The sequence below is a fragment of the Balaenoptera physalus genome (genome assembly GCF_965194825.1).
Source record: "Balaenoptera physalus genome assembly, chromosome: 10".
In the NCBI taxonomy this organism is placed as follows: Eukaryota; Metazoa; Chordata; class Mammalia; order Artiodactyla; family Balaenopteridae; genus Balaenoptera; species Balaenoptera physalus.
The window spans coordinates 24,584,373-25,161,088 of NC_138889.1; the positions used below are offsets into that span (position 1 = coordinate 24,584,373).

At 40.7% G+C, this 576,716-nt stretch overlaps 4 protein-coding genes, 5 long non-coding RNA genes and 4 pseudogenes across 19 annotated transcripts in view; 8 read left to right on the forward strand and 5 right to left on the reverse strand.

Moving 5' to 3' along the window:
• The first annotated feature begins 19,018 nt into the window (after positions 1 to 19,018).
• LOC309636368 (augurin-like) lies at positions 19,019 to 95,149 on the forward strand. 2 transcript variants are annotated; one of them, XM_082409547.1, is made up of 8 exons: positions 19,019 to 19,973; positions 24,248 to 24,351; positions 36,505 to 36,550; positions 65,957 to 66,002; positions 66,075 to 66,177; positions 69,811 to 72,040; positions 75,960 to 76,162; positions 94,781 to 95,149. In XM_082409547.1, the coding sequence occupies exons 1-5, from the start codon at positions 19,966 to 19,968 to the stop codon at positions 66,126 to 66,128; spliced, it is 258 nt and encodes an 85-aa protein (XP_082265673.1). In that variant the 5' UTR covers positions 19,019 to 19,965; the 3' UTR covers positions 66,129 to 66,177; positions 69,811 to 72,040; positions 75,960 to 76,162; positions 94,781 to 95,149. The 2 variants fall into 2 exon arrangements, with proteins under 2 accessions (XP_082265673.1, XP_082265674.1); XM_082409548.1 differs by lacking the exons at positions 19,019 to 19,973; positions 24,248 to 24,351; positions 36,505 to 36,550; positions 65,957 to 66,002; positions 66,075 to 66,177 and adding an exon at positions 67,634 to 67,843.
• Positions 95,150 to 95,466: 317 nt separating this feature from the next.
• On the forward strand, positions 95,467 to 101,033 carry LOC309636376. Its single transcript, XR_014249997.1, has 2 exons — positions 95,467 to 97,010; positions 100,926 to 101,033. It is a non-coding gene; the product is annotated as an uncharacterized lncRNA (long non-coding RNA).
• A 10,164-nt stretch (positions 101,034 to 111,197) lies between these two features.
• On the reverse strand, positions 111,198 to 134,864 carry LOC309636361 (RB1-inducible coiled-coil protein 1 pseudogene; annotated as a pseudogene). 6 transcript variants are annotated; one of them, XR_014268505.1, is made up of 3 exons: positions 131,668 to 134,864; positions 122,001 to 122,062; positions 118,598 to 121,471 (listed from the first exon to the last, which is right to left on the reverse strand). The product of XR_014268505.1 is annotated as an RB1-inducible coiled-coil protein 1 pseudogene (transcript). The 6 variants fall into 6 exon arrangements; XR_014268508.1 differs by having other exon boundaries at positions 122,001 to 124,990; XR_014268503.1 differs by lacking the exons at positions 118,598 to 121,471; positions 122,001 to 122,062 and adding an exon at positions 111,198 to 111,247.
• LOC309636380 lies at positions 124,984 to 148,909 on the forward strand. The gene is made up of 3 exons (XR_014250001.1): positions 124,984 to 131,012; positions 141,224 to 141,326; positions 146,292 to 148,909. It is a non-coding gene; the product is annotated as an uncharacterized lncRNA (long non-coding RNA).
• A 20,762-nt stretch (positions 148,910 to 169,671) lies between these two features.
• LOC309668146 lies at positions 169,672 to 176,711 on the forward strand. The gene is made up of 2 exons (XR_014268094.1): positions 169,672 to 169,758; positions 175,120 to 176,711. It is a non-coding gene; the product is annotated as an uncharacterized lncRNA (long non-coding RNA).
• A 37,279-nt stretch (positions 176,712 to 213,990) lies between these two features.
• LOC309636371 (ankyrin repeat domain-containing protein 17-like) lies at positions 213,991 to 455,032 on the forward strand (annotated as a pseudogene). Its single transcript, XR_014268510.1, has 37 exons — positions 213,991 to 216,156; positions 325,539 to 325,674; positions 340,714 to 340,867; positions 346,250 to 346,406; positions 350,308 to 350,455; positions 350,717 to 350,864; positions 352,028 to 352,261; positions 355,054 to 355,148; positions 357,093 to 357,330; positions 358,679 to 358,870; positions 359,250 to 359,359; positions 361,558 to 361,645; positions 363,175 to 363,302; positions 363,556 to 363,699; positions 364,237 to 364,339; positions 365,831 to 366,585; positions 371,352 to 371,518; positions 379,671 to 379,776; positions 379,909 to 380,054; positions 383,522 to 383,664; positions 384,196 to 384,409; positions 384,919 to 385,092; positions 386,184 to 386,346; positions 388,669 to 388,764; positions 390,062 to 390,177; positions 400,923 to 401,094; positions 402,233 to 402,680; positions 403,125 to 403,280; positions 405,167 to 405,316; positions 406,674 to 408,310; positions 414,089 to 414,285; positions 415,170 to 415,244; positions 427,119 to 427,278; positions 446,980 to 447,058; positions 448,572 to 448,624; positions 452,736 to 452,849; positions 454,663 to 455,032. The product of XR_014268510.1 is annotated as an ankyrin repeat domain-containing protein 17-like (transcript).
• Positions 229,167 to 306,896, reverse strand: LOC309636474 (thimet oligopeptidase-like; annotated as a pseudogene). The gene is made up of 8 exons (XR_014268511.1): positions 306,828 to 306,896; positions 306,640 to 306,775; positions 232,131 to 232,500; positions 231,785 to 232,051; positions 230,799 to 230,932; positions 230,569 to 230,694; positions 229,804 to 229,940; positions 229,167 to 229,549 (listed from the first exon to the last, which is right to left on the reverse strand). The product of XR_014268511.1 is annotated as a thimet oligopeptidase-like (transcript).
• Positions 233,062 to 305,715, forward strand: LOC309636403 (uncharacterized protein; the record flags this gene model as incomplete). Its single annotated transcript, XM_082409579.1, has 7 exons — positions 233,062 to 233,247; positions 233,299 to 233,522; positions 242,805 to 243,076; positions 254,692 to 254,864; positions 304,307 to 304,506; positions 304,949 to 305,081; positions 305,546 to 305,715. The coding sequence occupies 6 exons, from the start codon at positions 233,062 to 233,064 to the stop codon at positions 304,962 to 304,964; spliced, it is 1,071 nt and encodes a 356-aa protein (XP_082265705.1). The 3' UTR covers positions 304,965 to 305,081; positions 305,546 to 305,715.
• On the forward strand, positions 326,597 to 331,090 carry LOC309636404 (uncharacterized protein; the record flags this gene model as incomplete). The annotated part of the gene is made up of 3 exons (XM_082409580.1): positions 326,597 to 326,618; positions 326,705 to 327,882; positions 328,835 to 331,090. 2 exons carry the CDS (start codon positions 326,597 to 326,599, stop codon positions 327,685 to 327,687), a joined length of 1,005 nt encoding a protein of 334 aa, XP_082265706.1. The 3' UTR covers positions 327,688 to 327,882; positions 328,835 to 331,090.
• Positions 455,033 to 461,068: 6,036 nt separating the features above from the next.
• On the forward strand, positions 461,069 to 465,185 carry LOC309636378. The gene is made up of 2 exons (XR_014249999.1): positions 461,069 to 461,510; positions 464,446 to 465,185. It is a non-coding gene; the product is annotated as an uncharacterized lncRNA (long non-coding RNA).
• Positions 465,186 to 502,853: 37,668 nt separating this feature from the next.
• On the reverse strand, positions 502,854 to 507,078 carry LOC309636374 (dipeptidase 2-like). The gene is given in 11 exon segments (XM_082409552.1): positions 502,854 to 503,402; positions 503,503 to 503,638; positions 504,288 to 504,363; positions 505,032 to 505,116; positions 505,483 to 505,549; positions 505,551 to 505,602; positions 505,605 to 505,656; positions 505,777 to 505,845; positions 506,150 to 506,289; positions 506,513 to 506,642; positions 506,947 to 507,078. Coding segments are annotated over 11 exon segments (1,182 nt in total). The 5' UTR covers positions 507,064 to 507,078; the 3' UTR covers positions 502,854 to 503,144.
• A 742-nt stretch (positions 507,079 to 507,820) lies between these two features.
• LOC309636377 lies at positions 507,821 to 514,849 on the reverse strand. The gene is made up of 4 exons (XR_014249998.1): positions 514,519 to 514,849; positions 512,371 to 512,492; positions 509,164 to 510,040; positions 507,821 to 508,184 (listed from the first exon to the last, which is right to left on the reverse strand). It is a non-coding gene; the product is annotated as an uncharacterized lncRNA (long non-coding RNA).
• A 3,682-nt stretch (positions 514,850 to 518,531) lies between these two features.
• Positions 518,532 to 576,716, reverse strand: part of LOC309636475 (ankyrin repeat domain-containing protein 17-like) — a 98,730-nt pseudogene continuing 40,545 nt past the window's right edge. Inside the window, exons 18-32 of the transcript XR_014268512.1 lie at positions 572,210 to 572,358; positions 563,292 to 563,403; positions 563,014 to 563,159; positions 554,212 to 554,354; positions 553,469 to 553,682; positions 552,786 to 552,959; positions 551,532 to 551,694; positions 549,113 to 549,208; positions 547,702 to 547,817; positions 537,091 to 537,262; positions 535,502 to 535,948; positions 534,902 to 535,057; positions 532,871 to 533,020; positions 529,873 to 531,511; positions 518,532 to 518,736 (exon numbers count right to left, since the gene is read on the reverse strand). The product of XR_014268512.1 is annotated as an ankyrin repeat domain-containing protein 17-like (transcript). The remainder of the gene's footprint in view (positions 518,737 to 529,872; positions 531,512 to 532,870; positions 533,021 to 534,901; positions 535,058 to 535,501; positions 535,949 to 537,090; positions 537,263 to 547,701; positions 547,818 to 549,112; positions 549,209 to 551,531; positions 551,695 to 552,785; positions 552,960 to 553,468; positions 553,683 to 554,211; positions 554,355 to 563,013; positions 563,160 to 563,291; positions 563,404 to 572,209; positions 572,359 to 576,716) is intronic.

Here is a 576,716-nt window from a genome sequence, read left to right on the forward strand (position 1 = left end):
CTGGGTCTTAACGTTGAGATGGAGATCTCTGGGAGAGCTTTTGCCGTTTGATATTATGTGGAGCTGGGAGGTCTCTGGTGGACCAGTGTCCTGAACTTGGCTCTCCCACCTCAGAGGCACAGGCCTGACACCCGGCTGGTGCACCAGGACCCTGTCAGCCACATGGCTCAGAAGAAAAGGGAGAAAAAAAGAAAGAAAGAAAAAAAATAAATAAAGTTATTAAAATAAAAAATAAAAAAAAATGTTAAAAATAAAAATGGTTAAAAATTTATTAAAAAAAAGAAAAAACAAAAAAAGAAGAGAGCAACTAAACCAAAAAACAAATCCACCTAATGATAAGAAGCGCTAAAAACTCACCTATAGCTTGTGTCTTTATTCCTTAACTGACCAGCACCCTGGATGATTTTAGTCTTCCAAGGCATTTGATCATATTAAGAAAACTCCCTAGTAAGCATCTTAGTGGATCTCAAAGTGATTTAAAAACAGGGCATGCTGGTCAGGATCAGTAAAAACTGAAGGCTTAGAATAGAAATTTAAAATGACACTGACTGGAATTCTACACTACTAAAGTGCTAAGGGATTTTGTATTTTTTTGCTTATCTGAAGGACTGAGCTAGAGGTTTCTAAGGGGCCTTTGAACCAAATACTTAAAGAGGAAGTGTTGAGTATTTATATGTTCCTTGATGAAAAACATTAGGACAAAATAGCAATCATTTTAAAAGATGGAAGTAGTCAATCAGTGAAAGTTGTTGTCTATGTGATCACCAACATTTTTGAATTGTTAATCCCTTTGAGGTGAATGAAGCAGCTGATTCCTGTCATACTGTGGGACAATAGACAAATACCACTCAATAAGTCATTCAGCCAATCATTGATCCTTTCATTTATTTTTAACTCTGGGATTACCCTGTAATAGCTGAGAACGTCATTCAGTGTGCACAGAAAGGATTTGGTCTTACTCATAGTATCTTGGAGTCTGAAGATGAGAGAAAGCAGCTATTTTCCATCCACCTAATGTTATCTGTCCACTGGTGTTTCTAATCCTTCATGTTTATCCCAAATCCCCTCCTCCTTCATTCTTTCACCTGCATTTATTTTCTCATCACTTCACACCAGGGTATTTTGCATTATCTCATAGTTGTTCCTTTAATTATTCCTGACATTGCTAAGAGTTGAGCATCCACAAAGTTTAAATCTCTCTTCTTAATATTGATTTCCTCTCATACATGACATAATTCTGAGATATGCAAATGCTACAAGACCTCTTTCCTGTGAGATAAAACAAAATGGGAAAAAGAAATACAGACCCCCCCCCCCCTTCAGGGAAAGAGCCTTCTAAAATACACTTTTACCATCTTCGTTAGTAACTGAACTCAACTGAATGATTTATATCAGTGTTAGTCATTCCCTTTCAGCTTCTGTAGCAAAGCAGCTAAGTTCTGGTGAATGAAATAGGAATCAAATAGCTGAGAGGTACTTAGGGTTCATTTTTTGGAGGGGAGAGAAAATACTTCTGTGGCTCTTTTTATTATTAAGTGTGGTGCTGATGTTGTGGCTAGAGCTGCAGTGTTCATCTTGGACAGGTAGGGAAACTTGAGGATGAAAACAGCCAGAGGTTGAGGTTCCTGTTGATTTTAGGAAGCATTAGATTAAACCCAGGATTGCCTGCCTTTTGACTTGTTTTACACAAGAGAAAAAACTCTTGAATATTTAAAGGAGGTCTTTTTTACTAAAAACCAAGCACAATGTTTATCTGATGCAAAGATTCTACTACATGTTTACCTAGAGCTCACTCTGCCCTCAGAACTGTACTAAGCTATGTCTTTCAATGATTTTGATGGTGACCCACAGTAAGAATTTACTTTATATCACAATCCAGTATTCACATACACATTTTTTCTTATATATAATGGAAAAATATTTTAAGAAACAGTATTTTATCCTTGCTATGTGCAATATATATTCAATATATCTACCCAATATATGTGATATTTGAAAATAGAGTTGGGTTAATCATGCCAAGAAGAACAAAAAGGGAATATAGAGGGAAGAATAATGTTAATCCTCCTTTAAGCAAAGCAATGTCTGCTGCAGATAGAATGAATGAGAAAGAAGCTAACAATTTAGTAATTACTGTATGCCTGGCAGAGTGTTAGGTGGTTTGCATAGGTTGAGATCATTTGATTTTTATAAAAATGCTGTGAGTTAAAATTATCTACATTTAGTAGACAGTTGTAATTATTTGAGGTGAAAGAATTGTACCCTAACTCATGTAGTTAATGGGTCCTAGAGCCAGGATTCAAACTCAGGCTTGTCTGCCAACTACGTTGCTTTCAACTATTCACTTCTTTTTTTTTTTTTTTTTTTAATTAATTTTTATTGGAGTACAGTTGCTTTACAATACTGTGTTAGTTTCTACTGTACAGGAAAGTGAATCAGCTATACATATACATATATCCCCTCCTTTTTGGATTTCCTTCCCATTTAGGTCACCACAGAGCACTGAGTAGGGTTCCCTGAACTCTGCAGTAGGTTCTCATTAGTTATCTATTTTATACATAGTATCAATAGTGTATATATGTCAATCCCAATCTCCCGGTTCATCCCACCTCCCCCTTTTCCCCCCTTGGTGTCCATACGTTTGTTCTCTACATCTGTGTCTTTGTTTCTGTTTTGCAAGTAAGATCATCTATACCACCTTTCTGGATTCCACATATATGCATTAATATACGATATTTGTTTTCCTCTTTCTGACTTACTTCACTGTGTATGACACTCTCTAGGTCCATCCATGTCTCTACAAATGATATAATTTTGTTCCTTTTTATGACTGAGTAATATTCCATTGTGTATATGTACCACATCTTCTTTATCCATTCCTCTGTTCATGGACATTTACATTGTTCCCATGTCCTGGCTATTGTAAATAGTGCTGCAATAAACATTGGGGTGCATGTGTCTTTTTGAATTATGGTTTTCTCTGGGTATATGCCCAGTAGTGGGATTGCTGGGTCATATGGTAGGTCTATTTTTAGTTTTTTGAGGAACCTCCATACTGTTCTCCATAGTGGCTGTATCAATTTACATTCCCACCAACAGTGCAAGAGGGTTCCCTTTTCTCCACACCCTCTCCAGCATTTATTGTTTGTAGATTTTTTGTTGATGGCCATTCTGAACAGTGTGAGGTGATACCTCATTGTAGTTTTGATTTGCATTTCTCTAATAATTAGTGATGTTGAGCATCTTTTCATGTGCCTCTTGGCCATCTGTATGTCTTCTTTGGAGAAGTGTCTATTTAGGTCTTCCACCCATTTTTTGATTGGGTTGTTTGTCTTTTTGATATTGAGCTGCATGAGCTGTTTGTATATTTTGGAGATTAATCCTTTGTCAGTTGCTTCATTTGCAAGTATTTTCTCCCATTCTGAGGGTTGTCTTTTCGTGTTGTTTATGATTTCCTTTGCTGTGCAAAAGCTTTTAAGTTTAAGTTTAATTTTTGTTCGTTTGTTTTGTTTTTTCTGTGAACAGTGCTATTAGCTTGTTTCATTTTCACTCAAATGATGCCTTTGGAAATTTGAGAACTAAAGAAAAAAGTAAATAAAATAAAGGAAAATTATTTTGTTCCCTTTTGCTCAAATGTACCTCCCAAATATTGGTCATTGATGGGCCAATTCAAAAGCAGTCCAATTTCAGTGGATTCACTTTACATCTTAGAAAGAGCCATGTTCTGCCTTGCATGTTCCTGAGCATTGCTATGGGATTTCATTGATCTGAACTTGATTTTATTTCTCTCTCTTGTTTTTTACAAGATTCTTTTAGAAGTTGTGAGTATTAAGTACCAAATCAAATTGTTGCTGAATTGGGCATTGGAGTCATAAAGACATTAATACAAATCCTACAAATACAAATACAAATCTCTAAATAAAAATGTTACCTTGTGCAAATCATGCAACTTCAGTTTCCTCACCTGTAAGGTGGTGATATAAACATCAACCTCACAATGTTGGTTTTAGAATTATATATCTAAAGCAGTAAATATAGAATGAACATTAGTAGTGTTAAGTGTTCAAGCTTCAGGTCACACAGACCTAGTCCAATATCCTGGCACCTTCATTACTACCTGAGTAAACTGTCAATGTTACTTAACCTAGCTGTAAGCCTTTCTTTTCTTTCTGTAAACATTCAAAATACTCCTTTTGTGATAGCTGTGATAGTATAAAAGATAATTTATTTGAAGTGCTTATCACAAAACATGTTATATTTAGGCACTCAAATGTTAGCACTTGGAATCATTCCTTAATGGATTAATAATGAGTTCATATATGAAATAGATGCTTCCAGATTTTAGCAGACAGGCTTTTATAACCCTGTTAGGAAAACCAATTAGTGCAATAAATCTTGCATCTTGGAGAATTATCAAACTCCACCTAACAGTATAAATATCTACTTACATAATCCTGAAGTGCTAGTTCTGTGGGATTTCTGACTGACTTCATAGAAGAAAAGATAGATGTAAAATGATTAAAACATGTACAAACTTTTGAAGTATATTTCTTTGTTTTGATATTTGAATAATTAATTAGAAAATATGCTCAATGTAAAAGTGAAAACAGATGTTTTCCCCACCATTTGGCTTAATGTGTTTTAGGTCATATACTAATTCTTAATTACATTGGGAGCAAAGATGAAAAATTCCATCTGGGACATAAAGTATTCTTTTCTTTATTTAGAGATTTCTCCTTGTGAACTCTTTAGTGTATTATAAGTCACTTTAGTGAAATCTTCATGAACATTAGGTGATTTTTTTAACTGTCACTACTTCAGAATAATCCACTTGTTGCTCAAGATTAATCTGTATTTCTGTATGACACACACAGACACATGAGCAATAAATCAACATTAGGATTTTGCAGTTGTTTGATACACAGCAAACCTAGTTAATATAGTCTGTTGCTTTCCCTTTCTTCAATTTAGTAGATACCCTGTCTGATTAATTGTTAACCTTAAAGCCCCTGAATAATTCCATTTCTGAGGCACATTTTATCTAAGTTTCCTACTGGATTAGTGCTTTCTGCTGGTACCTTATATTCAATCTATAACCAGTGATGTTACAATAGGCAAGATTGGAATTAATTTTAGAATGTGGAAAAACTTTATGAAAAAGGGCTCACGCAGGAATAAAGACGCAGACGTAGAGAATGGACTTGAGGACACAGGGAGGGGGAAGGGTAAGCTGAGATGAAGTGAGAGAGTGGCATGGACTTATACATACTACCAAATATAAAATAGATAACTATTGGGAAACAGTCGCATAGCACAGCGAGATCAGCTCCGTGCTTTGTGACCACCTAGAGGGGTGGGACAGGGAAGGTGGGAGGGAGACGCAAGAGGGAGGGGATAAGGGGATGTATGTATAGCTGATTCACTTTGTTATAAAGCAGAAACTAACACAACATTTTAAAGCAACTAATTATACTCCAATAAAGATGTTAAAAAAAAAAAAGGGCTCACAAGGCTAATTTAAAATTAGTAGGAGTCCTCTTGTCATTTAATTTGCTGCTAGCCTGGGAAGTACAATAGTCTCAGCAACTTTGCAAGGCAGCTACTGGCTTGATTGAAATTTAAGACACAGGTGATTGATCAGTTTATATCCTGCAGGGCAAATTTACTGTTGGCGAGGTGGTCTCCATAAATCCAAAGATAATCAGCCAGCATTTCCATACAACTGTATATCTATACCTTAGCTCAAATTTCCCATTATTATTGGTTTGAAATCCACTCATCCTTGTTTTTCACTATTTGATCTAATTAATCTAAAAGCATCAGCTAATTAAGTGGCTCAGAGCTATCATTTTGAAATAACTAATAGAGCTATAATTTGGATACATTCATATACAATCATATTTATGCAACTTGATTTTATACAATATTGGAAATAATTGCTAGTAATTACAAAATTACTTTCCTGTTTTCAGATTAAAACAATACCCCAAATACCACTACTTTGATATCTGCCAGATTAATCGATAAATATAAATTGATCATCAACACATTTTCTATCAATATATCTTATTTTAGAGTCCAAAAGTTGAAAGATCTGGCTGGAGTCACATGAAACTTAAAACACAAAAATACTCTTTGCATCAGGATTTTAAGGCTTCATTTCAGAGATATCAACTAGAAAGTTATTTGCAAAAAGGCATCGTTTACTAATTATTTTTTCTCATCTTGAGGGCAAATTTAAATTTTAAGACTTGTACATGCATCTTCATTTGATATTTTTATATTACAAAATTTTCTATAAGAATAATTCTTAGTCAAGCAGAACCTTTTCCTAGTGCTAAAAACTTAAATTCTTAAACAAATACCAGGGAAGTTACTAAATTCTTTAAATCGGTACCCACCTATGAGTACATTTTGACCTTTTTTCATTCCACATTGTATATATTATTTCTACTGTTACATCTAAAACAGTTTATCAAATTTGAGTAAATAATGCCAAGTTGGAGTTTCTTTCTGTCTTGTTCCATTCCCATTATCACCTTTCCTCAACTTTTCATCTAAAATGAAAATTTATTGAAACCAGGCAAAGGACCAGTAGTATGCTTCATTCAGGAGCTGCAAACATGAAGATGAAACAGCCTGTTCTTCTCAGATCCTTCAAAGATCAGGAGCAAAGGGTACACAAATATCTGTAACACCAAAGTAGTGTGACAAGTTTTATGATGGAAGTATAATCATGGGTGAATATGACAGAGAGAGAATCATCTCTGGCTAATGAATAAAGGAAGGCATCCCAGATGCTGTAATATTTTCAAAAGGGCCGATTCAAGCCAGATTTTTATATCAAAGGAAGAAGGTAGGACTATTCAGATATAAGTATTTTCTGGAATAGAAACTGCAACAAGTGTTTAGACTTAGTATTTAAGGCTGGGGGATCATGGTGTGCTACTTTATAAAACTGTGGATCCTGAATGGATATGAGAATAACTTTATTTTGGCTAAGGGGTTTGAATAATTTCCTCCTCTGAATTTTACCCTAGAAAGTGCTGGGGTGAACGGGGTGAAGGAATGACATTGGGCTAGTGAAGGTCAAAGAAGAGTATCAGATTTATCTGTAATGAGCTATTATTTCCAGTGGAAATTATTTTAATAAGTAATAACTATTACTATAATTTTTCAAAATTATAAATCTGGAAAAAAAATCTCTGAAAGCAGTTGTGTCAAAATATTCAAGGTGGTTAATTCTGGAAGGTAAGAATCTAGGCATCTAAAAATTTTCTTCCTTGAACTATTTTTGAGATTTAAAAACTTATCTAAAGTTAAAAATTTGACCACTCCCAAAGAGAATCTATTTAACTGGAAGTTTGAATGACAGATTAATTAAATTAAGAATAAAGGCAGTGGGGAGTAGAGTAGGCAAAATGGATAAAAGGGGTCAAAAAGTACAAATTTGCAGTTATAAGAAAAAAATAAGTCATAGGGATATAATGTGCAACACAATGACCATAGTTAACGATACTGTACTGTATATTAAAAAGTTGCTGAGAGAGTAGATCTTAAAAGTTCTCATCACAAGAAAAAAAATTGTAACTAGGGTGACGATGTTAACTAGATTCATTGTGGTGGTCATTTCGCTATGTTTCCAAATATTGATTCATTACCTTAATATTGTATGTCATACTTCAAGTAAAAATGAGGGCAGAAATATCAGATAAGAGATGAAAGCAGTAGTCCAAGTAAAAGGTAATATGTTTCTAAATGAAAGGAATGGCAGTAGGAGACTGAGTTTACAGACTCACTACTGTATGAAATAAAAGAAGCATCCTTCACAATACAGTTCTATTGCAGTGAGTTGGAGGTATTACTTCATGTTAACTAGAGAGATATTTTTGTAATTAAAAAAATTTAAGATTTGTAATTAAAATTTTTATAGTGTCTAAATGAAGGCAATAGTATAAAACAACTATGTGCAACAGATGACAATTCTAAATTAATTCCTAGATTTTTTTAAGAGCCAATCTATATGTTTAAAAGGTAGGTAGTGTGTAGAAGGCTTAAAGCCAAGAGCTGAGAGGAATCAAGTCACATTTATAGAGCATAAGATGAGGCATTAATTGTCTGTGAGGGTAAAGAAAGCAGAAAGATTTAGAAACTCATACTCTAGACATAACAGTATATTCAAGAAATGCAGGTGCATGTGAAGGCTTGAGAAACATAATTTGTATCTCCCTTGACTTTGATGAGTTCTCTAAATCTTTATGGAATGTACATCATGCCATGTTGCATTCTGTTAAGTTATGGAACCTAGCTATGACTCTAACTCTCACCTTCATCCTTCTCTCTTCATTTTTCCCCCTTTTGAGAGCTCAAGCAAACCTGAGAGAAAGACCATTCATTAGTCCATAAGTGGGTACCAGAATGCAAGGACAGATTTTAAAATTTCCTACCTAGGTCAGTCAGAAACACATAGAATATATATTGCATAAGTTCAAATCTTGGTTTAAAGAATAAGAGAAGCAGTATTAAGCATTGGGTCCAAGAGTACAGAGATAAAGATGGGAGATGATGGATCAGGAATCAAGACGGTTATCAGGTGAGGGTACAAAGCAACAAATCAGGATGGAGTCACTAGATTCAAGATACAGGTTATAAACAACACAGAGGTACTGTGAAAGCATTTTTACGGGTGATAGCTGCATCTGTAAGACTTACTATCGTTCTTATTTTATGTAAAAGGTAAATGAGACTCAGAAGGTTAAGTATCTCACCTAATTTTACATGCATATGCCCATAAGTAGAAGGGCTGTTATTCAAATCAAATCTTGCTGACTTTGAAGTCCACAATTTTTGCCTATACCATATTGACCTCAAGACCTTAAGACATTTTTAAGGTCTTTTAAAATATATTCAGGTGTGCATTTTGGAAGGATGCTTTTGGCATAGTTTATTGTTAGAGGCTATGTTATAAACCTTTTCTCCTACCTAAATATTCTCAATTTTTTGTGTGTTATGCATTCCACCTCCTCCAGCACCTAGTTGTTCTTCCTGTTTACATTTCAGTTTGACAATAACATGGTGTGTTAATCTGTTTTCTTCAAGAACCAGTCAACAAACAGGGTAAAATGTGGAAGAATTTTATTAGGGAAGCACCTGTTGGAAAGGAAATAGGGGAGATGTCAGAAAAGACAGGGAGGGTAAGTAAACTGTGATGTAAATTCAACGTTTTGTGAAGCAGAAAGGGAGGGAAGGTTGGGTAGAATTTTCCTGGACTGCAGTACAGTTTAATAAAGTTTGGACAAGGTCAGAATCCTTTAAGGAGTTCCGAGTCTTCCAGGAATGGGTCTGCCTTAGCAGCCCTGCCACACTGTCATTGGTTGGGAGCAGCTCTTGGGAAGTGGGATCTTGGCAAAAACATTGCAATGAATTTCAGATTGTAATGGGTAGGGCTCTTAATTAGTCTCTCTATAGGTGTGGATCTGCAAGCTACATTCTCATGGCTGCCACAGATGACTTCAAAAGTTTTATAAAAATTTAGAAAATTACCAGACACTATCCACCCTATACATTAAGGTGTATAGTTTTGATAATTATATGGCGTTATATGTAAAGACTTTCTCATGCCTCTCCCATATCTCTCATATTCTTGGATGAGAGTCATGGAAGAATCCTTTCAAAGACTATTTAAATGAAAGGAAGAATTGAAAATCTAAATTTGAATTATAAGTGAAATGGAGCACAGTCTGCTACTAAGGGTGAAAAGCATATTTTTCTTCTCAAAACTAAATAACTTGAAAGATAAACCAAGAGCATTACTGAGTCTTTGGGATACTAAATTAAAGATGAGCTTATTTTTGTTGCAAAATATAACATGTAATCTTCGTTCAGTTTATTCCAACAGATGTGAGGGGTGGGGGGACTAGGAACACCAATACCTTTGAAATGGCCATAATGTGTCCGAGATCATGGTAGATGATTTACATTTGAAGGGTAGCAGAATAGGCCACCCCAAAATATGACTGTAGGAGTTCGGGATGTGCCAATGCCAAACGTGTCCCTTTGATATATTATTTTGAGCTATTGGCACTGGAAAAACAGCAGATGTGGGGAGAGGCTTACTCTGAACTCTTCTTATCTGCCTAAAAACAAATCCCCCCAAAAGAACTCAGTTGTCATAAGGCCCCTCCCAGGAGTCTCATCAGCCAGGGAAGATTGACCCTTATTACAGGAGAGTAGAGTAGAAGTTGACCCAACACCTAGACAAGCTTTGTACTCTCCCCTAAAAGATCTACATCCTCCCTCCCCTTTCCTTATTAATGTGGTATTTAAGCTAGAATTCTAAGCCACTTGGAGAAGTTATTCATTTTCCCTGGGTATCTCCCATGTATATGCGGTATACATCTTAATAAACTTCTGTTTGTTTTTTCTCTTATTATTCTGTGTTTTACTAAGTGGTTTCAGCTAAAAACTCAGAAGGGTAGAGGGAAAGTTATTTTTGCTCCTCTACACATTGAATCCATATAATGACTATGGTAGAAGAAAATTATTAGTCTTATTTAAAGATGAAGATAAGGCTCAGGATCATAGATCTAGGAAATGGCAAAGAACAGATTTCAGTCTAAATCTTTGTAGCTCTAAGTCCTGTAATCTTTCCAAGTGCAGATATTTTAATTTGCTTTTCAAAGATTTTCCGAATAACCCCTTTATATTCATACCCATTTTATAGACTCTGAAAGATTAAATATACATATATGTATATAATATTCAGTCCTTCTCTCAGGGAGTTTATAATCATTTGGAAGAGATAATATTATATACAAAGTTATAAAACACAAACCCAATTGTATGTTACATGACTAGTAAAATCAGTGAGCTGAAGCCTTAGTGTGAGCTTTATGGTAGACTGGGTGCTTGCAAAACTAACAGAAAGCGGTAGATGTTTTTGGATAGGTGTCTTGCTATAGCATAATATCACAGACCGGGTAGCTAATAAACATAAGAAATTTATTTTTCACAGTACTGAAGACTGGAAGTCCAAGATCAGGGAGCCAACATGGTCAGGTGAGGGCCCTTTTCCTGGGTCCAGACTTCTTGTATCCTGACATGGTGGAAGCAACTAGAGATCTCTCTGGAGCCTCTTTAATAAGGCACTAAATTCATTCAGGAGGGCTCTACCCTCATCACTTAAGCAGACCCCAAATGACCCACCTTCTAATACCATCACTTTGGGGGGAGCTAGGATTTAAACACATGAATTTTGGGGAGACACAAATATTCAGACCATAACAATAGGGAATATGTGTTGGACTTAAAACATCTAAGATTGAATTCTACCTCTAACATTTAACCTCACAGTTATTTTAAGTTAACTCTGTATGACTCTTAGGTTTTACCTCTTTAAAGTAGGGGAAATGATGCCCACTTCACTGTACTGTTGTCAGGATTGGGTTGGAAAATGCATGAGAAAGCAAGCAGCAAACTCATAGTCTAAATACAAAAGGCATTATTATAGGCTATGAGATCTGCATTTTATTTGAATGCCAGATTCCAGTCATGCTTAAAGTAGATAAAATCTTCAACCCTACTGTAAAAAGTTTTCAAAAAGAAGACATCAAAACTATTTATTCTTGAATTTTAAAATTCTTCTTTGAATTTTATGATTCATCAGTTTTCAAAATGTTTGTTTGTATAGCTCACTGATGTTCAAGACATAGCAGAGCTCTTAAGATTTCTAAAGTTTGGAAATAAAGAAAATACTTACTCTATCTAAAAGCAACCTAAAAATAAAACAAGAGAAGAGCAGGAAAGACATATTTTCAAAATAGAAAACACCCATAAGATTCACACAAATAAAATGTATTTCAAAATGTTAATCCAAGAATTCTCATTGGACTATATTTTTGGTAAATGGAAGTTGATTTTCCAATAGGGGAAGCATGATACTCTATTCTATGTTTGGTATTAATTTAAAAAATAAGAGTCTTTGGTGTTTGCTATGTGCTAGCACTTTATTATTTATTAACACATTTAGTTCTTACAACCACCTTAGGAGGTTTACTTTACAAATGAGTAAACCTCAACTCAGAAGGTTGAGTGACTTGCCACAGGATATAGACAGACAGCCTGATCCCTGTGTCCTAGTTCTTAGCTATAGAATTTACTGCATGTATGCTCTTTGTGGTGTTGTCTCCTAGTTTACATTCTAGGGACCTATTAGAACCTCTACAAATTCAGTGTCCTCCAACAGATGCAGTACATATGCTATTTATGGACTCTTCCCTTTGCCTGGAAGCCTCTTGCTCCAGATATCTACAAAGCACACCCCCTTTTTTCCATCTAGTTTCCTTACAGACAGCATCTCCCAAGAGCCCTTCCTTGACCACCCTTTCACATGCTATCTTCTTACTTGTTTTGTTTTTAATAATTTTTTATTGTTCTTTAGGTCACATTGTACCTTTGTTGGCTTTATTCTATCTTTTCTATTCTTTTGATAAACAATGCCTAAAGCAATGAGTGGAATATTGCAGACTCTTTTTTTTAAACATGTATTGAATGAATAGGTGGTCATGAGCCAGATGTTATGCTAGCAGCTTTGAATATATTTAAAACAATCCTTCTAGGCATGGGTATCACTATTTCACTTTCCACACATGGGAAAATAGATTGAAATATGTCAAATAAATTTAACAGATGCACGTAAGTACTAAATATCCAAGACAGGATTGAATCCAGGTTCATATGACTTTAGAGTTCCCACTTTTTCAGTTACTCTGTGCTACCTTTCTAATTATTTTGAAAGAAAAATAAGGAAAATGAATATTTTATCTCTGCTGTAAATCATTATTTTGTATCACAATAACATGTTTTAGTGTAAGATATCCATTAAACTAAGTCTGTAGTTTTATAGGGATGTTTCTTCATACCATTATAATCAAAGTTCTGATTGTTTTTTCTGATATACTTTCATCTATCTTTGTACCTCTACAGAGATATGTAATTTAAGTTCTTCATTAAATAGTAATGTGCAATTTCATGAATCTAGGAACTTTAAGAGGCACATCTATCCTTAACCCTGTGTGCCCTAGGATCAAGTCAGAATTGTAAGGCTTTTTATAACACAGAACACTCCACAAGTGGCCACAATTATCTCTGCCCTGTTCCAAGAAAAACAAATGTTTCCTTTTCCTTTTTTCCCTGCAAATTTCTTTTATGAAGCCTCTATATTTGTGGAAAATATATTCATGATATTATCCTAGGACTTGCTTATAAATGCCTGATTGCTTGGCTCTAAACTAATTTTTAAGAACACCCATAATGCATCTTTGGTTTAAGATAATAATCATGTGATGTGGTAAGTGCAGTGGTGGTCTGACAAAAAGGATTTTTGTGGCTATAGTTTGAAGTAGATGGAATGTGCAGCTAATGCATTCAAATAAATAACTTTTCCGTTATTTCTAATAAAACTTGTGCTAAGTAGAATACTTCCAACTCTAAGTAGAGTTTTTAAACATACACTGGTGTGTGAGATTGAATCCCAGAAGTTAATTCTCAGAAGCTCACTTGAGAAATTTAGTAAGCAAATACCCAGGGCTTTGGGAATACGCGTTACTTACGTGAACTGTAAGTGTAATGAGATAAGGACGCTTTTTCCACTATCAGTAGTTGTTGGTGTTGGGGAAAATATATTTGGATGTGTAATCAATTTGATTGATCATAGTGTTTAGAGCAACTTCAACATGGTTTGTGAACCTGATATGTGTGAGGTATTGTATAAAATGGTATCTGGAGACTCTTAGGTAGGTTAAAATGATCAATCAGGAGATTTAGGATCAAAAGCCATGATAAGATACAATAACATTCAGTAAAGTTAAAGTTGGATACCAAGTAAAACCAGTCTGTTTTAATCTTGTTACTGATTTTTTCTGGCTCTAAAGACACTAAACGCCTCATGATTCAAGCTGAACTTTGTCTTGGTTTTTATATTCATAACTCATTTTGGAAGTTTAGGCAAATCAGCCAATTTCTATTGGACTTCCTTTATAGAATAAAATGAAAAGTCTGCATTATATGATCTCTAAGTTGCTTTTAAACATTAAGTGAATTGTTTTGGAGCTAGCTAATATAAAGTCTTTAGAATCTTATATCATAGCATCTTGAATAACTGAAGGGTTCTTGGGTGATATCTAATCCACTTATTCCTAAATACGACTCATTACTGAGATTGCATAGGTGGCTGTTGAAACATTCAGCTCCTCTAACTCCAGTTCAAGGATTTCTGCTTCTGTAAATCTGAAGTGTGGCCAAAGAAAATGTGTTAAGACTTCCTGGATAAGTCCAATATACAATGGCTATGAGACAACAGAGGTTAAATGAATAATTTTCTCAATAATTAGAAATTAGTTTTGGTGAAATTTCAGGGAAAAAAGATTATATCTGTAAAAGAATAAGAAGATGTTTCCTTGCTTTCTTGTGTCATTTGTACCTTGACATTTATAGATGAATATACAGACTTGTGAGTTGTCTTTTGAGGGGATATGTTTCTTATTTAAAATTGAGTGAGACATAGGACCTAAAAGACTGAATTTATCACAGGATTATAGCATGCTCCCTCCCCCCCACATCTTAGCACCACCACAATAGGGCTTTAGTAATGTAATACTGGATTCCAACTAAAAGAGCTGGGGTGTGTAGACTCTGCTTAATCAGGCATTCTTAGGGAAATCCAAAGACAATTGGGGAGACAAAAACAGGAAACAGAGTAAAGCGAAACCTCTAAACCTACAGGTAGAACAAGCCAACTAAAGAGGGACCAACTTCTATTACCTCATTATGTCTAACTAAGCCTGGAAGTGTTTGAGAAACCTTCACACTACATTTCCATCTGTTGCCATAGTCTCATCCAATAGTGTGAGAGATCACATGTACTGAGCAGTCTCTTCACTTTCACACATGGGTTAAACCCTAGTCTGATTCTCTTTGCCATGGAAGAGTGCTTGCTGATAAAACACATTTCCCTCAGATCAAGTAACTAGAGCAACACACTCAATCCCATAACAATCACAAATGACAGTTAGAAAAATATTTTCTGCTGCTGCCTCTGCCAGCCACTTTTGTGAACAAGTGTCATGGCTTACAAAACCCATAATAAAGAAAACAACAAAGGCAGTTAGATAGAAGAATCTGAGAGAAGTTTTAGAAAAATATGAAATTGCAAAAAAGAAGTGAAGAACAAAGGACAGGGTAAATATTTGAGTAAATAGAAGTGAAACCATGATAATATTTTCTTGTAGGGATTAAACGTATATACAGAATTAGAGTTACAGCCCCAAAAGGCAGGAGACAAATAAAGGGAGTTAAAAAGTGCTAAGGTCTATGCATTTTTTTTTTTTTTAATAAATTTATTTATTTATTTATTTATGGCTGTGTTGGGTCTTCGTTTCCGTGCGAGGGCTTTCTCTAGTTGTGGCAAGCGGGGGCCAGTCTTCATCGCGGTGCGCGGGCCTCTCACTATCACGGCCTCTCTTGTTGCGGAGCACAGGCTCCAGACGCGCAGGCTCAGCAATTGTGGCTCACGGGCTTAAGTTGCTCCGCGGCATGTGGGATTCTCCCAGACCAGGGCTCGAACCCGTGTCCTCTGCATTAGCAGGCGGATTCTTAACCACTGCACCACCAGGGAAGCCCAGGTCTATGCATTTTTAAAGAAGTGGCAAAAGCGCCAATTTATTAAACTAAAATAAGTATGCTGTGTTATGATGATCACTAAGCAAAGATTGAAGTATGTATAATAACATTATAGGAAAATAAGAATAGCACAAAAATAAAGCAGAACAAAACCATTGGTCTGTCCAAAAGGTTAAGCAAATTGAAAAAAAACGGTAGATTTAAACTTAAATATATCAGTAACTACATTTAAAGTAAATGCATTAAGTACCATTAAAGCACAAAGGCTGTCATTGAGATTTTTAAAAATCTTATTATTATTCTCCTTAGAAGAGTCAGAACTGTAATATATAATGCAAAAAGCGTGAAAGTAAAGAGGTGGGAAAATGTTATCCTATACAAATATTGACAAAAACCAGCCTGGTGTTGCTAAACTAATATCAGATAAAGCAGACTATAAGTCAATAAATATTAGTAGACATAAGGAGGAGTATATCATTAAAAAAAAAAGGTTAAATCCACTATGAAGCGTTATAACTTTGCATTTGCACTAATAACATAGCCTCAAATTACATAAGGCAAACATGACAAAAACTGAAGGAAACAGATAAATACACATTCATAGTAAAAAATTGTAAGAGAATTTTCTCAGTTACTCATGAACCATGTAGATAAAAATCACCAAGTGTTTGGAAGCTTAAACAATTTGATTAACAAATGGCCTTGCTGACCTGTAAGAATACTGCCCCCAAGATCTTATTCTGGCTCTTAAATAAGTTTCAATAAAAGTCCAAAGATGGAAATCATGGTCCCTGGCCATGATACAACCCAACTTATCAGTAAAACCAACAAATGAAAAAAAGAAGGAAGGAAAGAAGGAAGGATCCCCAAATTTGTAAATTAAACAAGTGCTAAGTAGCCTGTAATTCAAGGAAGAAATCACAGTGCAAATTAGTAAATAATTTGAATTGAATAAAAATGATAATAATATTAATTATTAATAACAAAGTATATTAAAACTCATGAAATATTGTTAAAGCCATGTTCAGAGGAAAATAAGTAACTTTAAATTTATACTTTAGAAAAGGAGAAAGATTGAAAATCTGTGTATGCCTCTTAGGAATCTAGAAAACAGCAGCAAGTTAATTCCAAAGAAAATAGCAAGAGGAAATTTTAAAAGTAAAAGTAGAAACTGAGATGTAAAACAAATAAATAAGAGAAAATCAACAAAGCTTACTACTGTCAATTTAAAAACATTAATAGAAGTGAAAATACCCTAAACAGGGCTGATCAAATCAAAGGAACGAAGGCATAAACTATCAATAACAGGAATGAAAAATGGAAATAACTTCAGATCCTATGTACATCAAAAAGATATGGAGAGGATGTTTTTAATAGCATTGTGCAAAAGAATTTTAAAAAGTAGATAGAAAGGGAAAATACCTTGAGAAAGACAACATTCCACAACTGACTCAGGGATTCAAGGAAAAAAAAAAATTCTGTCTCTATTAAAGAGATTAGATTAATAAGAATTTTCAAATTAAGAAAACTTCAAAACTCAGTTTCCCCAGTTAGTTTTATCAAACATTTAAGAAAGAATAATACCAATGTTAAAAAGAAATTCTTCCAGAGAATAGGAAAAATAATAGTTTTTAACTATTTTATATAAGGACAGCATCATCTTCAATACCACATCTTACAAGGACTAAAGAAAGAAAATTATATTCTGATCTATCTCATAAACATAGATGCAATATTAGCATTTAAATCCAGTGACACATAAAAATAATCATTACATCAAGGCCAGTGTTGAACTTAATATAGGAATAAAAATTAGTTTTAAATTTAACAGTTAATCACTATACCACATTAAAAGGGAAAAAACGTATTAATCATCTCAATAGATATTGAAAAAGCATTCAGCACAAGTCAACTCCCATATATTGTTTATAAAAGCAATACATTCTTATCAAAGTACGAATAAAGTGGATGGACTTAATCTAATAAAGGAATGTCTACAAAAAACGTATGACAAACTACATACTTAGTGAATTACTGAAAAATTTCCACTGAGATTAGGAATGAAAGAAGAATATTCATTATTATCATTTCAATTAATATGTACTAGATTTACCAGGCAGTGCAGAAAGGAGGATAAAAAGAGCATAATTATTGAAAAGTTTTTAGGTAGATAATTGCTATAATTGTATTGTCCTTTGACCAAAACTGATCTAGGAGTCACACTATTTTTAACATCCTTTTATATATGTCCTTAACTATTATAACATTTTCAGCGATTTATACCTTTTTTCAATATGAAGCAATCTATTATAAATAACATTTCTATCTGGAATTTGGAATGTGATTTGAAGTGTGTCAGGGTTGAAGGGAAGAGGGGAAAAAAGTAGTAGGTAATTCTGAGTCCCGGTTTAGTACGGTCATTAGACCACTTTCATTGTTATTTTATGTATTTGTTCCCCTTTTTATCTGTTCATCATTATATTAATGTTTCCTTTCAATTAATTAATTTGTCTTATATTTATTGATTGATAACGTTTTCTTTCTTCATCTTAAATCCTGTTAAAAAGTAATCTGAATTAATAAATTATGAAATTCTCTTCTAATTATTTGTATTGTTCCAGAACAGACTTTTCAGCAGTTGCTTAGGCATAAATACTTGTCTTACCAGATTATTTTTACTCACCATTTGCTATTTATTGTTTTTCTTTTTTGAATCCCTCATCCTGACTCTTTTGTTTTTCTTCCCATTTGGCTGGAGTATTTCCTCAAATAATGTTTTCAGAAATAACACTTGAGTTACATAATTTTGAATCTTGCTAGTTTTATAATATTTTATTATTATCATGTTTTTAAATTATGGAGACATGATATCTTTTTTTAAATTGAAATATAGTTGATTTACAGTGTTGTGTTAATTACTGCTATACAGCAAAGTGACTCAGTTATACATATATATATACATTCTTTTTCATATTCTTTTCCATTATGGCTTATCACAGGATATTGAATATAGTTCCCTGTACTATACAGTAGGACCTTGTTGTTTATCCATCCTATATATACCAGTTTGCATCTGCTAATCCCAAACTCCTACCCCACCTCCCCCTTGGCAACCACCAGTCTATTCTCTATGTCTGTGATTCATTTTCTGTTTCATGGATAGGTTCGTTTGTGGCATATTTTAGATTCCACATATAAGTGATATTATACGGTATTTGTCTTTCTCTGTCTGACTTACTTCACTTAGTATGATAATCTCTAGGTCCATCCATGTTGCTACAGATGGCATTATTTCATTCTTTTTTATGGCTGAGTAATATTCCATTGTGTATATATATATGTACCACATCTTCTTTATCCATTCATCTGTCGATGAACATTTAGGTTGCTTCCATATCTTGGCTATTGTGAATAGTGCTGCTTTGAACATTGGGGTGCATGAATCTTTTTGAATTATGGTTTTCTCCAGATATATGCCCAGGAGTGGGCTTGCTGGATCATATGGTAATTCTATTTTTAGTTTTCTGAGGAAACTCCATACTGTTTTCCACAGTGGCTGTACCAACTTACATTCCTACCAACAGTGTAGGAGGGTTACCTTTTCTCCATACCCTCTCCAGCATTCGTTATTTGTAGACTTTTTAATCATGGCCATTCTGACTGGTGCGAGGTGCTAACTCATTGCAGTTTTGATTTGCATTTCTCTAATAATTAGCAGTGTTGAGCATCTTTTCATGTGCTTATTGGCCATCTGTATTTCTTCTTTGGAGAAATATCTCCTTAGAAGACATGATATCTTTTAAACAGAAACCTGTGAACTTCACTTTATATTATTTCCTCGTTTGACATTGAAGCCAAGAAGTCCTCCACTCTGTCAGGTTTGCACAACACTGCTTCCATCACTCTCAACTTCATATTGAAACTTGTTAGATATCATCTTTCACTGTGGAATTCAGATCACATCAAAATATGTTTTTTTTTTAAATTTTCTTTATGTATTTATTTATTTATGGCTGTGTTGGGTCTTCGTTTCTGTGCGAGGGCTTTCTCTAGTTGCAGCAAGTGGGGGCCACTCTTCATCGCGGTGCGCAGGCCTCTCACCATCGCGGCCTCTCTTGTTGCGGGGCACAGGCTCCAGACGCGCAGGCTCAACAATTGTGGCTCACGGGCCTAGTCTCTCCGTGGCGTGTGTGATCTTCCCAGACCAGGGCTCGAACCGGTGTCCCCTGCATTGGCAGGCGGATTCTCAACCACTGTGCCACCAGGGAAGCCCCCAAAATATGTTTGATGTCAAGGTATGTACCTTCTTTCAATTTGGCGCCTTTGGTTGATGTTAATGAGGTTTTTGAATTTAAAGAATCAGTATTTTCTTACACACAATAAACCTAAGTGTTTTCATTTTCTTATATTTTCATCGTAAGTCCTATTCTTTATTAGTTTTTGTTTTATACATGTTGTATTTTCTATGTTATCTATCATAATTTCCAACTTTTCTTTTGCTCTATATTCAAAATAATTCTTCATATTGATTTTCTAATCAATTAATGTGATTTTTAGCAGTGATGCCCCTGTTATCCAGTGCTTCCACTGAGTTGACTTTTAAGTGTTCTTTTTACTTACTTTAAACAACTTTTTCTTTACTCTGTTTCCTTTTCCTAGCAGCTTATTTTTATCATATGCATATAATATCCTCTAAAATCTCATTGAAATTAGGGAGTAAAATTATTATGTTGGTTTTTTTTGCATTTACTATGATATGGTGAAGCTCATTTTATTTGATTGCTCAATTTGATTCTTTAAATTGTTGTTTCTCTTCAACTTTCTTTTTCTCCGTGAGGCAGAAATGGCTCTTGGGTTGACAGACAACGACCTGCATTTTACTCAACACATGAGCTGTACCAGTTGCTACTCCTGGGTAGTCTGTGAGGAGGATTTTGTTAAAATAGCCAAATTCCTGTGACTTACTCACTGGCTTGGCTTTTGCTTCCACCCTTGTTGGATGGAACTTGGTGCAACTGTTAATGGGAATTAGGGCAGGAGATTTGGGGGAGGCTGAGTGTGTTCTAAAATTTCGCTACTGAGAAGAGTGACTTTCTTCAGTTTTGGGGGGGCACTCTGCAGTTACCTGGGGAATGCTTCCTTCTCTGTCTTGCCCTGACATTCAGTTAAGGAAATGATTGAGCACTCATCTCTTGTCTTCTTATTGGGAGGTTAGAATCAAATGATGCTTAGGGACAAAGCAGCATATCCTGTCTTAGTTTCAGTCTCTCTGGCTCTGAACTGGGAGGGGATTTGTCCATGGTCATCCTGAGTAAAACTCTTCACTTACTTCTAGGTAACTTCCTTTTTGCCATCATGGAGTTGCTCATTATTCAGTTTGTTTAGCACTCGCCTCCACCATATATTCCAGAATTTTCTAAAATTTTCTGATGTTTACTGTTCTGCTACTCCTAGATTCTTTTAATTTCTTCAACTAGTTCAAGGGTATTCTATAGACTTTAGTTAGTTAGTTCAATGGTTAGTTCAATGGAAAGGATAGAGTATAAACCTGTGGGCTCAGAGTTATTCTGAAACCAGAAAAATGATAAATGATATGTCTAGTGAATTGTTTCACACAGTGCATCCAAGAGCAAAGCATCTGAGACAGTGAAAATATATTGTCTGACTTAACATTTCTAACAATTGTTCATTTGGGGATTTGTAAGTACACTAAAGCCTGTGTAAAAAGCAAGCTTATTATACTTGTTTAAAAATGTATTATATGATCTAGTTAAAATTGCAATTATTCTAGATAAGTTTAACTATTTTCAAAATAAAATAAAGTTACTTTGGCCTGTTAAGAGAACCGAAGACAGATTATAGCAAACTTAAGCATTACTGAGAAGGACAAAGATTTGCAAATGCAGTTTATATTTTAGAATGAATGAAGGACCAGAGACTTGAATTTACTGTAACCACTAGCAAGTGAGTGGTTACTATAATAACAGAGACAAACTGATCCAGATTGAGAGAAAAATATTTGGAGCTAGACCAATCAAAAGGAAGGATGTTTCTGTGCACTGTTTCCTGCCATCTTATGTTCCCACTCTAAGAAGAAAAATCTTGGAGGACATGTTCCAGGTATCAGGAAGATGACATGAGTAAAAAGTTTGCACTGGTATTTCCAAAGGTTTTCAGAAAACTATTCTAAATATAAGTATTAGCTAAGATGTCATGGAAAACGCTTCACGAAAGACTTGAAGTCTACCATAAAGTTAGGTAACACCTCCATCTTACTCAATGTTATATATCAACTATACCTCAGTAAAGCTGTTGGGGGGAGAGGTGGGGAATACAGTGCTTCTTGACTTAAAAAAAGACTTGACGTCTACAGAGGTCTGGGTAGAAGGTAAAAGATTCTGACCAAAGGCCCAGGAATAGAAACATGCTGAGGGTTCCAGTTCTTGAGTAGCCACATTAAGGAGAGGTTCTTTATTACCGACATCACTCAGGCCTCAGATATTTGTACCTACGTCACTAGTGGAAAAGGACAGTGAAGTGAGTTTGTTGACAGAGTTTGCTCATGTATATTATTCATACCAATAAAATCTTATTTCTAATATACTAGAGAATAGTAATTCCCAGTTTATGGATATATGGACCGTATCAAGTAATTGTGTGTAGTTTATAAATCCACCTGTGTATTAACAATAGTCTTAGAGCAAATCAATAACATTTCTCACATATATATGAAGAAATTTTGAAGATATATAGATGTGATTAATAAAATATATTTAAATGTTAGTGAACTTCAAGTAGTTTTATAGGAATATGTCATATATTGATACTCAAAATATAACAGTATTATGAGTACAGAGGGACGGATGACGTTTATAGTTTATAAAAGCATGTGAAGCAGAGAGCCAGTTTTCTTTACTTGTTTGTTCAGTTACAGTAACTAATGATGAGTAAGACATGTCACTTTTTGTCCAGAATCCTTTTTATATTGTAACAGCAATGGATTTGCAAACCTATTATATATATTTTACTTTCTCAAAGAGTGCTGAACATAGGAAGTAAAATTGCCATTCCTCACGTGTAGCACATCTACTGCCATACCTAATACCATCGTCATAATTCAAATCTCTAGTCAATCACACCTCTCTTTCCCACTGAGACCATATCCAGCCCACATCCTTTCCAGTGAGCCTGCCTTGACATTTTTGTATCTACGTTAATACCTAATACAGGGTCAATAAATACTCACTTGAATGAAGAAATAAATGGTTAAATAATAGTCCATTGTGTATACACTACATTGCCTTTATCCATTTATCCATCAGTGGACACTTACGTAGCTTTCATGTCTTGTCTATTGTGAAAAATGCTGCAGTGAACATGGAGGTGCAGATTTCTCTTCAAGATAGTGATTTCATTTCATTTGGATGTACATCCAGAAGTGGAATTACTGAATCATATGGTAGTTCTATTTTTTTAAATTTTTTGAGGAACCTCCATAGTGTTTCCCATAGTGGCTTTACTAATTCACATTCCCCCAACAGTGCAGAGTTCCTTTTTTTCCATATCCTTGTCAGCATGTGTTATTTCTTGTTTATTTGTTTTGTTTTGTTTTTTTGGTAATAGCCATTCTAATGAGTGTGAAGTGATATCTCACTGTGCTTTTTATTTGCATTTCCCTGATGATTAGTGATGTTGAGCACCTTTTCATGTACTTGTTGGCCAAGACATACAGGTTGCTTGCCCATTCTTTCATTGGATTCTTTCGCTGTCAAGTTGTGTGAATTCTTTGTACATTTTGGATATTAAACACTTTCAGTTACATGGTTTACAAATATTTTCTCCCATTCCATAGGTTGCCTTTTCATTTTGTTGATTGTTTCTTTTGTTGTGCAGAGCCTTTTAGTTTAACTCATCTTGTACTCTCCATAATCACAGGCATATTTCAATAGGCATCAGGACTGCAGTCTCACAATCCTGACCCAGGAAATATAATTTAGAATTAACTTCCTTCCAAATTAAGACATTCCTCTGATGAGCTGCCCAGTGGAATAAAGTTACATTCTCTGACAGTCCTTAGCCCCACCCAGCTGATCTTTTGTACAGAGATATGTGAATGAGACCTTCTAATACCAAGTTACTAAAAGCATCTCTCTGCTGCCTTGGCTATGTCTTCACTTAGCTCATTTTACTTTCTCTCGCAGCCTCTCTGAGATGGGTTTAGGGCTGCTATCATTTAAAGGCAGCAAGATATCTTCAAGAAAAACAACTGTAAAATCCATCCATCCTATTGACGTCAGTTGCTTAGGAAAGGAGTGAATACAGAAAACTTCTTAGAGAGTCAGCTCTGCATGTTTTATCTCTTTTAGATTTCCAAGTGAAAATAATTATTGGAAAGCCTGGGATTGTTACTGATTATAAAACTGATTTTCCCCCTCCTATGATTTTTAAAACTTCAGTAGTTTGAACTATTTGAATCAAAGTTTAAACTTTGATTTAGATAGCTCTTTAAGAATTTTGCAATGTCAGCTGTGAAGTTTGAACTGGATTATGTTTCTCCTGAATGCTTCAGACATGAGCATGCTTCCAGCCCAGATTTTACTTTAACCTGCTTGACTGAACTTTCTGGTGATTCTAGTCGATTGGAACTTCAGCACTCGAATTCTGTCCCTGTTGGTAAGCTAAACTTTAGATTGATATTTTTGAGTATCTTAACTTACATCTGTACTTTTTAAACGTCAGATGTATAAAAAATAAATCTTGATGTCATTTACTTTGCAGTGGTATAGCTGATGCCAATTTGTTTCTTGAGTTATTTCTTCCTGAACTATATAAATAAATTTTTATAAAAAAGAACAGAGGGTTTGCCAGTGGAATGAAGTATCAGAAAACACATTCAATGAAGTAAAAAAAAAAAAAATGTTAATAGTGAAGTAGATTTTGTTTGTCTGAACACTCAAGCCTATCAGGGCTTAGTTTTGCTTGGGATGACTGATGAAATCAGGGATTTTATCCATAAACTGGAAAAAAAAAAAAAAAAGTCCTGCCATCTTTCATTCCTCTCTTTTATTTCTGTTTCCTTTTACATAATTATATAAAGGATAATACATGTTTTACTTTCTCATTAAGAGCAAGATAATATTCCTTTTGGTTATGTTATTTTATAACTTGGACTCTGTGTTAGCTGACAGTGTTGATAGAATTCAAGGCGAAGAATTTCTTTTTTGATACCTTTGGGTTTTACTTATTCAGAATCTCAGTTTTCCTTCTTGCTCTGCAATTTTGAGGAAATAATGCTATACACTAATAGTTTGCATTCATCAAAAATTTCTGAGGGTTTGGGTTTTAATGAGATGTCAATAATTGTGCTTTGTAGAAAAATTTTGTATAATAAATAAATAATACTTAAATGTTTTCTAAAGGAAATTTCCATTATGATTTAGATGATCATCTTTACTCATAAAAAAGGCAGTGTAATATGAATGTAAAAGTTAAGCAAAGCCTTCATAGCTTTGGATGTTACTGGACATTAATCTTTGTCCAGTGAAAAATATTTGTAGAAATAATAAATTCCATTTGGCAACCAGAGGATTCTTCCAAGAGAATTTGGCACATTTATTTATTTTGAGGTGTTTAAAAAGAATTTTTATGTGACTCCCAACCAATCACTGATTTTTTTGTTCGTAGATTCTTTTGTCTTGTATGACTTGTTTTACAGTATAGGCAGTTCTACAATCAGGAGATATAACAATCTTTTGTAAATTTTCTTTCAACTGTAAGAAAAGAGATCTCCATGCTATTGTTTTTTTTTATCTTAAATTGAGAGTCTTCCTGGGTGTTGAACCTACAACTTCATAAAGTGAAAAAGTCAGTTCTTTACAAATAAACCTAGGAAACCTGGACAGGAAGATAAAATTTATAAAGTATTTGCCAGTTCAGTTATTTTATCTTCTAGTCATCTCTGTCACAGCACATCTATTCCAATAGATTGAATTGTTGTCTTTATGTAGTTGACCTGCACATCTATAGCTTAGGTATAAACCCAGAGCCTGGAAGACACTTCCTCATTGATATCCTGGCAGTGCCTCAAATTCAACACAACTAAGCAAAACTTCCTAAAAACACCTCCTCCTTCTTACATCCTTTTTTCTGTCAATAACCCCTTAGCATATATTGCAGTATAAAGCTTGTGTTTATTTGTATGCATATTAGTTTAATATTTGTCTTCTCCGCCTCTTTGACCACCACTGTAGCCCCAGTACTCAATAGGGTGCCTGGCAATAAAAGGTTATTTTTGCCTTGACTCCCTGACTGCCTGCCTAAGGGACTGAAAGATTGGCCCTCTTCATTCCCCCTAGTGCATGCACCTGTGTGGACTTCTAACTGATCTCACCTCCAGGTTCTCCATAGCAAGCCTCTTGCCCATTGACAGCCAGCCACATAGTCCTGTGTAAGTACAAGTCTGACCTATTTCCACTTTTGTTTACAATTTCTATAATTCTCTGTGACCTAGGTTATAAACCTGGTGCTCTAGGATCTAAATCTGTTTTTTCCAAAACTTTTCCAGCCTCATATAACCTACACGTATCCTACAAGAATGACTTACACTTTCAATCAGTGTGCATATTATTCTTTCAAAATAATTTCCAATAATTCTTTCTCCCTGCCTCTATTAAGATCTCACTGAGATAAAATACTGTTTTATTCCCAAATACCTTGGTTAACTCTCTGTATAAAGGAGTTTTTCCTGTTGCTAAACTTCTACAAAATGTTTGTTCTATGTGTTAAATGCTCACATTCTTTTTTTTTTTTTTTTTTGTAAATACATATGCTCATGGCTCCTCTCCTGTTAAATTATGTTTCTTAAGGGTAATTGCCATTTCACAATTGTTTGTGTCTGTGCATGATACACATGCAATAAATATGATTCCGTGAATTACCAATTAGTACAGTATAGTTTATCTTTTAATGAATTTTCTGTCATAGGTAGTATTTACTTAAATCAAATTATACATATATTTTAACAGCCAAAATATTATGTGGAAATTATTACACAATTTGTTACCCGATGATAACAGGTACCTGGAATTTGTTTTTCATTTGGAACTTTTATGGAGCATTGAGCATCTGGAATCTGTTTTGTATGCTAGATCTTTTTGCCCTATTTCTAATATAATCAAATTGTATCCTTTCATTCAAAATATATTAATTGAATATTCATGATTTAGAGTTAGTGCTTGGATGTCTATATGAAAATGAAAATAAGGTGATAGTAGAAGTAGGGAAAGAGCTGTGTCCTTTTAATCTCAGTGGTGTGACAGTATGTTTTTAACATGCATACGCACATACTCCTAGCATGGGAAAATAAAGTATAAGAGATGAATGTTAGTCCATAGAAAGTTGAACAGGTCTGCCTAAAAAGAAATATGTTCCATTGTCAGCAAAAGCGGTATTTATACCTTTCACTTATTTAATACCTTGATGATAACTCATACCTACAGAATTTCAGTAGTTCTCACAAGACATCTATGAGGTAGATTTCATTCATCTTAAACTCTATTCCCTAGAAGAAAAATTCAAATTTCGGAGAAGTAATTTAATTGGACCAAAGTCACATACATATAGTGAGAATGTGCGTGTGTGTGAGTGCGTGTGTGTGTGTGTGAGAGTGTGTGTGAGTGAGTGCGTGAGTGTGAGTGCATGTGTGTGTGAGTGCATGTGTGTGAGTGCGTGTGTGTGTGAGTGTGTGTGTGTTGGGGAGGTGGCACAGACAGAGGGAAGCTGAAGAGCTCTTAATCTGTTTTCTGTCTGTAAGTTTAGTGTTCTTTTTTCCTCCTTAACACAACTTGGAAATTAAGTTTAAAAAACGTCACGTGGGGGAAAAATGCTTTGTTGTGTTCCAGAAATGGATTTAATCAGTAATCAGTAATGAGGATATAAATTTCCTGTCGAGACTCTGGAATGTGCTTTAAATGACTTGTAAGCCTGTGAGCATTTCATCATGGCCATCGTGGTCATCATCCCCTTTGTGGTATTAATGACAAGCACATATATATCATTTCCTGTGTATCAGGCAGTGCTCTAATTGTTTTCTATCTATAATGTTTATATTTATATATAAACATATGTTTATATCTGACATACTTTGGTAAATATATATATACACATATTTACATATTTAATTTCTCACGTTCAGCCCTGTGGAGAGTTAGGTAACATTATTATTTCCATGTCACACTACTAGTCAAATCAACAAATAGTTCCTCGATCTGTAGTGGAGCAATGGATCATTCCCTGCTGTGAGATCAGTGGTACACGTTTGACACATGGGCCATCATGAACAATAAGAAACTAATTATGTGTACATAAATACAGTGGTTACCACTGATTCATAGATATTTATAAAATCTACACATCTTTAATTTTCTGTGACAATCCATTATGCATCTATAGTTCATAAAAACTTATTTAAACCTAATTATGTCTTTGATTTTCATGACTTTTTGTTGACTGGCTCTACTTGAAGTCTAGAGGCCCGCAATTTAGGAAGCAGATCAATTGTTCATGTTATAGTTACTATAATAGAGCTGAAAGAAGACATGACTATTCCTGACTGAAGCAAACCTGAATGCAATTTTAAAAGATTTCTTCTCCCCTTGTCTAGCATCTGCTTCTATGGATGTCTAATTCTCAATTAGACTGACTTACTGCTCTGTCTTTCCATCTGTTTTTCTGTATCCTTGATGCTTCTGAATGCCTGGTTTTTGTTTGTTTGTTTGTTTTTGCCAGCTCCTCAGGGTCTCCTACCTATTTCTATTTTTCATGAATTGTTTTTCTAGTTCCAAATTAACCTATTGCTACATGATGCGGATGTGACATTCCTTTAGAATTTAAGTACCTCAATACAATTAGATAGTAACCTCTTTACATAAAATCTTACATTATTAAAAAAAAAAAGTTGTGTCAGTTATCCCAATTATATGAAAACAAGCCAGTACCAGTAAACATCCAATTGAAACAATGGGCTGCATACTGAAACAGTATAGATATAATTCACATAAGTACTGATATAAATACTTCACAGTGGTGGTAAGTATGCAGTGCTAATTCCGAAGAATTCAAGATCATTTGGTCCTTCATCTGTTATTCCTTCCAAAACAGGTATGTCCCACTGGTAGTCTTATAACTTCCAGTGTGATAAAGTAACATTTCAATCAATGTGATCCATAATTCACTTAGCCAATAGCATAATCTTTAAAAAAATTTTCAGTGGTTGAAAAGCTTTTGGCCATAATAGATAGTATAACATTTTTCTAGAGTTTCAGACAATACAGTCTATCATATTCAAGAATGTATGTGATTAAGTTTCTTAATTTCATTTAATCTAGAATTGCACGTTTATTAGACCCTAGAATGCTTTTACATAGAACATTTCCTAACATCCTGCAAGGTTTGCTTTGGAGATTTGGTGTTAAAGAATAAATTATATAACTAATGAAGTAATGGGAGAACTCTAATAAAAAAACCGGATAGGGTCCCACTCAGTCACCAACAAACTATGTCACCTTAGGCAAGGTTTTAACATCTCTCCTGGATGATTTTCCTAATCTACACAATGTCTAGAATAGATTAGTTGATCTTGAAGGCCACTGACAATTATAAAAAAGCTTAATGAAAACAATTAGAACATTTCCAATGGGCATTATTAAGCTTGGTAAAGCCAATAATATAAAGATGGGCAAAGACAAAATATCTGTTTACATGTAAGTTATAACAATAATAATGAGTGTCAACGTATGCAAAGAACTTCATAATTTACAGAGCTCGTTTACATTTGATTTTTCGACCACTCTGTATATCAAATCATTTTATTACTCCCATTTTTACACATAAAGAAACTGCATATCTAACAGTGATATTTTACAGTGAAATTTTAGTAAGTGACAAACCAAGAACTTAGATCCAGACTTTCTCCAATTCCAAATGTTATTGCCACTATACTACTACAAGTATGAGTACCACTATTGCTGCTACGATTATAACGAAAAATAACAAAAACGACAGTATTTACTATGTTAATTGCATACCAAACACTTCTAATCTCATTTTACTCTCCCAATACTGTTGTGAAGCATGGAGAAATTAAACAGTATTATAATCACTCATCATATTTCAAATATAGATTTATAGATCACTAACTTACAGACTAATTTGCTATTTTCAATTCAGAATGGTTGAGCTGATATCTTTGTAAGGAAAAAAAAAAACATTTACAAGTCACTTGATAAGCTAGGAAAGACTACTTGGCCTATTGAAAAGTAACTGTTATGCTGATTTTAAATAATGACTGTATTCATTTCAAATGTGTTCTATATATTTGGTGAGGCCCTTGCAGAATCTTTTAATCATTTTTTTTTCTGTTTAAATTAGGAAGCTTATTCAATTCAAATGATTTCTAGTAAACGAATCCTAACTTTTGACCATCTATCATTAAATACTAGACGTTGACATGATTGCTATATTTTTTAAAATTGCCTTTGAGTTATTTCCATAAGAGACTTGCTTCCTTCTCTAAATTCTTATTTTTAAGAAATCCAAACATCTTAGCAAGGTGCTGGTGTACTATGGATTTACAATAACATTTTGAGGCAAATAAGCATCCTCTCTGTTTTCTTTTGTTTATAGCTGAAAATTAACTTGAAATGATTTATTCAGAGTCATACAGCTACTTATTACCAAAAATGAAGATGAGAAGCTGGGTCTCATGGTTCCTTGTCTATTGCATTTCACACTATTAAAGTAACTATCTTCCCTCAACGGTTTCTTAGTATCATGTCTCCCTGATACCAGATGAAAATAAATCTACTCCACTGAAGTATAACTGAGTCATAAGACAGTAAACTATTGTACTTTCCTTAGAATAACAGATTTTTAAGGTCTCATACGATCCCAAACAAATGCTATATTTTCCAAAAAGTGTTACAACATTCAGTAGTAGTCAGAGGAGTAAACTTAAACCCATTATAAATATTACATAATATCCCCGTCAAACTACATGATCACACACACACACACACACACACACACACACACACATTCAGTCACTGCACTTTTTAGAGAATTTGACTCTTGTTATCTTTCCAGATATGTTCTAGAACCCAGAAATGACTGACCACTCTGCTGAAATTCTAGTTGTGCGAAGGTCAGCATAAAAACAAGCTTTTCATCGTCATGGGTGGTTTGGGGTTTTATGAGGTGGGCTTTGCAATGGTTATTTCTTTGTCTCAAAAAATGAAGAGCATGACTACTAAGGATATGCAAGGAAATCCAAAGAATAGGCTCTGTGTTCCCTGACCTTGGGGTAGAGGATGAACATCCAACTAATTGCAGCCCAGAAGACTATCTCTGATCAAAAATTAGAAGACAGGCTACTACGTAAAAAGATTTTTGTTCAGTTAGAAGTATATAATTAGAGATCCTAACTTCTTGAGATGCTTAGAACTATGACCAGTTGCCACATGACTAGTTATAGTTATGGTGTTACCGTCATCAGCTGTTCGTGTTTATTAGATGTCTACTCTGTGCCCAACTCTCTGCCAGTCTCTGCGAGAAATGTAAAGTATTTGGAAGGTCCAGTGCCTGCTCTAAATTGTACTCTCTAAATCTAGTTATGAAAAAAATCCATGTGTGATTGAAATAGGTGACTATCTCATCCTGCCAGTGTCATTCAGGGCAGAAACATATCAACTGGGAGGACAGTGCTTTTAGAGAGGTAGTTCTTAAAGCCAGTGTAGCCCACAGAGCACTTGAATTAGAATCACCAGAATACTTGGAATCCATGAAGATTCTAGGATCCCATCCCAGACCCTTTACATGTGAACTCTGGATATAATCCAGAAATCTAGATTTTAGACATTTCTCACATTATGACCGTATACACAAAGGTTGAGAACTGATGTTTGTGTCGGGGGTCACGACAGGTTCATTGGCAAGGGCTCCTTACAGCGATCACTGTGTTACGGCCTTTTTTCCCGATTATTTCCGATCATAGCAATTTGCAATCAACTGTAACTCTTTTGTCAGCAACTTGTTTAATGGCTGTTGATCCATTTATATACTTGCCAGAGTGTCTTCCTATTTTTCTTACATCTACATATCACCCTCAGATAAATTCAGATTCAATCCCTTCTAAAAAGCCCTTCTTCTCATCCCTTATATAAAACATTTTCTCTGTATTGGATGCCCATAGTACGTATTTATGTGGCACTGATATCAGTGTAGAATGTTTATTTTTTGCATTTAATCTTGCATTTAAATGTTTTAGCTATTAGATATTGGGTGTAGCTTTCAATGTAATTTTATCAAATAGAGAATAAGCTCCCACAAGATAAGAGATATGTTGTACTTCTTTTCCCTCAAGAGGGACCAACAGAGAGCTCTATGAACAGAAGGAGCTGCATTACTTGTTCCTAATATGACTTTACAAAGATGGACCAGTTGATAGAAATCTTCACTTCCTTTGTGGATTTTTTAATATAACTCTGATCTCTTAATGGCTCTGTCAAGGGGCCTTCAACTCGTTCTGTCTCAAGAAGAGCAATCTAGGTTCATATAATATGCATACTTTGGCTGCCCTGGTAAAAGGGAAAGTTAATGCTAATACGATGTTGTAAAACGAAATAACCCCAACAACCATCATTTCACTAAATGCCTGCTGAAAGTATTCTACTAAGAATTGAGTACATCTATTATAATTCAAAATAATGAATTAAAAAGTGGTCTTTCTGATAACATACAAGGAGTGCTTATGTGGCCATTGCATTACTGCCTAATAATTGGTGGAATTCCTAAAATATATAGAGATAAAGATAGATGCAGGTATATAGATACCTCTCCTCAAATGTTTTCCGGTGTCATGTCTTCCTGATACCAGATGAAAAAAATTTACTTTTTTTTTTTTTTTGGAATAAATCTCAGTACCTTGGCTTACCCAACACTTTATTAAAAAAAAAAATTAAGGCTTGTGGTAAAATGTTTATGATAATATTCTCAGGTTGACATGATGATATATAGCCATAATCTTTATTCATAAAGCTCTTTCTGGGAAACAATTGACAGAAACCTCTCTCTAACGTAAGGGTTGTGTTCTCGTCTGAAGTATGGATTCAGGCATGCTACCAATAATTTATGACCAATCACAGAAAATGTACTTCACTGAAGCTTGCAAGTATTATCTCTTTACAATAGATTCAAGAATCTCTTGTAGTTAATCAATCTCACTTTAGTTTCAATGTTTTTTTTTTTTCAAGTGGGAGATAAAGTAGTGGGATACAGGTATACACTGTGAATTAATCAAATCCTGCATATATGAGTGCATTTCCATGTGTAAGGTAGAAACAATTGAAAATCACTGTCTTTAGTGATATAAGCAGGAAGATAGAGGTCAATGAGTAAACTATTCTGGAAAGAAATTTGACATTATTTTTCAAATGGATTTCAAATCATGTATAGCTTTGATTCAGAAATTCAACTTCTAGGGATTTGTTTCAAATAAAATCAGGGATATACACAGAAATAATGGAACAAAAATGCTCAATGCAGTGTTGCTTTTAATAGAGATAAGAAGAAATAAGAGTCCAACAGTGTGGAATTCATTAAATAATTAAACTATAACATATCTCCCAAGAAGGAATGTTTTAGAGACTTGTAACATGGGTAGTAAAGAAAACGCTATTGGCAATGGAAAATACTCAGGGTATAACGCTAAATAAGGCGATAAAATTATATGTAGATATCTTATACAACTTTTGTGTAGATGTTTATAATTATATGAGATCTGTGCCAAAAAATACAAGAAAAACATATACCAAACTAGTAAAATCTGTTAGTCCTGAGGTATACGATCCCAGTGAAATTTACCTTTTGTTTTTTGCTACATTTTCCAAATTTCCTTGATTAATCATGTATTATTTTTAATCATGTAATATATATATATTAAAGGAGTTTTACCTTTTTTATAACTTAAGAAAAAATTAGAAGCAACTTACATGAAAATAGACATAGAAGAAGGTAAATTGTGCCAGAATCCTTGACAAATATAGGTTTCTTGACATTTGAGAATTTTCAGGTCTCCACTTGACTCTCACAGCATTTCCACGACCCTCTTTATTCCAGTCTCATCTTCAGACTGGGGCCATAGCATAGAAGCCCACATGAAAGTATTAGATACTCAGAAAACAACTGTTCAGGATGGTGAGAATAGCACTATTCTTTAGCACTATTTTTGCAGCCATTGTTCTCCTCAGCCCTGCAAATCCCTAACCCTATTTCCAACAAAACTCTTCCATATATAGAAATAGCTAGTACACGCACATAAATGGTCATTTATTATATCCAAGTAAAATTACAACTGTCACTTTTATGAGCTTCATTATGTTTAATTTCTCAGAAGAAGAAATCATTTTACAACCATTTAAGAAATAAGAGAATGCAGGGAAGACAAAGGCACCCAACAAACAGGTGCTCCATCTACTTTTTAAAGGCTGGAGTTAGCCGAAAGGAAAGAAAAGATACATAATGATAACTGTAAGCATCAAAAAGTCAGTGGGCATCAAAAAGCTAACTATAGGAGAGAAGAGAAAGGGACATGTATTAAAAACTATAACAACAGCAAAAGTATGGAAAGCAAGAGGAAGATAATTGTATAATGGAGAGAGAATTTTTTATGAATCAAGGTCTGTCTGTTTAAACACAAAGAGATTTGTTAGGAAGATATATTATAGCTCATAGAATCATTGCATCAGCTTTATAAATAGGCCTTAGGCTAAGTTTTCAGGAAAAAAATCATAGGACATGCTGATGTCCACACAGGAAAAGAGAGACATAGCTGCTGCCAACTCCAAAGGCATGCTGCTTTTGCTGAGGTGACAAACTTTTACCTCTGCTCCAACCCCAGAACTACACAGAAAATCACCGAGTAAACAGGAAAAGGAAAGAGTGCTACCCCTCCAACCCAACCCAATGCCCTGATTGGTTTCTGACTAAATCACTGCTGAACCCCTAGCACTAGGGTGGGATGAACCCCACAAAGGACCCATTGCCTGAGAGTAGTCAGCGGGCAGATTCATCAAGAGACGGCCACTCTGGACTTGTTTCCTCATTTGAAAAACAAGGGACTTGGACCTCTTTCAAAGATACTTCAATTTTTTTCATAGGCATTTGATCAAAAAATAATAAGGATCTTTGTTGGGAGGGTCTACAAAGTCCTGCAAGTCACCATAAATTCAGAATGCTTCTTGCTTAATATAAATTTGCACACTGGAGAAACTCCTCATTGGCTTCTGATCTCCCAGCTTCCATGGTTATGTTCTCACCCATCGCTCTGCCTTTTCAAAACTCATTGTGCCGCATGACTCAGGGGTACTTTTCATCTATATCAAGAGCATTGGAGAAACCATTGCTTATCCCTTGAGTCAGCTGTGGTGGATCCTGTTACTAATAGTGGCATTCTGCATATTTTTAGATGACCAATGAACTACCCGCATATTTCCCATGTTTGTATCTTACACATTCTCGCATTTCAGCTTTTGTTTTGTTTGTCCTTTGCTTTTTCTTGGTTTATAATTTGAGTTCTCAAACACTAAATATACTGGTTTATGGTCTCTGAAAATTCTATGCGGAAGGTTCTTGCTCCAGTTTATGAGTAGAAACTATAAACTACAATGATAATCTTAGATTTAATATTCTCATTTTCTACTTCTCGTAAGTAAATCCAAAAGTTGATGGCATTTATTTTTGTAATTTTCTGAGCTATACATGTAAACTGAACAGTGACTGGCTGGTATAGAAGTAGGAGCTGTCTACCTAGAAATGGAATTTATCACATAATCCCGTACCCGATGGAAATTTGAATTCTGATTCTTCATATAAAGCAATAGAGAGGTAGTTGCTTAGACCCTAGCATCAAGCTAAAGTTCAGAGGTTGCTCTGATACTTCTTAGTTATGTGACTTCAGAAAATTCAATGAATCTCTATGTGTTTCTATTCCCTCATATGTAATAAGGGTGTAACCTCACAGAGTAGTTAAGAATATTAAGTGAAATAATACCAAAAAAGCATTTAGCACAATGCCTATAACTAGTAAGTATCCAGAATATGATGACTGACCATGTTGTGGGGATTATAATCCACATGAGGCAAATAGCAGAATCTGTGTAGTGAAAACTGAGCTTCTCAGTTCAGGTACAGTTGTCCACAGGGATATATGAACGTGCAGAGAATTAACATCACAAATTTCGGGAGCATTTATTTTACTTGATAAGTAATCTTATTGAATTTTAATATTAAAAAAGGAGCATTTATTAGGAAGTGAATAAATACCTAGATTAATTTTTATAATAAAATGTTAGATTTCAAAGAAAATTCCTATTAGCCTAAAGATGTTTGTGGGCATTCACTTTTCTCTAACAAGAGAAATATTTCTAGAGGAAAGTTTGTGAGGCACTGGAAAGAAAACAAACCAAACAAAAAAGTATTGGCTGCATTAGAACCCTGGTTTCTGCTGGTTACTTGGGTGTTGATGCCCCATGACGACAGTGGATGCTCAGTGCTTTTGATGGGGTTGTAATTTGTCTTGGGTTCAGTGAGGCCATGTAAGTTTTAGCATTGACATCATTGCATTGACATGAGACAGTGTTCTCTTCTCAGAATATCATGGGCTTTCAGAAGCAGTTGGGAATTTTACTTTATTTAAAATGAGAGTGGGAAAGGGAAACTTGAACTTTTTTTCTGTGCTAGATATTAAACTTGCCTATTTTGTTCCCACTCTAGATAAAAGTAGCCAAAAGAAAGTCTTCCCTGTGTTCATCTTTAAGAGGTAATCTAGCTTTTGCAACAACGTGGATGGACCTGCAGAGTATTATGCTTAGTGAAATAAGTGATACAGAGAAAGACAAATACTGTATGTCATCATCACTTATGGTGGAATCTAAAACATAAAACAAACTAGTGAATATAACAAAAAAGGAACAGACTCACAGATATAAAGAACAAACTGGTGTTTACCAGTGGGGAGAGGGAAGGGAGAGGGACAAGATAGGGGTAGGGGATTAAGAGGTACAAACTACTACGTGTAAAATAAATAAGCTATAAGCATATTTGTACAGCACAGCAAATATTAGCCAGTGTTTTATAATAACTATAAATGGAGTATAATCTTTAAAAATTGTGAATCACTATGTTGTACACCTGAAACATACTACATTGTTCATCAACTATACCTCAATAAATTAAAAAATCTAGCTAGGTGATCTGACTTTTAGAAATGAGATGTCTTCTCTCAACATTGAATAATGCACTAAACAAGAGGCAGAGATATTCGGGACGTTTATGCGTTATCTGGATTAACTTGACTAAATTGTACTTGGAGTTGGGAAGAGCTAGATTTATAAGCTTCTCTTATGTGAGAATATGCGTGTGGGGCCAAGAGAGCACGTGTAGCTTGTCTAAGATCACACAAATAGTTAGATACAGAGGCCAGCCTATAATTTTCTATATCCTACATTGTCAGACCTTCAAGTGTCTTCTAACTCCCAGGGGTCATAATGAGTAAGAGACAGGATGTGGGCTTTGTCCTAGGAATCTCTGACTGTGACTCAGACACGTAGTACCGATAGATTCCAGAACTTGTGCAAGTTACTTAACAATTTTCTTCCTGTTCTCAGTGGGACACCCACTTTGCAGAGTTGCCTATGGGATTGAGAAAATGTGTGAAAAAATACCTTGTGCAGGGAAGGGACTTACAATATATGTTTACTAGATATGAGGTGTCTCCCCATTTCCCATCTCTAGTGTTTTGCCTACTTATTTACTCCCTGTGGCTTCTCAAACCAAAAATTGCTGGGCCATTCATGAGTTGCTATGGTAACCAGGGACAATGAATCTGAAAACCAAAAAGAGTTCTACAAATGCATATATCACTGTGAGTTTCCTAATTAATTCTTGCAACTACATACCTTTTAAACGAAACTCCCTTGAGAGTGATTAACAGCTAATTCCAAAAAGACAAAGATCTGGGAGTACTGGTCTAAACATCTTTGGTAATATAAGAATCTTGATCTCATCATTGTTGGTTTATTTTCCATTAACATGGAAGAAATTATCTTTCCCCTGTATCTATCCTGCAGGTGTTTTCTTTAGAATTCTTATCGGCTTCCTCGATAGATAAACACAATTCAGTGTTTTATTTTTCTTCCTTTCCACTGAATATTTGCCTCCAGCCAGTCAAATTGCAGAATGCAGTCTCCATTTCCAAGGCCACAGTGGAGACAAGTCTCAAAGGAAAAGTATGTAAAGAAGTGGTCAATTCTGTAGCAGAGCCTAGAGTGTGGATTTTGGAAGTTGCCTAACTTCTACATCCAAAATGCTACTACGTATTTCATAATTTCAGATGAAATACCATAGAATAATCACAGAGAGCTTGGTCATTTTTTCTCTGGTTTTGCCTTGGAAGACAAATGAAACTGTTCTCAACAATTTACCTCATGTCCTTATTATAAGGATTCTTTAAAAATAAGTTTTTAGAAAGTAGCATTCTATTAGCTCTGTAAAATGCATATGCAAACACTTTTAAATTTTAGTTGAAAGTGACCACTTATTTCATCACAGAGAAATGATGAGGAGAATAGGTGGAACTAGTGGAAGTTCCAGTATTAATTGTTTATTTATGAGTCAACAATATAATGTGTGACCTACTAAAAAGTAAGACGTTGTATAATACAAGGATAGGGATTAATTAAAAGATTAAATTATAGTGTCTTCTTTTAGGTGACTATTAGAGAAGACATTCATTACATTAATACTTGCTGAGTAGCCATATATACAATGTACCATATATACATATATACAATATACAATGTACCGTGTATACAATGTACTTTGATACACATGCATTAATGTGTGTGTGTGTGCGTGTGTGTGTGTGTGTGTGTGTGTGTGTACTGCCTGGGCTCATACCAACCGTATTCTTCTTGACAGTCCAGACATCACTGACATCCCTTGCTTCATACTTATCCATGAGTGTCCAGAATTAGTTAGAGCCACCCTTTCAGTCTTAGGATCTTGTTCTTGTCTCACCCTGAACACGGTCAGTATTAGGATCTTGATAGATGGTTATAAAGAAGGAGAAGGCAACCAAGAACAAAAGGAGAGCCTGCACGGGAGTTTTGCAATATAGTCACTGTGTGGATGTGTCCATGTCAGTTTAATTTTAGTCTTTAGTTTCCTGAAAGTGAAGCTAGAGCAGAGTCTCTTCCAGGGCTTACAGTCTATGCTTCTATGTCATAATATCTCTTTATTTGTGTTAGTCTTCCCCTAGTGTTTCTTTCTAATATATACCCTCTTAGCTCTGGACTTGGCCACTGTTTTAGTCCTCATCCACACTAGATACTCATCCTTCACAAACATCACATTCTGTTCTGTATTCTCTACCCCGTTCCCATGCCATCTCACTCGATCACACCTGTTGGAACATCTGTGCCTTGTGCATGATGACTCCAGCCTCCGTATTGTTGAAGACCTTTGCAGAATATGGGGGCATCAAAATGATTGGGAATGGGCACCCTCTTTCACCTCCCTGGTCCATGAGGAAAGAGGTGGGAGCAGTGTCCTTCCCTCTCCCAATATAAGTGGTCAGGTGTTAGAGAACAGGAAGGGATTTAGGATTGTTTGGGAAAGTCAAATTAGAACTTTAATATTGTACCTCAGTCACATGATGAATTAATTAAATTTTGCTAAGGTATCCTGGGAAACTAACACACTGTATTATACCATTTTTCTAGGGGGAGAGTTTTCTGTCTTCTGTGCAGTGTAATTTAGGATTTAACTCTCACCAGCATACACAGATGCTTGTATGTTGGGATTGATCACTCTGGGGAAAAATGAGGTAACTGTTGATTATAGTGTATGCCAAAGGAAAAATCAATGATCAAGAATATGTGTTCTGGACTTTCAGAAGAATATATCAGTATGACCCAAAGAGAGTAGAAAAGGAAAGACATTTTAAAGTAGGACAGACTTTTAAAAAGAAAGGAGGAGGGTATTCCTGGGGGGTGGAATGACGCAGACTGACCGTAGAACGTGGTGTCATAAAGCATTCATTTGTGTGTCTGTGTTTGCTAGTTTATTTTTTGCCATCCCTGCACACATACCTCTTTCTTCCAGTATGAATGCTCTGAAAATTTCTCTTGGGGAATTAATCCCTTTTCTACTCTTTGGTGGTATGGTTTATGCCCCTAATTTAAGCTATGCCCAAAGTCAGCCTTTCTTCCAAGTATTTCAATTATTGGGCCAATGAATTCCTTATTGGTTATCACTCATTTGATTTGACTCTTCTATCACTTGCAACAGGAAGAGTTCTCAAAGGTAGATATGGTGATAAATTTCCAGTTTTTGGTAGGATAATGACAAGAAATGACCTGTTTAGCTAGAGTAGAAGATCCCTGTTGTAGGGTAGTGGAAGGTAAATTAAGTACGGATAGAATAGTCAGCCTCAAATGCTAAATTAATAGTATTAGCCAGTACAGATGATAGACACCTTGCTATTTATGGGCGACCCAATTTAGCTTTCCTCTTTTTTTTCTAGTCAAGACCTCGTAACATTAGGCTGGGCCCGTAGCCAAACGTCCGTTCTTAACTCATGGAAGTCTAACAAACTCTGGCCTTAACCTCTGCTCTCTAGGTTCCTGACTGTGTATTCTTTTGTAGCTAAAACAGATGAAAACTGAGCCTCATATAGAAGCTTAATATGTCCCCAAGGCAACATTGACATTTTCTCTTCCTCCCACTAAAGGGAAAATTTTATTTAATTTGTAGGGGGAGGAGGAAGTGGCTAATCTTAGGCTGTTTACAGAAACTCCTCCAGGGGTCTCAGGTTCGCCTAGCCTGATTCAGTTCTATTTCAAGGTGGAATCCATGTGGGTACTTCATGTTCCTGTTTTTTGTTTCATTCAGGCTTGGGACCTAGGCATAAATTTGTACTTGCATAACCACCGAGAGATGTCATATTTAACCATCTGGTTAGGAACTGGGACAAAGATTCTTTTACACTCTGAGAAGCTGTGGCTATAGAAGTTGTTGATATTAACGACTTCCTATGTTTCTATATTTTCGGGGTGCCTTGGGGGCAAATGTTAATGGATTTTATCTTCCTTATATGAGGAAACCGATTTTTTTTCCAGTGGATGGTTTTAGGACTAAAAACATAAGGCCTGTCTTGGTGGTTGTGTATAACAACTGCAACAGTGCACATTTTCCCCTCTTAATGGAAACCCTTAGCCACGTTTCTTCTAAGAAACCTTCCTTGCCACATTCTAATCATGATGTTTGTAGATAAAAAATCATATTCTCTGGGAGTGTGTCTGACTGACTCACGACCATAGAGTACCTTATTGATTTAGAAGGGAGACTGTGCTTGTTCAATTAGAGTGGACTTTAGACTTTAGTTAGGAATTCTGGGCTTACTTTTTGGGTTTGGGGAAAGATATGAGGCTAGAACTGAGACCTGAAACAATCATGAGGTGAGAGCCCGGAGTTGTCAGAGACTATCTGAGGAGCAAACTGAGAGAAAGCGGAGCCAAGAGGTGGATATTACTGTAATCTTTGAGTATTAATCAGGCTCTAATTGAAGCTGGTCTGAATCCAGAGTTCAGTTAAATTAAGTCTTTTATTTCTTAAAACTAGCTTATATCAGAATTTATGTAGCTATTTATAGTTTGGTACTATAGGAAATATTTTCCCTCTTTTGCCTTTTCCCTCAGAAAACCCTTTCCTTTTCTTCAGAATTTCTCTCACGTATCTTTCTTTGTGAAGCTTTTTTTGACACAACTTGATCGTTGGTTAATCTATCATAATCTTTATCATATAACATAATGATATGTTTACTTATCTGTATCTTTCATATTGCAAATTATTATAATTAATTTTATAATATCTGTTTAGCACCTATTCTGTGCCACATTGTGTTCAATTTGGGAGACTGATCAAGACAAACATGGTGTGTGCTCTGAGTGAACTATTGAGCTGACAGGTTATTGATTATTAAAGGTATGATGTGTTTCTTTTTTTTTTTTTTTTTTTTTTTGGCCACACCATGCAGCATGTGGGACCTTAGTTACCCAATCAGGGATTGAACCTGTGCCCCCTGCAGTGGAAGCTCGAAGTCTTAACCACTGGACCGCCAGGGAAGTCCCAGTATGATGTGTTTTAGCCAAAGGACGAACTAGGGAAGCAATGGAAGATGGCTAATAAACAAGTTATTACATACGTGATATATTTGGGGAGTCATAAAAAGGGGGAATTGCACGGTGCTAAGTAAGTATGATGATTCCTAGAGGGCAGGATTGGCCTCTTGATCGTGGTGTTTTGTTTTAAATTAGTGGGAACTATTTCAATTCTTGTCCACAACAGAAACAAAAGAATTGCTGAATTAGTGCAAGGTTCACACATGCTCATCTCTGAATCGTTCTTGACTAACACCGCTCCACAAAGATCTTAAATCTTCATTGAATATACATCTTTGCATTAATTTGTTTCTTAACTTTTTGGGAATTCAGGCTTGGCATTCATAAGCCATATATCTCAGATCTTCAAAGATTTCCCAAATCAAAACTGCAGAAATATTTACCAAAGCAGGTAAAATTCTCCCTGAATCACAGTATCGCCAAAAACCACATATAAACACCATGTGCCCGCAGCCTATGCTTGCATCTTTTCAGTTTTCACAACATTTTTTCATCTATGTTGTAAAAATGTTACATTGACTAGAGAATTCATTAGAACAGTTAAAAAATACTTTTCTTATTTTTATACACACCATATTGTAGATTTTGTTCAAGTGATAGGTCAACACTGAATTTGACAATTTACTCTTGAGAGTAACTAAAACTATTATGCCCAGGCTAAGAACCAAGTGTTTATTATATCTATCGGCTTTATTTTTTCTTCTAATCCAGTGTCTTCAGTCAGACTTTCATTCTGCCTTGTGCCAGGGCCAACTTTTCATAATAGATATTTGCATCAGTGACTTTCAAGAGTTATTATTTACTTAAATAATGAATGGAGAGAAGATGAGAAAAGAAAAGTAACATATTATGAGCTGATGCTTGGCTTTGATCATAAGCTAAGTGAATCATATACTATTCAATTTTGTTAAGTCAGTAAATCACAAGTGAATCATATTGTGGATTTTCAGTGTGGTCAAAGCATATAGAAGCCATGAATATCAAGTTCATGAATGTTATGTTTGTGGAGTAGTAACACGTTTAATTCAATGAGACTGTAAGTTACATGAAGGGATAATGATTTGTATATTCAAACTATGTAAATAAAACATTGAATGTATCTGGGTCTGTTTCTCATCTGTCGTATCAGTACATGAGCTAATATTTTTATAAGTGTCACTCAGAGCCTTTGAGTTCTTAACATACAGGTGATCAAATGAAAGATTGACCATTAGTAAAACCCTATTAGAGATGTACTAATGATTTTAGGCAGAACACTCTCATTTATGCTTATAGTCTGTTGCTACCTTTGCACTCATCTATAAAAAGGTCGTTTAGAGGTTGGGATGCAGCTGATGTTGGAACAGAATTAAGCAAACTGGTTCCCTGGAGATTAGGTTCAAGCTATTAGCTTCCTTGGTATTAATATTTAACCTACTCATATAACTGGTTGGGTCTAGAAGAGTCAGCAACAAAAATTTCTTAGAAGTTTCTTATCCAGAATTTCTAACTGACCTCAAATAATCTTCTAAATTATATTTCCATAATTCCATTCATTAATTTGTTATTTAAAAAAAAACCACTTTTTAGAATCTTACATGGTGGATCTTCATCAATGAAACAGTTTAGTGGGAAGACAGACACTTAAACCTTCTATTAAAGTGCAACATGATTAGTTCTATAGTAAATTCATGAATAGTGTGTTGTGGAAACACAGCGCTGGGAGTGTTAAGTCCCGACAGAGAGAGTTAGGAAGGAATCTGCAGAGAAAGCACACGACGAAGGAGACATTTGAACAGACTCCTTATGAATAGAATTTTTTCATAAAGTATGAGGATGGTAAAGTAGTCCATGTAAAGGAAACATCGTGGTCAACCACGGAAAAACATGAGAAAGAAACCTGCAGTTCAGAAATCAAAATCAGTCTTTAAAGCCACCCCGAAACCACCAGAGATATTCAGTCATTCCTCTGAACTCCTAGAACATTTTTCATATATTTGGTAGAATAGTTTTTTATGAGTCTCTTAGGCTACTTCCTTCAACATACTTTGTTCTTCAAGGCAGGGACCATTTCTGATTTACTTGGCAAAACATATGTTTCCTTGGCAGCAGTTTAACAGATAGTTGTTAAATGGATTGTAATGTAGCTGGACTGTGGGTTGTGTGAGACAGAGATTGAAAGACAAGAAGGTTAAGTTGGGCCAGTTTGTGATGGGATTTGAATGTCAAAACAAGCAGTTTAGCTTGTATTCTTTTAGTGAAGACAAGCCACCAAGGGCGTTAAAGGAGGTTAGTGACGCAGTCCAAGTTATGCTACTGATAGTTCCAAAAGAAAAGCTATTTTCTTTGGTCTCCAAATGAAGGCCAGTTATCTCAGTGAAAAATGTTTTAGTGTAACCACACACAACTCTTAGGTTTCTTAATAATTAAAGTAGCTTCTGAATAGTTCGAGGTGGGTAGGGATAATGTCTCTTCCTTGTTACCAGTGTATAATGAAATCAACATATACTGCTACATACAAACACTCATTAACAGACTAGTGTAAAAGAGTCATTCCAGTTCTGTAAGTTCATGAAGTCCTACGGCCAGTCCTTTTAGGTGCTCCAGTAGTGCCTTGAGTGAAAGATTTATCTGACGCAACACAACAATGTTCTAAGAGTAGGGTTCACCTAACTGGAGTCAGGCACTTAAGTACCTTTTGAATTAACAGCTGTGAAACAAGACTGTTTAGAATTTAAATCTAGGGAACCATTCTTAAGAAATCTGGGGTATGGTTTCCCAGATTTGTATACCCTATTATGTAAAGGCAAAAATGCCTCTGTACTGTTTCTACATAAACTATGTTTTAAGCATCACTCTTTTCACCAATAAAAAAATCGTAGATAACATTCACTGTTTTAATTGATAAACCATTGATGTTGACTGCAGATGATAATAGTGAAGAACTGGTAGTAACTGATTCTGGAGTGTGGATCAAGTCCACAACACCCAGCCTCCTAGCATGTAGAGTAGTAGAACAAAAAGACACCTGCACACACATCTCACACACACGTGCACACACACACCCACTCAGATGCATGCACAAACTTATCACATCACATCCTCTTTGCAAAGGCATATTAAAGTAAATTTTAGAGTATAGAATATCCTTTCAGAATGTATATGCATTTTTTCTGCTTACTATGCTAATATTTCTATACATTAGTCAAGTCTGCCCTCTCTGTTCTTGAACACTAACACAGGACAATTCTGCTGCTTTTGCCAATCACATTCAGGTTTACAAGAATCAAGTTTTCAGAAATTAAAAAGTCCAGAAAATAATATGATTTACAAACTTCAACCTTCCATACAGTTCAAAGTTATACTCACCTTACCTTCTGCTATAGATTCAGTGTTTGTTTCCCCTAAAATTCCTATTGAAGTCCTAACCCCCAATGTGATGATATTAGAAGCTGGAGCTTTTAGGAGGGATTAGGTCCTGAGGATGGAGCCCCCATGAATGAAATAAGTGCCCTTATAAAAGAGACCCCAGAGAGCTCCCTGTTTCTTTCCTCCATGTGGGAACATAGTGAAAAGATGGCCATTTAAGAAGTTGGTCCTCACCAGACACAAATCTGCTGGCGCCATGATCTTAGACTTCTCAGCCTCCAGAACTGTGAGAAATGTGTTGTTTATAAACCGTTCAGTTTATGGTATTTTTGTTAAAGTAGCCCAAATGTACTAAGACACCTGCTCTGGACTGAGAACAGCAGAACAACAGCAGTGGGGAAGAGGGGGTAGGGGCGGTGGCCTTATATTCACTGCTTATTCACCTCGCTTTTCCACTCTTCCAGTTTTTATGACACAGGGGCTCTTCCAGAGCTGGTAGATGGTGGGAGGAGGTGTTAGTACTGACTAGTACTGTTGTAATCTGACCTTTGATTGCCCAAATGCAATCTCCTCTCTCTTTCTCTCTCTCTCTCTCTCTTTCCATGTGAAACACTTTCTGTGGATTTTCTGGAGATTCTCTCTGATCCCAACATCCATACCTCCTCTGCTGTTTCTACTCCACCCTCTCTGGGAAACTGGTTGCAGCCCCCTGCTCACACTTTATAATGTTTCTTCAGTTCCCATACACAGAACGTGCACCTCACACAGGCCTTTTGTTAGAAAAGTTTCCTCATCTTGGCAGGCATTCTTATTAGGCAGGTCCCTTTCAATGTGTCTGGGGCTCTGTTTCTTCCAAGCATTTGCCTAGACCACAGGATAACACAGTGATATTACACCCAACACATTCCAGAAGAGCAAGTAGCTAAGTACTCAATTTCTGTGCCATGGGAACCCCAGAGAGCACAGGTCAGTTTTTCCTGAAAAGACATTTATCACTTATCACTCTAGTCTCTTGAAGCTCTAAGAACCTTTCATTATCGGAGCTTGTGTGTGGGTGAAAAGCAGGTCTTTCCCTGCAGTCACACTCACTCTCTGGACTAGTTTTCTTGAATCTGCCACACTTGGTTTGAGATAGAGGTGAAGCACACTGGCAAGGTACACAGAGTATACAGCAGGCTAACACTTTTCCTCTGTACACAAGTCTTCACTCTTTCTTCCCTGTTAATCTTCTGCATTATCTTATATTTAGACTAGAGCTGAACGATGTGCTAAGGGAAGCAGACATGTGCTTTATAATCTATAAATGTGCCTAGCATCTTTCTTTCGAACGTGGGGGTAAATTTTACCTATTGTCTTCAGCTTTGTTGCTTCTTTCTAAACTGGAAAAAAACAAAAACGAAAACCAGGAAAAATCTCGTTTTGCATCCTATTAGACATTCTACAGCTCATTTAATACTCATATTGGATCTAAGAGGCAGTTATTATCTTCATTTTACAGATGTGGAAATGGATGTGGAGCTCATTATCTCTCGAAGTGGCAAAACTCAGCTGTACATCTGGTGCGTCTAGCTCTAAAGCCGAAACATGACGCTACCCAGTTCTGAAATGTTTGAGCAAGGAGGCTGCTGACAGAATAGACACTGTTGTGAGACTAAAAGGTCATTATCTGAACAATAGATATTTTCTCAAGGAAAGGCTCTATGTTCTAGAAGATTCCTCAGAAAATCTGAGTTTAGGTGACTTGACTACCAAGTTGTTTTGAATATATCAGTCTTTAAGCATAGGACCCAGTCATTCCTGTAGACATTAAATTGTATATTCATATTTCCAAGTAAAATGGCAGTTGAATCAAAGCTACCAATTCATGCCTAAAAGCCATTGTCTAACACCCAAGCTAAAGCTTAAGTTTCATATATGTCCTCTTCTAGTTATTTTTATTCCTTCACATGTTAAAGGAAAATCCAAAAACCTTTTAAGAAAAATGGAGGTATACGCATATATGAGAAGGGCAAAGATAGCAAGAAATACTGATAGCCAATAACAATATACTGTTGTAGTTTCCCAATTACAATTCAACTTTTATGGTTTAGTTTTCTATTGAATATATGATAGAAAGAAACGATTTCTGATTGAAAAGATATTATCAAACATAATTTGATTATACATTTGAAAATTTGGTTTAATTAATAATTTGGAACTTTAGGTTTATATGGATGTAATACTCTTTTAATTGTGCTTCCAATTTATATTACTTTAATCTTGCGTATGTGTGAAAAATCCAGCTTGAGGTCAAAATGTCACCTCTCCCTGATTTCTTCACATGATACATGATTCAACCCATCCATCTCCAAATGCATATATTACATTGTTAGAAGTACTACATAGTTAGAATTCTTCTTAAAAAAGTCAGAAATCTGGTATTTGTTAATAAACTTGATCTGCATTTCTAAGTAAACTTATTACCTTTATCTCCATTTTCACTACTTCTCTAAAAATATCATCAACACGGTTTCCTTCCTGGGTAGTATCTCCCCAAGGAAAAGACAAGGTGGTATGTAGAGGACACCAGCATAATTATTATTTGACAAATGAAAATAATTTTATGTTCTTGATACAAAGCTGTTTCAGAGACTGAAGAGAAAAATGTGTACAAGGACAAATTAATCAGAATATTCTCAATCAAAACTATCTAGCTCAAGGTTAGTGAGTTATTTATCCTCATTTAGGGATTAGTTGTACAGAGATTTTGACACACTGGGACATAATGTGCATTAAAACATTAAGTTAGGGTTGAGCAGATGAATGAACATCCAGGAAAGAAGCATTTTAGTGTGACTCTGTACTTTTGCTTTGCTAATTTAATAACTAATTTAACTGTTTCAGTTAATTATAGTTGATTTGTAAAATAAAGTCAAATTAATAGGGAATGTAGTACCTAGAGAAATCATTGTATAAGGATTAAGGGTTTAAAAAAAATAAAGCTTATGTTTGAAAGTATAAATGCCTTGTAATAAATCCGATTCTTAAATGCAGAGTTAATATTCCAAGGGTTTTTTTTCTATAACCTTTAGAAGTTTGTAAGAAAAACCTCAGCAATACCTCTCTTTTGTACCTACTGCCTAATTGCTTCATTAGGCGTTGACGTGGGTTTAAATTCACATGCCTCTCTCTGCCAACCACCTTTTATGAACAAGTACCTTCAACTTCTCCACTCTTACCAAGTGTCTTCATCTTTAATGATAATAATAAGAATGACATTAATAAAAATAAATTCATTAAGTACTTGGTGCCAGGCATTGTTTTACATACTTTGTATAATTTAATTTATTTAATCCTCATAATGGGTCATTGAAGAAGTTACTATAATTATGGAGAAGAAACAGCTGAGGCACAGAGATGTTAAAGAGGTTGCCCATGATCACCTACTTTGTGGTAGAGCCAGGGGGATACAAAAGCGGTTAATTTGCTCTTAATACCAATACTAGGTTACAACAAGGTCACTAAAAGGTAGAACTAGTAAAGGTGGCCTCTGAGCATTTTACTTTTATTAATATAATCCATTATAAGCCAACACTGAAATCTCTATGAGCTAATGATGTCAAAATCCATGCAAATGGTATGCGTGATTAAAAGATATAATGCCAAGCTTTTTATGCTTTATTTGCTAAACATTGAGCATGGAGGCTCCCCACAGAGAGCCACAGCTCTGCAGATCATTTGACTGCAGGGAATTGAATGATTTATAAAATATGAAAATAAATGTCAAAACTAAAAATATTCCCGTATATTATGAAAATGTAGTTAGCTTTCACTGAAGGAAAAAAAAAGTCCTAAGGTATCCAAAGCATCTTTTTTAAATGCTGTTTTGATTAATATTTTTAGTTTTCCACAAATATTTATTGTTTTGAATACATAAGTATATTTTAAAAAATCAAAGCAGTTAGCATGTCCTTGTCTTGGATCTGAATGAAGCAGCAGCCTTCGGTAGAGCCATCATGAGACGCAACAGCCAGGATAAAAAGGCATTGAGGTGATTTTACTTTTGTCATATATATTCCGTTTTCTGATCCATTAAATTTGTTTCATTTTATAGCATCTAAAGGATATGTGGGACCTTTAATTTGTATACTAACCCTTTGCTTCAAAGGATCTCCTTCTCTAATTTCCTTGTTTCTTCCAACTATTGAGGAACAGCTTGGGCTGTTGTTGCCCTTGTGGAGGAGAGGAAGTGGGTGGAGGTGGTGGGGGTGGATGTACTTGGTGTGACTCTAGCTTGGTATTCATCCTCATCCTTGGAATTCTCCTCAGAGATCAGAGTCTTATAAGAGAGTAGGTTAGGAGGAAATCCATGTTATAGCAGAAAAGATGCTGAAATTGGAATTGGAAGAACTAGGTTCCAGGACTGGATCTATTACTTGGTAACTTTGTAACTGCAAACAAGTAACTGTTGGAGCCAGGATAGCCTTAATTGTATAACGGGAATAGCTTTGATCCCACAAGGCTGATATTATCACTAAGTGAGCTAACTGATATGAAAGTGCTGGGTAAACTGTAAAAAACAGTTTATATAGAAATGCACAATAAGTAGTAAACTAATGTGGTGTAATAGTAGTTCTGATAATAATATTAATAGTAATGATAGTAATTTAGTGACATTCAACACCAGAGGTACCTTAGTTTGTATAAAGACCTTTGGTATTGCTTTATCACAACTGGAGAGAAAATTCAATTTCAATGGCACTAATGGATTCTTTCCACTTTTTACAGAGCAATTGTTATATTCTTGACAAGGTCAAGAGTTGACGTTAAAGTTCAAGTAAAACTGTCCATGATATAAAGAAATCAAGTTTGCAGTGAGTCTTGGGATGAGTGAAATGGGCTAAAAATATCTTTTATGTGTCTGTGGTAAAAAGCATTTATGAACTGGACTAGCCAGGGGCACCTAAAACCCAACTGATCTTTCTCATTAGTGATTTGAAGACATTTCCACATTTATCAAGAAAGAGCATCAATCCCCTGGGATTAAAATATTATTTAAATGAAACTGTTGCTCTCATACCTCCCAACCATTGAACCCTCTATGATAGTAACACACTATTCTAACAGGATCTTAATTCACTGACAACATTACCATGAATAACTTTCTCTGTTAGGGCAGAGAAAGCAGAAATATGGCCCCACTCGCCTTGAAATCAGAAATTATCTGGAAACAAAGACTAAAAGGAACAGGTGTGTCGACTATTGAAATGAAGAAAAATCAATTCTGCCTTCCCTAAAGAGACTGCACTGAATTTTGGAAAGTTAGATTATTACCTCTTAATTACAACTTGGGCCCTCTTTTCTAAGGCCTAATGTATGAAAAATCATACAAAATTTAAGATTATAATATAATCTCTTTAAGATTGTATATCATCATAGTTAATGAATTGCCCTGAGTAATAGCAGTGATTTTTTAGGGGAAGTAGATTTATTTTCTACTCATTACTTTGCAATGGAGAATTGATGACCCTATTTGTCCAGCAACTCCCCACTTACTCCCTAAATTGATATGGGTTGATGCAGTCCTAGTATTATTTTAGTGAGAATAATACTAACTTATCCTATGTGAATGTGATGACAGCTAATAAATAGATACATTTAACAAATGAGTTAATAATCTGTTGCCTCAACCAATAAATAATACCTTCCTCCTAACTACAAAGAGTGAATTGATTGATGTTGGTTTTGTACATTCCTCATTTCTGTTAAATATAAATCTTTTTCTCCCTGTGGTCAAACATGCTGGTAACATGCACTCCTAGTCTCCCATCACTCCTCCTTGACAATGTCTCTCTTGAAAAAAAAAAAAAGAATCTCTGCTAAATAATAGGTACTTAGAAGTTTGTAAGTCTTGGATGAGACTTTTTTTTTTTTTAACTGAACTAAAGGCTGCTTCCTTGAGCATAAAACTCAGGAATGAGGAATACAAATTTACACATCTAGTGTATTTTGGGAGTAGCAGTAGCTAAGAACTTGAGTATTAGGTTATATTCTGGCTCAAAATTACTGGTGGGAATTGAAACAGCACTTACATGAATGTTACCACTTCTTCATTTATTTTCTATGTCTTTTTATGCATCTTTCATATGTGTGTGCTTGTCCAAACACATGTGTATGCATACACACACATACATACTACTCCTGTGATATCATATACACTAGAAAAAAAGTTCCATCTTAATTCAAATTGAAGCCTTCAAATATATGTAGCTACATAAATTTCCCCAAGCCAATGTTTGATGTGATTCTTTCCAGATTCACATCCACATCCATCCAACCATTTTCCATAACTTCTGAGAATATCAGAAATACATAGCAAGCACCTTTATATTAATCAGCATTAATTTAATGGTTGGTATATGAAATATACAATGCTACCTTCTTCTCTTATGTTATCAAGTTTTTAAGCTTATGAATATTTACCCAAATTTTCAATGACTGCAATTAGATATTTCTCAGGAGCATTCTTTTCACAAATACGGTCACATGAGCAACTTTTGCACTTTTATTCAACATCTGATGAAAGCAACAGTTTCTTCTTTCCTCAGTAATGTGTCCCTTTATTCAAAGTATCTTCTGAGCGTCTATATTTAAAGTACCATAAAAAACATGCATTCATAATCCAGAGGAAAAGTTCACTTTTGTTTCTGTAGTTTGAAGAAATTTGGGGAAGAAACTGAAAACAGTTGGATTTTAGAGAAAAGTTAAAGTTTATAAAAGTGGAAAAAGTGGAGGAAGGGCAAATAAGGCAGTGGGAAAAAGTAGGACAAATGTCTGTCCTGTCTAGACCTAATCAAGACTCTTTCCGTGCAATAAGAAGTTTTCCTATAGAACAAGAAATAAATTCTTGCAGTAACTCAAATGATAGATTACTGATTTTGACAAGGTAACTTTCTAGTACCATCCTGATGAATCTCTTTTAGGTTCTGTTCAGTTAGAACACATCATTCACTTGATGGTAATTGTCCTTTCTCACATGAGGGTGTGGCCAAAATGAGAGAACATTGTTTAGGATTTTGCAGGAACTATAAGGAAAGAAACTCTAATTCTGAGTTTACAAACACTAAGGATAATATCAGTCTGGAAATATCAGTTTGCCACTGTGTGGAAAATAGTCTTAAGAATACTCTTCTGGGAAAAACAAATGTCATATATTAACGCATATATGTGGAAGCTAGAAAAATGGTACAGATGAACTGGTTTGCAGGGCAGAAATAGACACAGATGTAGAGAACAAATGTATGGACACCAAGGGGGGAAAGTGGCGGGACGGGGGGGGGTTGGTGGTGGGATGAATTGAGAGATTGGGATTGACATGTATACACTAATATGTATAAAATGGACAACTAATAAGAACCTGCTGTATAAAAAAATAAATAAAATAAAATTCAAAGAAAAAAGAAAAAATTGCATGTAAAATTTAATAAAAATTGTTCTGTACATCTTAAAAGAAAAAAGAATACTCTTCCGGGACTTCCCTGGCAGTCCAGTGGTTAAGACTCCACACTCCCAATGCAGGGGGCACGGGTTCCATCCCTGGTCTGGGAACTAAGATCCCTCATGCTGCACAGCACGGCCAAAAAAAAAAAAATAGAATACTCTTCCCTTATAATGATAAAGCTAACCTCAAGGTAAACTTGGGAAAAGTTCAAATTTTCTGCTTTTTTTATAAAATAACGATAAATATTTTAAATGATATACTTTGATGTGCAAATTAATAAAGGTGATTTTAAAATGTTTGTATATCTGACATGTTTTAAAAGGTCTATTTCAAAGAAGTAGTCTTTATTCATTTAAATCTGCATCTATCTCTCTCTTCAAAGTACATTACATTGAAATATGTCTTGATTTGATTTCTATTTGGACGACTGCAAGTTTAATTAGATTTCTGAATCCAGAATATAATTTGGTTTCTCTATACATGGCTTTTAAAAGCAAAATAATTTTAGGTATTTGTTCTGAACATTAGAATAAAAATGAAAATTAGTTTTAATTTTACAAATCGTTTGGTAATAGGGGAGAGTTTTGAAAGGTACTTTTCATGTACATGACCTTTCATGTAATACCAGCATACTGATTTCCAAACAAATGTTTGTCCCTTGAAATAAAAATTTCAATACAATATATTATGCCACTCTCCTAAATTGGAAAAAATTTTTAAAAGTTACAAATATCATCTTTGTCTAAACCATAAAAATATGTTTGTGTATTTATGTAAATAAGTAACAACATTGATTTTTTTTTTCTGTTGTGGAGATTAAGGGTGGGCAGTGGTGGTGCTTGTAAGATAGGCTGGCACCTTCTAGTTTTCCATGAGTTTACAACTGTCGTGCTTCATTATCTTCTTTCCAATGGAGAACTATAGATTTAAGTGTTAGGCATGGATTCTGACAAAAATATTCCACATCATAACAGTAGCCACAAAATAGATTCCATCACTGTTAACTAGGAGTATCTGGACATGTGCAGCTACATCCAGAGCCACAATCTCAGGAATAGTTTGATTCCTCTTCATATTCCATCCTTTACTCAATTTCTTTTCCTTCTCCTCTTCAACATAATATTTTAAAATAAACTTTTCAGAAAAGATTTCGATTTGTAGAAAAGTCCAGGGAATAGTACAAGGAATTCCCATATACACCACACCTGGTTTTCCCTGTTACTAACATCTTGCATCAATTTGGTGCATTTGTACAATTAATAAACCAATATTGATATATTATTAACTAAATTCCGTACTTCATTGAGATTCTCTTAGTTTTTACCTATAGTCCTTTTGTTGTTTCAGAGTCTCATCCAGTATACCACAATACTTGTATTTGTCAAGTTTCCTTAAGGCTCCTCTTCACTGTGACAATTTTACAAACTTTCCTTGTTTTTGATGATCTTAACAGTTTTGAGAACTGGTCATCTATTTTGTAGAAAGTCCCTCAATATGTATTTGTCTTACACTTATGTTTAGACTGGGATTATGGGTTTGGGGGAGGAAGACCACAGAGGTAAATTCGGTTTTCATCACATCATGTCAAGGTTATACTATCAACATTACTTATCACTGTTGAAATTAACCTTCATCACATGGATGAAGTAGTGTTTGTCTGGTTCTCCATTAGAATGTTTTCTTTTTTTTTTTTTCTCTTCACCCTACTGTAGTCTTTAGAAGGAACTCACTAAGTACAGCCTGCACTTATGGAGTAGGGAGTTATGTTCAGCCTCCTTGAAGGAATAGTATTTAGATAAATTATTTGGAGTTCTTCTGCATGGGAGATTTATTCATTTTCCCTCATTTGTTTAGATATTCATTTATTTTTATCAGTATGGACACATGCATTATTTTGTATTTTGGGTTTTAATACAATACTGCTTTAGTTATTTTTTTGCTAAAATTGTTCCAACTTTGGCCATTTGGAGCTGTTTCAGTTGTCTCCTGTGTCACTTTGATGTACCACTACCATTGTGAGATTTTTTTTCCCTTATGAAACATTCCATACTTTTGGACAAGATAGTCCAGACTCTTCTTGTATATTTCCTTCCCCAGTCCTTCAGTGAGACATTTTTCTGAAGACTCTTGTTCCTTTTATTGAAGAATAGTATTAGAAACCAACATCTGAGCATTAAGTATGCTCATTAGTATTCTCATATCATTGCTGTTAGGCTCTCTCAGCTGAAAGAACAATGAAATATACGTGTACATAATAACCTGTATGTATGCATCTTTCTATAAATATTTCACTGTGTAACTTTCTATCTATGTTAAGCTAAACATGACTTCATACTTATATATCTGACTCTGATCCATTACCACATGAGTCATCATAACTTCCTCCCTTGTTTATCGGTAACACTTAGCTCTCAACAATGAGAAACTTGGCTCCCACCATCTACCCTCCATTTATTGATTTATTTTTCAATACCGGTATACATGTATAGTGTTACCAGAATTGTTAACCTATACCTCCATCAGAAAGAACTTTATCAACTAGAGTACTGTACCTACGTTTAGTCTCTTGCTTTTAGTCTTATAGATTTCATTCATTTTCAAACTTTAGGACAGCAATGTTTTCCTCCACTCCCTTCAGTTAGGATGTTTCATATGTTGCAATACACGTAGATACCTCGGTCACATTCTGCCTTCTTTCCTGAAATACCCTGACTGCTTAGAAGAATTTTTTTTTAATTTGCATGTATTAGGGTTTGCTCTTTGCGTCACAAAGTTCTGAGGGTTTAAACAAATGTGTAGTGTCATGTATCCCACATCACAGTATCATAGGTAAAACTTTAACCGTCTTAAGTATCACTGTGTTCCACCCATTAACTTTCCCTTACCCCAACACTTGGCAACCACCAATCTTTGTTTTTACTATCTTGATAGATTTTTTCCATTTAAAGAATATTAAGTAATTTGAAATCACACCATATGCAGCCTTTTCAGATTGGCTTCTTTCATTTCAACAGTGTGTATTTAAGGTTCATCTGTCGTTTTGTGGCCTGATTAGCTTATATCATTTTATGGCTGAATAACGTTCTATTGTATGTATGTGCCACAGTCTTTTTAGCCATTCACTTATTGAAGGATATCTTGAATGCTTCCAGTTTGGGTGATTATGAATAAACTTACTATAACTTTCATGTGCACGTTTTATGTGGACATATTTTCAGTCAGTTTAGTAAGTACCTAAGAGCATGATTGCTGGAGTGTATGGTAAAATTATGTTTAGCTTTGAAATAAATAGCCAAACGGTCTTCCAAATTGGCTGTACCATTCTGCATTCCCATCAGCAATGAATGAGAGTTCCTGTTTTTCTGCATCCTGGTCAGCAATTTGTGTTGCCCACCCCCCCGGCTTTTTAAACTTTTAAAAGGTGTGTAGTGATATTTAATTTTTGTTTTAATTTACAACTCTCTGATAACAAGATCTTGAGCATCTTTCATGTTTATTTGCCACCCAGACATCTTCTTTGATGAGGTGTCTAGTCATATCTTTTGCCCAGTTTTTAATTGTGTTAGTTTTTTCACTGTAGAGTTTAAGAGTTATTTCTATATTTTGTATACAAGTCCTTTATCAGATATTTATTTTACAAATATTTTCTCCAGATCTCTGGATTATCTTTCCTTTCAATTAAATGTCTTTCTCAAAGCAAGAGTTTTAATTTTAACAAAGTGCAAGTTATTTTTTTCTTCCACAGATGGCACTTTTGGTGTAGCATTCTCCTATATTACCTACTAGAAAGTTTATAGTTTTATATTTTACATTTAGTTTTATAATCTAGCTTGAGTTAATTTTTGTGAAAGATACAATGTCTGTGTCTAGGTTACAGACAGGTAATGAAAACTTTGATTCAGTGCCTGGATGTAGGAGAGGGGATTTAAAATACCTTTCTCTGTCTCTGTCTCTGTCTCTGTCTCTGACAGTTTCTCTCTTGGCCTGAATTTCAAGGAGTCTGAATGTCTATATGCCTTGCCAACAGACTGAGCTAATGATGGCCTCTGCCGTGTCATGTACTTTCAGATGGGAGTTAGGTGGATCACAAAGTAAAGACTGGGGAGTCATAGTGAGAGATCATAGACTCTGGATTCAGACATCCTGATCAGAATCCTAAGTCTGTCTTTTACCAGCTAGTTGACCTTGGATGTGTTTTGCATAACCTCTTGTGTCTTGGTTTCTCCATCTGTATGAGGATGATATTAGTCCATATTCATGGAGATGATGTGAGGTCAAATTAATACTTGCCCTGGAACAAAACCTGGGACGTAGTACATGCTGTAAAAATATTTGATTTTTAAAAAATTTTTATTTTATATTGGAGTATGGTTGATTAACAATGTTGTGTTAGTTTCAGGTTGTACGGCAAAGTGATTCAGTTATACATATACATGTATCTATTCTTTCTCAAATTCTTTTTGCATTTAGGTTATTACAGAATATTGAGCAGGGTTCCCTGTGCTATACAGTAGGTCCTTGTTTGTTATCTGTTTTAAATATAGTAGTGTGTACATGTGAAAAGTATTTGAGATATAAATGTAAATTTAAACTCAAATTATCTCTAGATATTTGTGGGCTTTTTTTTTAACATTTTAACTTAAAAAAAAAATCCTTAGTCATTAAGGCTATTTGGTATGTGCGTGTGTATCTATGTACGTGTGTGTTCCTCTCTGAATGACTGGAGTTGGGGGGTGGGGGCTGGTGTCTGTGTTCATGCATGGACCAAAATGTTAAGTGGAGGATGTCATTTGCATTGTGACCAGTGTAGTAACCAAGGACATTGAACTGCAGGCAGGAGAATTCAGGAACACCCGCGGCTATATGCTTCAGCTATCCTATGCTATAAGGAACTCCTTCTTTAACAACTTTACTGTTTCTGAAATTTAATTATTTATTTATTTTCTGTAGGTGAGGTAACATTGTTTATAGTGCACATTAGCGGAAATTAAGCATTTTTTTCTTGAGAGACAGTGGTCCTGGTTTCACTTTATGCCAGACACATCGGACCATGGCTGCCTGTTGCAGTCAGTTCAACCCTGGAAAGAATGATGACCAGAGGAGAGACTTGTAGCTGTATCTAGTGGTATTAGCAATAGGATGGCCTTTTCCTGGAGCCATCTAGAATCCTGGACGGACTGTATTTTCTCTGCTCTCTGTTGTAAGTGTAGTCTCTTGAATTTTTCTCTTCCGTATTTTCTCATGCTAGTTTCCACTTTTGCTTGAGCAACAACGTTTTAATTTAATTTGTTACACTCATCCTCCCAGCTCTCCTCTCTGTCTCCTCACTTCTTCTCTAGGTACTGTCTCTGTTCAGTCACACTCCCTGACCCTTTATGCCCTGATCAGCTGCTTCATATCAGTGTTCAGCTCGTTGCAGATTTGCATGTGCCAAACAGCTGTACTGATATGAACTCCCCCAAAGGACAATATTAACAATCAGAATATTTATACAAGGTAAATAAATGTGCAAAGGCTTATATTTTTCTTGAGAGAAATAGCAGAGCTCTGGACTATTAAAGAAGATTGTTTTGGGGTTTTTTTTCCAAAACGAAAAAAAGATATGTAAATCCACAGCCCCAGAACGTGACACACACATATTTTTTATGTGAAAATAAAACTGAAATGAAGCCGGGGAGAGCTGGTGTCTTGAAAATTGATGGTTTCAGTCATCCTTTGAAAGCTGGATTCTAAGTTGTCATGTTAAATCTCAACTCTTGTGTGCTTGCCATCTCATATCAGCGTTTCTCAATCTTGGTACTACTGACATTTTTTGCCATAAAATTCTTTGTTCCCAGTGGCTGTCTTGCTCCTTGCAAGATATTTAGCAGCATCCCTTGTCTCAACAACACTGGATGCTAGCAGAACCCACCCCGCCAACCAGTCGTGACAAACAGAAATGTCTCTAGTCATAGTCAGAAGTCCCATGGGGGGAAGAACTGCCTCCAGTTGAGAACTGCAACACAAAACATTTAAAACATTCTTTTCCGGGAGATGTTTAAACCCATGGGAAAGAGATATGGTGAGATGGAGAACTTGAAAGTAAATATGAGTTAGAAACTTAAGCAGAACTTCAAAGAGTTATATTAAAGTTTCTGTGTTATCTGAGCCTGCTTAATCATTTTGTACTTGGTGTTTGTTTTATTTGAGTAGAAATCTTTAATAACCAGCAGTGTAAAAAGAAATCATATCTTGTTTTTATTATGGTAAAATAAACAAAGCTCTTTTCCTTGGGATCTTAGTTTTTTCTTGAACCCTGTCTTCGAGACATGATAATGTTAAATATTATACCAATTTGTGTGGCTGAGGAAAGTAAAAGACACAAAAGATAGCACCTCACCTAAGACACCCAACCAGTTACCCAGAGTCTGTGAGGAAACCAGGAGTACGAAAATCCATATTCTCTTGCTTATAGCCACGTACTGCTGCTGTTTGGGGGGTTGTGTTTTTACTGTCAATTTTAAAAAGGCATGTTCTCTTTATAGTGAAATTTTTAAATATCAATTTCATAAACTCTCACTACTGAGGTCATATTAAGCAAAGATTCTCAACTTAGAAAGCCTTCTTAATTCTGTATAACATTTTGCATGTCATAGGCACTGAACTAGAATAATTCAGCTTTATTCAAGAACAAGTAAGTGGCAGAAGAAGATAGAGACCATGAAAGTCTCACAGAAAATTCAAATGAGAAATTACTTCTGGCTGGAGAATAAGGAATGATCCAGGATTTGTGAAGCCTGAAGCTTATATAATTAGTAGGGACTCTTTCAAGAAATAATAATGCAAAATTTTGTATACAATAGTTGGTAGGAAGGAGAGCATTTATTTAGAGTTGAGAAAAGTAAATTACTACAATTACACTTTTTTTCAATGATGACAAGTTGCACAAAAGCACAAACTGCAAAAAAAAAAAAAGACATGTTATTTTTAGTAATTAACTGCCCTGACACCCTCTACCATGTTTTTTCTCTGTAATTTTCAGATTCATACTCTTTGATAGCCTCTTCATATGACATTGATTTTATAACTTTTTTTATAGCAAGAATTGTTTTAAATGATTTATTTTCTCTCTCATGCTTGGTTGAAGTAGCTTATTTTCGTTAAAAAAAGTTATTTTCAGCTACATGATAATTTTTGATAATGCTGTGTACATTTTTAGGATTAATGCCAAATTTGGAAATACCTGTCTCCAGTTTCTCATTTGATCTATAACAGTTAGTATAATTTCTCAGACGTTTCGGGTTTGGTACATCCCAAATGTTGTTTCCCCCCTAATCACAACTTTCTGGAGTGAAGCAACATAGCACACATCCCATTTCGCAAGCACAATTACTGACCTTGTACCTTTGTGCCATATCAGTGGGTGAGTTCACACAGCAGATGGTAGGAATACTCCTAAAAGCCATCTGTACACCGGGACTGCCAGAAATAACTTAATTCTACATAGGTATAGGTGCTAAGCCCGCAATCATATCTCACTAAACCCAAAATAAGTACATTCTCACTCAGCTTCCCCTATCAAGTCACAAAAGTGGGGCCAATCCAGATAAGAGGTGACGTGTGACAGAGGGAGCTCAGAGTAGACAGAGACAACAATCCTAATGCATTATGACTTTTGTAAATTTACAGAAATATATGCTTGATCATGGGGATATATATAAATGTGAAGCACCTTGAACTGTGGGCTTCATTAATTCCATTATCTGTTTCTGCATGGGAATTATCTTCAATAGAAAAAAAGCACTGTTTTATTCTGTTATGACATGCAATCTATGTCATTGCTTGCACTACTTCTTTGCATTTTGATTTTTTTTTCAATGATTTATACTATGTGGCACAAGCATGAACATGTCATGATTGTGTAAGAGATAGGCTAGGCCTTGTGTCTATTCTCAGATTTTTTTTCTGGTAAAGCAGTAGATTATAAGGATTAGAAATACTGGCTGTGGGTTTGGCAGGCTTTAAATCCTGGCTGCCCATTTACTGCCTTGTGACCTTGGAAATGTTATGTCACTTGCTTATGCTCCAGTCCCTCATCCTCCACTTGGAGAAGATAATGCCTCCTGGGTTACTTGCTCTTTCCCACTAGCCTAAGTTTTTTAAGGATACAGTCTGCAGCTTGAGCACACATGGGCCTCTGGTACCTCACAGATTGCATGCAGTGGTCACTTTGAAATGTTTGTTGAATGAGAGTGAATGAATGCATAACTACTACTTGCTAAGGCCTGTAGTCTAATGAAGTGATCAGAGAAGTAAATAATCAATGAGAATTGGATTTGATTAAGAACTCAAGAGGGACATATCTAAAACAGCCAGAAGCACAGTAGAGGGACAGTTGAACAATCAGGAAAAACTTTCAAAAGGGGTGAAATATTAGTGGGGACTTTTGAAGCATGAGTAGGGATGAATCTACAGAGAAGAGAGGCGTTCCCGATGGAAGGCACACTATATGATAAATAAGGAGAGACACAGAAGAAAGAACACAGTGTTCTACGTCTGGAGCATGGGATGCATTTGGGGCAATAGCAAGCAATGAAGTGGAGAGGTGGGCAGAAACCAGATCTCCAAGGACCTTGAATTTATAATACCAAGTTACTTATAAATTAATAGACGCCATCGGCTGGTTTTAAGCAGAGGAGCAACAAATCCAACTTCTTATCTTCTGTAACTACTTCTCACCTCTTGGCTCAAGTACCCGAGGAGCAGTTTTTGTTTGGATCATCCTAGTATATACAACCTCCACAGCCTCTTGTTAACCCCTTTTTATGCATATTCAGTCTGTCAATAAAATGATGCAAAATTGTTACCCTGCTACACTTTCCTTTTTAGATATGAAACATTTTTTGACCAGATTAAGATTTTGTTATATCACATAGGCAAAGCTGGCAGATTACATTTAAAGCAAGATAAATAGCATGACATTTCTTATTTTAGTTAAATGAATTTTGCAATACCTAACTTAAAATACATTATCCTCAAATCTTGAGTTATAAAAATTCACACTAAACTCAAAAAAAAAATCATGGTAATTTATGTTTCTGAAAATTTCACTATTGCCTCATGAGTTCGCTATATTTCATTTTATGACTTCAATGAATTTCATTGACACCTGCCTCCATTTAGAAACATTCCTTTGAGCAACTGCTTTATAATGGGCAAGTCATGACTGGATCATCTGTGTCCTCCGGCCACCTGCTGGTTGTAGTTGAGAACACATATTTACATCTTTACTGGTCTTCAGGAAATGATTGTGTTGATAAATATTGTGAAATTAAATCCATTTGTAGAAAACAGAGATGACGTTATCAGTGATTCATGTCTAGTCAATACTGAGAAGTTTCTTCCCCTTGTTTCTTATTAGAAGCTCTCAACTTTCATTTATTCATCCTGAGTTCTATGATGAAGAAAGATTCTTTATTTGCATGATTTCACTTGTGTTTCCCATGTGCTTTGGGCAAACATCTCTCTTCAGTCATGCCTTTCTCTTCCTCTGATACCTTATACTCCTCCTCAGAATAGCAATCCAAACAGCCAATTGTGTATGACCAGTGAGTTGAGGATATTTTGCTATTGTTGTATACAACAATGAACTTCTAAAACTGAATTTTTATTTCTTAACCCACTGCTTACACAAGTGAAGTTATGGTCACTTTGTGGTAAGTCAGCCCTAAGAAAAAGGAAAACTGACAAAGGAGTTTAAAAATGTAAGCTTGCCTATAAAATCTCACTATTTACCTCACTTCAATGCAGAGAGCTTCCCTGAGGCACAAATAAGTTGTCATTTCAATAACTCAGGCATAATGTATCCTAACCTTTTGAATTCTCAGGGGTTTGTTTAGACCTGATCATGAGCTTGAGACATTGTGGTTTGTATCTTAGCTTAGCAGAGAAAGCATGATTATTTTTAAGCTAATGCCTTTGTACAGTTCTAAACTAATTTAGTTCATTATGGTGAGAGGAGGTCAAATATAATAATCAGTCCTTATGGTTTCTGTGACCCATGTACTTTTCAAATGCCCGTTCCATTCACACCAGCTAGTGCGTTCCCTTCTACCAGTATGCATCCCACTTTTCCTCTCGGACAGTTTTCAAATTTGACTGCCACATGGTACCAGGGTGCTGTCTGTGCTCCTTCTAATATAAGGATAAAGTACTCCCTGCCTTTGCACAACAAGTAGTCTAGTACTAAAACCTGACGTTATTTTCTCTTTTCTCATTTCATTTATGGCATCGATTGGCACAAGTCAGGTCTTGTGGTTGGCAATCCCTGAGACTGGCATAGGGGTAGGATATTTATTAATATTTATTAAAGAATGTCCTTGGGATCAATACCCATGGAAGGAAGGGGAAGGAAACTGGATTGAGCAGAGGGAAAAGTTGAACTGCTATGATGAAGTCTTGATGACAAAGTTAGCACCACAGAGAGCTCTGAAACATAATGGTCTGTCGCTGTCAGAGTTCTCCCGTGTTGAGCCAAAATAGCTGGGCCTTTATACTATACCTCCATCAGTTATTGGGTGTGGCCCGCCCAGGGAAGGGCATGCTCTTAGATAAAGTAGTAGTTCTCTGTAACTCAGATAATCCTAGAAAGGCTAAAATTAGAAGGCAGATATGATGGTGGGATGTTTGCCAAAGCAGTATGTATATTTTCAAACTTCATTGACTCTACCTGTTGAGAAATTGAATGAATAACTGTAAGATTTTGACCAAGTAAGACAAAATAATCAAGAATGTCATCTTGTGGCCCAAACTGCCACTTCTAGGCCAAAGTCACCTGGGCCCCCAAAATATTTGTACTGTGCTACAACCCACAGCTATTTTTTTCAGGTGCTTACATCTTAGATAAAGAGGACTCTTTTTCTGCATAGATACAAGCTCTACCATTTTGGCTTCATATAGGAATTTCTCTGAGGTTCTTAACCTGTCAATCCAGCTGGCATTAACTTCCTTCAGCTTAGAATTCTCTGCATTGGTCAGATTCAAGAAAAGATAGTATCCTTAGATGTTTGTAAAACATAAGGTACAACACAGTTATCCAGTATAATGATAATTATTATCATGAGCATATAAAGCTCTGAGTCATAAGCATGATGTGATGCCTAGATCTGCCAGTTACTTATTCTGTGACCTTGAACCAAGCCATTTGACTTCAAACCATTTCAGGACACCCTATTTTGTTAACTCAGCATATTATTGTCTACTCACTCCTTTGTGAATATAAAATAGGAAAATGATGTAAGGGAACTTTGCCAGTGGTAAAATGTGACATAAATGCTGTATCTTCTTAGTTCTGAGCATGTGGCCCCCTCTCATATTTCGGTGTGCACATCCTAGCTTGCTTTTATTTTTTTAGAATGCACTGGGTGGTTGTTTTGTTTTGTTTTGTTTAACGCTAACCTATCCTCTCCTTCTTCTTTTTTTTTTTTTTTGGCTTTTACTTCTGTCCTAAAAATCTCTATCACCTACCTCTTAATGATGGATGACCCTGCTCTCTTTTCAGAACTGACATAGAGCCTTCGTTCTTCACCAGTCTACACTAGGTGCTAATCTAGGACCCATTGCTTCTTCATGGACAACATTTCCTGGGTCCACAGCATATGTATTTATTATTATTTAAGTTCAAGATCCTCAACATCTACAAGAGGTTAGAAAATGGGTTAATTTAAAAAAATTACCTATACACAAAACTACTCAGTATTCAAGTTGTTATGTCACTAATGCATCTGCAATATTAATATACAAATAAAGCCAGAAATGGAACATGAGTAAAAGAATGATTATTAGAGATTTCCTGTTCTTTTTTGCCAATTTACTTTGCTATTGTAAAATTATTTCTACTTTCTGATTCTTTAATCTTAGCCTCGTTCTGTTTTGGGATCAGAGCCTTTTTGCTTTCTTCTGGGATTGGTGGCATGCAAAGAAAGGTAGGCTGCCCAGAGATGAAAATAGACTGACACAGACATGCTAGTTGGCTAAAGACTTCAGCCTCTTGAAAGTGTGATTCTTTCTAGACACATACATTTTAAATTAGCAAAATTATGGAAGTGGAGAGTTGAATAAAACAGGTTGATTTGTTTGTACCCCATCGTCTTTGACCAGAGAGCAGAGGTGAGGAAATGGACACAGATAGGAAAGTTTTAATAGTGAGAAATGACGGTGTTATAAGCAGGGACAGTATGGAGAACTGGGGGGAGGAGGGTCTTCAATGGAGAGCACTTGCCCATGAGGACAAGTCAGTACACCTACAAAAGAGTCCATAAAATATTTTGACTAAAAAAAGGAATGAGAAAGAAGTAGAGGGATCTAAAGACAATTTCTATGCCATATCTAGACTGAGATTCTTTTGATGTCCTAATTCATCAGTTTAATTTTGAAATAAGATGATTCTTTAGTGTCATTTTTGTTGATCATTTTCAATTGAAATACAGTTGAAGTACAACATTATGTTAGTTTCAGATGGACGATGTAGTGATTCGACAATTAAATACATTATGCAGTGGTCATCACTATAAGTCTAATAACCCTCTGTCCCCATACAAAATTATTACAATAACATTGACCATATTTCTTGTGCTGTATTTTATATCCCCTGACTTATTTGTTTTAAACTGGAAGTTTGTACCTCTGAATCTCCTTCACCTATTTCACCCAATCCCCCACCCACCTCCCCTCTGGCAACCACCTATTTGCTCTCTGAATCCGTGAGTCTGTTTTTGTTTTGTTTGTTCATTTGTTTTGTTTTGTTTTAGATTCCACATATAAGTGAGATAATCATGGTATTGGTCTTTCTCTGTCTGACTTATTTCACTTAGCATGATAGCCTCTAGATCCATCTATCTTGCCCCAAATGGCATGATTTCATTTTTTCGTGGCTGAGTAATATTCCAGTGTGTGTGTGTGTGTGTGTGTGTGTGTGTGTGTGTGTGTGTACATCTTTATTAATTCATCTGTTGATGGAAACGTAGGTTGCTTCCATATCTTGGCTATTGTAAATAATGCTGCAATGGATATAGGGGTGTACCTATCTTTTCAAATTGGTGTTTTTCTTTTCTTCGGGTAAATACCCAAAAGTGAATTTTCTGGGTCATATGTTGGTACTATTGCCTTATTGTTCCAGGAAGTCGCTGGCGAAGTCGGGGCGGGTCCGCGGGCTGCGCACAGCCCCTCCCGCTCCTCCCGCTCCTCCCGCTCCTCCCGCTCCTCCGGCTCCTCCCGCTCCTCCCGCTCCTCCCGCTCCTCCCGCTCCTCCCGCTCCTCCCGCTCCTCTCGCTACTCCCGCTCCAGCCTGAGGACAACCGGCAGCTGCCAGCGAACCAACAGGCAGCGGACTAGCGTCGGGTGCGTGTCTCTTTAAGGGGCCGGGCCTGTGCTGCAGAGGGGAGGGCGGGGTAAGCGTCGCTCCCCATGTGAGTGTGTGGGGGAGAGAGCGAGCTAGCAAGCGACGCGGGCCGCCCCTGCCGCCGCCGCCGCCGCCATCGGACCAGCGGCCTCCTGCCCTCCCCTCCCTCCCGTCGCCCTACCGCGGGGAGGAGGCTCGCGTCGCCGTCTCCAGCCGCTCCCGATGAAGCAGCTGCCGCCGCAGCCGCCTCCGAACATGGTGGATTTCTACGACCCCGAGCACCCGACCCCTGATAAGTATCAGCTCAGCGGCTTCCCGCTGCCCTCGGCCGCCTCCTCCGTGCCCCCTCTTACCTCCACTATGACACAGTCCACCTCCTCGCTGCCCCCCTCTGACCCCCCATAACACGGTCCACCTCCTCCGTGCTCCCTCTTACCTCCACAGTAACAGGGTCCACCTCCTCCCTGCCCCCTCTTACGTCCACAGTGACAGGATCCACCTCCTCCGTGCCCCCTCTTACCTCCACTATGACAGAGTCCACCTCCTCGCTGCCCCCCTCTGACCCCCCATAACACGGTCCACCTCCTCCGTGCTCCCTCTTACCTCCACAGTGACAGGATCCACCTCCTCCGTGCCCCCTCTTACCTCCACAGTGACAGGGTCAAACTCCTCGGTGCCCCCTCTTACTTCCACAGTGACAGGGTCCGCCTCCTCCCTGCCCCCTCTTACGTCCACAGTGACAGGGTCCACCTCCTCCATGCCCCCTCTTACCTCCACAGTGACAGGATCCACCTCCTCCGTGCTCCCTCTTACCTCCACAGTGACAGGGTCCACCTCCTCCGTGCCCCCTCTTACCTCCACACTGACAGGATCCACCTCCTCCGTGCCCCCTCTTACCTCCACAGTGACAGGGTCAAACTCCTCGGTGCCCCCTCTTACTTCCACAGTGACAGGGTCCGCCTCCTCCCTGCCCCCTCTTACTTCCACAGTGACAGGGTCCGCCTCCTCCCTGGCCCCTCTTACGTCCACAGTGACAGGGTCCACCTCCTCCATGCCCCCTCTTACCTCCACTATGACAGGGTCCACCTCCTCCCTGCCCCCTCTTACCTCTATTGTGACTCGGTCAACCGCCTCCCTGCCCCCTGTTACCTCCATGATGACCCGGTCCTCCTCCTCCCTGCCCCCTCTTACCGCCAATATGACAAGGTAAGAGTATTAGCTAGAATTTTCCATCCCAGTGTGCCCAGATGGGAATCTCTCCCATCAGGTTTTGGAAGCAGAGTTCCAGAGACTTCCCCGCCCAAAATGGCTGGGACTTAAATTCATCGATAGCCTGGTGTTCTTAGGGACTCTTTTAATGTATCTGGTCAGTTTTGCCTGGGTGTCTTTAAAAATAACTCACCACCTCCCAAAACATTTTCAACTTTGCCTCCCCAAAAATGTCAGAAACAGCAAGATCGATGCAAAGACCCATGAGGATAATGGAAAGAGATGCAAAGCGTCTTTTAAAGAGAGACGGGTCTTTGCAGATGCTCCTGGGAAAATTTGTCAATGCATTTGCAGGAAGTACGGTTCGGTTCATGTGTCCAGGTAGCGTGAATGGACATATTCACCAAATTAAAGAAAAAGACTGCTTATCATCACCGACTCCCAGCCGGGGACCAGGTACAGGTCAGCCAGCGGCGGAGTTAAGGTGTGAGATTCCAGTGGCCCGGAGCGAGTCTGCAGGGTGATGGGCAGGGCTGTGCTGAGTGAGGCCTGATGTGGAGAGCACAGCTCACTGCCCCAGCCAGGGAGTGGACGGAGGGTGGCATCTTCCAGGGGGGAACTGGAAGGGTTTTTCCAAACGGGCTCATGGCTCATATTGTGAATGGAGGGTGTATACAAAATACTGCAAGAGGCGAACAAAAGTAAAGTCTTCAGAAACATCATTTTTAATGGCTGCATAGCATGCAATCCTGTAGCTGTATAATTTCCTCCCCAGTCCTAACCGTTGGATATACCAGTTGTTCCCTAATTATCTTTTTGCTACTCAAATATAATTTTCTTGCTGTGCAAATCACTAAGCACCTATAGCCAAACTGTGCCAGGCACGGGTCTCATACTTATATGAATTACCTAACATTCACAACAACCCAAAAGGCAGGTACTGTTATTTGCATCTTCCTGTGTAGTTTTCTCCTTACTTAGTATTATTTTGTCCAGTGGAGTTACTGGGCCAAAAGATAGAATCACACGTCACGGTCGTTAAGTACCAGCAAATTTCATCTTCCCATAAGTCATGCGTGAGAGCCCCACTATTCTCAAATCTTCAGCAGCATCTGGTATTGCCACTGAAAAAAATTTTAAAACAAATAAATTTACTTCTTTGATAGATGAAAATGCCATATCATATTTTAGTAATTTGCATTTCCTTGATTATCTGTATTTGCAGTTCAAGAAAATGGGTGTTAAGAGTTTGACATGGGGAAATGGCTAAAATAATGACTGGTGACAAAACCAGAATAAAAATGGGGATCAAGTAAGGGTATAATAACTAAATATGACGCATAGAAGAGACTAGAAGGAAATGCATCCAAATGTCAGTAGTGGTTGCCTTCGGCGATGGAAATCTCTCCCTTTTTCTTTGTCTCCCTCTCACATACACATTTGTTAAATGTGTCTGCATTATTTCTGTATTCATAAAATATTTTACAAAATGTTTGGGAAAAAAATATGTTAAGTCAAAACCTCAAACAAGATTATAAAATGAGAAAAACCAAGGAACGAGACTACTTCACTATGGGAAAAACTGCAGTATTGTGAGACAAGCAAGCTGTTTCCTTTTCAAGGCAGGGACTGGGGGAGGGTGAGAGGAGTCTGGAGCCCCAGGCCGAGTGAGTAGACGGGGATGAGGGTTGAATCGTGCCCACGTAGTAAGCGTTTGTGGCCTGAATCACTGCATCCAGGCCTGTGTGAGCAACACGACAGGTGTGAGAGTGTCACCACCAGACGTGTCCAAATTCCCTGCCCCGAGGCTGCAATGTGGTTTCATGCACCACGTTCACGAAGCCCGGGCGGGCCGGGGAGGGGGTCAGTGTCTGCCACATCAGATGCCCAGCGCCTGGGGACAGGCCCAGCTGTTACTGTATTGGGCAGGTGTCCATTTTCTTTACTGAAAAAGAGAAAACTGTTGAAGTCTGGGGTATATTTAGAACTCACAGACAGACGTGTTCAAGGGTAGGGGTGTGTACTCCTTTGGGGGAAAAAGCTTTCAGCAGTGTTCTCCAGCTGGTTAGTATTGACCTGTGGCCCAGGGATGCTGTAGCCAGGAGTTATTCTTTTTAAAAAACGATGATTTATTGTTTTCTATTGAAGTAGAGTTGATTTACAATGTTGTGTTAGTTTCAGGTATACAGCAAAGTGATTCGGTTATACATATATTCTTTTTCAGATTCTTCGCCATTATAAGTTATTACAAGCTATGGAATATAATTCCTCCCTGTGCTGTACAGTAGGTCCTTGTGGCAGGAGTTATTCTTAGGAGGGGTTGTTCCTCGTTGAAGAAAGATCCCAGAGAAACAGCGTCAGTAAGATGTTCTCTGGGAAACGGTGTCCTTACGTTCATCGCCTCTCATCCTCTTTTCCTGCAGAAATTTGAGGATGACATCACCTATTGGCTAAACAGAGGTCGGAATGGGCACGACTGCTACGATTACCACCAGCGCCACCACGATGAGGATGCTGCCATCGGTCCCTGGAGCCCCTACGGCTTCAGGCACGGAGCCAGCGTCAACTACGACGACTACTGACCGTCACTCAGGCGGGCTCGGGGCCGCAGGCTCCGCACGATGCCCGGGCTGTGTCTGCTGCGCCTGTTCTCGGTTCATCCTTCCTACCCGCGTTCTGTGGCCACAAAGGAAGAGTTCAAGCAAAGAACGTAAATGCCTTTCGAGGTTTCATGCAAGTACCTAACGATGCATTTCATTTAAAAATAGAAATAAAAACATTTTGTTAACACATCTCAGAGTTCACTTGGATGAAACTTGAGCTGGCGAGAGTTTTCCTTCCCTGCATGTTTCTGAGGTTGAAGCAACTTCTCAGAGGCACCTCCCCTCTGCTATCTGAAGTGTTACCTCTCCAAGAATTCCCACCACCCCAGACCATGGGACCGAGCAGGGGTCTTCAATGTATTAGAATTCAGTCCACACTAAATGCCAAATTAAGAATAAAAACGCAAAAAAAATTAGCTGGAAATTAATTTAAGGTCACAGAACACGGTTTGGGGGATTAAGCATCCACATGGGTTTGCAAATTTGCTGTTCCACATCCCGAGCCAGAGGTGGACCTGTTTAATATTGTCAGGCAGGAAAAAAAGGGTAATAGAAAAAACACGGAAGTTTGGTTGATTTCACAGCCTCACTTGTCTTAAAAAATTAAACCTTGTCTAATGAGTTCAAGAAAGATTTACGACTATACATTGCATCATGTTTAAACAATCTGAGTGAATGAAAGAGAAAAGTGTCCTGGGGGTGGGTAGAGGGAGGGGAGGAAAGTGGGGAGGTGACACCTGCAGAGGGGAGGGGCCCTCAGAATGGCTCTTGAACTCGTGTGGGTCACAGACCCTCTGACAGCCTGATGGAAGCTTTCTCAGAAAAATGATACGTGATTTTGCATCTAGTCTCTGAAACACATCCTCATTCACAAGCTGCAGATGATAAACCCCTGGGTTTGGTGGGAAGTTCCTACCAGCATCAGGAGACCAGTGTTTGTGGACAATCCTTTGGAATCCTTACAACTTTTAGAACTTTGTGGTAAAATGTACACAACATAAAATCCATCATTTTAAGCAGTTTTAGATGTATAGTTCAGTGGCATTAAGTACATTCACCTTGTTGTACAACCGTCCCACCCTCTACGTCCAGCATCATTTAATCTTCCCCAAACTGAAACTCTGTCTCCATTAAACACTCACTCCCCATCCCCTCCCCCAGCCCCTGGTACACACCATCCACTTCCTGTCTCGGTGAATTTGACTCCTCTGGGGATCTCATATAAGTGGAATCAGACACACAGTATTTGTCCTTTGGTGACTGGCTTATGTCACTGAGCATAATGTCCTCAAGGTTCATCCATGTTATAGCAGGTGTCAGAAGTTCCTCCCTTTTTAAGGCTGAATAATATTCTATTTTGTGTGTAGCCCACGTTTTGTTTATCCATCATCCATCAGCGGACACTGGGTTGCCTCCACCTCCTGGCTGTTGTGAGTAATGCTGTGGACACGGGTCTGTAAACATCTCTTCATGTCCCCACGTTCAATTCTTTTGGGGATATACCCAGAAGTGGAATTATTAGATCAGATGGTAACTCTGTTTAATTTTTCGGGGAATCACCACACATGTTTTCCACATCAGTTGTACTACTCTACATTTTGATACAACATAGAGTTGTAATAGGGAAGAACATTTTGTATTCTCTTACAAGTTAATCACTAAAGGGATGTTGCCGATAAGCTTAAATTCCACACAATGGCCCATCTCGGACCCTTGCCTCCGAGAGATGAAGGTAAATGAGCATTCAGCTCAAACACCTGTGTTTAGCTCCCAAGAAACCTCCTGAGCAGGCCCACCTGTGAATGACTGCAGGAGGGAGAAATGAACACCTCCCCTCCGGAGGCTGACGGGAACCAGGAGGTGCTTGGCTTTAGTCCCGCCCCTTGTAGTATAAAAGGAGCCTGACTGCTGACGCAGGCAAGACGGCTCCTGGGGGCACGAGCCCACCGTCTTCTGGGTTTGGGGGCTCTCCGAGGGAAGTCGTTATTCTTTGCCCAGCAACTCGTCTCCTGATTATTGGCCTGTCCTGTGGCGAGCAGTGAGAGCTTGGGTAACAGGGTTCCATGAAAACTTTCGTTTCTTTTTCTTCACTCCTCTGGGGCAGCCGCAAACCCCAGTGCAGCGTTGAGGGGGAGGCGGGGTGGGCGTGATGGAAAGGACGTCTTCACTCTATTCCTCATCTTACGTGTTGCCGTGCTTCTCCATAAAGTATGTGTGCTGGGTGTTCTTGGTCGACGTCTTTTGTCAAGTTAAGGAAATTACTATTCTTTTAAAAATATGCTAAGAAAAACTTTAAATGTCATATATGGATGCTGAATTCTAGTTTCTTTATCTGTTGAGATAACATATCCTTTTAAATCTGTTAATTAACAACAGTTCTAGTAATACATTTTCATATTAATCAGTCTCATTCCTGGAATAAAAACTCACTTGATCATGATTTTTTTTTTCAGTGTTGGATCTGGTTGGATCATATTTGTTGAGAATTTTTGCATCCGTGTCCATGAGGAAGATTGGGCTGTAGTTTTCTTTCCCGTTCCGTTTTTGTCAGTTTGGTTGTCCGGCTTATGGTGGTTTCTTAAAATGAATTGTTTACTATTTCTTCATGTAAGAATGGAATTATCTGTTTCCTGAATGTTTGGGAGCATTCTGATAAAGCCATTTGCATGTGGTGTTTTCTTCATGGTAAAATTTTTGACCATTGCATGCATTTCTTTTACAGGTAAAGGATTATTCTGGCTTCGTTTCTCTCCTTGAATCTGTTTTGCTAAATTCTATCTTTCTCAGTAGTCATCGATTATATGAAAATTTGAAGGGTGTTGAGAGTTGGTCTCAGGATCTTATCTTTTTTTCTCAGTAACATCTGTGGTTATGGTGTTTTTCACTCCATTTCATTTGTGCCTTTAAAAAAAATGAATCTTGTCTTTTCAAACATGTAGTTTTTGCCTTGTTGATGTGCTTCTCTATTTCCCAAATTTCTGTTCTCTTAATTTCCTTCCTTCTGCACCTGTGGGTCTTTGATTTCTGTTAGATCTTAGCTCAATTTTGAGCCTTATTTTTTTCAAAGGCCAATTCTTACTATTCTAAGTTTCCTTTCAAGAATTGCATCCCATGAGTTTGATGTGAAAAGTTAGATGATGAATTTGTCTAATTTCAATTATAATTTCTCCTTTGACCCTTGAGCCGATTACAAGTGTTATGAAATTTCCAAGTGAATGAATTTTTCTAATGATCTTATTGGCTTTGTTTTCTAACTTAATTGCATTGCGGTTTTTAAAAACTGTAGTCGTAGTCTGATCATAATTCTTTGAAGTATACCAAGGTCGGCTTTACATCTGAGCGTGTGCCAAACCAGCACGTGTTCATGTGTGCCTGAAAGGAATGTGTCTTTTCCAGACATCAGATGCAGTCAAGTGCATTAGCTCAAGCCCGATGGTGACACTGTTCACATCTTCTATTTTCTTACTAATTTTCTTGGTTCATTTGATCTACCGATTACTGATAAGTGTGTTAAAATCTACTAGGACAATGGATTGGACAAGTTTTTCCTCTAATTCTGTCAGTCTGGCTTCGCATGAGGCTATACACAAATTCACATGGGACACACATCTAGAATCGATACATTTTCCCAGTGAATGGAATCACTTATTGTTCTGCAGCAAATTTCCTTACTTCTAATGATGCTTTTTGCCTGAATTCTCCTTTGCTATTAATATGACTATAGTTTGCCTCCTGTTGGTTACTAATTGCCTGGTCTGTCTTTTCCATAGTTGGGCCTTTTATCTTTCTGCGTGCTTTAGGTGTGTTTTTTGCAAAGAGTACATAGCTGAAATTTGTTTTGTTTTTAAAATAAGCTATAACTCTTAAGGTCTGAACAGGAGAATTTAGTCCACTTACATGTATTGAGATTAATGATTTGGTTTCTTTTTTTTTTTAAGATATTTTTTTTTAATGTGGACGATTTTTAAAGTGTTTATGGAATTTGCTACAATATTGCTTATGTTTTATGTTTTGGTATTTTGGCCATGTCAAAAGATTCCATGCGGGATCTTAGTTTCCTGGCCAGGGACTGAACCTGCACCCACTGCATTGGAAGGCAAATTCTCAACCACTGGACCTCCAGGGAAGTCCTTTGTGATTTGGTTTTATCTCTAACATCACATTTTGAATTTTGACTTGTCCCATTTTACGTGTTCCTCTCCCCCTTTTCCTCTTCTCTTGCCTTCATTTGGACTGTTTGTTTTCCTTCACTTATTCTTTTCCCTTCACTTCTTTTGAAGGTTACACTGGGTCTGTTGTATTAGTGTTTGCCCATTTAATCCATATTTAACAAGTTACCAGTAATCAATAGCCATAGTCTTCTCCTGGACAATACAAGGACCCCAAAATACTTTATTCTGCAACCTCCCCTCCCAATTTATAACCTACAGTAACTTGGCATTTTAAATCTAGTCTGCTTTATTTCCGCATAAGTTACCGTTGTTTCATTTAGAGTTGCTGGTTTGATTAGGTGTCACAAAGCCACTTGGTTCACTATTTCTCCTTCAGACTCAGGCCACACATCTGAGCTCATTTTCCTTTGGCTTTAATTCCATCCTCCAGAATCCATTTAGTGAGGGTCCTTTGATGGTAAACTCCCAAGTTTCACACTTTCCCTTGTTTTACTCGCTATAGAATTCTTGCTTGAGTTAATCAGCACTTTGAAGATACTATCATATAGCCTTGTGGTTTCCACTGTTGATGTGAAGGCTTTCATTATAACCTGTCTTTCCTGTGGGGAGGGGACACCGTCCTCTCCAGCTGTCTTTTATAACAGACCCAGCTTTGTTACTTATATCTGTGTCTATATATTTATACTGCTTGGGGTTTTGTGGGCTTCTTAATCTGAGGGTTGGTGTCTTTCAACAACTTTGGAAAATTCTATTTCTTTGAATGTTACTTCTTCCCCATCCTATTATTTCTTGAACTTTATTCAGGTGTATAAATGTCACTATTTTCCCTTTTTCAAATGTGCTTAGTTATGTCTTGTTATCTGTTCAGATTTTCAAGTTTCCCTTTCATTTCCTTAAAGGTATTAAACTTTATTTCCACCATCTGAAGTCGTTGCGGCTGTATTTCTAGCTGCCACCCGTTGCTTCTCACTCATGGTGTCTCGCCTCCTTGATGTCATGTAATTTCTAACCATGATGTACTCATTTTCCTTGGAGCTGTTTTTTGTTTTTTTTTAATTTATTTATTTATTTTTATTTTTGGCTGTGTTGGGTCTTCGTTGCTGCACGCAACGTTAAGCCTGAGTTACGTTGGATTCTTCCAGCCAGCACTTGGATTTCTTGTTGCTAGTGGCCTAAAGTTCAGGGGCCAGGGCTGGGGGGTGGGCGTCTACCAAACAGGGATCCCTCGTGGTCCCTGTTCTCCTGGTGCCCTCTCCCCACCCACCCATCCACTCCCACCCAAAGCATCCTAAGTGCCCTTGGCACCGTGATGGGTTAATTTGTCACTTCCCCTCATCAAGGTGGAGCCTTTTGGGGGCTCAGTCTGATAGGGGGCATCTGACCCGGGCTTTGTCTCCTATTCTGATGCCAGGCAGCCTTCGGAGAAGCACAGGCTCTACAGGATTCTGCAGAATCCTCCAGGCAAAGTCTGCTTTTGCTTCATTTTGGGATTCTGCAGATTCCTTGCTTTTGTATCATCTAAGGGATGCATTTTAAACAGATTTTTAAAACTCACATTCAGCAGCTCATCTACTCCCACTGGAGCATTGAGGACTCAGGTTATCTATCTAATCTGCCCCCGCTACTAGAGGCTCCCATTTGATCATTGATTGAAAATCATACGGTCTTTACCATTTTTGTGTGTCTAGGAAATCTCTTCTAAGAATAATGCTTTTTAATACATAAAATACACAAGATTACAAATGAAAGCAGCTATATTGAAAAAGATATCAACACTTTATTTTTTATTTATTTAAGGCATCCAAGGCATCTTCTTTGGGAAAATTATCAATCACACAGGTGATGGTGTGACAGACGTTTCTCCAGCTGGACGGTGAACCCAGGATGCGGATCACCACAGTCTGTGCCATGAAGTCCTCAGCGCCTCACACAGAGCCTGTCGGACCAACCGCTCTAGAAAGTGTGCGGGGTGGAGCCTGACGTCACCCGGAAAGAAACAGGTGACGGAGTCTCACGTTTCCATGTGAGGACAATGGACAGAGGGGTAGAAAGTCAGCTCCTAGACACAACGTGAGTTAGGAACAAAACGGGAACTATAGCTCAGATTAGGCGGTCCTTCCCACACCCCTTAATCGGCCACCCTCCCCAGGACGATCACCACCTTCTTAGCTTATCCATGGCCCCAGACCCCCACAAGACAGGGTCCATCTCCTCCCTGCCCCCCTCTGACCCCCCATAACAGGGTCCACCTCCTCCCTGCCCCCTCTTACCTCCACTATGAGAGGGATCACCTCCTCCGTGCCCCCTCTTACCTCCACAGTGACAGGGTCCACCTCCTCCGTGCCCCTCTTACCTCCACAGTGAGAGGGTCCACCTCCTCCGTGCCCCCTCTTACCTCCACAATGACAGAGTCCACCTCCTCCGTTCCCCTTCATACCTCTACAATGACAGGGTCCACCTCCTCTTTGCCCCCCTCTGGCCCCCCATAACCGGGTGCACCTCCTCCCTTCCCTCTCTTACTTCCACAATGACACGGTCCACCTCCTCGCTGCCCCCCTCTGACTCCCCATAACAGGGTCTACCTCCTCCCTGCCCCCCACTTACCCCTCATAACAGGATCCACCTCTTCCCTGCCCCCTCTTAGCTCCACAGTGACAGGGTCCACCTCCTCCGTGCCCCCTCTTACCTCCACAGTGACAGGGTCCACCTCCTCCGTGCCCCTTCTTACCTCCACTATGACATAGTCCACCTCCTCACTGCCCCCCTCTAACCCCCATTAACAGGGTCCACCTCCTCGCTGCCCCCCTCTGACCCCCCATAACAGGGTCCATATCCTCCCTTCCCCCACTTACGTCCACAATGACAGGGTCCGCCTCCTTGCTGCCCCCCTCTGACCACCCATAACAGGGTCCACCTCCTCCCTGCCCCCCTCTGGCCACTATAACAGGGTTTACCTCCTCCCTGCCCCCCTCTGACCTCCCATAACAGGGTCCACCTCCTCCCTTCCCCCTCTTACCTCCATTATGACAGGATCCACCTCCTCCGTGCCCCCTCTTACCTCCACTAAGACAGAGTCCACCTCCTCGCTGCCCCCCTCTGACCCCCCCATAACAGGGTACACCTCCTCGCTGCCCCGCTCTGAACCCCCATAACAGGGTCCACCTCCTCGCTGCCCCCCTCTGACCCCCCATAACAGGGTCTACCTCCTCCCTGCCCCCCTCTTACCTCCCATAAATGAGTCCACCTCCTCCCTTCCCCCTCTTACCTCCATTATGACAGGGTCCACCTCCTCCGTGCCACTTCTTACCTAAAGTATGACAGTATCCACTTGCTCGCTGCCCCCCTCTGACCACCCGTAACAGGGTACACCCCCTCGCTGCCCCCCTCTGACCCCCCATAACATGGTCCACCTCCTCGCTGCCCCTCTCTGACCCCCCATAACAGGGTCCACCTCCTCCCTTCCCCCTCTTACCTCCACAATCACAGGGTCCACCTCCTCGCCGCCCCCTCTTACCTCTATAATGACAGGGTCCACCTCCTCCGTACCCCCTCTTACCTCCACAATGACAGAGTCCAAATCCTCCGTGCCCCCTCTTAACTCCACAATGACAGGGTCCACCTCCTCTTTGCCCCACTCTCACCCCCCATAACAGGGTCCACCTCCTCGCTGCCCCCCTCTGACCCCCCATAACAGGATCCACCTCCTCCCTGCCCCCCTCTGACCCCTATAACAGGTTGTACCTCCTCCCTGCTCCCCTCTGATCTCCCATAACAGGGTACACCACCTCCCTTCCCCCTCTTACCTCCATTATGACAGGTTCCACCTCCTCCGTGCCCCCTCTTACCTCCACAGTGACAGGGTCCACCTCCTCCGTGCCCCCTCTTACCTCCACAGTGACAGGGCCCAACTCCTCCATGCCCCTTCATACCTCGGCAATGACAGGGTCCATCTCCTCGCTGCCCCCCTCTGCCCCCCATAACATGGTCCACCCCCTCCCTGCCCCCCGCTGACCTCCTATAACAGGGTCTACCTCCTCCCTGCACCCCTCTGACCTCCCATAACAGGGTCCACCTCCTCCCTTTCCTCTCTTACCTCCATTATGACAGGGTCCACCTCCTCACTGCCCCCCTCAGACCCCCCATAACAGGGTCCACCCCCTCCCTGCCCCCCCTCTGACCCCCCATAACAGAGTCTATCTCCTCCCTACCCTTCTCTGACCTCCCATAACAGACTGCACCTCCTCCCTTCCCCCTCTTACCTCCATTAAGACAGGGTCCACCTCCTACGTGCCCCTTCTTACCTCTACTATGACAGTGTCCACCATCTCGCTGCCCCCCTCTGACCCCCCGTAACAGGGTCCACCTCCTCGCTGCCCCCCTCTGAACCCCCATAACAGGGTCCACCTCCTCACTGCCCCCCTCTGACACCCCATAACAGGGTCCACCTCCTCCCTTCCCCCTGTTAGCTCCACAATCACCGGGTCCACCTCCTCGTTGCCCCCTCATACCTCTACAATGACAGGGTCCACCTCCTCCGTGTCCCCTCTTACCTCCACAATCACAGGATCCACCTCCTCTTTGCCCCTCTCTGACCCCCCATAACAGGGTCCACCTCCTGGCTGCCCCCCTCTGACCCCCCATAACAGAGTCCACCCCCTCCCTTCCCCCTCTTACCTCCACAATGCCAGGGTCCACCTCCTCGCTGCGCCCCTCTATCCCCCCATAACAGGGTCCACCTCCTCCCTGCCCCCCTCTGACCCCTATAACAGGGTCTACCTCCTCCCTTCCCCCTCTTCCCTCCATTATGACAGGGTCCACCTCCTCCCTGCCCCCTCTTACCTCCACTGTGACAGGGTCCACCTCCTCCATGCCCCCTTTTACCTCCACAATGACAGGGTCCCCCTCCTCGCTGCCTCCCTCTACCCTCCCACAACAGGGTCCCCCTCCTCCTTGCCCCCTCTTACCTCCACTATGACAGAGTCCACCTCCTCGCTGCCCCCCTCTGTCCCCCCATAACAGGGTACACCTCCTCGCTGCCCCCCTCTCACACCCCATAACAGGGTCCACCTCCTCCGTGCCCCCTCTTACCTCCACAATGATAGGGTCTACCTCTTCGCTGCCCCCCTCTGACCCCCATAACAGGGTCCACCTCTTCGCTGCCCCCCTCTGACCCCGCATAACAGGGTCTACCTCCTCCCTGCCCCCTCTGACCTCCCATAATAGGGTCCACCTCCTTCGTGCCCCATCTTACCTCCACTATGACAGGGTCCACCTCCTCCCTACCCGACTCTGATCCCACATAACTGGGTCCACTTCATTCGTGTCCTCTCTTTCCTCCACTATGACAGGGTCCACCTCCTCCCTGCCCCGCTCTGACCCCCCATAACAGGGTCCACCTCCTCCGTGCCCCCTCTTACCTCCACAATGACAGGGTCCACCTCCTCCGTGCCCCCGCTTACCTCCATTATGACAGGATCCACCTCCTCCGTGCCCCCTCTTACCTCCACTAAGACAGAGTCCACCTCCTCGCTGCCCCCCTCTGACCCCCCCATAACAGGGTACACCTCCTCGCTGCCCCGCTCTGAACCCCCATAACAGGGTCCACCTCCTCGCTGCCCCCCTCTGACCCCCCATAACAGGGTCTACCTCCTCCCTGCCCCCCTCTTACCTCCCATAAATGAGTCCACCTCCTCCCTTCCCCCTCTTACCTCCATTATGACAGGGTCCACCTCCTCCGTGCCACTTCTTACCTAAAGTATGACAGTATCCACTTGCTCGCTGCCCCCCTCTGACCACCCGTAACAGGGTACACCCCCTCGCTGCCCCCCTCTGACCCCCCATAACATGGTCCACCTCCTCGCTGCCCCTCTCTGACCCCCCATAACAGGGTCCACCTCCTCCCTTCCCCCTCTTACCTCCACAATCACAGGGTCCACCTCCTCGCCGCCCCCTCTTACCTCTATAATGACAGGGTCCACCTCCTCCGTACCCCCTCTTACCTCCACAATGACAGAGTCCAAATCCTCCGTGCCCCCTCTTAACTCCACAATGACAGGGTCCACCTCCTCTTTGCCCCACTCTCACCCCCCATAACAGGGTCCACCTCCTCGCTGCCCCCCTCTGACCCCCCATAACAGGATCCACCTCCTCCCTGCCCCCCTCTGACCCCTATAACAGGTTGTACCTCCTCCCTGCTCCCCTCTGATCTCCCATAACAGGGTACACCACCTCCCTTCCCCCTCTTACCTCCATTATGACAGGTTCCACCTCCTCCGTGCCCCCTCTTACCTCCACAGTGACAGGGTCCACCTCCTCCGTGCCCCCTCTTACCTCCACAGTGACAGGGCCCAACTCCTCCATGCCCCTTCATACCTCGGCAATGACAGGGTCCATCTCCTCGCTGCCCCCCTCTGCCCCCCATAACATGGTCCACCCCCTCCCTGCCCCCCGCTGACCTCCTATAACAGGGTCTACCTCCTCCCTGCACCCCTCTGACCTCCCATAACAGGGTCCACCTCCTCCCTTTCCTCTCTTACCTCCATTATGACAGGGTCCACCTCCTCACTGCCCCCCTCAGACCCCCCATAACAGGGTCCACCCCCTCCCTGCCCCCCCTCTGACCCCCCATAACAGAGTCTATCTCCTCCCTACCCTTCTCTGACCTCCCATAACAGACTGCACCTCCTCCCTTCCCCCTCTTACCTCCATTATGACAGGGTCCACCTCCTACGTGCCCCTTCTTACCTCTACTATGACAGTGTCCACCATCTCGCTGCCCCCCTCTGACCCCCCGTAACAGGGTCCACCTCCTCGCTGCCCCCCTCTGAACCCCCATAACAGGGTCCACCTCCTCACTGCCCCCCTCTGACACCCCATAACAGGGTCCACCTCCTCCCTTCCCCCTGTTAGCTCCACAATCACCGGGTCCACCTCCTCGTTGCCCCCTCATACCTCTACAATGACAGGGTCCACCTCCTCCGTGTCCCCTCTTACCTCCACAATCACAGGATCCACCTCCTCTTTGCCCCTCTCTGACCCCCCATAACAGGGTCCACCTCCTGGCTGCCCCCCTCTGACCCCCCATAACAGAGTCCACCCCCTCCCTTCCCCCTCTTACCTCCACAATGCCAGGGTCCACCTCCTCGCTGCGCCCCTCTATCCCCCCATAACAGGGTCCACCTCCTCCCTGCCCCCCTCTGACCCCTATAACAGGGTCTACCTCCTCCCTTCCCCCTCTTCCCTCCATTATGACAGGGTCCACCTCCTCCCTGCCCCCTCTTACCTCCACTGTGACAGGGTCCACCTCCTCCATGCCCCCTTTTACCTCCACAATGACAGGGTCCCCCTCCTCGCTGCCTCCCTCTACCCTCCCACAACAGGGTCCCCCTCCTCCTTGCCCCCTCTTACCTCCACTATGACAGAGTCCACCTCCTCGCTGCCCCCCTCTGTCCCCCCATAACAGGGTACGCCTCCTCGCTGCCCCCCTCTCACACCCCATAACAGGGTCCACCTCCTCCGTGCCCCCTCTTACCTCCACAATGATAGGGTCTACCTCTTCGCTGCCCCCCTCTGACCCCCATAACAGGGTCCACCTCTTCGCTGCCCCCCTCTGACCCCGCATAACAGGGTCTACCTCCTCCCTGCCCCCTCTGACCTCCCATAATAGGGTCCACCTCCTTCGTGCCCCATCTTACCTCCACTATGACAGGGTCCACCTCCTCCCTACCCGACTCTGATCCCACATAACTGGGTCCACTTCATTCGTGTCCTCTCTTTCCTCCACTATGACAGGGTCCACCTCCTCCCTGCCCCGCTCTGACCCCCCATAACAGGGTCCACCTCCTCCGTGCCCCCTCTTACCTCCACAATGACAGGGTCCACCTCCTCCGTGCCCCCGCTTACCTCCATTATGACAGGATCCACCTCCTCCGTGCCCCCTCTTACCTCCACTAAGACAGAGTCCACCTCCTCGCTGCCCCCCTCTGACCCCCCCATAACAGGGTACACCTCCTCGCTGCCCCGCTCTGAACCCCCATAACAGGGTCCACCTCCTCGCTGCCCCCCTCTGACCCCCCATAACAGGGTCTACCTCCTCCCTGCCCCCCTCTTACCTCCCATAAATGAGTCCACCTCCTCCCTTCCCCCTCTTACCTCCATTATGACAGGGTCCACCTCCTCCGTGCCACTTCTTACCTAAAGTATGACAGTATCCACTTGCTCGCTGCCCCCCTCTGACCACCCGTAACAGGGTACACCCCCTCGCTGCCCCCCTCTGACCCCCCATAACATGGTCCACCTCCTCGCTGCCCCTCTCTGACCCCCCATAACAGGGTCCACCTCCTCCCTTCCCCCTCTTACCTCCACAATCACAGGGTCCACCTCCTCGCCGCCCCCTCTTACCTCTATAATGACAGGGTCCACCTCCTCCGTACCCCCTCTTACCTCCACAATGACAGAGTCCAAATCCTCCGTGCCCCCTCTTAACTCCACAATGACAGGGTCCACCTCCTCTTTGCCCCACTCTCACCCCCCATAACAGGGTCCACCTCCTCGCTGCCCCCCTCTGACCCCCCATAACAGGATCCACCTCCTCCCTGCCCCCCTCTGACCCCTATAACAGGTTGTACCTCCTCCCTGCTCCCCTCTGATCTCCCATAACAGGGTACACCACCTCCCTTCCCCCTCTTACCTCCATTATGACAGGTTCCACCTCCTCCGTGCCCCCTCTTACCTCCACAGTGACAGGGTCCACCTCCTCCGTGCCCCCTCTTACCTCCACAGTGACAGGGCCCAACTCCTCCATGCCCCTTCATACCTCGGCAATGACAGGGTCCATCTCCTCGCTGCCCCCCTCTGCCCCCCATAACATGGTCCACCCCCTCCCTGCCCCCCGCTGACCTCCTATAACAGGGTCTACCTCCTCCCTGCACCCCTCTGACCTCCCATAACAGGGTCCACCTCCTCCCTTTCCTCTCTTACCTCCATTATGACAGGGTCCACCTCCTCACTGCCCCCCTCAGACCCCCCATAACAGGGTCCACCCCCTCCCTGCCCCCCCTCTGACCCCCCATAACAGAGTCTATCTCCTCCCTACCCTTCTCTGACCTCCCATAACAGACTGCACCTCCTCCCTTCCCCCTCTTACCTCCATTAAGACAGGGTCCACCTCCTACGTGCCCCTTCTTACCTCTACTATGACAGTGTCCACCATCTCGCTGCCCCCCTCTGACCCCCCGTAACAGGGTCCACCTCCTCGCTGCCCCCCTCTGAACCCCCATAACAGGGTCCACCTCCTCACTGCCCCCCTCTGACACCCCATAACAGGGTCCACCTCCTCCCTTCCCCCTGTTAGCTCCACAATCACCGGGTCCACCTCCTCGTTGCCCCCTCATACCTCTACAATGACAGGGTCCACCTCCTCCGTGTCCCCTCTTACCTCCACAATCACAGGATCCACCTCCTCTTTGCCCCTCTCTGACCCCCCATAACAGGGTCCACCTCCTGGCTGCCCCCCTCTGACCCCCCATAACAGAGTCCACCCCCTCCCTTCCCCCTCTTACCTCCACAATGCCAGGGTCCACCTCCTCGCTGCGCCCCTCTATCCCCCCATAACAGGGTCCACCTCCTCCCTGCCCCCCTCTGACCCCTATAACAGGGTCTACCTCCTCCCTTCCCCCTCTTCCCTCCATTATGACAGGGTCCACCTCCTCCCTGCCCCCTCTTACCTCCACTGTGACAGGGTCCACCTCCTCCATGCCCCCTTTTACCTCCACAATGACAGGGTCCCCCTCCTCGCTGCCTCCCTCTACCCTCCCACAACAGGGTCCCCCTCCTCCTTGCCCACTCTTACCTCCACTATGACAGAGTCCACCTCCTCGCTGCCCCCCTCTGTCCCCCCATAACAGGGTACGCCTCCTCGCTGCCCCCCTCTCACACCCCATAACAGGGTCCACCTCCTCCGTGCCCCCTCTTACCTCCACAATGATAGGGTCTACCTCTTCGCTGCCCCCCTCTGACCCCCATAACAGGGTCCACCTCTTCGCTGCCCCCCTCTGACCCCGCATAACAGGGTCTACCTCCTCCCTGCCCCCTCTGACCTCCCATAATAGGGTCCACCTCCTTCGTGCCCCATCTTACCTCCACTATGACAGGGTCCACCTCCTCCCTACCCGACTCTGATCCCACATAACTGGGTCCACTTCATTCGTGTCCTCTCTTTCCTCCACTATGACAGGGTCCACCTCCTCCCTGCCCCGCTCTGACCCCCCATAACAGGGTCCACCTCCTCCGTGCCCCCTCTTACCTCCACAATGACAGGGTCCACCTCCTCCGTGCCCCCGCTTACCTCCATTATGACAGGATCCACCTCCTCCGTGCCCCCTCTTACCTCCACTAAGACAGAGTCCACCTCCTCGCTGCCCCCCTCTGACCCCCCCATAACAGGGTACACCTCCTCGCTGCCCCGCTCTGAACCCCCATAACAGGGTCCACCTCCTCGCTGCCCCCCTCTGACCCCCCATAACAGGGTCTACCTCCTCCCTGCCCCCCTCTTACCTCCCATAAATGAGTCCACCTCCTCCCTTCCCCCTCTTACCTCCATTATGACAGGGTCCACCTCCTCCGTGCCACTTCTTACCTAAAGTATGACAGTATCCACTTGCTCGCTGCCCCCCTCTGACCACCCGTAACAGGGTACACCCCCTCGCTGCCCCCCTCTGACCCCCCATAACATGGTCCACCTCCTCGCTGCCCCTCTCTGACCCCCCATAACAGGGTCCACCTCCTCCCTTCCCCCTCTTACCTCCACAATCACAGGGTCCACCTCCTCGCCGCCCCCTCTTACCTCTATAATGACAGGGTCCACCTCCTCCGTACCCCCTCTTACCTCCACAATGACAGAGTCCAAATCCTCCGTGCCCCCTCTTAACTCCACAATGACAGGGTCCACCTCCTCTTTGCCCCACTCTCACCCCCCATAACAGGGTCCACCTCCTCGCTGCCCCCCTCTGACCCCCCATAACAGGATCCACCTCCTCCCTGCCCCCCTCTGACCCCTATAACAGGTTGTACCTCCTCCCTGCTCCCCTCTGATCTCCCATAACAGGGTACACCACCTCCCTTCCCCCTCTTACCTCCATTATGACAGGTTCCACCTCCTCCGTGCCCCCTCTTACCTCCACAGTGACAGGGTCCACCTCCTCCGTGCCCCCTCTTACCTCCACAGTGACAGGGCCCAACTCCTCCATGCCCCTTCATACCTCGGCAATGACAGGGTCCATCTCCTCGCTGCCCCCCTCTGCCCCCCATAACATGGTCCACCCCCTCCCTGCCCCCCGCTGACCTCCTATAACAGGGTCTACCTCCTCCCTGCACCCCTCTGACCTCCCATAACAGGGTCCACCTCCTCCCTTTCCTCTCTTACCTCCATTATGACAGGGTCCACCTCCTCACTGCCCCCCTCAGACCCCCCATAACAGGGTCCACCCCCTCCCTGCCCCCCCTCTGACCCCCCATAACAGAGTCTATCTCCTCCCTACCCTTCTCTGACCTCCCATAACAGACTGCACCTCCTCCCTTCCCCCTCTTACCTCCATTATGACAGGGTCCACCTCCTACGTGCCCCTTCTTACCTCTACTATGACAGTGTCCACCATCTCGCTGCCCCCCTCTGACCCCCCGTAACAGGGTCCACCTCCTCGCTGCCCCCCTCTGAACCCCCATAACAGGGTCCACCTCCTCACTGCCCCCCTCTGACACCCCATAACAGGGTCCACCTCCTCCCTTCCCCCTGTTAGCTCCACAATCACCGGGTCCACCTCCTCGTTGCCCCCTCATACCTCTACAATGACAGGGTCCACCTCCTCCGTGTCCCCTCTTACCTCCACAATCACAGGATCCACCTCCTCTTTGCCCCTCTCTGACCCCCCATAACAGGGTCCACCTCCTGGCTGCCCCCCTCTGACCCCCCATAACAGAGTCCACCCCCTCCCTTCCCCCTCTTACCTCCACAATGCCAGGGTCCACCTCCTCGCTGCGCCCCTCTATCCCCCCATAACAGGGTCCACCTCCTCCCTGCCCCCCTCTGACCCCTATAACAGGGTCTACCTCCTCCCTTCCCCCTCTTCCCTCCATTATGACAGGGTCCACCTCCTCCCTGCCCCCTCTTACCTCCACTGTGACAGGGTCCACCTCCTCCATGCCCCCTTTTACCTCCACAATGACAGGGTCCCCCTCCTCGCTGCCTCCCTCTACCCTCCCACAACAGGGTCCCCCTCCTCCTTGCCCCCTCTTACCTCCACTATGACAGAGTCCACCTCCTCGCTGCCCCCCTCTGTCCCCCCATAACAGGGTACACCTCCTCGCTGCCCCCCTCTCACACCCCATAACAGGGTCCACCTCCTCCGTGCCCCCTCTTACCTCCACAATGATAGGGTCTACCTCTTCGCTGCCCCCCTCTGACCCCCATAACAGGGTCCACCTCTTCGCTGCCCCCCTCTGACCCCGCATAACAGGGTCTACCTCCTCCCTGCCCCCTCTGACCTCCCATAATAGGGTCCACCTCCTTCGTGCCCCATCTTACCTCCACTATGACAGGGTCCACCTCCTCCCTACCCGACTCTGATCCCACATAACTGGGTCCACTTCATTCGTGTCCTCTCTTTCCTCCACTATGACAGGGTCCACCTCCTCCCTGCCCCGCTCTGACCCCCCATAACAGGGTCCACCTCCTCCGTGCCCCCTCTTACCTCCACAATGACAGGGTCCACCTCCTCCGTGCCCCCGCTTACCTCCATTATGACAGGATCCACCTCCTCCGTGCCCCCTCTTACCTCCACTAAGACAGAGTCCACCTCCTCGCTGCCCCCCTCTGACCCCCCCATAACAGGGTACACCTCCTCGCTGCCCCGCTCTGAACCCCCATAACAGGGTCCACCTCCTCGCTGCCCCCCTCTGACCCCCCATAACAGGGTCTACCTCCTCCCTGCCCCCCTCTTACCTCCCATAAATGAGTCCACCTCCTCCCTTCCCCCTCTTACCTCCATTATGACAGGGTCCACCTCCTCCGTGCCACTTCTTACCTAAAGTATGACAGTATCCACTTGCTCGCTGCCCCCCTCTGACCACCCGTAACAGGGTACACCCCCTCGCTGCCCCCCTCTGACCCCCCATAACATGGTCCACCTCCTCGCTGCCCCTCTCTGACCCCCCATAACAGGGTCCACCTCCTCCCTTCCCCCTCTTACCTCCACAATCACAGGGTCCACCTCCTCGCCGCCCCCTCTTACCTCTATAATGACAGGGTCCACCTCCTCCGTACCCCCTCTTACCTCCACAATGACAGAGTCCAAATCCTCCGTGCCCCCTCTTAACTCCACAATGACAGGGTCCACCTCCTCTTTGCCCCACTCTCACCCCCCATAACAGGGTCCACCTCCTCGCTGCCCCCCTCTGACCCCCCATAACAGGATCCACCTCCTCCCTGCCCCCCTCTGACCCCTATAACAGGTTGTACCTCCTCCCTGCTCCCCTCTGATCTCCCATAACAGGGTACACCACCTCCCTTCCCCCTCTTACCTCCATTATGACAGGTTCCACCTCCTCCGTGCCCCCTCTTACCTCCACAGTGACAGGGTCCACCTCCTCCGTGCCCCCTCTTACCTCCACAGTGACAGGGCCCAACTCCTCCATGCCCCTTCATACCTCGGCAATGACAGGGTCCATCTCCTCGCTGCCCCCCTCTGCCCCCCATAACATGGTCCACCCCCTCCCTGCCCCCCGCTGACCTCCTATAACAGGGTCTACCTCCTCCCTGCACCCCTCTGACCTCCCATAACAGGGTCCACCTCCTCCCTTTCCTCTCTTACCTCCATTATGACAGGGTCCACCTCCTCACTGCCCCCCTCAGACCCCCCATAACAGGGTCCACCCCCTCCCTGCCCCCCCTCTGACCCCCCATAACAGAGTCTATCTCCTCCCTACCCTTCTCTGACCTCCCATAACAGACTGCACCTCCTCCCTTCCCCCTCTTACCTCCATTAAGACAGGGTCCACCTCCTACGTGCCCCTTCTTACCTCTACTATGACAGTGTCCACCATCTCGCTGCCCCCCTCTGACCCCCCGTAACAGGGTCCACCTCCTCGCTGCCCCCCTCTGAACCCCCATAACAGGGTCCACCTCCTCACTGCCCCCCTCTGACACCCCATAACAGGGTCCACCTCCTCCCTTCCCCCTGTTAGCTCCACAATCACCGGGTCCACCTCCTCGTTGCCCCCTCATACCTCTACAATGACAGGGTCCACCTCCTCCGTGTCCCCTCTTACCTCCACAATCACAGGTTCCACCTCCTCTTTGCCCCTCTCTGACCCCCCATAACAGGGTCCACCTCCTGGCTGCCCCCCTCTGACCCCCCATAACAGAGTCCACCCCCTCCCTTCCCCCTCTTACCTCCACAATGCCAGGGTCCACCTCCTCGCTGCGCCCCTCTATCCCCCCATGACAGGGTCCACCTCCTCCCTGCCCCCCTCTGACCCCTATAACAGGGTCTACCTCCTCCCTTCCCCCTCTTCCCTCCATTATGACAGGGTCCACCTCCTCCCTGCCCCCTCTTACCTCCACTGTGACAGGGTCCACCTCCTCCATGCCCCCTTTTACCTCCACAATGACAGGGTCCCCCTCCTCGCTGCCTCCCTCTACCCTCCCACAACAGGGTCCCCCTCCTCCTTGCCCACTCTTACCTCCACTATGACAGAGTCCACCTCCTCGCTGCCCCCCTCTGTCCCCCCATAACAGGGTACGCCTCCTCGCTGCCCCCCTCTCACACCCCATAACAGGGTCCACCTCCTCCGTGCCCCCTCTTACCTCCACAATGATAGGGTCTACCTCTTCGCTGCCCCCCTCTGACCCCCATAACAGGGTCCACCTCTTCGCTGCCCCCCTCTGACCCCGCATAACAGGGTCTACCTCCTCCCTGCCCCCTCTGACCTCCCATAATAGGGTCCACCTCCTTCGTGCCCCATCTTACCTCCACTATGACAGGGTCCACCTCCTCCCTACCCGACTCTGATCCCACATAACTGGGTCCACTTCATTCGTGTCCTCTCTTTCCTCCACTATGACAGGGTCCACCTCCTCCCTGCCCCGCTCTGACCCCCCATAACAGGGTCCACCTCCTCCGTGCCCCCTCTTACCTCCACAATGACAGGGTCCACCTCCTCCGTGCCCCCGCTTACCTCCATTATGACAGGATCCACCTCCTCCGTGCCCCCTCTTACCTCCACTAAGACAGAGTCCACCTCCTCGCTGCCCCCCTCTGACCCCCCCCATAACAGGGTACACCTCCTCGCTGCCCCGCTCTGAACCCCCATAACAGGGTCCACCTCCTCGCTGCCCCCCTCTGACCCCCCATAACAGGGTCTACCTCCTCCCTGCCCCCCTCTTACCTCCCATAAATGAGTCCACCTCCTCCCTTCCCCCTCTTACCTCCATTATGACAGGGTCCACCTCCTCCGTGCCACTTCTTACCTAAAGTATGACAGTATCCACTTGCTCGCTGCCCCCCTCTGACCACCCGTAACAGGGTACACCCCCTCGCTGCCCCCCTCTGACCCCCCATAACATGGTCCACCTCCTCGCTGCCCCTCTCTGACCCCCCATAACAGGGTCCACCTCCTCCCTTCCCCCTCTTACCTCCACAATCACAGGGTCCACCTCCTCGCCGCCCCCTCTTACCTCTATAATGACAGGGTCCACCTCCTCCGTACCCCCTCTTACCTCCACAATGACAGAGTCCAAATCCTCCGTGCCCCCTCTTAACTCCACAATGACAGGGTCCACCTCCTCTTTGCCCCACTCTCACCCCCCATAACAGGGTCCACCTCCTCGCTGCCCCCCTCTGACCCCCCATAACAGGATCCACCTCCTCCCTGCCCCCCTCTGACCCCTATAACAGGTTGTACCTCCTCCCTGCTCCCCTCTGATCTCCCATAACAGGGTACACCACCTCCCTTCCCCCTCTTACCTCCATTATGACAGGTTCCACCTCCTCCGTGCCCCCTCTTACCTCCACAGTGACAGGGTCCACCTCCTCCGTGCCCCCTCTTACCTCCACAGTGACAGGGCCCAACTCCTCCATGCCCCTTCATACCTCGGCAATGACAGGGTCCATCTCCTCGCTGCCCCCCTCTGCCCCCCATAACATGGTCCACCCCCTCCCTGCCCCCCGCTGACCTCCTATAACAGGGTCTACCTCCTCCCTGCACCCCTCTGACCTCCCATAACAGGGTCCACCTCCTCCCTTTCCTCTCTTACCTCCATTATGACAGGGTCCACCTCCTCACTGCCCCCCTCAGACCCCCCATAACAGGGTCCACCCCCTCCCTGCCCCCCCTCTGACCCCCCATAACAGAGTCTATCTCCTCCCTACCCTTCTCTGACCTCCCATAACAGACTGCACCTCCTCCCTTCCCCCTCTTACCTCCATTATGACAGGGTCCACCTCCTACGTGCCCCTTCTTACCTCTACTATGACAGTGTCCACCATCTCGCTGCCCCCCTCTGACCCCCCGTAACAGGGTCCACCTCCTCGCTGCCCCCCTCTGAACCCCCATAACAGGGTCCACCTCCTCACTGCCCCCCTCTGACACCCCATAACAGGGTCCACCTCCTCCCTTCCCCCTGTTAGCTCCACAATCACCGGGTCCACCTCCTCGTTGCCCCCTCATACCTCTACAATGACAGGGTCCACCTCCTCCGTGTCCCCTCTTACCTCCACAATCACAGGATCCACCTCCTCTTTGCCCCTCTCTGACCCCCCATAACAGGGTCCACCTCCTGGCTGCCCCCCTCTGACCCCCCATAACAGAGTCCACCCCCTCCCTTCCCCCTCTTACCTCCACAATGCCAGGGTCCACCTCCTCGCTGCGCCCCTCTATCCCCCCATAACAGGGTCCACCTCCTCCCTGCCCCCCTCTGACCCCTATAACAGGGTCTACCTCCTCCCTTCCCCCTCTTCCCTCCATTATGACAGGGTCCACCTCCTCCCTGCCCCCTCTTACCTCCACTGTGACAGGGTCCACCTCCTCCATGCCCCCTTTTACCTCCACAATGACAGGGTCCCCCTCCTCGCTGCCTCCCTCTACCCTCCCACAACAGGGTCCCCCTCCTCCTTGCCCACTCTTACCTCCACTATGACAGAGTCCACCTCCTCGCTGCCCCCCTCTGTCCCCCCATAACAGGGTACACCTCCTCGCTGCCCCCCTCTCACACCCCATAACAGGGTCCACCTCCTCCGTGCCCCCTCTTACCTCCACAATGATAGGGTCTACCTCTTCGCTGCCCCCCTCTGACCCCCATAACAGGGTCCACCTCTTCGCTGCCCCCCTCTGACCCCGCATAACAGGGTCTACCTCCTCCCTGCCCCCTCTGACCTCCCATAATAGGGTCCACCTCCTTCGTGCCCCATCTTACCTCCACTATGACAGGGTCCACCTCCTCCCTACCCGACTCTGATCCCACATAACTGGGTCCACTTCATTCGTGTCCTCTCTTTCCTCCACTATGACAGGGTCCACCTCCTCCCTGCCCCGCTCTGACCCCCCATAACAGGGTCCACCTCCTCCGTGCCCCCTCTTACCTCCACAATGACAGGGTCCACCTCCTCCGTGCCCCCGCTTACCTCCACTGTGACAGGGTCCACCTCCTAGCTGCCCCCCTCTGACCTCCCATAACAAGGTGCACCTCCTCCGTGCCCCCTCTTACCTCCACTATGACAGGGTCCACCTCCTCCGTGCCCCCTCTTACCTCCACAATGACAGGGTCCACCTCCTCCGTGCCCCCTCTTAACTCCACAATGACAGGGTCCACCTCCTCCGTGCCCCCTCTTACCTCCACTATGACAGGGTCCACCTCCTCCGTGCCCCCTCTTACCTCCACTATGACAGCGTCCACCTCCTCCCTGCCCCAACTTACCTCCACAATGACAGGGTCCACCTCCTCCGTGCCCCCTCTTAACTCCACAATGACAGGGTCCACCTCCTCCGTGCCCCCTCTTACCTCCACTATGACAGGGTCCACCTCCTCCCTGCCCCCTCTTACCTCCATTATGACTCGGTCAACTGCCTCCCTGCCCCCTGTTACCTCCATGATGACACGGTCCACCTCCTCCCTGCCCCCTCTTACCGCCAATATGACAAGGTAAGAGTATTAGCTAGAATTATCCTTCCCAATGTGCCCAGATGGGAATCTCTCCCATCAGGTTTTGGAAGCAGAGTTCCAGAGTCTTCCCCGCCCAAAATGGCTGGGACTTAAATTCATCGATAGCCTGGTGTTCTTAGGGACTCTTTTAATGTATCTGGTCAGTTTTGCCTGGGTGTCTTTAAAAATAACTCACCACCTCCCAAAACATTTTCAACTTTGCCTCCCCAAAAATGTCAGAAACAGCAAGATCGATGCAAAGACCCATGAGGATAATGGAAAGAGATGCAAAGCGTCTTTTAAAGAGAGACGGGTCTTTGCAGATGCTCCTGGGAAAATCTGTCAATGCATTTGCAGGAAGTACGGTTCGGTTCATGTGTCCAGGTAGCGTGAATGGACATATTCACCAAATTAAGGAAAAAGACTGCTTATCATCACCGACTCCCAGCCGGGGACCAGGTACAGGTCAGCCAGCGGCGGAGTTAAGGTGTGAGATTCCAGTGGCCCGGAGCGAGTCTGCAGGGTGATGGGCAGGGCTGTGCTGAGTGAGGCCTGATGTGGAGAGCACAGCTCACTGCCCCAGCCAGGGAGTGGACGGAGGGTGGCATCTTCCAGGGGGGAACTGGAAGGGTTTTTCCAAACGGGCTCATGGCTCATATTGTGAATGGAGGGTGTATACAAAATACTGCAAGAGGCGAACAAAAGTAAAGTCTTCAGAAACATCATTTTTAATGGCTGCATAGCATGCAATCCTGTAGCTGTATAATTTCCTCCCCAGTCCTAACCGTTGGATATACCAGTTGTTCCCTAATTATCTTTTTGCTACTCAAATATAATTTTCTTGCTGTGCAAATCACTAAGCACCTATAGCCGAACTGTGCCAGGCACGGGTCTCATACTTATATGAATTACCTAACATTCACAACAACCCAAAAGGCAGGTACTGTTATTTGCATCTTCCTGTGTAGTTTTCTCCTTACTTAGTATTATTTTGTCCAGTGGAGTTACTGGGCCAAAAGATAGAATCACACGTCACGGTCGTTAAGTACCAGCAAATTTCATCTTCCCATAAGTCATGCGTGAGAGCCCCACGATTCTCAAATCTTCAGCAGCATCTGGTATTGCCATTGAAAAACTTTTAAAACAAATAAATTTACTTCTTTGATAGATGAAAATGCCATATCATATTTTAGTAATTTGCATTTCCTTGATTATCTGTATTTGCAGTTCAAGAAAATGGGTGTTAAGAGTTTGACATGGGGAAATGGCTCAAATAATGACTGGTGACAAAACCAGAATAAAAATGGGGATCAAGTAAGGGTATAATAACTAAATATGATGCATAGAAGAGACTAGAAGGAAATGCATCCAAATGTCAGTAGTGGTTGCCTTCGGCGATGGAAATCTCTCCCTTTTTCTTTGTCTCCCTCTCACATACCCATTTGTTAAATGTGTCTGCATTATTTCTGTATTCATAAAATATTTTACAAATTGTTTGGAAAAAAAGTATGTTAAGCCAAAACCTCAAACAAGATTATAAAATGAGAAAAACCAAGGAACGAGACTACTTCACTATGGGAAAAACTGCAGTATTGTGAGACAAGCAAGCTGTTTCCTTTTCAAGGCAGGGACTGGGGGAGGGTGAGAGGAGTCTGGAGCCCCAGGCCGAGTGAGTAGACGGGGATGAGGGTTGAATCGTGCCCACGTAGTAAGCGTTTGTGGCCTGAATCACTGCATCCAGGCCTGTGTGAGCAACACGACAGGTGTGAGAGTGTCACCACCAGACGTGTCCAAATTCCCTGCCCCGAGGCTGCAATGTGGTTTCATGCACCACGTTCACGAAGCCCGGGCGGGCCGGGGAGGGGGTCAGTGTCTGCCACATCAGATGCCCAGCGCCTGGGGACAGGCCCAGCTGTTACTGTATTGGGCAGGTGTCCATTTTCTTTACTGAAAAAGAGAAAACTGTTGAAGTCTGGGGTATATTTAGAACTCACAGACAGACGTGTTCAAGGGTAGGGGTGTGTACTCCTTTGGGGGAAAAAGCTTTCAGCAGTGTTCTCCAGCTGGTTAGTATTGACCTGTGGCCCAGGGATGCTGTAGCCAGGAGTTATTCTTTTTAAAAAACGATGATTTATTGTTTTCTATTGAAGTAGAGTTGATTTACAATGTTGTGTTAGTTTCAGGTATACAGCAAAGTGATTCGGTTATACATATATTCTTTTTCAGATTCTTCGCCATTATAAGTTATTACAAGCTATGGAATATAATTCCTCCCTGTGCTGTACAGTAGGTCCTTGTGGCAGGAGTTATTCTTAGGAGGGGTTGTTCCTCGTTGAAGAAAGATCCCAGAGAAACAGCGTCAGTAAGATGTTCTCTGGGAAACGGTGTCCTTACGTTCATCGCCTCTCATCCTCTTTTCCTGCAGAAATTTGAGGATGACATCACCTATTGGCTAAACAGAGGTCGGAATGGGCACGACTGCTACGATTACCACCAGCGCCACCACGATGAGGATGCTGCCATCGGTCCCTGGAGCCCCTACGGCTTCAGGCACGGAGCCAGCGTCAACTACGACGACTACTGACCGTCACTCAGGCGGGCTCGGGGCCGCAGGCTCCGCACGATGCCCGGGCTGTGTCTGCTGCGCCTGTTCTCGGTTCATCCTTCCTACCCGCGTTCTGTGGCCACAAAGGAAGAGTTCAAGCAAAGAACGTAAATGCCTTTCGAGGTTTCATGCAAGTACCTAACGATGCATTTCATTTAAAAATAGAAATAAAAACATTTTGTTAACACATCTCAGAGTTCACTTGGATGAAACTTGAGCTGGCGAGAGTTTTCCTTCCCTGCATGTTTCTGAGGTTGAAGCAACTTCTCAGAGGCACCTCCCCTCTGCTATCTGAAGTGTTACCTCTCCAAGAATTCCCACCACCCCAGACCATGGGACCGAGCAGGGGTCTTCAATGTATTAGAATTCAGTCCACACTAAATGCCAAATTAAGAATAAAAACGCAAAAAAAATTAGCTGGAAATTAATTTAAGGTCACAGAACACGGTTTGGGGGATTAAGCATCCACATGGGTTTGCAAATTTGCTGTTCCACATCCTGAGCCAGAGGTGGACCTGTTTAATATTGTCAGGCAGGAAAAAAAGGGTAATAGAAAAAACACGGAAGTTTGGTTGATTTCACAGCCTCACTTGTCTTAAAAAATTAAACCTTGTCTAATGAGTTCAAGAAAGATTTACGACTATACATTGCATCATGTTTAAACAATCTGAGTGAATGAAAGAGAAAAGTGTCCTGGGGGTGGGTAGAGGGAGGGGAGGAAAGTGGGGAGGTGACACCTGCAGAGGGGAGGGGCCCTCAGAATGGCTCTTGAACTCGTGTGGGTCACAGACCCTCTGACAGCCTGATGGAAGCTTTCTCAGAAAAATGGTACGTGATTTTGCATCTAGTCTCTGAAACACATCCTCATTCACAAGCTGCAGATGATAAACCCCTGGGTTTGGTGGGAAGTTCCTACCAGCATCAGGAGACCAGTGTTTGTGGACAATCCTTTGGAATCCTTACAACTTTTAAAAGTTTGTGGTAAAATGTACACAACATAAAATCCATCATTTTAAGCAGTTTTAGATGTATAGTTCAGTGCCATTAAGTACATTCACCTTGTTGTACAACCATCCCACCCTCTACGTCCAGAATCATTTAATCTTCCCCAAACTGAAACTCTGTCTCCATTAAACACTCACTCCCCATCCCCTCCCCCAGCCCCTGGTTCGCACCATCCACTTCCTGTCTCGGTGAATTTGACTCCTCTGGGGATCTCATATAAGTGGAATCAGACACACAGTATTTGTCCTTTGGTGACTGGCTTATGTCACTGAGCATAATGTCCTCAAGGTTCATCCATGTTATAGCAGGTGTCAGAAGTTCCTCCCTCTTTAAGGCTGAATAATATTCTATTTTGTGTGTAGCCCACGTTTTGTTTATCCATCATCCATCAGCGGACACTGGGTTGCCTCCACCTCCTGGCTGTTGTGAGTAATGCTGTGGACACGGGTCTGTAAACATCTCTTCATGTCCCCACGTTCAATTCTTTTGGGGATATACCCAGAAGTGGAATTATTAGATCAGATGGTAACTCTGTTTAATTTTTCGGAGAATCACCACACATGTTTTCCACATCAGTTGTACTACTCTACATTTTGATATAACATAGAGTTGTAATAGGGAAGAACATTTTGTATTCTCTTACAAGTTAATCACTAAAGGGATGTTGCCGATAAGCTTAAATTCCACACAATGGCCCATCTCGGACCCTTGCCTCCGAGAGATGAAGGTAAATGAGCATTCAGCTCAAACACCTGTGTTTAGCTCCCAAGAAACCTCCTGAGCAGGCCCACCTGTGAATGACTGCAGGAGGGAGAAATGAACACCTCCCCTCCGGAGGCTGACGGGAACCAGGAGGTGCTTGGCTTTAGTCCCGCCCCTTGTAGTATAAAAGGAGCCTGACTGCTGCCGCAGGCAAGACGGCTCCTGGGGGCACGAGCCCACCGTCTTCTGGGTTTGGGGGCTCTCCGAAGGAGGTCGTTATTCTTTGCCCAGCAACTCGTCTCCTGATTATTGGCCTGTCCTGTGGCGAGCAGTGAGAGCTTGGGTAACAGGGTTCCATGAAAACTTTGGTTTCTTTTTCTTCACTCCTCTGGGGCAGCCGCAAACCCCAGCGCAGCGTTGAGGGGGAGGCGGGGTGGGCGTGATGGAAAGGACGTCTTCACTCTATTCCTCATCTTACATGTTGCCGTGCTTCTCCATAAAGTATGTGTGCTGGGTGTTGTTGGTCGACGTCTTTTGTCAAGTTAAGGAAATTACTATTCTTTTAAAAATATGCTAAGAAAAACTTTAAATGTCATATATGGATGCTGAATTCTAGTTTCTTTATCTGTTGAGATAACATATCCTTTTAAATCTGTTAATTAACAACAGTTCTAGTAATACATTTTCATATTAATCAGTCTCATTCCTGGAATAAAAACTCACTTGATCATGATTTTTTTTTTTCAGTGTTGGATCTGGTTGGATCATATTTGTTGAGAATTTTTGCATCCGTGTCCATGAGGAAGATTGGGCTGTAGTTTTCTTTCCCGTTCCGTTTTTGTCAGTTTGGTTGTCCGGCTTATGGTGGTTTCTTAAAATGAATTGTTTACTATTTCTTCATGTAAGAATGGAATTATCTGTTTCCTGAATGTTTGGGAGCATTCTGATAAAGCCATTTGCATGTGGTGTTTTCTTCATGGTAAAATTTTTGACCATTGCATGCATTTCTTTTACAGGTAAAGGATTATTCTGGCTTCGTTTCTCTCCTTGAATCTGTTTTGCTAAATTCTATCTTTCTCAGTAGTCATCGATTATATGAAAATTTGAAGGGTGTTGAGAGTTGGTCTCAGGATCTTATCTTTTTTTCTCAGTAACATCTGTGGTTATGGTGTTTTTCACTCCATTTCATTTGTGCCTTTAAAAAAAATGAATCTTGTCTTTTCAAACATGTAGTTTTTGCCTTGTTGATGTGCTTCTCTATTTCCCAAATTTCTGTTCTCTTAATTTCCTTCCTTCTGCACCTGTGGGTCTTTGATTTCTGTTAGATCTTAGCTCAATTTTGAGCCTTATTTTTTTCAAAGGCCAATTCTTACTATTCTAAGTTTCCTTTCAAGAATTGCATCCCATGAGTTTGATGTGAAACGTTAGATGATGAATTTGTCTAATTTCAATTATAATTTCTCCTTTGACCCTTGAGCCGATTACAAGTGTTATGAAATTTCCAAGTGAATGAATTTTTCTAATGATCTTATTGGCTTTGTTTTCTAACTTAATTGCATTGCGGTTTTTAAAAACTGTAGTCTGATCATAATTCTTTGAAGTATACCAAGGTCAGCTTTACATCTGAGCGTGTGCCAAACCAGCACGTGTTCATGTGTGCCTGAAAGGAATGTGTCTTTTCCAGACATCAGATGCAGTCAAGTGCATTAGCTCAAGCCCGATGGTGACACTGTTCACATCTTCTATTTTCTTACTAATTTTCTTGGTTCATTTGATCTACCGATTACTGATAAGTGTGTTAAAATCTACTAGGACAATGGATTGGACAAGTTTTTCCTCTAATTCTGTCAGTCTGGCTTCGCATGAGGCTATACACAAATTCACATGGGACACACATCTAGAATCGATACATTTTCCCAGTGAATGGAATCACTTATTGTTCTGCAGCAAATTTCCTTACTTCTAATGATGCTTTTTGCCTGAATTCTCCTTTGCTATTAATACGACTATAGTTTGCCTCCTGTTGGTTACGAATTGCCTGGTCTGTCTTTTCCATAGTTGGGCCTTTTATCTTTCTGCGTGCTTTAGGTGTGTTTTTGGCAAAGAGTACATAGCTGAAATTTGTTTTGTTTTTAAAATAGGGTATAACTCTTAAGGTCTGAACAGGAGAATTTAGTCCACTTACATGTATTGAGATTTATGATTTGGTTTCTTTTTTTTTAAGATTTTTTTTTTTTTTGATGTGGACGATTTTTAAAGTGTTTATGGAATTTGCTACAATATTGCTTATGTTTTATGTTTTGGTTTTTTGGCCATGCCAAAAGCTCCCATGCGGGATCTTAGTTTCCTGGCCAGGGGTTGAACCTGCACCCACTGCATTGGAAGGCAGAGTCTCAACCACTGGACCTCCAGGGAAGTCCTTTGTGATTTGGTTTTATCTCTAACATCACATTTTGAATTTTGACTTGTCCCATTTTACGTGTTCCTCTCCCCCTTTTCCTCTTCTCTTGCCTTCATTTGGACTGTTTGTTTTCCTTCGCTTATTCTTTTCCCTTCACTTCTTTTGAAGGTTGCACTGGGTCTGTTCTATTAGTGTTTGCCCATTTAATCCATATTTAACAAGTTACCAGTAATCAATAGCCATAGTCTTCTCCTGGACAATACAAGGACCCCAAAATACTTTATTCTGCAACCTCCCCTCCCAATTTATAACTTACAGTAACTTGGCATTTTAAATCTAGTCTGCTTTATTTCCCCATAAGTTACCGTTGTTTCATTTAGAGTTGCTGGTTTGATTAGGTGTCACAAAGCCGCTTGGTTCACTATTTCTCCTTCAGACTCAGGCCACACATCTGAGCTCATTTTCCTTTGGCTTTAATTCCATCCTCCAGAATCCATTTAGTGAGGGTCCTTTGATGGTTAACTCCCAAGTTTCACACTTTCCCTTGTTTTACTCGCTATAGAATTCTTGCTTGAGTTAATCAGCACTTTGAAGATACTATCATATAGCCTTGTGGTTTCCACTGTTGATGTGAAGGCTTTCATTATAACCTGTCTTTCCTGTGGGGAGGGGACACCATCCTCTCCAGCTGTCTTTTATAACAGACCCAGCTTTGTTACTTATATCTGTGTCTATATATTTATACTGCTTGGGGTTTTGTGGGCTTCTTAATCTGAGGGTTGGTGTCTTTCAACAACTTTGGAAAATTCTATTTCTTTGAATGTTACTTCTTCCCCATCCTATTATTTCTTGAACTTTATTCAGGTGTATAAATGTCACTATTTTCCCTTTTTCAAATGTGCTTAGTTATGTCTTGTTATCTGTTCAGATTTTCAAGTTTCCCTTTCATTTCCTTAAAGGTATTAAACTTTATTTCCACCATCTGAAGTCGTTGCGGCTGTATTTCTAGCTGCCACCCGTTGCTTCTCACTCATGGTGTCTCGCCTCCTTGATGTCATGTAATTTCTAACCATGATGTACTCATTTTCCTTGGAGCTGTTTTTTGTTTTTTTTTAATTTATTTATTTATTTTTATTTTTGGCTGTGTTGGGTCTTCGTTGCTGCACGCAACGTTAAGCCTGAGTTACGTTGGATTCTTCCAGCCAGCACTTGGATTTCTTGTTGCTAGTGGCCTAAAGTTCAGGGGCCAGGGCTGGGGGGTGGGCGTCTACCAAACAGGGATCCCTCGTGGTCCCTGTTCTCCTGGTGCCCTCTCCCCACCCACCCATCCACTCCCACCCAAAGCATCCTAAGTGCCCTTGGCACCGTGATGGGTTAATTTGTCACTTCCCCTCATCAAGGTGGAGCCTTTTGGGGGCTCAGTCTGATAGGGGGCATCTGACCCGGGCTTTGTCTCCTATTCTGATGCCAGGCAGCCTTCGGAGAAGCACAGGCTCTACAGGATTCTGCAGAATCCTCCAGGCAAAGTCTGCTTTTGCTTCATTTTGGGATTCTGCAGATTCCTTGCTTTTGTATCATCTAAGGGATGCATTTTAAACAGATTTTTAAAACTCACATTCAGCAGCTCATCTACTCCCACTGGAGCATTGAGGACTCAGGTTATCTATCTAATCTGCCCCCGCTACTAGCGGCTCCCATTTGATCATTGATTGAAAATCATACGGTCTTTACCATTTTTGTGTGTCTAGGAAATCTCTTCTAAGAATAATGCTTTTTAATACATAAAATACACAAGATTACAAATGAAAGCAGCTATATTGAAAAAGATATCAACACTTTATTTTTTATTTATTTAAGGCATCCAAGGCATCTTCTTTGGGAAAATTATCAATCACACAGGTGATGGTGTGACAGACGTTTCTCCAGCTGGACGGTGAACCCAGGATGCGGATCACCACAGTCTGTGCCATGAAGTCCTCAGCGCCTCACACAGAGCCTGTCGGACCAACCGCTCTAGAAAGTGTGCGGGGTGGAGCCTGACGTCACCCGGAAAGAAACAGGTGACGGAGTCTCACGTTTCCATGTGAGGACAATGGACAGAGGGGTAGAAAGTCAGCTCCTAGACACAACGTGAGTTAGGAACAAAAGGGGAACTATAGCTCAGATTAGGCGATCCTTCCCACACCCCTTAATCGGCCACCCTCCCCAGGACGATCACCACCTTCTTAGCTTATCCATGGCCCCTGACCCCCACAAGACAGGGTCCACCTCCTCCCTGCCCCCCTCTGACCCCCCATAACAGGGTCCACCTCCTCCCTGCCCCCTCTAACCTCCACTATGACAGAGTTCACCTCCTCCGTGCCCCCTCTTACCTCCACAGTGACACGGTCCACCTCCTCCGTGCCCCCTCTTACCTCCACAGTGAGAGAGTCCACCTCCTCCGTGCCCCCTCTTACCTCCACGATGACAGGGTCCACCTCCTCCGTGCCCCTTCATACCTCTACAATGACAGGGTCCACCTCCTCTTTGCCCCCCTCTGGCCCCCCATAACCGGGTGCACCTCCTCCCTTCCCCCTCTTACTTCCACAATGACATGGTCCACCTCCTCGCTGCCCCCCTCTGACTCCCCATACAGGGTCTACCTCCTCCCTGCCCCCCACTTACCCCTCATAACAGGATCCACCTCTTCCCTGCTCCCTCTTACCTAAACAGTGACAGGGTCCACCTCCTCCCTCCCCCCTCTTACATCCATTATGACAGTGACCACCTTCTCCGTCCCCCTTCTTACCTCCACTATGAGAGAGTGCACCTACTCGCTGCCCCCCTCTGACCCCCCGTAACAGGGTACACCTCCTCGCTGCCCCACTCTGAACCCCCATAACAGGGTCCACCTCCTCCCTTTCCCCTCTTACCTCCACAATCACAGGGTTCACCTCCTCGCTGCCCCCTCTTACTTCTACAATGACAGGGTTCAACTCCTCCATGCCCCCTCTTACCTCCACAATGACAGAGTCCACCTCCTCTCTGCCCCCTCTTACCTCCACAGAGACAGGGTCCACCTCCTCCCCGCCCCCCTCTTACCTCCACAATGACAGGGTCCTCTTCCTCTTTGCCCCCTCTGACCCCCCATAACAGGGTCTACCTCCTCCCTGACCCCCTCTGACCTCCCATAACTGGGTCCACCTCCTCCCTTCCCTCTCTTACCTCCATTATGAAAGGGTCCACCTCCTCCGTGCGCCTTCTTGCATCCACTATGACATAGTCCACCTCCTCGCTGCCCCACTCAAACCCCCGTTAATTGGGTACACATCCTCGCTGCCCCACTCAGACCCCCCATAACAGGGTCCACCCACTCCGTGCCCCCTCTTACCTCCACACTGACAGGGTCCACCTCCTCCGTGCCGCCTCTTACCTCCACTATAACAGGGTCCACATCCACCGTGCCCCTTCTTACCTCCACTATGACAGAGTCCACCTCCTCGCTGCCCCGCTCTGACCCCCCATAAAAGGGTACACCTCCTCGCTGCCCCCCTCTGACCCCCCATCACAGGGTCCACCTCCTCGCTGCCCCCCTCTGACCCCCCATAACAGGGTCCACCTCCTCCCTTCCCCCTCTTACCTCCACAATGACAGGGTCCACCTCCTCGCTGTCCCCCTCTGACCCTTCATAACAGGCTCCACCCCCTACCTGCCCCCCTCTGACCCCCCATAACAGAGTCTACCTCCTCCCTGTCCTCCTCTTACCTCCTATAACAGGGTCCACCTCCTCCCTTCCCCCCTTACCTCCATTATGACAGGGTCCACCTACTCCGTGCCCCTTTTTACCTCCACTATGACAGAGTCCACCTCCTCGCTGCCCCCCTCTCACCCCCCATAACACGGTACACCTCCTCGCTGCCCCCCCTCTAACCCCCCATAACAGGGTCCATCTCCTCCCTTCCCCCTCTTACCTCCACAATGAAATGTTCCATTTCCTAGCTGCCCCCCTCTGCCCCCCATAACACGGTCCATCTCCTCCCTTCCCCCGCTTACATCCACAATGACATGGTCCACTTCCTAGCTGCCCCCCTCTGACCCCCCATAACAGGGTACACCTCCTCGCTGCCCCCCTCTGACCCCCCATAACAGGGTCCACGTACTCTGTGCCCCCTCTTACCTCCACAGTGATAGGGGCCACCTCCTCCATGCCCCCTCTTACCTCCACAGTGACAGGGTCCCCCTCCTCCGTGCCCCCTCTTACCTCCACAGTGGCAGGGTCCACCTCCTCCGTGCCCCATCTTACCTCCACAGTAACAGGGTCCACTTCCTCTTTGCCCGCCTCTGACCCCCCATAACTGGGTCCACCTCCTCCCTTCCCCCTCTTACTTCCACAATGACAGGGTCCACCTCCTCGCTGCCCACATCTGACCCCCCATAACTGGGTCCACCTCCTCCCTTCCCCCTCTTACTTCCACAATGACAGGGTCCACCTCCTCGCTGCCCACCTCTGACCCCCCATAACACGGTCCACCTCCTCGCTGCCCCCTTCTTACGCCCCATAACAGGGTCCACCTCCTCCCTTCCCCCTCTTACCTCCACAATGACAGGGTCCACCTCCTCGCTGCCCCTCTCTGACCCCATATAACAGGGTCTACCTCCTCCCTGCCCTCCTCTGACCTCCCATAACAGGGTCCACCTCCTCCCTCCCCGCTCTTACATCCATTATGACAGGGTCCACCTCCTCCGTGCCCCTTCTTACCTCCACTATGAGAGAGTCCACCTACTCGCTGCCCCCCTCTGACCCCCCGTAACAGGGTACACCTCCTCGCTGCCCCACTCTGAACCCCCATAACAGGGTCCACCTCCTCGCTGCCCCCCTCTGACCCCCCATACCAGGGTCCACCTCCTCCGTGCCCCTTCCTACCTCCACTATAACAGGGTCCACCTCCTCCGTGCCCCTTCTTACCTCCACTATGACAGAGTCCACCTCCTCGCTGCCCCCCTCTGACCCCCCTTAACAGGGTACCCCTCCTCGCTGCCCCCCTCTGACCCCCCATAACAGGTTCCACCTCCTCCGTGCCCCCTCTTACCTCCACATTGACAGGGTCCACCTCCTCCGTGCCCCCTCTTACCTCCACAATGACAGGGTCCACCTCCTCCGTGCCCCCTCTTACCTCCACTATGACATGGTCCGCCTCCTCCGTGCCCCCTCTTACCTCCACAGTGACAGGGTCCACCTCCTCCCTGCCCCCTCTTACCTCCACAGTGACAGGGTCCGCCTCCTCGCTGCCCCCCTCTGACCCCCCATACCAGGGTCCACCTCCTCCGTGCCCCCTCCTACCTCCACTATGACAGGGTCTACCTCCTCCATGCCCCCTCTTGGCGAGGGTACGCCGTGAATCCCCGGGCTCGGGTGAAAGACTGGCCCGTCGCCTGACCTACCGTCCACGCCGGCTCTGACAGGAAGGGCCTAGGGTGCTTCTCTTGGTTTTGATTTTTTTTCTCCTGGAACTCGATCCTGGCCTGGTAGTGCTTCCGGCTTCATTCTGCACCTTTGGCATTTCGGTTTTGTAATGGTGGCGAGGTTTGAGTGGCCCCAGTGTTGAGGTGACACCGGGTTTGTTTTACCGCCCGGAGGTGAAAGCGTCCGCAGCGGCATACGTTCTCTACTAGATTATGAGATTTGCACACTTTCAGACGATCTACTTCCTTGGTAGCAGCAACCTCTTACCCTGAACGGATGACTTTCTACTCCTTTTGAAGACTTTGTTAAAAAGCAAGAATCGTTTGACGATTCTCTAAACAGGCAGTGTTCTAGAAAAGCGAAATATCGTTTTGCCCAATAGTATGTTTTCAGCCTAGGACATTTTTACATTTCTGTTGTGGTTTGTGTCTGCTACTGTATCTGATATCTCAAGAGAGCTTCCACTCCAGAGCCTGGATTCACTTCTTTCTCTGCATCCTCACAAGAGTATTGTTTTAAAAAGCTATCCTTAAACTCCATTTGCTGGCGTTGGTTAAGTCTAGACCTTCGAATATGACTCATTTCAAACTTAACAGTTGATAGGGATTTCAAATGAAATTCACTTTTATGACCAGAATGATTCCAAGAGATATGCTCTTTTGACACATTTTACCTTAGTTTTGGTGTGGCTCTTTATAGGCTTTTGGTTTGAGACTTGGAAAACCTCAAAAAAAAAAAATTCTGTATCATGATCCAATAAACGCTTATTGAGCAAAAAAAAAAAAATTGATGTTGTATATTCAGCTTTTCCTATTAGCCTGTGAGAACTGTGGCACCACAGGGGTTGATATTTTATTATATTTCCTTTCCTTGAGTGACACAATATTTGAAGTATAATTGGCACTCACTGAATGTTTACTGGGTAAATAAGTGACTGAATGAGGTTTGTGAGCTCTTTGTCTTTATTTCCATCTGCAGTGTGGTTTTCTTCTCTTGTTGCCCATCTTCTTTATTCCAACACCAAGCTTTCTGTCAGCCTGCCTAACCCTCTGCTTCCTCTATTGTTACCTCTTTGTCTTCTGCCCCCACATTTACTTTACTTCCAGTACACAAAATGTAAATCTGTATCATGTAAAAATTATTTGATATCTAACTTTTAAAAATGCTGTTCAAATTTGTAGTTATGTCCAAATCCATCCTCCATCCTGCCCTGAGTCACATGAAACAATCTGTCTCCTTCAGCCTTCTGAGGGCACTGTCTTGAACACTAGAGAGCAGAAGGAAGAAACCAGGGCATTTACCCCCTCTTTCTCTGCATAAGCTGCACTCTTTCCTCAGTCCCACTTTGCTACTGACAAATGTGTTATACTTTGAGATTTGACTCGGATATCCCATGCCTTGATTTCCAGTAACAACACTGCCTCTTCCTGTTGTCACTCCATTCCATGAGAACATGTTCTTTCCTAATGTTATTCATTTCCGGGTTGCTTCATAATTCCTTGTTTAGCTCCTCTGCTTTTCCACAGCCTGAATATTTAATTCACTGACTTAAATTTTCTTTATTTTTTAATACTTAGGATAGTTTTTTGTTTTCCTGCTTGGATCTTCACTGATAAAATAAATTTAGAGATAGGGGCAGAGAGTAGCCACATTTTTCTTGGTATATTTTTGAATTACAATGAAAAGTCCATGTTTTTTGAATAACTACAGGGACTCTGTATAATTAGTCCACATTATATTGCTTTCAGTGATTACTGGAAGCTCTGTGGAAATTGAAATAATAGCAAATGCAAATGAAAGTAAGAAATGAACACATGTTTATCATTTGATACTATAACGATTAATATAGCTTCTTGGTCAAAGACCTAAATGCAGCCAGAACAAGTATTATTTCATGATTCTAGAATCTCAGGGTTATTTTGCTAAAAGTAAACCATCACATTTAGTTCCATATAAAATTATTCACCTTCATTAAAAAGATCAAAATTAAATACTCTTGGTTCTGTTCTGTGAAATGTCGGTAAATATATTTTCTTCAACTACACAGGGCAGGGGGTTGGGTCATGTTGGCTGAAGTGATAAAAATAGATTTCCTGGAAGATAATGCAAGTTACTCAAAGAGAAAAATATAGTCCAGTAGATTTTGTAATATTTCCAAGTAATAAAGCTAGAACATTTAGCTCTCACTTCATCAGGAACCCAGTTTATTCAGTAATTTAAATTAAAGGAATCAAAGGATTATGAAGCTTTATCAGGTATTCTTGCATGAAAAAGCTAGCAATAATCTCTCCAACCATGTGCCTAGGTAAACATTTGGCACCATATAGTCTTTGAAAGAAGTCCAGGGAAACAAACAAATGTTACAACAAAGACAACAATACCAGGACCCAGAGGAAATTAAGGCGCCATCTGCTCTAGTGTGTTTTTATAATACAAAATGAGGGAAGGACCTTTATTTTGATACTTTTTGTGTGATAATCCTTACAACTTTTTACCAGTAGAGGAAGGACACTTGTGATATTGTTCATTGTATTAGTCTGCTAGGGCTACCATAACAAAGTACCACAGACTGAGTAGCTAAAACAACAGAAATTTATTTACTCACAGTTCTGGAGCCTGCAAGTCTGAAATTAATGTGTTGGCAGGGTTGGTTTCTTTTGAGCATTTCTCTCCTTGGGTTGTAGATGGTTGTCTTCTCCCTCTGTTTTCGAATGGTCTTCCCTCTTTATGTGTCTGTGTCCTAATTTTCTCTTCTCGTAAGGAAAATAGTCATATTGGATTGTAGCTCACCCTAAGTATCTCATTTTAACATAATTATCTCTTTAAAGGTCCTATCTCCAAATACACTCACATTCTGAGGTACTGGAGGATAAAGACTTCAACATATGAATTTTGGAGGACATAGTTCAGTCTATAACACATATAGTAATTGAATTTCTCTTTTGAAGGTAATATATATTGGATTTGGTGGTGTTGGTACTAAGGAAGAAATAAAGGGGGAAAATAGTAGACAATCAAGTAAAAGAAGATAAAAAGAAAAGGAGAATTTCTTCTCACTATGCTACACCCACACTTGTACCAATGTGACATTCTTTTCTACGTTTGTACACATTTTCTGTCAATAATAATTATTTCCCCATTTTTAAAAAAAATTATTAGCACCTTTAATTATTTATTTATTTTTTTATTTTTTTATTTTTTTTGGGGGGCTGTGTTGGGTCTTCGTTTCTGTGCGAGGGCTTTCTCTAGTTGCGGCAAGCGGGGGCCACTCTTCATCGCGGTGCGCGGGCCTCTCACTACCGCGGCCTCTCTTGTTGCGGAGCACAGGCTCCAGACGCGCAGGCTCAGTAGTTGTGGTTCACTGGCCTAGTTGCTCCGCGGCATGTGGGATCTTCCCAGACCAGGGCTTCAACCTATGTCCCCTGCATTAGCGGGCAGATTCTCAACCACTGCGCCACCAGGGAAGCCCAATTTCCCCATTTTTTACATAGCTAATTCCTAGACATTCTTGAAGAATTAACACCATCCCCTGTAGGAAACATTTGCTCTCTCCCACTTTTATTGATTTGAATTCAGTGGTTTTCCTTGTCTTGCTTTAGCACCTGGATGTTTATCAACACTGGTAGGATTATCGTCTTGTACAATAATCATATACATTCCCTCCATTAAAATGAGAGCTCCTTGAGGACTAGGACTAGCTGTTTCATCCCAGTATCATCAATGCCTGGCTTGTTTGTACATAAACATAATTTCTTGATCCAATAGCTGTTGTTCAGCATCCTCTCTGTGGCAGACAGAGAGGAGGCAATGATGAGAAAAATCAGACAGTCTCTGTTTTACTAAAACAGTTTAGTCAAAGCATCTCAGAAGCAGTGCATCCTGGACACACCCCCACCATTAACACCACTACTATCCATAATCACGAAAAGGTATTCTTTATACCTTCTTCTCTAGCTAAGTAGATTTTTATGAGGAACATTATATTCTTTGGGCAGAGATTTCCTTCCATTCTTAGTAATCCTGTCTAGGACAAATATTAGTGGCCCAAGACTTGAATTTTGTAGTGAGTCAAATAGTGTGAAATGTAGGGCTGTTTCTCAAAGCTCAGGTGGGAAGCAGAAATTCACATACGACAACCTTTATACTGAATAAGATGCACAAAAAATTACAAATATAAAAACTTAGGGGTGAAATGGTTACAATTCAAAGGATGGTAATGATGAATGTAATACATGTCAAGTAAACCTGAAATTCCAACTGAGTAGCCTACTTCACAAGCTATACAGTGTAGGGGGAAATCCTGTCAGTATCAGCCCATTTTTACTAGAATCCTTCTGGGGAATAAGGAAGGTATTTTAAAGACATTCTCTATCTCTCATCTCTGGGATGAAGTTCATGATCAAATACAATTTTATAACTAGATGTTTACACTGTGATTCATCAAATCCCTCTATGAATAACCTAGGAGGAATTTTTTAGTCTACCTCTGCAAAGTTGCTCAACTTTCGAAATGAAGTACTTGCAACCTCCTGATACCTGTCCCCCAATTACTCTGAAATCTCTCTCCTCTCTCATTCATCACTCCCCCTTTCCCTGTGGTTCAGATTTTAAAGGTTTATTAATTAGAATTTATTCATTAATTGATTTTAACACTACTACGGGGCACTTACTGTATGCCAGACAGTTCATATAATTCCTGCCTTTATGGAACTTAAATCCAAGCAGTTAATAATTAATTCAAACAACAAATGTAAATATTTCTAAGTACGGGATATTCAGTGGTTAGTATTTTTTAAAAACTTTCATGTATAAAGTGCAAGTTGAGTGTGTGTAAGAACCACCTTCACGGACATCCCTGGTGGTACAGTGGTTAAGAATCTGCCTGCCAGTACAGGGGACACAGTCCAGTCCCTGGTCCGGGAAGATCCCACATGCCGCGGAGCAACTAAGCCCGTGTGCCACAAATACTGAGCCTGTGCTCTACAGCCCACGAGCCACAACTACTGAAGCCCGTGCGCCTAGAGCCCGCACTCCGCAACAAGAGAAGCCACCACAATGAGAAACCTGCATGCTGCAACGAAGACCCAATGCAGTCCCCCCAAAATAAATAAATAAAAAGTTTTTTAAATATATAAAAAAGAACCACCTTCCCACATATACACCAAAATCTGCAATGGTTCAAACTAAATTTACCTAGGATTTTCCAACACTCTTCAATGTCACCAAAAGTTTTCCTTTGAAGAGCACGTATCTGAATAGATGAGGTTCTAAAATTCTAACTGCTTGATGTTACCTAAAATATTGTGCCAGAAATTCATCACTAATAATTTATATTACATGGCAAGTGTTTCATTCCATAGAAAATTTATATTCAGAGATCCTTATATTTTTGCATGAACATTAAGGAAACATCTTAAAATATTATTTTTCTGCTTTATCAGTTTCCTTTATTTTATCCTTGGTTCAGCAGATAGCTTAAATGCCTTTAAAAAATCACCATCAGCTAAGAGAGTATAAAATCACAATCATTTCCATAACGTTTCCTTCTTCTTTTGAAAGTGAAGGTCAGGAATTTCTTTTCAAATTCAGTAGCAGATTAGTCAGATTTATTGTGCGAGTAGTTACCGGCTAAATTTGCCAGTTTCCTTGCCCTTCTTTATGGTTCTCCAGTTAATCTTATTGCACCTCTTTACTCATGTTTCCTTCTGCTGGGTCTACTGGGCAAAAAGTCTGAGATAAAAAACTTCTGCTTACTCTCTCTCTACAGAATTATGTAACTCTTTTTGTCTCACTTTGTTCTTTCCCTTTGATTTCTTGGCATATAAACCTTGGATAATATGCTAAAAAAATTTAGTAAAGAAACTATTTTAGAACTCTAAAAGAAATATGTGAATAACTAAGAGTAAAATTAAGCAGAGTACTAATAGCACAAAGACAAATCATTGTGGAGAAGAGAACAGACCTAGATTCTATGGTAAATTTATGGTCTGGACAGGAATATGAGAAAATGAACATTTACAGAATATTTACCATGTGCCAGATACTGTCATAAGCACCACCAAAAATATAAATAGAGAGTTGGTTGTTTCAAATATTTGGTCCAAGATCAGAGAGCAATGGTGCAGTCACAGAGCTGAGACTGAATGAAGGCAGGTAGATCTGATCCCAAAGAAAGTCCACATTCTTTTCAAATTCCATTCTAATGGGATTCATAGTATCAATGTCCAGTCCGTGGCAGTCTCAAAATCTGCAATGTGGAGGTAACATTACCTACCCACGTGATTGTTGTGAACATTGTATGAAATAATGTACCCAATCCCGCAAGGATGGTGCCAAGCATATAACTCAAATAATCACCACATATTTGTTCCCTCCAGAGACCTCTGTGTAACAGGTTCTTCTCAAGCAGAGAGAATGCATATGAGGATACCAAAGCCCCCTTTCACCTATGAAATTGTATCTACTGGAGTGTTGAGCCAAAGATACCAGTTTTTACATATTTATGTAATACTGGCTTATTGGCTTTTAAAAATTCTAAATTAAGAGGAGATTGCTAGAACTAATGATCTGAGGGTAATGTTTGCTGTCACTGTTGGCTGCCAAGGAAGTTGCAAATCTCCTAGTTCCAGATCAGGACAACCACTAACCTTGAGCCACATTCAGCTGAGGATGTTCCTTTCACCCACAACCTGATTCTCTCCATAGTCCCACTCACCATGGTAGAGGCTTAATGGACCTGGAAGGGAGGAAAAAATAAGTCACTGTGAGAATGTCATGCAGACACAACTGCAACAACGAGGACCTGGTCAGAGCACGTCAAAGGAAAAGCTATTCCACATGCATACATACGGTATTTCCCACAACTCACAGGCTCAGAATCTTGCGCGGAGGTTCCCTTAACTCTTACACACTCAATTATTAAGTAGTTTAGACAATGGCCAAAAACCTATTTGTGGTCTTTCAAGCCCAACCACAGGCAACTACGAAGACTTTACCTGGCAAACCTCACAAAGGGAAACTGCCCTCTTTGCCCGGGGATTTGGTGCACAGCCAGTGCACTGCAGTCTTTGAAGAGAGTGCCAGTCGAGGACCTTGCTCCCCCTCGCCCACCAAGCTGGCCATCCTCTTACCTATAATCTGTATTCCTAGAACTGGCACCGCCCTTGGAGGCCTGTTTATCAGGAGTCTTTGGCAGAAGACTTTCTCAGGCACCTCTGCTGAGGTCTCCTTATCGGAGGTGAGAGAAGGGGACCGTTAACACATTTTCTCCACTCTGCCTCAGGACTCAGTGGTTGTCCACTCCTCGCCCTTTCCCCACTCCCCTCTCCCCTCCCTCCTGGGCTCTCTCAGCAGTGAGGCAGTGCCCACACCTATGCTTATCCAGCTGGCCCTAGATCAGCGCTCTCTCATGAGCAAGAATGGAACAGGGGAGAGCCAGGGCTTTCTCCACTTCAGCTTAAACTAGTTTTGCTTATACTACTGCAGGGAGTGATTGAAGGCTTGAAAGTTACTTTTCCTTCTGGTTTGTAATATTAATTGGCTACTTCAGCACCTGGTAGCTGAGATCTCTCCAGCTCATCTGCAGCTCCTGATCTTCATTTTCTTTTTTTTCTTTTTTTTAAAAAATTTATTTATTTATTTTTGGCTGCATTGGGTCTTCCTTGCTGCACGCGGGCTTTCTCTAGTTGTGGCGAGCAGGGGCTACTCTTCGATGCGGTTCGCGGGCTTCTCATTGCGGTGGCTTCTCTTGTTGCAGAGCACGGGCTCTAGGCACGGGCCTCAGTAGTTGTGGCACACAGGCTCAGTAGTTGTGGTGCACGGGCTTAGTTGCTCTGCGGCATGTGGGATCATCCAGCACCAGAGCTCGAACTCATGTCCCCTGCATTGGCAGGTGCATTCTTAACCACTGGGCCACCAGAGAAGTCCACCTGATCTTCATTTTCAGTTCCATACTTCGTGGAAGAGTGAAGTGTTGTCCAGAGCAGTCACAGAATCTGGAGTCAGATGACTGGATTCAAATTCACACTATACTACTTTTTAGTGTTTGACAGTTGTTATGGGCTGAATTGTGTCTCCCCAAATTCATATGTTGAAGTTCTAACCCCCAGTACTTCAGAATATGACCATACTTGGATAGTCTTTAAATAGGTATTTAAAATAAGGTCATTAGGGTGGGCCCTAATCCAGTATGACTATTGTCCTTATAAGAAGCAATTAGGACACACACCCAGAGAAGACCAAGTGAAGACACAGGGAGAAGACAGCTATGTATAAGCCAAACAGAGAGGCCTCAGAAGAAACCAACCCTATCGACATCTGATTTTTGGACTTGTAGCATCCAAAACTGTGAGAAAATAAATTTTTGTTGTTTAAGCCATCTAGTCTATGGCACTTTGTTATGGCAGTCAAAGAAAAGTGATACAAGAGTGATCATGTTACTTTTCTTGGCCATAATTTTCTCCTATGTAGACTGGGAATAAACTGATTATTGTTACAGCAGCATTTTAAAAAATGATAAGACCATTTAAGTAGAGAATATTGTGAATACCCAAGAAATATCAGCTCTTATTTTCCTTTGTTTTTAGCTTTGAAATGATTAGCCTTCTTGTTCTAGGACCTCTGACCTAATAATGGTCTACATATACTGGAAGCTTAATCTTTGATCAGATCACTTACCTATGCCAAATGACTGAACAACTCCTAACTTTCCTGAGGCCGTAATTTAAACTTCTTGATCTGGATCTAAAATCAATCTGCTAAAGTGGCCCCATTTTATTTTTTCTCACTATGTCGTCTACTATTAGCCAGACAAAATTTTCCAATTCAGTTACAATATACACACTCTTCTCTCAGAAGCCATGGATTTTAGGTATTTTGCCTTTGTACATACTTTCATTCTATGCTTGAAATCTTCCTCTTTTTTTCTGTTCTTAAGCCTTCTCATTCTTTAGTGATTAAGTTGAGGAAGCATTTTCTTAACATTCTCACTCCTAGCAATCTCAAAGCAGGTGAGGAATAGTGGTTAGGAAATGAGGGTATTTATAGATAGATAACGAACTCATTTATTCATAAAACAATTACTGGGAATTCTCTATTTGCTAAGAATTGGGATATATTTGGATATAAAAAGTAAGAAAAATATAGACCTGTCCTCCAAGGTTTCATAATCTAGTGGGAGAAGGAACTACATTACATGCTGCTAAATACCCTGCTTGATGTATGAAAAGGATGCTTTACACACATAGGAGGACATATGCAAATAAAAGAAGGGCAGAGCCAACTTTCAGGAGTAGAGAGCATTTGAGCTGAATCATGAAAAATCTGGAAGCATAAGCTAGGAGAAAAAAGAAAACCTTCTTTCTGAAAAAGAAAGAGACATGTTCAATACACCTGGAGTGTGTAAAGAAGAGAGCAGTAGGAGGTGGGAGGGAGGAAAATCTCAAGACAGGTGAGAGACACATTTGGATAAGCAGAATTCGCATAAGCCAACCTGAAACCAACGTGTGTTTTGTTTTCCCTACTTCCTGTCTAGTCTGAAGCAGATATATTTTATGGGTGGTATATCTGTACCTGCTGGCAAATGGTTGGCATTTACAGATGGAGTCTTGATACAGGGCATATTACTTATTTTTATGTCTAAAAATCTTCTACTGCAGGAAAATCAAAACCAAAAGAATATTTATAAACATTTAAGAACTTCAATTATATAAGAGAAGAAAAAATGATTTAGTGAATATTATCCAGGACAAATAGCTTTAGTATTCTCTTTCCTTTTTTCCCCCTAAGCTCTTTCTGCTGATTTTTTTGGTCACTCTTTATTACATTGTCATCCTTTCTTTGATCTTTGTACAATTAATAATTTAGAAGTATAATGGCACCACTTGAAGAAAGAAATGTAGCAGAACTTTATAAGCATTATAAACTTAAAAGATTACTTTCAAATACCATTTAGAGACTTTGCTGTACAATTTTATGTTTTCCTTCTAAAAGTATTTAAGGTAAATATTCTTTTATCCCTGGACAGTCATTTATAATTCTGACAATTTCTGAGCAATACTTAAATGTGAGTGTGCTTTCAAAGCTCTGGAAATATAAGAAAGGGCAAATGGGAATATTAAATACTAAGCATTTACTCTCTTCTGAGCATTTATAACTTTATCTCATTTAAGCCTCATAATACCGAAAAATAGGGATTATTAAGTACGTTTTATGGATGAAGACAGTAACCATTAGAGATATTAAGTAATTGACTTTTGCTTCATACTTTTATATTACAAAATTTCAGTGTTATCCCAGGCATTTCTGTTGACAAATTCCATGCTATTTCCATTAAACTAAGGCTAATTAAAAAGTGGTGTGGGAGAAGCACAGGATGATAAACTCTATAATGTCATATGTTTTTCTGTGTGTTTTTTTGTTTTGCTTTTTTGTTGTTTTTGAATTGTTGCTGGACTAAGTCCAGAAGGATTTAAAGTTATTCATTATGGAAAGAAAAGTCATACACCACATAGGATCTACTAATTCATGATGATGAGCTTCATAATAACAAGTGATAGTGCTATTTTCAAGATTCTCCATGTCACAAATGGTAAAACAGAGGCACAAGAGGTTAAGTAGTAAATGTGGGTGACTGATAACTATTAAATTTATTGGTGGGAATCAAATCCAGTTGATATAATATCAAACTTTCTTGTTTGGAAACTTGGTTTTCCAGCTACAATATTACAAAAAGAATCTAATCTAAATGATTTTAACAAAAAATCTGTGGCTCATGTTCCATCAGTAGAAGCTTTAATGTATTTTTCTGGTTGGGCTCTGATTTTTCTGAACAAATTCTAACAATAGAGAACCCATAATATAAAAGGCTTCACAGTGAGCCCCACAGACTAGCATATCTGAAAGTAGGCACATGAATTGCTAAGAGAAGATCTGTTGTGCACAAAGAATTCATATTTGATAAGAAAATGTTCTCAAAAATATACATAACTTGAAACTGACACTGTCCTAGAGAAACATCACAGTCAGGCCCTCCCCACAATATCCTTTAGTAAAATATGTATCTTGAGAATGTTTATCTCTTTCTTTGATTCTTGATGAAATATTATCTGGGTATAAATATTTTAGTGACAAAATTTCTCTGTATTTCTCTACTCATATTTTATGAAGAAGCCACCTAAGGTCAGTTTGTTTCAAAGTTTGTTAGTGTCATTATCTATCTATCTATCTATCTGGCTGAACCACACTGACTCCGTTTTGTCAGCTCCATCTCAGGCCGGCTGTCCTACCCACTCCCCTTTCTGAGTGACTGAGCTTTAGCCTCCTCACAAGGACTGTGCCCAAGCCAGATAAGTTCTCTATCAACTTTTACCTTTGCCTTCATCTGATACGAAAACTGGAAGAGTGCCTTTTGCTGATGCAGATGGTTAATGGTCATGAGACCCCTAGGGGGAGGAAAAACCCCCAGTTCCCAGAAACGTGGACTTGCTTCTTCCTAGTGGTCAGATTCTATTTCTAGCTTTGGTGCCTTAAATCCCCCTGTGCCCCTGTCAGCTGTGTGGAGCGCAGCCGTGAAGGCCTCTGGATCATTGTTAGCCCAATCCCACCAGTATGTAAGTTACCCACAATAAATTTCCTAAGTGCACTTTGTGGAGTTGCCTGCTTCATTTTTCAGTCTTAAAGTTCCTTCTAGTTCAGAGGATGTTATTCAATGTCTCTGCCTCCAAACACTGTCTGTCAGGTTTTTTTGGCCACTCATAAGAGTCTTTCTTTATCCTTAAAATGCAGCCATTTAATTGGTATATATCTCATGATTGATCATTTCATATGTTTCCTTGGGACACCATTGCCCTTTCAAACTACATATTTTAGGTTTTTGTTCTCTCCATCACCCCACCTCAAAATTTTTTCTTTTCTCAGAAGTCTTTGAATATTTTTGTTCTATATTTTTTCTAGTTTCTTTCAAGAATACCACTCTAGGAAGTTGAAATGCTTTTATCTTTTAGTTGAATAAGTTTCTCTGTAATCATTTTTCTTTTGTTTCCATTTTATTTGCTTATTGCCTGTGTCTTTCTTAGAGTTTTCTCCTTTTAATGTCTCTTTGCTGTTTAATTATATTTTCCTGGATTTTTTGGTCACCGCTGGAATTATAGCACACAGTACAATGCCTGCCACATAGTGTAGTTTCACCAAGTATTTGTTGAATATATTAAGAATAAAGGAAAAAGAACTTTCTTGCTTCTTTGTCCTCTTTTATTATTGTTAGTGGTGAGTGAAAGGAAGCTCACTTTCATTGATTTTATGTGTTTTGTTTGTCAACCAAGCAGAATAGGCAAGACTATTATTTACTTAGTAAAATATTTATTGATAGTCTGCACATGTTTCTGTAGGCCATAATATATGGTAGTTAAAATTGCAGGCTTTGTTGACAGATAGATCTGGTTTCAGGTCACAGTTCTGCTGGGTAATAACTGGGAGAGTGTGGTAACAAGATCATGTTGTTCCTCCATAACTCTAGCGCCTTATCATGGTGTCTTTCACAAAGTAGGTCCTCAACAGATATTTCTGGAATGTCTGTTGGGTGAATAAATTTACAAAATTATGGATGTAGTTTTTTTTTCAGTTTCTTAGAAATATTATAATTAATAAATTTATACATCCTAAAATACCATAATATATATATATCAAAATTACAAACAAGACTATGGATTTAAAAATTTTTTAAAGCCAAGTATAACTGTCCATTGATTTAAAAAAATATTACCCACTGTTTGATTGTGTTTGTTCAGTGACATAGGAAAAGAATGGCATTCTTTCTTTCAAGTGGCTGAATATCAGGTACGTGTTAGAGCTTGAAATGGGCATGGAGAAAAAGAAGCTACCCCAGAGTTGACCCAAACTCAGCTAATGATATCCAAGTAGCCAAAAAGCTTACAAAGAATTAATTCTTTATGTAACATAGGTTTACAAGGTAAAAAAAATATGATTAAAATAGTGTCAGAGGACAGCAGATTATCCTTCCTGAACAGCTTTTTCTTTTTTTTTTAATAAATGATCAAAAGTAAAGAGGACTTCAAATTCCAGCTTCCTGACACAGTAATATATATGTATATACATATATGTATATGTATATATATATATATTTTTAAACGAAAAGTTGGTGGTTTTTTAATTAATTAATTTATTTATTTATTTTTGGCTGCATTGGGTCTTTGTTGCTGTTTTCTCTAGTTGCGGTGACTGGGGGGCTACTCTTCATTGCTGCGTGCAGGCTTCTCATTGCAGTGGCTTCTCTTGTTGTGGAGCAGGGCTCTAGGAGCACGGGCTTCAGTAGTTGTGGCAGGTGGGCTCAGTAGTTGTGGCTCACGGGCTCTAGAGCGCAGGCTCAGTAGTCGTGGCACACGGGCTTAGCTGTTCCGCGGCATGTGGGATCTTCCTGAACCAGGGATCCAACCCGTGTCCCCTGCATTGACAGGTGGATTCTTAACCACTGCGCCACCAGGGAAGTCCCAGTAATAGGAATTTTAAGTCAGCTTCTGTCAGGATTTTGGTGAAAGGAGAGGCTATTTAACCAGGCAAGAATGACTCATATTATTTTATAAAAGAAAACAAAAATGTGAGGAAAATGCAGGCATAGAAGAGAATTCTATGATTTTCATATCTAAAAAAAAAAAAAATCTATGTGTATAATCTGTATTTATTAAACATAGTCCAGAAGAAATATGTGCATGTGGGTTTATGTTGAAGTATGTTCAGCCAAGCATTGTTTGTATTATTGAAAAATTAGACATAATTTTAGACATAAATGTCCACAAATAAATTATGATGCATTCATATGATGAAATAATATATAATAATGCAAGTGTTAGATTTGGCAGATCCTATTACTATTAAAAATACCTATTTTAATTTATATATTGTTAAAAATATTTCCTTACCCTCCTTATACATCCCAGACTCACTGATATCAGGCTTGACCAAAGAACTTAAATAAGGAAATGAAATGTGAGCACAAGAGATGCCTGCCACTTTTCTACAAAAACATCCATTCTCCATGGTTTTTCTTCCCTGTGCTATGATACATGCAATGTCCCTGTTAGTGTCTGTTCCATCATTCTGGTCTCACAGTGGAGAATGACGGAATCATGGAACAGAGCAGCTACCCACTCCTGTTGGCTGCACAATAAGATTAAACCTTTGTTGTTGGGAGTCACCAGGGTTTTAGAGTCATTTGTTATTGCCAACAGCATAACTTTGAGGTGGCACTGAGAGAGTAAATCCATCATCCTGACATAGCTTATATTGTTAACATTCTTCCTCCTCAAATTCTGAATGTAAATCAATTAATTCATAAATCTATAGTGGCTATATACAAATGATTGATATATAATGCCATCTGCTTGTGACTTTGTCATACATCCTTTCACTTTAAGGCAGGGAATCATTTTGCTGTTTGCAGATGTGTAAGTTCAGATACAGTGTACAGAGGCACTCCAGTGATACACTGTTCTTCATTAAAAAAAATGGACGATTTCTCTAATCTACTTACCCTCCTAATTGTCTACCCTTTTTCAACTACTGATTTACCTATATGGATAGATATAAAAGAACACACAATAAACCATGAGCCATGGTTAGAAGTGAGGGGGCAGAAGGAGGAGGAAACATAATTTTTACTTTATACAAATATGTATTAATTTATTCTTTATAAAAATTGTAGCACAGATTGTGGTGATGGTTTCACAAATGAATGCTTATCTCCAAACTCATCAAATTGTATATATATTATTATAGCTTTTTGTATGTCTAGAAAATTAATAAAACAAAATAGCTGAGGGAAGAAAATGCCAAATATGTATTATATATATGTATTATATATATAATACATAATTTAAAAATGAAAATAGGCTAACTGAAAATGCTATAATTTATCTTTACCCCTGTGAATATTATCATGGATTTCAGAAGTATTTTTTTAAGTCATTTGATTTTTTTTAAGGGTTAATTTTTTTGTGTGTTTGTTGCTTTATTCACATACTTGTAAGGGTGACCAACTGTGTGTGTGTGTGTGTGTGTGTGTGTGTGTGTGTGTATATATATATATATGTATATATGAATATCTGGATTTTATCTCTTGGCTGACATATTTAAATGCATGCTACTGAAATGAAATACAATTTACCAAAAAATGTTTTCTTTATTTAATGAGAATGGCCAAATCTACTAAAAAGAAAATAAGCCACGTTTCATTTTTATGCTATAGTATTTCATGACTACACTCTAATGAGTGAAATATGCTTCTTTAGAGAAGTCTAAAAAATCTGCAATAATTTTTCCAGGATTTTTATTCACTTTATTTTTGGTAGAGATGAGATGCCTGACCTTCTTTTAACTTTAAATGTTGAGGCCCATAGTTTATAAAATGCTACAGACACATCTCTAAACCAAAGAAATCCATTAAAATGGATTTTAAATGGATTTCCTTCAAGAAGATAGCATTAGAAGTCTTCTTTACTTCTTATTTTGAAACAGTCGGGAGTTAATGTTTTTCTCTAAAGTCATATTGGTCAAAGATTAGCTTTTTCCCCGTGTAACTCTGGAGATCTCAGGAGATAGGGTGAATGTTCTAGGACAGCAGATTTGAATTTTATATAGGGGGGCTTTCGGACATCCAGTTCAATAACTGAGGAGTAGGAAATGAAGAGGAAATTAATACGTGAAGTCTAATAAACCTTGAACTACTTCCCTCTTCCTCTCCTTCTTAGCTAAAGAATTTTAGAGGTAAATAGATCTTGCTTTTAATTCTGGTTTGGTTGCTTTCTAGTTTCAGGACCTTGGATGAATCAGTTAACTTCTCTGAAGCTGTGTTTTCTCTGATTTATAAAAGGGAACAACAATATATTCTTCACTGGCTTGGGGAAGGTTAAGATACAATAATGTACATACAGTGCTTAGCAGAGTATGTGTCTAAATACAGGTGTCCCACACAAGGGAGGCTTTGCCTGCTTTATAAAAATGTGTATTTTTATGTGAGCAAACAGATGACCCTTAGATGCACTTAGGAGCCTGACTCATCAAAAGTGCCTAACACAGGTATCATGCAGGTACCTTGAGTTATGCCACACTTGTCTGTCCCCAAAAACTGCAAATAAAAAGGGTCGCCTAAGGCTCTTGTCAACAATGCAGATGCCTAGACCCCACCTCAGAAATTCTGATAGGGACGATCTGGGATGGAACCTACTCATCAAAAGTTTAGCCACTATTCCCATGTCTGAGGAAGGTAGCCTGAGGCAGGTAGTCCCCCTTCAAGGAACTCTGGCTTCATTTTTATAGGTGAATTTGATATTATTATAACTTTTAGCTCTTTTCAAAACAACACCAAGACTTTAATCTGAGATGAGACTGTCTGCATACAAGCTATCCTAGGATCGTCGTGCTTATATTCAAGTAGGGGTCAGTTTCCCAAGGAATAAACTCCTGTGAAAAAGGATACACCCCTCAGGGGTCTTATTTAGCCATTGTTTTTAGATTGAAAAGCACTTCCCACGCTGCTCTATATCTATTAGGATTAACCCCCGGTTACAACACGTTTTCAGTAGCTTATTTAAGGTGTTTGAAAAATGCCCCCACCTCATTCATGTAAAGGTAGAATTGGTCAAAATGATACTCTTCGCTCCTCTGATTTTTATTACCTTTGGGCTTTGATGGGTATAATTGATCAGCTTGGCTTCAAAGTGACTCAGATGATATTTCGTCTCTGTCACTTGATGGACTGACCTCTCCTTTTACAGTAATGGGCTCTTGCTAACCTCTGCTGACGTCACCTTTGTTGCCAAACCATGCTCTGAATTACAGCAGCTGGTTGCTAACTGGTCACAGCACGAAGTAAGCTTGTCCTCTAGTGGCCGCTGTTCAGATCGCGCCTTCAGGGCTTTGGTTCCGCCTTCACTCGCGGGGGTCGGGGCTGGAGCAATTTAAGTCAGAAATAAATTAGTCCACACAAAAAATAGATGTCTCTCAGTTTCACCAAATAATAATGTTATTAGTGTGAGAATTTTTCTCAAAGTATTATTTTGGATGAGCCGACACGAATAGCATTTCAATAAAAATAAGCAGTTATTAAGAAATGCTTTGAAAATGTGCATGTGTTTAGTAAAAGACTATTTCCCATCATATAAATGGAGGAGGAAGTGAGTTGCAAGATAGAATTGTTCATACTATACCTAGACTTTTTATATTAAGCAGTCAGTTTGATTCCCAGGATATTTCTTGTCTCATCATCTCCCCACTCTTGTTAAAAACCCTTCATTGAATTCTTGTTGTCAATACATTAAAATATAAACTCCTTAGAAAAACGGGCTTTCACAATTTGGGTCGAAACAATTTTTTAAAAGTTTTTGCTACTCATTCATTTTTCATTCTAAGATTCTGGCCAGATCAAATTACATGTTTCTAGACAAGTTACATCCATTCATATTTCTTTGCTTTCTCACATGCTGTTCTTCTACTTGAAATGTCCTTCTTCCCTTCTTCCTTTCTTTCCTCCTTCAGAGACCTGTCGAAACACAGAATTCCTTCTTCTTGACTTAAGTATTGTCTTCTCTGTAAAACTTTCCTGACTCTTCCTTTTCCTAATTCTGCCTTAAAAATTCTACTACATCATCACTTAATATAGTAGACTGAGTTTTTGAGGATTTTCTTAAAGCCTGGTAGTGTGCCTGTGATCTAAAACATACTCAGGTCACACATTTCTATGAATAAAAGATTGATTTAATGTATAAATAAGCTTCATTGTGTTTCCAAGTATAAACTGGTAGACATACTCTGAACTTAATTCTACCTGTGATTTTCCTTCTAAGACACTGATGCTGGTATCTGTCATTATTGCAGCCCAGCATCCATCCCCCATTATTTTAATAATGACTCCCAGTCCCATTGTTGTAGTAATGACTCCCAGATTCTATTTCTGTACTTGCATGCACTCCCATGTGCTTCCAGTGATGTTGACTCCATTCAATTCTGCTTCTGTTAATGAGCGTGTGGTTTAGATCTGACTAATGAGAGTGCCACATTCTTCTGGCCTTGGTGATTGACTCAAGGATGGACAACATTAAGACACTGCTAATCCTCCTGGAAAAGAGACTCATAGTTTTCCACTAACTATGAAACATGAAAGATGAGAGGAATGGAACTTCTACCACTATCTTGCTACCACACGAAGCCAGCGTTTTGGTAACAGAGCAGAAAGGCACAGAAATTGGAATGTTGGTGATGTTGTTGAGAATATAAATTGTCATGACTCAATAGAGCATATTTTGGAATGTGATCTAGTTAATATTGGTTTTTCTACCTTTCTGGAGTCCAAAGAGTCATGACTGATTATATGTATTTCACTAGTTATCCTTTCTCAGACCTTACTATTTATCCTTACTTATCTGAGCTCAAACAGAAAGCAAGCAAGCATCCATCAACAGATAGGTCTTAATAGTTGTCATAAAATTAAAAAAAAATAATGCCATGGTTGGTTTGGACCTCAGGTGTACTAATTCTGAGATATTGAGTTTTGCACCTGTGTCTGAGAATTCCCCAGGTGCATGAAACTCCAGTTATCCATGGTAGTAACTTTCTGGTTAATATACCCTTTATGATCTGTCTTCCCTGAATCACTTCCCCACTTTTCTGTTAGTGTTCTCTGTACCTCCCAAGCAAACTATCTGCATTTGAAATTTTGTCTCAGAGTCTTCTTCTGGGGGAACCCAGACTAAGACTCAGACTCTGTGTGTGTTGTGTGCACATGAGTGTGTGTTTGTGTGCTTTTGTGAGATGTGTGTACTATATCCTGGGATTTGTATAATAGGACCCTTTTATAATGTTGGGGAGGTTTGGGGTTTTTTGTTCTTTTTTCTTTAGTAGATTATCTGATCCCTGTGTCCGTGTTTATGTCTTTTTGTTGGCTGTCAAGTAACTCAGGGACAGATTTGTTGCCAACTTCTAATAATATTAGATTACCCCATAGCCTGCCTTCTACATATTAATTTCACTTTTGGATTCATCTTTTCCCAATAATATCTTCCTTTTGTTCTGTTTCTTCTCTACTTTTAAAATCTTACCATGTGTATTTGTTCCTTTCTGAAAAAGACAAGATTTTTTTTAATTAAGTTTAATTTACTATTCCTAACACTATGTAGGTCACTTTGTGCCATTAAAATAGAAGTTGATTAAGATGACTAAATAAAATTGGAAATACAAGCATATATCTCCAATCTATCCAGTTGAATACAATACTTATCATGTATCACTTCAACCAAGCATTAAGGGAAAATTCAGGTTTCAAGAAGCCCCAGTAGTCTTTAATTTGAGGGGACGTTTGAAAAAAATAATACAAAATTACAAACATAGAACTAGAAAGTGAATGAGAAAACAAACAAACAAAAATTATAAATTTTTAAAAGGTCACATACACCGAAAACATCACAAAACTCAGAAAAATAACATAAGGTATGTCTTAAGTAACTACCTGTCACAACTCTATAATTACTTTTCTGACATTTTGACTACTTGCTCTTTGAATATTTTAATGCATTTTTATAACATTTTCTACAGAAAACAAAATTGAAAGACAACTCATTGCTTCCTCCAAAAGAGCTGATCAAACACTTTAAATCATTAATATTGTTTTTAAAAGTTTTGTTTCACAACTTACTGCCATGCAAATTTTTATCAATTATGGGAAATCCCCTTTTAATTTAATTTAATCCCCTTCATATATGAACTATGTGATGTCATTGTATTTCACATTTTCTTGTGCAGGAACTACTCTTAAACCCTCTTTGAATTGATGTCACTCATATACTAGTCTGTTAGCATAACCATATCTTAAGAAACTTTTAAAAAATGACAATGTGACATATTTTTAGGGTCCCTCGCTTCGTCTTGGAAGGTCCAGGGAAAATCTGGGCTCCTGGTGCTTAAGGTTTATTAGCTTCACTATGTATAAATATGCCCTGCAAGTAAGGGCAGAAGCACCATGTCTTCAGTTAATTACTTAAAGCATTAAACATTTACAGTTGACCCCTCTGTATCCAGGGGTTCTGCATCTGTGGATTCAACGAACCATGGATCAAATATATCCCCCACCCCCCCCCCAAAAAAACTCCACAAAGTTCCAAAAAGGGAAAATTAAATTTGCTGGCAACTATTTAAATAACATTTACATTGTATTTACAACTATTTACATAGCATTTACATTATATTAGGTATTTTCAGTAATCTAGAGATGATTTAAAGTATATAGGAGGATGTGTATAGGTTATATGCAAATACTATGCCATTTTATATAAGGAAGTTGAGCATCCTTGGATTTTGGATTCCGAGGAGGGTCCTGGAACCAATCCCCATGAAAACCAAGGGACGACTGTAGTTCAACATAAAAAGTAGCTCGTAATTGCTACTAGAAATGAGAACTAGTTGAGCCCACATATTCCTGGAAAGAGAAAAGGATTGACATTTAGTGAGGGCTTACTCAGGCCAACCTGTATCACGTAAGTGTATAAAAATGAATCCATTTACAAATCTATTCAATTAATACTTAAAAGCACCAATTCTCCAGGATACTGGAAATCTAGTTGTCAAAGAAGATAGATCTGTACCTTAAATTCTAATAGGGGAAATAGATAATAAAGATTAAACAAACAAATAACTACAAATTGTATGAGTGCTCTGAAGGAAACAAATAGATTGCTATGAGAAAGAAAACTGAGGGATGGGAAACCAAGTTTAGATCTACAAATCTCTAAAGTATTATTTAAACTGAGACTTACAAGATGAGACAGACCAGACACAAGAAAAATGAGAAAAGTGTGGCCAAGGGTGGGAACAGTTTGTGCAGAGACACTGAGACGTAAAATACCATGACCTATTTGGGGCAACTTAGAGGAGATCACTGTGCTGACTCGAGTGGGTGGCACAGGTGGCCCCCAGATCACTGCAGCCTTGGAGGCCGGGGCAAGGAAGGTTCTGAGTGCAGCAAGGAGCAATTTAAGGGTTGGATTTAAGGCTGACAACATACTTGTCATTCAGTCCATTGTGTGCAGCATGGAGCATATAAATACAATACAGGGAAGCAGGGAGGGCAGGTAGGAGACCCTCCAACGGCATGGGTAAGAGGTGATGGCTGCTTGCACTAAACAGAGATTGCAGATAGGTGGAGTATCAGAAAACAGATGCTAATTGCTGTCGAGTAGAATGTGAAGCAAAATGGGAGAAAGAGGATTCAAATTTGATTCCCTGGTGCTGCACACGTTTACTGATGTGGAGAAAGATTGGGGGAGAAACAGATTTCATTTATAAGCCTGTGGGGTAAGTGTTTTTGTGTTTATGGATAATGAGAGAGCTTTAACTTTCCCCCCATCATTCAATGCAAAAGTGGAAGAATATAAATCAATTTTTCCTGGATTTATTACCTTCAGAAATACACATTTTGAATACTGATCTTCCTTTCTCCCACTTTTTTGAATGTTTGGCCTAGCTGGTCTGTAAGTATTGGTATGGTATTCACGCCTCTGAATGTAGAATGGCTGGTCTGTTAGTGCCGCCTTACCTTCAGAATGTCCACTAGAGGGAGCTACTACAATGTTTTTTATTCATAGCTTTCGATAACTATGGTGAAGTTAGTATCTTCTGGTCACCCATAGACTTAATAAATATTATGTCGTTATTTTTTATAAAATTGTATGCATATTTTACATACAAGATCCTGGAGTGTTGATCAGAAACATTTTGGAAGGAGAAAATGTAGGAAATGAAGGGGAAAAAAAGAAACTCATCGTTTAAATAATTAGCAACAAAGCATCTAAGTTAAGCTGTGATTGAGGAAGAATCTGAAAATATTTTAGTAAGGAAGGCATACAGGGTTATATAAAATTTAATAGAAACCAGTGTTATTATCTTAAGATGTGTAAAATTATATTATTCACTGTGCTGTATTTATTTTTTATTTTAAGTGAATAATAAATACTTAAGAACAATTTAAAAAGTTACCTTTTACATGGTCCCCAAATCTGTTTTTCCCCTAAGGTCATACGTTACTGAATATAAAATTTTTCTACCATAGGAAGTTTTTAGAGCACACGAGTCACATAGTATAAATATCTCCAGTTAAATAAATAACACAAAATAAGCATAAACATAACAAGAACAAAAACAACAATAATAGCAACCATTTGGGTGCCGCTTGATCTCCTAATAATGTTATGTGTAGATTCTTATTTAATCATTTCCATTAGATCGGAAATGTTGGTTTCAGATACAGTGCAAGACAGGCCAGCCCTGGGGCGTCCCTTCCCTTTGTTGTGCGCTGAACCATGAAATGCTGCTTGAGGACAGTAGCAGCAGGGTAGCAGCAGTCCACACAAGGGTATGAGCGACAAAGACATCACTCAAAATGGAGTTTCTTAGGTGCCAGCAGATAGATGAGCGCCCTTCCAGTGAAGCATGTGTTTCTAGATAGGGATTGCCCTCCTCCCGAGGATCTAACACGTAATGTGTTGTGAGTTCTGAAAGTGCCTTGGATTTTATTTGTTACCTCCGGGTATCAGATAAAGTGGTAAATACCACCTTTTTAATTGGCACTGTTCCATCCTAACCGATGGCCATTAGCTCAGCCTGCTGGGGAATCGGCCTTTAGCTGTCTGTCTGAAAATAAGCAGGTCAGCTCTGCACAGACCCAACTCACAATGAGAGAAATAGTCCAGGAGGTTTGAAAACAGCATGTGACAATAAAATCTGAGGAAGAAAACTTTCTCAACCACGAAAGATATGCATTTGATATATCTTAACATTTTTTTATCCAGAGCACATGAAAGAAATCATAATTTAATGATACAAAACCTGGGATGTGTTCATATTTAGCTCAGTGGTTCTGAATTCTGGCTACACACTGAAATCGTTTGGGAAAATATTAATCTCAGATGCTCAGGCCACACTTCATACCAATTAAATCAGAATTGCTGGGATTAAAATCCAGGCATTAGTCATTTTTTAAGTTTTCCAGGTGACTCCAATGTGCAGCCAGTTCTGGAAATCATTGGTGTAGTGTAGTCTTTCCCAAATCTTTATATTATAGGAGTCACCTTGGGATCTTGTTAAAATACTGATTTTGCTTCAGTAAGTTTTGTGTGAAGCCTGAAATTCCCAGAAGATGGCGATGTTGCTGTTCACATACCACTGCTCAGCCTGGGTACCAGGCCATGTGGGTGGGCTTTCCTCTCCTCTGTCAACACAGAGCTCCTAAAATGCCAGGAGTCTTTCAACTTATTTGGTGATATGTATTGTTGCTTGATGGTGTGGAAGCTTTTGGATATTTGACACAAACCTCAGCCCATCGTCTGAGAGTCTTTAGCTTTCCTCCAAAACCCACTAAGATTCTCTGCTTAGATGATTTTTTTCTTTCAGGAAAACTGGGCAACAGATATTCAGATTTTCAGCAGGAAGGAGTTTATAAGCAACAAAGTGTATATAAATTAGTGGAAGCACAATGAGTTTGTGGGCAATACATTACCCACCTGATTATCATATCACTAGTATAGTATGTAAAATTAGGTCTGTGGATTTTGAGATGCTTTTCCACTGAGTCAGAAATGGAAATACAGAGAAGTTAAGAAACTTACCTAAAATCACACAGTAAATAATTGGTGAAATCAGGATTTAAACCCAGGCAGTAGGTGTTTCTAAGCCTTTGCTTCTAACCACCATTTTATACAGCTTTGCAATAAACCTGATACTTAGGAACCAATTAATAGATGAGAAAATTAGAGCCCTGAAAAGTAAGTGACTTACTCTATTATCAAAAAGTGGTCAAAGGGGCTTCCCTGGTGGCGCAGTGGTTGAGAATCCGCCTGCCAATGCAGGGGACACGGGTTCGAGCCCTGGTCTGGGAGGATCCCACATGCCGCGGAGCAACTAGGCCCGTGAGCCACAACTACTGAGCCTGCGCGTCTGGAGCCTGTGCTCCGCAACAAGAGAGGCCGCGGTAGTGAGAGGCCTGCGCACCGCGATGAAGAGTGGCCCCCGCTTGCCGCAACTAGAGAAAGCCCTCGCACAGAAACGAAGACCCAGAACAGCCATAAATAAATAAATAAATAGATAGATAGATAGATAGATAGATAGTCAATGGCCAGGGATGGGTTGAAACTCAGATTTATTTTCTTTCAGTTGTAAAGTCCAAGTTGTTCTCCATGTAGCTTCTGAAACCAAGGGAGAATCTTGTCAAATACCAGAAAATACTGACTTCTGAAGAGTCATGAAGACCTCCTTTGGATTCAATTTCCCTTCCATTTTCTTCTTCATATATGTTATGGACTGTCCACACTGCAGCGTGGACTAAGTACATCATAAAATTAATCAAATCATTATGGAAGGCAGAGAGTGCCCTCCTTCCTGCCGAGAATCTGAATATCGCTGAGGGGGAGACTAAGTACCCAAGAGGAAAGGGGGTGGACTCAGAAGATGCCTTAGCGAGACGGGCTGGCAACACTTGCCCCACAACAGGACAAAGGATTTTGAGGGGTAACCATCAACCTGCCATTTTCCTAGCTTGCTTTTAAGATCAAGAAGTGGAGGTTTACTTCAAAGGTATCTATTATTGCTCGTGTTTGAGAGAGCGGTTGTTCAGAAAACGTCAAGTGGACCCTATGTCAGTAGACAGTAAAAGTGGGATTTTCTGTTATTTTTTTAAAAATTGTTCTAAGAAAGTGCCTACAGGAGAAAACATAAATCTTGTCTCTTAAATTGTGACTATTCCATGAGTGGGTAGAAAAGGGATTCCCAGCCTTAGTAGTAGTAGTAGTAGTAGTAGTAGTAGTAGTAGTATTTCCAAATAGGCTCAGTAAAGCTTGTCATTTTAGCTTCAGTAATAATGAACCAAACAAGAGTGGATGAACGTGTAGACTTTCCCTGGCCTCTGCCCTCCTTCCAATTTCAGACCAATTTCTTTGGCCATTGTGTGCCTGGAGCAATAAAGAAAGAAAACATCTAAAGCAGACTGTTTCCCTCTTTAGGTGTGTACCATGTCCCAGAAAGCAGCAAGGTAGAAGGAGAGAGGAATATTGCTTTGCCAGCTTATACACTAAATTAGTCATCATGTGTGTGTGCAGAGTGGATGAATAACAGATATTTGAAGAAGTGATTACCAGTTAACCTACCAAAGATATGTGTTATGTCTACTTTAAACCAAGGTTAAATTTTAGTGGTTTATTTGTGTAGACCTTGGTGCTTACCAAAAAAAGGTCATATATTTTTGAGAGACAGAGTAATGAACTGCCAATGCAAGTGGTTGAAAACGAACATTTGTTAAAATCCTAGTTCCTCCACTCTACCCATGTGTGTTTTTAGACATGTTACATAACTTCCTTGAGTCTTAGCTTCTTCAGTTAGAAAGAGAGAAAACAAGTCCCTCTTTCACACATTTGCTGTAAGGATCGGAAGTAGCACGACAAATACTCAGCATGGAGCAACCACCAATGAACGGTAGTTTATTCATTTCATAAATGTCTACTGTGTGCCTTTCAAGTTCCAGATAGTTCTTGAAAATACAGGAATGAATGAAATATGGGTCTTGCTCTCCATGCATGTACAGTCTAAAGGCAAGACCCCTACAGAGAGAGAGAGAGAGAGACACTAAGATAAGGGCAAACAGGATGTTGTTTATCACTATTGCTATTATAGAGTTTGGCCCCTCTTTGGACCAGGCTTCTTTCTTCACCACGAGCTCACTTAAACAAATTAGTCCATTTAATCCTGAAACCATGTGCGGAGGACCATGAATTAATGGGCTAGATAGTGTGACTTGCTGTAATAGGAACATGATTAGAACAACACTGTAGTATCAGATGTCACACTGGCATTATTTTTATATTTGAAGGTCCCTCAACTAATAGTCCTATCACATCTCTCTTCTCCTTCCCTGCATAACGAACATTGTTTTGATTGAAGTGAAATGGATGGGATTTCTTATATTTATCAGAATTCTGTTCTACTATAGAGCTTGTTTTGAAAATAAGGATTTGTTTCAATGCAATTGATATATCAGAGGACAAATGTGAAGTCTGCATTTACTTGTGCATGAGTCCATCTACAGAAAACACTAGGTGAACACAGAAAACCGCACCCAACTGAACCCAGCCAAATAGGAATATACAAAACACACACATGCAAACCCTCAAACAATTACCAGCTCCCTCAGCCATTTTGTGTGTTACGAGCCTCACCCATCCTCATCTGCATCACAGAATTCCCTTAGATTCGGATAACACCCCTTCATGATCTACAACACTTCCATAAGCAAACTTTAGGTCTCTGTCAGTATAAAGTGGCATGTTGTGGGGTGGAGTCAAGATGGCGGACTAGGAGGACGCGGAATCCGCGTCTCCTCACAACTAGGGCCCCTACCAGGCACCGGTGGGGGACCACGGGCACCTAAGGGCACGGGAGGAACCACCAGCAACCGGGTAGGATGTGGGGCTTGGGGGGAGTGAAGGGGGAGGAGAAGTGGAGGCGGGAAGGGACTGGGGCCCCTGAGGGGCGGCTGGGGGAGGGGAAGGGATCCCACGCCCGAAGGGGGAAATTGGGGAACCATTGGGAGGGCAGAGGATCAAAAGGGAGCGTGGCCAGCTTTCCCCTGCCCGCTTGGGCCCCCAGGAACCTTCTGAGATCCTGGGCCTGATCCTCTGCCCACCTAGGCCCGCTCCAGCCGTGCGGGTCCTGAGGGAGTGGGAGGGAGGGAAGGGGGAGCAAATGTAAAGGCCGGACTTCTGGGACCAGCACCCCTGAGGGGCGGCTGGGGGAGGGGAGGAGTTCCTACACCCAGCGGAACCCACCCACGGTTAGGGGTCCAGTGGCGATGGGGGAGACCCTGGGGGAGACGGTGGGGGAGGGGCAGAGGACTGGAAGGGAACCGGGCCAGTCCTTTCCCTGTCCACTCAGGCACTGGGGAGCCTGCTGGGCTCCCGGGCCTAATCCTCTGCCTTTGGAACCTCCCTCCTGCCACACAGATCCCAAGCCCCGCCCCTACACCCCCACCCAGGGCCCCACCTCTAGCCTCGGACACCCCCTCCAACGAGCTGGGCCTAAACCCCACCCACACACCCTCACTCAGGGCCCTACCTCCAAACTCCGGAACTCCACACTCCACAGGCCCTCCTTTCCACCTGCTGCCTCTCCCCTTCCCTGCAGATCCTAAGCAGAGGCCCCGCCCCACGCTCAAACGTCACCCCCCACCCACCTAGGTCCCGCCCCACCCAAACCCCGCCTGTAAGTTCCATCCCCTGCCTAAACTCCGCCTCCATAGCCAAGGCTTTTATTTATTTATTTATTTATTTATTTATTTATTTATTTTCTTTTTTCCTGTTTTAGACTGGGGTTCTGTTTTACCTTGTTGATTCATTGTTGTTGATTCTTTTATATTTTTATTTTTCCTAATAAGTCTTTTATTTTTCTCATTTTATTTTATTCTTTACACTTTGTTAGTGATCTCTCCTTTTGGCTTGTTCTCCCCCTCCTTTTTTGGGGGGGGGTTCTAAATGATTTCAAATGTATTTTGAGTCTTTTACATAAAGAAAATACAAGAAAAAGAAACATGGCAGATCCATAAAATACATGGAGGATGAAACTGTCCATAATTTTTAAAATTTTACAGTCCATAAAAGTCATCATAAAAGTCTCAAAAACATGAACCTCAATTATAATAAATATATGGCCTACTAGAAACGAAATTACTGTTACTAAAACTACTGATAAACTGCAAATGTATTTTAAACATCTTATTATCCATTTTAATGGCAAACATACTGAGTAAGTTTTAACTTGATGTCCTCTACGGATTGCAGATAATTCGAATAAATACTTTCAAATTTGAAAAGTAGCTTTTGGTAGGAATTTGAACAATCCTCCAGATTGGCCATGATTGCAGCCCAGCCTTGGTGCTGAAGACGTTCATCATGGACCAGACCTTCACAGAAAGAGCCAAGTTTCTTGGCAACTTCGTACATTTCCACTGCAAGTTGTGTCCTTGAAGCAACAGTGTGAAAAACTGCAGGCATCATAAGGGACTCTTCAACTTTTCTTTCCATGTCATTTTCTGTTGAAAAGGTAGTTTTAGGAATAGCAGGTAGACGTTCAGATAAGACCATTTCCTTGTTAAAAAGAAAAAGTGGATTTGTGTCCGTCCCGGCGCTGTAGGTGCACACTCTCCGGTCTGCAGCCGTGCACTCTCCCCCGTTGACCACCAGCACCTGGTGCTGAATAGCGATCTTGCGCTTGCTGTGGATGGCACGCTTCAGGTCAGCCACAGTTTGCACTGTAAGTTCAGTGTCAAATGTCATGGTGGTTCCAGTGTTCACCAGAAATACATACAACTTATGATGATTTCTCTGGATTCTGTGAGCTTATACCGCACTCTGATACGATTACGCCAGGCACTTTGAAAAGGATTACCACTTCTCTTAAAAAGCAGATTAAAAGTGTCTTATGTTTGCTTTGCTTGATACTGGCAACTGAATGGTGTTACTGGTTAACTCAGTGAACGGGCAGCGCCTCCTCCTCCGCCGGCGGCAGCAGCAGTGCCCGCGGCTCCCGGCACCATCTTCCGCCGCCGCCTTGTCCTCGGCGGCTTCTACCAACCGTCCATCGGCGCCGCCAACCGACACAAGCGCTGCGGCCGGGGCCGCCGCCTTGGGAGGCGGGGACGGGCAGGCCCCTCGGCTCTGGGTCGGGGGCCGGGGGAGGGCGGGCCGCGGCCGGTCAGAGCCGAGGGGCCGGGCGACGGGGAGCCGAGGCAGCGCCGGGCTCGTCAGGGCTGCGGACACGCCCTCCTTTTCTTTTTCTTTTTTTTTTTTTCTGTTGTAGTTTTATTTTACCTTGTTGCAGTTGTTTCAATTATACTTTTATTTTTCCTAATACATTTTTTATTCTTCTTATTTTATTTTGTTTTTTATTCTTTGATATTGTACTCCCTTTTTTCTTTCTTTCTTCCTTTTTTTTTTTTTTTTTTAACCGTGCCGCAGAGCTTGCGGGATCTTGGTTCCCAGGCCAGAGGTTGGGCCCGAGCTTCTGTGGTGGGAGCTCCAAGTCCAAACCGCTGGACTGACAGAGAAACTCAGACCCCAGGGAATATCAGTTGGAGTGAGGCCTCCCGGAGGTCCTCAGCACCAAGACCCAGCCCTATCCAACCGCCTGCAAACTCCACTGCCAGACGTCTCAGGCAAAACAACCAGTAAGACAAGAATACAGCGCCACCCATCCAAAAAAAAAAAAAAAATGAAACGACAAAAGAATTTGTTACAGATGAAGGAGCAAGGTAAAAACCTACAAGACTAAATAAATGAAGATGAAATAGGCAACCTACCTGAAAAAGAATTCAGAGTAATGATAGTAAAGATGATACAAAATCTCGGGAACAGAATGGAGAAAATACAAGAAACAGTTAGCAAGGATCTAGAAGAACTAAAGAGCAAACAAACAGTGACTTACTATTACCAAATCATATGTCATTCATCTTTTGGAGAGTCAAAGTCCTCTTTCAAGCAGTTCACAATCTAATGTAGGAAATGGAAGATAATAAATTACATTAGAGTAAAAGAGTAATATGAAAGAGTAGGTACAGGGATATTGAAGAAGAGCATGTGGCTTTATCTTTGATGGGAATTTTGCATTAAAGGCTTACCAGAGAAGTTAACAATTAAGCTCCACATTGAAGCTTAAGAAGCACTAGTTGGCGAGAACTGTACTGATCAAATGAGCAGTTATGCAAAGATTTTGAGTTATAAAGAACATTGGGGAAATGTAAACAGGTAGGTAAACCTAGAGCATGGAACTTTTGTGGGGAAGTAGCAAGGGATGTAAGACAAAATTTGCATTCATATCTAAGGAACGTTGGTCTGTTCTATAGGCAATAAGATATAACTTCAAAACTGTTAAAGGGATGAATGCCATGACTGAATTTGACATTTGAATGAGAGTATATTGACAGACTATAGAAGAACAGTTGGTGGATCGCTCATGTTAATGACCCTTCTGGGATGCTGGTTAGGAAGGAAGGAAAGAGCTTTCAAAAAATAATAAGAATAGGTAAACTTCTCACTCCATTCAGCAGTCAATGACTGCATTATTTCTTTGTCTGGTTTTCTACCATCCTCTCCTATCGACTATCAAGCAACTATTTTTGTAGTTAACTAATTCATACCCAATTTTGGACAGAAGGGATAAAGTACATTTTAATAATTCAAGTTTAAGGTAGTGTAATGTGGCAGTAATCCAAGTGTGAGGTAATGGGGAGCCTGAACTAAGTTAATAATGAAAGCAAGGAAAGGGGTAACAGGTGCTGGACACATATTGGAGATACTACGGACAAGATTTGGCTGTTCGTTGGATATGGAAGACAAAGGAGAAGGAGTCGTTGATTTATGGAAGGCTGTTTTGACTGGGCTCCGAGATAACATGAGGTATAGGGAAGTCAGAAGGAGGAGGAGCTGCTTTAAGTGTCTAGTCTGTGACTTTGATTTTGTACGTAATGTAGCAATGTGTCAGCAGACTAGGAGATTACACATCAAGTTTTGAATGAGTAGCCCTGATGTTCCATGAGTCTCTGATGAGTAGTTATCAAAGACATAATTAAATGTAAGTATTATAATTCATTTGAGAAGCAATTCCAGGGAATGAGAGTAGGGAAGTAGAAAAGTAAGACAGGGAGTGGAAGAAGTTAATAGAGTAATAAAGTCATCAATGTAGGTATCTGTAGCTTAGTCCTGCTTGGAATCCCAGGTGATTTGGAAATGGCATAGCACACATGCCTCAGATTTATCCCACCCCAAAGGTGAAGGACCTGGGGTATTTATCTACTAAGACCCCTTAATCATTGTTTGAGGGATGTTCCCAAGGATGCTAATTCCCTAGAACTCCTAGCCTGCCTTTCACATGAACAGAATAGACACAGATGATGAGAAAAACCCTTTAGGCAAAGACACACAGATGCTAACAGCAAAATTCAGGAAGGCATGTACTAAAATGGCAAAGGCAGGGCACTGCTACAGCGATCTTTAGAGGTTATGTGTTCTAAGAATGCCAAATTCAAATATTATAACATTATTTGCAAACACGATTAATACTTAAGTGAAATTATTTGTCTTTGAAGACATGATAAGGGCACATTTTCATGCTAACACACTGACATCAGCTCTGTTGCTGGCATGCAGGCATGATAATAGTCACTGGAAATAGAATAAGAAAAACAACATGCTACGAGACAGAGAAACCAGAGGAACAATTATATATGGTTAGAGAAGAAGGTCAGTGTTTTCATCATGTACCTTGTAACTTAGAGTGTGCATTCTGAATGTGTTTATGTGTATGAATGGTATATGTTTATGATGTTCAAGTTACTGCTAAAGTAATTGTACCTGATGGTTTCCACCTGTATCAGAAATTTCCTTTTTTTCTTCACTGGTAAACCCTCCTAAAGACATACTTTTCTCAGACATTCAGCTGGACTATGTACTACTTATTAAAACTCTGTTATGATTCTTTTCCATATCCTTATTAAATGACTGTATTTCACCTTCTGTCCAAATGTATGTATAACCATTATTACAAATCAGCTGGTTTCTTTACTGATGATAAAGGATTCTCCCAAAATAAGTTTATCATCTAAATGATTTATCTAGGGCTTTTCACTTGTGCCATGAAGCAAAGCGTTGAAAGAAATACAAATTGAAATAAGATAAAGAAATTTGTGCTCGTCCTGCTTGAATAACAAACTCTAGTAATAATATAATACAAAATTTCAAAAGAAATAGCCTCAAAACTGGACAACTGGATAAGATAGTTAAGAAAATAAACGGTGTGATAAAATATTAGCCATCACAGTACTACTTACAGAGATATTCTCTCCGTGCATTAATAGCGGCAGGTGTATTTGAGTGATAAGTGTTTAGATATCTAGAACAAAAAATCTATTTTTCTCAAGAACAATACATTTTATTTTTTGTATTAAAGTGATCATTAAATGTATAGTTAAATTGTAATATCAACTTCAGAAATTGAAAGTTTTTTTACATACACGGCTACACAAATCAAAAATTATCAGATAGAATGTCTGAAAGTTCAAGAAGTATGATCACTGATACTCTGAAGATCAGAAACATTTTACTAACATAGAACATGAGTCAGAGTAATGGATCCTTGACCTTGACCTTGAGAATGAGAAATGAGTTCTAAAAATCACCTACATAGAGTAACATCTCAATCACCACTCAACAACTCTAATGAATTTTACCTTTCTCTGGGCAGAAAAGAAATATGTCTTACATACTGAACCATGCTAATTCCAGTTGGAGAATAAGTTGATGACATGTTAGGTCATTTTGCTTTCCAAATACTCAAAGTAGGCTTAGGTTCTGTGGTTTGACATTTTGCACCAAAAGATTGGGAAGCACCTCTTGTCTATGCAGCGTGCACCTATTCCTATGCCCAGAGATGGCCAGAAGCAGGAAGATAGAGTAAGAAATTAGTAAGAAGTCTGTTTTCCCTAAATTCCCAATTCTGTGCCTCTTCCACTCCATTTTGTATTATCGTATAATTTTTCCCAGTATAAACATAATATGTGCTGATTGTATAAAAATTTTCAAGTACAAAAATGTATCATGAAAAAGCAATCAAAATTAACCATAAGCCAGACATCCCCACAATCACTGTTAATATTTTAGGATATACCTTCACATTGTATTTTTCCTGCACAATTATGTGATGAGAAATATATCTTAGTGCACCTAACTATTGCTTTTATTGGATTACTTCCACAGGATAAAGTCTCAGAAAAATGATTATCCGTTGAAAGGGTATGAATAAGGAGTGACATTTTAGTGGTAGATTTTGGCTATTGGCAAATACGTGGCTGCCTCCTTCACCAAAGCAAATGATCCAGTCCTATTTATACGAATAATACTCTAAAGCTCCATTTCATGAACCCATCCTACTGCCCATTTTATTTTACTCTTTTTATGAGTAATTTAATAATTTTTTTATCATGAATTTTATACTCAAGTATTTAGATTTTCTTATTTGTCTGATTGTTGCATGGGAGTTACAACTCAGGAGCTTACAGTTTGGCTGAAAGAACAAATTTCAATTAGCACAGATTAGAATTTATTGACCTTGGTTTTTCATGACAGACAAATCAGTAAGTTAATGACTAAAATGTGCTTTTGACATATAGAGAAATCTTCCTAGAGTATAGACATAAATACACCAACAATGACTTACGATTATCTTCAAAGCTAAGTCCAATCCTTTTTATCTTGGCCTTCATGGTCCTACTCAATGTGGTCCTTATTTCCATTTCTAAATTTGTCCTTAGGATTTTTCATCATGTTATAATATATGACATTTTTGCGGGAATATGGGCTTTATAATTAGCTTTGATTCCAACTTCTCACCAGAATACATGTTTTCTCTGTCATCTTGTCAATTATTTATTTTTGTCAAAACTCTAATAATACCCACTTCACTGAGTTCTTGTAATGATTAAATAAAATCAGGTATTTCATGTGAAATGTACAGCAAGGTGACTAGCACTAAAGAACACACTCAAGAATGTTATGTTCCTTCTCTTTTCTTTGGTAAGACTTATACTCCAGCCAAACTGAAATTATATTGCTTCTGTGCTCTTCTACCCACGTTCCTCCCCCACAGAATTTGCTCATGTAGTTCTCTCTGCTTTGGGGGATACTGTACCTATTTTCACAGTTGAGAACTTCCTGTCTTAGAGATCCAAAGCAAAACATCTTCATGAGGTATTTGCTCACCTTGCCCCTATAAAAAAATAAATACATAAATAAATATATATATATATATATATATATATATAATTTTTCTGAAATTCCATCACAGTGCTTTATCTGTACTTCTGTTGTGGTCATTATTACTTCTTTCCTCCTATTATAATTATGCATATACATAGAAAGACAAGCTATAAATTATTTAAAAGCATGAGTTTTAGAGTATGAGGGGTATGGCCTTTATTCCATTCTATTACTAACTTCTTGTGTGTATGTGAAGTGAGTTTTCAACCTCACTGTGCCTCAGTTACCTCTTCTTTAAAATAGTACCCATTTGTGAGGTTTGTGTGAGTATAGAGCTTGACACAATGGATCTAAATAGTGATGATGATGGTTATGAGCTTTGTGAGGGCAAGTCCAATTTTATGAGACTTGGGAACCTCTGCAGAAGTGAATAACATGTATGTATTGAACACAGTAATAGGAACCAAGTGGCATGATGTTGTGTCCTGCTGCCATATGCTCCAGTGTGTTCTCTCTGATACTTGTAACATCATGGGCTATCTTACTGTTTATCTCTTAGTGCCTTTGACATGTCTTCCTTTGCCAAGATGTTGGGAGTTGTTACAAATGCCCTGTAGCTGTTTGAAAAAATAATTATCATAGTGTTATCATACCATGCATGTATGTTTACTTGAAAACTTAATACCCATTGCCTTAAAATGTAACATGCTACATCACTCTCATTTAATTTGCACAAGTAAATGCATCTATTGACATTTTTGTTCTTGATAATCCCCAGTTCTTACTTGCCTTAAAACTAGCAGATACAAACCTATAGCCAGGGATAGATAGATCTTAAAATGTTATGTAAGTGACGTCCCTGGCAAGTATTAAGAAGAGGAAAATGTGCACGTTCCACTTCCATTGTGAAGTGTAAGAAAGAGAAGAGAGACAAATACAGAACAAGGTGGTGTGGCACCAGGATTCAGACTTTCTTTTTCTCTGACAGGAACCTAAATTGGAGGGTAGTATAAATATCTGTAATGGTATGGAGAGTCTGAGAATATTTGTGCTATTGGTGTACATACACAAGCATCAACTGAGGATTCTAGGGGCCTCTAGGAAAATCCATGCTTTAATTTTGTGCCTACATATATGATACAAAGATGAAAAGGGGGTAGGCATATAGATGGACCAGGAAGTGGTCCAAGAATTCTGTGATCTGTGAATGGTATGCAATGGATTTAGAACTTTCTGCATGCCCTGCTGAAGTGACATGGAGATTTTGGAAGGTGCGTTGAACTGCAAATGCCTAAGAGGTCATAGTATGCCTAATTTTAAAATTCCCTTCTATTCAGTAATTACTAGGGAAATAATACTTACCTTAAGTAAAATATTTAGTAACCAAAGCATCTGTATATATTGTTCTTGCTTTAGTTCTGTTCAGTGTTTCTCAAACTTAAGTGTGCTTAAGAATTATTATATAGGTTTATAAAATGAGAACTACAAACAGAAATATAAAGGTGCTTTCAAGGTGAGGTTGGCTGGTATATGGTTTGTTTATTTTATAGTGATTACCGGAAGTATGTCCATTTAGCATTCTGCTGATGAACAATTTAAAGCAGTAGCTTGAAACCACAATTCCCTTGTGGTTTGATGATTTTCTTTAGTGTTACATTTGGGTTCCTTTCTCTTTGCTTTTTTGTGTATTGTAGATTTTTGGTTTATGATTACCATTTTATATGTATATGCGTGTGGGTATATATGTATATGTATATATATATATATATATATAAAAGATATATATATATCTATATAGAGAGAGAGATATATATATCTTTTAAACTGATAGTCATTTAAGTTCGAACACATTCTAAATGCTGTACATTTTTACTCCTCCCCCATGTTTTTTGTTTTTGACATATGTAACATATTTTTGTGTATCCCTTAACTACTGTCTAGAGCCAGAGCCCAACATGGGCCAGGGTTTCTCCTGGGATGTGCTGAGGGCCTTTATCTTGGTGAGAGTGCTGGAGCCAGAGGGGCTAGAGCTGGAGCCTAGCTCTAGCTAGGTGTATTGTAGCTTCTCCTGGGGCATGCTGAGGGTTGCTGCCTTGGCAGAGGGCTTAGAGCTGGAGCTGGGTTTGGGCTGGTGAGTATGCTGGGGCAGCCTTGGCAAGCCAGCTTGAGTTTCAGGCGCTTTTCTGTCTGCTGCTTCTGTGCCGGCATTCAGAGCAAGTAAGTTCATACTCACCTTTAAGAGGAGAGTCTTGGTTTCTTATAGCCCTCTGACTCTCCTGGTCATAGGCTCCACTGGTTTTCAAAACCAGTTAAGTGGCTTATTTTACAGGTGCCAGTCCCCAGGGCTGGGGTGCTCAAACTGGGGCTCAAATCCCTCACTCTTCAGGGAGGATCTCCTGGTTTTTGATATGCCCTTCCTCTTTTGGGTTGCCCACTGGGCGTGTGGGTTCTGATTGCTTTCTCCCCCACCTACTCATCTCAGTGTGGCTTTCTCTTTCTATCCTTAATTGTAGAAGAACTGTTCTGCTAGTCTTCAGGACATTCTCAGGAAGAATTGTTCTATATGTAGCTGTAGTTTTGGTGTGTCTGTGGGAGGAGGTGAGTTCAGGGTCTTCCTACTCTGCCATCTTGATCCCACCTCCTTGAAAATGCCTTTTAATATATCTCTGGGTTTTGTTCTTACAGATGCTATTGTTTGGAAATAATCCAGTCTGAGAAAACAGAGCATAACGGACCCTTTGAACCAAATTCCTCTCTCTTTCTACCCTCACCCATGCTCTCATCTTCTGTGTTCCTCATGGGATTGTTTCTCCTCCTGCTCTCAAACTACAGAGCTGACACTGTCTATATGCCTCTGTTTCTTTCAGCTTGGAAATTCTCTTGTGATAAGCGCAGTCCAATGCTAAGTGGACAGAGGGATGGTAGAAAAAACACTTAAACACAGTGCTGCCACTGCTCTTCATTGCCTAAGTATGTTTGTTTGGTTTTTCTTTAATAAGGAAAAGAAAATGAATGTGTTTAATATTCTCTGTAATAGAGTGGTGGTGGGTAGCAAGATTCTTTTTTTCTCTTGTAGTGGTAACTGATCCTATGTGCACTGATTTATACATAAGAATGTTCTTGATACCTAAGGAAAACCAACTGTCATTACATGAATGGGTTTATTAAAACCTTACTGCCTTGGGCAAGTTAGCACTTTCTTTTTAAGTCCCTGAATGTAAACATCTCTAAAATAAGAAATGAGAAAATGTCTGCATGAGATGCCAAGGCTGCTCCTGACCCTAGATTAATTGACCCTCCCTTTAATGCTTTGAGGGGGTGACTAATAAGCAACATGTTTAAGTCATTGAAATTCAAAACATTACTCTTTTACCATCTAAAAAGGAGAAAAAAATTAATATGCTGTTAGGGTAGAGTCCTTCCAGTCACTGACACAAGTTGGATTCCTCCTTAAACCTGAGATTAGTTTTACTGTGAGATTTGAAGGTTTTACTGGGTTGGGGATTAGGAGACGAGAAGGGGTCAGTCATTCTTACAGTTTTTGTGTTAAGTGACAGAAAATCATCCCATAGGTAAGAAGCTGTAGATGCTTCTATTATATTTCACTGCAGTGGGTAATTATCATTGATGAATGATAACAAGGGCACTGATTTGGCAAGCACTCCTATTTCCAAAACCAATAGAGCCTTAATAATTTAAAAAGAAGTGTATAATTTACATATGAACAAAGGAACCAAGATTTTACTGTGAAAAATGTTTTAAGCTTCCAAGTCACATAAATGTGGGTTTGCTCTGAGTCCTTGAGACCAGGAACTGGAAGCTGGAACGCTTGTAAAGATCATCTAGAATCCCTAATTATTATTCATGTATCTTCTCTAGGACTACTCCAATTAATGATCATTTAAAGTATATTTGGGCATCTCTAGAGGTGTAGGGAGCCACAAGAAAGGTAGCTCATTCCATACTGGGTAACTCAAAATTATGTTGGTCCAAATATTTACAAGGAGTTGGGTATCCCCTTTTCTACCTTGCTGATATCTATGAGCATTATTTAAGTTTGCTTTATAAGGGATGTGTATTAGTAGTGAGTATGGCTGTCAATATCAGAAGTAACCAGTGAGTGTCACTGTTCTAACACAGACAGATATTTATGGGTTTGTTGTCATGTAATGATCAACATCCTTGCAGAAGCCATTAAAAAGTTGTAATTATGCAGAACACAAGTAGTTGGCTGGATGAATCAAGGGTTCTCTTATTCCACCCACATCAGCTACTGTAGAAATTTTGAACATTTACTGGTACCTTTTTCTTCTTCACTAGTCTACTTCAGTTTTGCAAGAAGATAATTTATTTGCTTTCCCTTCAAAATAAAAAACTAGTCCTTCTCCCTGAAATGCTGTTTGTACAACTCAGTTGTTTTATGGTCTGTAAACAACTTTCTCATGACTACTGGTAAATCTTATTTCTGACATTTATCCAATGGGTTATTGATATAAAGGGAACAATAAAATTCTGAGCATACATTTATACCAGGTTGCCCGCTAGTCATTCCCTGTATTTTATTTCTTTTAACTCCACAGTGATGCAATGAGGGAGTCATTGTTCATGCCATTGTATAGATTAGAGAAAAGAGCCCGAGAGGTGTTAAATAACTTGACTCAGGGCGACATAGTCAATAAGTAACACATCTGACATTAGAAGCCAAGACTGACTCCATAGCCCCATTCTTTCCGCTATACCCTTTTGCCCTCAGACTCTACATACAAAAATGGGAAGCTTAGAAACTAGTATCGCAATCCTTGAATATGTTGGGATTTTGATGGACTCCATAGATTACACCTCTTTCTTCCCTGCCTGAGTTTTAAACCAGTTGATAAATAGAGCACTAGAGACTGACAGATGGCTATCAAAAGGTCAGCTGTATAACTGATGAAAGCTAGGAGAATGGGACTTTGATGTGAGCAAATGAGCTTGTCCAATTTCCTCTTCTTCTGAACTTGAGACCTTCCCACCAAGTAACTGACACAACTGGGAAACCTCAGGCAACCTCCATAGTGTCAGACCCCATATTATGTGGCAGAAGAGAGGGGAACAGACCAAAATAGAGGATAAAAAATTGCTGAACCAAGCATTCCTAGCTCCTTTTTCCCCAAACTTGCAAATCATATAAGCCAGATAAACTAGATTTTTTCCCCTGGGGAAGAGAGGCCAGGGGTGTATTCTATTGAAGTCCTCCACTTAGGACTTTTGTATATGCAAGTTTATAATTCATATATTATTAACAAATACAGAAAACAATGAAAAGGAGTACTTAGCCCCCCTTTCCATGAATCCAGGATTTTTTTCTTTAAACAGTTCACATTTATTATTGACAACAATAAAAATAAATATTGTATTATATACTGTATATATATTGCATTGTATTACCAAGAGTGAGGTAATAGGTTTATAAAACATTTATAGAATTTGATATGCAAAATATGAAATTAGGAAAGGAAGTGAATTAAGACACTAGTAATGGAAGGGGAAACCAAAATTATTAGGGCTGAAAAAAGATGAAATGACAGCAGCATTTTTAAAAGAGTATAAGGTACTGAAAGTAGAGAGACATTACAAATGGCATGGTCAAATTATATATGCCCTGTAGTTCCACTGTAAGGATAATCTGGTGATGTATTAGTCATGAGTAAACTCTGTAAGCATTTGTGCCATGATGTGCTTTGAATTCTTAAAGATACATTCACAAAGGAATGTGGAAAAACTGTCCCCTGAAACAGCTGTGTTTTTTTTTCTTTTTTTAATAAATTTATTTAATTTATTTATTTATTTGGCTGTGTTGGGTCTTCGTTTCTGTGCGAGGGCTTTCTCTAGTTGTGGCGAGCGGGGGCCACTCTTCATCGCGGTGCGCGGGCCTCTCACTGTTGCGGCCTCTCTTGCTGCGGAGCACAGGCTCCAGACGCGCAGGCTCAGTAGCTGTGGCTCACGGGCCTAGTTGCTCCGCGGCATGTGGGATCTTCCCAGACCAGGGCTCGAACCCGTGTCCTCTGCATGGGCAGGCAGATTCTCAACCACTGCGCCACCAAGGAAGCCCAACAGATGTGTTTTTATATCTGTAATGCCAAGCAAGATTATTTCAGGCCTTGTTGTCATATATTAATTATAAAAAATTTGAGGTTTTACTGAGTGAAGTGGAAGTTCATTGAATGAAGGATTTTAAGCAACGGGATCATATTAGCTGGATTTCATTTTAAACTCATCTGCCTCATGTCGACTCACTCTCAATCCCAAACCTACCCCCATGCTCAGCAACTGTGATAGTAGAGAGACCAATTAGGAGACTTGCAGCAGTGGAGATGGTGAGAAGTCATAGTTAGACTCTGGATATATTTTGAAAGTGGATCGAATGTGGGTTATGAGACAAAGGAGTCAAGATTTTGGTCTCCAAGATTTTCCCCATCAACTGATACGGGAAAAGTATGAGTGAATTTGGTCTGGGAGCAAATGTCAGGAGGCTCATTTGGGAATGTTGTGTTTGGACATGATTCGTTCAGATCAAGTGGAAATGTAAAGAACACAGATATGTGGTATAAATGCCTGGAGTTAGAGATATCTGGACTGGAGATGTGCTTTTAGGAGATATCAGTATTTAGATAATGTTTAAAACCATGAGACATTATGAGATCATCAAGGGTAGGGAATAAAGATAAAAAAGAGAAGGATCCAAAGACTGAGCTGTGGGCCTTTCCAAAGTTGATAGGTCAGGAGATGAGAGTAGTGCACAAAGGAGACTGAGAAGGAGCATCTAGTGAGGTTGGGGAAGAGCCATGGAAGAGTTGTGTCCTGGAGGCCAAGTGGGGAAAGTATATCAAGGAGGAAGGCACAAGCAATGTGTCAAATGTCCCTAATATACCAAATAAGATGAAGACGAAGAATTGACCATTGACTTTGGCAATGAAGAGCCATTGGTGACTTTGGCAGTCTTCCTGGAGCTATGGTACAACAACAATGACAAAAACCTACTGTGGAAGGTTTAAGAAGAGGAGTTATAAATAATAGCTACTGACCCTACTTTTGTGGAATTTTGGAGCAAAAGGGAACAAAATAAATTGGGAAGAAACCACCAGGAAACCTGGAGTCAAAGAGGTTGCTTTTTTTTTTTTTTCTTTTTAATTTTTAGGGATTAAAACAGCCTACTTGTATGGTGATGGGGAGTTATCAACTAAGGATAGGGTGGGGTGAGGAGAGAGCATGGGAAAATTATTGGTCTGAAGTAGGCGAGAGTGATGGAAACTACTGCATAAGTAGAGGAGATGGATGGGCTTAGTTGGGAGTGCAGTTAGTTTATCTTGAGTATCAGGCAGGAAGTCAGAATACATGGGTACAGATGCCAGTGGGTGGGTGGGAGCTGTGGAAGTTTTCTTCAGATTGCTTCAATCTTCTCAGTGAAACAGGAAGCAAAATCATCAGCTGAGAGTGAGGATTGGGGAGGAGGTGTTGGAAGACAGAATTTGCAGTGAGGGAATAAAATATGAAATATCCTTCTAGGAGAGTGGCAAAATAAGATGACCAGGGAAATATATTTTGACTACTCGTCAGCATTAAGGACCCATTCGAGGTTATTGTTATAAATTTTAGGGAGATCAGCCTACATGTTGACACATTTTTTCCTCCAATTGTGGTTTAACTGCCCAGGTATATTCATTGAGTTGGTGTGATGGGCACATGCACACAGACAAACACACACACGACTCATATTTTTAAAAAATTGTTTTGTGTCTCCCCTGTTCTATTCAAAAGAATATTTTTAATAATATCCATGGTCATGTTACAGCTCTATCTGAGATGGTATTTTTAAAAATAATAATACAAAGCCTTGATACCATGTCTCTAAAACAGTTGCTAATATTTTTCTTCCTTTTGTCTTTTTCCCTCTAGACATTGAACCTGATTTTAAAACCAAACAAAAATACAAACAAAAAGGACTACACCCCAACTAACATAACCAAGTGTGTAAGAATTGAAAATTATTTTAGAGATCAATTCCATTCCCCTCATTACAGATGGGGAAACTGAAGCCCATGGGAGAGGGATTGGCCCATAATACACAAGCTTCCATATAATTCTACCCATAGAATTTCCCAATCAAACTACCTTATTTGTTTTCTTTAGAGCCATATCACAGATCAGATTCTGCCTTATGGTATGGCCAAGGGGTATTACTGGTTCGGATTTTGGCAGTCATGTTGGAACAAACTTCTAGGCGCTTTCATTATAGATCTTCTTCTGCAGAACAGGTGTGTAGAAAAAGGTCTGTGTTAATTCCCGGCAGATGCTCAACCTTTCTTCTCCTACATATGCAACAGCTCAGCTGAAGCAAAAGTAACCTATCCCTGCACAATATCCCTCACATTATTTTTAGGAAAATGGCATTACTGTTGCCTGGTTACCTCTTTATTTTCTTAATTGCCTCTTTATAATGTGAGTTTCATAAGCTATAGCAACCTCATGGAAAATCCAGAATTACAGATGATTACCATTGTCATTAACTTTCTCATTTCCACTTGGAATTAAAAGTCTAGATACCTGGATTCTTGTCCTGTTTCTACCATGGATTTGTAACCTTGGTTACGTAACTGAACTTTCTGGGCCACTAATTTTTTAACCTATTAAATGAATAAAATGGACTTGATCAGTGGTTACAATATTTTTAAAGTAGCAGCATCCAGGTTGTATGAGAAATGAAAATGAAGTTTTTGTTTGTTTTTGTTTTTGTTTCTTAATTTAAATCAGAGCTAGGATGGCCCAGTTGACCGCTCTTTCAGCACCTTCCAACCTTCCCAGGTTTCCTTGAGACAGCTGCACAGAACCCAGGTTCTCCAAGGATCACAATTTAAAACTGCTAGAGGGTCTAATATCACTTCTGGTTCTATCATTTTATAAATATATGATGTTATGTTATGGGTGTGTGTGTGTGTGATGAAAATGTTCAGGCAAAAGATGCACCTATAGTTTGCAAAGACCCTTAAATACCTTAGGCCATAGACCATAAACTTTTATTTTTCCCCTCATTGATGTAGTTTCAAAGGAAAAGAAGTAGGCTCAAAGTGAGATTGATGGAGACCTTTGCCTTCTCATCCCGTTTTTAAGTTCCATAATATAGATAAACTTATATCAGTTAGAAGAAGATTCATGGTTAAGAGTGGTGGAGAGTGAGTAATGCCACAGATTGCAAAGTGGGGAGAAACTGGTGATTCAGCCCTGCTAAGCTCCAGGTACTGGGCAGAAGCTGTGAAGGCATCTGCCAAGATCCAGCCAGTCTGCCAGTTATCATGTGGTATCTGTCTCACATGATTCTTTACATGTAAACTGAATTTTACCCTGATCTTTGGAGAAGTGAGGAGAAAGGTTCCTTCATACAGAAGTGGTTAAGGCTTAAGAGTTCATTTTCAAAAACCAACAAAAGTCAGAATACCTCTGATTATTCTAATGAATAATCTAAGGGCCTTAAACAAATACTACTTGCAAAATTCTTTTTATGTTTATATCACTGTAGAAGCAGTACAGATAACAAATTACAAACGCTGGAATGTATATAGTTCAGAGAAGAAAATAAAAGTCTAAAATATTACTATTTGAAGATTAGCAATTTTAATATTCTGTAATATTTTACTTTCAGCTTTTGTGTAGACATATACATGCATTAATGAAATGATAATAATACCATGCAAAAAAAGTGTTACCACCAGCAATATATAAAAGTACTTTGTGGTAAGATTCTCACAAATATTAAATATTATCAGTTTTAGCTTTTATAATATGATACCCTATTCTTGTTTTTATTTCTTTGATTTCTGGTGAGAATTAATATTTTTAGTATTTACATAATTTTTAATATTTTAAATTTGCTTTTAGAATAGAGCAAGCTTTCTCCTTAGGCTTTTATAGTGACTTAAAGTGAACAATTTTAAAATAGTATGCTTAAGTACATGCAGCAGTGGCCAATGTAGGTTAACCTCTATATAATACTTTAGTGTTGAGGATTCATATGTTATATAACTAGTCACCAATGAGGAGCAATGATGCAGCATTACCTTTTTAATCCATTAAATTCATGTTAAATTATTGTATTATTTGAAATTAATTTTCTCAAATTACAACCACATTATATATAATATGTAACATATTTATAATATATTTATTTATTTAATAACATGTAAATCCCCCCATGACCTCCCAAAGCCACTCACCACAGGTGACCACTATAACAACTTAACATATTATCCTTCCTTAGTCTTTCCAACTTATATAATACAGATACATTCATAAAATAGGGGGATTACAACTAAGGCGGTCATAACATAATAGTTTTTGAAACTTGCTTTGTTCCTTAAGAATATATAATAATATCTTTCCACATCAGTACATGTAGATCCACCTCATTCATTTTAATGGCTTCTTCATAGGATTGTAAAATTTTGAAAAGTTTTTTTAGGACTTGTTTTCAATTGTTCAGTGTTAGACATAATATGGTAATAAATATCACTGTGTGTCTATATTTTGGCTTTGTACATGTAAGAGAGATTCCCAGAAGTGTAACTGCTGTGTTAAAGTTAATGTGTGTTTTAGTTTTTAAGTTACTGCCAAACTGACCTTAAGATGGGATTTGCCACTTTAAAGCTGTATCAACAGTGTATGTCAGCACCCATTTCTTTATACACTGTCAAACCTGGCTCTTATCAGTGTCTTTAGATATGTTGGCAATCTGATGGCTTTTTTTTTTTTTTACATCTTTATTGGAGTATAATTGCTTTACAATGTTGTGTTAGTTTCTGCTGTACAACAAAGTAAATCAGCTATATGTATACGTATATTCCCAATCTGATGGCATTTTGTTTTAATTTGTGTTCTTTAATTGTTCCTAAGGTTTCACACTCTTTTTCAAGTACAATCTCCTTATATATGTTAAAGAATGACTGATCTACAATTGTGTCTTGATTTCCTCTTTCATTCAATTGTTAATGTTGGATTTTTGAAAACTTTTATAATTAACTTCTAATTTTGTTGGATTGCAGTCAGAGAATATGTTCAGAGATACACTTATTTGGTCTCTTGAAAGTGAAATCCTATAGCTGTCTCTTTCTGACAGCCTGGTGATGTGCCCTGGTTGTGCTGCTAGTTTGGGGAATTGCAGAGACCAGGAGTTGCTGTGGGAGGACTTGGTATACTATTCCAACCAAACAAACGACATCAACAAAATACCCACTTTTGCATGGTTGTTTCATGATTGCTTAAAAGGTTTACCTCTATTTTCTATATCTAGTGTTCATATTTCTATATAGTAATTGCACACAACACACACACGCACATGTGCACACACACACATACACACACTACCGCCTTTGAGCTAAACAACCAACCAGGTAGTCTCTCCCCATCTCCTAAAAGCTTTCCTGCCTTAGAAGCAGAACTTTTGCCATCCTATGTTTCATAAAGCTTTGTACTAATTTTCCACATGATACATACCTACATTAATCTTTAAACCTCCCACAAATATACTTTTTAAGAAAATCTATTCACTTCAACCTAATGCTTAAATTTAATGCTTTACTTATAGCAAGTTATGTATTCCATACCTATATCCATATCCATGTTCCAACTACGTGAAAAGTTAAGTTGCAGGGCGTTTCATAAGAGACATATTACCATCCCAGTTCAATAATTAGAAACTACTTAATTCTCGTTAAAGAGAGAAGGAACTTCAGATCATCCACCTCAATCCCATTTTACAGAGACAGAAATTAAGGAAAAGTGAACTTCCCAAGATTATCTGCTTAGTTGGGCATGACTTACTTTCATTCTGAACTGATTCATTAGTTTTTGTTTGTTTGTTTGTTTTTGTTTTTGGCCGCACCACACAGCATGTGGGATTTTAGTTCCCCGACCAGGGATTGAACCCGGGCCCTTGGCAGTGAGAGTGTGAAGTCCTAACCACTGGACTTCCAGGGGATTCCCCATTAGTTCTTTGAAAATTGAAAAAAAAATTCACACAAACCTTTGTAATCATGAAAAACAATCATAGGTTAAGTTGTGTTTCACCGTTGATGGTATACGATTTATTGTGGTTTAAAGAGCATCATTCAATGAATCAGTGAGTGGTTGCAAGCTTTTTAATTTAAACAAATTCTGACATTCGTTGTCCTTTCTTCTTCCATCTCTTTCAAGATTATATGTAGCTCCTTCAGTGATACTGGTGTCCAGATTTGTCAGCTTATTTAAGCAATAACCAGACCAGTGTAGGCTTTCCCACTGAGTCAAACAACAGACATCATTTGTGCCTCAGTCATAAATCCTGATAAATGGGGTTTCAGAGCAAAAGCACATTTGATATCTAATATTTAACAAGTAGTCTGGGGAGACTTTTACTTAGAAATCAAAATTTAATGAGATATTTCAATTCACTATTACATTTCTGAAGATGAACTAGTCTGATGTAATTCTCTTCTTTCAAATTCCTTTACTGAAATTTCTATAATTGTTTTTCATGCAAGATTTGAAACATTTGTCCAGATATACATACTGACACAGAAACTAGCATTTTGAAATTGATATGCATATACATGGTGGACAACCTCCCAAATTAACATTTAAGATATAGAATTCTCCCAAGATAGAGCTGAAAATACCATAGTGGTTTTGTTTTTTGTTTGTTTTTGTTTTCAAATACTCCACTTGTGGCCCTTCATTTCATCATTGATTCCCTTCTGCCAACCAGATGTGAGTATTGGCTAGGAATCTGTCTTGGCCTCCTGTACTTTTTTCTTCCTATTTTTCTCTTCCAAGAGCTTTCTCCTTATATAGGTTCAGTTCTCACCTTTATGTGTGTACCATCTCAATCTATGTCTCCTGCTCCTACCCCTCTCTCAGCTCATGAACACATGTACTGAATTGTCTCACGTTCAACCCAAAGATAGTGTGTCTGAAGCTGAACCTGTCATACTGAACCTGCCTGACCTTCTTCCATGCATCCTAATGTCGACATTGGAAAACTTGGGTCTCCTGAGCTTGAAATATTAGCATGAACTATGATATCCTTCTATTTCCATCTCTTCCCTTTACCTACTCTCCAGCCAATTGTGATTTTCTGATGTTTCTTTTGTAACGTTACTTATGTGTTTTACTTTCTACTGCTACAACTTGATTGGAGCTTCAGCCTACCTTTAAGGATTCACAGATGATCTATGAGGATCTATACCATGACTTTTCCATAATCTTCTACACACAATTGCCAGATTAATCTTCCTAAAACTTACTTTTAATAATTAGGGCCTCTTCCTCAGTGTCCTTCAGATGTAGTTAATGATTTAGTGAAAAAGACAAGATGTTTCAGTTTTGTGTACCATCACATGATTGAATTGGACCACATGTTTCTCAGATTCCTTATAATTATGTCATTTTCTGCATTTGTTGGGCTGGAGTTCTGTAAACATGCTTCTCCAACCCCATCTTCTTTTCCTTGTCTCTCAGGAACCCTTTGTCTATTCTGCTTCCACACTTCTCTCATTATTTCTCACACTTGAAGTAACTTTAAAATATCCTACTTTTGAAGGTCAACTTAAATCTTATTACCTGAAGGTATTCAGTTCAAAATTATTATTACCATTCTGAAAAAATATCTGGCCTTTGCTCAAAATCATTTTAGATGTTTTATCATATTGATAACACAATTGGAAAATCTAAATACTCTTTTCCAAAGACATGTAAGTGCTAGGTAAGAAAGAATAATGAAGACACCTGGGTTTAAGTCTCAGCTCTATGACTTCCAATCTGCATGTCTCCTAACAAGCCCCTTACCCAACACACACTGTGTCTCAGTCTGCTCGTTTGTGAAATAAGTAGGGTTGGATTAGATAGTCCCCAAGTCTCTTTCAGTTTATAATTCATAAACCAATATTTAAAGACATTTCATATAATATAGTATAAACTCTACTATTATACATCAAACTGTACTGTTATGAAATAGACTCTATTTTATTACATGTTTATCTGGTGATCATTAAATTTCTTAAGCCCAGGCCCTTATAAAAATATTCAAGCTTCAGAATCAAAATGATAGATAAATTACAGGATAGTTGTTTTATTTTTATTACTGTATAAAACCAGTTTTATTCAGTTGAGCTATTAAAATGTGGGGTTACTTACTCAATAGGTTCTGATACTAATTCCAGTGTGGGTTATGGGAGAAGTTTCCCATACCAGCAAGCAATTCTTGGGACACCACCTGGATATCCTACAATTCAACTCAATTCTGACATTGTCTTTCCAGAAATATCGTCAGATTCCACAGGTTACAAACTCCATCCTACAAGACTGCCCCCCCACCCCCGTACTTCGCATGCTTGTCACAAGCCCAAGTTGTTACCTGTGCTTCTGACTGGCTACAAATTGGAGGTTTCAAGGACCCCCCTCCTTGGTCTTCAGATGCCAGTCACAAGCCCAGGCTGTTACCTGTAGTTCTGACCAACTGGCTATATATTAGAGGTTCCCATGAGTCCCTCCTTCCTTGGGTTTGATCAGTTTTTTAGAGAGGCTCACAGAACTCTGAAAACATTTTACTTACTAGATTACTTGTTTATTGTAAAAGGTTATAACTCAGGAATAGCGAGATGGAAGAGATGCATAGGGCAAGGTATGTGGGAAGGGGCGCAGAGCTTCCATGCCCTCCCCAGGTGTGCCAGCCTCACCAAATCTCCATGTGTTCACCAACCCAGAAACTCTCAGAGCCCTGTCCTTTTAGGTGTTTATGGAGGCTTCATTACACAGCTGTGATTGATTAAATCATTGGCCATTGGTGATTGAATTCAATCTCCAGCCATTTTCCTTCCCCAGATGTCAGGATATCAGGGGGAGGGACTACAGTTCCAACCTTCTAATCACATTGTTGACTGTCTTAGAAATTAAGCCCCTATTCACAGGTGCTTTCCATAAGTCACCTAATTAATGTAACAAAAATACCTTTAGGCCTCCCACACTTAGGAAATCCCAAGGGTTTTAGGAACTCTAGGCCAGAAATGGGGATGAATACCAAATATGTATTTCTTATTATAAATCACAACATCACACTTATATAATATATTAATTGAATAAGCTAGGGAACTTTTATTGGAAAAAAAAGCTTGCTAAGTACAAGTCACTGTGACAAACATCGATGGATTGGGAATGGGGATGAAGATACAGAAATGAATTCAAAGGTTTGGTATCTACCTTCAAGGAACCAATTGTCTAATGGGGGAGGCATACAGATAAAGAAATTACTGTAATTATAAGCATAAGAAGCTGTTAATTGTTACCACTTATTGAATACTTACTGTGAACTAGGACCTATGCCAGAGACTAACATACAAATGCTAATTAGCATGCACAAACTATTTTTTACAACAAGATTCCAAGATTATTATTCCTATTTCACAAAAGAAAAAAAGTGAGATCAGAAATCTTAATGTCTCCAAAGTCATATAACTAGAGTGATGAGAATGTACTATCCATTACATCTTATTAGGTATCTTTTGAGGCTTGGAAATATTTCTGTAGAAAGGCTTATTCAAAAAGAATAATTATTTCTAAATGGAGGTGTCACTTAGAAAATTGCCTTTGAAAGTAGCCTTAGAGTTGAGTCTTATAAGAAGAGTAGATTTTCCATTGACTTGGTGGGTAGAGAAGTCATTTTAGGCACAGAGAACAGATTGAATAAAATCCCAGAGGCAAAGGAGTAGAAGTCATATTCAGGGAATTCTGGTGATTAGGCATATATAATAAGAAGAGCAGGGAGTGAGCAAAGAAAAAGATGCAGCTTTTGAGGTTGGGTGGGCAGGATATTAGAAGAGTGTGTTACTTACCCAGGGCAAGTTAATTGGAAAAAATAGCCATTCTAAGTTCTTTCAAAGATGACAGCTCCATCAGCTTGCATAACAGGGAATAGAATCTACCCACCTGCTTAGTTCCTAATGCAATTTACTGAGGGCTGTGTCTTCCTACACACTTCTTCATAACTAATTTGACCTATACCAGATAGTAGTTTTACAGCAGCTGCAGTCAACATGAAAAGCTCTTTTTTTCATGATAATTTTCTACTCTCTTTCTGGTCTATTGAGTTTCTAAGCAATTTTTTTCTTGTTCTTTGTTCCCTCTTGCAAAAGTTTTGCTCTTCTCATCGTGGGCTTGAAAATAGTGTGTGGGTTGCCAAAAGGCAAATACAGTGAAGGTGAGTTTTGAGGTTGGTTTCAGGTGCTCCCACCAACTTTTTTCTTCAGTATAATGGAGGAGCAACTCCAGAGTCTTTGTGGGGTGTGAAAATTTAACACATTTCCAGGATCACATTCATATTATTAATTATGATGTATTTTATTTAGTTTTATCCAGTAAAGCCAATCTAGTGACACCAGGTTTTGGTGAAGGCAAGTGCAGCATTTATTGCAGGTGCGAAGCCAGGACTCCGGGCAGCTAATGTTCAAAAGACCTGAACTCCCTGATGGGTTTCAAGGAAGGGTTTTTAAAGGCATGGTGAGCGAGAGCGTCTCAGGGTACATGATCAGCACGTGCACAATTCTCTGATTGGTTGACGGTGAGGTAACAGGGTGATGTCACAGGGGTTAGCGTCATCAATCCTCAGGCTCCAGCCAGTCTGGGGGCTATGTGCTCATGGTCATCTTGCAGTTAACTTCTTCCATCTGGTGGGGGTTTTAGTATCTGTGAAACAGCTCAGGAATGTGCATCAGATGCTATTATCTATGTCCTTCAGGGAGGAACTAAAGATTCTGTGACTCTGCTATATGGCTGATCCATTGTTTAAATTGATACCAGTTCTCCTGGCCCCATTGCTCTTTCTTTGTTACTACATGTTCACATTTTTCTAATCATTAATTCTTGAGCCAGCCTTTTGTGACTCAGGGGAGGCCTAGGAGACTAAAGTTTTTCTATAAACAAGAGGTGGGCAAAGGACATGGAGGGGTCTGTCCTGGGAAGGCCCCGTAGGATCCTGCTCAGTTACATATCCTTCTAGTGAAATAACATTTACTTATAAGTGTCTAATACAAGAGCTTACATTTAAAAACCTTTGTACCACTTGTTTTTAAGAAACGATCTTACATTATAAAATAACTTGGTAATCTAAGTATTAGAAAATTAATCAGCAAAACAACACTGTGTAAACAATGCAATATATACTTAGTTATATCTTTTAATGTGAGACATTTAATGTAGATTTCACATGGTGAGGGTTTAATTTATATACATGAATACACACACGTATCTACATATATAAGACAGCAAACTGCCCTAAAAACCTTTAACTGGGGCTTCCCTGGTGGCGCAGTGGTTGAGAATCTGCCTGCTAATGCAGGAGACACGGGTTCGCGCCCTGGTCTGGGAAGATCCCACATGCCGCGGAGCAACTAGGCCCGTGAGCCACAGTTACTGAGCCTGCGCGTCTGGAGCCTGTGCTCCGCAACAAGAGAGGCCGCGATAGTGAGAGGCCCGCGCACCGCGATGAAGAATGGCCCCCACTTGCCACAACTGGAGAAAGCCCTCTCACAGAAACGAAGACCCAGCACAGCAATCAATCAATCAATCAATCAATCAAATAAATAAATAAAAATAAATAAAATAAAAATAAATAAATAAAATAAATAAATAAATAAATAAATAAATAAAATATTTTTAAAAAAAACCTTTAACTGTTAAAAGTTAACAATATAGCAACACATAATAAATGAAATCAGATAAATGCAAAATATACTTAACGATCAACTCCTTTTTGAAGTCCAATCATAAAGAGAAAGACCAAGCTATTGGTTAACCAGTTGATTGGTTATTGGTTAATTAAGTTAACCAACTAAATTACCAGGGTTAGATGGAGAATAGATCACTCAGAAGGTAGATAGTTCAAACAAGAAAACATAAAACAGAGAGACAAACATTGGCAATACTTTTTAGAGAACTTTGCTTAGAAGAATTTACTCTGGCCTAAGAGTTCCCTTTACCCCAAAAACAAATTGAGATGTGTACATTGAGATATCATAGCTTCGTGCTATTAACCTTTCAAGTTATATAACTCACTTACCTTGCCTTGATTCTAGGCTTGACAGAAATCTTTGGACTAGAATTTATTTTCCAGTGTGTGTGGTGTGAATGTGTGTGTTTTGGGAAATGCATGTGCTAGATATGTGATATGACTGCCAGTCCTCAAAGCAGTAGTTTCCTATGACATAAGATTAATTTTATTAGTATCATATTGGTATTATTTTATTCCAGGTTTACTGATAGATCATTGACGTATGTGTATTTTTAAGATGTACGATGTGATGATTTAATACACGTGTATATTGCAAAATGATTACCAAAATGAGGTTAATTGATATCTCTATTCCCTCACAAAATTACTGTGTGTGTGTGTGTATGTGTTGGTAAATTTTAAGTTTTGTTCTCTTAACAACTTTCAAGTATATAATACAGTATTGATGATTATAGTCACCATGCTATACATTAGATCCCCAGAACTTATTCATCTTATTGTTGGAAGTTTGTAGACTTTGACCAACATCTCCCCATTTCCTCCTCCCCTATACCCTAGTAATCACCATTCTACTCTATGTTTCTAGGAATTTGGCTTTTTTATACTCCACATATAAGTGAGAACATACAGTATTTGTCTTTCTCTGTCTGACTCATTTCACTTAGAACAATGCCCTCAAGATCCATTCATGGTGTCACAAAAGGCAGGATTTCCTTCTATTTAGGGTTGAATATATATACACAATGGAACATATCACATATCCCATCTTCCGTATCCAATCATCCATTGGTGGACACTTAGGTTATTTCCATGTCTTGGCTATCATGAATAATGCTGCAGTGAACATAAGGGTGCAGATATCTCTTTGATATCTTATTTTTATTTCTGTTGAATATATACCTAGAAGTGGAATTGCTGGATCATATGGTAGTTCTATTTTTAATTTTTTGAGGAACCTCCATACTGTTTCCATACTGGCTTTGCCAATTTACATTTCCACCAACAGTACACACGGTTTCCTAGTCTCCACAGCCTCAATACGTGTTATTTCTTGTCTTTTTGATAATAGCCATTCTGACAGGTGTGAGGTGATATCTCATTGTGGTTTTTATTTGCATTACCCTGATGATTAGTGATGTCAAGCATCTTTTTATGTACTTCTTGGCCATTTGTATGACGTCTTTGGAAAAGTGTATTCAAGTCTTTTATCCATTTTTTTTTTTTTTGCTATTGAGTTATGTGAGTTCCTTATATATTTCAAACATTAACTCCTTATCATATAGGTGATTTGCAACTATTTTCTCCCATTCGTAGGCTGCCTTTTTATCTTGCTAATTGTTTTTCTGTGCAGATGCTGTTTAGTTTGATGTAGTCCCACTTGTATATTTTTGCTGTTATTGCTTTCATTTTTTGCAATTCTCGTCATATTCAAAAAACTGTTTTCAAGACCAATATTAAGAAGCTTTTTCCTTATGTTTCCTTCTAGTAGTTTTATGCTTACAGGTTTTGCATTTAAGTCTTTAATACATTATGAGTTAATCTTTTGAATAGTATAAAATAAGAGTTCAGTTCACTCTTCTGCATGTGGTTAGCCAGTTTGCCCAGCATTATATTTGTGTTATTAATATATCCTGTGAACTTTGGTACCCTGACTCCACCTTTAAAAAGTTTCTGCTTCTTTCTGTCAAAGTCACATTTCTGAGACCATAACTGAAAATCAGTCTCTCACCATTTTAAGTAAAAGCCACCTGAGGATGTCCCTTGGCAACAGTAGACTAGCTTTTCTGTGGTATAAAGTTTGCTGTTGTCTTCTTCCTTTGCTGTTTAACATCACTCATTATTTTGCCTCTTTTTTTTATATTAAGTAGTATATAGAAGAAATTATCAGAAATTTCTACATACTCACAGAAAGGAAATTAGCAAGAAGAAATAGTGAATTAACGAACACTCACATGAATAAAAACAGGCTCTTATATAACATTAATGGCAATAAGAATGTGAGCAGGAACTGGTATTTATTGAGTTAGTCTATGTACCAAGTATTATGTAAGCCCTTTGTGTGGGATCATTGATTCCTCCCAGAAACTCTATGAGACCAAGACTACTATCGATTACAGATGAGGTAAATGAAGATTAGACATGTGAAGTAACATGTTTGTAGTCTAGCTACTTCTGCCCTCATAGGGGCCTGCACCAAGACATGAAACCACGTCTGTCTTTTGAAGAGCTCTTGAACATTCACATATAGTGGTGTGATCCTAAAAATCAGTAACACACAAAATTTCCACCAACTATGGAAATCAGAAATAGATGTATTGTTGAGAAGGCGAGTTGTTAGTTTGTCTTCAGACACATCCAAGAGAAATAATTCGTACATGATAAATCATCAAAATCCTGTGTGTAGATGAATAAATTATGGAAGAGGATAAGGATAACTTACTAGGTAACTCTAAGTTGATTTTTTTTTAATTCCACAGATGTTTTTATTTTTACCAAAAGTGAATAATTGCACTTTTCACATTTAGATTCACCTGTGGTATTTATCTCGGAGAGGCAGCAGCAGTGAGTGGTGGCTTGAAGCGAGATCTTAGTTCCCTGCCCAGGAATTGAACCTAGGTAGCCTGGATGAAAACCAGGAATCCTAGCTACTAGACCAGCAAAGGCTAGAGGCTAGAAGCAAATTTTCCCTGGCTCTTGCCTCTGTTTGAAAGCAAGAATGTTTCAAGGAGGCAAAAACTGTAAAAACAGGTGCAAAGTTTATTCTTAGAGGCACAGCACAAGTGGGAGAGCACACAGAGAAACAGTTTATTTAAGACAGAAGCAAGGCAGAGATACACACCTGGAAAGAAAGGGTGTCGGCATCCTCCCTAATGAGGAGGAGCTCGGCAAAGAGGCGGTTAAATCATTTATATAGGGCAGTTCTTCCAGATCTTTGTTTACCTTTGGCCAATTATCTGGTTTCTTTTTCCACACCTGACCTGCCCTAGGACCCTGCCCAACATGCGTGCGCAACTTTTTTCCAAGCTGGATTTCAGCCCAGAGGCCTATGGGACGGCCTTAGCATCACATATTATGGGGTGGTGCCCCCTCCTTTTGACCCCCAAGGAGCCTCTCTGCGCATGTGCAGTGTTTCCCTCATCCCAAAGATGGGAAATATATGACCTCTTGATCTTTTACTCAAACAAGGTTTATCCCCTTTCTGTTCCTGCCGTGACTGTTATCTTGAGGTGTCCACAGGAAACAAAGTCCAGCTATTTACCCTGTTCCTGTTGTTATTTCCATCTTGAAATGCAAACAGGAGGCTGGCTGTAAATATCTAGTCTAGAGCCCACCTGCCTCTTTCCTCAGGAAATGTAAACAAGAGGCTAGTTGTAAATGCCTAGCCTGGAGCCCATCTATCTCCTGCCTCAGTATCAAATGGCATGTCCTTTCTATCCTACTCTACGAAAGTTTCAGGTAGGGTTTTTATATCAAAGAATTTCCATTTATAATGAAGAAATTGACATCCAGGGGCTAACCTGTCTCCTTGTTAGCAAGACTTAGGCTTCCAAGGCTTTCCTGCTCCAGGGCCACGTGGCCACAAACCAGACCTGTCAGAGAAAGAAGACCTCTTGCCTCCTCTCTGATGCCCAATGGAAACAATCCTCTGTGCATTATACCTATTTTTGTATATTTCTTAGTGTCAAGTCAGAGTATTTACTAGTTTGTTTATTCTTGGGGGTGAGGGGCGAGTTTTGTTGTATTTGGCTTTTTATGTGTTGTTTTGTTTTAAATTACTTTAATGAGGTATGATTTACATATAAAAAGCTCTACTTAATGTTAACAATGTGATGAATTTGGAGATAAGTATACACCCATGAAACCATCTCTGCAATCAACGCCATAAACATATCCATCACCTCCAAAATTACTCTCCTGCCCTATTCCGTCATTCATTCCATCCATTCATTCATTCTTTCATGGTAAGTAGAATGTTGGTTACTAGGAGTTGGGGGAAGGGGAACATGCAGAACTGTTGGTCAGAGGTTACAAAACTTCAGTTATGCAAGATGATTAAGTTCTGAAGGTCGACGGTATAACTAATGTTATAGCTGTGATATATACCTAAAATTTGCTAACAAGGTAGATAGATTTTATGTTGCATTTGTTTCAATGCCTCGTCCCTACTCCACTGCACTTATTTTTCTTCACAGCACTTATCTGATATACTACATTTTGTGTTGTTTTTATATTATTACCTTTCTTCTTCCATTCGATTGTACCCTACATGAGAGAAGGAAGTTTTGCTTTGTTTAGTTGTTTTTTTTTTTTTTTTCAGTTTTTTTTTAGTTGTTTGTTTTGATCACTATCCTCAGTGCCTGGAACAGTGCCTGATAAATGGTAGGTTCTCAAAAACATTGCTGATGAAATGAACTACACAGTAATGTGTCTTTAATATGTAGAACTGACAGAAGTTTATGCAGTACTATATTAATTTCCCTGGGGTGAACTGTAGCATCAATTTGAGCTCCTCAGATAGCAGTCTCTGCTCTGTTACATGTGTCCTTCTGAAGACAGTCATTAGCCAAGTCCATGACTAGTGTATACACATCCCTAGTGTGAGGCAGAGCACTAATTGCCTCCCACACTAAGGCTTTATTGGTCTTCCAGTCTTAATTAAAGCCAGATTAGTAACTGTGGGGAAATTCCTATGATTCTTCTGGGATGTTGGTCCAGACTTCCCCCTTAATATATTCAAAGTTTCTCTCTTCTTTTAACACAGTTCTTATTCTCCTGGACATGGTAGATGCTTAAATATCAAAGGAATATACTTTTCTTCCATTTTCTTAGGAAAATCTGTTTTAAAATAATTCCAAATCCTTGAGGGAGAATGTAATTTAATTTTCACTGTTACAAACCAGAAGTTGTTATTCCTACTTACCATTTGTTCCTAAACGACAGCCTAGAAAAGCCCAATCTTTGCACCCAGCCATTCTATCCTGTGAATAAGAAGAGAAAGCTAGAAGATCTGTACAAAAGTATGTGCAATGGAGTGCTCTTCTTTTATTAGGACATGTGCTCACTCATTTATCACAGCATTGTAGTGGTTCTTTTTGCAACAGACATTGAGCTAGGTGAGAAAGTACATGAAGAGAGACTGAAAAGATCATTAGATTCAAAATTAGAAGGACCAAGATTGAGTCAGAATGGGGCATATAATAGCAGTGTGACTTTGGCAACTGAAATTTCTTTGAGTTTCATATTTTTTATTAAGAAAATGAAGGTGTTAATACGTACTTTACAAACTTGGATTTTCTGAGCACTGGAAGAATTACTGATTAAAACAAAAAGTTTTGTTTTTATATGAAATTAAATATTATCATAAAAAGTTTCATAATATAATAAGAAGGGGGTATATAAGAAAGACAGAGAGAGAAAGGGAGAATGACTGCCAGGGTTCTTTTCTCAACATAAAAAATTCAGCATGAGAAAAATATATAAATGTTTGAAGTAAAAAGCGACTACATGGCATTGAAGTCAACTACATGGGCTTTAGAGTCAGATTATCTGTGCTCAAATCTAGGTTATGCATTTCTGTCACTGCATGATTTTGAGTATTTACTTAATCCCTTTGTTCTTCAATTTCCTCATTTATAAATTTGAGATAATAGTATTGGTCTCATATGGCTAGTGTGAGGATTGGGATAAGCGTTTAGCATACTAAGCTCCCATGATGTTATTTTACATATTAATGTTATTAATATTGTAAGTGGGACAGCACACAAAATTCCTGTTGCCAGAAGTGGATATTCAGGAGTGCCATGCAGAGATGTGAGGTGGTCCCTTAGTATGATAAAGGAGAATGGCAAGTTGGCCATCTTTTTCTTCCCTCTTTTTCTCTTTCTTTGTCTTCTGTACATTGATGTTTCCACTTTCCAAAGCTTAGGTTGTCCAGGGCCCTTGCTGCAAACCCATCTGGTGCTCAGAGATCTTGGCTCTTCCCTTTTTGGGACTACAGTGTGCAAGGAACAGGGAGTACAGAGAGTAAATTAAATAAGTGACAAACTGACCCAAGTCATATTAATTATGACTGACTGGATTTTTCTCTCCATTTTCAACAAGAGGTGGTCAGTGAATAAAATGAGTGAAGAAGCAAGAAATACAGACTCTATCTGGGTATTCTCATGACCTCCCAAACCAAAAAGCGTGCTCTGTAAATACAGACCATCATCAGCATCAGCATCAGCATCATCGAGCCATATAACATTTTATAGTTATTATAGTTTAAAATCACATTTACTGATTACTAGGTTTGATCCCAACAGTTTTATAGTTAAATAAATATTATTGTTTTTATTTTACATGTAATCTTTGTGTCCTTTTTATAAATTCTAGGCAGGTCTGTAAGTATGTTATTAAAAAAACAGCTGTAGATGATCACACTCACCTATGGTATTCAGATGAATGGTGAGCAATGTGATCTGTCAGTCCACAAATATTTAGTAATTATATATTATTTCCTGCCTCCTTATATGTTATTTCCTATCTCAGTCCGTAAAGATCCACTTCAGTTGGGTAGAGTCCACTCTTGTTTTCTAGTCTCTATCCTTTTTCCCTTTTAAAATCTCCTTAGTTTTTCTAAGTCTCTGTTCTCCTTCTTGTTTCCAGCACCGCTCTGAAAATCTTTGCTGCAAGCTGTTTGAAGGGGGTTTACACGAAGCTCAAAAAAACATCTAAAATATTTCAGGGTCTTGGCAGGACCTGTGGGTGAATTGGGCAGGCAGCTCATAATATTACAAAGGGAATGATGAATGAAACTAAACCTCAACTTCAGGAGAAGTGTGACGTCTTGGAGACAGAATGAGAGAGGAGGCACTGACAGTTCAGTTCCACTTGACCCTTGACAAGTGATAATGAAGTTTCAGTTTTAACACGTCTCCAATTTTTCAAGAGAAGTTGCAAATGAGGGTATTTATCTAAATATCTCAATTTAGAATATTGGCAATGCTTTCAAATCCTTAAAGAAAAAAAAAAAATACTGTGTAAGTCTAATAAAATGACCCCAAGACCAGATTTGTTCTTTGTCTATCAACCTGAAACCTCTGCTTTATACCCTTCAGAAGTTTGTGAGGGTACAATGTAAAGAAAATGTAGCCCTGTTAATATCGACTGCCCTTCATCAAGTAACTGATGAGTTATGCCAGTCTGTCACTTTATTCTATTTGGCTAAAGACCTCTCCTCTTTACTAGGTGCAGGGTTGAGAACAAAAAGGGTGAGTAGAGAAACTCCTGCTGCTTACGAATGAGGTATCTATGGCCCAAATATTTGCTCTAGATGGAGTCACCATAGGTTCTAGTTTGCCAGGGACAGTCTTCATTGCGGTGCACGGGCCTCTCACTATCGTGGCCTCTCTTGTTGCGGAGCACAGGCTCCAGACGCGCAGGCTCAGTAGTTGTGGCTCACGGGCCTAGTTGCTCCGCGGCATGTGGGATCTTCCCAGACCAGGGCTCGAACCCGTGTCCCCTGCATTGGCAGGCAGATTCTCAACCACTGCGCCACCAGGGAAGCCCCATTCTTTATTTTAAAGTCTATTTTATGTGATATGGGTATAGCTACTCTAGCTTTCTTTTGATTTCCATTTGCATGGAATATCTTTTTCCATCCCCTCACTCTTAGTCTGTATGTGTCCCTAGGTCTGCAGTGGGTCTCTTGTAGACAGCATATTTGTGTGTCTTGTTTTTGTATCCATTCAGCAAGCCTGTGTCTTTTGGTTGGAGCATTTAGTCCATTCACGTTTAAGGTAATTATCGATATGTATGTTCCTATGACGGTTTTCTTAATTGTTTTGGGTTTGTTTTTGTAGATCCTTTTCTTCTCTTGTGTTTCCCACTTAGAGAAGTTCCTTTAGCATTTGTTGTAGAGCTGGTTTGGTGGTGCTGAATTCTCTTGGCTTTTGCTTGTCTGTAAAGCTTTTGATTTCTCCATCGAATCTGAATGAGATCCTTGCCCGGTAGAGTAATCTTGGCTGTAGGTTCCTCCCTTTCATCACTTTAAATATATCATGCCACTCCCTTCTGGCTTGTAGAGTTTCTGCTGAGAAATCAGCTGTTAACCTTATGGGAGTTCCCTTGTATGTTTTTTGTCATTTTTCCCTCGCTGCTTTCAGTAATTTTTCTTTGTCTTTAATTTTTGCCAATTTGATTGCTATGTGTCTTGGCGTGTTTCTCCTTGGGTTTATCCTGTATGGGACTCGCTGCGCTTCCTGGACTTGGGTGGCTATTTCCTTTCCCACGTTAGGGAAGTTTTCGACCATAATCTCTCCAAATATTTTCTCTGGTCCTTTCTCTCCCTCTTCTCCTTCTGGGACCCCTATAATGCAAATGTTGTTGCATGTAATGTTGTCCCAGAGGTCTCTTAGGCTGTCTTCATTTCTTTTCATTCTTTTTTCTTCATTCTGTTCCACAGCAGTGAATTCCACCATTCTGTCTTCCAGGTCACTTATCCGTTCTTCTGCCTCAGTTATTCTGCTATTGATTCCTTCTTGTGTAGTTTTCATTTCAGTTAGTGTAGTGTTCATCTCTGTTTGTTTGTTCTTTAATTCTTCTAGGTCTTTGTTAATCATTTCTTGCATCTTCTCGATCTTTGCCTCCATTGTTTTTCCGAGGTCCTGGATCATCTTCACTATCATTGTTCTGAATTCTTTTTCTGGAAGGTTGCCTATCTCCACTTCATTGAGTTGTTTTTCTGGGGTTTTAGCTTGTTCCTTCATCTGGTACATAGCCCTCTGCCTTTTCATCTTGTCTATCTTTCTGTGACTGTGGTTTTTGTTCCACAGGCTGCAGGACTGTAGTTCTTCTTGCTTCTGCTCTCTGCCCTCTGGTGGATGAGGCTATCTAAGAGGCTTGTGCAAGTTTCATGGATCTGTTTTGCCTCTTTCCGAGGTTTCACCTTATCCTGCAAATCATACTGGCCAATTCCTTTATAGCTGATTCGAAGCCACCAAGGAAGTCCTTGTTTATCCTTTACTGCATAATAATGGACTCCATAGGTCGGCAGAGCTTCTACTATTTTCATATACTGAACCACAGCTTGACCCCGAGTCAGACCTTTGATTTTCAAATAATGCTCAATTACCCTGTCCTCACAGTAGGCAAGGGAGGGGTGCTCCTGCAGAGTTTTGGTTGGAAAGGCTGGTAATGTCTTTACATCTTTCCTGGCATTTTCATCACCAGGGGCCCCTCAGGGAGGTGGCGCTAGATCGAGAGGACCAGTGGCTGCTTGACTGGTTCTCTGGACTCCAGGTCAAAGTGGAGCAGCCAGGGAGAAGAAGGAAGCAGAGGAGGGAACTGGAAAGCCAGGAGGAGAGAGGAGGCCAGCTGTCTTTTATTAAGGCAGATATTAAAAGAGATTTGTAAAAGTATAAAACAAGGCTGCTACTCTCAACTTTTTTTGTTTTTGTGTTTTTATTACCATAAGTATTGATTCATATAGCCCATATAGGTAAAAGAGCTTTGGGGAATGTAACAATTTTTTAGGAGTGTAAAGGCTCCTGGGACCAAAAAGATTAAGCGCTGATGATCTAGAAGCAGACTTCCAAACAACAAAGTGTCTGACTAGTAAGAGTATAATCTACCAAAATAGATAAACAACAAAGACCTACTGTATAGCACAGGGAACTATATTCAATATCTTATAATAACCTATAATGGAAAAGAATCTGAAAAAGAATAGATATATATATATGTATAACTGAATCACTTTGCTACACATCTGAAATTAATACAACATTGTAAGTCAACTATACTTCAATAATAATAATAAAAAGAATGCATTGGCAACTGCTCCAAATATAACCAATACAGATACAAAAGTGTCATTTATTTGGTTTGTTTGATGTGAAACTAAAACTTGGAACATTTTCAATTTGGGTGTGGGCATCTGCTCAGCAATCGAGTTTGAATTAACTACATTTCAAATGCTGTAGGTGCCCTAGCCTTTGGAGCCCAGCATTGCTCTACAGGACCCAAAAGTGCAAATTAAAGTGCTGCATGCTTCAGGATTTTAAGCAGAATATGCAAGTGGGTCTTTTTTTTTTTTTCAAGTGGGTCTTTTTGTTTATTTTTTGTGTGTTTTCCTGATGAGGGAATCCTCTTTTGTCTTCAAGTCTTCAGTGCTTCTCTCTAGGCTACCCTTGTGATATATCTTCCAAACTGGACCAATTAAGAGTGAAAAGGGATACAATTAAAATAATTATGCCTGAACACCAGGCACAAACCATGAGTGTCCTAGACAAACAAGGACATGTGGTCATCCGACTTCTTCCCAGGCCACCACCCTCAAGTCTGACTGATATGCTTTCGCGCTCCCTGTAGCATCTACCCCAAGCCTTCCTCCTGTTCTCTCTGGAGATGACTGCTTCTCTCTTATCAAGAACACAGAGGACCACCAGACTGCCATGTTCCTCCACCTCAACACTGCCTTCTTTGCCCATGCATTCCTCTTTCTCTTCATCTTCTCTTGTTCTTGGAGGAATAAGGATGCAAGGCTCTGCCATTCTCCGATCCCTGCTTAATCCAACAAGCAGTTCTTTGCTGGCAATCTCGCTCTCTCTTCCATATTTTCTCCTTCCAACAAGCCATGAACATTGTAGTCTTTTCTCTCTAATAAGTCTTCCCTAGACCTCAAGATACTGCTTTCTCTATTCCTTCCACTGTCTGTGTTTTCTCCTGCCCACCTCGTGACAAACCTCTCTTTCTGGGGGCCTTTTTCCTCCCGCCCCTTCAACACAGGTGTCCCCGAAGTTCTCGACTCCGCCCTCCTCTCTTCCCATGTGCTGTCAGTTGGCATGATCTTCCTCTTCTACAGTGTGTCATAGACACAACTAATTGTGATTAACTCTCAACTATGTATTTCTAGTACTTGCCTCTCTCTTTTTTTTTTTTTTTGGCTTAAACAACAGAAATTTATTTTCTCACAGTTCTGGAGGCTAAAAGTCCAAGATCAAGGTGTTAGCAAGTTTGATTTCTTCTGAGGCCCCTCAGACGGTGGCTCCTTTCTTGCTATGTCCCCCATGGTCATCATCTAGTCTCTGTCCTAATCTCCTCTTAAAAGGACACCAGTGATACTGGATTAGGGCCCATCCATATCACCTCACTTTACCTTAATTGCCTCTTTAAAGGCCCTATCTCCAAATAGTCACATTTTGAGGTATTGGAAGTTAGGACTTGAACATATGAATTTGGGGGTGGGGGAGAGGGATATAATTCAGCCCATAACACTACCTCTTAGGGTTATTGTGAAGATTAAATGAGACAATATATCTAAAGCAAAGATCAGGGGACCTAGAATGCTGTAAGAGCTTAATAACCGTTCAATGTAACTGAACACTTACTTTAGGCATAAGGGTATCTGACAAGTCACAAATCATTCTCTGCTAGGATATTGGCTGGAAGTGCCCTGGGGGCTTCTCTCATCCAGGTGCTCAGTCCAGGATCATCGTTGCCTTATGGTCTATAGTCCCCAACTTGAGGTCACAACTGTTTTGTTCTGTTCTTCCTGAGGAGAGTTCTCAGACTTCCTTTCTGTAACTGCTCCAAGGTTAGTCTCGAAAACAAGGAAACATTCTGTCCCAGCCACTTATAGATCTGCGAGTGCCTTTCCAATACCACTGTAATTTCTACTCCTTGGGCAAGCCACTTATTAAAATTTAATGACAATCACTTACATTTATAAAGCCATTTTCAGTTTACAAAGCTCTTTTCCATGCATTCTCTCTCTTGATCCTCATAACATCTGTAGGAAGGAAGGATGTTTTTCTCTATTTTATAAATGAAGAAAATGAGGCTGTGAGGAGTAGCATCACCGTCCTAGGTCACACAGTGGCACAGATGCACCTCAAATTCTTGTCTTTGTGTTCCAATATGTCAGGAGTAGCTCACCCTTTCAGGCATTTTTCTACAATATAAATAATCCAGTACACCAGCCCGGGTTGGGGGAGATGTAGGTAAATTATTTGGGACTATTTTGACTGGAAGTGACAAAAACCCAACTCAAACTGGCTTCAGCAAAAACTGAATTCATTGGTTTACCTAACAGAACAATCCAGAAGCAGGTCTTCAGGCATGGATGGATCCAGGTGCTCAAATTATGTCACCAGGACTGTCTCTATTTCTTAGCTTCTCTTTGTGTTCACTTTATTCTTAGACAATCTCTCTGCTTGGGGTGTCAAAGATGCCCCCCTGTGGTTGAAGCTGAAGCCCCAGCTCAACAAACTCAGTAAAAGGGGAACAATCTCTTTCTCGTAAACTGCAACAAATGACCTGGATATCATTCTCAACTGTTTGGATTGGCTTATGGGCCCACCCAGAGCCAGTCATTGTGTCTAGAACAATGGAATATGTTCATTGTCCAGGCCTGATCATTTGCCCCACTCTAGAGAGGATTAAGGTGAGTCTCATCAAATCCAAGGCCTGAGTGAGGGGGAAAGGAGTTTCTTTAAAGACAAAGTAGTGATGTCAGAAGCGGTGTGGGTGGCAGGCAGCTCTCTCCAGGGTGTCATCGCTCTGCAGAGTTCTTTGTACAAGTCAATTCCCCTCTTTGGCCTCTGTTCTCCATCTGTCAAGTGGGAGAAGGTGTAGAATGAGACTCTCTTCACAGCCCCTTCCAGCTCATGCTTCTGGGATCTTAGGGTTCTCAGGAGACAGCCTGGATGCCTCCCGGGTCCGGCTCTCCAGGCCCAGCTCCACACACTGGCGGCCAACGAATCCCCACCGCGGGCGTGGGCCGCTAACAGTTTAGGAGGTTCCCTCTCCCAGAGGGGCTGGCAATTTCCTAGGAGACTCTGGGAACCTTCAACGCCTCCAAGACCCAAAGGACTGGAAGCGTAAGGGTGCCACTCGAGAGACACTGTGGTAGGCTGTACCCCCGGTAATTTGGGAGCAAGGCATCAGTTCAAACGCTGTGAACTAGCACCCTGTTCTGCCCCTCCCCCGTTCCCATGGGCTTTGCGTGGACCCACAATCGCACAGCTCCGGCCGGAAGGAGGGGGTCCCCCAAATTAGAAGGCCTTACTGTGGCGGGGGCTTACTGCTCCGGCTGGGGGACCCCAGGGACCGCGCCGACCCCTCTCCGGGACTGGCAGACACCCGAGCTCCCTCTGCTGTTCCGCTCCGCCCCGCACGCCGGCGGCAGGAACGCGCCTCCGTCGGGCCGCGCTGGTGCCCGAGAGCTCGCACCTCCGCGCGAGAGCGCGCCCCGGGGAGAGCCCGAGCAAGATGGAAGCCGCCGCTCGGAGCGCCGAGCCGCGGCGCCTAGGCCGTGCCAGTCCCGGACCCACTGCTCCGGACCGGGCCCAGGTTGGTCTCCCCGCACCCCCTTCCCGCGGCCGCAACCTCCGCGCGCGTCCGGCCTGGGCGCGCGGCAGCCGCCACCCCCCACCCCCTGGCCCTACCCGGGCCCGGCCGCTCCCCCGCGCCCCGGGGACAGCCCCTGCCCACTGCCCGCCCCTCGCGGCTCGGGCTGCCTGCCGGCGCCTGTCCCTCGTCCCCTTGGCCTGGAAAACCTCTCTCCCTGTAGCCCTGGCCCGCCAAACCTAGGCTCCCCCCAGCCCTGCCTTCTGAGGGACCCTCCCAAGCCCCCGCCCCGTGTTCAGACCCTGCGGCCCAGGCCCCCGATGTCCCTCTAGCCTCATCCTGGTTCCTGCACTTCGCCCTCCCTGTCCCAGCCCCCATATCACCTTCCCAGTCCCCTGGCACTAGCCCCTTACATCCCCTTCTTACCCCCTCGTAGAAGCGCCCACCCCGCTCTCCACAGCCCCTTTCTAGACACCCAATACCAGACCTCCTTTTACCCCGAACACCAGCCCCCAGATTCCCTTCCGAGCTCCGTGTAAAACCCCGCTGCTATTTCTCCGCTGCCGGTCTCCAGCCTCCATTCCATCTCCCCAGGGTCCCCTCTTCCTTCGCCGGTACCAGCCCCCAAGCCCCCTCCCCAACGCCACCGTAGCCACTTTCTAGCGCCCCGCCTCCAGCTCTCCTATGCTCCTTCCAGCTCCCTCATCCCAGCCCCCCAACTTTCACATGGCCTCTTCCTACCCTCTCTTTTTCTTTAAAGCACCTTTTCCAAGGTCCATCTGTGTTTTGTGCATCTCACCTGAATGGGCAGCTGGTACCTTAAACTCAGCAAACTCAGCGTGCTCCACACGAAACGCATCCTCTCCCATGTTCCCTTTCTGGCAACATCGTCCTCTCAGGAAGCCTCAACGTTTCATCATCTCTTATCCTTCTATTTCCATCTCCCTCACATACTTCTTTCTCCCAGTTGTCCTGTTGACTTTCATCGTAAACTCTGAAATGCCTTCCACTTGCATCTCTTCTCTTTTCCTACTGCCACTTCCCTGTTTCAGGCCCATGTGTCAGTTGCTCCAACTTCAGAGCCAGTTTCATACCTCATCTTCCTGCCTCTTCTCTTTCCCTCCACCAGTCTTCATGGACACTTGGCTAGGGAGGGACTCTGACGGTGAATGTGGGCACAGCTCAGAGGAGTCTTCAGAGAAGGTCTGTACCAGCAAGCTGAGAGCTGAGAGGAGAAGCCAGTGGAGGGACGAGAAGGGGAGAAGGGCCAGAACAGTACATTTACCAGACGTCCAGTGAGGAGACAGTACGAGGAAGGAGGTGGCCAACAGTAAAGAGTGCTAGGAGAAGTCAAGGACTTGAGACTGGAGGAGAGGACTTTAATTTGGCAATCAAAGATCACGGTGCTCTCAGAGAAAGAAGTTTCAGTTCCTGAGTGTGGGCGGAGGACCAGCCTCTAGGTTCTCAACTTCTCATGACCACCACTGGCATTCTCCTTCAGCATCTCCTTATCTCGGTCACATTCTAAGACCACTCTTCTTTCGATAATTGAAATGCCAATACACAACTCTCCAAGGACCGTTTTCTCTTCTTCCAGTTCCTCTACACCCTCAAAACCCCCTAAACTCAACTCTTTGATCTTAACGAGCCACCAACTGTCACCTACTCTGGGTTCCGCTTGGCTCCACTTGTTTTTTTCCTGTTCCGTCAGACCCTGTCGTCCAACACCTCACTTACTGCCCTGCTGGCATCCTTCATTCTCTCATCTGCGTTTTGTTACGCCACAGTGCACAAGTTGAAATGATGCAGTACTGAGGTACATGGGGCTTGCTGGAGGGAACTCCCCAGCCCTCACTGTCCCTAATATGTGATTCTCCACTCCAATCTTCAGTGGTCCCTCAGCATCATTCAGCAATCCTTCTCCAGGTCAGCTTTCTTCTTTTTTTCATTCCTGCACTAGCCAGTTTAACCCATCATGGTTTTCCTCAAGACCTACAATTCTGCCCCATCTCTCAGCAGATTCCTTGCCTCCTTCTCCACAAAGAAAGTGAGGCCTCCAGGCATGAACATCAACTTCCCTCCTTTAATCCTCACAATTACAACATTGAACACTGTGTGTGGGTAGATACACGTATGTATATAAGCAGATGTGTGGATAGATGTACAGGTGTATGTGTAAGCATATGTGTGTGTGTGTACGTGCTCACAGCCTTAATCAACACGATTTTTAAAGCACCCACCATGGGCCATCCACTGTGCCATGCATTTTGTAATGTGTTATCTCATTTAATCCTCTTACCATGCTTCTTTTGCTAGTCAGAGAAGGTGCGTTTCTTTACATCTGCCTGTCTCCTGAGAGACCTCTGTCCCTATTTCCTATAACTTATCCTCTTTGCCAGGTCCTTCCCCTCAGCAGTTCAACGTGCTCAAGTCTTCATCTTGAAAACCCCACAACTTTTCCTCAATCACCACTTCTCTATATAGCCCTCTTAGCAGCCAAACTTTTGAATAATCTTTGTTCATTACTGCCAGTTTCTCACGTCTCATTTGTTACTCAATCCACTGGAAACTAGAATCTATTCACATCACTCCATGACTCCATGAAAAGTACCACAAGTGTTACTACTCCTGCTGGTACTGTCTCAGGACCCACTCTGTGCTACTCTGTTATACCAGGTGTCATAAACTTATTCTCTTGTGCAATTCTTCTCAGCATTTACCCTAACAATAATTGTTCTGGCAATTATTTGTTTAATGTCTGCTCCCTACAAAAGACTGAAAATTATCTTGGAGCGTGGACCATGACTGTTTTCTTCACATTTGTGTCCCAAGTCCATGCACAGAGTGGGACCTCAATAAATATTCTTTGAGGGCTTCCCTGGTGGTGCAGTGGTTAAGAATCCGCCTGCCAATGCAGGGGACACGGGTTCGAGCCCTGGTCCGGGAAGATCCCACATGCCGCCGAGCAGCTAGTCCCGTGGGCCACAACTACTGAGCCTGCGCTCTAGAGCCCGTGAGCCACAACGGCTGAGCCCGTGTGCCAAAACTACTGAAGCCCGTGTGCCCTGGAGCCTGTGCTCTGCAACAGGAAAAGCCACCGCAATGAGAGGCCCGCGCACCGAAACGAAGAGTAGCCTCTGCTTGCTGCAACTAGAGAAAGCCCGTGAGCAGCAACGAAGACCCAATGCAGCCGAAAATAAATAAATAAATTTAAAATAAATAAATACATACCTACATACATACATACTCGTTGAATTAACGACTGAATAAATAACCGAATAATGCTTTAAGGCAGATCCTTGTATCTCCATTAAACATGAGAAAAACAGGGCTCAATGTGGTTAAATGACTTTCCCAAAGTCATATGGCTAGCACGGGGGTAAGAGCCAGGACTCAAACCCAGATTCAGTGATAAGCCTGTGCTTGTCCAGTGCCCGCTGTGATCTCCCCGACCATTACCCTCACTGCTGCCCATACACATGAGACACACTCTCAGATTTACACACCTAGCCCAGGCCTTTCTTCTTAGCCCCAGGTTCAGATACACAACTCTCCACTTTAAATTTCCACCTCAAAGTCCACCTCTAACCAAACTCAACTCATTCTTTCCCAAACCTACTCTTTAACTCTTACTCTTAATGTTGTCACCATCAACCTAGATGACCAAGCCAGAGTCTTGGGAAATATCTTCTCCATCACACCGACTACACACACACACACACACACGCACGCACGCACGCATGCACACACACACACACACACACACACACTCCCAGTAACTACATTCTGTCCTTTATCTCTCAACACCTCTTCCATCCAACGTTTCCTCTAAATCACTATACTGTTGTAGTTTAGACACTTACAGATTTCACCTGGATACCAGCAGTTGGGTCGAGCTGTTTTCCTTGCATCTGGCTTGACCCTCTACAATTCGTTCTTCCCTTATATCAGCATCATCTTTATAAAGCACAGATATGATGATGTCACTTCCTTCCTTAACACTTTGTAACACTTTGATGGCTTGCTATCCCAGCTAATGGGATAACCAAGCAAAATCTCCAGAAATGAGACATAAAGACCTAGATGGGTTCATTCTGCCTGTGTCCCGATCCCTCCTGACACATGCTCCCACCCTAGGCTTACTGAGGTGCTTCCAGTGCCCTCCAGCCCACCGTGCTGCTTCACTCACCACTGGCTCTGTACACGCTTCCTCTCCTGGAAGGAACACCTTTCTTCATTATAGTCGTCCTCATGAACTCCTACAGGTACTGCAAAATCCACGTTCTTCAACAAAGTCTTTCCAGACCCTTAAAACCCTCTTCCAAGCTCCTACTGAACATTACGGTTTCTATATAGGATATGCCACACTATGCATCAATTATTTGTTTACTTGCCTGCTTCCTTGCTATGTTGTAAGTTCTTTAAGGGAGGGACCAAAATTTTTAAAATTTTCTTATGCTCAATACCTAGTAGCAATGGTGTCCAATAGAGTTTTGATGGTTGAATGACTAAATACTTTACAAATGCTCCATGTTCCTATAAGTGAGCTCCAACCTCACAGAGAACAGGAGCAAAAGCAAAATGAACTTGGTTACGATGGTCCTGATCCATAAAGAGCAAAAGCATGTAAGGTTTGCCTGCCACAGCCAAGTGCTCAAAAAGAGAAAATGTTAGAAACAAATATCGTATATTAATGCATATGTGTGGAGTCTAGAAAAATGGTACAGGTGAACCAGTTTGCAGGGCAGGAATAGAGACATAGATGTAGAGAACAAACGTGTGGATGCCAGGGCAGGGGGCGGGGGGTGGGGAAGGGGATGGGGGGGTGGTGGTGGATGAACTGGGAGATTGGGATTGAAATATATACACTAATATGTATAAGGTAGATAACTAATAAGAACCTGCTGTATTAAAAAAAATAAAATAAAATTCAAAAAAAAAAGAAAAGAAATATGCATTTTTGAGTATTATACGAATATTTTTAGAACATATTACACTGACTCGTTTCACGTGTTGGGTTGGGGAAGAGAAGATGCCAAAGGGATGTGCGGCAGCTATAGTTTCCATTTGTTCAAAAAAATGTAAACCATGATGCCAGAGGCAGAAACTCACAAATGCAGCACGGTGGAAGTGCAGCCAGACCACATCAAGATTTCTGCAGCCTTTACACTTGGATTTTGTTCGAAAGGCAGGGCCTGTCACCCCACACATGGGTTGTGTCAAAGAGTGAGGCCTAAGGTCAGAGCCTGAAGCTCAGACAGCAATTATGCTGTCTCCAGACACAAGTGTGGGATGTCTTCCCATAGCTCATTTGAAAGATTCTTAAACTTTGGCTGCTTCCAACCATGTCTTATCTTTCTTTAGAACGCACTTCAAATCTGCACTCAGATGATCCAGTTCTCACGTGTACCCTCTACTGGAATGGAAGGCAGCACGTTGCAGGAGTGTTTTGCCCAGAGTTAGAGGAGATCAAATAGCCAGCGTGTCTCCTCCGCCCTCTCACCTCCCACTCCCTGCACCTGTGGCCCTGCTGAGGATCCTTATGTGCTGTGGTGGCCTCTCCACATCCGCTTTCCATCTTTCCCAAGTCAGCTGCTGAGCCCGGCAAGGCTCTGGGCTGGTGGACCCATGGGATCTAGCTGCGCACTCACTGTACCCTGGGGGATCGGAAGAGACCACAGTGGCTGAGGAGTGACAAAGCGGAGTGAAACCGAAGGCAGAGACCTGCTAATGTGGGCCTGGGTCTTCCAGCAGAACCTTGCTCCTGTGTGAAGGGCCTTCCATGAAAGCTGATGACAGAGACAGATTCCCTTTACCCATCATTTCAACTTTATTCACTACTGGGCTGAGTGTGAGGGCTCAGAAAATGTGCCCCACTCAGGTAATGCTGTGGCTTTTCCTACTCACTGTCACCCTGGCTTGTAAGTGAAAAATTCACAGAATCTGTCAGGCAGTGGAATGTCTCCTGACCGCATCCAATTGACCAGTCACTTTCAGCCTCCCCAGCAGAGAGTACATCTTCACTTATAAGGAATGATTTCAGGATCATGAAGATGGTCAATTAGATTTGGCTGTAATTTCTCTCTCTTGAGCTCCCAGGAGAACTGCCTGACTGGCCCATGGCTTTTGCAAATTGACAAGGGGGCCTCAGCTTCGATGTTTCTTTTGCAAGTTTTTCTGGCTGGAGTCTATATTTCTCTTAATTTGGTTTCAGCTGGCATTTTCAGGCTAGGGCCATTCCCCTTGTATATTTAGGATTTAGGTTCAAGAACCAACCGGAAGCTGAAAAAAAGTCATTAACCTCAAGCTTGTCATCTCAGAGCATCCATGTGGCTGACAGTGTCCCAGGGTGGAGGACCAGCACCCTACCTGGCTTTGCTCCTACTTCTAAAATTTTGTGCTCAATATCACATTGTCTCGTTGGTCATATCCCGTTTCTATTATGTATTAGATTAAGATGGGATCCTTTAACCAGGCATTCAAGGACTTCAAAACCTACTCACACCTCAACTATCTAGGCTTTCTCCTCCAGGTTGCCTGACAGGGACACTCCATCTGCCAGCTTCACTCAACCTCAGGTCTGAATCTTCCATCATCCTTTCCTCCCCACACAGTAAGCCTTTTCCTAGATTCCTAGTCTGATGACACTCTAGCCTAAATCCATTCAAACTCATCCCTCTTCCTTCATACACTCTTCCTAGTCTGCTTTAGTTCACAGAGATCTCTCTCTTTCTTGATGTCCCCACAGTAAAAAAAGCCAGACAATTTGCGAACAGAACATACTGCATCTTTTGTGTTCTCCGATTGTCTTTTGTGTGTTAGTTGTGCCTCCCCAAATGAATGACAAATTCCTTAATGGCAGGGAAACAGCTGTACAATTCTTACCCCCTCCCAATGCCTAGATTGGTGCTGGCATATGAAAGGTACTTAATAAAGATCTGCTCAGTTGAATCCAATAAAGCAACTTGGATCATAAATGATCTTCTCAACAGGAAATACCAAGTGAGCAGGCTGGTGTCATAGCCCCTGAAGTGCCAAGTGACTCATTCAGTTTCAATATAGACAGGACCACACATGCAACCATTGCTGCACCCAAGTGGGTTGATTTGAAATCAATTTAAACTACTATGTGCAATTCATTCCATTTTTTCAAAAAGTACTTTTATATTTCTCGATATCTTAATTCATATTTTCACAACTCGAGATATATTTATTTAAACTGGACATTTCTAAAATAGCAATTTATTGCATATTTTTAAAAATTATTTTTTACCATGGCAAAGTTGATTCAGGCTTTACGTATTTTATTTTAAATGAAGCAGACCTTGTATTGTTTTTCCTTCCAGTACGAAAGTGGCTGAACCAGTGGTGTGCAGTGTGCCTCACTATTTCTCACTGCCCAGTTTCAATCATTCCCAGCCTTTTAAATTCTGACTTCTGGACAAATGCTCCCAAATATATGCTTCCCAACTTCACCTTTCTTCAAAGTAGATGTCAATTCCGCATCTACTACCAGAATATCTTTTTCAAATAAAACACAATAAAGGACGTCAGCAACTCTGTATTCCAAAATTCTATTTCCAAGGCTGTTTGAAATTTATGATTCATTTTCCATAGAAACGGCATTACAAATAGTAATTCAGTGAGTTCTCTGGCTGGGAAACAAAGCTTAACTAATCCATCTGCAAGGAAAAGTAGCAGAAAGCAATATGGTAACAATATGAGTAATTAAATGAAGCACTAAAAAGTGAATGTAAAAAAAAAAAAAGTTCATCCCAGTTATTAATATTTAAAGAAAGCACTTTCACTTAGAGGACAAGGAGACTGAGATTGCGGATATCTGGAGGACTTTTAGTTACAGCCACACAGTACTAAAATCTGGCAGGTTCTAGACCTACCTCCTCAATCCAGTTGCCAGTCCTTCTGATTCTTCCCTCAACTGACCTCTTCTACTTGTCTATTCTCTTCCATTCCCTCTGCCCCTGTCCTCAACCAGACATCCTCCTCCCTGACCTGGATTATTCTCACGGTTTCCTAGTTGGTTTCTCTGAGTCCAATTTCCTCTTTAAAATTCATTTTGCATATGGCATTCAGATTAATCCTTTTTGAACTGTTCTGCTCAACAGTATACCGTCTCCCCCCAGTGAGTCAGAATAGCGTAGGCCTCGCCAAACTTTCTGGGGTGATGTGTACCCTGGTACTGGAGGAGACCCCTCATACTGGCAGGGCCCATTCAGGGACCAGTGGAGGACCCACACAGGGTCCAGTGGAGGACCCACTCCCAGGCAAAGTAGTCCAGGCACCCAAATGACATTTAGAATTCTTGGTCAGGAGAGAGCACAAGCTCTCTCCCTTTAGACTGCCTGAAGAGTTGATCTGCTCTCGAAGACCAGAAAGTGATGTCTCAATCTGGTTACTACGTTATTCTTTTAGAGGAGCTAGAATGTTGAAGCTCTCGGCCAAAAGTGGGAGGATGGGGAGGTGAGACAGTTTGGTCTTCCGTTTGGTCTCAGTTACCTGTGATCCCTCTGAGCAGAGTGAACACAGACCTGTTGGTACAACCTGACAGAGAAGCATCACAATAGTGAAAGAGCCTTGCGTTGGTACAAAGCTCCTTTTCTGAGACTCTGTTGTGTCTTCATTTGTTCCAAGGAGACAGTGATGCCCTCCAGCCACAAGGAGGATTGAGGGAGGTGCTTGAAAAGACCTCTAACGGTGTCTGATGCATACATACATACGGGTATGCGTTAATTAAATTGGGGATAAGGAGATGTACAAAAGCTTTGGGTCAGAGCCTCCAACTCTTGACCAACCCCTGGCAGATGCTTTCACTTGGACGAATGCCCACTTTATCAACTTTGGGCTGGAATTCAAGCAGAATCTTGCTTGCTGTTCTATACTCCATCCTGACTCACTAAGAACTATCTGGGGAAAGGAGAATTACTGATTTACAATTCAGATCCAAGAAATACTCAGGAATGAAGACAATAGCAAATCCAAATGAGACACGGAGTCTGCTCTGGTTAATTAAAGCAAAACAAAACAACCTCAAAAAACAAAAGCCAAACAAACCAACAAGAAACTGGATCTGGCCATCCAGGAGCAGAGCCACTGCCTGTTGTCATGGCGACTCGGGCACTGCAATCCAGGGCTTCTGAGGGCAAAGACTGTGGCTGCAGAGGGCCTCGCCCAGGGCTCTGTGGTCCCAAACTCAGGCTGCTTCTCTCGGAGGCTGGCAAGAAAAGTGAAAGAGGGTTGGGAAGATGTGTATTTGCTTCCATTCTCTGTGTGGTACTCACAGAGATATGTATTTTAGGACTAATCATTATGAGGCATTATAGCTGTAGAAGATTTATCCATTTTCACACACTAAATTCTAACAGCAGCCCAGGTGTTATTTCCATTTTGTAGATGATAGAGCTTAGAGTGGTGGCCATGGGACAGGTCACTTAAACCCTCTAAACTGTGGGTTTTTCACTAGCATAATGACTACATGGAATTGTAAACGACAGAGCTCTAAATGTTAGAGAAATGTAACTCCTGGCCAGTGTCATTCCCATACCACCCCACCCCCTGACCCCCACCCCAATCTACTCCTAAGAAAAGATAACGCCAAATAGCATTAGACACTGAGGTGTTACTCAATGCAGAATGTGTCCTATCCATCTCTGTTACATATTTGTAGAGGAGCTGTCCTGTTTCTAGCTCCCTGGGCTGTTTGGAAACTATGGGGCATATCTGGAAACAAAGACTGTAATTGCAATCTGCGTTTCCAAATCTCCCATTAGCAGAGTCATGCCACCTACTCTGCTGAGAGGTGACCTCATTAGAAGAGGAGAACTACCAGTGCAAACTCAAAGCCTCCTGAACCCTCTGGCAGTTGGGCCTGTGCTCGGGGAAGGCGTCCAGCAGCTGCCACTCACGATGGGCTTCTGTACCCCACATTTGCAAAAGCTTTCTTTGCAGGCCTTTGATCCTCCCAGGAGCTAGCTGGTTTTGTTTTGTTTTTATCCTCAAGCAAGATGGCTGCTGATTGCAATGAGCTCAGAATAGCAGACAGTAATTAAAAATTCATTTTAAAATCTATTGCACAGTTTACCATCTACATTAAGAACACTGATGGGGTAAATAGGCTGGCATCATCTTCAGTAAGGCAAGGCAAAAGAAGAATTCGGGCAGTCTGCTGCACACAGTTTAGGAGCAGTAGATAAACTGTATTTCAGCTGGCCTTTGTACAAGTTTTGTAGGCCTTTTCCTGAAAATGCAAGCGGTCATGACAGAAACCCGCATTTTCCAAGAGAATTTGGTAGCCATCTGATGGCCCAATTATCTCAATCTTGTTGATTGAGATAATTCTTCAGGAAAATGGATCTCCTGTTTTCAAAGAGCAGTTCTCTTTAGAGGTCAGTGACCAATGGTGCCAGGAAGCTGACATTTTAACAACTTTTTTTTTCTAATGACGTGGATCCACTGTTTATCGCATTATTTTGGGAACCTTTCTGCGTTGATTACCTAGAGTTTAAACCAGCCTTTGATGTGCAGACTGAGCTGCCAAAGTAGTAACAGAGGTGCACCTGGACCCCAGGCTTTCCTCCATCCCACCAAACCCTCACCGTGCCTTCTGCAGTCCCAGACCTGCCTGTGACCAGCAAACACTGCCATCAACTCCATCCCTTCCCTGGTCCACATCTCAGTACCTTTACAACCAGAAGCAAATTCCATTGGAAAACAGATATTCTCTGCAAGAAAGTCCATATGCAAGACATTTTTCTGAGAGTTTTTTTCCTTTAAACTCTAGCAGAGAAAGTGCTACTGAGAACACACTATTGAAAAGAAGTTAACTTGTGTTAAGTGATCTGTATTTTCACCCATGAGCTATGTTTTCTGGGTCCAAACATCACTTTATATCAATTTTGAAGCGTGGCAATAGGAATCTGATGATGAATATAATAAAACAGTTTCATTTAGCAATCGAATTACATTATTAATATTACTGCATTACCCATTTTATTCTAGAATTTATGTTCATTTTCAGAACTAACAACCCCTTCTGCTCAGTGCACATATTTTATGTTTAAAGTAACTTGTTGTACTCCAACCCAGGAAAATAAATACCAAATCAATTTACTCTCTCCCTCTTCCCCCAACACTGAAAGCAAATGTCAAGTGTTATAAAGCTCCCCAATGATGTCAATAATTTATTAAAACTTGAGATTTAATATCTCTTCTCATATCCTTGATAGAGGATTTTAGTAGGTAGGGCTATAAATCTAATAACCTAATTTTCACTGCAAATATTTTCATTCACCTGGGGCAGAGTAAACCAAGGCCTTTATGGTATCGTTAAGCCAGACTATGAGCAATTTTGATTGAAACCAAAGACACTGACATTTTCCAAACAGAAAAAGAGTGTCACCAGAATCAGTGTCTTGGCCATTGCTTGTGTCCAGATGAATCCAGAAGCTGGGGTGGGAGAAACTGCCTCCAGAGGGTTGTGGGCCTAAATGATCACAGGTTCTTAGCATTTCCTGCCTGATCCTCAGGGGGTGGAGGTGAGAGGCAGGGGGGTGGAGCTGGGAGGCAATCTGTGCTCTAGTCACACAAGGGTAACACCTTCTGACCTCAATTAACATACACATGAAGCGAATATAGAGACATTTCTTTCAATAAACGTTGAAATCAATAAACGTTGAAAATATCAAAAGCTAACCTTTTTCCAGTTTCCAAAGCAACAAAGAAGAGTACGGATGGAGAGGTCATTAAAAAGCAGGGGACGGAGCCAAGAAGACAGAATAATGATGTTCACGTTTCTCACGCTTACCGGTGTTAAAGTTGCCTTTATTAAGACAGTTAAGAATATTTTCAAGTTTCCAAGGGAAAAAAATTGAGTTGAAGATTCTGATTTTTTTTCTTGTAATTATTTCAGAAACAAATGCTAAATCGCTTATAATCCATTATAAAATTATAAGTGATGTACTGTAATGCTAGCATGGGCATGATTCCTGAATTTTACCAGGTTTTCTCCATTTGTAGTTTTTATATTTAGGAAAATATGCCTTGATCCAGCCCAGATTCAAATATAAAGAATAATCATCATGTTTTATAACAAAGGTCTGTTTTGTGGATTCTTTGTTCATGTTATTACATGTTTACATTTGAAGATAAGGCAGCTGCTATTGGTGTTCCGGGGGCCAGTAAAATTGAAACAGTTAATGAATGGGTGTCAATCTTTTCCAGATAGAATATTCATGTAGCTTGAATGAGAGCATTCATATTTTTGATAATAAACTAAGAGGAGGTATCGGCCTTTCTTAGATTATGAGTTAGAAAAGTGCTGTGATACATTTAAGATGATGGACATCATGTAAAAAGTCTTGTTTTTCTTAATCATGTACATTGGCTGGAGGACCCTCTATTCAAGGAAATGGCCAAGGATTCAGTGATACTACAATGTCTATGATCGTTAACATTTGTCAACACCTGCTATGCAGTAGACACTTTACATATGTGATTTCTTTTCACCCTCACACTCTTTGACAGGGGAACTATTCCTATTTTATGGAAGAGAAAACATAGCTTAAAAATTCTAAGAAACATGTTAAAGGCTGTTATACAGGACACATTCTGCCAACCTGGAAAATACAAATACTGAACCAATCTTTATAATTAAAATTCACCACAACATTGCCTTGGGTAATGAGGGGAGTCAACTCTTTTTCTCTTAGGTTGCTGAATTACTCTGAATTAAGAGCTTTTAAGCAGTAACTTATGTATTAGCGGTTCTACCATTTTTTAAATATTTAAATCTTTTTCTAATTACAATAAAATTTATCTTATTCTACATGGACCCAGAATGGACTATTCTGATTATTAAAACACTCTGGCTAATAAAGTGTTGGGGAAGACTACTAATCTTTAAGAAGTAGCAAAATCATATGCATTCAGTATCAATGAAGCACACGCTTTGACGATTCAGGAATCATGTAGGAGACGGTAATGCTGGAGGGTCATCATGACAAAGACCGGTTATAATTTCACAAGGAAAGCAGGACAACACTACTTAATAGAGATTTCTAGTTGTCCGAATCTTAGATTTGAAGAACTGGATGGCACTTGGAGGTCCTCCAACCAAGCCTTTTATTTACAGGTGAGGACTCGGAGACGCAGACAACTGGCAGCTTGAAGTGGCACACCCAAGGTCATCCAGGAGCCCAGTGGGAGCCACCCAGTGACCAGAACCCGTGGTGACCAGTTCTGCCTTGCTAAGCTGATGCGTCGAAATCATAGGTACCCTACGTAGCTCATCATCACTTAGAACAAAACAAAAAAGGAAAGATGTGCCGTCATTTGCCTTCTGAATTTGTTGATTTCCGAGCAACCACAGATTTACTTTTTTTTGTTGTTTTCTGTGACAGCTATTCCCTGGATTGTCATTTTCTTTCCATAACTTCCATAGCACAATTAACACACCTGATGTCATTCTGTAAATAGACACAGCAAGGAACATGCACTTTCTCTGAACGGTTTCTGATTTTTCTCTCTTCTCTAATACAATTTTTATTGGGATTGAAATGTGGAGAGGAGTTCTACGAAGCATTCAATTCCAGCCTTGCAATTTAATTTGCCAGGTTTAACTGGGGGATGACTAATCAATTATTTACTTAGCTGGCACCATTTTCCTGTCACTTAAATCATATTTAATTTCAATCTATTATAATCCATTCTCAGTGCTGAGCCAAAAACCCTTAATGCACTATCTGCTTATGAGATGGTTTCACACATAGAGCATCAAAGTACTAAGTGTCTCATGTACATTTACAGATGACGGACTGCCTCTGTTAAGATGTGGTTCATGTGCACACTTTGGAGATTTCTATGTTTTACAACTTTAACATATCCGGCGCCATTTACTACCAAGTGAAAAACCACCAGAATGATCTAGATCAATAGTCTATTTAATCTGAAAAGTCATCATTCATGTAAAATGGGACTTAAATATTTTTTTTGAAAATCATCCAAATCTTTTATTCCTGCCTCCTTCACAAAAGGAAGTCAAAACTCTAAAACTATTTGAGATTTAAAAGCCCAATGCAATGTACGAAACAATTAAATCCTAGTTCTGGGGAAAATATATATAGTACATTTTGGAGGGATAATTGCACTGGGTACTAGATACTAGAGTACATGATACTAGAGAATTAGTGTTAATTTTCTTATGTATGAAAATGGCACAGCAGTCATGTCAGAGCATAACCTTATTTTAGGGATAACGCCCTTATTTTTAGGAGATGCAATAATGAAGTATTTGGGAGTTAAGTGTCATGATGTCTGCAACTCTTTAAATAGTTCATATAAAAAACATAGATGAAGCTAATATGGCAAAATATCTGAATTTAAGTAGTTGGTATATAGGTATTCGTTGTACTATTTTTCCTTTTTTTAGTTTTTTTTTGAAAATTTATAATAAAATTGGAAATCACTAAAATATCACTTTAGAGAAATAATTCAGAATTGCTTAGTTTTATACACCTTACGTCCCCCCCCCCCGCCCCCATCAGGGGAACAGAGAACCACTGTTTGGGGCAGCTGATGGGACGGTAACACATGACAGAGAAAACAGCTATTTCCCAGAATGAGTCTCCAACCAGCAAAGATAAACACAGTGAAAAGAAGAGGAGGCCAAAGGTAGGTAAGGATACAATAAGATGGCACCCACCTACTTTACATGAGCACTTTTCCAGGCCTTGGCAGCTTCCACCTGGGTTGTTCAAGGAGGATGCGTGTGCAACCGTGGACACACCTGTATCTAGCTCTTAGGCTTTGCAGCAAAAAGAAGAGGAAGGCACTAGCACACTGCAGACGTGCAAATGTCCCAATTTTCAAAAGGGAGTAAAGTGTTCTGTACTTAGAGAAGACAGTGGTTTAAAACCATGCTTTATATCTACTATATCGAATCATTATGTTGTACACCTGAAACTAATATGTTATATGTTAATTACATATCAATTAACAGCAAACAAAAAACCGCATGCTGCTGCACCTTTTGAAGCCATCTTGTCGTTGGCTACAGACTTACAAAGGGGACACACCCAAGGATGTTTTCCTAATGACATACGCTAACGTGGAAAAGCCTGCTCATTGCCTGCTTAGAGCTGACTCCCACTTTACCATTCTGTCCCTCACTCTCCTAATTTGTAAGATAGGAAGAACGTGCCTATCTCATGGGTTTCCCGTGAGAATCAAATGAAACAGCATTTGTAAAGAGCCTAGCACTGAGCCTGTCACCTGTCACCAGGTAGGGACCAATAAGTGGTAGTCGTCATTACCATGTAGGTTTCCAGAATCAAAGCACTCGACTCTGTGTTTTATGATAACCTTCTAGCCCACGTGGAAAAATTAGGGGCAGGTTGTCAATAGAAATAGGCTTATTCATATCTAGTTAAAAAACTTCCTCAAGAGGGCTGATGAATGGATCAATGTCAACCTAGAGAGAGGTTTTAAGTGTTCCAATAATTCATCTTTATCTTTTTTTACTTCTACTTTTATATAAGACTGAAATGAATACCATCCAAAAATGTGGATGAAAAAATATTACGGAGACAACTGATACACCAGAGAGAAGAGCACTGAAGTACAGTGAGAACACGCCTAGAGGTGTGTGAGAGGGTTCATTAGGGTGTGAGAAGGCAATCTGAGACTATTTCTGTCTATTCTTAAACTTGAAACAAAAGTTAAGCTTTGCTAACATTCTAAATGCACTGAGTGACAGTGATATTGTCACCTGATCTATAATGGAGAGGATGGCTTGTCAGGTAAGGTATACAAAGGAGTCTGAGGGTTTCTATAACAATAGACGATTGAAGATAGTCTCCTATTTGTTTGTTCTCTTTCATTGTATTACCACACACAGCTGTTTAGTTGAGCTCTGTTAAGTGGATTTATGGATTGCATTATCTAGTTTTAACTACAGAATCTTCCCCAAATGGACAGCTGGCTTAAAAAAAAAAAAGATTCCCCAAAGAAATCATGGATTGAAGATAATACTAATGAAGAAAGCACAAGTGAACAACAAGAAAATGGCAGAGCGGACAGTTCTACTGTTCCTGGCATCTGTACTATGCCAGCCATAGGAGATAAAACAAGAAGGATCTAATGAAAGCTGATCAGAAATCAATAGAAAAATGTGAAATCACCAAAATGATTTGAGATATGGATTTGATTCACTGTTTGAACCTTGCCTTAAGTATATATTATGGCCTGAGATATTAGCTAATGACATCTGTATATACATTATAAAATAACAGACACACATCTCGAGGGTGGCTACTCAAAAGGTGTTTACAGGCGAAGTAATCCATTAAAAATATTTAGAGAAAATAATCCGGACTCAAATTTCAAAATAGGCTGCAACATGGGTCAATTTTAACCATAATGAACTATAAATGAGATGAATGCAAAAAAAGTCCTACATTTCAGGTCAAAACGTCCAATATACAAGTAAGGATGCGGGAGACTTGCCTACAAAGCAGTTCATGTTAAGAGGGCTCAGGCTTGCAGCTGGCCGTCAGCTTTGTGCCAGGTAACAGTGGGCCGTGGCTGGAAAAAGCCTGGACCAATTCTCAGGCTGCCTCTCTCAGGGGAACTCTAGGGTCTAGAGACAGGGAGCAGATAGCCTCACTGTATTCTGCTGGCCCACAGGTGGAAGGCTGTTCAGTTTTACCGGAAACATACCGGCTTCCACAGAGAGGCTGCAGGCCTTGCCTGGAGGCGGGACTAGAACCCTGGGAGGTAATTCTAACTCTGAATTCTGCCTCTGCGAAGACGCAGGACAGGATCTGCATAACAAACGAACAGAATTTAAACAGTTTAGCTTGTTTAAAGGTCCAATGGACGTGGTAGGCAGCCCACTCAAATGTAACTCCATGATGATAGGGACTGTTGCTTCATCTTTGTCTTGTTCAATATTGCATCCCAACACCGGAGCTAATGGCTGGCGTCTAATATATGTTCAGCAAATGTTTGTTATCACGGTAGGGTAGGGCACGTCTCATCACTTGAGGTATTCATGAAGAGGCTGCAGGGGTTTTATCTCTAAGGAATTTCTGACCCTAAGATGCTACAATTTTATATTTGCATACAAGCTTTTCCTCGCCAAATTAAAGTATCACTAACACAGGCCTCTGAGACTCTTTACAAGTTTTTAATTGAACACTCCAGATTTCTATGGATGAGATTCTCTATTCAGAACAACTTTGATTTTTTCTTTCCAAATAATTTGGGATTTTCTTTTAAATTTTTTTTTTTACTTCTGACAACTTTTTTTTTTAACTAAAAATGTACAGAGAGATTCTTGAAGTCAATTCTGCCAGGAATTTGTAAACAGTAATACTTTGTCTTATCTCTCTCTATCCAAGAGACTGCAAATAAATACAAAAACGAATGTGGTATAACAAGCCTCAAACTATTTTAGCTAAGGTTTAAGGAAGAAAAAATAATTAAGGACCATGAAGTTACATGTGCCTGAAGAAAAGGTAGATCTGGCCACATATCAAACTGATGACAGCATAGGGTCCATATTTGATATTTTCTGCAACTTGACAGGCCAATAGAGAATCATGCCTTAAACTGTTTCAGCTTATCAGAAATTAGATTCTTACAAAAAAAACTTCAAGTGGAAACTAATAGTGGAGGAAGTCACTGTCAAATTATGAATATAAAAAATAAACATGATACCCTGAAGTAGCACTGAACATAATCTCTTATGCTGTAGCTAAACTTAAAACAATTTTGCTCATCTCTTTTAAAATAGATATCAAACAAAGATCTGGTTTCCCATCTGCAGCAATATTAGTATATTTTAGTTAGTATTTTCTGTAGAACATTTTTAAAAGACACTTAGTAATTGTGATTTTTATTTAGAAGATAAGAACTGTCCCAGCAAGTCCCTAGGGTAGGTGGCAGTCTGACTGGTCTTTCTAGAAAGCCTTGGAGAAACACTAACCCTCACAATTATCCACGAAATACAGGCTAAGCATTAGTGGGACAATGCCCCGTGTGGGGAAGTGCTGTCAGAGAGACGCATCTGCTATTTGCCTGGATGTCAGCGGAAACCGCATCAGCCTCATGATAGAGGATGGGAGGCCATCTGTGATGAGCGGGGCAGAGGAAGGATTCCTACACTGGGAAAGTCGAGATGACCTCTAAAGGCTACAAGCAACTCTAAAACTCTACAGCGTTAGGAGATGCTAAAAATGTCGGTCTGCTGGATAACTAGCTTCCGTGGAGATTTCCGGAGTGTGTGGAAAATACACTGTTCCTTCAAGACGTAATCTAAAGGGCAAAAAGCAGGTCATTTTTTAATCACTGCATCTCATCACCAAGATTAAAACACAAAGAAAAGCATATTCAAATATAAGGGTTTCATTCATGCAATAGAATCAACTAAGGAGGTATCGTAAAAGAGCCCAGATCGCGCAGTATCCACATTCAAGGTGGAGTGGAAGGCAGTGTCTCACCAAGAGAAGTTATCAAAATGCAATACAAAAAACACCCAGCTCAGCTCTCTGTCAGTTCCTGCTAGTAGTGACGGGGCTATCATCTTGCTGTTTGCTATCCCAGGGAGGAGAGCTGTCAGGAGACACAGGCAATGCTGTGGCTCCTCAGGCCCGGGATGACAGAAGCCCCTGAGTCCTGGGCCATGACAGATGCTGGACTGAGATAACCAAAAAGAATAGGAAATATACAGAACAGCAGCTGGGCCAGACAAATTCAACTTCCACCTGCTGTTGATTTACACATTCATCTCTCACACTCGATCCCAGCCCATGTAAAAATCTGCCAGCACGTGGAGAAATTAATCAATACGGGGAAAGGGAGGGAGTCATCCATGGTCGATTTTATATTCTTTCTGTAAACACATTTGTGTAGCACAGAGGCAGCTGAGCTGAATGAACAGCAGGGGCTTTTTCTGCTTTCTGCTGTAATCACCCATCACCTGGGACTCACACAGCTCTCGCTGTTTTCTTAGATGAGAATTTTTTTTTCCTGGGGTAAAGCTGGCTTTGGAAGCTAATTAGATATGTCTGTGTTTTTTGTTTGGCTACCAGAGGACACTCTGGCCACCTAATTTGCATTTCTGTCTTGTCCCTCCCTTGTTGCCTTTGTTGTTTTTCCTTTTGTCTGAACAGAGAACAAGAATGATTTCCAAGCATGGCTGGTCAAACATGCTACTCTTTATGGTGTGTGTCTATAGATGTATGTAAAATTCAAGTGTCTTCATTTGTTGCAAAACAACCTTTATTCTGAAGAACATTTCAGCTCAAGGAAATGCTCTTTAAAATGTCTAATTCCTCACTGTGATTTCCTTTAAAGTTCTAATTAGCTGTGCACAGTAATGAATTCTGTAAATTGCAGTGTTTCATGTAAAGCTTTTAAGGTAAGGAAGGCTCTAATAATGAGTTTTGCCACCATCAACCTCTGAAGAAAGTAATTTTGAAATTTAGGTTTCATATTTTTGGAGATGCCATACATCTTAGAAACAATCACAATGCTGAGTCTCAAATTAATATTTGTTGCTTAATGCCATCAAAATGTCAGATTAATGAGTAATTAACAACATTTGTCCATAATGTTATTTCCTTCTCTCTGCAAAGGCCAATGGCGTAATGGAGAATTCAAGCCATGAAACATCTTTCAACAAATATATTTCCAGAGTTTCCATTTTAAATAACTCATTAGGTCCATAACTGTCTTTTTTAATGGTCAGCAAACAGCTGGGTTTCGAGATAACACGGTGAACATAACATATTCATGTTATTTAAGCTATTTCTACATGTCACTAATACTCTTTGATTTGCTGGTCTTGAAGGGGAAAGAAACCATCACCACTGCTCTCCCTACAACATACACACACCCTTTTTTAAAAAAAAAGAAAGGTTTATCTGCACCAACAACCTCCTTCTGTCATGCTCTGCTTGAGGACAACTAACTTCCTTTTTATTCTGTGTCTGGTTTTCAATCTTTCCTTCTCTTCTTGAACTTAATTGAAACTTGACGCTCTTGGGGGACACGCCCCCTTCTCCCCCTCCCCGACAGACAGGCAGAGAGCTGTCCTCTGGCCCTGGTCAGCTTCAGCCCAGGCCTCCCCGGGTATCCTCTCTCCATGCCCCTTCATGCTGGAGCCCATGGCCCACAGAGCCCTCCAGACATTCAACTCCCTGCGGTCTGTTAACCCCTCTCTGTCTACACTGGCCTCCCTTCTCCCGTCCCAGGCTCAGCATTAATGATTGGGAAACCGCCCTCTCCAGTAGCTCAGCCTCCTGCCTTACCATTTTCCTAAGCCTCTCAAGTCAGTTCCCAGCCCGGCTCCATCCCCACCATCCATCCCGCCCATTCCTGCACCTGGGTCACAGATGGCGGAGACAGAAGGCACATCCTTACAAACCTGGTCTTTCACAGATTCAGACACGGCCAACTTGAGAAGCACAGAAGCTGCCATCCATCACTTCACACGGGTCTCGTGGTCTTCCTAACCCAGACCCCACAGCAGCTATGCCCGTCTGTTTCCCGTCTGCTTATCCTCCCAGCTTCTCCTCAATACCCAGCCGGGAAGGGGAGACGGCCTACAGAGAAGGCCCACGCTCTGCTGTGCGCGCCCCTCATCCCCTGCCCCCTCCACTCTTCACTAAGGGAAGAAGAGCCTCTCCAGCCCGCCTTCCCCATGAATCCCACGTCACACCCCAGACCACTCTCACTGCTCTCTCTTCCTACACTTAGCCTCTCTCTACTGAGCAGCTTTTCTCACACTTATTTTCTTTTAAAACCAAAACAAAAGCAAACCCTTTCTTTGACCTATTATTCCTCTCACTCATCAACCTCTCACCTTCCATTTCCTGCCACACTCCTTGACTCTGCGCTGCCCATTTGCAGGCACCCCGCGTGTTTATTCATTCCTCTCTTAACCTTCCGCAGGCTGGCCTCCTTCTACCTTCACAGTTCTACTGACGACAACACTCAGCGTCCACCAAGCACCCGCCTCTTGACAAATTCATCAGCACTGCTCTATCCTTCCCTCTTGGTCAGTGGCTCTCAGCACTTCCCGGACAAAAGGATCACTGATCGCTGATCATAGGATCCTCACTGATCACTGAAAGTTTTAAAAAATATAGTGTCTGGACTGGGTCCTATCTGTAGACATTCAGATTTAATTGCTGCGGGGTGCGGCTCAGTCATCGGTATGTTGTTTGTTTGTTTTTTAATTAATTAATTAATTTATTTATTTTTGGCTGTGTTGGGTCTTCGTTTCTGTGCCAGGGCTTTCTCTAGTTGCGGCGAGCAGGGGCCACTCTTCATCGCGGTGCGTGGACCTCTCACTATCGCGGCCTCTCTTGTTGTGGAGCACAGGCTCCAGACGCGCAGGCTCAGTAGTTGTGGCTCACGGGCCCAGTTGCTCTGCAGCATGTGGGATCTTCCCAGACCAGGGCTTGAACCCGTGTCCCCTGCATTGGCAGGCAGATTCTCAACCACTGCGCCACCAGGGAAGCCCTCGGTACGTTTTTAAGAAGCACCCGAGGTGATGCTAATGTGTACCAGGTGCAGCCCTGTTCCCGAGATGATCACGACCCTCACCTGGTAAGTTCTCTGTCTGTGCTCCGGGCATGGGGCCCCTACTCTTCTCATCCTGACTCTTCCTTTCTGTCCTCACTTCTGATTCCTATGCTTTAGCACGCCCATGCATTTTCTCCAAGGGATAGTCCCCCACCTCATGCACGTGTGCCTAATATAAATAATTTATAATTCCCAATATGAATAATGTCCATATCTCCACTCCAGTGGAAACCTAAAACCCAGTTCCCCCGTATGATTGCTGTGTATTTCTACCTGCATATTTTGCAGTGACTTGACGACCAAAATGACCTGATGTCTAAACACCATCTCCATCTTATCAGTCCCATGCCTATCATTAGTACTACTACGTATTACTTTTATTTCAATCTAAACTGCACTAAAATTAAAATCCTGAATAAGTGAAGCGTCCACTGTAGAACTTCGCTTACCTCCAGATTAATGTAAAAGTAAATGAAACCACAAGGGAGACTCATTGTATTCTATCAACTATATTATTTTTGGACAAAAAAAGGCCCTCCCCAGACCCATATGATATACAAAGAAACCTGCTTTCAAATCTCCTCATTACCGATCGTCAAGAAATAGCCCTGGGGTTCCCATCAAATGTGTTGATAGTTAAATTGACTTGTGAGTATTAACTGGCTTTGCCTTCATGACACCACAGGTAGACCTGGCACTTTGCATAGTTCAGCTCGTCCCTGATTTCCTGTGAAGAGCACAGAGGAATATACACAAAATATTTGGTAAGAAAGATAGTTCCCACACTGCTCTCAAAAGCTCAAAGTGCCAATGACACGAAACATCTGGGATGAGGAGGCCTGAGGGGCAGGATGTGTGCCTGCCCAGGGCACACACCCAGCTTTTTTTTTTTAATTGATGTACAGTTGATTTACAATGTAGTGTTAGTTTCTGCTGTACAGCAAAGTAATTGTTATATGTATATATGTATATATATACGTTCTTTTTTATATTCTCTTCCATTATGGTTTATCACAGGATACTGAATATAGTTTCCTGTGCTATAGAGTAGGACCTTATTATTATCCATTCTACATATAATAGTTTGTATCTGCTAATCCCAAACTCACAATCCGTCCCCCCCAATCCCTCCCCCTTGGCAACCACAAGTCTGTTCTCTGTGTCTGTGAGTCACACACTCAGCTTTGATGAAGCCAAACAGTTTCTTCATCTTGCTCTGGAGCCTCACATGGGTCCAACACACTTCACTTCTCATGCTCACCCTCTGCAGACGCCGTTGCCCAAGTTTGTTTTCCATCTCAAGAACTGAGTCTGAGATGCACCCTTGCAGCTGCTACTAGTGCTGTTTAATTCTGCCCAGTCACTTGTCTTTTCAAATAACGAAACAGCCAACACAAGTCATGAAAATCACATTAGAAATATCACTTGAAATGTGCTCTTAACGTTTTCTTACAGACATGTTATCTATTTTTTAAAAATCAGAAAATGATTATTTTTTTCTCCATCTGCCTAGCCACAGGTGAGTCCCACCTCTGCCTGTAGATGCTGTCCTGGTAGAGCTTAACTTGGACTGTAGTTAAGCCACATTGGTTGACAATATCACAGAATTGCTCCACCAACCCACCTTCTTAAATCCCACCCTGTTCACTGTTCTCAAACACTTACGAGCACCAAGAGAACTTCTGGAAATCAATCCTTTTTTGCCATCAGGAATTCAGGCCCATGATGGGCAAGGTGTGGTGCCCACAGCCCTGGAGAAACCAAACTCAGTAAACATTCACCATAGCCTGATCCAGGGTGCCCCAGGAGGGAACTGGTAGGAAAAGACAGAAACCACCTGCCCTGTAAGATCTACACAGCGCTCTCTTCCCTTTGTATGGATTTTACTGCAACAGAACAAGCTTCTTCCACATAACAAGGCAACGAGATCTGACTTGATAATGAACCCTCAGCTCAACATCATTTACACGAGACGATACATATTACCCAGAAAAGACTTACAAATGTATGTTACAACAGGACAACCATCCCAGTGTGAAGATAACGGGGAATGTGGGGGGAGCATGTGATTCTACAGCCTCTGCCCAAAAAGTGTAGGAAAGGGAAGCAGGGGAGAAAAGAATGTGCTGAGTAGCAGGATGGGGGATGAGCACCTGCCAGTCGCTAAGCCGCAATGAATGCTCAGCCCCAGGAGACACTAGGCTGGAGGGCTCGCTATGTTGAAGACTTCATAACACAAGAGGCAGTGATAATTCACTTTGGGAAAGGACATGGCAGGATTCATCTAATCAAAAGATGGGTACACATATTCATGGGATATGGGTACCCAGGTTCGCAGCAACACTATTCGCAAGAGCCAAGAGGTGAAAAAATCCAGATGTCCACTGACAGATGAATCGATAAACAAAATGGGAGTGTATATATATACTTACAATGAAATATTATTCAGCCTGAAAGAGGAAGGAAAGCCTGTCACCTGTTGCAACATGGATGACCCTTGAGGACATCACATTAAGTGAAATAAGCCAGTCACAGAAGGACAAATACTGTATGATGCCACCTACATGAGGTGTCTAAAGCAGTCAAATTCATAGAAACGGAGCAGAATGGTGATTACTGGGGGCTGGCGAAAAGGAGAAAAGGGGAGTTGGTGTTTAATGGGTAAAGAGTTTCAGTTTTGCAAGATGAGAAAGCTCTGCAGATCTTTAACACAACAATGTGAATGTACTTAAACACCACTGAACTGCACACTTAAAAATAATTAAGATGGAAAATGTTGCGTGTTTTTTACCACAATAAAAAAATGCAAAAAAAAATATGGCAAGTGTGTGTGCGTGCGTGCGTGTGTGTGTGTGTGTGTGTGTGTGCGTGTTTAGCAGCTACAAGACTCTAAGTTTCCCCTTTTGGCAGAGAATCTAAATGGTCTCTCCCCTATCATGCAACAGGTATAATAAAACCCCACACTGGATCATTATTGGTTGGATTAATCGTGCTTTAGTGTCAATCAAGACAGAGCAATATTAATGCTCCTCTAACCTCATTTCACTTAATATTTCAGTCTTTATTAAACTTAACTGTGAAACGTCTGTAACTTGCTCTCCATGTTCGTGAGCCAATGACAAAAACTCATAAATACGAAGACCCCACCCACACCTGTGCCTCGTTTCACACCAGCCCCAGAAGAGAGGCAATCCATCAGCCAGACATTGATACTAGAATTGAGGGCTTCACAGTCAATCCCTTTTTCTCTTAAAGTCAAAAAATTCCTAGTGGTCAAAATGTATCTCTTTTTTGCTTGTTTTATGAGTTGGTATTGCTTCAGCAAATTAATACCATTTGTGGTTCCTTACCTTTTGGTTTGGATGCAGAAGAGATGAAGGAATTTCATGGCAACGGGCGGGACACAGCAGCCGATCACCAGGTTGGGAAGCAGAGCAATAAAGAAAAGGAAGGAGAAAACTGTTAGTTTATGTCCTTGGAAAGAAGGACAAAGTACACTCCCGAGTAACATCTATCGCTTGAAGAACACAGCAAGAGCACAACGTAGAGATATTTTGAAACACAGTGACACGCTTCATCACAGTGACCTCTCCTTCCATCATAATTAGAAACCTAGCGCTTCTGGCACCAAGAACAAAGACAAGACTCTTCGTCATCTAGTAAGGACTTCCCTCCCCAAGCTTGTCTTTTCTTAGCTGTTGATTCTGTTACTAAAAACACGTAGGACATCATTCCTCCTTCAACAGGGCAGAACAACAGGCTCTGTGGGCACAGATTTCTATCCTTGCAACCCTTTCTTCTGAACCCAAGAAAAGAATTCCACTTCCGGCACCTACATCCAACACACCAGTACCGACTGCTATGTCTCCAACATATGAGAAGTGTGCTGTGAAAGCATCAGGACACATGGCGTCTGTGTGAGAGGCCTTGGGTGTGGGAATGCCACTGTTCTGCAGTCCCAGTAGGTGCAGGGCAGCCCTCTCCTGGGGGGGCGGTGTCAGGCCACCACCTCTCCCATCCTTGTAAGAGCTGAGCTATCACAGGCACTGGACAGTGGTGCTCATATCTCAGAAGTTCCTAGACACACACACACACCCCTCAGAAGTTCCTAGACACACACACACACACCTCAGAAGTTCCTAGACACACACACACCTCAGAAGTTCCTAGACACACACACACACACCTCAGAAGTTCCTAGACACACAAACACCTCAGAAGTTCCTAGACACACACACACACACACACACACCTCAGAAATTCCTAGACACACACACACACTCAGAAGTTCCTAGACACACACACACCTCAGAATTTCCTAGACACACACACACACTCAGAAGTTCCTAGACACACACACACACCTCAGAAGTTCCTAGACACATACACACACACACACCTCAGAAGTTCCTAGACACACACACACACCTCAGAAGTTCCTAGACACACACACACACACCCCTCAGAAGTTCCTAGACACACACGCACACACCTCAGAAGTTCCTAGACACACACACACACCCCTCAGAAGTTCCTAGACACACACACACAAACACCTCAGAAGTTCCTAGACACACACACACACACCTCAGAAGTTCCTAGACACACACACACACCTCAGAAGTTCCTAGACACATACACACACACACACCTCAGAAGTTCCTAGACACACACACACACACCTCAGAAGTTCCTAGACACACACACACACACACCTCAGAAGTTCCTAGACACACACACACACACCTCAGAAGTTCCTAGACACACACACACACCTCAGAAGTTCCTAGACATACACACACACACACACACACACACACACACACACTCACTCACTCTTCCTAATATGCTGGATCCCAAATGCATGTGCGCCCTCGTTAAAGCTGTGTGGCCAAGCTTAGGAGAAGGAAGTTGTGTTGACTGTGACATCTGGAAGAAACCACACTGGAGAAACCACGAAAGGAGAGAAGGGGAAGGCCCCTCCCCTCAGGCATTAAGGAACACACATTATCCAGTGCTGAGATAGACTAAACAGATGCGATTTGGGGGAACCTATCTTTTCTTGTTATAAAAGGCAAATTCTCACAGCCTGGCTCAAAATTTAGGAGAGTCTCCTGGGAACACTGTCTTTCCTTACATAGCTTACAGACATGATTTCAATGCCTATTGTTAGCTGTATGAGGTGAGCCTTTCACAGAATATGCTTCTAATTCGGCTGACTTTTTTACTCCTGGCAGAGGGCAAGGGGGCAATGACAGGCCTTGCTGAATACCAGCCCGACGGATGGTCCAGCAAGCTGAAGCAGTGTCCACATGGCAGGAGGATGGAGAGGATATGCATTTCCTCTCTCACAAAAAAGCATCACGAGTCCCCTTCTCATCCAAACGGTATCCAGCACAGAAGGACACACAGCTCTCAGTCAGGGCAAAGGACATAGTTAACCTGGATCCGGATAGACCTGGAGCTCCTAACTGTCCTCCAAACTTCCTTTCCTTTCCTCCCGGGCACCCAGCTGGACTGCACACCCAGCCTCCCTTGAAGAAAGCTGTGGCCGTATGGCTGCATCCTGGTCAATGGACCGTGGGTGCAAGTGATACATGCCACCTCCAAGACTGGCCCACAAAACCGCCAGCCCAACCCTCCACTCTCCCTTCCCCGGTCTGCGGGCTGGATGGTGACGTCCAGGGTGAAGACGGCAGAGCTTCGTCACCCTGGGGCCCTGAACGACTCTGTGGAGCACAGCCTCCCCCCGTCCAGCTACTGATGTTTATGGGCCAGAGAAACAAACTTCTACTGTGCTGAGCCACTGGGTCTGGGAGTTTACCTGCCACAAGGGCCCACGTTCCTCTTAACTAATTCACCAGTTCTACTCCCTGGTGAGGGGCTAGCTGCCAGCTCTTAGCTTCTCTTAGATGCCTCTGCCTGCTTCCAACAAATCCCTCCCTTGCCCTTGAGCCAATATGAATGTGTGTTCTTCCTCAGTGAATCTCTGAGTAAAAGATGGGCTTGAAGCAAATGCTCTAGAAGCCCAGCGATGGGCACAGGTGACCTGCTCAGGAGGCGGAGGAGCAGGTGGCTCTGTGATCCCCTTTGCGCAGCTCAGAAGGGCTGAAAGCACGGAAAGAAGGACGACTGACGGGCATCAACAGGGCTCCCTACCAAGGACATCAGTTAGGTTGTTCGTCTTAGCCTACCTACGTCAGAAGAAACAAGTAGGCTTAAATTAATTTAGAAGGCCCATAAAAAAGAACTTCCTGCCAGCAACTGGAATGTCTTAGATCAGACCACAAGGTCTGATGTCTTCAAGCTAAATATGAACAGGGAGACAACTGCTCCCAGTTGGTCTGGGGTCAAGCCTTTACTGACCATCCCTCCTGCGACCTTGATACTAAGGAAGCAAACTTTCCAGAGGAGAAAACAAAGAAAAGCTCTCTAGTAGTTTTCCTTATAATCCATGCTGTGCTGTGAGGAGACAATTACTAGGGATTGTTCAGCAAAGGGCTGTAGCAATAACTCCGTCCACCTTAGGAAAAACATGTCTACACACCTCGTAACACACTCCGTAGAGCCTGAAACAGCCACCCCCATGGCCACATCTGTCTCCTGCTGCTGGAGATGCATACATTCACTTAATATACATGTACGGAGCATCTGTAATGTGTATGACACTGGACTCGGGGCTGTAGGGGAAGCCAGGACTCACAATCTATAGTCCCTGTCTTCAAGTTGCTTACCAACTACTAACGGAAGCAGGACATAAGCATGAGAGGTTCAATAACATAACAAGGCAACAGTACACATGATGTCACAAAGAATACAGCCTAATCACTGCGCAGAACTCAGCCTATCGTTTGTATCCAACTTGTTTTTCAAACATATTAATTTGCCAGTATCACTGTTCCCTGGAACTCCCAATTCCAGCTGGCCTGTGTGATTTATTTCCTCGTAACATATATCACTTTGTAAATCACTGTTTCATTGATTGCGTTTACTAAGCTTGACAAAGGCAGGGATTTTCTCTCTTTTGTTCACTACTGTACCGCAGTGCCTCACACAGTGCCAGGCACAAGGTGGATGCATAATAAATATTTGTCAAATGAATGAAAACTACTCCAAGTTTCTAAGTACAGAAATTAATAATAAACAATCACCTTGCTCTTAAAAATAGCCTTTAGCCTCACACAAAACGTCCCAGTGTCCTCAGACTCTCTGAGGACAATAGCCAGGGCGCCCTCAGCCTGCTCACCAATGGAAATACAGAGCACGGCTACAAACTGACAAGGATCTCAGTGTCAAACCCAAGATGCTGGTATTTAGAAGATGCAGCGGGCAAAGCTCGTGTTTCACATGGCTAGCTGATTATTTAAAATAGTAATGTTATAGCCAGGAAGGTGACCCTCAGTCACCCCCGTGTCCAGAGGGCCATTAGAGCAATCAATGCCGTTTAAAATACGGCAGTAACATTTAAAAAGCAGAATGGACGCCCTGCATAAAATGCATGGACTAAGACAACACAACCCGAAGCTACAAGAGCAATTCGCTGCATCACTGGCCTCTTTACTCAGCTAGCAAGAGGCTGAAAAGAACCTCGGGGGCAGAAGAATTGAGCTGCGCACCCCTGTCACTCACCGTATCTTCTTGATTCAGGACGCCCACCAATATTGCACAGGCTCCCAAGGAAGCTTGAAACTCAGATTCCTGTTTCTCTCCTAGCAATCTCCGTGCCAGGTATTTATTTTACATTCTGTGCTCCTATGGCACGAATAGGGAAAAACTAGCTCTCAGGAGTTCCTCCAGAATACGCTGTATTTAATCACTAGATGAAATGAACAGGACTTGGCCTTGTTCATCTGTGTTCGTCTCACAGCTGTGACTGAGCGGGCAGTTCAGAGAGCAAATGACTGATGTCATCCGTCTTGGTCACTGTAGCTGGCATAAAAAATACAGATCCTTGTCTGTAGCGTGCCCAGGAAACAAACCAGAAAAGAATCTCATTATAGTCAAGACCAGGCCAGCAGACATGTACGGAGCTGGTTTCATGTGCACGGAAAATTATGCAGAAACCAATCTGCCAGGACAACAGTTTAATTTTCAAAGGCAAAACTTGGCCCTAAGTGACCAAGCTAAGAATAGATTTTTTTTTTTTAAATAAATTTATTTATTTATTTATTTATTTATTTTTGGCTGTGTTGGGTCTTCGTTTCTGTGCGAGGGCTTTCTCCAGTTGCGGCGAGTGGGGGCCACTCTTCATCGCGGTGCGCGGGCCTCTCACTATCGCGGCCTCTCTTGTTGCAGAGCACAGGCTCCAGACGCGCAGGCTCAGTAGTTGTGGCTCACGGGCCCAGTTGCTCCGCGGCATGTGGGATCTTCCCAGACCAGGGCTTGAACCTGTGTCCCCTGCATTGGCAGGCGGATTCTCAACCACTGCACCACCAGGGAAGCCCCAAGAATAGATTTTTTACTGAAAGTATCTTCATTTGTCAGACACAAAGAGTCCTCTTCGGGAAACGAGAAGGCCTACTTCCCGCAGAACTGAGAGGGGAAAGTTGTCATTGGGCGGTAGGGGTCCCCCTCGGAGATTTAGTCTAATGAAAAGACAAAAGGCTTGAACCTCATGGCTCCCAGACAGAGGATTGGTTTAATCATTCTGTCCTCCTTTATGCTGTAATCTCCCCCGGGGTTTAATTTTTAATAAATTGTGTGCGTTGGAAAGCTTGTGTGAGCATGCACGTACACAGACACGCACACACAGAGACACACACACTTAGAGAAAGTATGGCTTTATTAACTCCCCAACTGCTGGTACCAGAATGTCAGCGATACACTCTACCCCCAATTACAAGCACTGCACTTCTAACGCATATTACACAAACGTGGCAGCTACTTTTACCTATCTTTCCATTTTTCTCTTGGAGTCCCTGCCGACCCTGCTAAAGGGAAGCTCTAATAAAACTTGGGCTACAAAGCCAATTTTTCAGCTTGTAAGGCCAGGCTGTAGAGATATGAGCAAATCATCTCGAAGAATAAAGACGTCCAAAGGAGTGGGACAGGTCCTCTGCAGAGGGCAGAGGTTTAAAGGGCAGTGTGGTGGAAGTGACAAAAGCAGAGGTCTTCGTGACTATTTCCATCCTGGAGTATATCACCTTGCATTGTGATTTCCCTTTTTACACAAGTGTCTCTCCCACTAGACTGTGAACACTCTGTGGGAAGGGGCTGTTTATTACTGACTCTTGTAGCCAAAGCTCCCGGAGAAGAATCTATGGGCAGGAGACCTTCAGAAACCTTATCTCACTGGTTGATAACTCATGGGGTGCCTTCATTCCCACTTCACAGAAAAACAAATTGAGGGGTGGAGATCTGAAGTTGCTTGCCCCAGCTCACAGAGCTAGTAAATAGCAGACCTGGGACACAAAGCTCAGTCGGTTGGGTCCCCACCTTTCTGTTATGCCTGCTCTGTCCCTGCACGCAGAATCTGGGAAATGAGCAGTTACAGAAGAAATCGACAATGCCGTGAGACTTGGACGTTTAGATACAAGGGAAGGGTGGTCACTAAAACTCGGGGGTGAATGGTGTGTGGATTAATTAATGGGGAGATACCAGCCTAGGAAACACACAGGACAGTGACGGGGGTCCACACTTCAGTGCCAGGCAGTGGGTGGACATACCACAGGGAGCACCTAGGAGAAGTGATGACCCGGCCACACGTGTGCCAAGCGCCCCCCACCCCACTGAATCACCTCTGCTCTGCCCTCTGTGTTACAGGTGCCCCCTGCAAGGGGGAAGGGACCTGGTATCTAAGGTCGAAGACGTTGTTAAGTTCTAAAGAATCAGCAAACAACTGACTTGTTGAAGCATGACCCATCTTTAAATTGGGACCTGTCCATGTCTTTCTCTTTATAATATGAAGGACGCCGCTGATCACTGGCTTGGTTTTTGCTACTGGGCACCAATCACGTACCTTTTTCTATTATAATTACTTTTCCTTTGGGTGGAGATTGAATTACAACATTTCAATGCCTTGCAGCTCTTAATGTCGATATATTTCTATCCTCCCATCACCACTTACCACAACCAATTTTGCTAAAAACAATGGAATTTTTAAAACACTATCCCTAAAAGACAATTCCTGACTAAAAAGACACTGCATTTACTCTTCCATTGTTATCTGCAGTCCCTGCTTTTCACGAGAGCCATTAGGCCAGGAGCTATATGGCTTCGTTCTAAATAGCTCCTGGAGGGAAAGAGATGGAGCGCTTCTCCCCTCAGGCACCTCACAGCTCCCTACTGGCAAACACAGGTGGGCACAGTGGTTCTGCTACAGCCCTGGCAAGTCCTTGTTTACTGCAAATTCCATTTATTGTTCTGAGGCAGTAGAATGTACTTAAGTAATAACAGAATTACCTGGAGAGCTTTTGTAAAAATGATTCCTAAACCCCATCCCTGGAGATTCTGGGATGGAGCCTCGGAATGTGTATTTAACAAGCACTCAGGTGAGTCCGTGAGGGGTTCGGGCTTGGGAAACACAGTTCTGCCTAATAAACCAGAGGTAATGCAATAGAGACAATCTGTAGCTCACACAACCTGCAAAGATCACCACCTCCTTTGAGTTCAACAGTAGTCAGAACAGACTTAGCAGGCGCCCAGTAGGCACTGGGTCTCACTGTGGAAGGCGGCAGGGAGCACAGAGGAAGAAGGCCTTCTCCTCCAGAGGAGGTTTAAGCCTGGCTGTGTCCCTTGTACCCGTATCTGTCTGGTTGGTCTGGACTAAGTCATACCTGTGAGTAATTGGTGTGAGCGTCCTGGGATCTGTGCAATGGGGGCAGGTCTGCCTAAGTGTGCCCTGCAAGGTAGATGAGCTCTTCCACTGTGGTGAACATGTTTATTCTCTCTCTGTGTTGTGAGTGAATTTGTATTGTGTTTGCAGGGGTGGGCTGGGTGGGTGAGCAGATTCTTACTGAAAAAGTAACAATGTTGCCTTTTATAAGAGAAATTTTGATCTAAAATGCATTTCAAAACTACATAAGAATGTCAGAGACAGGAGAAGCTCAATAATTCATCAATCGCATCCACTGAGAATACAATTATGAGAAAAATGAACTGTAATGATATAATAGATCTTTTTGTGTTACTTAAAGACTAAGCAATGAAGGAGGAGGGTGATAAGCGTGAGGAGAATGCGGCTATAAACGCATCTGAATTAATCTCAGGACCACGTGAGGCGACACTCACCCCACCTTCATCTCCAGCCTGGGACAGAGGCAGCGCAGAGAACTCTGTGCTTTGGAGTCTTGACATATCGGGGTTCAAATCCCAGCTTCACTACTTAGATGAGTTGTCTGACCTTGAGCAAACCGTGCATATGCTCACTGAGCCTTCTCTTTCTTATGAGAGTGGTGTAAGGATTAGAGCTAATATTGCAGAGCACAGGGCCTGCCACGTAGCAGGCACTGGATAAATGGAAGCTATTTACTGTTATTATTACTTGTTGTTGTTAAGGGCAGTTTAGGGAAGGAGAGACTCAAAGATCTAGGATTCACAGATTTCACAGATGATCTCAATGTATATTTTAAGTTTGAAGGATGGGTTGGACCATTTGAAGCTCTATCCCCATGTCCAACTTGGTGACCTGGTGTCCTGCACTCTGCCCAGGTGGTTTCCAGCAGGTCGTCTGCCTCTGCCGGACTAAGCAGCAGTTTCTAGACTGAAGTGATACAAGCTGCTGCCCCCAGGAGAGCCCCAAACAATTCTTCCTTCTCAAACCCAACAGGGAGCAAAGGACCACTGTCCTCACCCCCAAATGGAAGTCTGCTGCAATGTTGATATAATCAAGAAGTAAGGAAAAAGAAAAGATAATCCAATTGAATCCCTTCCATTAATAAAGACAATTGAGATTTCTCTTGATTTGTTTGCAATAATTTCCCACTTTTTCATGAATGGAAACATGCTGCCATTTTCCAGCATGGTATGGTGACCAGGGTTAGAATTTCTAAGACGCTACAATCATCATTACACATGAAATGTGATCTATTAGCTAATAGGTATAACAGTGAAAACAACCCTGCCTGGAGTCTTTACAGGGCCTAGAGAAAGCCTGATTTACTAGGCTCCTCATTCAAACCCTGACCTACGCATTTATCAAACAAAGGCATCCATTCTGCAAAACATTACCAGAAAGTTACTACCCAACTAAGTGCTTCAGACAGCTGAGGGTTGCATTCTATTTTGCTCTAATTATATTACTTAAGATTTTATACGTTGTCTGATTAGAAGGCTGATTTAATTACAGCGCTAATAGAAATGACAAATATCACATATGCTCATCTAAAACCTGTCTCAATTGTTTTCGAGGTACCACTAGTGTGATGACTAATGCTAGGCATCCAGGCCTTTAATGACTGAAGGCCTCAGGCAATGCACACTTACTTTTAGGACACACATCAAGTCTACATTCAAAGCACTGCTGAGGAATTTAACAAAAGTGTCGATCCATGCTCTTTTGCCAGATCCCAAGTCATCCAGCTGTCGGTAAATGTGTTTTATACCAACTTTAATGCAGTAGTGAAAGCCAGACGAACACACGCAGGAATAATGGGGATTAAAAAACATTTTCCAAGTATTATATACCTTTTCACGCTGGTGTCTTCGGGTAAGTTATTATCCAAGGAAAGTTCTTCAAAAATAAATTATCATCAGAAGATACATTGAAGAATGAAATAAACCACTGTTTCTCATATGTTATGAGCCTTAAGAGAACAATAAGACTAAAAATGAATAAAGAATTTTTGGATTATCTTGTGACTCTACAGTTTCCAATCTGAAGAACACACAACAGCTGCTTTACAGCACAGAGACTTCACCCCTGCTAGGCAGTGGACTCAGAACGCGAGATGGAGGGTGTAGATTTCACCGTGCAGCAGGATGCTGAGTAGGACTTGGGCCACTGCCTCATACTGGTCAAGTGGGCCTAAGTCCCCTTGCCAGGACCCTGTCCAAAAGGGCAGCCTGCAGATAAACAGACCTCACGAAGAAAAGGCTGTAGGTTATATCATTAGGTGACTGTATTGACGAGAGTCAACACTGGATGTCCCGTACCTGGGAACCATGCAGTGGAGAGTCCCCAAAAGGGGCCCTGAAGAACGCTCCTTTGGGTACCACAAGAAGGCCAGTATTTGGATGTCTGCCACCTGGCAGGCACCCACCCTCAGCCATTCCTACAGAGAGAGGCCTGCAGCCATGACCAGGGATGTGAGGGACACCTGTCTCTCCTCCCCACCCTAACTTAAGAGACACAGGATGAGACAAGGGGAGGGGTGAGACTGTCCCAGAGCTCCAGCACATCCTCCACCCTTCCCCAAGGTGTGGGGAGGAGACAGAGAGTAGCCCTGCCCCTCCCCCACTTCCTTAAGCCCAAAGAGGGCAAGTGCTGGAAGAAAGGGGCAAAGATGAGATTTACAAAGGATATGGGACTGGTGCTTTAAAGCAGATGGTTCTGAGTTTTCCTTTTTTTTTTTTTTTTAAAGTATTTATTATTTTATTTATTTTATGGCTGTGTTGGGTCTTCGTTTCTGTGCGAGGGCTTTCTCTACTTGTGGCAAGTGGGGGCCACTCTTCATCGCGGTGCGCGGGCCTCTCACTATCGCGGCCTCTCTTGTTGCAGAGCACAGGCTCCAGACGCGCAGGCTCAGTAATTGTGGCTCACGGGCCCAGCTGCTCCGCGGCATGTGGGATCTTCCCAGACCAGGGCTCGAATCCGTGTCCTCTGCATTGGCAGGTAGATTCTCAACCACTGTGCCACCAGGGAAGCCCCTGAGTTTACTTTTAATTAATGAAAACAATTGGGGTTCCACCAAAGATGTTCAATTTAATGAATATTTCCTGAGGTTCTACTATGTGCCAGGCACTATTTTAGGCACTTGGGTGACAATGACACAGATGAACAAAACAGGCAAGATCCCTGCCCCTCTTGCTACTAGTGAGGGAAAGGAGAGTTAACCCAGCACGGTTAACAACAGTGAACGGAGAAAAATAAAACTACTGAACCTCTACCAAGTTCAGGCCAGTCAATAAACCAGTTTGAATAGCTTTCAAAGATTTAGCAATTTTTTTTCTGAAAGTTTTGCTTTCAGGAAAAACACTGCCTTCTGCAAAAGTGCCCAGAGATCAAAGAGCTGCTTAAGAGGAGGAAAGGAGGGCTGAAGGGAGAAGTGACTAATAGAACAATGTATGTATGTAGAGAAATTAAATGTCTTAAGCATTCTCAGAAAAGAGTATGTTGAGGTTTTACAAGCTGAGATGGCAGCTGTTATCTGATGGATATTTGATCCCACTTCTTCCATGAAGACTCTCCTGGGAGATGGGACTAGAGGGCAAGCTGGGGACACCCAGGAAACCATGAATTTAGAGAGATGCTTAAGGGCACTCAAGAGCAGCTGAAATAGACTAGAATGGCCAGGTAAGAATTTAAGACCTGCTTTCAATTATACCAAGGCAAGCATGACTGTGTTTTCTAAATATTTTCTCTTAGAAAGTCATTATTTATACAGTAAATAGGTCCACGTTATGAACAACTCAAAAATCTTTGAAAGAACACCCAAAGTTTCCTTCTTCCTTTCCTCTTCCCTTCATCTCTCTCCCTTCCCAGTTGCTGATTTGACTCCATCTTCCCAGGGAAGGACTCTGAGGGTCACATCTGAGAGGTCTGGCGGGCATGAGACTCATGAAGCCTGATGGAGACAAGGAACCTCTGGCATCTTCGGGGTGATGGCTCTGAATCCCAGAGTGAATTCTACTCCCCAGTCTCCTTCCTGAAATGGATCACTGCTTTCTTCTCAAAAGCCCCTTTCTGGGCTGGAGTGTCCCTTTTTCTTCTAAGATTGGTGTGTACTTCCTTGGCGGATTCCATCCAAGGTACAGTGTGTATGGGCCAAGCTTTATCTTCTCAGGATAATAAAAGTGGCCTAAGAAGTGGGTCAGTACAAAGCATGACTGCAGTGATGTCATGGGAGGCCTTTGGTACCCTAATGAGCCCGGGTTATAGTTTTAGTTAATGTCAGATTATTACCCTGAATAATGCTAAAGGTTGTCTACTACCGCCTCAGTTTCTGGCTGTTCACAAGGTAGAGTGGTATAGATGATGGTAGTTACTTTTAAATAACTGGGTGTAATAGGGGAGAACAAACCTGACTCCACATTAGATCTGTTCTGTTGCCTGTGCTCTGAACCTTTTGTAAAACAATGTTGCCTATAGCCTGAAATATACAGGATAGCCTGCTCTCAGGACTCTGACCTTTAAGAGTCCATTCATATAGAGATACAAAGTTGCAGAACAGAAAATAACATTTGTTTTATTGGAGGTTTACAGGAACACCCTGACCTGACCTATGTAGATATCTGCAAGAACAAAGGATTCCGACACTAAGAAGTTTGCACAACTAACCACGCCCTCCCTCACCTTGCCTTTAATAAAAGTGTTTTGCTGAAACCCTTTGAGAAGTTCGGAGTTTTGGGGGCAGAAGCCATCTGTCTCCTTGCATGGCCCTGCAATAACCTTTCTCTGCTCCAAACTCTGATGTTTTGGTTTGTTTGGCCTCACTGTGTGTCAGGCACTCGAAATTTGTTCGGTAACATGGGTACTAAAAAAGATAAGGACACTTCTACTCTGAAACCTTCCAGCTTTCCAAAATGAGTTCACTTTTTTTTTTTAAACATCTTTATTGGAGTATAATTGCTTTACAACGGTGTGTTAGTTTCTGCTTTATAACAAAGTGAATCAGCTATACATATACATATATCCCCATATCCCCTCCCTCTTGCATCTCCCTCCCCCCCTCCCTATCCCACCCCTCTAGGTGGTCACAAAGCACGGAGCTGATCTTAACACTGGCCCTGGATAATGTCAGCCCACAGGGTGCTAAAGGCCCCGGAAGCTCCTCAGAGCGAACACAGGATTAACGTCACAAATTCCTCATTGGGGAAACCGAAGTGCCAGCGCAGCTCAAAATCTTTTAATGTCGTGCCTGCAAAATGCCCCTTCTTAATAAACCGGTAAATTTTCCAGCCTGGCAAGGCCAAGCCTGGCTAATTCTTTTTAGACAACCAAGAGAAAACTCTAGCTTCAATTCTTTTAGGAAACTATTGGCCTAATTAAGCCCAACAGCCAGAATGCTAAATGCAAATCTTAGTCCTCCAGTAATTTAGCTCAAGCAGCAAAGCTACTTTCCCTTTTCTTGTTCCCACTAAGTATTTTGTCATCATGAATTGAGAATAATAAAAATAAACCGACGCCGGTAAGTGTAACTCCAGACAGGGTACTGGGTTGTATGGAAATCTATGGGGCTGACATTAATAAAATTCTGTTTAATACATTAAAATAGTATTTTATAGGAAAATTTCAACATGTGCCACAGAGAGGAGGCATGCTGAACCCACTGACATTTAGCTAACAGAATTTTAATAGACTTGAGCTGGCCTAGGAAGAAAGAAAAATAGGAAAGAAATGCCAACCAGATGACTCTCTAGAGGATAATTCATTTTGGTTTTATGTGACATTAAATACCACTTCCTCCACCAAGGTTAGAACCTGCATTAGGCTTAACAAAGCAATTTTCACCCATTCCCAAACTCCATCGTCATGGTTGCCAGATCAACCCCAGGGTCTCGGGCACTGCTACCAACCATTCTAACAAAAGCAAGACAGTTCCCTGCGAGTGATGCCATTTTCCATTTCACTGTGCCTATGCACCCGGATCACAAGTACCCGTGGCTTAGGAAACACTGTTGGAACTTCTGTCCTCTTGGCCGAGTCTGACGGCTGGCTTGATTTCACCTGGTCCACGGCTATCATTGGCTATCGCTCTGGATAGAAGCTCTGCAGCTCTGAAGGCAGATTCCCTCCAGCGGGGCAGGTCGAGAGCCCTCAGCCCTGGTTACTCAACTGATTAGTACTTCACAGGGCAGGGAAAGCAAAGTGCTCTCCAACCCCCACGTGACCAGCGTCTTCAGAGTATTTCTCTCCTTCCTTTGTTTTTCTTCTTCCCATGCCCCTTTTCCTATTTCCCTTCTTACTCTTCTTCCCATTTTCCTTCTCTTAAAACTGCCCATGAAGTGATACCTTAGCATTTGTCCAATGTTTTCATGTTCTTCTCATAATTTGAAGGTGATTTGAACATTTTATATTTCTTTCTAAATATATATTTTTTAAAGGCACTAAAATACATTGATTTTTGTTTGTGCTCTGTCATCGTAAGATTTTGATAGTTTAAACTTTTGCTATTCTTGACTTGCTTTAAATATGAAAGTTTTTTTTTGCCTTTTCTTTTTTTTTTTTTTGCCTTTCTGTTTTTCAATGGCTCCTTTTCATTCTATATGCTTCAAATGAGCACTAAACTTCAGTTGTCAAGTCTCCGGGTTTTCTTATTTGCAGATTCCTTTCACTTGTACAGATTCGCAAGTTTAGTGCTTTAGTTCAGAACTCAAGCTTCCCTTTACCCAAACCTTTTTACTGAGCACCTACATAAGCCAGGAATAGGGCCAGGCACTGGGGGGGGGCGGGGGTCATCGTTCAACAAGATAAGGTAACTGGCTTATATTCCAGAAGGGGAGACAGTAAAGTCTAAATATATAAAATATTCAGAGGTGTTGCCATGTGTTACAAAGAAAATCACTCGCATGCTTTGGGAGAACAGGCAGGAGGCCTGATTGAGATGGGTGGTCAGGGAAGACCTCTCCAAGAAGCTGGTTTTTAAGGGAGCCAGCTGGGCAAGGAGGTGGGGCAGAGAATTTCAGGGGAAGGAACATCAGGCACAGAAGCCCTGAACGCAGGAAGGAGCTTGCGTTTTCTAGGAACTTGGAAAGAATGTGTGAGCGACTGGGGCCCAGCCAAAGGCGAGAAAGTGACATAGGACAAGACTCAGAGAGCGGGACCAGAGCTCACAGGAGGCTTCTGAAGAAGCTGGATTTGATTAAGGAAGTCACTGAAAGGCTTTAAGCAGGGGGATGGCATGACGTAATTTTTGTGGTATTTCTCTTTACGCATCACTCTAGGAGAATCTGAACTCCTGTCTCTGACTGCAGTCCAGAGTACTTTCTAACACATTCTCAAGACCAAATTACTAGTTACATCCACAAAACACACCAACATCCTGGATCTACCCCCAAATGAACTCCACTTAGAAGGAAATAGGACAATATGTACCTTTATGAACTCAAACATTTCTGAAGGCGTATAATCGACCCAACTGTAAAATGACAGATCCATCTAGTTTCTAAAAATTAGGATCTACAGCTTCCTGCCTGTACATATTTGGTTTTATTTTTTCTTCATCATCTCCTTAGAAATCACTAATAAGTATTGTAACATAATGAAATGTGTACAATAGTTTCCCCAAATATTTTATTGAAATGATAAAGCAGTTATTTAAAAAAAAAAATCAAGGAACACATTATAAAAAGAATGAAAAGAATACAAGATGTAAGTAGGAACTAATAGCCACATATCTAAGTCAGTGTAGCTATTGAATTTTAGGTGATAAGCAGAAAGGAAATGAAAGAAAAAGTTAATCTTCTTTAGAAACAATCAGTAACATAATCCCCCCTTCCCTGCCTTTTATCTGATCCAGTCAATCACACATTTATTGTGAACTTACTATTGGTGTGTGCTGTGATTCACTCCATCCACCCCTGACACAGCTGTCTTCCTCCACTTTTTCTGTCACTGTTTCTTTATGCTATGGCTCCACCTCTGCCTGTCTGTCAGTCTTCTCTTTCAAGCCCAGCCCTTGCCATCACCCTTGACTCAGAGCTCAGCTTCCCCTTGGAAGGCCTACTCCTCACTTTTGAAAGCCATAAGGGCTGTAAATGAGGCGCTGATAAGATACAGAATGGATCTGGCCCAGTTACAACTTCTCCCTAAGCCTGAGAAAAGCTTCCCCAGCAAAGGCAGTGGTCTTTTCTGAGACATTTAATAGGTATAATTGTTAATTACATGGGAATCCTTTGGGCTCATTTAGGTTTTTCATCTACCCCATCAGGGCTAGAAAAAGAGCTGAACAAAAGCAGGACTCCTCTCCAACACAGACACAGCTGAAGAACAAATGCTTAAGAAATAAGATTAATGTCCTCTGAGAGTACAAAGATTTAACAAGTTATTCTTAGTTTCAAGTACCTAGACACTAGGATACAAAGAAACCTCAGAAAAAGGAAGACTCAGCTGGAAAAATATGACAAAGTCGTATTGGCAGTGGAACCTCATGAAACCAAAATTGAAAATAACAGATGATAATGCACTTAAAAAAATACCTTCTTACAATCACTGCTATTAATCACTCTTAGCCTAAGTAGTCCCGATGATATTGCAGATGTGGAGCAAATGACTGCTTGAGATGCCTATTTACAGTATTTTGTGTACTAAAAAATCTGTCATTCTTTTTCCTACCCCCTCCAAATTTTAGACGTCAAGTAGTTCCTTGTGATGATAAAAGATGTACGATTACTTGACCTTCATAGGTCACTGTATGCTTTTCTGTTCTGACTATAAACTAAAAGCTAAGAAATCTCATACATTTATAACTGGCATGAAATTTACCAGGATTTAGGTGGTTTTTGCCCATTTAAAATTGGTTTTCCCTCAGTATAACCGGACAAAGTTTCTGAGGAAATCAGTACTTTTCATTATCCCTGAAGTCTATAATCCATGGAGAGCAATTTCTGGATGGTCACCAAAACGTTTGCAATCCTTTTGTGGTTGGTTTCAAAGCAAAAGAGCCAATAAGACCTTTGCCATGACAAGTAGATGGTCTGGGTTGGGGGACTGAGGGAGGCGGGGTGGGGGAGAGGTGGAAGGTACAGGCGCTTTGTGTCCCTGAGCAGAATGCCATGGGTAGAGGACGGCTCTGTTCATCTAAAACAGTGTAACTGACCCGAAGGCAGGACATCACGTTTGTAATTCAGCTTTCCTAGAACACGGTGTGAAGATCCCTTGTAGTGGCATGGACGCCAAAATGGGAATAATTTACATCTGAGCACTAAATGCATCTTGGGTTTTGTCTGTAGCATATTAGTCTACTCCCAGTTTTGCCAGCCACCAAACAGTTTATGCAGATGAAGTGAAATACACAAAACTGTGTTTCGAGAGCATTATTAGGATAAAGATATTAATGCTGCCCTAATTTTGTAACATTTTCTTGGCACATGAAATATTGAAGGCCAATTTGCAAAGAGAAACATGTAATTTATGTATTCTACACTCATTCTCAAAAGGATTTGAGGCAGAAAACAGAGAATTCATTTTACAGGGAGTGCCGACTTGAACTCACCAAAAACAGAAAATGTAATCTTCTATATTCATAAAGAGGCATATTTTCATAAACATTTTTTTCTATGAAATTTTACATTGTTAAAAAAGTTCCCGTCATAATACTAGATTTTCATCTGCTTTTTGGCCCCTTTCCCAAAACACAGTGGTACCTTTCTCCAAAGGCCAGGAAACACATGACAAGACCTCGAATGAAGAATTTCACCACACTTTTCGGAATGTATTGAGAGCAGAAGTGATGCAAAGTGCCACACTCTTTGGCAGCCTTTTCTGGGGTCAGCTTCCCCGGCACCTTCTTGAATAATATCTTGATTGATTGGACTTGCTCTTTGAAATGAGCAGACTAACCCAGAGGGAAAACAAGAAGCTTTACTCTCCCTGAGTCGATACATTTAAATAACTCGAAGCCTAAAACGAGTCTAGTTGTCTAACGGTTTGATGCAGATGGAAGGTTTGTTTTGGAATCACTTGAAAATATGTGCCAGCTGACCTGGCCCCCTCTGGTTTAAGGTCCTCCTATCTGCTGCGCTGTCACTTCTGCCAGTCAGTGGCTTTGCAGGGCTGTGACAAGTTCCCTGGAGGAAGGGCTGCAACTGTGGTGCTGTCACCACGATCATGTCCTGAATGCATGGAACACGTCACCATTTGCCAACCACCGTGTCAAGTCAGCAGCAACTACAGAAATTAAGAGCTCTCCGCAGAAATTCACACACCCATGCACCAGGTGAAGGACCACAGGCAGACGTTCACTCAGCCTTTCACGTGTCCCTCACGGAGGGCACGCTCTCTCCTGGGCGGGGCGAGCACAGACACTTATCGGGAGTTTTACTACTTTTAAAATGCGTTGAGTCTGGAGCCTGTGCTGCGCAACAAGAGAGGCCGCGACGGTGAGAGGTCCGCGCACCGCGATGAAGAGTGACCCCCCACTTGCCACAACAAGAGAAAGCCCTCACACAGAGACGAAGACCCAACACAGCCAGAAATTAATTAATTAATTAATAAAAATTAAATTATATAAAATTAATTAAATATATTAAAATATATTTATATATAAATATAAATATATAAATATAAATAAATTTATATATAAATATATAACATTAAATTAAATTTAAAAATTAATTAATTAATGATAAAAAATCAACCACTGCAATTAAATATTTAAAAAAAAATGCGTTGATACAACCATGTCTCACTTTTGCTTGGATCAGTCAGCAAACGCTTTTTGGAAACCCCAAATTCTCCACACCTCCTACCTTTCCAGCTGCCCTGCTCCTCAGACCGGGTCCCCATGGGAGGCGGGGCTGCGTGCTGACGCACAGCGGGTGCACTGACGTCCTCGAGCCCCGCCCCCACGGGGCCGCCTGCCAGTTGGAACGGCAGTCCCCCGGCGCGCAGGGCGACGAGGCCGGCGCAAAAGTGAGCGCGGCATAGAGGGGCCTGCCTAACTGGGGCCCGTGGCCCTGCGTCTTCTGGCTGCGACGCGGGTCTTGCGCACGCGGCGGGGCCGCAGCCGCCGGGCGGCGGGCGCCCGAGGGGCCGGGAGGCGAGCCGGGGCCCCCGGGCGGGTGTGGGCACCGTGTCCACAGCCAGCGTCCCCGAGGCCGCGCTCGGGCCATGATGACCGGTGAAGCTGCGCTGCGACAGCGCGGCCGACTTCTTCCCTGTGTCCAGTAGTGGTCTGGAGGGGTAAGGAAGCCTGCCTTTCAATTTGAGGGAGCAGAGGGTTTGAGGTCCTCTCTCTTCTATTGCTCTAGTATACTGCATAGCACCTAATAAAATACTGGGTTATAGTTGACATTTAAATCGCTGATTGAGCATCGAGATTGGGAAGTATCATTGGAAATGAAAATAGGAAGAGTCTTAAGATTTTTAGGTTTTTCTTTTTTTTCCTATGTCTCAAAAGGTATGTAGTATTTTACTGAGTGGTTGGGAATAAAGTTTGCAGTATTCAGTGTATTCAGTTTTAGTATCGAAATAGAATTAAACTGCTGCTGTAAACTGGAATAACACTTTGTTACTGACAAGTTTTCGAATGCATCTGTTCGTCAATTACCTGTTTGGGAAGATTGTAGTTAATGATTTGAAGAATGTGGCTCTAAACCTCCAATTGACTCAAGAAAAGCAAATAAGTCAAGATTGACAAATGTATAGGCTCTTCATCTTATTGTGTGTGTGGTTTTTTTTCTTTCTTTTAGTTATTTGTCAAGGTGTAAAGAACTCTACCACTCTTAAGACAGTAAACTTCACGGGGTGTAATCTGACATGGTAGGGAGCAGGTCACATGGCCAAGATCTTAAAGGTGATTTTTTTATGTTTGAACTTTCATGAAAACATATGTGATTGAGGCACATTAATATATTGATACAGATGGCAGTTCAGTTTTGTCTTTTGCTACGTGTGAGTGCAGCTTTCGTTTTGTTGAAAGAATATGACCAGTTTTCAGTTTGGGATTCTGCCATTTAGTAAAGATAGTCCACTTAATTTTAGAAATAAGAGATTTAATATATAATAATATTCTAATGTATTTTTAGTTACTGAAAACATTGATTGTGATACTGTGAAAAGACTATGCCATTATAGTCTTCAAGTCTTCAAATGAATCAAGTGTTTACTAGCTGCTGTAGTTTATAAACTAATAAAAATCACTACATCAGCAATTTGTAAATACAGTTTTTAAAATAATGCCTTAACAACTTTACAGTGGTTCTAATTACTGTATTTAGGCCTAAAGTTATTTACTAATTCGACATGAAGCCTTCTGAATAGTTTGATGGTGCAGATCAAGGGTAGGTAAACTATGGCTGGTGGGCCAGATCCAGCCCGTTGCCTGGTAAAGAAAGTTACTTTGGAACATAGTCGCACCCATTGTTTACATGATAGCTATGGCTACTTTCACCCTACGCCAGTGGGGTTGAGTCGTTGCAACAGAAACTGTATAGCCCACAAAGCTGGAAATGTTTAAATTTAGATTTTAAAAAGTGAAAAATTCTTTGAGCCTATACAGGGCAAGTCCATTGACCCCTGGGGTTGAGAACAGTCAAGAACTTGGGTGCCTAAGCCAAATGGCCTAGGTTCAAATTCCCTTCCTCCCATTTCATAGCAAGTGACCATGGACAAATCACTTAACCTCTGTGCCTCATTATGAGGTTTAAATGAACTAATTTGTATAAATAGTGCCTGGCACATACTAAGTACTGTGTAAGTGATTGCTGTTATTTCTGCTTGGAGCTTTTATATGTTATTGTTAATAGAAAAATGACACTAATGATTTTCGTTTTAGAGTGTCAAAGGCACTTTGAGTCTTTTATTTTTTCAAGAATGTAATAAGACTTTTTCCATTTAAAGTCAGTGTTCCCTATTACCAAACTTTATTTTATGAATATAAAGAATTGAATGTCTTTAAGACAATACTTGTGGTTAAATGTCAAACCACTATTTTCCCAAGGCGCATCCGACTGGCTGTGCATAGTCCAGGCCTCTAAAGTTGGTGTGCATACCCTAGGGAGCATGTGAGATCCATTTTGTAAATATAGTTTTAAAAATAATGCCTGGGACTTCCCTGGCGGTCCAGCAGTTAAGACTCTGCGCTCCCAATGCAGGGGGCCTGGGTTCGATCCCTGCTCAAGGAACTAGATCCCACGTGCCTGTTGTAACTAAGAGCCCACATGCCACAACTAAAATATCCGGCATGCTGCAACTAAAGACCCGGCACAGCCAAAGAAACAAACAAACAAATAAATAAATATTTTTAAAAACTAAATAAAATAATGCCTTAGGAGTTAGGAAGAGAACATATTAGAACCTATTTAGCTTTGTCTCATTTAAACACTATCTGTGTGGTTTATAATGTACATACATTATATGTATAGAACTTCGTGTATATAATTTGTTAAAAAATAAGATGCATATTAAAAAGTTTTCTTATGGGTTGCCCAGTCAGGTGTTCAGAGACCATTGGAGGACGGAATGATGACATTTAGAGCCTCAGCAATGATAGAATTTAGAACCAATTCCCTGACTTAGAAGATAAGGAAAAGAATTCATAGACTGTAATTGAGTTGTCCAACTTGACATAACTGTTCAAGAGCAGGTCGTCCAGTGGCTGGAATCTAATCACTGACCAACTAGAATCTGGGTCACTGGACTCGTAAAGCAGCAGTGACTGTTTAATTTCTCAGGTTGATTCTCCTGGCATATATGCTTGATATGTGTGTGTGTAAATCTCTGACATAGTAAGCCATACTCAGTGGGCACACCCTGTTTCCTTCTTCAAGCATCGTAATTTCATCCCTTTAAATCTTTGAAGTATCAGACTACCAGAAGGCATGAAGAAACCTGGGCTGAGAGTCTTCGTTCCAGGAGACCTGATCTTGACTGTATGGCTGGTTTGAGGCGCATCTCTCTGAACTGCAACACGCTCATTGGTGACCTGGGTGCAAGTGCTTTGGCAGAATCTCTTAGTGAGGATTTGTGGCTTAGAGGTAAATTCTAAAATTGAAAATATTGAATTTTTAATATGATATATGCTTAGCTTTTGGCATGATACTGTTGTGATAGGATTTTTTTTAAAGCCTCAATTTACTGATAACTTTTATTTTGCTTTTACTCTGTCTCTAAGAGTTGCGTATATTCTTTATAGAAACTACAGAGTAACAAGAGAACAATTACCTATAATCTTAATACCCAGACATAATCACTGTTCATTTTGGTGCATACACTTTCAGTCTTCTATTTTTCTATAAATATATTTGTACACTTAGTGATTACAAAAATAGAATGGTAGTATACTTGCTATTTCATATTCCTGCTTTTTTCACTTAATGATGTATCATGTAGTATTCCATCGTATTGATGTCCCATAGTTTAATCAATTCTTTGCAATTAGATTTACACAGTTTGCTTTTCCCTGTCAGAAACAATGTGAATACGTTGTATATACGTCTCTGTGTCCACTGGGATTACTTCTGTAGAATAAGGTCCTAGAAGTGGAATAACTAAGTGTGACATGTTTTTAAGACTTTTTTTTTTTTTATATTGCAGGTTCTTATTAGTCATCAGTTTTATACACATCAGCGTATACATGTCAATCCCAATCGCCCAATTCAGCACACCACCATCCCCACGCCACCATGGTTTTCCCCCCTTGGTGTCCATACGTTTGTTCTCTACATCTGTGTCTCAACTTCTGCCCTGCAAACCGGTTCATCTGTACCATTTTTCTAGGTTCCGCATACATGCGTGAATATACGATATTTGTTTTTCTCTTTCTGACTTACTTCACTCTGTATGACAGTCTCTAGATCCATCCACATCTCAACAAATGACTCAATTTCGTTCCTTTTTATGGCTGAGTAATATTCCATTGTGTATATGTACCGTATCTTCTTTATCCATTCATCTGTCGGTGGTCATTTAGGTTGCTTCCATGCCCTGGCTCTTGTAAATAGCGCTGCAGTGAACATTGGGATGCATGTGTCTTTTTGAATTATGGTCTTCTCTGGGTATATGCCCAGTAGTGGGATTGCTGGAACATATGGTAATTCTATTTTTAGTTTTTTAAGGAACCTCCATACTGTTCTCTGTACTGGCTGTATCAATTTCCATTCCCACCAACAGTGCAAGAGGGTTCCCTTTTCTCCACACCCTCTCCAGCGTTTGTTGTTTGTAGATTTTCTGATGATGCCCATTCCAACTGGTGTGAGGTGATAGCTCACTGTAGTTCTGATTTGCATTTCTCTACTAATTAGTGATGTTGAGCAGCTTTTCATGTGCTTTTTGGCCATCTGTATGTCTTCTTTGGAGAAATGTCTGTTTAGGTCTTCTGCCCATTTTTGGATTGGGTTGTTTGTTTCTTTAATATTGAGCTGCATGAGCTGTTTATCTATTTTGGAGATTAATCCTTTGTCCGTTGATTCGTTTGGGAATATTTTCTCCCATTCTGAGGGTTGTCTTTTCGTCTTGTTTATGGTTTCCTTTGCTGTGCAAAAGCTTTGACGTTTCATTAGGTCCCATTTGCATATTTTTGTGTTTATTTCCATTACTCTAGGAGGTGGATCAAAAAAGGTCTTGCTGTGATTTATGTCAAAGAGTGTTCTTCCTATGTTTTCCTCTAAGAGTTTTATAGTGTCCGGTCTTACATTTAGGTCTCGAATCCATTTTGAGTTTATTTTTGTGTCTGGTGTTAGGGAGTGTTCTAATTTCATTCTTTTACATGTAGCTGTCCAGTTTTCCCAGCACCACTTATTGAAGAGACTGTCTTTTCTCCATTGTCTATCTTTGCCTCCTCTGTCATTGATTAGTTGACCGTAGGTGTGTGGGTTTATCTCTGGGCTTTCTATCTTGTTCCATTGATCGATGTTTCTGTTTTTGTGCCAGTACCATATTGTCTTGATTACTGTAGCTTTGTAGTATAGTGTGAAGTCAGGGAGTCTGATGCCTCCAGCTCCATTTTTTTGCCTCAAGACTGCTTTGGCTCTTCGGGGTCTTTTGTGTTTCCATACACATTTTAATATGATTTGTTCTAGTTCCGTAAAAAATGCTATTGGTAATTTGATAGGGATTGCATTGAATCTGTAGATTGCTTTGGGTAGTATAGTCATTTTCCCAATATTGATTCTTCTGATCCAAGAACATGGTATATCTCTCCATCTGTTGGTATCATCTTTAATTTCTTTCATCAGTGTCTTATAGTTTTCTGCATACAGGTCTTTTGTCTGCCTAGGTAGGTTTATTCCTAGGTATTTTATTCTTTTTGTTACAGTGGTAAATGGGAGCGTTTCCATAATTTCCCTTTCAGATTTTTCATCATTAGTGTATAGGAATGCAAGAGATTTCTGTGCATTAATTTTGTATCCTGCAACTTTACCAAATTCATTGATTAGCTCTAGTAGTTTTCTGGTGGCATTTTTAGGATTCTCTATGTATAGTATCTTGTTATCTGCAGACAGTGACAGTTTTACTTCTTCTTTTCCAACTTGTATTCCTTTTATTTCTTTTTCTTCTCTGATTGCCGTGGCTAGGACTTCCAAAACTGTGTTGAATAATAGTGGTGAGAGTGGACATCCTTGTCTCGTTCCTGATCTTAGAGGAAATGCTTTCAGTTTTTCACCATTGAGAATGATGTTTGCTGTGGGTTTGTCGTATATGGCCTTTATTATGTTGAGGTAGGTTCCCTCTATGCCCACTTTCTGGAGAGTTCTCTCATAAATGGGTGTTGAATTTTGTCATAAGCTTTTTCTGCCTCTATTGAGATGATCATATGGTTTTTATTCTTCAATTTGTTAATATGGTGTATCTCATTGATTGATTTGCGTATATGGAAGAATCCTTGCATCCCTGGGATAAATGCCACTTGATCGTGGTGTATGGTCCTTTTAATGTGTTGTTGGATTCTGTTTGCTAGTATTTTGTTGAGGATTTTTGCATCTATATTCATCAGTGATATTGGTCTGTAATTTTCTTTTTTTGTAGTATCTTTGTCTGGTTTGGGGATCAGAGTGATGGTGGCCTCATAGAATGAGTTTGGGAGTGTTCCTTCCTCTGCCGTTTTTTGGAAGAGTTTGAGAAAGATGGGTGTTAGCTCTTCTCTAAATGTTTGGTAGAATTCACCTGTGAAGCCATCTGGTCCTGGACTTTTGTTTGTTGGAAGATTTTTAATCACAGTTTCAATTTCATTCCTTGTGATTGGTCTCTTCATATTTTCTGTTTCTTCCTGGTTCAGTCTTGGAAAGTTATACCTTTCTAAGAATTTGTCCATTTCTCCCAGGTTGTCCATTTTATTGGCATAGAGTTGCTTGTAGTAGTCTCTTAGGATGCTCTGTATTTCTGCGGTGTCTGTTGTAACTTCTCCTTTTTCATTTCTAATTTTATTGATTTGAGCCCTCTCCCTCTTTTTCTTGATGAGTCTGGCTAATGGTTTATCAATTTTGTTTATCTTCTCAAAGAACCAGCTTTTAGTTTTATTGATCTTTGCTATTGTTTTCTTTGTTTCTGTTTCACTTATGTCTGCTCTGATCTTTATGATTTCTTTCCTTCTGCTAACTTTGGGTTTTGTTTGTTCTTCTTTCTCTAGTTCCTTTAGGTGTAAGGTTAGATTGTTTCCTTGAGATGTTTCTTGTTTCTTGAGGTAGGCTTGTAGAGCTATAAACTTCCGTCTTAGAACTGCTTTTGCTGCATCCCGTAGGTTTTGGATCGTCGTGTTTTCATTGTCATTTGTCTCTAGGTATTTTTTGATTTCCTCTTTGATTTCTTCAGTGATCTCTTGGATATTTAGTAACGTATTGTTTAGCCTCCATGTGTTTGTGTTTTTTACGTTTTTTTCCCTGTAATTGACTTCTAATCTCATAGCGTTGTGGTCAGAAAAGATGCTTGATATGATTTCAATTTTCTTAACTTTACTGAGGCTTGATTTGTGACAGAAAAAGAGAACTATAATTTTGGGAAGTGGTCGAAAAGGAAAAGCTACTATTAGACTTGGTTAACTCTTTCTTGTTTTTAATGCTACTAGAACTTATACCCCTTATATTTTCCGATGTGCTAAAATTAAAAGAGCCAGTATTAACCACATGCATATTAGGAGGCCTATGTTAGGAGTCGCCAAGTGTGTTGGGTGCCGTGGACAGCTGAGGCACGTTTAGCCCAAAGGCAAGTTCCAGCGCACTGCAGAGAGCAGACGAAATACCCGGTGGTGAAAATTCACTGTTGCTAAGGGTTGAAACGAACCAAGAATTCCTCCTGTTTCTCAGGGTGTTCCGTTTGGCTGTTAATGAAATGTATTTGCAAGGAAGGCAGGCATGTGGCTGAAAAGGTCAGCGGTGCCTGGGGGTCACAGCGAGACCCTCCCATCTCACCCCCCTCGGCCATCCTGTGCTCTGGGAGCAGAGCTCTCAGCTACAAGTGAAACATAGTAGCTTCCATATCCGGATTCTAAGATTTTCCAAAGCCCTTTAAAGGCCCCCTTCTCTGAGTGGTGCTTGACCTGCTGGTGTTTGGGGCGGGAGGGTGGGCTGGGTGGAGGTTCTGAGCGCCATCCTGAGGGAAGGGCTTTGGAGGCCTGTGTGCGCCTGAGACCGGGGGCCCAGTGCCCGTGTCCGAGGGGAGGCTAGCGCTGACTCCAGCCGTGCCGAGCCAGACGTCGCCCTCCTTCCCGACAAGCCAGCAAAGCCTGTCGCTCACCTTCCTGGCTGTGCTGCTTACACGTGCCCTCTGGGAAGGCCAGCCTGGCAGAGCTCTGTTCCTGCCCTTTGGGCTGCTGGTAACTGAGTACCTAGCCTGGGTGCTGGAGGGGAGGATCCATAGATGGTGGAGGCCCAGCGCCTGCCCAGGGTGCTGCCCCTCTGCTGAGGGACGCTCGCCCAGCTGGTTAGCCCTGTTCGCACCCAACTGCCCACAGTCAGCGCCCAGGCCAGGAACAGCAGCCTCCCCATTTCCTCGGTGTCTTCTGGTTTTGTTCCTTTCTTCTTTTCGCTGCCTTCCTCACCGAAGAGGCAAGATACTAATCTTCAAGAACCAAATCAGGCGGGCTTCCCTGGTGGCACAGTGGTTGAGAGTCCGCCTGCCAATGCAGGGCATACGGGTTCGAGCCCCGGTCTGGGAAGATCCCACATGCCGCGGAGCGACTGGGCCCGTGAGCCACAACTACTGAGCCTGCGCGTCTGGAGCCTGTGCTCCGCAACGAGAGAGGCCGCGATAGTGAGAGGCCCGCGCACCGCGATGAAGAGTGGCCCCCGCTTGCCACAACTAGAGAAAGCCCTCACACAGAAGCGAAGACCCAACACAGCCAAAAATTAATAATAAATTAATTAATTTTAAAAAAATGTACTTAAAAAAAAATTTAAAAAAAAAAGAACCAAATCAGGCCATGATTTTCCAGCTAAACTCATGACAGTTCTGCACTTCTGAATGACTGGGTACAAACATTTGCAAGGGTGAGCTCTTGGGTGAGGCGCCAGCCAACTTTTCTAGCTTCATCTCTCTTGCTTGGGTGTAGGCACCCCCTGCTGCCCCAGATGCCTTGACTCCTCCATTTTCGTATATTCCTCCTCAGAATGTTGCCACCACCCCATCCTGGCCTTTGGGAATGTTAGCTGGCTGCTCCCCACAGCATCCTGTCACCCTGGTCCACTCTTTCTAACCTCTGTATGCCCTTCTATGAAATCTTGTCAGGTCCAACTGGAGGAAGACCACCTATAGGTCAATTAGCTTGGGAAGGAACCCATCTGTGTGACCTGCTTCCCCTTTCCCAGTGTCTTTAAAATAACGTTAAAAAAAAAAAAAGAAAAAATGTTGTTCTAGAGCTCCTCTACCATCTCTTACCACCATCAGAAAACCACCCCCCAAAAGGGGGACCTCATTCATATTGAAAATAACTTCTTAACGAGTAGGCATTACCTTAGGGCATTCTAGACACTGGGGGAGGGAAAAGCCATTGTATTTTTTTCTAACATTCATGTTAAACTTCTTTCCAAAGTTCTTTAAACTGTGGTATTCTTACAGGTAGACAATGTTGCCGAACAAGTGTTTGTTTCTTCCCTTTTTCTTCCCCCAGGCTCAGATTTGGAAAGAGATAGTTTAACAGAAAAGGTAAGGTAATCTCCACCTTAACAAAATGTATGATCAAATGTGACCATTTGACAGACACTATGTAGTTCCTAAAAACAAATTGAAGTGGAATTGGCTCTCTTTTCCCTGAGGTTGAGGATAACGTGGATGTTTTTGTCTAACGTGCTGGACTAATAGGCTATTATTGGTTAGCTTTTGGTAACTCATCGAGTTTCCCAGTCTGGGTTCCGTACCATCGAGTCTGGATTATAATTTGTCCTGGTCACACTGTTTTTCAGAATCAGGTTTGTTCTAGTATGGTATTAGGTGTCTGTTTCACCTTTAATCTTTCCATTTTTCACCACTCTGGAGATGGTGTGATATGATCTTAACGAAAACAGCAGGAACATGTCTTGTGAATATTTAGTTTTCTTTTTGGCCGACTCAGCATTGCCTGCCATTCAGTCATTGTTATGTGACCAGGCAGTGTAACTATTTGTGTATTAGTCCATTGGTTCATAGCTTGGGAATGTGGAGACTTCTAAACCTATATCCTTCCCTTAGGAATGCGTGAAGGAGAAATGGAATCTCTTGCCTGAATTTCTGCAGACAGAAATAAAGAATCAGTTATGTGACTTGGAAACCAAATTACATAAAGAAGAATTATCAGAAGTAAGTCGTCAGCATCCCGGCGGCTAGAAAACGTTTCCTCCCATGTAACTTGTCTGTGACCAGGGAGGCAGGATCCTCCCACCTCTCCCTGTTACCTGATAGTTATAAAGGAAGCGCATGTGTTTCCTTATTCTCTCATGGCCACTTGTTGACATTCACTGCTACTTAAATTATCCTTTCCTGCTGTAGGAGGGCTACCTGGCTAAAGTCAAATCCCTTTTACATACAGATTTGTCCTTGGAGAACGGAGCTCATGCTTTCAGTCGGGAAGTGGATGGATGTCTAGAAAACGGGAGCCAGACAAGTGGTGAGGAGCACAGAGTGGAAATAGCAGAGAAAGAGAAGTCCCCCAAACCTGTTTGCAAACTTTGCATGCCCAGGAGAAGCAAGTCCGATGGAGAAACAAAATGTAAGAGCACTTGACTCGTTTGACCTCGTTGGAGTCTGGTACCGCCTAAGGGGAGGACAGACTCGGTGCCATAGGGTCTGTCTGTTCCCCCCACACACAACCCCTCCACCGGCAGTACTCGTTTTTTGTGTATCTTTTTTTATTTTCATTTTTTGGGGGGTGGGGGTTGGGGGGTGGCTGTGTTGCTCGGCTTGTACGATCTTAGTTCTCCAACCGGGGATCGAACCCGGGCCCTCGGCAGTGAGAGTGCCGAGTCTTAACCACTGGACCGCCGTGGAATTCCCTCTTGTGTATACTTGTAGCTAGCTTAGATATATACTTTAAATTTTTGTCTTCGACCAAGTTATAGAGCATTAGCTCCCCCAATGTGGTTGAATTGATGAGGTATAAGAAAACAGGAGCTGCTGATATTTATGACTTGTAAGTGACATGCCTGTTGAAGCTAAACATTTCTTCTTAGACTCCTTCCCCGCTTGTAGTCAGAGTAACTCTTCTGGAATTTTTAAAAATAAGAGCCTGGGACTTGAGCTCAGGTCAGGTGCTTGGCCACTTCATCGTTTGACGAAATAAGCAGAGGCTCTGTTTCCTTGTCCGTCTCAGGGTTGGGCCCTTCATACAAGGGCTTGTGTTAAAATGGCCTAGCAAACTGGCAGGTGCTAATTTGATGACTTTATGAAGACGGTGGTTGCTTAGAATAAGAAGAGAAGGATACTTAATCCTCAGAACCTGGTCTGTGCACCAGCTTGCTAATGCTGAAGAACTGTACCTTGGCTGTGAACTCTTTATGCATAGTGGCTTTTTTGTTTCTTTTCTGTAAGCAGCTGAAGTCTCATGGAGCCCCGGGATTACAAGGCAAACTACCAGGCAGACCACCATCACATCTCATTTCACAAGGGGGTCAGTATATAATGAATGGACAGCCCTCATTTTAGGGGCCAACTGTTTTTGGTAAAACACATATAGAATTAGTAGGATGTAACTTAGTAATTCTGACTTCCACACTGCTTAGGTTTTCCTTTTGGTATTCTGTTTTTAGACACTCACGAACAGCATTTCTGAAGACCTCATCCATTTTTACTCTTAGCATAGGAAACTTCAAATGTACATACACAAAATACCAAGGATAGTAAAATGAACCCCTGTGTACCTATCACCCAGTATCAACAGTTAACAGCTCCTGGCTGTTGTTTCATCTATATCGCCATATGGTCCAAGTGAAAATTATTCCAAATGGATTACAACTCCATACACACCCACGTCCCCCCAGTTGGATTACTTTGAAACAAATCGGACATGTCATCTTATCCACAAATACGATATTTCTAGATGACAGGGTCTCTTTCTCTGACAAGTTTTTTATTCATATTTTGCTATAATTGCTAACATCTAGCAAACAGTCTTTTGAAGAAGACAAAACATGCCTTACAAAGTGTAACAGTTCCTTACTAACAAATATATAGCAGTGTTCATACCTCCCCTTGTATAACAGGGTTTGGTTGATTTGTTCCTTAAGCCTTTCAAGTGATAGATTCCTTATTTTCTTGCCATTTCTTTAAAGAAAATAGGTCTTTTGTCTAATAGCTTCTAGGTCTGGCTGACTGCATCGTTTCGGTGGTGAATGTGTTCCCTTGTCTCCAGTTTTCTGTCAACTGGTAGTTAGGTCTAGAGTCCTGATCAGATTCCAGCTTTATTTTGTGCGACTTCATTGACGGTATGGGGCTGTCCATCAGAGGCATGTAATGTCTCCTTGGTGATTCTAGCAGCCGTTGATCAAAGTCTAGATCCATTATTTCTTAGGGTTTGTAAAACGGTGGTATTCTAAACCTGTCATCCAAAGCAACATTAAGCTCGAAGCTTGTTTTAGTGTCCTGGCAAAAAGGGCTTCTCCTTGGAGGGAAGAGGGTGTCCATGCCCTGAATCTTTCCAAACAGAGGGTACTCTTGGTAGGGAGGAATATAAGTTGTTTTGTGCCCACTGCAAGTGTAGGGTCTGGCTGAGCTACCAGTTGACCTTACTGTGTGTGACAGCCCTGCCAAACAGAAACCTGAGGAAGACCCTGAAAAAGCAAAATCAGGTGATTCTGTCGATGAAGAAGAAAAAGAGCAGGTAGGGCTCACGTTTCAATTTCTTAGCTCTGCCTTGTTTTGGTACACTTGCTGGTAATTGTGCATTTACACTTGGTCTGTCTCTGGACCGTAAGTGACTGAGAGGGTGTTAGAACATATCCCTGGACCCAGGGCAGTACAAAGTGTATTATGGTTAGAGCCGAGGACTCAGCAGGCCCGTAACTTTGGTGTGTTCTCTCCTGTCTACCTTCCTACCTCTCCAGCTGTCAAGATTTGACAGTCAAACCAGCAGATGTGATGCGTTTAAAGCATTTCCTTCTGATGTCAGATAAGCTCCTTTCCCACATCTAATCTGTCTATAAAAGCAGAGTTGTCGTGTTATTATGTGTATTGTAATAATGCTGCTTAGACTTTTTAGGTTAGAAAACTGGTGGCTTGCCAAAGGCCTCCAATATAGAAAATGTCAGTCTCTAGCACTGTCCCGTGTGACTTGAGGGGCAAACCTAGATACTACCAGATGGTCACACGCTGTCTATTTCATTCCTGCCACAGGATTAGCTGTGGAAGTCGGGAAGTCTGTAGGTTTACAGGTGGGTAGTAAATGCCCTGTTACCTGCTAAAGATGAGTATCCGTGGTTTGCTCTAAGGCAGGGTTTCTCAAGCAAGGCATTGACTTTTGGGGCCAGATAAACCTTTGCTGTGGGTGTGAGTCCTGTGCATCGTAGAGTGTTTAGCAAGGTCCCGACCTCTACTCACTAGATGCCCGTAACATTCCCTCTCTCTCCTCCCAGTTGTGACCACCAAAATCACCTTCAGACTTTCCCAGATGTCCCCTGGGGGGCACAATTGCACTGAGCGAGAAGCACTGGACTCAAGGCTAGCAATATCATTGAGGTAGACTTGACGTCCTGTTGTAAAAGACATACTGATTCTCCTGTTTTTATTTTGGAAATTAGATGCCACTGTTCATGATCCTTATTCAGATGTCTGTAATGAAGTTGAGTCAGACTACCCACTCACAGGTGGGACACTGAGACAGAGGGAAACAGCTTGTCCAAGTCCCATGGCCACACCCCTTGCCTCCGAAGAAACCGTGTCACAAGGGAAAGCAAGCTGGCTCTTGTAATATTGACAAGTGTTTGTTTTTAAACAAATGTGCCAGTTTTAGAGTTGTTCTTTGCCCTCTAACCTTTTGGAGGGCTTCCGTAGCCTTCAAGCTTCTGAAGAAACGAACTGGGGCACTCTTTCCCAAGCAGGAAGCAGTTTCGCTGGCAGTGTGTGAGAGGCCTTGGGGACTTGGAGGATGAACACTTGTCGCAACAGGGTTTATCCCGATATGCTAGAGTAAGGCTCAGTGCACCACACCGGTGTCATCAGGTAGTGTTTGTTGGTCAAATAAGTAGTACTACAGAGAGAATCTTACTTTAGTCAATTTAAAGTTTTGAGATCTCACTATGTTTTTTAAAACAGGTATTAAATACATGCATTCGGTAAAACAGTACAAAAGGCTGTTTGGTACATAGCAGCCAAAGAAAAACAATGTGGCTATTCCATGCTGAGCTATGCTGTGAGCGTTATCAAATAGATACTGGATTCTGAGGCCTTTGTTCAGGAACAAAAAAGAATATAAAATATCTGATTGCCACAACTAAGGAGCCGGCCTGTGGCAACTAAGACCCGGCACAATTAACTAAGTAGCTAACTGACTAACTATTTTTTTAAATCTCATTAATAGGTTTTTAATAAGATTTTTAAACATTTAGTTATGTATTTTATTTATTTTTGGCTGCGTTGGCTCTTCCTTGCTGCGTGCGTGCTTTCTCCAGTTGCGGCGAGCGGGGGCTACACTTGGTTGCGGTGCGTGGGCTTCTCATTGCTTGCGGTGCATGGGCTTCTCATTGTGGTGGCTTCTCTTGTTGCGGAGCACGGGCTGTAGGCACGCGGGCATCCGTAGTTGTGGCTCGCGGGCTCTAGAGTGCAGGCTCAGTAGTTGTGGCGCATGGGCTTCGTTACTCCGCAGCGTGTGAGAACTTCCCAGACCAGGGCTTGAACCCTTGTCCCCTGCATTGGGAGGCGGATTCTTAACCACTGCGCCACCAGGGAAGCCTGAGCTCTAACCTTTTAAAAAATGTGTTCCTTCCACCTTCATGGAGCCGGCGTAGGGGATGGGGAGGAGTGAGAACCCGATTGGCAGGGGTCCGGTCACAACCCCGGAAGGGGACGGGGGAGGATCTAAGAGGTGGCACCGGGCCACAGTCGACCCCCAGTGACAGCTAACAGCTGCACTGCTGCCCCTTCCTGCCCCAGGACCTGAGCCCAGGTCCCGGGGCGGCTGGAGAAACACACTATTTTTGGTGAGATGCACTTACTTACTGTGTGGAGCTGCTCCGGCTGCCCCGGCTCCCACACCCCTGCAGGGCCCTGTGCCCGTCCTCCCTGCCCCCTGCCCAGGGCTCGGGGAACAGCAGTCTCTGTGGGGCAACCTGCTTCCAAGTCCTTCAGTGACCATGGAGGAGTGGGAACGGGCTGGGCTGCCGGAGAGCCTGGGCATGCAACACCTGAGCTCAGCCCTGGGGGCTCACGTGAGGGCAGGGGCTAGGGGGTGCGGGCGGTGAGCGGAGGGGCCTCCAGCCGGCGTCAGTCTGGGCCCTGGACCCGGGGAAAGGCCTCACCCTCTCAGTCCTGACCTGCCGCTCGGGAACCCTGTGGCCCACCAGCCCGAGGCCTGTGGCGCCCGCCACAGACTGCCCGGCGCACGGCTGGGGTGCCAGCGCCACACCTGGATTTTGCGCGGGGACCATCGGGGGGCTCGGTGCACGGGAAGACGAGCAGCCCCCAGGCCTCGACACGCCCCTTCCATGTCCATGGAGAAGTGCCGGATGGAAGGCCGGCTGTGCTCCTTTTCGAGCCCCAGGGAATTCGCAGGAACAGCCCTCCCGGCCACGGGGTGCCTGCCCACCGGCTCTGGGCCTGCGACCAGCCCCGAACACAGAGGGCACAGAAGTGGGTGCAGGGAGCTGAGCCGGGTCTGCAGAAGGGCAGACACCACAGCCTGGTCCACAGCCGACTGGCCCAGGGCGGGTGAGAACGGGCGGGCAGGCTGAGGGGAGGACAGAACGTGGCACAGCCTGCCCGCCTGGGCCCCGGGGAGAAGGTCGGGGCGCTGCCCGCGCCCTCGCTCCGCTGCCTGGCGTCCTTTGTGGGGGCGAAGGGCCGGAGGCAGGGCTCCTGAGGAGCGCAAAGGCCAGGGAAGGACACACGGTCCAGACCCACTCTAGCGCTCCAGTGGGGCAGCACCCTCTCTGAATTCCTGCTGCCGCCAAAACACATCCCTAAGGCCTTTGGGCAGAATTGCTAGGACCCAGGAAGGCGGCCCCTTGCTGTGGTCCAGACTTCAGCAGCTGCCGATGAGCGGAGGGAGCCAGCCGGCCGGCCGTGAGCAGGAGGACAGGGCACGGGGACAGGGACAGCCACAGCCGGACTTCCCGCAGCTGTGCCCACCGCCAGAACCAGCTCCAGCCAATCACAGCCCCCGACATGCCAAACAGTGCCTGGCAAGAGGCCGGCAGGAAACTGACACCCCCTCACTGGAGAGCCTGCCCGGCTGGGGTGCGGGACACCATCTGTGTCTGAACTCACCCCACAGCTCAGCCATCTCCCAGTGACCCAGATGCGTCACCACGGCCCCACGGCTGATCCCCGACCAAGGTCAGAACTCCCCCCAGTGTGACGGCCCCCATGCCACTGCTGTGGTGGAAGGGACAGCAGGCAGAGACCAGGAGTAGAGTCTTTTTATTAATGGCTGCATTTTCAAAGAACCGTTTTGTTACCAGGAAAGCTCCCCAGGAAGGGATTGCATTAGTGCAACAAGGGGGAGCCTTGATGCCAGGCTTTCCAGACACTTCCAGGTGGAGACTTTTGGCCTAGGCCGGCCGCTGGGGACTCAGGGGCTGGGAGGACACGCGGCCCTTCCCCCGCCCCAACGGGGCGCTAAGGCACCCGGCCCGCCTGGGTGGGCAAAACCCCGTGCCGTCAGCAGGCCGGCGGCTTGCAGCCCTCAACCTGCAGCCCTTTGCTCAGGAGGAAGGCATCCTGCGTGGGGTCGTAAGCCAGGAAGAGCTTCACCATGCCCTTGGCATCCTTGGAGCCCCCTGGCCTCAGAATGCAGCTTCTGTAGTCCATGGCAACCTGCCGAGAGGGGGCGGGGCTGCAGGAGGGTGGAGCTCCGCCTTCACTGAGGGTGTGGGGCTGCAGGAGGGTGGAGCTCCGCCTTCACTGAGGGTGTGGGTGTGGCCACCTCTGCTGAGACTGAACAAAGGGCAGGGGAGCAGGGGGTCCAAGGCAGGGCCCTCAGAGCCCGGCAGGCTCAGGCGGGCGGCACAAGCATCTAGGCCCAGGCCAAGGACCTCCGTGGTGGTCTGCACGGCAGGCCGGCCTCTCACCTTGCCACTCAGGACGCCCTCCTGCTTGAAGCGTGTGTGGAACGTGTCCGCGGAGTACACCTCGCTGCACAGGTAGCCTTAGGACTGGGCGCCGTAGCTTCCTGCCAGGCGGCCGAAGGTCGCAGGCAGGTGGGTCCCTGGGACACACGCGGAGAGGCTCCTGCCCGGCCCCCTGCCCGCTCCGTGCCCCTTCCCCAGAGCGGGGGCCTCAAAGCAGCCCTGTCTGAGTCCCCTGCCACTAGAGGGAGTATTGGCCCAACACTTGTAGAAAACGGAGACCTTGTGGGCAACTCAGTGGAGGGACACAAATCAATCTTTGCCGACTTTCTGCTGAAGCTCACGGGGGTTCACCCCTAAGCCTCTTACAAGGTCAGCTGCCCGAGGCTCCGAGGGATGAGTCAGGGCTCGCCCTCCAGCACAGGTATAGCGCGGGTGAAATTGCTCACGAGGGAGTGAACTGCGTCTCCGCACCGACACGCACCGGCAAACCTCGTCGACGAGTTCCGTCCGGGCTATGAAGCCCTCTCCTGCCTCTTCCAGGCTCTCCAGAAAGCATGTGCAGATACGCCCACCCCACCCTCGGACTCCGCGGGCCACAGCTGGAAGGACCAGCCCAGGAACCCAGGCAGGAAGAGGCCAGAGGTCAGCGGGCCTTGGCCAGAGCCCGTCAGCCGGTCCCCCTTCACACACCGCCAGAGGATCCTCTTGACCTGGGCAGTAGCTGCCAACCGACCCCTAAGGTGGTCCCGGCGCATGCTTGGCTACCTGGCATGGCTGGGACCCCGAGGATCTCCTGGCAGAGGCGGACATTCTCCTGGGCCGGGTCCGAGGGCGTCTGCGTGTGCAGGGCCTGCACCTTGGCCAGGACGATCTGGCACAGGTTGAAGAGGCCTGGAGGGCGGGAGGAAGGAGACCGGGGGCTGGCACTGTGTCCAGGCCGCGCTTTCAGCCGGGCGGTCCGGGAGCCCCTTTCCTTTCCCTCGGCCCGGCCGCACCGGGGTTGGCCAGCCGGGACTGGTTGAGCTTGTCCAGCAGCTCCTGGGGGACGGCGCTGCCCGTGCCCCGCCGAGACTGGCAGCAGCGCCAGGGCTTCAAAGGGCGTGGCGCTCCCGGCCCCACAGCCTTCCCTCTGGTTCTCATCACCGGCTGTCACCAGAGTCGCAGGCAACGTGCCTTTCTTTTCGTTTGTCTTCTTTCCGGCCCTTAGCCACGCAAAGGTGTGAAGCCCTGACACTCGCTGCCACGTGGATGCACCCTGAGAACACGATGCTCAGCGAGAGAAGTCAGACACAGAAGGACACACAGGGTGTGACCCCACTGAGGGGAAACGTCCAGAACAGGTAGATCCACAGAGTCAGAGTGAGTTCCTGGTTGTCAGGGGCAGGGGAGGGGAGGGAATGATCAGTAAGGGCGTGAGGGACATTTTTGGGGTGAGGGAAATGTTCCAGAACAGAGCAGTAGTGATGGCTGCAGAGCTCAGTAAAGTGTCCCCACACACTCCGGTGCAGCCTGTGAGAGCATCGCTCTCAGGACGAAGGGCTGACCGCAGGAAGACTGAACGCGCACTGGGTCCTGGGCCCAGACGCTGAGCTGGGGACCCCCCCCCCCACATGGGGAAGTCACTGGGACTTGCTGAGCCTCCACCGAGACTGGCAGCAGCCCCAGGGCCTCACAGGGCGTGGCGCTCCCGGCCCCAGAGCCTACCCTCTGGTTCTCATCACCGGCTATCACCAGAGTCGCAGGCAACGTGCCTTTCTTGTCGTTTGTCTTTTTTGAAGGCAACTCTTGAATACATGTATTTAACATGCAGGTAATCAGTCCTGACTCCTTGATCTGGGGCTTCCAGCCTCCAGAGTCTCGAGGACATCCACTTCCGTTGTTTACGCGCCCAGTGTGTGGGGTTTGATGAAGGAAACTGACACCGAGGGCGTCGCCACGTGCGGGGTGACATCAGCGGAAGAATCCGGTGGCGAGGGACTGCCTGAGGACCACGAGAGAGCCCGGGCCCTCCCCGCCCCCTGCCTGCAGCCCCTCGCCCGCATCCTCCTGGGAGCGGAGCTGGTGCATCGCTTGCCAGAACTCATGGAAGTAGGTCTCCAGCTCATCATGCTGCAACAGGGAGGGCGGGTTGGGCACAGGCTTGGTGAAGTTGGCCACCATGGCCGCGATGGCAATCTGGCGCCTCCCATCCTGCTGCAGGCAGCCCGGCTGCAGGCCAAAGCAGGCCATGTGCCCGGACCTCCCTTCCCTGGAGAGGTACGCGGGTGAGGCCCCGCTTCCACAGAGGAGCCCCGGCCCACGGCCGACAGGTTCCCCCACGCATGCACCGAGGGTAGAGGTCCAGGTAGAACTTGCCGATGGATGACCTTGCCCGAGGCCGCGTCCCGGACCATGTAGAGCCTCACATCTTCGTGACACATGTTGGTGCCCTTCTCCAGGTCGAAGGTCAGCCCCAGCAGCTCCTGGGAGATGCCCAGCCGCCCGCGCGTGACCACCTGCATGGGGAAGGACTCATTGAGCAGGTACTGGTCCACGTGGTAGCGCGTCTCCTCCCCCTGCTTCATGTAGTAGCGCAGGTCCTAGACGTTGATGGGCCCGTCAAAGTGCAGGCCCCGCCTCTGGCACTCGGCCTTCTTTAGCTCCAGGATCACGGCCGCTCCTGCTCCCCGAGGGGCTTCAGCTTCTGGGCCAGCTCATCTGCGGGCGGAGGGGAGAGGCTCGGCTATGTCCCTGTGGCAGCCCCCCCAGCCGCCCCCCACCCCACGCCCCTCGAGGCAGAATGAAGGGTTGGGGAAGGCGACCCCCAAGGGCTGACACAGTGGGGTCTCAGGCAGCACCACGTCCAGTCAAGGTCCGCCTGACCCCCGTCCCCTCTGGGACTCAGGGAGGCGGGGTTACCTAGGAAAGTGGCCACCAGCTGGCTGGTCTTGGCCATGTTCATCTCCAGCACGGGGTCGGCACGCGTGCAGAACCCCAGCAGACGGCACTTCTGAGCCTGCAGCCTCACCAGCTCCCCGAGGATCGCGCAGTTCTCCTGGAACCCAGAGATGGCCAGCGCTGGGGACCGTGGGCTACTCCCTCCCCACAGGCCCCGGGCCAGGTCTCTGCGGGCGGGCAGGGCTCTCAGGCCACTGGCGGGCACAGCCAACCCCCCTCCCTCCTCCTCCTGGCCCGGATTTCTAGACACTTTGGTGCTGTCCTAACACGTGGTCTTTATGAACACAGGTCCTTTTGGAACCAGAAACGGCATGAACCGTGATGAGCTCTAAGGCCAAGAGCAGGAAGAAATGCGACCAGGCTCTCCAGGAGCCACCCAGGGGCCTCCCCGGGCTCAACAGTACAAACTCGGCTGCCGTGCAGACAGCAGCTCATTCCCACGGCGCCCGAACTCCCAGCCCCTGGACGGCGAGAGGCCTGTTGCTGCAGGTGGCCCGTGGCTGGCTGGTGAGGCCCGGCCCCAGGAGTACGCCAACTTCTCTGGGGCCACCTCTCCAGGTCTGCGGTGGGGTTCTCCTGGGAGCCCCCAGTCACCACAGGACCAACGTGGCCTGTCTGCAGCCCAAGAAGGTGGGGACACAGGACTGTCCCCCGTGCCCCCCGCATCACCCGCGAGGCCGAGCAAGCACCAGTGGTGTCTGCAGGGAAGATGAAGGGCTCCTGCACAGCCCCCATCTACTGAAGATGCTAAACGGGAGAAGCACAGGCTGCAGCCACACGCGGTATGGACCAAACGCAAGTGTCCTTGCAGGAACCGATGTCTGAATGTCAAGGCCGTACCGGGGTCACAGTGAGAAGGCCCAGACCCCATGCAAGGCACAGAGAGGGGATGGGGGGAACATCTGCGAATCTGAGCTCATCAGGCATCACCCCAGAGGGAGAGGGAGAGAGCCAGAAGGAGATACGGAGGGAGAGGGAGAGAGAGGGAGGTACAGACGTCTCTCCCTTCCCTGGGGGTTCTCTAGTGCAGCCAAGGCTGAAAACCACTGCATTTCGGGAGATGGGTCCTCGTGGAAAAGTTAAATAGTAGCTCATGGCATTATCGACACATATTAAAAAAGCCCCAAATCTTGGGGAGTCAGGGAGGGGAGCTGGCGGCTGCCTCGTAAACGAGGAGAGATAGGGAGTCAGAGGAGGTGCCTGTGCAGCCCGCCGCCGCCGCCCAGGGTCCCGCAGACTTCATCTCCCGGCTGTGGTCCCAGGCTGGAAGGCAGCAGGGAGGTCAGGCCGTCCAAGCATCAGCGTTGACTGAGAGAGGTTTCTTCCTCCCCTTTCCCTCTCTCCTCCTTCTCTCCCTCTCTCCCTCTTCCCTCTCCCCCTCTTCCTCGTCTCTGCCTCTCCCTCCATCTCTCTCTCTCTGGAAGGGAGTGAGGGAGAGGGAGAGGGAGAGACAGAGGGAGGGAGAGGGAGGGAGGGAGAGAGAGGAAGGGAAAGGGCGAGGGAGGGAGAGGGAGAGAGGGTGAGGGAGAGAGAGAGAAGGAGGAGAGAGGGAGGGAGGAAGAGACATCTCTCTCTCTCCCTCTCTTCCCCCTCCCTCTCCCTCTCCCTCTCTCCCTCTCCCTTGTCTCTGCCTCTCCCACCATCTCATCTCTCCCTCTCTGGGAGGGAGTGAGGGAGATGGAGAGACGGAGGGAGAGAGAAAGTTGGAGAGGGAGGGGGGAGGGAGCGGGAGAGAGGAAGGGAGAGGGAGAGAGGGAGGGAGAGAGAGGGAGGAAGGGAGAGATGTCTTTCCCTCCCTCCCTCTATCCCTCTCTCCCTCTCCCCCCCTTTCTCTCCCTCTCCCCCTCCCTCTCTTGCTCTCTCTCCCTCTCCCTCTACCTCCTTCCCTCTCCAGAGAGGGAAGGAGGTGGAGGGAGAGGGAGAGGGAGAGAGGGAGAAAGGGAGAGGGAGAGAGGAAAGGAAAGAGGGAGAGGAAAGAGGGAGAGGAAACGGGGAGAGGAAACGGGGAGAGGAAAGAGGGAGAGGGAAGAGGGAGAGGGAAGAGGGAGAGGCAGAGGGAAGAGGGAGAGGGAGAGCGAGAGGGAAGAGGGAGAGAGGGAGAGGGAAGAGGGAGAGGGAGGGAGAGGGAGAGAGGGAGGGGTAGAGGGAGAGTCAGATGGAGAGAGAGAGGGAGAGGGAAAGAGGTAGAAGGAGAGCAGAACAGGGAAAGAGGGACAGGGAGAGAGGGAGGGAGAGAGGGAGGAGAGGAAGCAGGGAGAAAAGAGAGAACACACCATCTACATTTCTGTCAAATGACACCGGGGATCCTTACACAACCAGGAGAAAATAGCACAGGGAGGCTCTTTCTCAGCTGGAACTGGAACTGCAGACGGGGCCAAACACCACCAGGCTGGCCACACTTGTCCAGCCGCCGTTCCAACCCTGTCAGCCGTGAGTCCGGTCACCAGGGCTCTGAGTGTCTGCTCCAGGGAGCTGGGGTTCACCTTCTCACCCGGGAGGCCGGGCCAAGACAGCAGGGCCCCGGGCTGGACACATAGGGGGAAAAGCATCCCCACAGGACAACTTGTGTGAGCAGATTCAGCTGCCAGATTCTAGAGGCCCGGAACCACCCTGTGGCCCATGAAACCCAGGAGCCACGAGGGTCTTGCATCGTGATTCCTGTCCGTTGGACTGTCAAGTTTATGTAGGGAATCTTGGAAACAGTGGTAACACGGCTGATTTGGAACGAGCTTTAGGCTATTATGGACCACTCTGAAGTGTGTGGGTTGCTAAAAACCCTCCCGGCTTCGCTCTTGTTGAACGTGAAGATCCCCGAGATGCAGCCGATGCTGTCCGAGAACTAGATGGGAGGACGCTAGGTGGCTGCCGAGTAAGAGTGGACCTGTCGAATGGGGAAAAGAGAAGTCGAAATCGTGACCGCCTCCTTCTTGGGGTCGTCGCCCTCCAGATGATTACCGGAGGAGGAGTCCTCCACCTCCCACACATGTCCGAGACGGAGAAGCTTCTCCCTCAGCCAGAGCAGGTCCCTTTCTAGATATAGGAGAAGAGAGAGATCACCGTCCCAGGAGAGAAATCACAAGCCGTCCCGATCTTTCTCTACGTCTCCTAGCCGATCTAGGCCAAATGAAAGGAAATAGAAGACCACTTTGCAAGAGGAGTGGTGTACAGGAAATAACTTCATTTGACAGGAGTATGTACAGAAAATTCAAGTTTTGTTTGAGACTTGCGAAGCTTGGTGCACTTTTTAAATGTTTTAGCTGTTCACATTTGTTTGTCTCTTGACCCAGTGACACATAAAGGTGTCAATCTCTCTGGTTTGAAATGGGTCATATGAGGCATGTAATGTGAAGAATTGTTACCTTACAATGTTCCCTTAAGCAAAATTGAATTTGCTTTGAATTTTTGGTCTTGCCTAGACGGATAATAAAACTCTGACTCCTGCCCACCTAAAGTGTGATGTTTACTATTATGGAAACAACACTGGCAAACATTGAAAAGACTTTCTGTAGCTGGGATATGGCATGCAGCTGTAGTTAAGCAAGCAGTCTTTAAAAGGTGCTGTGAACACAAGGCAGCAGGTAAAACTTAAAGCTGCACCCTTACCCTAGATTAGGGGTTTAAAAATTCCACTAGTCTTCACACTGGACAAGAGGTTGTCCAGGGAGTTTAGAATCTAAGAAGTTTCAAGGAAGTTAGTTTACCTTTGAGTTAGGTCGTAAGTCCCCTCTGTGATTGCTGTACATGAATACATAGCTCTTTGTAATATTTTTTGGAAATTTGAGATTATCAAGATACCAATGTCCTGCCAGATTAAGAGTATATTGTAGAGCTGAACTTTGAGTTATTGTGCAATTTTTTTTTTCATGCTGCCATTTGTAATATGTTTTGTGAGAATCCTTGGGATTAAAGTTTGGGTTGCAAAAGAAAAAAAGAAAAGAAAAGAATCCGCCTGCCAATGCAGGGGACACAAGTTCAAGCCCTGGTCCGGGAAGATCCCAGGTGCCGCAGATCAACTAAACCCATGGGCCACAACTACTGAGCCTGCGCTCTAGATCCTGGGAGCCACAACTACTGAGCCCCCGTGCCACAACTACAAAAGCCCGCACGCAACGAAGACCCAATGCAGCCACACACGAAAAAGACGATACTGGCCAGGTGATCAAGGGTAAAATCGTTTGTCAGAAGTCCCGTTGATGGTGTGTATCCTTGATGTGACCTGAGGAGAATGGCATTTTTATCTCTGTCTGGACCTTCCGCCCCAAACCCCATAACTCCAGACCAACCATAAGAAAAACATCAGAAAACAAACAGACAAACAAATTGAGGGACAAAATACCTGACCAGTCCTCCTCAAAACTTTCAAGGTATCAAAACCCAGGGACGTCTAAGAAATGTCACAGCCCAGAGGAGACTGGGACAGAAAAAGGATGTTAGGGGAAAACTAGGGAAATTCTAATAAAGTGTGGACTTTAGTTAATAACAATGTATCCCTCTTGGTTCCTTAGTTGGATAAACATGTCGTACTAATGTACTAACGTGTTGGAAATAGGGGTACTGGGTCAGGGTCCACGGCACTCTGTACACTCTGTACAGATCTTTGCAACTTTTTTGTAACTCTAAGCTATTCTAAAATTAAGCGAGTACTGAACAGAGATAAGAATGTTATTTCCCTGATTTGAACATGCCTGAGTTTCTTTTCATGGTCACATTTTTGCTATCTGGATGTGTCTTGGAATCAGTAGCAAAGGAGAGTTGCCAGCCCCTGGGAAGATGTGGGTGGTTTGCAGGTGGCTTGCTCTGGAGCTGAAGACCACGGTGGGAAGTCTGCAGCCTCGGGCTGCACTTAGAACCATGGGAGGGGATGGGCCAGCTCAGTTAGGGATGGAACCTATAAATAAAACTTTTTTCTTTTCCATTATGGCTTATCACAGGATATTGAATATAGTTCCCTGTGCTAGACAGTAGGACGTTGTAGTTTATCCATCCTATATTTAATAGTCTGCATCTGCTAACCCCAAACTCCCAATCCAACCCTCCCTCACTCTTTCTCCCCCTTGGCAACCACAAGTCTGTTCTCCATGTCTGTGAGTCTGTTTTTGTTTCCTAGACGAGTTCGTTTGTGTCGTATTTTAGATTTCACATATAAGTGAGATCATATGATATTTGTCTTTCTCTTCTGACTTACTTCACTTAGTATGATAATCTCTAGGTCCATCCACGTTGCTGCAAATAGCATTATTTCATTCTTTTTACGGCTGAATAATATTCCATTGTATATATGTACCACATCTTCTTTATCCATTCATCCATCAGTGGACATTTAGGTAGCTTCCATGTCTTGGCTATTGTAAATAGTGCTGCAATGAACATTGGGGTGCATGTATCTTTTCTTTCTTTCTTTCTTCCTTTCTTTCTTTCTCTCTCTTTCTTTCTTTGTCTCTCTCTCTTTCTCTCTTTCTCTGTTTTTCTCTTTCTCTCTTCCTTTTTTCTTTCTTTCTTCTTTTATTGTCACACAGCATGTGAGATCTTAGTTCCCTGACCAGAGATGGAACTCATGCCCCCTGCACTGGAAGCACGGAGTCTTAACCACTGGACCACCAGGGAAATCCCAGGGGTGTATGTATAGTTTTGAATTAGAGTTTTCTCCGGATCTATGCCCAGGAGTGGAATTGCGGGACCCTATGGCAGCTGTATCTGTTCCTGCACGTCTCACATCAACCACCTGCACTCCAATCCTTGCTCTCAACGTCATCTTCGGGGAACCCAACCTGCGACAGGGACCTTGACAAGAAGAAATGGCTCAGGGAAAAGCTACCTGCACAGGGAGGAGATAGAGGCCATCGCTCCTGGGGTGTGGCGGGGAGAGTGGGCACAGAGATATGTCATTTCACCCCCGATACTCATCTCAGCTCTCCTGGCTGCCCCACTCTAGGTCACCTCGGGATACAGAGGTGACCCGGTTAGAGTCCCTGCCTGTGCAGGAAGCTGGGGGCACCAGCGGGTCTGAATCATATTAGTGCAGGGCCTCCCCCGCGGCACTGGGGTTATTCGGGGCGGGTCATCCTCTGCTGAGGGCCCCTCCTGGGCACTGTGTGGGGTTTAGCAGCATCCCTGGCCGCACCCATTTGATTCCAGGGGCCCCTCCCCCCCAGTTGTGACAACCACAGATTTTCCCCACACATCACGGAAGAACTGGGTGAGGCACAGGATGGCCCTGGGCGAGGACAGCTGTGTTGAAGCAACCAGCCTGGCCCAGGGCAGGGTCTGTCCCAATCCCGTCAGCGCCTGCGTTTAGAACTGCCCCTTTCCTCTCCCACCTCCCCTGCCCTGCAGTGGTCTCCGAGACATCATCCCCATGTAATAAATCACACCTTCTCAGTTTACTGTTTGCTGCCCTCGCTAGAACGTGAACTCTTTGAGGACAGGGATGCTGTTATGTCCCCAGCACCTAGAAGAGTATCTGCTGTGTAGTAGATGCTTCCTAAATACTTGCTGAACAAAGGAGTTGAATAAAGGGATGAGTGGATGAATGAATGAAGGTTACAATGGAAGGCGGGGGGAGATGCCCTTTCTGGCTCTCGGGGATTGGGAGATCAAGTGAAAGATCCGTCCTAAATAGGCTGACCAGCCTTCTGGGGTTCCCTGGGACTGAGGGTTTCCCCAGAGTTCCAGCGCTCAAACCTGAGCGGTCCTGGGCAAACTGGGGGCGGGCGTTGGTCACCCTATCTAAACACAGTAACAATTCCAGCTGCAGTAGCAATGGCCAATGACCTCTACGGTCTTATTGACCATGCACAGTTCTTTACCTGGCGGGGAAGGGTGGGCCGGGATTGGAATTCTGGTGATCCAGGGCGGGTGAGGCCACACCCCGGGCTTGTGTAGGGGAGTCCAGGAAGGTTCTGGAGGAAGTGACAGTGACACAGGAGGGAGGGAGGAGCCGAAGGAAGAATGTCCCACATGACAACGTGTGCCAATGGCCCTGGGCCCAAGGTCACACCTGACCAGGGCTTGCTTTTTCTTTTTTCTAATTTACTTTTTCCCACATGGATATACAATTGTCCTAATGCCATTTATTGAAAACTCCTTAATTTCCCCACTTTCTGTCATAGCAAGTTCTCATATATCTGTTTCCGGACCTTTATTCTATACCATAGAGCTATACGTCCCATCCTTGCACCACTAGGGCTGTTTCATCACTATAACTTTAATTTTTATTCATTTATTTTTTTTGGCCATGCCGTGCGGCATGTGGGATCTTATTTCCCTGACCAGGGATCGAACCCGCGTCCCCTGCAGTGGAAGCTCGGAGTCTTAATCACTGGACCTCCAGGGAAGTCCCCAGGGCTTGCTTTGACATCCATCGAATGGTGGCAGGTGGGCACAGGGAGCAGCTTTCTGTGAGCCATCCTGTGTAGAAATGCAGGGTGGAGGGGAGGACAGATGGAGCGGGAGGGGAAGAAGCGGAGGAGGGAGGGAGGGAGGGAGGGCAGGCAGAGACAGACAGAGAGTTTCCGGAGACAATAGCTCTGGCCGTGTCCTAGGGCATGAAAGCTGAAAATAGCTCCTAGTGCCGGAAGCCTTGGAGCCGGAGCCTAGGAGCCAGGGTGACTGGCTCTCCTCCCTGGTGTGTGTGTGTGTTGGGGGTCGGGGGTGGCTCTGGGCTTCTCAAGCTGGGAGTGGGGTGCACAGAGCAGGGACGGAGCAGGGACCCTTCTCTCTGGGACCTCGTGGGCCATCCTCAGCTCACAAAGCTGAGCCACTCCTGGCCCTATGAGTGGGGGGCTTCTCCTCCGCGTCCCCTGGATCACACCCCCTCACACACAACTTCCCCGTGTGTGTTCCCAGCAACCAAGAGAATCTGTTTTTAAAAGATTTGGGGGAGGGGAGTAAACATACAAACAAGAGCAGAATGGATACTTTTTCAGCATGTGAATGGCTCTGTGTAAACCCACCCCCAGGGTAACCACAGTCCTGACCTCTAACACCCTTGACGAGTCAGCCTTGGTCTGGGCTTGCGGACCCACGGAAGCTTCCTCATCCCCTCCTTCAGATCCCGTCGCTCCCTCGGCGTCTTTGTGAGAAGCACCCGGGGAAGTGGGACTGCTAGGCTGTACTGCTGCTAGAACTCCACCTGGGCTCCACCAGGCTCCAGCCCCCCGCCCTGTGCACCTCTCTGACCCTGAGGCACCTCAACTGGTAGGAGCCGCATCACCTTCCCTCCTGGGACTTGTGACACTTAAGGGAGACACCGAAAGGACAAGCCTTTGGCTCCCTGGCTGGCAAAGAGCAGGTACTCAATTGTCATAAGTGTCCGTATCAGTGAGGGTACTCCAGACAAACAGAATCCATAGGGTGTGTGTGTATATACACACACACGTACATATGTAAACGCATACAAAAATATACAGCTGTGTATATATGCAGTATGCATACACACATATACACATATAGTATATACAATACACACATACATATATACACACATATAAAATGCATAGTTTGTATATATACAGTATGTGTACATACGTATAACACATGCAATATACACACCTAGGTACATATATATCATACATATATACACACATACAAAGATATTTAGGTGTGTATATAGACAGTATACATACATACACATATAATATATGCAATACATACACGCACATATATATAGACACACATATACACCTACATATAAAACCATACAGCATAAAAATATATATGTACTCTATATATAAATTCATCGTATATATACATACATATATCATATATATAAGATATAGACACATACATATATACAATGTATACATACACACCTATATGTAAATATGCGCATGTACATACACATATAAATACATATGCAAGTGTGTATATAATTGTATATACATATATACATATAATACCTAGAAACATATACACATACAGGTATACAACATATATACACACCTATGTATAAATATACATTGTATACATACATACATACAGTGTATATATACACACCCATATATCAATATATGGGTGTGTGTATATATACAGCATGTTCACATTTATAATATGTATACTATATATATACACATACATACATGTATACAATATATACACACAAATATATAGGCTTGTATGTATACTGTATATAGTACTTACACATATACTACAAACGCACGCACATATAAACATATGTGTATACATATATATAACATGTATACACACATATACAAATTAATAGGCTTGTATATATTCAGTATTTTTACATATATAGTTTTGTTTTAAGGAGTTGACTCATGTGACCGTGAGGCAGGCAAGTCAGGGCAGGACTATGGGCTGGAGACACAGGCAAGAGCTGATGTCCCAAGGCCATTGGAGGAACAGTTCCCTCTTTCTACGGAACCTCATTTTTCTCTCCGGACCTTCAACTGATGGACGAGGCCCACCCACGCCGTGGCATTGACAATCTCCTTTACGCAAAGTGGACCAATTTCAGTGTTCATCTCTTCTGAAAAATACCTTCCTGGCCACATCTGGAATAATGTTTGTGGTTGCGGGGGCCCCACGCAGTGCGCACATGAGATTAACCATCCCCGTGGCGATGATGACACTTTATTTTCTCCCTTGACCACTGTCACTACTATTCCAATTAAAATGGCAGCGCCATGAGGGCAGGGCATTTCCTTTTTTGCCAGTACTGAGCGTCCAGGGTCTGGTGCCTAGCATAGGCTAAATACACGGCATTTTTGTGAACAGAAGCCGGGATTCCGGCTGTCATATTTAATGAGGAATTATAGTCTTATTATTGGGTGGGGGAGGGTGTCACGGTACGTCAAGGGCGGGAGTCGAACCCGCCACCCCAGGGCCCGAAGGGTCTCCCCGGGTCCCCACTTCGGGCCGGTGGGGGTGGCCGGGGGCAGCCGAAGACGTGCGTGCGTGCGTGCGTGCGTGAGAAGGGGCGTGTCCACGGGGCGGGCGGCGCTCGCCACGAGTGGGTTGTTCAGCCCGGCCCTGGCTCATTGTGCTGCCTCACGCCGGCCCGAGTTGGCGGCAGAGCTGGAGGCCCCGGGCCTGTGACCACAAAGAGGGAGCCGGGGGCCGGACGGGAGCGCGGCGGCGGCGGCGGCGGCGGCGGCGGCGGCGGCGGCGGCGGCGGCTGAGGCCCAGGCCAGGCCCCCTCCCCTCAGCCTCCCGCCCGCCCGCCTGCCCCGCCCCCGCCGGCGGCGCCCCGGCCCTCCCCTAACCGCCAGACTAGCCTGGTGCGGGGGCCGCGCGCGAAGACATGGGGGAGAAGCTGAGGCTGGAGTCGCTCGTGGGGGCCGAGCCCGCCATCTACCCGTGGCCGCTGCCGGTCTACGTGAGTGCCGCCCGTCCCCTCTTCCCGGACCCCCGCCCCTCTTCCCCCACGGCGCGCGCTGAGCCCACTGAGAAACGGAGCGACTCGAGTCGCCAGACCCTCTTTGGAGCCCCCCTTCCCGCCCCGCCTTGGTTCTCCGCGGCCGTTTCCAGCCCCCGCGCGCAGGGTGGGCAGAGGGGAGCCGGGGCCGGCCGGGGGCGCAGACTCGGCCGCGGCGACCCTGCGCTTCCGAGGGGCGCCCGAGCCGGGCTGCCGTTGGCTCTGTAGGGCTGGGGACCCTGGTCCCCCCGGGCCTGGACTGCTGGCGGGCTTGCCCTTCCGTACTTCATGATCTGACACGTCGGGTTTCTTTTTCCTGACCAGCTTTGCCAGACTTTACCTGACCAGCTTTACCAGCGTCCCCTGATAATGTGTTACATATTCCAGTTTTAGGGCCCGGTCCCAGCCCTATGGAATCAGCAACTCTGGTGGGGCTCAGTGATCTCTGTCATAACAGGCCCTCCAGATGATTTTTATTCACCTTAAAGTTTGAAAATATCTGCATTGTCAGCTGGCCAAAGCGTCCAGCAGCAGGTGAAGGGGAGTGGTGCCTGGAAAAGATAGGGACTAGCCAAGGCAAGTACAGTATGTTTGCCGTGGTAGTAATGGAGAATGCCTTTTCTCCACTGGTTGGCACAGACTAGTATCTGGGAGCAGTGGCAGGGTTATTTAGGATGCTTTACATTTCAATGTAGAGTGACCGCTGTCCTGGTTTGCCAGGGACTTCCCCTGTGTGAGCACTTAAAATTTCATCCTGGCAAACCCCTTAGCCCTGGGTTTGAAAAACTTAGGGAATAACATGAAATTTAGGGGAAACAAGATGTAGGTTTTGGGCAAGTCACAAGTGCTAATTAAAGCTCAGCAAGTATGGACAACATCTAGCCTTCTTTACCCCTTTGCGGGGAGGTAAATCTGATTGGGTGAAAGGACTTACTGTTAAGAGATCTTTGTAGAAACATCCCCTTCTGCTTAGTCCGCTGGTTCTCAGTTCTGGCTAGACATTGGCATCGTCTGAGGAGATTTAAAATGAGTTTATTGGTCTAGGATGACCAACCGTCGGTGTGGGGGTTTTTAAAAAGTGCTTCAGATGATTCTAATGTGCAGCCAGATTTAGGTGCCACTGCTTAAGCGTTTGAACCGCTGCTACATATTTTCACCTCATCTTCCTATGAGAATATCCAACTGTAGTTGAGGTTTGTTTTTTTTCTTTTTCTTTTTTTCACTGTCTTATTATAAGATTTACTGTCTTAAGTAAGAATTGAATGTACAGAAAATCCTGCTAGTCCATCTGGTGTAGCTGGATACCCAGAATAATATCGTTAAGATATGTACCATTTAAGTATTGTGACTGGCCTTTTTAAAATTAACATATGCATTAAATTAGTATTGATAGTATAGCTCTCTTTCGAAGTTGTCATGTTGGGGAGCTATACCTCTAATCTGCTGCCATTGCTAAATATCTGGACACCTCTTATTAGGAATTGCTTTTAAAAATCTTTAGGGATTAAAACCAAGTTTGCTGTATTATTTGTACTGGGACCACAAAAACCTCACAAAGTTCCCCCTCTGTACCTTCTACCCCCATCTCTAACCCTTGGCAACTTCTAATCTGTTCTCCATCTGCACAGTTTTGTTATTTTAAGAATAATATGTAAACATAATCATGAATTACTTCATCTTCGGAGATTGGCTTTTTAAAATTTTTCCCTCGGCATCATTCCCTTGAAGTTCATTTCAATTTTTGCATATATTAATAATTTGTTCCTTGTTGTTGCTCGGTAGTATTCTATCATAAGATTTTATCACAATTTGTTTCAACATTCACCCATTGAAAGACATTTGGGTAGTTGCCAGTTTTTGGCTATTATAAATAAAACTGCTATGAACATTTATGTGTAAGTTTCTGTGGGAACTTCATTAAGTTTTTGTTTCTTTTGGATAAATGCTCAAGAGTACAATTACTGCATTGTAGGGTGAATCTACTGTTAGCATTAAAAGAGACTGTCAAGCTGTTTCTCAGAGTGGCTAAATCATTTTATTTTCCCACCAGTGATGTGATATAATTTTTCTACGTACTCGCCAGCATTTGATGTTGTCACTATACTTTAATTTTAGTTATTCTCTGATATCTCATTATGGTCTTAATTTGCATTTCCCTAACGGCTAACGACGTTGAACATCTTTTCATGTGCTTCTTTGCCATGTGTATATTCTCTTCCATGAAATGTCTGTTCCTGTCTTCTGCCTATTTTCTAGTTGGATTTTTTTAAGTTGTTTGGAGAGTTCTTTGTATATTATAGATACAAGTCATTTGTCTCATATGGGATTTTCAAATATGTTTTCCCACTGTGTAATTTGAGTTTTCATCCACTTAAAAGGGTCTTCTATGAAGCATTTTTAACTCATTTTGATGAGATCCAATTTATCAGTTTTTGCTTTTATTGATCATACTTTCGGTGTCAAGTCTAAGAATTATTCACCTAGTTCTAGATGCCAAAGATTTTCTCCTATTTTTTTTTCTAAAAATGTCCTGCTTTTACATTTAAGATTATGATCCACTTTGATTTAATTTTTGTGTAAAGTGTGTAAGGTTTAGGTTAAGGTTCATTTTTTGTTGTTTGTTTTTGTCGAGGGATGTCCAACTGTTTCAGTACCATTTTTTGAAAAGTCTATTCTTCCTTGATAGCTTTTGCACTGCTGTCAAAAACAAGTTAAATGTATTTATGTCAGTCTCTTTCTGGGTTCTCTGTTCCATTCCATTGATCTATGTATCTACCCTCCATCATTACTGCAAAATCTTGAAATTGGGTAGATTAATTCCTCCCATTTTAATCTTCCTTTACAAATTGTTTTAGCTATTCTTCAGCCTCTTCTTACCATATAAATGTTAGAATAAGCTTGTCTATATCCACAAAAACCTTGAGGGCATTTGAAGAGTAATTGTGTTAAGCCTCTTAACTTGGGGAGAATTGACATCTTTATTATGTTGTGTTTTCTAATCCATGAACAAGGTATGTCTCCCTATTTGTTTGGGACTTTTAAAATTTTCTTCATCAGCATTTTGTCATTTTCAGTGTAGAGGTCCTATAAATGTCTTATTGGGCTTATATTTAAGTATTTATTTAGGTCAGTTGTAAATGGCATCACATATTTTTATTTAAGCTTCTACACATTTGTTATTAATACATAATTTGATAAAATTGTGTTGATCTTGTACTCTAAAACATTTACAAACTAATATTATTTCTCAAGCTTTTTGTGGATTCCTTGGTATTTTCTCCATTTAGATTATCATCTCATCTTCAGATATAGACAGTTTTACTTTTCCTTATTCAATATAATAGGATATATTACTATTCAACCTTCAGTAGGATATATTCCTTCCTATTCAACATAGTAGGAATAGTCCTTTTATCTTTTAAATAAACTTTTAAAAAATTTAACTTTTAAATTTATGTATTTATTTATTTTTGCTTTATTTTCTTACTAGAACCTCCAGTAATATATTTAATAAAAGTGGTGAGAGCAGATATCGGTGCCTTGTTTCTGATCTTACAGAGAAAGCATTCAGTCTTTCACAGTTAAATATAATGTCGGTATAGGTTGTTTGTAGATCATCTTTATGAGTTTCAGTATGTTCCTTTTCTATTCCTAGTTTGCTTGGAGTATTTTTTCTTCTTTTTTTAAAATCATGAATGGGATTGGATTTTGTCAAATGCTTTCTCTGCATTAATGGATAGGATCACATGACTTTTCCCCCTTAATCTATTGGATATGGTGGATTACATTGTTTGATTTTCAAATATTTAACCAACTTTGCATAACTGGAATAAATACCACTTGGTCATGGTATATTATTCTTTTTATATATTTCTGGATTTAATTTGCTAATATTTGGCTGAGGATTTTTACAGCCAATTTCATAAAAAATATTGGTCTGTAGTTTTTTTCTTTCTGTACTATCCCTGTCTGGTTTTGGTATCAAGGTAATACTGGCTTCATAAAACTAATTAGGAACTATTCCCTCTACTTCTATTTCTTATCAAGTCATGTAAAATTGGTGTTAATTCTTTAAGTCCTGGGTAAAAGTGAAACATCTAAGCCTGAATATTTCTTTTGGGAGTTTTTAAATGAAAAATCAGTGTTTCTAATGGTTACAGGAAAATTGAGATTATCTATTTCATCTTGGCTGAGTTTTGGTAGTTTTGGGTGTAGAAGCATGGGTCCATTTCATCTACATTTTTGAATTTATAGTGTAGACTTGTTCACAATAACTTGTCCTTTATTAACCTGCAGGATATGTCATGGTATCCCTGGTTGCATTTCTGATATCTGTGATTTGTGCCATCTCTCTTTTTATCTTGATCAGTCTTGCTACATCTTTATTGATTAGATTGTTTATTTCAAAGAACCAGCCTTTTGTTTCATGGATTTTTTTCCCCCCTGTTTTCCTGTTTTCCGTTTCATGGATTTTTGTTTCATCTTTATTATTTCCTTCTTTCTGCTTGTTTAGTGTTTTTTCCTCTTCTGTTTTTACTATTTTAATATAGAAAATTAGATTATTGCTTTGAAATATTTTCTTTCCCAGTTTAGTGCTATAAACTTCTCTTTCAGCATTGCTTTCACTTCATTCCACAAACTTTGATCTGTTATGTCTCCATTTTCTTTTATTCTATGCATTTAAAAATTTTTCCTTGACTTTTTACCCATGAGTTATTTGGAATTGTGATGTTTAGTTTTCGTGTGATTGAAGATTTTCCTGTTGTCTTTCTGTTATTGACTTCTAGTCTGATTCCATTACGGCTAGAGAACATACTCTCTATGATTTTAATTCTTTTAAATCTGCTAATGTTTTTTTATCACCCAGTATATGGTATATGAGTGAATGTTCCATGGACACTTGAATATGTATTGTGCTTTTATTGAGTGTGTTCTTTAAATGTCAGTTATATCCTGTTGATTGATGATGTTTTCAGTTCTTCCATATCCTTGCTGATTTTTCTCTCTGGTAGTTCTATAAATTGCTGTGTTGAAGTCTCAAATAATAATTGTGGATTTAAAAGTTTCTCCTTTTACCTTTTTCAGTGTTTGCTTCATGTGTTTTGAAGTTCTGTTGTTTGGTGCACACACATTTAGTATCACTAGGTCATCTAGGTGGATTATTCCTGTTATCTTTATGTAATGACCCTCTTTGCCCCTAATAATTTCCTTTGCTCGGAAATCTACTTTATCTGATATTAATAGAGCCATTCCTGCTTTTTCTGATTAATGTTCATGTGATATATCTTTTTCATCCTTTTACTTTGAACTACCTATATCATGATGTTTAAAGTAAGCTTCTTATAGACAGTATATAGTTGGATCATGCTTGTGATTTTTTCCTCTAGTCTTCCAATCTCTGTCTTTGACTTGGTTATTTAGATCATTTACAGTTAATGTAATTATTGCTATGTTAAAGGTTAGGTCTACCATTTTATTTTTTGTTTTGTCTTTTACCTTAGTTTCTCAATCCTGGGTTTCTCTTATTTTGCCTTCTTGTGGGTTACTTAAACATTTTTTGATAAGTCCATTTTAATCTAATTTACTTATCATTTGTATATACTGTTTGTATAGTTTTCTTAGTGGTTGCTTTGGCATTACACTATACATATGTAACTTATCATAGCCTACTGGAATCAGTGTTTTATTACTTCAAGTGAAGTTTCAATACTTTACTTCCATTTAGGTCTCTTAATAGTCCCCAGTTTTAAAGTACGATTTTCTGTAGTATTTCCTTTATATACATTGAGAACCACATCAGATGGTGTCATAATTTTTGCTTTGACCATCATATAGAATTTAAGAAACTCATGAGGCTAATGATAGTCTCTTATATTTACCCCATTTGTTTTCACCCATTCCATTGTTCCCCTTTACTTTCTGAAGTTCCCAGTCTTCTGTTATTGTTTTTTTATGTTTTCATAACAGTAGGTGATATCTGGGCTTTCCAGTGCCATTGGATATGAGTTTCAGGAAACACTGACCGTGGCTCACTTAATGCTACTGAGTTGGAGGGTTTGTATATGTTGGGCCTGTTGGCACAGCAGATGCTAGCAGATTAGACTAATGTTGATGGGACTAGTGCCACAGGAGGATGCATTCCCATTCAGGCTATGCTGCTGCTACAGTAGATCAAATCCCCCTCTACCCCAGGTGTGGGGCAGTGACCTGCTGCTGTCATTGCTTCTTTATTAGGCTGCTTTTGCCTCAGGTGTGTGGTGGGATCCCTTGGAAGCTGCTGCTGCTGTCAATCACAAGGTTAAATTCATTTTAGAAATACTTAAATATAAATATATAGCCTGGCTCTTGTAGGACCTCTGTATTTGTTTTTTATTGCTTTCATACGAATTACCACAAATTGAGTGACTCAAAACAACGTAAATTTATTACCTTACAAGTCTGACATTGGTCTCAATTGAGTAAAGTAAAAGTGTTGGCAGGATCGACAGATGAATGGATAAAGATGCGGCACATATATACAATGGAATATTACTCAGCCATAAAAAGAAATGAAATTGAGTTATTTGTAGTGAGGTGGATTGACCTAGAGACTGTCATACAGAGTGAAGTAAGTCAGAAAGAGAAAAACAAATACCATATGCTAACACATATATATGGAATCTAGAAAAAGAGAAAAAATGGTTATGAAGAACCTAGGGGCAGGACAGGAATAAAGACTCAGCCATAGAGAATGGACTTGAGGACACAGGGAGGGGGAAGGGTAATCTGGGATGAAGTGAGAGAGTGGCATGGACATATATACACTACCAAATGTAAAATAGATAGCTAGTGGGAAGCAGCCACAAAGCACAGGGAGATGAGCTCTGTGCTTTGTGTCCACCTAGAGGGGTGGGATAGGGAAGGGAGGGTGGTAGGGAGACGCAAGAGCGAGGAGATATGGGGATATATGAATATGTATAGCTGATTCACTTTGTCATGAAGCAGAAACTAACACACCACTGTAAAGCAATTATACTCCAATAAAGATGGTTAAAAAAAAAAAAATGTTGGCAGAGCTACATTCTTTTCTGGAGGCTCTTAGGGGTGTTTCTGTTCCCTGGACTTTATCCGCTTCCAGCGGTCACTTGTAGTCCTTGCCTCAGAGTCCCCTTTCTCCACCTACAAAACCCAAAATGTTGCATCTCTCTGATTCTGCTTCTATTAGGACATCTCTCTCTTTCTCTTTCTACAGTTGGGAATGGTTTTCTGCTTTTACGGACTCATGCAATTAGATTTGTTCCATGAGGTAATCCAGGATAATCTTTCTATCTCAAGGTCTATAGCTTCAGTCATATCTGCAAAGTCCTCTTTACCATGTAAGGTAACATATTAATAGGTTCTAGGGATTTAGGGTGAGGGCATTTTTAGGAGCCATTATGCTGCCTACCACACCCTTAACAAGTGACCTTGAGAAAGTTACTGAGATTTTTAAAGCTTTACTTTCCTCAAACATAAAATGGAAAGAAAGATATCTAGTTAATATCATGAAAGTGAAACAGTATATATGAAATCAACTAATTCAAAAAGTAAGATTTCTTCTTTTTATGATTTACATGATTCTCAGAGTTCAGGTACTTGAAGAGTTAGTTTTTTTTAAACAGAGCTAAGGAATTTCAGGGTTCAGGTGCTGTAAGATTGTCTGAATTATCTGAGTAACAATTAGCTAATAAGCACAGGTGTAAAGCATTTGATTTACTCCCTGGTGTTCTTTATCTTCTCATCCCACTAAATCCATATCCCTTGTCTAGCTCCAGCCAGTAGAGTCAGAGCTTGTTTTACTGTTTAACTAAAGTTCAATTTAAATTCTCTCTACATCTCCAGATTCTCAGCCCTGGTTGCCTATTACAATCCCCTGGGAAGATTTCAAAAACTACTGATGCCACATTTCTATCTATCATGGATATTTGAGGAGGGACCTGGAATGAAATGCTCTAGCTTATGGTTTGTGGAGCCAAATCATAGTCTACACTGAGCCAAATCATTTGCGATATCACCTGTAAAAAGGAGTTTATCTGTGGTGACTAATGCTCTTCCTTTGTCAGTATGCTTGATTTGTCCCTCTTTGGGGGAAAAAAAGAGGGGGAAAAATACCCCAGCAGTTTGGCTCCCTGAATTACAACCTGATGCTGTGGAATTAGTGTTGGCTCAGAGCGCACATCTTCGGATACCCATTGTCTCTCCTGCTCCCTTGCATGAACTTATATCCTTGGGCAGTTTTTCATCCACCACCCTCTTTTGCTTCTAATCTTAGCAAGTAAAGTCTCCCCTTAATGAAACAACATTTCATGAGACTTGCTGGGAGCATAGGTCTGTTCCAGACCTATCATATGTTAGCTAAAGCAGATATAAGTGACGTGTTTTTGGCATTCATCCTTGTGGGTTGGAGAGAGAAGACAGAATTTTATCCTTTTAGGTGTCATCTGACTGGGCAAATGGGCTCTTTCCCTCTGCTGCCTACCATGTAAAAAACTGAGGGTGTTACCTCTAGAAGGTATCTTCTAGGTATCAAAATAGTTCAGATAAGTCAAATTTCTCAGTAAAAGATGACAAAACTATGGCTTAGGTGGTTAATTTTACATGTCAATTTGTCTGGGCCACAATGCCCAGTTATTTGGTCAAATATTATTCTGGATATTTCTGTGATGGTGTTTTTGTGTTTTTTTAAATTTTTATTTATTTATTTATTTATTTATTTATGTTTTTGGCTGCATTGGGTCTTTGTTGCTGCACGTGGGCTTTCTCTATTTGCAGCAACCGAGGGCTACTCTTTGTTGCGGTGCACGGGCTTCTCATTGCGGTGGCTTCTCTTGTTGCGGAGCATGGGCTCTAGGTGCACGGGCTCAGTAGCTGTGGTGCACGGGCTTAGTTGCTCCACGGCATGTTGGATCTTCCCAGACCAGGGCTCGAACCCATGTCCCCTGTATTAGCAGGCATACTCTCAACCACTGCGCTACCAGGGAAGCCCAGGTTACTTTTGAACTGCAATCCCCACACTTGTAAAATGACATTAAAAACCACTCTTTCTGTGGGTTCTTAGAATTAATTAAGCAGGTTATGTGTGTAAAGTATCCTGGCACTTGAATGAGTTGTCAGAACCAAGGGCTGCTGGAGACGATGCTGATGCCCTAGGTAATCTCCCCTTCTACTGGGCGGCAAGTAAACACAGGCACAGTAGTCAGTGCTCTGGAAGAAGTGAGTTCTGGTGCTGCAGAGCACAGAATCTTTTTTTTTTTTAATTTAATTTTTATTTTATATTAGAGTATACTTGATTTACAATATTGTGTTAGTTTTAGGTGTACAGCAAAGTTATTCAGTTATACATATATCCATTCTTTTTCAGATTCTTTTCCCGTGCAGGTTATTGCAGGATATGGAGTAGAGTTCCCTGTGCTATGCATTAGGTCCTTGTTGATTACCTATTTTATATATAGTCGTGTGTATATGTTAATCCCAAACTCCTAATTTATCCTCCCCCCCCCCCTTCCCCTTTGCAGAGCACAGAATCTTGGAAGGGAGAGTTCAGGCTTCTTGGAGGAGGTGCCATCCTTTCTAAGGCTATGTAGAAGCTCCTGGGGTGGCAGGAGGGAGCAGTGTGTGTCAAAGTTTGAGAAATATAAGAAAATATGGCAAAACTAAGGTACACGAGTGGAACTCCGGTTTTGGGAAAGAAATGAGAGTTGATACTGGAAACCTACTGGGGCCAAACAGAAAAGGGCCTTCTTTGTCCTGTCAGAAGTTCGGATGTTTATCCTGAAGGCTGTGGGAAATGCTAAACAACAGTGAGATGGACTTCTGGTTTAGAGACTCACTCGGACCTCCATGTGGAAAGCACTTGATTGGGTGCAAGGTGAATTGTAATCTAAGGGTCCCACTTAAGTTGTAAAAGGTTGGACTGGATTTCGGAGATCCAAGAGGGAATGGGTGGGGCCTGGTGACCAGTTAGAAAAGGGAGGGCAGCAAGCGTGGGTGACAGTTTACAGCTGCATCTTTTTGGGAGATACAGAGCACAGTAGGAAGGGATTGGGGCTGGGGAGAGGATCTTACTTCATCTTCAGTGCTTTCGAGGGGCCTGGTAGACAGGTCTGGGCCCAAGGTACAGATCTGGGCTTTTTGGGAGGACAGGTGTTTGACGGCATGGGAGAGACTTAGGTTACCCACAAGAAGATCCAAAGAGTCATAGGTGTGAGAGCTTTTTCAGTGGGTATATTGAGGATGCTTATAAGCTGAAAGAAAGTAGCCAGCAGAGGAAGGGTGTGAAGATCTAGGAGAGGAAATGATTGCTCATTTGTTTTCAAAAAGCTGAATACTTATTGTGTGCCTGGCCCGTTTCTAGGATCTGGGGTTCACACCGTGTGTTATCTCTTCTGCAGGGACAGTTCAACTCATCCCCTGGTGAAGAGAAGTCAGATTATTCTTTGCATCCCATTCAGGTGTAGGAACTGTTCTGTATCTCTGAAGGGACTTTACTTAACCAGAGTAATAAGTTAGAAATCAAAAGAAATTTGAGCTGGAAGGGACCTTAAAGGCCACTGTACTTAATGTTGCCTAATATTTTACCTTGATTGTAAGAAAAATTTATTGCAGAGCCCATTCTCTTCAGAGTTCCTTCACTGAACTTTCTTTATGTTTTTCATCCAGTGGGTCTAGCTTGTAGATTTTGGCCTCCTCCTAAATTTGCTTCTTCATCCACATTACATTTTGCCCGGACTATGGCAGAAGCTCCTGGGTGGTTTCGCGGCCCCTGGACTCAGTTCCTCTAAGTTCATCTGCCTACTCAGGTTGAGTGATCTTCTAACATGAAAAGATATGCCTAAAATAATGCTGCTAATGACTTGCCCACACAGACTTAGTGCATACTAGCCGCCCAGCGTGTGCTCTACCCAGAGGCGTGTAGTCTGAACTGTGCTTGGCCAAGCCTCCTGGGGCTCTTTGGCCCTGAGGAAGGAGAGCTTTTTGTGATCACTCCCTTTATCTAATCGGTCCTTCAGCAGCGGGGCACCTTTTTCTAATCAGCGGAGGCACCCTTACTCAGCCAGTGGTAGCCCCAGTCCTCATCACCTGTGGGATACAAGCCATGCTCTCTCCCAGGCTTGCTTCGGCCAACATCTCTATTTTCTGTCCCTTCTCACACTTGGACCCCTGGCCTTTAGTCATCCCCACCTGCAGTATTTACAGTGCCCAGCAGGTGTCAGGCTTGAGTGTTTTTGCACAGATGCTCCCTCTGCAGTTACTGCACCTCCTCCTCCACCTCTGCATAGCCTCAGCTTTCTCGACTGTACTTCAGGGTTATCATGAAGCGGTCACTTAGATATAACTTTTTGCCTCCATAGGAACCTCTGTGCATAAAGGTTATGGTTCTTTATCTCATGTGATTGAAATTTTGAGTTTATACATGTCCCTCCTTAATGAGGCTTTAAGGGCAGGGGTCGTTTCTAATCCTTAGCACAGAGAAGATGCTTTTTTTTCTTTTTAGATGCTTTTTAATGATGATAAAATGTACGGTTTAAATCACTCATTTTACAATAATTTTGCTTTAGGTTGTGACAGAAATAAAGTTTCCAGAAGTTGTGTTCCTGCAATAAGAAATAAAGATGTGACCTTCCAGTTGTGTAAAGCTCATGAATGCTGTGTAAGTGCGTCGGGTGCAATAAGGAACCTGGAGCTAAATGGGCTAGTTCTGAGAGAGAGAGACTTAACTACGTTAACAAAGGTAAGCCTTCATTATGTCCTGCCAACATTTGATAGTTGCTTTTGGGGCAAACTAAACGGGTAAAATTTTAAACTGTTCCTCCCCATTAAAGGGATTGAATAAATCGGCCACTTTGGTGCACCTGTGTCTTGCGAATTGTCCAATTGGAGATGGAGGTTTAGAAAGTGAGTTTCAGTCTTGTTTAAGTCTCTTCCCATCAGACTGGTCTCGTGATTTCCTACACACCATGTTACTTCCTGTCTACCTTTTCTTGGTGGTGTTCATGCCTGGATTGTCTCCTGTACCTGCTCAAACCTTGGTCCATTCTCATTTGTACCATGGAAGTTTGTCATGCTGGATGCTGTCAGAACGAATTTTACTTAAGTTTGTGTTAAGCCGCAAAGCACACATTTTGTATATTTTCTGTTTTTTGCCTTTGTTTATATTTTTATGGTTTCTCTTCAAGAAATATTATGAGAAGGGAAATAGCAAGATGTAAAGAGCAAAAAAGTCATCATTCTCTTTAAATTGTTAGAACATGTATCTGCAGTCATAATTATAATGCACTGTGGTATGTGTTAAAATAGGAAATATATGTAATGTCCCGTAGGAGCAGCAAAGTCAGTGGTGTTAGTGGGGGTGTGTCATGGAAGTAATCACAAAGCAGGTGACTGTTGGTTGGGGTCCTGAAACATTAGTGTGTGTTCCCTGTGTCCAGTAGTGGTCTGGAGGGGTCAGGAAGCCTGCCTTTCTGTTTGAGGGAACAGAGGGTTTGAGGTCCTCTCTCTTCTATTGCTCCAGTATGCTGCATAGCAGCTAATAAAATACTGGGTTTATAGTTGACATTTAAATCGCTGATTGATCATCAAGATTGGGATGTATCATTGGAAATGAAAATAGGAAGAGTCTTATGCTTTTTCGGTTTTTCTTTTTTTTCCTATGTCTCAGAAGGCTCTTTGACGGGAGACTTTTTATTCTCCCATACAATTCCATGAATACTTTTACCCTGGCACTTATTTTAACGGCATTTTCAATTGATAAGTGTCTTTGAAACACATATTGTAAACTATTTGAGGGTAACGACCATGGCCATTGGTGGCACATCTTAAATGTGCATCGTGTTAATTTTTGAGTGTCATGTGGTCTACCATCAGTGCTTCCCGCTTTCACCCAGTTTTCTTCCTCATTTCCTTCTCCAAATTTGTCTCATTTTTCTACTTTCCCTTTGGTTCTCTATTCTTGCTTTCTCTTTCCCATTGCATCTGTCATTCTTCTTCTCCTTCTCCTTCTGACTTCATTATGGCCAACCGAAGCCTTTTCTAGTATGTTGTCTATCTTCCATGCCTGTTTATTGCCATCCACAAACTCTTACAGAATATTCTTGGTTGACTCCCTTACTTCCTAGCATACCCATGTACTTCATGATCACTTTAGAACATTGAAAAGGGTTGGAATTTTTAAAAATAGGTAATTCTAATCAGTTTTCTTTCACCTCTGGTATAAGACCCTTCTTCCTCAATCTGACCATTCTCAAATCTAGAAGTACTCCAGCTCATTGGTCCTCCTTACCCCCATGTTTAGGCCAAAGAACTTGTGAAACCTTAGCCCTGTTTAATACTTGAATTTATCAAAACATAAGAGAGCTAATTCTGCCTAAGGGCACCAAAGAAGAATAAAGATGCCACAGATAATCATTTGGTCCAGATTTATAATGGACTCTAAGTGCCTAGTTGAGTGCTAACCATTAACTCACTTGAACAACAGGGAGTTCATGACAGAAACGAACATGTTAATTGTATAGACACTTCACCATTCCTCAGTGTAGCTGATAAACTGCATCCAGTTAGCTTAAATAACATGAATGATGAATTTCCCTGTGTATATAAATTGGGAGTTTGTAAAGTTATCTTTTTCCCTTTGTACAACTACTGACTACCACCTCGCTTGGTCACGGCAATAGAAAACGATGACTAAGAAACACATTGTCTCAATGTCAGTGGACATAATGTCCTAGTATTCTACAAAAATCTCTAAATTCTTAATCTAAAAGCTATATCTGCCAATATCTTATATCCTTATCCTTTGTTAATATAAATATCCAATCTATGAACGTCTCAGTTTCCTTACTTAGAATATGAGGTGGATAGATTTGCTAATATCTAGGGACCTTTCCAATTTTAATATTCCCTGGTTATAAGGGCTGAGCCAAATACAGTGGCTCCTTAATCATTAACCTCGCTCATGATGAAAGTTATCAGCAAGATCTACATGTAACAGATCAAATATTCATATCCATATATACTGTAGCACATTGACTTGTACAGAACTCAAAGTAACACAACATAGTTACATTCATAGACTTAAGGTCACTGTGGTATACTTTACAATTTTTCTTTTCCCTAGGAAGGAAATGTAGATCCCTGGGAAGCGATTTCTTTCTCTGCCTTTTAGTAATGTAAGCCTTTTATTATCTCTTGGATCCTAAAAATGGGTAGGGTTTCGGCAGGTGGAGCTTAGGAGAGACCCATCAGGTGGCAGGGACAACATGAGAAAGGGCAGAAGGAAGAATGGATTTTGAGAAGGACCTGATATCTTACATGATGAGAGCAGCGTTTCACAATCTCTGTCCTGCAGAACACTGGTTTTAGATGATGTTGATGTAGTTACAAGACAGAAGCATTTGGGAAGAGCCGTACTCCACATCCCGACATGAAATTCAAGTTTCACTTTGTTACATTACATACTCTGAAAAGTTTTGGAGGAAGGAATTGATTTCATTTTTTTAATTCAGTCTTACAGTTACTTGAGAAACCTATATTCAGCTGATGGGACTGTATTTTGTGAAAGGCCAATCGGAGAAATGCTGAGATGGAGCTTAAGATATTTCTGTGTTGGGACAGGCATGTGATTATTTTTCTTACAATTCTTTACTGTTTGTCCTAACAATTGTTACTTTGCAGGATTTTTTTTTTTTTTTTTACATCTTTATTGGAGTATAATTGCTTTACAGTGTTGTGTTAGTTTCTGCTGTATAACAAAGTGTATCGGCTGTATGTATACATATATCCCCAGGTTTCAGTTTTAAGCCTTCTGTTTTTACCTGAGTCAGTGGGCCTCTTAGAAAGCTCAACAATTCTGGGGTCTTCATCTCTTATGTAGTTTCCAGAAGCTCCTGGCACTTACCAGTATTTCCTCTTGATTCTTTTCCTCTGACTTCAAACTTCTTACGATTATGAGCTGATTGTTTTCTCAGCCTCTAGTGTCAAAACCAGCTACCTCGCTCATCTTCATTGTCTCAGTTACAAGGTGCAATATTTCCCACGTTTATGTGTGTCAAAATATAAGTCAGGGATTGATACATAGCATATGCTTAATAACAATTGTATTTCCTTTTTTTCTCTGTTCAAAGGTGTCCAAACACTGGCCAAGTTCTTAAATTGAAAGTAGAGTGATCTAATTTATCCAGCTCATCCAACCATCAATATTGAATATTTGTCTTTTTTCTTCCACATATTTCTTGTATTCCAGTCGTGACATTCTAGAGCACAGTGAGCACATGTATAACTTATTACTGCATTACTACCTTGGCTATTCCTTGACCAAAACTGACTTCATACAGCTGACAGCCTAATTAACCTACTAGAGTTTTTTTTTAATGTATGCATACAAACAATCAACACCAGTTGCATTGCTAATAACTGAATTTTTACATCTCTATGCACCCATGTATCCAACACCAGGTCAGGATATTATAAAATATTTGTAACACCCTACAAGGTTCTCTGTTACTTCTTTCTGTTCCATACTCCCGCAGGGCAACACCCAAGCTGACCTCTATCACCATATATGACATACATGGAATCACACAGTGTGTATTCTTTGGTATCTGGCCTTTGGTTACATATCATTGTATCAGTAGTTTATTCTTTTATTGTGTTTTCTTGATTTTTTAAACCTAGACATTCATACAGTGTCAAAGTACCACTGATTTCTTAATATTATTATGCTGACCTCCATCTTCAGAGGCTTTCCACGGTCTTCCATCTGTCTTTCCACCTACTTTCTCTTCCGTCTAATGATGTTTCATTTAACCAACCTCAGTCAGCCTTTCCCCCATATTCCCCAACACGTAGCACTCCTGTGTTCAGCCAGTTTTGTTCCCTAGTCCATAAACCCTTTGTGCCATTGCTGACACTGTGCCTGTTCCCTGCCCGGAAGGCCTGTTCCCTACCCTCTATATACTTGATCAAGACTCTGTTTAAATGCTGCCTGTTCTAAGAAGTCTTCTCAGAAGAAGCCAGTGCTTTTTGGAATCCTTCTTTAATGAAATCCCATAGCAAGTGTAATCTGTCCTCCCTGATCTGGTAATTAATTATCCATTGTTCCTATCATATAGTGTTTGTTTTTCTTATGTGCTGTTATTATTTATTGAAGCAGATTATAGTGACTTGAACCAGGAACTGGGTCATTTTCCTCTTCATTTTAGTGCAAGTTTCTGTGATATGAAGTTAAACTCCTTTTCCCTCACTTCCCATTCACCCTCAGCACTTGTTAAACACAAAGTACAAGTGAAACTTATTGGTTAACAGGTTTTTGTGGTCCTTGGTTCTGGTCCCTAGGTCTAAGCTGCACTTCTGTAGTGCTAATTTGACTGATTTCTTATTGTCACATAACTCAGGAATTAACTAAATCATTACAAATTTAGATACATATAAGATATTATAAGAAAACCAGTGGATGTCACAAGTTTAGGCCTGGGGGAGAGTGTTGTATGAGTCCTAGTTTGATGGGGCTCACACTGCATGATCGCACCTTCCAGTATTCCATTGTAAGTAAGAAAGAGGTATGGAAATATATGCTTAACATTTAACAGTGTTGATAAAAAGGAGAGGAGAGAAAGGGATGACAGGTACTTTGAGGGCTTTTTGGAATTCATGAACAATTATGATTGGATGGGGAAAAAGAAAAACCGAGGGCTCACCTCCCGCAAGTGAGCTCAGGAAAGAGAGAAGGGCTCATCTGGTATGCAGGTAGAGAGGTTTGACCTACAGAATCTTAGAAAACGTCAACAATCTGAGCAGTGATGGCAAGAGGCAAACTAAAGGGCTAACGAAAGTCTGCAAGTCTCACACAAAGAGCTTTGGCATGGTGTTCATCATCTAGCTAATCCTAACATGCAGACATTTATGAGAGTAAAGTCAGGTCTTTGCCAGAGTGGGTTCCTTATTTGGGCAACTGGGTCAAATGAAGAAAGGCAAATGTAGGCTGCCAGAGTAAATAAGGAGAGGAAAAACAAAACAAACGAGACCTATCAATCATCAGTGGTTTCCCCCCAATATTCTTAGTCTCCACCTTATCTCCATCTTACTGGTAACACAGGAACTAGACTGAACAATCAGGTAAAAGGTCTCTACAGAAACTGAGGTAATATAGAAAATAAGAAAATAAAACCTGAAATTGTAGATTTTCTTCCTGGGGGTAATTGAGATGATAGTTGAATAATAACATAAGATCAGGTGAAGTCTAAAGACATTTTAGAAAAGCTGGATAAAGTAAGAAAACATCTGTTCGCTGGCATCTGAATGTTAGAGAGACACCAAGACATGTGGGCCAAGTTCTGGAGAGAAGGGAAACACAGACGCAAGCTTGACATTTGGTGCAGCTTTTCTCCTTGGGGCATTTGCTGATTCAAATCTTACAGCCTAGGAGCTGAAAAGCCAAGGAGTTCAAAAGACTCTAACCACAGAAGCCAAACGGCAAGAGCTCAAGCTAAAGGCAACAACTAATGGAATGACAAGCTAAGTGTATCTTTAGTCTCACAGGGCTGCGGAAACCATTACTTTTAAAGCCTAACAAATACATGGGTAGTTGGGAATAGGGAGAATCCAAACGCTCATATGGTAATCCCAAAGGGCAACACCCGTAGAGGAAGGACAAGACAGAAATAGAGCAACCTGCACACAGACTGAAAAACAGCTTTGAATGAGCTCAAACTGAGAATGGACTAAGGTTTCCAGTCCTACAGTAACTGTCTGCCATGGGCAAAAGGAAATCTTTTCAAGAGAACGATAACAACATCCAGAATGTGGAGGTATCTTTATAGTTTCCTAAAATAAGTTAAGCCCAATTTTAATATAAAAAATAATTGGACATACCAGGAAAAAGACTAAATGATCAAAAGCTCAAAAAAAACCCCAAAAAAACAGAACAAGAAAGAAAGAAGACAATATAAATAGACACAGGAGGACAAGAGTTACCAGGCATTGGTTAAAAAAAAACAAAACAACTATGATTAAACAAAGAAAATAGACACATGGCAAATAAGCATATGAAAAGATGCTACACATTCCATGTCATCAGGGAATTTTAAATTAGAACAATAATGAGATACCACTACACACCTATTCAAATGGCTAAAATCCAAATACTGAAATACCAAAGTTGTTGACGATGCAGAACAACTGGAATTCTCATTTGTTGCTAGCAGGATACTTGGCAGTTTCTTACAGAACTAAACATACTTTTACCATACAGTGATCTAGTAATCATGCTCTTTGGTATTTACCCATAGGAACTGAAAAGTTATGTCCACATAAAAACCTGCACACGGATGTTTATAACAGTTTCTTTCATAATTGCCAAAACTTGAAATCAACCAAGATGTTTTTCAATAGGTGAATGGATAAGCAAGCTATTGTATATCCGTACAAAGGAATAGCATTCAGCAATAAAAAGAAAAGGCTATGAAGCCATGAAAAGACATGGAAGAAGCTTACATGCATATTGCTAAGTGAAAAAAAGCCAATCTGCAAAGGCTACATGCATATTATATGATTGCAGCTATTTGAAATTTAGGAAAAGGCAAAGTGTGGAGACAATCAAAAGATCAGTGGTTGCCAGAGGTTGTGGGGAGGGAGAAAAGGATGGGTGAAGCCCGGAATTGTAAAGGCAGAGAAACTCCTGTGTATGGTTCTGTAATGGTGGATACAGGTTATTGCACATTTGTCAAAAATCATATAATGTACAAAACAAAGAGTGAAGTGTAAAGTAAAGCATGGACATTAGTTAGTAATAATGTATCAATATTGGTTCATTAACTATAACAAATATATTATGCTAATGTAAGATGTTAATAATAGGGGAAACTGGGTTGAGAGGTAAGGAAGTATGAGAACTCTGTCCTTTCTGCTTAATTTTTCTGTAAGCCAGAAACAACTCCAAAATAGTCTATATTAATTTAAAAAACAAATGTAGACCTGCATACAAAACTTGCACGTAAATCCAACCACAGCAGCATTATTCATAAGAGCCCCAAAGAGGAAATAACCCAAATGGCCATTTACTGTGAATGATCAATGAAACACAGTAATAACCACACCATGGAATATTATTCAGCCATAAAAAGAAATCAAGTACTGATACATGCTACAACATAGATGAACCTTGAAAACATGCTAAGTAATTGTATGATTCCATTTGTATGCAATGTCCAGACTAGGCAAATCTGTAGAGACAAAGTATATTAGTGGCTGCCTAGGGTTCGGAGAAGTGGGGGAGTGAGTGACTTATAGTAGATTATTTTTTTGGGGGGGGGGTGTGGATGAAAGTTTTACAATTGATTGTGGTGGTAGATGCATAACACATTAAATTGTACACTTTAAATAATATGGAAAGTAAATTATATCTCAATGAAACTATTATTTAAAATTATGATTTTACAGAAATTCAGTCCTTAACTATTATCTATCTATCTATCTATCTATCTATCTATCTATCTATCTATCTATCTGTCTATCCATCTATCTATCTATCTATCTATCCATCTATCTCTCTCTCTCTCTGTCTGTCTATCTATCTGTCTGTCTATCTATCTATCTATCTATGTGTCTATCTATCTCTCTATCTCTCTGTCTATCTCTATCTATCTGTCTCTATCTGTCTATCTCTCTATCTCTCTCTCTCTTCTCTATCTGTCTATCTATCTATCTGCCTATCTCTCTCTCTCTCTCTCTCTCTATCTCCCTATCTGTCTCTATCTATCTGTCTCTCTGTTTATCTATCTCTCTATGTATCTATCTATCTATCTGTCTGTCTGTATATCTCTATCTCTCTATCATCTATCTGTCTATCTATCATCTCTCTATCTATGTATCTATCTATCTATGTATCTATCTATCTATATCTACCTGTCTACCCATCTATCCTTATGTATAGAACAGTAACAATGGCTTATAAGTCACTTCCCTACATTATTTTATCCTTCCAAAACTCTTGAGAGGTCAATAGGCCATAGGAAAAGCACTGAGTTCACTGGAACACTTGAAGGTTGAATTAACTGTTTGTGATCACTCAATCAGTAAATGGTGATGCAGGGAATTCCACACACATCTTCTCTGTCCTCCTTTCCTCCTTCCCTCCCTCCTACTTGCTGACTCTATTCCAGCCACATTATTTACTAATTCTTCCCTGAGGACACTGGCATCCTTCCTCTGGGCCTTGCAGAGGTTATTCCCATGATCTGGAATGCTTTTCCCTCAGATGTCTGACTCATCTGCCTCCCTCTAGACTGTTCAAATTCCACCTTCCCAGTAAAACTTATCCTGTCTACCGTTTAAGTTGAAAGCCTTGCTCCTCTCTGCCCACAATCTCACCTCACCATATACTGCTTAATCTCCATAGCATTTATTCCTGGCGAACCTACCAGAGAATGTACATGGGTTTCTGTTCTCCCCTCCAACTGGAAGATAGGCTGCACAGACTCAGGAATTTTGCCATTATTAAACCTAGTGGAGGCCCAGCAGAACTCTAGGGTCAGCCAGAACTGGGCACAATTATAACTCTCATGATTTGATATTTTAGTGGGTTAGCTCAGAGCCAAGCCAGTTATTAAAGAGGATCTTTTCTGCTGTTTTAAGCAGCATGGTACATTTGAGGTCAACTTAAATTTTCAGTAATTACAGAGCAGGTATGAACTCTTCCTTTGTTTCTCCAGACACATGAACCTGGATGCCAAATCCATCCTCTCTGGGCGTAGTGGGAATGTATGAAGATGACTGGCCTAAGTCTCAATTGAATAAAAAGATGCCCCAAAAGACATTTCAGCATTTTCAAAAAGTTCAGTCATAAAGTGTGGTTCCTTATCACACATCAGGAATTATCTAGCCTCCAGTGTGGTTTTTGTTTTTTGCAGTAAAAATGTGTCATTTTATATTTTAAATTTGCATTATGAAAATAAGTCTGTACACGAAGTAATACATATCTAATGAATATGAATCATGTAAATTTGGTCATGGTATTTAAAGTTGGCTTTGGCTTTGAAGTATTTTTAAATTCATAGAAAATATTGAACTTCTAATAAAATAAATAAAACATTGTAATAATTGATATTAATAATCAACTTCAAAATTTCTTTGTCTGCATTTTCTGTTCAATTTTAAAAGAGAAGTCACTTTCAGTAGTGTTCCAAAGTGAGTGACTGCACCTTCTACGATTTGAAAAAAAGATCCGATTGCCATTAGCTGTTCTTAAGTGCTGAACATAACTGAGAGAAATTGTAACAAGACACTCTCTGTCACTGGCAGGAAATCCATCTCCGTCCTTTGCGGGGGCAGTCCCAAGCTCATGTTTTAACGGACGCGAATGCAAACCGTGGTTCTCACGTGACTTTCTGAAGAGCCCCCGCAGCAGGCCCAGGTACCTTGAGTGGACTAAGTCTCACTTTATGGCAGTGGCATCAGATGGTGGCTACAGAAGGTTGCCGACGTCCCTGTGTGCTCTGACAGGCTCTGCAGACCGGGGGACGAAAGGACCAAGGAACTCTGACCGCCCTCGGGAATCCCAAGTGACTGGAGGGACACCGCGTCAGGGCCCCAGGCAGTGTCGCCCACTGTTCCGGAGGCGGGCGGAGGCTCCGCAGCTTCATTTCGTCCCGTGCCTTCCAGTATTTAAAATTATTGTCAAGATGCTGGGTTAACTCAGGCAGGTCTACAAAGGCGTCCCAAGCAGCAAACATGTCTGTGATGAACAATGAAAGAGATTTGGGATTTGGGGATGCTGCAGGTATTTGTGTCAAAAACTGGCATCACCACAGGCAAGTCCTGTCGCTTCTCTTCATCAGTCTGAGAAAAACATTCTTCTGAGATACGTGCGGCCCACTCAATGCACTGCTCCACGGGTTGGCAGGGATTGGACACATCAGCACACTTAATCAGTCAGGGTGAGTCACCCCAACTGTCCCTCCTCTGGACCTTAGTTCCTCCTGATTGTCACTCGTTACACTGAAAACAGATTTCAGGAGTCAGCACGTACAGCCATAATGTGTGCCTAATTCCACATCCCAGTCACTGGGACACAAAATTTTGGTGTCTTAAGTCTGGCTCCCACATCACCACTCACATGTGTCAGTTCTTCCTCTACAGCTGAGTCAGTGAGTAAAGACACATAAACAGAAGCAGATTAATACGAACAAGGTTTTATTGACATATATATATGTACATAAAGCTGGGAAAGAGAAAGGCCCATTGAGGCAAATGCATAGGGGGAGAGGAAGCATCTGAAAACAGCAGTGGGCATCCTGCCAGTTCCAAGTCTAGGGAAAACTTGGGTCCGCCAAGTTAACAGTCAAGCCAGGGATGGCACAGTGGATGATACAGCCAGCTGTCTTCCATTCTCCTAACTGGAGCTTCTCAAGTCTGGTGTAGTTCTGAAGTGGGCTCATATGCTCCTCACCCTCCAGCACACACACACACACACACACACACACACACACGCACACACACACTAGCACACCCCTGAGGTGTGGTCCTCCGGCTTGCTGTAGGAAGAGAGGAGGTGAAGTTTCACTTCAAGGGGCTGAGCCACTTTCCAGTGAGGCAAAGTCCATTCATGGTGACACACAGTTTGCAGAATAAGATCTGCTCTTCATTTGTTGAGTTTCTTCATAGAAGAAAGGAATTCGCTGGTGGCTCCTATGAAGCCCTGGGCAGGTTATGCGGCTGCCAGACTCCTATGAGCACAGGCACAGCTGCCCTGACCAGGGGCCTGCAAACACAATGCTGGCTCGTCTAAGTCAGAGGGGTGTCCTGACTCGGGGACCCCAGTGTTCTTCCTGAGAGTGGAGCTTCCTCTCTAAGTATGGATGCTGCTATCCCCCATGGTACCACCTGGGTTTTGACCAGGGGGGGCCTCAGGTGCTTTGTATGAATGTGGCACCAGAAGTGTATCCAGTCACAGCAGATGTGGTGCTGTCCCCCATGCCCCCCCCCCCGTTCTCTGCACAGATGGGTTCCAAGTCTGATGGCAGTTATTGACACAGGGCCTCCCAGCACCGGTGAGATGTTGTGCCCTCCATCCGCACCACCTGTGTGTTGGCCAGGTGGGTCCCAGTTGTAAGCGGGAATAGCAGGTCCTCCAATCATGGGCATGATGTTGTTCCCTCCTAGACGACCACCACCTAGATTGTGGGCAGGTGGGCCCCTTGTGCTTGGCAATAAGGTAGAAGTAGAAGTGTGTTGAAACCCACGGGTGATGACCACACTTGCAACTGCAACAGATGTGGTGTGCTCTGTTAGAAGGTGGAAACTGACATGTCCCGTGACAGATTTCTTCTCCTTGGTGATGGAACTTTTACATGTAGATTTTCTCCGTCCAGATGGGCCCTGTGTGCAGTGACGGAAAGTGGGAACCCTAGGGCCTCCCATCGTGGGGATGGTGTTGTCCCCTGCCATCACCGTACCACCTGTACTCAGCCCAGGTGGGCCCCAGGTGTTTGGATTTAAGGTGGAATCAGGTATGTTCCCAAATGCTGGGATGGTGCCTGCCCCTCCTACTGCAGCAGCCTTGCCGTGGTCAGGTAGATGGCAGGTTGTCTGGCCCGACGTAGGAACAGAAGCGGTGCTGGGTGCCCCACTTAGTCCTGCCCCGAAGTTAAGTGGTCTGGATGCCTGTGAGTGAGTGAGGCCTGGGGCTGGCATACCGACCCCAAGGCTCCCACCGGCCGTAGGGGCTGCAGGTCCCATGAACAGTGGGTCCGGTGTGGTATCGGCAAAGAGCGAGCTACTGTCCCCAGTACTGGGCATCCTGGTGGCAAGTCCGAAGCCAGTAGCAATGGACACAGCCCTGGGGAGAATGCCTGGCTTGTCGCCAAAGGCCGGCTGCGTGTTGCTGGTGGTGGCGAATAGGGAAGCTGGCGAAGCTGCCGGCATGATGCTGACTCGCGGTGGCTAGGCTGCAGGGGCGACTAGGACTTTATCTTGTGCTGAAGCTGCTGGGTTTCCCAATAGAAAATTATCGTTAGGCCTCTGCCCATCGTTGGCCCCCAATGTGGCCTGAGACAGGAGACCTGGGTCCAAGGAAGCTTGAAGTGTTGGTCTATCTGTTGGCCGGCGTTGCAGGTAAATGAGTCGAGGCATGGGCTGAGGCATTGCTACCACTGGGTGGTGTGTTCCCAGAACTAGGAACAGCCCTGTGAAATGTTTATTGGTTTTGCCTGGAGACAGGGGCAGACTGGAAAATGAAAGCCTGGGAAGGAGGTGTGGTGTCCATAGGTACAGTGTCAGAGCTGCTGCCTGCTGAAGCATTGGTGACAGCCGAAGCTGTAAATGAGGGGCTGGGGAAAACAGGAGCCGAATGGTAAATGACAGCCTGGGAAGGAGGTGTGGTGTCCATAGGTACAGTGTCAGAGCTGCTGCCTGCTGAAGCATTGGTGACGGCCGAAGCCGTAACTGGGGGGCTGGGGAAAACAGGAGCCGAATGGTAAATGACAGCCTGGGAAGGAGGTGTGGTGTCCATAGGTACAGTGTCAGAGCTGCTGCCTGCTGAAGCATTGGTGACAGCCAAAGCCGTAACTGGGGGGCTGGGGAAAGCAGGAGCCGAATGGAAAATGACAGCCTGGGAAGGAGGTGTGGTGTCCATAGGTACAGTGTCAGAGCTGCTGCCTGCTGAAGCATTGGTGACGGCCGAAGCTGTAAATGGGGGGCTGGGGAAAACAGGAGCCGAATGGAAAATGACACCCTGGGAAGGAGGTGTGGTGTCCATAGGTACAGTGTCAGAGCTGCTGCCTGCTGAAGCACCGATGCCGGCCGAAGTCGTAAATGGGGGGCTGGGGAAAACAGGACCTGAAGCCATAAATGGGGGGCTGGGGAAAACAGGAGCTGAAGCCGTAAATGGGGGTCTGGGGAAAACAGGAGCCGAAGCTGTAAATGGGGGGCTGGGGAAAACAGGACCTGAAGCCATAAATGGGGGGCTGGGAAAAACAGGAGCTGAAGCCGTAAATGGGCGGCTGGAGAAAACAGGAGCACCAGGGAGAGAGGCCCTCTGCTGCCCATCAGAGGTCCCAAATATGGGCTGAGGGTTGGTTTGGGGGCCAAAGGGATGGTTAAAAATTGGGGTGGCGCAGGGGACCATCGGCACAGGTGGGGTGATGGACACTGGTACCCCTGCAGGATGCCTCTGCTCCACCCTGAAACCTGGGGGAGACCTAAAAATGACAGCTTGGGAAGGGGCAGCAGTGTCCATGTAGACGCTAAGCTGCAAGGTCACACTTCCAGATGCCGTGACCATGCTGGTGGAAGGGATTGCCACAGAAGTCATTGGCTGCCCAGTTACAATAGGGGGATCGATGGTAGGGGCTGGAAGAGGGGTAGGTGAGTTTAAAGGAGGGGTAGGATCTACACAGATGGGTGTTGGGGCTTCTTTTTCATGGGACGGTGTCTGGACCTTCCTTATATTCTTGGGGATCTTTTCCCAGCGACACTGAATGTTCTTCTCCAAGGTGCCTGGGTTTTTGGCAGCAGCTAAGCACGGAAGCTTAGGAGGAGGGGGTAGCTCACCTCGATCCCATGTCAATGCCTCGTTCCCCGACGGGGGCGACCTCAGCCTTGGCAGCGGCAGAAAAAGCGGCAGGGGAATCTTCCGCTTCCAGGGCCTACTGCTGGTAGATAGCAGGGAAGAGGAGCTTCTTGTTGGGATGCGTGAAGACTCTTCACGCTGCAGCTCCTTCCCAGACGTCAGTGAACCTGGTGATTTGGGCCGGTGGTCTTCACCCAGCACTTTTTTTGTTGGCTTCTCCAGCAGCAGGGAGCAGCATGTGGTTGGGGCAGAGGACACCACGGCATGGGATGGGGCCTTCACCTCCCTCTTCTCACCTCCTTCCCAGGCTGTCATTTTCCATTCTGCCCCTGATTTCCCCAGCCCCCGTCTCCTCAGTGGGAGGTGACTGGATGGTACCGGCTTCCTGAGGTTGACTCCCTGCTCAGGGCAGAAGGCAGGCGCTGGAGCAGCAGGGTGGTCCCGGTCAGATGTGGCAGCCTCCCAGGAGGGCAAAACCAGCGGGTGACAGCCCACCAGGGCCCCATGGCGGGGCGGGCGGCGGGGCCGGCGGCGGTGGCGGAGCCAGGTACGAAATTTGCATAGTACATTGCCCATGTAGGACCGGTTGTGCGCCAAGCGATCCGAGAACAGAGTGAAACTGGGAGAGCTTCTCCTTAGCTTCACCTCCTCTCAAGGTCTAGCACGCACTGGACACTGGATGGCTCAGCCTGGCGCTTGTGACATGGCCATTGTACCCGTCACAGAGAAAGGGCGGGCGGGGCAGGGCGGGGGGCGGGGGGTGGGGGGCGCATGCAAGCCCAGCCCGTGGAGAAACCCCGGCCCAAGGGCAAAGGGCGGGGCCCCAGAGCCTGACCCCTTCTGGACTTTCTAGTGGCTGGGACTTCTCGCTGTGGGTGGCAGGTGTTTGGCACCGGATGGGCCACCATGCGGAGACTGTTGGAGACTGTGGGAGCCTTCTCCTCCAGAGCTCACCCTGCCTGGGCACCGGCTCTGCAGGCCCCTCAGCCCTGTGTATGTAACGGCCAGCCCTTCCCCCACAAGGGGCCCAGGGGCCAGAGCCTGTTCAGAGCTGAGTGCAGGAGGCACCCAGAGCTTGCCAGGCTGTGGCCAGCCTCCTCCAGGGACCTCCCCCGCTTCTCTGCGAGGCCTGATGACGGGAGCACCTTCTCCAGGGCTGCTCAGCTGCCAGCATCACCATGAGCCAGGTGGCGAAGGTTTCTGAGCAGGGGATGCAGAGCCCTGACCCGACTGGGTGCTGCACCCCACGATGTCCCTTCCTGGCAGATAGGTTCTTTCTTCACTTCCTTTTCAAAATTTGGTAAAACAACATTTAAACCTTCGACTGTTCTTCAGGTTATACAGATGGTAGTGGCTTAGCTAGGATTCGAAGCAAGCCTGTGTGATTCCAGAGCTCGTGCTCTGGACTGTGGCGCCTCCTTATCATATATGCTTCATGTGTTACTTTTTTTTTTTTCTTGTCGTCCTTATGGTACTTAGCCCTAAGTGCCATACGTGTGATGAACACGTACGCTGCCCTGTAGGAGGTCTTCTTTTGTTCAATGCATGAATTGTTCATCCACCACACGGGGTTCTAGTCTCAGAAGATACAGGTCAGGGAGCACCAGCTGTCAGCATAGCAGCGTCCCACATTTCTAATTGAGGCTTGCAGCCCAGATTTTCCCTCTGGTCTAGTTTGAAGGATCCAGATATGTAAAGATTATATTCTAGACAAATCATGGGCTATCCGGAAAGAAATTCACCAGTAAATTATTCCAGTTTCTCTGGCCTTCCTGGAGTATATCCAGTAAGGCATCTCATTCATGTCTGGAAAGCAAATCTATCATTTATTGCAACTCCATCGTGGAGTGATGTATTGGTTTAAAGTACGATCAACACAATTTGGTCATTGTGAGTATGCCAGCTGGGTCCACTGTTTACTACACATATGTAACGCTAGCGATTCTTATGCCCAAGAGAGGAGACATACTCTTGGGTGTCTAGGGCAAGGGAAACATGTGTTGTTATTCAGGAGCTGGAAGCTTCAGCATGACAGGAAAGAATTGAAAAATCCTGGTCTACACATGACTTTACCTTGTTTGAAACTTGTTTCTTTGGCTTGCTTCATTGGAGTGTTTTCTCTCTCCTGGGGCTGACATTGTGTGTTATGTATCACGCATGTGACATGTAGAAGTTTCAGAACCCAGAGTCATATAGATCAGTAAAAATGTATTTATATATTTTAGTTTAAAATCTATTGAAAATAGCACTGGGCATAATTCATATATTCCAAAATTAGTTTGACCCTCTGCCCATGAGATTCTTTTTATGATATGTGACAGCTAATTTGGACTTCCATCCCCAATAAACTGAGGTTTGAGGACACAAAAGGTTTTGCTGAGACCTAAATTCTGTCTGCAAAAAAGGGCTAAATATTATAAGCCCTTTCTAACCTCTCCAGGAGCAGAAATGATTTACAGCTGTGGCATTGAACCATAATTCCTTGATCTCATTTGAGAAGAGTTCAGTAAGAAACAATGTCTTGATTTTTGTTTGTTTTGTTTGTTCCCTGTTTTCTTGTCTTGCTTACCAACAATCCATTGTAATTCATGAGTTAGTATGGCAGCAGGCTGAGTGTTCCCTGGAGCTCATTAAATGAACTTTTGTTCCTAAGATGATGTTTGTCTCCTTGTTTTCAGCCCCTCTTCTTTCCTCTGCCCTTTACTCTAACCAGAGCTCAGCAAAAGCTGACTGGCTTTGTGCAGACCCTACTTACGGTAGTCTTTTCTTAATTATTTTATTCATGGCTCCTCCATTTCATTGTTTGCCCTCTCAAAATGTGTTGAAATCTTTCTGTGGTTGATGACTTCCACAATGTCTTGGCTTTTATTGGTTGCTTAATTTTGGTATTTCTACAGTTTTATTTAAATATGGTTTCAGGAGGAACAGAAAGTAAATGTTTCCTAGTCTGCCATCTTGCGCTGAAAATCCCTGTTGATTTTAGCATCCAGTGTTCCCATGGGAAAACACCCAACCTTGGCATTAATAGATGTAACACTCAAGATTTCAGCTTTTCTTGAGCAATCACTAAGGATTTAATATGTGGTCATTTCTAATGGGAAAATAATAACTATCTCATGGAGTTGATTTGAGGATTAAATTAGATAATGAACATGAAAATGCTTTGTAAGGTTTAAAAATCTTTAAAAATGTTTTGTGTTATTATTTGATTGTTTATGTTCTGTTCTGTTCATTCCACAGAATCATCTTGAGAACACATACTGTTTTTTATGTACCTGGTATATATCTCAATTAGTTTGAAGAATTTCCCAGATACCTGTTAATATGTAGTTCTCCAATTCCAATCTTGCCACATCCTGTAGCAGTGACACAGCACAGAGGAATTTTATTTCTCTTTCTTTCTCTGGGTTGTTCAGAACCCAACGAAAGAACAATGGAATGGCATCAAAGAAATCAGGGTTCTTGACCCAGATTTACCATAAAATAATTGTGTCCTCTTGGGAAAATTATACTTATTCTAGGCCCCTTTCCTTTACTTTGACAGAGCTGCACTAGATGACCCCAAATAACATTGCACTCTTTCAGTCGTAGCTTAGATGTGATTGGTTTTCTGAAACAAATGAAGACAATGACACATGAAGCTGTGCAACATCTCTGTAACTATGTTTTCTTAGAGTTGCCTCCATTTTACAGATGATAAGATGACTGAGCACAGAAGTAGATGTTTGGAACCAGAGGTCCCCAAGTAAATGGAGCTAAACCACAAGTTTCCTTCTTTCCTGACGCTCACTTAGCCAAAACATAGGCTGCTGAATATTAAGCTGTAAAGCATATTATCAGCATAGTTTAAAAGAAGCTGTTCTTCTAGGATTTCCAATTAATAGCAGGAGGTTTTGAAATCCTTAAAAAATCATCTAATTTTGTGAGATTTACAGCTCTATTTTCCTGTCAAGCAAGTTGTATTAGTGCCAGACAATCATCTGAGCTTCTGGATGCTTCTCTGAACCTCTTGAATTTTTCTTCTTGCTATCTGAAATTCATGCCAGATAAGCCTTTTTGTAGAGAGTATGTAGAGACTTGTCTATTTTCATCTAAGAAAGCGATGCAGTGAGTCAGGATGGGGGTTAAGCCCTCATTCTCAGAGTGGTATTGAGCTCCTGGTGAAATATAATCATCATTTCCTCAGAATAGAAAAGCAGTTATCTCAAGTTTTTAATGCCATTAACTATTTATACATTTATGTATAATACATATATTTATTGTACCTACGAGGTGTGTTCTCTTCGGGAAGTACAAAGCTATTTGAGACATAGGTTGTTCATTTTTTTGTTTTCCCACAACTACTGTGACCCTTTGAGCAGGAAGGTCTATATTTTACTAACATCTAGAACAAGCAGCTAACACGGTATCTAAGATGTAGTCAATAAATATGGAATAGATAAATAACACATTTTAAAGGAAGGGCCAGGACATGAACAAATAGAAAATGTTCATGTTCAATCACAAAGCCACAACAGACATAAAAATGATACAGACAACAAGTGCTACGGTCATTCAAAGAAGGCATAGAATAGATACAACGAGGATCTCCTCTATGGCACAGGGAACTATACTCAATATTTTGTAATAACTTCTAAGGGAAAAGAATCTGAAAACGGAATCACTGTGCTGTACACCTGAAACTGACACGACATTGTAAATCAACTATACTTCAATTAAAAAAGAAACAGACAACGACAACAACAAAAAACCAAAGAGGTCGTAGAAGTTCTTATGAGATTCCATAAGAGAAGAGAAGCCAAATGAGGACAGGAGAGAAGGCTTTTGAATCAGTTCAGAGGAGAAGTCACAGAGGAACTAGTCTTTGACCTGAACTTGAGATTAAGATTAAGATGAATTAATCTTAATTAATTAAGATTGCAACACAGGGATATTACAGATGAAGGTAATCACATAAACTTACTATACTGAAACTTGCAGAGGTTATGAGTGTTGTTCAAGATCCCAACGCAAGTGCATTGTGGAATCAGAATTTTAAGTGAGGCCTAATGAACTAAAAACAAACACAAAAACAAGCCCTTCCTGTGATAACCACGTTGCCTTCGAAGTCGTTTTTTTTGGTTGGTTGGTAGAAACTGGTTCCAGGGTTTTGCACAACTGTACAGTGTTTCTTGCAGGAATGACTAGTTCTGTCCCCCCGCGGCCCCCTACCCCCGAGTTGATCCTCAAAGTTTCCTTTAGAATGGACCTGCTAAAACGCAGACATGTAAGTATTCATGACGCCTGTGTCCAATCATTTCTCCTGCCATTGCCTACTTCACTTCTGGATTATATGAACAATTCACTGTCTTCATTTATGCTTTTCTCTCCTCCAAGAATTCCTTTCTCCCTATGGGGCACCTGGGAAACCCACTTCATTTTTCAAAACTCAATTTACATATTATGTCTTTTGTGCACTCTTCTTTTTAGTGTTGTGATCACACGCTCCTTTTTGCTACCCTTGCACTTCTGCATGCCTGATTGTTGCACTCGCTACACTGTATTGTGACTGTATTTTTTACATATCTCTGTGTTCTCCTGGGCAACATTCCTTGGGGCCAGGGACTACCTTTTTTCACCTATTGATGCTGCCTTAGCATGTTACTTGTTGTGAAGTAGTTAGTTATAAAAATGAGATTTGAGTAAATTAAAAATTGTTATGTACATATTACTTATTATCACTTTACAGGTATAACAGGAAAAAATATTAATGTTGGTGCTGAAAGTTGACTTCTAGGAAACGGTGGTGGTACTTGACTCTACTTATAATATTTTTCCCACTATTTTATATCTTTCTACCTGATAGCTCTTCTTTATTTCCATGTATGTTTCTTTATTGCTAAACCAAGAAAAACAGGTATGAGGGTAGGGCTAGGCCATACTTGGCTGGAATAGTAAAGAAATTGTGTGGGGTTTTGGTGAGAAAATCCTGAAGCATACAGGTGTGCATCTTCCCTTTGAGGCATGTGGAGGGGTCTGCTTCTAAAGAGTTTTATTAGCAACTAATCAAGATGCTTTTCCACAAGGCTCCTGATTAGCTGTTGGTATACTAAGAGTGAATCAGAGTTAGCGTAGTTTCTGATTTCTTTTACATTGTCAATGTGGATGATCATTTTTTACTGCTGGGGGTGTGGTGGTGGGGAGTGAGGGAATGTTCCTTTCCTGCTCCTGATGTCTCAGTCCCGTCAAGAGAGCTCTTAGGGTCATTTCAGCCCTGCTTCTTTACTGACTCTGCCCCAGGGTGATCAAGTGACTTATATAGAAAGCTTGAAAAGAATTAAGTGAGCACGCTTGCCTTGACTAATTCTGTTCTCTCCCTTGAGAGTGTGAGTGAGTGTCTACTGTTTCTCTCATTCTGTGTATTACGAGTTAATAAATCTGCCCAATTCTGGGGTTCTGTTATGTGATCATTGAGTTCAAACTGGATTCTCAAGCCAGGGTTATCCACAGTAACAGGAATATTCGGCCCTCCATCTTTTCTCTTTTCTCTTATTTCCTAATTTATTCCAAACCAAATGGAATTAAGGCATTGTACTTGCTGGAAGGTAATGAAAAGACCCTAACATTTGGTGCATTACCTGGGAACACTGAGAGATAAAAAGAAAGGAGCAGACATTTTGGAGAGGAAAATGTCCATGTGGAAAATATTTTGGTACTGCCAAGGAAGGTAGTCTAGTGTCTTGGTCTTTAATGTATGGTGGGAAGTTGAGACCTTTGACTGTTTGAAACTATTTAGGTTTGTGCAGTAAACTGCTGAAGCCTAGAAAAGGTTTAATGCATGCTGTATAAGTGTCCTCCGTGCTTGCTGGGAGACTAATAAAGTTGGAGGCTTAACACAATAGAAATTTACTATCTCACAGTTGTAGAGGCCAGAAGTGTGATATCAAGGTGTCAGCAAGGCTGCTCTCCCTACAGATGCTCTAGGGGAGATTCTATCCCTGCCTCTTTCAGCTTCTGGTGGTTGCCAGCTTCCTTGGCTTGAGGCCACATCACTCAGTTTTTGTCTCTGTCTTCACATCACCCCCTTTCTGTGTCTGTATCTTCTCTTTTGTCTGTCTCAAATGTCCCTCTGCCCTTCTTGTATAATAAGGACAATTGTCATTCTATTTAGGACCCATCCAGATAATATAGGATGGAAATCCCATCTCAAGATCCTTAATGACATTTGCAAAACCTTTTTTTCAAACGAGGTAACAGTCAGGGATTAGGACATGGATATATACTTGTTGGATGGGGCCACCATCCAACCCACTATACCAGCCGTAAGGTACTTTGATTTTGGCTGATGGCTGCAGCTTATGGCGTGGGAGAGGGGCTGTTTCTTTAGAGCCACTTAAGTAAAAGTCTGACATAAAGAAAAGGGTCGTTAGGGAGTTGCAGGTGACTGAGCAATACCTGGAGCGGAATGAATAAGGCGCCTGGAGGGTCTTTAGTATACAGAGACCTTTACCTGGCACCTGAGAGTGTGCAGGAGTTTACAGGGCAGGAAAGTCTCAGGCAGCCGTCCACCTTGCCTTACTCTTCAGGTACAGTTTTTCCCAAGCAGGCTTGACTGAGACAAAGACTCAATTGTAAGGAAAACCTGTTTTGTAGAACTTGTCGGCATTGACACGTATGGTCTACCGTAGGCTCAAGTGACTCCCTTTACATGTGGACCCAAGCTGACACTGGATTTGTCAATTATGTTGGAGAAAGAAATGTTCTCTTAAAGCCCTTTGGTCTACGCAGTTCCATAGCAGGAGGCAGTGAAAATGGCCATGGCGGCATAGGACTGTCAAATCTACGCATCAGAATTGGAGGTGTAATGTCACTCGACAGAAGCCATAATCAGTTCAGTACTGCAGTGTGAACCACAAGGTCATCAATGAGGAAGGATAACTCAAGAGTCCACGTGTGACAGATGCTCAGGGCTGTGCACTGCACATGGCAAATTCATAGTGACAAATCAACGTGAGGCTAAAAGATTCCTCCTGGTTCGAAGTTGGCAGGTCAGAAATTTCAAATAAATGGCATAGACTAATGGACATCTTAGTGAGGCTAAAACGAAAGAGACTTTATCTTTCTCTCAAATGCCATTGAGTTTCTGCTATGTACTTTGGTCAAATTCTGTACTGGATTCTGGGAACAAAAATGTGCCTAGTTTCACTCTTCGAGGAGTGGGGGATTGGCTTGCTTTTGAGATTGTTTTTAAGTTTTGGGGATAGTGCTGTAAAATCAAATTGTATCTTAGTAACTCTTTAGACTCTTTAAAAGCATGGTTCATGAGAGACTTGATAAACTGATAAAACAGCCAAGGCCCTAAGAGACCCACACCCGTGTCAGTGACAGAAGTCCAAGCTACAGATTCTGAAGGAGCCCTCAGTCCCATTCAGGCAATGAAAGCCCTGTCACTGAGAATGAACCAAATGTACATTTGGGAGGATTGTTTATGGACATTTAGGACTTTGGATTTTTAACCCACAGTAACAAGGACACTTGATTTCAAAATTGGGCTTTAATACTTTGGAACCTTAATTCATAAGAGCGTTTAATGTGTGCCCTTTTAATTTCTCTGTGAAGAATTTGATACCGGCAAAGGTGTACTTTCAAATTTGCAACATTTCTATGATTTCTGAATTGTATTACTGGATGCTTTTATGTATTTAACCTTAGTGTGTCATTTAACCTCATCAGCTTTCTGTGGTTAGCTGTGCTGTGGATGGCTGGTCGAACAAAAAGTTGTTTCTGATCATTGGATATGAGTAGCCCTGGAGTTAATTTAAATTAATGCAATTTCTCACCCATATCAGAGACTTCTGGGATGAAACTCGAAGTCGTCCACCAGCAGTTCCCGGAGGCCACTCAAATGAGTAGCCCCATAAAAGTGTGAGCAGGACTGTCCTGATAAAGGTCTATTCTTTTTCCTGAAGGGAGAGCGATATTCCGTTAATTACAGGCTTAAAGGCATAGTTGAGTGGGTTAAGAGATTGAAAAAAACAGGGAAGCATTAGTGACAATATCCCTTCTCGTTCCTAATGGTACCTCCATGTGAAGGGAATTTGATTAGTATAACTTTTAACCTCCCAGCTCTTATATTCACTGACACTGGCTGGGTGAGGTGACCTACTTGACTGGCAAAGTTAGGAAGAATAACTGGCCTTGCTTTGCTAAGCTCTTCTTTCCTTCATCTTGGGAGTGAGTCTGGTGATAGAGAGACAAAAGTTCTCTGCTCCACTGTGGACATGCCCCTTTCACATGGGTTTGCCTGGAACCAACTTGCTGCAACAAAGTGTGTAAGTCTGGATAATTCTGGAATTCAGCTGACAGACTCACTTGGCTGTCTCATGAAGCCCCTTTTTCCAACATGGGCTCTAACAGTAAAAAGTGATATAATGTGTGGGCTCCAGTGCAAAATGAAAATATAGTGCCTCTTGTTCAAACTGCAAAGAAAAAGTGTTGTTGAAAGTATTTGCACTGGGGTGCATATTGTCCTCCCCAAATTCATATTCACCTGGAACCTGTGAATGTGCCTAAGTAAATCTTTTTTCAGATAGAATCGAGATAAGATGACATCATACTAGATTAGGGTGAGCCCTATATGGGTTCTGTGGGTTGTTCTCTCTTCTCTTTTTCATATATGTCATCTTTTTCAGCAGAAGGGTTTGGCTAACATTGGGAAGTAACACGAGTAAGAAAGGATATGATAAGATTCCTTGGACATTCTTGTTTCTTAAAAAACAACTGCTTTCTTTCTGTGTTAGAAGTAAGTTCAGATTCAAATGGAAAGCATGGCCTCCCGGAGCTGTTAACACCTTTACTTTGTCTTGGATGTGACCAGTAGCACAGAATTCTGGTGGAACTCAGTAAGACTCCAAATGGGTACCAAATAAGCATGTCATGGAAAGCACACCATAAGCAGGGTGAAAACTAGATGTGAATGGGGCAGCAGGAATGGTGGCAGACACACATATTGCACATGTCTCCTCTGCTCATGCGTATATTTTATTGTCCCATACATTTTACTTACAAAACGTAAGTTCAAAGGTAAAATCATTAAGAATTTCAAGACAGCAATAGCAGAGCATGAAAGCAAGCAAGCGTGGGGCCCTTCTGAGCATGGTTCATGCGGGACTTGATCAACTGGTAAAAGAGCTAAGGCTCTGAGATACCCACACCATGTCAGTGACAGAAGTCCAAGCTAGAGATATTGAAGGAGCTAGAGATATTGAAGGAGCCCTCAATGCCACTCAGGCACTGAAAGCCCTGTCACTGAGAATGAACCAAAATGTAAATTTAGGAGGATAATTTATGGACATTTAGGACTTTGGATTTTTAACCCACAATAACAAGAAACTTCATTTCAAAAGAAAGTGTGAGGTCTTCAAGTTTGCTTTGGTTATTGAGGGTCCTTTGTGTTTCCATATCAATTTTGGAGTCGTTTCTTCCATTTCTGCAAAAATAGGGGATTTTGATAGGCATTGCATTAAATCTGTAGATAGCTCTGTTTAATATGGACATTTTAACAATAGTTCATGAACATGAGATGTCTTTCCATTTATTTATGTCTTCCTTAATTTCTTTCAGTAACACTGTAGTTTTCAGTGTACAAGTCTTTCATGTCTTTGGTTAAGCTTATTCGTAAGTATTTTATTCTTTTTGATGCTATTGTAAATGGAATTGTTCTCCTAATTTCTTTTTCGGATTGTTCATTGTTAATGTGCAGAAATGCAAGTGATGCGTATATGTTGATTTCATATTCTGCAAACAAACGTTGCTAAGTTGTTTTATTAGTTCTAATAAATTTTTTGTGAAATATTTAGCATTTTCTACATCTTTTTCAATAGTTTCCCTTTCAGCCTAAGTGTATCCTTCAATCTAGGGGACATTTTGACCTCCATCTTAGGCTTTCATCTTAATTCTCAACTTATTCAGAGTCTTAGTTGGTTAGTGTTCTCCTTATTGTTTGCTACTTTGGAGAATCCAACAAAATGTTCTACTCAAGGTGAGACCTCTTTTCTCTTCCACCTCTGAACCTGAATATCACTTATTACTTACTTCATTCTCTTAGAACTTAGCATTCGAAATTTCAGTGGTGATCTTTCTTAAAGGAGGTCAATATGCTCACCGACTTCAAGACCTCTGGTGAGTTGTGTCAAGTGTGTAGGAATCATATTAACTTGTTGGCTGTTAGCACCCCTGGAAACATTTCTAAAGTGGCGTTTGAGCTTGATATTCAGGTTTATTGGACACCGCATTAAAGAGTTTAACAGAATAAGAGTAGGCTGGTCTTTCCTAAAGCAGAGTTTATCCAAGGGTGACCTTGTAGCCACCTGCATCAGGCTCATCCCCGTTGAGTCATTGAGTGCCCTCAACCCCCCTAAACTGTAAACTCCTTATAGACAAGAATTATGTTTTATAGCTCTTGTTCCCCTTCCCTCTACCTAAACATGCCTGGAATAGAAGGTGCCTCTACGAACAGGTGTTGCTTTATTTTAAACTACATTAAGTACATGTATATGTTCATTTCCCTGTGGGAAAGGAGGCTACATTCCACAGGATTCAAATATCAAGCCTTTAAACTTCCTTGAACACACAGATAGAGAAATACTTGCATAACTATCCTCCCTCCTTACAACTCTAAGATGATCATATCAAAGTATGGTCATTAATTGTTTGTCACTGCAAACAGATAATAAGCAAAGTGAAAGGAACTTCTTCCACCAAAGTAAAGGCCAAAGTTCAAAAAGTCAAATGAATATGGGATTTGTTACTATTCTAAATAGTAAAGAACACTGACAAGAAATATCACAGTGCTGGTTGCTATTATCATCTTTTCATTTTCCATTCCAGTTGTTTATATTATCTTCATGGGATTTCACTGAAGTTATCAAGGTTTTTTAATAGTCAAATTAAAAAACGAAATCCCTTGAAATGCCAATACAAAGAAAAATGAGTCCGAACATGAAAAAATGTTTTAGACAAGTTGACAACATATATTCTTTGCTCATTTCTCTTTTTGAGACAAGTTCCATCTTATTCACACCCACATGTACAATATACAACCCCATCACTCGATGGTGATAAAAAAAGGAAAAACAAGCTGGTTCCAGAAAATTCCTCTACTTATTCCTAGTGTCTTGTTGCATCTGGCAAAAAAGAGCATTTTGAAATATTCTCTAAAGTTTTGTATTGTATTGTATAATAATTTGCTTATTTATCTCAATGTAAATATTAAAAACGCATGAGAAATATTTTAACATTTGGCATTTGACTATTCCTATCTATTTCCTTAATGTTTCCTTTGCCTCATATGACGATCTTTTGGGATAGACAGCACATACCACTCTCATACTCCCCAGACTCTACAGCCCCATACACATGCAAAATAGCTCGTGGGGATGTGTTAACATACACTTGGTTGAGGCAGGAAGGCTGTAGAATACATCGTTTTTACACCTAAACATTTTAAGTGTTTTTGGAAAGTAACCCTAGTTTGAGTGCAAGATCCATCGATTTATCAAATGCATTTCAGGTATACCTAGGTATGTCCAGTCAAGTGGTAAGGCTATATTACTGGGAGACTATTTACATGAGCAAGTGAAAAGACATCAGTGAAAGAATATATTATAACCAAGAGTCAGATATAATACGTCAGTCAAATAGAATGTAGATCCCAGAAACATAGCCACACATATAAGGACAACTGATTTTTCAACAGAGCTGCAAAGCCAATTTTGAGGAGAAAGGATAGTCTTCTTGCAAATGGTGCTGGAAGCATATAGCACACGGATATAGTGCCTAGATAGCCATATGCAAAAGTATGACCTTTGATCCCTACTTCACACCATATAAAGAATAAGCTAAATGTAGATCAAAACATAAATCTCTAAAACTTGGACAAAATCTTTTTGACCTTGCGTTAAGCAAAGATTTCCTAGAGATGACACCAAAAACAAGATCCATAAAAGAAAAAAAGTGATAAATTGGGTTTCATCTTTGGAAGCCATTATCAATAAAAGAAAAGCCACAGGTTGGAAGAAAATATTTACAAATTATATACCTGAAAAGACTTGTGTCTCTAACACGTATAGAACTCTCAAAACTCAGTAATCAGAAAAATTTTTTTAAATTAACAATATGGGTAACAATATATAAAAAGAGATCCTGCCAAGGAGGTGTACGGATGCAAATAAGCACATGAAGTTGCTCAATGTAATGAATTATTATCTAAATGAAAATGAAAGCCCCAGGAGATACCACTACACACCTATTGAATGGCTAAAGTTGGAAAAGTCCAAGCACACCAAGTATTGGTGAGGCAGTGTAGGAACTGGAAGACTTTTGCACTGCTAGTGGGAAGGAAAATGGTACAGTCACTTCAGTCAACAGTTTGGCTGTTTCTTTATAAGTTGAACATACACCGACCGTATGATCCAGGCTTTCTGCGCCTAGATATTTATGCAAGAAAAGTGAAAGCATATGTTCATACAAAGACTTGTACGTGGATCATCGTAGCATGTTTATTTTTAATAGACAGAACTGTAACAACCTCGAGCACCCATCGACAGGCGAACGAATAAACATGCTGTGCTAAACTCATCCAGTGAGACACTACTCAGCAAGCAAAGTGATCAGCTATTGGTACCCACAAAAACATGAGTGACTCTCAAAATAATTACATTGAGTGAAAGAAGCCAGATAAAAGAGTCCTCACTGTGTGAATCCATTTCTATAAATTTCTAGAAAACTGCGAACACATCTCTAACGACAGAAAGCATATCAGTGGTCACTTGGGGATGTGGAGGGGTGGAATGTGAGGGACAAAAAGGGGCTTTATGAATGAGGCATAAAAACACTTGCAAGTGATGGATATGTTCCTTTTCTTGATTGTGTTGGCAGTTCCATGGGTATATGCATATTTCAGAACTTAAATTGTGTTCTTTAAGTATGTGCAGTGTACTGTGTGTCTGTTCTATTTAACAGAGCCATTACAAAAAGGCTAAGAACAGACGTTTGTCTCAACAAATAAATGTAACAAAGAACAGAAAAGTCAAGCACAGTATGATCTCTGTCAGTTGAATTTTCCTATAGTTGATTTCCCTCAAAAAATATATCCCAGTTCTTAAAAGAGGTGGGACTCTTAATAAAAGGTAAAAAACACCGGAAAAGCCATCAGCAGGGTGAGCTCCAGCTACTTTTCAATTGTGAGACACGAGGTGCACGGTGCAGACATGCTAGGATGTTTGTTCTTCCTGCCCAATAATTTAGAGAGGATATTAAACACCCCCGTTAAATGCCTGCAAGTGATGGCCAGAGTGGAGTTTGGAGAATGATGGCTGTGATCTTTAATATGGTTGTGCCTTTGTAAAGAGTCTCACTCAGAATTTCCAGGGTAATTTTGGAGTCAACTTTTTTTTGTTTTTTGGATGATATATATGTCTAACTCACCTCAAGAATATATCCATGTAGACTTGAAGTTAGAGACCAGCTGGTGTAAATTTGTGTGGTTATCTCCTGACCTAACCTTTTAGCTTCTCTTTGTTCCTTGATTGTAGTTAAGCTTCATCTTGCCTCAGGGCCTTTGTATTTGCTGTTCCCATGTTTTGGAAATATTATTTCCAGAAAAATTGTCCATAAATGATTCCTTGCTATTCTTTGGCACTCATCTCTTAAAGATATTTTTTCCTTGATTGTCCTACTAGCCTAACTCAGTCCCAATTTATCAGATTACCTTACTTCTTTCACAGAATAATAATCAAAACAAATATTATCTTTGGTGTCTCTTTGTATTTAGGTTAACTTTTTCCCAAAGAACTCAAGCCCCACAGTGACAGAGGTTGTTACCTTTCTTATCCCCTATTCTGTGTCTTAGAACTGTGTCTGGCATGTAGTAATCACTCGAGGCCTGTTGACTGTGTAAAGAATATGTGAGTAGAAGAACAGATTTGGAGTTATTTGAGGTCGCTCTTAATGATGGCTGGTGTTGGTTATTAAATAAAACTGTAGGTTTTAGAGTTGGAAGTGATCTTGCTGAGTCTCACAGCTACGGCAAAACTCTCCCTACTGTAGCATCCCTGACAGATGATCAAGTCTGAGCTTGAATAACTGTATATGAAAGACCCTAGCCAGGGCAACCTCCTAGCTTTCTTCAAGCAGATCACAACCTTCCATGGGAGTTTGCTCCCTATTATTCAGCTGTAATTAGGAGAAAACGGTTTGATTTACCCAGAATCATCTTCTCTCAGTCTCCTTGTTCTAGTTCCTAGAGAATAGACAGGACAGAGTTTCCTCTAAATTACATCCTTTGGGTTTGCATTCCTGCTTGTAACAAAATAAGCACCGTGCTATGGCAAAATTCCCCTTGATTGTCTGCCACTTGTTGCTACATTGTTTGTTAGTGTTCAGAAATAATTTGTGTTAATGTTCCACATTATAATTGATGGAGTACAGAAATAAAAGAGATCTCGGGGTTATGTCAGAAGCAATCAGACAGATATTTTAACTTACGCTTTTAATGTATTTAATGCTGACACTGTGAGGAATTGAGCAGTATAGTCACCGCGTTATTGCCATTGCTGAAAAAATGTATTTATGGTGAAATTTATGGTAACTTTGAAAGCATTAGCTGATGGGGGAATTGTCAGCTACATCTTAGAGCTCTGAGCATTTCTCAAAAAGTTGTGATATGAAACACCTCTGCCTTTTCTTGTGTTTCTGTTATGTTCAGCTACTTCATAAAAAGCATTCTTCATATTCCTGAAATAATGATGGGCTTAGTTGAGATTCTTTTGGGTCCTAAGGGAACAACATGTGTGCATAATAGTGTCGAGTTACACAGAGCCTGGATGTTTGGCTCCAGACTGAAAGCCCCATGGAGTCGTTTTTTCACATCTGTTCACCAATGTGTATGACTGGGAGAAAACCAAAGTTCTGGTTTGTTCGATCAAGGGGAGCCACACTCCTTTTACTTTTGCTATGACAAACAAGTAAAGAGGTGTAAAATATCTGAAAAGAGCCTCTTAGGGTTTGGTAGAACGCTTAAGTGGGATGTAGAGAATATACAACAAAAAGAAAAGCAAGTGAGTACTGCTGTCAAACTTTATCAAGGACAGCTAACAAAATAATAATAGTAGTAACAACAATAGTCAGATTGATTTTAAAAGACTTAAGAGTGGCATGGATTCCTAAGCACTCTACCTGTATTAACTCCACGCCACAGCTCTGTAAAATGGGTGAGGTTATTAAGAGGAGGTTGTTTTTCAAAGAGGAAGTGAAACACAAAGAAGTAACACTCCTGAAGTCCCACCACTAATAAGTGGTGGAGCTGGGGAAAAAAGATCCAGGCAAATTAATTTCAGAGTTAGTGCTCTTAACCAGTAGGTTATGTCCCACAGGTAATATTTGCACATTTTGAAATCACTTTACAAATACTATTTTTACCCCTAAAGTACACAGGGAATACCCAGGGAAATTGGCATTATAATTATTTTTATCTCTTTGCCACTAATCTGTTAACTTTTGGCAGTTCAGTATCCTTCCCCAACTTCTTAAAAATTCAGCCTACAATCCCAAACAATAAGGGCTAGTGAAAATAAATGTCTTGTAAATCCAGTTCAAGAGAGCAACTAAAAACTAAGGCCCCCAAGGATGTAAAAGAGAAAGCAAAAGAAAAGAAGAGACAAGAAGCCCAAACCTTATGATTAAGCTCCACGTTGTTAGGTAAAGGGGCATTTAATTAATGCTTCTTTAATACCTTGTGCACAGAGGCATGGCTCTACGGAAGCCAAGGAGTCTCCCTTTCATCACGGATTCATGGTATGCTTCTGGCAGGGTCACTTCCTTCTTTGAGCCTGAAAGCTTTTCATCAAGACAGTGAGGGAATTGGAACAAGGTTAGCTCTCACAAGCCAGCTCTCATGTTCTCTCATGTTACCTGTGAGTCTAGGCAAGTGCCGAATGTCTTTAACATGACAGATTATATTTTTTCTTAACCATTTCTCTTCTCCTGATTTTTACGTAATTTCTAATACATAGTAGAATAGTAGAAAAGAAAAAATACCACACTGAAAAGTAACTGATACACTAACTTCCCATTCTCATTTCACTGCCAATTCAGCCAAAAGCCTTCTGTAGAATTCTGATGCAGACCATGAAAACACACTGTAAGTGTTCCAAAGTCTTTTCCATATTTGGTAGTCCTGTGATTTCCATTGGCAGAACTATCTTGGACTGTCATCTGAAAATCTATCAAAAAGAAATTAAGTAATAGGAATTCATATCGATGATATTGGAGAAAGAAATCCTTGAACTTATCTTACTGTGTGAACCTTCATCCATGTGCAAGATCAATAAGAAAGGTTCAACTTTAAAGGCAACATATCCCCATGAATAGAAGGGAGAACATAACACAAATAATATACAATGCTAACATTATGTACATACACATATATACAAGTGGTCTTGCAATATATTCCCAGATATTAATTGGATTAAAGTTTTGGGCAATAAAGCATTTTTTTCTCATAGAGAACATTATTCTTTAAGGCACATACAGACACACATATCTGCCCTGCTGGCCTCTCACAGTTTCAGTTGATTCCAGTCATGTGCCCAGTTCATTTCCCCATATATTTATTCTCGGATTAGTGATTTTTGAACAGGTGTTCATCTCTTTAGAAATACCTGTGCCATGACCGCAGAGTACTCAGATTTCTTTTTGGCATTTGATGGCATATGATGGGGAAAGTGACGAATTGTATGACAGGAGAAGTAAAAGGTGAAGCTTAGAGTAAGTAAGACTTTATGCATAGGTCTTAGTCCCAAAAGGAAAAGAGAAGGATAGCAGCGAAAGTCATTGGAATAAAAGACCTCTCAGATGAATCAGCATTAGGATAATTCTTTGCTTACTGGCTGTCCAGTCGGTTTAGGTTATAAAGTATTCCTGAGTGACTGCGTCACTTTATGAAAAGATCTACCTAACTGTAGCTTTCTTTTGCTGGAATTAGTTTATATGGCAATAATATGCATAGAGAATGGCAATTGTGAATTCATGTCTTCCCCAAAGTGAAGACACTCGTTAAGGTACAAGTTTACCCAAGACTTCAAATGATTTATCCATACTGTACTAACTGAGACTGTGTCTTAGCATTCTTCTTTGTTAAAGGAGATAACAAGGCTAAATTTTTTTTTTTAATCAGTCGTCATTTTTATACACATCAGTGTATACATGTGAATCCCAATCGCCCAATTCAGCACACCACCATCCCCACCCCACCGTGGTTTTTCCCGCTTGGTGTCCATACGTTTGTTCTCTCCATCTGTGTCTCAACGTCTGCCCTGCAAACCGGTTCATCTGTACCATTTTTCTAGGTTCCACATACATGCGTTAATATACGATATTTGTTTTTCTCTTTCTGACTTACTTCACTCTGTATGACAGTCTCTAGATCCATCCACGTCTCAACAAATGACTCAATTTCGTTCCTTTTTATGGCTGAGTAATATTCCATTGTATATATGTACCACAACTTCTTTATCCATTCGTCTGTCGATGGGCATTTAGGTTGCTTCCATGACCTGGTTATTGTAAATAGTACTGAAGTGAACATTGGGGTGCATGTGTCTTTTTCAATTATGGTTTTCTCTGGGTATATGCCCAGTAGTGGGATTGCTGGATCGTATGGTAATTCTATTTTTAGTTTTTTAAGGAACCCCCGTATTGTTCTCCATAGTGGCTATATCAATTTACATTCCCACCAACAGGGCAAGAGTGTTGCATTTTCCCCACACCCTCTCCAGCATTTGTTGTTTGTAGATTTTCTGATGATGCCCATTCTAACTGGTGTGAGGTGATACCTCACTGTAGTTTTGATTTGCATTTCTCTACTAATTAGTGATGTTGAGCAGCTTTTCATGTGCTTCTTGGCCATCTATATGTCTTCTTTGGAGAAATGTCTATTTAGGTCTTCTGCCCATTTTTGGATTGGGTTGTTTGTTTCTTTAATATTGAGCTGCATGAGCTGTTTCTCGATAATTTTGGAGATTAATCCTTTGTCCGTTGATTCATTTGCAAATATTTTCTCCCATTCTGAGGGTTGTCTTTTCGTCTTGTTTATGGTTTCCTTTGCTGTGCAAAAGCTTTGAAGTTTCATTAGGTCCCACTTGTTTATTTTTGTTTTTATTTCCATTACTCTAGGAGGTGGATCAAAAAAGATCTTGCTGTGATTTATGTCAAAGAGTGTTCTTCCTATGTTTTCCTCTAAGAGTTTTATAGTGTCCGGTCTTACATTTAGGTCTCGAATCCATTTTGAGTTTATTTTTGTGTATGGTGTTAAGGAGTATTCTAATTTCATTCTTTTACATGTAGCTGTCCAGTTTTCCCAGCACCACTTATTGAAGAGACTGTCTTTTCTCCATTGTATATCTTTGCCTCCATTGTCATAGATTAGTTGACCATAGGTGTGTGGGTTTATCTCTGGGCTTTCTATCTTGTTCCATTGATCTATATTTCTGTTTTTGTGCCAGTACCATATTGTCTTGATTACTGTAGCTTTGTAGTATAGTCTGAAGTCAGGGAGTCTGATTCCTCCAGCTCCGTTTTTTTCCCTCAAAACTGCTTTGGCTCTTTGGGGTCTTTTGTGTCTCCACACAAATTTTAAGATGATTTGTTCTAGTTCCGTAAAATATGCTATTGGTAATTTGATAGGGATTGCATTGAATCTGTAGATTGCTTTGGGTAGTATAGTCATTTTCACAATATTGATTCCTCCAATCCAAGAACATGGTATATCTCTCCATCTGTTGGTATCATCTTTAATTTCTTTCATCAGTGTCTTATAGTTTTCTGCATACAGGTCTTTTGTCTCCCTAGGTAGGTTTATTCCTAGGTATTTTATTCTTTTTGTTGCAATGGAAAATGGAAGTGTTTCCATAATTTCTCTTTCAGATTTTTCATCATTAGTGTATAGGAATGCAAGAGATTTCTGTGCATTAATTTTGTATCCTGCAACTTTACCAAATTCATTGATTAGCTCTAGTAGTTTTCTGGTGGCATTTTTAGGATTCTCTATGTATAGTATCATGTCATCTGCAAACAGTGATAGTTTTACTTCTTCTTTTCCAATTTGTATTCCTTTTATTTCTTTTTCTTCTCTGATTGCCGTGGCTAGGACTTCCAAAACTATGTTGAATAATAGTGGTGAGAGTGGACATCCTTGTCTCGTTCCTGATCTTAGAGGAAATGCTTTCAGTTTTTCACCATTGAGAATGATGTTTGCTGTTGGTTTGTTGTATATGGCAAACTTTCTGGAGAGGTTTTATCATAAATGGGTGTTGAATTTTATCAAAAGGTTTTTCTGCATCTATTGAGATGATCATATGGTTTTTATTCTTCAAGTTGTTAATATGGTGTATCACATTGATTGATATCCATATATTGAAGAATCCTTGCATCCCTGGGATAAATCCCACTTGATCATGGTGTATGATCCTTTTAATGTGTTGTTGGATTCTGTTTGCTAGTATTTTGTTGAGGATTTTTGCATCTATGTTCATCAGTGATATTGGTCTGCAATTTTCTTTTTGTGTAGTATCTTTGTCTGGTTTTGGTATCAGGGTGATGGTGGCCTCATAGAATGAGTTTGGGTGTGTTCCTTCCTCTGCAATTTTTTTGGAAGAGTTTGAGAAGGATCAGTGTTAGCTCTTCTCTAAATGTTTGATAGAATTCACCTGTGAAGCCATTTGGTCCTGGACCCTTGTTTGTTGGAAGATTTTTTTTTTTTTTTAAATAAATTTTATTTTATTTATTTATTTTTGGCTGTGTTGGGTCTTCATTTCTGTGCGAGGGCTTTCTCCAGTTGTGGCAAGCGGGGGCCACTCTTCATTGCTGTGCACGGACCTCTCACTATCGCGGCCTCTCTTGTTGTGGAGCACAGGCTCCAGACGCGCAGGCTCAGTAGTTGTGGCTCACGGGCCTAGTTGCTCCGCGGCATGTGGGATCTTCCCAGACCAGGGCTCGAACCCGTGTCCCCTGCATTGGCAGGCAGATTCTCAACCACTGCGCCACCAAGGAAGCCCTTGTTGGAAGATTTTTTTTTTTTTTTTTTTTTGCACTTATAATTTCCCCCACTTCTTTTTTTTTTTTTTTTTCCACACACACACACTGTATTTTATTTTTACAAGAGATAAATAGACTGACACCAAGCATTGTACATGGATGACCACAACAAAAGCAACAATGATTGCAATTATCAAACATGAAACACACTCGTACTATGTCATAATATTGACATTCAGTCCAGTAATCCTCCACTGTAACAGCTCCTTTACTTTGCAGTGAAAATTGATTTGTATATTCTTTGCCTCTGAGTCCTTGTGGGACTTTTTCTTTTTTTTAATTCAGACAGAAAGTCACAAAAATTATACTCATCCTCATCAGTTCACTCAGTCCCATGTAATTCAATTTTTTTTTTCATCTTGATATTTTGTTAGCACTTTTATGAGTTCATAAGTTTTTCATTAGAGTTCTGAAAATGTTTATTCATTCAGTTCAGCAGTACAGTCAGTTACCTGAAACCTGTACTTGTCAGAGTCTTTTCCATGAATTTCTTGAAGATGAAACCCTTTTATGGGAACATATTTGCAAAATCATCAGAGTACACCCAGAACTGTCTGTAAATGACAAAAGACTTAAAAATGACCACGGTTAAAGATTTTATGAAAGTTCATAATAATGCAGTTGACAAGAAAATTAGTTATTTCTGAGATATACATTTTAAAGTAATAACTAGGATTATTACTTATAACATTATACCAGAACATATAAGATTTTTAGAAATTTCATGTAATGTCTGAAACATTTATATTAACATATTTCCATACAAATAACCCAATGAAAGTTTAGTATTAGTTGTTTTGTTTGTTTTTTTATACTGCAGGTTCTTATTAGGCATCATTTTTATACACATCAGTGTATACATGTCAATCCCAATCGCCCAATTCAGCACACCACCATCCCCACCTCACCGCAGTTTTCCCCCCTTGGTGTCCATATGTCCATTCTCTACATCTGTGTCTCAACTTCTGCCCTGCAAACTGGCTCATCTGTACCATTTTTCTAGGTTCCGCATACATGCATTAATATACGATATTTGTTTTTCTCTTTCTGACTTACTTCACTCTGTATGACAGTCTCTAGATCCATCCACGTCTCAACAAATGACTCAATTTCGTTCCTTTTTATGGCTGAGTAATATTCCATTGTATATATGTACCACATCTTCTTTATCCATTCGTCTGTTGATGGGCATTTAGGTTGCTTCCATGACCTGGCTATTGTAAATAGTGCTGCAATGAACATTCGGGTGCATGTGTCTTTTTGAATTATGATTTTCTCTGGGTATATGCCCAGTAGTGGGATTGCTGGGTCATATGGTAATTCTATTTTTAGTTTTCTAAGGAACCTCCATATTGTTCTCCATAGTGGCTGTATCAATTTACATTCCCACCAACAGTGCAAGAGGTTTCCCTTTTCTCCACACCCTCTCCAGCATTTGTTGTTTGTAGATTTTCTGATGATGCCCATTCTAACAGGAGTGAGGTGATACCTCATTGTAGTTTTGATTTGCATTTCTCTAATAATTAGTGATGTTGAGCATCTTTTCATGTGCTTCGTGGCCGTCTGTATGTCTTCTTTGGAGAAATGTCTATTTAGTTCTTCTGCCCATTTTTGGATTGGGGTGTTTGTTTCTTTGATATTGAGCTGAATGAGCTGTTTATATATTTTGGAGATTAATCCTTTGTCCGTTGATTCATTTGCAAATATTTTCTCCCATTCTGAGGGTTGTCTTTTCGTCTTGTTTATGGTTTCCTTTGCTGTGCAAAAGCTTTGAAGTTTCATTAGGTCCCACTTGTTTATTTTTGTTTTTATTTCCATTACTCTAGGAGGTGGATCAAAAAAGATCTTGCTGTGATTTATGTCAAAGAGTGTTCTTCCTATGTTTTCCTCTAAGTGTTTTATAGTGTCCAGTCTTATATTTAGGTCTCTAATCCATTTTGAGTTTATTTTTGTGTATGGTGTTAGGGAGTATTCTAATTTCATTCTTTTACATGTAGCTGTCCAGTTTTCCCAGCACCACTTATTGAAGAGACTGTCTTTTCTCCATTGTATATCTTTGCCTCCTTTGTCATAGATTAGTTGACCATAGGTGCGTGGGTTAATCTCTGGGCTTTCTATCTTGTTCCATTGATCTATGTTTCTGTTTTTGTGCCAGTACCATATTGTCTTGATTACTGTAGCTTTGTAGTATAGTGTGAAGTCAGGGAGTCTGATTCCTCCAGCTCCATTTTTTTGCCTCAAGACTGCTTTGGCTATTCGGGGTCTTTTGTGTCTCCATACAAATTTTAAGATGATTTGTTTTAGCTCCATAAAAAATGCCATTGGTAATTTGATAGGGATTGCATTGAATCTGTAGATTGCTTTGGGTAGTATACTCATTTTCACAATGTTGATTCTTCCAATCCAAGAACATGGTATATCTCTCCATCTGTTGGTATCATCTTTAATTTCTTTCATCAGTGTCTTATAGTTTTCTGCATACAAGTCTTTTGTCTCCCTAGGTAGGTTTATTCCTAGGTATTTTATTCTTTTTGTTGCAGTGGTAAATGGGAGCGTTTCCATAATTTCCCTTTCAGATTTTTCATCATTAGTGTATAGGAATGCAAGAGATTTCTGTGCATTAATTTTGTATCCTGCAACTTTACCAAATTCATTGATTAGCTCTAGTAGTTTTCTGGTGGCATTTTTAGGATTCTCTATGTATAGTATCATGTTATCTGCAAACAGTGACAGTTTTACTTCTTCTTTTCCAACTTGTATTCCTTTTATTTCTTTTTCTTCTCTGATTGCCGTGGCTAGGACTTCCAAAACTGTGTTGAATAATAGTGGTGAGAGTGGACATCCTTGTCTCGTTCCTGATCTTAGAGGAAATGCTTTCAGTTTTTCACCATTGAGAATGATGTTTGCTGTGGGTTTGTCGTATATGGCCTTTATTATGTTGAGGTAGGTTCCCTCTATGCCCACTTTCTGGAGAGTTTTCTCATAAATGGGTGTTGAATTTTGTCATAAGCTTTTTCTGCCTCTATTGAGATGATCATATGGTTTTTATTCTTCAATTTGTTAATATGGTGTATCTCATTGATTGATTTGCGTATATGGAAGAATCCTTGCATCCCTGGGATAAATGCCACTTGATCGTGGTGTATGGTCCTTTTAATGTGTTGTTGGATTCTGTTTGCTAGTATTTTGTTGAGGATTTTTGCATCTATATTCATCAGTGATATTGGTCTGTAATTTTCTTTTTTTGTAGTATCTTTGTCTGGTTTGGGGATCAGAGTGATGGTGGCCTCATAGAATGAGTTTGGGAGTGTTCCTTCCTCTGCCGTTTTTTGGAAGAGTTTGAGAAAGATGGGTGTTAGCTCTTCTCTAAATGTTTGGTAGAGTTCACCTGTGAAGCCATCTGGTCCTGGACTTTTGTTTGTTGGAAGATTTTTAATCACAGTTTCAATTTCATTCCTTGTGATTGGTCTCTTCATATTTTCTGTTTCTTCCTGGTTCAGTCTTGGAAAGTTATACCTTTCTAAGAATTTGTCCATTTCTCCCAGGTTGTCCATTTTATTGGCATAGAGTTGCTTGTAGTAGTCTCTTAGGATGCTCTGTATTTCTGCGGTGTCTGTTGTAACTTCTCCTTTTTCATTTCTAATTTTATTGATTTGAGCCCTCTCCCTCTTTTTCTTGATGAGTCTGGCTAATGGTTTATCAATTTTGTTTATCTTCTCAAAGAACCAGCTTTTAGTTTTATTGATCTTTGCTATTGTTTTCTTTGTTTCTGTTTCACTTATGTCTGCTCTGATCTTTATGATTTCTTTCCTTCTGCTAACTTTGGGTTTTGTTTGTTCTTCTTTCTCTAGTTCCTTTAGGTGTAAGGTTAGATTGTTTCCTTGAGATGTTTCTTGTTTCTTGAGGTAGGCTTGTAGAGCTATAAACTTCCGTCTTAGAACTGCTTTTGCTGCATCCCGTAGGTTTTGGATCGTCGTGTTTTCATTGTCATTTGTCTCTAGGTATTTTTTGATTTCCTCTTTGATTTCTTCAGTGATCTCTTGGATATTTAGTAACGTATTGTTTAGCCTCCATGTGTTTGTGTTTTTTACGTTTTTTTCCCTGTAATTGACTTCTAATCTCATAGCGTTGTGGTCAGAAAAGATGCTTGATATGATTTCAATTTTCTTAACTTTACTGAGGCTTGATTTGTGACAGAAAAAGAGAACTATAATTTTGGGAAGTGGTCGAAAAGGAAAAGCTACTATTAGAATTGGTTAACTCTTTCTTGTTTTTAATGCTACTAGAACTTATACCCCTTATGTTTTCCGATGTGCTAAAATTAAAAGAGCCAGTATTAACCACATGCATATTAGGAGGCCTATGTTAGGAGTCGCCAAGTGTGTTGGGTGCCGTGGACAGCTGAGGCACGTTTAGCCCAAAGGCAAGTTCCAGCGCATTGCAGAGAGCAGACGAAATACCCGGTGGTGAAAATTCACTGTTGCTAAGGGTTGAAACGAACCAAGAATTCCTCCTGTTTCTCAGGGTGTTCCGTTTGGCTGTTAATGAAATGTATTTCCAAGGAAGGCAGGCATGTGGCTGAAAAGGTCAGCGGTGTCTGGGGGTCACAGCGAGACCCTCCCATCTCACCCCCCTCGGCCATCCTGTGCTCTGGGAGCAGAGCTCTCAGCTACAAGTGAAACATAGTAGCTTCCATATCCGGATTCTAAGATTTTCCAAAGCCCTTTAAAGGCCCCCTTCTCTGAGTGGTGCTTGACCTGCTGGTGTTTGGGGCGGGAGGGTGGGCTGGGTGGAGGTTCTGAGCGCCATCCTGAGGGAAGGGCTTTGGAGGCCTGTGTGCGCCTGAGACCGGGGGCCCAGTGCCCGTGTCCGAGGGGAGGCTAGCGCTGACTCCAGCCGTGCCGAGCCAGACGTCGCCCTCCTTCCCGACAAGCCAGCAAAGCCTGTCGCTCACCTTCCTGGCTGTGCTGCTTACACGTGCCCTCTGGGAAGGCCAGCCTGGCAGAGCTCTGTTCCTGCCCTTTGGGCTGCTGGTAACTGAGTACCTAGCCTGGGTGCTGGAGGGGAGGATCCATAGATGGTGGAGGCCCAGCGCCTGCCCAGGGTGCTGCCCCTCTGCTGAGGGACGCTCGCCCAGCTGGTTAGCCCTGTTCGCACCCAACTGCCCACAGTCAGCGCCCAGGCTAGGAACAGCAGCCTCCCCATTTCCTCGGTGTCTTCTGGTTTTGTTCCTTTCTTCTTTTCGCTGCCTTCCTCACCGAAGAGGCAAGATACTAATCTTCAAGAACCAAACCAGGCGGGCTTCCCTGGTGGCGCAGTGGTTGAGAGTCCGCCTGCCAATGCAGGGGACACGGGTTCGAGCCCCGGTCTGGGAAGATCCCACATGCCGCGGAGCGACTGGGCCCGTGAGCCACAACTACTGAGCCTGCGCGTCTGGAGCCTGTGCTCCGCAACAAGAGAGGCCGCGATAGTGAGAGGCCCGCGCACCGCGATGAAGAGTGGCCCCCGCTTGCCACAACTAGAGAAAGCCCTCACACAGAAGCGAAGACCCAACACAGCCAAAAATTAATAATAAATTAATTAATTTTAAAAAAATGTACTTAAAAAAAATTTAAAAAAAAAAGAACCAAATCAGGCCATGATTTTCCAACTAAACTCATGACAGTTCTGCACTTCTGAATGACTGGGTACAAACATTTGCAAGGATGAGCTCTTGGGTGAGGCGCCAGCCAACTTTTCTAGCTTCATCTCTCTTGCTTGGGTGTAGGCACCCCCTGCTGCCCCAGATGCCTTGACTCCTCCATTTTCGTATATTCCTCCTCAGAATGTTGCCACCACCCCATCCTGGCCTTTGGGAATGTTAGCTGGCTGTTCCCCACAGCATCCTGTCACCCTGGTCCACTCTTTCTAACCTCTGTATGCCCTTCTATGAAATCTTGTCAGGTCCAACTGGAGGAAGACCACCTATAGGTCAATTAGCTTGGGAAGGAACCCATCTGTGTGACCTGCTTCCCCTTTCCCAGTGTCTTTAAAATAACGTTAAAAAAAAAAAAAAGAAAAAATGTTGTTCTAGAGCTCCTCTACCATCTCTTACCACCATCAGAAAACCACCCCCCAAAAGGGGGACCTCATTCATATTGAAAATAACTTCTTAACGAGTAGGCATTACCTTAGGGCATTCTAGACACTGGGGGAGGGAAAAGCCATTGTATTTTTTTCTAACATTCATGTTAAACTTCTTTCCAAAGTTCTTTAAACTGTGGTATTCTTACAGGTAGACAATGTTGCCGAACAAGTGTTTGTTTCTTCCCTTTTTCTTCCCCCAGGCTCAGATTTGGAAAGAGATAGTTTAACAGAAAAGGTAAGGTAATCTCCACCTTAACAAAATGTATGATCAAATGTGACCATTTGACAGACACTATGTAGTTCCTAAAAACAAATTGAAGTGGAATTGGCTCTCTTTTCCCTGAGGTTGAGGATAACGTGGATGTTTTTGTCTAACGTGCTGGACTAATAGGCTATTATTGGTTAGCTTTTGGTAACTCATCGAGTTTCCCAGTCTGGGTTCCGTACCATCGAGTCTGGATTATAATTTGTCCTGGTCACACTGTTTTTCAGAATCAGGTTTGTTCTAGTATGGTATTAGGTGTCTGTTTCACCTTTAATCTTTCCATTTTTCACCACTCTGGAGATGGTGTGATATGATCTTAACGAAAACAGCAGGAACATGTCTTGTGAATATTTAGTTTTCTTTTTGGCCGACTCAGCATTGCCTGCCATTCAGTCATTGTTATGTGACCAGGCAGTGTAACTATTTGTGTATTAGTCCATTGGTTCATAGCTTGGGAATGTGGAGACTTCTAAACCTATATCCTTCCCTTAGGAATGCGTGAAGGAGAAATGGAATCTCTTGCCTGAATTTCTGCAGACAGAAATAAAGAATCAGTTATGTGACTTGGAAACCAAATTACATAAAGAAGAATTATCAGAAGTAAGTCGTCAGCATCCCGGCGGCTAGAAAACGTTTCCTCCCATGTAACTTGTCTGTGACCAGGGAGGCAGGATCCTCCCACCTCTCCCTGTTACCTGATAGTTATAAAGGAAGCGCATGTGTTTCCTTATTCTCTCATGGCCACTTGTTGACATTCACTGCTACTTAAATTATCCTTTCCTGCTGTAGGAGGGCTACCTGGCTAAAGTCAAATCCCTTTTACATACAGATTTGTCCTTGGAGAACGGAGCTCATGCTTTCAGTCGGGAAGTGGATGGATGTCTAGAAAACGGGAGCCAGACAAGTGGTGAGGAGCACAGAGTGGAAATAGCAGAGAAAGAGAAGTCCTCCAAACCTGTTTGCAAACTTTGCATGCCCAGGAGAAGCAAGTCCGATGGAGAAACAAAATGTAAGAGCACTTGACTCGTTTGACCTCGTTGGAGTCTGGTACCGCCTAAGGGGAGGACAGACTCGGTGCCATAGGGTCTGTCTGTTCCCCCCACACACAACCCCTCCACCGGCAGTACTCGTTTTTTGTGTATCTTTTTTATTTTCATTTTTTGGGGGGTGGGGGTTGGGGGGTGGCTGTGTTGCTCGGCTTGTACGATCTTAGTTCTCCAACCGGGGATCGAACCCGGGCCCTCGGCAGTGAGAGTGCCGAGTCTTAACCACTGGATCGCCGTGGAATTCCCTCTTGTGTATACTTGTAGCTAGCTTAGATATATACTTTAAATTTTTGTCTTCGACCAAGTTATAGAGCATTAGCTCCCCCAATGTGGTTGAATTGATGAGGTATAAGAAAACAGGAGCTGCTGATATTTATGACTTGTAAGTGACATGCCTGTTGAAGCTAAACATTTCTTCTTAGACTCCTTCCCCGCTTGTAGTCAGAGTAACTCTTCTGGAATTTTTAAAAATAAGAGCCTGGGACTTGAGCTCAGGTCAGGTGCTTGGCCACTTCATCGTTTGACGAAATAAGCAGAGGCTCTGTTTCCTTGTCCGTCTCAGGGTTGGGCCCTTCATACAAGGGCTTGTGTTAAAATGGCCTAGCAAACTGGCAGGTGCTAATTTGATGACTTTATGAAGACGGTGGTTGCTTAGAATAAGAAGAGAAGGATACTTAATCCTCAGAACCTGGTCTGTGCACCAGCTTGCTAATGCTGAAGAACTGTACCTTGGCTGTGAACTCTTTATGCATAGTGGCTTTTTTGTTTCTTTTCTGTAAGCAGCTGAAGTCTCATGGAGCCCCGGGATTACAAGGCAAACTACCAGGCAGACCACCATCACATCTCATTTCACAAGGGGGTCAGTATATAATGAATGGACAGCCCTCATTTTAGGGGCCAACTGTTTTTGGTAAAACACATATAGAATTAGTAGGATGTAACTTAGTAATTCTGACTTCCACACTGCTTAGGTTTTCCTTTTGGTATTCTGTTTTTAGACACTCACGAACAGCATTTCTGAAGACCTCATCCATTTTTACTCTTAGCATAGGAAACTTCAAATGTACATACACAAAATACCAAGGATAGTAAAATGAACCCCTGTGTACCTATCACCCAGTATCAACAGTTAACAGCTCCTGGCTGTTGTTTCATCTATATCGCCATATGGTCCAAGTGAAAATTATTCCAAATGGATTACAACTCCATACACACCCACGTCCCCCCAGTTGGATTACTTTGAAACAAATCGGACATGTCATCTTATCCACAAATACGATATTTCTAGATGACAGGGTCTCTTTCTCTGACAAGTTTTTTATTCATATTTTGCTATAATTGCTAACATCTAGCAAACAGTCTTTTGAAGAAGACAAAACATGCCTTACAAAGTGTAACAGTTCCTTACTAACAAATATATAGCAGTGTTCATACCTCCCCTTGTATAACAGGGTTTGGTTGATTTGTTCCTTAAGCCTTTCAAGTGATAGATTCCTTATTTTCTTGCCATTTCTTTAAAGAAAATAGGTCTTTTGTCTAATAGCTTCTAGGTCTGGCTGACTGCATCGTTTCGGTGGTGAATGTGTTCCCTTGTCTCCAGTTTTCTGTCAACTGGTAGTTAGGTCTAGAGTCCTGATCAGATTCCAGCTTTATTTTGTGCGACTTCATTGACGGTATGGGGCTGTCCATCAGAGGCATGTAATGTCTCCTTGGTGATTCTAGCAGCCGTTGATCAAAGTCTAGATCCATTATTTCTTAGGGTTTGTAAAACGGTGGTATTCTAAACCTGTCATCCAAAGCAACATTAAGCTCGAAGCTTGTTTTAGTGTCCTGGCAAAAAGGGCTTCTCCTTGGAGGGAAGAGGGTGTCCATGCCCTGAATCTTTCCAAACAGAGGGTACTCTTGGTAGGGAGGAATATAAGTTGTTTTGTGCCCACTGCAAGTGTAGGGTCTGGCTGAGCTACCAGTTGGCCTTACTGTGTGTGACAGCCCTGCCAAACAGAAACCTGAGGAAGACCCTGAAAAAGCAAAATCAGGTGATTCTGTCGATGAAGAAGAAAAAGAGCAGGTAGGGCTCACGTTTCAATTTCTTAGCTCTGCCTTATTTTGGTACACTTGCTGGTAATTGTGCATTTACACTTGGTCTGTCTCTGGACCGTAAGTGACTGAGAGGGTGTTAGAACATATCCCTGGACCCAGGGCAGTACAAAGTGTATTATGGTTAGAGCCGAGGACTCAGCAGGCCCGTAACTTTGGTGTGTTCTCTCCTGTCTACCTTCCTACCTCTCCAGCTGTCAAGATTTGACAGTCAAACCAGCAGATGTGATGCGTTTAAAGCATTTCCTTCTGATGTCAGATAAGCTCCTTTCCCACATCTAATCTGTCTATAAAAGCAGAGTTGTCGTGTTATTATGTGTATTGTAATAATGCTGCTTAGACTTTTTAGGTTAGAAAACTGGTGGCTTGCCAAAGGCCTCCAATATAGAAAATGTCAGTCTCTAGCACTGTCCCATGTGACTTGAGGGGCAAACCTAGATACTACCAGATGGTCACACGCTATCTATTTCATTCCTGCCACAGGATTAGCTGTGGAAGTCGGGAAGTCTGTAGGTTTTCAGGTGGGTAGTAAATGCCCTGTTACCTGCTAAAGATGAGTATCCGTGGTTTGCTCTAAGGCAGGGTTTCTCAACCAAGGCATTGACTTTTGGGGCCAGGTAAACCTTTGCTGTGGTGTGTGAGTCCTGTGCATCGTGGAGTGTTTAGCAAGGTCCCGACCTCTACTCACTAGGTGCCCGTAACATTCCCTCTCTCTCCTCCCAGTTGTGACCACCAAAATCACCTTCAGACTTTCCCAGATGTCCCCTGGGGGGCACAGTTGCACTCAGTGAGAAGCAATGGACTCAAGGCTACCAATATCTTTGAGGTAGACTTGATGTCCTGTTGTAAAAGACATACTGATTCTCCTGTTTTTATTTTGGAAATTAGATGCCACTGTTCATGATCCTTATTCAGATGTCTGTAATGAAGTTGAGTCAGACTACCCACTCACAGGTGGGACACTGAGACAGAGGGAAACAGCTTGTCCAAGTCACATGGCCACATCCCTTGCCTCCTAAGGAAACGTGTCACAAGGGAAAGCAAGCTGCCTCTTGTAATATTGACACGTCTTTTTTTTTAAACAAATGTGCCAGGTTTAGAGTTGTTCTTTGCCCTCTAACCTTTTGGAGGGCTTACATAGCCTTCAAGCTTCTGAAGAAACGAACTGGGGCACTCTTTCCCAAGCAGGAAGCAGTTTCGCTGGCAGTGTGTGAGAGGCCTTGGGGACTTGGAGGATGAACGCTTGTCGCAACAGGGTTTATCCCGATATGCTAGAGTAAGGCTCAGTGCACCACACCGGTGTTATCAGGTGGTGTTTGTCAAATAACTAGTACTACAGAGAGAATCTTACTTTAGTCAATTTAAAGTTTTGAGATCTCACTATGTTTTGTAAAACAGGTATTAAATACATGCATTTGGTAAAACAGTACAAAAGGCTGTTTGGTACATAGCAGCCAAAGAAAAACAATGTGGCTATTCCATGCTGAGCTATGCTGTGAGCGTTATCAAATAGATACTGGATTCTGAGGCCTTTGTTCAGGAAAGAAAAAGAATATAAAATATCTCATTACCACAACTAAGGAGCTGGCCTGTGGCAACTAAGTCCCGGCACAATTAACTGACTAACTAACTGACTATTTTTAAAAATCTCATTAATAGGTATTTAATATGATTTTTAAAAATTTATTTATTTATTTTATTTATTTATTTTTGGCTGTGTTGGGTCTTCCTTGCTGCGTGCGTGCTTTCTCCAGTTGTGGTGAGCGGGGGCTACTCTTCGTTGCGGTGCGTGGGCTTCTTATTGTGGTGGCTTCTCTTGTTGCGGAGCACGGGCTCTAGGCGCGCGGGCTTCAGTAGTTGGGGCACGAGGACTCAGTAGTTGTGGCTTTGGGGCTCTAGAGCGCAGGCTCAGTAGTTGTGTTGCACGGGCTTCTTTGCTCCGCGGCGTGTGGGAACTTCCCGGACCAGGGCTTGAACCCTTGTCCCCTGCATTGGGAGGCGGATTCTTAACCACTGCCCCACCAGGGAAGCCCAGGCTCCAACCTTTTGAAAGATGTGTTCCTTCCACCTTCATGGAGCCGGCGTAGGGGATGGGGAGGAGTGAGAACCCGATTGGCAGGGGTCCGGTCACAACCCCGGAAGGGGACGGGGGAGGATCTAAGAGGTGGCACCGGGCCCCAGTCGACCCCCAGTGACAGCTAACAGCTACACTGCTGCCCCTTCCTGTCCCTGGACCTGAGCCCAGGTCCCGGGGCGGCTGGAGAAACACACTGTTTTTGGTGAGATGCTCTTACTTACTGTGTGGAGCTGCTCCGGCTGCCCCGGCGCCCACACCCCTGCAGGGCCCTGTGCCCGTCCTCCCTGCCCCCTGCCCAGGGCTCGGGGAACAGCAGTCTCTGTGGGGCAACCTGCTTCCAAGTCCTTCAGTGACCACGGAGGAGTGGGAAGGGGCTGGGCTGCCGGAGAGCCTGGGCATGCAACACCTGAGCTCAGCCCTGGGGGCTCACGTGAGGGCAGGGGCTGGGGGGTGCGGGCGGTGAGCGGAGGGGCCTCCAGCTGGCGTCAGTCTGGGCCCTGGACCCGGGGAAAGGCCTCACCCTCTCATTCCTGACCTGCCGCTCGGGAACGCTGTGGCCCACCAGCCCGAGGCCTGTGGCGCCCGCCACAGACTGCCCGGCGCACGGCTGGGGTGCCAACGCCACACCTGGATTTTGCGCGGGGACCATCTGGGGGCTCGGTGCACGGGAAGACGAGCAGCCCCCAGGCCTCGACACTCCCCTTCCATGTCCATGGAGAAGTGCCGGATGGAAGGCCGGCTGTGCTCTTTTTCGAGCCCCAGGGAATTCGCAGGAACAGCCCTCCCGGCCACGGGGTGCCTGCCCACCGGCTCTGGGCCTGCGACCAGCCCAGAACACAGAAGGCACAGAAGTGGGTGCAGGGAGTTGATCCGAGTCTGCAGAACGGCAGACACCACAGCCTGGTCCACAGCCGACTGGCCCAGGGCGGGTGAGAACGGGCGGGCAGGCTGAGGGGAGGACAGAACGTGGCACAGCCTGCCCGCCTGGGCCCCGGGGAGAAGGTCGGGGCGCTGCCCGCGCCCTCGCTCCGCTGCCTGGCGTCCTTTGTGGGGGCGAAGGGCCGGAGGCAGGGCTCCCGAGGAGCTCAAAGGCCAGGGAAGGACACACGGGACGGTCCAGACCCACCCTGGCGCTCCAGTGGGGCAGCACCCTCTCTGAATTCCTACTGCCACCAAACCGCATCCCTAAGGCTTTTGGGCGGAATTGCTAGGACCCAGGAAGGCAGCCCCTTGCTGTGGTCCAGACTTCAGCAGCTGCCGATGAGCGGAGGGAGCCAGCCGGCCGGCCGTGAGCAGGAGGACAGGGCACGGGGACAGGGACAGCCACAGCCGGGCTTCCCGCAGCTGTGCCCACCGCCAGAAGCAGCTGCAGCCAATCACAGCCCCCGCCATGCCAAACAGTGCCGGGCAGGCGAGAGGCCGGCAGGAACCTGACACCCCCTTACTGGAGGGCCGGGCCGACCAGGGTTGGGGGAGCCATCCCCGTCTGAACTCACCCCACAGCTCAGCCATCTCCCAGTGACCCAGACGCTACACCAGCAGAGAGCAGCCTGCAATGGCCGCAGGGCTGATCCCCGACCAAGGTCAGAACTCCCCCCAGTGTGATGGCCCCAATGCCGCTCCTGTGGTGGGAGGGACCGCAGGCAGAGAGCAGGAGTGGAGTCTTTTTATTAATGGCTGCCTTTTCAAAGAACCGTTTTGTAAGCAGGAAAGCTCCCCAGGAAGGGATTGCATTAGTGCAACAAGGGGGAGACTTGACGCCAGGCTCTCCAGACACGTCCAGGTGGAAACTTTTGGCTGAGGCCGGCCGCCAGGGACTCAGGGGCTGGGAGGACACGCGGCCCCTCCCCCGCCCCGGCGGGGGGGCTAAGGCACTGGGCCCGCCTGGGTGGGCAGAACGCCGTGCCGTCAGCAGGCCGGCGGCTTGCAGCCCTCAACCTGCAGCCCTTTGCTCAGGAGGAAGGCATCCTGCGTGGGGTCGTAAGCCAGGAAGAGCTTCACCATGCCCTTGGCATCCTTGGAGCAGCCTGGCCTCAGAATGCAGCTTCTGTAGTCCATGGCAACCTGCCGAGAGGGGGCGGGGCTGCAGGAGGGTGGAGCTCCGCCTTCACTGAGGGTGTGGGGCTGCAGGAGGGTGGAGCTCCGCCTTCACTGAGGGTGTGGGTGTGGCCACCTCTGCTGAGACTGAACAAAGGGCAGGGGAGCAGGAGGTCCAGGGCAGGGCCCTCAGAGCCTGGCAGGCCCAGGCGGGCGGCCCAAGCATCTAGGCCCAGGCCAAGGACCTCCGTGTTGGTCTGCGTGGCAGGATGGCCTCTCACCTTGCCACTCAGGGTGCCCTCCTGCTTGAAGCGTGTGTGGAACGTGTCCGCAGAGTACACCTCGCTGCACAGGTAGCCATAGGACTGGGCGTTGTATCTTCCTGCCAGGCGGCCGAAGGTCGCAGGCAGGTGGGTCCCTGGGACACACGCGGAGAGGCTCCTGCCCGGCCCCCTGGCCGCTGCGTGCCCCTTCCCCAGAGCGCAGAGCTTGGGGCCTCAAAGCAGCCCTGTCTGAGTCCCCTGCCACTAGAGGGAGTATTGGCCCAACACTTGTAGAAAACGGGGACCTCGCGGGCAACTCAGTGGAGGGACACAAATCAATCTTTGCCGACTTTCTGCTGAAGCTCACGGGGGTTCACCCCTAAGCCGCTTACAAGGACAGCTGCCCGAGGCTCCGAGGGATGAGTCAAGGCTTGCCCTCCAGCACAGGGAGAGCACTGGTGAAAGCGCTCACGAGGGAGTGAACTGCGTCTCCGCACCGACACGCACCTGCACCTGCAAACCTCGTCGACGCGTTCCGTCCGGGCTATGAAGCCCTCTCCTGCCTCTTGCAGGCTCTCCAGAAAGCACGTGCAGATACGCCCACCCCACCTTCGGAGTCTGAGGGCCACAGCTGGAGGGACCAGCCCAGGAACCCAGGCAGGAAGAGGCCAGATGTCAGCGGGCCTTGGCCAGAGCCCGTCAGCCGGTCCCCCTTCACACACCACCAGAGGATCCTCTTGACCTGGGCAGTAGCCGCCACCCGACCGCTAAGGTGGGCCCGTCGCGCTTTGCTACCTGGCGTGGCTGGGACCCCGAGAATCTCCTGGCAGAGACGGGCATTGTCCTGGGCCGGGTCCGAGGGCTTGGCCAGGACGATCTGGCGCAGGATGAAGAGGCCTGGGGGTCAGGAGGAAGGAGACAGGGGGGCTGGCACTGTGTCCAGGCCGCGCTTTCAGCCGGGCGGTCCGGGAGCCCCTTTCCTTTCCCTCGGCCCGGCCGCACCGGGGTTGGCCAGCCGGGACTTGATGAGCTTGTCCAGCAGCCCCTGGGGGACGGTGCTGCCCATGCCCCGCCGAGACTGACAGCAGCGCCAGGGCTTCACAGGGCGCTGCGCTCCCGGCCCCAGAGCCTCCCCTCTGGTTCTCATCACCGGCTGTCACCAGAGTCGCAGGCAACGTGCCTTTCTTTTCGTTTGTCTTCTTTCCGGCCCTTAGCCACGCAAAGGTGTGAAGCCCTGACACTCGCTGCCACGTGGATGCACCCTGAGAACACGATGCTCAGCGAGAGAAGTCAAACACAGAAGGACACACAGGGTGTGACCCCACTGAGGGGAAACGTCCAGAACAGGTAGATCCACAGAGTCAGAGTGGGTTCCTGGTTGTCAGGGGCAGGGGAGGGGAGGGAATGATCAGTAAGGGCGTGAGGGACATTTTTGGGGTAAGGGAAATGTTCCAGAACAGGGCAGTAGTGATGGCTGCACAGCTCAGTAAAGTGTCCCCACACACTCCGGTGCAGCCTGTGAGAGCATCGCTCTCAGGACGAAGGGCTGACCGCAGGAAGACTGAACGTGCACTGGGTCCTGGGCCCAGACGCTCAGCTGGGGACCCCGCCGTGGGGAAGTCACTGGGACTTGCTGAGCCTCCACCGAGAGTGGCAGCAGCCCCAGGGCCTCACAGGGCACGGCGCTCCCGGCCCCATAGCCTACCCTCTGGGTCTCATCACCGCCTGTCACCAGACTTCCATACAACGTTCCTTTCTTCTATTTTGTCTTTTTTAAAGGCAACTCTTGAATACATGTATTTAACATGCAGGGAACCAGTCCTGACTCCTTGATCTGGGGCTTCCAGCCTCCAGAGTCTCGAGGACATCCACTTCCGTTGTTTACGCGCCCAGTGCGTGGGGTTTGATGAAGGAAACTGACACCGAGGGCGTCCCAACGTGCGGGGTGACATCAGCGGAAGAATCCGGTGGCGAGGGCCTGCCTGAGGACCATGGGAGAGCCCGGGCCCTCCCTGCCCCCTGCCTGTAGCCCCTCGCCCGCACCCTCCTGAGAGCGGAGCTGGTTCATCGCTTGCCAGAACTCAATGGAACTAGGTCTCCAGCTCATCATGCTGCAACAGGGAGGGCGGGTTGGGCGTAGGCTTGGTGAAGTTGGCCACCATGGCCGCGATGGCGATCTGGCGCCTCCCATCCTGCTGCAGGCAGCCCGGCTGCAGGCCAAAGCAGGCCATGTGCCCGGACTTCCCTTCCCTGCGGAGGGACGCGGGTGAGGCCCCGCTTCCACAGAGGAGCCCCGGCCCACGGCCGACAGGTTCCCCCACGCATGCACCGAGGGTAGAGGTCCAGGTAGAACTTGCCGATGGATGACCTTGCCCGAGGCCGCGTCCCGGACCGTGTAGAGCCTCACATCTTCATCTTCGTGACACATGTTGGCGCCTTCCTCCAGGTCGAAGGTCAGCCCCAGCAGCTCCTGGGAGATGCCCAGCCGCCCTTGCGTGACCACCTGCATGGGGAAGGACTCATTGAGCAGGTGCTGGTCCACGTGGTAGCGCGTCTCCTCCCCCTGCTTCATGTAGTAGCGCAGGTCCTAGACGTTGATCGGCCCTTCAAAGTGCAGGCCCCGCCTCTGGCACTCAGCCTTCTTTAGCTCCAGGATCACGGCCGCTCCTGCTCCCCGAGGGGCTTCAGCTTCTGGGCCAGCTCATCTGCGGGCGGAGGGGAGAGGCTTGGCTATGTCCCTGTGGCAGCCCCCCCATCCGCCCCCCACCCCACGCCCCTCGAGGCAGAATGAAGGGTTGGGGAAGGCGACCCCCAAGGGCTGACACAGTGGGTCTCAGGCAGCACCACGTCCAGTCAAGGTCCGCCTGACCCCCGTCCCCACTGGGACTCGGGGAGGCGGGGTTACCTAGGAAAGTGGCCACCAGCTGGCTGGTCTTGGCCAAGTTCATCTCCAGCACGGGGTCGGCACGCGTGCTGAACCCCAGCAGGCGGGACTTCTGAGCCTGCAGCCTTACCAGTTCCCCGAGGATCGCGCAGTTCTCCTGGAACCCAGAGATGGCCAGCGCTGGGGACCGTGGGCTACGCCCTCCCCACGGGCCCCGGGCCAGGTCTCTGCGGGCGGGCAGGGCTCTCAGGCCACTGGCGGGCACAGCCAATCCCCATCCCTCCTCCTCCTGGCCCGGATTTCTAGACACTTTGGTGCTGTCCTAACACGTGGTCTTTATGAACACAGGTCCTTTTGGAACCAGAAATGGCGTGAACCGTGATGAGCTCTAAGGCCAAGGGCAGGAAGAAATGCGACCACGCTCTCCAGGAGCCACCCAGGGGCCTCCCCGGGCTCAACAATACAAACTCGGCTGCCGTGCAGACAGCAGCTCATCCCCACGGCGCCGGAACACCCAGCCCCTGGACGGCGAGAGGCCTGTTGCTGCAGGTGGCCCGTGGCTGGCTGGTGAGGCCCGGCCCCAGGAGTACGCCAACTTCTCTGGGGCCACCTCTCCAGGTCTGCGGTGGGGTTCTCCTGGGATCCCCCAGTCACCACAGGACCAACGTGGCCTGTCTGCAGCCCAAGAAGGTGGGGACACAGGACTGTCCCCCGTGCCCCCCGCATCACCCGCGAGGCCGACCAAGCACCAGTGGTGTCTGTGGGGAAGATGAAGGGCTCGTGCACAGCCCCCATCTACTGAAGATGCTAAACGGGAGAAGCACAGGCTGCAGCCACACGCGGTATGGACCAAACGCAAGTGTCCTTGCAGGAACCGATGTCTGAATGTCAAGGCTGTACCCGGGCCACAGTGAGAAGGCCCAGACCCCACGCAAGGCACAGAGAGGGGATGGGGGGAACATCTGCGAATCTGAGCTCATCGGGCATCACCCCAGAGGGAGAGGGAGAGAGCCAGAAGGAGATACGGAGGGAGAGGGAGAGAGAGGGAGGGAGAGACTTCTCTCCCTTCCCTGGGGGTTCTCTAGTGCAGCCAAGGCTGAAAACCACTGCATTTCGGGAGATGGGTCCTCGTGGAAAAGCTAAATAGTAGCTCATGGCATTATGGACACATGTTAAAAAGGCCCCAAATCTTGGGGAGTCAGGGAGGGGAGCTGGCGGCTGCCTCGTAAACGAGGAGAGATTGGGCATCAGAGGAGGTGCCTGTGCTGCCCGCTGCAGCCGCCCAGGGCCCCGCAGACTTCATCTCCCGGCTGTGGTCCCGGGCTGGAAGGCAGCGGGGAGGTCAGGCTGTCCAAGCATCAGCGTTGACTTCAGGGCTGATCTAAAAGGCGCCTGGTGTTTGTTGAAGCAGAAAAAAGAGAAAGCAGTGGGCAGAGGATTGGAGGGGGAGGGAGCCCCCATCAGCCCTTCTCCCTGTCTCCCTCTCTGTGTCCCTCTCTCCCTCCCTCCCTCCCTCTACCTCCCTGCCTCTCACTCTCCCTCCATCTCTCCTTCTGCCTCTCTCCCTCCCTCTCTCCCTGTCCCTCTTGCCCTGTCCTGTCCCTCTCTCCCTCCCTCCATCCCTGTCTCTCTTTCCCTGTCCCTCTCTCCCTCTCCCTCTTTCCCTCTCCCTCTATCCATCCCCCCTCCCTCTCCCCGTTTCCCTCTCCCTCTCTGCCTCCCTCTTTCCCTGTCCCTGTTTCCCTGCTCCGCTCTCCCTCTCCCTCTTTCCCTCTCCCTCTCTCCCTGTCCCCCTTTCCCTGTCCCTGTTTCCCTGTTCCGCTCTTCCTCTACCTCTTTCCCTCTCCCTCTCTCCCTCCCTCTCTCCCTCTCCTGCTCCCTCTCCCTCTCCCTCCACCTCCTTCCCTCTCTGGAGAGGGAAGGAGGTGGAGGGAGAAGGACAAAGAGCAGGAGACAGAGAGCAGGAGACAGAGACAGAGAGCCGGAGGAAGAGGCAGAGACAAGGGAGAGGGAGAGAGGGAGAGGGAGAGAGAGGGGGGAAAGAGGAAGAGAGAGAGAGGTCTCTTCCTCCCTTTCCCTCTCTCCTCCTTCTCTCCCTCTCTCCCTCTTCCCTCTCCCTCTCCCTCTCCCTCCATCTCTCCCTCTCTGGGAGGGAGTGAGGGAGAGGGAGAGACGGAGGGAGAGGCAGAGACAGAGGGAGGGAGAGGGAGAGAGGAAGGGAAAGGGCGAGGGAGGGAGAGGGAAGGAGGGCGAGACTTCTCTCCCTCTCCCTCTCCCTCCCTCTCTCCCTCTCCTTCCCTTCCTCTTCCTCTCCTAGAGGGAGGGAGGGAGAGGGAGAGACAGAGCGAGAGGAGAGGGAGGGAGCGAAGGAGAGGGGGAGTCGGAGAAGGAGGTAGGGAGAGGGAGAACGAGAGAGGGTGCCTGCTTCCCTCTCTTCCCCCTCTCCCTCTCCCTCTGTCTCTCCCTCTCTGGGAGGGAGAGAGGGAGAGGGAGAGGGAGGGAGACTGAGAAGGAGGGAAAGTGATGGAGGGAGGGAGAGGGAGAGAGGGTGAGGGAGAGACGGAGAGAAGGAGGAGAGAGGGAGAGGGAGGGAGGAAGAGACCTCTCTCTCTCTCCCTCGCTCCCCCTTCCTTCTCCCTCTCCTCTCTCCCTCTCCCTTGTCTCTGCCTCTCCGTCCGTCTCTCCCTCTCTGGGAGGGAGTGAAGGAGATGGAGAGACGGAGGGAGAGGTAAAGGGAGGAGAGGGAGGGAGGGAGAGGGAGGGAGGGAGAGACGACTTTCCCTCCCTCCCTCTATCCCTCTCTCCCTCCCTCTCTCCCTCTCCCTCCCTATTCTCCCTCTTCTCCCTCTCTCCCTCTCCCTCCAAGAGGGAGAGGGAGAGAGGGAGGAGAGGGGGATAGAGGGAGGTAGGGGGAGGGAGAGATGTCTTTCCCTCCCTCCCTCTATCCCTCTCTCCCTCTCCCCCCCTTTCTCTCCCTCTCCCCCTCCCTCTCCTGCTCTCTCTGCCTCTCCCTCCACCTCCTTCCCTCTCCAGAGAGGGAAGGAGATGGAGGGAGAGGGAGGGAGAGGGAAAGAGGTAGAGGCACAGCGGAACAGGGAAACAAGGACAGGGAGAGACGGAGGGAGAGAGGGGAGGGAGAGAGGGAGAGGGAGAGAGGGAGAGGGAGAGAGGAGAGCGGAAAGGGAGAGGAAAGAGGCAGAGGAAAGAGGCAGAGGGAGAGAGGGAGAGGGAAGAGGGAGAGGAAGAGGGAAGAGGGAGAGAGGGAGAGGGAAGAGGGAGAGAGGGAGAGGAAAGAGAGAGAGGGAAGGAGAAGGAGAGAGGGAGGGAGAGAGGAAGAGACAGATGGAGAGAGAGAGAGAGGGAGAGGGAAAGAGGTAGAGGGAGAGCAGGACAGGGAAAGAGGGACAGGGAGAGAGGGAGGCAGAGAGGGAGGAGAGGAAGCAGGGAGAAAACAGAGAAAGAACACACCATCTACATTTCTGTCAAATGACACCGGGGATCCTTACATAACCGGGAGACAATTACAGAGCGAGGCTCTTTCTCAGCTGGAACTGGAACTGCAGACGGGGCCAAACACCACCAGGCTGGCCACACATGTCCAGCCGCTGCCCCAGTCCCGTGAGTCCAACCTTGAGGTCAACAGGGCTCTGAGTGTCTGCTCCAGGGAGCTGGGGTTCACCCTCTCATCCGGGAGGCGGGGCCAAGCCAGTAGGGCCCCGGGCTGGACACAAAGGGGGAAAAGCATCCCCACAGGACAGCTTGTGCGAGCAGATTCAGATTCTAGAGGCCCGGGATCACCCTGTGGCCCGTGAAACCCAGGAGCCACGAGGGTCTTGCATCGTGATTCCTGTCCGTTGGACTGTCAAGTTTATGTAGGGAATCTTGGAAACAGTGGTAACAAGGCTGATTTGGAACGAGCTTTAGGCTATTATGGACCACTCTGAAGTGTGTGGGTTGCTAAAAACCCTCCGGGCTTCGCTCCTGTTGAACGTGAAGATCCCTGAGATGCAGCCGATGCTGTCCGAGAACTAGATGGGAGGACGCTATGTGGCTGCCGAGTAAGAGTGCACCTGTCGAATGGGGAAAAGAGAAGTCGAAATCGTGACCGCCTCCTTCTTGGGGTCGTCGCCCTCGAGATGATTACCGGAGGAGGAGTCCTCCACCTCCCACACATGTCCGAGACGGAGAAGCTTCTCCCTCAGCCAGAGCAGGTCCCTTTCTAGATATAGGAGAAGAGAGAGATCCCTGTCCCAGGAGAGAAATCACAAGCCGTCCCGATCTTTCTCTAGGCCTCCTAGCTGATCGAGGTCAAATGAAAGGAAATAGAAGACCACTTTGCAAGAGGAGTGGTGTACAGGCAATAACTTCATTTGACAGGAGTATGTACAGAAAATTCAAGTTTTGTTTGAGACTTGCGAAGCTTGGTGCACTTTTTAAATGTTTTAGCTGTTCACATTTGTTTGTCTCCTGGGACAGTGACACATAAAGGTGTCATTCTCTATGGTTTGAAATGGGTCCTATGAGGCATGTAATGTGAAGAATTGTTACCTTACAATGTTCCCTTAAGCAAAATTGAATTTGCTTTGAATTTTTGGTCTTGCCTAGACGGATAATAAAACTCTGACTCCTGCCCAGCTAAAGTGTGATGTTTACTATTATGGAAACAACACTGGCAAACATTGAAAAGGCTTTCTGTAGCTGGGATATGGCATGCAGCTGTAGTTAAGGAAGCAGTCTTTAAAAGGTGCTGTGAACACAAGGCAGCAGGTAAAACTTAGAGCTGCACCCTTACCCTAGATTAGAGGTTTAAAAATTCCACTAGTCTTCACACCGGACAAGAGGTTGTCCAGTGACTTTAGAATCGAAGAAGTTTCAAGAAAGTTAGTTTACCTTTGATTTAGGTCATAAGTCCCCTGTGTGATTGCTGTACATGAATACAAAGCTCTTTGTAATATTACTTGGGAATTTGAGAGTATTCAAGACACCAATGTCCTGCCAGATTAAGAGTATATTGTAGAGCTGAACTTTGAGTTACTGTGCAATTTTTTTTTATGCTGTCATTTGTAATATGTTTTGTGACAATCCTTGGGATGAAAGTTTTGGTTCCAAAAGAAAAAAAAAAAGAATCCGCCTGCCAATGCAGGGGACGCGGGTTCGAGCCCTGGTCCGGGAAGATCCCACGTGCCGCAGATCAACTAAGCCCGTGGGCCACAACTACTGAGCCTGCGCTCTAGATCCTGGGAGCCACAACTACTGAGCCCCCGTGCCACAACTACAGAACCCGGCACGTCTAGAGCCCGTGCTCCGAAACGAAAGAAGGCACCGTAATGAGAGGCATGTGCCCGCAACGAAGAGGGGCCCCCGCTCGCCGCAACTAGAGAAAGCCCGCGTGCAGCAACGAAGACCCAACGCAGCCAAAAATTAATTAATTAATTAATTTTCAAAAGAAGACCGCCATTGGGATTGCTGGGGGATAGATCCACGCTCTGCTTCCCGAGGGGGGCCTGCACCCGGGGACTCAGGAGGCGCCCTTGCTCCTGGCGATGCGTCCAGAAGCCCCAGCGCAGGAAAAGCACACATGGCATCCACGTAGGGAGGCCGGGCCCGGGGAGCACATGGGGTCTCCCTGGTACTATTCTTGCCACTTCCCTACAGGTGTGAAGTTTTCAAAATAAAGCATTCGGGGGCTTCCCTGGTGGCGCAGTGGTTGAGAATCTGCCTGCCAATGCGGGGCACACGGGTTCAAGCCCTGGTCTGGGAAGATCTCACATGCCGTGAAGCGGCTGGGCCCGTGAGCCACAATTGCTGAGCTTGCCCGTCTGGAGCCTGTGCTCTGCAGCAAGAGAGGCCCGCGCACCGCGATGAAGAGTGGCCCCCGCTTGCCACAACTAGAGAAAGCCCTCGCACAGAAACGAAGACCCAACACAGCCATAAATAAATAAATAAATAAATAATGTTAGCTGTTAAAAAAAAAAATTAGACTTCAAAATAAAGCATTCGGGGAAGAGGGCAGAAGCTGAAAAAGCCGCCCAGGCCCCAGCCCTTCAAGACCCCACGCCGGGTCAGGTGCAGGAGGACCCTGTGAGATTAAAGAAACATCACAGAGAGCAGGGGCGGGGCGGGGTCTCGAGGGACAACCTCCTTCAGGGCAGAATCTCGGTAGACAGACCGCCACCTTCCCCCAGGAAGGATCCAGAACCTTGGGACCCAAACACTCTGAGCGCCTCAGGAGAAGACGGCCTTCCCGGGGGCAGGGCACACGGAGGCCTCTCGACCACCCCTCGGGGCCCGCACGCACCCAGCTCCTCGCGTGTGAATGGCAGGAAGGTCACGTCCCCGTTCAGGTTCTTCTTGAAGTCGATGCACAGGAGACTCAGCTTATTTTTTTTTATTTTTTAAAACTTAAAAAATTAATTGATTAATTTATTTATTTGTGGCTGCATTGGGTCTTCGTTGCTGCACACGGGCTTTCTCCAGCTGCGGCGAGCAGGTTTCTCATTGTAGTGGCTTCTCTTGTTGCGGAGCATGGGCTCTAGGCGCACGGGCTTCAGCAGTTGTGGCAAACAGGCTCAGTAATTGTGGCTCACGGGCTCTAGAGCGCTGGATCAATAGTTGTGGTGCATGGGCTTAGCTGCTCCGTGGCATGTGGGATCTTCCTGGACCTGGGCTCAAACCCATGTCTCCTGCATGGGCAGGCGGATTCTTAACCGCTGCGCTAACAGGGAAGTCCTCAGCTTCTTCTTGATGCTCTTGATTTTCTGAAGGAAGAAGACGGCTGTAAAATCGGGGGGGCAGGAGCACGGAGGGGGGTTCAAGGAGAAGAGGCGGATGAGGCGGACGAGAGGAGGGAGATGGGAAAGAAAGGGCCTCGGGTCCTAACTGTTAGGACCCTCCTCAGGAGGTTACCCCAAGGTGACAGCCTAAGCTTCAGCCATTTCAACGGAGCTAAGTTTCTGTCCCTTCAGGGTCTATCTGGTTTGCAGAAACAGGTAGAAATGGACCAGCCTGGGGGAGGGAGCGACGTGGGGCGCAGAGGAAGGTGCAGGTTCCCCGGGGCCCCTGCCGGGCCAGCAGCAGGCGGGGTGCCTCGAGGACCTGCCCAGGCTGCGCCCCCTGCCCAGCCCAGGACTCAGCGCGCCCGGTCCCGCTCCCGGGCTGAGCAGACGTGCCTGTCCGAGGACAGGAGGGGCGCTGGGGGAGCGTGCCCACTGGCTCTGCCAGGCGCAGGGGCTCGTCGGGCACGCCTGGCTCAGAAGCAGCCCGAGGGACGCCGGGCCTCTGTGGGCAGCAGGCGCCGTGCCGGGCACTGGCCTCCCTGCAGCCTCACGGCCCCACCGGCCACCACTGGGCAGGAGCACAGGGCGCCCTGGGAGGGCGGGGCGGCACTCAGGACCCCGCCCCGTGCCGGCAGGCCGCCTCTCCTGGGCGCCCCCCTCCACGGGCGTCCCCTTGGTCCCTCGGGCCAGTGGTTCTCAAGTGTCAAGGCAGTCTGCGCAGCCCCACTGTCCACACCCTCACCTCCCCCAGCCTCGAAGCTCCATGTGCCCGCCGCTCCGGTGGACTTCGGGGCCCACGTGCCCGGGCCCCACCCTGGATGCCGGAGTCCCACAGTCCTCTGAGTCCCGCTTTCCTCCACCGCAAGGCACAGCACCGGCCGAAGCGGGACAGCGTTTGTGTTGAGGAACAAGAACTGTCGCTGAGCCCTGGGTTGGGCCTGGTACCCGCGTTCACCGCGTCTGTCACTTTCTGACGCAAACCAGCCAGCGCAGGGCTGCACCCCAGCCCCTTCTGTACGGGGCTCCCACACTCGGGGCCACCGTCCCCCTGCCCTCATCACCCCGGAGAGGCCCGGAGCCCCGGGCTCATTCTAGGCAATCCTGAGCCTGCTCCTTCCCGGGGACCCACACCTCAGGCTCCAGTCCCCAGCCACCCCTCCCCTCATTCCTGCCGAACCCTCGTGCTCCTGGGAGGCCCTAGGTGACAAGGCGTGCCCCTGCCCAGCACCATGAGTGACAAGCTCTTTCCTCATCTGCTGGCCTCACTGTTCTCTGTCCTCCACACAAACCGACTTGGTCAGCCCTCACGACCACCTGTGAGGGGGTCCTCGGGTCACGCACGTTGCAGATGGTGAACAGGGACAATGGGGTCCAGTGACCGGCCTCCGAGGACCCAGCCAGTTGGTGGCAGAGCTGGGTCTGATCCCGGCCATCAAGATGCGTGTAGCCACGGCGCCCCACGCCACGCACCGAGGTGACGCGCTCGACCATGGGTGGCTCGCAGTGCCTGCCCCCCTCCCCACCCCACGGGGCTGCCTCCCGGGAGGGGCCGGGCTGCCCATCGCCCGCCTGTCCAGGGTGCCGCAGGGACCCCGTCCTGCTGGACCAGGAGTGGGAAGAGCTGGGGGCTCTGGGGGTCCACGCTAGGGGCAGAGGGGTGTCAGGCAGCTGGGAGGACCTGAAGGGACAGGCCCCCCGGGGGGGCCCCACTGGGAACCCGCGCGGGCGCAGGGCTCAGCCAAGAGAGGAGGGAGGGGGTGAAGGCAGACGCCATGCTCTTCAGCCTCCCGTCGTCCCCCAGCCTCCGTGCCCAGCAGGAGCCGCGCTGTGAATTACGGGAGAAAGGGGTCGGGTCTTGGCCCCCAGTCCTGGCACACAGCTCCTAAACCTAAAGCCACAGGCCGGGTTGCATCTTACGGCCCCCCTGCCTGCCCACCTCCTGCGAGGGGAGAGGGCCAGGGGTTGCAATGTGAATCCGTTGCCCATGGCCCCCGCTGTAATCGTGCTCATGGAACAAGATCTCGGTAAACACGGGGTTCAGAGAGCTGCGGGGTGGGTGCCTGCTGGCGGCCTGGAAGCCCCGCGCCCCGCCCCACGCCTCCCCACCTCCTCCTTCCACCTGGCTGTTCCTTTCGAATAGCCCGGTGCTCTAGTCCGTGGACTGGGGGCTTGTGTTCTGGGGGCCCGCGCTAGCCAACGAACAGAACTCGGGCTGGGGGCGTGGGAACTCCTGACACAGCCTGTCGGCCACAAGCGCAGAGGACGACGTGGACCCGTGGCTGGCGTGGGCCGAGCCCTGACCTGCGGGCTCTGACTCCGGGTAGATGGAGTCCGAACTGAAGAGCTGCAGAAACCCGGCAGTCCCAGCGCTGCTGCTGCGGGAGCCCCACGGGCCTGGCGTCGGGATGGAAGCTCTGTGAGAGCGGGGGCTGAGGGTGGAGTAGGCTCGGAGGAGGGGGTCCTTCCTTGAGACCCTCCCACCAAAGCCACGGGGGAAGGGGGGCCCGGATGAGGTGGGGGTGGAGCGGGACTCAGGGAGGGGCCCACGCCGCCCGTGCTCTGGGGAAGCCCTGTGACCCTGAGGACCGAGGGCAGAGCAGGTGCCGAGGGAGCGCTGGTCCACGTGGACCTTGCCTCCTGGGGTTGAGGCGGCAGAGAGATGGGCAGAGGCCGGCACGCGGGGCTCAGGCCAGGCGCTCCCCTACTTCGAAACTTCCTAAAAAAGCAGCCGTCGCAGGACTCGGCAACCGCAGTCATGGGCACTTACCCCGGGGAAATGGAGACTGAAGTCCACACAGAAACTGTACACAAACGCTCGCCTGACTGGGAAGAGCCCCAGACCGAAAGCCGCCGGGGGCCTTCCCAGGGCAACGGATGACAGGGGCAGTCGTGTCAACGTCAGGATCCTGCTGGGACGCTGACTTGACTTGCACAAGAGGTGACACTGGGGAAAAGTGGGCAATGGAGTTTCGCTTTCTAGGGAGCTGGCCAACTCCTTTCCAGAGTGGCTGCACTGTCTTCCGCTCCCTCCAGCGACGACTCCCCTGTTCTGTGCTGCCTCGCCAGCACTGGGCACCGTCTCCATGTTCTGCTGGGAGCAGAACTTAGGTTTTCTAGTTCTAGGAGAAGCTCCAGAGTGACTTGCTAAGGCCATTAGCGAGTAATTATTTCCCAATGAGTGGCTATTTCCAGTTAAAACCAAAAGCCACCTAATTATTGCTTTTCCCATAAAATTAAATATGAAATCTACATTATGTAATTGTACACTTAGTTCCCCCTTTGTGTATTCTAATTTCTTCCTGAGAAACCTAAGATGCCATCTGGCAGACTGCCCACAGTGGCTCTGATTTGGGCAGCAGCAAAGGTCAACTTTAAACATTTTGCATCTAAAGTGGTTTTGGAGACCTTTGGATAGAAAGTACAGTCTGAGCCATTTTACAAAATGTGCGGCCATTTTACAAAACAGCTTGACAGTTCCTGCAAGTGTTAAACACAGAGTTACCCTATGACCCAGCAGTTCCACTACTAAATATATACCTAAGAGAAATAGAAACTTACGTCTGCACAAAAGCTTGTACGTGAATGTTCATAGAAGCATATTTCTAAAAACAAAAGGTGGAAAAAATTCAAATGTCAATCTGACAAATGAATAAACAAAATGTGGAATATCCGTACGATAGAATAGCATTCAGCTATAAAAAGGAATGAAATATTGATCCATGTTACAACATGGATGAACCATGAAAGCATTCTGTAAAGAAAAGCAGCCACTCTCAAAAGATCACATATTGTATGGTCCCATTTATATGAAAGGCCCAGAATAGCAAATCTGTAGAGACAGAAAGGAGATTAGTGCTTGCCTATATTCCTATATTATATATCATGTACAATTATTAAGTAGATGCAGTGACCATGTTTCAGTTTGCTTGGGACAATTCTAGTCTATATTTGTTTTCCTGGGGTAATTTCAAAAATGTGTTGATTTAGATTATACATATGGCTATCTAAGGTGAATGATGGCAGTAGTATAAGTCTGAGGGTACGTTGGTTCATACATGGTTTTTCCCAATATTTTTAGGTTGTGTACCACGGGATAATAGGAGCTGAATGTAAAGTATACTAACACACTTGAATACCCCAAGTCAAAGAGTAAATAATATATTTAATGTGATTTTCATTCACCTGAATTTCTTTGTCTTGGCTTAGTTTGGCTAAATGTTCTTTCTTGAAAGTGCTGTAACAGGGTTCTCTTTTCTTTTAAAAGTTAAGACATATTTCTTTATTTGTGGTGTTCTGATTAGAGTTGCTTAAGTTTTGAGTGGAATGTCCCCAGTCCTATTTTTTCCCTAAGTCCTATTATTTTTAATGTGCTATTTTGCAGAATGTGAGGTTCGTCAGGATGCATTTATTGTGTTATAGCACAATTGTCTATGCCGTAAACATTGCATAAACCTTGATTTCCATAATGTAAACGGTATTTACTATATGACTATAGGAATATAAGACTTCAGTGGTATTGGCATAATAACTGCTTTTCCACCTTCTACCACAAGAACCCTTTTTACTGTGGGTAGGATATATTAGCAACACAAGAGCTAACAACTATTTCAGAGCTGCTCAGTTTAGAGTGTTTGGTGGGGAGTTGGAGGCTAAAAGAGTGCTATTCAGAATGCATCCTGAGTTCTTGATAACCAGCAGACAAATAGAACATTTTAGTTAGAGAATGCTTACAAAGCTCTTTCTGAAAATTGAATGTATTAGTTTCTTTCAAACATTTTAAATGTAGTAAATAAAATATGCTATGTCTGTGACATTTGATGTGTGAAGTGCTATGGTAGTAATAGATTAGTAAAGACATAGATCCTACCAACCAGGAGTTACTGATCCCATTATTAAGACTCACATCCAAATTAATTAGCTAAGAAAATCTACTGAGTTGAATTGGCCATGAAGATTCTTTTAATAATGTAAACGATAATTAATTTTTAATCTTTGTAATTTAAGATATTTAAATTTCATATTTGCGTCAACTCACTGCAAAATAGTCCTATTCCTAGGAGGGAAACAAAACTTTTGTGGAAACACTATGTGATGCAGACTGCATGCCTGCTACTTCTTGTCTGCCGGCAGACAACAAAATCAGTGAATTTAAAAAGTAAGATTTCACTGGGGAAACCAAGATAGGACAAAGTTTGAGTTTTTTTTTTCCCAGGCATGTATTTTCATGATTGTGATTTTATGTATGTCTAGTAAAATTATTCCAGAGTAAGAGTTACTTAATGACAGCTTGCAAAGAGCAGTATAATTTCCAGGGGCCATTTGACTAATTTTGTGAACCTTTTATCAGGTCATGCCAAAAAATACTCACCAACTTAGTTAGGGAGAGCTCTTACTGTATTTCAGTCCTTTGAAATGGTTCTTGAGGTCGGTGCTAAGCAAGGAATCTAGTTGCTTGATAATAGCTACTTAAGTATAACCTTCAGGATATAGAGGATCTACTTAAATGTCTACTTACTTGATGAAGTAATTTTGAAAAATATTGATTCTTGTCCATGCTAACATTTTATGAATTAATTTTATTCACTATTCTTCACATATACCTTGACATACATGTCTTTAACACAATGTTTTGCGTCATTAGCACAGCTTGCCAAAATACCTCTTTCTTTCAGTTTAAGATTAGTGAGATAAAGTACTTTCACAGCTGTCTATAATGATTGTATCTAAAGCCACAAACACCTCTTCTTATAGCTTAAGACAGTTGGTGTTTTCATTTTTCCTCTATGTAGCTATCTATTCTTTTTTTTTTTTTTTTAGCTATCTATTCTTGATTGCTACAGTGAAATCATTTACTAAGTAGTTTAAAATGTGCTCTTTGAAAGGTTTCTTTATAATAACATCCATCCAGCTTTTAGAATTGAAGACTGGGAATAAATTTTTAACCTTGTTATATTTCTTTGCCTTAAAAAATTATCATGTGAATTCTGTATATATTTATATCGTAGTCTTGCACTGTTTTGGACTAATGTGTGTTCCCCAAACAAGGAAGCATGACAAGGTGATTGCCTGTTTTCTGAAGCATTTTTTGGTGTGGGTGGAGGAGGGTAAGCATTGCTTTACCCTTTATTTGGTTGTAGAGTCTATTTGGCTTCTATATATAAATTCAGATTTTTAGGACTCATTTCTATGCAAAATACAATTAATTTTAAAATTAAAAGGCATCTTTTTGTAAGTTCATTGAGATTGATAATACAAATGTTCTAAAGCCTCACCTACGAAAATGGTTACCATTTTTTCTAGTTTCAGGATTTAAAAATTGAGTGAAAGTCACAAGCGAGCAGAAGTAGTGTCTTTATTCTTATTACATGGCATAAAAAATGTACGTCCTTTTAAATACTACCTCGACTCAAATAAAGTAAAATTAATGGATAAAGAAAAGTATTTTTTATAATAGGTAGCAGTGACCTGTTCCAGTTATTACTGAAATTTATCCAATGTGGTTCATAAATACTTAGGAATTTAAGTGAGCAAGTATCTAGTGTCCTAAGGTTGCTGCTGCTCACCATTGTTTGATATGCCAAGAATATTCTTTTTTTTAGATCTTACCCAAATATTGGAAATTATTCATTCAGCAATTATTTCATTGAGTACCTATTGTGTTCTTAGAGCTTTGGTTACATAAGTCACTGAAATATAATAATTTTTCCTACCTTAGGACATTGTAAAGACTTTGACATTGCTTTAAGTGAAATGGGAGCCATTGGCCAGTTTTTAACAAAAGAGTCATAAATCTTATTTACATTTTAAAAGGAATTGGAATACTTAGAAATCTGACTTTTAATTATTTGCGCTTGACTAAGTTTTAGGTTTTATATATATATTGTTTATTTATATATATATAAAACCTAAAACATATATAATTTAGATAGGGTTCAGTCATTTATTTGGATGATAGTCTATCCCCTCCTCTGTTGCCGTCCATTGTAGAGTATTATCTCTGAGCAGTGGAGCCAGGGAGACAGTGAAGATAGTAAAGGCAAGGCTCTGTACGTTCCTCTGAGAAGAAATACAGGAGGAAGAAGAGCTTTCTCTTCTTGGAGATGGGGAAAAGAGTACAGAAAGATATCAATTTAAGATATGTTTCACTGAGGTGTCTATAGCACATCCAGGAAGAGATATCAAACAGTTTAGATAAAATAGAACTGAAGCTCAGCAGAGAAGTCTATTTGGGAGAGAGAAATATTTGAAAATTGTCAGTGGAAACTGATATTTTAAATTATCAGTTAAAACGTGTTTATGGATGACGTTACCTTGTTAACTTACCTAACTTAAACATAACTTAAACAGACAAAAAGACTCAAGATGAAACGAAGGGGACATATTAGTATTTAAATGAGTTAGTCCAGGAAGAGAAGCTCAGAAGGGTGTGATTATAAAATACTTGAGATGGTGGGCACATTTATTTGTGAATTGGTCGGGAAGGAAATGATCCAGAAGGGAACGGATAGACTGAACGAAAGAGGAAAGGTTAGGATCCTAGAATGCAGTTAAATAAGATTTAATAGATAATAACAAAATGATAGAATTATAGAGGCTAGATATTAAAACGTAAAACTTCAGAGTTCGAAAAAGGTGTAAATGTTCAATGTATAACCATGAGAATAGGTTATCATTGATTAGGTGATGTTTAAGATCCTTTCCACCTTCAGAAATTTAGGATTCTTAGAATGGAGCATTCATTTTTTTTGTTGTTAAATATAAAAGAAATATTGATATAGAAATCTTTCTTTTTTTTTTATAGATATTTCTTTTTTTTAAATTTTATTTATTTATTTATTTTTATTTATGGCTGTGTTGGGTCTTCGTTTCTGTGCGAGGGCTTTCTCTAGTTGTGGCAAGCGGGGGCCACTCTTCATCGCGGTGCGCGGGCCTCTCACTATCGCGGCCTCTCTTGTTGCGGAGCACAGGCTCCAGACGCGCAGGCTCAGTAATTGTGGCTCACGGGGTCAGTTGCTCCGTGGCATGTGGGATCTTCCCAGACCAGGGCTCGAACCCGTGTCCCCTGCATTGGCAGGCAGATTCTCAACCACTGCGCCACCAGGGAAGCCCAGAAATCTTTCTTTTTAATTGACTGTTAACCTTCTCATATTTGATGTTTATTGAGTAGTAAAATTTTATCATTTTTATCATTTTTAAGCATACAGCTTTGGTAGTATGACTTTCTGTCAATTATCATTCCATTAACTTTATTTAAAATTCCTATAAAACTTCAAACATATTTTGACTCTGATGAAAAGATTCTGTGTTCTCTGACTAATGGAATTAAACTAAAAATAAAAAATGGAAAGATCTCTGGAAAACCCCCAAATATCTAGAAATTAAATAACATACCTTAAAAATAATACATAGGTCAAAGAGGTAGCCACATGGAAAATTAGAAACTATTTTGAATTGAATGAAATATATCAGAATTTGTGGTATGCAGCTAAAGCAATGCTTAGAGGGAAATTTATAACATTAAATGCTTATATTAAAAAAGAGTAAAGTCAGTGACCTCAAGCTCTACATTAAGAAATGGAAGGACTTCCCTGGTGGCGCAGTGGTTAAGAATCCACCTGCCAATGCAGGGGACATGGGTTTGAGCCCTGGTCTGGGAAGATCCCACATGCCGTGGAGCAACTAAGCCCATGCACCACAACTACTGAGCCTATTCTCTAGAGCCTGCGAGCCACAACTACTGAGCCCGCATGCCATAACTACTGAAACCCACGCGCTTGGAGCCCATGCTCCGAAACAAGAGAAGCCATCACAATGAGAAGCCCACACACCACAGTAAAGAACAGCCCCCACTCGACGCAACTAGAGAAAGTCCGCACGCAGCAATGAAGACCCAATGCAACCAGAAATAAATAAATAATTAATTAAAAATAAATTAAAAAAAAAAAAGAAATTGGAAAAAGAAGAGCAAATTAAACCAAAGCAAGCAGAATGCAAGCAATAATAAACCTAACAGTAGAATATAAATTAACAAAAATAAACATAACTAGAAATTAATGAAATTGAAAATAAAAACAACAAAGAAAATAAAACTGAAAGTTGGAAGTAGGTTCTTTGAAAGAATCATTAAAAGTGATTGAGAGAAAAAGAGAGAAAAGACAAGCTATCCCGGCCATATACATTAAAAGGTTAATAAGGGAGTGTTATGAATTACTTTGCCAGCTAATGTAACTTAGATGAAATGAACAATTCTGTGAAAAACACAAAATATCAAATTTCACTCAAGATAAATAAATAACCAGAATAATATTATATCTAACAGAGAAATAGTATTTCTAATTAAAAACCCTCCAGCAAAGAAAACTCCACATCTGAATGGCTTCATCTGTGAATTATATGAAAGGAAGACATAATTCCAATTCTGCAGAAACTTTTCCAGAAAATAGATGATGAGGAGTCACTTCCCAACTCATAAGACCTGCATTATTACCCTAATACCAAAACCCAAGCAAAGATATTATAAGAAAATGAAATTATAGACCAATATGCAATGAACCTAGATGTAAAATCCTAACAAAATATTAGCAAACAGAATCTAGCAATATATAAACAAGATTATACATCATGAACAAATGGTGTACATTCTAGGAATGCAAAGTTGATTTAACATTTGCTAATCAATCAGTGTAATTCACTACATTTATATACTCAAGAAAAATTATTTTATAATCTCACTATATATACAGAAAGAATTTGGCAAAATTCAACATGCATTGTTGAAAAAAGTTTCAGCAAAATTTTCAGAGAATTCTTGTGTTTGCTGAGAATTTTTTTAACCTCATACAGGGTATTTATGAAAAACCTGGAAGTAATGTCACACTTAATGGTGAGAATGAATGCTTTCCCCCTAAGGTTGAGAACAAGGCAGAGTTGCCCATTCTTATCATTCCTACTCAACATACTACTAGAGATCCTAGTCAGGTAATATTCAACAATAAAAAGGAATGAACTGCTAACGCATGCTGTAGGGTGGATGAATCTTAAAGGCATTGTGCATTTGTGAAAGAAGCTGCACTCAAAACTCTGGATGATTCCATTTCATTCTGTGAAAGAGAAAATGAAAGTAACAGAAAACATGATTGCTAGGGGCAGAGGGTAGTGGTAAGAGATTGCCTATAAAGGAACAAGAGAAATTTTTGAATATAAGAAATATTGTCTATCTTGTTTATGGTGGCAATTACGTAACTATATAGTTGTCAAAATTCGCAGATTTCTACAACTAAAAATGGGTGAATATATTCGAAGTTATACTTCAATAAACCTGACTTTCAGAAAAATTTAATTGAATACAGAAGGAAAAAGAATGAAGGGAAAGAATATAATATTCTCCTGATTTTTCTTCTCTTGGGAAACCAAGCAGTTGCTTTAACTGAATCTTACAATGACTGATTTTGATGCCAAGACTTTTTGCATTCATTTAAAAATTATTGGGTTGCATGTGCATTTCAGACTGAATTACATATACCAGCAAGTTAATCCTATATACCTCAAAATAATACAAATTATTATGGTAGTTCCTTTGGAATTTTTGTTAGAAATATGGAAATAAGTAAGTTATTCTTGATATTTCTCTTTGAAGATCTAAAGGTTTTTTTAAAAATTATTTGCGAAGATTACACAGTAGGAAACTACGTGGTCTTTTTTGTTGTTGTTGTTTTTAAAGGTAAGCAATATAGAAGGGTACAGACAAGTAAAAATGTAAAATTCTCTCATTGATTTCACTCTTTGATTACACTGTTAATCGCTTGGGTTTATATATCTTGAAATTTTTTGCTTGTGTTCTTGTACACATACATTTTGTTTTTAAAATCAACTTAAGCAGACACATACCACGCCTGCTTTACTGAGGCACTTTTCACCTGATGTAATGTTGATATCTTTCTACATCAGTATTCATGTATTTATTCAGGAAATATTTTTATGCTTACGGCTCTGTTCTAGTTGCAAAGGACAGAGCAAGGAACAAAATATGGTCCTTGCCTAAGTGAATTTTATTCAAGTAAGAAGAAGATAATAAACAAGTTGGGGGGAAAATGTCACTATATTGTTAAGTTTCATAAAGATAAATAATGAAGTGTAAAGGGATGAAAAGTGAAGGGACAGAATGAGCAGGATACGCACCTTAGATAGTCGTGGTGTAGGCTTTTATATGTAGACCTACTTTATTCTTTAGATGGTTATTTATTATTTCATAGTATAATTTATTTAACTTATTCTGTTGATGGGCATATGGATTACTTAGATTTTTTTTTGTTATAATCGATACTTTAATGAACATCCTTGTACATATTTTTTTGCTTACATGTACAAGTATTTCTGTACACTAAATTCTTAGAAGGAAAACTGCACTTTAAAATGTCGATTATAGATTCTGCCAAATCTCCAAAATAGGCATTATCTGTCAATGGATAAAAAGTAATACCACATTTTAATTTGTATTTACCTGATTCCCAGTGAAGTTGAGCATATCTATTGGTCATTTGTTATGTCTTGTATAAATTGCCTACTCATATCATTTTGCCCATTGCGGGATTTGCCTTTTTCTTACTTAAATTTTAGGATTTCTTTATAATTCTGTTTATAATATACTCATCATATTTTATAACATTTTCTCCTAACTTGTCAATTGTCTTACTTTATGGAATCTTTGGATTTTTCATTTTTATACTGTCAAAATCTATCAGTCCTTTCCTTCCTAGCTTCTAGGTTTTGTGTCTTTCCAGAAAAGCCTTCTTATAGTAATTTAGTCTCTTATATTTTCTTCTACTACTTCTTAGTTTTATTTATGTTTCTAGTAGATTTTAATTCATCTGGAATTTTTAGAATATATATTCTGTGGTTGGGACCTAATTTTTTCAGTTTTGTAACCCTTCTCCCAAAATAATTTATTGAACAATATGTCTTTTTTTCCCACTGACTTGATATACAATCTCTATCATATTTTAAAAGTCCAAAATATATTTGTTCTGGATTTAATACTCCATTGTTTTGATGATTGTCATTTTATGTTTGACATCTGGTAGGGCACCCCTCCCCATTGTCTTTTTCCAAAAAATTTTGGCAATTTCTGTGTATTTTCTCTTCCAGATGAACTTTAGAATCAACATGTCAAGTTCCATTAAAAATCCCTTTGGGATTTTGATTGGAAGTGCATTGAATTTACAGATTAATTTGGGGAGAATTGACATCTTTACACTATTGAATCTTCCCATCCAGGAGCATGGTATGCCTCTCCATTTCTTCAGGTGTTCTTTTATGTCCTTTAGTAAAGTTTTATCGTTTTTTTTCATGTAGGTCTTACATTTTTCTTGTTAGGTTTACTCCTGAGTATTTTTTAGTTTTTTTTTTTTTTTTTTTCTTTGCCGGGAGCGCCCGGGTGGCCTCGGGCCCTGGCGGGGGGCGGGGGTGGGCTGGGCCGGGCCGGGGCGGGCGCGGGGCGCTGTCCCTTTAAGGCGGGAGGCGCGGGCCGGCCGAGCGCGGCAGTGATTGGCGCGGCGGGATCACTGGCGGCCCGGGCCCGGCCTGGGGGAGTCTGCTAGAGCTGGCTGCGCTTTGATAAGGTCTTGGCAACTCGGTAAACACCGGAGCGCCGGGAAATAAAAGTAACCCCTCCGGGCGTCGGAGGCGCCCGTCTGCCCCGGCGAAAGCTGTGCTGTAAAAGGTGGGGGCGGAGGTGCGGCCCGGGCCGAGCGGCTTCCGAGCCGGGTCCCCCCGGGCCGGGGGCAAGGTCGCGCCCAGCCGCGTCGCGGGCGCAGGGCGCGGGAGGGGCTCCGGCCTGGCTGAGAGGCGGCCGGGAGGGCGGCCGCTAGCCGGACGGCCCCGGAGTGGGGCGGCCCGGAGCGCGGCGGGCGCGTACCTCCTTTTCAGGACAGTGCGCCGGCTCGCGCCTTTGAACTGCACAGTGAAATCCACGGCGCAGTTTTTGTTGGAAGCGCCCGGAGGACGTTGGGTGCCCGGAGTGGCTGCTGGAAGCGGGGCCCGTGTCGAAAGCCGTGCCGGGCGGGGGCCGGAGGGGCCGAAGGCGGCCGCGGCGGGGGCGAGGCCCACTCGGATATTCCGCAGAAAGAGGGGCGGCGGGGCGCGCATCTGCACCCTCCCTCGCCGCCGGGTTCCCCGCACTCCCTCCCCGGCCGTGCGACTCCCGCATGTTCCCCGACGCCGGGACCGGCCCGGGGGGGGGGGGGGGGCCCGGGGCCGTGGCGGCGAGCCGATCCGGGGGCCGGGGCCGAGGCCCTGCCCGGGGCGCCCGCGAGGTCTGGGCGCGGAGCGCGCGCGCGGACCCCTGGTGAGTGCGAGGCAGAGGCGGCAGGCGGACCGCGCGCTTCGATGTGCCGGGCGGCCCTTTGAAGTGGGCAGGCCGGCTATTTCGGGGCGCGCTCCGGGCGGGCGCAGAGAGGGGCGGCGGGCGCGGCGCCCGGCGCTTCGGGGGTCTCGGCCGGGGTGGCGGGGGCCCGGGGGAGAGACTTGTGCGAGTGGCCGTCGCGGCGGGGGCGGAGCGGGAGCAGATCCCCTCCCCCGGGGGCGCCGCGCCGGAGCGGTGCTGGATGGGAGTCTGGGTGCGAGTGTGCGCCGGAGTGCCTTTGGGAGGTGGGATAAAAGGGTGGCGGCGCCCCCCGCCCCCTCCCCTCCCCCGCCCCCTCTCGCCTCTGTCTCCTCTCCTCCAGTCCTCCCGTCCCAGCCCAGGTCCGCGCAGAGGGTCCCTGAGCGCCGGCCGGGGCTCAGTCTGCGCGCCCGAGCGGCCCGAGCCCGGGGCACCCGCGTCCTCCGCGTCTCTCCTGCCGCCCGGCCTCGCGCCCCCGGCCGCCCCGGCCCCTCGTGCGGAGAGGCCGAGCCTCCGCGCGTCGCCATTGCTGGACCGGCTGCCGCTTTCCGCGCTTCTCCTGCGAGCGCCTCCGACCAGGGCTCGGGGGCTGCGACCGCCCACCGGGGCTCTGGACGCGTCGGGGTGGATTGGGGCCCGGGGGCAGGCCGGGGGGGCTCGGCGGAGATGAGAGCCGGGCCTCGGGCCGCCCTGGTCCTCCAGGTAACGGGGCCGCCCCACCTCCCCTCCGCCCGGGGAACGCGGCGCTACCGGCGGCCTGAGGCCCCGCACGGGGGCCACGCGCGCCCACCCGGAGCCCAGGGTTCCCGCCCCCGGTTCGGGGTCGCGTCCCCCGCCCCGACGGCCCGCCCCTGCCCTCTCCCGAGTTTGATCCTCCCCTTGCTGAGGAAAGCAGCTGGTTTACTGGTTAGATAAGACTTTTTGCTTTTGGGAAAAAGAGGCTTGAGGTCAGCCGAGTCTGGGATTCCTGGCACAGGCAGTGGTAGCGTGAGACGGTTTCTGATCCGGTTTTGTAGGGTTTGCGGCTCCAGGAGGCGGGGGGCGCGGAGGCGACGGGTCGTGAGGCTTCTCTGCTCCCTGGCAAAGTTGGAAGATCAAAGCCTTGTCTGAGTGAGTGGATTTCTGGTTTGGGGGAGCCCGGAAGACCGAGGTGTAGACTGAGCCGGATTCTTGGCAGGAGGCGGGGACGCAGCGAACGCTTCCATCTGGGTTGCGGGGCGGGGGCTGCAGCCAGGAGTCCGGGCGCCCGTTCCGCCCTGTGCTGGGCGGGCTTTCCTCCTCGGTGGAGGCTCTTCTGAATTTTTAAGGAGTAGGAAGGGGGGGCGCGGGGGGAAGGGGTGGGTGGGGGGAATGGGAACCAGATGCCGGGGCTATTTTGTAGTTTTTGTTGTTATTGTGAATTACATCTTTTCTTCCATTTTGCACTTTATTTTTCAATTGGTTATTGCTACTGTATAGGAAATCTATTGATTTTTGTATGTTGATCTTACCATTTACTTAATTTTCAATTGAGTCTCTCGAAATTTCTAGAAGATTATTATGTTTTCTGCAAATGATGACATTTTGTTGTTTCCTTTTTTCAGTATTTACTTCTCTATTTTGTTTTTTTGTTTGTTTTATTTTGTTTTCTGGTCTTGTTGCATTGGTTAGGTTTCCAGATCTGTTCCCTTCTAGTTCTGATTTGGGCATCTTTTCTGATTTACATGGAATGCTTCTAATTTTTAAACTCCTACTTGATACATGCCTTAGATATCTGATAGAATACATTGTCAAGAACAAAAGTGTCCTTCTTGGCTTACCAGGTATTTCCATGGTAATAGATACTGTGTTTTATCATGTGTTTTTGTTGAGATGATACATATTCTTTTCACCTCTAACATTTTAATGTAGTGAATTACATGAATACATTGACCTAATATTGGTAATGGTGTTTCTCATTTTTAGTATTTATTCAGCGAGTATTTGGATACTTGCAATATCGGATATTGCATTGTGCCAGGAACTTTGCCACAAACTGGTGATAGTGCTAAGTCTGAATGGTTCCTCTCTTTTTTATATGGAGAAGAGAGATAATAAGCAAGTACCCAAGGACAAGATAATTTTAGACTGTGGTAGTACTGTGGAGGAAATAAAGAGAATGGTATGGTAGAGAGATGAGGAGAGTACCTCCTTTGGTATTATCATCTGAGAAGGTAAAATATAAACTAAGACCTGAAGAATGATGAAAGCATTGGGAAAAACATTCCAGGTAGGGGAAGATCACACATTAATTGGATTTCTTAATGTCTTCTTGATCCCCTTTCCTATATGTGTGTGTGCTCTACTTTTTACACAACTGCTGAATTTTCTAGTGGTGTTTTATTTAAGTTTTTGTTTTATTTAGGGTTTTTTTTCTGTTTAGGTTTGCTAATAGGGTTATTTATGCTTAGGAGCTAGGGAGTTTCACCATCTGATTTCTGGACTTCGTAAATAAGATAGTAATGTTCTGTTCCTTCTGAAAGGACTACCCTTAAGATTTCTTCTATGGATATATTCTATCCCATTTCTACCTTTCCTTGAGGTAATTTTGATGATTTCTTTTCTTAGAAAACCATCCATTTTGTTTAGACTTTCACATTTATTGATGTATAGTTGTGCTCAGTTTTCTCCTTATATTTTTTTCTTTCTCTGATTTTCTGTAATCAGACTTGTCAAAGGCTTGTTTCTTTCTTGTTAGACTTACCCAAGAAGGAATTTTTGGTTTTATTAATTACTTTTGTATCTCTCTGAATTTCTTCATTTCTATATTTATCACTATAAGTTATATTGATATATGTTGATTTGTATTTTCTTTTTGAAGATTTTATGTATTTTAAACCTTTCTTGTGCTCTTCTGAATACATTTATGCTCTAAATTTTTCTTTAAGGATTGCTATGACCAAATTCCATTGGAAATAATATGCTCACAATTTTAATTTTTTTTTCCTCCATATTCTGAGAGTTCATGAGTAGGCTTTTTTTCTTTTCTTTTTAAATTTTCAAGTACAGTGTTATTCTTTTATTGATAATTTTTAGTTTCTTTTAGCTTAATGGACCAAGAATGTAATTAATTTAAAAAATGTATTAATTAAAAAAAATCTGTTGAGACTTTCCTTTGCTTAAGATATGATCAGGTCTATTTTACTATGAAATATAAGTGTAATTCCTTAATTCTATTTCTGAAGTGTAGTTTTTTTAAAAATCCTAATCTACATGTCAGTTTTAAAATAAGAGGAATTTTCCCAGTCATTTTTTTTTTAAATTAATAGCTACTTTATTTATTTAATTAATTAATTTATTTATGGCTGTGTTGGGTCTTCGTTTCTGTGCGAGGGATTTCTCTAGTTGTGGCAAGCGGGGGCCACTCCTCATCGCTGTGCGCGGGCCTTTCACTATCGCGGCCCCTCCCGTTGCAGGGCACAGGCTCCAGACGCGCAGGCTCAGTAGTTGTGGCTCACGGGCCCAGTTGCTCCGCGGCATGTGGGATCTTCCCAGACCAGGGCTCGAACCCGTGTTCCCTGCATTAGCAGGCAGATTCTCAACCACTGCACCACCAGGGAAGCCCCGCATTCACTTTTATATTAACTTGGTCTTTTGGTCTTTGTTCTTTTTCGTAACATTGAAGATTATGGCGAAGATGTATTTTCTTATTATCCCACACCCCACCCCCTTGTCTTTAACTGAATTGGAGTTTTTAAAATTCTATTTCCCTCCCAGTTTGAAAAATATGTTTTCTTCCTGTTCTTCAGCAGGCATTGGACTGAATTAAACACTGTTTGTAACTAGTTGCTCCCTTTCCCTTAACGTAGGCTTTTGACATTATTTCATTCAAACTTGACTTTACTATTTTTTAAATAATTTGAAATTTTAGTAATATATTTGTTTTAATATGCTTTTACTTTTTTAACTTTAAGGAATTATTTATTAACAACTACCTGAAATGTTAATGAAAGATTATATTCTACTAATTTCTTTTCTAACTCCTTAGTCTTACGATTCCAAGGCTGTCCTTTTCTTGGATTCATTTTTGTTGTTAAGGCATACATTCTCTAAATTGAGACATGTTTGTGGTTTTTAAATTTTCAGAGTGCTTACATCTCTAAAAAATTACCTTGTTCTACAGTTTAGACGTTTTAGAAATAATTGTGCTTCGTTTCTTTTCATTGCAAATTGTATTCTAGCATCTAGTTTTGTATTTGAAAAGTCTAATAGCAATCTGATTTTTAATTCTCTTATTAACAGCGCCCCCCTGGAATCTTTCTAGACTCTATATCCTTGGAATTCTCCCATTTTACCAGGTCATGACTCTGTGTGTAGGTGTGTAATCTGTATGTGTGTGTGTATATCTGCATGTGCATTTTAATGCCATCTTACAGGAAATTGTTTTATTTTGAGGCTCTTTTTATGATAATTGATGAATAATGATAAATAGCAGAAGTAGGCTAAATTTATAATTAAATTGCATTGTATTATTGATATTGAACTTAAGGAAACCCTTGAAATAATCTATAACTAATTCTGTTAGCAAAAAATCTACTTAAAAACTCTAGATTTGAGAATTCCATACAATTTTTACTTATTTTAAACATTAATAATTTGTTCCCTTTATAAAGTTTATCATTAATGTCAAAAATTTCATATTGTATTGATAATTTAATACTGAGTTGTTGCAGGCAGGTAAGTACTTTGAAGCATAAGAAAAGACGTCATGTCTTGTATTAGCTCTGTGAGAACACTGCTGTGTTTTCCAGTATATCACTGATGCTTAGCACATTCCTAGATCTTAACTAAAATTTATTAGATGGATAGATGGGTATGAATGAAAGAATATAGGTATAAATCAGTGTTTTCTTAATGAATAGACTTTTTTTTAAAGGATATTTATTTTACTTTTTTTTTTTTAAAAGGAATTCCTTTTATTTTTATTTATTTATTTATTTAGTTTTGGCTGTGTTGGGTTTTCGTTTCTGTGCGAGGGCTTTCTCTAGTTGCGGCAAGCGGGGGCCCCTCTTCATCTCGGTTCGCGGGCCTCTCACTATCGTGGCCGTTGCGGAGCACAGGCTCCAGACGCGCAGGCTCAGTAATTGTGGCTCACGGGCCTAGTTGCTCCGCGGCATGTGGGATCTTCCCAGATGAGGGCTCGAACGCGTGTCCCCCGCGTTGGCAGGCAGATTCTCAACCACTGCGCCACTAGGGAAGCCCAGTGAATAGATTTTTGAAAGCTAAATTTATTTTAGTCAGGTTCACTTTAGTTTTATTTGCTTTAATCTCAGGATACCAATACCATAATGTCAGACTATTAATTGATACTCTTTTTACAAGGACTTTAAGTGGGCTTTTATTTGATTTTCTTATTTTATTTTAATGTATACATAAATCAGTATTCAGGGACTCCACTAGTACAGAAAAATTATACCCCAAATGTATTAATTTTGGGATAATTTACTCTTTATTAAGAGTTGCAGTATTTTAGCTGAATTTTACCCTATTTAAGACTATATAGAGTGGGATGAATTGAGAGACTGGGATTCACATATATACACTAATATGTATAAAATAGATAACTAATGAGAACCTGCTGTATAATACAGGGAACTCTACTTCACTTTGCTGTGCAGTAGAAACTAATACAACATTGTAAAACAACTATACCTCCCCACGCCCCCCCCCCAAAAAAAAGACTATAAAAAATACAGAGCAAAGAAATTTGTATTAGATTTTAGGACCACGTACAGAAGAAAATAATTATGATGTACAGAAGAAAATAATTATGATGACTATGATGATGACTATTTCTTATAATAATAAATATGTGTTTGTATTCAAAGAGCTAGGAAGAACACATACCATATTTTTCTGGGCTTGTTTGAGAGACATAGTGTAAGCTATTAAGAATTTATTCAATCAGTGTTATAAAATTATCATAGATTCAAATTAATCTCTTTTTTAATATTTACCTTTCTGTATACAGCCTTTTAATATTATTATCATCTTGAAATTCAGATTACCAGCTTGACATTCAATGATAAGTGGAGGGTGGTTTCCAGAACAACAAGAGCAGTAATAAATTGGTGGATAGTGATGAGATGGGAGGAGGGGGAGTGTTAAAGGTCAAGAAATCCAAATTCTGTAGTTGCTAGCATTCTCGTTTTTTAAAGTATGTTTACTCTCGAAGACTGACCCTTTTTCCTATCCCCACCTTGCATAATCTTTCATTTGATATATTGATCGAATGATTGATAATTCCTAATTGGTTTCTTTGTCTCTGTTGCCCTGTCTATCCAAAACCATCTTTCACGTGGCCTCTATCTTTCTAGAACACTGAGTATTTATTTTAATGCTTAAACCCTTCAATAAGCTCCCATATAAATTCTGAACTTCTCAGCAAGATACTGAAAGACCCCCATCTTACTTAAGCATTATTCTTTTGACTATTTTCATGCAGAATTGTCTTTTCCTTCCTCTGTACAATCACTGTATTAGTATCTATTTTGTACTATTTTCCAATCTTGTTTGATACAGTTAGCTGTTTGTACATAGAGTTGCCTTTCTATATTTATATTTGTGGAAGGCATTGATTATTTAAAAAAATCATTTTGTATTACCATTCTCCTGTGGCTGTCCTGCTGCTTTGCACATAGTATGTAATTGACAGTGAATGTATTCGTTAAATTGAATGGAGTTTGTATATATGATGTCTAGTTAATCAGAATATACTGTATCCTTATTCTTTGGAGCGAATACCAGTTTATTACACTACCAAATGGACTGCTCTTCTCTTATATAGCAGTGATAATACATTTGTTCTGAAGAGGAGTTAGTTTGAAATGTTATGCTAATTTTCACAGTTGGTCCAAATGACGCTACATTTCCACATTTTCATGTGACTTTGTGTTTTGAGTATACAAGGATTGGGAATACCATTAATAGCATAAACAACTTCATTCAGCTCTGACCATTGTTAAAAGACCTTGCTTTTTATTGTTAAGCATTTGTGTTAAGTTTATTTTGGGGAGAAAGTAAAAAATACTTGTTTTGAATTTTATTTTTTTTTATACAGCAGGTTCTTATTAGTTATCTGTTTTACATATATTAGTGTATACATGTCAATCCCAATCTCCCAGTTCATCACACCACCACCCCACCCCCACTTTCCCCCCTTGGTGTTCATATGTTTGTTCTCTACATCTGTGTCTCTATTTCTGCCCTGCAAACCGGTTAAGAAATACTTTGTTAATCGAATAGTATTACCGTTAAATAATTTTTTTAAACAAAAGCAACCTCTGCAGTAAAACATCACCTTTAATCTTTAAAAACTAAAAGGATTTAATGTGCACAAAAGTATAGAGACTAATAAAATAAAGCCTCTATAAATCTCTTTTTCAGATCACCATTATCAAAAATTTGCCACACCACTTTGTTTTAAATTCCTGACAATATTTCTGTATACTACAATATGCATCTCTAAAAGATAAGGGCATTTTCTTACCTAACCAGAGTAATTCCTTTATACTATTTAATGTACAGTTCATATTCAGATTTCTTCATTTTCCTTGAACATTTTAAATAAGGTCTATATTATTTTGATGGTTATGTCTCTGGAATTTCTTTAATTTAGAACAGTTCTTCCCTTTTACTGTCTCTCTCTCTCTTTTAAAACATGTTCTAGATTTTAGTTTAGTCTGTGTGCTTCTGTTTAATTCAGTGGTTCCCAGTTTCCCACCCCCAGGGGTTTTTTTTGATTTTTCCTCCAGGGGGACATTTGGCAATGTCTGGAGATATTTTTAGTATCACAACCTGTGATAGGGTTGCTACTGGCATGTAGTGGGTAGAGGCCAGGGATGCTGCTAAACGTCTTGAAGTGTATATATAGGACAGCTCCCAACAACAAAGAATTATCTGGCTCAAAATGTCAGTGGTGCCAAGATTGAGGAGCCCTGATTTAACTTTTTCCTGATATTTGCCTTAATAATTTTTATAAACTGCAAGTTATTTCAGGGAGGCAAGAGTACTTCATAGGAGGTACTGTGTATTTTATGTTGCATAAATCAGGGGCATAAAATGTTTAGTTGTCTCACTTTTAGTAATTAAACATTGGGTTCAGGTGTTGACAGCTTTATCCCTTAAATATAGAATTTAAAGTCAACTCTTCTAGAGCAGAGTCAAACAACAGCCTCTTTTTCTGGTGGAAAGAATATTGAACTTGTTAATTGGATAACTGATCTCTTGGTGTTAGATCTTTAGAAACTTGCTGTCTATATAAGGATCCTGTGATTCTGTTTTCTCATCTGTAGCAATGAATTGAACCTGGTGATTTCTAAGACCCCTGCATTTTGATGGTTCTTTGTATTAGACAAGAATTTGATGCACAAATACCATTTCATAAAATATCCAGCTAGTCAAAACAGCACATCCAAAATAGCTTAGATATAACTTAAATTGTCATGCTTTGAATATTGATAACTTTGACAGATTATTTCCCTTAGGGATGAATAAACTTAGTAAGGACATCCCTTTCCTTCTGTCTCTCCCCTCTTCAGGAAAGTTATTTATACATTTCATTTAAGGAAAATGTTTCAGAATATTTATGTGAATTTCTTATTCAGACCATTTTTAATGTTCCAGAACTTGGCCATTATTCAAAATGAATTTTTTTCTATAGAAATAATATGATAAAAATGAGTTAGGTTTCAATGGGAAAATGCAGTTTAGTTTTTCATCTGAACTTCCTCAACTAAGGATATGTTAAAGAGGTATATGCCCATAACTTAGTTGACATTTGAATAAAGGGTTACTTATGTTTGTATTTTTATAAGACTGCATCCCCTTATATCAGTCTCTCTACTTGTTCTGTAATGTAGCACAAGAATTTTTCCAGGTGGGAAAAGACGAATTGGTGTTAAAGGAGGAAGTCCTCTTCTGCTTCCTCTTCAGAACTCCTATGGCTCTTTTCTTCCCCTCTCTTCATCTTATGCACTTTCTACCTTGTATTATTGTTATTGTATACTTTTACTCTCACATTAAAGAAATAAGCTCCGAGGTAGTAGGCTTAATTTTACACATCTCATAGTAGTAAACAGCAATATCTCTTTTTTTAAAAAAATTAATTAATTAATTAATTAATTATTTTTGGCTGTGTTGGGTCCTCCTTTCTGTGCGAGGGCCTTCGCCAGCTGCGGCGAGCGGGGGCCACCCCTCATCGCGGCGCGCGGGCCTCTCACCGTCGCGGCCTCTCCCGTCGCGGAGCACAGGCTCCAGACGCGCAGGCTCAGCAGCCGTGGCCCACGGGCCCAGTCGCTCCGCGGCACGCGGGATCCTCCCAGACCAGGGCTCGAACCCGTGTCCCCTGCATTGGCAGGCAGACTCCCAACCACTGCGCCACCAGGGAAGCCCCCAGCAATATCTCTTGTACAAAGACTGTTTGTAATAAAAGTGTGTTTAATAAATCAATGAAGACAGCATTTTGCCCTACCTGCTACCTAATATTTGATTTTTCTATATAAAATATACCTTTAAATTTATTTTCTGTAACTACCTCTCCTTTCTCCAAATACACTGCAACCTTTTAGAATCTGAAAGGGAAGGGTTCCCAAACCATCTTTTTATTCATTCAAGAGTTATTTGAGTCCTGACAATGTGATGAGCATAGTTGTAGTTGCTGTATATATATCAGTGCTCCAAACAAAGTGCCTATTTCCATGGAGTTTAGAAAGACAGTAAATATGTATAATAAGTCATGTGAAAAATTCATGAAAAAATTATGCAGAGTAAGCATCTAGAGATGGCTGAGAGACTTGCTTAGGTCTCACAGGTAGCAGATGAAGCAGCAATGGTACCTAGGTCTTTAGATCCTAACAGTATCCTTGAAATTAGTTTATTCTTCATTAATCTTAAACTGGGGGGTGGGAGAGAATATAATAGACATCCTTTCCTATTCTTTTCTTTCATCCTAATGTCTTTTTAAAAATCTATATATAGAATTTCATAGTCACTTGAATCTACTGATTTTTAAGTTATCAAGTTTTTCACATATCAAGAATAGTGGGCTTTAAAAATCAATATGAAAACTTTTATGGATGGGAATTCCCTGGCGGTCCAGTGGTTAGGACTCCGGGCTTTCACTGCTGAGGGCACGGGTTGGATCCCTGGTCAGAGATCTAAGATCCCACAAGTTGTGCTGCACGGCCAAAGAAAAAGGACTTTTATGGAGACGTTTTAAATCAATAAGAAAACATATTTCTTCTGCACTTAGTATCCCTCATGGAAAGACTGACATGCATTTTTCTTAGTAAATTTTCACCAAACTTAGTTAAGATACAATGTGGCATAAGGGGACCTTGTGTCAGAAAATCACTTTTGATTGAAATTTAATACCTTCTGTGATCTAACTTGTAGCTTTGACTTTTCCTATAGTAAACCCTGTATTCTAGCATATAGAAATTTTATGTTTGTCTACCAGTGCTACACTCCTTCTTCTCTTTTTTTCTTATACCAATTAGTTATTTTGGTCAAAATCCTTTCATATTCTTTCTGCATGCATTGTCTCCTTTAAACAGTTTTAGTACCTTTGATATGTACTTTTGGTTTGGCACTTTGCACTGCTCTTTGATATCTTTTGTTTTCTAAAACCTTAATCTGAAACATTATTTAATTTTTCACCTGTTCATTTTAACCTGTGTTCATTTTTCCATGATTATTTCCTCTTTTTTTTTTTTTTTTTTTGTCTTCTCCCATTGGATTGAAAAATTGTAGGTATTTTAACAGAGAAAATTTCATTGGGATGCAACTTTTTCTCTAGAAAGACTCATTGTCTGGACCATGGTTAAATATAGGAGGACATAGTTTTTACCACTCTATAATATTGAATCACATGTGTCTATGACCAAACCATGCTGAAAAGTCCCCTTCCTAATGTATAACACTTACGCTTTCACTACTGCCTTTAAAAATAAAAGTTTTAAAAAAATGATTGTCTCGCGAGCTCGCCAGCCTGCAGGCGGGTCGCTACCGGGCGTGGAGCCGGGCGCCCGGGGCGATGGGTGAGTACAGGAAGCGGCCGAGAGGAAAGCACGGGGCTCCCCCGGCCTCCGCGTGGAGTGAGTAGAAGCACGAAGGAGGGTCTGAGGAGGCCCTCTGGCGCGGCCGTTGAGGACTCACCACCCCCCCACCTCCGCGAGCGCAGTGCGTCCCCCCCGCCCCCCCGCCCGGTGCGCCCCGCCGTTCCCGCGCGCACCGTCCCGAGTGGGACCTGCAGCCGCAGGGCCCAGCTCTTTCCTCCCAGCTCTGCCGCCCGCTGCCGGTTCTCGCTGGGCCGGGAGCGCCGTCCGACTGCCGGAACGAGCCTTTCCGGCTGAGGAGGCAGTGCGTTCATTTGGGCGCGCCCCGGGAAGGAAGGTGCCTCCCGGCGCGCATCGAGAGCGGGGCGGGGAGGGGCCGGGCTTTGCCTGCGGCCCGGGAGAGCGGCGTTGGGACCGCGGAAGGGCGCCTGCCCCCTCGGGGTCTGGGATTCCGGGACCCCTGGCTCCGTTGAATGTCCGGGACGGAAGGGGCCTGGTCGATCCCGTCCGCCACCCTCCCCTCTCCTCCCCCCCTCCCCTCTCCTCCCCCTTACCACAGACCGGGGAAATGGACGCCTGGAGAGCGGAAATCCAGTTATCAAAGTTGCCTCCAGAAGAGAGAACCTAACAGACCTAACAATGGAAGAAACTGAGAAAGTTATCAAAAAGCTACCATCCCCCAAAACACCAGTCCCAGACGGTGTTTCAGGTGAATTCTTTTATCTTTCAAGAAAAAGATAATGATAAGATTTAAATTGTTCACCAGCTTAAAGAAGGAAAAATGACAGATTTCTTTTACAAAGCCAGTGGAACATTGACACCTGAACTTGACATGAAGATAGTACTGAAATTGGAAACTTGGTTAAAAAAATCTTTCCTGAGGAAGATCTTAAGCAGAGTTAACGTGTTTCTTTTGGTATTTCTGATTGGAATAAATTTTTTTTAAGTCCAAAAAAAAATATTATTGTCTTTTTCTTAACTCCCTCCTATCATATAGGTATTTAAGGTTAATACATAGCAAAATTTTTGAAAATTTTCAAATATTTACGGAGATTATTTTCAGAGTGTTCTGTGTCTATTTATATTTGAAATACTAGAAATCTGAAATGTTATTTCATATTAAACTGCATTAGCTTAACGGAAATTTAGAAAGAAGCATATTATTTCCCCCTAAATTTAACATTCAATATTAAATATGTATAGATTAAATATAGGATTTATGCCTGGTTGCTAGACAGGTGACTTTTAAAGACGGAACAATAGAGTTTCTGATGTTATGTTGGTTAAGAATTTTATTTCCGAAGTTTTAAAATCTTATTTCTGACAGCTAGATACTAGGCGTGAGGGTAATTGTGTTCCAGGTTGTTAGTAACTTTTCTATCTATTTTAGTTATTACAGTTTTAGAAGTACTTTAGACTTGTGAAATAAATTTCACCTGATCATGTTAGTGATTTTTATATAATAATTATCAACTTTTGATCAGCAAACTGTAAAGAATTATATCTTTATACCTATTGGTAAGTAGCACTATGACAAGGGATGTCAAAACAAAACTTTTCCCCATGTCTTAAGAGTTGCTCTTTTCTAATTCTTTACATTTCTTTTAATTGAATCTGGTCTATGTTACTGTATCAGTGGGTCTCAGTGTAAGGTCTGCAGCCCTCTCAAGTTCCCAGAAATCATTTCAGGATGTTCAAGAGGTCAAAAATGTTTTCATCACAATACTAATATGTTATTTGCCTTTTGACTGGGTTGATATTTGCACTGATGATACGAAAGCAGTGGTAGGTAAAACTGCTGGCCTCTTAAGGCCATGGCACCAAATTGTGCTAGTATCATTCTAGTTATCACTGCCATATACTCACAGTTAAAAAAATAAAATGAAAGGCCAGTTTCACCTGAAGAATAATCTTGATAGAGCAAGAAATATTAATTTTTTGAAATTTCCACTTTGGAATACATGTCCTTTTAATGTTATTGTGTGACAAAATGGGAAGTACACATAAAGCACTTAGGCATATAAAAGTATGGTGGTGTTTGAGGGAAAAGCACTTGGGCTTTTTTGAGATGTGAGGTGAATAGTCCACTTTTTTTTTCATGAAATGTCTTTTTTGCTGGAAAAATATAAAAGACAGACATACTATGCCTGTCAAACTTGGGCACTTGGCAAATGTTCTCAGAAATGATCGAAGTGAGCCTGTTCCTTTAAGGGAAACAAGCAACAGTATTTGTCACCAATGATAAAGTTAAGCTTTCAAGCACAAACTAGAATTTTGGAAATTTTATTTGCCTGGGCTTGACAGTGTTCCAGTACTTAAAAACTTTTGTAATGAAGCCAGTAGTGATATTAATGTTTTGATTATGTGATATTGTAGTTTGATTTCAAATACGGTAAATATTAATAAATATAACCCTTATATGAAGTCCTTGGGAGCAGCACAGTACTTTCTAGGTGTATAAAGGTGTCCTGAGAACAAAAGATTTAAGAACAGCTAATTTAGGTCCTCTACCAAAGTCAAAGGTTTCATGTCTAAGTATTAACCTCATAACCTCTCCCATCCACTACCCTTCCCCCATGAAATTAGAATAGAAAAGAATACATATGATTTCAGTAAGAAAAGAAAATAGACTACATATGATATGAATAATACATTCTTAAATTATTCTACAAATGTAATTTTCTCCTTTAAACTGTGGGCTTATCTATCCCATTGAAATTATTCAGGATTGCATTGTATTTATCATTGATTTTGATGTTAAAATATTTTTCTCTTCTCTTCCTTTTTCTTCTGTTTATTTCTCTTCCAAGTTTCCTTTTCTCCTTTCATTCCTCCCCTTCTTCTTTTTTTGGTATTTGTTTTCTAGGTGGAGTCTTTCATTTTGGATCAGGAGGATTTGGAAAATCCAATGCTGGAAACGGCTTCCAAGTTCCTCTTGTCAGGTGCTGCTGATGGTGCAGACCTCAGGACAGTAGATCCAGAAACACAAGCTAGCCTGGAAGCTTTACTAGAAGCTGCAGGTAAGTCTGCAAACTCTATATATGTAATAAGCCTAATTTTCCAAAGTTCTACATAACTCTTAAAAACTCCGGTTATTATAAATGTATGATGTTGTATATTTAGTATAAGACTATTCATAAAGGTGAATGGATTACTTTCTAGAGCATTACATGCAACATTTCATATAAGCATAGTTTCATTACCAGAATAAAATTGACAGGTTGTTGTAAACCTTATAAACAGAGACTTCTTTTTTAATTTTATTTATTTTGGGTGCGTTGGGTCTCCGTTGCTCCGCGTGGGCTTTCTCTAGTTGCGGCGAGCAGGGCTACTGTGTTGCGGTGTGCGGGCTCCTCATTGCGGTGGCTTCTCTTGTTGTGGAGCACGGGCTCTAGGCGCGCGGACTTCAGTAGTTGTGGCACATGGACTCTAGAGCACAGGCTCAGTAGTTGTGGTGCACGGGCTTAGTTGCTCTGTGGCATGTGGGATCTTCCTGGACCAGGGCTCGAACCTGTGTCCCCTGCATTGGCAGGCGGATTCTTAACCACTGCGCCACCAGGGAAGTCCAAACAGAGACTTCTTATACAGTTAGTTTTCATTAGTCCTGAATTCCATCTTTGCAAATTCACCTACTTTATAAAATGTATTTATACCCCCAAATTATAGTGCTTTCTCAGTCTTTCATAGAAATGCACAGAATGGTGAAAATTTTGAGTTGTTCTGCGTGCATGTTTTCTGCTGAAGTGATGCTCTCTGCCTTCTTGTTTCAGCTCTCATACTGTAAACAAGTGTCCTTTCCATGGTCTACTTAGTGCCACATTTTCCACATTTTTGTGCCTTTTGTTGGTGATTTCAAATGGCCTCCAAGTATAATGCTGAAGTGCTATCTAGTGTTACTAAATGTGAGAAGGCTGTGATGTGCCTTTTGTAGAATATACGTGTATTAGATAAGCCTCTTCAGCATGAGTTATAGTGCTGTTGGCTGTGAGTTCAATGTTAATAAATCAAGTATAATATATTAAATAAGATTGTATTTAAACAAAAACACACATAAAACAAGCTTATGTATTGACTGGTGAATGCAAATGCTGTGGCCAGAGACTTGCAGGCACCTAGCCCTGTATTTCCCCTTGGAGCAATGGTTCAGTGTTCATTAGTTCAGTGTTCCCAGTGACTTTACAGAACATAACTACCATGAATAATAAGAATCGACTGTGTATAATTCCCTCTACTTTTTTGTCACAGATTGTCTTTTAAAACCTTGTAAAGTGAATCATCATTATATTTTTGTAAAGTGGATCATCATTATATTGTGCTCATAGGAAGTGTTTTAATTAGAGTTTATATACATAACCAAGAGTAAGCATCATGATATGTAATATGCCTTAAATATAAGGGAACAGTAACTCTAAATCTCTATGATCATTTAAAATAACCATATTTTCTTAACTTTCCTAAAGTGGACATAAATCTGTGGTGAACATTAATTGTTCATGGCTTGAGCACCCTGAACCAATGCTAGATTCTGTACATTCAGTGCATATAAACTGATATTTCATTATAGCATAAAACTGACCTATTGCTGTTTGATAATCCTTTCAATAAATATCTCAGAACACAGCATCTAGATATTTGAAGGACTCATGGTTAAGTTTGATTTCTATCCTGGGTAAAATTCTAGAATGGATTATTAAGGGAATCTTGACCAAATACAGATGAAAACATAGTAGGGGCACACGCAAGGTTCTTTCCTTGAGTATGGAAAATTGTACAGGGTAGCAGTGATATAATTTAGCATTTGCCTGAAATTTGATGTTGCTTTAGGAGTTTACCTGAGAGAAATGAGGATTGTGAAATTATTTGAAACCATGTCATAAGAGGAACAGGGAATGTTTCTCCTGAAGATGAGAAGACTCAAGTTGAATATGAGAGGGATATTTGTTTTCTGTGGTTCGAAGAGGCAGAACCAGGCTTAAAGAGGCTACATGAAGGTAGATTTCAGCTGAAAGGAGCTACTTTGGAGGTAGAGTTCCTTTTGATAGGATGCTAATAGTTGCTTCATTTTTCTCATTTCTGTGTTTATTCCCTTTTTTTCCCCGTTTTCTTTATAATAGCTAACAATCAATCAAGGTGTCAGCTAAGCTGAGTTCTCATCTGTAGGCTGTAGAAGAAAATCCATTTCCAAGTTTATTATTGTTGGCAGCAGAATTTAATTCCTTGGAATTGTGGGACTGAGATCCTGATATTCGTACAGACTGTCAGCTGAAACTGCTCTCACCTCTTTGAGGTCGTCCACATTCCCCCCATCTTCACATCAGCATCACATGTGGAATCCTTGTGCTTTGAATCTCTGATTTCCTTTTCTCCAACCAGCCAAAGAAATCTCTTTGGTCTTCCTGCGGTCATGTGATAAGGTCAGGCCCACCCAGATAGCCTTCTTATCTTCAGGTCAACTATGCCATATAGCATAACCTAATCATGGGGATAAAATCTATCCAATTCACAGTCCCAAAGATTATATAGAGTGTGTACACCAGAGCTGGGTAATCTTGGGAACATTTTAGAATTCCTAGTTTACCAGTGATTGGACAGAAGCCTCTCCATTTCTTTGAGAACCCCCAAATGTCAATATCTTTAAGTCTTTTCTCTGTGGCTGTTTAATTTCTTGAGAGACACATCTGCCTGTTTTTGTCTAGTGAATTATAAATGCTGGCTGCCAGCATTTGGGGAGCTGAGAGTAGAAAAGGGGCTAAGGATCTCACTGTTTATCATGCATATGTTCACTTAATCCTCATTTTCAATTTAGTATTATCTCTTCCTCATCTATAGCCAATATCTTCTAGCCCAGGGTCTTTCTGGCTTAGTCTCTTTAGAGAATAATTATCTGGCTGTGCAGTTTGGGATGGAGTCTTAAATGTCTGACTGCTCCTCACAGGTGTTCAGCCAGTCTCTCTGTTTTCCAACCCAAGCCTCACCCCTGAACCTGGAACCTGCATATAACTCCTGAGTCCTATTGGGCTGATCACTTTGTTTCTCACTGATTTCTATGTTTCTGCTTATTCTGTTCTGCTAAGTCAGTTAATCTCCTCTTTACTATGTCTTCATGAATATTAGCTTTGATTTACAAATTTCTTCTAGTTTTATCAAAGATGGAGTTCCTGTTGTATTTTAGTTCTCCTTTGAGTAAGTTCTGAGAAGAAAAAGGGGGGAAATAATTGTCTTAAAATCATCTTGAAATCAGAAATCTAGGTAATCATTTAATACACCTTTTCTCCGAAATTATATGGTTCTGTTCAATTGATTAAATGTCATAACTTAGAAAGAATAATTTGGTCATCGTGTATCTTTTCTTTTATTGATCTTCACTGATTAATATCTAATAATTGAATAAGACCAGTAAAAAAGATCACCATAATCCAGAGTAGCTAGATAAATTCATTTCCAATCACTGTTTATTTATTTGAAAGGTTAGTATGTGTTTCTTAGGTTACTTCCTAGTTGTTTTTACTAAACTAGTTATCTTTACTTATGAAGATATGAGAAGTTCATAAAAATTTAATGTGGAATATTTTATTTTAAATGTTATTTTTTTTTAAAACAGGGATTACTTTCTTCTGATCCGGACGTATCCTCTTGTTTAGTTCTTTTTTGTCACTGACAAATAGCTGTTATATAGCCCATCTGAGTTGGCTAAAATATTGGAGCTAATTCTCTCATGTGAGAATGCATCTGTGATATTGGTCTCAATAATGTTAGGATACTTAACTAACCACAGATATCTTATTGAATAAATACTACTATAGCACGTTCAGACTACAGTTGGCTTCTAATATTAGTGACACAGATTATGCAGTAGGTATCAGTCTTACCAGATTAAGACTTTTTATCCTTTGTACATCTTGATTGTAGCAGACACTAAATTTGACTGCTCTGAACATTTGTTATATCTAAATATCTAAAATCAGAAATGCTTTTTGCCATATTTATTCCATAAGATGTAATATTTCATATCTTGGATTTGTCAGAAGGAAAAGCAAATGCGTATAAAGTTTTTTTTAAATAAACTTCAAATACAAACTTATATATTATTGAGTCCTTCCACTATTAAAAGAAATCTGTACAGATATGTTTCTTATCACTTGGGAGATCTTTTTGGTCTTTGTCTTAGTTAAATAGTTTGTTTTAAAACCTCTAATAGTGTTTGTTAAACCTTAATTGGGTTTGAATCACTTGGGGATCTTTTTTTAAAAATGCAGGTTATTGATCAGTAAATTTTAGGGTCTCAGATTCTGCATTTCTAACAAGCTCCCAAGTGACAGTAATGCTTCTATCAGTAGTTCATGAACCACATGTTGAGTAGTGGGGTTCTGTAATATCCATTATAACATTAGATGTTTTATCTTCAAGTTAGAGCAAAGGTTCTTAATCCTGGCTGTGCGTCAGAATCTCCTTAGAGCCTTTAAAGTATGTAGATCCCTAGGCCTTCCTTTTACTTACTGAATTATATCTTTAGATATAGGAGAGTTCAGCGGTCTGTACTTTTGAAAGGCTCCACTGATGGGCAGCCTGGATTAAGCAGCACTGAGTTTAGAATAATAAAGGTTGGAGATCAGCTTGCTTTATAGTGATATGTAGAATAGCAACAAGTTGTGTTTCATGTACATGGTAACTAACCATTTCTGCTTCTGAAATTTAAAAAAAATTTGTCTATTCTGAATATTTTTTAGCTATGGTGTTTTTAGACATGATTTTGGGTGTATGTAGTAAATTGTAGTCGTAATTTGAAACAAATAGGTACTCATAGATAGGTGATCTTTTCTATAACCTATAATGTCTTATATGGCCATTTTTTGGTCACGAGTGGTAGTAGCCCAACTAAACATTCTTAAACGAAAATGGGCATTTACCAAAGGTATAGGGATGGTGCTGGCTTCTGGCACTACTGGTGTCAATGAGTCAAATATAACTTGATCAGAACTGTCTCCTTCCTATTTCTCTGCTCTCCTCTCCTCTATGTTGACTTATTTTGGGTAGTCTTTTTCTCTTTGTGGTGATAAAAGTGACCAAATAGCTCATGACTCACAATTTAGCAACCTTTGAGCATAGGTTCTTCTTGCAAACGTACAGCAGAAGTCTGAGTGAGGACACCCGATTGTCCCAGCATAGACCAACGACCCATTTCTAGAAGCAGAGAGTCACAGAGTTGAGCACTTATGGGCCACATGGAAGGAATAAGACTACTAGAAAACTGGAGAATAGGGATTTCCCAGCAGATTCTGGCCAGGCAATATATATGTCCAGTGTATCATTTGGAGTTTAACATAAATAGAGTTAAGTAACTTGAATTTTGCTTTGTTTCTCCTTTTGGGTATATCCGAATTGGTGTGAAAATAATAGAATAGGAATAGGCAAATTATCTACGGCTGATGGTAAAGCCTTTGCAGATCCTGAAGTGCTTCGGAGGTTGACATCATCTGTTAGTTGTGCGTTGGATGAAGCTGCTGCTGCGCTTCCCCATATGAGAGCTGAAAGCACAGCAAACGCAGGGCAGTCGGACAAGTAAGTGTGTTTCCACTGTGATCAGTATAAAAACATTTTCTTAAAAATAATTAAAATAGCTAACATTTACTGAGCATGTATTTTGTGCCTGGCACTATGCTAACCACTTTACCTGTGATATCTTACTTATACTCAGGAAAAGCCTTAGGCATGGATTTTGTTTTTATTCCCATTTTACTCATGAAAAGCTGAAAAGAAGTAACTTAAGATTGAATAGGTAACAAGTAGCAGAGGCAGGACACCAGTGTCTGTCTGACTACAAGGCTGACTTCTTAGCCAATATGTTATAAAAGACCTTTTGCTTATTTAGATTTTGTTTTCTTTTAATGTTTTGGTGACAAAGAAGTAAATGATTTCTAATTAGTCATGCCATTTTCTACTTCATGTGCATAGTTCTGACCATTTTAAAGGGCAGGGCTTTTATTTGTTTATTTGCTTTATGAATGTTCAAAAACGTCAAAGATTTAGTTTCTGTAACTTGAATGTAAGTGAGTTCCAGGGATGTTATTTTTATTTGTCCTATAATTCCTTTTATATAATATTTCACGTTTAGTAAGAACTCAGTAAATATTTTCTGACTTGGCCTTTAAAGTTTTTCTGATGATGTTATGTAATAAAAAACAATCACACCATCTTGTATATAAAACAATTATGGATAGTATAATGAAAAATATAATGCCAAGGAAGCAGCTGGAAAAGAACCATTAATACATGTTACTGTCTTCACCCTTCAGAGGCTTCTTTTTTTTTGCCTTTAACTGAAAAGAAGCCATTAAGCCATTTTATTTACAGTTGACTCTTGAACAACACAGGTCTGAACTACACAGGTCCACATACACACAGGTTTTTTTTCTTTCTTTTCTTCTTTCTTTTTTTTGTTTTTCTTTTGTCCACGCCACGTGGCTTGTGGATCTCAGTTTCTCGACCAGGGATTAAAGCCGGGCCACGGCAGTGAAAGCTGAATCCTAACCACTAGACTACCAGGGAACTCCCAGCACAGGTTTTTTTCAGTGGTGAATACTACATTGCTGCACAGTCTGTGGTTGGTTGAATCCATGGATGCAGAAACGTGCATATGGAGATATGGAGGAACTGCATTTATGGAGGGCAGACTGATTTAAGTTATTTGCAGATTTTCAGCTGAGTGGAGTGTGGTTACCCCTAACCCCCGTGTTGTTCAAGGGTCAACTGTATTTTAGCAGTTACCTTTAAATAGTTGAAAAAATGAAAATACTCTTTTTTAAATTATTTATTTATTTATTTATTTATTTTTGGCTGTGTTGGGTCTTCGTTTCTGTGCGAGGGCTTTCTCTAGTTGTGGCAAGTGGGGACCACTCTTCATCGCGGTGCGCGGGCCTTTCACTATCGCAGCCTCTTTTGTTGCGGAGCACAGGCTCCAGACGCGCAGGCTCAGTAATTGTGGCTCACGGGCCTAGTTGCTCGGCGGCATGTGGGATCCTCCCAGACCAGAGCCTGAACCCGTGTCCCCTGCATTGGCAGGCGGATTCTCAACCACTGCGCCACCAGGGAAGCCCGAGAATACTCTTTTATATATGAGTTTAGAGAATAAAAAATAACATTCAAGAATTGTCTTTTATATAATAGTGTTTTTATGCAACATCTTTTAGTATTAACAAGAGTGTGAATTTGCTGTTTCTCTTAACTCTGTGTTTGTCTTCATTCATCTGAGTTTTCTGTTTTTATTAAATTTATTTTACCATCCTTCTCATAGATTGACTCTCCTTCTTTAGTTAACTTCCAGTTCTATTCCTTAGTTAACGTTCAGTTTTTCTAGCCTACGATATTATTGATATTCTCCAGATATTTTTTCATGTGCCTTCTGGGACTGGCAAGACACCTTGAAGAGTATATTAAAGCTAGTTCAAGCAGGAAATAGAATAGAAAAATAAAGAGTCATAGATTCTTTGGCACTGACACTACTAAAAGTGATCAGCAAAACACTAGACCATGTTCGTGACAGTCATATTTGTTCATCAAAGCTTGAGAAACAGTGGCGCGCAGTGGGTGTTATGTGCCAGGTTTTACATTAATTAAGTGTGGTGCCATGTGCCAGATTTCACATACCCTTTGCTCAGAAGTTGTGAAGTTCAACTGTTGCTAGAGTAGTTCCTGAAAGTCTCTTTTAAAGCTAACACACCTAAGGAAATTGAATGAAAGTTCAAATGGGAAAATAAAGGAGGATGTGTGCCTGAGGGGGAGAGAGAGAATGAGAGACCACCCGAAAGGGAGAAAAAGTATGTTCTTCTACATGAAATGTCTTGTGGGAGGGATTTGTCCTGAACTTACTTAAAGGTGATAGAGAACATTGAGTCTAGAGACTGTCATTGCCTATAAAATGGGAAATTAAGAGACAAACTTATTAAGTGCTATTTGAGACTTTCACTTTGGCAGGGGACAGTACAGTTAACAGGTAGACAAAATATATAGTATGGCATACAGTGATAATGATTATGGGCAGAAGAAATTGAATGGGGAAGTGCTAAGGCAGTGTTTGGGGTTAGGGATCATGTTGCATTTTTAAGAGGGTAGTCAGGGAAACCCTCATTTAAAAGGTGGCTTTTTAGCAAAGACCTGAAATAGATAAGGCAGTGAGCTGCGCCTGGGAGAAGCTTGTTTGTCAGAGGGATAGCAGATACATAAATCTTGGAGTTGCAGCTTAATTAGCATTTTTGATGAAAAACGGGAAAGCCAATTTGGCTAAAGCGGAAAGAGTAAGTGAGAATAGTAGGTGATGAAGCCAGAGAAGTAAAAGGAGGAGTTTGAGATCCTACCACTGGACAGGTCTTACAAGGATTCTGACTTTTACTGTGGGTAAGGTTAAAGGCCAGTGGAGGATTCTGAGCAGAGGAGTGACAGGTCTACTTCCTTTTAAGCAAGATCTCTCTGGCTCCTTCACTGAAAAGAGCCTGAAGGAGAGCAAGGGTAACAGCAGGGAGACTGCTTAGGAGACGTCGCCATAATCTTGGCTAAGGATGATGTTCTTAAAACTGGGTGGTAGTGATAATATGGGTGTAGAAAACAGGTTATCCATGGATGATGGCTTTAGTACCTGAAGTGACAGGGCCACGTTTTAAGAGGAGGTTGTAAGAATTGAGGTATATTTGAAATAAAGAGAATATTAATGAAGAGACTTGGATTCAGTGTTTTTCTAAGAATGAATTGTGGCCGCAAGTGAAGGAATCTTTAGAAATGTCCATAGTTGAAATTCTTTTGGAAGATTTACAGGGCAAATGCTTTACTCTAAATATAACTTTCTGTTGTTCCACCACTTTTTGCACTCTCCTTTTGCTTGAATTAAGCCTTTGCCTTACCTGGATATTTTTCATACTTCCCCAAGACATGATGGCATAAGTAAATACTTCAAAAAAAGAATCTCCTTCTCAGTTATTCATAGATTAGTCAAAATTACATGCTCACAACTTTCCTATCTGATTTCCCTTTACTTGATTGAGGAACTCAGATAGGCGTTTATAATTAGTAAAAGTTTTAGCCATTTCATTAAATCTTATAAAATTTTTCTAGTGACTAAACAAACAGAAGTGTAATTATAACTTGTATTTCCTTCATGTGATTTTTCTATACAATTTTATATTTTAAAATTTTGGATTTTTTCCCTATTTATAGTAAATTAGACTTTATCTTTCAGTTACATGACTGAAAACATTTTGTAATGTGGATCATTTTAATTCAGTGACTTTTATATGTAGATTTTAAAAACTCAGTGAACTGAATCATTTTATTTTCTTTTTGTTATGAGTCGTATTGAAATAATGATTCTTTTTAGCGCTACTGTCCAGATTAATTTCAAAAAATCATCAATTATGCTGGGCAATTTTTTATATTCTTATATCCTGATATTACAATATTCCTCCCCCAATAGCCGCAGTTTGGCAGAAGCCTGTTCAGAAGGAGATGTAAATGCTGTGCGAAAGTTACTCATTGAAGGGCAAAGTGTAAATGAACACACTGAGGAAGGGGAGAGCCTCCCTTGTTTAGCTGGTTCTGCTGGATATTATGAGCTTGCACAGGTTTGTATTATCAAAATAAAGCTCACAGTTTTTTGATCGTTTTGTGTTAATTTGGACTGTGTATTAAGGAAATAATAAAATAAAATCAACCATCAGGCTCATTTCAAGAAATAGTTTTCTTAGATATATTTTTTTGTTTATTGGCTCTTTTGCTTATTGGCTCTGTAGTATGACTAGGTAGGTGTTAACATAAATATATGTTCAAAAAATTTTGATGAAAATACCATTTTCTAATATCCTTTCAACTTTTTCTTTCATAAGGTTTTGTTGGCAATGCATGCCAATGTGGAAGATAGGGGGATCAAAGGTGACATTCCACCTTTAATGGCTGCTGCTAATGGAGGACATGTCCAAATTGTGAAGTTGCTGCTAGCTCATAAAGCTGATGTCAATGCACAGTCTTCAACAGGTTATGCATACTTCTTTTTCAGTTTTTAAATATTAACACCCTCTGATAGTAATTAATTCACATGAAAGTGATCATTAGTGATGCTTTTGCAGTTATCAATGCTGCACATTTGTATATATCTGTGCATTAGGCTTAAAGTACATAGAATGTTTTTGAATGAAATTTCTCCTGTTTTGTGTATGAGTGCTATTAACTGGCCTTGGTTCTTTTCTATTAAACACTGGCCCAGTTAAAAGGACCATCCTCTTGGAAGTGGAGAGGATGGTCTCCACCTCTCAAACCCAAGTTTCCTACTTATCAGGGGAAAATGGAAGGGAAGGTAGGGAGAATAAGAAGGATATGCAACAGAAGGCAGGTCTGTCATTGCCTAGTGTTAATAAATTGCGGCCTATAGAAAAAGAAAGTATTATGAAAACATTGTGTTACACAAGAGACAATGTTAATCTAAATCAGTTTTTTTTTTCTTTCAAATTTGGGCATAGATGGATTTGTGTAAAAGCTCTAAAATATATGAAAATATATTTGGTGCATTTCCTTCATGCAAGATTTTTAAATTTATTAAATATTTTAAATCATTTTAAAGGTCTGCATGTTCTGGTTTGAGGGGGTTTTAGGAATTCTTATTTTACCCAGAAGTTAACTTTTTTTCCCCTGTAACATGGGAGATTTTTATCATTATGAGGGAATGTTTTTGAAATTATTTTAACTTTGGCCACCAGTTAACTGATGTGTAAAGTTGTAGTGAAAACAGTACGTGATTAAAAGTAACGGTATGAGGTATATCTATATATGATGAATAATTATAATCCAAAGAAAAACTAAAGGTTGGGAAACATTTCTCTGATTAAAGTTAGAATCAGTGTAACTTTTTCCTCATGTGGGAAGTTAGTTTCAGAATTGCTCAGTGCTTTTATAACTCTACAATTGTGATAAGTGTATCTGATTTTCCACATGTGTTTGACCCTGATTTTTAAATGGAACGAATAGGGAGTTGATTTCAGTAAGATAAAATGTAATGAAGAAAAGAATTATATGTATAAGTGTAATAGCTAAATTTATTAAGATTATAGTCTCTCATTTCAGTTTTGTCTTTGATACTAGATAAACCTCTGTTTTATTTTGGTATTTTATGTTGATGTCTTTGTTTTTCTTCATTCAAATAGGCAATACAGCACTTACATATGCTTGTGCTGGAGGTTATGTAGATGTTGTAAAGGTGCTCTTGGAATCCGGTGCTAGTATTGAGGACCGTAATGAAAATGGTCATACTCCTCTTATGGAAGCTGGAAGTGCTGGACATGTGGAAGTAGCCAGATTGCTGCTAGAAAATGGGGCTGGCATTAATACGCATTCCGATGAATTTAAAGAGAGTGCCCTTACGTTAGCTTGTTACAAAGGTACAGTAAAGAACTTGTTTTTTTAAACAAAGTTTTTAAACTCATGAAATGACAGTTACTTCATGTAGAATGGTTAGTCACTTAAAATAAAAAATAAAATATGGTAATAGTACATTATAAATAAGTGTTTAAAGTGTTTTAGAATTTAAAAGTTTAATATATAAACTTTATATATTAAACTTTTAAAATATACACTCAATATTATAAATATTGTCAATGAAAAATGACTATTGATCCAGTTGTTTTATTAGAAACAGTTATTTAATTTTAATATGCACTGTATTTTTTAATGATTTTGCTTGTCAGAGTATTTTGCCTGGTTTACACAAAAGAATCCAGAAGTATTTCGCCTGTAAATGTAAAGTAAATGCAATAAAAGCTAGAATGAGGGGCTTCCCCGGAGGTCCAGTGGTTAAGACTCCGTGCTTCCACTGCAGGGGGGCGTGGGTTAGATCCCTGGTAGGGGAACTAAGATCCCACGTGCCGCGCGATGCGGCCAGTAAAGAAAGAAATAAATAGAAGCTAGAATGATTTATTAACAAGAAGGTGCTTAAGCTATTTCTCATGATACCAAGAAGAAAGGAAAAAAATTGAAGAGAAAGGAGGATATATGAAAAGAAAAATAAAAAGTGGTGTGGAGGGAGTTTGTATTCAAAAGAACAATTTTAGAGTATCATCAACACGTTTAATAAAGTTAGAAGGAAGAGCTGGTAGAAATTGAGAATACCTACCAATATATAGCTGTACAAAGGGGGTACATAGTGTTCTAAATGATGTCGATCAACCTGAAAATATTGATAATAGAGTAAAATATCTTCTTTTGGAGGGGGGCAAGATAATTGTCTGGAAAGATACTTGGTCTTCAGCTAGTTAATCTAGATTCTAGATTCTAAAAAGACAGCCACAGAGCCAGACATTTTTCAGAATCAACCTTTTTGACAGATAAATTGCTATAAACTAAGAAACTTTTTAAAAAGAAAATTTCATGAGATTTTATACCTGCATAGCCATTCACTTCAATGTTTTCTACCACCTGCAGCTGTGTCATGATTGTATCATAAAATAAGTGATACATTTTTGACCCAGAGGCATCAAGATAAAGCTCTTGCAAGTCAAGGTACAAAAGTGAAGGAGGCACTCACTCTCAATGGCTGAATCTTCACGTACACTAGCTTGTGAGTGAATGTCTCCTTAAATTTTGCACCCAGGGCTTTGATTCCTTCCCCCTTGTGTTGGCCCTCCTGTTGTTTTGTTTCATTCTATCAGTACTTCAGAGTGGCCAGGGTTTTGTTAGGTCTTTTGGAATAACTTCACTTAAAAAACATGACTAAAATACTCCTTAGCCACATAAATGACTAAAATTTAAGTTAAATGTAAAAATGTGCTCTAAAGGACTTTTGATTATCTCGTGTTACAGATAATTCAGATTAAGGGTACTTAGGAAGCACACCTGAGGTCTCTTACTTCTCCAGTTGTGTTTAGTAGTTACGCAGAGGTTGATCTTCATTGGGAGAGGAGGAATTAAGCCTTGGGACAGCCTCTCCAGGGCAGGCTGATTGGGTGGCTCTGTCTCACCTTTCCATCAAATACTTTTGAAACCGGAACTAGCTCCATTTTACTACTGAGACCCAGCTGGCCAATGAGCTTTGAGATGGGGCTATGTATAACTACTCTTCCCTCTGTCCTATGCTTGTAGCCCCACCATGCTGAGGTTGGGGCTTGTAGGCTTTCGTTAGAGAAACTGGATATAGAACTGAGCTGGTGGAGAACATCTCTACTGCTTCCAAGGATCCATGGACACTCTTACTTTCCTCTATTTCTGGTGAGGTCTCTTAGGATACAGATTGACAAGGAGGAGATGGGGAAGGGATAGAATTCAGGCTGAGACTAAGCATTGATGTGGATCTTTGGGAAGGGAGAATGACAGAGAGGAAGGAGAGATAGTTTGTTAGCAAAAACAAGGCATGGCAGGTGCTACACTTATTCACCAGAGTTAATTTGAACTGTTCATGATTCCGCCATCCACTCCTTCCTCCATTCCCAGTTGACTGAAAATTGACTGCAGCTCATTCCGGATGAAGTTGGAAAAAAATTAGTTACTTTTCTACTGTTTCTTACATAGTATCTGAAGTCCTTTTTAAAATATAATTTATGTTCATTGTAACTACTCACAAGGTAATCTTTATCTGAACTGAAGCATATGGTTTATTTGAAACTCCATAAATATATGTGTGTGTGTATATATATGTATGTGTATATATATATTTATATCTAAATAAATGAATAAATATAAATGGTGTTGTTTCAAGAATATTTTTATATATACGGTTTCCAACTTACAAGCAGGTTGTTCCTAAAATGTCTGTGAGTTAGTTATTGAAACTTAAAGCTCATTTCCTCATAGAAATAACTTCAGTGATGATTATCATCCCAGGCTACTAGTTCACAAAAACGAATTTAGTCTATAGTATAAATAAAATAACTATGGCATGCCTGGGCCCTAAAAAGGTTGTAGAGTGGATATTCTGGGTGTTGCATTTTAGGGCCACCTTTGCTCACCTACAGCAAGGATTTTAGTAATAGCAGTTTCTAGGGTAACAGGGTAAGGAGTAGAACAGCACAGTTCACTTGTATAATTTGTGTTGGGCAGTTGAGGGTGGCTTGTAGCTGACTTTAGTATTATGGTAATAAATGTATTGCTATAAGTGAAATATAACTTTCCAAAATATTGTAATTTTATTTTTGGGGAATAATAAAATATTTTTAAGTAATCTTATAAACTTTTGGTTTAGGACATCTAGAGATGGTGCGATTTCTTTTGGAAGCAGGCTCAGATCAAGAGCATAAAACAGATGAAATGCACACTGCTTTAATGGAGGCTTGCATGGCAAGATTGGTGAAATACATACATGAAATATATTTATATATTAGGTAGAGACAGAGCCAGTGTATAGTGAGTGAGTGCCGTTTCCTTGGGTTCAAAGATTCTGTTTATCATGACTTGTGGATCAGAACCTCAGCTATCTGAGTTATAAGAGCCAGTTGTGCAATATTAACTTCTATCAGAGGTGCTTTCTGAAGCTTTGTAGCACTACCTTCATTTTCTGGTTTTATGTAATTGGTACAAAAAGTGACTTTTTAAAAGATGGATCAAGGATATTAAAAATGAGAACATAATCCACAGAGTATGCACATAATACTACTAAGTAAAACATGTTCATCAAACCCGTAATGTAAAATTTATGAAAAATTTTGAAATTAGAATATTATTTGCATTACATAATTCCCCCTCTTTCATCCTCCTTTCCCAAGGATCCCTTTCCGAAGATTCTCCCTTCCCAAAGATCCTCTATCGTGGTCTTTTCTCAGCCCTGAATTCCTTTTTTTAAGAACTTTTTTTAAAATTTGTACTTGAGAATGCCTAATAATAGTACTCTTAAACTTTTGTATCTCAGTCTATGACTTGTGGCATAGAAATGAATCAGAATAACATTATAGACAGATTTATGAGAAAAACACAGCAAAGATAAAACAGACCCCAAATTAATTTTAAGTTTCTTGTCTCAACTTCCCTTCAGAGAATGATTATTGAAAGGATGTTAAATTTTAATTACTAATTTTAAAAAAAATTAAGTAGCCATTTAAGACTTGAGTTATTTTTTGCTTTTCTTATTGCCATACCAGTGTTTGCTTTAGTAACTTATTCTTTTGATTAAACAAGTTTTCTGGGAGGGTTTTGAGTTCCCCATCTGTGAAAATAATATCCTTCTCTAGTGTTGTTGTGAGGATTAAATGACATAATGTGTGTAAGGAACTTAAAACATCCTTGCCACCCCCATTAGAGAAACAAACTATATGTAGATTAAAAAATTAAAGTGAAATATTCTGTAGACCTACTCTGCATGCAATGGAAGTGTTATAAGTAGATGAAAGATACTAGTAGGGGCCATACATTTGGAGACTTGCTAAGAGACTGAGGTTTTAAACTGGACTTAAAAAGGAAATGTAGGAGTTGACTACTTATGGAGGGAGAAAATTCTGAGCTAAAGGAACAGCAAAGTAACCACAGTGATAAGACTTTAAAGTTGTGTAATATGGCAGGTACCAAGGCAAAAATGGGCATGACAAGTTCAAAAAAAGATGAAATGTCTGTGAGGTAATACAGAAGGAAAAATTGTATCAAAGGAAGAAAGAATGGAAAAGTGAGCCTTGGGGTTGCCAGTATTTAGGGAAACTGTGAGAAAGGGAGACCGGTAAAGAAGACGGAAGATATTAAGAGAGAACTTCTTTTTCTTTTTCTTAATTTTCCCTGGCGTTTGATTGTCGAACAACAAAGGAATTACCATGTACGTATTGTGTTCCCTTTTCCCTAACACATCATGCTCAATTCCCCCACTCCTCTAAAAAGTATTGGATTTTTCTTTTTCTACCTAGCCAAAACTTTGCTTATCCTTAAGGTTTCTATGAAAATCCTGCTTTCCCTTTCTAAACTTTATGCTTTTAGCATTTAAGCTTATACTATGCAGTGTTGATGTTATCTCACAGTAATCTCTAATTTTATGTGCTTACTGGGTTTTTTTTTTTCTGATGGTTAATAAGCTTTTTGATTGAAGGTATTTTTCTACATATTTTATATCCTCAATTGCTATTTACTACTAGAGTAAACTGTAGATACGTCTTAATTAATGCTTGCTTACTCACCTGTTAAATGTAGATTTATTAATTCTTATTTGAATTGAGATCAGTAAACTTCATTGTATAGCAATTGAGAAGTACTTTTAAAGATTTTTTAATGGTGCTGATTCAGTTTTTTTACTTGCATTGTAATCAGGATGGCCACACTGAAGTAGCTAGGTTGCTTCTTGACAGTAGTGCCCAAGTGAACATGCCTACTGATTCGTTTGAATCACCATTGACTTTGGCTGCATGTGGTGGGCACGTGGAACTTGCGGCTTTACTTATTGAAAGAGGAGCTAGCCTGGAAGAGGTCAACGATGAAGGTTATACACCATTGATGGAAGCTGCTCGTGAAGGACATGAAGAAATGGTGGCATTACTTTTAGGCCAAGGTAACCAATACCAATCAAGACACTAACGCATAAATGTGTAAAATATAAGATTATGATTTTATAAAATTGAATTTATTTCATTTTTCTAGTAGATTTGTAATGAGGTGCTATCACAAAAACTAAAGATGAAATATTTTCTTTGAAAACAGCTCTCATACTGTACTCAATAAAATCAGATGGACTTCTTTAGTATTTAAGAGCTTTCAGAGCCATTTTGTGCTGTGTTAATAAAAATAGAAGTGGGGGTGGGATAGGGTTGTAGGTTATGTGGGGGCATGTATGAGATTCAGCATTTCTGCAGCTAATATATTGAGAGAATGCCTCATAGGGCAGAATGCCTGTTAATAACTATTTGATGTTTCTAGTGTTTCATAAAGTACGATATGGGAAATCTTGCCATAAGGACTAACTTGATGAGAATGCAAGAATGCATGTATAAGAAGCTGTCAAGGAGCTCGGTACACAGTGGGCTTCTCTTTTGGGGAAAGTGAAACAGTTACTTGACTGTATTAAGATACCTTAAGTTTAGAAGTAATCTCGCATCTCTATCCATATTGGTAGCCTGGTTTTATATCTCTTTTACTAATAAAGGTTTTGTTTGTACAAATTTAAGAGGAATGGCACATTTTTCAAAAACCTTTTACTGAGAGGTAATATTGACTAGAATTTTAAAAGCATAGTTTTCGGAGCAGACTTCTTCGGTTTGAATCACAAATCCACTGCTTGCCGATTTTGTAACTTTAGGCAAATTTCTAACCTTCTGTGCCTCAATTTTGTTGTCTGTAGGGTTGTTGTGAGAGTTTATAGATGTGTATAAAGCTTTTCGAACACTGTCATATAGTGCCTGTTAAGTGTTAACTGTGGTGATGGTGGTAGTAGTGATGATGATAATGTTGTTGTGACCTTGGGCAAGTTAGTTAATCTCAATTTCCATAGCTGTAAAAATGGAGCTAACAAAAATATGTAAAATGCTTAAATATTGCCTGACAAATAACAGCATATTAAATATTATCTATTATCATTTTCGTCAACATCTTTATCATCATTATTTTGAATCTTTATGACGAGGGAATGTGGTTTATTTTCTAAGGTCTTAAATCACATGACTTGTACCTTCTGGCTGAATAAATCTTATTCCAGCAGTGTACATCAAATATGGACTAGTGGATGTGGTGTTGATAGTTTTATTTTTAACTGCCTCCTAGAATAAGGGAGAGGTACTTCATCATTTAGTAAATTAATATAAATGTTCATTTTTGAAATATAGTTTACTAGGAAATAATCATGTTTTGCTTATCTCTGGAATAAGTTAATGACTTTCTTTAAATAATTAGAATCTTTATTTTAGGAGCAAATATCAATGCACAGACAGAAGAAACTCAAGAAACTGCCTTGACTTTGGCTTGCTGTGGAGGCTTTCTGGAAGTGGCAGACTTTCTAATTAAGGCAGGAGCTGATATAGAACTAGGGTGTTCTGCCCCTTTAATGGAAGCTGCTCAAGAGGGTCATTTGGACTTAGTTAAATACTTATTAGCTGCAGGTAGGCATTTTTGCATTTGGGGTTTTTTTTACATGATTTCTTTAAGTAAAAATATTACAATGTAAATAGCTTTTTTTGATGTATGATGCACTGAATGTGTATAGAAAAATAAAGTGATAAATTTTTTAGTGTATTCTGAATAAGTAATTTACCTTATTGCTGTTTGAAATATCTGTAGTTTTAATTTTAAGGAGTAATCTATTTCTAATTTTTTTTCTTTTTTGCTTTTAAAGATGCTGACAATATTCTCTGTTTCTAGAAATGGATAAGGCTGTTTTGTCTAATTTGAGGAGATTTGGCTTATCTAGAAGAAATTTCAGTATCCACATTTGTGTCTTATGATTCTTTTATTAAGGATGTGTATCTAACACTACTGCAGGAGCTAATGTTCATGCAACAACAGCAACAGGGGATACAGCACAAACATACGCCTGTGAAAATGGTCATACCGATGTAGCAGATGTCTTACTTCAGGCAGGAGCAGATCTGGTAAGCTATGTCACTTTCTAAATCTTAACATTTAAAGCTAAGACAAGAAATTAATTGAAAGGAGATTATAGACAAAAGGTATTTCTTTACTTCTAATTTTATGTTGGCCTTTTTGCCATTCTTTATCTCATTTAGTCATATTTTTTTCCTATGCTGTTTGGTGTCCATTCTTATTTTCCTTGTTAGCAGGACTATCCAGTGTACTACCCCTTTTCCCCTACAAAAAAGGGAAAATTTTGTGTTTGATATGTTAATAATTAATCGTAATAATTAATACAAATTTTCTCTTAAGTACTTAGCTATTTTTAGAAGCTTTTCTGATTTGTCATAAAAAGGCAAATATGGCTTAGAGGCGGCATTTCACTGTCGTTTAAGAAATAAATTGTACCTATACCATTCAAAGCATTATTAAATAAAGGAGTAAAAAAGATAAGTATTCAGAAAATAATATTTTTCCCTCAAATAACTTTTTATTTAGTGAGAAGGATGAAATACTGAGGTCATTTTTAAGAATATTTATTTATTTATTTATTTATTTTGGGCCGCGTTGGGTCGGGCTTTCTCTAGTTGCGGTGAGCGGGGGCTACTCTTCGTTGCGGTGCGCAGGCTTCTCATTGCAGTGGCTTTTCTTGTTGTGGAGCATGGGCTCTAGGTGCGTGGGTTTCAGTAGTTGTGGCACTCAGGCTCAGTAGTTGTGGCACATGGGCTTAGTTGCTCCACGGCATGTGGGATCTTCCTGGACCAGGGCTCAAACCCGTGTCCCCTGCATTGGCAGGCGGATTCTTAACCACTGCGCCACCAGGGAAGTCCCTACTGAGGTTATTTTAAGGTAGATTACAAAGAGATGTCATAGAGAAAGGACAGACAGTCAAAAAGCTCAGAAGAGGTGAAGACGTCATCTGAGATGTTATGTTTGGGGCTGGGTAAGGTTTAGAAAGGTAGATACTGTGCTCTTGTTACAAAAGAGATAATCCAGTTGGAAGAAATAGTATGAGTACAGCCTGAGAGGTAGGGAAGAATAAAGCAATTGTGTGTGGGGAAAATAGTCATTCTTCCAGTTTGGCCTGTGAGGGAGTAAGAAAGGTAGGTTTTAGTTAAAACATAAGCACCCATGTGTTCGTGGGGCTGAGATTAATAAGTAAATGTGTTTTCCTGTAGAAGTTCATAGTTTTTGACAGAAACTCACATGCAGGCAGAAACAGGCTCCTCAATTAACTGGTTTCTTAACTTAAAATTTACTTAACCTCTCTTTCCTCATTTATGAAAGCAGAGGGTTAAATTAGATTACTGTTGTGGCCTCCTTCAGCTCTGTCTGTGTTGGTACAACGCTTGGAGAACTTATGACGCACATTATATTCTAGCTAGTCATGTGCATATTCCTCTTATTAGGTTTTGAGCTTCTTCAGCTTAGGAACTAAATTTCCAGTGTTTACTACAGTGACTGTGAAACATACAGCAATGTAATCTTGCTTAGTGAATTGCAATTAAAACAACTTAGTGTATGACTTAAGAGAAATATCATCAGCTGTAAGTGTAAAAAATATTGACATATAAAATGCTTTATAAAAGGTGTTTTTTTCTCCAACCTTTATACTGTAAGATCTGAAAATTTTTCCTGTGCTGATATTCTGAATTGCAAAAATGCAGCTGGTTCTCCATCCTTTTGAAACCCAGAAATCTCTAGTAATATCTTATAATTGATGGTATTAAATATCACTAGCCTTGTTATTTTTATGTACGGTAAAATAGAGATAATGGGAAGTCTGTAAAGGCAGAGAGTGATATACTTAGAGAAATTCATACACGTAGGATACAAACTTATGAAAAGAAAATCACTTGTAGTGGATTAGGATAATGTTGATTGTTTGGAGAGGGCTGTGCTAGAGTGCCATTCATTGTTCAAGTTCCACAGTCCTTTTTGTAGAGAGAAGGAAAAATTACCCAGATGGATTTCGATGAGGGTGTAACAATCACATGAATATAACCCCAGTTCTTAATTTATCTATATTTCCATAGAACATGTTTCTAATTAGAGATTGTTTAAATTAAAGAATATATTCCTTGATTTACTTCAAAGCATGTTATTTAATATATTTAGATTCTGAAATTTGTTCAGTTCTCTTCCTTTTGATTTTCATGAAAAAGAAAAATTGTTCATTAGAAATTAAATATCAAGTAAGTCTGTGTTTTTTAAACAGGAGCATGAATCTGAAGGTGGAAGAACTCCTTTAATGAAAGCTGCAAGAGCTGGTCATGTTTGTACCGTTCAGTTCCTAATTAGTAAAGGTAGGTTTGTGTAAGGCAGTAATTTTTTTCCACAGGTATCTATCCCCTGCCCTTGGGTATTAAGAGACTTACAAGTAAAGGACATTTTGGAGGTGTCACGTGGTAGAGGGATGCTACTGAGATTTTTGTGAGTGGGTAGTTGATAAACATCCCGCAACACATAGAACCATTCCAAACTGTGAGGAGTTCTGATACCGAATACCACCCTTGTTAAAAAACATTGCAATACAGAAAAATTTCTCTATGTAAAAAACTTTGAGGGTTTAGATACCTTGAAGTCTTTTCTGTTCATGTAATAATATATCTTGAAACCTGGATTTTTATGTTGTTTCTGCCACTGATTAATTTAAGGACAAGTCACTTTTCTTCTTTATATTTCCCTGGGCCTAAGTTTCCTTCTTTGTAAAATATAGAGAGGTGGTCATAAATATAGCACCCCCCAAAAAAATCAAAATTGAAATGGAACAAATATGCCAAAAATGCATTTTCATTCATGGTCATTTATTCTACTTTGAATACCAAAATCCTTAATAACAAAAGTAGCATATTATTACTTCCTTTAAATGACTTTTTAGGTATTCACTGTATAAGTTCAAGTTGAAAGTTTTTCATGAACTTAAGTATAGAAGATTAGAGATTTCATTATATTCTTAAGTATAGGAGATTAAAGATTTTACTTTTGATTCAACATTAGTAAAAGTGAGACTGTGTAGACCATATACAATTAAAAAGGCAACATATGCCATTTCCTTCTTACCAAAAATACTAAAGTTTGAAATCATTTGTAGGTAAAGAAAATAAATCAGAAATAACTTACTGGTCAAATTATTTTAGGCAATTTGAACACTTCCTTGTGTTTATAAATAAGACATAGTATTCTCAAGAATGAAATTATTTTCAGTTATTATCTTCTCTCTTCTTTGGTTAATTTTAATGAATCTGATTCCAGTTTCTTCCTGGTATTTTACTTCCATTTTCCACATGCATAGCACAGTGCTCCAAATCAGGGATGAATTCATATTAAGGGGAAAATGTACCTGTTTTCATTCTCAGATATTTCCCAATGAAAAAAGATTATACTACTATTACTTACTAGTTTTTGTTAATTCCTTCCATATTTGGCCCATAGAGGGCAGTGTGGTTTATTTTTTATTGGTTTTCAGTCATCTTTCCCACTGAAGATATTAAAATGTAGATAAAATTTTACAGTTTACTTTTTTAAAACAGTGATTATACTAGGAATAATATATACTTTTATCATTATCTTTTAATGGTACATACTGAAACATTTATGGATGAAATTATATCATGTTTGTCTGGGATTTGTTTTAGAATAATTCAAGATGGGAGAGGAGAATGGATGTGGGTATATGGGAAATGAGATTGGCCATGTTTATGATCATTGAAGCTGGGTAATGGGTATGTGGGGCTTCATTATACTGTTCTCTCTACTCTTCGATTTTGAAGTTTACCATAATTTAAGAAACAACACTCCATTAACATGATTTTTCATGCCTTGTCTGTTTTAGGAGCAAATGTGAATAGAACCACAGCTAACAATGACCATAGTGTACTGTCCCTGGCTTGTGCAGGGGGTCATCTGGCAGTGGTGGAACTACTTTTGGCTCATGGGGCAGATCCTACTCACCGTTTAAAAGTATGTAACTCAAATGTTTCAGGTAGCATTGTGAATTAATCTTCACTCTTGAGCATAACAAATTATTATCTCTAAGTTCCACTTGTATATTGGCATTCGAAATGTGTTCATTTTCTTCTGTTTTTAGAGGAAAGTGTTCTTTACTAAACCTAAAACTTTAATGTGTCTGGGGCCTGTTGGCTATATCTTCCTTATGTTTCTGTAAATTAACTTTAGAAAAAAATTTTTTCCCCTTCCATATTCACTCTTTTAGGATGGCTCGATTATGTTGATAGAAGCAGCGAAAGGTGGTCATACAAGCATTGTTTGCTATCTTTTGGACTATCGTAATAACTTGCTTTCAGCCCCTCCACCAGATGTCACTCAGTTAACGCCCCCATCCCACGATTTAAATAGGGTAAGCTTCTAAACTAAAGCATTTTATGTTATATCATCTTTTTCCCTTTTTCGGTCATAGTTCAAGATTAAACTAGATTGTTTTTTGTTATAATATGTAGTTCTTTTTATAGATAACATACTTGATATGGTTAATGAACATCTGGTGTAATATTCAGATTCTAGATTGATATGATTTTGCTTTGCTTTCTTACTGTGGCCAGAATAATCTTTTGATTTCAAAGTTCATTAAAAGAATGTCATGGAGGGAATTCCCTGGCGTCCAGTGGTTGGGACTCAGCGCTTTCACTGCTGGGTCCCGGGTTCAATCCTTGGTCGGGGAACTAAGATCCCATCCCGCAAGCTGTGCGGCATGGCCGAAAAAAAAAGTCATGGAAATTAATTTGATACCAGCACATTTTAAGTAAATATGTCACCTGAGATTGTCATATGAAAAAATATTTTGAATGGATCTTTGTAACTTATTCTTCATTTAAAGCAAATTATATAATGAAAGGTGTAGGAAAAGCAGATATATAATCAGTTTCATTTGTCTTAGGCTCCCTGTGTACCGGTTCAAGCACTGCCCATGGTTGTCCCACCTCAGGAGCCTGACAAACCACCTGCCAATGTTGCCACTACTCTTCCCATCAGGAATAAAGGTCAGTTATACTTCTAAAGACTTACAAGTTGTCCAAGTAAAAATGATAAGATTGCAAAAAAACCGAAATCTAACCATTTAAAATTATTATTCCACAATAATTGAATTTTACTAGGACGGCATAATTGAAGATTTTTTTTTTTAACAATGAATAAAGCATGTTATTGGGAGAGAACATAGTTAAGAACACTAATTTTTGCTGGAATCAGAAGTATTAGCAGTAGAAATTCAGATGCTCATCTTTGGTGCAATTCTGATTATCCATGATTTCCTCTAATAACTAGTCATTTCTATTCATGTTAAAATGTTAGGCTGCGTATAATTGGGTGACATTTTTGTAAATTACTAAAATTTCTGTAGTGATATGAGGCATAAGATTAATAAGCTAGATCAAAATTAAATATTATTTTAGAATAACTGGTTTTAATATAGATTTTATATCTGGAATACCTTTTCTCAACCAAGAATTCAAGGTTACTTCAGATATGGTTGTTTGTTGCTCTAGAACTCTGAGGTCCATATTTGATCTATGGAAGTTACATCATGCATGTTCATAAGTTATGTCCCAAAAGATTACAGCTACCAGTTTGAATCAGTTTTTCCTTTTAGAAAGTTTTACCTGAGGAACCAATGTGTTTTTAAGTTTTTGGTTTTTGGCTACCTATATTATTTTACCAACAAGAATACTAAGTATTTCCACCAGTTGTTTTTAATCACCACTACCAGAGGTGGCTTGGCCCCTTTTTCAGTTGGTATAGCAAGCAAATGATTGCTATACCGATAGCCAGATATGTTTATTCACCTGGCTGTCAGAAGATACAGTGGATGTCATAGTTCAGCATCTTTTCTTCCAGGGAAACTGAATCCCAGTTCCCTACTGGCCAGGTAGCTTTGTGAATATGTGAATTTCTATCTTAACCTTTATCAGTCTTGAAGATGGTAGGCCCCAACAAAGACATATATTTTAGTTGGATTTTAATTTTCTGGTACTTCTCAGTGGTTTGAGTACTCTTTGTGTGTATGTGTGTGTGTTTAAAAGGCACAGACTATTAAATGTAGAAAAAGCTTGACTTAGAGGTTTAAGTTTTCCCTACATCTTAATAATTTAGCATTATTTTTCTGTTCTTATGATAAGTTTTTACATCTTTATGACCAGATGAGGTATCTATCTACACATAGCCTTAGATTTTACTTTAATTGTACCACTTAGATATCACAAACCTGCATCCCTCTATTGTCTAATTTTAACCATGTGATATTTTAAAAATTCTGAAATTAATTTCCCAAAGATTACTCTATGCACATAAAATACATACATTTTATATTTATGATAAAGAAGGTGGATTTGTTTTTAACTCCTTAACAGTGCATTTTCACCTTCTATGGACATAATAACTTGGTGCATAACTGTTGGCACTAAACCTCCCAACAGTAACTCTGTAATGAGGATGCCATTCATGTGCACTTCTGAGGGGGTTTCTTTTTCACACAGCTGCTTCTAAACAAAAGTCCAGCAGCCATTTGCCAGCAAACAGCCAGGATGTACAGGGTTACATCACCAATCAGTCTCCAGAGAGCATTGTAGAAGAGGCTCAGGGCAAGTTAACAGAACTGGAACAGAGAATAAAAGAAGCCATAGGAAAGAATGCACAGCTGCAGTCCTTGGAACTGGCTCATGCTGACCAACTTACCAAGGAGAAGATCGAGGAGCTGAACAAAACAAGGGAGGAGCAAATTCAGAAGAAACAAAAGATTTTGGAGGAACTACAGAAAGTAGAACGAGAATTACAACTGAAAACTCAGCAGCAGCTAAAAAAGCAGTATCTAGAGGTTAAAGCTCAAAGAATTCAACTTCAGCAGCAGCAGCAACAGTCTTGCCAACATCTGGGACTGCTAACTCCTGTTGGGGTTGGAGAACAGCTTTCCGAGGGAGACTATGCACGGTTACAGCAAGTGGATCCCGTTCTGCTTAAAGATGAAGCCCAGCAAACTGCTGCTCAGATGGGTTTTGCACCAGTCCAGCCTCTGGCCATGCCTCAAGCTTTGCCTCTGGCGGCAGGTCCCTTGCCTCCAGGGTCCATCGCAAATCTTACAGAACTGCAAGGAGTGATATAGTTGGACAGCCAGTACTCGGCCAACCACAGTTGGCAGGGCTGGGGCAAGGAATTCTGACAGAAACACAACAAGGGTTAATGGTAGCCAGCCCTGCTCAGACCCTCAATGACACGCTGGATGACATCATGGCAGGTGGGTTATATTGTTATGAGCAGGTATCAAATATGATTTGCTGGGCTTCCCTGATGGCGCAGTGGTTGAGAATCTGCCTGTCAATGCAGGGGATACGGGTTCGAGCCCTGGTCTGGGAAGATCCCACATGCTGTGGAGCGACTAGGCCCGTGAGCCACAATTGCTGAGCCTGCGCGTCTGGAGCCTGTGCACTGCAACGAGAGGCCGCGACAGTGAGAGGCCCGCGCACCGCGATGAAGAGTGGCCCCTGCTTGCCGCAACTAGAGAAAGCCCTTGCACAGAAACGAAGACCCAACACAGCCGTAAATAAATAAATAAATAAATAGATAAATAAATAAATAAATAAATAAATAAATAAATAAATAAATAAATAAAATTAAAAAAAAAAAAGTAAAAAAAAAAAAAAAGTAAAACCTTTATAAATTACTATTAATGGAAAACCTGTATCACCTCTCCTAAGTTGAAAGTAACTGGAAGAAAAGTGAACATAAAACAATGTTCAAAAAAAAAAAATATGATTTGCTTAAGGCAAGTAAGAGTGTGCCAGAATTTTTTGCCGTTACCCAACTTGAGAACTATTTCTGGACTCTTGAACCATGTGTATCTTTAGAAATATTAGTTCAATCTTAGACGTTCTCAGATGGATACAGGTCAAATGAAAGATTAGCTCATTCAATGCAAGTGGCTGAAACTTTCTGACTTAGGTGGGTAGGCTGGGAATCTAGGTTTTTCAGTAGTCAGGTTGATGTTTGATTTTTTTGTTTGTTTTTGTTTTTTCCCTTTAAGTTCAGAATACTGATAGAATTTTGGCTTTTTTGCTTCTGTATTCACAAGAATAATCCGGGAAATTGATAGAAGTTGAAGTGCAAAACTAGTAGGATATATCAGAAAGCTTATTTGTGAACAGAAATACTTTATATTGTAATGGATCAGACTTCAAACCTGATGGATATTTAAAAGAAACAAAAAATGTAAATACTTTTACAACAATAATAAAGTACCAAACCAAATAAGGTTTGATTATACTGTATGTCAGTGATTTATCCCCTGTGAATGTTAATGTGTAGTTTCTTTCTAATTGTATTATGAGAAGGTGTGGTCCCCTGATAGTATCATAAATGATATATCTTTAAATGGGTAGGCAGAGAAATTTTTTTCCATTTTAATTAGTTTCATTGGCAAAAAGAAACATTTTAGGGGTTGTTTTGATGGTTCTAGTTTTGGGTACTTAGTTTTTGTGAGTTCTGTAACAAAGTAGTAGAATGAGATTTTACAGGATTGAAAGCCATAAGAATACTGTACTGAAAAGAATAATTTTCTTCATTTAAAAAAAAAGTAAAGAAAAAAAAAAACAGAAAAAGAAGGAACAGGGGAAAACAAAGGGAGTAAATAGGTGAATTTTGATAATTTTCATCTGCTCTCTTCCCCCCTTTTAATTCTTTGGTCTATACTTAAAGGTTGATTGAATTTTCTCTTATTTTGAAACTATGTTTAAGTAGCACTATATATTATGATGAGATTATACATAATTTAACTTTAATCTTTTAAAAGAATAAAAGAAAATGAAATTGTATAGTGTTGAGATATTTAGCTAACATTCAGAAACTAAGAAGCCAGCTAATGAGACAGATTTTGTACTTAGAAATTGCTCTAAAGTTTTCCAGTCCTCTTTTAGTATCACCTCAACAATAGTAGGTGGAATGAAAGTGTCTGCTAATCTTAGAGGGTACAGTAACTACATCGGAAAAAATGCTATTAATTGTTAGTAAGAACTATAAAGCTTCTTATATTAAGAAGTATACATTTTTCCTATAGATTTGAAAGTTACTACTAATCACCATTAGTGGGTTATAATAATTGGGAATGTAATTTTAAAAACAGTAGCTATCTTATGAAAATTGAAGCACAGTAGCTCCAAATGCCAAATTTGATATTACTTTCATGGCCATTAATCTAGATCATAATGGTGTTCTTTATATTATGTCAATTGAACTACCAAAGAATGTGTAGAATTAAGTGTTATTTATTCAGTTAAATGAAGAATGGACATTCCATACCAATGAATATTTTAAAAATTTTGATATGCTATCAGCATTTACCTGATGTTCTTGGGCATAGTTATCAATAATGATTTGCCAGTTGTATAATTTTTATGCTGATCAGAATTATCGGAGGTTTGTAAAGTAGTTTTTCTGTTGATTTGTTTACCAAACAAAAACAATTAAATTCTCCCTATGTGTTCCAGGTGTTTTCATATAAAATTATCTTTTAAAGCTTATAACTGTTTAGGAAATATGACAGATACTTGTCATATTATAAAAATACTTTACGTGTTTATTCTTATTTATATGGGGAGAGGAGAGATGGCCAGAAGAAAGAACAGGATTAAAAACATCCAGCTACCTCCCTGCAACCCATTCCTGCATCATGCATGTGTACGTGCACAAACATACACATATACACTCACTTCCACAGCCTTTAAACTTCTGCTATGGTAGTACTTGTTATTTCAGTTGGCTAATGACCATTTCCATTTCTTTCCTTGGGTTTTTTAATATCTTACAACTTCATTAGGCTCAGTCTTCCTTCTCTCCTTCAGCATAATCTCTGTTCTTTATTCCTTAGTCCCCATTTAGTAGACTGCTTTTATAAGATTCAGTCTCTTTTTCTCTAGTACTTGGCTGGTCAGAATCTTCTATCTTCCTTGTTTTCTGTACTAGCCAAAGCAAAATCAGTTCCCTATTTAACCACTCTTAACAACTTGCCTTTGCTGTGTTGTCAAGTTCCCTCTTTCCTTACCTGATGTTAAAACTTCTTTGAGCATCTGGTTTTCCCTCTCTGAAATCTAACCCTAAAATGAAGTTCCACATGTAAAAATCTGGTCTGTACCATGGTTCCTTCAGGTACCTACATATTTACAATTGCTACTTTTAATTGTAGAGAATGGATGAGTGACAGGCAGCTATTTAGTTTTAGTAAACCAATTTCATAGGTACCCCAAGGGAATTAAATGAGGGAATTGATTTTTCCTATCTCCTTTTAGAAGAGGTGATAAGAACAACCAGTTTGACCCAAAATAAGAAAACTAATAATGTTCTTTAAAAGAACTTATTCAAATTGAAATTTAAATTATAATTTAGTCATTTAACAATGAAGCTTAGATTTTTTTGTTCAGTATCATGAAATAAAATTCAGTTTTTCGGACAGATTGGTGTTCATTCTGTTGAAGCTAATTTTGTGTTTAGCATTTTCATTTGTGAAAATCAGTCTAATCAGAGGAGAATATGGAACCCATTTTAAGAGCCATAGATTTTATATGGTTTTGAAATTTATATCTAGAATGTGTACATTTGAATTGTCTTGATCTTTTTCTTAACATACAAAACTATCAGCGTGGAGTAACAATATCAAAATCATTAGATGATTGACATACTAGGGTTGAATACATGCCCTTTTCTATTGATCTGGATCCCTAAGGATTCAAATAATGTGTTTTGTTTTGTTTTGTTTTGTTTCCTCCTTTGTTCCTCCTTTGGCTTTTAAGTGGACTTAAAAATGTATAATTATAGAATGTGTGTTGCTATAATGTATAGTGTATGTTTGTGTGTGAACTAAGGATTTCATGTAAAACAGATTTCTTAATTGACAATTGTGTTTATAATTGTTATGATAAGGTCTATTTCAGTTTTGTTCTTGGTAGGAGCATAACCTCTTTTGCCTAGTTTCAGATCCAGTTGTGAATCATGATTGTTTTCTGTCTGATGTAGTTGATAACTACGTTGGTAACATACATCCACACTACTGTTGATCATTCAAAGATTAATGCCCAGACTCTAGTGCTATAGCATTTTTAATAAGGGGGAAAAAGGATTGATGTTCACATGTCAACTCCAGAAGTGAGTTGATGAGGGAATAAAGTACCCTCAACTGCTACCACCTTTGGAATTCTCCCATCTCAAGTACTGACCTAGTTAGCCCCTTCTTAATTTGCTTATTTTGGTGAAAATAATATCATGGCAAAATTATACTTAGAAGAACTAACAGTAATCTATATTTGAAGGCTGATTGCATGCATACATTTATTTCTACCCTAATGTTTTAATTTTGTCCTCCTAAGTCAGTGTGATTGCTAGATTGATTGGTGAGCATTTTATGCCCTTCAGAATAATTCTGTATGTGAGAAACTGTTTCTGTGTGAGGATCCAATTTTTATATATATATGCTGTCATACTGAGGGCCACCCCCTGTCTGCAGTTAATAAAAGAATAGGAAGTATTTTAAATATTCAATAACGAATGTCCCCAAACAGTGATATTACTTTCATTAGTTCTAGAAAGTAAGGTGTGAAATTGGCAGGTAAAAGACACATTTTCTCCTTCTGAACTTGACTATCTTAACTTTTATTCCTTTTCTGATTAAGAAGATATAATGGGTAACCATTTGCATATATATTTAATTTTAATTCATAAAAATATTTTTGTTTGCAGGGTTATTTTGAATTAAGGTTTTGTGATTACATACCATAAGAGGGGAATTTGTTTTTCATATGGTTGACTGTTTAGCAAATGGGTTACTCTCAATATATATTTAAATTTTGGTCTGTTGTCCAGTGTCAGAAATAACCACGACAATGAGTTATTAGTGCTATGGCAGTCTACCTGTAGATATTTTGTTTTTAAAGATATTTAAATATTTTCTGACAACTGTTTCTTGCTGTTACCTAACAATGTTTCATCCTCATTAAGTACAGTTATTTTGTTCAACAGCAGTCAGTGGAAGAGCATCTGCAATGTCAAACACTCCTACCCAAAGTATCGCTGCTTCCATTTCCCAACCTCAGTCTCCAACTCCAAGTCCTATCATCTCTCCTTCAGCCATGCTTCCTATCTACCCTGCCATTGATACTGATGCACAGCCAACTCCAAACTCAGGAGTGATAGTTTTTAACTGGAATGATATCATCATTAGAAACATTAATCAGTTATTTAAATCATCTTAGACTGCTTTGTCTCTGAGCAAAGACCTGAGCCACAGTTATAAATTAGAATCCACATTTAAAGAAATAAAATGCCAAATACAGATTATTACTGATAATTATTGTGAAGATCTGGTTTCTGATGTCATCAAGTAATCTTTTTTTCTTAAACTTTAGTTTCAAAAGGGATGTAAAAAGAAAGAACTTATTTAAGATTATGTATTTTCTTCTAAACTTAAATTAGAAGATGTGTTATAAAATTCATATTGGATTCCATTTATATAGCATATATACTCAGTTGCATTTATATTGTCTTTGAAAATTCTGATCTTGCTGACTGAAATATGTAAGTCTATGTGTCTGTTTCTATAACACTGTTAAGTTTAAAAAAAAAGTTTTTTAAAAGAATTAGATTACCATGAAATGTCAGAGCAAAGTGAGGTTGGAAAAGAGAAGGTAGCTTGTGTTTTGTCCTGAAGAAATGCCAAGCAGCCTAGCTTAGAAGACTGCTGAATGAGGTAAGGGTATATGGCTTTCTTCAGGACTGAGAAATGTTTGCAGTTTATTTAGTTTTGTGTTTTGATTAATGCCTGATGGAGAGACTAGTGTGAGGGTGGTGGTGTACATTATAAAACTTGCAGTTTTATAAATGGTCACTTCTTTATAAGCATCAATTTTAGGGAGGGGGGATGGGGGGAGAGAGAGAGAGTGTGTGTGTGTGTGCGTGTGTGTGTGTGTGTGTGTGTGTGTTTGTATTATTGCATCCTTAAGGGCCTGTACTATTAAGCTATTGAAATAAAGCCTCCTTTTCATTAAGATGTTTCTTGATAATACTATGAAAAAGGAATTTCATTTCTGTTCTTACTTGCTGCCCTTATTTTATATGAGCTAACTGTTTTTTGAGCACCTAAAATAGTTAGGGGCTTTTTTTAAGGAATAACTTTATTCAATCTTCAGAGTACACATATAAGGTAGCTCCTCTTAAACACCCATTTTCCTGATGAAGAAACCTAGGCTAAGAGAGAGATGAAGCATTTGGCTTACAATCACTTCATTTAACTAAGAAATGGTGGGGCTGGGAGTCAAACTTAGGTTGGTTTGACTTCAAAGGTACCCTTCCAAATACCATACTATAGAGCTTCATTTTTAGTCTCATAAAAAAATTAGACATTCATTTGGTGAACCACAGTGGTTTACATTTCATATTGATAGCATTATAGAATTGGATTGAACTTTTTATTGAATTTGCATTATTTTCCTCTAATCTGTTTTGCTCTGAGTCTGTTAATGTTTTAACCAGAAGTATATTTTCTAATTTTGTGGGATCAAGAATTGATCCATAAGCAAAAGTAAAACTTCACCAAAATGTAAAGGGTTTCTTCTTTTTTTTTTTTTTAATGCTTTAAAGTAAAACAGCCACAGGGACTTCCCTGGTGGTCCAGTGGTTAAGACTCTGCACTTTCACTGCAGTGGGGCAGGTTCGATCCCTGGTTGGGGAATTAAGATCCCGCGTGCTGCACGGTGCAGCCAAAATTAAATCCATCAATCAATCAGCTACAGAAAAGGTTCCATCAAGTATGATCATGATTTTATTGAATTTGACATAATAGTGATAATGAAATTTTACCTGACTATACCACTCAACCAACCATAAATTATTTTCTGAGAAGTTACATATAAATACTTTTAAAAAGTTAATTTGAAAAAATGACGTACATTTTAAATGTAGTAGACGTACTTATGTAAAAAGATTTGACTATGGCTCCTTAAAAATCTGCTTCTTTATCCGGTCTTTACATTGAGGCTTTTCAGTTGGGTTAGCCTAATATGTGTTACAATACTTTTCATGGAGTTTACCATAATTGCATAGTTAGAAATTAGAAATTTCCTGTTTTGGAACACATAATACAGAATAATAATTTGGAAATAAATGTTCACCATTTTTTCTTTAACCTTCAGTGTTAGTTTTTTTAACTTACTAGTTTTTATGATACCAAGAAGGTACTTAAAGTGATAAATACAAAGATTCTTTTATGCTTCATTCAGCTGAAGTTTTTTCTAGATTCTCAATACAAATTCCATGAGATTTTACGTAATGGATATTTTGGTTTATGTGTGACAATACTGTGCCATTACAGACAGGTGATATGATGAAAAAGTTCATACTAAGATTCTTCCTCTATTTTGAAAGATTAAAAATCCTCTAATAATTGGATCTTTCATTTGTTTATTTAACAAAACTTAACATGTACATTCTTAACTCTTTACATATACTTACTTCTTTAACTTAATCTCTGTAACAATCGCATGAAGTAGGTACTGTTACTATTACCATTTTACAGGTAAGGAAAGAGGCCTTGCCTAACAGCCAGTTTTTAGTGGAGCCAGCTTTCAAACAAACGGAAAAAAGACTCTGGGTCTAAAATCGAGAAAATGGGTCTGCCTAGATAGCAAAGGGTCATGTGTGTTTAATCTTTACATCTGTTTAGCATATTGCCTTGGCCATATGGCATATTTACTGCAAATCTTAACTTAAGGAAGAACAAAAGAAGTGTGATTTTTTAATGCCTCAGTGTGTAAGTCTCTTTTTTAAAATGCTAATGATTCTTGAAAAATGGTCCTTTAGTTGATCATTATAGTAGGGAACTAACATTTTAAACAAGGATTAGCTGGAATCATATGTGTAATTTCTGGCCCTTAAAGAATGCTGATGATAAGAGTTTGCATTCTTTATACCATTCCTCAAATCTTATGTTCTATAACTAGAAATCAGCCTTGGTTTGTGTGCCACAGGCTCTCCCCCTCTCATGTAATGGTTTTATTGAATTAAGTTTGTCTGGATACTATCAAAACTTTTAAGACTAATACTACACACTGTGCTGTTACCAAAATTTATTTTAGGAAACATCAATAAATGATAGTTTGAAGTAATTATTTGGGACTGTTTTACTATACATTCTGATAACATAGCTCTAATCTCTATTTTTATTTTGCTTGAGTGGTGTAATACAACTTATACCTGGGTACTCTAGATATGGAAATTAGGAATCACATATAGATTTTTAAGAACTGTGGTTTTATATGAAACAAATCTGGTTGAAGGTTAGAGTTGAATCCCCTGAATTAATTAAATATTTTCTGTATTTTATAGTGTGAACTTTTTATTAACTCTACTAGCCACTAAAAGTGAGAAGGGATTAGTTGTTCTGTTCATAGGTTCTAAAACCTGTGTTCTGGCATGAACTGAACTTGTGTTCTAGTTCTGAACTGCTTGACATTTTATTCTCAAATTTCTAAAGGCTTTCCTTGAACTTGGAGTAACTTATTGTAGCACATCTCAAAATTGAGAAAAATAAATACCTCCTCATGTAATTTTGCCTTTTTTTCCTGTTTTTAATAATTAACATGTATCCATTATCTTTTTTTTAAAGATAGTAGTCATCTTTTCTTTTTTAAATTAATTTATTTATCTATTTATTTTTGGCTGTGTTGGGTCTTCGTTTCTGTGTGAGGGCTTTCCCTAGTTGTGGCAAGCGGGGGCCACTCTTCATCGCAGTGCGCAGGCCTCTCACTGTCGCGGCCTCTCTTGTTGCAGAGCACAGGTTCCAGATGCGCAGGCTCAGTAGTTGTGGCTCACGGGCCTAGTTGCTCCGTGGCATGTGGGATCTTCCCAGACCAGGGCTCAAACCCGTGTCCCCCGCATTGGCAGGCGGATTCTCAACCACTGCACCACCAGGGAAGCCCTCCATTATCTGTTAAAGAAGGTAGATGTTAAATTTAACCTACATATCAAGACTGAAATTGTAGAGTATGTAAAATTATGTTTTACCTTTAATGGTATAAATGTCATTGGTATTTCTCTTCTGTTTTTGCAATGTGGAAAACAGTTTCACCACGATTTAATGAGAAATTAAGGAGACCAGGAAAAAACTCATTTAACTCATAATAGTAATATGAAATACTCTGCCATTAAAGCATTCTACTTTAAAATGCATTCATTCTACTTGTTTATATGAAGTGTTTTAAATAGGTTATTTACTATCTTACTGATTTTTCTCATTTATTGAATGCCCTAAAGTGCCATCCTTTTTAATCTTATATATGACCCCTAACATGGTTAGAGAATGAGATATTTGGGACTATGGAGGTCTAAAAATATTCAGCCCTTTAAATCCTAATAGTTTTCAAAATAATTTATTTAATTACTTTAAATGAAATTAATAGATATACTTCCTTTTTTATAGTTCAGATATGTTTTTTTCACTTATATTCTAGCTCATTAAAAGTTGCCTTTTCCTTTAATATTGCATTTGTCTTATGATTCTTACTTGTTTTTTTATCTTGTAAAATTGAATAGTCATACTGGTAATTTACAGAATATTTTTACATTGAATATAATTTTATCATTTTTTATAAGCCTGAATCATCATAACATGTTATGATACAGAATGATATATTTTATGATATTGTGAGCTAAATGGAAATTTTCTTTAGAATATAAACCTGGAAAGCTCTTAACAAAGCTCTGGGCATCTTTTTCCTTTCCAGGTTTCTCTTAGATATATGACCAAGAATGTGACTTGCTAACCAGTATAATAACATAACTTTAGTGTTACTTTGCCTTCTAGAAAGTCATCACCTACATTTCATTTCCTTGATTAGAAATATTCAAAACACCTGTTTTCTTTAATTCAAAACTACCTGTATCTTATCAGTAGTTAATTTTAACCCAAACTCCTACTTCAGTTAAATTGTTTCTTGATATATTGCAAATCAGGATATTTCTTACCATTTTGGGAATGTGTAGTATGTATTTGGGGGGGGGGCGGTGAAAGTCTCACTTCAGAATCTTTACATTCTTTCATTATTGTCTTAAAAAGATTGTTGTAAAATATTAGTTGCTTTAATTTCACCTTAATGCAGAAATATAGTGAAGTTACCTACTTTCAGGTTGTCCAGGGAATTTGACTAACCTCCCCCTCTTCTCCAGCTTTAAATATCTTTTCCTTCAACTCTCACATTGTTCGTATTTCTCTCTTAGTTTCAACCTAATTTTGCCCTGTACAGTAACCTGTAAACTCCTAGTGAGCAGAGACTATATTTACTTAACTTTGTCAGCCCTAGAGTATCTAGCAGAGTACTTTGAATATAAAAGGTGCTTAATAAATGCCAATTGAATTGATGTTTTATAATGTGGAAAAAACCCAAATTTTACTGATCCTCTAAAATTTTCCATGCTTACCTTTTCCAAGTTTTGTTTGTCTCTTCATTCTCTATTACGATTGGCACCAGTTTCCTAAATTACTCTTTAACCCCTAGAAGACTTCTAGAAACCTGATAAACTTCATCATAAAGTTGACTCTTCATCATAAAGATTACTCTTCTACTGATTGTCTATACACTTACATAGAGAGCACATAATACAGATAGACTTAGCATTCTGTTCACCTCAGTCAACTGTGCCTTAGGGCTGCTCTCTGATGTAAGAGGGTAAGCAGCATTTTGTTATCCATGATCCTCTTGGGTTTTTTTACACCAGTCTTTACCAGGTGTTAGCATGTGTGACCATCGGAAAGTTATTTCTCTGACCTTTGTCTCCTTTTCTCTGAAATCAGACGTAATAATTCCTTCCTTATAAACCTGAAATAAATATAATATTATATAACACAGTAAATATATATTTCATATATGTAATCCTTTGTTTTATTAGTGATAGCCTTTTATTCTATGACCCTTACAGCTACTATCATTCATTCAACTTAACTATCATTTATTGTTTCCTAGGCAAGACATCACTAATAGGTAGAGAATGCAAACATAAATAAGACATGTTCATTACCTTCCAGGAATTTATAGTCCCCTGAGGGTGATAGACACATAAGTAACATTAACATAAGGAAGATTGGTGATAAATGCTGTAATAGAGATGAATATGTAAAAGTGGGAAGATGGCTTAGACAGAGCTATGCAATAAAAAAATAATGCAAGACTCATATAATTTTATGTTTTCTGGTAGCCACCTTAAAAAAAGCAAAAAGAGGGACCTCCCTGGTGGCTCAGTGGTTAAGAATCCGCCTGCCAATGCAGGAAACACAGGTTCGATCCCTGGTCCGGGAAGATCCCACATGCCGCGGAGCATCGAAGCCCGTGTGCCACAACAACTGAGCCTGTGCTCTAGAGCCCGCGAGTCACAACTACTGAGCCGATGCACCACAACTGCTGAAGCCCGCGTGCCTAGAGCCCGTGCTCTGCAACAAGAGAAGCCACCGCAATGAGAAGCCCGCGCACAGCAACGAAGAGTAGCCCCTGCTCACCGCAGCTAGAGAAATACCGCGCATAGCGATGAAGACCCAACGCAGCCATAATAAATAAATAAATTTATTTTAATAAAAAGCAAAAAGAAATAGGAATTCATTTAAAGAATATTTTATTTAACCTAATATATCCATAATATTGTTTAAACATGTAATCAAAACTAAAAAGTTACTAAGGTATTTTTCATTTTTATTTCATACTAAAAGTCTTCAAAATTCAGTGTGTATGTTACACTTACAGGTTAGAGTGGTCAGATCATCCTGGTTTTCCCAGGACTTTCCTGACTCTAGCACCAAAAGTCTCTCATCCCAGTAATCCATTCCATCCTGGGCAAATCCAGATGGTTTGCCACCCTATTTAAAATATATCTCAACTTGGAATTCATTGGAAATACTTGTTTTGCATTTAGATTTGATTAAATGTATGGCTAAAAAGTAGATTTCATTACTCAATTTGCTCCAGACATACAGGAATGGTTTCCAATAACCAAATCGAGTATCACATTTTAAATTTAAATTAATTAAAAGTAAATAAAATTTAAAATTTAGTTCCTCAGTCACACTAGCCATATTTCAAGTACTAATAGCCACATGTAGCTAGTAGTTACCTTTTTTGTATAGCACAAGCTTAGAGTACTAAAAGCATGAGGACTTAGTTCACTAAATAAGTATTTAAACTATGATAGAGTGTGACCACTGGTTAAATCTATTATTGGTCACTATCACTGGCATAAGTCAGAAGTAAACTGTATATAAACAGTGTCATGTCTCAATTATAATTTTGTTTGTCTTTCAATATACATTGTATGTTATATTTTTTTGTTCCTTTAAATTTTTAGGGGCTTTGTTCCTCGAATGCAGTTAAGTTACTTGGAAATAATTTTTTCATTTCAACACTTGTTTTTCAGCTTTGTTAGATGGGTCCAGAGTAGCTAATTTGGCCTAATGGCTGAGGATTTTTCTTGATATTCTGTGTGTTTTGAGGGTCTTTCTGCTCTGGCTGTGGGAACCAAACTATTCCCAGTTCTGTGTAAGCTCTAGGTGTTGTTCAGTCCCTTCTGGTAGTCTTTCCCTGGCCTCCAGTAATTTTTCTTATGCACGTGTGTTGATCAGAACTCAGCTGAAGACTCAAGGGGAGCCCTCTGCAGATCTCTGGAGTACTCTCTGTATGTAGTGCCTTCCTCTCCAGTAGTCTACCCCATGAATTCTAGCCACCTTCACTTCTCCAAACTCTCTTTTCAACTCAGGGAGAATGCCAGGCTCTGTTTGGGTACCCTCTTCCTGCACTTTAGCCTGGAAACTCTCCAGGCAATACAATAAGTTAATCATTTCTGTCCTCAGTGATCACTGTCATGTGTTGCCTGTCTAACTAACATCATTTCAAATAGTTTGTCTTTTTTTGTCGTTTGGGATAGGAAGATAAATCTTGTCTATGCTACTCCATTTATGGGTAGAAGGGAAAGTGAGTCCACAGTAGTATTTCTTAAAGCATGTAGTTGAAAATAGCATATGTTGAAAATCATACTTTTTTTTCTTCTTGCTTGCTTTAAGAATTGCCCATAAAGTTCAAATATTATTTGTAGTCTTTAAAAAAATCACAAGTTGACCATTAGTGGAAAAAAAAAAGAAACTTACTATCCAAATGTTTGATATAGTAGAATGGTATATGTGTGTGTGTGTGTGTGTGTGTGTGTGTGTGTGTGTGTGTGTGTGTATTTGGTATATGTACATATTATGTAATTGATGTTAACATTTTTAATTGTCTAATGAGCTAATCAACAATTTTTTACAGACAGAGTAATCATGACACGGCGCTAACGCTTGCCTGTGCTGGTGGTCATGAGGAACTGGTACAGACATTGCTAGAGAGAGGAGCTAGTATTGAGCACAGAGACAAGAAAGGTAAGGCCTACTTTCGTTAACTTTTCTTCTGAATTATTTGTGTTCTGTGACGAAATACTACTTGTAGCCCTATTTTGATGGAAAACAGCACTGTTCCTTTGCTTAGCTAAGAAGATCTTTATTTTACTCCAGGTTTTACTCCGCTCATCTTGGCTGCTACAGCTAGTCATGTTGGTGTTGTGGAAATATTGCTGGACAATGGTGCAGACATTGAAGCCCAGTCGGAAAGAACCAAGGACACACCACTATCTTTGGCTTGTTCTGGGGGAAGACAGGAGGTATTATTGTCCCCAAGTGTAATTTTTTTTCTCTCTCTGTTTAACAGATGTGCACTTCAATTTATATGATTTTGTGGTAACAGTGGACAGACATTAAGATTTATCACAGTAACTGAAACTATAATCTTTTAGCAAAAGGATAAGAATTAGTGTTAGCATAAGCTGTCTTGCCAGAAAAATCATACATTGTTTATTATCCTACTCATGTAAAAGTACGAACTGCCATAGGAATCCCTCTATATTGCATTCAGGCTAAGAGAATGATTAAGACATCCCAAATCAAATCAGCAAGCTCCTGATAAGTGGGGCCTATATTCACTCATCTTTTCCTGTCCCAGAGTACTTAGTGTGAAAGGTACTTAAACTCAACCTCTGTTGCTCTCTATGTATAAGATTAGTAGGGTGTTAAGAGTGTTCAATTTTTAGTTGTCCTGAGTACTTTTGTCTTTTAATTGTTCCCCAGCCCTTCTCAACTCTGGAGGAAAGGTTCTCGGTTATATTATATGACCTTTTAGTTTCTTTAGGTAGAACAACTGGTGTGCTTAGGTGTAGGCCCAAGAGGTCATAGCTTTGCTCCATTGTGTGTCTTCTTCGGACATTTAATAATCAGTTGGATAACCTCATTCTGCCGGCATTAATAATTAGTTGGATAACCTCATTTTAAATCAGTTTTTAAAATCCAGTTCTATTCACCAGTCATGCTGTCTCTATGGATTGGTAACTTCTCAATTAGGGAGTTGTTGAATCTTATATTTAGGAAGAACTCTAGGTCATTCCAGGTGAGTTTCCTACTCTCAGCTTAAAAATCTTTTTCTTTTTTATTTCACCATTCTAATTACTTTCTGTATTCCACAGTGGAGGTGATTCTATCAGTCAGAAATGTAAATGTTCTGTTTTTGGTATATAATGAAAGTAAAATTTTGACTTAACTGAAATTTTCAATCACTGTGTGGTTTGAAATAATACTTGTCTCATAGCATTTTTCAATATTGAATCAAAAAGAAATCAGTTGATTTTCTTCCGTTCGAAGCAATGGTAAAGCCTACTGTAATCTTTATGTATTCTTACTAAAATATAACAGATGAGGTTATAATAATTATAGAAGTCTTTTAGGGTAATAATTTTGCCTATAACACTCTTGCTTTTATTTGGTGTCATTAGAACAGTAAAGTATTTTGAAGTAATTAATAAAATATTAGAAAGTCATTTTACTATAAAATAACAAAATAATTCTTTTATATTGAATGTTTAGTAGTTTTGGGGAATAGACCATTCCCTCTGAGAGATAACTAGGATCAGTTATCTTTGCATAAAGGAATTAAGAAAACTTTAGAAATGTGATTAGGGTTTTCTACTTTATTGCTTAAGGGACTGTTTGTAAAATAAAATAGCCTAATGCCAATTTGGGGGCTTGTTTTTATGATCTTGTTACATAAGCCAGTTAGTCTTACTGGCTCTAAAAGCAAAAATGTGATAGGAAGTCATCTAAGATTAGTCATAGCTTTAGAGAAAGATAAGAATCATATCGCTTATACATGGAATCTTAAAAAAAAAATACAAATGAACATATATACAAAACAAAAATAGACCCACAGACACAGAAAACAAACGTATGGTTACCAAAGGGGAAAGGAGTTGGGGAGGCATAAATTAGGAGGTTGGGATTAACGTATACACACTGCTGTGTATGGAATAGATGAGCAACAAGGACCTACTGTACAGCACAGGGAACTAGACTCAATATTTTATAGTATCCTCTAAGGAAAAAGAATCTGAAAAAAAAAAGTATGTATATGTATGTATAATTGAATCACTTTGCTGTACACCTGAAACTAACACAACTTTGTAAATCAACTATACTTCAAAAAAAAATTTTTTAATGAAATTTAAAAAAGAAAATGCTTATGAATGTGAACTTAAAAAAACCCAAAAAACAAACAAACAAAAAAATTGGTCATAGCTTTATTCAAACGAGTAAAGTTTTAGCTGGTAGTAAGGCAAAGCACTGTTCATTAACATTTATTTATTTCCCAGTTAGATATATTTTTAACAGTAAGAGCAAGGATAAGTGCTATGATCTTGAGCAATCCTTAACTTCCTTATGCCTCATTTGTAAAATGAAGATGAAGATGCTAGTACCTGTGTCAAAGAGTTGTTTTGTGCATTAAATGGCATAATGGACAAAAGATCTATGAATGGCACTTAAATAAATGCTAAATATTCTCAGCTATCAGGGAATGCAAATTAAGACCCCAGTGAGATACCACCAACCACTTCCACTAGAATGGCTAAAATTATAAAGATTGACAATACCAAGTTTTGCTGAGGATGTGGAGCAACCAGAACTCCTTGTTGATGAGCGTGTAAATAGTACAACCACTTTAGGAACAGGTTTGGCAATTTCTTAACTAAACATGCACCCAGAAATTCTGCTACTAGGTGGAGCCCATGAGCAATGAAAATATATTTCCACAAGAATTGTTCATAGCAACTTTATTCAGAATTGCCCAAAACTAGAAACAGTAGAGATGTTTATCAATAGAATAGATAAAGCAGCATATTCACATAATGGAATGCTACGCAATACACACAGATGACCCTCAAACACTGTGTGATTGACTTATATGAAGATCTATGGTAAATGAAACTAATCTTTGGGTAGGATTGACTGAGAAAGAACATGAGTAAATAACAGATTTAAATTAGGTTTATGCATTTGTCGATACTCAGTGAATATACACTTAAGTTTTGTGCATTTATTGAAAGTTACAAATTTCACCTAAAAAAACCCTAAAAAGCCTAAAAACAAATAAGAGTTTAGTTCATGGTACACATGCTGATGTGTTTAAGGGAAATTGCAGGTGTCTACAATTTACTTAGAAATGAAATGCATCAAAAAATAATGGACAGACGAATAAATGTGATAAAGTAAGTAGAGGAGAATGTTAATGGTAGGATCTAGGTGATGATTGTATGTAAATTTTTTTCAGCTTTTCTGTGTGCTTAAAAGTTTTTATGGTAAAATGTTGGGGGACGATAAGTGTTAGCTTTATTCCAAAAATGTTTTTAACATTTAGTTTTTGATTTTAAGTTTAAAAAATATTTTAAGGACATTTACATGTATAAATGAAAAAATCTTATTCTATTTTACCACTGTGTGGTAGAATAATACAGAAATACTAATTTCCAAAACAGCATTGCACAAGAACACATGAGGTCAAGATCTTTCAATGAAAACACTGTGCCATTTCAACAGATTCCAAAATGGATTTTACTTGAGAAACTATCCCTTTATTGGCCTTTAAGACCTTTTGCTTTCATTTGAGACTGATTTTGTGCAAAGGATGAATGACTTTCCCCTTCTTTTGTTATACAATAAAGCAGAAAAAAAGAGAAATCAGAAATATACACCTTGCAAGTTGTCTCACCATAAGAAGAAAACACATTTTTTCCTTTTCTTTTTCCAGGTGGTGGAGCTATTGTTAGCTCGAGGGGCAAATAAAGAGCACAGGAATGTTTCTGATTGCACACCTCTAAGCCTGGCTGCTTCTGGTGGCTATGTGAACATTATCAAAATATTACTAAATGCAGGAGCTGAGGTTAATCCTAGGCAAGTTTTATTCTCTCTCTCCAAGTCCCTTAACAGTGTTATGTTAAAGATATTTGTAGAATACTTTTTATAATGCCATATTTAGGAAATGCCTTCATTACAAATTTAGAATTCAAATTTAAGTGTTTAAAACTGTTGACATAGAACTTGAAAAAATTATCAATTACTTTATTTCTTATGATAAACGTAAACACATCTGTCTTATGTTTTTATTAAGCAAGCAAGTATATACTTTAGAATGGAAAGTTCATTTTTAATAATGACTTAATAATTTATCACTTTTCAGCCCAAGTTGAATTATGTTGAATGAGATACAGAAAGTATTCTAGTTCTGGGTAGTAAAAGATTTGTAGTGTAGTCTTGGTAATATCTCAAAGATTTAGTAGGGCTGAGAAGAATGATTCTTTTAAATAATTCTGCAGAATAAAGAATCTTAAATCCTGAGATAGAATTCTGTATTATCATCTAGTTTTTGTGGGACATTTAAAAAATATATTTTTCCCTTTGTTCTCCCCATACTTCCACCCCCAGAACTGGTAGCAAATTGGGTATTTCTCCTCTGATGTTAGCAGCTATGAATGGGCACACAGCTGCCGTTAAGCTCCTGTTAGACATGGGCTCTGACATAAATGCTCAGAGAGAAACCAATCGGAACACTGCCCTTACCTTAGCCTGCTTCCAAGGAAGAACTGAAGTGGTTAGTCTTCTGCTTGATAGAAAAGCAAATGTGGAACACAGAGCTAAGGTAAGAAAAAGTCTGAGATTTACCCATGGATTTATTGCTTTGACATTTAAGGTGTACATTAGCAATATGCTAATTATACTTCTAGTACTTTGTAGTAACATTGATCTCCTACATATATATTTAAACAGAAATCATTCTGTATGACTCAGTTAAGCATGAACTCTTGAAAATACCTCAGCAATAGATTTTTATAGGTGATAATGACATGGGGGTTATCAGCTGAAAACTGTGTAGTATTATGAAAGAGAAGAGAGGGAGCATTTATTAAGTGCCAGTTATAGGCCAAGTACATGTGTCTTAAAAGTTTTACCAACAAATGGACATTAGGTAGAATCATCTGCTTTCAGTAGACCTCACTGTAACCGAGAGAGGTTAGCAGTGTCAGTGCTGAAATTTAGTCGTGAATTTTGTAATAGCTATACCGTATTGCTCCCCCAGATCGTTGTTCTTTAACATTTTAGTACTTTCTGGTCTCTTACGTGTTGTTTTTTGTTTTTCACTAAACCTAGACTGGCCTCACCGCTAACGGAAGCTGCCTCTGGTGGATATGCAGAGGTGGGCCGAGTTCTTTTGGATAAAGGTGCTGATGTTAATGCCCCTCCAGTGCCCTCCTCGAGAGATACAGCTTTAACCATAGCAGCAGATAAAGGGCATTATAAATTCTGTGAGCTTGTCATTGGCAGGTATGATGCTACCATACCCTTCATATATGAACATGGTGTTACTAGTGATTACTATTCTCTGTGCAAATTGAACTATTAAAAAATCAAATGTGATTACTTCTATAAACTGCAGTGTATTTTTTTTGTTTTAAACTTACCTCTATTATTTTCCACCCATCCAGAGCTATGCTGCATTGTTTAATATATTTCAGTGCAATCTTGAAATACTTCTTTTCTTCCTTTTTTGTCTGTGTGTATACTTTTAAAGTACTATAATAAGCTATTTGAACATCCAGCTATTGTCATCCATAGTCACATCTCCCACACAGTTTTGCAGAGATATCACCTTAAGTCTTGTTAAGTCTGGCAATAATCTAAGGCTTCATTGTTGATTTTCTTGTTCTTTATGGTAATTAGGGCTTTTAAGAGACAGTTATGGAACTGTTCAAGATATAAGATAGAATCCAGGATATTTTTTGTTTTCAGTCACTTAGGAGTTACTTGCGAGTCTTTCAAAGTTGCTTGCATGCTAATTGGATTTCCTACTTTAACAGTCTGAAAGACTTTTGCATGGTGTCCTAACAGTAGTAATGAGTAGTAGCTACTATCAACTAGTTATTTACCATGAGTCTTATCTACCATGATGCCCACTGAGTGCTAAACCTTCATGTTATTTTAAGATTCATTCTTTTATGAAGCCACATAATATAAATACATGAATACAAATAATCTGAAAGATATAATCGCCTCATAGGATACTGTTTATGCTCTAGGATACTGTTTAATATATTATGATATTAACAAGATGTACCATTATTTTTCACTAAAGAAAATTTTACATTTTCTCAGGATTTGAAGCTCAGAATTATACAGAGTCATTATTTTTAAAATAAGAAAAGCCATTATTGATGTATCGTTAGTTTTGATTCAGTGGCTTTTAATTTGATGACTGGAAATTCTTTGTAATGTAATTCTGAGAGAGAAATATATTTTAGTCCTATATATTTTAAACAATTTTTTCCTTTACAAAATATTTTCACAAAATTCACAGTTGATTTTTCTTATTATCTGTGTCATTTCATTTAAAAGTGATATTTGTGTCATTCATTTAGAGGTGCTCACACTGATGTACGTAACAAGAAGGGGAACACTCCATTGTGGCTGGCAGCAAATGGTGGACACCTTGACGTGGTTCGGTTACTGGTGCCAGCAGGTGCAGGTGTGGATGCAGCTGATAACCGCAAGACAACTCCTCTTATGGCAGCATTTAGAGAGGTAGAAGTCTTTCATCCTCAGTCACTTGGATATTTTTCACTTAGGCTAGGAAGTGCATAATTTAATGATCACTAAAGACTCTCATTTTAGGATCTAACAGTAGTGATGAAAGCAGTAAAATAATAAGCAAATAATCACTCTGATGGCAACATTGAAAGGTAGATACAGGCATGCCAGAAAAGCCATTAATAGTATCCATATTGGATGTCAAAGCTAAGTAAACTTTTAAAAAGTTGTTCTAAGTAGTATTTGCAAAATCTAGTTGCAATCTTAATCTTTCACAAAATATAAATCCAACTAAGAGTAATTAATTACTTGTTTATGAATGAGTGTTTTCTTGTATTAGCACAGCAGAGAAAAATTTAACTTAAATTGATTTCATTTTTAATTATTCACTTTAATTTCTAGGAAAAAAGGAAAAATGAAAATTCAGCTGCCAGTATTTGAAACCTTCAGAAGTAGAAATAAATCTTGTGAAATTGAAACTTTCTGTAATGCATAGCACAGAACTGTGTATAAGTAATTTGATTTAATGTTTTGGTTGATCTCTTAAATGCAGGTCTGATTTGTTATTGGGGAAGCCAGACTACTATTCCAGGGATTATAATTTTGAGTTTTGTCATTCTGTAGGTATAATTTTGAGTTTTGTCATTCACGTAGGTAAAATCTCTTAGAGATTCCAAATTACTTTGTTGTATTGAAAATTTTTAATATATAAATTGTAAAAAATCCTCTTTTCCTTTTTCTCTTATTCTTCTCTCTGACTCTTGTTCTTTATACCACCTCCTCCCTGGGTGTTCTAGACTACCTTCCCACTGACTCTCTGAATTTTTTTTTCCTCGCTAATCAAACTTATTCTCAGTGGCTACCTACCTCTTCTCCAAGCAAGCTAGCATATCAAGTTTATCATCCAAACCATTTCACTATGTTAGTATCCTCTTCAAGTACCTTTTCATGTCTCCCCAGTCTCTGTAACCCTTTGAAATCCAATCTTAGTTTGTTATTCAAAGCCCAATCTAGTGTTTTTAGAACTCATCTCCCATTGAGTCCCTAATGTGGAGTCTTCTCCTTGCTTGGTCTTTTGTCACTGTCTCTCATAGCACCTTTGTTCTCATCTTGGGAATGCCCATGTCCTTCCTCATTCTTCCAAAATTACTCATTCTTTGGGTACAGTGTAAATCTCCCCTTCTACAGAAACTCTTCCCATTCCATTTGAGCTCACATTGAGATACCTAATCTCTTAAAGGTTGTAGAAATTCTACAATTCATTATTATCTTTATCATTTATTTTGACAAATATATATTGTTATTACCTTAACATCTAACATGCATATATCTCATCTTTCCAAATAGACTTAGCTCCTTAAGAAAGGCACTTATCTTTTATACTCTTTGTATTCATTCCATTATTTATTTTCTTAGTACCTACCATGTACAACTGTAATTGCTGGCATATTACATTGTACAGATTCCAACTGTTGCATTTTGTGCAAAATGTAATAATCAGGGATCCACACACAAAGTCAGGTAGCTGTATGAGTTGTCCCATATAAATAGTTTAAATACTGTAGAAGTGTTGGTGAGATATCAAGGAAAGGTGCAAATGGCATTTAAGCTATTCATTAAAAGATAGGGATAGTTCAAAAGGATGCGGATGAGAAGGAAGAAATAAATGCAATAGAGGAAATGTACTAAATATAAACAGATGTTTATTCATCTGTTTATATGTGTTGTGTCAGTAATAGTGTGGATTAGAGAAAGTAGAGAGCCTCTTGAAGGCTGGTCTAAAGATTTTGAACTTAGTGAACTGTGTTACAGTGAATAATATAATCATCGCTCAAGCTTTAAGAAAGTGTATGTTATTTCTTTTGCACTACCTAGTATAGTGCTATGCATTCAGTTTTTATCTCAAAGAAAGAACAAAATTGTTATTTCTGCTCTCTTAATGCTTAAAATTGAAACAGCATACTCAGTTCTAACGAATTAGCTAGAAAAAAAAGATGAGGTTTTTCTTTTCTTTCACACATATCCTGCATTTCTTCATACTGACTTTATTGTTTTTTTAAATTCAGAATGGTTTAGAATTTTAGGTCACGTTATTCTGTATCTTTTTTTGGAGGGTAGGATGAAAATGAACAATGTAGATTTATCTAACTTATTAGAACCAAAGCCTGTCTCTTTTTCATTTAAAGTGCGAATAATACCCAATTTAAGTCTTTATTTTGTGGCACTAATGTTAATGGAATTTTAGTTAAGACAGACTAGATTCACTGAATCCTGATAGAGTCTGTTTTCAGTCCGACATTAATATCTTTTTTTTAGGGTCATGTGAAGGTGGTACGCTACTTAGTCAAAGAAGTCAATCAGTTTCCATCAGATTCTGAATGTATGAGATACATAGCAACGATCACTGATAAGGTAATATACTGATTAAATTCATCCCCATTATATGAGCTTGGGATCCCATTTGGCTTTTTATATATATGTATATTCCACACTAAGATAAAACAAGTCTTAGTTTGAGCAATAATGTGTGGTACATAGCAATTTTCATTTATCTAGTATTTGGGAATGAAGTATAATATTTAAGAAACTCTTCAGATGATTTACTTACCTCATGAAGTAATAAAACATTTTCTGTTTTAGAATTACTTTATCTTTTTAAATAGTACTTAAGCTAATTTAATTTTAATGTAAGTACTAAACTATCTAAAGCAAATTATTGTTACTATTCATTAGTGCTATAATCTATCCAGACAGATATCTCTTCTGAGAGGAACAAGTCAGTGGATTCTTTTTAGACCTAAACAAAAATTAACACAGTACTTTTAATTATGGTCAAGAAAACTCTTAACATGTTCAGCATAATATAAAAGTTGGAGTAACTGTCAGTTTAAGAATGAATTTGCTAGGATTTTTGCAGGGAAAGTACGGAAAATAAAATAAATCCCTTTAGAATTCTAGTTGAGATCAAAATATTTGAATAAAATCCTAAGACATACCTCTGAAAATCTAAAAATGTCTTTCATTTTCTCAGCAGTTATCACATGATAGTGAACAGCTTTTTCCCATAAGTTTTATTTAACATAGCTAATCCACTGTCTTGCCTGCCTCTAGATTTATTTATGACAATTAATATTCCTGGATACCCCTTATGGAAGGGGGGCAGAGATTAAAAATAAAGCTTTTGTCTTCATAGGGAAATATCCCTTTCCTGTCAAAAAGTGTTATGTTCTAAGAATGAAATCACTGAGATAAGTCTATAAATACGTGCTTTTTATGAATGATTCTAGCACAAGAAGTTATAGCAACAAAGCTTAAGTATTTGAGAACAGTTCTTGCCAAATAAGTATTTTAAATTGTTTTAAACCCATTTTCTTTTGTTGACATTGACCTTTTCCTTTAGCCCATTAACCAGCTGACAGATTATTGCAGCTCTATTTGCAGTATGATTTCTCATATTTAAATTACAGGAGTAAATAATTTTAGTACCAGTCAAATGGATATTATTTTGAAGAACAATAAAGGCTCTTTGCTTATGTATTTTTAAAAATATACCATTTAAGTTATGTTTTTATTTGCACTGTTGTTTTGCCCTACTACTGATCTTTATTGCTTATGTTCATTCAAGTACCTCAATTAATATTTTCATGTTTTCAGGAATCTCTAAATGTTAATTTTTTGAGTCTGGAAACATCTTAATTTTTCATTTTAGGAGATGCTGAAGAAGTGTCACCTTTGTATGAGTCGATAGTACAAGCCAAAGATAGACAGGCTGCTGAAGCAAACAAAAATGCCAGCATTTTATTAGAGGAGTTAGACTTGGAAAAGGTAATGGTAACCTTTACATATGAAAAATACCTACTTTTTTGCTTTCAGCTTCTCTTCCTCCTAATTTGTAATCTGTGGTTTTTTGTTTCGTTTTGGTTTTGCTTTAAATTATGTACATGGTTTTCTCTCCAAGTTTGGCTCAAATAGTGGAGAGAATTATGAGTATTTTAAACATCATTATATCGTGAAAATAGTTTTCTTTATAATCAAATTAACAAAATGTTATTGTAGGAATTGCATTGATCTGCAAGTCAGGGAACCTAGCCTCTAATGCTCAATTATCTCAACTGTTCTCTTAATCCCCATCCAAGTCTGTACTTCATTGATCGTAGACCTTGTAATTTGTTGCCAACGGATTTATCAGAAGTACCAAATACACTACGAAGGCATACACTACCAAACCATGACCAACTAGTGAAATACGACCAGTTGATGGAATGTTTAATGCGTACCTTTTTATTTTATTTTATTTTTATAAAATTGTACAATTTAAATGCATGAAATTTATTGTATATCTATTATTTTTTTAACATCTTTATTAGAGTATAATTGCTTTACAATAGTGTGTTGGTTTCTGCTTTATAACAAAGTGAATCAGCTATACATATACATATATCCCCATATCTCCTCCCTCTTGCGTCTCCCTCCCACCCTCCCTATCCCACCCCTCTAGGTGGTCACAAAGCACCGAGCTGATCTCCTTGTGCTATGCAGCTGCTTCACACTAGCTATCTATTTTACATTTGTTAGTATATATAAGTCCATGCCACTCTCTCACTTCATCCCAGCTTACTTTTCCCCCTCCCTGTGTCCTCAAGTCCATTCTCTACGTCTGCGTCTTTATTCCTTTCCTGCCCCTTAATGCGTACCTTTTAAAATGGATGATTTCTCTTGTATTTTTCTCTTTCAGGCACGCTACAGTATCATTCCCATTTATTCCCATGGGGAGTAAAACACTCCAAACAAATGTACAGTTTGGGCAGTCCCATAGCTGCTTCTTTACTCTCTGTTCCTATCAATAACTGTACTCTAGAATGTAATAGTAGGGACAGAATTGGTTGGTATTGAATATTATGGAATATATATTCTGCCGTATTTCATCTTTTTTAAAAAGGTTAAAAATGCTATGAAATTTAACATACACTTTTTAGATTTATAAAGGATATGCAGTGATAGTGGGGGCTGGGGCCCCCGACCCCCATGCAGTTGAAAATCAATGTGTAACTTTACACTTGGGCCCTTCGTATCTGCAGTTTCAAGCCTATGGATTTCAACCAACCACAGATTATGTAGTACTGTAGTACTTATTTAAAGAATCCGCATAAAGTGGGCCTGCACAGTGCTGTTCACAGGTCAATTGTATATATAACATTTTTCATTTGAGTCAGGTCCATTCTTTTTAATTAGACTTACTGACTTTGTTAAGCTATATATTTCATCTCACATAAAGAAAATATGAATTATTTTAAACATTTTGTTCTAAAGTCAATGTGAAAATACACTATTATTTTCTGAAAAATATATTTAAAATCAGAGTTCTTCATTTTAACAACTTCCTAGTTTAGATTCTGATCAAATGAAAATTAGCTTTTTTGGCCACTTTGAAGTTTTAATTGAATATGAACACATTGAGAACAGATATTGTTATAATTATTGTAACTGTTACTTTATCTATTTTTAATATTCAGTTTCATCAAATATTTATTTAATGTTTACTAAATACCAGGCAATGAAATAGGGCCAAGTTGTATGACAGATTATGTATTATTTGAGGCTTCTCTGTAAGAAATATTATTACCCTCATATTACAGATGGAGAAACTGAATCTATGGGAAGTTAAGTAACTTGCTGAAGCTAGGCTAAGATTTAAATCCACTTTTTTTATTCTAAATTCCCTGCTTTCCTCTCCTCCCTTAATTGAAGCCAACCTACCTTTTAGTGCTTTCTCCTTATAATATTATAATATCCTGTTTTTGCATTACTCTCTCGTTTTTAGATGTTAGAATCGCTAAGTAATAGTTATTTCATAATATTGTTTCTTTTTGCATTTTTATAAATCTTAGAAGGCATCCTTTCTATAGCTGAGACATAGATATCTGTTTTTAAATAAATCTTTAATTGTTTCATACCTTTGTTGTTTATACGTTACATGAAATACACTTAGAGATTTACTGCATACCTGTGGATCACAAAGTCAAGAAGCAGCTTTTAGGAATGTCCAATTGTGCATGTCTATTCTCAATCAACTTCAATGATTTTTTTCTTTTTTCTTTATTACAATAATGTGTTCAGTTTAAACTGTGAACTATGCAAAGATAACTAAAAGAAAAGCATACGCCATCATTGTAAGGTAACTGAAGTTCAAAACCTGGTATGGTAATTAACTAAAAGTCCTCACTTCTAACCTTTAAAGCCTTTTAAGACCTTACATGTTCTGCCCACTCACACCACTTCTTACACCTGTCTGATCTTATTTTACTACTTTCTCTTGGTCACTTTGCTCTATCCATAATGACCATCCTTTTTCCTCTTGCTATGCCTTCTGCCTTGAATGTCACTTCACTTGCCTCATATTTTAGTCTCCCTTTTACATTCTTCCTACTCTTCTTCCCTTCTTTATTTTCATCTTCTAACATTCTAAATACTGTATTTTACTTAGTTATCTTGTTTGTCTCTCTCTACCACTAGATTGTATGAACTACAAAATGGTGCCTGGCATGTTAGTAAACATTTGTTGAACAAATAAATATCCATGTATATGAAAACTGTACTTTTTAAAAATTAGAATCATGCAAACATATTACTCTAATACTTGCTTTTCCCTCTCTCAATAAGTGAAGAATATTGTCAACTGATAGTGATTTATAACTGCATAATATACTCCATAGTAGGTTTGTTTCCAGTTTTGTCACTACAAATAATGTTGCAATAAACATCGTTATACATATTTCTTTATATTTTGGTGCTTTTATTTTTATGGAGTAAGTTTCTTCACTTGGGTCAGTATATTTTAAATTTGATACTTTCAGAATATTTTCCTACTACCATCAGCAATACATAAGTGTTGTTTCCTTGAATTGTGGCAAGTCTTTCTTAACCTAGATGTTCATGCTTTCAGAGCCTCAGATTTAAAGCAATTCAAAAGGAACTTCTTTCAATGTCATTGCATATTTCCAGTATTAATTCCTAATCATAAATTAATCAGATGCAAATTCTTCTGCATGCACTGATACTTTATAAACAGTTTTGAATGGGAATGGTACATAGATAGAATTCTAGACTGTGGACGAGACTCTTCTTTCCTGAACTCCAGCCCCTTTCTATTTCTATTTAAAAAATGATCAGATTGAGATAGGGTTTGGTTCACTATTTTTTATGTATGATTTACATCTGGAAAAATACACTGTTTTGCCTTTTGAGGCTCAGTACATTCTGGCTCCACCATTTCTGATTTAGAAGTATCATTGGAGTGGTCTTGTCTGGTTTGACTTGGATGCTCTGCATGGGTAACTTACTGCTTGTGTGAAAATGCTCCTTTGATCAACCTTTCTAATTTGAAAATGTTGGGTAATAGGTTTGTAAACATTGCTGCTGAGAATACTGCTCATTATATTCATCAGATTCCCTTGTCTCCTTATGCAGCAAACACTATGTGGAAGAGCCCCTGCTCTAGAGCAGTGCATCTGGTCTAACTGTGGAATACTCTGGCAGTTGATTGCTTCTTCTCTTAGGACATTAACAACTAGGTTATATTTTGGGCTGTTAGAATCCATAGTGGGTATTATTGGTCTGCATTTTTAATGTTTTACCCCTCTACTTTATCACTTATTGTTTCTTCTCTTTGTAAACTTTCATAATCTTTTAGGGAGCTACGTATGGTATATTTTAAAAATATTCCTCATAGATGTTTTCAGTTGGGTTTTTTGCCACCACTGAAGCTATTAATATGCCCACCTCACAATCTCAGTTTCATACATTTCATTCTCTGATTATCACCTCTTGTCTTTTCAGCTTTACTCCCTCTAGAATTCTACCTCCAGCAATCCTAAAAACATTCTGTCTACCAGTAAATTGTAGGATCCATTTATCATACCACCCTTCACTGGCCTTACTCTTTTCTTTCTCCTTATTCTTAACTGAAGCCTAGTAACTAAAGGTGTCTAAGGAAAAAAAAGCATTCAACCTTGATGACTAATTTGACTTTAAATGTGTGACAGTGAACCCTTTAATGCTGCCCAGTAGTCATACTATATATTTCCCTAGTTTAATTTATTCTCCTATTCTTCTAGACCATTCTTTCTTTCTCCTTTATCCTGTGACTTCTGGTACATCCTCTTCTTCAACCTCAGTTGATGACCTTGCATGCTACTTCCGTGAGAAAACTGAAGCACCAGAAGAAAACTGCCAGAGACTTCCCCTACCTCATCTTCCCAACCCACCAAGCCCTGTACCCATATATTTCCTACCAATTACTAGATAAACTTGGAACCAATCCCTCCATTTGTGAACTACATCATATTTTCTGTCTGCCATCCCTTACTCAGAGACATTGTTGTGGCAGTTTTCTTTTCTTCTATATCATTTTCCCCCCTCTCCTGGATCATCCTCATCATCATATAAGCTTCTTTATCCAATCTTAAAAAAAACTTTGATTTTTCCAACACATACCTCCCCGCACCCCCATTTTCAGCTACAAGCCCATTTCTGCTCCCATTTGCAGCAAAACTTGTCTATTTTGGGTATTCCAATTCTTTTTTGTCTTGAATCTACTCCTACCAGGTTCTCACTGCTACAGCTCCACCAAAACTATGCCTTTACGGTCTTTGGGGACTCTCACTAGCTAAATCCAGTGATTATGTCTCTATCCTTATCGTACTAAGCCTAATAACACCTGACATACTCTATTTACTTGGACTCCATTACACTACACACTCTTGGCTTTTATCTTCCTGAATATTCCTTCTGTATCTCTAGTTCCTCCTCTTCTCCCCTCTTAGTTGGCAAGTCATTTAGCTTATTACATGATGTTCTTTATCCACTGGTCATCTCATCCTGCTTCTTACCTTTAAATATAATCTAGCTGATCCCAGATTTATATCTTTAGCCCAGACCTCTTCCCTACATTCCAGTCTCTTATATCTAGCTAGCTACTCAACATGTCCTTTTGGATACCTAATTAGACATCTCATACTTCTGTTCAAATGTGAACTCCTGATCTTTGCCTACTCCAGACCCACAGCTCTGTCTTGTAATTGCTCCGGCTAAAGATATTGATATCATGCTTGATTTCTCTCTGTCCTCCATTGTGTTGGAAAATCTAGTTACCTTTGCCTTAGAACTATATCTAGGATCCTAGTCACTGTTTATCACTTCTCACCCTGATTCAAGTCATTAATATCATCTTTTACCTGTATTTCCACAGTAGTCATTTAACTGGTCTCCCTGATTCCATCATCGCTCTGCAGTCTGTTCTCTGTTTAACTCTCAGAGTGATCCTCTATATCACTTAAATCAAATCACTCTTTTGCTCAAAACCCTACAGTGCCATTTCCCTCACAGTAAAAGATAAAAAGTCTTTAAAATGCCCCGTGGGACCTTAGGTGATGAGGTCTCCTGATATGCTTTCTGAAAGTCATTTTCTATTATTCTCAACCAGACTGGCCTACTTAAACATTCCAGGCCTACTTGAACATACAGCTTATATACTTACTGTTCTCTTTGCCTGCTCTACTTCAAATCTTTTAAATGTTTACTTAAACTTCACCTTCATGTTCCCCTACATGTGCCCATATACACACTTCTCTTCCTCTGCTCCAGTATTCCTGTTTTACATTGTACTTAACACCTTTTTAAAAAACTATATAATGTATTATGTTTGCTATCTGTGTGCCTCCCCCAGCAACTAAATGTAAGCTTCATGAGGGCAGGGATATTTTGTCTGCTGCTGAGTCCTAAGAGACTAGAACCATGCTTAGTACATAGTTATCAAAAAATTTTCGCTGGATCCTGCCCTTCCCTTCCCCTGTACTCCTTGATCTCTTTTTCTGTTATTGATACCACTACTGATTATTCAGAAATAACTGAAATCTTGATGTCGTTTTCAGATTCTCAATTATCTTTGCTCCGCATTCTCTATATCCATCAAATAAGTTAGTGTAGTAAAGTAACTTAATCCAGTATCTGGCACATATTAACCCCCTAAATATTAATGGTATCAGTATCATCATCATCATTACCTTTAATTGAGCTTTGGCAGTCTCTTTATGTCTTCTGTTCCATCCTCTCCTAAATTATCACTTCTCGCCTGAAGTATTGCAGTAGGCTTCTTAACAGTCTGTCTATAAATAAATACCTTTGCCTCTGTCATCTTTTGCCTTCAGTTTAATCCTTCTTTGTTCCGATGTAACTTTTCCAGTTCCCATAGTTTCTGATACACAGATAAGATTGCCTTTACTCCCTACTCGAAATCCTTCCGTCTGTCTTCATTGTCTGCATGGGAAATTTCAGACATTCAGCTCTTCCTGTCTTCTCTAGGCTCCTCACTCACTGTGGTTTTCTACTCACATGTCTCATTCACGTAACTGTATCCAAATACGCACATGGGGGACTTCCCTGGCGGTCCAGTGGTTAAGACTCCGCGCTTCCAATGCAGGGGGCGTGGGTTCTATCTCTGGTCAGGGATCTAAGATCCCACATGCCGCGAGGTGCGACCAAAAAAGGAAAAAAACAGATTTGCACATGGTATTTCTTTAGTCTGGACTGCCTCTCCCTAAATCCTTAAATTCTCCTCTTAAAAAGCTTAACTCTCAAACATCAATTTGTTTCCTGAATCTATAATTAGAAATCACCAGTTAGGGAATTCCCTGGCAGTCCAGTGGTTAGGACTCAGTGTTTTCACTACTGCTGGGGCCTGGGTTGGGGAACTAAGATCCTGCAGCCAGAAAAAAAAAATCAGTTGGACTAGTGCCCTTTCTTTCCTTTTCCACAATGAGGTTATTTATTCTGCAATTTGACTCTTTTCTTCAAAACCTCTACCCTTCCCCACACATGCTCACAAACATGTAGTAGTTCCCCGGTAAATGAAATGAGGTCTAGGCATGTACCTTGTGAGAAAATATAGAATGTAGGCTGAATTTCTAACCCTGTTTACCTGCACCTTCAGACTTACTCGAGTCTCATGGTTTAAATACTCTGTTTTCATCTTTTCTCTTTCGGATCTTGTATCAGTTATTACCACCTCTCCCATACTTTAGTGCCTGCTGTTTCATTAACTCCTACCCTCTTTGTACAACTTCATGAAGTTAACTCTCCTAATGAAACCTTACCTCAAATTTAGTATTTTGTTTCCTTATCTAAATATTTTAAGGGACTAATCTATGTCTTGTTGACTCTACTTTTCTTTTTATTTCTCCGTCCAGGACCATTTGCTTACTTCTCCACTAATTCAGTGAACTAACTATGGCAGAGGTCACCAATGGCATCTTACTGCCAAATCCAGAATAAGATTAGACATCTCATACTTGTGTCCTTACTGATACTTTGTGACACTTACCAATGTCGATTTGCCTTCCTTTATTTATTTATTTATTTATTTATTTATGGCTGTGTTGGGTCTTCGCTTCTGTGCGAGGGCTTTCTCTAGTTGTGGTGAGCGGGGGCCACTCTTCATCGCGGTGCGCGGGCCTCTCACTGTCGCGGCCTCTCTTGTTGTGGAGCACAGGCTCCAGACGCGCAGGCTCAGCAGTCGTGGCTCACAGGCCCAGTTGCTCCGCGGCATGTGGGATCTTCCCAGACCAGGGCTCGAACCCGTGTCCCCTGCATTGGCAGGCAGACTCTCAACCACTGCGCCACCAGGGAAGCCCCTGCCTTCCTTTATGAAACTCTTCTCCTATTGAAGCTGCTTTCTCCTGATTGTCTTCTTCTGCCTGATATATGCCTTTCTAAAAGTCTCATTTGGTCTTCCTTTTAATAACGGATATTCCCTCCCCACTGCCTTCCCCCTCTTTATGTGTACACACACACACACACACACACACACACACACACACACACATTGTTATAGCCTTTTACCTTTGGTGATTTCCTTTAATTTATTAGTTTCAGCTACCACCTGCAAACTAATAATGCCTCTTAAGTCTGTATCTATCTTGTCAAATTCTGCTTAGTTTTAGAGAGCTTCATACCTTGTAGGTCCTTTGGCAGCCATAGTCTGAGATCTCTCCCCCAGAAAGAAATTGTTTCCCTAGGACCTCTGAATTTGTATCTCACTTTTTAGTGAGTCTAAAGGGTTAGTAAGATCTATGAAATTATCAAAATACCAGCCTTATAACTTCAAAATTTAGAAATAAGAGTAACTACTTATCCCTTAGAGCTAAACTCTAAAATTTGATAATTCAGACTGTTGCCAGCGGGCCAGCCTCCACTGACTGAACTCTGTAAGCTCTGAGGCACATTCATACCTAAGGACCCAGCCACACCTATACACTAAGACCTATCCCAGCCCATCACCCCTACCCACCCCTAAGGCCAGATGGTTTTAGAGGAAAGCCTGCTTTCTAGTTTTTCTATTTTTAAAAGTTCTTCCCCCCTTGAATACCAATCATAATTACTTCTTACCACTGGACACATTTTTAAAATCAAGCAAAATTAATAACTCATCTGGCTGAGCCAAAAGTCTTAAACCTCACTTGTTATTTTTATGCCCCTAAAGCTATTTCCTGTAGCTTTCTCAAGGCTTTTTTGTCCATACAGATGTGATATAGATAAAATATCAGTTTTATTATTCCTGATTCTAAATTGGAGAGGTTAGTATCTATCTATAGCCACAGTTGCTTTGAAAATGTTTCTCTGGCACACCCTTCACCCCCCTTTCTACTCCTTCTCTTCCCTTTACACTTACCTGTTTATTTCGTAAGTCAGCAAAACAGATCAACCCCAGGCCTCCCTCACTGGAGCTCAGGCAAAGATGTAGAAAGTACAGCTCCTGAGGACAGGCATCTTAGCTACATTAAAGCAAGGCTGAATGAGCTGAGTCATACACGCTCAGTTCCTTCTTTCAAACTCACCAATCAGGTAGTACTCCTCCCTTGTAGTGAACTAGGGTGTGAAGGTCACCAATTACTGTTTTCTTCTCAGTCCTTTGGAAAGGTCAAAAGCTCCTCCTTTACTGGTCTTCAGAGGAAACTTGGGTACTTCTGGAAGACCAGCAAAAATTTCTAGGGGGTAGGTACTATGCAGACAATTTTTATATCTCCAGTTTCCATTTGTGTTCTTTCCTAAAATCCATCTGCTTGAGAAAGTATCTGGTGTTCTATAGATTCTCCTTAATTATTTACCTTTTCAGAAGCAAAGGTCATATCTCTTACCCAAGAGAATGTAATTATGGTGCATTGCCCCAGAGTGTGAGAACTTTCAAGGTGGGCAAAACCTTTTAGGCACCCAACAGGGATTATTTCAAAAGGGAGGAGGAGTGTCTAGCAAAAGCTAGAGACTTAATTAAAAGTCAGACTTTTTCTCAAGAAAAGTAAGTCTGATTTGGCTTATAAGTTTGTCTTTAAGGGCTGGTTTCAGCAGTTAGGATATTGTGACATTTTCCATAAACTGAGTATCATTGTTTTGACACATATTTAAAATACACACAAAATATATAGAAAGCTAGATTATATCAAGGAATATGTACTTTGAAAATGTCATTTAGAGAACACGCAAACAAAAGAGTTTGTAGATGATTTTACCATTTTATGAGCCAAAGAGGAAAATTTAATAGTTAAAATAGCTTATTAAGAGATGTTATTGGACTTTAAAACTTATTCCTAGTTTTTTTGACTGTGAAAGTCATATGTATCCAGTTTAACAAATAGAAACAATGTCCAGTCATATAAAGTAACATTGAAAGCCACCATCTTTCTGCTACTTCTTGACCAAGCCCATGCTCTAGAGGTCATCACTAGGAAGCCTTTGATTTGTATCCTCTTAGCCTTTTTTTTTTAATTCCCACGGATAGATTCACATAAAGCACTGCCCCCCCCATAAATGAGATCATTGATTTGCAATTTGCCTTTTTTTCCCTAGCAAATGTAAATTGTGAGCATTTTCCCAGCTATACATTTATAACTTTTAATGGCTGCCTAGTATTCTGTGAATGTATACTGTTGTTAATTTATCCCCACCCCCGACCCCACCCCATGGATTTACCTAGTTCCCATTTACTACTATTGTAATCAGCTTTGCAATGGAAAGTATTGAGCCTATATTTTTCCACTAGACGTAGTCATTTTATAGAATATATTCTTAGGATAAGCACTTTGTAATTTTCATAGGAGGCTTCAAATTACTTTTCTAAAAATGTTAATGTTTATACTGATAGCAGTGTAGGGAAGAATTAATTTTCCCAAACATTTGCTACCTGATATCTTTTTGAATTTTCCCAAATTAATGAACAAAACATGGTAGCTTGTTATTTTAATTTATATTTCCGTGGTGATTATGAAGTTATGTATATCTTTATCATTCATCCATTTTGAGATTAGGTTGTCTTTTATCATTAATTTGATCTTGACATTTAAAAATATTATTTTCTCTTTACAGTGATTTGAGTATGATCTTGATCAAACAATGAATTGAACTAAGATGACTTTGAATTGTATGGTATCCCAGTACTCTTAATGATAAAATGACATTATGTGACAACTTTTTTCCAAGGTAAATTCCAGTCTTATAATTCTGTTTTATTGATTCTTTAACAGTTAAGGGAAGAAAGCCAGAGGCTGGCTTTGGCTGCAAAAAGAGAAAAGAGAAAGGAGAAGGGAAGAAAGAAAAAAGAAGAACAAAGAAGAAAACTAGAAGAGATCGAAGCCAAAAATAAAGAAAACTTTGAACTCCAAGCTGCTCAAGAAAAAGAAAAGCATAAAGTTGAAGGTATTTTCTCTAAACCATCTGATTTGTTTCATGTAATACATTCTACTCAAAATTATATTTCCTTAAATATCAGTAACTTAAGGTGAAAAAAGATCTCTACGTTACTAAGGCCTAAAGTATTTATATGCTATTTTCATTTATTGACTTCTTCCCAGCTTTTTATTATAAAGAATTTCAAACCTACACACAAGTTGAAAGAATAATGAAACAAACACCTGAAATACCCTTCACCTAATTTAAAAATAAACATTTTACTATATTTGCTTTATCTTTTTCTCTAAATATACATACATAGTTTTTTCCTAAGCCGTCTGAAAGTAAATTGCACACATCTGACATTGCATCTATAAAACATCAGCACACATCCAAGGAATGACATTTGCTTACATAATTGCAATACCATTTATAATACCTTAAAAAATTAACAGTAATTCCATAATTTCATCTACAGTCAAGACCATATTCAGATTTTTCTTAAATGAGGGAATTATTTTTAACAAGGTTCTAACTAAAAAATTATTTGAGATGAGGATATTGTTAGAAAGAACCATTGTCATTAAACCACCAAATATTTATGCTGTGTGTGTGTGTTAATTTCCCCCTCCTCCAGCCTTTTATTTTGAAAAATTTCAAACTACAGAAAAGTTTAAGGATTAGTATAATGAACACCTGTAAGTCACCTAGATTCATATAACATTTTGGCACATTTATCTTTTTTCCTCTCTCTTTTTTTGCATAGTCTTATATATGTTGTACACATCATACGAAATTACCCCTAAATACTTGAGCAGTGTTTCCCAGTAAAAGAACATTATTTTACATAACCACAATAACATTATTACACTTAAGACATTTAATAATTATGTAATAATATGTAATATACAGTACATATTCATATTTCCCAAAGTGTCCCTGAAATATTTTTTATAACTGCCTACTATGTGTTGTTTAGAACTTAGGGACAGAGAGAATAGATCAGTCATATCCATCTCATTACCAGTGAATGCTGGAATGACTGATAACTTTATATCTAATAGTAGTAGTAAAGTAAATTCAGCGTTTATTTTGTCGAGTGCTTAAAGCTAAATATATGCCACGAACGCTAGAACTTGCTAATTCAGTATTGCTACTTCTACAGATGAGCCTGCAGTCTCGACAGAGCCTCCAAGTGCCACAACCACTACTACCATAAGTATATCTGCAACCTGGACCACTTTGGCAGGTTCCCATGGTAAAAGAAACAATAGCATAACTACAACCAGTTCAAAGAGGAAAAACAGGAAAAATAAAATTACTCCAGAAAATGTTCAGATTATATTTGATGATCCACTACCAATCTCATACAGTCAGCCAGAGAAGGTGAATGGAGAGTCCAAGAGCAGCAGTACCAGCGAGAGTGGAGACAGTGATAACATGAGAATTTCCAGCTGCAGTGATGAAAGTAGTAACAGCAACAGCAGCCGAAAGAGTGACAGTCATTCACCTGCTATGGTCACCACCACTGTGACCAGCAAGAAGCAGCCATCAGTTCTGGTTACATTTCCAAAGGAAGAGAGAAAATCTGTTTCTGGCAAGGCTTCAGTAAAGTTAGTTCCAATTTTCATTTTCATGATTTATAGTATCATTATGAAACACTTTGTTGCTGAATTTTTTAGTAAAGCAGGCAGATGAACAACTGACAAAATAAGGGTTTGTCTTTGTTCTAAAGAAGGCATGATTTCATTTGAATTAAAGAATTACTGTGTAATTTCTTCGTTTTGGTTGTTAAACTGAACCCATGAAGAGTATTGATTATGGTTTCTCAGGGATTATTATTGTATTTCAGTTCTGCTAAATTTGACCTCTAGATAATATCTTCTTAAAATTGGCCCTTCATATTATGCTAAGTATTGAAAAGTGAAAAATAAACTTCTCATTTATTCATCATAGTATTCTTAAAATAAAGAATCAAATCATATAATAGTTTGCCTTTATCATTAAAAAATTCTACATCTCTTCTATATTTAATGTGTTTTTCCTCCCTGTTAAAGATTGTCAGAGACTATCAGTGAAGTGACCAGTAATTCTCTCTCCACTTGCACAAAATCTGGTCCATCTCCCCTTTCCTCTCCAAATGGGAAATTAACAGTAGCAAGTCCTAAGCGTGGACAAAAGAGGGAAGAAGGATGGAAAGAAGTTGTAAGAAGGTGACTGATTATTTCTTTGATTGTTTTTCTCATTTTTATATGTGCTCTATTTCACAGTGAAGCATAGTTTACCTTACAGTTAAATTCCCCTAACTCTTCCAAAGGTTGCAAACAAACTGGTGGCCCAAGGCTGCATCTGGCCAACAGAGACAACCTATACTATATTTTAGAGGGAAAAAAAAAAGTATATGTTAACACTTTTAAAATTGGGAAATTTTACATAAAAAGTTAGATCATTGTGGTGTCTGCTTGACCCCCATGGGTATTGGTATTTGGTAGTGAACTAATTTATTTAAGGTGATAGATTGTCTTGTTCAGCTTTGTAACCTCAGAGCCCAATATGTAGTGTCTACTACAAACTTGTAAATATTTGGAGAATGAATTAAGTATTGGTTTTAAACTACTCTTGTCTTCAAATCATAGGATACCTTTATTTCAAGGGTTTTAGGACTAAAATAGTTTGCTGTATTTTGCTTGGAACTTTTAAATAATATGTGTTAAAAAGTAAAACAACATCCCAGAAACTAAAAGGTGGTAAGATACCACAGACCTAGAAAGGATGTGATCCATTATAAATCTTTGATAACCTATTTTAAGGAACTCTCCAGAAATTCCATCAAAAAATTAAACTTTTGATTGTTTTAAAACAAAATCTGTTGTGAACCAAGCTTATTACTGTTAATCTCAAGACGTACTGTACATTTTTTATCTTATTTTGGGCCAACACTTCCCCTCAACCCCCATCTCTATCTTTATCTCTTTCTCTGTCTCACACACATTCTTTTGAACTAACTGAAATCACAACATCAGAATACTCTCTGTACAAAAGTAAGAGAATTCAGTTTTCCTGCATGTATTTTATATTGTAGTATGCAAGCAAATTCTTAACTAACTTAAAATAGTGATCACTGACTGATTATTATGTCCTTTAGGGAAAAAGGAATTATCAAGTAACTTAGTTATGTATACAAAAGGGCAGGGATCATACCTTACCATTTAAAAAAATAATGTATAATTTCATATTTAATCTATTCTAAATAAATAATTTACTTATTCATTGAAGCACAATTGGCTCCTTTTTTTTATTGAGAGTTATACTGTTTTTCTTTTAGAAGTACTCTTTAATTTAGACTTGTCAGAAATTTATATCTACCTTTCCTGAATCTGAGTGTTTAAAATTGTAATGTAATTTTGTAAGTGTTAGGTGGGTTTTGCTTTTTTTGGAATTCCAGCAGGCTTTTCTCTTTCCTCACACAACTAAACATCCCTTAGCAAGTTTCCATATTTGTGGATAATCATTTTAATGCCTCTAGAAGAATGCAGGGCAGCAATGAATTTTTAGTATCATCCTTTCAGTTATGTATTAGGGAATAAAAACAATCATGTGAGTCAAATACCCAAAGGTACCCACAAGAAGCCTTTCTTGACTCCTTGGGGTAGATTAGATGCCCCAAGCAATGTGTCTTTATGATACCCTATTAGAGCACTTACAACATCGTGTTGTAGTTTTCTTACTTGGTTTCTACATAGTCAGTATTTGTGGGCAAGAACCCCTGTCTGTCTTATTTGCCATTAGTATTTGCATTAACACAGTGTATATCTACATGTATGTGCTTCACAGATATTAATGAAGGACAAAAGTCAAAACAGCAAACAGTTTTTGGTAATGAGATGAGAAGCTGTGGTAAAGCTCACTCTCTCTCTGTCTTTCTCTTTTTTCTGTGGCTCTTAGTTGCCTTTTATCACTTAGAGTGAGAGTAGGTAGAAGAGGCTTATTCGACAATATTCTGCATTTACAGACACATATTTTAGTAATAATTCTTATTTTAAGTACAACCACTGATACTTATGATTTATCTTAATTTATTTTTGCAGCTGTTAAACAGGTCAAAGAAAGTATCTGTTCCATCAACTGTGATATCCAGAGTGATTGGAAGAGGAGGCTGTCATATTAACGCTATTCGGGAGTTCACTGGTGCACACGTAGATATTGATCAGCAGAAAGACAAGACAGGAGACCGGATAATAACTATAAGGCAAAGTTTTGTCTCTTACGGTTTTTTTCTTTTGTATTTTGTTGCACTAGAGCTTAATTATCAATATATATAAGCATTTGAGTTTTCAATGGAACTTTGTATTTAATAGCATACTTTTTTAAATGGGAATTTGATTCGTGTTTAAGATAACCTTTACAGTTTTTTTTCTTATTTATATGATCTTGTGAAGTATTTCAAAGGGCTTTAAAGGAATTTTTCTTTTGTGTGTGTATGGCAAAGGTTTGAATAATCTTTTCCTTATAAAAAATTTTAATATGACATTCTTAAAAACTTCTTTTTAAGAAGGAATGGGTTTCTAACACATTCTAATCTGTAGTTTTCCATCTTTCTCTTAAATTAGCATTTGAGATTTGTTATTCTGAGATTGTATCCTTAGAATATGAGCTCAGTAATAGATTTAAATCTGAAGTGGATATTTGTTTTAAATTGAATATTTGAACATGTCTATGTCGAATACCCTTAGAGTAAAGATGATATTCTAAGAAATCATAAATTTGGTTGTGAGAGACAGGTGCCCTTCCCGGTGGTAGAGGGGCAGATAGTTTTTTAGCCTGCCTCGAGAGGAAGGAGGCAATTAACCAGCTCTGTTTTGCACTTATCCCCTTCTCCTATCTTGTTTATCCCTCCCCTGGGATAGGTGTAGTCACAACTTGCCTTATCCAGAGAAGAGGGGAAGCATATACCCTTTATAAGTAATTTCCCCCTTAGGGTCTCCATAAGGCTTTCTGTTCAATCCAATATTTTCCTGAACATCCAAGACTGGAGTTTGACCTTATGGCCATGGTTGTCATTATCAGGATGCTTCTCTCATTTTGAGACATCTGTCCAAAAGAGTTATAATAATCACTCTACTAATAGAGAAACCACTAATAAATATAAATGGGGTCATCTAAGCTACCAGGATTTAAAATAAAATACTGTTTTCTTACTCAGTGGTATTATTTTTCTTGCTTATTTGTACTGCTTTTGATATTGATCAGCTGTTTAACTTCATGGTAACAATATGGATTACATAGGATTTTAAAGTGCAATGGTTTTTCTGTCTAGAATGTATTTCACAGTAGGAAGATGATTGCTTAGTCCGAGGAAACAATAATGAAATGAAATTTCTTGGAAAAGAAGTCATTTACTTTTCCTTTGAAAAATATAGTGGTGTGTCAGGACAGTTTATTGCTTTGTTTGCATAATACCTCAAAAATAGTCAGAAAATTGCTTCTTAACTTTTATCTGTTCTCTGTATGTGTGTGCATACACATACACACACGAATTAATTTAGGCTTTACATATTAAAAAGGCGAAATTGGACCTAATTTTTTTTTTTTTTGTCAACTTATAGGGGTGGCACTGAATCAACAAGACAAGCAACTCAGTTGATCAATGCTCTGATCAAGGATCCAGACAAAGAAATTGATGAACTTATTCCAAAGAATCGTTTGAAAAGCTCCTCAGCAAATTCCAAAATTGGGTCATCAGCACCTACCACCACTGCTGCTAACAGTTCCTTAATGGGAATTAAAATGACGACTGTAGCTCTGTCATCAACATCTCAGACTGCCGCAGCACTCACTGTGCCTGCAATTTCTTCTGCATCTACTCACAAAACCATTAAGAACCCAGTGAATAATGTGAGGCCTGCTTTTCCAGTTTCTCTTCCATTAGCATATCCTCCTCCACAGTTTGCACATGCTTTGCTTGCTGCTCAGACTTTCCAGCAGATCCGTCCACCAAGGTTGCCCATGACGCACTTTGGAGGTACTTTTCCACCAGCTCAATCCACTTGGGGTCCTTTTCCTGTCAGGCCTTTGAGCCCTGCCAGAGCTACTAACTCACCTAAGCCTCACATGGTGCCTCGCCATAGCAATCAGAATAGCAGTAGTTCTCTGGTGAATTCAGCAGGTTCTGTAACTTCAAGTCCAACAACTACAACCAGTTCATCAGCTTCAACGGTGCCTGGTACATCTACAAATGGCAGTCCAAGTTCACCTTCTGTTAGAAGGCAGCTTTTTGTCACAGTTGTGAAGGCATCCAATGCCACCACCACAACAGTCACCACCACAGCAAGTAACAACAGCACTGCACCCACAAATGCCACATATCCTATGCCTACTGCCAAAGAACACTACCCAGTATCATCCCCATCTTCCCCATCACCACCAGCCCAGCCAGGAGGGGTTGCTAGAAACAGCCCTTTGGATTGTGGAACAGCATCTCCAAATAAAGGGGCATCTTCCTCTGAACAGGAAGCAGGTAGTCCACCAATAGTAGAAACAACAAACAGTAGACCTCCAAACAGCAGCAGTTCTTCTGGGAGTTCATCAGTTCATTCTACTCAGCAGCAACCTCCGGGATCTGTTTCTCAGGAGCCAAGACCACCTCTTCAGCAGTCTCAGGTTCCTCCCCCGGAAGTTAGAATGACTGTTCCTCCTTTAGGAACAACAAGTTCTGCTCCAGTGGCGGTGCCTTCTACTGCCCCAGTGACTTACCCTGTGCCTCAGACACAAATGGGATGCTCCCAGCCTCCACCTCAAATGGAACCCCCTGCTACGAGACCACCCTCTCATGGCACAACTGCCCCTCACAAGAATCCAACTCCTGTGCAAAATTCATCTGTTGCAGTCCTCAGTGTCAATCACATTAAAAGACCTCACAGTGTCCCCTCTTCTGTCCAGCTACCTTCGACCTTAAGTACACAAAGTGCTTGTCAAAATTCAGTACATCTAGCAAATAAGCCGATTGCTCCCAATTTCAGTGCCCCCTTACCATTTGGGCCCTTTAACACATTGTTTGAAAGTAGCCATACTTCTGCTCATACCTTCTAGGGAGGATCTGTTGTTTCATCTCAGTCAACACCAGAATCTACGCTATCAGGAAAATCCGCATATTTGCCAAATTCAGATCCTTTACATCAGTCTGATACTTCCAAAGCTCCAGGTTTTAGACCACCATTACAGAGACCTGCTCCAAGTCCCTCAGGTAAGTTTGTATTTTCTGACATTCTTCAGCTGCTCGTTTATACAAATGATGTTGAAACTCTTGGTTATTTTCTAATATTTTTACTCTGTGACTGGGTCAGATAGACAGATTGTAGTACTAATTCAAATGCTATTGTGAGTACTGAGTGTGTCTAGTATGGCATTATTATTTTTTAAATCTTTTTAGAAGCTGTAATGGATTTTTATCTTAAATTTACTATAAATACATTTCTTCATCAGGTATATTTTTCTCTCTCAAAATAAAGAAAAGGGGACTTCCTTGGTAGTCCAGTGGTTAAGACTCTGCACTCCCAATGCAGGGGGCCCGGGTTCGATCCCTGGTCAGGGAAATAAATCCCACATGCCGCAACTAAGACTGGGAGCAGCCAAATAAATAAATAAATATTTTTTTTAAATAAATTAAAAAAATTTTTTTGAAAGATCTCATATTTTAATTTAATAAGATAATGCCATCAAAAGTTTGCTTTTAGTTCAAATAAAAAATAATTACCAAAGATTTTTAAAATTTGATTTCACTTCTGACTGTCTTTTTTGTTTTAAAAATAATGAGAAAAATATAGAGCTACATAGTTCAATAGGGTAGGCACTAACTATATGTGCTATTTAAATTTAATAAAATTAAAAATTCATCTCAGTCAAGCTGGCCATTTTTAAAACTTTTTCCCAGTTTTGTTTAGATATAATTGATGTACATCACTGTACATGAGTTTAAGGTGTAGAGCATAATGGTTTGACTTACATACATTGTGAGATGATTACGGCAGTAAATTTAGTTAGCATTCATCATCTCCTATAGATACAATTTTTTAAAAAAAAGAAAAAGGAAAAAATATTTTTCCTTGTGATGAGAGCTCTTAGGATTTAGTCTCTCTTAACAGCTTTCCCATGTATCATACAGTAGTGTTAACTACCGTTACTATGTTGCGCATTACATCCCTAATCCTTACTTATCTCGTAACTGGAAGTTTGTACCTTTTCACCACCTTCCTCCAATTCCCCCCCACCCCACCTCCACCTCTAGTAACCACAAATCTGATCTCTTTTTCTATGAGTTTGTTTGTTTGAGATTCCACATATAAGTGAGATCATACAGTTTTTGTCTTTCTCTGTCTGACTTATTTTACTTAGCATAATGCCCTCACGGCCCATCCATTTTGTCAGAAATGGCGGGATTTCCTCGTGTTTTTGTGTGTGTTTTTTTTATGACTGAATAATATCCCATTGTGTGTGTGTATGTGTGTGGTATATATACATATATGTATACATACCACAGCTTCTTTATCCATTCATCCATGGATGGATACTTAGGTTGTTTCCATGTCTTAGCTATTGTAAATAATGCTGTTACGAACATGGAAGTGTAGGTATCTTTTCGAGTTAGTGTTTTTGTTTCTTTTGGATATAGTTCCAGAAGTGGAATTGCTGGATCATGTGGTAGTTCTATTTTTAGTTTTCTGAGGATCCCCCATACTGTTTTCCATAGTGGCTGTAGGCTAGTCATATTTCAAGTGCTTCCTTAATAAGCACATAATGGCTGGTAGCTGCAATATTGGAGAGCCCAGATATTGAACACATCTATTAACATAAAAAGTTCTGTTAGACAGTGCTGATATCTAAAGAGGATCTAAAGATCTGGTTTTGAGTGACTGCTTTTTCTTTTTTAACTTTTTACTTTGAAATATTTTTAGATTTATAGAAGAGTTCTTCTATAATTACCCCAATTTCCCCTAATTAAACATTCTTACATAAACACCATATATTTATTAAAACTAAGAAATTAATATCGGTACAGTACAATTAACTGGACTATAGAATTTATTCAGATTCCACAGTTTTTCCAATAATGTTCTTTTTCTGTTGCAGTGTCCAGGATACCAAGTTGCATTTTGAGCTTTGTGTTTTAATATGAATATTTCAAATAATTAAAGATAATTTCATTGAGTTATTTGTAGTGAGGTGGATGGACCTAGAGTCTGTCATACAGAGTGAAGTAATTAGAAAGAGAAAAACAAATACTGTATGCTAACACGTATATATAGAATTGGAAAAAAAATATGATTCTGTAGAACCTAGGATCAGGACAGGAATAAAGACGTAGATGTAGAGAATGGACTTGAGGACACGGGCAGGGGGGAAGGGTAAGCTAGGACAAAGTGAGAGAGTGGCATGGACATGTATACACTACTAAATGTAAAATAGATGGCTAATGGGAAGCAGCCGCATAGCACAGGGAGATCAGCTCGGTGCTTTGTGACCACCTAGAGGGGTGGGATAGGGAGGGTGGGAGGGAGACGCAAGAGGAAAGAGATATGGGGATATAGGTATATGTATAGCTGATTCACTTTGTTATAAAGCAGAAACTAACACACCATTGTAAAGCAGTTATACTCCGATAAAGATGTTAAAAAAGAAAGTCTACCATTAAAGCAATAACAAAATAAGAATAAATAAAGATAATTTCATGCTAGAGATAGACAAACTATGGTCCATGTGCCAAGTATGGCATACTACCTGATTTTACATTTGTGGTTTTTTTTTAATTGAGTTATAACAATTGTGTAAGATTTTTAAAAAACTTTTTTTTATTTTTAAAAAGAATAATATGTGACACAAAAAATAGTACATTCGGAACTTCCCTGGTGGTCTAGTGGTTAAGAATCCGCCTTCCAGTGCAGGGAATGTGGGTTCAGTCCCGGGTCGGGGAACTAAGATCCCACATGCCACGGGGCAACTAAGTCCTGGTGTTGCAACTAGAGAGCCCACCTGCTCTGGAGCCCGTGTGCCGCAACTAAGACTCGATGCAGCCAAAAATAAATAAATATTAAAAAAAAAAATAGTGCATTCAAATTTCAGTGTTCATAAATAAAAGTTTTATTGAAATACATCTATGCCCATTCATTTACATATTGTGTTATGGCTGCTTCCATGCTCTGCTGACAGCCTAAAACTATTTATTATTTAGCCCTTTACAGAAAGGTTGCCAACTTGTTACGTGTTATTGAAGAGATGACATTCTGGGACTAAAAATTTCTAAATATAATGGGAACTGATTGTTATTTTTACGTCTTTCTATAACACATAAATATAATGTAAAGAACATGGTCAGTAAATATTTCCTTGCTGGGGGTTGATTGAAATATTTTCATGTACTTTCAAAAACACTTTCTCTTGAATGCTAAATAGAATCAATATAATTTGGTTGTAAAAGCTTCATATGCTAATTAGTACATTGGAAATGCTTTTATTTTTTAAAAAATTTTATTGGAGTATAGTTGATTTACAGTGTTGTGTTAGTTTCAGGTGTACAGCAAAGTGAATCAGTTATACATATACATATATCCACTCTTTTTTAGATTCTTTTCCCATATAGGCCGTAACAGAGCATTGAGTAGAGTTCCCTGTGCTATACAGTAGGTTCTTATTAGTTATCTATTTTATGTCTAGTAGTGTGTATATGTCAATCCCAATCTCCCAATTTGTCCCTCCCTGCCCCTTACCCCCTGGTAACTGTAAGTTTGTTCTCTACATCTGTAACTCTATTTCTGTTTCGTAGATCAGTTCATTTGTACTCTTTTTTTAGATTCCACATATAAGCAATATATGATATTTGTCTTTCTCTGTCTGACTTCAATCAGTATGACAATCTCTAGGTCCACTGATGTTGCTGCAAATGGCATTATTTCATTCTTTTTTTATGGCTGAGTAATATTCCATTGTATATATGTACCACATCTTCTTTGCCCATTCCTCCGTTGATGGACATTTAGGTTGCTTCCATATCCTGGCTATTGTAAACAGTGCTGCCGTGAACATTGGAGTGCGTGTATCTTTTTGAATTACGGTTTTCTCTGGATATATGCCCAGGAGTGGGATTGCTGGATCATATGGTAGCTCTGCTTTTAGTTTTTTAAGGAACCTCCATACTGTTCTCCATAGTGGCTGTACCAATTTACATTCCCACCAACAGCGTAGGCCGGTTCCCTTTTCTCCACACCCTCTCCAGCATTTATTGTTTGTAGATTTTTTGATGATGACCATTCTGACTGGTATGAGGTGATACCACATTGTAGTTTTGATTTGCATTTCTCTAATAATTAGTGATGTTGAGCATTTTTTCATGTGATTTTAGCCATCTGTATGTCTGCTTTGAAGAAATGTCTATTTAGATCTTCTGCCCATTTTTTGATTGGGTTGTTTGTTTTTTTTGATATTGAGCTGCATGAGCTGTTTGTATATTTTGGGGATTAATTGGAAATGCTTTTATATTTCATTTTTGTAAAGTTGGAATTTAGTGAAAATACTTCACTTTTCAAAAAATGTGAAATCTAGGTAATGTGTTAAGAAAGACTAAAATTAAGATTTAGAGAAAAAAGAAGAAAATTCTTGTTTTGTGGAAAAGTATAGAAAAAAGACATGCTCCATCGTGAGGTAAGGTTTTGGGGTGTACAGTTGGTTAGAGCCAAAATTAGCAATGAAGTTTAACTTAAGAGTCTATCAGAGGGAAGTATTAGATTCAGGTCAACATAGGCATGTTTGCCTTTACAGCTATACCACTATTTCTACACCCTAGAAATTAACATTAATTCAGTAATAGCACCCAATATGTAGTACCATCATCCCAAATATACCCTTTATGCCTGTATGTTTCTTTTTTCTCTCCTTTCGATCCAACCAATCAAGATTCACACATTGCTTTTGGCTATTATGTCTCTTTGATCTCCCACAGTCTAAAACATCTCACCACCTTCTTTTGTTCTTCTTGACATTGAATCCTTTGAAGAGTCCAGTTGTACTGAAGAATGTTCTGCCTTTCAGATTCACCCGTTTTCTCAATCTGTGGTTCCATTCTGGATAAACATTTCTAGCAGGAACATCAGATAGGTAATGTTTGAATCTCACACTGTATTGTATCAGGAGGCACTCAATGACAGATTGTCCTTCTCTTACCTATGGAAAGCATGGCCACTTAGTTAAGATGCTGATTGTCAGATCTCTCTATTATAAAGTATAGCTACAATCTTTTTTTTTTCTCCTACAGTTTTTTTCTGGTTTGTTTTTAGTTTTGTGGGTTTTTTTCGGTTTTGTTTTTGTTTTTTTATTTTAGTAGCACTCTTAAGTTCACAGCAAAATTGAGAGAAAAGTACAGGGGTTTTCCATATACCCCCTGCCTTTACACAGGCATAGCCTCCTTTATTACCAACATCCCACTCCAGAATGGTATTTTTGTTACAGTCGATGAACCTACAGTCACACATCCTTATCAAAGTCTGTAGTTTACATGAGGGTTCATTCTTGGTGCTGTGCATTCTGTGGGTTTGAACGAAAGTCTGGTATAGTAACCATTATACTATCATCCAGAGTATTTTCAGTGCCTTAAAAATCCTTTGTGGTTTGCCTACTCATCCCTCCCTTCCCCATACGTTTTTTAAAGGTAAAATTTTATACAACTCCTTGGCCACCAAACCTATTTAAATTCTAGTGTTAATATTAAATCTATATGTATTCTATAATAAGCAATAAAATGTCAAAATTAAAAGTAAATGTAAAATGTTTTCCTTGGTAATTTCTTTTTTATAGCTATCTTTATAAAATAAAGGGGGAAATAATGAGTGGAATGACTGGAAGAAGTAAGCAAGGAGAAATTTTTTTAATCTGAAATATTTTTGGATATATTAGGGACCTCTTGGAATTTTAGGTTTTTCTAATTATATCTCCTAGGGGTAACTATTATCAATTATGATTATCTTCTACATTATAGGTATCGTCAATATGGACTCACCATGTGGTTCTGTAACACCTTCTTGTACACATTCGGGAAAGTTTGCCTCAAACCTTTCAGGAGGTCAAATGTGTGGCCCTGGGGCACCCCTCGGAGGAGCACCCACAGCTGCTCACTTTAACAGACAGCATTCTTCCCCGCTTAGTTGTTGACTCCGTGTTCATCAGCGTCAAATGGTGAGTGATATACACTGTAGTTCCAGAGGAAGAGTTTGTCTGTATGTTCCCTTAAAAAACAAAAGGTTTTAAGTTTTTCAGAGTTTGGAATTTTTAAGTTTTAAATCTCTTAATAATTTAAATTCTATAAAAATGTAATTTGTATTCATGGCAATCTGAAATCAGGAGGAATTTAAATAGAATTTCCAGGTTTTTAAAGTATTAGAATCAACTTCGGCTCTATCAAACCTAGCATATTATATTGAAGTTAATTTCTAAGAGGGATCATTTTTTGAGAATAAAAAATCTTGTTGTATCATCTGTTGATTTACATTTACTTTCAGGTTTGAGAATATAGCTCCCAAGAAGAAAGGTTTGTAGCCTTAAAAGTAGTATAAATATCATGTGCTTTTGGTCTACCTTTAAATCTCATCTATTACATAAATAATACAACTGATTTCACATTACCAGATGTGTGTTTTTAACTGTAGTCAGACTTTGAAGCATTGATCAGAGTTTTCAAACCAAGGAGGATCATTCATTAATAGGGAATTCAACTCACATTAAGAGAATTCCATAGTGAGGCTATTATTTGTGGTTATTTATTTATTTAGCGAGGAAAAAGGCATCAAATTGCTTTCACCTTGAGGAAATTTTAATAAGAATCCATTTTTTTTTAAACTACCAAATTTCTTCTAACAATGTTAGAGCCCAGTTAATAGAGACTGGTTAACTGAATGAAAGAGTAAAAAAAAATTAGTATTTGAGAGATGCATATGAAAGTACATTGCCAGTGAAAGCATGAAGTAAGGTGTAGCATATAGTGAATTTACATATTTATAGTTTTTCTTGTGTTTGTCAAATAACAAGGACTGTCACTTGGAATATTAATTATCCTTGTACAGGTGTCCCTAAGTGAAAAGAAGTGGTTTAAGAAAGAATTCAAAGTGACTGTGATAAAAACATGCCAGAAACAAAGTGAGAAGTATGAAAATAAAGTACGAATGTAAGAAGAAAAAAAGTTTACAGCAGTTCTCATTGAGGATACTTTACCCATCTTTGAAAAAGCTTTAGAAAATTTCTTACGAATCATAACTGAGATAAAGTGAATATGGTATAACATAGCTACTTAGCCCGGCTTATCTAAACATAAGCTATTAACAGAACACTGAAACTAAATATAACTCTAAGGAATAACTGATTATGACATTTTAGTCTTAACTATCTGGCTTATAAGGAAAGGTTATAGCCTCAGTTATTTAAAGCTGTATTCAATGCAACATAAATTTCTGTGTACTAGAGGAATATGGATATTTGTTTTATTTATTTAGTTTTTTATAAGGAAGATTGATAGGTATATATTGAATGGAAGGTAATTCACTCTGTATTAAAAATTGGTCTGGGCTTTCCTGGTGGCCAGTGGTTAAGAATCCACCTGCTAATGCAGGGGACACGGGTTCGAGCCCTGGTCTGGGAAGATCCCACATGCCGCGGAGCAACTAAGCCCGTGCACCACAACTACTGAGCCTGTGCTCTAGAGCCCGTGAGCCACAACTACTGAAGTTCGCGTGCCTAGAGCCCATGCTCTGCAACAAGAGAAGCCAACGCAATGAGAAGCCTGCACACTGCAACCAAGAGTAGCCCCCGCTTGCTGCAGCTAGAGAAATAGAGAAAGCCTGCGCACAGCAACGAAGACCCAACACAGCCAAAAATAAATAAATACATTTATTTTAAAAGTTGGCCCCAAAAAAGGGGGGGAATTCCCTGGCGGTCCAGTGGTTAGGACTCCGAGCTTCCATTGCCAGGGGCACGGGTTCAATTCCTCGTCAGGGAACTGAGATCCCACAAGCCGCGCCACGTGGTGCAGCAAAAAAAAGAAAAAATTGGTACTTTATCCTAATTCAGGATTCTCTCCCTTTAGGGAGGTGAATTTGAAGAGATTTTAGGGCAAGTTACAACAATTAAGAAAAAAGAAACCCAGAAAAGTAAAATATTGAGGATTACCAACGAACTCTGTTTGTAGTGTAGCTAATAACCATATGTTAAATGATAATAATAATAACAGTAACAACAGTTAATTTACTGACGTTTAGATACTTTTCAAGGTAATTTTCCCCCCAGATTGCCTTTGTCAGCAAAATCCTATTATAAACAGTTAGGTGAGCTTAGACAAGTCATTTCAGTGAACCTCAATTTTCTGATCTGTTAATATCTACCACACTGGATTAGTTTATGGAGCAAACGGGATAATCTACTATTACTATTAGTCTACTATTATCTACTATTACTACTATTATCTACTATTACTGTTGGTCTTTCTTCTTTTTGATGATAATGAACAATAAGTGTTAGTCCTGTTTTCTAATAGTTTCAGAAATGTACTAATGGAATGGTGATAGAAGAGCGAACGTTTTTATAAATAGCCAGTGATTAAAAAGTCTGAAACATAATTTTTGAATGATTTTACCTGCTTAGTTTTTTCTTTGACTCCTCTTAAAATTAGTTTTTATTCCTAAGTATATAACAGATCTGGATCAGTGTCTTCTGAGTATGTTGAGCTGAAACTAAACTGTTATAGGAATAAAAACATCTTCCTTAAAATATCTACATATGGGTGATTCATATTCACCTATTTATATATAAAAATAAGGATAGTCTTTGATTTTCATGTTCATAAAAAAATAGGAATTGGGAGAAAAGATGTTAAAATTGTAACATCATTGCTATTGAAATGTGTTACCTGAAATTTTTTGGTAGTTAATCTTTAAAATAGAATGGATTCTCAGAAGCAGAGAATGTTTTAAAATAAAATAAAACATACTTACTGATATTAATGTTTATTACTTTAGGAAATACATTAGAGATTTTTTTCCCCTTTTGAACCGTGAACCAGTCAAGGTAAACATGTTGCATTTGATTATATCTCTAGGGTCTTTAAAGAGTAGCACAAAGAACCGGTGTATATCCCCTCACCCCCACTCACTAATTGTTAACATGTTGCCACATTCCTCCCTTTCCCCACCATGTATCCCTGTGTGTATGAGTGAGTGAGTGTGTGTCTGTGTATGTGTGTGTGTCAAGTATGTGTAGGGGATTGTAGGGTTTTTTTTTTTCCTGAATCATTTTAGAGTTAGTTGCACATATCAAGCTGATTTCCCCTAAATACTCCAGATTATAATAATTTGGAAGAACAAGAACATTCTCTTCCACAACTACAGTGCAGTTGTCAATTTCAGCAAATTTTACATTGATACGTTACTATTATCTAATGTATAGTCCATATTCACATTTCATCACTTGTCCCAATAATGCCTTTATTACTTCCTCTCATTGAAGATTCAAATCAGTATCACAAATTGCATTTAATTCCCATGTCTTTTAGTCTCAGACAATCTGGAACTGTTTCCTTAGCCTTTCTGTATCTTTCAAAGAAAGCTTTTTTTTTTTTTTTTTTCAGATTATAGGTCAGTTGTTTGGTAAAATGCCTCAGTTTGTTTTTCTGATATTTCTTCATGATTAAGTTTAAGTTATACATTTTTGACACGAATATTAGTATTAGTCAACATTGCACTGTTCTCACTGACATTAGAAGGTATAAAATATCAGTTTGTGCTATTATTGGTGCTGTTAACTTTGATCACTTGGTTTCACAGATTTCTACACTGTCAAGTTGTCATTTTTCCCTTTGTAATTTATAATTAATCTGTGGGGAGTTGCTTTGAGACAATTCTTATTCCTCATCAGACTTTCAGGCAGAATATAAGGTAAGGGGGGGGAAGAAGTAGCACTTACCTCAGTAGAAATAATAGTTTTAGTTTTGTAACCATGTTAATGTTTATAAATTTAAAACAAAACCAACCTTGATGAAGGGAAAAACACTAAAATTGAATGCAAATAGAAACAAGTAAACCTATCTGTATTTTAGATTATTAACATAAACCTACTAAAAGAAAAACAATCCAAAAAACTCTTGAAGACAGTAGTATTTTGTATACCCTTCAGTCTAAAGACAAATAAACTTCAGACAAATCTGCAATTCTACTTAGGACATTTGTTTTTTTATAATGTTATGGATAAACAATTTTAAAGCTATATGGGGTGTATTGTAAGGTTGAGCAAATGAATAAGTAAAAATATTGATGATGATGTGATCCAGGATTCTCACTGTAAGAAGAGAGAAATGTAGAGTAGAGTAAGGCAAGGAAGAACCCTATGGAATTGGATTGGAATTAGAGGATCAATATGAACTCATTATTTTATTTTTTTATTATTATTTTTTAAAATAAATTTATTTATTTATTTTTGGCTGCGATGGGTCTTGCTGCGAGCGGGCTTTCTCTAGTTGCAGCGAGTAGGGGCTACGTTTCGTTGAGGTGCACAGGCTTCTCATTGTGGTGGCTTCTCGTATTGCGGAGCACGGGCTCTAGAGTGCAGGCTCAGTAGTTGTGGCGCACGGGCTTAGTAGCTCTGCGGCATGTGGGATCTTCCCGGACCAGGGCTTGAACCCATGTCCCCTGCTTTGGCAGACGGATTCTTAACCGCTGTGCCACCAGGGAAGTCCCTGAACTCATAATTTTAAAATGATGTTATGTGTTGCATTGAATCATATAAAATTGCCATTTCCCCACCCCCACCCCCCCACCCCAGCACTGCCTACTGAAAGGGCCTAGAAGCAATGAATTTTCAGTAGCGGTAAGCATATTCAGTGCCCAGATCTGTCTGTTAAATATTTTAGTTCACTAAAAGAAACTAGGTCTTCCTGGGGAAATAGCTGAGCTCGGGCAGGGAAAGTATAAGGGGAGCCTGCAAAAGTCTTATAGTGTCAGAAAGTAATTCAGTGCTCAGATGATTGGGACATGTCAGAAGGACACAGGAGGCGGCTTGAAAGGGGCTCCCACTAGCCAAATTGAGGACAGTTTGAGCATCAAAATGAATAATGTCAGCTCATTGAATAAAACAAGAACCCATGTGTACATAATGATTGTAAATAAAATTTTAAAATGCAGAAGAGGGAATGTTGCTCCTTACAGTATAATGACAACTCATAAATGTAGAGGAATTATAATTTGAGTCATCATTTTGCAACTGTTAGGATGATTCAGGCAAGACTCTCAGACTTTTACCTTTAATACTGAGTTTTTAACTAGTTTGCATTTTCCTTACCTAATGTAAATCTTAATACTTTTTAATGACCATTTAGTTTGTTTCATCTGACTTCTAACTCTTCTTTAGGTAATCTGTTCACATGAGTGTAATTTCATATTTTTGTTTATTTATGGTAGTCTTTTAAAATTTTGTTTCTAGTATATATATTTTTCTTAAAAATTGCCATTCTGGGTGCTGTTGTAGAACTAACCACAGAAGCATGACTTATTTTTCACAATATATGTATCTGGTTTCTGTACTTGAACAGGTTTTATCAACACTTCTCCATACATTCCACTTCTCTTTTCCCTCCCCCTCTTTAGGACATCAGGACATGGTATTAGGACTCTGGCAAATTAAGTTGGGATGTGGGGGACATGGGTCCCTTCCTTCAAAAAAAAAAAAAAAAAAGGAAGAAAGCAAAGAACCTTCCTTGAGGCCCCCAAACAGCAGATTGGTGATGCCCGAGATCCTTCTGCATACAGGTTGGTCAGAGATCACTTCGGCCCTTATCCCACTCAAACTGCTAAGGTCTATCCTCCCAACATTCAACCAGTCCATGCATTGAGCACTGATTACTGGCTCTGGTCTGTGAGTTTCAGGCCTTGGCAAATTTAGTCAGTGGGCCATTTTGACATTCAGTCTTACAAAGCTGTTGTCGGATCAAAAAGCAGTAAAAAAAGCATTACAGTTTTTTAAGGAAAAAACTAATTTTACATCGTGACTCAGTACACATGTACCTGTGTGTGATTGAAATATATTTACAAAACAATACTTATCCTTACAATATATGTTGCATGCTGGTATTTTCTATTCTGTTTTCTTTAACCTTTAAAAAAGTTTTTTACGTTAGTCATGACCAACCACATTCATCTCATGATCTACTAGAGTTTAATCAACACTGAACTGAAGCATGAAAGTACAGTGTAATTTTCCTGCAGGAGCACTTTTTCCATTTGTAAGTCACACTGCTCTTTCAATTTGAATTCAGGACCCTGTTGTCATTTCAGAACTGAGGTGGATTTACTGAAGCTTCAGTTTCAGGATAATCTTATTTGCAAGGGGCCCTGCCAAGGTCCTGTACCTGATTTTGTATTTGTAGTTTCATATTCTTTTTCTAAAACAGATTCCCAAGATTATATAGGATCCCATAAAACCTCTAAAACCTGTTTTTTCTCTAATATATGTTAGCATATTTAATAACATGACGCTGATTTAGATTTTGCTTCTTTTTTTCTAATTAAAGAAATTATAATAATTAGACATTAGAAGAGAAATTATAATTAGGCTCTTTTCGTAGCAAGGAATATAGACCGACCCAAGCAATCCCAAGGAAAATGGTGTTTACTTTAAGGCTATGCAGGGTGATCTTCAGAACTGTCCAGGATTTAATACAGCAACTCTCTATCTCTTTCTATAGCGGATTTATGATCTCTCACTCATGGTCTGTTTCTTATCTTACTCTCTTTACACCAAGGCTTCTTCGTAATCTCATCTTATATACGGTCCTCAAAGATTCAATTCATAGTTAATGAAACCAGTTTTTCTCTGTTTACCAATTGCACCTTTCTGATTGAGAAATATGGTTGGCTCAGCTCATATGTTCAAGTAAGGTCATCAGTCATAGATTACCAGCTAGCCTGAAGTAGATCATTCTTCAGTCAGATGTTTGCTGTTAGTCCAGTTAAGCCATCAGGAAGGAAGCAGAAAACAGTCATCTGATAAACTTGAAAAAAAATAAAATAAAAAAACAACGAACTATGGCTAGTGAGGTGGCAGAATCTGTGAAAAGGGCAAATTTTTATTTTTTCAGGCTTTCTCTAGTTGTGGTGAGCCGGGGCTATTCTCTGTTGCGGTGCACAGGCTTCTCATTGCGGTGGCTTCTCGCTGTGGACTATGGGCTCTAGGCACGCGGGCTTCAGTAGGTGTGGCATGCGGGCTCAGTAGTTGTGACTTGTGGGCTCTAGAGCGCAGGCTCAGTAGTTGTGGCGCATGGGCTTAGGTGCTCCACCTCATATGGGATCTTCCCGGACCAGGGATCAAACCGGTGTCCCCTGCATTGTCAGGCGGATTCTTATGCACTGCGCCACCAGGGAAGTCCCAGGGCAAATTTCTTAAATGAGGTGGGTTAGCAGGCAAGCCTAGTTATTCTGCTCATTTAAACAGAATATGGAGGGTTACTTGGGACCACCCTAGTGGCGCAGTGATTAAGAATCCACCTGCCAATACAGGGGACACGGGTTCGAGCCCTGGTGTGGGAAGATCCCACATGCCGCGGAGCGGCTGGGCCCGTGAGCCGCAATTGCTGAGCCTGCGCGTCTGGAGCCTGTGCTCCGCAACAAGAGAGGCCGCGATAGTGAGAGGCCCGCGCACCGCGATGAAGAGTGGCCCCCACTTGCCACAACTAGAGAAAGCCCTCGCACAGAAACGAAGACCCAGCACAGCCATAAATAAATAAAAAATTTAAAAAAAAAAACAAAAAAGAGTGCTGACTGTGGCTTATAGATTCAGATTATTGCTTGCTCGCAGGGTGTACTACCATCCTTTCCTGTCATCTGGCCTTTTACTAGATTACTCCAGGCCCACTGGGCATGTTTCATTAGACCTAAATTATTATTCATTAGACCTAAATAATGGTGAAACAGGATTACTTGTGTCAGGAGACAGTTCCTTTTTTCATGAAAATTTACAATAAAATATATGGGTGAAGAGGCTTCACTTAACTCCACCCAAGAGCAGTGAAATAAACATGTGAGGGACGTCTAAATAATTTCAGCATGTCTATATTCCTGTTGGAAGAGGACAGTCATTTAGAGCCCCAGGTGCTCATATCACCCATACTTTCAGACCCTGCAGCAGTAGTGTGAATAAGTTAAGAAATTCCAGCACAGCTAACTGCAGCAAAGCAGCTGCAGTAGGGTTGTGTGTGTGTTTAGTTATGAATGGGAGAAAAAGGAATTTTCATAGCATTCTTTAAATAGGAGTTCTAGTTCTGTCTGAAAATAGATGGACAGTTGTAGGATTATAGATAAGACAGACCAAGTTCATGGATAGTTTTGGAAAATGAAAAGCTGATGTTTTAATAAAATCCAAAATTGGAGTATTAAAAAAGAGGAAATGATTTGTGGGATGAAAGAAGAATTCTAAGAATGCTTTTTCTTTCATCCATTACCCCCCCTTTCCTGTGAATTCAATGTGGGCATAGTTGTCTTCTTAAGAACATTAGAAGATGTTCTAGATGCCACCTTTTGAAATAATTTCCTTTTTTCTTATGGCATTTAAATAAGAACATGTTTTGGATATGCTTGAGAACTCAGGAAAGATTTGATTATATGGAAATTTATATCCAGGTGTAAATCCAGTATGTTTACCTCTTGATTTTTGAAGCTGGTGGTGAGAGGGAGCACAGCATGTGGTGAATATGTGGATAGAGACATGAAAGGATTTCTTTTTTTTTTTTTTTAATTATTTATTTATTTTTGACTGCGTTGGGTCTTCGTTGCTGCGCACGGGCTTTCTCTAGTAACAGCGAGCGGGGGATACTCTTCGTTGTGGTACACGGGCTTGTCATTGTGGTGGCTTCTCTTGTGGCGGAGCACGGGCTCTAGGCACGCAGGCTTCAGTAGTTGTGGCCCGCGGGCTCAGTAGTTGTGGCTTGCGGGCTCTAGAGCACAGGCTCAGTAGTTGTGGCACATGGGCTTAGTTGCTCCGCAGTATGTGGGATCTTCCCAAACCAGGGCTCGAACCCGTGTCCCCTGCATCGGCAGGTGGATTCTTCACCACTGCCCCACCGGGGAAGTCTCGAAAGGATTCCTTGGTCTGATGTGAGGCCAGTTTCTCCACTCCTCACCTTCCCCCACCATTTCTAGAGTTGTCTCGAATCCATCATAAATATGGCTCCAGTGAAGCATGCAAATCTCTCTTCTTCAGAGTATTGTTCACGGTGTCAATATGTGTTCCATCCCTGAGATGCTTTTGTGTAAATAAGAAGTGCTACTTTATCAAAATCAGTATATGCAAGGGTGTAAACTAGATATCAAACCTTCAGATTTTCTTCATGACATATTACCAGTGCTAACTCTAGTTTGTTATTTATGGAGCAAAAGCATGTAGGAGTATGTGTGAGTGGCAGTAGACAAGGGTGGGGGAATCTTCCTGCTCACATCAAAGATGTTAGGATATCAGGGACTGTTATCAAAATTCCTTTTTTCAGAGGCTTCTTGAAGACTTCTGGGAAAAGCCAACTAACTAAGTGGCCTACTGATTAACAGCAGTGAAGAGATTCGTTGAATTGGACACTTGTGCTGCGTGTAGCTTTCTGAATATACGATATACTTAACAAAATTTACATTAAGAAAGAGTGGGAAGAGTATTTAGGGATTAACAGGTACCCAGGCCACTGGCATTAGGGCATTTAAACAGTAAAGAGAGACAGATAGTTACTGCTGGTTTCTGGTGAAAATATCACCTCTAGGTAGGAAAGTCACCTGGAGATAGCTGACAAGTGGCCCTAAAGCTTGGAATACTGTTTGATTGTTATGGGGGAGAAATGTTTTTGAGAATGTCAGTTAAAAAACATTCTCCAGTGTAGCTGTGGGGGAATGTGTCCTACGTTCCATCAGGGAGGGGACCATAAAAATTGAACTAGCAATCTGTACTTTAGTTGTCAAACAAATACTTGTACACTTGCAGATAGCTGCTTGTGTGATGGAAAGAGAAATTCATCAAAGGTGAGATACGAGAATTTGTTAAAAAGTGGGCCAGCAGTGGTACAAGCAAGGCTGCTGGAAGAAAGAATGGAAGTAACAGTAGCAGTAACAGAATTGGTTGGAGACTATAATCCAAGGAGAAAATGACCCCTGACCCCTCCAGGACTCAGTGAGACAGAGACGTGTTAGGGATTTGAAATCTCAGAGCTTACTATTCAAACACAACTAGGATTCTTACCTATTCACTTGATTGTCCCTATAACTTCCTCCTTCTTACCCTAGCCCTCCTCTTATAAGTGACCTGGGGAAACAGGGGTATATTCTAATTGCCATTTTAATTGTCATCATATCTTGATTGTTTCCTAAACTGGAATGATTTCAGGAAAAAAGCTTTATATTTTAAATTAAAATAGCTACAGTGTGCAGGGTGGATGTTATTTAAAATATGTATGTGTGTAAGTATAAATATATAAGTATATTTAATCCTATCTTGTGGCAGTACTCAATTCACACATTGTTAATAAGCAACTGATTTATTTAGGGCATTGTGCTAAGTGTCGAGTAGGGTACCAAGAAGTTAAGACCCAGTCTCAGCTCTCAAATTTAGTGATAAACTATTAATCTGTTTCCAGGTTTTCAGTTCTAGGACTGAGTGGTGGTTTGTGTGATGAATTATTCAAGATAGGCTAACTGCTGTAAAAACAAAACAACTCCCAAACTGAGCAGTTTACGTGTCATACTTTTTTGCAGGTCATTGGGGGTGAAGGGTCTAGTCCACGCAGTAATTTAGAGCCCTAGATTCCTTCTTTTCTATGCCTCTATATCATGTAAGGTCTTGGAGTCCTCCCTTGGAGTCTCTGCATTGGGGCTTCAGTTAGGGGCCAGGCCTGGAAGATTTTTTTAGGCACTAGGTCTGGAAGTGGTGAATGTCACTTTTTCTACATTCTAATGGCCACATAACCCACTGACTAAAAGGTGGTCTGAGAATTGCAGTCTTTCTGTGTTCACAGAGGGAAACAAAGTGGAGTCTCCATGACGTATAGCATAGTCTGTGCCATTGGAAGGAAACTCTCAGGCTGACCTTTTCTAATTTCTGGGAGTTTAAATTGGATTTGCTCATCAGTCATTAAATTTCCCACCTTTTAGTAGGAAATGGAAGCATAGAAGACAATGAACGCTTATCAATTGCCTACTATATACATATATGATCTCAATTGGCCCTCAAACAATGTACTTCAATGGGTATGATTCTAGATAACATATGTAGTTGCTGAGGCTGGGAGAGGTTAGGCAGCTTGCTTGAGGACACTTAAGAGGTTGGTGGAATAAGTATAGGTCCATATGTCTGTTTCCAAGGCATTTGCTCTTTCATTATCTCTGAAGTAGGAAGTTTGGCTCAGGATGAACAAATATTTGATGAATGAAAAGATAAAAGAATTAAGTTATGCAAAAAGAAAAAGTAAGCAGTTCAGAAAAAAATTCAAGAAACATTTATGGGGTTTAATAATGAAAAAAAAAAAGACAGGAAAAAGTAAAATATGTGTGCTTAGAATGATAAGAAATAGGTGCTCAGCACTTAGCTGTAGTCCCACTCTGAACCTAGGGAACAGTTATTAGTTCTTTTGTTTTTGAACCATTCATTCATTCAACAACCATTTACTGAAAACCAACCATGTATACATAAGATACAGGGATACAGAAGACATAGTTCTTTCCCTCATGAAGCAAGCTTACACACACGGGATATGAATAACCATTCGCTTTTTTTAAAAATTAATTAATTAATTTATTTTTGGCTGTGTTGGGTCTTCCTTGCTGTGTGCGGGCTTTCTCTAGCTGCAGCGAGTGGGGGCTACTCTTCGCTGCGGTGCGCAGGCTTCTCGTTGCAGTGACTTCTCTTGTTGTGGAGCACGGGCTCTAGGTGCGCAGGCTTCAGTAGTTGTGGCACGTGGGCTCAACAGTTGTGGCTCGCGGGCTCCAGAGCACAGGCTCAGTAGTTGTGGCTCACGGGCTTAGTTGCTCCGCAGCATGTGGGATCTTCCCGGAAGACAATAACAATAAGACAAATAAGACAAATAAGACAAACAATAAGACAAAACAATAAGAAAATTGTTTCTTATTACTGAAGGCTTCCAACCACCAGTCTGCTTTTCTAGAAATTGTTGGATGGCTTTTCCCAGACACAGAGGGGAGCTCAACATTTAACTGTAGTATCCAAAAGCTTCTTTGGAGCAGTGTGGTTAAATAGGTTCTTAAAGGTTGAGGTTACATCTTTTCAGCTCTGCAAAATCAGCCTCCATCATGCTTATGTGCATCCTTCTTAAGTAAATGTGGTGATTTTGCACTTCCTAAATTGATCTGTCATAGAAAGATCCCGACATCTGGGGTTATGAAGAGGAAATGTCAGGTGACAGGCAAGACTTTTTCACTAATTCTGCAGCTAGTGAGTCCCTGAGTGAAAACCCTGCAAGTAAAATACAGCATTATAAAAGAATCATGATTATTTCTTTAAAAATAAGATTCTAATTATAATTTTAACACATATTGAGGTGCTAAAGTAATCTATAATGCAATTATTTTTAAGTCAGATTAAGTTAAATATATTCAAAAGCTAATATAGATAACCTCTCTCGATATATACCATATCTTTCTGAAGTTCTCTGATGTCAGTTTGGAAAAGCACCTTTCTCCTGTTGAAGTGTTAATCAGATGTACTTAATTTTTCTGTCACTTGAAAAAATTATTAAATCACATCAAATTTCTTGAATTTTTCCTTCCAGATTACTCACTTTGGTCTTTTTATATGGTTAAATTAAATTTGCTTTTTCAATTATTCAACAATATATCATCCAGTATTTTCTATATATCAGGCCTTGTACTAGGTGATTAGGAATAATCTATGAACCAGCTGGAAAAAGTCCCCGTCCTTGACCGTGGCTCTAGCAGAGGGAGATAGACAATAAACATTAACAGTAACAAATTATGTGGTTTATGTTTTTAGGGTAGGCCTCCTTGAGAAGGTGACTTTAGAGCAAAGACTTGAAGATGAGGGAGCAACCCTGTGTACACCTTGAGGAAGAGGCTTCCAGACAGCAGGAGCGCTCTTTGCAAAGGCCCTGAGGCAGGAGCATGCTTGGCATATTTGAGGAACAGTGAGGAGGTGAGTGCCTGGAGCAGAGAGGCAGGGGAGATGAGCTCAGAGTGGTAAAGTGGGCCAGATGGTGGGGGCGGTGTAGGCCACTGTAAAGATCTAGGCTTTTATTCTGAAGGAAATACGGAACAGGTTTTTGACCATAGTGGGAACATGATCTTTCCCTCTGTTTTCCTCTGTTCTAATGCTCCTTTGCTGTTGGACATTTTTGTAATATTTATAATGGTGTTATTAGTAGTCTAATCATGAATAAATTCAAATTTTTATCTGGTATCTGTTGCCTACAGAATGCAAAATCAGATACTGCTACAGCTTAGTTATGTAAACAGACAATTTTCTTTGTAGATTCCAAGGGGTCAGGAGATTTCTCCATTCTGTTGGCTGACTGCCTGTGACCCAGTCAGTCCAAATATCAGCCTGGTTGTACATTTACAGAATGCAGATTTTAGTAACCAATCTTGCAGTGAAGTAATATTTACATATTTTATATTTTATAACTTACCTGATTCTACTTCTTCTAGATGGATCTCTGAACATTTACATTTTCATAAGCTTCTCCAGATGAAAGCTTTCTCCATGTATGCAATGACTCCCTTACATGTTTGAAAATACGAGGAAGCTTGTATTTTATAGTTTACACCCACTGCCCTGCTGTGATTGAAGGGTGGTACCCTTCACGTGCTATGACAGAGGATTCTGTATTTTGCATTTAGGTTCGGAGGGTGTTTGTAGGCCTCGCCGCAGGCCCGTGGTCTGGAGAGGGTGTTGTCCAGGTTGCCCAGTTCCCCTCAGGGTCATGGCCAGGTAGTGATGTGTGTGAACTCATGGAGTGACGTGCTTCTGACTTCAAGCACTGGGTCCATCTGAGGAGAAAAGTTGTGGTTATTGAAGAGTCTTCACACAGATTTGCCAGCTTCATACTGTTTCACATAGAAACCTTGAGAGTGGAATACGATGTATCTGAGTTTGATCATCATTGCATATAAAAAGTTTAAGCAATCTATAAAATTCCTAGAAGATAACGTAGGAGAATAAGTTTATGATCCCTTTTTTTTTTTTTGGTCCCAAATATGTTTTTATTTTCAACACTCAGGGCTTTCTCCTTTGTGTCAGCTTTCTTAGAAAACAACCAACCATTACTTTTCAGAGTCAGTAATTTAAATTGCATACTCTTCTCAAACCAATTTCTGTCAACATTAAATTGCTTCCTTCAGCCCAAGAAAAAGAATGCTTTAGTACACAAATATTTTAGGACTCAAAATAATTTTTTTGAAATGTGAAATATCATTAGCAAATGAAAGGCAGGATAACCATAATCATTAGCACTACTTTAATTAGCTGTTATTTGTATTTGCTGTTTTGTACTATATTGAAGAATTAAAGCTATTTCATGGTCATTCTTCATTTTCATTCAAAGCTTGAATATTGAAAGAATCATTAAAATGCCTTCTTAATTTCTTTGCCAATTTATAGACATCATGACTCATATTTAAAAGTTCACTGCTTTGTTTTTGAAATTTAGATTTGTTTACGTATCTGAGACTTCCAAACCAGTGAAGTACCATGCTCAGCTGGAACTTAGCACTCCTCATTTTCCGTTTAGTAAGTTTATGATCTTGATGTAGGGAAAGGTTTCTTAAACAACACACACACACATTTTGGAGAATTTAATGAACACCCTGGACGTTCTTCACGAGCTTCCTAAATTTTGTTTACAATATGAGGGAGTTTATGGACGTTAAAAACTATTGTGACAGGGTAAGAGAGTGTCATGGACATATATACACTACCAAATGTAAAATAGATAGCTAGTGGGAAGCAGCCACATAGCACAGGGAGATCAGCTCGGTGCTTTGTGACCACATAGAGGGGTGGGATGGGGAGGGTGGGAGGGAGGGAGATGCAAGAGGGAAGAGATATGGGAACATATTGTATGTGTATAACTGATTCACTTTGTTATAAAGCAGAAGCTAACACACCATTGTAAGGCAATTATACTTCAATAAAGATGTTTAAAAAAAAAAACTATTGAAGTAGGTGTCTCAGAATGAGGGCACTAAACAGGAGCCTCTAATGATAAGATCTTAAAACTAAAATATATCAGTCAGGATAGCTTAAAGTATGTCTCAGTAACAAGCAAAGCCAAAAATTTCAATGGTCTAAGACTACAAAGGTTATTTTTTACTCACACTACATTTTCATTGTGAGTCAGCTGGAGGTCTCTAATGCAAGTCACCCTCCCTCTGGAATCAAAGTTGAAATAGCAGCTAGAATGTGGAAGGTTGCTAGTTGCTCTTTGGGGTCGCAGCAATAATTCAGCATTCTTCCTGGAAGTGACATACATCATGTCTGCCCACAACTCTTTGGTTAGAACTAGTTATTTGGCCCTACCCAAGCAGAATGGGGCTGAGAAGTGCAATTGTACCACATACCTGTAAGGGGGAACCGGAGCATTTCAGGAACAACACTGCTGACTGCTCTATGGGACCACTTCTACCTCAGTTAGGAAGTGATTATGTACTTTCTGAGATCCTCCTTCTCCTTCCTACATACAGTGCCTTTAACATCCTTCTCCACCTTCTAACACAGTATCTTTCTTCCTATGAAGGGAATATCTAAACTAATTTTTTTAAATTATCGTAACTATGAATTGACATAAAAGGCACGGATGAATTTCACATCAAATTCTTATTCAGTTGTATGTGATGGTGGGCAATTAGGACATTAAGTATACAGTAACTGGTCAGATGAGAAGTCTATTTGATAGCAGGAAGGAAAGGTATCAAGTTTAGTTATAGACTGGACCAGTTGGTGGCTAGTATGCTCTGGTTCAGTTCCTGTTTACAGCTAGTATACATTCTGATTTGGTGAATACATCCATTCTGATGTATTTTTCATGCCATGTCTGTTTTAAATACTTTGAATATCATCTCTGGTTAGTAGAAATAAATGAGTTAAATTAATGAATTCAGGAGAAGAGACAGGTCAGCAGGATCTTATGAAGATATAGATAAAATATATGTCAGAGGAATTATGAAATATTTTACCTTCTTATGTCTATAAAATTGAGATGAGTCAAGAGCATAGTTGGAATTTGATCAGTTAGAATAGAGGATCCAACTGAGGCTGAACTTACGTACTACTGGTTGCCCTGGCAACAGGGCCCCCTTCCCATGCTAGCAATATCATATAGAGTGAGTGAAGTAAGAATTGGAGATAGAGAAATATGTGTTCAAGTCAACTCCTACTTCTGGGAAAGTTAGGGGAGGAGTTTGCTAAAGGCAAAGGATGAGGTCATGAAAGGGAAAGGATTTCAATTAAAAAAAAAAAAAATTTTAAATATCCCTGAGCTTGAAAGCTTCTGGGTATAGCACTGCACATAGCAATGTTTCTTTCCTGACTCTGGCTGAAGGCAGGGTAGATAGTAAATCATGTGGTTGCATATCTACATTATCTCTTCCATCATAGCCCAGAAAAAGCACTGGACTGGGAAATTGTGACCTGTGTAAATTGGCTTGGACTGGAGCCATCTGCTGTGTGGATTGCTCTGCCTGCTCAGGAAGTTCTCATTTGCCTAGAAGGGTCAAGAGGGAGTCAAGACAGGCTTGCCCATCATATACCCAGAGAAAACCATAATTCAAAAAGACACATGCACCCCAATGTTCATTGCAGCACTATTTACAATAGCCAGGTCATGGAAGCAACCTAAATGCCCATTGACAGACGAATGGATAAAGAAGATGTGGTACATATATACAACAGAATATTACTCAGCCATAAAAGGGAATGAAATTGGGTCATTTGTAGAGACGTGGATGGATCTAGAGACTGCCATACAGAGTGAAGTAAGTCAGAAAGAGAAAAACACATATCGTATATTAACGCATATATGTGGAACCTAGAAAAACAGTACAGATGAACTAGTTTGCAGGGCAGAAATAGAGACACAGATGTAGAGGACAAATGTATGGACACCAGGGGGGGAAAGTGACAGGGGTGGTGGTGGTGGTGTGATGAATTGGGAGATTGGGATTGACATATATACACTAACATGTATAAAATGGATAACTAATAAGAACCTGCTGTATAAAAAAATAAATAAAATTCAAAAAAAAATATTAAAAAAAAAAAAGACAGGCTTGCCCATATTTTCTGTAAATTTAGTTTACTTTGTTTTTAATGTTGCCGTTGGGTGCATTTTATTCTTGCTAAATACTTTTCACATTTTGAAAAAAGAATTTTTGTGTTAAAGAGGCAGATTTGGGGGCAACATATTCTAGTTTCCTTTGGTGGATTGCCTATAGTCCCTGTAAAAACCTAAGAAAAAGGGTGAGAGAAACCTCAGCTGGCTCATCATACAGGTCAGAGGCACAGGAACAATCCTTGAATCTTCCATGGGATTCAGCCTTCTCACCAAGACTAAGGGCTCCATCAAGGCTCCAAGATAGTGAGATGATTTTGATTCCTTAGCCTTGTCTTCTGTGCACATACAATTTTCCAGGCACTTAGCAGGACTAAAGTTATGATTTTCATGGGCATTTGGCACTGTTGATTTAATTTATCCCCTTCCTCCATAAAAAGTATTGAAAATTATGTTTTATGTTGGTATAAAGATAAATATTATATTTTAAAATATTTTTTTGACCTTTGAGTTTATTTTCCTTCTGCTTCTAAAATAAATTAAAACATTTTCGTGAGCTTCTAAACCTATTGTGGACCCTAGGCATGGGGTTACTACTGGGTCTAATGGGTAAGTTGGTCCTGAACCCCTAGGGATGGCTGTGGTTATGGAAGGAGTTTGAGGATTCAGGAATTCTGGTCCAACCAACTGTGATCTGATATCACTAACAATTTAAGCTTGAGAAGAGTCTAAAGCAAGGATCAAGCCTCCATAACTTGTTAAAAAATTATCTGAGTCTTCTAACAACTGTGTAGGGAAGTAAGTGTTTTTGTTGGTGGTGTTCATCTTTTATCCCACGGTTGCTTTTTATGCAGTGAAAGGCAGAAAAGGCAATGAATTTGCCTTTTGCCGAAGTATAACCACAAGGATTAAATAGGAAGACTTAGGAAGCAATGCATGAGCCAAAGACTTTTCTTACCTCCACCACTGCAGCATGGAATATTTTAATTGACTGACTGATTGAATCACTTATAATGTGCTCTCTGTGTGGTGCTAGGGTCATGGTGAGCAAAACAGACATGCTCCTTGATCTTGGGGTATGTAGTCCTGGGTTGGGGGGCAGGTGGGGAGAACAGGAGAGAGATGAGTGACCAAGCAATTATAATATAGAATGTTATACTCTATCGAAGGAGAAAGTGACAGTTCTGAGGAAGCTTATGGGAAGAGCAGGTAACACAGATTTGCAAGGCACAGGGGCAAATAAGTTTTTACAGATGAAGTGAAATCACAATTGAAGACTATACGGTAAGTAGAGTTAGCAAATGATGAAAATAAGAAGGAAGAGGAGGAGAAAGAAGAGGAGAAGGAGGAAGAGGAGGAGGAGTGGGGAAGGAGAAGAAGGAGGGGAGGATGGGAAGATCTCAAGAGGCCAGAAGAGAACTGAAAGGGTGGGTGGGAGGCAAGGAGGGGCACAGGGGAGAAACAGGGTGCATTAGAGGAACCTCAAGGAGTCTGGTATGGATGGAGCATAGAGCACTTGGAGGAAAAAGAGGAGAAGCTAGAGAGTAGGGCAGAAGCCATGGAGGCAGGGTCTTGAAAGTCATGATGAAAGTTCGAACTTTAATATAAAAGCAGAGAGCCATGAAGAGTTTTAAGCAGTGGAGTGACGTGTTTGTGTTTGCATTTAAGAAAGATCATCCTGATTACAGGATAGATTGGGAAGAGAAGAGTATGTGTGGGGGGAGAGGGAGAGATAAGAATCCATTGCCATTAGTCCAGGCAAAGAAGATGGTGATGACTTGAGCTATACTAGTGGCAGTGGCTATGCAGAAAAACAGATGTGTCTGAAAGATACCTATCTAGGAGCTCTCATTGACAAGACTTGTGATAGACTGTGGAAGCTGAGAGAGAGGCTAATTATACCCTGGTTTGGGGTTAATACAATTTATTCATGGTACCATTCAACCAAAGGGAGGGAGTAAGAAGAGAATTGAAATAAAAATCACAGGGAAGATCTTCTTTGCAGATTAATAATGAATTCAGCCTGTTCTCATCTGGGTATGATAATCCTGTAAAACTGATGCCCAATTTGACCTCTGTTATGACCACATTCATGGTAGCACCACATTGTACAAACAGTTACTTTCTTCTTGTCTCCCTCCTCTTCCTTTTACCCTATCACCATACAATTTTTTGCCCCAACTCCCATCCCTTTCTAGAAGAAACCACCCCAGAATGCCAATCTCATGGTAGGACTGTTTCAGCAGGAGACTCAGGCAAGACCAGCAGCCTCTGGCTGCACCTCGCTTTGGCTACTGGGTAAAAGACCTAGACGAGAATGTGCTGTAATTTATTTGGGCATCACTTGATTTTTGAATTGGCTAAGGAATACCGTTGCCTTAGCAATTTGCAGAGAAAAGCAGATTGTTACTAAATTTTCACCATTCAACCCTTGAAGCTGCCAAACTTGCCTCAGTCTGGACTAGAGGTGATTCCATCTCAGGTTAAATTTGGGGAAAAGAATCCTGGAGTGGTGAGTAGGTGGGTGGAAGTTTAAGGTGCAAGTCCTATCAGATGTTTTCTCTGAAGATGGTGTTCTTCTTTGAAAAAGATTTTTGTTTCTTTTTGGTTTTTTGTTTCTTCTTCTCCCCCTCCTTCCCCCTTTCTCAACTCCTTCTTCTCTTCCTCTTCCTCTTCCTCTTCCTCCTCCTCCTCCTTGTTCTTCAACCCCCACCTCCTCTAATTGTTAAGTCTTGCAGTCCACAGAGGTTAGCCTGGCAAGTGTGATTAAGGCAGTCAGAAAAATGAAACAACAGAGTGTTCAGTGTGCCAGGTACTGGGCATGAGCTTTAAAGGAAGAATACCTTCCCAGTCCACTGGTGAATAGTGAAGATGTTTTACTGTCTTTTCTCCTTTTTTTGGCGGGGGAGGTGGTATTAGAAAAGGTTGGGTGGGAAAGTTGGGTTGGACTGGGAAAAGGAAAGAAGAACTGCAAAAGTGTTTTTCTGTAGAACAGCTGAGGTCTTTGTACTATATCTTTTGTTTGGTTTAGTTTTCATGGGCCCATCCTTTAAATACATAAAAGCTAGGTGTCAGAAGGATTGAAAAGTCATTTGGAATAACGATAGGAGCTGTACATGACTTCATGGGAAGAATATTGCTCAGGGGAGACAAGTGGGAAACTTACATAGATGTGGGAGGTTGACACATTGTTCACTTTCCAGAGGAGGCTTGGTGGGGGACAGCAGGCCAAATGCTGGTAAAATGTTCTGAAGGGCAAACATTACATGGCCTGAGCATTTGGAATTTTTTGTTGGCTTCTTTCTGTTGCCTCATTTTCCAACTCCTTCTTGGGCTTAGGAAAGCTCTCTTCATTTTCTTGTAGGTTGTTAATTCCTTAATATGTAAGCCTTTGTCTCATTGACTAAATCCAAGCCAAAGGTGAGCAAATGAGAAATTTATGGTCTCACAGTTCTGTGAAAATTGGAGTTATGCTACTAAAAGCCAAAGAACTAGCAGAAGTTGGGAGAGAGGCCTGGAACAGATCCTTCTCTAGCACCTTTGGAAGGAGTGTGGTCCTGCTGACGCCTTGATCTCAAACTTCTAGCCTCCAGAACTGCGGGACAATAAATTTATGGTTTTTTAAGCCATTCATTTTGTGGTACTTTGTTATGGCAGCCCTAGGAAACTAATACACACCATCTAAAACCTTTAACAAAGTAAGTGCCAGAATCTATGCTTCAAGTGCCTTCTCTCTCTGTCTCTTTTGCAAACTCTTTTTTTCTATAGCATGAAGATAGCTAGCTCACAGATGGAGTCTGTTTGCAGTATTGTTACGAGTGGTTATGTTTCAATGTCCTTTCTGTATAGGTGGTTGAGGTGAGCTTTGCTGATTTATGTGAATCTAAGTGTTTCAAAATAGACCTCAACATGAGTTCTGGATGAATATGTCCTTTATTTTTGATAGTTCTTAATATTTGAAAAAAATACTTTTACATTTTTAGATGGATTTCAAGGACAATTAAATATTTCCTACATGTAAATAACTGTTAGAATGAGTGAAATTGGACAACCTCAGGTTAGTCATTTATCTCTCTGAGTCATGCTTATATTTTAAACGATGGTGGTAACGTTTCCTGCTTATATCAAAGGGTTGCTTTTAAAAAACAAACTAAAGAGTGTGAAAGGCCTTTATGAACTGTAAAATACCATATAGTCTTGTTGACATTCACCAACTATATGATTTTTGCTTTATTTATAATTTTCACTATGCATTTTTTAAAATGAATTTGAGCTATCTTACAATGAAATACACAAACTCTAAGATGATTAAAATAGAAAATAAAACCATCTAGGGGAAAGGGAACACAAATGTACCCCAAATTCTAAGCTAGAATAGTGTGGTGAAGACTGCCTTTGCAGACAGCTAGACTACAATTCCCAGCCTTCTTTGCAGTTAGAGTGGCCATGTGATTTGGTTCTAGCCAGTGAGTCCTACTGAATGGAAGTGATCTGTGCCAGTTCCAGACCTGACTCATAAAGCCTCCTATAGGGTGCTTCTCATGCCATAACCCATTCACAAAGGATGAAATGGTGATGTGGAGACCAGAGTGAGCTTGGAAGCCATGCATTGAATATGGCAGAGGTTTGTTAGCCTAGAATGACTGTTAGGAGCAGATCCTATCTTTCCTCCACAAGGTAATCAAAGCACCTGCCCTCGGCTGCCATCTGAGCATGTGATGAACCTCTGCTGTCCGTACATTTTGAGTCTGCTTGTTACAGAAGTTTAGTCTCTTCTAATACATACAGTTACTGTATTTGAGTATTAAATTTAGCATTCAAAATTTCTAAATCACTGATTTCTACAACTGGAAGACACTTTAGAGACCTAGCCCAGTCCACTCATTTTTCAAGTTACCATCTCTCTCTGTTTCAAATCCTCCAGTGTCTCCAGATTACCTTCATAATTAAATTCAAATCCTTAACATGGTTCACAACACATGTTCTCATTTCTCCCTACTTCTGCATCTTGTTTCTTGCCACTCTTTTCTTGCAGATCCTTCTCCAATTAAACAGAAAAACTTGCCTTTCCTCTTTCTCATTTCTATGCTTCTTGCTCTCCTTGGACTGCTCTTTGTCTTTTTCTTGACTCTTATGAGATTATCTCAACTGTCACATCCTCTTGAAACCTTTTCCTAACTCCCCATCTCCTGACTGGTTAGATGCCCCTCTTATATTTTCCCACAGCACTCCATGTGAACAATTCTCATAACACGTGCTTTGCTCCATTATAATCATCGGTTTGATTTAGGGACTTGTTGACTAGAGTTCATTGATGGCAGAAGACCTTCTCTGAGACATTTTGTCTCCCAAATTTCTAGCATAGTACCTGGAATGTTTTCAAATAAGTGAACAACTTATTTCAGCAAATATTTATCAAGTGCTTCCCATGTGCCAGGCACTTTGTTAAGTGCTGAGGATCCAAGGACAACCAAAAATTGACAAGGCTCAGTTGTAATTGGAGAATACAGTCTAGTGAGGGAGACAGATATGAATCAAATAATCACACGAACAAAAATACAACCTTGATAAGTGCTGAGCATATACATATTTTAGCTACTAGTTCCTTTCCAGTCTGACTTACCAGCACTTGAGCAGAAGAAATTTATGATTTGGCACTCAAAATTATTGCAGTTTCAGAACATGCGAAATTATTGAATCCCATAAATAATAATCATAACTATTACGTTTGAGCCCTTATTGTGGGTGAGGCGCTGTGCTAAACACTTTGAAAGGATTAGCACATTAAGATCTCGTTGAATCCTCATGAAAATCCTATCAGTTATAGACTACTATTGTAGAGAAATGAATTTATATTTCGGGTCTGCAGACCAAATGCAGAATTAGAACCATCCATGTAAAAGTGTAGTCAGGCATAGATTGGGGAATTGGTTTTCAGGTATGTCTCAGACCCAAGTTCTGATTGAACACCCAGGGTTATCTGGGAATTGACCTACAACTCACCTTTCTTCACAGAGGGAATTAAAAAGTGGGATGCTTCTTAGATCTGGTGAAACTTCACTCTAAATCAGTAGTGTCATTGGTGTCTGTGTGTTCCCGTGATCACCTGGGGAGGCCTGGAAAAGTATCAGTACCTCCACCTGAGGATTTACTGCATACTTCCTTCTTCCCTCCCTCCCCACCTCTCTCTCTCTCTTCCTTCCTTCCTTCTTCCCTCCCTCCTTCTCTCTCTCTCTCTCTCTCTCTCTCTCTTTCTTTCCCTTTTCCACCATTTCCTGCTTCCACACAATTATCCCCATTTTTCAGATGGGAAAGTTGGGACTTAGAGGGATTGTGTTATAGGGATAATAAGTGATAAATCTAGAGATGTAATGTTATTTGCCTAAATTCAGTTAGGAAAAATAAAGAAAGCTCTGTTTTCATACATATGAGAATAGATGACTTATAGAGATAAGAAAAAACTATAGGTTTATAATTTCAGCTATCTGAAAAAAGGAAGCACTCAAGTTTTTCAGGTGATACACTTTTGGCCTTTAATTATAGAAGGAATTGTTTGAAATTTTATTATTCATTCATTCATTCACTCACTCATTCACATATGAGAGTGAAAATGTTCCATAGAACATTGTCCTTACTCTGGAGGAAAAAGAAACAGATATACAAACAAATATAGGAAGGAGGTGGCATTTGATCTGGTCCCTTTAGTTTAGGTAAAAATCCATGGAACTGAGAGAGAGAGAGAGAGTATAAACTACTTAGAAGTACAGAGTGTAAACAGGCTTGGAGGTATTACTGGGCATGTAGGGAAAGAGCAAAGAGCTGAGTATGCTTGTTATAGAGGGTGCTGGGAGAGTGGTGTGGATGAGAGTGGCTGGGGGACCGGATCATGGAAGTCTTTATAGGCTACAACTAGAAGTTCAGATATTATCTTATATAAAATATAAAATGTGAGGTTAGTGAATACATTTGGGACAGGGAGAAGACATAATCAGGTTGGTGTTTTCAAATGGTAGCGGTGGAGATAGAAAAGAGGGATTGCTTTGAGAAGGATCTCTTCAAGATAAATTTAAGGGATAGAATCTATGTGTCCTGATGGCAAAAGTAATTTAGGTGAGACGAAGGGCTAGAGCTGTGCTTTCCAATAGGGCAGCCACACATGGCTATTTAAATTAATCAACATTAAATACAGTAAAAATTCATTTCCTCAGTCATACTAGCCACATTTCAAGTGCTCTGTAGCTACAAGTGGTTAGTATTACCATATTGGACAGCATAGACACAGAGTATTTCCATCATCACAGAACATTCTGGATAGCACGAGACTAGAGAATTACTCTGTTTTAAATTTGAACAGTGAATGACAGTGGTACTTATCAAAATAGGGAATATAAGAGAAAGAGAAAGTTTGAAAGAAAAAGAAAAGGACTTGGACACAGTGAGTTTGAGGTGCTATCGGGCAGTCAGCTGAAGATGTCAAACATGCTACTGGAAATTAGATCTGTGCTCAAGATGGAGGCAAGCGTTAGAGAGAGATATTTCAGAGTCTTCACTTTATAAGTACTAGCTGAAGACATGGAAATGGGTATGAGAAGAGGACCAGGAATACCCCATAGTTCTCCTCCATTTAAAGGGGAGTAGAGGAATAGTGGTACAGTATGAAAAGTAATCCAAGGAGGAGCAATCTGAAAAGCCAGAGAAGAATTCTGAGAGAGTGATAATCCTAAAGTCAATAATGACAAATCAGGCAAAGATGTCCAAGCCTTATAGCATCCAAATAAGATTGGTTACAAAAACACTCCTTTGGCTTTAGAGGTCAGGAAGTGTTAGTAGTTTTGCCTGGAGAGGTTTCAGTGAGTGGTGCTAGAAGAAGCTTAATTGCGGCAGAACCAGGATGAAATTGGTGTATGTGGGTAAGCGGGAGGGTATAAGAGAGCTTTCCCTCCTTTTTTTTTTTTTTTAAATTAAACCTTTCTTACAACACTTCTTAATTTTATGTATTTTTGCTGTGTTGGGTCTTCGTTTCTGTGCGAGGGCTTTCTCTAGTTGCGGCAAGCGGGGGCCTCTCTTCATCGCGGTGCGCGGGCCTCTCACTATCGTGGCCTCTCTTGTTGCGGAGCACAGGCTCCAGACGCGCAGGCTCAGTAATTGTGGCTCACGGGCCCAGTTGCTCCGTGGCATGTGGGATCTTCCCAGACCAGGGCTCGAACCCGTGTCCCCTGCATTGGCAGGCAGATTCTCAACCGCTGAGCCACCAGGAAAGCCCCTTTCCCTCCTTTTTGAAGTTTGGCTGTGAGGGTGACAAATAGAGGTTATTAGCTGGAGGGACAAGAAAGAATACGGGAAAGTTTTTATTTTTTAGAAACTGTGAAACTTGAAATTTCTTTACCTGCAAAAAAATGAGTGGGTGGAATGGAAAAGACTTAAATGAGCTTGGAGTGAAGGTATAATTACTGAGCCAAGTGTCAGAGATAGTGGAAGAAAAGATGGGTGAACCTTGGAAAGGGAAAGATTCTTCTGCTTCTCAGAGCCAGGATGGAAGGAGAGAATGATTAATATCTGAGGGTTGAGGTAGAGAAGTTTGGAACTGTTAACCTCTTAGTTTTATATATATTGTTTTCAACTATGATTTATAGACAATACAAAAACATTATATATATGGATAATGTTGAACCTTGATAACATCCAAAAGCATGTAACCAGCATGTAACTTAATTCACATAATTTTGCAGTGTGGAAAGCTAATGAGGTCTAAATAGACAATATTCCAGACAGGAACGACTTGATAGTACATTCATTAGGCTACCTCTTCATATGTCAGTGTTTTAATTGGACTTCTGTAGAGCAGGTTAATAATCAGCTCAACCTTGAATTTTGTGGTTAACTTAGATCCAAGGAAGACTAAGTAAATAAATAACTAAATCTACACTTGGACACATCATAACTAAACTGCATAACACTAAAGACAGAACATAAAAGAAAACCTGAAACACTAACAGGGAGGAAAAAGCATTATCTACAAAGGTAGATAATTAGGTTAGATTTGCAACAGACTTCACAGTGGCAACAATCGAGGACAGAAGAAAAAAGGAAAATATTTTTCAAGAAAACAGTTGACAATCTAGTATACCCAACTCAACTATGATTTAAGGGCAAAGGTAAAATGAAGACATTTAACAATAATCTTGAAAGAATTTACTAGTTATTCATTCTCATTGAAAAAATTACTCAAGGACACACTTTATTTTTTTTCCTGTATTTACGTTTATTGATTCGATCCTTTAATCATTTATTCAACACATACTTACTACATGCCAGGTACTGTTCCAAGCACTAGAAATACAGCAATGAACAAAACAAAACCCCTGCCTAAATGGAGTGTAGTTCACCTACTGCAATTACTAGTGTAGTTCACAGTACTGAGCATTTGGCCAGGTAGCAGTTTCAAAAATAAAGAAAATGGGTAACATGGGGTGTGGTCATCTACAAACAGTGGCATTAACATGCTGTCCTGGGAGAAGCAAAAGAAATGAGAGCTAGGGAAGAGCAGACAATAGAGGGTCTTAGTGCTAAGCCACAGAGTTTGAATTTCATTCTGTAATCGATAAGAGAAGGACACACTTTAAAGGAATTAAAACATTGAAAGTAGAAGGAAGGAATGAGAAGCAAGAAGCGATGTGACAAAAAGAAATTGGTAAATAAAAGAATATCTAAATAATCACTAACTGTAAAATAATAAAAGTAATACTGACTACTTTGAAGGTAAAACACAAGTGGAAATAAAATACCAGACAATAATAATGTGTAAAATAGAAAGAATATGATTGGAATGAAAAACTCTGAAAACCTTTTATTATTCAGGAGGAAGAGATAAATTGTTTTAGATTTTAAGTCAAATTATGCATGTGGAAATTATAAGGGTAACCACTAAAGTTCTAGCAATGAAATAAATAAATTCAAATAGTTCAAAATCTGAAAACAAAAAAAAATAAAAGAAAACTTAAGCTAAGCAACAGAAAAAGAATTGCAGACAATTTTTCACATTGTGGCAACTAGCTCTTTTTTATTTCAATTAAAAAATTTCTCACTATCAACTATGAATGATTTTGAGTGTATGGGCTGAGGGAAAGGGGAGAATATTCCTCTATGCCTACTATGTGCCAATCAACATAGTGCTAAATGTTAGTGTTGTGTAGTGTTAGTTTGGTGGTGAAATGATCATATGCATAGAAATTCCAACAGAGTTAACAGAAGACTATTAGCACTATAAAGAGAATTTAGGAAAGTTTTGGGGACAAGACCAACTTGTAAAAGTCAGTAATATTTTCCTATACCAGCAACTATCAACTAGAAAATATAATTGAAATAAGATGCTATGTATAATATCAATCAAAATGAATAAATTTCTAGGAACAAACCTAAAAAGGAAAGCCAATATCTTTGTGGAGAAATATTTAAAACTCTATTAAAGACATAAGAAAAGTTTTGAATAAATAGGCCAGTTTAATGTAGTAAAGATGTCAATTTTCCTCAAATGAATCTATAAATGCAGTACAATTCCAGTCAAAATTCCATCTATATTTTCTGAAGAACTTGAAAAACTCTTCTAAAATTTGTTTGGGAAAATGAAAGTCCATGAATAGGTAAGCCACAATTGAAAAAGAAGAGAAAAGACAAAGTTTATTATATCAGATATTAAGACATTTGACAATTATATGGTTTAAAAAACACATTATTGGTTATGGAACAGACAAATAGATCAGTGGAATAGAATAAAGACTCAGAAATTAAACTGTATATATGGGGGACTTACACAGCTGACAGATAAAGTGACATATTAGAAAATGAAAGAACAGATTATTTTAGTGGCATTGGGAAAATTTTCACTCGAAGAGAAATTTGGATCCCTACTTTACACTGTATACAGAGGCAATTCTGCATGAGTTAAAGACATCATTGTGAAAGTTAAATCTTGTAAATCTAATAGAAAAATATTCATACAAAAAGATCAACAACATCAACAAAAAAAAGACAAGAAACCCAGGGAAAAAATGGGTTGACAATATGTAAAGGCAATGTAGAGAGTGAAGTCTGAATGGCTAACAAGTTCATAAAGAGAGTCCTCAAATGCTGTAATCAGAGAAATTAAATTAAAGAAACACTGAGGCACCATGTTAAAGCTATCAGAACACAAACATTAGAAATGCACATGCAAAGTGTTGGTCAGGATATGTAGTGATAAATACTATGTTCTCTTGTGGGTCTGTGAAGTGGCATGTTCATTGTTGTTACACCCTGTGGCCTAGCGTATTCTTGGGTATTTGTCCCAGAGAATTTCTTGCACATATCTATGAAGATACATATAAATAATGTTAAAATATGAAATAATATGTGTTAGAGCTCATGAAAGTATGAAATATTTGAAGAGAGGAGAAAGTAGGGCAAGTTGGTCAGATGCTAGTAAACGTGTTATCTTCTCCTTTGGGTTTGACTCTTGAGGGATGCCCATAAAGCCGTCTGGATAGGTATGAGGGAATCACAGAGTGTCTGGTTTATTTGTACAGGTCTTTATGCAAAGCTTTGCTTTTGGCTTGAGCCACATCTAACATGGTGAGAGAAGGAAAGATACACAAGTGGAGAATGGTGTCTAGAGAAATGAACCAGAGGTATTGTGCCTGGTTCCACAGTGTAGAAGATATGAAGGAAATGAAAGGCCTGGAGACTGGGCTCAGGACAAAGAGGCAGCAACATGTGGGGACTTGCTAAGAACAAACCAATGGCTGTGTCCACTGACTTCACCAGTGGGTGTCTGCTCCGTAGGGCTAGGAGTGACCAGCCACATTTCAGTAGACGTCATCATAAAATGCCCAGGGGCCAAACCATATCCAGCTACATCCCAAACCCAGGTATCGAGAAAAGGCATAAAGACCTACAGGTGAGGAATGTAAGCCCACTTTCCTCTGGTGGTTAAAATCACATGATTTCCCTTATACTTTCAGACATTGGAGAGGAGAGAGGGGAAGATGAAATATTCTAAAAAGGCAGAAAACTTACCTAAAAGAGAGTTAACCTGGTAGAAATAGTTAAACAGGAAGAGATGCAGATGCCTTTAAGTGGCATGGGAGATTAGATCAGTTTCAAAATAAGACGAAGCTGCATTTCTCCCCTGTATGCCTGAATGTAAAGTCTGTGGCATGTCTTTGCTACATTGCCATATGCGTTTTCATTGCACCAAATTAAGTATGTGATTCAGGCAATTCTTTTTCACACTTGATCTAAACAGATGGAAACCCTGTGGAGCAAATTACAGGATGATTCAGTGCAAGAAACACACTTTCACAAGGAAACAAGAATCATGAGGCCATGGTATTCATGTGTAATGGGTTCACCCACAACCTATTAAACAGAAGTCCTTGTGGAATAAAAGCAGCTTTCCATAAATCTTAATAGTTTTGACAAGCTGAGAAGCTTGAGTCAGCCTCACTCAGATGACTTCAGGGCTCCAGAAGAGTTCCCCTTGTCCCCACTTAAAAAGAAAAAAAATCTCCTGACAGATGCTATACTTTGCTTTTCAATCCTAAGTTAAAGCCTTTATTTTCCATTAAAATGCATGCAACTTGACTTAATATTGATTTAAAGCAATTTTCTCCGACTGTATTTTGAGTAATAATGTCTACCAACAGAGAGAATTTATTGTAAGATACTTGTTTCTTAATCTTAACTAATCAAAGATATGGAACCGTTCAAATTAGAACTTCCGGTTAACACCTGGAGCTAGCTCTGACCACTTCACTGCCTTGGTATTTTCCAGGCTAAAGTTACCCCCACCACACGCATTTATCACTTCCAAGGCCTCCAAAATGGAGACAGAGTGAACTAAGAAGCTAGTACCATGCAGTTTGGGGGAAAGGACATGATTAGTTATTGAATAAGGTCACATCCTAGCGTTGTTTTTCACTTAGCCAAAACCTTAAACTGAGTCTCATTCATGTAAAGGAGATAATAGGACTTCCTGCACTGTTGTAGGGAAATTTAGTTGGTTCAATATGTGTAAAAGTTCCTTGTATTTCATACAGTTTGTCATAGTTATTCTAATTTCAGGAACTGTTTATAAGAAAGTTATCTAATATATGGAAACACTTATGTACACAGACCTATTTGGTGCAGCATTATTTATGTATAAGTACAAATAAAATAAGAAAAAGAGAGGGGACTTCCCTGGTGACGCAGTGGTTAAGAATCCACCTGCCAATGCAGGGGACACGGGTTCGAGCCCTGGTCCGGGAAGATCCCACATGCCGAGGAGCAGCTAAGCCCGTGCGCCACAACTACTAAGCCTGCATCCTGCAGCTACTGAAGCCCGCGCGCCTAGAGCCCATGCTCTGCAACAAGAGAAGCCACCGCGATGAGAAGCCCACGCACCTCAACGAAGAGTAGCCCTCGCTCACCGCAACTAGAGAAAGGTGGCTTGCAGCAACGAAGACCCAACGCAGCCAAAAATAAATAAATAAATAAATAAATCTAAAAAAATACATTTATTTAAAAAAAGAGAAAGAGGAAGAGACATAGTTAGCTCTTTGTCTGGTAACTTTTGACCTTGCTTTCTAAGTATCCAGGTTTGACAATTATCAGTCCATGAAACAGGGTTCACCCACAAATTTGAAAAAGTGTTTTTTGGAGTAGCTATATTTTCCCTTAAGATCTTATACTTCTTCCCTGTCTATCCCCACGTGTCTTTATATATCTGTGTCTGTCTGTATCTTCTGTGCTAAATTCTGACTATGTGCCAGGTACTCACATGGGAAGCAACGTAGAATTGCTGTTTGTTGACTGTTAAGCCTGAGAATAGAAAGAAAGATACTGAGTAATTAATTGCCCTCCTCTTTCCTCCGCCTCTCCATTTCTGTCTCTGTCTTCATCACTTCCCTCTCAAATGCACACAATCAAGAAAGCCTCACCCGGCCCTTTACTCTTGTCTTTATGTTCCCTGTCCTCTGTCCGTACCATCCTATACTTACAGTTTTCTCCTGCTTCATGTACAAGCTAAAGGGTCTTTGAACTTCATTTCCAGTGCTCCTTATTTCTGGCACCCATATCCTTGGTGTCCAAGCTTCCAAAGGGCAGAAATTACGTCATAAATTTGTGGATTTCTTACTCAGAACAGGAATCATTGCCTTTGAACAACACATTGCCTTTTTACAACACTTAGTTCTAGAAAACTGATGGTGATTCCTGTTCAAATGCAAAGAAATTTTGGCCAGTGAAGATATAATTGATTCCACTGTATGCATCTATTAGCAAATCCATTTTAGTGTCTATTTGAATTCTCTTTTGAAGCAGTATTTTTTTTACATATTATTGGTGCCCTCATTAATCAGTTTAATAAAATTTTTGACATGTGTTAACTTTATATTTGTGTGAGTCATGATATTAGTCTTTAAAAAATTATACCTTAACATAGCCAGTGGGGAGGGGAAAACGAAACCATTTGATTTCTAATATTTAGGGTTGGTTTTGCCCTAGTTTTTTGGGGGACGGGGGGTGGGGGAGACAGGCTCTGTTCCTCACTAGTTGTTTAACAGTAGATAAGGGCCTTGCTTCATCTGAGCCTTAGTTTCCTCGTCACCTTCCCATTCTGAAAATGGGGGACTCTCCCTCAGAATGATCAGGAAAACCGTTCTGTGTCTACTCAGCTTTCACCAGGTAAAATGTTATTTTCAGTATTTCAGTTTTGCCCTACTTTTATCTAACTTTAGTGCTGTAAACAAGGAGACTCTAAGTAAGAGTAAAAGGTAAAGTTAATAGTTATTTGAGAAGTTTTGGTGAGTCTTTGTTGGAATCCCTCCCAGAAATTGAGACAGTGGATGACTCTAAAGTGGGTAACAAATGTTTTTCAAAGTGAGCTACTTTCCAATTCTTTAACTAATCAGTTGATAGATCATTAAACAAATTTTGGTTACAGAACCCTGTATTAGTTTCCTGGGTCTGCTATAACAAAGTACTACAAACTGGGTAGCTTAAAACAACAGAAATTGATTGTCTTACAGTTCTAGAGGCTAGAAGCCTGGTACCAAGGTGTCAGCAGGGCCGTATTCTCTCTTAAATCTATAATGGAGAATCCTTAGCCTCTTCTAGCTTCTGTTGTTTGCCAGCAAGCCTTGGTATTCCTTGACTTGCAGATGCATCACTCCAATCTGTTATCAGATGGCTATTCCTTGTGTGTGTTTACCTCATCTTCCCTCTGTCAGTCTCTGTGTCTCAGTTTCCCCTTTTTATAAGGGCACCAGTCATGTTGGAATAGAGGCCTGCCCTGTTCCAGCATGACCTCATCTTAACCTAACTAACTGCACCTGCAACAACCCTATTTCCAAATAAGGTCACATACTAACATATTGGGAGTTAGAACTTCAACATATGAGTTTGCGGGGGGGAGGGGGGTGACAATTCAACCCATAACAAGGAGAAAGTTAGAATTCTAGAGGAAAGAAATTGCTAACTCGTAGCCAGATAATTGACCAAGAACCTTGATAATTCTGTATGTTCTCTGGGTTTTTTTGTTTTGTTTTTTTCAGGCTCTAAGTCAATAAAATTTGGGAGTCCAGCTGAGTCCCTGGGTATTCATCTTTGGTTGGAGAACTGCTTGGAGGCTGGGTAGGTCCATCAGAAGCATAATACTCTTCCAAGGTGGCTTGGCGTATGGAGCTCACCATGGGTAAAGGTAGTGGTAATGTGTGGGTGAGCCAGCAGGAGAGGTAGGTGAGTCCAGACACAAGTTGAAAAGGACATTTCTACTCTGGATTCACTTCCCAGCACATCATAGAAAGCAATTCCTACTGGACCCAGGGAAAGTACCTGTCTTCTCAGTAGAGTGGTGACCCTCTCCTTCCAGAGTCACAGATTTATGAGTTTTCCTGTTGATTTCTTTATTTTCATCTCCCTAGTTGCTTAGAGGAAAATCAGGATAATTTTGAATGTAGAGCTTTCAACCTAAAGTCTTTTATTGCTCCTGAGTTTGTGGTTTTGGGTATTACTCATACCTTTACATGCACAAAGTAAGCTTGAGTTGTTATGTGGTCATTAATTAATCAATTAATCTAAGTAAAACCTTCCCTGTTAGGCATTTCTTGTATCATCTTTCCAGTGAGTTTGAAACCAGGTTTCCAAATAATTTCTGATCATGAAAGATCCTTTGGCTTAGGATTCATGGTAGAAAAGTTCATGGAAAGCCTAGGGGTGTTAACTTCTTTCCCGGCTGTATTCCAGCTGGTTTTAAATCCCTCTGCTTGCTTTGGCTTTCCCACATTACCTCTTTATGTGGGTGTTATAGGAACCTTCCTCTCAGTGTCCAATAAAACTCACCCCTTCCCTCCTAATCTTGCTACAAAAAGTTGGAAAAAACCCGATGGTAATCTTACCTTAAAATTAAGGCCAGAGGATAGACAGAGGCAACTAAGAGGATGAAGTTAGGAGTGGTTGTAATTTTTCACGTTGAACTGTTTGTGAGCAGCAGTCAGGAAAGAGCCCTACAGAGGGGATGGCCCTTTATGTAATGAGTTCTTTGGAGGAAATATGTGTCTCATGAGAATTAGAAGTTCGCCTAGAGATTTAAGAAAGGATTAGCAATTCATATGTGCTACCAGCCAAAGGCAAAAAGGAAGTTGTTCTTGTGGGTGGTCCGAGGTCCATGGAGCCATGGGATTGTCTGACAGATAAATATCAATGAGGAAAAAGAAAGAAGGGATTTCTTTTAAGCAGACAGCTGGACTATTTTTAAGTCATCCAAGCACCGAGCACTGATGGGGGTGTTCCAATGTGGAGAGCACCACACTCTCCCAGCAACCCCAGAGATTGGGGTTCTTGTCTCTGTTCTGCTATTAGCTAGTTGGAGGATTGAGTACAAGCCCTTCATGTCTTTGAATCTCTCCTTCCAGACTTAACGCTCTTTACCATTGGCTCTGGTTCAAACAACTTTTTCATGGGTCTGTCCTTTTGCTTGAAAGCTCTTTTGACCAAAACTTTCTTTAAATGCATATATATGCATTTGGGAGGAATACTGTTAGTGCTGTTATGAATAGTGTCATTGGTATTGTGTAATGGGGGCAACTCTGTGACAGGCACCACAGTTTGAGTGCTTTATATCTGTCACTTTCTTTAATCCGAACAGTGATCCTAAGAAGAGAGATGATCACCCTTTACAGCTGCGGAACTGAATCTCATGTAGGTTATTCAAGTGTGCAAGTGGAAATGGACAGTTAAAAGGCACCCAGCCAGTAAATAGGGCCAGTGGAAATGGGACTCAGACAGGCTGCTGAGCTTTTGAAGGTGGGAAAGGCCTGTGATGAGGGGTGGGCCGGTGGGGGCTCCCTTGTTCAGGGAAGTGGCCGAGGGAGGCATTTGGGAGACAGAGGAGGTTGCTGAGCATCTCAAGGAGGAACCGAAAGACAGGGAAAAGTACAGAAGAGGAAGGTGCCAGATCTCACTAAAAATTATCTTTACTCCCCTTTTTGTAATTGTGAAAGTAACACATGCACATTGAAGAATAATCAGATAGTACAGAAAAAATTAAGGAACCGAAGAAAAATATACTATAGGCCCTTTTCCACAATTATTCTCATTACTGCATATTACCTTCTAATTTTTCTCTAATGTTCCCATTTTCCTCAGGTTGCAGTCTGCTTAATATTAAATCATAAACATTTTCCCATGTTGTTACATACTTTTTTTATTTTTAATTTTACTTTTTAAAATTTTATTTATTTTTGGCTGCGTTGGGTCTTCATTGCTGCACGTGGGCTTTCTCTAGTTGCGGCGAGGGGGGGCTACTCTTCGTTGCAGTGCGTGGGATTCTCATTGCAGAGGCTTCTCTTGTTGCGGAGCGCGGGCTCTAGGCGTGCGGGCTCAGTAGTTGTGGCTCGCAGGCTCTAGAGCACAGGCTCAGTAGTTGTGGCACACGGGCTTAGTTGCTCCACGGCATGTGGTATCCTCCTGGACCAGGGCTCGAACCCGTGACCCCTGCATTAGCAGGCAGATTCTTAACCACTGCACCACCAGGGAAGTCCCACATAGTCTTTATTATTATTATTTTACATGGCAACATACTAGTTCATCATATTATGTATAAAAAACCATTTCTCCATGGTTGGATATTGGGAGCTATGCAGTTTTATGGGTAACTTAAAATAGATTTTTCATAGGTGGTATTTCAGTTCATTACATCTGGAGGAATCTGGTTTCTAGGAACCCTCTTGGGTTCAATGGACCTATAGATTTATTAAAAATGAGAGTTACCCAGTATCTATTCCACCAGCCGTTTGTAGAAGATAAATATTAGAAAGTTGGTAACATGGAATTAGTATTCTAAAAAATAGAAGAAGATTAAAAAGGAATAAAGGAATGGAAAGTGCTCTTTGGGTGTCAAGGAGAGTCAATGAGGAATTTAAGACATCAATAGAGAGATTAGTGACTATAATAATGTATTTCTGTGTTCTATATAAGAAGACATTTGGCATAGTCTGTGTGAAATGAAGCCAGAATTCCAAGTAGAAATGGAATAACTTTAAGAAAACTTTTCTTGGCACTGTAAGCTCACACGTGTACTTTTATGTGCTACAAAGTTGAAAAAAAAAAAGAAAATTCTGAAGTCCTGAGGCCATAGCTATAAAAAAAATTAAGGTTTTAAAGTAGATTTGTGAGAGTAAGAAAATATGTGTTACGGTATGCTGCTGTTCTATACAGTGCTTTTTCATGCTGGCAAATGTTTTGCTTCTGCTAATGTGAACAATTATTTTTGCTGGCAGAGACAGTTCAAATAAAAGTAGAAGTAAGCCACCATTTCTTAACATAGTAAAGCTGAAAATTTCAAACATTTAATGAAAATTTTTTACACATTTATTTCATTGCTATTCCAGGGAAGTAGTAGGCATTCCATGAAAGTTTGTGTTTATGAGAAAAGTAAATTGCTAGTGTAAAGGTATTTGGAGGCTAAAAGTATGATAACTAGGAGATGATGTAGAAAGAAACAAGTGTATCTATTTTAAAACATTATTATTATTAGCTTCAGCCCTCTCTGACTCTGACAAAACTAGGTGAGTCTGGAAAAGACAGGGCAAGTAGACTAACAAATATTCATTCATTTCTTCTTTGTGTTTAACAGAAACCGAATTTCGCTCAGTGTGTCCATGGGTCCAGATAAAATACTTTCCCAGACTTGCTTGCAGTTAGGGGTGACTACATGACATTTTCAGCTGATGAAATAATTAACAAAACCTGCTAGGTTCTGCCCCTTTGCTCTTTCTTCCTTCTCATTCTTGCCTGGAAAGCAGGTAGTGAGGGTGAAGGTAATGGCCAACCTGAGACCATCTCACAGCAAGGATGAGGAATTAAGCTACATAATGAGAATGGGGGAGTGAAAAAGAAGTAGGATCCTGGGGCACCGATGACACCATGGAACCCCTGGACCACTCTTCTCTGTACTTCGTTTTATGTGAGGCAAATTATGTGAGGCTGTTTGGTTAAGCCACTGTCATCAGATTTCTGTTACATCCAGTGCACACAAATCCTAAATGATGCAAAGCCCTTGATATAGTCTCTTTTTGTAACCTATATTTTTATTTATAAAGTATCCATTACGATAATGATGTGTTTAAGGATTTTTGTTCTCAAACCCTCTGAGCTATTAATTACATTAATGAGTTAACATTTGTAAAGTATTTCCTCTTGCTCATCACTGTATTTAATGCCAAAGTGTCTGACACATTGTGTGCACTTAATAAATATATATTTACAGGCAATTTGGAAAGTTGTTTTGGCAAATTGTGTGTATATATACACACACACATTCGCACACATATCTTTACATAAATGTATATGTGAGCAAACATTGTATATAGTTATAATTATAAATTATGTGTTTAAAAATACTTGTAGGGCTTTAAAATACTCAGATATTAAAGAATTACTCTATGAGAATAATTGCCACTATTTATTTACTTTCCAGTTAGGATTTGTATATGGCTGTGATAGTGGACATTTTTGTGTTGCAGTGAACTCTAAGGTTTTAGACAAACATAAGAGAACTGATTGGCTGAAAGGGAGATAAGGAAACAGTGACTTTGGATTCCCTCCAGCAACATTTGTCAGACCACCTGAATAAGCATTCTGCACAAACCAGCCAAAACAAAACACACAGGATTTTAAACTCAAGTACTTTTGGAAATACAGAGTGTTATACCATTCTTTTCCTGGTGGTTCAAGGTCCATTAAAGTTGCCTACAGTAGAGAAATCTGTTCAACTTTGTTTAATCCAGCATTTCCCAGTCTTTTGTGTGATTATGAAACCCTTCTTCCAAGTTACGTCAATTAATACCCATTGGAAATATGTGACGGATACTCTGGGAAACCCTATAATACAGGGACGAGAAACATGTAAAATTACCACTATTATTTAGTGTTGACCTAGAAAGTCTAATGCAGTTAAATAATAATCAGAAATAAGACATATGATTTTTGGAAAAGGGGAAAAAAATTAAGACTTTTTACAGAAGACAGAAATTCCTATTTTACCGTGAGAGTGGGATATTTACTTTGTTCTCTACTTTATCTCTGATGGCCAGAGTACCTGTGTAACACATAGATGCTCAATAAATACTTGTTGATGGAAGGAAGGCTTAATGAAGAGAGGAAATCTCCTGAGAAACCAGTACGCCAGAGAAACACCCTGGGAAAGCTGTCCAAGAGCCATGGCTTTATTAGCTTTCTGGAGATTTGAACATGCCTCACATACTGCTTTTTCTCCAAATTTTCATTGTTTGGAATTTTGAGATTTATAAAAATCCAGTGACAGAAAATATGTGGACTTGATAGCTATCAATCAGATTCCTTCTCAACATAGTACTCCAGGAAAAACAAAACAAAACAAAACATAGTACTCCAGGTAACTACGACCAATTGATTGGAGTAGACAAGAGACCTTATTGCCATCTATAATGTAAGACTTAATATTCTTTTTTCCTGGTCAAATAACTTCAATTATTTTATAATCAGCAGACTCACCTCCCTAGCATTAGCTGAAGACAGGTGATTTTTTCCCCCTCAAATACTATTGTGGTAGTTTTAAAATAATCACAAATTCTTTGACATTTCTCTCTTTGATGGAGGGAAACTAACTCCCCTTCCATTGAGTATAGACTGGAGTGGACTTAGTGAATGTCTTCTAATAAAAAGAATATAATGGGAGTGACTGTGAAACTTTGAAGACTGGCTATAAAAGGCACTGTGACTTAACTGCTAATTCTCTTTCTCTCTCTCTCTGTTTCTGTCTCTCTCTCAGATGATTCACTGTGGGAAAATTAGCTGCCACATGGCAAGAAACCAAGGCCTCCTGCAGATAGACATGTGCGTGAGCCATCCAGCAGGGGTCCTCCAGCCCCAGTCAGGCCTTCAGGTGAGACTGCAGCATCTGCCAACGTCGTAACTACAACCTCACGAGGGGCTCTGAGCCAGAGCCACCCAGATAAGCCGCTTCTGAATTCCTGACCCTGAATAGAAACTGAATAATACATGTTTACTGTTTAAACCACTAAGTTTCAGAGTAATGTTTAATGTATAAAAGGATAACAAAACAATTAAAGTTTTTTAAAGAAATAAAACTCATTTACAGCCTCTTTTAAAACGCACCCTCCTGTATTCCCAATTTCACCATGTTGGTGTTGCCGACTTAGCTACTTATCCAGCAATACCTGCTTTTTTCTTTCTTCCAAAGCAGGGTCAGAAAACCCTTTTTATAGAGGGCCAGATAGTAAATAGTTTAGGCCTTGTAGACCATGGGGTCTCTGTGACAATTACTCAGCTCTGCCCTTGTAGCATGAAAGCAGCTGTAGACAATATTTAAATGAATGAGTGTGGCTATGTTCTAATAAAAGTTTATTTATGGACATTGAAATTTGAATTTCACATAATTTTCACATCACGAAATGTTATTTTTCTTTTGGCTTTTTTCACCCACTCAAAAATGTAAAAGCCATTCTTAACTTGTAGGTCACTTAAAACCAGGCAGTGGGCCAGATTTGGCCCACGGTGTAGTTTGCCAATTCCTGTACTAAAGTAATAGAATTCTTGATATTTAGCTGGCACATGGATGCCCAAAATAAAGACAACACTTTTTTCAGACAGTAGCCATGTAACCACGCTATGGTTACTGGGAATTAGGTGTAAATGATATGTAAAAATTTTGAGTCATGCTCTTAAAGGGAAGTGGTGGATTCTCCCCTTTTATTCCCCCCCTTTTCACTTCCCACTGGCTAGAATGAAGATCACCTTGGACCGTGTGGATGTCAGAAATGTCCTTGGTATGGTATAACAAATAGAAAGAGCCAGAATTCCTGCCTCTGGGCCATGTGCAGTCATACTGTTATGAGAATGACAAGTAAAACTACAATTGTTTTGTACAGGGACCTCTGTTTTTAGGTCTTTTTCACACTTTGCCAAATCTATATTCTAACTAGTTCAGCTGGTTAGACTTTGGCTAACATCTCTAAATGTAATGACAAGTTAATGTGTAGTACTTTCAAGAAGCACTGCAGACAGTGATTAACAGCTATGTGTGGAGTTAAAAAAATTCACTCTTGGTTCCTTATCAAGTCAGGATAGTCTGGATATAGGACAGCTTTGACGTTTTTAAAACCAGAATTTCTAAATAATTGCAGGTTTTTGCCTTTTCTTCTGATTGTTGATTTCCTGCAGTTTGGAAGTGAACAAATGTGTCTTTATATCCCTTTTCTCCTCCGTCTATCACACTTATGGCCAAGGCAGGAACATTGTTAATTGGGAGAAACATAAACAATTTACTCCTTATAATCTCTGAGGAATAATTAATTCACATTGCCTTTTGTGGAGCTTATTTATATAAGTGAATGGGTTTAAAAATTCACCCTCCTGCCACCCCCGTGGTCCTATGGATTTTCTCAGTTATATGATAGCTGAAAGAAATTGTAGTTATAAGAGACATACTTATCTTGTGAGCATATTTTATTTTCCCCAGCAGAACTTGGGGGGTCCCAGGCTGTGAACAACAGTGGAAAAAGATCCCACAGCCTCAAAGTCTGGAAACCACTCTGAGACTCATCAGCTACCACTTGGCAGCACCAACGGATCAGGCATCGTCCAAACACAATTGTTGTGAGCTCTCATGCTGACGTACAGTATTTCCCATTCATCTCTTTGCCCCTTTTCTCTCCTTTTTTTTCTCTCCCCGCCAGAAACCAAACTAGCTTGGACTCGTCTTCCAAGTCCTGGCTGCTGGAGTCACCGAGAGATTTCAGGGAGAAGCAGTCTTGGCCGAGGGTTAGAGCCAGAGGCCGGCTGGAGAAGGGAACACTGTCTGGATGTTGAGAGCAGCTGGAGCTTCGGAGGGAGAAAAGCAGCTTGGCGAATGAGGAAAGAATGTGCTTGTCACTTCAAGAGGCAAGAAACTTCGATTTTCCTCCTGCCTCTGCCAACAAGTGTTTATTGGAAAGGACAGAGTGGTGGTGATGGCAGGTGACTTTGGTTTGGATTTTATGGAATTTTTCGTGTTTATTTTACCTTCTCAAAGAAAAGATAAATGTACAAATCCCACAGTTAACTATTCTGAATTCTGCTTGTGTTTTTATTGGAGAAGTGAGTGTTGTTCCTCAGAGTTATTTTTAAGAATGCCACCCCTGGCCCATTTTGAAACTCTGCTTGCTTTCCTTGCATGTAAGCTAATATATGTGATAGGGATTTTGGAGAAAAGTAGCAGAGTGTATTTAAATGGAAAGTGAAGGCCCAAGGGAGAAAAGATCCTGTTCTGAGAACATGAGAGAATTTACAGTTGGAGGAATCAGATGGGCCCATTTAGACAAAATAGGAAAGTTTTAGCTGAAACCAAAGGTGAGCTTATGAAAAGTTTGACATAGTTGGGGGGGAAAGTTTTTAAGATGTCATACTCTTTGGTCATGTTTTGATTTCTCTCTGATTTTCTTGGATTCTTATGAAAATGGATAGAACAACAGAGACTGTTTTCCCATTCTGAGTTCCATTCGTTAGACTTGGAAAGTGTGACCTGATTTTAAGTATCCCTTTTAAAATGAACAGAAAGACAATCCAATATTAATATTTGAAAAATAATGTTACCATTTTAAAATCGCTTTCCTCCCTTTCTGAACTCTCAACATTTTTGCCTACTTTCAGAATTCTCCCTTTAATTGTACTTAACTGCTATTTTTTAAATTTGGCAGTGGGAATGTTAGTTAGTTGGATCTTGGAACATAAATACATCTAAAAGTTAAAATGGGGAATAAGTGGGAGTATTGGGAAGGGAAAAAATATTTCTTGAGTTCTACCTGTGTGACAGACCCCTTTACTAGGTCCTTTCCTTGTTAGAATCTGTGAAGTAAGAATTATTATGACCATTTTAAAGAAGGGAGACTGAGGCTCAGTGAGGGTCTTTATAACTTGTCTAATATTACCTGATATTCTATTAATGGTAAAGTCAAGTTATCTGGATTTAAACTTCGTTTTGATTCCAAAGTCCATATTCTTTCCACTGCCCCGATATTGTCCACATAATAATATCTGGGTTGATTATGTTTAAATTGATTAATCATTAAAAATTTATTGATCAGAAGTAACCTGTATATATTATTTAGGACTCCTCTTTTGCTAGTGTGTTGTGATTCTAGGTAATGAGACTTTATTACAAGGATTCAAGGGACTACAGAGTCTTCAACTATATAGTTACTTTGCATCTCCAAATTTCCAAGACTGGAATTAGTACTGTCAAGAAAAAAATAATCTGATGTGGTCTCTTGTCATTACCCACGATGAAGTTCCTGGCCTGGCAAGGTTCACCAAACCACTTCAGACGTGGTGGCTTCCTCCACATCCAAACTGTGCGATAACTTACCTTTAACTTGGGCACTCTTTCCTGAGGCCAGAGTAGAAGTTTCACAAGGCATATCTGGTGTAAATCATTGCAAATTTTTTGTAGGAAGTGTCTCTTAGGGCTGCTGTTCTTAGAAGGAGATTGTAAGCAAAGCAGGAACTTGGAATTTTGTACTCTTTCCCAGCATGTGAAGAAACAAACTGGATGTAAAGAAGTCAATGAAAAGAAGCCAGTGAAGGCTCCCCTGGTGGCGCAGTGGTTAAGAATCTGCCTGCCAATGCAGAAGACACGGGTTCAAGCTCTGGTCTGGGAAGATCCCACATGCCACAGAGCAACTAAGCCCGTGCACCCCAACTACTGAGCCTGCCCTCTAGGGCCTGTGAGCCACAACTACTGAGCCCTCATGCCACAACTACTGAAGCCCACAGGCCTAGAGCCCGTGCTCCGCAACAAGAGAAGCCACCGCGATGAGAAGCCAGCACATGCAACAAAGAGTAACCCCTGCTCACTGCAACTAGAGAAAGCCCATGCACAGCAACAAAGACCCAACGCAGCCAAAAAATTTTTTAAAAAATAAAAAAATAAAAAACACAGAGCCTCTCCGATGGGTTGACATAATTTTTTTTTTGAGTATCTGCTTTGCGCGAATCATGGTGAGAATATTAAGAATCATTTTAGAAACTGGAAAAATTCTTAACCCAGAGAGATCATTACTTTGCTTTGCTGTGTTTCCACATACAGTAAATTCAACACAAACGTGGCTTAGGGAGTATCTTAACCACTCTGGAAATGTAGAAGTATTTCTTATAATCCAGAATATTTAATCAGAACTTCGATTCCCCAAGCATTCTGAGTAATCAGTATTTTCCTTTGTGCGTTTCAGATGAAGAATCATTTGCATGATGACATATCTGGGTTGTTCAATACACTTTCTTCTGAATCTTTCTTTAGCATTATGTGAGGTATACTTGGGAAATGTGCATTTAAATAGTAACAGCAGTGATTGTAGTGAATTCCAAGTGGGGATTTCATGCTCTAATTTCTGTGAATTGAGGGGTAATATTTTTATGTTATTTTTTTCTATAATAAAACCTAAACCCAGCTGCACATGTCTGGCAATTTAAAAGTTTCAATAAACTAATGCTTGGTAATAATACTGACCTATTTCTCCTAAGGATTAAATAAGTGGAGGTTTTATTTTACAACTACTTTTTAAAATAGTGTGTTATCATGTAGAACCAATGCTACGGGTATAATAGAACTTTGCTGTTAAGTCAATTGATTAAAACATGTACAGAGTTTTTTCTCTTGGCCAACACTCTCCTTTATAGGGCAAAGCAGATCAGAACAGTTGACCAGGGTGTTATATCTTCATAGGCCCCACATTGCTCTTGTCTTTTTTGTAAAATTGAATATATCTTAATAGACATACTTTTATGTGTCTAAAATTGAAGAACCTATTTATAGATATTGCAGTCTAATATTTTAGTGATTCACTAAGTAAATTATTAAATAAAAATGTTTATTAAGGGGTAATTTTTAATTTCCTAGTTGTTCTTTTTTTAATTAATTTATTTTATTTTTGGCTGTGTTGGGTCTTCGTTGCTGTGCATGGGCTTTCTCTAGTTGTGGCTAGCAGGGGGTACTCTTATTGCAGTGCATGGGCTTCTCATTGCGGTGGCTTCTCTTGTTGCGGAGCACGGGTTCTAGAGCACAGGCTCAGTAGTTGTGGTGCACAGGCTTAGTTGCTCTGCGGCATGTGGGATCTTCCTGGACCAGGGCTCGAAGCGGTGTCCCCTGCATTGGCAGGCGGATTCTTAACCACTGTGCCACCAGGGAAGTGGCACAGGGTATATCATTCTCAATATTTTGAAAGCTCATGTATTTACGATTAAAGAACAACTGGATAGAAAACATTATCTGGGTATATCAACTATCAACATGCCAAGTCTGGGCTTTTTTAGGACTTACTCTGGGCTACCACTGAACATGGTCTGGCCTCACCTTTTGGCCTGGGTGCTCAGTTTTTTTAGTGCTTGAATTACAAGGCATCAGGGAGACTAAACAGAACTTAGCACACCTACCTTTATGTATAGTAATTTAGCTTTATGTAAAGCTTTAGCAATTTAGTAGAGAGGTTAATCACCTAGGTTGCTGGAGACAGACTGCTTGATGAAACCCTGGCTTTGGTTTTTACTAGGCTTTAACATTGGTCAAGTTTTGTGACCTCTGTCCGTCTCAGTGTCATCATCTGAAAAATTAGGAAAATAACAGTACCTCATCTGTATGAAGTGTGAATGAAATGATGCTTGTCAAGCACTGAGCACAACTCCTGGCAATACTAAAGACTTAATAAATGTTAGATGTTATGATTGTTGTTGATGATGTTGTGACTGTTGTGGTTCTTCATCTTTTTATTACTACCATGAGTATTTATATCATATCAACCAGAAAGTTAATATAATGTAAATTTTTAATGAAACATGGGATAGTGCCTGGAATGCTTGTGTAACCTCTCTTCATTTCTTGGTTTAAAGATAATTTAGATATAGACAAATTAAAGCATCAATTATTTATTTATTTATCTATTTATTTATTTTGCTTTTAGCTGGTATGAACCCATCTTACTATAGTAATTTCTGCTTACCTCTGCTGATAGAATGCTGAGTAAATTTATCTTTGATTAATTCTTTTTACTGAGGTGAAATTCACATAACATACAAGTAACTATTTTAAAGTGTACAGTTCATTGGCATTTACTACATTCACAGTGTTGTGCAAACACTCCCTGTATGTAGTTACAAAACATTTCATCACCCCAAACAAAACCTCATGCCCATAAATCAGTCACTCCTCATTTCCTGCTCCCCCTACCCCTGGCAGCCACCAATTTGCTTTCTGTCTTTATGGATTTACCTATTTTGGGTACTTCATATAAATGGAATAATACAGTATGTGACCTTTTATGTCTGGCTTCTTCCACTTAGCTTAATATTTTCAAGGTCCATCCACATTGTAGGATGGATCAGTACTTCATTCCTTTTTTATGGCTGAGTAATATTCCATTGTATGTATATGCCATATTCTGTTTATCCACTCATCTGCTGATGGTCTTTGATTAATTTTTAAAATGGAAAATTACTTAATAAATACAGCCCAATAAAAAATACTTTCAACATGGGATTCAAAAGGGAAAATATTAAGATTATGAGATATAAACTCTATATAGCAACCACTGGATCTCCAATGACTAGTATATTTTATAGCACATAGTAGATACTCAGCAGATATTTATTGCATGAGTGAATGAATAAACCACTGTAATATGTTAAAAACTGACTTAAATATAGAATAAATGCTCTCTATTGCACAAACCCAAGTAAAAGGCAGAGGGCAAGGGAGCTCAATAGCGTCCACCCAGGTCAATCATAAGGGCACAAAGCAGAACGGAGAAGGGTGGATCTGGAGGGGCGAACTGAGAAAGCCAACATATGCACCAAGAGTCACTCAAGTCGTAAGTGGGCAAGTGGCTGCATCTCTTATTCAGGGCTGTGTAAGCATGAGTGTGCTTCCCCTCATTAAACCTCTTATATTCTGGCTATTAATGTAAGGAGTTTAAAATAGCATATAAAAACTAATGATTTTGATTAATATACAGTTACATTTTTGGAAACTGGGGCAATTTAAGACCCACAGAGTGACAGTAATGTGAAACTTTAGAAAAATTGAAACTTACCACACAATGTACATCATATGCCCTAGATCTGATTGCAAAGAAGCAAAATGAAATTAATAGAAATTTTGCCAGTTTAAGGACTCTTGGAAAAGATCTTGTACTGAAAGAACTCACTACACTTTTGCAAACATAAATCAACTTTAAGACATAATTTTCCTTGAATGGTTAAAGAATGAATGTCCTTGTTAACCTATTTTATGGGCATGATCAGAATACTTTCACCACCCAAAGCACTGTTTGGTTATTCTGCAGATTGTAATGAATTTGCTCTGCTTTAGAATTGCCTTATGTCCCATATGCTCTAATTTTTTAAGCTGGGAGTAATTTCATGATGCTTTTATTTAGCTAGCTTAAGATTTAAACATAAATGCTTATAAATAATTTTTTAACAATAGTTTTGTGATTTATGAACTTTCCAGGAAATAGATGTAGTCTATACACAGAGCAGTTTGACATATTTTATTGAGAGAGAGAAAATTCAGAGGTTGGGAGAAAGAAACATACATGAGTAAAAAACATGTAAATCATATATGGGAAATGGCTAAAGAAATGGATGTAATTTAACTTAAGTAAGGAGTGTTTGAAGACCAATTAATATGAAATTAGTATGCTGATTAGATCTTTCTCTTTATTAAGGGTACAGGATAATGAACTTAAAGAATATAAGTTAAGGATATGATTACTGGATTCAAATAGACTTGGGTAAGAGTCCCATCTCCAAACGCTAGCAGATTATAACTTTGGCAGATTCCTTAATTATCTGACCTTCAGTTTTCCCATATGAAAAATACAGATAATAACAATAATTACCGTATCACGTTGTGGGGAGGATTAAATGGGCTCAAATCTGCACCCTGATGCACAGCAAACATCCAATAAATGTAAGCTACTTTTATTGTTCAAAGTCAAGGACAATTTAAATATTGGAGAGGATCATCAAAGGAATAAATCCTTCCCTTGAGAGCAGCTGAGGATATGAGAGGGTCATCTCTGTCTGCAAGCAACATTCTTCTCCAGGTGATCCATTTACGTACTTTTCTAGTCCACGATCCTAGAAGTAAACTATAAATAAGGAGCAACTGTTGTAAAAATACTTTTTATACTCTTTCAGTGTTGGCTGGCTATCTCTGGGAAGGAAAATTTTGCTACTGAAATTTCATGTTTGTCACTCTGAGAGTGGGTTGGAATCAGCCTGGCTGCTGATGGGACTATACTGAAGTTTCCAGTTGGGAGTCGGTGTCTGAGGCATATGCTGCTCTACGTGCCCTGCTCTTATCTCTCGGGCATGCCTCACTATTTCAGTGAGACCAGCCATATCTGCCCAGTATTTTCTCCAAAGCCAAGGATGTCTACTTTGCCTGGGCATGTGGCAGGTGGAAGGGCCAGGGGATTGACACTCCAGGAGCAGCCCTCACCAATGACTGTTGGAGTTGGTGGATGAGTTCTTGAACTTCTTTACTCCTTGGGTGAGAAAATATTCATTTACACTCTTTTCACATGGGAACCATCCCAGTCACTCACATGGGACTGGCTTGATAATTCACCTATATTGGCTGCCTCATCTTCCTTGGCTCCTTTCCCCTACTCTCCCTCCAGTGTTTGGGGTCACCTCTCAAGTAAATTGCTTGCATTAAAAATCCTTGTTTCAGAGTCTGCTTTGGGGGGAGCCAAATTGAGGCAGGGTGTCAGTGACTTTCTTTTGTAATTTATATATTTTCCAGCTTAACTGACATATAATTGACATATAATTGTGTAAGTTTAAGGTGAAAAATGTATTGATTTGATACACATATATATTGCATCTTTCATGTTTTCATCACAATACAGATTATAAGAGATTTGATGCAGATGAGAAAGGATGGGATTTATGGGGGGACTGGAAAGAAGAATGTCCATTCATTTTAATTACAAACATGTTACTTAATACAGGCATACCTTGGAGATATGGCAGGTTTGGTCCCAGACCACCGCAATAAAGCGAATACAGCAGTAAAGCAAGTCACACCAATTTTTTGTATTCCCAGTACATATAAAAGTTATGTTACATTGTACTGTAGTGTATTAAGTGTGCAACAGCATTATGTCTAAAAAAATTATATATTTACCTTAATTAAAAAATACTTTATTGCTAAAAAGTGCCAACCATCATCTGAGCCCTCAGTGAGTCCTAATCTTTTGCTGGTGGAGGGTCCTGCCTCGATGCTGATGGCTGCTCACTGATGAGGGTGGTGGCTGCTGAAGCTTGGGGTGGCCCTGACAGCTTCATAAAATAAGACACCAGTGAAGTTTGCTGCACTGATTGACACTTCCTTCCACAGACAATTTCTCTGCAGCATGTAATTCTGTTTGACAGCATTTTACCCATAGTAGAACTTCTTTCAAAATTGGAGTCAATCCTTTCAAACCCTGCTGCTGCTTTATCAACTAAGTTTACGTAATACTGTAAATCCTTTGTTGGCATGTCAGTAATTTTCACAGCATCTTCACCAGGAGTAGATTTTATCTCAAGAAACCACTTTCTTTGCTCATCCTCATTCATTAAAATTTTATCATGAGATTGCAGCAATTCAGTCCCATCTTCAGGCTCCACTTCTAATTCTAGTTCTCTTGCTATTTCTACCACGTCTGCAGTTACTTCCTCCACTGAAGTCTTGAACCCCTTAAAGTCATCAATGAGGGTTGGAATCAACTTCTAAACTCTTGTTAATGTTGGTATATTGACCTCTTCCCAGGAATCACAAATGTTCTTAATGGCATCCAGAATGATGAATCCTTATCAGAAGGTTTTCAGTTGACTTTGTCCAGATCCATCAGAGGAATCACTATCTATGGCAGCTATAGCCTTATGAAATTTATTAATTAAATAATAAGACTTGAAGTTGAAATTACTTCTTGATCCATGGGATGCAGAGTGGATTTTTATTTGTTAAGAGACATGGAAACAACATTAATCTGTTGTAACACCTCCATCAGAGCTGTTGGGTGATCAGGTGCATTGTCATTGAGCAGTAGTATTTTGAAAGGAATTTTTTCTGAGCAGTAGGTCTCAATAGTGGGCTTAAAATATTCAGTAAATCATGTTGTCAACAGATGTGCTGTCATCCAGGCTTTGCTATTCCATTTATAGAGTACAGGCAGAGTAGATTTAGCATAAATCTTTTTATTTTTTAGCATAATTCTTAAGGGCAGTAAAGTTTACAGAATGGTAAATGAACATGGGCTTCTACTTAAAGTCACCAGCTGCATTAGCCCCTAATAAGAGAGTCAGCCTGTCCTTTGAAGCCAGGCATTGACTTCTCCTCTTTAGCTATGAAAGTCCTAGATGGCATCTTATTCCGATAGAAGGCTGTTTTATCTACATTGAAAATCTGTTGTTTAGTGTAGCCACCTTCATTAATGATCTTAGCTAGATCTCCTTGATAATTTGCTGCAGCTTCTACATCAGCACCTGCTGTTTCACTTTGCACTTTTATCTTACGGTGACAGCTTCTTCCCTTAAACCTCATGAACCAACCTCTGCTAGCTTCAAACCTTTCCTCTGCAGCTTCCTCACCTCTCTCAGCCTTCACAGAATTGAAGAGAGTTAGGGCTTTGCTCTGGATCAGGCTTTGGCTTAAAGAAATGTTCATGGCACCCCAAAACAATTACAATAGTAACATCAAAGTCACTGATCACAGATGATCATAACAAATATAATAATAATGAAAAAGTTTGAAATATTTCGAGAATTACCAAAATGTGACACAGAGACACAAAGTGAGCAAATGCTGTTAAAAAAAAAATGTCACTGATAGGCTTGCTTGATGCATAGTTGCCACAAACATTCAATTTGTTAAAACACGGCATCTATGAAACAATAAAGCGAAGGGCAATAAAATGAGGCATACCTTCACTAGGTGCCAGACACTGGGCTAAACACTGGTGGCATAAGACATGGGTCCTGCCCTGGAGAGACTCACATTCTTTTAGGAAACACAGACATAGCAATTCTTCATTAAAATCCAAGGTGACCCATGACTTATTTAAGCAAACTGAGTGCAAAGTGCTTATGGGAGTACAGATGGGAAAGAAGCCCAGAAGGCTGATGGAGGTGTACTTCAAGTTCTGTGATATTGCTACTAAAGGATGAGTAGGACTTTGGTGGAATAGGGTTGAGAAGAGCCTTCTAAGCAGGGAAAACATCTTGCATAGAGCTTGAAGATGCATGGAGTGTTTGGCTGGACAGTTAGAGAAAAGTTTATTGTGGGGTAGAAAAGTGGCAGGAGATAAGGCTGAGAGAGTGGAAGAGCCTGAACATGTAAGTTGTAGAACAGATGATAGCATGGGGAAGGACTTGATGCATCAGAAAAAGCAAGTGCCATCATGCCTTGTTCTAACACTTCCTTTTCTGTATGTCTCCAGGGCAAGGAGAAAGGGAGAGGAGAAGAAACTCACAAGAGAGGCTGTGTATTTTCAGCTACCATTCATGAATGATGATCATTTGCCAGGCCCTTCCCAAACCTTATCCCATTTTATCCTCTTGATAAGCCTTTGAGATAGGACTATTAAAACCTTTCACTGGTGAGGACATTGAGGATCAGAGGAGGTCTAGAAAATTTTAAAGTTCAGAGTTCATGATTGCCTGGTTCCAAAGCCATTAACCACTGCATTATACTACTTCTCTTTTCGAAGAAGCAAATGTGGGGTGGACAGAAGTTGCTGTGACTGTTATTGTCCGGATTGGTGCAACAGCTAGGTGGAGGCCACTGAAAGGAGAGGCCCAGTTGCTGACTTCTGCTTCTCTGGGGCAACGAAGAAACCAGAAGGAGCAGCCATCATGTTGAAAGTCATTTGTTTTATTATTTACTTTGGTGAAGTCTCCAAGAAGTATTTTGGATTTGGAGTATTTGTTTGTTCAATAAATTCATTCTTAGCAATTGCTAACATCATCCAACAGAGGAAGAAAGAATAAAAAATTAACTTAAGTCACAACAATGGCAATGCCAGTGCTATAGAGCAAGTGAGTTTTGGCCTGTGGTTAATCATTTCCTCTAAGAGCCCTCATACAGTACCACCGTTAATTCTACAGCACTTCAAAGTTTATCTTTTCTTTTGTAAAAGCCTTAAATAAACAAAATCATAGCTTTTCTGCTATGTTCCCAGCACTTTTGAACTCTTTGATTTCTTTTGAAGTTTAATGGTTGTCTTCAGAATCTAGTTACTTGAATGAAAATGTTTGCCATTAAATTGTCAGTTAACAACAGCTCAGGAGAAAGTTGACCTAATTGGCATGACTTTTAAGTTTTTTTCTATTAACACCATTCTTAAATCCAGATAGACAAAAAGATAAAATGGACCATATCTTTTCATAAATAATGAAAAAACAGACATTTAAATGCTTTTGAAAATGCTAAGCACCATGCATTCTCATGCTACACTATAGTAGAACAGGGAAGGAGTACAGAGACAATCTAGGAAATGGGATGCTCCCTTTTAAGCATGTGATCAAAGCATTAATGAAAAAGCTCTGCAAATTCCACAATAATTGATTCTTAATCTTCTTCTAGGCTAGTAAATAGTCTTATAATAAAAATCTACTATAGTCAGTGCAACTTAAAAATTTTTTTTAAACATTTTTTAAAAAATCTTAAAAACATTCCATTTCTGTAATGGATTTTAAAATACCCACATCATCTGGGGCCCTAAAATCTACACCCCAGAGTTCTAAGAACATCATGGAATGTGGGGACTGGACGTTTTGAGCAGTAATTGTTTCAGGCAGCAATCTTATAGTCAGCTTTAAGTCATCTTCCCATCAGCCACTTGAAACCCTTTAGAGCTGGGACAGTGTTCACTCTATATCACAGACTCCCAGTGGTCTTTGAGAAACAACCTGGAAGTTAAGTTGCTGCTTGTGATGATGGCTGATTCCTCTTTAGACTGCAGAGGAAAAAATCTGATGCATTCATCTAAAAACTTGATTTGCTATGGGAATTGCTTTGGCTAATGCAACTTTTAAGATCTGTTGGTTCACTCAAAGGTCGAGGAACATTTATATAAGGAATCTTCAATAACATTCTTTCAGCTTGGCAAGCCGTGAATGCCCTGATGCCAGTTTTTCCCTCTTTTGAGTATTAAATTTGCGTACGCCTTCATTTGAATTCCCACCAAATAGTGAAATTGTTTTCAAAATATGCAGATAACTTCGTGTAAAGCTAGAGACTTTTGTTCTACTTTTATGTCCTTATGTCCTGACCCTCCTGAATAAGTCCACAATAAGGGTCCCTCTGCCCAGTGTCGTTTGAGGCAATAGAATGAGACTGAGTTCGGTCAGAAGCAAAGGAAAGCTTCATTCCTTGGTAAGAGAATGGAGAGGTGTGAGCTCGCGCTGCACATACCCTCCCGCTGCTCTACCCGACAGGCCGTGGGCGGGGCTGCTTTATGTGGATCTCATCAGCGGGGAGGGGAGAGAGTGGAGTTCTCGCGCGAGCGAGGCAGGCGCAGCTGTGCTGCTCAGGTTCCAGATTGCAGTGCCGGGTGCAGTGTCTCTGCGCACGGCCCGCCGCAGCCATCTTGTATTGCTGTGTCATGCACAGCGCTTTTGCACATGGCCCGCTGAGCTGCAGTGTCGGGCACAATGGTTTTGCACTAGGAACTCTGGTTTGAGGGGTCGGGGCAAGGCCTCTGCCCACGGCCCCCTACAAGCAAATGAAACTAGACGAAACACAAGGGAAAAGAAAGGTAAGATTTTATTACTCAGATTCTATTTTTATTTCCCGGGAATTGTTAATGGGCTTTGCCGGTGACAGATCTCCCCTCTGTCTTTTGTCCTGCTCCTCATTCTTGAGGGGTGCAGGTCCGTCTGTAACTATTTCCTGCAGGTTTGGGACATCGTCATAACCGCGGGGAGAGGAACAGAGCTTCTCCCCAGCTGCCTTTAGACGTTTGTCCCCAGGCCTCAGCCCTGTCTGCATCCCTGAGCGACCACCATTTGTTTAACCTTTTGGAGACAAAGAACACCAGACTATTTAAAATACATGGCCCAGGGCTTCCCTGGTGGCGCAGTGGCTAAGAATCCGCCTGCCAATGCAGGAGACACGGGTTCGAGCCCTGTTCCGGGAAGATCTCACATGCTGCGGAGCAACTAAGCCCCTGAGCCACAACTACTGAGCCTGCGCTCTAGAGCCCGCATGCCACAACTACTGAAACCCACACACCTAGAGTCTGTGCTCCGCAGCAAGAGAAGCCACTGCAATGAGAAGCCCGTGCACTGCAACAAATAGTAGCCCCCTCTTGCCGCAACTAGAGAAAGCCTGTGTGCAGCAACAAAGACCCAACGCAGCCAAAAAGAAATAAAATTAAATTAAAAAATAAAATACATGGCCCAAATATTAGCAAGAAAATAATGGTCAAGTGACAAATTATTCTAAAAATAAAGGTATCTAGGTCTTTCGTCTGTTGGCACAAGACCTGTGTGGCCTGATGTGAAGGCTCACTGCGATGGCCTGAATATCCCTAGTCACACTTTTATTGTTTTTCGGAAGGAGAGAAAGGTTCACAGGGAGTAGTCCAGGGGGTCTGTTGCTGTTTTTTAACCTCTTCTGAAAGTTTGGTGATCCGAATGGTCAGGTGTGGATATTAAAGATACTACATTGATCTAGGAAGGAACTAGCTTTGTGGAGTTATAGACGCTTGTAGTTATACACACAAAAACATACTTGCGGGACATCTTGGGGCATGATTTGAGTAATTTTTCCCCTGTGTAAGTAAGTTACTCTGGTTTGCAGTACAACATTATTCTATAGAATGCTAAGTGGAAAATAGATGCTCCCTACTTTTCATGTGGAAGTGGACCAATGTCCATAAAGAGTGGCAAATAAAATTAATAATGATTCCACAAAAAAAAAAAAAAGGAGTAGTCCAGGGGGTCTGTTGCCCCAGGTTGTCTCTCCGCTGTTCGGGGCTTAGGGTCTCTCTTTACTGGAGTGTGATGTACCCACAAAGTGATCCCCTGCAACTTCAGGGCAGAATGGGTGCTTGGGGTCACCAAGTGGGGTCATTTCCCCTTAGGAGTGAGCTGATCTTGCAGGCTGCCGGTTTTCCAGGTTTTTAGGTTCACCCAGTCTCCTGACCAGAAAGAGTGGAAAGCCAGGTCAGTGGGTGTGGGCAGCACGTGGTTACCATATTCTGTGAGGGCTTTCATGGTTTCTCCTACCTGGAGGGCACACTTGAGTTGTTCCATTTTGAGGGGGTTAAGGTGTCCCTTCTCTTGGGCTTGGGGAATGGGTCTACCATACCTGAATTCAAACACACTTTAATTTTTCCCTTGGGGCAATCAAAAGCAACTTAATCCAATTTTCTTGAGTCTCCTGGTATAGTTTGTCTAAGGCCAGTTTCAAGGTCTGATTGAATCTCCCTACTTTCCCCGATGATTGGGGTCACCAGGCCGAGTGCAAGGTTCATTTTATGCCTAGGGCACTTGTTATCCCCTTCATCACTTGAGACACAAATGCTGGACCATTATCACTTTGTAGGGATCCTAAGAGCCCAGACCTGGGGATTATTTCTTTTAGCCACTTCAGCTGCCTTTTCAGTTCTAGCAGGGGAATGCTTCTATCCACCCAGAAAATGTGTCTACTAGCACCAAGAGATATCTGAAATTGCCCGATACGCTCAGCATCACAGTGAAATCAGTCTGCAAACCTTCCCCAGGATATGTCCCCCTGGTCTGAATGGACCTTATCTGGGAGCTTCTAGGGGGTTTGGTGTTGGAGTGGTTTATTTTGCATATGGGGACTGTCTCAACTATGTGACCAATTATACTTTTCATGCCAGGAGTTACCATGACCACAACTAACCACTCTCTCACTTCATCCTAGCTTACCCTTCCCCCTATTGGTGTCCTCAAGTCCATTCTCTATGTCTGTGTCTTTTCCTGTCCTGCCCGTAGGTTCATCAGAACCATTTTTTTTTTTTTTTTAGATTTTGAGATTGTTCTAGAAAAAACTTTCACATATTGACAGAGGCTAAAAGAGAAAGGGCAGATTTTAAAAACTTGAATATATAGTGTTCTATAGTTGAGTTAGTATTTCTCACTCCACAGGAACATTTTCTTCCCTCCTGCTTCCCCAGATTTATTAAGACAAGGACCGTGTTTTATTTATTGTTGTATATCTGGAACCTCACATCTGTCTTGTAATAAGATTGGATGCTAAAGAAATATTTGTTAAATTGTGCAAACTAAACTGATTTCTTACTTTTTATATGCTATTTATTCTAGATTTGCTTATTCTGCTGTGCTGAGGGATCATAGAGTTACTATGATTGTTATTCTTTTAAGACTTAGAAAGAAACAACTAAGCAGCAGTGGCATAAATAGTAACATCATCTGTTTTTATGAATCAACATGCAGAAGAAGACTTAGAGGCAAATTTCAGGCTTAAATATAGAATGTCCATTTCTATATTCAGTCTACAGAAAACTTGACATTTTTCCAGTGTCTACCCAAAGAAGATAAAATGTTAATTTCCAGTGAGTTCAGTCCAATTATTCCTCAGAATTTCTTTCCTAAACTTTCTCTTAAAGCCAAACAATGAATAGCTATGCCCCTCTGTACCTACTCATACATTAGTATCTTCCTTTATCACCTGCATTTGGTTATTTCTAACACTGGCCTTGTGAGGGGTTAAAACTAGAATCAGAAGTTGCAGACTGGTGGTCTGCACCCAAATATGGCTCACATAGTTGGTTTCTTTTGGTATTTTAAAAATTAGTATTTGTATTTGCGGGTCCCTAAAGCCACCCTCAGGTTCAATGTGTGATTTACTAGAAAGACTTATAGAACAAAGAAAAACTGTTTTACTCATGGTTACAGTTTATTACATCAAAAGAATAAAGATTAAAATCAGCAATGAAAAAAGGTGCATAGGGCAAAGTTCAGGAGACATCAGGCAGAAGCTTCCAGTTGTCCTATCCCAGTAGTCATGGGGACAGTGCTCATTCTTCCAGCAACAGTGTATGACAGCCTGCTTGGAATATTGCCAACCAGCAAAGCTACCCGAACCTTGGTGTCTAGTGTTTTTCTTGGTTGGTCACATAGGTGTGACTGACTGCCTATGTGGCTGGCCTTATTCTCCATTCTCTCCAGAGGTCAAGCTGATATCACGTTACACTAGGTCCATATCATAAATCACATTGTTAGCATAGACTATCTGATGTGGTCCAAGGCCCTTAGGTAAACAAAGCAGTCTTACCAGGCGGGATATTCCAAGGGCTTAGAGGTTACCTTCTTGGAACCAAGCAAAGGCCAATCTTTCTTTGGAATGTAAAGAGCCAGTCCAGCCAATCCAGAGTATCCAGCCAATACTCTACTGCACAGTATTAATCGTAAAACCTATGAGGTTTAAAAGATTTCACATTAAATATGGATTTTTGGATTCTCTTGAAAAACTGGATGATCTGTCCCACATGTTAACCTGGCTGCCACTGATGGGAGCTGAGCAGCTTTTTTACTTTGAATAAGGCATGTGCTTTCTAGCTCACCAAAGTCCTTCAATATTACACCCAGTTTGTTTCACACAATTACATGACTTACTTGATTCTTATAAGTGTTAGATGATAGATGATTTGGAAACTAAGAGATATGTTGAAGATTGAGAATAAAATGAAAACAATATCAGCCTTTTACCTACTGGATTTGTCATGTGACTCCTCAGGTTGTTTTTCTATGTTACTCTGTTCACCATTTCTTTGCTTAACTCATGGGATAAATTGTTATTCTGAGAATATCATCATTATCCAAATAAAAGAATCAGAAAATTACTCTAGAGTAATAGTTTAAATTTTTTAAAAATCTGGGGTCTAAAAAGAATTTCTTTGCAGTAAAGTAACTATATATTGTCTACTTTTTTGAAACTCATTAATCCCTTTTTCTTCCTAAACTACTTTCACCAGAAATAAAGGAATCAATATTGTTCCTTGTTTTAGTCAGTATCACATAGAAGGTTTAGTTTGGGAACCAGGACATAAAGTTTTCGATTGCATATGACCACTTGTAACACTTTTTACTGGGACCTGTTCTAAGTTACTCCCCTACAACCTGGCTACTAGGTTATAATGAAAGCAATTTGCAGGAAAAAAAAATTGCCACACATTCAAGTATTTGTTAAATAGACATTATTTAGAAAATAGGCACAAAACAATTGATATTCTTTGTTTGGTAAGCTTGACGAGTCCCAGCTCTGTGTCTTCTCAGATGCTTTGGCCACCTTATCACAAGAATGTTTTGCTCAAAGCACACATCCATCAGTACAGAGACAGGAATGAGGCAACTGAATTCCTTCTGATCCAAGGGATCAAAGCAGGTCCTTTAGGAACCAAGCCTGAGTATTACCCATAAAGGTGCAGGCCAGAAGCTTCCAAGATTCTCAGTCTCTGTTCAAGTATGTTTGAAGGGTCATGAAAATATTTTAGCTAATCCACGTCTTGAATACCTTGAGCATATTTCTAACATTTGTCTCACTAATTAACAAACCAGTCATTTCTCCAATAAATTATGCTTACTTCATAATTTATTGGAGAAATGACTGGTTTGTAAATTAGTGAGACAAATAAGTAAGTAAGCACTGATGCTTACTTCACTAGTTAACAAAATCTCAGCTGTTGACTGAGATGTGGCTAACCGAATTGCCTGCAGTGGCCACCTTGGAGTGTGGCCTTTCTGAAATAACACCAGCTAACTCTCTTGTAGTCTGAATTTTATAGAGTGATTGCTTACCTTAGAGTTGAAGCTTAAACTAACTGGCACATTCATAATACCACACTGTCTCTGCTGAATTATTTTAAAATAAATTACAAATATCTTAACACCTTTCCAGATTTCTAGTGGTAATGATTTCCAGATTACTCCTTGAGAGAGTAGATATCATATGACCTGTTCCCTACTCCAAAGCAGGAGATGCACTTAAAAATATCCACATATATAGATATCTGTCATATTCTTAAATTCTGTGGTCATTGTGGAGAAAGGAGAGACTTTGTGAGTTGATGGTTTTTATACTTTAACTCTTTTGCTGATACTTATTTTGAGAAAAAAATGCCAGTTTTTTTAAACTTAAAAAGTAATGATGAATAAAGGAATAAGACTTATATAGAGCATAAGTTTATAAAGCAATAAATCATAATGAAAAACTAGCACCCAGAATGTATGGGTAAAAAAAACTCTCGGTTTGCAGCAGCTTATTTGACTGGCTTTGAGATTTGTTCTTTATAACAATGGGCAATCAGTTATAAAAATCTAAGAAATATTGTGTTAATCTTAGTACAATAATGTTAAAGCAAGTTGGTAATTACCAAGAATCGAAAGTTCCATTTGTAGCTATGTCCTGAGAGCCATTAAAAAGTCAGCTTTATTACTGAAAGTCCTGCAGGAAAGCTAAATTTGTTATTAAGACTCTGGAATTTTCTAGCTCCCAATCTCTTTTTTCCTCCACTAAAACAGTTGTTTTTACAGCGTGGATTTGGATAACTAAAGTGTCTTAGGAACATAAGGATCATATTATAACAGAGTAGATGGTATTTAATGCAACACTAATAGTATGCATGGGACTAGAGAGAGACAGGTAAGAAGATTTGTGAATATTTGAGTCCTTTCCTTTAAACCTTGTGATTTTGTCTTACAAGCAGATTTTCAGCTTATTAATGGTTCATTCTTTTGATGTTTAGGAGCAGAATAATGGTTTTTCTTTCTTTAAAATTTATATCAAACAATGGGTACTTGAGCTTACTCTTTGCTATCAACACAAAATTAAATATTACATTTTGTATATTTGTACACTCAGTTGTGTATAATACACATATACCCTTGCATATACCAGTTATGAATCTAATTTTCTTCTCCAGAGAGTTCTTCCTTCACATGTTCAAATTATATCCATCTTAGGGTTTCTTCCCTTTGCCTTCTCACGCAGCAGCACTCACACTGAAAGACAAAAGTGATTGGGAACATGCATAAGATACAGTTGGTAAAGGAGCAGGGAGAAAAAGATGGAAAGAAATTCTGTGTCAGGAAAAGGGATGTTTTATGTGCAGGAACTATAGAAGGCATTAAGATGTTGCGTAGTATTTCTCCAACATTTGAAGGAATATCATAAAATGTGTTAATCATTAAGGGAACCAAACCTTTTCATATACCTCATTCATGTGTTATCTTGAAGTAAATCTGAAGCTGGTGCTTATTCTGCTAGTGATTTCCTGTCTACAATGGGGGAAAGAGTTACTATTTTTAATTATATTATAGTGAAACCCTTGTTGGTTGGGCACATTACCTTCATTTGAGAACCACTTTACTGTTTTTATTTCAGGGATGTTAACAGCATATTTTATCAGTTTTGAAAGGTTTCCAGTTAAAGGTTTAATGAGGGTGAGGCTGAGGGGTGAAAGGGACAAAATAGAATAGGTCCCAAAATTCTCTTTCTAGTGCGAGCTAGAAAGTTCTTTGAGTTCTCCCTTTAGACAAAAAAATCAGAGGAACTGTGATACGTATTTTTAAAAAATATTCGTTAGCTGAATAGGAAAAAAAATCACAGAATGCCAGTTATTTTTTTTTTAATGTAAAGCTGTAAAGTCCCAGCATTTAAATTTATTTTTTTTTAATTTATTTTTTTATTTTTGGCTGCACTGGATCTTCTTTGCAGTGCGCAGGCTTCTCATTGTGATGGCTTCTCTTGTTGCAGAGCACAGGCTGTAGGCACACAGGCTTCAGTGTGGCTCGCGGGCTCCAGAGCACAGCCTCGGTAGTTGTGGTGCACGGGCCTAGGTGCTCCGCAGCGTGTGGGATCTTCCCGGACCAGGAATCGAACCCGTGTCCCCTGCATTGGCAGGAGGATTCTTAACCACTGCACCACCAGGGAAGCCCAGTCCCAGCATTTAGAAAAAGACTCTCAGTTCATATTTAGATTAAGCCCAATCCGTGTGTATCCACTGTTTTTATATTAAACTTTATTACTCTCTCAAGTACGTTCCTTTACGTAACCAAATACATTTCCTGAAAACTTCTGGCACATACATATAACTGGCAGTCATGTGTAGGATGATGATGATGATGATCTGAAATTTATTTTTATAGGTGATCCACTATAGAGTCTGGTGGTTATTAACCTGCCTATCAGTATCATAAAGGTTGTGGAGAAGAGAACAAAGCTGTGAGCTCAGAGATCTGCATCTTCATCTCTGTATGATAAAGGTACCCTGGTATGGTGCCGGGGATTTATATAATAGGAATTCAATAAATGTTTTAGCTTGAGTCACTGGAAAAGAGGAGTGCATAAACTGTGATTGACACAACGCATTGTCCCATTTAATTCTCAAACCCCTCAAGTATAATAGATACCATTTTAATCTCTGTTTTATTAATGAGGAAATGTCGACTGGTGAGTTTTTGTAGCTTGCCCAGGGTCATATAACATAATAAATGGTGGAACTGAAATTTGAAGGCAAGTTCTTTAACCTCCTGTTACACTAACTTGCTTTTGCCACAGCGTTCTGAATGTTTAAACTTTTTTAGAAGGAAAGGAGAAGTTCAAAGTTTGCAGTGAGAGTGCTTTTGAGACCTAGTGGTTTTGCACAGTGACTGGTGCATAAAGATTTTAAATGGGTGTTCTGAGTGCTCTGAGTTTCTGCTTTGGGCAGGAGATTTTTTTATTTTTAAATGCAAACATTTCCAAATGGGAAAGGCAGAAAAAAAAATCTTAGAAATCTTTATTCTTTCGAATACATGGGGAAAAAAAATCCCAGCAATGTGAGGCGGTGGCTTGGATGCAGATGCCAGTGACTGTTGCTAGATCCAGTTACAGCATTTATTCTGATAAGGACACCAACTTATTGTCTTTTAATTTTCTACTCAATTTTCAGGCTAAGTTTAGATTCTTGTAACATTAAACTGTTTCTAAAGCAGTTTTTAAGGAAACCTCCCATGTGAGGCACTTTAGTTAATAATTAGAAAGTCATGATGTATAAATTAAGTGAAACAGGCTGTGTGCCAAGAGGAACAGGTGGGAAGGGGCAGTTTCAGAGACATCAGCTAGAGTGGCCCCCATGTTTTATTCCTTTTCCAACAGCACCCCACCCCCGCACCCCGGGAAACAAGTTTTCCAAGGTCCCCATGGATGTTTAATGTCAAAACGTAAGAACAATTTTTCAGCTATCAAAATTTGAGTATGTCTGACTCCCAGTGATCTTCGAGGCTCGCCCCATCCCTGATCCCTCTCTCTGCACCCTACTGCACATGTGTGATTTCAGCAGTGAGGGTGGGGAAGCAGTGAGAGTGTCCGTGCTTGAATATTCTCCAAGTACTCCAGCTCTCCGGCATTATTTTATCTGTTAGATTTCACTGAAGTTGACACAACCTCCTTCCTCTAACCTCACATCGTATTTGATGGGAACGCAAAACAATTCCTAATATTTTGGGCAAATAAATTTTTTTTGGTGCTGGGCAGGGGGGTAGAGATTATGATTTCCCTGAACGTCTCTGGCTGTGAATTCCTGCCTCTGCCTCTCTGAACTCTCTCTCTGCTCTGCATTTTACTTCTCTCCACTCTATTCTTTGCTGACTTTCCCCAGATCAAAAAAATTCATCCTATTCTGTCATTCACAGCAATTCAGTTTTCTGCAGCCGTGACTGCAAACTTATCTCCAGATCTACTTTTGCATATTCAAAACAAATCAACAAAAAGCTTGCTAAACATAACTTCTGTACTGTTAGCAGCATGAAGCACCATCAGAAGCTTTGAAATGACAGTTTTTCTTTTATCTTGGGCCAGCTCAGTTTCTTGGGTAGGACTTTCTCCTCCTTAAGAAAGCAAAGGGCTCCAGTCAGTATTGTCTGTTTTGTTAATAGAGAATACTTATTTCCCAGGTTTCTTGTTTCCAGGCAGAGAAACATTCATTACTGCAGGGGAGGAAAATCTTTTCCTCTACCCTTCTTTGCCTGATCTAATAATCAAATTAACATAGGACAGATTAACAGGACAAAAACAAACTTAATTACATACGTACAGGGGCCTCATAAGAATATGAGATCCACAGGCAGTCAGACAGCTGAGGCTTATATGCCATCCTGAGCTAAGGAGAAGGGGGGTAGGGGTCTGGGACTTCAAAGGGGAAGAAGACAATTCACAGGAAGATGGGAAGAGCAAATGTTTGGTAAACAAATATTTGCCATGCCATGCAGAGCCAGTGGAACACAGAGAGCAATTTGATTTCCAGACCCAGCTGAGCTCCCCTCCAGCTAACCACACCTAGCCCATATTCTTTGTAGTTTCTCTGGTGATAGTGCTTTTCCTGGACCAGGCCTTCTATCTAAATCTTCTAGGCAGTTAAGGGAGAGATTAAAGATTTTCTTGAATCTGCTGGGTCTTGATTGCCTTCAGCTCAAAATAGTCTACATGCTAAAGTGGCACATTTTGGGGAGACTTGTTCTGATCCCCTTCATTGCAGTAACACATGTGACCTCTCCTTGTCCCTTTGTTCTGTTCTTTGGTGAATCTGGGGCAAGAGACTGGGCATGTATGGCTCACATCTTTCCTCCGCCTGAGTCTTGGTGTTTGCCTGCCTAGAAGGAGTGCACAGTCTGCATTGCTCTTCTGCGATGTCAATTTTAAGGGGCAGGTCCTTCTCCTTGGGAAGACCTGAGGTTGTCCAGGCTGCCTGTGACTGGATGGGTAGACCTAATTCTGAAATTCTAGGTATTCTGAAGCTTTTTTTTTCATTTCTACTGATCTAAGGCATATTCTCACATAGCTCCCAAAGTAATAAAGCAAACATTTTGATCTCCATTTATTTGACTTACATGTCAATTTCTCAGTTATTTTCAAACCTATGTGGAGATAGGAGGGGCTCTTTGCTGGTTTCCTCAAACCCCAACTACTTTATTTTTATTTTACTTTATTTTGTGATGAAGGAGAGTGCATCTTTATTGTAAAGGCACTAATACAAGGAGGACAGGTGGCTCATGCTCTAAATCCCCGAGCTCCAAACCCCATCTAATTTAAATAGCACACCCCCGCTCACCACCAATGTCATGTTCCATTATTACCAATATCCTAAATCCCTAATGCCTGCTCCTCTCACCTTTCAGTCTAAGAAGACAATCTAATCTCCTATTTCAAAGGGAAAATCAAGCCAGCTGTCCCTTCCTTTGCTTTAAATCATGAAGGTCCTTCCCCTCTTTCCTCTAGCCTTCAAAAAAGGAGGTGTTCCACTCTTGGGGTAACCACTTTACATTGCTTTTAATCTCATGCCCTCAAGCCACATATAGGACATTACTCCATCTATTAGCACCTTCTCTGTTGAACTGCCAGTTTCTCTCCTGCTGTCTCCTTTTTCTGCCTGTAAACATACTTAGGTGTCTTTCATCTTAGAATTCTTTCACATTACCCTGTCTCCTCATGACGTTATCCCACTTCTTCCCTTCAAAAACAAGTACCTTTAAAGAGTAGTCTATCCTCACTGATTTCTTCATTATGTCCATTTTTTTCTTAACTCATTAAAGTCAGGCTTCAACACCACCAGTCTAATGAATTTATTCTGATAAAGGTCTCCATTGAATTCTTTTTTTTTTAAATTTATTATTTATTTTGTGGCTGCGTTGGGTCATTGTTGCTGCATACGCGCTTTTTCTAGTTGTGGCGAGTGGGGGCTATTCTTTCTCTAGTTGCGGTGCACGGGCTTCTCATTGCAGTGGCTTCTCTTGTTGCAGAGCACGGGCTTTAGGCACACGGACTTCAGTAGTTGCGGTGTGTGGGCTCAGTAGTTGTGGCGCACAGGCTTAAGTAGTTGTGGTGCACGGGCTTAGTTGGTCCATGGCATGTGGGATCTTCCCGGACCAGGGATCGAACCCGTGTCCCCTGCATTGGCATGTGGATTCTGAACCACTGTGCCACCAGGGAAGTTCTCTATTGAATTCTTAATTACTAAGTCCAGTGACTCTTTTTCATTTATCATTCAGCTTTCCTCACTGCATAACTTAACTCATTTACCAACTCTTCCTTGAAATCCCTTCTTGGGTTTCATGGCATTACTCCATCGTGCAGTCTCTGGAATCTACTGGACTGGGGTTTGCATTCTACTTCTACCACTTACTGTGAGGCTTAACCTTTCAAAACCTCAGTTTTGCCATTTGTGAAATAGTGGTAATAATAGTATCCTCCTAATAGGGTAGATGTGAGAATAAAATAGAAAACAGTACCTGCTAAGCTCTCACTCTAGTCCATGGCATTAAAAATCTTCAGTCCTACTGCCCCACTGAAGTGGCTCTCCTAGTACAATGTGAAGCTCTGTGTCATTAAATCCCGCACATTTTTCATTCTCATCTTTTTGAACTCACAGTATTCAATACTCTTGCCGATCTTTAAAACATTCTCTTCTCTTGGTTTCCTGGGTACCATACCCTCTTGGTTTTTCTCCTCTCTGCCACCCCCCCCCCCACACCCCCCATTTCAATCACCTTTTCTTTTTTTTTTTAATAAATTTATTTATTTATTTATTTTTGGATGTGTTGGGTCTTAGTTTCTGTGCAAGGGCTTTCTCCAGTTGTGGAGAGCGGGGGCCACTCTTCATCGCGGTGCGTGGGCCTCTCACTGTCGCGGCCTCTCTTGTTGCGGAGCACAGGCTCCAGACGCGCAGGCTCAGTAGTTGTGGCTCACGGGCCCAGCCGCTCCGCGGCACGTGGGATCCTCCCGGACCGGGGCACGAACCCATGTCCCCTGCATTGGCAGGCAGACTCTCAACCACTGTGCCACCAGGGAAGCCCCTCAATCACCTTTTCTGGCTCATCCTTATTTATTTAATATTGAAGTGGTTAGAGTGTCTTGAAACCCTCTTGTCTTCTCATTCTCTATTCTTTACCAGGTGATTTCATCCATAGTCATGAATTCAGTTCTCATCTATCTACTGATGATTTTTAAATTTATTTTTGTAGCTGGAACTGTCCTCTGGGCTGCACAGTTATATCCATCCATCTACTCCTGTATATCACAGGGAATCCACAAACTCTCTGTGCCTTAAAAACTGAAGTTGTTCTCTTCCTTCACCAATCCCTGATTTATCCGGAGTTTTCTAATATCACTTCTTTCCAGAAATCTTTCCCATACTTACTAGATTAGGTCAAGCTCCCTATTTCAGTGTTTGTATCATCCTCTATTTCTCTGTCATAATGTTATCACAGTTATAATTGTATAAATAGTTATTTGATACCTTCTTTCCCAGATAGTACAAGCTCCACAACAGCTAATGTGTCTGCTTGTTAACAACTAAGTAAACAGCATGTAGCACTTTACCTTACATAAATAAACATTTAATAAAGCGATAAAATAATATGTGAAAAGAAATTTATTGTTTCCTGGCATATAGCTATTACTCAAAAATGTTAGCTATTACAGTTTTGGTCCCCAGTCTTTAACTTCTGTTTTCCTCTCTACCCCTTTAAATATTGGTGTTTTCCAGAGTTTTTCTCTCTCTCTTATGTCATACTTTACATATCCTTTCTAAGCAATATAATCTACTCTGTGGTTTTATCTGTCCCCACTGTGCTGACATTATGATGAGGCACTCAATTTATATTGAAAGACCAGAGAAAAGATCTCTGAGGAGTGACATTAAGTGCTGAGACCTACAGGATGAGTATGGGCCTGACCTCTACAGGCCAGAGGACTGTACAACCACTATAGGGAATGAATAGCCCTGGAAAAGGCTGCTTTGGCTTTAAGTCAGCCACCAAGCATGAGGTATCTGAAACAGGGCATTCCAAATAAATCCCCCACTTACTGCTGCTGTTTCTTCTTGCATTAAATTCTCATCCTCTCCACTTTGATGAAACAATGTCGCTGGGCTTGACTCTGGCTACATCTTCTATTGCCATTCATGCAGGTCATTCACTAAATTGCAGTAATTCTTCAAGATGTTGAGAGGAAAATTGCATCTCACCCATGCTTAGTGCTATAAACTGTTAAGGTGGGACACATCCATTTGGTTCTGGGCTTCCACTCTTAAATCTCTTTGACAGTCATTCACACAACCACTTTTAACAAAGCAAAAATTGTTAATAGTATTCCCTTTCACTCTAAAAATGTCTAGATTTGAATGATAAATTATATGACCACCCTCCTTAAAGTCCACCCAACCTAGAGTGGTTGGGTGATTGGAGAGAGAGAAGGGTTTCTAATTTCAGCCACTTAATATGCCCAAACCTAGCCTCTCTCATGACGACTGAGGTCCCGTCATTGAGCCAAGTTCATCAATCTTTGACTATCTCTTTTGTCAACTTGAATGACTTCTTCAGAACCCTTAGTATACATTACAGATAGATGGCCTCAGCTGGGACCTTAACAGTGCTGCTGAGATACTCTATTTGCACTGAATCCTAAAAGATGGGGAATAAATTTCAATCTCTTTCATATATGGAAGCTCTCAATCTCCTAATGTGAATTCAAGCACCTTTTCTCTGATATCCTTGAATTCTGCATACCTGGAGTATTATTTAGTTAAGCCTAGAGACTCTAGTTTTACCTTCTACTTATAAAACATGATTAAAATAGTCCACTGATAAGATTCAGCTAAGAATGAAGATCTGTCTAAAGTTACAGATCATCATCACTGAGAGACTTAGAAGCAGCTCACAACTTTTAAATGGCAGCTGCTTGAGCTTTTATTTATGCACATATATGCACATATCATACGTGCACACATTCATGTATATAAACATAGAAAGAAGTCTAAAGGTTATTCATGAACTGATAAACTGTAAAAGCTGTTTTCAGATCAAACTAAAGAGTATAGGCACACATAGAAATCAACCTGGTTACATTTTCATCAGCAAACATTTTTTGAATACCAGCTATATGCTAGGCATTGTGTAAAGAGCTGTCTTTTTAAATAACATAAGCAATAAAATGATGTGATTTGGGGAAAAGTTGATCTTTTTTGTAGTTTGTAGTTCTCTGACCAAATTAATTGCACATTTATCCTTCTCCCATAGAACATCATACTCACGTCCTGTATAGCATACTTCACACTGTATTACAGCTATTTGCTTCCATTTTTATTGTCTTATATTGTCTATGATCTCCTTGAGCAGAAACTCTATCTCCTCATCTTTATAATGCCAACTACTGGCCCAGTTCCTGGACTATAATAGGTGCTATTTTTTTCTCTTGATGCTAGAGTCTTAACTTTTCTTTATATAAGTCAATTTAGAGCTAAAACAACTGAGTGGAGTTGAAGTCTGTGTGGAATAACTTCAGCAGCAGACTGAGAAAAAAGACAGTTACAGAAATAATTTACTAAGTTAACTGAATTGAAAATAAACTTCCAGACCTTGATGTAAAATTAGTTTAGAGGACAATGTGTAAGTTTCAGAATGATGATAGGTTCCAGCAAATTTATTAGAGTTAGCATATGATGAACTTTAAGTTTATTTTGAGTAAGAACCATGTTTTATCATATCTGTCTAGCCCACCTAGATAATACCTTAAGGCCAGTGCTAAATAAATGCTCATGAAATAAATGAGTCTGCGTTTATCAAAGATTTGCATTACATGTTCTACTAGAAGTAACATTTGTTTTAATGTTTAATGCTTATCTAATAATAAGGAAAGCTAATGCTGATTATAAATGAAGCATATGCTTAGGAGTTAATATTTCCTTATGAGCAGAGCAGTTATTAAGTACTAAACAAATATTTGGCAAAATAACAAAATCAAGTGGCCACACTGCTCTTCTCTGTGACTGGTCTAGCAAAATTGGGCATTTTCCCTCCTGTCATTCCTTAGTCTGTATCTGTTGTAGTTCTTATTTTCGTGGCTGATATTGCTTATACAGTAGTCCCACCCCCCTTATCCATGGGGGATATATTCCAAGACCTCCACTGGATGCCTGAAACCTTGGGTAATACCAAACCCTATATATATACTCATGTTTTTTCCTATACATACGTACTTAAAGTTTAATTTATAAATTAGGCACAGTAACAGATTAACAGCTAATAATAAAATAGAAATTAGAACAATATACTACAATAAAAGTTTTGTGAATGTGGTCTTCCTCAAAATATCTTATTATACTGTACTCACCCTTCTTCTTGTGATAATGAGGTGATAAAATACCTATGTGATAAAATGAAGTGAGGTGAATGGCATAGGCATGGTGACTAGTGTTAGGCTACTACTGACCTTCTGAAAATGTGTCAGAGGATCATGTTTTGAGTAATCCTGGATCATTGAACCATGACAATGTAGTTGGCTGGATGTCAGGAGCAGACAATGTCAGTGGTGGGGGACCCTGGGAAAACAAAGTGGGAGAGCAAGAGACTTCATCACTTTCACTTTGCTGGTGGTGCAGTGGTTAAGAATCCACCTGCCAGTGCAGGGGACACGGGTTCGAGCTCTGGTCGGGGAAGATGCCACATGCTGCAGAACAACTAAGCCTGCGAGCCACAACTACTGAGCCTGCGCTCTAGAGCCTGCGAGCCACAACTACTGAGCCCACGTGCCACAACTACTAAAGCCCGTGTGCCTAGAGCCCGTGCTCCAAAGCAAAGAGAAACCACAGCAATGAGAAGCCCGCGAACCACAACAAAGAGTGCCCCTGCTAGCCACAACTAGAGAAAGCCTGCGTGCAGCAACAAAGACCCTACACAGCCAAAAGTAAATAAATAAATAAATAAATTTATTTTAAAAAAAGAGACTTAATCACTCTACTCAGAATGGCATGCAGTTTAAAATTTATAAATTGATTATTTCTGGAATTTTCCATTTAATATTTTTGGACTGCAGTAGTTGACTACAAGTAACTGAAACCTCGGAAAGTGAAACCAGTGGATAAGGGGGGACTGCTATAGTTATTTATTTACCTGTTGACTTCACTCACTGTGGACCCTTCAAGGGGCCAGTGTGCGGCAGCCTGAGATTGTGGCAGAGCTACATCCTGGCTCTATGTCCTTTGATTCATTACTCAGCCTCTGAGAATGTCAGTTTCCTTGTCTATAAAGTAGAGAAAATAATACCTTGCCTCACAGGACGATTGTGAAGATTTAATGAGATTGTGCGAATAAGCTACTTCATGTCACCTAGTATTCCAGATATGTGAAGTCATGCCTTCTATCAAAAGAAGTCCTTAGACTCCTGTCAGATAAAGTAGGAAACCCAATGCCTTCCTAACATTTTTGTGGATTCTCAAGGAAGGTTTGGGGGGCGCTTCCATTCTCCTCCTGACACTTGAACTCTCTGCTCCAAGCTTTTTCTCCATCTTAACTTCAGTTACTGTTCCCTGTCTATCCTTTTACTCAGTGTTGCTGCCCTCTCTCCACCCCTGTGTGAACATCTCCCTTTTTCTCCAAAGCACCATTCATATGTCAGTATTGTGAATAACAGATTTTCAATGGTTTTGTTGGTGATTCTGGGGGTAAGGGGACTGGGGTGTTAATTTCCATGCAGAACAGGAAACAGCAAATTCAATATCAGTCCTCACTCCCTAGACTTTCATCACTTTTGTCCACCCTAGGGAATATCTGATAGACTCTTCATGCCTCTCCTTAGGCCCTGATCTTTCACCAAGTTGCAGAATCCACAATTAGGTTGTGTGTGTGTGTGTGTGTGTGTGTGTGTGTCTGTGTATGTGTGTGTCTTTTGGTGTTGTGGGGTGGTGGAAGGAAGGGATGACTTGTAATCTTTTAAGGACCTCAGCCTTGGAATTTACCTCTGCCTTTGCATGACCTTTCAAATGCAAATTATTGTTCTTCAATGTGTAGTCTCACATACTGTTTCTTCAGTCTTCCTAGGTATTCTGTGAGCTCTAGATGTCTGTTTACAAAAATACTTTATTGAGGTAATTTACATTCAGTACAATTTACACGTCTTAAGCTCATAGTTGATGAGTTTTGACAGCTATGTACCTGTGTGTAATCACCATCACAATTAAACTATAGAATAGTTCTGCACTCCTAAAGATTCCCTTGTGCCCCTTTGCAGACAGCCCTCCTCCACCAACCCCCAACTCCAGGCAACCACTAATCTGCTTTCTGTCATTATAGATTAGATTTCCCTTTGCTAGACATTTATGTGAATGGATTTTTCTGGCTTCTTTCTCTCATCATATTATTTTTGAAATTAATCCACAGTGTTGTATGTATCAGGACAGCATTCCTTTTTATTGCTGCACGGCGTTACACCGTATGGATTTACTAAATTTTGGTCTATTCATTCACTTGCTGATGGACATTTGAGTTGCCAGTTTTGGACTATTATGAACAAAGCTGCTATGAACATAAACAAGTACAAGTCTTTACATAGTGGTGTGTTTTTATTTCTCTTTGTTAAATATCTAGGAGTAGAATGACTGAGCTATATGGTAAGTCTATGAGAAACTGGCAGACTGTTTTCCACAACGGTGATACCATTTTAAATCCTCACTAGCAATTTATGAGAGTACTGGTTGCTCTACCTCTACCTCTACCACCAATCCTTGATATTGTTAGGTTTTAAAATTTTAAATATTCCAGTGGGCGTGTAGTGGTATCTCATTTAGTGGTTTTAATTTGCATTATCCTGACAACCAAAGATGCTGAGCAGTTTTTCATATAGTTACTGGTGACTCATGCATATTCTGTTGTGAAGTGGCTACAAAATCTCTGTAAATACCAATTGGGTCCTTTTTATATCTTCTGTTTCTCTCCTCCTAATGTTTATGTTTTTCCTCTATATTCCTGAGCATATGGAACAAATTTAAAATAACTGTTATATAACTGTTATAATGTCTCTGTCTGCTAATTCCATTAACTCTGTTATTTTTGGATTTGTTTCTACTGATTGGTGTTTTTCCTGCTTATGGGCTGTATTTTTCTGCTTCTTTTCATGCCTGGTAATTTTTGTTCTGATGTCAGACATTGTGCATTTTTTGTTGTTGGCTGCTGGATTTTGTTGTATTCTCTTAGATATTTTTGGGCTTTGTTCTGGAAGGCAGGTAAGTACTTGGAATCTGTTTGACCCAGTTAAGTCTTGCTTTTAAGCTTTGTTTGGACATGTCTAAGAGGAGTCTTTAAACAGATAGAGTAGTCTATAGACTAAAGCTATAAAGGTATACTCCTGAGGACTCTGCCAATGGCCCCCTTTATTATGAACTCTTTTCAGTCTGTCTTGTGGGACAGAAACCATTCCTAGTGCTGGGTGAGATCTGGGAATTGTTTGATTGTTTGGCGCACTGCTTTTTGGTGGTTCTTTTTTTTTAATCTTTTTTTAAAATTAATTAATTAATTTTTGGCTGCATTGGGTCTTCATTGCTGTGCGTGGGCTTTCTCTAGTTGTGGCGAGCAGGGTCTACTTTTCTTTGCGGTGTGTGGGCTTCTCATTGCGGTGGCTTCTCTTGTTGCAGAGCACAGGCTCTAGGCATGTGGGCTTCAGTAGTTGTGGCATGAGGGCTCAGTAGTTGTGGCTTGCAGGCTCTAGAGTGCAGGCTCAGTAGTTGTGGTGCATGGGCTTAGTTGCTCCACGGCATGTGGGATCCTCCCAGACCAGGGCTCGAACACGTGTCCATTGCACTGACAGGCAGACTCCACCACTGCACCACCAGGGAAGTCCCCTTTTTGGTGGTTCTTTACCCCACATTGTGGAGTGTGACTCCTTGTGGGCACAGACCAATACTCAACAAAAGATTCAAAAGGAGCTCCCTCCTCTTATGTGCTGTGCCCCACAAATTCTAAGTACTTTTACCTTCTCATATTCTGATCTCTATTTCCTCAACTTAGTGAGATGGTGGGGCTCTGTTTGTGCTTTCCTCTCCCTATGCAGAGGCAGGAAACTAGGACTTATTTAATTCATTTCTATTCTATCAGAGGTCACAGTCCTGCACTCTCTGTTGTCCAGTGTCTGAAAGCATTGGTTGATATATTTTCTCTAGTTTTCTAGTTGTTTAATGTGGGAGGGTAAATTCAGTCACTGCTATTTCTTCAGCTAGAAGCAGAGGTTCATGTATGAATATCATTTATAAAATTGAGGACTGTAATAGGATTAAGAACTTTTAATTTTCTAATTAAGGAAACAAAAGGAAAATTTATACTTATTATAGCCATCATTTCCTAAAAGAAAAGATATTTCATGGTAAAAAACTAAGAAATATATATTATCACTATGTAGGATAATCCTTTCTATTAAATAAGTTTTGTTCATGAAAAATTACATTATTAATTTTTCCCTCATTTTGTCACATGAGTAGAGTTTACTTATCAACCACTTGTAATCTGTTGATTAGTGTTCAGAAAAGACTGATCCAGGCCATGCTATTCTTTTCTTATGCCCATACTATAGAAAAAAGTACTGAGATTCAGGTAAATTAATGCTAAAGTGATAAATGTTTAGCAATATAGCCAAGTCTAAGACTCAGATTTCCTGACTCCTAGTTTCCTTCTTTTTCTCCATCACAATGAAGTTTTCCGTGTGTGGGAAGATAGTAAAATTGAGCTACTGAACACTTTAGACATTATCTTCCCACTGAGGTATAACATTTCATAAACACTTATTTTGGCCCTTTTTTACTATTCTTTAATCTGAGTTAAGTACAATTATTATTATGATAAAAATGTTATCTACTATTTGTGTGGCACTTTATACTGTTTATACTGAGAGCATGTTATTTTTTTTTTAAACATCTTTATTGAAGTATAATTGCCTTACAATGGTGTGTTAGCTTCTGCTTTATAACAAAGTGAATCAGTTATACATATACAATATGTTCCCATATCTCTTCCCTCTTGCATCTCCCTCCCTCCCACCCTCCCCATCCCACCCCTCTAGGTGGTCACAAGAGAGCGTGTTATTTTTTAGCTTCTAGAAAGTAAGTAGAAAGTATGCTCAATGAAGCAATTAAAATAAGAGCCCCAAGATTTCATAAAATACTTAAACATATTCAGATATTTATTGAATTGATTGCATTTGAAAAATACCAAATTCAGGACCATTAATCTTAAAGAAAATAACTTACTAAACATACATTCTATTTAATAAATTAATGAGAAGTTACCTAAAGAGATGACTTTATCGGGGCTTCCTTGGTGGCACAGTGGTTGAGAATCTGCCTGCCAGTGCAGGGGACACGGGTTCGAGCCCTGGTCTGGGAAGATCCCACATGCCGTGGAGCGTCTAGGCCCGTGAGCCACAACTACTGAGCCTGCGCGTCTGGAGCCTGTGCTCCGCAGCAAGAGAGGCCGCGATAGTGAGAGGCCCGCACACCGCAATGAAGAGTGGCCCCCACTTGCCGCAACTAGAGAAAGCCCTGGCACAGAAACGAAGACCCAACACAGCCAAAAATAAAATAATAAATAAATAAATAAAAATTAAAAAAAAATAATAATAATAATTAAAAAAAAAAAAAGAGATGACTTTATCTTATAGAGAACTTGACACTTTTACTTGGATGTCTCCAGGCAATTAAGATTTACATTTTCTGAAGCTAATTCATTTTGCCCCTCAAAAATTTCTTTTCTACCACTTATCTCATTCAATTGCTCATTTCAGGAACTCACAATTTATACTTGATTCTTCCCTGTCCCTCAGCTTCTACAATCAAGTTGCCAAGTTTTATCAACTTTACATCCAAAATGTATATCAAATCTTTGTATTTTTCTTCACCTTCATTACAAACCACTATCATTTCTCACTCTTTTTGGACCTCAACGATTGTCTGGTTTCCTCACATCTATGTTGGTTCCTAGTCTTTACTCAGCAGACAAGGGGATCTTTAAAAAATTCAAATCTGTTCATGTGACTTGTGGGAGAGACAAGGATGCTCACCAAACCCTCCATCTGCTCCCTGACATTTCTCAGCCTCCTAGAGTTAGGAAGGCTATGGGACTAGTTCTGGCCAGTTGACTGTGGGCAGAAGTGACTTGTCAGTTTTACGCAGAAGAAGAGAGAAACTAGAGTGTAACTCAACAAATGCCTTTCCTCTGCTGTGAAGTCTGTGCTGTGAGCACATTCCCGATGGTGAAGTTACAAGTCAGTCAGGTGGCTTTGGGGAGTGGCTTTGGGGAGAAGAGTCCCTATCAACCCGCAATAGACATATAGCATGAATGAAAAATAAACTTTTTTTCCTTAAGCCACTGGGATTTGGGGGTTACTACAGTATAATTCAGCCTATACTGCGTTCTCATTGGTTGTAGGATACAGTCCTGAATTACTAATGAAGCTTTGAATGATTCTTAACGCACCTGCCACTCTCCATCTTCATCACAGTTTGGTCATATTGGTTTTTCTCTTTTTGTTAAATGTTCTTTCCTCCTTAAGCTACTGCGTATCCTGGCAACTTTGAGGGTAACTGAGTGTCATCTTTTGTATACTGCCAGTCACTGATCATGCTAATGGATTGGGTTAATTATAGCATGTCAGTATATATTGGGTGGAATTTCTACTAAAGTGCATTTTTTGTAGCTGGTATAGAAGTGGCCTTGTTAGGCCATGAATTGACATAAATAGTCTTTAGGGGTAAATTGGAAACACAGTATTACATTCATTTTTAATGAAAAAAGAAATTAATTTGAGGTAATTTTAAAAGTCAACAACATCAAGAAAAAATATTTGTTGGAAAGATATTTAGGTATCTCATGGAACCCCAAAATATCTGAATCTGTAGCCTGCTGGGATAGGAATTAAAAAATAAATCTTTATCCCAGGCAACAATTTTTTCTCTTCAGTCTCTAGTCTCTGATTTGCTCACCATACTGCTTTATTCTTTTCTATCAACTGGAATTATCTGCTTCTTTGTGTGCATGGGGGTAGATGGCTACCCCCAGTTCTCAAGCTGGATTTATCTTGGTTCTGGTCATATGGTAGAAGCTAATTAGCTGTCTCTGAACCTTTATTCCAAATTGCTAAGAAGAATATGTTTAGCCTAGTCAAGGTCAGTTGTGTGTGCATGGGGAGGGGTGGGGTGTGTGTATGGTGTGGTGAGCAGTTCTTAAAGAAATGGGATCATTGTGAAGTGAGCAGAGACCCTGAAGTTAGTTCCATTTATTTGAAATCTGGGAAGCAGTGTCAAGAGCAAATCATGGAGTTGGTAGGTGAAATTCACCAAGTTTTATCTAGAAAAAATTTAAAAAATCTTAAAACCAGGAAGTTTATGTAAGAATCAAGAGAATTATTGATTAAAGATACGAACAGAGGATGAGAAAAATGACAGATTTTGCTTAATTTATAAAGGCTTGTTTTGACTGGCCAAATGCTTATGAAATTAATGAGTTATAATACGCAAAATGGACAGCATTCAGGAAGCATTGGTTAGTTCCACCTCCCCTCTCACACTTCTCCAAGTTGAGTTTTTTTTAAAGGAAATGCATAAATGCTGGAAGGGTTTTTGGTTATATGAATAGTAAAAATGAAGGAGAGAATTAAAAGACTAAAATGTTTCAGAGTTTCCAAAACAGGAATTCAAGGAATTTCACAGGTAGCAAGAGTGTTGTGGAGATGAAGATGGGCCAGATGTCTTAGCCAGAGGGCTCCAAAAGGGGTGCACGCTCCCAAGGATAAAATGATGGAGTGCAGAAAGAAAATATTTAATTTCTGCTTACACTTACTCTTTATATAAAAATTAAGAAGGAAATGAAACTTTGCTGATATTTCATATACAGATCAAAGCTGGTAGCCTAAATTGGATTGCATGTTAGACTAGAGCTACAATGTGTGGTACATGATAGAAAGGGAATATGCAGTATGGCTAATATCATATACTTTGCAACCATACTCCCTGGGTTGAGTCTCATCTCTTATACAAACTATCTGTGTGACTTACATGAATTACTTAACCTCTCTGTGCCTCTTTTGCCTCACATGTGAAATAAGAATGAAAATAATATTTATCTCATAGAATTGTTCTGAAGATAAATGAGCTGATAGATGTAAAGTGTTTGGAAGAGTTGTTGATATACAGAAGCATGATATGTGTGTTAGGAACAACTATGAATCTGAGAGAAGAATGGGGTTCTAAACCATGGAGGAGCTGACAGTGGTGCCTTCCCTCTTCTGTTCAATTTCAGCCTTATGTAATGTATTACCATTCAGGTGAATTTTATCCAGTGGAATCATACAGATTGCATCATTTACTTTTAGTGAGAGTAGAAAGGCTTCTTGGTATCATTAATATATAGAAATAAGCAACAAACTATTCTTTTTTCATGTAAACGTAGAATAAGAACTCTTGATTTTGGCTCTTAGTGACTCTAAGTTCTTTTCTTTCTCAAAATGGTAATTTCTAGGCTATTGTTTGTTATTCATATCCTATTTATCTGAGACATTTAAAGGCATTTCACTTAATGCAAGAAAATTGATCAGAAAAGCACTATTAGATTAATTGTATCAGGCATCAGCACTATGGTGGAATCTTTAATTTGGGGTCAAATTAAAGAATAGACATATCTTTGACTTTAAAAATAAAAACAGACCCCAAAGGTAGAATGTGTGCACATAATTGCTGTAATTATTAGGAGGCCCTGAATGGGTTGGATTGTTCAGATTGTTATGCTTGGTTGGGAACAAGAGGAGATAACTGAGAGAATCTTCATAGAGGCTGGTAAGATCAGCTCAAGGAGCCAATCATGTAATGAAACTTATGCATGTCAAACCCTCTGGGTGCCTATGCCATTGGTGGCATAAATGGGTAGGTGAGGAAGCATTTTATGTTCTGTAGAAAAGGCAAAAACTCAGCAGAACGGATATTGAGAATGTTTAAAAATGGTGGAAACTGTTTTCACATGGTTTCGTAAGATTAAGGACCAGGAAGACCGTCCTGAGTTGTGGTCCCTGTGTGGCCCCCTTCCATTTTCCTTCACTCTGCCCGGAGAGTCAGAATTTGGAGAAGAAAAATAGCCAAACTGAAGGATATGCTCAAATTATGTTATGGTTAATTTTGTGTGTCAACTTGACTGGGCCACAGGGTACCCAGATATTTGGTCAAACATATTCTGTTTGTGTCTGTGAGGGTGTATTTTTTTTTATGAGATTAACAATTGAAGTCAGTAGACTGAATGAAGCAGGTTGCCCTCCCTAATGTGGGTGGCCCTCATTCAGTCTAAAGACCTGAATAGAATAAAAAGACTGACCTTCCCAAGAATAACAGGGAACTCTTCCTGCCTGAGTGCTGAGCTGGGACATTGGTCTTTTTTCCTTTCTTAGTCTTTGTACTTGAATTGAAAGATCAGCTCCTCTTGGTCTCAAGTCTACCAGATTTCAGACTGGAACTAAATCCATCAGCTCTTTTGAGTTTCCAGCTGACTGCAGATCCTGGGACTTCTTAACCTTTGTAATCATGTGAATCAGTTCCTTATAATAAATCTCTTTATACAATAAAAATACAAATATAAATTTAAAAAATATCTCCTATTGGTTTTGTTTCTCTGGAAAACACTGACTAGTACAAGTTTCAATAGTATTAGGAATGATTTTTCTCATTCTAATACACTCTAATAGTATTAGAATGAAGAAAAATGACCCACATGGTGGCTCAGGCAATACACACTTAAGAAATTGAATTCAGTGTGGAGATCTGAAAAAAAAAACTAAACAAAAATAGATCTTAATTAAAGCACTCAAAAATACTACATTTTATGCTAATAGTACATCTTCTTTGGGATTAAAAGCAGTATATGACTGCTTAAATCATTATGTAGTAAAGTATATTGACAAGTAAAGGAAAGAAATGTAAGTCAAGCTTAAAAGGAATTCACATGCTTATAAAAACTGAACAACTGCATTTTAATTAAGACAGCCTACTCTTCAGAATCATCCCTTACATTTCTTTTTTTTTGTTTTTTGTTTTTTTTAAATTTTATTTATTTATTTATTTTTTATTTTTTTTAATCAGTCATCAGTTTTATACACATCACTTTATACATGTCAATCCCAATCGCCCAATTCAGCACACCACCATCCCCACACCACTGCAGTTTTCCCCCCTTGGTGTCCCTACGTTTGTTCTCTACATCTGTGTCTCAACTTCTGCCCTGCAACCCAGTTCATCTGTACCATTTTTCTAGGTTCCACATACATGAGTTAATATACGATATTTGTTTTTCTCTTTCTGACTTACTTCACTCTGTATGACAGTCTCTAGATCCATCCACGTCTCAACAAATGACTCAATTTCGTTCCTTTTTATGGCTGAGTAATATTCCATTGTATATATGTACCACAACTTCTTTATCCATTCGTCTGTCGATGGGCATTTAGGTTGCTTCCATGACCTGGCTATTGTAAATAGAGCTGCAATGAACATTCGGGTGCATGTGTCTTTTTTTTTTTTTTTAAAGGGAACGCTATTTATTTATTTATTTTTATTTTTTTTTGACTGTGTTGGGTCTTGGTTTCTGTGCCAGGGCTTTCTCTAGTTGTGGTGAGTGGGGGCCACTCTTCATCGCGGTGCGCGGGCCTCTCTTGTTGCGGAGCACAAGCTCCAGACGCGCAGGCTCAGTAGTTGTGGCTCACGGGCCTAGCTGCTCCACGGCATGTGGGATCTTCCCAGACCAGGGCTCGAACCCGTGTCCCCTGCATTAGCAGGCAGATTCTCAACCACTGCGCCACCAGGGAAGCCCTGCATGTGTCTTTTTGAATTACGGTTTTCTCTGGGTATGTGCCCAGTAGTGGGATTGCTGGGTCATATGGTAATTCTATTTTTAGTTTTTTAAGGAACCTCCATATTCTCCATAGTGGCTGTATCAATTTACATTCCCATCAACAGTGCAAGAGGGTTGCCTTTTCTCCACACCCTCTCCAGCATTTGTTGTGTGTAGATTTTCTGATGATGCCCATTCTAACTGGTATGAGGTGATAGCTCATTGTAGTTTTGATTTGCATTTCTCTAATAATTAGTGATGTTGAGCATCTTTTCATGTGCTTCGTGGCCGTCTGTATGTCTTCTTTGGAGAAATGTCTATTTAGGTCTTCTGCCCATTTTTGGATTGGGGTGTTTGTTTCTTTAATATTGAGCTGAATGAGCTGTTTATATATTTTGGAGATTAATCCTTTGTCCGTTGATTTGTTTGCAAATATTTTCTCCCATTGTGAGGGTTGTCTTTTTGTCTTGTTTATGGTTTCCTTTGCTGTGCAAAAGCTTTGAAGTTTCATTAGGTCCCATTTGTTTATTTTTGTTTTTATTTCCATTACTCTAGGAGGTGGATCAAAAAAGATCTTGCTGTGATTTATGTCAAAGAGTGTTCTTCCTATGTTTTCCTCTTAACAGTTTTATAGTGTCCAGTCTTATATTTAGGTCTCTAATCCATTTTGACTTTATTTTTGTGTATGGTGTTAGGAAGTATTCTAATTTCATTCTTTTACATGTAGCTGTCCAGTTTTCCCAGCACCACTTATTGAAGAGACTGTCTTCTCCATTGTATATCTTTGCCTCCTTTGTCATAGATTAGTTGACCATAGGTGCATGGATTTATCTCTGGGCTTTCTATCTTGTTCCATTGATCTGTGTTTCCGTTTTTGTGCCAGTACCATATTGTCTTGATTACTGTAGCTTTGTAGTATAGTCTGAAGCCAAGGAGTCTGATTCCTCCAGCTCCGTTTTTTTCCCTCAAGACTGCTTTGGCTATTCGGGGTCTTTTGTGTCTCCATACAAATTTTAGGATGATATGCTCTAATTCCGTAAAAAATGCCATTGGTAATTTGATAGGGATTGCATTGAATCTGTAGATTGCTTTGGGTAGTATAGTCATTTTCACAATGTTGATTCTTCCAATCCAAGAACATGGTATATCTCTCCATCTGTTGGTATCATCTTTAATTTCTTTCATCAGTGTCTTATAGTTTTCTGCATACAGGTCTTTTGTCTCCCTAGGTAGGTTTATTCCTAGGTATTTTGTTCTTTTTGTTGCAGTGGTAAATGGGAGTGTTTCCATAATTTCTCTTTCAGATTTTTCATCATTAGTGTATAGGAATGCAAGAGATCTCTGTGCATTAATTTTGTATCCTGCAACTTTACCAAATTCATTAATTAGCTCTAGCACTTTTCTGGTAGCAGTTTTAGGATTCTCTATGTATAGTATCATGTCATCTGCAAACAGTGACAGTTTTACTTCTTCTTCTCCAATTTGTATTCCTTTTATTTCTTTTTCTTCTCTGATTGCCGTGGCTAGGACTTCCAGAACTATGTTGAATAATAGTGGTGAGAGTGGACATCCTTGTCTCGTTCCTGATCTTAGAGGAAATGCTTTCAGTTTTTCACCATTGAGAATGATGTTTGCTGTGGGTTTGTCATATATGGCCTTTATTATGTTGAGGTAGGTTCCCTCTATGCCCACTTTCTGGAGAGTTTTTATCATAAATGGGTGTTGAATTTTGTCAAAAGCTTTTTCTGCATCTATTGAGATGATCATATGGTTTTTATTCTTCAATTTGTTAATATGGTGTATCCCATTGATTGATTTGCGTATATTGAAGAATCTTTGCATCCCTGGGATAAATCCCACTTGATCGTGGTGTATGGTCCTTTTAATGTGTTGTTGGATTCTGTTTGCTAGTATTTTGTTGAGGATTTTTGCATCTATATTCATCAGTGATATTGGTCTGTAATTTTCTTTTTTTGTAGTGTCTTTGTCTGGCTTTGGTATCAGGGTGATGGTGGCCTCATAGAATGAGTTTGAGAGTGTTCCTTCCTCTGCAATTTTTTGGAAGAGTTTGAGAAGGATAGATGTTAGCTCTTCTCTAAATGTTTGATAGAATTCACCTGTGAAGCCATCTGGTCCTGGACTTTTGTTTGTTGGAAGATTTTTAATCACAGTTTCAATTTCGTTACTTGTGATTGGTCTGTTCATATTTTCTGTTTCTTCCTGGTTCAGTCTTGGAAGGTTATACCTTTCTAAGAATTTGTCCATTTCTTCCAGGTTGTCCATTTTATTGGCATAGAGTTGCTTGTAGTAGTCTCTTAGGATGCTTTGTATTTCTGTGGTGTCTGTTGTAACTTCTTCTTTTTCATTTCTGATTTTATTGATTTGAGTCCTCTCCCTCTTTTTCTTGATGAGTCTGGCTAATGGCTTATCAATTTTGTTTATCTTCTCAAAGAACCAGCTTTTAGTCTTACTGGTCTTTGCTATTGTTTTCTTTGTTTCTATTTCATTTATTTCTGCTCTGATCTTTATGATTTCTTTCCTTCTGCTAACTTTGGGTTTTGTTTGTTCTTCTTTCTCTAGTTCCTTTAGGTGTAAGGTTAGATTGTTTACTTGAGATTTTTCTTGTTTCTTTAGGTAGGCTTGTATAGCTATAAACTTCCCTCTTAGAACTGCTTTTGCTGCATCCCATAGGTTTTGGGTCGTCGTGTTTTCATTGTCATTTGTCTCTAGGTATTTTTTGATTTCCTCTTTGATTTCTTCAGTGATCTCTTGGTTATTTAGTAACGTATTGTTTAGCCTCCATGTGTTTGTCTTTTTTACGTTTTTTTCCCTGTAATTGATTTCTAATCTCATAGCGTTGTGGTCAGAAAAGATGCTTGATATGATTTCAATTTTCTTAAATTTACTGAGGCTTGATTTGTGACCCAAGATGTGATCTATCCTGCAGAATGTTCCGTGCGCACTTGAGAAGAAAGTGTAATCTGCTGTTTTTGGATGGAATGTCCTATATATATCAAATAAATCTATCTGGTCTATTGTGTCATTTAAACCTTGTGTTTCCTTATTAATTTTCTGTCAGGGTGATCTGTCCACTGGTGTAAGTGAGGTGTTAAAGTCCCCTACTATTATTGTGTTACTGTCGGTTTCCTCTTTTATAGCTGTTAACAGTTGCCTTATGTATTGAGGTGCTCCTATGTTGGGTGCATATATATTTATAATTGTTATATCTTCTTCTTGGATTGATCCCTGGATCATTATGTAGTGTCCTTCCTTGTCTCTTGTAACATTCTTTATTTTAAAGTCTATTTTATCTGATATGAGTATAGCTACTCCAGCTTTCTTTTGATTTCCATTTGCATGGAATATCTTTTTCCATCCCCTCACTTTCAGTCTGTATGTGTCCCTAGGTCTAAAGTGGGTCTCTTGTAGACAGCATATATATGGGTCTTGTTTTTGTATCCATTCAGCCAGTCTATGTCTTTTGGTTGGGGCATTTAATCCATTCACGTTTAAGGTAATTATCGATATGTATGTTCCTATGACCATTTTCTTAATTGTTTTGGGTTTGTTTTTGTAGGTCCTTTTCTTCTCTTGTGTTTCCCACTTAGAGAAGTTCCTTTAGCATTTGTTGTAGAGCTGGTTTGGTGGTGCTGAATTCTCGTAGCTTTTGCTTGTCTGTAAAGCTTTTGATTTCTGTGTCGAATCTGAATGAGATCCTTGCTGGGTAGAGTAATCTTGGTTGTAGGTCTTCCCTTTCATCACTTTAAGTATATCATGCCACTCCCTTCTGGCTTGTAGAGTTTCTGCTGAGAAATCAGCTGTTAACCTTATGGGAGTTCCCTTGTATATTATTTGTCATTTTTCCCTTATTGCTTTCAATAATTTTTCTTTGTCTTTAATTGTTTCCAATTTGATTACTTATCAGAACTTGTAATCAGAACGATTACAAGAGACAGAAGAGGCCGGGTGCGTGGCACCAATAAAACCGCACACACCCTGTACTTCTCTCTGCCTGTTGCTGGTTTGTGCATTTCCCCACCACACCTCCCGAGAGCAGTTTGTTTCCCGGAAGCAGGAGAAGAGAGGTCGGGAGAAGGAGATGCCTTATTGTTGTGAATGTGATGGACGTGGTGGCACCACAGGGGACTGGAAACCAAGGCAAAGACTCCAGTGTCTGATGAACTTACTGGTTGAACTTACTGCTTACTGGTCTTTGGCAGATTATCAGCTTCTAAGAGTCTCTGTTTCTTCATCTGTAAAATTGGATCACGGTACCCGCACTCATTGATTTAACAAATAATATAAAGATATAAATACGTACTCTGGTGTATTCTAGGTGCTGGAAATCAAGCAGTAAACAGAACAGTCTCTCCTCTTCGGATGTTACTAGTCTAACATGGGAAGACGAAAAACTTGGCAATGACATCTGTGTCAGGTGGTTATGATACTTAGAAGAAAAATAAAGCCGGGGTGAGGGGTAGGGGAGACAGTGTATGCATGTGGGGACGACTTTTCTTAAAAGTCAAGGAAGGCATCTTTGATAAGATGATACTTAAACAGAACCTGGAAGAAAATGAGGTGCCATATAGATGTCCAGGTACGGCAAAGACCAAGTCAAAGATGCTGGAGTGGGAGAGTGCTTGGCAAGTTCAAGGAGCATGAAGAAGCTCTGTGTGGCTGGAGGGGTGGGAAAGTGGGGCTCAAGGAGAAGAGAGCAGAGAGGGTGTGTGTGTGGGTGTGTGTGTGTGCGCGTGCACAGGGGCTGGTTGGATCGTGCAGCCTTGCAGGGTTACTCTAAGTGAGATGGGAAACAACTGGTGGCCTGGAGCAGAGAAATGACCTGATGTACGTTTTAGAAGGACCACTCTGGTTGTTCAGTGGAAAGTAGATTTTAAGACTGTAAACTCGGTGCTCTGTGACGACCTAGATGGGTGGGATGGGGGGGAGGAGGGAGGTCCAAGAGGGAGGGGATATATGTATACCTATAGCTGATTCACTTCATTGTACAGCAGAAACTAACACAACATTGTAAAGCAATTATACTCCAATAAAAAAAAACAACAACACTGTAAGTGGAGAAGCCAAAAGACCAGGTCGGAAGTGATTGCATCTCCAGGTGAGAGAGGAAGAGAGCTTGGATTTCAGCAGTGGTCGTGGTGATAAGTGACCGTCAGAATCTGGAAATATTCTGTAGGTAGAACCTGTAGGATGAGCTAATATGCGGGGTGGGTTGGGTGAATAGTGAGACACAAAGAGACACCTTGAGATTTTGTCCTGAGATTGGGATTGATTGACACATACACACTACTGTGTATAAAATAGGTAACTAATAAGGACCTACTGTATAGCACAGGGAACTCTACTCCATACTCTGTAATGGCCTGTACGGGAAAAGAATCTAAAAAAGAGCATATATATATATCTGTATAACTGATTAACTTTGCTGTACACCTGAAACTAACACAACATTGTAAATCAACTCTACTCCAATAAAAATTTAAAAAAAAAGAAACAACACTTTTGCAATAAAAAAAAAGAAACAACACTTTTGCAATAAAAAAAAAGATTTTGTCCTGAACGATGGGTAAACTGGAGTTGTCACATATTGAAACGGAGAACTGGGTGAAAGGAGAACCCTTTGGTTGTGGGGTGCAGGAACCAAGAATTTGTCTTCAGGCGCATTAAGCAGCAGTTGTCTGTTGGGTACCCAAGTGGAGGTGATGGGTAGACAGAGGCGTGTGAGCATCGGGGGCCCCGGGAGAGGCCGGGGCTGGGATACGGTCATCAGTGTGTAGTTCATTAAAAATCTTGGGGCTGCATGAGATCATCAAGGGAGTGACTGAGGACGGAGAAGAGGAGTGGGTGGGACATTCCAAGGTTTAAAAGTCAGAAAAGTGAGACAGAACCAGCATGAGAATCAAGAGAGCCTGCTTAAGACGGGACATAGTACAGAGTGGGGGCTCAGTAAATCACAGCCACTGCCATCACCATGACCATCGGTATTTTCATGGTTAGAGTATGGAGAAGTGAAGTTTGGAAACAAAATAGCAAGAGTTCAGGAGGACGCACTTCATCTGCTTTTTCCTCTTTTGCTTCCCTTTCCTCTGGTTCTGCATCAACCGTGGTCTCAGACTTCCAGCTACTTAATAAAAATAAAACAAAACCATAAAAAACTTCCGGGCACCTTACAAGCCCACAACTCAGTTCAAAATATTCAAGAAGAGCTGAGGTCTTTGGGTTGTTGGTAGGGTGAGTAATCACTGAACAGAGTCAGGGAACTGGATGTGACTTTCTCCTCTTACCAACTCACTATATGACCTCAGGCAAGTCCGTCCCTGCCTCAGTCCTGGAGGAGGATAGAGACTTCCATTCAGGGGAGAATACTAATTAGCTCATCAAGTTTCCTACTTGGATGGCATCTCTGCCATTTGCTTTTCTCGTCTCCAAAGCATATAGATCCTATCCTCAATTATTAAAGCAAGGTAACAGTGCTTTTGATTTCCCTCTGAGAGTCTAACCTCAAATTGTTGGCTGTTCAGTACTTACAAAGTCTGGGAGAGGAGTGCCCTTTAGGAGTGACCATCCAAGGTCCCCCGCCCCATCCACCCCTGTAGGCACTCTGAGGCAGATGCCTCTCACTGGTCTACCAGAAGGCCAATTACTTGAACCATATTAGTTTATTTCCTTGTATAATGATCTTCACTGAATTGCATTTTAGGAATCATGCCCTTGGCTTTAATTAAACATCCTTGAAACAGTCATGCAAAGTTCACTGCTGCATTTGCACGAGAACTACTGTTGCAGACACGACCTATACGATTCTGGAAAAGACTTCCTGAGTGTTTTTGTGAAGTACAAGTCTGCAGGATATTAATAAAAATTTCATTATGGGAAAAGTTTAGTGAGTTTGGAAAAAAACCCAGGTGTCTTTCTTAAAGGTTATCTAAGAGGCTTTACTAACAAAAAGTACGGTGGATCCTTAGAAAGAGGATAAACTGTGCAAGATTTCCCATTTTGTCGACCCTAGAATCCTGTTTTGGTGGTGCAGCTCTTGGAATCAGTGCTCTGTGCACCCAGCAGAAGAGGCTCTGAATGCTTCGGGCTCAGTTAGTCAAGCACCGTGAGCTGCAACAGGGAACATACAGACAGGAGGTACGTAAGCAATTGACAGGGGAGCCTGCAGGGGGATGAGCAGCGAATGGGCAGCTGGCTCTTCCGTGCACAGCGATCCTGGGTACCTGGGGTCCCAAGAGGCTTTGCAACGTCCTGGCTGCATCAGATATTAACTTTGCTATTCATGGAGTTAGGGGTCCTAGTCTCAAATATATCCCTCAGTCACCCTCCTGTACAACAACACACAAAGTTAAAATATTTTAAAAAATAATTCATTGTTAGGAAAAGGACACAGAGACATGTGCTGTGTTTACTGTTTCATGGGCGTGATGGGGAGGAATGCCACTCGCTCCGACAGCTCACTACTTAGGAAGACCACTGAGAGTCTCTCCCCTCCTCTCCCGCAGCTGGAGTCTCTCTCTTTCACTTCCTAATGTGTACACTCCGTCAACCCTCAAATTTCAGCCTCCGAAGCTCCGAGAAAGCCCCTTGGGGAATACTCTGCTCCTCCCTTTCACTGGGCAGAGCGACCAGCACAGGTGTGTGTGCAGACTGCCTGCCCTCCTATCCATGCAAGGTTCATTATTTAGAGGCTAATGATTTCATTTTAAAGTGGGAAGTGAAATGTGTTTCGCTAAAGCTTCCAAAGTGAGGGAGGAAGGAGGGAGGAAGAGGGTAGGTCAATGGGTAAATATGACTGCCTGATGGTCTGGGTCCAGCCGTCTTCCTAAGGCCGTATCTTTAACTGGGAGGTACAGCAAGATGATCGATAGCACAAGCAACCTTAGGAGAACCACACCGGCCAGCCCGGATCAGCAGAGTCTGTGTGGTGAGATTTAAGGGGGTGTTCAGTTGGCCCCCCCAGCTGTAAGTGTTTGCCAGATGACTTGTAACTTCACCACTGGAGCTAAATTCCTTTGACTCTTAGGGCTCTTTCTGCATTCAAGAGCCCTTGGAAATGAGAAATCCCTGAAATGGGTTGTCCCCTGCTGTCAGCTAACCCTGAAGCTCAGGAGTAGAGTTGGGAGTAACGGGATGCCCGTGTACCCGGGGTCCTTCCTGGGCGTGTGTAACTCTGAGGCTAAGACAGTGAGACTGGCAGTTTAAGAAGAACCTCCAGGACCATGTCACCTACTGGCAGGTGGAGTAAGGACCCTGCAAGGTGGGCAGACATACCTCTTCTCTTATCATTTGAGGGTTTGAGAGAAGAGGCACCGGGAGTTTAGCCTGAGCCCTTCCCACAGGTCTAGAGGTGGGAAGAGAGAGGGATGGGCTTTGACCCTGGGCGGCTCCTCCCTCCAGGCCAAGACCCTGGAGGAGGTTTAGTTTGTATCTTCAGAGGGGATGGAGTGCCCAGGCAGGTGACTGAAGACCTTATTTCTGAAGGACCCAGCATTAGAGAGCTTAACAGCCCCAGACCCCGCAGGCCGGGAGAGCTTCTGGGCATCCTTCTGTGGGGTCCCATCACCTCCCTGATGGAGGCAGACTGGGTACCAGGACCCTGCGGTGAAGCCAACTGGGGAGCAGCTTCCTCCAGCCTCTCCAAGCACAGACGTCAGCGGCGAGGCTCAGACTTGGTGGCTGTGCTCTGTCTCTGCACAGGCTTGTGTACGCGCAGCGGGGGACCCACGCAGGGGACCGGGGTGGGGAAGCACACAGGAGGAAAGTGCAGAGTGGATGCAAGTGGCGGTGGTGATGCTGGGGCAGTGTGAGCGGACAGTGACTCTCCTGGAGTCTCCACCCTTCGGTGGGCTGGCTTGGGACCTGGGAACGGACAGTCCACGTGGAGGGGCAGCTACTCAGGGCTGCCCTGCCGGGGGGCGGGCGGTGCTGTCGGTCGGGGGCTGCCTTCAGGGTGGAGTTGTAGCAGAGAAGTGGGGTCACCCCTCTTGGAAGCTTTGAGAATGCGTATGAGGAGGGGGCTGCAAACAGAATCCGGAAAAGATGAGGAGTGCCAGCTTGGTGGAGTTGGGTGCTGGCAGGGCTCGCCTTGGAGTCGTGGGAGCGTTCCCAGGAACATCCAGGGGATCGCCGCCGGGGCCCCAGTGGTCCCACAGGCCTCCTGAGGCTGGCTGTGCTGTGCTGAAGCCTGTATCGAGGGCCCTGGGGATGGCAGCAGAGGCCAGCGTGGTTGAGGGTCCCCCTCACCCACCTCATCTCTGCAGGGACCACAGAACTGCACACACAGTGGGTGTTCTTCACCTGCTCACAAAAGAGCCGGGTCATTGCATGCAGCAGGAAAGGCTTGACGGGGGGTGACGGGAGGAAGGGAAGGAGCAGAGATTTTCCACCTTGATGGTTTTGTTCAAGGCCAGCCCAGAAGCAGCTGACGTTGGCTTCATTTAACCAAAGGGCACGGCGAGTGACCCTCTACAACCCAGGGATCCTGAAATATTTAGAAGCTCTAATGTTTGGGTGGGAAGAGAACCTCTTTTGGATGAGAAGCTCAATTATTCAGGAAGGGAGAGCTCCCGTTGTCTGGGGCGTAGGGGGGGCACCTTCCTGCTGCGTTGGCGGGGTGCCGGGCACAGGGCACCCTGCCTGGGACACTTGCCCTGCTCTGTGGGTGAGGCCTCTCCCACAGTGCTGGGCTCTGGGGGACTTTTCTCATGGCCAAACTCTTCGTTAAAGTGACACAACGGCCTGTTTCTTCCAACAGCACCTCTGATTCAGCCTAGGGTATGGTTCGTGGTTGCATCTCTTGTAAACCCCCTTCAGCGGCTGTCAAGGGCTGGCACCCGAGTTCTTGAATTTAGGCTGATGTAGGTCCTGCTAGAGCCTGCTGTCATCTGCACGTGTCAACAAATGTGTATGCAGGTGTGGACCAGCTGGATCTCTCTCCTTCTCTGGGAAGCGTGGTTTTCAGCAGCGTCAGGCTGGGAAGACAGACGTTTCATTATCCCTGAAGTCCTGTGCAGGCAGTTGTCACACAGTGTTCCACCAGCGGCCCACGGCCAGCACAGAACACTGCAAAGCTCCATCTAGCACAAGTGACCACGGGGAACGGATTGAGAATCCTGCTGCATTTTACACGTCTCCTAAGGGAAGAACTTCAAGAAAGATGAGCTCGCGCGGAATTGGCGAACTGTGTGGAAGGAGCGGGATCTGTAGAGCTCAGCAGCGGCGAGCTCCTGTCATGGCTTGGCCAGTTCGGGTCTCCCCCTGTAACTTATGAGGGTGCGGTGATGTTTTCCCAGATGTGGTCCCCGTGTACAAAACAAAGAATCGCTTTGCACAAAGCCAGAAGGGATACATTGAAAGAATTATCAGAAAAGAATAATACATAGGAAATGTCTGTGGTCGCATGCAAGGAAACTTTGTGGGGTATCTGTGGCTGCCAAAGTGACATCTGGCAGGATTAACTGGATCACCAGAGCCAAACAATGAGGACCGGGAAGGCAGCAATAACTGTGAGGCCTGGGCCCATGTGGGGGCAAGATTTTGAGAATGACCACTTAGGTGACAAAATGGGATTCCCACGCACCGCAGCTCTGGTTAGTTTCTGGTCTGGAGCCAGATCCTCTCTCTGATGCAGACGTGGGAGGACGGAGCGGCAAGAGCTGCCCAGCTGCTCATCTGGGAACTCATCCTCCAAGGGACTCTGTCCCTCGTTCTCCTCCCGTACCTGGAGGCGGCAGTCAGCGGGCAGCACCTCTCACAGCACCCCCACGTACACCTGCTCAGACCACCTGCTCAGAGCTCCTCTTTTGCCCAGCCCAGCATACCTGTTCCACCTGTCTGAAGACCCACCGCACGTTTCCTCGAAGCACACCCCAGAGCTCTTCCTCACTCCAGCCACGCCTCAGCAACTCCTCTATCAGTACCGGGTATATGGACACGTCCTCCAGCCCCTGTGGGAACCTGTGTGGCTGCCAGCCAGCCAGCTATTGGGCCTCAGACCTGTTCCCTGGTCCTGAGTCAGAACCAAAGCCCTATGTGTCCAGGGTCCACTGAACCCCAGCCCTGGTCAGATATGGAAAATGGAGACTTGGAGAGAGTAAATGATTCACTCCTGCTCTTCATCCTTCAGAGGAAGGCCCCAAAAGCGCCTCGACTATTCATCAAAAGTCATTGAATTGTACTGTTAAGATCTATGCCTTTCACTGAATGCAATTTTTGTCTCCATTTATAAAGAGAAGAAAAGCTTTTTAAGAACTGGGTTGACCCCCCTGCATGCACAGACCCAGCTGCAGGCAGAGAAGATGGTCAGCCCAGCCCAGACCTTGCTAAGAGTCTGCTCAGAGGCCGTGGGTCTGCTGGCACTGGATGGCCGCAGATGCTGGGCAGATGAGCTCTGTGTGGTGTTTTAGACAAATATGATGACCTAGAGTAGGGCCAAACAGACAGGAGAGCCCAGGAAGCAGACCCTGGGAGAGGGGAGATACCAGTTGGGCCAGCACACCTGAGGCTATGGTCAAGGCCATGAGGACCACAATGTAGTGGGCATGGTGGCTGTGAAAGCCCCACTGCTGCCCAGCCAGCCCGAGACAAGCCACGAGGAAGCACTCACCGGCCAGCCCCGTCATAATCTCCGCCAATCCCGATAAACTTGCATCCAATGACTGCCCTGATGTGGTCGAAGTGATCTGAAGAATGGGAAGTCAGCAGTGTGGGGCTTCCAGGGCAGGGGTGGGGGTGATGACTGGCCTCTGTTGATTCCCCTTTTTGCAGCCTGTAGGCCAAACAGGCCAGTTCCTTCATGGCCTGGCACCGAGAGTACCAACTAGAGGGCCTTGAGGTTTGATCTGAAGTGATCCCAGCTGGCTCTAGACTGGACTTAAGATTTGGAGTGGACCCCAGAGCCCCCTGTTTGGGCCATTTCCCACCCAAGATTCACCCTGCCTCCCAGTCTCCTTGAGAACCTATGGGGGCTCCTTTCCCCGGGTGTGGAGGATGAGAGAGGAATAAGAGTACAACTGATGAAGACCCCAGAGACCTAAGGAGCTGTCCAGTCCCTTGGCCAGAGGTAGGGGCAGTGCGCTTTAGGAGCCCCTGCAGAGGCACAGATGGGCAGCACCCGGGCTGTGTGTCTGACAGCCTCCCTGATACCCATCAGTATCGCAGTTTTGATTCCGTGGCTGCAGTTGCACATGGCACCAAGGTGTTGTGTACCGTCCATTATTGGGTTTTTGGGAGCTGTACCTATTGCCAACAGATGGGTCAAACCACTGGGGCTCTTCTGAAGTCCTCCCCAAATTTGGATGCAGCTTCAGCTCCAAATCAGAGTTTTCAGAGAGCACAGGGTGAGGCTCACCTGCCACAGTAGGCACGTTGGCTAACGGATTGCACTGCAGCACCCGCACGGACAAGGACACCATCACGATGCCACCGTTCTTCTTCTGCAGGGGCGGACCGGTGGACAGTCAGCTTGGCCCCCATCACAGCCACCTGCCTGTTCACTCTCTCAGCCCCTGTGAGGAAGGTGTTGAGGTCAGAGTCATCTCCTCTTTGGGTTTGTGTGAATGGAGGAGCCGCAGCCCTGGTCTGGGTGGTGTCTTGGCCCTGGGTTTCCGGGTTTGGAGGAGTATCTTACCACCTAGACCCCCACCTAGGGTTCAAGAGTTCAGGGGCTGTGGACCGTGGGTTTTGGGGGCAGAAGATATTTAACCTGGGGTTTGAGGAAATTGAGGGAGAAGAGGCTCAGGTTCAAGGGCTCCTGGTTTGAACCTCCTGCTTTAGGTTTGAGGGCCAGGGCAGTCTCTCACCAGAAGCTGCAGGATATCATCAGGAACATTCCGAGTGTTCTTGCACACACCCCGGGCAGCTGAGTGAGAAGATGACAGGTGCCTGTGACACTTCTAGGGCTCGCCGTGCCGCAGCATCGAGACATGGGACAAGTCCACCATCATGCCCAGGCGGTTCATTTCTGCCACCACCTTCTGCAGGGACAGGATGGGGAGAGGGCATCAGGGCTGCATTTACCTTGTGTGCATTTATCTGTAGGGAACAGGCGGGGCTGTACATTCATGTGGGGCAGGGTATGGAACCCGGGTCCTTACCTCGCAAAAGCCGGTCAGCCGACTGACATTGCTGTAGAAGGGGTGGATACCCTTTGCTGAGCTCCGTGCTCTGCAGGATGGCCAGGAGGCAGTCTGACTGGTGGCCATGACTTGGCTACAAGAGCCTAGAAAGAGGTTCTGTCGAACTGTCTACACATGCAACTCCCTGGTGCAAGAGGAGGGACCCAAACTGGGCTGTGCCTGGCAGTAGGAGGGCCCTTCTGGGGATTCAGTCTTGTTCTGCAAACCTCCATTCCCCTCCCCACCCCAGGTTCAGGGCCGGATCCCAGGGGTAAACTTGCTTTGGGCCCCAGCATGATCTTGGGCCGATCCCTGCCTCACTGGGCCCTTACCGTCTGCACTGCGCTCACCAGGGCGTGTTGCAGGTGTGGGTGAGTGTCACGTAGCGCACACCCAGCGCATAGAAGGTACGCAAGATGGAGAGGCTACTGTCCAGTGAGTGGCCGCCCTCCACACCAATGAGGCAAGCCAACTTCCGGGTATTGTTGAGAGCTGGGGGCAGGTAAGTCGGATGATCATTTTCAGAGGCAGGGGTAGCTTACTGAAGTCCGTAACACCTACCACCACCAGTCTGTTTACCTTTTTTTTTGTTGTTTTTGGCCGTGCCGCGCAGTATGAGGGCTCTTAGTTCCCCCACCGGGGATCAAACCCGAGCCCCCTGCAGTGGAAGCGTGGAGTCTTAACCTCTGGACTACCAGGGAAGTCCCCCGTCTACCTTTAACTGAGGTCACAAGCTCCAGCTCAGAATAGGAGGCACACATGAGGCGGATGAGGTCAGTTTGCTCCCGGGTGAGGCGCACAGCATCCCGTTCGTGGGTCTGGCATGGGACGTAGGCTGACCAGAACTGAGGGAAGGCCAGGGCTTGGTTTGGGCTTTGGAACTCCTTGGGCTTCTCATAGCCTCCTCAGCTGGCACAGCACTCGCTGTGCCCAGAAGTCACATGGAATGCGTTGCTTTTTCTGTGGTACTTGGATGCCCGTCAGGTTGGCTCACTGTGACCCCTGTAGCCCCCAGCATCCATGGCATGGCACTTTCTAGGCCACTATGGTAACTTAGTTCCAATGTGACTCACCTGTGGTCTCTGAGGCCCCCAAACTACCCCACATTCCCCAGCAGCCATGGTGGCACCTTGTGTGTCCCTTTGGTACCTGGGCACCCACGAGACCGTCTTTCAGCCTGTCCAAGCTGGTCTGGCCATGGCTGAAATTGCACAGATTAACATCCTGGAGCCCATTGTGGTAAAACTGCCTCAGGACCAGGGGCATGTCATTGTGGCTGGAGGGAGGTCAAGGCAAATGGGTGGGCTCCTTAGGTCTTGGGATCAGGCAGGACACATTGCCTGGCCTGGGCCAGCCGGGGGGTCCCCCACCTCCCACTGTCACACAGACTACACTAGGAGCAGCTGAGGCCTGGGCTGAGGGGTTCCCACCAGGGAGGGGATGACAGAGAAGGGGAGGGGCATCCATAGGTGATGGAGAGGCCATCCAGGGGTGGTGTGAGGGGCCTCCCCGCTAGCTCTGCATGCTCCGGACCTCCTCCCCTGCCCGGGGCCAGGCTAGGCCCCCACCGGCCCCCACCAGCCCGCACACACTGCAGCCCCCCGTCCACAAGCGGGAAGTCCCGCCTCAGGGCCCGCGTGCGCTCCCGCGGACTCGGGGTGCTGGAGGTGCCCGGCGTGGTCTGGACGCGGGTTCCCCGCTGCAGCAGCAGACGCAGCAGCAGCAGACACAGCTGCAGCAGCAGACACAGCAGCAGCAGACACAGCTGCAGCAGCAGACACAGCAGAGGCTGCTAGCTGAGTGTGCGGGGACCTTCGAGGCCGCAGGCTGCGCCGGGCCAGGCAGGTGGGCAGAGGCGGGTCTGAGAGGGGCGGGCGATGGGGTTCTGCCCGTCGACACAGGCCACCCAGCGGCACGGCCTCGCGAGGGGGGCGGGGTGAGGGAGGGGATACAGAGTCACAGGGCCCTGCGAGCCATGTGCGGAGAGCCGCGTACCGCGAAGCCCGGCAGCCCCGGGGCGGCACTGCCCTCCCGCCCCCTGCTCAGAGGCAGCTCCCGCGGGCTAAGCTGGCCTCTGCTGAGAGCCCACTCGCCTCCCGTCGCGGCTTCCCTCCGCCCCTGCGCCTCTTCCCACTCCCACTGCTCCGAGGGGGCGCCCTAGGCTACTCTCCCCCGCCTCTAACCTTCCTGGCCAAGCTGGGCCGCTTCTCTCAGAGGGCCACCTTCAGCCCGAGGCCTCCCGGGAGCGCACCTCGTCCCCATCTGCCTGCAGCCGGCCCCGCCCACTCCGAGGGCTGCGTGCCAGTGTCTCTGCGGCCACAGGTGCTCTGGGCTCCCGGTTGCCCGGTACTGGGCCATGTGGGCTGGTGTGGGGGAAGAGAGAGTTTCTGGAAATGGGGGGGGGGACCTTGTGAGCTCTGGATTCAGGAAGGGGCCCTCTGCCCCCGACCTTCTCTCTCCACCTACTTGACTCCCCAACCTGCATGACCATTCTCTGGGGACTTCAACCAGCACCCGGGAACTCTCAGGAAACCTCCCCCCCCCCCCCCACTTCTGTCAGCCAGCCTCAGGAAAGAGCGCCCTCAGGAGTTGCTACACCTCCCCGGGGCCTGAATAGAGGGACTTTTGGGATGTGAACTGAACAACCTTCTGGGGAGAGTCAACGACCCTTTTCCTCAACAGAGCAGGAACCCAGTCAGTAGGCTATTTGAGTGGAAGGAAATGAAGTCATTTCCATGGCAGCAGAGCCCCCATCGCAGCAACCTTCCTCCCAGAGCTGCTGGCCGACCTTCTGGCCAGGATCCCTCCTACCTCAGCATGGAAGGCCCGGCCTCGTGGAGAAGTATAGGTTCTGAGGAAAGACCTGGCACCTGGGTTCTGCTGCTACACTTGCCTTATCTCGTGGCCCTTGTGGCTCTAGCTTTCCCAGAAACCTCAAGGGTTAAGTGCCTGTGCTTGCTCAGAGGCCGCACGCCATTCCCCATTTCCAGCCTCAGGCCCTCCCCCTAGCTGCCTCCTCTGGGGACCCCCCTCCCCCCAACACACACACACACACACACACACACACACACACACACACACAGGATGTGCCTTCTCACAGAAGCTCAACAACTGAGATGCTTTAGGGACTGTGCCCAAACTCCTTCATCCCCAGCCTCTCAAGTTTTTGCTCTGATCCCTGGCACCCCCTGGAGCTGTTCCACCTTTGGAACCTTTCCTGGGTAGCAGGAGTGCCTAGCACAGGGGTAGTGACCTAAGTCTGAGCACTGGCGACCCTAGAAATCTGTTACAGAAAAACATTTTATTGAGCAGTAAGGGACCCCCACTGGGGACAGAAAGGGCTGGGAATAAAGGGAGCATGTGAACCTCGGGGCAGGGTGCGTGCTGCTTGACTCTCCATCCTGTTCTTGCTTCAGGGAGCAGGTCTTCCTGGGTCTCTCTATCCTGCCTCCTGAGACCCCAGGCAGGAGGCTCTTTGGGAAGCCACAGATTGCTGCTTTCAGTTTCAAAAAACCCAGCTCCCCCCTGGTTTGTGGTGGTGGCTGCTGACAATGGCTCAGGGCAGGAGCGCATGTGGTAGACTGCTAAGGCTTCTCTGCACCCTGTCTCTGCTCCTGCATCCTTCTCGGCTCGCAGAGTGCAGACTTTTCTGTCTTCAGCTGACAAAGGGGCCCCTGAGGATTGAGCAGAGGAACGTCACGTTTTCTTCCAGGCCAGCTTCAGCCCTGGGATCTTCAGGGCAGACTCTCATTTCAAACCTCAGTTTCTGAGGCTCCTTGCTTATGGCCATTTAGTGTGGCAGGAGGCTCCTGGCTGAGGAAGGCTCAAACAGAACGACGCAGGTTCTGATCTGTGGCAGTGGGGGGACGGGGTGGGTCACTGCAGGAAGAGGCGTTCGCTGCCTTAGGCAGTTAAACCATTGCCCTCTCTTCAGAATGGCTCAGCCAGCAAGATTCTGTGGGGTCTACCTCCTGGCACCATGCTGCAATCGCCGGATTTTGGGTCTGGGGCAACCCAGATCTTTGAGCGACTTTTCGGAGAGTGCTTTCTCTTGGGAGCACGTCTGGGGACTGGCTTCTCTGCTTCCACCTTTGCTGGCGTGGCCAAAAAACAGCCCCGTAGGCCCAGTAGTCACCAACCAGGCAGGATGTCTCCCCATGCCAGCCCAACTGCGTTTCTCCACACCCTCGGTTGAGGACATCGTAGTGACCAGGGATAGGAGCAGAAACGGGAGCCACTGCTGCTGCAAAGAAAATCAGAACTGATCAGTCACTTCTGCTGTACACAGTCTCCTGCCAGAATTTCCCTCTCTCATGTCTCTCCCAGTTTCTGGCTGAAGACCTTTAATCTACTTGACATCCAAAACACAGCCTTGGCCCATCACCTCTATGAGTCCCTAGAGAAGGGACACTGGCTGCAAAAGCAATTCCTAGAGCCTACGGCTGCAGCACATGAGGAAGTCTCTTCACTGTTTCCACGGAAAACAACAGTAGAACCCTAAAGTAATTGCAATCATGATCCTCTCCATCTCTCCCTTCCACAACAGAGAAAACATTTCTTGCAGTCTGTCACTTCTGAGGCTTTAACGGAAATGTCTTTCAAGTTTTGGAAAAAAATAATCTAATATAAATTGGTTAAGAACCCCTCCCACCTTGGCAACCCCTCTTGGGCCCCATTTATACTGCCTGTTTCAACCACACTGAACTCTAGCCCTCTTGATACTTTTATCTAGATTAGAACAAGGCCAAATACTGAGGCAGAGTGATCAGGAGACTGAGAACCGCATTCTGGGTACCAAGTCTAGGCTCACATCAACCCAGCCTCCAGGGACACCATCTCCTCAGCCCTCCAGTCTCATTAGCACTTCAACACCCCTCTTGGTTCTTCCGGTCTTCCCATCAATATGGCACCACCCTCTCCCCTAGAAATAAAAATCATAATCCTCTCTCTCTTCACCATGAAAGCATGAGATAAAGGCTCAGCAGCAGCCCCCGTGAAACACATGGTCAACACTGTGAAGAGGTGTTACTAAGACGATTTGGTCCGACTCAGAGAAGGAAAGAGACAACTCTGCCCTTAGCCTGATCAGGCCCACAGGAAGGAACCACATTGGGGGCAGCCTTTGAGAGTGTGGCAATGAGAGAGAACCTTCTTTAGGAGGGGACTCCCTGTTGCCGACCTTGAAAAAGCAAAGATGGGACATTAGTTTACTGGGGCTGTTGCAGAGGGGATGTGCCCAGAGGTTGGGCCACCCTGCTTGAGAATCAAAGCACCTTCTAGTCCGAAACTGCTTGAATGCTCCAATCGCCGGATTTTGGGTCTGGGGCAACCCAGATCTTTGCACGACTTTTCGGAGAGTGCTTTCTCTTGGGAGCACGTCTGGGGACTGGTTTCTCTGCTTCCGCCTTTGCTGGCGTGGCCAAAGGAACATCCCCGTAGGCCCGGTAGCCACCAACCAGGCAGGATATCTCCCCATGCCAGCCCAACTGCGTTTCTCCACACCCTCGGTTGAGGACACGGTAGTGACCAGGGGTAGGAGGAGAAACAGGAGCCACTGCTGCTGCAAAGAAAATCAGAACTGATCAGTCACTTCTGCTGTACACAGTCTCCTGCCAGAATTTCCCTCTCTCATGTCTCTCCCAGTTTCTGGCTGAAGACCTTTAATCTACTTGACATCCAAAACACAGCCTTGGCCCATCACCTCTATGAGTCCCTAGAGAAGGGACACTGGCTGCAAAAGCAATTCCTAGAGCCTACGGCTGCAGCACATGAGGAAGTCTCTTCACCGTTTCCAGGGAAAACAGTAGAACCCGAAAGTAATTGCAATCATGATCCTCTCCATCTCTCCCTTCCACAACAGAGAAAACATTTCTTGCAGTCTGTCACTTCTGAGGCTTTAATGGAAATGTCTTCCAAGTTTTGGAAAAAAATAATCTAATATAAATTGGTTAAGAACCCCTCCCACCTTGGCAACCCCTCTTGGGCCCCATTTATACTGCCTGTTTCAACCACACTGAACTCTAGCCCTCTGATACTTTTATCTAGATTAGAACAAGGCCAAATACTGAGGCAGAGTGATCAGGAGACTGAGAACCGCGTTCTGGGTACCAAGTCTAGGCTCACATCAACCCAGCCTCCGGGGACACCATCTCCTCAGCCCTCCAGTCTCATTAGCACTTCAACACCCCTCTTGGTTCTTCCGGTCTTCCCATCAATATGGCACCACCCTCTCCCCTAGTACTCAGCAGCTCAGGATGGGATGTGTCTGAGGGCACAGATATAAATGTCTACATGACAGCACAGAGGTGCCTGGGTTTGAAGGTGTGTTTCAAGAGTGGCCCTCTTCCTCAAACTGCTCCATTTACCATTTGCCAACAAAAATGCACTTGTCTTTTGCTAAGAGGCCAATCAGGAAAGGGTCTGAATGGAAGCATCCTGTAGCCCAAAGGGGAAAGCTACATTTATAAAGATCAGAACCATCCTGCACACTTGTCCAGGGATGACCTTTCACTTGTCCTCAGCAGTGAGCACTGTGGGTCCCTGAAGGTGTCCCAGGTCACTGGTATTACTTACAGCTGGAAACGCGCTCAGGTATACGTAGTGGGCAAGCCCCACAGGAACATGAGGCAGCCAGGTGAGGTTGTGTGTACACCATGCCTCCTGTAGAGATGCCCGGTCTCGGCGTACCTGCCGCACTGCCCAGCCATGGAACAGAGCACAGGTTAGAGTGAAGATAGAGGATCCGGTCACACATTCTCTCTCAGACAACCAAAGAGATTGGTATCTGGTGGAGAAATGTCAGGGAAGTTTCCCTGAGGGCAGCACGTTGGCAGTTACCCTGCAATGGAAACTGTGAGAAGGCCGGTGAGGTCATCACTACCCAGTGAGGTCATAATAAGGAACCTGTGACTTGGGGGTCAGGCTTCAGGAGGAGGGGCAGTTTTGTGGAGGAGAGCGGGGGGAGGCAGAGGTACTCTGCCTGGCCCCTCACACCTGGGCCTCCCCACCCATGCCCTAGTCTAGCAGACACCCCACGTGGGGCGTGCCGGTGGGCTGGCACAGCCCCAGGGGCCCCAGGAGGGCAAGAGAGACCCACAGTCTGAGATTGGCTTGAGAGGCAAGATTAACGTAAGAGACAGCTAGGTTGTATGGCACTGACCCTAAGAGGCAGAGATTTGTGTGGACTGGGGAATCAGGGAAGGCTCCTTGGCAGTGGGACTGAAGGACAAGTGAGATTTGGACCCATGGGGAAGAGAGGGAAGACATTCCAGTTTGGAAGAATAAAAGCAAAGACACACTCTCCTCGACCTTGTCCTGCCCCAAATATAAATTCATAGAACCCTCACATTTTCACAACTGAGGACTGAAGAAAACCAAGAGGTTAAGGGGCCTACCCAGTGTTACACAGGTAGTGGAGAGGTGTTCTGCTCAATGGTTAGGTTCATGTTGGGGCTCCGGATTTACAGCTGATAGGAATGTGAGGACAAGCTCATGCCATTTCAAACATTTCCAAGTGATACTGAGAGAGATGTTAAAGGTGCAAAATGAGAGTGCTGAATGACCTCACAAAGTGGGAATGGTGGGCCCATTTTCATATGAAATTCAAAACAAGTTCATGACCAAAGGACATAATACAAAATGACAACATAATCATTACACTCCCCTCTCCCCTAGTAGTAAAAATCATTATAATCCTCTCTCTCTCCACCATGAAAGGATGAGATAAAGGCTCAGCAGCAGCCCCCGTGAAACACACGGTCACCACTGTGAAGGGGTGTTACTAAGACGATTTAGTCTGACTCAGAGAAGGAAAGAGACAACTCTGCCCTTAGCCTGATCAGGCCCACAGGAAGGAACCACATTGGGGGCAGCCTTTGAGAGTGTGGCAATGAGAGAGAACCTTCTTTAGGAGGGGACTCCCTGTTGCCGACCTTGAAAAAGCAAGGATGGGACATTCGTTTACTGGGGCTGTTGCAGAGGGGATGTGCCCAGGAGGTAGAGACTGCTTGGACTACTGTTTTAGAGGTTGGGCCCCCCTGGTTGAGAACCACAGCACCTTGTATTCCTAAACTTCTTGAATCAGCGGGTGCACATTAGGACAGACGAAGTCAGGCCTCATTGGAGCAGACTGCCTTTGGGAGTGGTAGAAGGTAAAATGTGAAGGGAAATGCTCTGGAGGAGGTTTGTCATGGCAGGTGGGCCAGCACGAGACCATCCAGATTCTCCAAGGCTCCAGAGATGACTTGGTTGGGAGCATCCCTCTGATGTGGTGCGGGGACTCCTACCTTAACAGGACCTGGCTGGGCATCTGCGGGAGGCAGAATCAATGGTTTATTAACTTAAGAGAGCGAGAGACTCACCTGGGGGGTTCCACAGAACCACTTAAAAAGACTTGTACCTGGATTCTTGAGCGAACCCTCAGAAAACTTATCTAGATCTGGAGTAGGGCTCAGGAAGCTGCACTTTTAATAAGCTTCCTGGGCAGTCCCACCACCGTGGTCCATGGATAGAGTGACCAAATTATTGTGTATTCTCGGTTGCTTTTGGGAGTCAAAGTGGGCAATGTGAAAAACTGCAGCAGGCATACGTATAAACGGGGAATATTCAAGGCAAACAGAGGTGTATAGTTATTCTATGCATGAATCAGATTTGAGAAAAGCTAGCCTGGTGGTTAAAGAACACAACCCTTGGGACAGACAGACCAGATTCTGTCCTATTTACTTGTGTGATTTTGACCAAGTTCTTTTATCCTTCTGACTGTTTCTTCATATGGAAAAGAGCTATGGCTGTACATTTAGCACAATATTCTCTTTTGGCAAAGGTTGCTCTGGGTCCATTTGTGTTCTCTGCAACTTAATCCTTTCCGGTGTGCAAGCATTTTTAAGTTGTTTGGTGAAGTATTACATTTGACTTGCAACTGTTCATTACTTTGGGCAAAGCTTATATAATGCTGCAGAGACTAGAACCTATGCAGAGATAGTGAGAGGATGTTATAAGCTTATTCTGCCGGTTTATAAAAAAGTTTAACCTTTTCTCCTCTTCCTCTGCCAGCCACCAAGAGATAAGAAAGAAGGCAGAGCCTGGAAATGCACACCAAGCAATACTTCTGTGTCAGTTTGCCTTTTATTCCTCTGCCAGTACTTCCCAGAGAGATTTCACCAAAAGTGCCTAAGCTTGCCATGGCCATTGTTGTGAAGAACATTTCTCTCTATTGCTAGTCACATCCCCTTTTCCTTCTCCTGGGCACTTAATGGATGTTTGGGGGCAGGAAATAAAATTTAAACTAAAACATCAAAAAAAAAAAAGAAAAAAAGAAAGATGAGCTCAAGTAGGCGTTATTGTGGTTCAGATAAGGTTTGGTTCATTCATTCCCTCGATTAGCATTTATCCCTCTTTGTGCCAGGCATTGGGGAGAGAGAGAAATGTCTTCAGAGTCTGTGGTTGTATGGGGGAGGGAGCTGTGGAAATCTGTCATTTAGAAACAGCATGGAAGTGCTAGGGAAAAATTGTTTTGTTCATTTATCACTCACTCATCCGTTCACCCATAGCAACTACAAAGGGTTTCACCCGGAGGAACTGGATGCCCTGAACTTGACATTCTAGTGGGGGAAACAACAATGTAAACCACCAGCAGTGGTAATAAGTCACCAGTAGTGATGTCAAGCCAGAAGGAACCACTCACCAATGGAGAGAGGCACAGGGTGAGCTGTGACTTGCAGAAAGGAGGGGTTATTCATTCCAACTGCTGAGTTCAAGTTCATCTGGGTTGTTGTGTGGTTCGTGCTTACTGCATCTTTTTTTGGAACGTAGCTCCACCCTCCAAGAAGGGTGAGGCTGATCACCCTTCTTTCCTCCTGCTGTGCCCCGGGGTCACCCAGCGAGTGTCTGCAGGGATGATCTGCTCTGTACTGGCTTTTCAGTCCCACTCCCGGGAGAAGAGAGACAAAGCTGTGTCTCCACCGCAGCTTGGCCTGATTCAGTCACTGGGTGAAAAGGTGGGAAGAAGGTCAAGTTCATGAGAACTGATACACTGCAGTCATTTAGTCCTGAAGTACCAGTTCTGGTTGCTGGTGAGTTGCTAAATCCAGGGACCTGAATTTAATTCCTCCAGAGCCACTGAGACATCACTTCCAGGCCCATGGCGGGCTGTAGGGGTGCTGACTTTTCTCAGTGCTAAGGAGCAGCCATCTTCCACTGGGAGAGGACTCTGTGTCGGCAGGAGCAGGACCACACCAGGCACCGAAAAAGGTTCTGCATCCCAGCATCTTCCAACACAGTGATAGATAAACGGGTAGAAGATGTGACAGGGCATTCACAATAGAACAGAAGCGTATCCCCAATAAATATGGAAAGATGTTCAACTTCACTACCTAACAAAGAAATGCAAGTTATAAATCTATTTTTTTTTTTGCTAATCTAATTGGTAGAAAGTTTTAAGAATGCACAAAAAATTTGCTACTAAGGATGTAAGGAAAAGGCCGTTTTCATCTGTTGCTGCTGATGGGGATGGAAATTGGTACGAACCTTCTGGAGGGTAATTTGGCAAGTTGTGTATCAACAGCCTTAAAATGTTCATACACTTTGAGCCAGTAATTTTGCTTTTAGGATCTTATCCTAAGGTGAAAGTCAAATTTATGTACAAGACTTATGTTCAAGAATATTCTGGGCTTCCCTGGTGGCGCAGCGGTTGCGAATCTGCCTGCTAATGCAGGGGACACGGGTTCGAGCCCTGGTCTGGGAAGATCCCACATGCCGCGGAGCAACTAGGCCCGTGAGCCACAACTACTGAGCCTGCGCGTCTGGAGCCTGTGCTCTGCAACAAGAGAGGCCACGATAGTGAGAGGCCTGCGCACCGCGATGAAGAGTGGCCCCCGCTTGCCGCAACCAGAGAAAGCCCTAGCACAGAAATGAAGACCCAACATAACAATCAATCAATCAATAAATAAATCTTTAAAAAAAAAAAAAAAAAAAGAATATTCAGCTCAGCCAGTAGTGTAATAGAAAAAATATTAGAAGCTACCTAAAAATCCCACAATAGGGGGTTGGTTAAATAACTGATGGCCCAACTTAAGAATGGAAAATAAAGACGCAGACGTAGAAAATGGACTTGAGGACACGGGGAAGGGGAAGGGGAAGCTGGGACGAAGTGAGAGAGTGGCATGGACTTACATATACTACCAAACGCTAGCTAGCTAGTGGGAAGCAGCCGTGTAGCACAGGGAGATCAGCTCGGTGCTTTGTGAACACCTAGAGGGGTGGGATAGGGAGGGTGGGAGGGAGATGCAAGAGGGAGGAGATATGGGGATATATGTGTATGTATAGCTGATTCACTTTGTTATAAAGCAGAAACTAACACACCATTGTAAAGCAATTATACTCCAATAAAGATGTTTTTTTAAAATAAGGATGGAAAACAGTTCATTCATTGAAAATGATTTTCTCCAAGAATATTTAATGGTGGGAAGATGTAGTGTAAAAGCAGGGCACAAAATACTAGATGGAGTATTTCATTTTGTTAAAATTTTAATAATACAAGTGCAGAAGAAGTGATTAAAATAACAGTACTGATTTGACTACGGGACATCTTTTTCTTTAAATTTTTCTGTATTTGGTGTTATAAAGCATCATATATCCTCTCTGAGTCTCAGTTTATGTTCTGTGAAGTGGGACTGATCACATCTACACTGCAGTGCGCTCGGGCAGAGCAGCACAATATTTGAAAGTACCATTGACAATGACCAGCCCATTGTAATACTCCAGGAATGGTTATAATATCATTGCCAATGACACCCATAGTCTGGATATTATCCGTAATGATTACTACGGTTGTTTATGAACTTCTTTTCACTTAGGGACACCTGTACAAGGATAATTAATATTCCAAGTGACAGTCCTTGTTATTTGACAAACACAAGAAAAACTGTAAATATGTAAATTCACTATATGCTACACCCTACTTCATGCTTTCACTGGCAATGTACTTTCATATACATCTCTCAAATACCAATTTTTTTTTACTCTTTCATTCAGTTAACCAGTCTCTATTAACTGGGCTCTAACATTGTTAGAAGAAATTTAGTAGTTTAAAAAAAAATGGATTCTTATTAAAATTTCCTCAAGGTGAAAGCAATTTGATGCCTTTTTCCTCGCTAAATAAATAAATAACCACAAATAATAGCCTCACTATGGAATTCTCTTAATGTGAGTTGAATTCCCTATTGATGAATGATCCTCCTTGGTTTGAAAAATCTGATCAATGCTTCAAAGTCTGACTACAGTTAAAAACACACATCTGGTAACGTGAAATCAGTTGTATTATTTATGTAATAGATGAGATTTAAAGGTAGACCAAAAGCACATGATATTTATACTACTTTTAAGGCTACAAACCTTTCTTCTTGGGAGCTATATTCTCAAACCTGAAAGTAAATGTAAATCAACAGATGATACAACAAGATTTTTTATTCTCAAAAAATGATCCCTCTTAGAAATTAACTTCAATATAATATGCTAGGTTTGATAGAGCCGAAGTTGATTCTAATACTTTAAAAACCTGGAAATTCTATTTAAATTCCTCCTGATTTCAGATTGCCATGAATACAAATTACATTTTTATAGAATTTAAATTATTAAGAGATTTAAAACTTAAAAATTCCAAACTCTGAAAAACTTAAAACCTTTTGTTTTTTAAGGGAACATACAGACAAACTCTTCCTCTGGAACTACAGTGTATATCACTCACCATTTGACGCTGATGAACACGGAGTCAACAACTAAGCGGGGAAGAATGCTGTCTGTTAAAGTGAGCAGCTGTGGGTGCTCCTCCGAGGGGTGCCCCAGGGCCACACATTTGACCTCCTGAAAGGTTTGAGGCAAACTTTCCCGAATGTGTAGAAGAAGGTGTTACAGAACCACATGGTGAGTCCATATTGACGATACCTATAATGTAGAAGATAATCATAATTGATAATAGTTACCCCTAGGAGATATAATTAGAAAAACCTAAAATTCCAAGAGGTCCCTAATATATCCAAAAATATTTCAGATTATTAAAAAAATTTCTCCTTGCTTACTTCTTCCAGTCATTCCACTCATTATTTCCCCCTTTATTTTATAAAGATAGCTATAAAAAAGAAATTACCAAGGAAAACATTTTACATTTACTTTTAATTTTGACATTTTATTGCTTATTATAGAATACATATAGATTTAATATTAACACTAGAATTTAAATAGGTTTGGTGGCCAAGGAGTTGTATAAAATTTTACCTTTAAAAAACGTATGGGGAAGGGAGGGATGAGTAGGCAAACCACAAAGGATTTTTAAGGCACTGAAAATACTCTGGATGATAGTATAATGGTTACTATACTAGACTTTCGTTCAAACCCACAGAATGTACAGCACCAAGAATGAACCCTCATGTAAACTACAGACTTTGATAAGGATGTGTGACTGTAGGTTCATCGACTGTAAAAAAATACCATTCTGGAGTGGGATGTTGGTAATAAAGGAGGCTATGCCTGTGTAAAGGCAGGGGGTATATGGAAAACCCCTGTACTTTTCTCTCAATTTTGCTGTGAACTTGAGAGTGCTACTAAAATAAAAAAACAAAAACAAAACCAAAAACACCCCACAAAACTAAAAACAAACCAGAAAAAAACTATAGGAGAAAAAAAAAGATTGTAGCTATACTTTATAATAGAGAGATCTGACAATCAGCATCTTAACTAAGTGGCCATGCTTTCCATAGATAAGAGAAGAACAATCTGTCATTGAGTGCCTCCTGATACAATACAGTGTGAGATTCAAACATTACCTATCTGATGTTCCTGCTAGAAATGTTTAACCAGAATGGAACCACAGATTGAGAAAATGGGTGAATCTGAAATGCAGGATATTCTTCAGTACAACTGGACTCTTCAAAGGATTCAATGTCAAGAAGAACAAAAGAAGGTGGTGAGATGTTTTAGACTGTGGGAGATCAAAGAGACATAATAGCCAAAAGCAATGTGTGAATCTTGATTGGTTGGATCAAAAGGAGAGAAAAAAGAAACATACAGGCATAAAGGGTATATTTGGGATGATGGTACTACATAATGGGTGCTATTACTGAATTAATGTTAATTTCTAGGGTGTAGCAATAGGGGTATAGCTGTAAAGGCGAACATGCCTATGTTGACCTGAATCTAATACTTCCCTCTGATAGACTCTTTTTTTTTTTTTTTTTTTTTTAGAAATTTCATGTAATGTCTGAAACATTTATATTAACATATTTCCATACATATTTCCATACAAATACAAATATAAGATTTTTAGGAATTTCATGTAATGTCTGAAACATTTATATTAACATATTTCCATACAAATAACCCAATGAAAGTTTAGTATTAGTTGTTTTGTTTGCTTTTTTATACTGCAGGTTCTTATTAGGCATCAATTTTATACACATCAGTGTATACATGTCAATCCCAATCGCCCAATTCAGCACACCACCATCCCCACCTCACCGCAGTTTTCCCCCCTTGGTGTCCATATGTCCATTCTCTACATCTGTGTCTCAACTTCTGCCCTGCAAACTGGCTCATCTGTACCATTTTTCTAGGTTCCACATACATGCGTTAATATACGATATTTGTTTTTCTCTTTCTGACTTACTTCACTCTGTATGACAGTCTCTAGATCCATCCACGTCTCAACAAATGACTCAATTTCGTTCCTTTTTATGGCTGAGTAATATTCCATTGTATATATGTACCACATCTTCTTTAGCCATTCGTCTGTTGCTGGGCATTTAGGTTGCTTCCATGACCTGGCTATTGTAAATAGTGCTGCAATGAACATTCGGGTGCATGTGTCTTTTTGAATTACGGTTTTCTCTGGGTATATGCCCAGTAGTGGGATTGCTGGGTCATATGGTAATTCTATTTTTAGTTTTTTAAGGAACCTCCATATTGTTCTCCATAGTGGCTGTATCAATTTACATTCCCACCAACAGTGCAAGAGGGTTCCCTTTTCTCCACACCCTCTCCAGCATTTGTTGTTTGTAGATTTTCTGATGATGCCCATTCTAACAGGAGTGAGGTGATACCTCATTGTAGTTTTGATTTGCATTTCTCTAATAATTAGTGACGTTGAGCATCTTTTCATGTGCCTCGTGGCCATCTGTATGTCTTCTTTGGAGAAATGTCTATTTAGGTCTTCTGCCCATTTTTGGATTGGGGTGTTTGTTTCTTTGATATTGAGCTGAATGAGCTGTTTATATATTTTGGAGATTAATCCTTTGTCCGTTGATTCATTTGCAAATATTTTCTCCCATTCTGAGGGTTGTCTTTTTGTCTTGTTTATGGTTTCCTTTGCTGTGCAAAAGCTTTGAAGTTTCATTAGGTCCCACTTGTTTATTTTTGTTTTTATTTCCATTACTCTAGGAGGTGGATCAAAAAAGATCTTGCTGTGATTTATGTCAAAGAGTGTTCTTCCTATGTTTTCCTCTAAGAGTTTTATAGTGTCCAGTCTTATATTTAGGTCTCTAATCCATTTTGAGTTTATTTTTGTGTATGGTGTTAGGGAGTATTCTAATTTCATTCTTTTACATGTAGCTGTCCAGTTTTCCCAGCACCACTTATTGAAGAGACTGTCTTTTCTCCATTGTATATCTTTGCCTCCTTTGTCATAGATTAGTTGACCATAGGTGCGTGGGTTAATCTCTGGGCTTTCTATCTTGTTCCATTGATCTATGTTTCTGTTTTTGTGCCAGTACCATATTGTCTTGATTACTGTAGCTTTGTAGTATAGTCTGAAGTCAGGGAGTCTGATTCCTCCAGCTCCATTTTTTTGCCTCAAGACTGCTTTTGTTATTCGGGGTCTTTTGTGTCTCCATACAAATTTTAAGATGATTTGTTCTAGCTCCGTAAAAAATGCCATTGGTAATTTGATAGGGATTGCATTGAATCTGTAGATTGCTTTGGGTAGTATACTCATTTTCACAATGTTGATTCTTCCAATCCAAAAACATAGTATATCTCTCCATCTGTTGGTATCATCTTTAATTTCTTTCATCAGTGTCTTATAGTTTTCTGCATACAGGTCTTTTGTCTCCCTAGGTAGGTTTATTCCTAGGTATTTTATTCTTTTTGTTGCAATGGTAAATGGGAGTGTTTCCATAATTTCTCTTTCAGATTTTTCATCATTAGTGTATAGGAATGCAAGAGATTTCTGTGCATTAATTTTGTATCCTGCAACTTTACCATATTCATTAATTAGCTCTAGCAGTTTTCTGGTGGCAGTTTTAGGATTCTCTATGTATAGTATCATGTCATCCGCAAACAGTGACAGTTTTACTTCCTCTTTTCCAATTTGTATTCCTTTTATTTCTTTTTCTTCTCTGATTGCCGTGGCTAGGACTTCCAGAACTATGTTGAATAATAGTGGTGAGAGTGGACATCCTTGTCTCATTCCTGATCTTAGAGGAAATGCTTTCAGTTTTTCACCATTGAGAATGATGTTTGCTGTGGGTTTGTCATATATGGCCTTTATTATGTTGAGGTAGGTTCCCTCTATGCCCACTTTCTGGAGAGTTTTTATCATAAATGGGTGTTGAATTTTGTCAAAAGCTTTTTCTGCATCTATTGAGATGATCATATGGTTTTTATTCTTCAATTTGTTAATATGGTGTATCACATTGATTGATTTGCGTATATTGAAGAATCCTTGCATCCCTGGGATAAATCCCACTTGATCGTGGTGTGTGATCCTTTTAATGTGTTGTTGGATTCTGTTTGCTAGTATTTTGTTGAGGATTTTTGCATCTATATTCATCAGTGATATTGGTCTGTAATTTTCTTTTTTTGTAGTGTCTTTGTCTGGTTTTGGTATCAGGGTGATGGTGGCCTCATAGAATGAGTTTGGGAGTGTTCCTTCCTCTGCAATTTTTTGGAAGAGTTTGAGAAGGATGGGTGTTAGCTCTTCTCTAAATGTTTGATAGAATTCACCTGTGAAGCCATCTGGTCCTGGACTTTTGTTTATTGGAAGATTTTTAATCACAGTTTCAATTTCATTCCTTGTGATTGGTCTGTTCATATTTTCTGTTTCTTCCTGATTCAGTCTTGGAAGGTTTTACCTCTCTAAGAATTTGTCCATTTCTTCCAGGTTGTCCATTTTATTGGCATAAAGTTGCTTATAGTAGTCTCTTAGGATGTTTTGTATTTCTGCAGTGTCTGTTGTAACTTCTCCTTTTTCATTTCTGATTTTATTGATTTGAGTCCTCTCCCTCTTTTTCTTGATGAGTCTGGCTAATGGCTTATCAATTTTGTTTATCTTCTCAAAGAACCAACTTTTAGTTTTATTGATCTTCGCTATTGTTTTCTTTGTTTCTATTTCATTTATTTCTGCTCTGATCTTTATGATTTCTTTCCTTCTGCTAACTTTGGGTTTTGTTTGTTCTTCTTTCTCTAGTTTCTTTAGGTGTAAGGTTAGATTGTTTACTTGAGATTTTTCTTGTTTCTTTAGGTAGGCTTGTATAGCTATAAACTTCCCTCTTAGAACCGCTTTTGCTGCATCCCATAGGTTTTGGGTCGTCGTGTTTTCATTGTCATTTGTCTCTAGGTATTTTTTTATTTCCTCTTTGATTTCTTCAGTGATCTCTTGGTTATTTAGTAACGTATTGTTTAGCCTCCATGTGTTTGTCTTTTTTACGTTTTTTTCCCTGTAATTCATTTCTAATCTCATAGCGTTGTGGTCAGAAAAGATGCTTGGTATGATTTCAATTTTCTTAAATTTACTGAGGCTTGATTTGTGACCCAAGATGTGATCTATCCTGGAGAATGTTCCGTGCGCACTTGAGAAGAATGTGTAATCTGCTGTTTTTGGATGGAATGTCCTATATATATCAATTAAATCTATCTGGTCTATTGTGTCATTTAAAGCTTCTGTTTCCTTATTTATTTTCATTTTGGATGATCTGTCCATTGGTGTAAGTGAAGTGTTAAAGTCCCCCACTATTATTGTGTTACTGTCGATTTCCTCTTTTATAGCTGTTAGCAGTTGCCTTATGTATTGAGGTGCTCCTATGTTGGGTGCATATATATTTATAATTGTTACATCTTCTTCTTGGATTGATCCCTGGATCATTATGTAGTGTCCTTCCTTGTCTCTTGTAACATTCTTTATTTTAAAGTCTATTTTATCTGATATGAGTATAGCTACTCCAGCTTTCTTTTGATTTCCATTTGCATGGAATATCTTTTTCCATCCCCTCACTCTTAGTCTGTATGTGTCCCTAGGTCTGAAGTGGGTCTCTTGTAGACAGCATATATATGGGTCTTGTTTTTGTATCCATTCAGCCAGTCTATGTCTTTTGGTTGGGGCGTTTAATCCATTCACGTTTAAGGTAATTATCGATATGTATGTTCCTATGACCATTTTCTTAATTGTTTTGGGTTTGTTTTTGTAGGTCCTTTTCTTCTCTTGTGTTTCCCACTTAGAGAAGTTCCTTTAGCATTTGTTGTAGAGCTGGTTTGGTGGTGCTGAATTCTCTTAGCTTTTGCTTGTCTGTAAAGCTTTTGATTTCTCCATCAAATCTAAATGTGATCCTTGCCGGGTAGAGTAATCTTGGTTGTAGGTTCTTCCCTTTCATCACATTAAGTATATCATGCCACTCCCTTCTGGCTTGCAGAGTTTCTGCTGAGAAATCAGCTGTTAACCTTATGGGAGTTCCCTTGTATGTTATTTGTCGTTTTTCCCTTGCTGCTTTCAATAATTTTTCTTTGTCTTTAATTTTTGCCACTTTGATTACTATGTGTCTCAGCGTGTTTCTCCTTGGGTTTATTCTGTATGGGACTCTCTGCGCTTCCTGGACTTGGGTGGCTATTTCCTTTCCCATGTTAGGGAAGTTTTCGACTATAATCTCTTCAAAAATTTTCTCTGGTCCTTTCTCTCTCTCTTCTCCTTCTGGGACCCCTATAATGCTAATGTTGTTGCGTTTAATGTTGTCCCAGAGGTCTCTTAGGCTGTCTTCATTTCTTTTCATTCTTTTTTCTTTAGTCTGTTCCGCAGCAGTGAATTCCACCATTCTGTCTTCCAGGTCACTTATCCGTTCTTCTGCCTCAGTTATTCTGCTATTGATTCCTTCTAGTGTAGTTTTCATTTCAGTTATTGTATTGGTCATCTCTGTTTGTTTGTTCTTTAATTCTTCTAGGTCTTTGTTAATCATTTCTTGCATCTTCTCAATCTTTGCCTCCATTCTTATTCCGAGGTCCTGGATCATCTTCACTATCCTTATTCTGAATTCTTTTTCTGGAAGGTTGCCTATCTCCACTTCATTGAGTTGTTTTTCTGGGGTTTTTTCTTGTTCCTTCATCTGGTACATAGCCCTCTGCCTTTTCATCTTGTCTACCTTTCTGTAACTGTGGTTTTTGGTCCACAGGCTGCAGGATTGTAGTTTTCCTTGCTTCTGTTGTCTGCCCTCTGGTGGTTGAGGCTATCTAAGAGGCTTGATGGGAGGCTCTGGTGGTGGGTAGAGCTGACTGTTCTGATAGACTCTTAAGTTAAACTTCATTGCTAATTTTGGCTCTAATCAACTGCACACCCCAAAACCTTACCTCCCGATGGAGCACGTCTTTTTTCTATACTTTTCCACAAAACAAGAATTTACTTCTTTTTTCTCTAAATCTTAATTTTAGTCTTTCTTAACACATTACCTAGATTTCACATTTTTTGAAAAGTGAAGTATTTTCACTAAATTCCAACTTTACAAAAATGAAATATAAAAGCATTTCCAATTAATCCCCAAAATATACAAACAGCTCATGCAGCTCAATATCAAAAAAAACAAACAACCCAATCAAAAAATGGGCAGAAGGTCTAAATAGACATTTCTTCAAAGAAGACATACAGATGGCTAAAATCACATGAAAAAATGCTCAACATCACTAATTATCAGAGAAATGCAAATCAAAACTACAATGTGGTATCACCTCATACCGGTCAAAATGGTCATCATCAAAAAATCTACAAACAATAAATGCTGGAGAGGGTGTGGAGAAAAGGGAACCGGCCTACACTGTTGGCGGGAATGTAAATTGGTACAGCCAATATGGAGAACAGTACGGAGGTTCCTTAAAAAACTAAAAGCAGAGCTACCATATGATCCAGCAATCCCACTCCTGGGCATATATCCAGAGAAAACCATAATTCGAAAAAAAACACGCACCCCAATGTTCACGGCAGCACTGTTTACAATAGCCAGGATATGGAAGCAACCTAAATGTCCACCAACGGAGGAATGGGCAAAGAAGATGTGGTACATATATACAATGGAATATTACTCAGCCATAAAAAAAGAATGAAATAATGCCATTTGCAGCAACATCAATGGACCTAGAGATTGTCATACTGAGTGAAGTCAGACAGAGAAAGACAAATATCATATATTGCTTATATGTGGAATCTAAAAAAGGAGTACAAATGAACTTATCTACGAAACAGAAATAGAGTTACAGATGTAGAGAACAAACTTACAGTTACCAGGGGGTAAGGGGCAGGGAGGGACAAATTGGGAGATTGGGATTGACATATACACACTACTAGACATCAAATAGATAACTAATAAGAACCTACTGTATAGCACAGGGAACTCTACTCAATGCTCTGTTATGGCCTATATGGGAAAAGAATCTAAAAAAGAGTGGATATATGTATATGTATAACTGATTCACTTTGCTGTACACCTGAAACTAACACAACACTGTAAATCAACTATACTCCAATAAAATTTTTTAAAAAATAAAAGCATTTCCAATGTACTAATTAGCATATGAAGCTTTTACAACCAAATTATATTGATTCTATTTAGCATTCAAGAGAAAGTGTTTTTGAAAGTACATGAAAATATTTCAATCAACCCCCAGCAAGGAAATATTTACTGACCATGTTCTTTACATTATATTTATGTGTTATAGAAAGACGTAAAAATAACAATCAGTTCCCATTATATTTAGAAATTTTTAGTCCCAGAATGTCATCTCTTCAATAACACGTAACAAGTTGGCAACCTTTCTGTAAAGGGCTAAATAATAAATAGTTTTAGGCTGTCAGCAGAGCATGGAAGCAGCCATAACACAATATGTAAATGAATGGGCATAGATGTATTTCAATAAAACTTTTATTTATGAACACTGAAATTTGAATGCACTATTTTTTTTTTTAATATTTATTTATTTATTTATTTTTGGCTGCATCGAGTCTTAGTTGCGGCACACGGGCTTCTCTGTAGTTGTGGCACACGGGCTCCAGAGCAGGTGGGCTCTCTAGTTGCAACACCAGGACTTAGTTGCCCCGTGGCATGTGGGATCTTAGTTCCCCGACCCGGGACTGAACCCACATTCCCTGCACTGGAAGGCGGATTCTTAACCACTAGACCACCAGGGAAGTTCCGAATGTACTATTTTTTGTGTCACATATTATTCTTTTTAAAAATAAAAAAAAGTTTTTTTAAAATCTTACACAATTGTTATAACTCAATTAAAAAAAAACCACAAATGTAAAATCAGGTAGTATGCCATACTTGGCACATGGACCATAGTTTGTCTATCTCTAGCATGAAATTATCTTTATTTATTCTTATTTTGTTATTGCTTTAATGGTAGACTTTCTTTTTTAACATCTTTATCGGAGTATAACTGCTTTACAATGGTGTGTTAGTTTCTGCTTTATAACAAAGTGAATCAGCTATACATATACCTATATCCCCATATCTCTTTCCTCTTGCGTCTCCCTCCCACCCTCCCTATCCCACCCCTCTAGGTGGTCACAAAGCACCGAGCTGATCTCCCTGTGCTATGCGGCTGCTTCCCATTAGCCATCTATTTTACATTTAGTAGTGTATACATGTCCATGCCACTCTCTCACTTCGTCCTAGCTTACCCTTCCCCCATGCCCGTGTCCTCAAGTCCATTCTCTACATCTACGTCTTTATTCCTGTCCTGATCCTAGGTTCTACAGAATCATATTTTTTTTCCAATTCTATATATACGTGTTAGCATACAGTATTTGTTTTTCTCTTTCTAATTACTTCACTCTGTATGACAGACTCTAGGTCCATCCACCTCACTACAAATAACTCAATGAAATTATCTTTAATTATTTGAAATATTCATATTAAAACACAAAGCTCAAAATGCAACTTGGTATCCTGGACACTGCAACAGAAAAAGAACATTATTGGAAAAACTGTGGAATCTGAATAAAGTCTGTAGTCCAGTTAATTGTACTGTACCGATATTAATTTCTTAGTTTTAATAAATATATGGTGTTTAGGTAAGAATGTTTAATTAGGGGAAATTGGGGTAATTATAGAAGAACTCTTCTATAAATCTAAAAATATTTCAAAGTAAAAAGTTAAAAAAGAAAAAGCAGTCACTCAAAACCAGATCTTTAGATCCTCTTTAGATATCAGCACTGTCTAACAGAACTTTTTATGTTAATAGATGTGTTCAATATCTGGGCTCTCCAATATTGCAGCTACCAGCCATTATGTGCTTATTAAGGAAGCACTTGAAATATGACTAGCCTACAGCCACTATGGAAAACAGTATGGGGGATCCTCAGAAAACTAAAAATAGAACTACCACATGATCCAGCAATTCCACTTCTGGAACTATATCCAAAAGAAACAAAAACACTAACTCGAAAAGATACCTACACTTCCATGTTCGTAACAGCATTATTTACAATAGCTAAGACATGGAAACAACCTAAGTATCCATCCATGGATGAATGGATAAAGAAGCTGTGGTATGTATACATATATGCATATATACCACACACATACACACACACAATGGGATATTATTCAGTCATAAAAAAAACACACACAAAAACACGAGGAAATCCTGACATTTCTGACAAAATGGATGGGCCGTGAGGGCATTATGCTAAGTAAAATAAGTCAGACAGAGAAAGACAAAAACTGTATGATCTCACTTATATGTGGAATCTCAAACAAACAAACTCATAGAAAAAGAGATCAGATTTGTGGTTACTAGAGGTGGAGGTGGGGTGGGGGGGAATTGGAAGAAGGTGGTGAAAAGGTACAAACTTCCAGTTACGAGATAAGTAAGGATTAGGGATGTAATGCGCAACATAGTAACGGTAGTTAACACTACTGTATGATACATGGGAAAGCTGTTAAGATAGACTAAATCCTAAGAGCTCTCATCACAAGGAAAAATATTTTTTCCTTTTTCTTTTTTTTAAAAAATTGTATCTATAGGAGATGATGAATGCTAACTAAATTTACTGCCGTAATCATCTCACAATGTATGTAAGTCAAACCATTATGCTCTACACCTTAAACTCATATACAGTGATGTACATCAATTATATCTAAACAAAACTGGGAAAAAATTTTAAAAATGGCCAGCTTGACTGAGATGAATTTTTAATTTTATTAAATTTAAATAGCACATATAGTTAGTGCCTACCCTATTGAACTATGTAGCTCTATATTTTTCTCATTATTTTTAAAACAAAAAAGACAGTCGGAAGTGAAATCAAATTTTAAAAATCTTTGGTAATTATTTTTTATTTGAACTAAAAGCAAACTTTTGATGGCATTATCTTATTAAATTAAAATATGAGATCTTTCAAAAAAATTTTTTTAATTTATTTAAAAAAAATATTTATTTATTTATTTGGCTGCTCCCAGTCTTAGTTGCGGCATGTGGGATTTATTTCCCTGACCAGGGATCGAACCCGGGCCCCCTGCATTGGGAGTGCAGAGTCTTAACCACTGGACTACCAAGGAAGTCCCCTTTTCTTTATTTTGAGAGAGAAAAATATACCTGATGAAGAAATGTATTTATAGTAAATTTAAGATAAAAATCCATTACAGCTTCTAAAAAGATTTAAAAAGTAATAATGCCATACTAGACACTCAGTACTCACAATAGCATTTGAATTAGTACTACAATCTGTCTATCTGACCCAGTCACAGAGTAAAAATATTAGAAAATAACCAAGAGTTTCAACATCATTTGTAGAAACGAGCAGCTGAAGAATGTCAGAAAATACAAACTTACCTGAGGGACTTGGAGCAGGTCTCTGTAATGGTGGTCTAAAACCTGGAGCTTTGGAAGTATCAGACTGATGTAAAGGATCTGAATTTGGCAAATATGAGGATTTTCCTGATAGCGTAGATTCTGGTGTTGACTGAGATGAAACAACAGATCCTCCCTAGAAGGTATGAGCAGAAGTATGGCTACTTTCAAACAATGTGTTAAAGGGCCCAAATGGTAAGGGGGCACTGAAATTGGGAGCAATCGGCTTATTTGCTAGATGTACTGAATTTTGACAAGCACTTTGTGTACTTAAGGTCGAAGGTAGCTGGACAGAAGAGGGGACACTGTGAGGTCTTTTAATGTGATTGACACTGAGGACTGCAACAGATGAATTTTGCACAGGAGTTGGATTCTTGTGAGGGGCAGTTGTGCCATGAGAGGGTGGTCTCGTAGCAGGGGGTTCCATTTGAGGTGGAGGCTGGGAGCATCCCATTTGTGTCTGAGGCACAGGGTAAGTCACTGGGGCAGTAGAAGGCACCGCCACTGGAGCAGAACTTGTTGTTCCTAAAGGAGGAACAGTCATTCTAACTTCCGGGGGAGGAACCTGAGACTGCTGAAGAGGTGGTCTTGGCTCCTGAGAAACAGATCCCGGAGGTTGCTGCTGAGTAGAATGAACTGATGAACTCCCAGAAGAACTGCTGCTGTTTGGAGGTCTACTGTTTGTTGTTTCTACTATTGGTGGACTACCTGCTTCCTGTTCAGAGGAAGATGCCCCTTTATTTGGAGATGCTGTTCCACAATCCAAAGGGCTGTTTCTAGAAAACCCTCCTGGCTGGGCTGGTGGTGATGGGGAAGATGGGGATGATACTGGGTAGTGTTCTTTGGCAGTAGGCATAGGATATGTGGCACTTGTGGGTGCAGTGCTGTTGTTACTTGCTGTGGTGGTGACTGTTGTGGTGGTGGCATTGGATGCCTTCACAACTGTGACAAAAAGCTGCCTTCTAACAGAAGGTGAACTTGGACTGCCATTTGTAGATGTACCAGGCACCGTTGAAGCTGATGAACTGGTTGTAGTTGTTGGACTTGAAGTTACAGAACCTGCTGAATTCACCAGAGAACTACTGCTATTCTGATTGCTATGGCGAGGCACCATGTGAGGCTTAGGTGAGTTAGTAGCTCTGGCAGGGCTCAAAGGCCTGACAGGAAAAGGACCCCAAGTGGATTGAGCTGGTGGAAAAGTACCTCCAAAGTGCGTCATGGGCAACCTTGGTGGACGGATCTGCTGGAAAGTCTGAGCAGCAAGCAAAGCATGTGCAAACTGTGGAGGAGGATATGCTAATGGAAGAGAAACTGGAAAAGCAGGCCTCACATTATTCACTGGGTTCTTAATGGTTTTGTGAGTAGATGCAGAAGAAATTGCAGGCACAGTGAGTGCTGCGGCAGTCTGAGATGTTGATGACAGAGCTACAGTCGTCATTTTAATTCCCATTAAGGAACTGTTAGCAGCAGTGGTGGTAGGTGCTGATGACCCAATTTTGGAATTTGCTGAGGAGCTTTTCAAACGATTCTTTGGAATAAGTTCATCAATTTCTTTGTCTGGATCCTTGATCAGAGAGCATTGATCAACTGAGTTGCTTGTCTTGTTGATTCAGTGCCACCCCTATAAGTTGACAAAAAAAAAAAAAATTAGGTCCAATTTCGCCTTTTTAATATGTAAAGCCTAAATTAATTCGTGTGTGTATGTATATGCACACACATACAGAGAACAGATAAAAGTTAAGAAGCAATTTTCTGACTATTTTTGAGGTATTATGCAAACAAAGCAATAAACTGTCCTGACACACCACTATATTTTTCAAAGGAAAAGTAAATGACTTCTTTTCCAAGAAATTTCATTTCATTATTGTTTCCTCGGACTAAGCAATCATCTTCCTACTGTGAAATACATTCTAGACAGAAAAACCATTGCACTTTAAAATCCTATGTAATCCATATTGTTACCATGAAGTTAAACAGCTGATCAATATCAAAAGCAGTACAAATAAGCAAGAAAAATAATACCACTGAGTAAGAAAACAGTATTTTATTTTAAATCCTGGTAGCTTAGATGACCCCATTTATATTTATTAGTGGTTTCTCTATTAGTAGAGTGATTATTATAACTCTTTTGGACAGATGTCTCAAAATGAGAGAAGCATCCTGATAATGACAACCATGGCCATAAGGTCAAACTCCAGTCTTGGATGTTCAGGAAAATATTGGATTGAAAGGAAAGCCTTATGGAGACCCTAAGGGGGAAATTACTTATAAAGGGTATATACTTCCCCTCTTCTCTGGATAAGGCAAGTTGTGACTACACCTATCCCAGGGGAGGGATAAACAAGATAGGAGAAGGGGATAAGTGCAAAACAGAGCTGGTTAATTGCCTCCTTCCTCTCGAGGCAGGCTAAAAAACTATCTGCCCCTCTACCACCGGGAAGGGCACCTGTCTCTCACAACCAAATTTATGATTTCTTAGAATATCATCTTTACTCTAAGGGTATACGACATAGACATGTTCAAATATTCAATTTAAAACAAATATCCACTTCAGATTTAAATCTATTACTGAGCTCATATTCTAAGGATACAATCTCAGAATAACAAATCTCAAATGCTAATTTAAGAGAAAGATGGAAAACTACAGATTAGAATGTGTTAGAAACCCATTCCTTCTTAAAAAGAAGTTTTTAAGAATGTCATATTAAAATTTTTTATAAGGAAAAGATTATTCAAACCTTTGCCATACACACACAAAAGAAAAATTCCTTTAAAGCCCTTTGAAATACTTCACAAGAGCATATAAATAAGAAAAAAAAAACTGTAAAGCTTATCTTAAACACGAATCAAATTCTCATTTAAAAAAGTATGCTATTAAATACAAAGTTCCATTGAAAACTCAAATGCTTATATATATTGATAATTAAGCTCTAGTGCAACAAAATACAAAAGAAAAAAACCGTAAGAGACAAAATTTTGCCTTATAGTTATTATCCGGTCTCCTGTCTTGTCTTTCTGCTGATCAACATCTATGTGTGCACCAGTGAACTCCCGAATAGCGTTAATATGACAGCCTCCTCTTCCAATCACTCTGGATATCACAGTTGATGGAACAGGTACTTTCTTTGACCTGTTTAACAGTTGCAAAAATAAATTAAGATAAATCATAAGTATCAGTGGTTGTACTTAAAATAAGAATTATTACTAAAATATGTGTCTGTAAATGCAGAATATTGTCGAATAAGCCTCTTCTACCTACTCTCACTCTAAGTGATAAAAGGCAACTAAGAGCCACAGAAAAAAGAGAAAGAGAGAGAGTGAGCTTTACCACAGCTTCTCATCTCATTAACAAAAACTGTTTGCTGTTTTGACTTTCGTCCTTCATTAATATCTGTGAAGCACATACATGTAGATACACACTGTGTTAATGCAAATACTAATGGCAAATAAGACAGACAGGGGTTCTTGCCCACAAATACTGACTATGTAGAAACCAAGTAAGAAAACTACAACACAATGTTGTAAGTGCTCTAATAGGGTATCATAAAGACACATTGCTTGGGGCATCTAATCTACCCCAAGGAGTCAAGAAAGGCTTCTTGTGGGTACCTTTGGGTATTTGACTCACATGATTGTTTTTATTCCCTAATACATAACTGAAAGGATGATACTAAAATTTCATTGCTGCCCTGCATTCTTCTAGAGGCATTAAAATGATTATCCACAAATATGGAAACTTGCTAAGGGATGTTTAGTTGTGTGAGGAAAGAGAAAAGCCTGCTGGAATTCCAAAAAAAGCAAAACCCACCTAACACTTACAAAATTACATTACAATTTTAAACACTCAGATTCAGGAAAGGTAGATATAAATTTCTGACAAGTCTAAATTAAAGAATACTTCTAAAAGAAAAACAGTGTAACTCTCAATAAAAAGAAGGAGCCAATTGTGCTTCAATGAATAAGTAAATTATTTATTTAGAATAGATTAAATATGAAATTATACATTATTTTTTTAAATGGTAAGGTATGATCCCTGCCCTTTTGTATACATAACTAAGTTACTTGATAATTCCTTTTTCCCTAAAGGACATAATAATCAGTCAGTGATCATTATTTTAAGTTAGTTAAGAATTGCTTACATACTACAATATAAAATACATGCAGGAAAATTGAATTCTCTTACTTTTGTACAGAGAGTATTCTGATGTTGTGATTTCAGTTAGTTCAAAAGAATGTGTGTGAGACAGAGAAAGAGATAAAGATAGAGATGGGGGTTGAGGGGAAGTGTTGGCCCAAAATAAGATAAAAAATGTACAGTACGTCTTGAGATTAACAGTAATAAGCTTGGTTCACTACAGATTTTGTTTTAAAACAATCAAAAGTTTAATTATTTGATGGAATTTCTGGAGAGTTCCTTAAAATAGGTTATCAAAGATTTATAATGGATCACATCCTTTCTAGGTCTGTGGTATCTTACCACCTTTTAGTTTCTGGGATGTTGCTTTACTTTTTAACACATATTATTTAAAAGTTCCAAGCAAAATACAGCAAACTATTTTAGTCCTAAAACCCTTGAAATAAAGGTATCCTATGATTTGAAGACAAGAGTAGTTTAAAACCAATACTTAATTCATTCTCCAAATATTTACAAGTTTGTAGTAGACACTACATATTGGCCTCTGAGGTTACAAAGCTGAACAAGACAATCTATCACCTTAAATAAATTAGTTCACTACCAAATACCAGTACCCATGGGGGTCAAGCAGACACCACAATGATCTAACTTTTTATGTAAAATTTCCCAATTTTAAAAGTGTTAACATATACTTTTTTTTTTCCCTCTAAAATATAGTATAGGTTGTCTCTGTTGGCCAGATGCAGCCATGGGCCACCAGTTTGTTTGCAACCTTTGGAAGAGTTAGGGGAATTTAACTGTAAGGTAAACTATGCTTCATTGTGAAATAGAGCACATATAAAAATGAGAAAAACAATCAAAGAAATAATCAGTCACCTTCTTACAACTTCTTTCCATCCTTCTTCCCTCTTTTGTCCACGCTTAGGACTTGCTACTGTTAATTTCCCATTTGGAGAGGAAAGGGGAGATGGACCAGATTTTGTGCAAGTGGAGAGAGAATTACTGGTCACTTCACTGATAGTCTCTGACAATCTTTAACAGGGAGGAAAAACACATTAAATATAGAAGAGATGTAGAATTTTTTAATGATAAAGGCAAACTATTATATGATTTGATTCTTTATTTTAAGAATACTATGATGAATAAATGAGAAGTTTATTTTTCACTTTTCAATAGTTAGCATAATATGAAGGGCCAATTTTAAGAAGATATTATCTAGAGGTCAAATTTAGCAGAACTGAAATACAATAATAATCCCTGAGAAACCATAATCAATACTCTTCATGGGTTCAGTTTAACAACCAAAACGAAGAAATTACACAGTAATTCTTTAATTCAAATGAAATCATGCCTTCTTTAGAACAAAGACAAACCCTTATTTTGTCAGTTGTTCATCTGCCTGCTTTACTAAAAAATTCAGCAACAAAGTGTTTCATAATGATACTATAAATCATGAAAATGAAAATTGGAACTAACTTTACTGAAGCCTTGACAGAAACAGATTTTCTCTCTTCTTTGGAAATGTAACCAGAACTGATGGCTGCTTCTTGCTGGTCACAGTGGTGGTGACCATAGCAGGTGAATGATTGTCACTCTTTCGGCTGCTGTTGCTGTTACTACTTTCATCACTGCAGCTGGAAATTCTCATGTTATCACTGTCTCCACTCTCGCTGGTACTGCTGCTCTTGGACTCTCCATTCACCTTCTCTGGCTGACTGTATGAGATTGGTAGTGGATCATCAAATATAATCTGAACATTTTCTGGAGTAATTTTATTTTTCCTGTTTTTCCTCTTTGAACTGGTTGTAGTTATGCTATTGTTTCTTTTACCATGGGAACCTGCCAAAGTGGTCCAGGTTGCAGATATACCTATGGTAGTAGTGATTGTGGCACTTGGAGGCTCTGTCGAGACTGCAGGCTCATCTGTAGAAGTAGCAATACTGAATTAGCAAGTTCTAGCGTTCGTGGCATATATTTAGCTTTAAGCACTCGACAAAATAAACGCTGAATTTACTTTACTACTACTATTAGATATAAAGTTATCAGTCATTCCAGCATTCACTGGTAATGAGATGGATATGACTGATCTATTCTCTCTGTCCCTAAGTTCTAAACAACACATAGTAGGCAGTTATAAAAAATATTTCAGGGACACTTTGGGAAATATGAATATGTACTGTATATTACATATTATTACATAATTATTAAATGTCTTAAGTGTAATAATGTTATTGTGGTTATGTAAAATAATGTTCTTTTACTGGGAAACACTGCTCAAGTATTTAGGGGTAATTTCGTATGATGTGTACAACATATATAAGACTATGCAAAAAAAGAGAGAGGAAAAAAGATAAACAAATGTGCCAAAATGTTATATGAATCTAGGTGACTTACAGGTGTTCATTATACTAATCCTTAAACTTTTCTGTAGTTTGAAATTTTTCAAAATAAAAGGCTGGAGGAGGGGGAAATTAACACACACACACAGCATAAATATTTGGTGGTTTAATGACAATGGTTCTTTCTAACAATATCCTCATCTCAAATAATTTTTTAGTTAGAACCTTGTTAAAAATAATTCCCTCATTTAAGAAAAATCTGAATATGGTCTTGACTGTAGATGAAATTATGGAATTACTGTTAAGTTTTTAAGGTATTATAAATGGTATTGCAATTATGTAAGCAAATGTCATTCCTTGGATGTGTGCTGATGTTTTATAGATGCAATGTCAGATGTGTGCAATTTACTTTCAGACGGCTTAGGAAAAAACTATGTATGTATATTTAGAGAAAAAGATAAAGCAAATATAGTAAAATGTTTATTTTTAAATTAGGTGAAGGGTATTTCAGGTGTTTGTTTCATTATTCTTTCAACTTGTGTGTAGGTTTGAAATTCTTTATAATAAAAAGCTGGGAAGAAGTCAATAAATGAAAATAGCATATAAATACTTTAGGCCTTAGTAACGTAGAGATCTTTTTTCACCTTAAGTTACTGATATTTAAGGAAATATAATTTTGAGTAGAATGTATTACATGAAACAAATCAGATGGTTTAGAGAAAATACCTTCAACTTTATGCTTTTCTTTTTCTTGAGCAGCTTGGAGTTCAAAGTTTTCTTTATTTTTGGCTTCGATCTCTTCTAGTTTTCTTCTTTGTTCTTCTTTTTTCTTTCTTCCCTTCTCCTTTCTCTTTTCTCTTTTTGCAGCCAAAGCCAGCCTCCGGCTTTCTTCCCTTAACTGTTAAAGAATCAATAAAACAGAATTATAAGACTGGAATTTACCTTGGAAAAAAGTTGTCACATAATGTCATTTTATCATTAAGAGTACTGGGATACCATACAATTCAAAGTCATCTTAGTTCAATTCATTGTTTGATCAAGATCATACTCAAATCACTGTAAAGAGAAAATAATATTTTTAAATGTCAAGATCAAATTAATGATAAAAGACAACCTAATCTCAAAATGGATGAATGATAAAGATATACATAACTTCATAATCACCACGGAAATATAAATTAAAATAACAAGCTACCATGTTTTGTTCATTAATTTGGGAAAATTCAAAAAGATATCAGGTAGCAAATGTTTGGGAAAATTAATTCTTCCCTACACTGCTATCAGTATAAACATTAACATTTTTAGAAAAGTAATTTGAAGCCTCCTATGAAAATTACAAAGTGCTTATCCTAAGAATATATTCTATAAAATGACTACGTCTAGTGGAAAAATATAGGCTCAATACTTTCCATTGCAAAGCTGATTACAATAGTAGTAAATGGGAACTAGGTAAATCCATGGGGTGGGGTCGGGGGTGGGGATAAATTAACAACAGTATACATTCACAGAATACTAGGCAGCCATTAAAAGTTATAAATGTATAGCTGGGAAAATGCTCACAATTTACATTTGCTAGGGAAAAAAAGGCAAATTGCAAATCAATGATCTCATTTATGGGGGGGGCAGTGCTTTATGTGAATCTATCCGTGGGAATTTTAAAAAAAAGGCTAAGAGGATACAAATCAAAGGCTTCCTAGTGATGACCTCTAGAGCATGGGCTTGGTCAAGAAGTAGCAGAAAGATGGTGACTTTCAATGCTACTTTATATGACTGTACATTGTTTCTATTTGTTAAACTGGATACATATGACTTTCACAGTCAAAAAAACTAGGAATAAGTTTTAAAGTCCAATAACATCTCTTAATAAGCTATTTTAACTATTAAATTTTCCTCTTTGGCTCATAAAATGGTAAAATCATCTACAAACTCTTTTGTTTGCGTGTTCTCTAAATGACATTTTCAAAGTACATATTCCTTGATATAATCTAGCTTTCTATATATTTTGTGTGTATTTTAAATATGTGTCAAAACAATGATACTCAGTTTATGGAAAATGTCACAATATCCTAACTGCTGAAACCAGCCCTTAAAGACAAACTTATAAGCCAAATCAGACTTACTTTTCTTGAGAAAAAGTCTGACTTTTAATTAAGTCTCTAGCTTTTGCTAGACACTCCTCCTCCCTTTTGAAATAATCCCTGTTGGGTGCCTAAAAGGTTTTGCCCACCTTGAAAGTTCTCACACTCTGGGGCAATGCACCATAATTACATTCTCTTGGGTAAGAGATATGACCTTTGCTTCTGAAAAGGTAAATAATTAAGGAGAATCTATAGAACACCAGATACTTTCTCAAGCAGATGGATTTTAGGAAAGAACACAAGTGGAAACTGGAGATATAAAAATTGTCTGCATAGTACCTACCCCCTAGAAATTTTTGCTGGTCTTCCAGAAGTACCCAAGTTTCCTCTGAAGACCAGTAAAGGAGGAGCTTTTGACCTTTCCAAAGGACTGAGAAGAAAACAGTAATTGGTGACCTTCACACCCTAGTTCACTACAAGGGAGGAGTACTACCTGATTGGTGAGTTTGAAAGAAGGAACTGAGCGTGTATGACTCAGCTCATTCAGCCTTGCTTTAATGTAGCTAAGATGCCTGTCCTCAGGAGCTGTACTTTCTACATCTTTGCCTGAGCTCCAGTGAGGGAGGCCTGGGGTTGATCTGTTTTGCTGACTTACGAAATAAACAGGTAAGTGTAAAGGGAAGAGAAGGAGTAGAAAGGGGGGTGAAGGGTGTGCCAGAGAAACATTTTCAAAGCAACTGTGGCTATAGATAGATACTAACCTCTCCAATTTAGAATCAGGAATAATAAAACTGATATTTTATCTATATCACATCTGTATGGACAAAAAAGCCTTGAGAAAGGTACAGGAAATAGCTTTAGGGGGATAAAAATAACAAGTGAGGTTTAAGACTTTTGGCTCAGCCAGATGAGTTATTAATTTTGCTTGATTTTAAAAATGTGTCCAGTGGTAAGAAGTAATTATGATTGGTATTCAAGGGGGGAAGAACTTTTAAAAATAGAAAAACTAGAAAGCAGGCTTTCCTCTAAAACCATCTGGCCTTAGGGGTGGGTAGGGGTGATGGGCTGGGATAGGTCTTAGTGTATAGGTGTGGCTGGGTCCTTAGGTATGAATGTGCCTCAGAGCTTACAGAGTTCAGTCAGTGGAGGCTGGCCCGCTGGCAACAGTCTGAATTATCAAATTTTAGAGTTTAGCTCTAAGGGATAAGTAGTTACTCTTATTTCTAAATTTTGAAGTTATAAGGCTGGTATTTTGATAATTTCATAGATCTTACTAACCCTTTAGACTCACTAAAAAGTGAGATACAAATTCAGAGGTCCTAGGGAAACAATTTCTTTCTGGGGGAGAGATCTCAGACTATGGCTGCCAAAGGACCTACAAGGTATGAAGCTCTCTAAAACTAAGCAGAATTTGACAAGATAGATACAGACTTAAGAGGCATTATTAGTTTGCAGGTGGTAGCTGAAACTAATAAATTAAAGGAAATCACCAAAGGTAAAAGGCTATAACAATGTGTGTGTGTGTGTGTGTGTGTGTGTGTGTACACATAAAGAGGGGGAAGGCAGTGGGGAAGGAATATCCGTTATTAAAAGGAAGACCAAATGAGACTTTTAGAAAGGCATATATCAGGCAGAAGAAGACAATCAGGAGAAAGCAGCTACAATAGGAGAAGAGTTTCATAAAGGAAGGCAAATCGACATTGGTAAGTATCACAAAGTATCAGTAAGGACACAAGTATGAGATGTCTAATCTTATTCTGGATTTGGCAATAAGATGCCATTGGTGACCTCTGCCATAGTTAGTTCACTGAATTAGTGGAGAAGTAAGCAAATGGTCCTGGACGGAGAAATAAAAAGAAAAGTAGAGTCAACAAGACATAGATTAGTCCCTTAAAATATTTAGATAAGGAAACAAAATACTAAATTTGAGGTAAGGTTTCATTAGGAGAGTTAACTTCATGAAGTTGTACAAAGAGGGTAGGAGTTAATGAAACAGCAGGCACTAAAGTATGGGAGAGGTGGTAATAACTGATACAAGATCCGAAAGAGAAAAGATGAAAACAGAGTATTTAAACCATGAGACTCGAGTAAGTCTGAAGGTGCAGGTAAACAGGGTTAGAAATTCAGCCTACATTCTATATTTTCTCACAAGGTACATGCCTAGACCTCATTTCATTTACCGGGGAACTACTACATGTTTGTGAGCATGTGTGGGGGAGGGTAGAGGTTTTGAAGAAAAGAGTCAAATTGCAGAATAAATAACCTCATTGTGGAAAAGGAAAGAAAGGGCACTAGTCCAACTGATTTTTTTTTTCTGGCTGCAGGATCTTAGTTCCCCAACCCAGGCCCCAGCAGTAGTGAAAACACTGAGTCCTAACCACTGGACTGCCAGGGAATTCCCTAACTGGTGATTTCTAATTATAGATTCAGGCAACAAATTGATGTTTGAGAGTTAAGCTTTTTAAGAGGAGAATTTAAGGATTTAGGGAGAGGCAGTCCAGACTAAAGAAATACCATGTGCAAATCTGTTTTTTTCCTTTTTTGGTCGCACCTCGCGGCATGTGGGATCTTAGATCCCTGACCAGAGATAGAACCCACGCCCCCTGCATTGGAAGCGCGGAGTCTTAACCACTGGACCGCCAGGGAAGTCCCCCATGTGCGTATTTGGATACAGTTACGTGAATGAGACATGTGAGTAGAAAACCACAGTGAGTGAGGAGCCTAGAGAAGACAGGAAGAGCTGAATGTCTGAAATTTCCCATGCAGACAATGAAGACAGACGGAAGGATTTCGAGTAGGGAGTAAAGGCAATCTTATCTGTGTATCAGAAACTATGGGAACTGGAAAAGTTACATCGGAACAAAGAAGGATTAAACTGAAGGCAAAAGATGACAGAGGCAAAGGTATTTATTTATAGACAGACTGTTAAGAAGCCTACTGCAATACTTCAGGCGAGAAGTGATAATTTAGGAGAGGATGGAACAGAAGGCATAAAGAGACTGCCAAAGCTCAATTAAAGGTGATGATGATGATGATACTGATACCATTAATATTTAGGGGGTTAATATGTGCCAGATACTGGATTAAGTTACTTTACTACACTAACTTATTTGATGGATATAGAGAATGCGGAGCAAAGATAATTGAGAATCTGAAAACGACATCAAGATTTCAGTTATTTCTGAATAATCAGTAGTGGTATCAATAACAGAAAAAGAGATCAAGGAGTACAGGGGAAGGGAAGGGCAGGATCCAGCGAAAATTTTTTGATAACTATGTACTAAGCATGGTTCTAGTCTCTTAGGACTCAGCAGCAGACAAAATATCCCTGCCCTCATGAAGCTTACATTTAGTTGCTGGGGGAGGCACACAGATAGCAAACATAATACATTATATAGTTTTTTAAAAAGGTGTTAAGTACAATGTAAAACAGGAATACTGGAGCAGAGGAAGAGAAGTGTGTATATGGGGACATGCAGGGGAACATGAAGGTGAAGTTTAAGTAAACATTTAAAAGATTTGAAGTAGAGCAGGCAAAGAGAACAGTAAGTATATAAGCTGTATGTTCAAGTAGGCCTGGAATGTTTAAGTAGGCCAGTCTGGTTGAGAATAATAGAAAATGACTTTCAGAAAGCATATCAGGAGACCTCATCACCTAAGGTCCCACGGGGCATTTTAAAGACTTTTTATCTTTTACTGTGAGGGAAATGGCACTGTAGGGTTTTGAGCAAAAGAGTGATTTGATTTAAGTGATATAGAGGATCACTCTGAGAGTTAAACAGAGAACAGACTGCAGAGCAATGATGGAATCAGGGAGACCAGTTAAATGACTACTGTGGAAATACAGGTAAAAGATGATATTAATGACTTGAATCAGGGTGAGAAGTGATAAACAGTGACTAGGATCCTAGATATAGTTCTAAGGCAAAGGTAACTAGATTTTCCAACACAATGGAGGACAGAGAGAAATCAAGCATGATATCAATATCTTTAGCCGGAGCAATTACAAGACAGAGCTGTGGGTTTGGAGTGGGCAAAGATCAGGAGTTCACATTTGAACAGAAGTATGAGATGTCTAATTAGGTATCCAAAAGGACATGTTGAGTAGCTAGCTAGATATAAGAGACTGGAATGTAGGGAAGAGGTCTGGGCTAAAGATATAAATCTGGGATCAGCTAGATTATATTTAAAGGTAAGAAGCAGGATGAGATGACCAGTGGATAAAGAACATCATGTAATAAGCTAAATGACTTGCCAACTCAGAGGGGAGAAGAGGAGGAACTAGAGATACAGAAGGAACATTCAGGAAGATAAGAGAAAAGCCAAGAGTGTGTAGTGTAATGGAGTCCAAGTAAATAGAGTATGTCAGGTGTTATTAGGCTTAGTACGATAAGGATAGAGACATAATCACTGGATTTAGCTAGTGAGAGTCCCCAAAGACCGTAAAGGCATAGTTTTGGTGGAGCTGTAGCAGTGAGAACCTGGTAGGAGTAGATTCAAGACAAAAAAGAATTGGAATACCCAAAATAGACAAGTTTTGCTGCAAATGGGAGCAGAAATGGGCTTGTAGCTGAAAATGGGGGGGCGGGGAGGTACGTGTTGGAAAAATCAAAAGTTTTTTTTAAGATTGGATAAAGAAGCTTATATGATGATGAGGATGATCCAGGAGAGGGGGAAAATGATATAGAAGAAAAGAAAACTGCCACAACAATGTTTCTGAGTAAGGGATGGCAGACAGAAAATATGATGTAGTTCACAAATGGAGGGATTGGCTCCAAGTTTATCTAGTAATTGGTAGGAAATATATGGGTACAGGGCTTGGTGGGTTGGGAAGATGAGGTAGGGCAAGTCTCTGGCAGTTTTCTTCTGGTGCTTCAGTTTTCTCACGGAAGTAGCATGCAAGGTCATCAACTGAGGTTGAAGAAGAGGATGTACCAGAAGTCACAGGATAAAGGAGAAAGAAAGAATGGTCTAGAAGAATGGGAGAATAAATTAAACTAGGGAAATATATAGTATGACTACTGGGCAGCATTAAAGGGTTCACTGTCACACATTTAAAGTCAAATTAGTCATCAAGGTTGAATGCTTTTTTTTCCTTAGACACCTTTAGTTACTAGGCTTCAGTTAAGAATAAGGAGAAAGAAAAGAGTAAGGCCAGTGAAGGGTGGTACGATAAATGGATCCTACAATTTATTGGTAGACAGAATGTTTTTAGGATTGCTGGAGTTAGAATTCTAGAGGGAGTAAAGCTGAAAAGACAAGAGGCGATAATCAGAGAATGAAATGTATGAAACTGAGATTGTGAGGTGGGCATATTAATAGCTTCAGTGGTGGCAAAAAACCCAACTGAAAACATCTATGAGGAATATTTTAAAAATATACCATACGTAGCTCCCTAAAAGATTATAAAAGTTTACAAAGAGAAGAAACAATAAGTGATAAAGTAGAGGGGTAAAACATTAAAAATGCAGACCAATAATACCCACTATGGATTCTAACAGCCCAAAATATAACCTAGTTGTTAATGTCCTAAGAGAAGAAGCAATCAACTGCCAGAGTATTCCACAGTTAGACCAGATGCACTGCTCTAGAGCAGGGGCTCTTCCACATAGTGTTTGCTGCATAAGGAGACAAGGGAATCTGATGAATATAATGAGCAGTATTCTCAGCAGCAATGTTTACAAACCTATTACCCAACATTTTCAAATTAGAAAGGTTGATCAAAGGAGCATTTTCACACAAGCAGTAAGTTACCCATGCAGAGCATCCAAGTCAAACCAGACAAGACCACTCCAATGATACTTCTAAATCAGAAATGGTGGAGCCAGAATGTACTGAGCCTCAAAAGGCAAAACAGTGTATTTTTCCAGATGTAAATCATGCATAAAAAATAGTGAACCAAACCCTATCTCAATCTGATCATTTTTTAAATAGAAATAGAAAGGGGCTGGAGTTCAGGAAAGAAGAGTCTCGTCCACAGTCTAGAATTCTATGTACCATCCCCATTCAAAACTGTTTATAAAGTATCAGTGCATGCAGAAGAATTTGCATCTAATTAATTTATGATTAGGAATTAATACTGGAAAATATGCAATGACATTGAAAGAAGTTCCTTTTGAATTGCTTTAAACCTGAGGCTCTGCAAGCATGAACATCTAGGTTAAGAAAGACTGGCAAGAATTCAAGGAAACAACACTTACGTATTGCTGATGGTAGTAGGAAAATATTCTGAAAGTATCAAATTTAAAATATACTGACCCAAGTGAAGAAACTTACTCCATAAAAATAAAAGCACCAAAATATAAAGAAATATGTATAATGATATTTATTGCAACATTATTTGTAGTAACAAAACTGGAAACAAACCTACTATGGAGTATATTATGCAGTTATAAATCACTATCAGTTGACAATATTCTTCACTTATTGAGAGAGCGAAAAGCAAGTATTAGAGTAATGTGTTCGCATGATTCTAATTTTTAAAAAGTACAGTTTTCATATACATGGATATTTATTTGTTCAACAAATGTTTACTAACATGCCAGGCACCATTTTGTAGTTCACACAATCTAGTGGTAGAGAGAGACAAACAAGATAACTAAGTAAAATACAGTATTTAGAATGTTAGAAGATGAAAATAAAGAAGGGAAGAAGAGTAGGAAGAATGTAAAAGGGAGACTAAAATATGAGGCAAGTGAAGTGACATTCAAGGCAGAAGGCATAGCAAGAGCAAAAAGGATGGTCATTATGGATAGAGCAAAGTGACCAAGAGAAAGTAGTAAAATAAGATCAGACAGGTGTAAGAAGTGGTGTGAGTGGGCAGAACATGTAAGGTCTTAAAAGGCTTTAAAGGTTAGAAGTGAGGACTTTTAGTTAATTACCATACCAGGTTTTGAACTTCAGTTACCTTACAATGATGGCGTATGCTTTTCTTTTAGTTATCTTTGCATAGTTCACAGTTTAAACTGAACACATTATTGTAATAAAGAAAAAAGAAAAAAAATCATTGAAGTTGATTGAGAATAGACATGCACAATAGGACATTCCTAAAAGCTGCTTCTTGACTTTGTGATCCACAGGTATGCAAGTAAATCTCTAAATGTATTTCATGTAACGTATAAACAACAAAGGTATGAAACAATTAAAGATTTTATTTAAGAACAGATATCTATGTCTCAGCTATAGAAAGGATGCCTTCTAAGATTTATAAAAATGCAAAAAGAAACAATATTATGAAATAACTATTACTTAGCGATTCTAACATCTAAAAACGAGAGAGTAATGCAAAAACAGGATATTATAATATTATAAGGAGAAAGCACTAAAAGGTAGGTTGACTTCAATTAAGGGAGGAGAGGAAAGCAGGGAATTTAGAATAAAAAAAGTGGATTTAAATCTTAGCCTAGCTTCGGCAAGTTACTTAACTTCCCATAGATTCAGTTTCTCCATCTGTAATATGAGGGTAATAATATTTCTTACAGAGAAGACTCAAATAATACATAATCTGTCATACAACTTGGCCCTATTTCATTGCCTGGTATTTAGTAAACATTAAATAAATATTTGATGAAACTGAATATTAAAAATAGATAAAGTAACAGTTACAATAATTATAACAATATCTGTTCTCAATGTGTTCATATTCAATTAAAACTTCAAAGTGGCCAAAAAAGCTAATTTTCATTTGATCAGAATCTAAACTAGGAAGTTGTTAAAATGAAGAACTCTGATTTTAAATATATTTTTCAGAAAATAATAGTGTATTTTCACATTGACTTTAGAACAAAATGTTTAAAATAATTCATATTTTCTTTATGTGAGATGAAATATATAGCTTAACAAAGTCAGTAAGTCTAATTAAAAAGAATGGACCTGACTCAAATGAAAAATGTTATATATACAATTGACCTGTGAACAGCACTGTGCAGGCCCACTTTATGCGGATTCTTTAAATAAGTACTACAGTACTACATAATCTGTGGTTGGTTGAAATCCATAGGCTTGAAACTGCAGATACGAAGGGCCCAAGTGTAAAGTTACATATTGATTTTCAACTGCATGGGGGTCGGGGGCCCCAGCCCCCACTATCACTGCATATCCTTTATAAATCTAAAAAGTGTATGTTAAATTTCATAGCATTTTTAACCTTTTTAAAAAAGATGAAATACGGCAGAATATATATTCCATAATATTCAATACCAACCAATTCTTTTCCTACTATTACATTCTAGAGTACAGTTATTGATAGGAACAGAGAGTAAAGAAGCAGCTATGGGACTGCCCAAACTGTACATTTGTTTGGAGTGTTTTACTCCCCATGGGAATAAATGGGAATGATACTGTAGCGTGCCTGAAAGAGAAAAATACAAGAGAAATCATCCATTTTAAAAGGTACGCATTAAGGGGCAGGAAAGGAATAAAGGCGCAGACGTAGAGAATGGACTTGAGGACACGGGGAGGGGGAAAGGTAAGCTGGGACGAAGTGAGAGAGTGGCATGGACTTATATATACTAACAAATGTAAAATAGATAGCTAGTGTGAAGCAGCTGCATAGCACAAGGAGATCAGCTCGGTGCTTTGTGACCACCTAGAGGGGTGGGATAGGGAGGGTGGGAGGGAGACGCAAGAGGGAGGAGATATGGGGATATATGTATATGTATAGCTGATTCACTTTGTTATAAAGCAGAAACTAACACACTATTGTAAAGCAATTATACTCTAATAAAGATGTTAAAAAATAATAGATATACAATAAATTTCATGCATTTAAATTGTACAATTTTATAAAAATAAAATAAAATAAAAAGGTACGCATTAAACATTCCATCAACTGGTCGTATTTCACTAGTTGGTCATGGCTTGGTAGTGTATGCCTTCGTAGTGTATTTGGTACTTCTGATAAATCCGTTGGCAACAAATTACAAGGTCTACGATCAATGAAGTACAGACTTGGATGGGGATTAAGAGAACAGTTGAGATAATTGAGCATTAGAGGCTAGGTTCCCTGACTTGCAGATCAATGCAATTCCTACAATAACATTTTGTTAATTTGATTATAAAGAAAACTATTTTCACGATATAATGATGTTTAAAATACTCATAATTCTCTCCACTATTTGAGCCAAACTTGGAGAGAAAACCATGTACATAATTTAAAGCAAAACCAAAATGAAACAAGAAACCACAGATTACAAATTAGGAGGAAAAGAAGCTGAAAGGAAAAAAGTAGGTATTTTTCATATGTAAAGGTTACCATTACCTTTTCCAAGTCTAACTCCTCTAATAAAATGCTGGCATTTTTGTTTGCTTCAGCAGCCTGTCTATCTTTGGCTTGTACTATCGACTCATACAAAGGTGACACTTCTTCAGCATCTCCTAAAATGAAAAATTAAGATGTTTCCAGACTCAAAAAATTAACATTTAGAGATTCCTGAAAACATGAAAATATTAATTGAGGTACTTGAATGAACATAAGCAATAAAGATCAGTAGTAGGGCAAAACAACAGTGCAAATAAAAACATAACTTAAATGGTATATTTTTAAAAATACATAAGCAAAGAGCCTCTATTGTTCTTCAAAATAATATCCATTTGACTGGTACTAAAATTATTTACTCCTGTAATTTAAATATGAGAAATCATACTGCAAATAGAGCTGCAGTAATCTGTCAGCTGGTTAATGGGCTAAAGGAAAAGGTCAATGTCAACAAAAGAAAATGGGTTTAAAACAATTTAAAATACTTATTTGGCAAGAACTGTTCTCAAATACTTAAGCTTTGTTGCTATAACTTCTTGTGCTAGAATCATTCATAAAAAGCATGTATTTATAGACTTATCTCAGTGATTTCATTCTTTGCACATACACTTTTTGACAGGAAAGGGATATTTCCCTATGAAGACAAAAGCTTTATTTTTAATCTCTGCCCCCCTTCCATAAGGGGTATCCAGGAATATTAATTGTCATAAATGAATCTACAGGCAGGCAAGACAGTGGATTAGCTATGTTAAATAAAACTTATGGGAAAAAGCTGTTCACTATCATGTGATAACTGCTGAGAAAATGAAAGACATTTTTAGATTTTCAGAGGTATGTCTTAGGATTTATTCAAATATTTTGATCTCAACTAGAATTCTAAAGGGATTTATTTTATTTTCCGTACTTTCCCTGCAAAAATCCTAGCAAATTCATTCTTAAACTGACAGTTACTCCAACTTTTATATTATGCTGAACATGTTAAGAGTTTTCTTGACCATAATTAAAAGTACTGTGTTAATTTTTGTTTAGGTCTAAAAAGAATCCACTGACTTGTTCCTCTCAGAAGAGATATCTGTCTGGATAGATTATAGCACTAATGAATAGTAACAATAATTTGCTTTAGATAGTTTAGTATTTATATTAAAATTAAATTAGCTTAAGTACTATTTAAAAAGATAAAGTAATTCTAAAACAGAAAATGTTTTATTACTTCATGAGGTAAGTAAATCATCTGAAGAGTTTCTTAAATATTATACTTCATTCCCAAATACTAGATAAATGAAAATTGCTATGTACCACACATTATTGCTCAAACTAAGACTTGTTTTATCTTAGTGTGGAATATACATATATATAAAAAGCCAAATGGGATCCCAAGCTCATATAATGGGGATGAATTTAATCAGTATATTACCTTATCAGTGATCGTTGCTATGTATCTCATACATTCAGAATCTGATGGAAACTGATTGACTTCTTTGACTAAGTAGCGTACCACCTTCACATGACCCTAAAAAAAAGATATTAATGTCGGACTGAAAACAGACTCTATCAGGATTCAGTGAATCTAGTCTGTCTTAACTAAGATTCCATTAACATTAGTGCCACAAAATAAAGACTTAAATTGGGTATTATTCGCACTTTAAATGAAAAAGAGACAGGCTTTGGTTCTAATAAGTTAGATAAATCTACATTGTTCATTTTCATCCTACCCTCCAAAAAAAAATACAGAATAACGTGACCTAAAATTCTAAACCATTCTGAATTTAAAAAAACAATAAAGTCAGTATGAAGAAATGCAGGATATGTGTGAAAGAAAAGAAAAACCTCATCTTTTTTTTCTAGCTAATTCGTTAGAACTGAGTATGCTGTTTCAATTCTAAGCATTAAGAGAGCAGAAATAACAATTTTGTTCTTTCTTTGAGATAAAAACTGAATGCATAGCACTATACTAGGTAGTGCAAAACAAATAACATACACTTTCTTAAAGCTTGAGCGATGATTATATTATTCACTGTAACACAGTTCACTAAGTTCAAAATCTTTAGACCAGCCTTCAAGAGGCTCTCTACTTTCTCTAATCCACACTACTACTGACACAACACATATAAACAGATGAATAAACATCTGTTTATATTTAGTACATTTCCTCTATTGCATTTATTTCTTCCTTCTCATCTGCATCCTTTTGAACTATCCCTATCTTTTAATGAATAGCTTAAATGCCATTTGCACCTGTCCTTGATATCTCACCAACACTTCTACAGTATTTAAACTATTTATATGGGACAACTCATACAGCTACCTGACTTTGTGTGTGGATCCCTGATTATTACATTTTGTACAAAATGCAACAGTTGGAATCTGTACAATGTAATATGCCAACAATTACAGTTGTACATGGTAGGTACTAAGAAAATAAATAATGGAATGAATACAAAGAGTATAAAAGATTAAGTGCCTTTCTTAAGGAGCTAAGTCTATTTGAAAAGATGAGATATATGCATGTTAGATGTTAAGGTAATAACAATATATATTTGTCAAAATAAATGATAAAGATAATAATGAATTGTAGAATTTCTACAACCTTTAAGAGATTAGGTATCTCAATGTGAGCTCAAATGGAATGGGAAGAGTTTCTGTAGAAGGGGAGATTTACACTGTACCCAAAGAATGAGTAATTTTGGAAGAATGAGGAAGGACATGGGCATTCCCAAGATGAGAACAAAGGTGCTATGAGAGACAGTGACAAAAGACCAAGCAAGGAGAAGACTCCACATTAGGGACTCAATGGGAGATGAGTTCTAAAAGCACTAGATTGGGCTTTGAATAACAAACTAAGATTGGATTTCAAAGGATTACAGAGACTGGGGAGACATGAAAAGGTACTTGAAGAGGATACTAACATAGTGAAATGGTTTGGATGATAAACTTGATATGCTAGCTTGCTTGGAGAAGAGGTAGGTAGCCACTGAGAATAAGTTTGATTAGTGAGGAAAAAAAAATTCAGAGAGTCAGTGGGAAGGTAGTCTAGAACACCCAGGGAGGAGGTGGTATAAAGAACAAGAGTCAGAGAGAAGAATAAGAGAAAAAGGAAAAGATGATTTTTTACAATTTATATATTAAAAATTTTCAACACAACAAAGTAATTTGGAATCTCTAAGAGATTTTACCTACGTGAATGACAAAACTCAAAATTATACCTACAGAATGACAAAACTCAAAATTATAATCCCTGGAATAGTAGTCTGGCTTCCCCAATAACAAATCAGACCTGCATTTAAGAGATCAACCAAAACATTAAATCAAATTACTTATACACAGTTCTGTGCTATGCATTACAGAAAGTTTCAATTTCACAAGATTTATTTCTACTTCTGAAGGTTTCAAATACTGGCAGCTGAATTTTCATTTTTCCTTTTTTCCTAGAAATTAAAATGAATAATTAAAAATGAAATCAATTTAAGTTAAATTTTTCTCTGCTGTGCTAATACAAGAAAACACTCATTCATAAACAAGTAATTAATTACTCTTAGTTGGATTTATATTTTGTGAAAGATTAAGATTGCAACTAGATTTTGCAAATACTACTTAGAACAACTTTTTAAAAGTTTACTTAGCTTTGACATCCAATATGGATACTATTAATGGCTTTTCTGGCATGCCTGTATCTACCTTTCAATGTTGCCATCAGAGTGATTATTTGCTTATTATTTTACTGCTTTCATCACTACTGTTAGATCCTAAAATGAGAGTCTTTAGTGATCATTAAATTATGCACTTCCTAGCCTAAGTGAAAAATATCCAAGTGACTGAGGATGAAAGACTTCTACTTCTCTAAATGCTGCCATAAGAGGAGTTGTCTTGCGGTTATCAGCTGCATCCACACCTGCACCTGCTGGCACCAGTAACCGAACCACGTCAAGGTGTCCACCATTTGCTGCCAGCCACAATGGAGTGTTCCCCTTCTTGTTACGTACATCAGTGTGAGCACATCTAAATGAATGACACAAATATCACTTTTAAATGAAATGACACAGATAATAATAAAAATCAACTATGAATTTTGTGAAAATATTTTGTAAAGGAAAAAATTGTTTAAAATATATAGGACTAAAATATATTTCTCTCTCAGAATTATATTACAAAGAATTTCCAGTCATCAAATTAAAAGCCACTGAATCAAAACTAACGATACATCAATAATGGCTTTTCTTATTTTAAAAATAATGACTCTGTATAATTCTGAGCTTCAAATCCTGAGAAAATGTAAAATTTTCTTTAGTGAAAAATAATGGTACATCTTGTTAATATCATAATATATTAAACAGTATCCTAGAGCATAAACAGTATCCTATGAGGCGATTATATCTTTCAGATTATTTGTATTCATGTATTTATATTATGTGGCTTCATAAAAGAATGAATCTTAAAATAACATGAAGGTTTAGCACTCAGTGGGCATCATGGTAGATAAGACTCATGGTAAATAACTAGTTGATAGTAGCTACTACTCATTACTACTGTTAGGACACCATGCAAAAGTCTTTCAGACTGTTAAAGTAGGAAATCCAATTAGCATACAAGCAACTTTGAAAGACTCGCAAGTAACTCCTAAGTGACTGAAAACAAAAAATATCCTGGACTCTATCTTATATCTTGAACAGTTCCATAAGTGTCTCTTAAAAGCCCTAATTACCATAAAGAACAAGAAAATCAACAATGAAGCCTTAGATTATTGCCAGACTTAACAAGACTTAAGGTGATATCTCTGCAAAACTGTGTGGGAGATGTGACTATGGATGACAATAGCTGGATGTTCAAATAGCTTATTATAGTACTTTAAAAGTATACACACAGACAAAAAAGGAAGAAAAGAAGTATTTCAAGATTGCACTGAAATATATTAAACAATGCAGCATAGCTCTGGATGGGTGGAAAATAATAGAGGTAAGTTTAAAACAAAAAAAATACACTGCAGTTTATAGAAGTAATCACATTTGATTTTTTAATAGTTCAATTTGCACAGAGAATAGTAATCACTAGTAACACCATGTTCATATATGAAGGGTATGGTAGCATCATACCTGCCAATGACAAGCTCACAGAATTTATAATGCCCTTTATCTGCTGCTATAGTTAAAGCTGTATCTCTCGAGGAGGGCACTGGAGGGGCATTAACATCAGCACCTTTATCCAAAAGAACTCGGCCCACCTCTGCATATCCACCAGAGGCAGCTTCCATTAGCGGTGAGGCCAGTCTAGGTTTAGTGAAAAACAAAAAACAACACGTAAGAGACCAGAAAGTACTAAAATGTTAAAGAACAACGATCTGGGGGAGCAATACGGTATAGCTATTACAAAATTCACGACTAAATTTCAGCACTGACACTGCTAACCTCTCTCAGTTACAGTGAGGTCTACTGAAAGCAGATGATTCTACCCAATGTCCATTTGTTGGTAAAACTTTTAAGACACATGTACTTGGCATATAACTGGCACTTAATAAATGCTCCCTCTCTTCTCTTTCATAATACTACACAGTTTTCAGCTGATAACCCCCATGTCATTATCACCTATAAAAATCTATTGCTGAGGTATTTTCAAGAGTTCATGCTTAACTGAGTCATACAGAATGATTTCTGTTTAAATATATATGTAGGAGATCAATGTTACTACAAAGTACTAGAAGTATAATTAGCATATTGCTAATGTACACCTTAAATGTCAAAGCAATAAATCCATGGGTAAATCTCAGACTTTTTCTTACCTTAGCTCTGTGTTCCACATTTGCTTTTCTATCAAGCAGAAGACTAACCACTTCAGTTCTTCCTTGGAAGCAGGCTAAGGTAAGGGCAGTGTTCCGATTGGTTTCTCTCTGAGCATTTATGTCAGAGCCCATGTCTAACAGGAGCTTAACGGCAGCTGTGTGCCCATTCATAGCTGCTAACATCAGAGGAGAAATACCCAATTTGCTACCAGTTCTGGGGGTGGAAGTATGGGGAGAACAAAGGGAAAAATATAGTTTTTAAATGTCCCACAAAAACTAGATGATAATATAGAATTCTATCTTAGGATTTAAGATTCTTTATTCTGCAGAATTATTTAAAAGAATCATTCTTCTCAGCCCTACTAAATCTTTGAGATATTACCAAGACTACACTACAAATCTTTTACTACCCAGAACTAGAATACTTTCTGTATCTCATTCAGCATAATGACTTGGGCTGAAAAGTGATAAATTATTAAGTCATTATTAAAAATGAACTTTCCATTCTAAAGTATATACTTGCTTGCTTAATAAAAACATAAGACAGATGTGTTTACGTTTATTATAAGAAATAAAGTAATTGATAATTTTTTCAAGTTCTATGTCAACAGTTTTAAACACTTAAATTTGAATTCTAAATTTGTAATGAAGGCATTTCCTAAATATGGCATTAAAAAAAGTGTTCTACAAATATCTTTAACATAACACTGTTAAGGGACTTGGAGAGAGAGAATAAAACTTGCCTAGAATTAATCTCAGCTCCTGCATTTAGTAATATTTTGATAATGTTCACATAGCCACCAGAAGCAGCCAGGCTTAGAGGTGTGCAATCAGAAACATTCCTGTGCTCTTTATTTGCCCCTCGAGCTAACAATACCTCTACCACCTGGAAAAAGAAAAGGAAAAAATGTGTTTTCTTCTTATGGTGAGACAACTTGCAAGGTGTATATTTCTGATTTCTCTTTTTTTCTGCTTTATTGTATAACAAAAGAAGGGGAAAGTCATTCATCCTTTGCACAAAATCAGTCTCAAATGAAAGCAAAAGGTCTTAGAGGCCAATAAAGGGATAGTTTCTCAAGTAAAATCCATTATGGAATCTGCTGAAATGGCACAGTGTTTTCATTGAAAGATCTTGACCTCATGTGTTCTTGTGCAATGCTGTTTTGGAAATTAGTATTTCTGTATTATTCTACCACACAGTGGTAAAATAGAATAAGATTTTTTCATTTATACATGAAAATGTCTTTAAAATATTTTTTAAACTTAAAATCAAAAACTAAATGTTAATAACATTTTTGGAATAAAGCTAACACTTATCTTCCCCCAACATTTTACCATAAAAACTTTTAAGCACACAGAAAAGTTGAAAAAAATTTACATACAATCATCACCTAGATTCTACCATTAACATTCTCCTCTACTTACTTTATCACATTTATTCGTCTGTCCATCATTTTTTGATGCATTTCATTTCTAAGTAAATTGTAGACACCTGCAATTTCCCTTAAACACATCAGCGTGTGTACCATGAACTAAACTCTTATTTGTTTTTAGGCTTTTTAGGGTTTCTTTAGGTGAAATTTGTAACTTTCAATAAATGCACAAAACTTAAGTGTATATTCACTGAGTATCGACAAATGCATAAACCTAATTTAAATCTGTTATTTACTCATGTTCTTTCTCAGCCAATCCTACCCAAAGATTAGTTTCATTTACCATAGATCTTCATATAAGTCAATCACAGTGTTTGACAATCATCTGTGCGTATTGCGTAGCATTCCATTATGTGAATATGCTGCTTTATCTATTCTATTGATAAACATCTCTACTGTTTCTAGTTTTGGGCAATTCTGAATAAAGTTGCTATGACCATTTCTTGTGGAAGTATATTTTCATTGCTCATGGGCTCCACCTAGTAGCAGAATTTCTGGGTGCATGTTTAGTTAAGAAATTGCCAAACCTGTTCCTAAAGTGGTTGTACTATTTACACGCTCATCAACAAGGAGTTCTGGTTGCTCCACATCCTCAGCAAAACTTGGTATTGTCAATCTTTATAATTTTAGCCATTCTAGTGGATGTGGTTGGTGGTATCTCACTGGGGTCTTAATTTGCATTCCCTGATAGCTGAGAATATTTAGCATTTATTTAAGTGCCATTCATAGATCTTTTGTCCATTATGCCATTTAATGCACAAAACAACTCTTTGACACAGGTACTAGCATCTTCATCTTCATTTTACAAATGAGGCATAAGGAAGTTAAGGACTGCTGAAGATCATAGCACTTATCCTTGCTCTTACTGTTAAAAATATATCTAACTAGGAAATAAATAAATGTTAATGACCAGTGCTTTGCCTTACTACCAGCTAAAACTTTACTCGTTTGAATAAAGCTATGACCAATTTTATTTTTTTTTTTGTTTTTTGGGTTTTTTTAAGTTCACATTCATAAGCATTTTCTTTTTTAAATTTCATTAAAAAAATTTTTTTTGAAGTATAGTTGATTTACAAAGTTGTGTTAGTTTCAGGTGTACAGCAAAGTGATTCAATTATACATACATATACATACTTTTTTTTTTCAGATTCTTTTTCCTTAGAGGTTACTATAAAATATTGCGTCTAGTTCCCTGTGCTGTACAGTAGGTCCTTGTTGCTCATCTATTCCATACACAGCAGTGTGTATACGTTAATCCCAACCTCCTAATTTATGCCTCCCCAACTCCTTTCCCCTTTGGTAACCATAAGTTTGTTTTCTGTGTCTGTGGGTCTATTTCTGTTTTGTATATAAGTTCATTTGTATTTTTTTTTTTTAAGATTCCATGTATAAGCGATATGATTCTTATCTTTCTCTGAAGCTATGACTAATCTTAGATGACTTTCTATCACATTTTTGGTTTTAGAGCCAGTAAGACTAACTGGCTTATGTAACAAGATCATAAAAACAAGCCCCCAAATTGGCATTAGGCTATTTTATTTTACAAACAGTCCCTTAAAGCAATAAAGTAGAAAACCCTAATCACATTTCTTAAGTTTTCTTAATTCCTTTATGCAAAGATAACTGACCCTAGTTATCTCTCAGAGGGAATGGTCTATTCCCCAAAAGTAATAAACATTCAATATAAAAGAATTATTTTGTGATTTTATAGTAAAATGACTTTCTAATACTTTATTTTATTTTATTTTATTTTTTGTTTTTTATTTTAATGTCAAACATTTATATTAACATATTTCCATACAAATAACCCAATGAAAGTTTAGTATTAGTTGTTCTGTTTGTTTGGTTTTTTTTTTTATACTGCAGGTTCTTATTAGTCATCAATTTTATACACATCAGTGTATACATGTCAATCCCAATCGCCCAATTCAGCACACCACCATCCCCATCCCACCGCAGTTTTCCCCCTTTGGTATCCATATGTCTGTTCTCTACACCTGTGTCTCAACTTCTGCCCTGCAAACTGGCTCATCTGTACCATTTTTCTAGGTTCCACATACATGCGTTAATATACGATATTTGTTTTTCTCTTTCTGACTTACTTCACTCTGTATGACAGTCTCTAGATCCATCCACGTCTCAACAAATGACTCAATTTCGTTCCTTTTTATGGCTGAGTAATATTCCATTGTATATATGTACCACATCTTCTTTAGCCATTCGTCTGTTGATGGGCATTTAGGTTGCTTCCATGACCTGGCTATTGTAAATAGTGCTGCAATGAACATTCGGGTGCATGTGTCTTTTTGAATTACGGTTTTCTCTGGGTATATGCGCAGTAGTGGGATTGCTGGGTCATATGATAATTCTATTTTTAGTTTTTTAAGGAACCTCCATACTGTTCTCCATAGTGGCTGTATCAATTTCCATTCCCACCAACAGTGCAAGATGGTTCCCTTTTCTCCACACCCTCTCCAGCATTTGCTGTTTGTACATTTTCTGATGATGCCCATTCTAACTGGTGTGAGGTGATAGCTCACTGTAGTTTTGATTTGCATTTCTCTAATAATTAGTGATGCTGAGCATCTTTTCATGTGCTTCGTGGCCGTCTGTATGTCTTCTTTGGAGAAATGTCTATTCAGGTCTTCTGCCCATTTTTGGATTGGGATGTTTGTTTCTTTAATATTGAGATGAATGAGCTGTTTATATATTTTAGAGATTAATCCTTTGTCCGTTGATTCATTTGCAAATATTTTCTCCCATTCTGAGGGTTGTCTTTTCGTCTTGTTTTTGGTTTCCTTTGCTGTGCAAAAGCTTTGAAGTTTCATTAGGTCCCATTTGTTTATTTTTGTTTTTATTTCCATTACTCTAGGAGGTGGATCAAAAATGATCTTGCTGTGATTTATGTCAAAGAGTGTTCTCCCTATGTTTTCCTCTAAGAGTTTTATAGTGCCCAGTCTTACATTTAGGTCTCTAATCCATTTTGAGTTTATTTTTGTGTATGGTGTTAGGGAGTATTCTAATTTCATTCTTTCACATGTAGCTGTCCAGTTTTCCCAGCACCACTTATTGAAGAAATTGTCTTTTCTCCATTGTCTATCTTTGCCTTCTTTGTCAGAGATTAGTTGACCATAGGTGTGTGGGTTTATCTCTGGACTTTCTATCTTGTTCCATTGATCTATGTTTCTGTTTTTGTGCCAGTACCTATTGTCTTGATTACTGTAGCTTTGTAGTATATAGTCTGAAGTCAGGGAGTCTGATGCCTCCAGCTCCGTTTTTTTCCCTCAAGACTGCTTTGGCTCTTCCGGGTCTTTTGTGTCTCCATACAAATTTTAAGATGACTTGTTCTAGCTCTGTAAAAAATGCCATTGGTAATTTGATAGGGATTGCATTGAATCTGTAGACTGCTTTGGGTAGTATAGTCATTTTCACAATGTTGATTCTTCCAATCCAAGAACATGGTATATCTCTCCATCTGTTGGTATCATCTTTAATTTCTTTCATCAGTGTCTTATAGTTTTCTGCATACAGGTCTTTTGTCTCCCTAGGTAGGTTTATTCCTAGGTATTTTATTCTTTTTGTTGCAATGGTAAATGGGAGTGTTTCCATAATTTCTCTTTCAGATTTTTCATCGTTAGTGTATAGGAATGCAAGAGATTTCTGTGCATTAATTTTCTATCCTGCAACTTTACCATATTCACTAATTAGCTCTAGCAGTTTTCTGGTGGCAGTTTTAGGATTCTCTATGTATAGTATCATGTCATCTGCAAACACTGACAGTTTTACTTCTTCTTTTCCAATTTGTATTCCTTTTATTTCTTTTTCTTCTCTGATTGCTGTGGCTAGGACTTCCAGAACTATGTTGAATAATAGTGGTGAGAGTGGACATCCTTGTCTCATTCCTGATCTTAGAGGAAATGCTTTCAGTTTTTCACCATTGAGAATGATGTTTGCTGTGGGTTTGTCATATATGGCCTTTATTATGTTGGGGTAGGTTCCCTCTATGCCCACTTTCTGGAGAGTTTTATCATAAATGGGTGTTGAATTCTGTCAAAAGCTTTTTCTGCATCTATTGAGATGATCATATGGTTTTTATTCTTCAATTTGTTAATATGGTGTATCCTATTGATTGATTTGCGTATATTGAAGAATCCTTGCATCCCTGGGATAAATCCCACTTGATCGTGCTGTATGATCCTTTTAATGTGTTGTTGGATTCTGTGTGCCAGTATTTTGTTGAGGATTTTTGCATCTATATTCATCAGTGATATTGGTCTGTAATTTTTTTTTGTAGTGTCTTTGTCTGGTTTTGGTATCAGGGTGATGGTGGCCTCACAGAATGAGTTTGGGAGTGTTCCTTCCTCTGCAATTTTTTGGAAGAGTTTGAGAAGGATAGGTGTTAGCTCTTCTCTAAATGTTTGATAGAATTCACCTGTGAAGCCATCTGGTCCTGGACTTTTGTTTGTTGGAAGATTTTTAATCACAGTTTCAATTTCATTCCTTGTGATTGGTCTGTTCATATTTTCTGTTTCTTCCTGGTTCAGTCTTGGAAGGTTATACCTTTCTAAGAATTTGTCCATTTCTTCCAGGTTGTCCATTTTATTGGCATAAAGTTGCTTGTAGTAGTCTCTTAGGATGCTTTGTATTTCTGTGGTGTCTGTTGTAACTTCTCCTTTTTCATTTCTAATTTTATTGATTTGAGTCCTCTCCCTCTTTTTCTTGATGAGTCTGGCTAATGGTTTATCAATTTTGTTTATCTTCTCAAAGAACCAGCTTTTAGTTTTATTGATCTTTGCTATTGTTTTCTTTGTTTCTATTTCATTTATTTCCACTCTGATCTTTATGATTTCTTTCCTTCTGCTAACTTTGGGTTTTGTTTGTTCTTCTTTCTCTAGTTTCTTTAGGTGTAAGGTTAGATTGTTTACTTGAGATTTTTCTTGTTTCTTTAGGTAGGCTTGTATAGCTATAAACTTCCCTCTTAGAACTGCTTTTGCTGCATCCCATAGGTTTTGGGTTGTCGTGTTTTCATTGTCATTTGTCTCTAGGTATTTTTCGATTTCCTCTTTGATTTCTTCAGTGATCTCTTGGTTATTTAGTAATGTATTGTTTAGTCTCCGTGTGTTTGTGTTTTTTACGTTTTTTTCCCTGTAATTGATTTCTAATCTCATAGCGTTGTGGTCAGAAAAGATGCTTGATATGATTTCAATTTTCTTAAATTTACTGAGGCTTGATTTGTGACCCAAGATGTGATCTATCCTGGAGAATGTTCCGTGCGCACTTGAGAAGAATGTGTAATCTGCTGTTTTTGGATGGAATGTCCTATATATATCAATTAAATCTATCTGGTCTATTGTGTCATTTAAAGCTTCTGTTTCCTTATTTATTTTCATTTTGGATGATCTGTCCATTGGTGTAAGTGAGGTGTTAAAGTCCCCCACTATGATTGTGTTACTGTCAATTTCCTCTTTTATAGCTGTTAGCAGTTGCCTTATGTATTGAGGTGCTCCTATGTTGGGTGCATACATATTTATAATTGTAATATCTTCTTCTTGGATTGATCCCTGGATCATTATGTAGTGTCCTTCCTTGTCTCTTGTAACATTCTGTATCTTAAAGTCTATTTTATCTGATATGAGTATAGCTACTCCAGCTTTCTTTTGATTTCCATTTGCATGGAATATCTTTTTCCATCCCCTCACTTTCACTCTGTATGTGTCCCTAGGTCTAAAGTGGGTCTCTTGTAGACAGCATATATATGGGTCTTGTTTTTGTATCTATTCAGCAAGCCTGTGTCTTTTGGTTGGAGCATTTAATCCATTCACGTTTAAGGTAATTATTGCTATGTATGTTCCTATGACCATTTTCTTAATTGTTTTGGGTTTGTTTTTGTAGGTCCTTTTCTTTTCTTGTGTTTCCCACTTAGAGAAGTTCCTTTAGCATTTGTTGTAGAGCTGGTTTGGTGGTGCTGAATTCTCTTAGCTTTTGCTTGTCTGTAAAGCTTTTGATTTCTCCATCAAATCTAAATGAGGTCCTTGCAGGGTAGAGTAATCTTGGTTGTAGGTTCCTCCCTTTCATCACTTTAAGTATATCATGCCACTCCCTTCTGGCTTGTAGAGTTTCTGCTGAGAAATCAGCTGTTAACCTTATGGGAGTTCCCTTGTATGTTATTTGTTGTTTTTCCCTTGCTGCTTTCAATAATTTTTCTTTGTCTTTAATTTTTGCCACTTTGATTACTATGTGTCTCGGCGTGTTTCTTCTTGGGTTTATCCTGTATGGGACTCTCTGTGCTTCCTGGACTTGGGTGGCTATTTCCTTTCCCACGTTAGGGAATTTTTTACTAAAATATCTTCAAATATTTTCTCTGGTCCTTTCTCTCTTTCTTCTCCTTCTGGGACCCCTATAATGTGAATGTTTTTGCGTTTAATGTTGTCCCAGAGGTCTCTTAGGGTGTCTTCATTTCTTTTCATTCTTTTTTCTTAGTCTGTTCCGCAGCAGTGAATTCCACCATTCTGTCTTCCAAGTCACTTATCCGTTCTTCTGCCTCAGTTATTCTGCTATTGATTCCTTCTAGTGTAGTTTTCATTTCAGTTATTGTATTGGTCATCTCTGTTTGTTTGTTCTTTATTTCTTCTAGGTCTTTGTTAATCATTTCTTGCATCTTCTCGATCTTTGCCTCCATTCTTATTCTGAGGTCCTGGATCATCTTCACTATCATTATTCTGAATTCTTTTTCTGGAAGGTTGCGTATCTCCACTTCATTTAGTTGTTTTTCTGGGGTTTTTTCTTGCTCCTTCATCTGGTATATAGCTCTCTGCCTTTTCATCTTGTCTATCTTTCTGTAAATGTGGTTTTTGGTCCACAGGCTGCAGGATTGTAGTTCTTGCTTCTGCTGTCTGCTCTCTGGTGGTTGAGCTCTAATACTTTATTAATTACTTCAAAATACTTTACTGTTCTAATGACACCAAATAAAAGCAAGAGTGTTATAGGCAAAATTATTACCCTAAAAGACTTCTATAATTATTATAACCTCATCTGTTACATTTTAGTAAGAATACATAAAGATTACAGTAGGCTTTACCATTGCTTTGAAAGGAAGAAAATCAACTGATTTCTTTTTGATTCAATATTGAAAAATGCTATGAGACAAGTATTATTTCAAACCACACAGTGATTGAAAATTTCAGTTAAGTCAAAATTTTACTTTCATTATATACCAAAACCAGAACATTTACATTTCTGACTGACAGAATCACCTCCACTGTGGAATACAGAAAGTAATTAGAATGGTGAAATAAAAAAGAAAAAGATTTTTAAGCTGAGAGTAGGAAACTCACCTGGAATGACCTAAAGTGCTTCCTAAATATAAGATTCAACAACTCCCTAATTGAGACGTTACCAATCCATAGAGACAGCACGACTGGTGAATAGAACTGGATTTAAAAAACTGATTTAAAATGAGGTTATCCAACTGATTATTAAATGCCAGCAGAATGAGGTTATCCAACTGATTATTAAATGTCCGAAGAAGACACAGAATGGAGCAAAGCTATGACCTCTTGGGCCTACACCTAAGCACACCAGCTGTTCTACCTAAAGAAACTAAAAGGTCATATAATATAACTGAGAACCTTTCCTCCGGAGTTGAGATGGGCTGGGGAACAATTAAAAGACAAAAGTACTCAGGACAACTAAAAACTGAACACTCTTAATTCCCTACTAATCTTACATAGAGAGCAACAGAGGCTGAGCTTAAGTACCTTTCACACTAAGTACTCTGGGACAGGAAAAGATGAGTGAATACAGGCCCCACTTATCAGGAGCTTGTTGGTTTGATTTGGGATGTCTTAATCATTCTCTTAGACTGAATGCAATATAGAGGGATTCCTATGGCAGTTCATACTTTTACATGAGTAGGATAATAAACAATGTATGATTTTTCTGGCAAGACAGCTTATGCTAACACTGATTCTTATCCTTTTGCTAAAAGATTATAGTTTCAGTTACTGTGATAAATCTTAATGTCTGTCCACTGTTACCACAAAATCATATAAATTGAAGTGCACATCTGTTAAACAGAGAGAGACAAAAAATTACACTTGGGGACAATAATACCTCCTATCTTCCCCCAGAACAAGCCAAAGATAGTGGTGTGTCCTTGGTTCTTTCTGACCGGGCTTCAATGTCTGCACCATTGTCCAGCAATATTTCCACAACACCAACATGACCAGCTGTAGCAGCCAAGATGAGCAGAGTAAAACCTGGAGTAAAATAAAGATCTTCTTAGCTAAACAAAGGAACAGTGCTGTTTTCCATCAAAATAGGGCTACAAGTAGTATTTCGTCACAGAACACAAATAATTCAGAAGAAAAGTTAACAAAAGTAGGCCTTACCTTTCTTGTCTCTGTGCTCAATACTAGCTCCTCTCTCTAGCAATGTCTGTACCAGTTCCTCATGACCACCAGCACAGGCAAGCGCTAGCGCCGTGTCATGATTACTCTCAGTTTGTAAAAAATGGTTGATTAGCTCATTAGACAATTAAAAATGTTAACATCAATTACATAATATGTACATATACCAAATACACACACACACACATATACCATTCTACTATATCAAACATTTGGATAGTAAGTTTCTTTTTTTTTTCCACTAATGGTCAACTTGTGATTTTTTTAAAGACTACAAATAATATTTGAACTTTATGGGCAATTCTTAAAGCAAGCAAAAAGAAAAAAAAGTATGATTTTCAACATATGCTATTTTCAACTACATGCTTTAAGAAATACTACTGTGGACTCACTTTCCCTTCTACCCATAAATGGAGTAGCATAGACAAGATTTATCTTCCTATCCCAAACGACAAAAAAAAGACAAACTATTTGAAATGATGTTAGTTAGACAGGCAACACATGACAGTGATCACTGAGGACAGAAATGATTAACTTATTGTATTGCCTGGAGAGTTTCCAGGCTAAAGTGCAGGAAGAGGGTACCCAAACAGAGCCTGGCATTCTCCCTGAGTTGAAAAGAGAGTTTGGAGAAGTGAAGGTGGCTAGAATTCATGGGGTAGACTACTGGAGAGGAAGGCACTACATACAGAGAGTACTCCAGAGATCTGCAGAGGGCTCCCCTTGAGTCTTCAGCTGAGTTCTGATCAACACACGTGCATAAGAAAAATTACTGGAGGCCAGGGAAAGACTACCAGAAGGGACTGAACAACACCTAGAGCTTACACAGAACTGGGAATAGTTTGGTTCCCACAGTCAGAGCAGAAAGACCCTCAAAACACACAGAATATCAAGAAAAATCCTCAGCCATTAGGCCAAATTAGCTACTCTGGACCCATCTAACAAAGCTGAAAAACAAGGCTTGAAATGAAAAAATTACTTCCAAGTAACTTAACTGCATTTGAGGAACAAAGCCCCTAAAAATTTAAAGGAACAAAAAAATATAATATACAATGTATTTTGAAAGACAAACACAATTATAATTGAGACATGACACTGTTAATATACAGTCTACTTCTGACTTATGCCAGTGATAGTGACCAATGATAGATTTAACCAGTGGTCACACTCTATCATAGTTTAAATACTTATTTAGTGAACTAAGTCCTCATGCTTTTAGTACTCTAAGCTTGTGCTATACCAAAAAGGTAACTACTAGCTACATGTGGCTATTAGTACTTGAAATATGGCTAGTGTGACTGAGGAACTAAATTTTAAATTTTATTTACTTTTAATTAATTTAAATTTAAAATGTGATACTCGATTTGGTTATTGGAAACCTTTTCTGTATGTCTGGAGCAAACTGAGTAATGAAATCTACTTTTTAGCCATATATTTAATCAAATCTAAATGCAAAACAAATATTTCCAATGAAGTCCAAGTTGAGATATATTTTAAACAGGGTGGCAAACCATCTGGATTTGCCCAGGATGGAAGGGATTACTGGGATGAGAGACTTTTGGTGCTAGAGTCAGGGAAGTCCTGGGAAAACCAGGATGATCTGACCACTCTAACCTGTAAGTGTAACATACACACTGAATTTTGAAGACTTTTAGTATGAAATAAAAATGAAAAATACCTTAGGAACTTTTTAGTTTTGATTACATGTTTAAACAATATTATGGATATATTAGGTTAAATAAAATATTCTTTAAATGAATTCCTATTTCTTTTTGCTTTTTATTAAAATAAATTTATTTATTTATTATGGCTGCGTTGGGTCTTCATCGCTATGCGCGGTATTTCTCTACTTGGCGGTGAGCAGGGGCTACTCCTCGTTGCTGTGCGCGGGCTTCTCATTGCGGTGGCTTCTCTTGTTGCAGAGCACGGGCTCTAGGCACGCGGGCTTCAGCAGTTGTGGTGCATCGGCTCAGTAGTTGTGACTCGCGGGCTCTAGAGCACAGGCTCAGTTGTTGTGGCACACGGGCTTCGATGCTCCGCGGCATGTGGGATCTTCCCGGACCAGGGGTCGAACCTGTGTCTCCTGCATTGGCAGGCAGATTCTTAACCACTGAGCCACCAGGGAAGTCCCTCTTTTTGCTTTTTTTAATGTGGCTACCAGAAAACATAAAATTATATGAGTCTTGTATTATTTTTTTATTGCATAGCTCTGTCTAAGCCATCTTCCCACTTTTACATATTCATCTCTATTACAGCATTTATCACCAATCTTCCTTATGTTAATATTACTTACGTGTCTATCACCCTCAGGGGACTATAAATTCCTGGAAGGTAATGAACATGTCTTATTTATGTTTGCATTCTCTACCTATTAGTGATGTCTTGCCTAGGAAACAATAAATGATAGTTAAGTTGGATGAATGACAGTAGCTGTAAGGATCATGGAATAAAAGGCTATCACTAATAAAACAAAGGATTACATATATGAAATATATATTTACTGTGTTATATAATATTATATTTATTTCAGGTTTATAAGGAAGGAATTATTACGTCGGATTTCAGAGAAAAGGAGACAAAGGTCAGAGAAATAACCTTCCGATGGTCACACATGCTAACAACTGGTAAAGACTGGTGTAAAAAAAAACCAAGAGGATCATGGATAACAAAATGCTGCTTACCCTCTTGCATCAGAGAGCAGCCCTAAGGCACAGCTGACTGAGGTAAACAGAATGCTAAGTCTATCTGTATTATGTGCTCTCTGTGTTAGTGTACAGACAATCAGTAGAAGAGTAGTCTTTATGATGAAGAGTCAACTTTATGATGAAGTTTATGAGGTTTCTAGAAGTCTTCTAGGGGTTAAAGAGTAATTTAGGAAACTGGTGCCAATCGTAATAGAGAATGAAGAGACAAACAAAACTTGGAAAAGGTAAGCATGGAAAATTTTAGAGGATCAGTAAAATTTGGGTTTTTTCCACATTATAAAACATCAATTCAGGGGGCTTCCCTGGTGGCGCAGTGGTTGAGAATCTGCCTGCTAATGCAGGGGACACGGGTTCGAGCCCTGGTCTGGGAAGATCCCACATGCCACGGAGCAACTAGGCCCATGAGTCACAACTACTGAGCCTGCGCGTCTGGAGCCTGTGCTCCGCAATAAGAGAGGCCGCGATAGTGAGAGGCCCTTGCACCGCGATGAAGAGTGGCCCCCACTCGCCGCAACTAGAAGCCCTCACACAGAAACGAAGACCCAACACAGCATAAATAAATAAATAAATAAGGTAACTTACCATTTAAAAAAAAAAACATCAATTCAATTGGCATTTATTAAGCACCTTTTATATTCAAAGTACTCTGCTAGATACTCTAAGGCTGACAAAGATAAGTAAATATAGTCTCTGCTCACTAGGAGTTCACAGGTTACTGTACAGGGCAAATTTAGGTTGAAACAAAGAGAGAAATACGAACAATGTGAGAGTTGAAGGAAAAGATATTTAAAGCTGAAAAAGAGGGGGAGGTTAGTCAAATTCCCTGGGCAACTTGAAAGTAGGTAACTTCACTATATTTCTGCATTAAGGTGAAATTAAAGCAACTAATATTTTACAACAATCTTTTTAAGACAATAATGAAAGAATTTAAAGATTCTGAAGTGAGACTTTCACCACCCCCTGCCCAAATACATACTACACATTCCCAAAATGGTAAGAAATATCCTGATTTGCAATATATCAAGAAACAATTTAACTGAAGTAGGAGTTTGGGTTAAAACTCACTACTGATAAGATACAGGTAGTTTTGAATTAAAGAAAACAGGTGTTTTGAATATTTCTACTCAAGGAAATGAAATGTAGGTGATGACTTTCTAGAAGGCAAAGTAACACTAAAGTTATGTTATTATACTGGTTACCAAGTCACATTCTTGGTCATATATCTAAGAGAAATCTGGAAAGGAAAAAGATGCCCAGAGCTTTGTTAAGAGCTTTCCAGGTTTATATTTTAAAGAAAATTTCCATTTAGCTCACAATATCATAAAATATATCATTCTGTATCATAACATGTTATGATGATTCAGGCTTATAAAAAATGATAAAATTATATTCAATGTAAAAATATTCTGTAAATTACCAGTATGACTATTCAATTTTACAAAATAAAAACAACAAGCAAGAATCATAAGACAAATGCAATATTAAAGGAAAAGGCAAACTTTGAATGAGCTAGAATATAAGTGAAAAAAAATATCTGAACTATAAAAAAGGAAGTATATCTATTAATTTTATTTAAAGTAATTAAATAAATTATTTTGAAAACTATTAGGATTTAAAGGGCTGAATATTTTTAGACCTCCATAGTCCCAAATATCTCATTCTCTAACCATGTTAGGGGTCATATATAACATTAAAAAGGATGGCACTTTAGGGCATTCAATAAATGAGAAAAATCAGTAAGATAGTAAATAACCTATTTAAAACACTTCATATAAACAAGTAGAATGAATGCATTTTAAAGTAGAATGCTTTAATGGCAGAGTATTTCATATTACTATTATGAGTTAAATGAGTTTTTTCCTGGTCTCCTTAATTTCTCATTAAATCGTGGTGAAACTGTTTTCCACGTTGCAAAAACAGAAGAAAAGAGAAATACCAATGATATTTATACCATTAAAGGTAAAACATAATTTTACATATTCTACAATTTCAGTCTTGATATGTAGGTTAAATTTAACATCTACCTTCCTTAAAAGATAATGGAGGGCTTCCCTGGTGGTACAGTGGTTGAGAATCCGCCTGCCAATGCAGGGGACACGGGTTCGAGCCCTGGTCTGGGAAGATTCCCACATGTTGTGGAGCAGCTAGGCCCGTGAGCCACAACTACTGAGCCTGCGCGTCTGGAGCCTGTGCTCCGCAACTAGAGAGGCCGCGAAAGTGAGAGGCCCACGCACCGCGATGAAGAGTGGCCCCCGCTTGCCGCAACTAGAGAAAGCCCTCACACAGAAACGAAGACCCAACACAGCCAAAAATAAATAGATAAATAAATTAATTTTAAAAAGAAAAGATGACTACTATCTTTAAAAAAAAAAAAAAGATAATGGATACATGTTAATTATTAAAAACAGGAAAAAAAGGCAAAATTACATGAGGAGGTATTTATTTTTCTCAATTTTGAGATGTGCTACAATAAGTTACTCCAAGTTCAAGGAAAGCCTTTAGAAATTTGAGAATAAAATGTCAAGCAGTTCAGAACTAGAACACAAGTTCAGTTCATGCCAGAACCCAGGTTTTAGAACCTATGAACAGAACAACTAATTCTTTCTCACTTTTAGTGGCTAGTAGAGTTAATAAAAAGTTCACACTATAAAATACAGAAAATATTTAATTAATTCAGGGGATTCAACTCTAACCTTCAACCAGATTTATTGTTTCATATAAAACCACAGTTCTTAAAAATCTATATGTGATTCCTAATTTCCATATCTAGAGTACCCAGGTATAAGTTGTATTACACCACTCAAGCAAAATAAAAATAGAGATTAGAGCTATGTTATCAGAATGTATAGTAAAACAGTCCCAAATAATTACTTCAAACTATCATTTATTGATGTTTCCTAAAATAAATTTTGGTAACAGCACAGTGTGTAGTATTAATCTTAAAAGTTTTGATAGTATCCAGACAAACTTAATTCAATAAAACCATTACATGAGAGGGGGAGAGCCTGTGGCACACAAACCAAGGCTGATTTCTAGTTATAGAACATAAGATTTGAGGAATGTTATAAAGAATGCAAACTCTTATCGTCAGCATTCTTTAAGGGCCAGAAATTACACATATGATTCCAGCTAATCCTTGTTTAAAATATTAGTTCCCTACTATAATGATCAACTAAAGGACCATTTTTCAAGAATCATTAGCATTTTAAAAAAGAGACTTACACACTGAGGCATTAAAAAATCACACTTCTTTTGTTCTTCCTTAAGTTAAGATTTGCAGTAAATATGCCGTATGGCCAAGGAAATATGCTAAACAGATGTAAAGATTAAACACACATGACCCTTTGCTATCTAGGCAGACCCATTTTCTCGATTTTAGACCCAGAGTCTCTTTTTCGTTTGTTTGAAAGCTGGCTCCACTAAAAATTGGCTGTTAGGCAAGGCCTCTTTCCTTACCTGTAAAATGGTAATAGTAACAGTACCTACTTCATGGGATTGTTAACAGAGATTAAGTTAAAGAAGTAAGTATCTGTAAAGAGTTAAGAATGTACATGTTAAGTTTTGTTAAATAAACAAATGAAAGATCCAATTATTAGAGGATTTTTAATCTTTCAAAATAGAGGAAGAATCTTAGTATGAACTTTTTCATCATATCACCTGTCTGTAATGGCACAGTATTGTCACACATAAACCAAAATATCCATTATGTAAAATCTCATGGAATTTGTATTGAGAATCTAGAAAAAACTTCAGGTGGATGAAGCATAAAAGAATCTTTGTATTTATCACTTTAAGTACCTTCTTGGTATCATAAAAACTAGTAAGTTAAAAAAACTAACACTGAAGGTTAAAGAAAAAATGGTGAACAATTATTTCCAAATCATTATTTTGTATTATGTGTTCCAAAACAGGAAATTTCTAATTTCTAACTATGCAATTATGGTAAACTCCGTGAAAAGTATTGTAACTCATATTAGGCTAACCCAACTGAAAAGCCTCAATGTAAAGACCGGATAAAGAAGCAGATTTTTAAGGAGCCATAGTCAAATCTTTTTACATAAGTATGTCTACTACATTTAAAATGTATGTCATTTTTTCAAATTAACTTTTTAAAAGTATTTATATGTAACTTCTCAGAAATGAATTTATGGTTGGTTGAGTGGTATAGTCAGGTAAAATTTCATTATCATGATAATCTCAAATTCAATAAAATCATGATCATACTTGATGGAACCTTTTCTGTAGCTGATTGATTGATTGATTGAATTTTGGCTGCACCGTGCAGCACGCAGGATCATAGTTCCCCAACCAGGGATCGAACCTGCCCCACTGCAGTGAAAGTGCAGAGTCTTAACCACTAGACCACCAGGGAAGTCCCTGTGGCTGTTTTATTTTAAAGCATTAAAAAAAAAAAAAAAGAAATAAACCCTTTATATTTTGGTCAAGTTTTACTTTTGCTTATGGATCAATTCTTGATCCCACAAAATTAGAAAATATACTTCTGGTTAAAACATTAACAGACTCAGAGCAAAACAGATTAGAGGAAAATAATGCAAATTCAATAAAAAGTTCAATCCAATTCTATAATGCTATCAATATGAAATGTAAACCATCGTGGTTCACCAAATGAATGACTAATTTTTTTTATGAGACTAAAAATGAAGCTCTATAGTATGGTATTTGGAAGGGTGCCTTTGAAGTCAAACCAACCTAAGTTTGACTCCCAGCCCCACCATTTCTTAGTTAAATGAAGTGATTGTAAGCCAAATGCTTCATCTCTCTCTTAGCCTGGGTTTCTTCATCAGGAAAATGGGTGTTTAAGAGGAGCTACCTTATCTGTGTACTCTGAAGACTGAATAAAGTTATTCCTTAAAAAAAGCCCCTAACTATTTTAGGTGCTCAAAAAAGTTAGCTCATATAAAATAAGGGAAGCAAATAAGAACAGAAATGAAATTCCTTTTTCATAGTATTACCAAGAAACATCTTAAAGAAAAGGAGGCTTTATTTCAATAGCTTAATAGTACAGGTCCTTAAGGATGCAATAATACAAACACACACACACACACACACACGCACACACAAACACACACACACACACACACACAGTCTCTCTCTCTTCCCCCATCCCCCCTCCCTAAAATTGATGCTTATAAAGAAGTGATCATTTATAAAACTGCAAGTTTTATAATGTACACCACCACCCTCACACTAGTCTCTCCATCAGGCATTAATCAAAACACAAAACTAAATAAACTGCAAACATTTCTCAGTCCTGAAGAAAGCCATATACCCTTACCTCATTCAGCAGTCTTCTAAGCTAGGCTGCTTGGCATTTTTTTTTTTTTTTTTTAATGTTTATTTATTTATTTATTTATTTTTGGCTGTGTTGAGTCTTCGTTTCTGTGGGAGGGCTTTCTCTAGTTGCGGCAAGCGGGGGCCACTCTTCATCGCGGTGCGCGGGCCTCTCACTTTCGCGGCCTCTCTAGTTGCGGAGCACAGGCTCCAGACGCGCAGGCTCAGTAGTTGTGGCACACGGGCTTAGTTGCTCCGCGGCATGTGGGATCTTCCCAGACCAGGGCTCGAACCCGAGTCCGCTGCATTGGCAGGCAGATTCTCAACCACTGCGCCACCAGGGAAGCCCAGCTTGGCCTTTCTTCAGGACAAAACACAAGCTACCTTCTCTTTTCCAACCTCACTTTGCTCTGACATTTCATGGTAAACTAATTCTTTTAAAAAACTTTTTTTTAAACTTAACAGTGTTATAGAAACAGACACATAGACTTACTACATATTTCAGTCAGCAAGATCAGAATTTTCAAAGACAATATAAATGCAACTGAGTATATATGCTATATAAATGGAATCCAATATGAATTTTAAAACACATCTTCTAATTTAAGTTTAGAAGAAAATACATAATCTTAAATAAGTTCTTTCTTTTTACATCCCTTTTGAAACTAAAGTTTAAGAAAACAAGATTACTTGATGACATCAGAAACCAGATCTTCACAATAATTATCAGTAATAATCTGTATTTGGCATTTTATTTCTTTAAATGTGGATTCTAATTTATAACTGTGGCTCAGGTCTTTGCCCAGAGACAAAGCAGTCTAAGATGATTTAAATAACTGATTAATGTTTCTAATGATGATATCATTCCAGTTAAAAACTATCACTCCTGACTTTGGAGCTTACCTGTGCATCAGTATCAATGGCAGGGTAGATAGGAAGCATGGCTGAAGGAGAGATGATAGGACTTGGAGTTGGAGTCTGAGGTTGGGAAATGGAAGCAGCGATACTGTGGGTAGGAGTGTGTGACATTGCAGATGCTCTTCCACTGACTGCTGTTGAGCAAAATAACTGTACTTAATGAGGATGAAACGTTGTTAGGTAACAGCAAGAAACAGTTGTCAGAAAATATTTAAATATCTTTAAAAACAAAATATCTACAGGTAGACTGCCATAGCACTAATAACTCATTGTCGTGGTTATTTCTGACACTGGACAACAGACCAAAATTTAAATATATATTGAGAATAACCCATTTGCTAAACAGTCAACCATATGAAAAACAAATTCCCCTCTTATGGTATGTAATCACAAAACCTTAATGCAAAATAACCCTGAAAACAAAAATATTGTTATGAATTAAAATTAAATATATATGCAAATGGTTACCCATTATATCTTCTTAATCAGAAAAGGAATAAAAGTTAAAATAGTCAAGTTCAGAAGGAGAAAATGTGTCTTTTACCTGCCAATTTCACACCTTATTTTCTAGAACTAATGCAAGTAATATCACTGTTTGGGGACATTCGCTATTGAATATTTAAAATACTTCTTATGCTTTTATTAACTGCAGACAGGGGGTGGCCCTCAGTATTACAGCATATATATATATAAAAATTTGATCCTCACACAGAAACAGTTTCTCACATACAGAATTATACTGAAGGGCATAAAATGCTCACCAACCAATTTAGCAATCACACTGACTTAGGAGGACAAAATTAAAACATTAGGGTAGAAATAAATGTATGCATGCAATCAGCCTTCAAATATAGATTACTGTTAGTTCTTCTAAGTATAATTTTGCCATGATATTATTTTCACCAAAATAAGCAAATTAAGAAGGGGCTAATTAGGTCAGTACTTGAGATGGGAGAATTCCAAAGGTGGTAGCAGTTGAGGGTACTTTATTCCCTCATCAACTCACTTCTGGAGTTGACACGTGAACATCAATCCTTTTTCCCCCTTATTCAAAATGCTATAGCACTAGAGTCTGGGCATTAATCTTTGAATGATCAACAGTAGTGTGTGGATGTATGTTACCAACGTAGTTATCAACTACATCAGACAGAAAACAATCATGATTCACAACTGGATCTGAAACTAGGCAAAAGAGGTTATGCTCCTACCAAGAACAAAACTGAAATAGACCTTATCATAACAATTATAAACACAATTGTCAATTAAGAAATCTATTTTACATGAAATCCTTAGTTCAGGCACAAACATACACTATACATTATAGCAACACTCATTCTACAATTATACATTTTTAAGTCCACTTAAAAGCCAAAGGAAGAACAAAGGAGGAAACAAAACAAAACAAAACACACTATTTGAATCCTTAGGGATCCAGATCAATAGAAAAGGGCATGTATTCAACCCTAGTATGTTAATCAGCTAATGATCTTGATATTGTTACTCCACGTTGACAGTTTTGTATGTTAAGAAAAAGATCAAGACAGTTCAAATGTACACATTCTAGATATAAATTTCAAAACCATATAAAATCTATGGCTCTTAAAATGGGTTCCATATTCTCCTCTGATTAGACTGATTTTCACAAATGAAAATGCTAAACACAAAATTAGCTTCAACAGAATGAACACCAATCTGTCCGAAAAACTGAATTTTATTTCATCATACTGAACAAAAAAATCTAAGCTTTATTGTTAAATGACTAAATTATAATTTACATTTCAATTTGAATAAGTTCTTTTAAAGAACATTATTAGTTTTCTTATTTTTGGTCAAACTGGTTGTTCTTATCACCTCTTCTAGAAGGAGATAGGAAAAATCAATTCCCTCATTTAATTCCCTTGGGGTACCTATGAAATTGGTTTACTAAAACGAAATAGCTGCCTGTCACTCATCCATTCTCTACAATTAAAAGTAGCGATTGTAAATATGTAGGTACCTGAAGAAACCATGGTACAGACCATGTGGAACTTAATTTTAGGGTTAGATTTCAGAGAGCGAAAACCAGATGCTCAAAGAAGTTTTAACATCAGGTAAGGAAAGAGGGAACTTGACAGCACAGCAAAGGCAAGTTGTTAAGACTGGTTAAATAGGGAACTGATTTTGCTTTGGGTAGTACAGAAAACAAGGAAGATAGAAGATTCTGACCAGCCAAGTACTAGAGAAAAAGAGACTGAATCTTATAAAAGCAGTCTACTAAATGGGGACTAAGGAATAAAGAACAGAGATTATGCTGAAGGAGAGAAGGAAGACTGAGCCTAATGAAGTTGTAAGATATTAAAAAACCCAAAGAAAGAAATGGAAATGGTCACTAGTCAACTGAAATAACAAGTACTACCATAGCAGAAGTTTAAAGGCTGTGGAAGTGAGTGTATATGTGTATGTTTGTGCACGTACACATGCATGATGCAGGAATGGGTTGCAGGGAGGTAGTTGGATGTTTTTAATCCTGTTCTTTTTTCTGGCCATCTCTCCTCTCCCCATATAAATGAGAATAAACAGGTAAAGTAATTTTATAATATGACAAGTATCTGTCATATTTCCTAAACAGTTATAAGCTTTAAAAGATAATTTTATATGAAAACACCTGGAACACATAGGGAGAATTTAATTGTTTTTGTTTGGTAAACAAATCAACAGAAAAACTACTTTACAAACCTCCAATAATTCTGATCAGCATAAAAATTATACAACTGGCAAATCATTATTGATAACTATGCCCAAGAACATCAGGTAAATTCTGATAGCATATCAAAATTTTTTTTTTTTTTTTAAAGCACCACAGACTAGGAGCATCAGATTTTCAGACATTTTTTATTTTTTATTTTTTATTTTTATTTATTTATTTATGGCTGTGTTGGGTCTTCGTTTCTGTGCGAGGGCTTTCTCTAGTTGCAGCAAGTGGGGGCCACTCTTCATCGCGGTGCGCGGGCCTCTCATTATCGCAGCCTCTCTTCTTGCGGAGCACAGGCTCCAGACGCGCAGGCTCAGTAACTGTGGCTCACGGGCCTAGTTGCTCCGCGGCATGTGGGATCTTCCCAGACCAGGTGTCGAACCCGTGTCCCCTGCATTGGTAGGCAGACTCCCAACCACTGCGCCACCAGGGAAGCCCAAAATTTTTTAAATATTCATTGGTATGGAATGTCCATTCTTCATTTAACTGAATAAATAACACTTAATTCTACACATTCTTTGGTAGTTCAATTGACATAATATAAAGAACACCATTATGATCTAGATTAATGGCCATGAAAGTAATATCAAATTTGGCATTTGGAGCTACTGTGCTTCAATTTTCATAAGATAGCTACTGTTTTTAAAATTACATTCCCAATTATTATAACCCACTAATGGTGATTAGTAGTAACTTTCAAATCTATAGGACAAATGTATACTTCTTAACATAAGAAGCTTTATAGTTCTTACTAACAATTAATAGCATTTTTTCCGATGTAGTTACTGTACCCTCTAAGATTAGCAGAGACTTTCATTCCACCTACTATTGTTGAGGTGATACTAAAACAGGACTGGGAAACTTTAGAGCAATTTCTAAGTACAAAATCTGTCTCATTAGCTGGTTTCTTAGTTTCTGAATGTTAGCTAAATATCTCAACACTATACAATTTCATTTTCTTTTATTCTTTTAAAAGATTAAAGTTAAATTATGTATACTCTCATCATAATATATAGTGCTACTTAAACATAGTTTCAAAGTAAGAGAAAATTCAATCAACCTTTAAGTATAGACCAAAGAATTAAAAGGGGGGAAGAGAGCAGATGAAAATTATCAAAATTCACCTATTTACTCCCTTTGTTTTCCCCTGTTCCTTCTTTTTCTGGTTTTTTTTTCTTTACTTTTTTTTTAAATGAAGAAAATTATTCTTTTCAGTACAGTATTCTTATGGCTTTCAATCCTGTAAAACCTCATTCTACTACTTTGTTACAGAACTCACAAAAACTAAGTACCCAAAACTAGAACCATCAAAACAACCCCTAAAATGTTTCTTTTTGCCAATGAAACTAATTAAAATGGAAAAAAATTTCTCTGTCTACCCATTTAAAGATATATCATTTATGATACTATCAGGGGACCACACCTTCTCATAATACAATTAGAAAGAAACTACACATTAACATTCACAGGGGATAAATCACTGACATACAGTATAATCAAACCTTATTTGGTTTGGTACTTTATTATCGTTGTAGAAGTATTTACATTTTTTGTTTCTTTTAAATATCCATCAGGTTTGAAGTCTGATCCATTACAATATAAAGTATTTCTGTTCACAAATAAGCTTTCTGATATATCCTACTAGTTTTGCACTTCAACTTCTATCAATTTCCCGGTTTACTGGTGTGAATACACAAGCAAAAAAGCCAAAATTCTATCAGTATTCTGAACTTAAAGGGAAAACACAAAACAAAAACAAAC

Excerpts from the sequence above, each read along its gene's own strand:
- LOC309636368 (XM_082409547.1), top strand. Across the intron at positions 24,352-36,504 it reads CTCGAATTCTGTCCCTGTTG|ATAAAAGTAGCCAAAAGAAA; the intron begins GTAAGCTAAACT and ends TTCCCACTCTAG. Across the intron at positions 36,551-65,956 it reads CCTGTGTTCATCTTTAAGAG|GAAGTCGCTGGCGAAGTCGG; the intron begins GTAATCTAGCTT and ends TTATTGTTCCAG.